This window comes from Phocoena sinus, chromosome 9 (assembly GCF_008692025.1).
Source record: "Phocoena sinus isolate mPhoSin1 chromosome 9, mPhoSin1.pri, whole genome shotgun sequence".
NCBI lineage: Eukaryota > Metazoa > Chordata > Mammalia > Artiodactyla > Phocoenidae > Phocoena > Phocoena sinus.
This window is the reverse complement of record NC_045771.1, coordinates 76,350,198-76,849,219: the sequence shown is the minus strand read 5'-3', so window position 1 is coordinate 76,849,219 and position 499,022 is coordinate 76,350,198. Positions and strand designations below refer to the sequence as shown.

Genomic DNA, 499,022 nt, shown 5'->3' with positions numbered 1-499,022 from the left:
ACCAGCTGCTGCTGATAAGCCCGCGACCAGCCCGGTGCCGCCGGGTGTTCCGAAAGCCTCGCCCGGCTGGCCACCCGAGCCCTCCAAAGTGACTGTCACACTCCCTCGGCGCTCAGTGTTCTTTTTAAACCCATGCCGGGGACAGTTTCTAGACGCTCACTAATCATGGGACAGTCGAGGACCAAGAAAGACCCCTAGGCTCGCCTCCCGCTTCTGCATCCCCAGGTCTGGTCCCCGGGGCACCAAACCCAACCATCTCCAGGGAGGACGAGAGCTGGGCAGGGCCACCCGGAATCATCACATTACGCTTCTCTCCGTCGGTGCCCTCTTAATTCTTAGAGGCACAGGACTTCAGAGATCGTCTAATTCAAAACCCGCTTTTTTTTTTTTTTAAAAACAATAAGAAACTGATGCCCAGAGAGGTTAAGTCCTGCCTGAGGCTGCATCCTCCAGACCAGGGTCCAGTCTCCAGTGTCCTCCTGTGTCATACTGCTCTGATCTTGGACAGGAAGAATCTGAAACAGGGAGCAATATGCTATCATGGCTTTGAAGCTTCACATCTTATTAGCTATGTGACCTTGGACACTTTCTCACTTGTCTAAACCTCAGTTTCCTCATATGTAACATAAAGATAAAACATCTCCTTTACCAGGTCACTGTGAGGAATAAATGAACTAAGAAGGTACAAGGAGCTAGTACTGAGCCTAAAACAGAACACACTCCATAAATATGGCTTTCCTTCCTCCCAACCAGGTAGCAGGATTACCTGCTGGTCCTTGCTGCTTCTCTGTCTTATTAACACAAAAGTCATCCCATGGCTTTCTTGGGTTCCCAGAGAACCTTAAAGCAGAGCATCCTGTAAGAGGTGGTGTTGTCAGCAGACCCTGGAATGAATCCCATCTCTACCACTTACTAGCTGTCTGGACTTCGGCAGTTTATTTAATTCTTGATCCAGTCTCCGAAACCGTAAAACAGGGGTGTTGTTAGGATTAGACATAATGTGTGCAAAGTGCCTGGCATATATAGGAGGTACCTTATAAATGATAACTAGCATTAAGAGTTAAAAGATCAGAAGAGGCTTATGAGGAGAGACTGGGATAGGAGCCAGCAGCTCTAGCACTCACTCTTAAATACGCCACTCATCTCCATCCTGCTCTGCCTGTTACCTTGAGCTAGGCAGAAGTTGACTTGAAGAGATGCTGGGAGTTGATTGAAACTATGGCATTGGACTTCCAATGGTGCAGTGGTTAAGAATCCGCCTGCCAGTGCAGGGGACACGGGTTCGAGCCCTGGTCTGGGAAGATCCCACATGCTGCGGAGCAACTAAGCCCGTGCGCCACAACTACTGAGCCTGTGCTCTAGAGCCCGCGAGACACAACTACTGAGCCTGTGAGCCACAACTACTGAAGCCCGCATGCCTAGAGCCCGTGCTGTGCAACAAGAGAAGCCACCGCGATGAGAAGCCCACGCACCGCAACGAAGAGTAGCCCCCGCTCGCCGCAACTAGAGAAAGCCCACGCGCAGCAACAAAGACCCAATGCAACCAAAAAGAAGTAATACATTAATAAATTAATAAAAAAACAAACAACAACAAAAAAACTATGGCATGCTCCGGAATTATTAGAAATGAATTTATTTACGGATTTTCCTCAAAATGTTTTTTCTTCTTATCCTGTCTACCACAATCATGAGGATTCTCTTCTTTGATCAATCAGAATTCCTCTTCCTCACAAGTCTAACAGGTGGTCAGATCACTAGGTTAAAATACTCTGAGATTAAGGCAATTGGAATTGTTTAGCTTGAAAGAAAGCTTGGTGGTGACTGAAGGACATTATAAAACTTCATAGCCTATAAGGAGATGCTAGCCTGTTCAGTTTCTATAAAAGACAACTTGAGAGAAAAGGTGGATACCTGAGAAAGTAGGAAGTTTCTGAACTAAAGACGAAAACAAAAAAACAAACAAAAGGACCCAGGAATAAGATGTGTGTGCCTGTCTGTCTGTCTCTCAGAGTCTATTCACAAAGTTGTCCCCATAAGAAGTGCTCATCATGTGTATTCTGCATCTGAGGCATGTTTGTGGGGAGAGAGGAGCCATGTCCACATGACTCTGTTTACGTTTTTGCCTGTGTTACAGCCCATTCCAAGGGCCACTTTTATATTTATTTGATAACAATAAAACAACATTACCCGGTGCATCCATCTGGTTGTTCATTCAAAAACAATATTTAAGCCACTATGATACACTGGAGATTTCTCAGTGATACTCAGGCTGTAAGAAGTCTTAACTTTCTTTTGTTCTAGGATATTGAGATACTTCTGCTTTGCTCTCTTTGAGGTCAGGTTAATGTCCTTCCCCCTCTCTGTCTTACTTTTTCTACATGTTCCACTAGTCCTTTCTTTTCTAATCTTAATTTTTGCTCTCTCTTGGAGCAATTAAATATTTTTATCCTGTTTCTTTTCCCTTGACTTATTAAGTATATATTCTTCTATTTTTCCATTTAACAGTTAACTCCTTCCTAGAGATTATGACGTATCTTTGACTAATCAGTGGTACTTTTTCCTCTTCCAGGACAATGCAAGAACTTCAGAATTCTCAATCCTCATTTATCCATTTCTTTTTTTTTTTTTTTTTTTTTTTTTTTTCGGTACGCGGGCCTCTCACTGCTGTGGCCTCTCCCGTTGAGGAGCACAGGCTCCAGACGCACAGGCCCAGCGGCCATGGCTCACGGGCCCAGCCACTCCGCGGCATATGGGATCCCCCCAGACCGGGACACGAACCCGCGTCCCCCGCATCGGCAGGCAGACTCTCAACCACTGCGCCACCAGGGAAGCCCTCATTTATCCATTTCTGACTTACACACTACTATTGTCATGTACTTTAATTTTTTCTTTTATGACCCTTATGAGAATATTACTTTATAGTCAATATTATTTAGATTTATCTATATATTTATTATCATTTTCTTTCTCTTTATTTCTTCCTACATCTCAGAGCCAGTATCTTGGATCATTTTCCTTTTACCTAAAGAACATTTTTGTGTTTCCTTTAAGTCGGTGATAAATTTTCAGGGAGAAAAAAAAAAGCTGAGAAAATGTATCTCACCTTCAATCTGAAAAATTATTTAAAGATTTGCCTTACTGGATATCAAGACTTTTATTATGAAACTATAGTAATTAAGGCAATGTGTTTTAGACAGGGATAAACAAAATTAAAATGAAACAGAATAGAGATTTTATAATTGACAGAGCTAGAATTCTAATCCTGGCACTCTTCTTAGCCACCACATTAAACTAGGGCAGGGAAGTGGGGATAGAGGAGATGGATCAAATGTATCGGATGGTTAAACATCTTCTTCCTCCAATCCATTGATCTTACCAGCTTTTAACTCTTCCTCACTCTTTTGGTGTACTGTGTTCCACCAATCTTGCAAACATCTGCCACTCCCTTGCCTTCTCTCTTTACCAGGCTTGCTTGGTAAAACTACAACCCTGCTTATTTAAATTATCCGACTACTACAAGCTTCCACCATGCAACAGAACATGGCTAAAGAAAAACACAAAACCATCTGGATGGTCCCACCACGAAACTAAATGGCCCTTTACTATATACTTAATGTATTTATTATGCATATTATTTATTGTCCACTCTGCGGGATGCAAGATTCCTACGAACAAAGGTTTTTTTTTCTGTCTCATACACTAGTATACCCCAACCTTTGCTGCCCAACAGCAAATGTTTCCTTAGTGCATTTACTCTTCCACTTTCCTGGATCATCATTTCATAGTTCCTCTTTCCTCCAACGTCTATCATCCATTCCATATCTTCACCTTCTGCTTCACATTCCATATCGTCACATGCTTCTTATTTCATTGACGGAAATCGCGGTGCTCAGGAGGGAATTGCCATTGTCTCCCGCCAGGACATGTGCCCGCTTACCAGCGGCTGCACCCAACAGTCTGCCTTTCCCCCTGCTTCTCTAAATGAACTATCCATGTGTCTATATGCAGGCAGTCCTTGTGTTTGTACTTTGCAGCGACGGATCTCACCTCCTCAAAAATGACTTCATTGGGAGCCATTACTCCCCGTCTCTTCTGCATCATCAACTTTTCTGTCCCAGCCCTGCTGGTACACATGCTGTTATTTCTTCCACCTTAAAAACAAAAAATCTTCTTGACCTCACTTTTCTTACCAACTACTATCACATTTCCCTCCTTCTCTTTTTAATTTTTTTTTTTTTTTTTGCGGTACGCGGGCCTCTCACTATTGCGGCCTCTCCCATTGCGGAGCACAGGCTCCGGCCACGCTGGCTCAGCGGTCATGGCTCACGGGCCCGGCCGCTCCGCGGCATGTGGGACATTCCCGGACCGGGGCACGAACCCGTGTCCGCTGCATCGGCAGGCGGACTCCCAACCACTGCGCCACCAAGGAAGCCCTACTTGGATGTTTCGTGTTCCCAACCTTGACTCCTGACCTTTCCCCCAAGCTGGCCCCTCCAGCGGGTTTTTCTCCTTCTCAGTTGGCACCTCCAGCCGTCCAGCTGATCAGCAAAAATATTAGAGTCATGCTGCATTCTTCTCTTTCTTCTATAGCCCATAACTCTGTCAGGAAATCTTATTGGTTCTACCTTCAAAATGGATCCAGAATCAGGGACTTCCCCAGCGGACCAGTGGTTAGGACTTTGTCTTCCAACGCAAGGGGTGCAGGTTCGATCCCTGGTTGGGGGCACTAAGATCCCACATGCCTTGCGGCCAAAACACCAAAACACAAAACAGAAGCAATATCATAACAAATTCAATAAAGACTTTAAAAAAGATGGTCCACATTAAAAAAAAAGTTTAAAAAAAAAATATATCCAGAATCTGACCACTTGTTTCTCTCCAGTTCTACCAGCATGGTGCAAGCCGTTCTCATCTCTCACCTGACTACAAGAGCTTCGTAACGGTCTCTCTGCTCCTGTCTTTACCTCCTCTCCTGCCTCTGTCCATTCTCAAAGCAGCAGCCAGAGTGATTCTTTTGAAAAGTGAGTCAGATCACGTGACGCCTCTGCTCCAAATTCCCCAGTGGCCCCCAGTTCATTTGGAGCCATGGCCTGCAGTGGCTCACCCTCTCCGTAACTTCTCTAACCTCGTTTTCTACTTCTCTCTCTGCCTCTCTCCCTGCCAGCCACACTAGTTTCTTGAGGCGGGGTTCCACCTCAGGGTGTTGGTGCTGGTTGTTTCCCAAAGTCTCTTCCTCCAAATATTCACACGGCTGAAACCTCACATCCTACAAGTCTCTTCTTGATTACCATCCTGTCAATGAGACCAATCCTGACCTCTTTAAAAACCTTATCCCCAGCACTCCCAATTCCCCTTACTCTACTCCAATTTTTCTTCCCATACCATTTTACACCTTCTAGTATACTATACAATTTATGAAATGATTATGCTTGCTGTTTATTGTCACCTCAGTAGTAATGTAAGACCCACAAGAATAAAGATATTTTCCTCTGTTTTGTTCAATGAGATAGCCAACATTTGCTGCCCACACTTACTATGTACCAGACCCTGTGCAAGGGTTTGAGGATATAAAGAAAAACGGGGCTTAGCTCCTGCCTCAAAATGAACTGAGAATAAGCCAGTACAAAAATCAGATCTGTATAGTGTTTTATAAAGTTATAGAGCCCGTCACACATATATATCACCTTATTCAAATCTCAAAAGAAGAAGTATGTTTAAGGAAAACAAGTGAGGCGGTATCATTCTCGGTTTAAAGGTGTGGAAACTGGAATTCCTAAAAAGTAAGTGAATGGAATTAGGACACCCTGGGGAGGACTGCTGCCAGGCCGAGGCCATGCCTATCTCTGGATCTAGTACCCACAGCACTAGAGGCTCATCAAATGTGCATTGAATAGATCAATAGTTTTAAGCTAGAGCATAAAAGATTTATATGTAAAAAAGAGTGTACTGTAAGTAAGGGCCAAAGGGAAGAACAAACTCTACCTACCAAAGTATTTTAAAATACTGAATATTTTCTATAGTGTAATAATATTACAGTAATTGAATATGCTATATTATATATTTTATATTATATTTAAATATAAATTACTTTGCAACAGTTTTCTCTGAAGAGAGAATGATGGACTCAGTTCTCTGTCCAGTTGATCTTTAGCTTGACGGTAATATGCTCTCTGGTCTTTCTCCCACTATATTTTATTTGTGGCTAACAATTCCCTGACCTTTCATCTCTGAAGAGAGACAGCTAGATGCTACCTTTGACTATTATATTTGCATGTTGCCACACTTTACTACATTCTGTTTCCAAATTTTCTGCCACCAATACCTCTGCTTAAATCTTCCATCTTCCTTTCAGAGTTGATAGATCTTGATTTCTCCTGTCTTCACTGCCTTCAAACCATGTTACATCTTGTAATTTTCTCCCCAAATTCTTTTCAAAACCCTTCTTAACCTGCGTGAAAAACAAAACAAAAATCCCTCTCCACCTCTGACCTCTTATCTCCTAAAAAATCATTTCCTTTTGGTCTCACTTTTCTTTTCCTCATTATAAAACTCATCTAATTTGGCCCCAGCACACTGGAAGGCATTCATAAGAGGCTGAAGATGAGGGTAATGCTAATTTCCAATGAAACTGGTTTTCACTGATAGTTCCAACGAACTTTTCCAATGAACTCTTCCTTATACCCTCTTAAACCAGGGTAGGCTTGCAAAGGTACCACGACAAAATTTAAAGCAGCCGGGAAGAGTTTGTTATCAATCAGTGTCATTTCTACCAGGATAAAGTAATGGCACATTGAGAGTTCCAAGGTCACATTGCCTAATGGAATTCTTGTGCTCTGTGAAAGTTATGGTAACTGTTGGGTGGACAGGAAGGCCTGCAGGGTGCCAAGGTCAGAGATTAAATGAATGAGCACCAGCTAGGGTCACTGTGCTTTAGGTCATTAATGTTGACTCTCAGGGTTATTCTAAAACCGTACCTTTTCAAACTAGTGTACGTACTTTGCTACAGATTAAAATATTTGTTCATATCGTACTAAAATATCTATAGATAATATAACAAAAAAGAACAGGAATGTTATGTTGGCATTTGATGTTAGTTCTCAGTTACTCACAGAACTATACCCTAGCCCTAAAATTGTGGCATCTTAAGGGCTCTTCAATCACTTTAAAGAGTGTTGTGAAATGTTCAGAAATCTACTGAAGCAAAATTAACTTGGGTTTGCAATCACCTGTGCATTATTTATGGAACCCTACTAATATTAGGTAGAATCTATAACTCTCTTTATCCTGCTCCCTTGCTGTCTTCTTTTTAATTAAATTTTTGAGATGTTTATAGATTCACATACAGTTGTAAGAATAATACAGGGAGATCAGATGTACACTCTTCTTAGTTTCCCCAATAGTAATATATTGTATTTTTGTGTCCGAATTGATAAGGGATTTTGGTCTGTTGAGTAATGCTACCTTGAAACCTGGACATTTAAGGTATTATGTTGTGAGATTCTAGATCTTAGTTAAACCTTTTATTTTCCTTGATTTGGGAACACTGCTCCACCAGGGAAAGGGGTGTCATTACTGTAAGTGAGGGTAGAAGTCCAGATTCCTCACTTGGTCTCCACTGACCCCTGAGGTGGGAGGGGCTCCCTGATACTGCCGAGCAGAGGCGGGGGTTCTGACTCCCTAATAGACTCCATTGATACCTTCCTAGCTGGGCAGAGTGCGAGTGCATTGTTACAGCTCTCCACATGGTCTCACTGACACCACAGGGGTGCGGAGGTGGCCTTGTTACTGCTGAATAGGGAAAGTCCTGAGCCTCTACTATGCCCCCTCTAATACCATCCCAGAGGAGAGGGGAGGTGGTACCTCATTCCTGTAGTGGGGATGAATAGTCAGCTCCCTGCTTGGCTTTCTCTGACACCACCGTGGTGGGGCTCAGATGGTGAGGTTAGGGTGCCTTGTTACAGCCTCGCAAGGGTAGAAGTCAAGGCCTGCCACTCAGCCTTTTCAGGCGTGGGCCTGGATGGTGCTATAGTTATTTTCCTATGATGTTTGGCTAGAGTAGAGAGGCTAGAAAATGTCTAAACATTTTCTATCTTGCTGGGCTGCCCCTTTCCTGGTCCTTTGGTTAGAGACAGCAGGCTTTTGTTGGGGCTCCTTTTTGTCTGTGCACATTGGCATTTCTGCGTTTTCACCTTCTTCAGCTCCAAGTATGGGATATACAAGGCAAGAATAAAGCAAACCAAGACAAAACATCAGACAAGAAAAAGAAATAAAAGGTATCGAAATTGGAAGGAAGAGGTAAAACTGTCATTATATGCAGATGATACGATACTCTGTACAGAAAACCCTAAAGACTCCACACAAAAACTATTTGAACTGATAAATGAACTCAGCAAGGTAGCAGAATACAAGATTAATATATAGAAATCGGTTGCATTTCTTTACACTAATAATGAAATATCAGAAATCAAAAAACAAAAAACAATCCCGTTTAAAAATCACATTAAAAAATACCTAGGAATAAACCTAACCAAAGAGGTGAAAGACTTATACACTGAGAACTACAGAACACTGATAAAGGAAGTTGAGTATGATTCAAGGAAATGGAAAGATATCCCATGTTCTTGGATTGGAAGAATTAACATAGTTAAAATGGTCATACTACCCAAAGCAGTCTACAGATTTAATGTGATCCCTATCAAATTACCCATAATATTTTTCACAGAACTAGAACAATTTAATAATTCTAAAATTTATATGGAATCACAGAAGACCCAGAATTGCCAAAGCAATCCTGAGGAAAAATAACAAAGCTGGAGGCATAACCCTCCCAGACTTCAGACAATACTACAAAGCTACAGTTATCAAAACAGCATGGTACTGGCACAAAAATAGACATATAGATCAATGGAACAGAATAGAGAGCCCAGAAGTAAACCCACACACCTTCAACAAAGGAGGCAAAAATATACAATGGAGAAAAGACAGTCTCTTCAGCAGGTGGTGATGGGAAAGCTGGACCGCCATAATTAATTCAATGAAGTTAGAACACACCCTCATACCATACACAAAAATAAACTCAAAATGGCTTAAAGACTTTATATTTAAGACATGACACCATAAAACTCCTAGAAGAGAACATAGGCAAAACATTCTCTGACATAAATCGTAGCAATGCTTTCTTAGGTCAGTCTCCCAAGGCTAATACAAGCAAAAATACAAGCAAAAATAAACAAATGAGACCTGATCAAGCTTATAAGCTTTTGTACAGCAAAGGAAACCATAAACAAAACAAAAAGACAACCTACAGACTGGGAGAAAATCTTTGCAAACCATGCAACCAGCAAGGGCTCAATTTCCAAAACATACAAACAGCTCATACAAATCAATAACAAAAAAACAAACAATCCAATCAGAAAATGGGCAGAAGACCTAAATAGACATTTCTCCAAAGAGAACATACAGATGACCAATAGGCACTTGAAAAGATGCTCAATATCACTAATTATTAGAGAAATGCAATCAAAACTACAATGAGATATCACCTCACACTGGTCAGAATGGCCATCATCAAAAAGTCCGCAAATAACACAACACTGTAAATCAACTATACTCCAATAAAAATTTTTTTTAGAAAGTCCACCAACAATAAATGCTGGAGAGCATAATGAGAAAAGGGAAGCCTCCTACACTGTTGGTGGGAATGTAAATTGGTGCAGCCACTATGGAAAAGAGTATGGAGGTTCCTTAATAAAACTAAAAATAGAGTTACCATATGATCCAGAAATCCCACTCCTGGACATATATATGAAGAAAACCATGGTTCAAAAGTATACATGCAGGGACTTGCCCGGTGGCACAGTGGTTAGGAATCTGCCTGCCAATGCAGGGGACACGGGTTCCAGCCCTGGTCCAGGAAGATCCCACATGCTGCAGAGCAACTAAGCCCGTGCACCACAACTATTGAGCCTGCACTCTAGAGCCCTGCGAGCCACAACTACTGAGCCTGCATGCCACAACTACTGAAGCCTGTGCGCCTAGAGCCCGTGCTCCGCAACAAGAGAAGCCACTGCAACAAGAAGTGGCCCCCGCTTGCCACAGCTGGAGAAAGCCCGCGTGCAGCAACGAAGACCCAATGCAGCCAAAAATAAATAAATAAATTAATTAATTAATTTTAAGAAAAGTATACATGCACCCCAATGTTCATTGCAGCACTATTTACAATAGCTAAGACAGAGAAGCAACCCAAATGTTCACTGACAGATGAATGTATAAAGAATAAGTGGTATACATATACAGTGCAGTATTACTTAACCATAAAAAAGAAGGAAATAACATCATTTGCAGCAACATGGATGGATCTAGAAATTATCATACTAAGTGAAGTAAGTTAGACAGAGAAAGACAAATACTATATGATATCACTTATAGGTGGAATCTAAAAAACAGTACAAGTGAACTTATTTATAAAACAGAAACCAACTCACAGACATAGAAAACAAACCTATGGTTACCAAAGGGGAAAGGGCAGAGGGATAAATTTGAAATATGGGATTAACAGATGCACACTACTTTATATAAAATAGATAAAAAACAAGGATTCACTGTATAGCACAGGGAACTATACTCAATATCTTGTAATAAACTATAATAGAAAAAAGAATATATATACATATATATGTATGACCAAATCACTTTGCTGTATACATCTGAAACTAACACAATATTATAAATCAACTATACTTCAATTAAAGGAAAAAAACCCACAAAAAACCACAGGCCAAAAACAAAAATGAAGAACTCACCACCATGTCATTCTTTGGATTCCAAGGTCCTTAGCCACTTTGTCTTCTCTTCACTTTTCAGAGTACTCTTATGATTGTTTTATAAATAACATTCTGTATTTCTGGTTGTACTTAGCAGGAGGAATAGGGAAAAATATGTCTACTCCATCTTCTTGGAAGTTGCTACCAGATTTTAAAAATCCATTTTCTCTAATAGGGTGCCAAGGCAAAGGAAGAAGATTCTAAAATCAAATTAGCCAATCTTTGTATTTGTTCATCAATAGAAAAAGGGATATGAAGTATTAGATAAAAAGATTTCTCTAACTTATCTACTCATTCCCCTCCTCCACACTCTCTCACCACCTTAGTAACCTCCAGTAGATCATGTCTACTTATAAAAATTTGTGTTGGGCTTCCCTGGTGGCGCAGTGGTTGAGAATCTGCCTGCCAATGCAGGGGACACGGGTTCGAGCCCTGGTCTGGGAAGATCCCACATGCCGCGAAGCAACTAGGGCCGTGAGCCACAACTACTGAGCCTGCGCGTCTGGAGCCTGTGCTCCTCAACAAGAGAGGCCACGATAGTGAGAGGCCCGTGCACCGCGATGAAGAGTGGCCCCTGCTTGCCACAACTAGAGAAAGGCCTCGCACAGAAACAAAGACCCAACACAGCCAAAAATAAATAAATAAATAAAAATTTAAAAAAGTAACATGTTCAAGTACAATTGGTGTCTTAAAAAAAAAAATCTATGTTTTTCTATGTAAGACATGCAAGTAGGTGGACACTGTCTCAGTCTGACCTTAAACTTACTCGGCAACAAAGCATAAAGTCTGTAACAAAGCATAAACGCTGTAACTACAGACCTTGCCACAGAATAACAAAGTACCACTAAAGAAACCAGGGTGTAAGTTCTTTATTCATTATAGCCTTATGTTATATTATATATTACACTGCATTAATTATTCTTACATCTTTTTCTTCCTACTAGACTGTGAGCTCCTTTAAGAAAGGAGATGAACTAAATTTAGTACCTGGCACATTGCAAGCACCTGATAAACACTCTGCTCTACCTTCTTTCCCACCTCTTTTGCACCCCCAGCTAGTTCAGGAATCAAGGCAGAAAGCCCAAAGGAGAAACTGCATCCACAATTAATCTAGGCTTGGAGAAGACCTCTAATTGAATATCCAAGTACCATCAATCAGTACCTCAAACTAGATCTTGCAGGAAGTGCTAGCTACCTCCCACCCCACCATGCACATCTTTGAAGATTCTGACACAACAGTCACCGAAGGATTAAAAAGAAAGGGTTGTGGAACCTGTCTTCCACACCCCGTCTCTTAGAGTTCTGACCAGTTTTGTCAATATTTGTTCAAGAAATATTTATGGAGGAATAGAAGGACGGATTTTAAAGAGCAAGCTTTTCCAAAGTGTGACCCGAGGAATACCAGCAGGTTCTTAGATAACAAGGGTTCCTATAACAAGGGTTCCATGGTCAAATAAGTTTCAGGAATGCTGGTGACCATGCTGCTCTCTCAAAGGTCCTGAGGCATATCAAACTCTTTGAGAGCTCTATAGTAACAAGGCCATTTAACTTTTTTTTTTTTAACATCTTTATTGGAGTATAACTGCTTTACAATGACGTGTTAGTTTGTGCTTTATAACAAAGTGAATCAGTTATACATATACATATGTTCCCATATCTCTTCCCTCTTGCGTCTCCCTCCCTCCCACCCTCCCTATCCCACCCCTCTAGGCGGTCACAAAGCACCGAGCTGATCTCCCTGTGCTATGAGGCTGCTTCCCACTAGCTATCTACCTTACTTTTGGTAGTGTATATATGTCCATGCCACTCTCACTTTGGCCCAGCTTACCCTTCCCCCCATTTAACTTTTTTTAGGTGTGTTTCTTCCCTCCACTCCCAACCCACAGTACCCATTGAAAATAGAAAATTCATATTCTCTAATCTCACATATGAAGTTACAGCTAAGAGAAATAATTCTAAAAGTCCAAAAGCAGGGAAATAATACAAAAAATAGATAAAAGTGACGAGTGATCTTCATTTGAGGCAAAAGGCAGATAAGGACGTGGTGGGATATGTGAGAGGCTTCATACATTAAGTAGGAATCTAGACTCACAGACATAATTGAGAAGGTTTTTAGAAAGCAATCATTACCTTGTCAAGAATGGTGGTTTCTTTGTGAAATAAGTGGAATTGTCTTTTATCAGTTGAAGTCCCAGGAGGAGAGGAAAGGAGCATCAAAATTAGGATATTAAAGGAGGATTTAACGAAGTGACTATTTATAAAGGTATGGGCAGAACATAGGGTATAGTGGATACACCATAATGGATAGTGTAGTATGTTGGAGCCACAAAAATGGGGGGCGGGCATTGCCTTTCCTAGGCCAGCATGGGTGCAGGGAGGGAGAAGTTACCAGAACTTCTCCCTCCCCGCACCCTTATGAGTGTCATGTAGAGAAAACTGCTTTGAAAAGGACAGTGATCCCCTCCAACTGTCCCCCAGGTTTCCCTTTAGCTGAACCCACAGAAGTCAATCTCCCAGGGCAGAAAGCAGTGTGGAGAGAAGGGAGGAGAGTAAATATGGAAGGGCAAAGAGAAGATATTTGACACGTCTCAAGGCAGAAGAATCTGGAAACTGGCAACTCTACCATTTCCTGCCTAGCTGTGTCTATTCATGATTCTTGCAACACTTTTGAAGAGGGCACATGCTATGTCAAGATACTGCCCTGAGCACAGAGAAGATGTATAGACTACAAGATAAAGACTTCGCCCTCACGTACATAAAATACCTATAAACAGAGAGAAAAAATAAGCAAATATTTGAAATATAGTGTGAAACGTAAACTTGAAGAGGTGTAGAAAGTATATGGGAGTTTGGTGCAGAGAATCGCATAGCTAACCTATGACCTTGGCCTTGATATGCAAGGCTAAAATTGTTGGCCAAAGTAGACTTTCCAGTGTAAATGCAAATTCTGAAAATTGAAAATGTACTTGAGGGCGCCCTGGTGGAGCAGTGGTTAAGAATCCGCCTGCCAACGCAGGGGACAAGGGTTCGAGCCCTGGTCCGGGAAGATCCTACATGCTGCAGAGCAACTAAGCCCATGTGCCACAACTACTGACCCTGTGCTCTAGAGCCCACGAGCCACAACTACTGAAGCCCACGTGCCTAGAGCCCATGCTCAGCAACGAGAGGCCACAGCAATGAGAAGCCCGCACACCGCAATGAAGAGTAGCCCCTGCTCGCCGCAACTAGAGAAAGCCCGTGTGCAGCAATGAAGACCCAACACAGCCAAAAATAAATAAATTAAATAAATTTTTTTAAAAATTTAAAAAGAAAATGTACTTGAAGTTTAATTTCATCTATTAATAGCCAATAAAAAATTTAGCTTCTCCAAAAAGTCGCTTTCAGAATTGAAATATATGCAAAAGACTTATTCATAAATGCAAACTTTTATGAAACATCCAGTATTTTGTATTTGTTCTCACAGAGGGAATCCACAAAATTGTTTTTTTCACTTTAACCCAACCACTTCCCTTTAGCATATTGCGCTCCAGGTTTTATCTATATGTACATGTTCCAGACCTGGGCTCCCTGATCCCAAAGAATTTTATACCATTTTTTTTTTTAGTCTAAGGAGGCAGATTACTATGGCCATAGTGTTTTCCAAATAATTCAGGTAGTCTCAGCCATAGCTTGGCTGGAACTGCCACTTTTCCAAGCAACATAGACAATCCATGGAAAAATGACTCATTGCCTGAGTCATCTATTTAAACTCTAAAGAGTGGGAGTAGTGGGGTCATTGCCCACACTGACAGACATGTTTTGCATAAGAGGGAATTGAACAGGGACAATGAACTCTTTGGGAAATGCAAAAACTGTCATACTCAAATTCTGATAGAACAGGAAAGCCTCAAATGCCCACTGCTTAATGACAGAAATAAATATTAGAAGTATGACCTGATAACATCGTTTAGCTTTCTCTATCTCTTCACTAAAAAAACAAACAAACAAAACCCTCTTTCCCTCACCTTGTCTTTTCCCCTCCTTCCCATAAAGAACAGTGTGATTTCTGGCCTGAGATGCTAGGATGTTGGGGCCCCTGATGCTTGTGGTTGAAATACTCCAGTTGCAGAAACTCTCTTGCAGGTTTCCCACATGTGAAAGGGTTACACGGTAGGTTTCTAAAGTGGGTTCTTTTCTTCCTTTACTTAAGGAGTTTGTAAAAGGGTGGTATGTCCATCTGCATAACAGAAATCAAAGAGGTTAAATGTGATTTATTTTATAATATCTTACTGCACAGGTACCTTTGTAGGAATGTGGACACTCAGAAGTAGGGCAGGGCTTCCCTGGTGGCGCAGTGGTTGAGAGTCCGCCTGCCAATGCAGGGCACACGGGTTCGTGCCCCGGTCCGGGAAGATCCCACATGCCGCAGAGCGGCTGGGCCCGTGAGCCATGGCCGCTGAGCCTGCGCGTCCGCAGCCTGTGCTCCGCAATGGGAGAGGCCACAACAGTGAGAGGCCCGCGTACCGCAAAAAAAAAAAAAAAAATAGGGCATATCTCAATTCTCTCACCATTTCAAATAAACCACAGCAAGAATAAAAATACACTTATTCTGGCATACCAGACCCCTCAGGCTTGGTTCCTACCCGACTTCCCAGACTCATCCCTGTGGTGGGCACCACCCACTCCTCCCAACACCTGAAACTGAGCACCGTGAGTCACTTCTGATGCAGCCTTCCAGGCTGTTTATACTGCTCTCCACATGCATAGATTTTCTCTACTGTCCATTTGACAAGTAGATTCTCAGTTCTCTAGGAAGTTTTTTTTAAACCCTCTAAGCACTCCCAGGAGAAGTGATGGCTCTCTTCTTAGTTTCCCAAGAAGTCCTGTGTTATGACACCTACACACGTTACTAAACTTATTTCCTCTCTCCTTAAACCGTGGCTCCTTGTCTTATCAGTGTGCTCCTAATAGGTGAATAAATATAAAACAGAACTTCCTTTTCATGAGAATTGGTGGCCTTGAAGAGCAAGAAACACACGGAGTGAAGGCAAATTTTCCTTTTGCTATATTCTGTTGAGTATTGTCCTAAATACTTTATTATAATATTTAGTGCTCAAGTAATCCAATGAGGTAGCTATTGAAATTCCTTAAGTCCCAAGAAGGAAATAAAGGTTTAGAGAAAATAAGTAACTGGCCCAAAGAATCACATGCGTAACAAACAGGCAGCCAGAAGAGAAACCCAGGTTTTCTCGCTGGAGCGCCTTGGTGCTTCTCCACATAACAAGCAACAATCAATAAGAAGGGAAAACATTTAAATTTTGCTGCCTAGTGCCGAAAGCAAAAATGCTTTTTCCAATTCAAAGGTCACTTTTCCTTATGACCAAAATTGGCTCTTTTGAAAGAGTCCTGGTAAAAATATTTCATCATGTATCTTTGCCTCTTGCACGTATCTGTAAGCACTGCTGCTCTTCTCTTTGCTATTCTGATTTCTCCTGACGCCAAGGGCAGAGGTCTTTCATCTTAGTGTTAGAAGTTCCAAGTGGGACAAAGGACTACAGTTACAGACGGTGCTCCAGAAAATCTTTTGTCTAATCTTTTTTTAAGACTGACAAATCTTTTTTCGTTTTCATTTAACAAAGATTTTTATTGAGGACTTTCTACATTGATGGAGGTGTTGGATTACAATGATGAACCAGATGCCCACCAAGATATTACAGCCTACAGCATACTTTTGAAGATCAAGAGAGTTAAGGCAAGCGAAAATCCTTTATAGGCTCTGCAACTAGAAGGGTTATTACTCATTCTAGTTATCAATTGGTTCAAAATAATGTTTTTTTTTTTTTTATCTCTTATGGTTCTTCAGATTGACTGGGATCAGCTGGGTGGTTCTCATCTCATGAGCATACAGTCAGATACTGGCTGGGGCTGCAGTCATCTGAAGGCTTGACTGGGCTGGATGTCTGAGATACCCACTCACGTGCCTGGGACTTGATACTGGCTGTGGGCTGGGGGCTCTGCTGAGTCAAGTCACATGGCCTTCCCATGTAACTCAGGCTGCTTCTTATGGCACAGTGGCTGGGTTCTGAGAGGGAGGGGTAAAACACTCCCAAACTCCACTTTGTCAGGCAGGGCTCCCGGAGGTAGCAGGCCAGAGTGTCTCATGCCACTCTCCGCCTTGATCAGCCAGCTCCAACCACAACATCCTTCCTTCTGTACTTCAAATCCTTTAGGAACAGGCTGTTTCCTCCACCTGAAATGCTGTCCCTTCATCCCTATGTCCTGTCTTCCACACTCACACCATTTCCTGGGTAACTCTTTCTCATTTTTCAGATTTTAGCCCAAATTACTATCACTTCAAGAGCAGCAAATTTTTTTTTCTTGGCCACACCATGTGGCTTGCAGGATCTTAGTTCCCTGATCTGGGATCAAACCCGTACCCCCTGCAGTGGAAGCGCAGAGTCCTAACCACTGGACTGCCAGATAATTCCAAGAGCAGCAAGTCTCTAAGTAAAGTTTCACCATATGATTCTCCTATTTCTCTTTTAACTTTTTCTTGTTAAATAATCATAGACTCATAGGAAGTTGCAAAAATTGTAGAGTCCTGTGTACCCTTCATCCAGCTTCCCTGAATGACAGCAGGTAGTAACTATAATACAAAATCAAACGCAGGACGTTGGCACTGGTATAATACTGTTATCAGCCTACTCTAATTTCTTAAAAACATTTTTTTCTTTTACAAAATTATGGACACAATTCCCATACAGTTTTCCCTTTTATTTGGTAGAGTAGGTAAAGGTGGGTCACAGGTCTTATGGTAAAGATGAACTCCCTTCCCTGTTTTTTATGCAGAACTGTATGGCCTTAGATAAGAATACTGTTAATATATCTTATATTAACAAATGACTTTTCAGATGTTAATTTTTGATAAAGCAAAATTGACCCAGAGGAAAGTACATACTAGATAAAAAAAAAAAAAAAAAAATTGGCAAAAGAACAGACACTGAACCTCGAGTATATACTAAGGATGTTGCCAGACAAAAGAGCAAAGTGATGCAAAGACATAATCCTTTCCTCAAAAGGTTCACAAATTAGAAGCAGGCATCTGAAATGAAGATGTGAGTAAGAAAAATTAATCAAAAAGACTTCTTATTATTGAGACCTGGTAACAAGTGGCTGCTCTTTATGTCATGAAACAGAAACACACTTTAGCCTGAATTCAGAAGTTCGTTCTGGTGAACAAAATCACCATCATTGTTTAGAGTTGGACAGAGCTGAAGAATCGCAGGATGGAACTAAGAAAATAAAAGTTGAATTCAAGCAAACAGCACACAGGGGACCCATCTGTGTTTAGTTAGTACCCAAGGGCCACACTTTTCAAAAGCTTCTACTATGATGTCACCTTCAAGCCATATGAACGCATCATCTTCCTCCTAAGAGTTCCTCACCTCCATCAATGTTACAGCATTTTCCTAGCCAATTTTTTTTCCTCCCTCTACCTCTCACATCTAGACTATGGATATTTCTCACAGCCACCCGTCCTTCCCTCTTTTCGTTAGCCCAACTCAGAGCCTCATTAGACCCCTTTTTTAAAAAATAAAATAAAAGCATTATATTTAGCTTCCCTGATTTGAAGCCTGTATCAGTTTCCCAAGGCTACTGTAACCAATTACCACAAATTTGACGGCTTAACATGGAAAACAGTATGGAAGTTATACCAAAAAAATTAAAAACAGAACTACCACATGATCCAGCAATTCCACTTCTAGGTATATATCTGAAGGAAATGAAATCAGCACTGCACGCTCACTGCCACATTATTCACAGTAGCCAAAATTTGGAAACAATCTAAGTATCCATCAAAGTATGACTGGATAAAGAAAATGTGGTATATACATACAATGGAATACTGTTCAGCCATAAAAAGAAGGAAATCCTGCATTTGTGGCAACACGAATGAACCTGGAGGGCATTATGCTACGTGAAATAAGCCAGGCAGAGAAAGACACATTTTTTGGTAGAAACTTTAGGACATTCTGTATGTGTATATGATCTTATCATCTGCAAAGACAATTTTACTTCTTCCTTTCTGATTTGAATGCCATTTTTTCTTTCTTGCCTGATTACTCTGGCTAGAATGCCCTATACTATGTTGACTAGGAGTCAGGAGTGGGGACTCTTATTTCATTCCTGATCTTAGAGGAAAAGCTTTCAACCTTTCACCAATGAGTATGCTGTTAGCTGTAGGCTTACAATATATGGCCTTTATTGTGTTAAGGTATATTCCCTATATAATCAATTTGTTGAAAGTTTTTACCATGAAAGGATGTTGTACTTTGTCAAATTCTTTTCTGCAACTATTGAGATGATCTCATTTTTATTATTCATTTTATTAATTTAATAAAATTAATTTATTAATAAATTATTGATTTGCATGTGTTGAACCATCCTTGCATCCCAGGGATAAAGCCCCCTTGATCATGCTGTATGATCCTTCTAACATGCAGTTAAATCCAGTTTGCTAGCATTTTATCAAGAATTTTTGCATCAGTATTCATCACAGGTATTTGTCTGTTGTTTCCATGTAATGTTCTTACTTGGCTTTTTGATCAGGACAATGCTGGCCTTGTAAAATGACTTTGGAAGTGGTCCCTCCTATTCAATTTTTTGGAAGAGTTTGAGAAACACTGGTGTTATTCTTCTTTAAATGTTTGGTAGAATTCACCAGTGAAACCATCTGGCCCTGGGTTTTTCTTTGTTGGGAGGTTTGGTTTACTGACTTAATCTCCTTACTCATTATTGGTCTATTCAGATTTTTGACTTCTTCATGATTCAGTCTTGGTATGGTATGTTTCTAAGAATTTATCAGTTTGTTTTTATCCAATTTTTTGGTGTATAACTTTATAGTAGTCTCTTATGAACCTTTCTATTTCTGTGCCATCAGTTGTAATTTCTCCTCTTTCATTTCCAATTTTATTTGATTTCTGTTTCTCTTTCTAGCTACTTTTGTCAATATTGCTTATCTTTCCAAAAAAAGTTATTATTTTCATTGTTCTTTTCTTTTGTTTTTCTAGTCTTTATTTATTTCTGTTCTGATCTTATTTCCTTTCTGCTGATAACTTTGGTCTTAGTTTATTTTTCTTTTCCTAGTTTCTTGAACTGAAACGTAGCTTTTCTGAGATCTTTCTTGTTTCTTAATGTAGGCATTTATCTCCATAAACTTCCCTCTTAAGACATCTATTGCTGCATTTCATAGGTTTTGGTATGTTGTATTTCCATCTTCATTTGCTTCAAGATATTTTTAAAAATTTCCCCTTTGTTTTCTTCCTTAACCCATTGGTTGTTCAGGAGTGTTTAATTTCCATATTATTGTTAGTTTTCCAACTTTCCTCCTGTCATTGATTTTAGGTGTCTATCACTGTGGTTGAAAAATATACTTGGTATCATTTTAATCTTCTTAAATTTACTAACACTTGCTTTGTGACTTATCATATGACCTCTCCTGGAGAATTTTACATGTGTACTTGAGAAGCATGTGTATTCTGCTGCTGTTGGATGGAATGTTCCCTACATGTCTGCTAATCCATTTGGTCTAAAGTGTAGTCCAGATCCAACATTTCTTTGTTGATGTTCCCTTTATTGTTGAAAGTAGGATACCGAAGTCCCCTACTATTATAGTATTGTTGTCTACTTCTCACTACTTCAGATCTCTTAGTATTTGCTGAATATATTTAGGTGCTCCAATGTTGGGCACATATATATTCACAACTGTGATATCTTCTTGATGAATTGACTCCTTTATCATTATATAATGACCTTCTTTGTCTCTTGTTATTGTTTTTGGCTTTAAGTCTATTTTCTCTGATATAAGTATAGCTAGCTCTGTTCTCTTTTGGTTTCTACTTGCATGGAGTATCTTTTTCATGCCTTCACTTTGAGCCTATGTGTGCCCTTAAAGTTAAAGCAAGTCTCTTGTAGTCGGCATATAACTGCGTCTTATCCAGCCACTCTATGCCTATTTTGGAGAATTTAATCAACATACGTTTACAGTAATTATTGATAGGTAATGACTTCTTAGTGCTATCTTGTTAATTGCTTTCTGGCTATTTTGTAGTTCCCTTGTTCCTTTCTTCCTCTCTTGCTGCCTTCCTTTGTGAATTGATGATTTTCCATAGTGGTATGCTCTGATTCTCTTCTCTTTTGTGAATCTGCTACAGGGTTTTGCTTTGTGGTTACCATGAAGCTTACATAAAACATCTTACAGATATAATAGTTTATTTTACACTGATAACAACTTTGCATACAATAACTCTAACCTTTTACTCCCCCTTTTTATGTTTTTGATGTCACAATTTACCTCTTTTTTAAAAAAATTATTTATTTATTTTTGGCTGCGTTGGGTCTTTGTTGCTGCACGTGGGCTTTCTCTAGTTGCGGCGAGCGGGGGCTACTCTTCTTTGTGGGGCGCGGGCTTCTCATTGTGGTGTCTTCTCTTGTTGCGGAGCACGGGCTCTAGGCATGCAGGCTTCAGTAGCTGTGGCGCGCAGGCTCCAGTAGTTGTGGTGCACGGGCTCACTAGTTGTGGCACACGAGCTTAGTTGCTCCACGGCATGTGGGATCTTCCCAGACCCAGGCTTGAACCCATGTCCCCTCCATTGGCAGGCAGGCAGATTCTTAACCACTGCGCCACCAGGGAAGTCCACAATTTACCTCTTTATATTGAGTATTTATTAATAAGTTGTAGCTATAGCTATTATTAATACCCTTGTCCTTTAACCTTTATACTGTCCTATAACTTTTAATACAGCACCATATGACAGTATCAGAGTATTCTGAAGTTGGCTACGTGTTACTAATTAGCATCCTTTCACTACAGCTTGAAGAACTCCTGTCAGCATTTCTTGTAAGGCAGGTCTTGTGGTGGTGAATTCTGTCAGCTTCTGTTTGTCTGAGAAAGTCTCTCTCCTTCGTTTATGAAGGACCACTTTGCTGGACAGAGAATTCTTGACTGGCAGGGCTTTTTTTTTTTTTTCCTTTCAGCACTTTGAATGTATCATCCCACTCTCTCCTGGCCTGTCAGGTTTCTGCTGAGAAATCCACTGATAGCCTCATGCAGGTTCTTTTGAAAGTTATAAGCTTTTTTCCTCTCTTCATGCTTTTAAGATTCCTTGTTTTAGATTTTTAACAGTTTTATTATAATGTGTATTGGAGAGGATCTCTCTAGGTTGATTTTGTTGGGTGGCCTACCAGCTTCGTGAATTTGGAGATCTAAATCTCTGCCCAGGTCTGGAAAAAATTCTTAGCCACTATTTCTTTAAATAAGCTTTCTGTCCTCTCTTCTCCTTCCAGAACACCAATAATTCACAAACTGGTTCTTTGGATAGTACTGTATATATCATGTAGGCTTTCTCACTCTCTTCCATTCTTTTTGATTTGTTCTCTCCTCTGACTAGGTAACTTCAAAGTTCTTCTCTTCTGTCTTCTGACTGACCTATTCTGCTACTTTTTACATGTGTACTTGAGAAGCACGTGTATTCTGCTGCTGTTGGATGGAATGTTCCCTACATGTCTGCTAATCCATTTGGTCTAAAGTGTAGTCCAGATCCAACATTTCTTTGTTGATGATCCCTTTATTGTTGAAAGTAGGATATTGAAGTCCCCTACTATTATAGTATTGTTGTCTATTTCTCACTTCAGATCTCTTAGTATTTGCTGAATATATTTAGGTGCTACTGATGCTCTTTATTATATTTTTCATTTCATTCACTGTATTCCTCAGCTTCAGAATTTGTTTGGTTCCTTTTAATATTTTCTATCTCTTTGTCAAATTTCTCATTTTGTTTGTGTACTGTTTTTCTAATTTTGTTGACTTGTCTTTGTGTTTTCTTTGAACTCACAGAGTTTCCTTAGAACACCATATTTGAATTCACTACGAGAAAAATCACAGATCTCCATGTCTTGGGTTGGTTACTGGAAGATTATTGTGACACTTTGGTGGTGTCATGTTCCCTTGATTTTTCATATTCCTTGAAGTTCTGCATTGCTGTCTTCCCATTTGAAGTTAAAGTCACCTCCTCCTGTCTTTATTAACTGGCTTCAGGAGAGAAGTATCTTCCATCAGCCCTGCTAGTGATTCTGAGGCTTTCTCAGGCCTTCTCTGGTTACACCTGATCCACACTTCTTGCCCCCTCTTGTGGCAGAATCCTTAAGCTTATATGCCTCCCCTTGATCTGCAATGCACCAAACCATGTATTGCCTGCCTCCCTTTTTTCAAAGGTGGCCCTAAAGCTCATTTGTGGCTTCTCCCTGGCCTGCAGATTCAAGTCTGCATTCTTTGTGTGCTTGAATTTCACTCACCATCTGCCAGACCCTGCTCTCACCACTGCTGCTGGGAGCACACACAGGGAGCCAGCCACAGGGTCAGGGGGTTTGTGTGGGTGAGGCATACTGAGCACTGGGGACACCCGTGCACCCGTTGGAGGATCTGCAGGTGAGGCATTCCCAGCGGCTTCAGGGCAGGCTTCTTGAATGTGGTTAGCAGGCTCTGTGCCCCTTTAACACCCTCTGAGGGAGCTACGTGCCATTCTCCGTCTCTTCCTGCCTCTCAGTCATGCAGTTCATGTTTCAGTACTCTGGATGTGGGGAGAGAGAAAGGAGTTCCTTTGGCAGCCTCCTGTGAGCCACGTGTCACTCACAAGCTCTCACTTTCCCTGAGAGAAATCACAGGCTGAGATCTCTCTTGGCCCTAAGCTGTGTCCCCTTGGGGGGAGGGATGGTGCAAGTCAGGACAAGCTGTTCCTCTCATCCTCTCAATGCTTCCAAACTTCGAGGTTTTTTTGCTCCAAAGGTGTGCTGGAACTTCTCATCTGGAAACCCGGACTTGTACAAAGGCTCTATGGTCTGTGGGTGATTGTCTTAGACAGTGTTTTCCAGGGGCTCCTGGACCAAGGCCAAGGGGCACTGGAGCCAGTTCACAGGCTACTGCACGGTCCACAGCCAGGACCCAGGTCTTTATCCCTATTAGCTGACTCACGGGGAAGCAAGGATCCTCTTAGGTCCCTTGGCATATGATGCTGGATCCCACAACTCCCAAAAAGGTACTTTTGTCTGTGCTTGGATGCCAAATTATGTCCTTGAGGGAGAAACAAAGGATGTCTTATTCCGCCATGGGGCTCATGTTACCCCTCAAGGGTTTGTTGATCTAATCTACATTTCTTTGAGAGTGTGCACTTTCTTTCTCCTCAATTTCTTCTTCGGGATTTACTGGACCATGTCCTCTGCCAATTCTTCCTTGGAGATGATGGCATTTTCTTCCTTTTAAAATTCTTTATATAGTAACAATACCAATTATTTATAATAAATATGGCAAATACTGCTCCCAGCTTGTGACTCTCAATCATGTTTATAGTGCTTTTTGGCTTCTCTTTTTATAGTCAGGGTATCATTTTCTGGTGATATTTTCCTTTTTCGTCATGTTTTCATGATGATGTATTTAAACTTATGGCACATTTTAATCACCTGCCACCAGAAGGATCAACTTTGGAAGAGACCAATTACTGGGGAAAGTGATGCATTATCAAAACAGAAAAAGAACTGTATTTTTAAAAATGCAAAAGTATTAAAATCCTGTGAGAGCCCTTTATAAGAGCAAGGCAAGATATTCAATGTACATCAGAGTATACACTTCACAACTGTCCATCCTCTGCCCCATCTCAGCCCCTGAAATCCTGTATTGATCTATGTGGTTGGTTTGACAGCCAGCATAAAGTTGGAAGTTCAAGAATCAGCAGGATCAAGTCCAAGAAGAATGAAGCCAGATGGCTTTGTAGAACCCAACGTGAAAAGACATGTACAATAGGAATTGTTACACTGTTTAACCATCCTTACAAAAATTAATGAGAGTTTTTAAAGAAGTCCTTTTTTTAAAGTGCAGAAATGATCTTCAGTAGTCCAACTGGGAGACGATAGATTTACAGGCACTTTAGACAAGATGACTCCAGTCATATAAAAGTTTAGTTTTATTATAGGCACTTTATGCAAACGTTCAGTACTTTTTGCTACTTCTATAATCTTTTAGCAAGGTAGTCAGTTACAGTCTGAATAAGAAAATAGAAACACAAATTATACACTTTATTAACAAAATCTACTTTGAATGATTCTATAAATTTTATAATGCAATTAAAACCATTACTGTTCTCCAATTGATGCTGTTTCTTTCTGTTCCTTCAATTATAGTCTCTGAAGACTCTGAACTGGGTGGAATGATCTTCCACTGAAGCAGGAAATGTTAAATAAGTAACTCTACATAGTTTTCCCAGGAAGTGGTCACTTTTTCAATTTTGATTAAATGCCATATTTTAACACAAATATTAGGCAATATTTAATAGCTCATATGGTCACAGTTCGCTAGCGCTTTGCTCCAGCCTGGACACTGACCATGGAGAAGTAGATGCCTCTCTGCGCCAGCAGCTGCTGGTGTGTGCCGTGCTCCTTGACTTTGCCGTTCTGAAACACCACTATCAAGTCTGCATTCTGAATGGTGGACAGGCGGTGAGCGATGACGATACAGGTGCGCCCTTCTTGGGCTTTGTCCAGGGCTTCTTGGACAACCTGTTCAATAATCACACAAATTAACTCTGATCATAATAATCCACTCCCTTGAATTTCTCCTCCATAACAAGCCTCACAATTAATTTCTCCAACGATACGTGCTTCTTTAACAGTGGTGTCAATGGAATATAACAGATTTTACAAAGCAAGGGATCTGTCGTATCAGAAGAATACTGAATCCTAATTTGGTTTATCTCAGAGTTATGACTGTAAATACAGCCTATGCAATCATTTAGAAGCACTTAGTAGTGTCCCCAGCCTCGTGACATCCTTCTGGTCTAGCACTACAGTAAATACAGGAAGCCTGAGCACAGGCCAAACACAGCCTCCTTGAATTTTGTTATTTTTAAGATTAAAAAAAACTCAGAATGAGTTTATCTTTCAGACACCTGAACACTCCACTTCTTCTCAAACTGAGAACAATTGCTAGTATTTACCTTCAAGTACAGTCAGCTTTTAACACTGTTCTGTGCTTCCACTTTTTTTATATAGTTGTTGAGGAGATGCTGCCAGTAGTAATGGGACTATGGCTCCTGAATGCAGCTTCTTAGACCAATACAAAGTGATCCGGGGCTGACTTTTGGAGCACAAGCGTTATAAGACTAATCTGCCTTGTTTCATCTTAGTTCTCTTGAATGACAGCTACCGAAAGTGTTTAAATTCCACTGAAAGTAACAAAACTCAGTATCTGGCTGAATTGTGTTCTCTACTGTAGAAGACAGAAGCATAAATTTAAAACCTTTTAAGGGACAACTGCTTCAAGTGTGAATGAGTCCACGTTAAATTCTTACCTTTTCACTTTCTGTATCCAGAGCTGATGTAGCTTCATCCAGAAGCAATATACGAGGCTGTCTAACGAGGGCACGAGCTATCGCAATGCGCTGCTTCTGGCCACCAGAGAGCTGAGTTCCTTTGTCTCCTACTCTGGTGTTATATTTCTGTAAATAGGGTTTTGTTATGATGAAAAGTAGAACTGATAAAGTTCTGAAATAGTGTGTGCTTGCAGAAAATAGGATAACCACTTCCACATACACAAAAAAGTTTAGGTTCAGAAGCTAAGAATGGGTTGAAGGAGAGTTAAACAACAAAAAAATAGCTCTGAATGGCAGGATTAACCTCTCTTCTTGAAGACAGACGTTTGGGTCTTAAAAGTTATGCTTTAGTGCAGACAAGTCAACATATTTATGAGTAAGATGACTGTTGCAATGTGAGGCTCTTCCAGCCTTCTGGTTTCATTGCATTTGGGACAAAGATTGGTAGGAGGAAGGAAATTTGATTTCAACAGGCTATGCATAATAAAATAATTGAAACTCATTTTATTTATAACCAGCAGGTGATGCTCTCTGCATTATTTTAAAGTGAGGAAGGACGCAAGAGGGAGGGGATATGGGATGTACGTATATGTATAGCTGATTCACTTTGTTATAGAGCAGAAACTAACACACCATTGTAAAGCAATTATATGCCAATAAAGATGTTAAAAAAAATAAAATGTCGATTATGATAATATCGTTTTAAAAAAAATAAAGTGAGGAAGGGAAGAAATTCTTGGGATGCTAGCCTTTTGCTGTCTGTTTTAATAAGACTATCTCTAAAGCTTCAACAATTTTAATGGATGCTAAGAAACTCTATTCGATATCTAACTGGAAAAGCTGAAATCTCCTGATTGACTTTTGTTTTCAGAGTTCTCCTGAAATTTTTCACATATTGTTTCCCAGAGCAGATAACGCTCACTAAGTATCCAATGTGACAATAGGACAGGAATTAATAGGGTATGTAGGGAAGAGTAGAAATGTAATGTGTAACCTAAAAAAACCATATTATCTTTTTATTTTCAGGTCCTTGCCAGGCTGAAATGTTAGTCAAACTGTGGGCTCTGATTCTGACATCCAGAGTTTGACTTTAAAATTCACGTTCCACTTCCTACACTGTTGGTGGGAATGTTAAGCTGGTGCAGCCACTATGCAAAACAGTGTGACGGTTCTTCAGAAAACTAAAAATAGAATTACCGTATGATCCAGCAATCCCACTCCTGGGCAAATATCCAGACAAAACTATAACTCAAAAAGACACATGCACCCCTATGTTTACAGCAGCACTATTCACAATAGCAAGACATGGAAGCAACCTAGATGTCCATTGACAGATGAATAAAGAAGATGTGGTACATATATACGATGGAATATTACTCAGCCATAAAAAAGAACAAAATAATGGATTTGCAGCAACATGGATGCAACTAGAGATTATCATACTAAGTGAAGTCAGTCAGAAAGAGAAAGACAAATACCATTATGATATCACTTATACATTTCCAGAATCTAAAATATGACACAAATGAACCTGTCTACGAAACAGAAACAGACTCATAGCCATAGAGAATAGACTTGTGGTTGCCAAGGGGGAAGTGGGGAGGGGAGGGACGGAGTGGGAGGCTGGGGTTAGCAGATGTAAGCTATTATATATGGAATGGATACACAACAAGGTCCTACTGTATGGCACAGAGAACTATATTCAGTATCCTATGATAAAGCATAATGAAAAAGAATATTAAAAAAAGAATGTGTGTATATATATGGCCGAATCACTTTGCTGTACAGCACAAATTAACACAACATTGTGAATCAACTATCCTTCAATTTAAAAAAAATTCATTCTATGTAGGATTGCCTGTTTTTACTTGCTATTTCTGGCAACCTTAGTTCTATGGCACTCAACACAGAGCTCTCCACCTGCAGGTGGAGTAAGCAAGCCCAGGGGAGGTTCCGGCAGATGCTTGGGACTGGCCCAGCCCAGAGCTGCAGCCACCAGGGAGGCTAGAGCACTGGAGTGAGTCCCATGAGGGTGCAGAGGTTGCCAGGCTGCACTGCCACAGTATCGACCCTGTTGAGGCAGATAAAGGCAGGGCTGTACCCCTGAGAGGAGGAAACTAGACCAGCCCACTGCAGGGTGAGGTAAATCCTAGTGCGAACCACTCAGGTGAAGAAGTAGGTCCTTGGACAGAAAATAGGACTTAAGTGGTTTTGCCTTCTCTTTCCAGGTCTAGACATTGAGGAAAAGACTTATGATGTCTACAAGTGTGCTCCGTAAACAGAGCCCAGAGCCCAGAAAGGTAGGTCCCGGTGGCAGACAAAAGTGAGAGGGGCAAGGTATATTTCATAAGCTAGATAATAATTACTCTCCGTATTTGCTTTTGTTAACCCCTAGCCCAGTGGTTCTCACACTTTACCTGCATCAGCATCACCTGGGATATTAAAACACAGATTGCTAGACCCTACCTCCAAGTTTCTGATTCAGTAGGTCTGGGGTCAGGCCTGAAAATCTGCATTTCTTACAAGATCCCAGGTGACGCTGATGTTCTGGCCCACGCCCAGACTTTGAGAACACTGACCTCACCATGAGTAAAGGGAATTAAAGTTACATGCTTTAAATGTTCTAGCCTTGGGAAGGGCCAATTATCCACAGATGGGCTAGAAGGTTAAAGGAGGGGAGTGGACAACGCCTCTTCCCTGGAGCCTATGATGTGTGGTGACAGCAGGTATCCAAAGAAGAGCCTCCAGAAAAGGAAATCTTGGGAGAGGGTTGGGGCCATAAGGCATTGCCATCTTTCCCCACGAGGAGAGGACCTTCTCCGCCAGTTTCAGGCTACTGAGCTTTACTTTTTAGGGGGGCACTTCCTTAAAATAAAGAACATAACTTATGATAATGGGGGGCGGGTGGGTTAGAGAAGATAGGTCTAGATTGCAATGCAAAATACAGGACCTAAGAGGCTTAAGAGAGGGCAAGAGGTTCCATTTACCTAACTTCGTAGGAGGAATTCAGAAGGCATCTGTGGGACAACAGCCCAGGGAAGGTTTCAATAATCAGGAAGCAGAGGTTGGGGCGCATGGAATGTGCAATGGTGAGAGATGACACTCCAATGGCTCAGCCTTACTCAGAGCCTTCTTTCTGGCACGGGGCCAGTTCCCTGGCCTGGCCCAACTCCACAGAGGGAGGTTTGAGGCTTGGGGGAGAGTGGCAAGGAGGCAGAAGGAAGGTTGGGAGAGAAATGGTGGGGGAGGGTCACTCTTGCTTCTGTGGGCCCTGCATCCAGACTTGGAAGGAAAGGCCTCCCAGGCATATGTATTTTTCGGTCAGGCTGCTCACAGGGAGTGAGTCGGGTGATCAGGTAAACATCGCATCCACTGGGGATGGGAAGTGCAGGCAGATGCTTGTATACAGGTGGACGTGTGTTTTAGCTGCTCATTTCACCTTTGGGATCCAGCCCTTTCGAAGTCACAAGCATAGGCCAGGGGGGCTGCCACAGGCTCCCAGGCACCTTATTTGGAGAGAGACTTACATCAGGCAGCGTCTCGACGAAGGGGTGTATGTTGGCCTCCTTGGCTGCCTGCACGATCTCCTCCTGTGACACGACCCGGCTGTTGTCCCCGTAGGCGATGTTCTCGCCGATGCTGCAGTCAAACAGGATGGGCTCCTGGGACACGATGCCCATGTGTGCTCGGAGCCACTGGACATTCAGGTGCTTTATTTCCTTGCCGTCAATTAGCTGAAAACAAGAGATCACAGATCATCTTCAGAACCAGCACATTTTTTGAATTTAGCAAAATTAATATCGTTATTTCATACATTAAGACTGCCAAGTTATTATGAGACTTTTGTTGTTGTTTTCAGTTTGGATTGTCAAGGTTAACTGAATAAGGTCATAATTGTATGCTTTGAGGAACCATCATATTTCTTCTGTTTCAACCCTATGCGTGTGGTAGGCAGAATAATGCACCTCTCCTCCATCCAAGACATCCATGTTCTCGTTCATGAAACCTGCGAATGTTACTCACAAGTGTAGACGGAATTATGATGTAAGGTTGCTCGTCAGCTGATCTCAAAATGTCGAGGTTACCTTAGATTATCCAGGTGGACCCAACATAATCATAAGGGTCCTTAACTGTGCAAGATGGGGGGCAGGAGAGCGTGTATCACAGTGGAGCAATATGAGAAAGACTCAACCGGTCACTGCCGGCTTTGAAGATGCAGGAAGGGGCCACGGGCTAGAAAAGGTAAGAAAGCAGATTCTCCCCTAGAGCCTTCAGAAGGCACAGAGCCCTGCTGACACCGTGACTTTAGCCCAGTGAGATCCACTTTGGACTTATGACCTCCAGAATTTGTAAGATAAATTTGTGTCGTTTCATCCCACTAAATTTGCTGTCATTTGTTATAGCTGCCACAGGAAACTAATAAAATGCATTCTAATTCTGGGATGTATTCTGGCATCCTTATTCTTATGTACTGATTTTTCACAGGAAAAGTAGCCACCATTAGATTGGAAATAACTAACTGCTATACCGTAGAATAGGTTTGTAGGTCACGTTTCTGATCTGACCTGTTAGTTAGGATCAAGTTTTTGAGGACTTAAAATGAAACAGAAGTGAGTGTCGGAAGGTGGCTGTTATATCTCTAAATCGTTGTTGATCTTAGGAATGTGAATTAATGTCTCTTAGTTTCTTTGTGTGTAAACTGGGAATGATAATTCCTAAAGTCAAAGAATTGAGGATTAAATGAAGTCATGTATGAACCCTACTGAGCACAGTGCTGGGCACAGGGTATGTGAAGGACTGTCTGCGATCTGGATCTGACCCAAAGGAGCTGGAGGGAGAGGCTGCCCTTTCTCTAGTGACCTGTCTCCCCTTGGATTATCCTGCAGAAGCCTGGGGCATACCCATACAGCCTGGCCGATAATAATCCTTGCTCTCTGGTGCAGATGTGTCTGCCCCAGAGACCTACTTTGCAAGAGAACGCTGGCATTCAAGTGAGAGCTGTTCATCCTCCCTGAAGAAGACAGCAGTGACTCAGCTTTGAGCTTTTATAATAGTGGTGATGAGTATGTCCTGAGCTATATATACACTTTGAATCCCGTGTACCTGGCTGGGTGCCTCTGGGAGACAGCTGGCCAGGGGTAGGGTACAGTCTTTGCTGCAGGAAGACAACTTCTGTTTGTGAAGCTGGCAGGTGCAAGGATGGATGGAAAACACACCCATGACCTTATTAGTACCAAGCCCGGTTGCCATGGAGACTGTTCCAAGCATCTATGCTCCAGGCTTCCTCACAGTGTTAAGTGAAGGTGGAAAGTAGAGAGTGAAGAGAGGCAGGAAAAACCATACAAGTATGTGGCGAAACAGCAGATCTTGTTAGCTGGAACAGTGTGAAAAACGGAAATCTGAGGAAAGAAAGAGTAGTTTTTTAAAAAACTTTTTTCCAAGCTTATACCCCTGGGAGAAAAAATAGACACCATCAAACGAATACAGTCAGACAAATATAACCGATCCCAGGAAGTTTTCATGAGTTTCTCCATCACACTGCATACAAGAAGACGCTTGGGCCTCCTCAGCCCCATGCTACACACAGCAACTACAAACTATTTAAAACCTGTGTTTGCTAAAGAATCCTTTCCTTAGGGGAAACACGTTTAGAAGACCAAATATAAAAAGATCAACGTAGAGCTTCTTTGGCTGAGGCATGGATGGCCGTCTGAGGGAAGACCAAGGAAGTCCAGGGCGTCAGTGAACACTGCTCAGAAGATACTGGTCCTGGGACTTCCCTGGCGGTCCAGTGGTTAAGACTCTGCACTTCCAATGCAGGGGCTGTAGGTTTGATCCCTGGTTGGGGAACTAAGATCCCACATGCTGTGTGGCATGGCGGGATAAAAAAAAAAAAAAGAAAAGAAAAGATACTGGCCTAAATAAAAACTTAAAGTAACACACTGACAATAACAATGGAAGGCCAAAAAACAAACAAATAAACAAAAACAATGAAAGCCTAAATTAAAATGACGAGCTATCTCTATTCCAAACTTAAATCTACTACCTGATTTCAGTAGCACAATCAAATGTTAAATATGTATTATCCTGCTGTATGTATTTACTCTGAAATGGTAATCATAGATAAAATATTGAGCATTGACTATATTATAGGTCCTGTTGTAAGCACACCTCAGGCCCTCTCTCGTTTAATATTCATGACAACGCTCGCGAGGTAAATGTGAGTTTAATCCCCATTTTACCGATGAGGACATGAGCAGAGCTAAGTCACTTGTGCAAGGTCACATTCTTAGTGATTGAGGGAGCTCAGATCGGACCTACACACTACAGGTTGGATTTTAGCAACACAGTGTCTCGGAATTGAAAAATACTGTCTTCCCTCAAAAGAGCAATGTCTCCATCTTAGCCCCGGCACCCACTGGGTAATACCCAGACAACAGGCTGCTAACTGTGTCCTAAGGGGGAGAGAGGACTCTGGTGGCAGCGCATAGCATGGGCTGGCAAGGGAAGAAAGGAAAGGTCAGGGGAAGACTCAAACCAGAGTGAGTCTCAGTGAAGCTAATGAACTTAAGATTCAAGGACGCCCATTTGCGGGCAAATGCTGGGAGTTGAATGGTGTTCTGGATGGGAGAGAGCCCAGGTCTTCTGGGTAAGCATTTAGGATAACCTGCCTAAAAAGGAGAGGGACCAGAGTCTTGAAGGTTTCAATATTTTGTTGTGAATTTTTCTCATTTGAAGGAAATATTCACTTTCATATCTAATTGTGTGTTCATAACTTTGTATTCTTTCAAGTAGAGTCCCTGAAATTGTACAACTTTCAGGTCCCACCAAACTTGGAAACTCCACTCTCTGAACAATTCCATAGCTTGGTTTTGCAAGACTCGCCACAATTTGACCTAAACCTTTTAAAGTTATCAGTTCAGAGGTTCTCCACCTCTGGTTGGCATCAGAATCACCTGGGAAAAATCATAAAAATGAAAAGGCTAGGCCCTGACCTTCGTAAATGAGCCGGGGTGGCTGTGTTCTCTATTAGCTCTCTAGGCCATTATGATCCACGCCAGCTTGAGAACCTCCGCTCAGGTCAATGTTTCTCAGAGTGTGATTCGAGGCTCGTTGACGGTCATGAGGATTTCCTGACCTCCTCAGGGTCAAGTCCTTGCTTCAAATGATCATTATGATCAAATGATGCTCAAATGCATAGACTCATTTTTTATGGCAACAAGAACTAATCATAGGACTTCCCTGGCGGTCCAGCAGTTAAGACTCCATGTGCTTCGGGACTTCCCTGGTGGCACAGTAGATAAGACCTCCAAGCTCCCAATGCAGGGGGCCTGGGTTCGATCCCTGGTCAGGGAACTAAATCCCACATGCATGCCACAACTAAGGAGCCTGCATGCCACAACTAAGAAGCCGGCCTGCCACAACTCAGGAGCCCACATGCCACAACTAAGAAGACTGCATGCTGCAACTAAGGCGCTGGCAAGCTGCAGTTAAGGAGCCCACCTGCCACAACTAAGACCCGGTGCAACTAACCAAATAAATAAATAAATAAATATTTTAAAAAAGACTCCAAGCTTCCACTGCAAGGGGTGTGGGTTCAATCCCTGGTGGGGGAACTAAGATCCTGCATGCCACGAGGTGTGGTGAAAAAAAAAAAAGAAAAGAAAGAAAGAACCAATCACTAATAACCTATTAACTGAGTTATTCAGGGTCACTAATTGACATTCATAAACAAAACTTGGCACATTTACTAATGTTTATCGAGGGCACTTCCACTAAGAAGTCTGGCTGCTGTGGAGCACTTGGCAGTATTTCAAAGCTCTAGTGTAAATGCGCAGGAGAAGATCATCGTATTCCCTGCAATGGAAGAGGACACTATGTTTTCAGGGCATGATCAGTGTTGTCTTGAGATGGTTACTGTCCTATACACTCAGCATTCATTTCCATATTCTTCTGTGTCTGTCCTTCCACATATCAAGGGAGTAGAGGACTAAAAACTGTTTCCCAGGCTCGCTCCTGGTTCTAGAAGTAACTGAGGTTCTACCAGTGAGATGCAGTGTGCAAAATCTGGGAGACAGAGGCCGTGGTAAAGAAACACCTGTGTTTTGGCAGACGGAAGTTTCTACAACACCCAGACTCTGGTCTTGTGTCTTCAGGTTTGGAGCAGCTGTGACACTGGCATAATTTCCTACAACCTCCTGGCCACAGGACCCCAGCTGAGATGCTGTAATTTGAATGTTGGGAGTGCTGACTTTTACTTTTACTTCCACTCTTCCAGCCCTTCCAGTGATTCTGTAAGCACCGAATTCCCCTTACTGAATATGTATCTGCTTGAAATACCCAGAGCAGTTTCTGTTTCCTACACTGAACCATAACTGATACGGTCCATGTTTTCAATTTCGCTCCCCTTGTGCTTATGAACATGGAGAATAATCATTAATTTCTTTACTTTCTTCCTGTCTAATTACTGCACGTATGTTTACCATTGTTGTTTTCAACTCCAACACTATTAACACCAAGTGTTTTTTCCCATTACAGTGACTGTGAGTGTAGTGAGGTGTGGGGGGGCGGAATTCTTTTGGTCTTTCCTAAGTGGGTTATAATCAAAAAAGTTTGAGAACCATTACTCTAATTAAATCTGCTATTTCAGCCAAACTGGCCTATCTGCTGCATTGGGAACAATCATCAGCCACAGCTCACGTTATCTCTTTCATCGAACGATGTCTTGACTGCTCACCCTTACATCTTTATGCAACCAGCTCTAATTATCCCTTGAGAACCAGCTCTAGGCCTGTCTTCTTCTTTAATAGAACTCATGGAAGGATATGTCCCATCTCTTCAGTTGAAATCTTTGAGGACAGACACCATCCCCTATAACTCTATTAGAGCTCAACATTTAACACACTGCTTAAGAAATGTCTCTTAAGGACCACGATCAGTGTCTGAGAGCTGAAATTTCCTCCTCTGATCGCTTCACGTGTCAGCAAGGTTTTCATTGAGAGTTCTCTGTCCAAACTTTAACCACAAAATTGAAGCATGAAGTCAGAATTCACAGAAGATATAAAACAAGGTAGTACAAATAAGGAACAAAGCTTAAGGACGAACAAAGTTTCCACAACTGTCAAAGAATGGACTGAGTAAAGGCGTAGCTGTCTGTGAATACAGTAAGAAATATTTATGATAACTGTGACTACCGTGGGGAAGTGAAAAGGGCCCTGGCCTACAGGATGAAAATTCTATTTTCACATCAATCATTAACGCAAGTAGGGTCCATACAGAGCTGGCAGGCATTGGTCTGACTATACAAAGTAGGTGTCCATCCTGGATGGGCAGCGCCCAGGCCCATTCCAGTTGTTAAATATTTTGAATATCACCTCTGAGTCTGACCAGTAACTCAGTGCCTACATAATGAAAATGTTTTCCTCTGAATTCCATTCCTACCTAGTTTGATTCTTTTCCTAGTCCCCATTATAGTCATTTAAAAATCCACTACTTGGGCTTCCCTGGTGGCGCAGTGGTTGGGAGTCCACCTGCCGATGCAGGGGACATGGGTTTGTGCCCCGGTCGGGGAAGATCCCACATGCTGCAGAGCGGCTAAGCCCGTGAGCCATGGCCGCTGAGCCTGCGCGTCCGGAGCCTGTGCTCCGCAACGAGAGAGGCCATAACAGTGAGAGGCCCGTGTACCGCAAAAAAAAAAAAAAAAAAAAATCCATTACTCCCAGGAGTTCCCTGGCGGTCCAGTGGTTAGGACTTCGCACTTTCACTGCCATGGCCCAGGTTCAATCCCTGGTTGGGGAACTAAGATCCCACAAGCTGTGCAGCACGGCCAAAAAATAATAATAGTACTAAAATGTCACTACTCCCTTCAAGACTCCTATCTCATTCCCAGTACCTAAGACAGTCCCTGACAGGAACTCACTGACAGTTTATTGAATGTTGCATGAATAAATCTGACCCTTCACTTACTCTTTTGTTCAGGAAACAAAAGAGAATCCCTCTATGTTCTTTATCTGTCTCCCAAATTTGTTGATCTCGCTTTTTTTCTTTTTCCTTAGAAGGTGTTTGAATTCCGTCTCTCCATCAATGGTTTTATCTCATCCTCAGCCATAAAAATGTTCAAGATTCCCCATGCTAAGCATCTTCCCTGGGCTCTGCCTCCCCATTTTTATTTTCCTTTCCTTCTCCTTTGATCTTCTAGCTAGTCTACACTTCGCTCAGTCTCCATTTCCCCTCCTGACCACACCTCAGCCATGCTCAACTGTTTCCTACCACCATCACTTCACTGAGAAGACTGTGAAATGTCAGAAGCAGCCCATTCATTGCGAAATCCTCCCATGTCTTTTCAGTCTCCGTCTTACCCCATCTCTCCATGGCATTTGTCGGTGCCGACTACCTTCTCCTTGTTGAAACCCTTCCCATCGCTGGCGTCCATGTTACTAGTCTCTCTCAGCACCCCTCCTCTGTCTTTCTGGCTTTTTTTCCTGCATCTGCTCATGTAAACTGAGACCTAACCAAGGGAAGGGGGATGGCTGGTAAAAAGGCTGCTTGCAGAGGAAGGCAGAGTAGCAGGGTTGAGGGAAAGGCTGGAGAAGTTGGCTGGGGCAGTGGACACAGCTTGGAGACTATATCTAGGATGTCAGACTTTAAGTGGGACCACTGTTTAAAAGTGTGTGAAGCCACGGCTTATAGTTGAGAATTAAATACATCTAGGCAGGGATTTCCCTGGCAGTCCAGTGGTTGACACCTTGCCTTCCAGTGTGGGTTCGATCCCTGGTCGGGGAGCTGGGATCCCACATGCCACATGGCCAAAAGGCCAAAGCATGGAACAGAGGTAATATTGTAACAAATTCAATAAAGACTTTGAAAATAGTCCACATCAAAAAAAAAAAAATCTGAAAAAAAATACATCTAGGCATTTAGAAGATGAAACAACTGAAATGCGCTGAATAAGAAAGTGTGCTCAGACCTAGAGATTATGACACTATCATATATCATATAATATCACTTATATGTGCAATCTCAAAAAATAATAAAAATGAACTTATTTACAAAACAGAAATAGACTCACAGACATAGAAAGCAAACTTAGGGTTACCAAAGGGGAAACATGGCAGGGAGGAATAAATTATGAGCCTGGGATTAACATACACACACTACTATATATAAAATAGATAACCAACAAGGACCTACTGTATATGTTCCCTATAGTATAGGGAACTCTACTCGGTATTCTGTAATAACCTATACAGATAAAGAATCTGAAAATAAATGAATATATGTATATATATATAACTCAATCACTTTGCTGAGTGATTTACAATACTGTAAATCAACTCTACTCCAATAAATTTTTTTTAAAAAGAAGAAAAAAAAGTGTGCTCACCACTGTTCCAGCCAAGGGGTCGTAGAACCGCTCCAGGAGCTGGACCACCGTGCTTTTCCCACAGCCGCTGCTGCCCACCAGGGCCAGCGTCTGGCCCTTCTTCACCTCGAGGCTCAGCCCCTGAAGCACTGGGATGTCTGGTCGAGTGGGATAGTTGAACACGACTTCATTAAATGTCACATTTCCTTCCACTGTATTCTAAAGTCAGAACAATAACATTAAATTTGCTGCAATCCTGAAAATTCACAACAGCCAACCCTCTCTACCGCTAGGTATCAGAAGGTAGTGAACTTGTACTACAGTCAGGCTTCAATTGTAACTGCTAAAATGTAATACATAAGATCTAAAAGGGTCAGTGTTTTCATAGCATGTCTCATTAACACAATACAAATGTGAAAACTCAAATCTGTTCCCCAAGAATAGGGTAACCTACATATAATAAAACCTGATTAGCAGGATTTGTGTATAAAATGGGCAGTATTTCTACATCCGTGTGGCTTTGTTCTACAAAAGTACTAGACGCTAATGTGTATTACCAGCATTTACTAAAATGAACTAAAATGACAGAGAAACTTTCATTTTATTACCACCAAATAAAAAAAGGACAGATTTTATTAAACTTCCACTTAGAATACTAAAATTCATCAGTCAGGAGCAGATCATATAATCAAAACATCAAACTGACCGGCTTTAGGCCTTCCGTGCTGTAGCTGTCAATCACAGGGGTTTTTTCAATGACCATGATGACGTGGGCTGCTGACACTTTGGCCTTGGCATAGTCAGGAGCAAATGAACTGACCTGACCCACAGCCATTGCGCCAAAGACAATGGCTGAGAAAACTCTGCCAATGACAAAGACAAAATGTGCAAAGAGTTAGGACTGCAATGCTAGAAAGGTGACACTCCTACACCCAGAGAGCACTGTCTCAAACAGTCGCAACACGTTAGTCAAAAAGTTTCAAAAAAAAAAACCAAACACTTTTCCTTGTAAGTTCATATCGGTATAACTGACTGATTGTAAACTGACCCCATGTTTCATCTCTCTCTGTGTCCTCACCTTCTTGTAAGTGACTTTGCAGCTCCTCCATTGAAGAAGGAGAATTTGTTTTCCTACCCTTTGAATCTGGGTTGGCCTTGGAATTTGCTTTAGCCAACAGGATGTGGAGGAAGTGACTGTTGCCAGGTCCAAGCCTATGACTCAGGGGGCCGTGCATGTTTCTCTCTCTCCCCGCCACTACCACAAGCCCACCTAGCTGCTGGAGGACAAGGCACAGACAGAAGAGTGCCGTGGGCCCCAGCCAACCAGCCTGTTACCCATTGCACACAAGAGCAAGCCCAGCTGAGATCCACTATTCCCAGATCAGCAGAACTGCCCAGCTAACCCCCAAACTTAAGGGCAAAAATAAATGTTTATTATCGTGTGTCACTGGGGCATAGTGGGTGGTTGTCATGCAGCGTTATTTGTGGCAATCAATAACGGATATAGGCATTCTGCTGGATTACATCAGATTCTTAGAAAAGCTGTGAACTGTACCACAGACAGTTCCTTAAAGAGCCAGATATCATGCTGCTTGCAAGATGCATCGACATTCTTTTTTTTTTTTTTTGCCCATGCCACACGGCTTGCAGGATCTTAGTTCCCCCACCAGGGATCGAACCCAGGCCACCACACTGAAAGCGCCGGCTCCTAACCACTGGGCCACCAGGGAATTCCCTGCATTGGCGTTCTTAATCTATGACATGGGAGTCATAGCAGCTGAAAGTTGGCAAGGACTTCACAGAATGTCAAGTCCAGCTCTCAATGCTTGTGCCAGGGCACATCCCCTAAGCTAGCTTCCATCCTTGGTTTTAGGACGGAGGAAGTTTGATTGAGGAACTCTATTGTTAAAAAGTTCCTTTTCAAACCAAGAAAAATGTACATCCTTTTGCATAATACATCCCTTCAAAGTACTGGAATATTATTTTCAAAACCCTTTGCATCTTTGGTAAGTCCCTTCACTTTCAACATTTCAGCTGCCCTTCTCTGGACACGTTTATCAAAATGCCTTTTCAGGGCTTCCCTGGTGGTGCAGTGGCTGAGAGTCCGTCTGCCAATGCAGGGGATGCGGGTTCGTGCCCCGGTCCAGGAAGATCCCACATGCCGCAGATCGGCTGGGCCCGTGAGCCATGGCTGCTGACCCTGCGCGTCTGGAGCCTGTGCTCCGCAACGGGAGAGGCCACAGCAGTGAGAGGCCCGCGTACCGAAAAAAAAAAAAAAGGCTTTTTAAACAGCGAGTATAATATTAGGAATCTCCCAGAATAATGCCATGAGTCCATCAGGTCCATTCCTTTGGACTCTATTCCTGAGTTAATGTAGCACACAGTGTTTTTTTCTTTTTAATAGCTCTAAATAAATCACACAGATGGTTCATCTTGGTCTTGTTATCATTTAGACCTGTGGAATCTGTTCAAAATGGACTGCTCTTCAGCCAGGTCTCCCCTATCCCTTACTTGGAAGATGGATTTTCCGAATCTGAAAGTCCAAGAGTCAGCAATTTCCATCAATTGAATACCTTAACCTTGGAGTAAAGCGATATACCAGATAATTATCTAATCAAAGCACCAATGCCAAGGGTGCCTGGTTTTGATCTTTTGGTTATAGTTATAAATAGCACCTGCATATCAATTATGCAGGTGCTATTGAGTGGAAATTTTAAATCTTCTGTTGGAGTCATCCTGAGAAAACTGTAATGCACGCACAAGTCAATGTCTAAATAGGATGGAAATATCACACTAACACATATTCCCAGGCTTCGATGATGGTGCTTTAAATGTAAAACTGTATCACCACTAATTATGGTATGGTATCAAAGGGCAGCTCAGCCATCACCAAACCTAGACACTCGGAAAAATTACACGTGTTTTTCACTACCAAACTACATATTTTAGTATTTTAGAAATATTAGTTAAGTCCAGGTCTCTCTTCTCCTGACTGAGGTACAATTGTCTGCATTCACAGTGATGGAGCAGATACTCCAATCGAGCTTCCTTTGTCATTTCTGCATTTCTCCAGCTCTTACCTTCTAACTGCTTTTCTCTTATGAAAGAAAGCAAATTTATCCTGGAATCTTCCGGGGCTCTCAGAACTCAGTGCTCCACACTCATTCTTTGGCCGCCCTGTTTAGAAGGCTTTAAAAGGAACCAGGTCCTTGGCCCTGGGTTAGGCTTCTTCCCAAAACACCCAGGCCTTCTGGAAACTCCTCATTGAATCACCACCCCAGGTAGCCATGGATTCAAGAAGGTCAAATGTGTGAGTCAGCGTCGGGGAGAAGGGTAGACACAGATTCCCCAAATGAAATGAGATGCTTCCAGGATAATACACGGACCCTCAGAGGCAAAATGCCATCTTCTGAATCACCAAAATCTCTTCATGAAGCTTCACAGTAAGCTTTTCTATCCAGGCATGAGATGTGCGCCTTGGTTTGATTTCTAGAGTTAACTGTAAAGACGACCCCCATACTTACAAGAGAACATCCTCAAAGTCCATGATGCCATGTGCCACCAAGTAGGCGCCAAAACGGAAACAGCCAGCGTAAGAAAAGTACATCATTGCCTGGGTGATGGAAAACGTGATTCCAAAGATGTGTGCTTTCCTCAGAGAGTTTCTGAAAAGACGACATTCTGAAACTTACTTGACTTTCAATTCTCAGTCCTTAAAACGTACCCTTTCATAGGTTAGCAGTGGGGTATGAAGGTGTAGCAGACCAAAATGGGTTTCGTCTCCAAACACTAAGTTCGGTCCCCACATCACCACTTGTGAGAATTTAGGAAAATACCTTGTCTCTGAACCTCAGTGTCTTCATCTTTAATGGAGAAGTAACCACACCTCAAAGCATTAAGGTCAAGTTAAAATAAGCCAAAGACAACAAGAAGAGCTTGTTAGGGATTAATAACTTCCTTCCCTTTCCCCCACCCATGGACATATAATACGTACGTACTCTATAGTAAACATTCGTTCAACACACGTTGACCCAAAACCACAAGCTCGAGGGACCAGGAAGGGCCAACACAAAGGAACCAGGCATGTTCTTGCCCTTGGGGACCAAGGAGTCAAGTTGGATTGTTATTTATGCAATGGAAGTACCTTATGAATCATGTGTTAAAGGACGAAAGGAGAAGCACTAAGCCTCTAGGGGAGTTAGAGAAGGCTCTGCAAAGGAGTTAACACGTGGATTTTCTGATCCACATGGAACTGGGTGATGTGGAGGTGCGAGAGGCTGGTGAGTGGGTTGCCTACTCCTGCTTTAATCAGATCAACTTCTGCTTTTATCTGTTTCATATACTGGGATTTCAAGTGAATTTTTTTTCATAAAAAAAGACTCTACTCTCATTTTAAAAACTTTGAAAACCCACTGATAAAGGAAGAAAGGAGACTCAGAGAGGATGGGCTTGCTTATGTTCACATCACTTTTTAGAGCCCTCACTGTGAGTTCATTAAAGGAAGAACAGAAGGTCTGCACGAGAGAAGGGTAAAGAGAAGAAGGAAGGGTATACCCAGGAAGACCACCCCCTCAGGCTCCACAGATACCTCAAATTTCATGTTCCACAAAAAACTCATTCCCAGTGGGAACATATAAGAGCGTCATCATGCAAACGTAGCATCAGAGTCATTCTCAACATCCTCTCTCCCTCCCCTCCCCTCAGTTATCTGCTCCTACAGGCTCTGCCTCAGAGATGTCCCTGCCTTAGGTCAGGTCTTGTGATTCCTCTCTTGGATTAATTATAATTGCTTCCCAATTGGTTCCCTTCTAGAAGTCTCTCCACTTGTTCCCTACCTTCTGGCCAAAGCAATCTTCCTGAAAACAAATCTGGTGATTGAAAAACTTCCCATACTCCCCTCCTACTCTTCAGTGGTTATTACCTGTATGGTACCTGCAAACTCAGGGCATACATATATTCAAACTTCTCCTCCCGAGTCAAAGAAACAACAGTTCGGAAGTTTTCTATTGCTTCCGTGGCAATCTGTAACAGAGAATGTCCCGTTACTAAAGGCACCAAGGCCAACAGTGGCAATTAGTTTGAATTCCATATAAGAGATTCGTAAAATTAATTTTATTAATAAGTATTATTTACATATTAAATAATATTTATTATGACTCCTGAGCGTCTTTGCTATAGAAAAGGATACCAAGTGACTTATCAAATCGAGATTTAGGTCTGGAAGGAAGATGGGCTAATTCAAACTCCTCTCTACAGAAAGAGAAACTGAAGCTTCAACAGATGAAGGCCCTTACCTAAAGCCACATGGCTTTACAGTAGCAAAATTTACAGTAGCAAAATTAACCTAAGAACTCCGTATTTTATCTCCATTGCAGTGCCCTTTCTTCTATGATGGTCACATTTAAAGTTTATAATTATTATATATATAAAAGTTATTATAATGTCATTAAATTATAATATTATTAAAATACCTATAAAATGTAATGTTTATATCTTTCTCTGTATAATTGGCATTTGAGACAACTAAAGAATATTTGGAAAATACTGAAAAGACAGAGAAGGTAATGAAAAGTTACATACTGGTGTATTTTGCATAATAGCTTACATGTTGTTATTTTCTAAACTATACCTGTTTAACAAAATTGGGCTCAAGTTCTATGTTTGGCTCCATAGCCTTCTTTTTTACCTTAACAAATAAAGAGACGTTTCAAAGGTCATTAAATATACATTAACAACGGGATGTTTAAAGAGCCACTTACTACCCCAGCCAGCTAAGCAGTCCTTTACTGCTGAACAGAGCTTTCAATTCTTATGAAAAATAATGCTGTGATAAACATCTTCATACATAAACGTTTGTCCATATTGAATACTTTTCTTTTTTTTTTTGAATTATTTTCTTAGGAGAAGTTCTTAAAAGTTAAATTACTAGGTCAAAGGGAATAAACTACTTTTTAAGGAACACAGCACATATTATCAATTGGTTTTCCAGAAAGTTTCTATCTATATTTTAATTGAATTTAACTTCCAACAAGGCTATTTGACTAGGACAAATACATCCTTTACCACCTTTTGGAGTCTGGGTAAAAGAGCTATGGAAAATACAAAAAACATCAGTGTACAAAAGGAGATTGCGGCCTGCACCAGCATGAGACCCTGAAGTGCCCTTCTATCTTGTTCTCCTCATCTGTAAAATGAGTAGGATGGACAAGAGGGTCTCTGAAGTCCCTCTTAACCCTAATTCCAAGAGAAATAATTTTTAGAATTGTAAGTCTAAATTATAAATCAGTAAGAGAAATTATCCTTATTGTTTAACACGTTCTTCCTTTCTCTGGCCTCTACACTGGTCGGAACTGATTCTAATACAGACACATTCAATTACATGAGAGTGATTTACAGCACACAAAAAAAAATCACAAACCCAAAATCTTACTTATTCTTTACTGAATCCTACACAAATACCTAACTTCAAAGATAATAGTGGATATTTGATATGACATTGTTGGTTTTAAAGACTAATGCAAAAAATATTAGAAGAAAAAAATTAATACCATAATCTTCAAAACAAAAAGATATTTAAAAAATAAAGTCAAAAATATTATACTCTGAGCCAGCAGGGCAAGAAGATTGCACTATGTTTACCATAAGCTACTAACAATACAGGAAAATGTCCAGATTCAATTTATGTCAAAATATTTTATAAAATTCTTCACATATTATAAAAATAGTATATACTCTTTTTAGAAAATGCTAAAAGTGTAGAAAGCAAAAAGTTAGAGGAAAAAATTGACCTCCAGTCAAACCCCCAAAGACAATCCTTGTTCAGACCCATGGTAGAAATATTTTCAATTATAAGGCTTCAAACAAAGTGGTTTTTTGCATCAGTAAGAAAATTCAACAAACTATAACAATGTCTGCTGAAAAACAGACTTTACTGTAAATTTCAGTGTAATGATTTTAAGAAATATTTTCTGCACACATTCTTCTAAGGCAGGTCTGTTTTGTTTGTGACTGGTTTGTAAATGTCATTGCTTTTTAGAGTGAACAGCCCAATAAAAGAGAGTTTATGAGTTACAGACCTTGAAAAGTGAGTAAAACAATATAATCACTAAACAACTGCCTTTATCTTGCCACACGATGAAGCAATTAGGAAAAGGATTAATTAGTACTCTGCATTCTTGCAGCTTCATTTGCTCCAAGACTTTTATTTTTTTTGGGGGGGGGGGTGCTCCAAGACTTTTAAATAGACATTCAGTAACCACTATCAAGAGAGGGCACTTGTAATTCAAGAACAGGAAATAGCACTGAGTTTTCCTCAGAAATCATCATGTACTAAACAATTTTTTAAGAAAGGAAAAAATACATATATATTTCTAGAAAAAACTCACACTTCTCTTCCTACCCTCAAATAAACTGATTACAGCTTTTATTTCTAAAAAGAAAAAGCATCTATTCTATAAAAATGTTCATTCGTCAATAATAATGTGACAAAATCGATGGAACACAGACCACAGGCAAGGTAGAGGCTATCAGCTGGCTCTGACATCACACAATCCTGCTCTGGAATCCCAGGCCTGCTCTGTCCCTCTAAGGGCAAACCAACAGATACGGTCCTGGTCCCCATTTTAGTAGGGAAGACAGACCATTAATCAATAAAGAAATCGGAAAAAAATAAAGTGCTGAGAAGTATCAGGAATTAATTCAAGTGCCAGGAAAGACGTCTCTGAAGAGTAATAATTCTGAGATATGAAGATCAGAGGGAACGAGCTTGGAGTGTTCTAGGAACTGAAAGAAGGCCCATGAGGCCAGAGCTGGGTGGGTGAGGGAAACATTAGTGCAAGACAGGGTCAGAGAAGTCATGGGGCTGAGTCATGCAGAGTTTTTATAGCCCAGGATTAAAGGGCTGATTTTATTGCAAGTGTGATCAGAAGCCACTGGAGGATAAGACTGATGACTAATAAGAACCTGCAGAATAAACAAACAAACAAACAAAAGAACTAATGCTAAACTTTCTTTGGGTTATTTGTACGGAAATATGTTAATATAAATGTTCCAGACATTACATGAAATTTCTAAAAATCTTATATGTTCTGGTATAATGTTATAAGGCATAATTCTAGTTATTACTTGAAAATGTGTATCTCAGAAATAACTAAATATCCTTCTCAATTGCATTATTATGAACTTTCATCAAATCTTTAACCGTGGTCATTTTTAAGTCTTTTGTCATTTACAGACAGTTCTGGGTGTACTCTGATGCTTTTGCAAAAATGTTCCTATAAAAGGGTTTCATCGTCAAGAAATTCAAGGAAAAGACTCTGACAAGCACAGGTTTCTGGTAACTGACTATACTGGTGAACTGAATAAGCATTTTCCGAACTCCAATGGAAAACTGATGAACTCATAAACGTGCTAACAAAAGATCAAGATGAAAAAAGATTAATTACATGGGACTGAGTGAACTGATGAGGATGATGATAATTTTTGTGACTTTCTATTTGAACAAAAAAAAAAAAATCCCACAAGGACTCAGAGGCAAAAAATATACAAATCAATTCTCACTGCAAAGTAAAGGAGCTGTTACAGTGGAGGATTACTGGCCTGAATGTCAATATTATGACATAGTATGAGAGTGTTTCGTGTTTCGTAATTGCAATCATTGTTGCTTTTGTTGTGTTCATCCATTTACAATGCTTGGTGTCAGTTTATTTATCTCTTGTAAAAATAAAATACAGTGTGTGTGTGTGTGTGTGTGTGTGTGTGAAAAAAAGCCACTGCAGGAGTTAAAGGTTAGCATGATTTTGTTTGTGTTTGTAAGAGAGGAGTGTGCCTTCTGTAAGAGGAATATAGAAAGCAGACAGATCAGTTAGGCTGCTGTGTGTGACTTCTCTGAACCTTGGGTTTTATTACCTAACAGGGATAATTCAAAAGGGTTATTGAGAGTGTCAAATGAGGTAATGCATGTAGAGCTCTTAGCAGAATGTCTGGTATACAATAAACAGGCAATAAACGGTAACCTGAGAATGGTGATCAGGTGGGAGTTGATTTTTACTATTTCATGGACCGGCTGGTACAGCAGCCACCACGTTCCCTACCTGCAGTTTCCTCTCTCATGAACCACCAATGGAGCAGAACATTCACCTCACCCCCAACCTTTACCCAGAAAACCTGCCATACTCACATGTATCTATTTCCATCTGCACCCCTTCCCCTGTCCCCTCTGACAGAACTCCCAGAGTCTTAAACCTGATGCACCACTTTGAAGGTGCCAACCTGTGGTTTGCAGTGCATTAACTTCCGATCGGTCATCTTCTTCCTACGAACAACCTAAGACTCTTCTGGGACATTCTGAACATCTCAGTAAACAATGACACTATAAAAGAGTAATGCACTTTCTTTTTATACACATTTTTTCCATCTTCTCATCAGAGGAAAAGTCAACACCATAGGGGAGAAACCAACAAAGTACAGGATTAAATGAAGTGACTAGTCACAGGATGGACTCCAGACACCTGGGGGCCCGCACCATCCTGCTGAACCTAAGGACCGGGCCTCTGATGGCCTGAAGGGAAACTTCACGTGAGGTCTTTCCCTCACTGGCAATCACTGAGAGGCACTAAAGCTGGTCCAGAGGAGTTTCCTGAAGGAATCCCACAGGGTAAAAATTCTGAGGAGATGGCAGGGAGGTGGAGGACAAAGTGTGAGTGGTATTAACCAACCTCCAGGACCCCCTCCTTCCTCCTATTCGTGAGCTGCCTGGTCCAGAGGCAAAGTACCTCAGACACCTGGGCCACTGGATCTGCCTGGGTCCCTGCCCTGACTCTTGGGAACCTTGAAGGGTCCACTGATAGATGTATCCCTATCCTAGATGGTAGCCCCAGTTTTGGGGGTGCTCTGACCACTCATTTCTACAATGATACAGATCACATGGTATCAGATTCTTTTCCGCCATCTGCAGACCTCTTCGTTTCTTAACAGAGGCACAACTTGGGAGTACGACTGTCTGGGTTTGAATCCTGGCTCTGAAACTTAAACTCACGAGCTCTAAGGCATTGGTGGCATTACCTGCCTGTGACAGCCTCACCTGAAAAAGGAGCTATAACAGAACCTATCTCACAGGATCACCCTGAGAAGTAAAGCCATTGCCATATAAGCATTTGTTCAGGACTACAACTCTGCTCAATACTCTGTAATAACCTAAATGGGAAAAGAACCTGAGAAAGAAAAGATACACGTATATGTATAATTGAATCGCTTTGCGGTACACCTGAAACTGACACAACGTTGTTAATCAACGATACGCCACTGTAAAGTAAAAATTCTTTAAAAAATAAAGGGAGACGCAAAATGCAAATCAGCAACAACAGACAGACAAGTATACAACACCGCCCCTCAAAAAAAAAAAGTATTAGGGTAAGGGTAAACAGAAATAACATGAAGGGAGGAGGTGTATGAAAGGGAAAGAATGATAATATTTTAAGCCAGACAGAATAAATACCTTTAAGACTTTCCCATTTTTTTAAATCTCCCCCCCTCATATGTAATTAAATGGGCCTCCTTTCCTCAATAAAGCAATGGATTTCTGCTTGCTCCAGAGAAAGAGGGAGGGAGGAGTGTGAAGATAATCGCCTGAAACTAGAAAAGCCTGACAAAATTAGTTGTCAGTCTGTGGGTCTAAGAATTTGTTTTGTTACTTTTCTTCAGTTTTCAACCGCTGAACAAGCGTCAAATAAGACCGCTCTGAGGAATGGTTATAAAAACATTCCTGGAGCTCAGGAAGTACTTGTAACTGAACGACACTGATTAGAATATTTTACTCTACTTAGGTCAGCGATTATACTCCATCTGACTCACCTTCCCGGCATCTTCTAGTTCTTTCTTATCTTTCAGTACTTGTCCAGACAGCATTTTCATTTCAATAACTCCTGCTACTGCAATGATGGGTACAATTGCTAACAGTAAAAGTGTTAACTGCCAGCCATAGATTAAGGATATAACAATGCCTGTCCCAAGATTTGCTATATTCTGGGTAAGTACAGCAAGCCTGGAACCTATAGCCTGCAAAACAAACAAACAAAACACTGTCAGAGAGACACTTTCATATTATCTTTAAAATCCATGCTTATATATTTTTTTAAGGATTATGATAATCCAGCTTCGTGAAAATCTCATCTCCTCGGTTATGAAATAAAAAGTAAAGGTTTACTTGTAAGTCTATTTGGTTTCTAAAATGCGGATCTCCACAACTCCAGAATAAATACTAAAAGTAGCTCAATCATTCAGAGTTCAATTACGTATTTCTCTCTCATCTGATTTTTTAATACCAAGAAAATTTTCATTAAACAATGACACCATGATCCCTAATGCAAGCTCTGCAAATTAGCAGGATAAAACAGTCTGACAGTTATATTCAACTGGGACTGTTGGAAATTTGCAGTGTTAGATAGATACATAACTACCCATAACTTAAGCCTAGTATTTGTCATTGAGGGTATACAAACACTGGGTTGGCTAAAAAGTTCGTTCAGCTTTAAGTAAAAATAAAAAACATTTTTCATTTTCACGAAGAACTTTATTGAACAATGTATTCACTAACTGAACGAACTTTTTGGCCAACCCAACATCTCTTGGCCTATTTCAGATGCTTATACTGTTTAGAAAAAATACACAGAGCTGGGCTTCCCTGGTGGCGCAGTGGTTGAGAGTCCGCCTGCGGATGCAGGGGACGCGGGTTCGTGCCCCGGTCTGGGAAGATCCCACATGCCACGGAGAGGCTGGGCCCGTGAGCCACGACCGCTGAGCCTGCGCGTCTGGAGCCTGTGCTCCGCAACGGGAGAGGCCACGGCGGTGAGAGGCCCGCGTACCGCAAAAAAAAAAAAAACCCACAGAGCTGAAAGTTATGGAATTTAAATTTAGAATATTAAGCAGGCATCAGAGCCTTCAGCTTATATGCCAGAGGGAGCCTGAAGCATGATTTTCAGGAGCATGCAGTTATTTCCAACTCAAAAGCCAGAAGTCGAAACATAAAGTCAATTCACTCCACTACTCTACACTCCTCTCCTTTACCCTGGAAACACCCCATGCCCTCAAGCCTTTCCGAATTCCCGCCCTGGTCCCTGGATCTGCTTTTCTGGAAATGGCCCATGTTTTTTCCACTCCCCAAATGTCCTCTGCCTGAAGGGGGCCAGTCTCAGGGAAAGATCATGATGGAGTACAGTCTAGAACGGTCACTGCCACCTCTATGACTGTGGACAAATTCTCTCCAAGCCCAAAATGAGCAGGTACATCGATTAATAACTGAAGCTTCTGTCAGCTCTGAATTTTTAGGACAGAATTCTTTACAAGCCCCGTGTCTCAGTATCGACCCTGTGAAATCATTCAACACCTATGTTGATATAAACACCAAACCAGTACTTACGGGAAAATGCTGTTAGTAAACTACCAGTAACTCTACACATTAAATTCTATACCAGGGAACTGCACCAGGGCTGAAAGAAACAGCATAAATAACAGAGCATTTATTTTTATTTGATGCAGTCACTGAGCTTATGATAAAGGGATGCTTAGCCAAACTTGGTGTAAGTCAAAGAGTAGAGCGGCCTTCAAAGCCAGCTCTCTGTATTTGCACATTTTCAATCTCAGAGTCAAAGATTCCAACCTGGAGTAAATCTGTGGCACAGGGATCGTCGAGACTGTTCCTGTGCTCCGTATGTACAATTCCTACTCAGAATTCATTTCCCACAGCACCTGAGAGAAGCATTCAGAACATTCCCCAAGTTCACGGCAGACGAATTACTCCAATACCTAAAGTTTCACAGATATAAATGTTCACCTGTGGATGGTAGCCAAGGCCACAGAAATAAGTAAAATGTATTACAGATGACAAATTCTTCTTTAGTGTACATGAAAGATGATCTAAAAGACCTAGAACCTTAAGCTGGAAGGAAAGTAAGCCCCTTGGCTTAATGTGATTTAATGCTTCCAGGGACATTGCACTGGTTACCAATCTTTAAAGACTGACACTCACTGTCCCATCATCTATTCCTCACACAGAGAAGATGTCTCTAGGACGCTCCACGGGAGAGCATGGATTATTAGTAGTAGCCAAGTCATTTTCATTTTGAAAGTAAGAATGAGAGTAGGTAATACTCCAAAACCAGAGTCCAAGAGTGAAGCAAGGTAAGACAAAACGCTTTAATACCTGAAACCCACTAAGAGTCTCCTCACAGTGTCTTTATCCCACTGTGCTATCACATACTTGTAACACTTGCTCTCCCACTCATTTTTCTCCCCATCTTTCCCTGTTTTCCCCTCTCTGGCTATTTATTTCCTCCTCAAAGCACCATCGTATGGCTTAAAGTCCAATTTTAATATATGTGTGCTTACTGGAGGAAAAAGAAGCCTACTTCCTGAAACTCCTTTTAAAATTAAGAACGTTTAACTTCATCGTTCCCTCAAATACCTTCTCCCAGGGGGGGGAAAAATTTTTTTTTTTAATACATAGCTGCTTTTGACTTCTATATGGCTCTCATTTGCTTTTTTGTCAGAATTCTAATCCTTACAGGAAAATTAAATTTAAAAGCCCACAATTTCATAAGCGAAGTATTTAAATATAGTTTCTTCTGATTTACGGTTAGCAGAATTAAACTACTTGCTCAAAAATACAACAGAGAAAATGTTTCATTGATGGTGAAATATGAAAAAAATTTAACTTAGATAAGCATCATCACTAACTATATACACAAAGACTTGAGTTCACCCTGTTTTACGTGGCAATCATCTTTGACAGGACTGCTTGGCTTAGATATTTATATACATAAAAATTACACTACGAAACAGATACACACACACGTGAATATGTATATATGTGTGTGGATATATATGTATAAATGTATATACATACACACATGTATCCACTATCATAAACAGGTCAGCTGGTGCCATAAAGGGGATTCACCTGTCCTCTCTCAGCCAATTTGTGATAACAGCTATACTGGGCTTTCCTGGTTCCAATGATGCTCCCCAATCTGATTGCCTCCTTTTCCCTGGTCTCTTTTTTAGCCACTTTTACATTCTGGAGAACAGTTCTGACTCAGAGTGGCTGGCTCATACAAGGTGTGCAGGTGTCATCCGTGCTACTGGGGCCATGAAAGTGGGAGTTGGAGGAAACAAGCGAGAAGCAGACACCTGACCCAGATAGGCAATTAAGCAGAATGGAGTCCCTGGATGTGGCCGAGGGCCTCACAAACAACACTGCAGAGGGGAAGGACTGAGCACTAATTCTACAAACACAGGAAAGACATGACTTAGAGGAATTATGAAGGCCTGACCGCCAGTGCACAGTGTCCAGACAGCATCCGCTCAGGGTTTGGCTGCAAGGGGCTGAATTAGTGTGTTTCCTCCAGGACGTGTCCCCCTGTGCTAAATGGGATGTGGGACGTGTGTGTCGGTGAAACCACATGAGCGTACACGACAAGGTCTATGTGAAAGGGATACTAAAGTTATGGCAGCAAAGTTTAGCTAGGGAATTCATGACTGAGGAAATTTCAGGACACAATTTGTCCCCGGTGATCACCATCCCCAGGAAAGGCTCTCCCAGGGAGCTAGCCGAATGGATTAATCCCAAGCTTGTTGATTCTTATGCTAATTTAAATGAAAAATAAAAGAGTAATACTTTACATCCTCCTCCACCTACCAACCCATTTCTCTGCCCCATTTACCAGAAAATCCTGTAATGATTTGTCCAACTGTGCCCTAACCTTCTTTCCATCTTTCACATAATCCCATTCCCATCAGGCTTTTGCTCCCATCGCACCCCTGAAACAGTTCTTGTTCGAACCATAAGCACCTCTGGGTGGATACAGTGTTGTACAATGTTTGCTCGTCTTACAAGCTTATCAGCAGTATTTGAGATCCTAGACTGCTCCCTCCTTAAAATGCTCTCTTCATGTTGTTCTTGGACACTGCCCTTCTCCCTCACTGGCCACTTATGCTTGCTCTTCTTTGCTGGGTCATCTCATAGCCCTGAGCTCAGGGCCCAGACCTTGCCATCTTCTCTATCCTCCCACGCTTCCTTGGCTATCTCGTCCTCCCTCATGGCTTTAAACGCTATTCATGTGCTGAAAAATCTCCAGATGTGTTTTTCCAGGCCAGACTTCTCTGCTAACCTCCAGACTTGCAAATCCATCTGCTGTCTGGACATCTCCGCTTGGATGTCTACTGTGGGCATCTCAAACTCAACACGTCCCAGACACAACTCTCTCAACAGGCTTCCCAGTTTCATTAAAAAGCAACTCCATTTCTTCAGTTGTGCAGGTCCAAAATTGTGGAGTCATATTTAAATCCCTTTTCTCTAATATCTCATACCACATTCAGCTGGCCAACAAATTCCGTTGGCTGTACCTTCAAACTATATCCAGAATCTGATTTCTTGTTATCACTTTCACTATGACTCTCCTAGTCTAAAACACTATCTTCCCTCCCCCTGGATGATTGCAATAGACTCCCTGCCTCTCCCTGACCCCTTCAGCCTATTCACACAGCAGCCTTTAAAAATTTCAGATCATGGGGCTTCCCTGGTGGCGCAGTGGTTGAGAGTCCACCTGCCGATGCAGGGGACACGGGTTCGTGCCCCGGTCCGGGAAGATCCCACATGCCGCGGAGCGGCTGGGCCCGTGAGCCATGGCCGCTGAGCATGTGCGTCCAGAGCCTGTGCTCCGCAACAGGAGAGGCCACAACAGTGAGAGGCCCGCGTACCGCAAAAAAAAAAACACAAACTTTCAGATCATGTCCCTCCTATATTCAAAACCCTACAATGGTTTCTCATATACTTTCAGATATGATGCTGATCTCAAGTCTTAAATGACTTTCCCTTTCACTCATTTTATTCCAGCCACACTATCCTCCTTGCTGTTTGGGGAACAGTTGTAGAAATAAACGCTCCAACCTCAGGGCCTTTGCACTTGCTGATCCTTCAGAATGTGCCACCCTAGACATCTATAGGGCCGGCATCTTTCCCTCCTTCATGCCTCTTGAATATGTTGCCGCATCATCGAGATTGTGGCCTTCCTTCCCTGACAACCAGCAAGCCCCTACCACCATATCCTGCTGCCATTTTCTTCCACAGCTCTTATGACAATCTGACATCCCATAAGGGCTCAGGAAGGCCATGGCTGTTGTCTCTTTTAGGAAGTTCCAAGTTATTTCAGGCAGTGTACGTTCTGTTCTGTTAGATTCTGCACAGCTTGAGCTAAACCTCAATTTCTGTTGATTTGTTTGCTTTAAGTATTAAAGCAACAATGCTCACGGTTTATATTGAGATTTTATAACTGTATCTGCTTCCACATTCATAACCTAATTTATTTTTACAGAAGCCCCATATATTAGTTATAAGAAATGTAATCATAGTACTCTTACAGAAAGATTAAAAGCTAAAGATTGCTAAGGTTCAAGGGAGGGAAAGACATGGCAGAGATCACATGCTTTTTTCCCCCCAAATTCCACATCATCCTGTAGATTTTTGTCATAAACAGTTGTAGTTAAAGGATAAGTTGTCACTTTATCCACAAATCAAAATCTGCTGGTTCAACAGTTTCTGGTTATATCCCTTAAAGAGATTCACATAGTAGCAGACTTTAAGTTTTATAGTCTGAGCAAGTTGTTCCTTCTACCTTTTTTTCAATTTTTTCATGCTCTTTGCATCTCTTTCAATCTTTTTTTTTTTCACATCTTTATTGGAGTATAAATGCTTTGCAATGTTGTGTTAGTTCCTGCTGTACAACAAACTGAATCAGCTATACATATACATATATCCCCATATCCCCTCCCTCTTGCGTCTTCCTCCCACCCTCCCTATCCCACCCCTCTAGGTGGTCACAAAGCACCGAGCTGATCTCCCTGTGCTATGCGGCTGCTTCCCACTAGCTATCTATTTTACATTTGGTAGTGTATATATGTCCATGCCACTCTCTTACTTCGTCCCAGCTTACCGTTCCCCCTCCCCAACCCCCAGGCCCTCAAGTCCGTTCTCTACGTCTGCGTCTTTATGCCTGCCCTGCCACTAGGTTCATCAGTACCGCTTTTTTAAATTTCATATATATGCGTTAGCATATGGAATTTGATTTTCTCTTTCTGACTTATTTCAAATCTGTATGGCAGACTCTAGGTCCATCCACCTCACTACAAATAACTCAATTTTGTTCCTTTTAATGGTTGAGTAATATTCCATTGTATATATGTGCCACATCTGCTTTATCCATTCATCTGTTCTTTCAACGTTTTTAAGATTTTCTTTGCTCCCCTCTGAACTTTAGTGCCCCTTAACTTTCTTACAGCAACTACACACATTCTTTTTTTCAGTAGCTATTATAATTTTCTGGGGATTAGCAAAGCATTAACGCAGACTGAACCTTCATGATATGATGATAAACACTTCCTTTTCTAAATAATTATCCTTCCACATGTATTTTGTTAATAGCACAAATAAGATGGCAAATAACAAAACAAAGCTTACAAGCTATCTATACACTATACAGTACATGATATTTAAAGAGTTAACATTTTTTGCCATAAGGCACTTGATATATTGCATAGGTTAAAGTTTGAACATTTTCTTAATGATGAGAATTAACTGTAGGGAGAAAATTAATTTCACGCTGAAATTCAAAGTGGCCCATTAGGATAATCACAGCAGAAAGGAGGCAGTCAGTACCCCTTGAACTTGAGCAGCATCACTGGCAAGCCTGGTCGTCAAGGCTCCTGTGGTGTTTTTAGGGTCGTCAAACCAGCTCACATCCTGTGATACAGAAAATGATGGGCAGTGACAGGGTCAGGTTTATTTATCACTTATCCTCCTACATTAAGCAGTCAGGATTTGATACTGAATAGACAAGAAAGGGACTTAAGAGACAAAGTCATAAATAGACCATTTCATTTGTCAAATCAACTTTTTGAGTGTCTACTTTGTTCCAAACATAATTTTTAAGTGTTGGATCTATTCAACAGTGAACAAGAAAGACAAAGTCGCTGATTTCATGAAGCCCAGATTCTAGTGATGGAAACCACAGATAAAAATATACCATGCCAGGTGATAATAAATGATAGGAAGAAAAATAGACTGGGGTAGGAAGGAAAAAAAAGTGAGGAAAGGCACTATTTTATAGATTGGGAAGGGGAGAGAGAAGTCCTCTCTCAGGTGACGTTTGAGCAGAGACTTGAATGAAGAGAAGGATGAGAATATCTGAGACAAGGAAGAGAGAGCATGTGCAAAGGCCCCGAGGAAAAGGCATATTTGATCTGTTCACATACAAGCAAGAAAGCTGTAAGGGCTGCCACCAGTCTTTTTTTGTTTGTTTGTTTTTTGCGGTACGCGGGCCTCTCACTGCTGCGGCCTCTCCCGTTGCGGAGCACAGGCTCCGGATGCGCAGGCTCAGCGGCCATGGCTCACGGGCCCAGCCGCTCCACGGCATGTGAGATCTTCCCGGACCGGGGCACAAACCCGTGTCCCCTGCATCGGCAGGCGGACTCTCAACCACTGCGCCACCAGGGAAGCCCTGCCACCAGTCTTAAAAGCACCTCTGTGGGAATGTGTAAAGCCAGCTCTTCCTCCGGACAGACTTCTGTTCTCACTGGGCTCTCCCACTCCTCTCATACCCGCATGCAATGAACCAATGGGTATAGAGTAGACTGTGTATGGGAGAGGGGGCGAAACTATAGGAGATGAGGTCTGAGAGGTAGTGGGGACCACATCGTGTGTGACCTTATAGGTAACTGTGAAGATTCCAGATTTGGGGACTTCCCTAGCAGTCCAGTGGTTAGGACTCCACACTTTCACTGCGAAGGGCCCGGATTCAATCCCTGGTCAGGGAACTAAGATCCCATAAGCTACACGGCACGGACAGTAAAAAAGAAAATAAAGAGTCCAGGGACTTCCCTGGTGGTCCAGTGGTTAAGAATCGGTCTTGCAATGCAGGGGATGCCAGTTCGATCCCTGGTCAGGGAACTGAGATCCCACATGCTGCAGGACAACTAAGCCTGTGCTGCAACTAATGGGCCTGGGTACTCTAGCGCCCGTGCACCGCAACTAATACCTGATACAGCAAATAAATAAATGAACATTAAAAAAAAAAAAAGAGTCCAGATTTTACCCTCACCAATATGGGTAGCTTTCAGCAGGTGTCGGGCAGAGGGATGTGATTTGACTTTTTATCTTAGAAGAATGATTCTGGCTCTCGGGCGATGAACCCACTGGACTGGGATAAGGATGGAGGCAGCAGGACCAATTAGGAGGCTGTTGTAATATTAAACAAACTAGAGTCGAGGACGACTCCAAGGTCATTAGCCTGCACAACGGGTAGAACGGAGGTGCCATTTACTGATATGGGGGAGGACCAGGAAAGGAGCAAGCCTTGTGGGGAGGGGAGAGTCAGAAGTTCAATTTTGGAAATATTAGGTATGGAATGCTTAATAGACATTCACACAGAGAAGTCAAATAAACAGATAACTGTGGTTCAGGGCAGAATAAACCAATTGGGTTTAAAAAAAAAAATCGACAAAAGAAATCTAGATTAAAATTTAGCATTCAGGGCTTCCCTGGTGGCGCAGTGGTTGAGAGTCCGCCTGCCGATGCAGGGCACGCCGGTTCGTGCCCCGGTCCGGGAGGATCCCACATGCCGCAGAGCGGCTGGGCCCGTGAGCCATGGCCGCTGAGCCTGCGCGTCCGGAGCCTGTGCTCCGCAACAGGAGAGGCCACAACAGTGAGAGGCCCGCGTACCGCAAAAAAAAAAAAAAAAAAAAAAATTTAGCATTCAATATAAAATAGGATTTTCTTTGGAAAACCACTTACACTTTTCAATACAAAAATACTCGAAAGACTGTGAGTTTGAAGTACCAGTTTATGTCTGTTACAAGAATAACTATGGTCCTAAGAAGTTACCTCAATGGGTGATTTGCAATTAAAGCAGTATCTATCATTTTCCCCAAAAATAATGAAGGAAATAACCACAGCATTATAATTTCTTATAGTATGTATCCGTTTGCTTTTAAAAATTGTTCAGTGCTTAAGTGCCTCCCCCACTGAAATGTAACTTCCGTGTACTAGGTACCATTCTGATGTGAAGGCCTTACAATACCTAGTATTATGCCTTGTCAGCAGAAGGCCCTTAATGCATGATGGCTGGACTTAATAATGTATGGAGAGGGCATTACACAAATCATCAGCTCAGCTTCCAAAGAATAATGGACCTAGGAGTTGACCTGGGGGCTGTAGGGGCAATGGGGCATTTAGCCCTGGACCAAAGTCTTGAGTCTAAATCAAATGTCACTTACAAATATGGTTTGACCGAAAATTCTAACACAGGGCCCTCGACCAAACAGTGCTCTTTCACTCGATGGATTCAGTCCTGGCTCTGTCAGTCACAAGCTAGCAATCCCCATAAATATGTCTTCTTTTTAAGTGGCAGGGGTAGGAGTAGGAAAGGACTGAAGAACGAAAGACAGCTGCGAAAATGTGAATGTCATCGAGAAATCAATACAGCCAAGTGGTGTTCCTCAGCCAGGGTTCAAGTACGCCCAGCATATCCGGGGCATCCAGATGGAGCATCATAGTATTAGTGAGTTTAAAATGGAAAGTTACAAAGTCACAGACAAAATTTGCATGATTGTTAAAGAAACTTTCCCCTTTGAACTGGGCTGCTCTGGGTTGCATGTCCAGAATCCCCTTCCCCCTTTCCCCAGAAAAACATTCACATCTGTCTGTCGTTAGGGTTCTGAAGGTGTTAAATGTGAGAGACATTCCATTAAATCATTATCAGCTAGCAACACTGCAGCTGGAATTAATCTACCAGTCTAGCTAGCCCCAGTGAAGAAACTGAGCAGCAGGGAATGGGCCATGGGGATGACTTCTGATCTGTGGAAAGAAACGGTACAGGAGGCATTTCCTGGTGGGAAGAAACACAAGTATCCTGGGTTTCCCAGGGGAAAGACGGAAAGAAAGAGAGGAAAGGGATGAGAAGCATGGAAGATCGCTTCCACCTACTCTGCCTACAGCTGCTGAGACAGAGGCTGGAGGTGAATCTGCCCTGGAGACTCCCATTTGTCTCGCGGGGACCCCCCGTCCTTGCGCCCACCCAGAGGAGACCTCCCAGGGCAGGGCTCTGAGCCTGACCTGGTGGGCGGTTCAGCAGCATCTCTGATATGCGACTGAGGGAAGATCAATACAGGAGCTCTGTATGACCAGACGGCGCCCCACTGCTTCCCCGCAACATGGCACAGCGGGGCGTTTTGCATATCCCAGGCACAGCCCTCAACAGACATACCTGTCTCAGCATGGATCTGAAAACCATGTATCGGAGTCGCTTGGTGAGGATCTCTCCGGCCTTGCCAAACGTGTAGCCCTGTGAAGAGTAACATGCCCCAAGGGAAAAGACTTGTCAGAGACCCAGCCGCTGATGACACAACAGGAGGGGGACTTGGTGTCACCGCTAAAGCAGGACACCAGACAAAGTCAGAAAGCCCGATTTCAAGGCGTGGCTCTCTTTCGGTGGCAGTGTACTATGGCGGGTAGCCGCACTGCTGGCAGAGCCGGGACAGCTGAAATCAACACTGCCGCTCCCCAGGTGGGCCCGTTGGGGATTTATTAGGACGTGGTTTCTCTGTCCCCCGTTCCCCCTCCCGCTTATTTCTCCCCGTGAAACAGGGTCTGTCACTCAGGAAGCTGGGGAGTTGTTCCCAAGGCAGAAGGCACTCTAAACCAGGGGTTTATATTACGTATCATCCAAACCAGAACATTTTTGAGCGTGAGAAGGGGGGATATATCATAAGTACACCAGGACCCGAGGTGCAACCTGGGAAGACAAGAATATACAGCCACCCCGGCCATAAAAGATACAGACAACAAAGATATCAAATTCTTAGTTTCCAAGTTAAAAAAAAAGAAAAAGCCAAAGTCTAGCAGCAAAATAGTTGGAAAGGAAGACTTACTGAGAGAGAATTTTCTGCACTGCCCTTCCCGTTTCCCCAAGGATAAAATCTGTGTCTGGGAGGAAAGAAGAGAGTTTGGGGAAAGAAGAAAGTAAGATGTGATTGTATGGCCATGCTGGGCCCTGTCTGGGGAGGAACGAGGACAGACCCTCATCCCAGTGAGTTTGGGGATACAGGACCAGAAGGAAGCATTGCTCCCATTTCTACCTGGAGCGCTGGGGAGTGGCGGTTTACGGATGAGGCTTGCCACACAATGGTCTGCAGAAAGCAGAGCGGAAATGGCTGGATGGTGTATCAGAAGAGGAGAAGCCCTAATAACAGCCTAGTGTGTTGGACATTACGGAGAGCGAGGGAAGAAACACGTGCAAAGAACACTCTTCCACGTGCTCCTGACCAAGGAAGACAGGTTGGACCATGTAACGGAAGGCCACCAGCCCCTCGGGTCACCAACATGAGGCAGGGGGGCAGGGGAGGTGCACAGACCACCACCCTCTGCCCAGTGCTGTGATGCTGCCTAATCCTTCTGCGAAAATAGACACCAATCCAGGGAGAAGGGGGAGAGGGAGAAACCCTGGATTAACTGAGTTGACGCCCGAAGTTATCAAAATGATTAGCTTTACTTGGAAATGACCAGACGAAGGTTTCTGCTATTAGACCGAATGAAATCTGAACTATCTTGCCCACTACAGGAATGTTACTGTTGCTATCTTGTTGAGAACTTTCATTAAGTACTTCACAAACATTGTAAGTCCTCAGGACAAACCTATAATCACCACTTTACAGAAGAAATGGAGGTTTAGAGAGGCTGGTAAATTGCCGGAGGCTACAGTTCTAAGGCGGCAGAGTTGGAATCTGAATCTTCATCTAAAAGAATCTTAACCAGAATGAGAACCCAGAGCCTGGGATTTAACCCCACAGTCAGCTCCTTCCTTGCATTTCTAAATGAGGAGTTGGCATTCTAACATCACCATTAGGCACTGTGCCACCTCTGCACGTCTGAGGTCCTGGGATTCAGAGTCTTTTGTTTTCACCTCGGTTTGCCAAGCAAACCAGGCTCCAGTTTCTCTGAGCATCATTATGTTACAAAGGTACCACTTGAACTGCCTTTGCTTCACCAATTCAAATCTCCAGTTCAAAGCCTACCTCCCTCCAAATTTCTTAACCAACTACACCCTCAGCAATCTCCACCTTCTCCCAAGTCCTATGGCATTAATAGTTGGTAAGGCAATCTCACATACAATTAGAGTATCACATTTATTCCAGTATGATCAAATTCCCCAAAGAGACTTCAAGTACTCAGTAACAAGAGTCCAGAGCTTTGGACCTCCTATCATGTCCAGAAAAGTGTTCTGTCTGTTCAAAATAGGAATACATGCTTACACCATGTAAAATAAAGAGACCTATTGAGAGATCTATCTTAAAAAATTACATGTGACTAATCATTCATTCATTTAATAAGTGATTGTGTTTGCAACTGCCTCACACAGACCTAGGAACTTAGTCTTATCATCTCTTTTAATCATCAAGCATCAGCTACCATTATCCCCATTTTACAGATGAGGAAACTGAGGCTTACACAGTTTAAGTTACTTACTTGCCCAAGGACACAAAATTAGCAACTGGAGTAACTCATACTTGACCCTAGCCTAACACCAAAGCCCACACTGTCTTACCATGCTGAGCTTTTTAGAGCACTTGATTCCTTGCAATTTCACCTCAGCCAAATGATTTGCAACTTGTAAAACCTGACTCTTTACAAATGTTTCCTACAGTTTTTGTTTGAAGACTGACATTTTTCCATCATTAAAAGTGTTCCTTCTCCTTTAGCAAAAGATAAATGATAAACTCTTCAAACATTTTTTGAATCAGTGTAACTGGCTTATGTGGTTCTGGGTTTTGTTGTTGCTTTTAGAACACTGGAAGACATTTAAGTATTTAAACTGACAAGCAGTACTTATATCCAAACATATGTCCAAAGCTCCCCTAAATCCCATTTTTTAGAGCCTAGTGTCAGCAACAAATTGGCACTTGCCATCTACCTCTACAAGGATTAAATCATGAGCTGCTGCAGCTGCTGACCTTCAACACCCCCTGAAAGGAGCTCAGGGTGGAGAGCAGTAAGGAGGCACTCTGTGCTCTGGGAAAAACTGGCAGAACTGTTCTTCAGATAGATATTTTCAGGATCCAATTTTATGAGCCCATTTCGTGTATCTCCTCATACCTAGAAAAGCACTAAAATCCTTCATGGTGACAACTGCTCCTCGTGACTAGCAGAAACCTGCAAAAAAATATGTGCTTGATTGCAATGTACTCCCCCTTCACCAAAATCAAATATATATAGACCTTCCCCTCTCCCTCCTAGGAGCAGTTTCTCCAAGCTATCTGAGATGCTGTCTCCCTGGCTGCAGTCCTCAACTTGCCCCAAATAAAACTTAACACATGGGACTTCCATGGTGGTGCAGTGGTTAAGAATCTGCCTGCCAATGCAGGGGACACGGGTTCGAGCCCTGGTCCGGGAAGATGCCACATGCCACGGAGCAACTAAGCCTGTGCGCCCCGACTACTGAGCCTGCACTCTAGAGCCCGTGAGCCACAACTACTGAGCGTGCGTGCCACAACTACTGAAGCCCGAGCACCTAGAGTCCGTGCTCCACAGCAAGAGAAGCCACCACAATGAGAAGCCCGCGCACCGCAACGAAGAGTAGCCCCCGCTCGACGCAACTAGAGAAAGCCCGCGTGCAGCAACAATGACCCAACGCAGCCAAAAAAAACTTAACTCGCAACTCTCACACTGTGCATCTTTTTAAGGCAACACCAGCTTTCATTTCCAATCACCAGATTAGATCAAATACTCTCTGCTCCCTCTGACTTCATTAACATTTCCAGTTGGGGGAGGAGAAGGTGGGAAGGAAGGAAGCAAGGGAGCCAGAGGAAGCAAAACATCTTTGTTTTAAAAATGTCAGAGCAAGTGGCTGCTAACAGCCCAGCAACTAGAGGAGCAATTCCACTAAAAAGCCAGTTATTACACAGATGTTTAATAAATTCCCCCCGTCGAACAATGGTACATTTCTCAAAGTGAAAATATAGACACTTACCTGAAGGAAAAACGTAATAAAAGAAATAATTCCAAGGATTAGAAACAAGAGTGAAAACAAGTTACTATTCTGTCGTTTGGTTTCAGGATCGTCATCTCTGGTAAAAACCTGTCAAGAAAATATTTAAAGCGTTTTCAGTACCACTGAAGAAATCATTCAAAGTCTGACCCATTTTGCATCTAGCAGAGTATTCGGGGTCAAGGGAGCCTTAGTATGTGGAGGTCAGGCTGGCTTCCCTAAAGGGGGACATATTCTGCCTTCCCTGGGGACCAAGAGTGGGCCCGTCATTCATCAGTCTATCCAGCTCTTTTTCTGCTCATACTACTTCTTGGAGTAAGAGTGCCACAAGGGGGCGCCACACCCACCACAGCAGAATTGGGAACAAATACTCTCTGCTTCCTTTGACAGGAAACTACACTGTGTGTCGATCTGTTGTTTTACAAGTTGGACATTTCGAACTGTCCCAAGGTGTCTGGAGACACATCTGCTGATGTGGTTTCAGTGAACCCAGGAAAGGTGCTCATTCATTCAGCCCAGGCCTCTCCAAAGAAAGGAGGTTCCTTGAGCCAGCCTCTGTAGGATGGCCAGTTAAGATAGCCAGTGGGCAACTGCAGCCAGCTCACCTAGAACCACATGTGGAGACCTGGGTTAGAAGAGCTTACAGGATGCCCTGGGCTTCAAGAACAGAGAATAACCATGCCACAGGGAAAGAAAATCACCTCCCTTCACAGTGGGCCAAAATCAGTCTTGCGAGAGCCATATTCCTAAGCCAACCCAGACAACTTTATCCCTTATAAAGGAAAAAAAAAAAAAAAAGCTTTTTGGAAGAAGTTAATTTTTCTTGATTAGTCATTCCAACAAAAATAAGACCTGGGCTCCCCTGGTGGCGCAGTGGTTGAGAGTCCGCCTGCCGATGCAGGGGACGCGGGTTCGAGCCCCGGTCCAGGAAGATCCCACCTGCCGCGGAGCAGCTGGGCCCGTGAGCCATGGACGCTGAGCCTGCGCGTCCGGAGCCTGTGCTCCGCAACGGGAGAGGCCACAACAGTGAGAGGCCCGCGTACAGAAAAAAAAAAAAAAAAGACCTAACAATCAGTGAGCTCTTACTCTGTGCCAGGTGTTATTCTAAACTCATATATACTATCCTTTACCCTCACAACCACCTCCTGAGGTTTCTTATCATCACCATTTTACATAAAGGGAAACTGAAGCACAGAGAAGTTAATTAACTTGTTCAAGGTAACACAGCCACCAAGTGATGACCCAAGGCTATACCCCCAAGCAATCTAACTCAGAGCCCACAATCCTAAATTCTGTGTTACAAACCTTCAATGAGGCAGAGAGCTTTTTCCCTACCCAATATCTAGGAGCTAAGATGTCTGCCTTGGACCACCTGTTTCCAGGTCTGTTGTTACACAAGGAATGAGGAAAACATAAAATTTGTAAGTTTTTGTTATACACAGCCAAACCTATTCCTAACTAATCCAATTCCTTTTTTTTCCCTGATGATGCCACTGTCTACCTCTGTGCCTGCAAGACAAATGCTAGAACAGGGACTGGCCCCAGCCAGTCTATGGTGGCTATGAAACAAAACCATGTTCCTTTGCTTCTGAATGGTTACTTGTGCACTACAATGGCAAGGTTGAGCATTTGCAAAGCAGACCATCTGGCCTGCACAGCCTAAAGTATCTACTCTCTTAGCGTTTATAGACAAAGTTTGCTAACCCCTGGCCTAGAACATATGCTCCATGGAATCAGACACTTCCTCTCTTTCCTGGTACTTTTTCAGCACGTAGAACAGCACGTGGCACAAAGCAGACAATGAAGATATTCCTTGAAGGACTACATCAAACATGTGAACGCCAACCGTGGACCGGCATATTTATGTATCTTTTAATATAATCAAAAGTTAGCGTTTGGTCTATATTTTGTGTAGTGATCCATCTCTTTCTCTACAATGTTTCTAGCAGTTATGGCAAAGGTGTCCTCAGCTTGTCTGAACATCTGCCATTAACAGAGGGCACTCCTGCCTGGATTGTAACTTCTTTGTTGAAAATGCCAAAATGAAAAGCAGGTGCAACCGGCATCTGTCAGCCTCCATCTTTTGGAAGCCGTCCCATTTGTTTCACCTTAACACATGGGATGGACATCTCACAGAGGCCCAGCGCTCAGTCTGCTTACGTCCTGACAAGCACATGAGTCAGAGAGCAGCTCTGTCTTGAGCCAGTGTGATGAACATACAAGGAAGTCTCTTCCCACCCTGGTGATAGGACAGTTCCATTGGACTCAGAGTCCAATGACGGCAGGTAGGGGACAGTCACCTAGTCAGTTTCATGGACTATTTTTCAGGGATCTCGTTCCCAGGGCCCTAGGATAGAAAGCAAATGCCACGACCAAGGAAGCTTTGAAAAATTAGTTTTCCTATCACAAACAAGACTTCTATTCCTACATCTACAAGCTGCTTAGTGTCATATGAAGGTGAGCTGCATGCTTTTGTGGTTTCTATATAAAGTTACAAACACAAACAGTTCATTCTTTAGTCAGGACTCACAAGTAAATCTCCAAAATGGACATAAACACTTACCCCTACAATCTTTGAAAATATTACTGAAAATGCTGGTTGCAGACCTCCATTTATAATGGCACAAAATATACCAACCACAAAATAAGGCCATTCAGTTATGTTCAGCTTCAGAATCCTCCAAAAAGAAACTGGAGGTACATTTTCATCCTGGAGAACACAAAATAATACAACAAACTCGTCAGGAAAAGAAGTGATGCTTAACTGATTTAATTGATGTACAGTTCTTTTGTATGCACAAAAATTTTTAAATGAATATATCTTTTTCTTACTTCCTTATCAACTGATGGCTATTTACCTTTAAAAAAAAAAAGTGCTGACAGATTCTGTTATATCGTTCCTTTATTTCTTAAAAATAAATGATTCCATAAACATTTAAGTCTGACCTGACAGTTGGAACATGACAAGTATAAGTAAGGATGAAAGAACAAAAATGTTTGTATTTGAAGACCCACTGTAATCTCTCTCTTTACATTATAAATTCTAATTCTAAAATTCTTGTCCTATAAATTCCAACTTGAGTCTAAAATGTTGAGATGTGGATTTGTGGAACAGGCTAGGGGATAGGACAGGAGGATTCTGGATAACCATTTCTTGTTCCCACTCGTATCCCAGCCTTAGCCCACTGGTGAAGACATAAGTCCGCAGCCTCCTCCGTACCAAAGTCTCTTCTGTACTAAGCTTTCTGTTTTGGCTTTGTGGTCCATGGATACTCTTGCGAGTTGATTTTCTTCTTATTAGACTGGATCCTAAATCTTTGGGGGACATGTCCAAGACATCAATTTCACTTTCGGATCCACCAGCTGCATTTTCTAATTCAATTTCATTTCCTTTTGTCTAAAATAAATAAGAAATATGAATAAGCTGGTTAGGCTCAGTTAACCAACAAAAACTAATCGCTTAACAGCAAATATCAAGGAAACGGCAATTTAAGTCTGTATAGGAAAAGGATAAAGTTACACTGCTATTTTCTGGTGTGATTATATTTGAAAATTAAAAACTAAATGAGTATTCCCATAAAATATGCTGAAACAACATGGCATCCATTCCATGTATCTAGTCATATACTTTTTGTGGGTGTTTTTGGCTCAGTCATATTTGCTTTGGACCGGTGTTATCAACAGAAATATGGTGCAAACCATATTGTGAGCCACAATTTTTTTCAGTAGCCATGCTAAAAAAAGTAAGAGAGGTAAAATCATTTTTTTTTTTTTTTGCGGTACGTGGGCCTCTCACTGCTGTGGCCTCTCCTGTTGCAGAGCACAGGCTCTGGATGCGCAGGCTCAGCAGCCATGGCTCACAGGCCCAGCCGCTCCGCGGCATGTGGGATCTTCCCGGACCAGGACACGAACCCGTGTCCCCTGCATCGGCAGGCAGACTCTCAACCACTGTGCCACCAGGGAAACCCTAAAATCAATTTTAATTGTATATTTTATCTAACCTAATGTATCCAAGGTATTAGATCAACATGTAATCAGTGTAAAGACTTTTTGAGATATCCTGCTTTTTTTCTGGTAGACTAAGTCTAAGTCTTTGGACTCTGGTATGCATTTTCAGCTTACAAACACTTCAATTCAGATTAACCACCGCTGAAGTGCTCAATAACCACATGAGGCTAGTGGCTACTTGAGTGGATAGCTCACTTTTAAGCCTTTTTTAACTTTACTTTTTTCTAATTATCCTTCTTTATTTTCCCTCCTTTCAAGAGAAAGAAAAAACCTCTAAAAAAACACTGGTCGGATCCTGAATCCCACCCAAGTATTTTTTCCCTCTTCTCAAGATAATCAACGGTAACATTTATTTATAGCACTGAACACAGCAAAATCAGCTTATGCCTAACATATTGTGCTTTAGGAAAATGCTAGAGTTAGACTATACCTGCATTGTGACAAGTTTGAAGTAAATGCCTTTCTCCTTCATGAGTTCATCATGACTGCCTTTCTCCACAGTGACTCCATCATCAAGACCAGCAATGACATCAGCATTACGAACTGTGGACAAACGATGTGCGATCACAATGGTGGTCCGGCCTTCTCTGGCCTAAAGAGAGAAAAATTTGGTTTTGGAATACATGAACAACTATCTGGAAAAATTCATTAATTCAAGTTATATTTGCTGACCACCAATGCCTTGGACATTGCAAAACTGTGTAAGCTATATAAGATAGTCTCTGCCTTCAGTAAATGTACAGTTAGTGGTTTAAAATGATGTTCTAAAAAAAAATTTTAAAATAATAAAAATAAAATAATGTTCTATTATAACTATAAACACAAATATGATAGTCTGATGTTAATATTATGTAAGCCTCTAAGTATTTTACTCAACCTCTCGTAGCCTGTTTATAGTAATAATCAGGGGCTTATATAAAGTAAAACACCCTACAGCCCAAGAATTGGTCAATCAGAGCAGGTACAGGCCAGTTGCTATACTGGTGCATACGAGCTAGCATCAGTCCTGGGAATCATCATGTCCTATCTCACAGGACATTTGGATGATCAAGACAAATAATAAATGTGAAGCAACAAAGTACAGACTTCAGTGTTACATTGATCTGAACTCAAATCTTAGTTCTGCCATTTATGAATTCCAGGATTTTATACAAATCTTTTAACCTGTGTGAGGCTCAACTTATTCAGATATAAAATGGGGATATTAATATAGTGCTAATTTTTAGAGTAGTTGTGATAACTAAATACAACAATGCACAGGAAGCACTGTGATGTACACAGTAAATGCTTAATAAATGATTCTTATTCCTAGGGAGAAGCATTATGGAAAAACTGAAGAGCTATGTAAATGTTTAAACGCCCAATCTCATTTTTATTTTCATATGGAACAGAGCCAGAGAACTAGAAGTCGCCTGAGATTTCTTTAACCTTTGTAACTCCCAGTGCTTATAATGTTTGTTACTCTATATTTCTCTCCAGGAACTAGCAATAAAATTCTCAAAACAAGCTAACAAAAAAAAAGGTATCAGGATCAGTATGAAAAAGAGAAGTGAAAAACTGAGAAGAAAAAAAAAATACATGTCAGAAAAATACTCTGTAGGTGGTAGCAACTAGACAGTAGAGAAGACAACGGATCAGCTCCATGGATGTTTTCAAAAGTCGGGGATGTGGTATTCCCCCCCAAAATGTGCAGGCTAAAGAAAAGGTATTTTTAAATGCAACCTTTCTAAATTCATTTTATTTATAATTTAATACACAGTGCCATGGTAGAATTATAAGAAAATACAGATGTGACATTATAGATAAGCAAAGTGAAGGGGGAAAACGCAGCCACAATCCCATCTCTTTCTATTTTGGTTCACAGAAGTTTTAGTGACCTGCTTTTTCTTCTCTCAACAATCTATTACACACTCTGACAGGATGTTTAGAGAAACAGCGTTGTTCTGTTATTATACAGAATAGGAACTGGAGCAAATATGAGTTCATCTTTTTTTTTTTTTTTTTTTTTGCGGTACACGGGCCTCTCACTGTTGTGGCCTCTCCCGTTGCGGAGCACAGGCTCCGGATGCGCAGGCTCAGCAGCCATGGCTCATGGGCCCAGCCGCTCCGCGGCATGTGGGATCTTCCCAAACCGGGGCACGAACCCGTGTTCTCTCCATCGGCAGGCAGATTCTCAACCACTGCGCCACCAGGGAAGCCTGTGAGTTCATCTTTGAATTCTACTGGGACACTTCAACTCGGAGCATTTATGGGTTAAAAGGTTTCCCCGTTTCTTGTCCTCACAGAGCTGGCCTGGTTACCATCATACACCAGAGACCAAGCACAGTGCCTGGCACAGCACGAGCACTCAAGTCCAAACTGGTGAATGAGTCACACAGACTCGAGAACTGCTGGAAGGTCAAACTCTGTTGATGGTCAAGGACATTTCATGGCTCAGGTTTTCCAACATCGGCAGCTCTCCGGCACTTTCCTGAAGATAAGAGGTTTCTCATTTCCTACAGAGTCTTCAAGAGGCATCTAACATCTTGGAAACTGTAAACCTTCCTCTTGTTGACAAAAACTCACAGAACCTAAATAACAGGGTCATCACTAAGGCTAATAAGTTTTCAAGATCACAATAAGAATCCACCTGCCAACACAGGGGACAAGGGTTCGAGCCCTGGTCCGGGAAGATCCCACATGCCACAGAGTAACTAAGCCTGTGTGCCACAACTACTGAGCCCGCATGCCACAACTACTGAAACCCACACACCTAGAGCCCGTGCTCTGCATCAGGAGAAGCCACCGCAATGAGAAGCCCACGCACCACAACAAAGAGTAGCCCCCACTCGCTGCAACTAGAGAAAGCCCATGCACAGCAATAAAGACCCAATGTAGCCAAAAATAAAGGAAAAAAAAAAAATTTGCAAGTATCTTTCAGTGAAAGCTTATTCATCGCTACCTAAAAAATACCAGAGAAATAGAAGTTAAACAAACAGACGCAAAGAGGCTTGATGGTTTTAATAGCTTTAAGAATCACTTTAGAAGAGATTTTTTTTTTAAACATTAAGAATTAACAATGGAATGTTCTTGTGCTTATAAATCAGCTAGGTTTGAAATGAGGTTCACCCACCTTATCCAGGGCCACCTGAACCACCGCTTCACTCTCAGTGTCCAGCGCTGAGGTGGCCTCATCCAGCAGCAGGATCTTGGGGTTGCGAACCAGAGCCCGAGCGATGGCGATTCTCTGCTTCTGTCCACCACTCAGCTGGGCCCCTCTCTCGCCAACCAGGGTGTCAAATTTCTACAACACAGAAACCACAGGACAATTAAGCAACAGAATAAGCTATCTCAGCTCAGATTATAAGGTGGCAAGCAGGGACTTCCCTGGTGGCGCAATGGTTAAGAATCCACCTGCCAATGCAGGAAACCCGGGGTCGAGCCCTGGTCCGGGAAGATCCCTCATGCCAAGGAGCAACTAAGCCTGTGTGCCACAACTACTGAGCCGGCGCTCTAGAGCCCGCAAGCCACAACTACTGAGCCCGCGTGCCACAACTACTGCAGCCCACGTGCCAAGAGCCTGTGCTCCACAACAAAGAGAAACCACCATGATGAGAAGCCCGCACACTGCAACAAAGAGTAGCCCCCGCTCGCCACAGCTAGAGAAAGCCTGCGCACAGCAACGAAGACCCAACGCAGCCAAAAAATAAATAAATTTATTAAAAAAAAAAAAAAAGATGGGAAGCAATCCCATAAACAACCCAAGCCTCACAGGCAGTATGGTCCAGTTCCTTAAACTTAGTAATAACCAACCCTAATTAAAAAAAATATGTATATCTACCACTAGTTGATGCTGCTAGAGCTTTAAAATCTGAAGTCATCTTGATTTCCCTTCTTAGGAGGCTCCTCCAGTTTATAGTCATTTCCTAACTTCCTATGCATCAGGCCAGCATTTTATAACCCTCTAGCATAACAAACATCGAGAAGGACTTACATTAGGCAGTTTCATGATGAAGTCATAGGCGCTGGCTTCCTTCACAGCTTTCTCAATCTCATCCATGGTTACATTTTCACGGCCGTAGCGAATGTTCTCGGCTATGGTGGTAGCAAACAACACAGGTTCCTGACTCACCACACCGATAATTTCCCGCAGATACCTTACATTGATGGTCCTGATGTCCTGTCCGTCAATACTGATCTGAAATAAAAAGTAGGTGTGATATTCACACACTGCAGACTTGCGACGTATAATCTGCAAAGGTAACTCAGTGCCGCAGCACCTAGTTCAGCAAGTCATCTCACCACGCCCTCCGTGGGGTCATAGAGCCTCTGTATCAGCTGGACTGTCGTGCTTTTCCCACAGCCACTGTTTCCAACCAGTGCCACCGTCTGCCCGCTCTCTACCTTCAAGTTGAGGCCCTTCAAGATCTATCACGATGAATGAGAAATAAACTTAAAGGCAATACACAGATTTTGAGACTATGAACTCAATTCAAAACTAGGTTTAAGGGCTTCCCTGGTGGCGCAGTGGTTGAGAGTCCGCCTGCCGATGCAGCGGACACGGGCTCGTGCCCCGGTCCGCGAAGATCCCACAGGCCGCGGAGCGGCTGGGCCCATGAGCCATGGCTGCTGGGCCTGCGTGTCCGGAGCCTTGCTCCGCAACGGGAGAGGCCACAACAGTGAGAGGCCCATGTACCGCAAAAAAAAAAAAACAAAAAAACTACGTTTAAACATACATTTTTTTAAAACAATCTCTAAAGGGAAGTATCAGACACACTTCATCCAATACATTGTTGAATCACTGATTAATCATTTATCACTGTACCTTAACTTCGTTTCGAGATGGGTAATTGAAGTGAACATTTCTGAATTCCAGATTTCCCTTAATATTATCGGGTTTGCGCCCGTTCTTCGAATAGCTGTCGATGCTTGGTTTCTAAACAGAATAAAATTTCAGAAGATGACTAGGTTACAATAACTACTTTTAGTGACATCTGCGGAGAGTTGAATAAAGTGATAAAGAAAATCGACTTTTTTCGACAGATAGATAAATGGCCAGCCCAGACTTACGTTATCAATGATCTTAAAGATTTCATAAGCTGCTCCTCTTGCATTTGCAAATGCCTCAATGCTTGGAGATGCCTGTCCAACACTAAAAGCCCCAATTAATACGGAAAAGAAGACCTGAGGAATGTGAAGGAAAAACATCAAGTTACTTAGTATTTAGTACATTTTTTCATACTTCTTCTAACATCGCTAATTAAATTTTTAAATGGCAAAGGCAACCTATCAATACTGGCTGTTAAAAATATTTTTAAAGTTGAAGTACTTTACAGTTTAGAAGGCTGAATTAGTCTTACCGGCTCAGTGAAACAATAAATTCTGTATGACTAGAATATTTTTATATGTCTTCTATGGCCAAGAATTTTGGTTCAGGTCATCAGTAGGGTACAGTGGAAACAAACCCTATTATGAGAGTCAGAAGCCCAAAGTCTGAATCCTGGATTGAGCACTGACTGGCTCTATGTCTTCAGGTGATTCTCCTAGATCTCTGGGCTTCAATTTCTTTATTTGCAAAAACAGGCAAGATTCTATCTATTTTCCCTACCGGGCAACCTTAGTGTTCTTGTATCAAGTGAAATGGTACATATGAAAGTATTTTGTGAAGTATAAAGCACACATTCTTTAACAGATGGAGTCTCTCTGCCCTCCACCAGATTGTATACTCTTTGAGGTCTGATGAACCGTTTATTTTTGTTTGTTTTTTTTCATTTTGCCCAAATCCGTTTCTTATTGGTAGACTTGATACCGTTTTCCTTCAGGGGTTAAAGGGAACTAATGTCACTATTCGTTTCTTTCTAGATCACACAGTAGTTATATTACCCAACAACTTACACAGAAGGAATTTTGCTCAGTGATTCTCTACTCACGTTCTCGGTTAGTCCTTCACAACAACACTAAAACATATGGCACCTTATTCCTGTCATTTCCATGTTGCAGAAGAGGTAAGAGAGTCTTGAAAAGTCTACGTGGCTGAAGCGAATCATACAGCTACTAAGTGGCAGAGCCGGAATTTGAACCAAGATGGCCTGATATCAAATCCCAGTCTCTTGCTCGCTATTCTTTGCATTATTTAATAATTCTTCGAAAATATATTCTCCAACAGTCAAACCAACACTACGAAATTTCACTGGCATTTTAATAGTGAGTCATCTCTTAATATAACATCACTTACAGTGAGTACTTGTCCAACAGAATATTCTTCTGACAGGACTAAGGAGGTCCCATACCAGAATGCCAGAGCATATGATGCATAGATCAACAGGAAAGCAGCACCTATAGAAATGTTGGCTGTAATAGCTTTCTTTATTCCAATTCTTTTAGCTTCTTCCAAATTTTTGTTGTACCTGGGAGAAGTAACAAAAATTAGCACACATACCTATAAATCTTATGAAACGGGTCAATACAGCATGATGGTTATTGCGTACACAGGATGTGCCACGGCCTGGGGGAGGTGTTTCACATGTATTTTCTCCTTTTGTCCACACACTGATCCTCTGATGTTAGTATTATGTTAATCCCTTCTTGTAGAAGACGAAACTGAGGCCTTATGGAAATTAAGTAATTTGTCGAGGGATGTTCTAAAAAGCACCTTCTCTGACTTTAGCAATAGTGAAATAAATGAAGTAATACTTAGCGAACTTCCAGAACTTGCATCGTTTCATACATAAGACAAAACAGAAGCTATGAAAACACCTGCGTTTTCCCTTGAAAATCTGCATGTGTTTTAAATGTACTAATAAAATGAAGATAAAATGCTAGAAAGTGCTCAATATAGGTGAGTCCTTTAAACCTCTGAATATCAAGTCTACTCCCTGCCCTGCTTCCCCCTGGGTCTGCCGGAAGAACCAAATGAGAAAATACATGTGTGAGAGCATTTTAAGAGCTCTGAATTGCCATCTAAGACTTTTTACATGTAAATAAACTGTCTAGTTTATCTACTTCCACAGATGTTTATTTTAAAAATCACTGACCTGAAAAAATTATTTGGCTTAAAGTATATAATAATCCATCACTATGTATCAGTGTCCTCTTCCTCAGCCTTTCTATACGTTGCCTACTACCCATCCTCTCTGTCAATGCTTCCGACGTTGGTCCTGTCATGGCTACTCACTACTGGAGGGAGGGGCTCTCCCTGGTGGCTTGGGCCACCCAAGGCCTTCTGGCTGCCTCAAGGATGGAGCAAATCAAGATCTCAGTACTATAACCCTGTAATCTGTTCACAGCACAAAAATCTGCACTACATTAGCCAAACTTGGAGAACACCTGTTAATAATTCTTACAGCATATACAGGGAAATACACAAAAGAGGGCAAAAGCAAGGAAGCAAACAAAAACCAAAGCAATGTTAGAGTCCACTGACAGATATTTCTCTCTCTTTCTAAGCACTTAACACTTACTCCCAAACGGCAATTCAAGTACTTTTTACACCCTGGGAAACCGGTTAATCTGTAACTTTACCTTCATTTGAAAGGAACATGGCAGACTGCTTTCCTTAAGAAGAGAGATGTGGAGATAAGCAAATGGGGCCCTAATTTAAAGAAAAAGAAGGATCTTTGCAAATACAGAATCACGGTAAAATTATTAGAGAAATAGGACAGATTATAATTGAGCCTTAAATCTGTCCTTAGCCTCTCAATCACAACTCCTTGCAGGAACAGGAGCTCACAATTGTTGACATGAAAGGATTTATTTCCATACAGAGTGTACATTTTGAGGTCTCTGATCCATAAACACATGACTATGTAAATATTATGCAGTATTATATTTATGTTTTGGAGCATCTGTCCCATTCGTTAGAATGTAGAAGCAAAGGTCAAGCCTTGCTCAGATATGAGCATGCCTTCTTTCTTGCCTTCATGCCTTTTAAAAACTACTTCACCAATAACCAGTTACCAAAGCATGGCCAAATGAAAATTACATGACTACTGCTTAAAGAGCAAATTTAAACAGAACTTCATGGTGATAAAATGGTAATATATTATTAGAGTTTCTCCCGCCAAAAATGTAAGTCCCAAACTTGCCAGTTATAATCTTTGACCAAAAAATTATTTTTGAGAAATGCATTTCAATGGTTGATATATATCCCTCCCACTTTATGAAGTGATTTGATGTGAAAGTATTACTAGGCATAAATAATACATGATGACATTTAAGTAACTTTAATGCTATGAGTCACACCCTGTTATTTCCTTTAATTCAGTTCTTGCTTACCAAGACTAATGCAGAAATCATTTCACTGATATGCTGTGTCCCAAGCAGCCAGAGGAAACTTGCACAGGCAGAAGAAACAAGGAAGAAAATCATTTAGATGCCAGAAAAGATAAAGGAAGAAAATAAGAGGGTAAGGAAGAAGGAAAAACAAACAATACTACTTTTACATAGGCTTTGATACACATATAACACCAGATATTAAAATCATTAATTCATTATAAGCTTTAGTATGAAAATGATAATGTAGGATTTCCTAAAAGGGGCAAAGTTACATAATAAAACAATGACATTTAGAAAAAAAATTCTTAAATAATATGAAAATATATATCAGTGACGCAAATAGCCCCTTACGAGAGCAAGGAACAATTTTTGCTAAGCAAAGAGAAATCAATACTAACAGGTCAACATATGCAAGACACACACTAGAGAAATATATATTTAAATGAAGGAGAATAAAACTATTGTATACTACTGAATTAAATTCACTCTAAATTCTGAAAGACTTTGAGAGATCCTACTATACCTGCTAATTTCAAGAGAAAATCAGACTAAGACCTTAATTACTTGTCTACGTGGAAGCAGAGAAGGGAAGAGCAAGAACTAGAGAGAAAACTGAAGAATTATATTTGGTCTAAGGATAATTTTAACAATTCTACTTCCAAATTAAATCCTCAATCTAGGAATTTATCACCCTTCTCCTGGACTACTTCAACAGTCTTCCGAGCAAATCTTTGACGGCTCTCATACATTCACCAGACCAATTACAGTCAGAGAAATGGTTTTAAAACGTAATGTAGACGGTCACTCCCTTGTTTAAAACCCTCAACCGCTTCCCTGTGCCCTTAGAGTTAGATCCTAACTCCGCACCAGGGTCTGCAAGTCCCCTTGTTCCGGCCCCCACCCACCCTCAACAGCCTTTCTTCATCTCAATCTCCTCTCACTCAACTGTACTCCAGGCACACAAGCCTTAGAATATTTTCTAGAATATACCAAAGTCTTTGCCACCTCAGGAAATCTGGAAGACTCCTCTATCCCTACCCCTACTAGGGCAGGATTTTCCTCATCCCTCAAGTCCCAGCCTCCATGAAACCACCTCAAACATCCATCATACCTTCCTTGACCACCATCGTTCAAGTAAATTTGCCCTCCTTACTCTCATGGGCACACTCTTTGATTGTTTCATAGCACATTTTAAAAATTCATGATTTAATTCATGTCTTTGATGATTTCTTTCTTATCTTCCTTACTACTTTCCTGCCTCTCTTCCTTCCCTTTTCTTCACCTTACTGTTTTGACTGGGGATAGCACGAAGGCAAATATCCCCAGAGCCTAGCATAGTCCGTGGGGTGTGTTAGATGCTGGATAAATTTGCTGAATGAACTGAACTTTCAAGAAATGGCCAAGATGGAAAGAACCTTAGGCCATCAGGTGGCAGTCCTGAGCCTACTCTCGATCTTCAGGCAAAACTAACTTCCAGGGCTTCCCTGGTGGCGCAGCGGTTGAGAGGCCGCCTGCCGATGCAGGGGACACGGGTTTGTGCCCCGGTCTGGGACGATCCCACATGCCGTGGAGCGGCTGGGCCCGTGAGCCATGGCCGCTGAGCCTGCGCGTCCGGAGCCTGTGCTCCGCAACGGGAGAGGCCACAACAATGAGAGGCCCGCGTACTGCAAAAAAAAAAAAACAACTAACTAACTTCCAGTTCCCTAGAGGAGAATGATCTTTCAAAAATACATTCCAGTAACTAATATCTTCTGAAGAAATGATTCTACACCTAAAATGAATCTTTGAATATACCTGTGTAAGCCCATTTGCTTATTCTTATAATAAAAAGTTAATCAAAATCTTCTCTAAAACAACAAAAAAATTTGTACCTAATTACTTAAAGCACTCCATTTAAAAAACCTCAATTCTTTTAAAATTTCAGTGAACTAAAATGATCAGATTTATCTAAGTTCTGAATATTGGACTTGACTCCTATTATGTCCTTTCCCTCCTTACCCAGGTGACATCACATACATCATTATTGTTTTTCATCGCTAATAATAATATCTTCTCAACTTATGTTCTTCAAATTTTGGATGCCATTAATTTAAAAAGTATTATAGGGACTTCCCTGCTGGCACAGTAGTTAAGAATCCACCTGCCAATGCAGGGGACGTGGGTTTGATCCCTGGTCCAGGAAGATCCCATATGCTGCGGAGTAACTAAGCCGAAGAGACACAACTACTAAATCCTGGGAGCCACAACTACTGAAGCCTGCATGCCCTAGAGCCCACATGCTACAACTATTGAGTCCACATTCTGCAACTACTGAAGCCTGCGTGGCTAGAGCCCATGCTCCCCAATGAGAAGCTATCATAATGAGAAGCCTGCGCACTGCAACAAAGAGTAACCCCCGCTCGCCACAACTAGAGAAAGCCAGTGCAAAGCAATGAAGACCCAATGCAGCCAAAAAAATAAAAATAAAAAATAAAAAGTATTATAATTTTGTTGTTTTATGTAGCATTAAAAAGGAGTATAGGAGGTGGAGTCAAGATAGCGTACTAAAAGGACGCAGAATTCGCGTCTCCTCACAAAAAGGGCACCTACCAGGCACCCCTGGGGGACCATGGACACCTAAGGGGATGGGAGGAACCCCCTGCGACCGGGTAGGATGTGGGGAGTGGGGGGAGGGGGGAGGAGAAGTGGAGGCAGGACAGGACCAGCACCCCTGAGGGGCAGCTGGGGGAGGGGAACGGATCCAACGCCCGAAGGGGGAAATTGGGGGACCACTGGGAGGGCAGAGGATCAAAACGGAGCGTGGCCAGGTTTCCCCTGCCACTTGGACCCCCAGGAACCTGCTGAGATCCGAGGCCTGATCCTCTGCCCACTGAGGCCCCCTCCAGCTGCGCAGGTCCTGAGGGAGTGGGAAGGAGAAAAGGGGGAGCAAAAATAAAGGCCAGACCTCTGGGACCAGCACCCCTGAGGGGCGGCTAGGGGAAGGGAGGAATTCCTACACCCAGCAGGACCCACCCACCATTAGGGGTCCAGCAGCAATGGGGGAGATCCGGGGCGAGACAGTGGGGGAGGGCCACGAAGTAACGTAAACGGGGCCAGCTCTTTCCCTCACCACTTAGGAACGGGGAAGCCTGTTGAGCTCCTGGGCCTAATACTCTGCCCTCCTCCTACCACGCAGAGCCCAAGCCCCGCCCCTACACGCCCACCCAGGGCCCTACCTCTACACTCAGAGACGCCCTCCCACAAGCTCGGCCTAAACCCCACCCACACACCCTCACCAGGGACTTACCTCCAAACTCCGGAACGCCACACTCCAGAAGCCCTCCTTGGGTGATGCCTCTCCCATTCCACCAGGTCCTAAGCAGACGCCCCGCCCCAAGCTTGAACACAGCCCCACCTAGGCCCTATCAAATGCTCAAACGTCATCCCCCAACCCGTCTAGGTCCCGCCCCACCCTAAACCCCACCCCTGCCTAAGTTCTACCCCGCCTAAACTCCGCCCCCATAGCCAAGGCTTTTTTTTTTTTTCCTTACTGTGCCGCGAGCTTGCAGAATCTTGGTTCCCGGGCAAGAGATCGGCCCGATCTCCTGCGATGGGAGCTCCGACTCTAAAGCGCTGGACTACAGGGAACCTCAGAACCCAAGGAATATCAATTAGAGTAAGGCCTCCCATAGGTCCTCATCTCAGCACCAAGACCCAGCTCTATCCAACTGCCTGCAAACTCCAGTGCTGGATGACACAGGCCAAACACTCAGTAAGACAGAATTACAGCACCACCCATCCAAAAAAAAAAAAAATTAAACGACAGACGAAGGAGCAAGGTAAAAACCTACAAGACCAAATAAATGAAGACAAAATAGGCAACCTACCTGAAAAAGAATTCAGAGTAATGATAGTAACGATGATCCAAAATCTTGAAAACAGAATGGAGAAAATACAAGAAACATTTAACAAGGATCTAGAAGAACTAAAGAGCAAACAAACAGTGATAAACAACACAATTACTGAAATTAAAAATACTCTACAAGTAATCAATAACAGAATAACTGAGGCAGAAGAATATATAAGTGAGCTGGAAGATAAAATGGTGGAAATAACTGGCAGGGAGCAGAATAAAGAAAAAAAGAATTAAAAGATAAGGACAGTCTCAGAGACCTCTGGGACAACATTAAATGTACCAACATTTGAGTTATCAGGGTCCCAGAAGAAGAAGAGAAACAGAAAAGGTCTGAGAAACTATTTGAAGAAATTATAGTCAAAAACTTCCCTAACATGGGAAAGGAAATAGTCAAGTTCAGGAAGCGCAGAGTCCCATACAGGATAAACCCAAATTGAAACATGCCGAGACCCGTATTAACCAAACTATCAAAACTTAACTACAAAGAAAAAATATTAAAAGCAGCAAGAGAAAAGCAACAAATAACATACAAGGGAATCCCCATAAGGTTAACAGCTGATCTTTCAGCAGAAACTCTGCAAGCCAGAAGGGACTGGCAGGACATATTTAAAGTGATGAAAGGGAAAAGCCTACAATGAAGATTACTAAACCAGCAAGGATATCATTCAGATTCGATGAAGGAATTAAAACCTTTACAGACAAGCAAAAGCTAAGAGAATTCAGCACCACCAAACCAGCCTTACAGCAAATGCTATAGGAACTTCTCTAGGCGGGAAACACAAGAGAAGGAAAAGACCTACAATAACAAACCCAAAACAATTAAGAAAATGGTAATAGAAAGATACATATTGACAACTACCTTAAATGTAAATGGATTAATGCTCCAACCAAAAAACACATAGACTGGCTGAATGGATACAAAAACAAGACCCATATATAAGCTGTCTACAAGAGACCCACTTCAAACCTAGGAACACATACAGACTAAAAGTGAGGGGATGGAAAAAGATATTCCATGCGAATGGAAATCAAAAGAAAACTGTAGTAGCAATTCTCATATCAGACAAAGTAGACTTTAAAATAAAGACTACCACAAGAGACAAAGAAGGACACTACATAATAATCAAGGGATCAATCCAAGAAGATATAACAATTGTAAATATTTATGCACCCAACATAGGAGCACCTCAATACATAGGCAAATGCTAACAGCCATAATAGGGGAAATCGACAGTAACACAATCATAGTAGGGGACTTTAACACCCCACTTTCACCAATGGACAGATCAAGCAAAATGAAAATATATAAGGAAACACAAACTTTAACTGATACATTAAACAAGATGGACTTAATTGATATTTACAGGACATTCCATCCAAAAACAACAGAATACACTTTCTTTCAGTGCTCATGGAACATTCTCCAGGATAGACCATATTTTAGATCACAAATCAAGCCTAGGTAAATTAAGAAAACTGAAATCGTATCAAGTATCTTTTCCGACCACAACGCTATGAGACTAGATATCAATTACTGGAAAAAAAACTGTAAAAAACAAACAAACACATGAGGCTAAACAATACACTACTAAATAACCAAGAGATCACTGAAGAAATGAAAGGGGAAATTAAAAAATATCTAGAAACAAATGACAATGAAAACACAACGACCCAAAATCTATGAGATGCAGCAAAAGCAGTTATAAGAGGTAAGTTTATAGTAACACAATCCTACCTCAAGGAACAAGAAAAATCTCAAATAAACAACCTAACCTTACACCTAAATCAATTAGAGAAAGAAGAAAAAAAACACCCAAAGTTAGCAGAAGGAAAGAAATCATAAAGATCAGAGCAGAAATAAATGTAATAGAAATGAATGAAACAATAGCAAAGATCAATAAAACTAAAAACTGGTTCTTTGAGAAGATAAACAAAATTGATAAACCATTAGCCAGACTCATCAAGAAAAAAGGGAGAAGACTCGAGTCTATAGAATTAGAAATGAAAAAGGAGAACAACTGACACTGCAGAAATCAAAGGATCCTGAGAGATTACTACAAGCAATTATATGCCAATAAAATGGACAACCTGGAAGAAATGGACAAATTCTTAGCAAAGCACAACCTTCCAAGACTGAACCAGGAATAGAAAATATAAACAGACCAATCACAAGCACTGAAATTGAAACAGTGATTAAAAATCTTCCAACAAAAGCCCAAGACCAAATGGCTTCACAGGTGAACTCTATCAAACATTTAGAGAAGCGCTAACACCTATCTTTCTCAAACTCTTCCAAAATATAGCAGATGGAGAAACACTCCCAAACTCATTCTACGAGACCACCATCACCCTGATACCAAAACCAGACAAAGATGTCACAAAAAAAGAAAACTACAGGCCAATATCACTGCTGAACACAGATGCAAAAATCCTCAACAAAATACTAGCAAACAGAATCCAACAGCACACTAAAAGGATCATACACCATGATCAAGTGGGGTTTATCCCAGGAATGCAAGGATTCTTCAATATACACAAATCAATCAATGTGATACACCATGTTAACAAATTGAAGGATAAAAACCATATGATCATCTCAGTAGATGCAGAGAAAGCTTTTGACAAAATTCAACACCCATTTATGATAAAAACCCTCCAGAAAGTAGGCATAGAGGGAACTTACCTCAACATAATAAAGGCCATATACAAAAAATGCACAGCCAACATCATTCTCAATGGTGAAAAACTGAAACCATTTCCTCTAAGATCAGGAACAAGACAACGTTGCCCAGTCTCACCACTATTACTCAACATTGTTTTGGAAGTCCTAGCCACAGCAATCAGAGAAGAAAAAGAAATAAAAGGAATACAAATTGGAAAAGAAGTAAAAGTGTCACTGTTTGCAGATGACATGATACTATACATAGAGAATCCTAAAGATGTTACCAGAAAACTACTAGAGCTATTCAATGAATTTGGTAAAGTAGCAGGATACAAAATTAATGCACAGAAATGTCTTGTATTCCTATACACTAATGATGAAAAATCTGAAAGAGAAATTAAGGAAACACTCCCATTTGCCACTGCATCAAAAAGAAAAAAATACCTAGGAATAAACCTACCTCAGGAGACAAAAGACCTGTATGCAGAAAACTGTAAGACACTGATGAAAGAAATTAAAGATGATACAGATAGATGGAAAGATATACTATGTTCTTGGATTGGAAGAATCAACATTGTGAAAATGACTATACTACCCAAAGCAATCTACAGATTCAATGCAATCCCTATCAAAATACCAATGGCATTTTTCACAGAACTAGAACAAAAAATTGCACAACGTGTATGGAAACACAAAAGACCAAATAGCCAAAACAATTTGAGAAAGAAAAACAGAGGTGGAGGAATCAGGCTCCCTGATTTTAGACTATACTACAAAGCTACAGTAATCAAGACAGTATGGTACTGGCACAAAAACAGAAATATAGATCAATGGAACAGGATAGAAATCCCAGACATAAACCCATGCACATATGGTCAACTTATCTTTGATAAAGGAGGCAAGAATATACAATGGAGAAAAGACAGCTTCTTCAATGAGTGGTGCTGGGAAAACTGGACAGCTACATGTAAAAGAATGAAATTAGAACACTCTCTAACACCATACACAAAAATAAACTCAAAATGGATTAAAGACCTAAATGTAAGGTCAGACACTATCAAACTCTTAGAGGAAAACATAGGCAGGACCCTCTATGACATAAATCACAGCAAGACCCTTTTTGACCCACCTCCTAGAGAAATGGAAATAAAAACAAAAATAAACAAATGGGACCTAATGAAACTTTAAAGCTGTTGTACAGTAAAGGAAACTATAAACAAGACGAAAAGACAACCCTCAGAATGGGAAAAAATATTTGCAAACGAAGCAACAGACAAAGGATTAATCTCCAAAATATACAAGCAGCTCATGCAGCTCAATATCAAAAAAACAAACCCAATCCAAAAATGGGCAGAAGAACTAAATAGACATCTCTCCACAGAAGATATACAGATAGCAAACAAACACATGAAAGGATGCTCAACATCACTAATCATTAGAGAAATGTAAATGAAAACTACAATGAGGTATCACCTCACACCAGTCAGAATGGCCATCGTCAAAAAAATCTACAAACAATAAATGCTGGAGAGGGTGTGGAGAAAAGGGAACCCTCTTGCACTGTTGGTGGGCATGTAAATTGATACAGTCACTATGGAGAACAGTATGGAGGTTCCTTAAAAAACTAAAAAGAAAACTACCATAGGACCCAGCGATCCCACTACTGGGCATATACCATGAGAAAACCATAATTCAAAAAGAGTCATGTACCACAATGTTCATTGCAGCACTATTTACAATAGCCAGGACATGGAAGCAGCCTAAGTGTCTATTGACAGATGAATGGATAAAGAAGATGTGGCATATATATACAATGGAATATTACTCAGCCATAAAAAGAATCGAAATTGAGTCATTTGTAGTGAGGTGGATGGACCTAGAGTGTCATACAGAGTGAAGTAAGTCAGAAAGAGAAAAACAAATACTGCAGGTTAACACATATATATGGAATCTAAAGAAAAAGAATTGGTTCTGATGAACCTAGGGGCAGGACCGGAATAAAGTGGGGCAGGACCGGAATAAAGATGCAGACACAGAGAATGGACTTGAGGACATGGGGAGGGGGAAGGGTAAGCTAGGACAAGGTAAAGAGTAGCACTGACAGATATGTACCACCAAATGTAAAATAGCTAGCTAGTGGGAAGCAGCTACACAACACAGGGAGATCAGCTCAGTGCTTTGCAACCACCTGGAGGGGTGGGATAAGGAGGGTGGGAGGGAGATGCAAGAGAGAGGTGATATGGGGATATACATATGGATATAGCAGATTCACTTTGTTATACAGCAGAAACTAACACAACATTGTAAAGCAATTATACTCCTATAAAGATGTTTAAAAAGAAAAAAAGAAATCTCACACATTGAGAAGTAAATGGAAAAAAAAAAAAGGAGTTTAATAGGGCACTCCATATACAGCTGGGACCCAAAAGTGGTTTCAGGTTAATAGTGCCCCCAGTGAACGGCAGAAGCAAACACAAATCCTTCCCGTAGAACTTGAGTTCTCAATCCAGTCCCATAGCAACTGTTAGATGGCTCTGACTGTAGGATTTATCTGAATTTCAGAGATGATGAATTGTGAGAGAAAAATGTGCATCTCAGAATTGATGAAATACTACATATTCTCTATTTGTTCACAGGAATGCCATTTTTTTTTTCTGAATTGTCATCAGGTACCCGGAGACCTTACCATACATTGTTGGTCTGCAGACCTTACTATACTGTTACTGGAATTCCTATGTAGACAATCAGATCATCTGTACATAATGACAGTTTTGCTTTTTGTTTTCCAGCCCTTAGAGCTTTTCACTTTATTTTTATTTATTATTCTTACTCTTATTTTTTCCTTCATTTTATTATGTAATACCAGTACAACATTGAATAGAAATGATTCTAGCGGACATACTTGTTTCATTCATTATTTTAAAGAAATGCTTTTGACATTTTACCATTTAATACAAAGTTTCCTGTGGGTATCTGGTTTATCAGATTAAGAAAATTTTTGTCAAGAATCATATGCAATTAATGCTTTTTCCTCATCCATCAAAACAAAATGTTTCTTTCAATCTGCTAGTGTGGTTAATTATATTAATAGATTTCCTAAGGTTAAATCATCTTTGCATTTTTAGGATCAAGCCACCAGGTTCAGGATTTTTTTTAAATCTGATATTTTTCACATTGATTCATTTAGCTAATAATTTATCTAGATTTTCTGCATCTATGTTTTAGGTGAAACTATATTACAATTTTCCTTTCTCATATACCTGCTGTCTGGTATGGTGTCAAAGTTATACTAGCCTCCTAAAATGAACTAACAACTTTCTATATATATTTTTCATTCTCACAAACAATCTGTGTAAGATGGGGTTATCTCTTGCTTGAAGTTTTGTTAAAATCTTGCCCGTAAAATTATCTGGACCTGGTGGTTTCTACTTGGTGTGTACGTATATGTAAAGGCAAGGGATGGAGATTTTAAACTGGATTCGATTCCTTTAATGATTATAGTTCTACTGAAGTTTTCTTCTTAAGAGAATTTTAACCTATATTTTTCTGGGATATTGTCTATTTCATCAGGATTTTACAATTTATTGGTATAAAACTAATTTTTTAAATAGATTTTTAAAAATCTGTAGCAATTCTTTCCTTATTCATTCTTATTTTGTTCCTCATTAAACTTGCAAAGGGCTTCCCTGGTGGCACAGTGGTTAAGAATCCGCCTGCCAATGCAGGGGACACAGGTTCAGGCCCTGGTCCGGGAAGATCCGACATGCTGCAGAGCAACTAAGCCCGTGTGCCACAACTACTGAGCCTGCATTCTAAAGCTCACGAGCCACAACTACTGAGCCTGCGTGCCACAACTACTGAAGCCCGCGTGCTTAGAGCCTGTGTTCCACACGAAAAGCCATTGCAATGAGAAGCTCTCGCACCGCAATGAAGAGTAGCCTCCACTCACTGCAAGTAGAGAAAGCCCGCACGCAGCAACGAAGACCCAACACAGCCAAAAATAAATAAATAAAATTAATTAATTAATTTTTAAAAACTTACAAAATACTACTTCATTGTTTAACTGTGTTTTCAAAGAATTAGTTTATGGATTTTTGTCAACTCTGCTTTTTTATCTTTTTTTCTATTAAATTATTTTTATGCTCTTATCTATATTATTTCCTTCTTGTACTTCCTTTTCTCTATTGTTCTTTTTCTAAGTCCTTAATTTGGCTGTTTGATTCATTAATTTTCAGCAATTTAAAATTTTCTTCTACCAAACACCCTAGTGGTAGCACTGGACTTGGATTCATTTTTAATGCGAAATCCTCAGTTTTAGGAAGAGATAGCTCCCTAGTCCACAGAGTATTATAAATTCAGACTCTAGCAGCGCCTGAAGGTGAGGCCTGAGACTTTGATTTCTATGGAGAGATTCTCTCCCCCAGCTCAAAAACTAGGCAGAAGCAGATAGGCCTTGTTTGTCTCCCTGTGCTGGTGGATGCATTCTTTTTCTGGTCCAGCTTTCCACTGAGGAAAACTGGAAACAAATCGCAAGTTTAAAACCTCATTTTGGGGCTTCCCTGGTGGTGCAGTGGTTAAGAATCCACCTGCCAATGCAGGGCACATGGGTTTGAGACCTGGTCCAGGAAGATCCCACATGCCGGGGAACAACTAAGCCCGTGCAACACAGCTACTGAGTCTGCGCTCTAGAGCCTGCGAGCCACAACTACTGAAGCCCATGAGCCTACAGCCCATGCTCCACAACAAGAGAAGCCACCGCAGTGAAAAGCCTGTGCACTGCAAGGAAGAGTAGCCCCTGCTCGTTGCAACTAGAGAAAGCCTGCGCGAAGCAACAAACACCCAAAGCAGCCAAAACTAAATAAAAATCAAATAAATAAATTTATTTAAAAAAAAAAAACTTCATTCCGTGTCTATTCAAACATTCACTATTCAGAAAGGACTTTGCTGAATAATCTCTCTAAATAGTAAAGACTCCCCTATGACTCTCATTGAGTATTTTATTTCCCCAAATAGTTATCTACCCTAACTGGTATGTTCGATATTTTGTTCATTTGTGGTTATTTGGACCTGTCGCCTCCACCACCAAGAGAAGAGAGGCTTCATTTAATTGGATGTTTGCCAGGTAATTAAGCAAGACTTCACATTTTATTAGTCAGACATATTTTAAGGCAAAAGCAAAAACCTTAGCAAAAACTGAGGTGGAGCACAGATATTACTTCCCTTTGAACTATGGTAGGTACATAGCCATCACAAACCATTCTCAGAGGATATCTTTGTGGGTATGAAATATATCATATAAACAAAGTGTACTCCAAACACATATGTACAGTTTAAAGAATATACAGTGAACACCCACGTAAGCACAATTGAGGTCACTGTGCACAACTGAGCAAACCATCAGACCCACAGATGCCCCCGGCCCTGTGTCCCTCTCTTATCACCAACTCATCTCCCCCAGAGGTAACCATTATTCTGACTTAATGACCCCATAGATCTAACACAAAATACTCATTCATTCTTAGAGAATCAAGAATTACTATGTTTCAGCCTTAAGGTATTATTTTATGTCACTAATGACCTAGAAGACTCTAGAAAATGCTTTGAATAAGCAGATATAAGAAGAGTACAATTAGAATTACAACTTTTCCAGAGTATTAACTATGCTGTAACATATCCATGAAGCTACTTAAGGAAACATATATATCAGAGTACTCTTATAGTCATCACCGTCAACCGGAAGAGCATATAAAATGACAGAATTTAACATCTCTACCAACTTAAAAAAAGAGACTCACACCTTTCAAGTTCTTTCTTTTGTCCTCCAAATGCAATCACAGTTCTAATCGCTGCTAAGACCTCTTCAGCTACTGCTCCAGCTTTTGCATATGCCAAGAGTTCTTTATCAGTAAATGAAGATAGTATCTGTTTAAAAACACAATTGCAGATAATTTAAAATTTAACAATTGTATCTTTTGTAAAGAAAAAATAAATATATACACAAATGCTCCTTGTATGTTACTGTATATAAATCTTTTACTCATCTTTGGTCATCATGTCCTACTTTTTAGTGTACATATTATAAGCCACTTCAAATTCTTTTTGGACTGAGATGGTATAAAACAAATTAAATTAAAATTTTTATTTTCTCACTATACCCCATGGATCCTCATATAAATAAATAAATCTGGGACTTTAAATCTCAGAAGGTGTATACTATTAACATAAACCAATATAGCAAAAGGGGCAGTACATCAAGGAAATAGGGTGTGTACTCAACACAGCAATTGCTAATTGTACTCTAGCTCAGAAATATCAAGGTAGGAGGCCAGAAGAACGCAGGGGATCAAGTACTGAGTAGTGACAGGACTTTAAGAAGGTTTCACATGCCGGGGAAGCAGAGTTCTCTCTGCTGATGTTTCTGAGCAATACGTTAATCCACCAGGGAGGTCTCTGTTTTGTGGATGCGCTTTGATCCTTCTGTTTGGTCCCTGAGCATGTTCTGTGGAAGGAACAGTACTGGGTCCTTTGTATACACAGGATCTCATTGATTCTTCTCATTTGCGCAGTGAAGTAGGTATTATTTTCCCCACTCTATACATGAGGAAATGGAGGGATGAAGAGGTCAAGTAATTTCCTAATATGTGAAATAGCCAGGATTCAAGGCTTCAAAGCACGAATTAACAGCCACTGGAGTGAATCTTTCTAATACCAGCCACTGACACGTGGACCCCTCTGGGAACCCAGATGGCCCTGTGATAAAAACTGGATCAACTGGCATGGGCAAAGGACTAAGGTTAATATTTTAACCTGGAATACCTGACTAGTCAACCACCTAACTAAATATTACGCACAAGCAATTCAAATAAAATTCTGAGTAAACAGTATTACACTCTTTCAATAAATAATTTACAGCATTTGTGGACTCGTACGTGTACGTAGTAACAGTCTATTTCTTCATGTCATAAAAAGCTCAAAATTATTTTGATTTTAATAGTGTATCTCTTCCTTTGCTGTGTGTGAAAGTAAAAGGAGCTATGATAGATGCAGGAATGGGTGGGTGAAGGCAAATGAACATTTATTAACTAGATTCTATGTGCAGATGTTGTGCTGTATGTACTTTCTTCTTTGGTACCCAAAACAACAACCCACTGATGCACTAGACCTTCCTGACCTCTCAAAGTGACCTACCTAGGGCTGTCCCAGCACACTTGCCAGAATCACTCACAGCGCTGGGGCTGAGTCAGGGAGGTCATTGTCATTCTTGAACAAACAGGTCTGCATAATGCAAGAGGTGCATACAATATGCTTTGGCTATTTTTCTCTGCTCCTTTTGAAATCTCACCCCACAACTATCAACCACACCAGAAGCAGCTGACAACAGGAAGATTACTAGAAATATTTTTGAATTAGGAGCTGCAAAACATGCTATTTTAATTTATTGTTAAAGTATCAAGTACCATTCCAATTGATTCAATATACCTGGCTTCTCTACAACCTTCCATAACTATAAGCATATGATTAGGCAAGACTATGGTAGAATCTTCATTAAGTGTTTTGTTTCGTTCTTTGTTTTTTAAGATATCATGCTTACTGAAAGAAAATAACCTCCAAAATATTCTGAGGGATAGGGAAAGCCAACTTGCTGTTCCTCTAATATAAAATAACAGAATGGTGATACTTCACAATGACCCACATAAACTATATAAAATATCACTAACTCATCCCTTATTCCAAAGGCTGTTAAGTTCTTAACAAGGCCTAATTGAATTAGTGCAAGACACATGAAATTGTTATTCCTGTAAGTTAAAATCTAGTATCGGCCACTTTATATTGTTCAAACTAATATAGTCAGAAGCAATAGTTTTGACCACCACAGATGTTTGGACCTTCATCTTTGTCCCTTTTTTCCAATTCTCAATGTAGGTTTTTGTTTTATTTTGTTTGAGATAATTTATACATGCTTTATTTTTTTTTAACTTGATATTTTGAGATAGTTGTAGACATAAAAGCAGTCATAAGAAACAATACAGTCAGAGCCCATATCCCCTTCATCTAGTGTTCCCCAAATAACACCTTCAAAACTTCAGAACAATATCACAGCCAGAAATTTAACATTTAACATTAATCCATCAACGTTATTCAGATTTACTAGTTTTACATGCACTCGTGTGTGTGTATGTGTGTGTTTAGCTCCAAGCAATGTTATCACCTATGTAGATTCGTATGACTACAGTCATGATACAGAACAATTCCATCACAAGGATCCCTCAGTGCTACTTTTCGTAGTCACAGCCACTTTCTTCCCTACTCCTCACTTCTCCCCTCCCTACCATCCCTAAGCCCTGAAAACCGCTAATTTGCTCTATCTACAATTTCATCATTTCAAGAATATTATATAAATGGAGTCATAAAGTATTTGACCTTTGGGGATTGGCGTTTTTCACCAAGTACAAATCTCTGGAGACGCATCCAGGTTGGTGTGTGTATATCAATACTTCTTTCCTTTTTATCACTGGACAGTACCCATAGTATGGATGCACCACAGTTGTTTAACCATTAACCTATTGAAGAATATCTGGGGTTGTTTCAGTTTGGGGCTATTACTAATAAAGCTGCTATGAACATTTGACTATAGATTTTTACATGAACATGATTTTCTTTTCTCTTAGATAAATGCCCAGTACAATTTGCTGGATTGTATGGTAATTGCATGTTTAGTTTTATAAGAAACTGCAAACTATTTTTCAGGTTGCTGTACCATTTTTCATTCCCACCAACAATCTATGAGTGATCCTGTTTCGCTGCATCTCAGCAGCATTTGGTGTTTCACTATTTTTTAGTTTAGCCATTTTGGTAGATGTATGATATCTCACTGCAGTTTAATTTGCTTTTCACTGATGGCTAATGATGCTAAACAATCTTTCATGTGCTTAACTGCCACGTGTATATCCTCTCTGATGAAATGTCTGTTCATGTCCTTTGCCCATTCTCTAATTGGTTTATTTGGGGTTTTTTTTTTAACTATCGAATTTTGAGCATTCTTTATATTTACATTATAGTCGATACTAGCCCTTTGTCAGATATATGATTTTCATATTATTTTTTTCCAAGTGTGTAGCTTGTCTTTTCATCCCCTTTACATGGCTTTCAGAGAGCAAAAGTTATGAATTTTGACAAAGTCTAATTTATAATTTCTTTTTCTTTTTTTTTTGCAGTACACGGGCCTCTCACCGTTGCGGCCCCTCCCATTGAGAAGCACAGGCTCCAGACGCGCAGGCTCAGCGGCCATGGCTCATGGGCCCAGCCGCTCCACGGCACGTAGGATCTTCCCAGACTGGGGCACGAACCCGCGTCCCCTGCATCGGCAGGCGGACTCTCAACCACTGCGCCACCAGGGAAGCCCTTTAATTTCTTTTTAAGGATCAAGCTTTTAGTAATCAAATCTAAGAACTCTTTGCCTAGGCCTAGATCCCAAAGATTTTCTCCTATTTTCTTTCTAAAAGTTTTATAGCTTTACATTTTACATATAAATCCACAATCCATTTTTAGTTAATTTTTGGGTAGAGTGTGAAGTTTTGGATGAAGTTTTGGCCTTTTTTCTTTAACCTCTGGATGTCCAATTGTTTCAGCACTATTTGCTGAAAAGACCATTCTTCTGCCACTGAATTGCTCTCGCACCTTCATCAAACATCAGCTGGGCGTATCTGTGTAAGTATATTTCTGGGTTCTCTATTGTTTCATTGATCTATGTGTCTATCCCTCCACCAATATACTATAGCTATATAGTAAGCTTTAGTATCAGGTAGACATATTCCTCTCACTTTATTCTTCTTTGTCAAAATTGTTTTAGCTATTCTAGAGCCTGTATCTTTCCATATAAATTTAAAAATAAACTTGCTTACCTATGTCCACAAAAAAACCTTTCTGGAATTTTTTATAGGAAATGCCTTAAACCTACAGATCAGTTTGAAAAAAGAAATCACCATTTTACTGTGTTCAGTCTTCTAATCCATGAACACACTATGTCTCTCCATTTATTTAGCCTTGATTTCTTTCATCACATTTAATAATTTTCAGCATACAGATCCTATATATGTTTTGTGAAATGTACACTTAAGCATTTCATTTTACTTGGAGTGACTCTAAATGGTATTAATTTTAATTTAACATTTAAATATTGGTTTATGCATGTTCATTGTTAGTATGCAGAAATGCAATTGATCTGGTATCCTTTGACCTTTCCAAACTCAGTTGTTAGTCCTAGGAAATTGTAGATTCCTTGAGATTTTCAACTTAGAAGATTACATTATCTATAGTTTTATTTCTTCCTTTCTCATCTATATGCCTTTTATTTCTTTTTCTTGTCTTGTTGCAGTGGCTAGAAGTTCTAGTACTTTGTTGAAACAGTGGTGAGCATGGTCTTCCTTATCTTCTTTATTTCCAGTCTTAAGGGGAAAACATTCAGTCTTTCACTATTAAGCATAATATTAACTGTGGAGTTTTCACAGATGATCTTCATCAAGCTGAGGTAATATCTTTCTTTTCTTCACTTCCTGAGAGGTTTTTCTTTCATCATCAATGTGTGTTAGATACTGTCAAATGTTTTTTCTCTGTCAACTGATATGATCACACAGGTTTTCTTCTTTAGCTTACTGATATGGTAGATAACATGGATTGATTTTCAAATGTTGAAGCAGCCTTGCATAGCTGAAACAAATTCCACCTGCTCATAGTAAATTATTCTTTCTATACATTGCCAAATCTAGTTTGCTAATATGTTATTGAAGAATTTTTATTCTTAGTCCATGAAAGATACTGATCTACCATTTTCTTTCTTTCTTTTTTTTTTTGTATTGACTTTGTCTGGTTTTGGTATCAGCTTAATACTGGTTTCATAAATGAGCTGGGAAGCATTCCTGCTTTGGGGGAAAGAAGTAAAAGTCTTCTTTCTTCTGGGGGAGACTGTATAAAATTGGTGTTAGTTCTTCTTTAAATGTCTGGTAAACTTTTCCAGTAAAATCATCCGTGCCTGGAGAATTCTTTCTCAGGAGCTCTGAAGTTACAAAATAAACTTCTTTGATGATTATAGGGCTATGAAGATTGTCTATTTCATCTTAGTTGAATTTTGGTAGTTTGCAGTTATCAAGGAGTTGATCTCTAAGTTTTCAAATTTGTGAGGATAAAGTTTTTCGTAATATTTCCTTTATCTTTTTAATGTCTGTGGGATTTGTAGTAATATTCCATATTTCAATCTGGATATTGTGATTTGTGTCTTCCTTTTGTCAGTCTTGCTAATTTTATTGATTTTGTTTTGAAGAATGAACTTTCTGTTTCCTTGATTTTCTCTATTACTTTCCTATTTTCAAGTTCACTGATTTCTGCTCTTACCTTTATTGTTTCCTTATTCTGCTTGCTTTGGTTTTATTTTGCTCTTCTTTTTTCTAGTTTCTTGAGGTAGGAACTTACATTATTGATTTTAGATCCTTGCTCATTTCTAATGTAGATATTTAATGCTATAAATTTCTCTCAACACTTCTTTAGCTGCACCCAAATATTTTGGTATTTTATGGGTTTGTTTTCATTCAGTTATATTTTTTTTTCTCTGAAACTTCTTTTACAACCCATGGATTATTTTAACATGTATTGTTTAATTACCAAGTATTTAGAGACTTTCTCAGTGTTGTTATTTGTTTCTAGTGGGATACCACTGTAGTCATAGAAAACACTTTGATGGTTTCAATTCTTTTAAATTTGTTGAGGTTTGTTTTATGGCCCAGGATATGATCTATATTGGTGAATGTTTAATGTGTATCCTACTGTTGTTGGGTACAATGTTTTATGAACACCAATTAGATCCTATTGGTTGACTGTGTTGGTCAGATCTTCTACAGTCTGATTTTTTGTCTAGTAATTCTATCAATGCTGAGCAAGGATAATAAAATAATTGTGGTTTTTCTATTTCTCCCTTCAATGTTCTCAGTTTTTACTTCATTTAATTTGAGGCTTTGTTATTTGGTGCATACATATTTTGGATCATTATGTCTTCCTGGTGGAATGATCCCTATTATCATTATGTAATGCTCCTCTTTTTTGTAGTAATTTTCTTTGTTCTGAAGTTTATATTATCAGATATCAATATAGCCATTCCCTAAAAAAAGTAATGTTTTCATGTATATCTTTTTCCATCCTGTTACTTCCCTCTACCTACGTTGTTGAATTTGAAGTTTCTTGTAAGCAGCAGATACTCGGTAGGTCATGTTTTTTAAATCAACTCTGCCAATTTCTTTTTTGATTTGTATATTTTAACTATTTACAGTTAAGGTAATTAATATGTGAGCAGTTACGTCTACCATTTTACTATCTGTTTTCTATATATTTCCTCTGTTTCTCATTCCTCTGCTTCTCTTGCCTTCCTGAGAGTTACTTGATCAAGTTTTAGGATTCCATCTTGATTTATTTATAGTGGTTTTGAATATATCTTTTTGCTTAGGTTTTGTAATAGCTGTTCTGGATGTTATAATGTTCATATGTGACTTATAAACATCAACATTTTACCACTTATAATTTTTGGTTCAATCATCAAATATGATTTAGAAATCTCCTGGAGAAAGAAAAGCCCAAATTTCTGCTCTTTCCATTGTTCCTTTTCCCTTCCTGATGCTCCAGTATTTCTTATATCACTTCCCTTCTGTTTGAAGAGCTTCACTTAGCCAGTCTTTAATAGTAGGTATGCTAATGGAAGGTTCTTCTATAGTTTTCCATGATCTGAGAATGTTTTTTATTTCCCCACCATTCCTGAAAAATACTTTTACCAAGTATTCAGTTGACAGTTCTTTTCTTTAAGAACTTGAGAAATATTCTGCCACTTCCTTCTGGTCTTTTGTAGTTTCAGATGAGAAATATAATGTCATTCAAATTTGTGTTCCGTAGTAGGTAACGTGTTGTTGCTCTTTAGCTGTTTTTAATTTTTTTCTTTGTCTTTAGTTTTCAGTAATTTAATTACAATTTGTTTAATCATGGATTTCTTTGAGTTCATCCTGTTTGAGGTTAGCTTAGCTTCTTGGATCTCAAGGGTTTTTTGGTTTTTTTTTTTTTTTTTGGCTGCACTGGGTCTTCATTGCTGCGTGCGGGCTTTCTCTAGTTGTGCCGAGCAGGGGCTACTCTTCGTTTCGGTGCACAGGCTACTCATTGCAGTGGCTTCTCTTGCTGTGGAGCACAGGCTCTAGGTGCAGGGGCTTCAGTAGTGTTGGCTCGCGGGCTCTAGAGCACAGGCTCAGTAGTTGTGGCACATGAGCTTAGTTGCTCCGCAGCACATGGGATCTTCCCTGACCAGGAATCGAACCCGTGTCCCTTGCACTGGCAGGCAGATTCTTAATCACTGCACTACCAGGGAAGTCCCGGACCTGAAGGTTTGTCTTTCACAAATATTGGAAATTTTCAGCAATTATTTCTTCCAATACTCCATCAGCCTTACTTTTCTTTCTTTTGGGACTCTGACGGCAACAAATATTCTATCTTTTGTTATTGTCCAACAGGTGCCTGAGGCTCTTTTCATTTTCCCTGTTTGGGGGTGGGGGGGTGTGTAAATTCTATTGTTCTACCTCTCTCTTGTCATCTCCACTTAACAAGATTAAGCCCATCCATCATGACTTTTATTTCTGCTGCTATATCTTTCCGTTCTCTAATTTCATTCTGTCCTTTTTTCATAACTTCTTTTTCACTGCCGGTATTTTCTATTTTCTTTGGTTTCAGGAGAATTTGTAATTGATTAGTGAAGCATTTTTATGATCACTGCTCCAAAATCCATGCCGAACAATTTTAACACATGAATTATCTCGAGTGGTCAATTAACTGTCTTTTTCTCTTTCAAGCTGTGATTTTCTTTTTTGGTATGACAAAAGTGATTTTTTATTATATCCTGGACATTTTGTCTATTATGTTAGGAGACTCTGAGTCCTGTATAAATCTTTTATTTTAGCAAGCAGTTACCCTCTTTGGGTTTAGCATGCAATTCTTGACCTACTTTTGTGAGCTATGGTTCCAGTAGCAGTTTTACATTCAGAGTCTTTCTGGTATTATTTTTTGCCAGCATGGTTTATCTAGAGCTGCTGGGGCCCCTGCTTCTGCTACCTGAGGGAGTGGAAGTGATTTCTTAAGATCAGACCACCAAGTATCTCTTGTAGGGGCAGGATATGGTAGCTTCCCCTCCCTGTGCCCTCTAGCTGACCCAGTGTCTCTGGGTGGGGTTAGAAAGTTACATGTAGAGATCAAAGGAGGCCTCCTGGACTAGGAAGCTTGCTGGGACTAAGTCCCTTCCTGTTCTACATTCTTGCACTGGTGCCTCTGGGTTAGGGAAGACAGCCTCAGGCTCACAGGAGCTTCCTAAACTGGGCCACATTTCTTTTTTAATATGGTTGACAACCAGGTAACTTAAGAACTTTATTTGAAACCATACCAAAAGCTTATGGCAGAGTGAACTTAGGTCTCCAGCAATAAGTCTAGGGCTCCATTTATTAAAGAAATAGTATCTGAAGCAATGCACAATTACTTATTAAGAGATTAACTTACTGCTTTTTCCCGTAACTTAACTAGAACAAACGTGAATATATTTTAAAACAGTTTTTCAACAAATACTGATATGAAGCATCTGCCATCTGACTTGCTTAATATCCTAGTAAACAAGAAAATCAATTAACACAAAAGCTTCTGCCAAATATTTCAACAGACTAATGCAGAGATACAATTTAGCCACCAAGAACACCACTTAAACACTGTGTTAGTCTCAGCAACAAATAACAGAGTTCTCAGAACTTCAATTTCTTCCTCCATTAAATGAGATAATACCTATACTTCAGAAAAATATGTATTTCATGCCTTTGAGGAAGAAGAAAAGATAATATGATAGAGTGAGGGGAAAATATTCTGTAATATTCTACAACCTCCTTCTTCATATATAGAAAATATTACAGTTAAATACTGCAAAAGGCATAACATCTGCTAATTCTGGGGGAGATTAAAATATGTTGTTATTTTATTCTCTGAAATTCCCTGGGATTTTTTAACCTAAAAAATGGGATATGGGCTTCCCTGGTGGCGCAGTGCTTGAGAGTCCGCCTGCCGATTCAGGGGACACGGGTTTGTGCCCCGGTCCAGGAAGATCCCACATGCCATGGAGCAGCTGGGCCCGTGAGCCATGGCCGCTGAGCCTGTGCGTCCGGAGCCTGTGCTCCACAAGGGGAGAGGCCAGAGCAGTGAGAGGCCCACGTACCGTTAAAAAAAAAAGTGGCATCTGGATAACAAGGTCCTATTGTATGACACAGGAAACTATATTCAATATCCTGTGATAAACCATAATGAAAAAGAATGTATATAGATGTATAACTGAATCACTTTGCTGTACAGCAGAAATTATCACATTGTAAATTAACTGTACCTCAATAAAATAAGTTTAAAAAAGAAAAATATGTATTTGCCTGACACAGTAGATACTAAAAACATGGCAGTTATTGTTTACAATAACAAAACAATATCCACCCTACAGGGTTAAGTTTTTTAAATTTCTTAATACTTACAGCCTGATTTATTTTGTGTTAGGCTTGGCTTTGGTTGGCCCTCTGTTATTTTATGACCTTTTGCCACATAAATGTGTAATGCTTTCTCTAATTTTTCTTCTTCTCTAAGAAATTATGTACTGGGCCAATCTCTCCACTGCCACCCACTCTTACATGAAATCAGTTTAATATGAACACCACACGCAGTCTTGAAAGAGAAAGGCCTGTGTATGGAGGTGGGGAGGGTCGTTTGTACTGCTCTGCCTTTGTGACTGGGAGAAAGAACTGTAGACTTTGGATTGACATGCATATGGGACTAGAAGATACCTCTTTTTAAAAAACTGTTTTCACACCAAGGGATTTAAGTAGGTATAAACAGTCATTTATAACGCTGACAAAACTGTTCAATCAATTACCAAATTAAATTAAATCTACAAAAACATTCAAATCAATAATGGTTATTGAATGGGACCTATGTGTTGTTCATTGAACTTGAAGCTCTTCCTGAATCCCTACTTATGAATATGGAACTGGCCACCAGGGAACACAGCTCGCCAAAAGCTGAGCACGCCTTTTACATGAAGGCAGAGGATGAGATGGGACAGCGACTTCTTTCTTTCTCATCCCTTCCCCAAATAACTGCAGGGCAAGGACAGCACAGAGTCCTTGGTAGGTATAAGACTCACTGAGATTGCACCTGCTTATTCCCACTGATCGTGAAGAGAAGGTTCGAAACCAAGTATCAAATATAGAGTCAGGGTCATCAAGTGAGAAAAACAGCCTTCCGCTGCATGGAGTTATGGGCTGTTTCGGGAGTGGAGACAGTTTAAAATCTGGATTCACAGGCTTCACCTACCTTTGCCCAGATAGCAGCTGACAGACCAAGAACAGGACTGACGGCTAAAATCACAAGGGTTAACTTCCAACCTTGTGTAAATCCTACTGTAAAACCGGTGAAGAATGTTGCCATTGACTGAAAGAATATTCCAATTTTGTCACCAATTCCTTCATTAATTTTGGAGACGTCACTAAACGAGGAGACAGTGTTAGAAATAAACATCAGAATTGTGAACACAGAACTTTCCTCCTGAACCTAGCTGGTTTTCTTGTTTGTTTCCGTGTGGGGTAAATTAGCTTACATCTAGGATCTTGCACAGTCATGTCCCCAGCAAGCATCACGTTGCTGCTCTAATGCACACTCCCAGAGGATTTTCTCGAGTCTGGCAAGCCCAACACCTCATTCATTGCTAGTCATGCAAGTCCCCTCATACCCTGCCAGGGTTCTGGGAATGAAAAGATGCGTGAGACACGACTGCGGCTCAGAAGGAATTTCGTTTCATAATTACTTCTGAGTGATGCACTAATGTCTCCTAACAGATCTGATGACTTCTCTTTCATTTTGTGAGAGTCAGAAGCACGTCGGAGTTCGACATAAACCCAGGTACTTACTCTGCGAGCCGGGTGTTAAGCTCCCCAGTGTCATGCATGTCAAACCAGCCTATCTCCTGCCGCATGATAGCATGAAAAAACTGTTTTCTAATTTTGTATACTTGTCTTCCTGCTGCCAGGCACCAGAATGAAACCTGGATGTAAGCGGCGACAAGCACGCCAGCCCCGATTCCACTGTAATAATAGGCGTACCTGAAAAACGACAAGAAAACTGCACGTGCTCTGCTTTCTCATCAATGCACCTTCCCACAACAGACCACTCATCCTGCCTTTTCTGGTTGTCTGGCTATCTTGACCGCCTTCACAAGCAGAGTTGATGGTCGGCATCCAACTATGGCTGCCCTGTTACAGTGTCATGCTTAAGAGTGTGGTTTCTAGGGCTTCCCTGGTGGCGCAGTGGTTGGGAGTCCGCCTGCCGATGCAGGGGACACGGGTTCGTGCCCCGGTCTGGGAGGATCCCACATGCCGCGGAGCGGCTGGGCCCGTGAGCCATGGCCGCTGAGCCTGCGCGTCCGGAGCCTGTGCTCCGCAACAGGAGAGGCCACAACAGTGAGAGGCCCGCGTACCGCAAAAAAAAAAAAAAAAGACTGCGGTTTCTGTTTTGGCTCAAAGCCCCGCTCTTCACTTAACTGCTGTGTAGCCTTGCTTAACCTTTCTAAGCCTCAGTTTTCTGACTGGTAAAATGGAGAGAAGAACTATAACACAGTGGGACTTCCCTGGCAGTCCAGCAGTTAAGACGCCACGCTTCCACTGCAGGGGGCGTGGGTTCGATCCCTGTCTGGGGAACTAAGATCCCGCACGCCGCGAGGCACGGCCATTAAAAAAAAAAAAAAACTGTTACACAGTAACGTATGAATACACTTGGGCCCATGCCCAGCACAGAGTTAGCACCCAGAGAATGCCGGTTATTGTGAAAGACTTGTGTGGTGCCTTGAAGCATCACAGCATCAGGTAATCTACCGCTGTCATCCTGCGTAGTTGGATTACCTCCGTATCAGCTGATGAGCACTTGGGGTGGTTTCTGCACATTGGAGAGTGGAAACAAGTGACAGAATTTGCCAGAAAGTGGAACCAAGAGATGGAAATGGTCCCCTGATCTTTTGGGTTATTCATCTGGCAGAGCTTAGATGCCACGGGACAATTGAAAATGAAAAGTATTGTTATATCATCTGCCCAACTGGCCATCATAAGTTATCCTGAAATGCTTAATGAATCAAGTAGCAGTCCTTCCAGTTTAAATTCTAAAAATAAAGAACATGAGCATCTTCTAAATCCAGACCCTTGACCATCTAGAAATGCTAAATCTGTGTTTCCTCATCTGAGTCTTCATGCTGAAAAAAGCAAGCAACTCATGTGCTTCACTAAGCACTTACATTTTAGGTAAAGACAAACATGCTAAAATGAAATACAGGATTTAAAAGTTTTTAAAAGTTCACTACTTGCCACCCTCAAAGAAAAATGCTTCTATAAACCATGCAGAAGCTATAAGAATGGCATTGTGAAAAAGAAACGAAATTGAGTTATTCGTAGTGAGGTGGATGGACCTAGAGTCTGTCATACAGAGGGAAGTAAGTCAGGAGAAACACAAATACCGTATGCTAACACATATATATGGAATCTAAGAAAAAAAAAAAGAAAAAAAGGTCATGAAGAACCTAGGGGCAAGACGGGAATAAAGACACAGACCTACTAGAGAATGGACTTGAGGACATGGGGAAGGGGAAAGGGAAGGGTAAGCTGGGACGAAGTAAGAGAGTGGCATGGACATATATACACTACCAACCGTAAAACAGATAGCTAGTGGGAAGCAGCCGCACAGCACAGGGAGATCAGCTCGGTGCTGTGTGACCACCTAGAGGCGTGGGATAGGAAGGGTGGGAGGGAGGGAGACGCAAGAGGGAAGAGATATGGGAACATATATATACGTATAACTGATTCACTTTGCTATAAAGCAGAAACCAACACACCATTGTAAAGCAATTATACTCCAATAAAGATGTTAAAAAATAAATAAATAAAATTAAATTTAAAAAAATGGCAGTGTGATAACCATATAGTTGCTGATGTCAATGTTTGCAACCTGGTGTAAACATATCTTCCCCAAGCTATACCTGGTAATTTACAAAGTATTTATCAGGGAAGATGTAATTAGAATACTAAATTTTACTTAATAGATAACAATATTGAATTATTATCCAAGTGTTAATGATATAGCGAGACAGTTAAAAAGAAACCTCATTTAAGAAGTAGAATGCATGCTTTGACAATGAATTAATGTATTGTAGGCCGTCAGTCTATGTTTACTCAAAACACACCTGTGTTTAAACATTTATAAAATGATTACAAGACATTCTGTTTTTCATCAATATTTTAAAAATGCCTCTCTATAGGAGTATTTGGAGGTAATTCTCATCTTTCAAAATATGGTCAAATATCTCCATTTTCCTCAAATCTACAGAACCATTTATAGGATAATGTGGAATCATTATCTTCTGAATCACCAAGTAATACCTTTGGACATGTTTTATAAGCTGTTCTAAGAGCAAACTTCAAGATAAGTAAATCATTAATGAAAGCCTCCCCAAGGTAACTTAAGGTTAAAAGGACTATATTTATTCTGGGACGCCTTGTTTCATATATTAGAATTAGATGCTGTGTTACAAAAAAAAAAATCCTGTTGACTGATCTCATGATATCATGACTAAAAATATCCAGGAATCAAACTAATAATTACAAAGCCATTGCAAATAATGTGATTCCTAATTTAACTGCATTTTAAATAAGGCCACTTTGAACTCCTCTAATTTCCCTATAGATGATATTCTATATTTACCAATGCATACCTCAGTCCAATCCAGGCTTAACCTTAACTTTAGCACATCTTATGCAGCAAATTATTTTCTTTAAAAAAAATATCCTACGTTGTATCCTCCTAGAAACAATGATGTTGCTCTCCTCAAAACTTTGAATCTTTATTATAATAACGCAAAATTTTAAACATTGCTACAACTGGACTGAGACTGAAATGCTTGGCAATAGTAAGGAAAACATCTACTTACGTGGTCATTTCCTCCTCCAGCTTTTTGCCGAAATATGTACTGTCCATAAAACCTAGATTATCACAAAGCATATACCGTTATGTCTCTTTGTTTTCCATTAAAAATGAATCAAACTTGTGTCACTTAACAATTTACACAAAAATAGGTCAAACTGATTTAATTTCAATTATGTGTAAGCATCACGGCATGCATTCAAATCTTTTACTACCAGCTGTGTGCAACCACACACACACTAAATTCATTGAAGCTTATTTGCAAGAAGAAAGCCACACTGAGTAAGGAGTCTGTCAGCAGAAATACTAGTGTCCCTGGATTAAAATATTTTATGCAATAGCACTGCAAGATGACATAGAGAAAAATCTTTTCTAGCCGCTTTGTCCTGATAAATATCAGTGCAGACTTGACACTAAAGCACTTAGTATTTCAAATAGAACACTGCATTTCTCCAGTTTTTATTTTTATTTTAAAAATATAAAATACAGGGACTTCCCTGGTGGTGCAGCAGTTAAGATTCTGAGCTCCCAACGCAGGGGGCCCGGGTTCAATCCCTGGTCAGGGAACTAGATCCCACATGCATGCCACAACTAACAGTTCACATGCCACAGCTAAGGAGCCTGTGAGCCACAACTAAGAAGCCAGCGAGCCTCAACTAAGGAGCTCACCTGCCAAAACTATGGAGCTGGTGAGCCACAACTAAGGAGCCCACCTGCCGCAACTAAGGAGCCAGGGAGCCGCAACTAAATAAATAAATATAAAAGAATTGCTAAAATATATATAGAGAGAGAAAATACAAAGAAAAATGTCATAAATACCAGTCAGCTCATCATGCATTATTAGCAAATGTTAACGCTTTGGGACAAGGTACATTAAAACTTTAACACCCCCGCCTAAATACACACACACACACACACACGCACGCACTAGCCACTGTTCATTATTCTGGGGTGAACTTTTTTCAGATTTTCTTTTCTGTATGCAAGTATACACATACACATATACACATACATGCTTATTTTAAAAGGCAGAATCACAGTCCACACTCTGGCCGATTTTCCATGTCAGTATGTGTGTATATATGTATATCTTTATTTTTTCTAAGTTGCATCTATTTCAGTTGCTTCCAATATCTTACTTTTACAAGCAATGCTGCATTAAACCTGTACATATATATTAAATACGGTGAATATTTTTGCAGGGTAAGTTTTCATAATCAAGATGGCTGGATCAATAGGGAGGCACACTATAAATCCTGTAGTTATTTCAAAAGTTACAGTGTAACGTGAGACAGCCTGTGTCAGATGAGTGTGATTTTGACAGGTGCAGGAAAGAGGAAGAAAAGTTTTTCTGGCAAAGGGAACAACATAGACAAAAGTTCAGCACATGTCTGAAGAATGAATAAGCCGCTTTGGCAGGGGTGTGGGTGTGTTGTGTGGATGGAAGGAGGTGGATATATGGTTGAAAGATAATCTAGGCCCCACAGGTATGGTGTACAAAAACTAGTAAGTATTCCCTGGTTTTGAGCAGAAAAGGACAAGAGTAGAGGTTTGGTCTAGGATGACTTAGCTACCAGAAATGTGTAAGTTTAACTGGAACAGGGGAGACTGACAGATGGAGCTACTGCAATTAAGTAAGGAAAGAGGGTGGAAATGAGAATAGGAAAGAAGGAAAGTACCCATAAGATTTAGAGAGTGAGAAGTTACAGGCTCTAGCAACCGATGGAACAGAAGTAGCAAGAGTAACAATTAAAAAAGAAGACCAAGACCTTGAGTTTAAGCATCAGGACAAGGGTGATGCCATGGTGGGACATAAGAAGTCAGCAAAAACATGAGATCTGGGCAGATGTGAGCAGATTATTAGTTCAGTTCTGAAAATCTTTATTCTGTGGTACCTGGGACATTCTACTGAAGATGTCCAGTAAGTATTCAAACTGTGGCCCTCCAGTTCTAGACAGAGTTAGGTCTTAAGATGTAGCAGTCTCACATCTTAGAGGTCATAGCTAAATTCAAGAAAGAAAAAAGCCATCTCTTCTAACCTGTGAGGACAGGATGGCAGGTAGGGAGGAAATGACAACCAAGCACAGCACCCCACGGACGGCTACATTTAGGAGTAAGAGAGAAAGTAGGGAGTCATACAGAGATGCAGAGATGTAGCAAAACATGCAGCAGAGAAACTCGACAGCTTCCACTTTATGTCAACTGGAATAAGTGTACAGATAAATTTCTAATCAGTTACGATATTGCTTCTGCTCCATATTTTCAAAGATAAAACAGAATATTAAATATTGATAGCTGGGTGAAGATTTTTCTCCACATCAGTCTCAGAAGATGTCTCATTGCAGATGATCTAGGCAGGAAATGTCAAGAGTGTGTATCACAACCAAATCAAGACAAATTTTCAAGTCTAACTAAATACCTGTTTTCTACTCATTGCTACTACCAGTTTTCTCAATTCTAGAGATAAGGGACCAAGAGAATTTGAACAAACATTCTTTGGCAACGGTGGCTTCTAGGTCTACCATCACATTTATTCAGCTCAGAAAGTAAAAATTATGTTCAAGGTCAAAACTGAGTCCTTTATGTTTATGTGTACAATATTCTCTCTCTCTCAGTGTGTGTGTGTGCATATATATATATATATATAATTTCAGTCATCAGAAACCAACTCTTGCACCAAGTACCTTTTATTTGTGCTTCGGTGGTGCCAAAGTGCACCAGTAAATTAAAAAATGGAGCATTCAAGTCCTCTGACAGAGATGATCTCTACTCACCAAAGAATGAAATAAAGATATGTTCTTTAGACTCCCTCCAATCAACTTTTCTTTTCCTCCAATCAACTTTTATTAATTAAGAGCTCTCTGGCCCAGAGATTTTTCTTGCCTCTATGAGCTTCTCATAAAATTCTTATCCTGAGGCATTTTTTTTTCCAGAAAACCAAAACTTTCAGGCTAAAATGACTTTAGAGATCATATAACCCAATAACTTTTTACCTGTATGGATCTCAAAGGGCTACTGCCCAGACCAACCATTATAAAGAAGAATACTGGAAAAGTATCCCAAAATTATTATTATTTTTCAGTGAGAAAATCCAGAAACTCTCTGGGCTGTATAACAATATCAGCCAAATAATCAGTAGAGAAAAGCCAAATTTTTTTTATCCTAAAACCAAATCTTTTTTTTAATTATAGTTGATTTACAATGTTGTATTAGTTTCAGGTATACAGCACAGTGATTCATATATATATATATATATATATATATATATGTACTTTTTTTAGATTCTTTTCCCCGTATTGGTTATTACAGAATATTGAGAAGAGTTCCCTGTGCTATACAGTAGGTCCTTGTTGGTTATCTATTTTATATATAGTAGTGCGTGTATGTTAATCCCAACCTCCTAATTTATCCCCACTCCCCCAACAAGAAAAGGCAAACATTTCAGTGTAGCTTTTATTTTAATAAAATACTTGGTTGGGGCTTCCCTGGTGGCGCAGTGGTTGAGAGTCCGCCTGCCGATGCAGGGGACGCGGGTTCGTGCCCCAGTCCGGGAGGATCCCACATGCCGCGGAGCAGCTGAGACTGCGTGTCCGGAGCCTGTGCTCCGCAACGGGAGAGGCCACAGCAATGAGAGGCCCACATACCAGAACCTCATTCTCCTGGTTCTCCCGCCACTCTGATCCCTCTCTCGGTCTCATTCACCGGTTCCTCATGCTCTCCCTCCTCTCTCCATGCTGGTGTTTCCCAGAATTTTATGCTCACTCCCAGGATGACCTCGACCACTTCTGCAGCTTCAGTGACTCCTGCATCTGTCCTAAAGCCACTAAAATGCTCTGCGTCCTCACGGCTAGTGCTCTGGTTCAGGTCTCCGTCATCTCTTACCTCTGCTCTAACAAGAGCCTCCTAACTGGTCTTTCTACTCCAATCAGATCTTTATATTGCCACCAGATTTTATCTTTGGGAACAAGAATATAATTATGTTGCTTCTGTTAATAACCTTCAATGACAGTCCACTGCATGAAGGATAAAGTCCAGGATCCATCACATGTCCTATTGGTCCCTTTGTAATCTTACCACAATAAGTCACACAATGACTTTCCAGATGACTTTTAACCCCACACCTTTCACCTCATCACAGTAGCCAGGGCACTGCACAGTCACCATCTCGGGGTCGGGGTCGGGGAAGCTGCAGCATAAAAGAAAACAGTGCCCAAGTCTCTGCTTGACTGTTGTGTTCCTGAAGTCTTTGCCCTTGGGGACTAGAGAGGAAAATGGGCACGACAAAATATTTTGCTTAAATTTCATGAGACTAAGCTCCGCCCTTTTAGACTAAAAACTACTTTTCACATACTAAGATGAGAGGCAGTAGAGAAGTGATGACAGCTTTCCTCCTCCAAGCCTTATTCGTTCCCCTCTCTCTACCCTTTCACCACGATGTCACTCCTGGAAAAGACCTCTCCTCCATGAATGAGCTCAATATGACCTCCTTCCAAGTGGCTTACCCCCAAAGAGGGTGACTGACAGGATTCCAGAGTAACTGACACGATTCAATTTACTAAATCAACACTAGAATAGACATACCATGGTTTATAGCCATCTCCTCCTTCCATTCCCATTGGTGTGACCTCCTAGAGAACAGGAGGGTACATTATCTTTGTACTCTCGGTGCACACCCTGCTCTACCTGCTGTACGCAAGCTTGTCCCAAAGATGTACAAAGGTTTCACAGAGCTACCACACATGCAGACCATTTACGAAAATATTCCAACCAACCATTCTCTTATTTTGTATATGCGTCTCACATATTGTAGAATTAAACAGAGAGACAACAGACCACTACCCTACTACCTGGGGTAAGGAAAGCCTTTTCTAAAACCAAGTAAGGGACTTCCCTGGTGGTCCAGTGGGTAAGACTCCACGCTCCCAATGCAAGGGGCCCAGGTTCGATCCCTGGTGGGGGAACTAGATCCCTCACGCATGCTGCAACTAAGAGTTCACATGCCGCAACTAAGAAGTCTCCATGCTGCAACTAAAAGATCCCGCATGCCGCAACCTTGCTATTTTACCTGGCAAGCATCCATGACAGATGTAATTTACACCCAGGGACTCCCTGATTAAAGACGTTAGTAAACCACTGCTTTCAATGGTCTTCAAGGTCCATTCTAGCTCAAGAATGCTAGGATTCCAGTTTTCCCAGTCTTGTGCAGGAAACTCCATCAAACACAAGCAAGAGGATTAGGACTGACATATATACACTATCATATGTAAAATAGATAGCTAGCAGGAACATGCTATAAAGCACAGGAAACTCAGCTCCGTGCTCTGTGACGACCTAGGTGGGTGGGATGGGAGGGAGATGCAAGAGGGAGGGGCTGTATGTATACATAGAGCTGATTCACGGCACTGTACAGCAGAAACGAACACAACATAGTAAAGCAATTATACCCCAATTAAAAAAAAAAAAAACACAAGCAAGAGGAATTTGGACCTTCTGCCTAGATCAATCCCTCTGACACTTGCCTGACAGTGTGGCTGAGCTGACTGCACGTGACAGAGGTGACTCTGAGAGCCACAGTCACCTCACGTGTGCTGCTTTCACACTGGCCTGAAGAGCTGTGCCTTGGGGCTGACCTGCCTGATATATCAGTACGTAAGTCTACAGGATGGCACCTTAGGGAGAGAAAAGACCAAGTGAAAAGTACTAGCGTTTGCTTCAATTTTAGGCAGAGTTTGAAACCACAAGTAGAGTGGGAAAAATACCAGAATAAAAGGCAGGATTCCTGACCCAGGAACTCAGCTCTGTCCACTAAGAAGCAATTCCATTCTGGTCACTTTGTCTCAACTTCCTGAGCATTGGTTTCCACATCTATCAAATTATGGGTTTGGGCCAGATAATTTTCTAGGCTCTTTTTCACCTACAAAATTCTGTGATTCTGTCTTTCATTTATTCATCCCACTTCTTAAGCACCTATAATGGGTCACATGTTGTCTATCTTCATTTTTTTCTGGCTGACTTTTATAATATATTGTAGAGATTACATTCTAACTAATCTACTTTTTGGCTCGAAGAAACATTTCCCCAATACTAACCAAAAAAAACAAAAAAATCTGACCATACTACACTACTACTACTATTCCAGAAAAACTAGTCATATTTTAAGTTTTAACTCAAACTTAAAAATAAACTACCACACTGGGACTTCCCTGATGGTTAAGACTCCACGCTCCCAATGCAGGGGGCCCAGGTTCAATCCCTGGCCAGGGAACTAAATTCCACATGCATGCCGCAACTAAGAGCCTGCATGTCACAACTAAAAGATCCTGCACACCACAACTAAAGATCCCACGTGCGGCAACTAAAGATCCTGCACGTAGCAACAAAGATCCCACGTGCCACAACTAAGACCTGGTGCAGCCAAAGAAATAAATAAATAATTTTTAAAATAATGAAATAAATAAGCTGCCACACAAAACAATATACTTCTAAATATTCTGTCATTATTTGGTATTCAATTTTCCAGAAATTTATCTCTCAGAATTTTTCCCATGAAATGGTTAGCAGCAGAGAAAAGCCTTGAGCAAATGAAAAGAAAACATCCATCACAGAAATTTTTATGAAGTACTTAGAACTGAAGTATTAACTAACATTCTAGTCTGGAGAATACTCATAATGCTAGCCTTGAGGACAGAGATGGCAATGTTTTCTGTTTACAACACCAAAGTCTTGAAACACACATTCAAGATCTGCATATGATTTACATGCTCATAGTTTAAGCAGCAAAATACACATATTATTTTTGAGAACTGGCATTTTACAAAATTTCCATGTTCCTCATATGAGTTTCAGAGAAGTGAGAGTAGAAATGGTAAATGATAAATATAAGTTATAAATATATTTCCACATTTCCCCTTTTTCTCTGAATTATTAACTTGTACTAGAATTTGAGTATCTCATTTGTTCCATTCCTCAGCCCACAATCTGGTAGGAGATTAAACAAAACCAACCATGATATAGTTATGGAGAAAGAGAGAAGCCATTCATGTGGATGTACCATCGACTGAACCATTAGAGACAATAAATAATGAAGAGTTTATGTGAAGAGTACTTCTGGGTGTTACCCACAATGAGACACGGCAGATCTCCCTCACGTACTTTCATTTCTCGATTAACACATAATCCTCACTGTCTTCCTTTCTGGGTGTCCCTCTGTCTCCTTCAGTGCATGGACTTGGTACTGGTCTGCATGGGTTCAAATACTAACTAATTACTAACTCTATGACCTCAGGCAACTTAAATATACTCAACCCTCTGGGCCCTGGTTTCCTCATCTGTAACGTATAGATAATAATAGTATCAACCTCACGTCCATGAAAGAAATAAAGGAGTTAATATATGTAAAGCACTAAGAACAGTGCCCAGCACGTATTAAGTGCTCAATAAAAATTGGCTTTAGTTACTGCTAAAAATTGAGTCTTCCTCAAGGCTTAGAACTCCCCATTCCTTTTACTTTTCCCCATATCCTATCCCAGGAGATTTATCATTCCTTCAACTCAAATGTTGTCAAATCTCTAGTCCAATTCTTTATGCCAAGATTCAGTCTCATTTCTTAAACTGCCTGGATATCATTTACACTTGTACGCAACTTGTCACCTTTAACACAACGTGTCTAAAATCACAAGCACCTTTATCCAGGCTCATGTGCAGGCAGTGAATAGTCTCATGAGGAAGATGAGAATTCACAGAATACTACAGAATTTCAGCAGTGGTTAAGTTCTGTTCACACAGATGACTTTGCAAGGCCCAAGTCGTCAGAGATTTTAAGGCAAAGGCAAAACCTAACAAGATAGATATAAGGGAGAAGGATGTCAGGAAATCAGATCCACAACAAAAAGAACAGAATGAAGGCCACTGTCTGATAAACAGAGAAAGGCATTGGGAGAAGAGAAAGCCTTTGAGGGGTCTATTACAGCAGCATAAAAGGATCTGCCTGGGGCTTCCCTGGTGGCGCAGTGGTTGAGAGTCCGCCTGCCGATGCAGGGGACACGGGTTCGTGCCCTGGTCCCGGAAGATCCCACATGCCGCAGAGCGGCTGGGCCCGTGAGCCATGGCCGCTGAGCCTGCGCGTCCGGAGCCTGTGCTCCGCAACAGGAGAGGCCACACAGTGAGAGGCCCGCGTACTGCAAAAAAAAAAAAAAGGATCTGCTTGCTCAAAAAGTTTTTCAAACTGTCTAGTTAAATCCTATGTTTAGTGTAAAACTCTGAGGCTTTCAGGAGCCTTAGCAAATCTAAGTCTCCTGAAGCAAGGAATACTTCCTGTCCAACAAGGAGGCTCTGGTACCTAGCCTACCCCCACAGAGAGGTCATGAGGTTCTACCCAGGGAACGGCAAGAAGAAAGGTCTGAGAGTGTCTGAGGCCCCAGTAGGCTGGCCCTCCCACCAGAAGCATCAGAGAGCTCATTTGCCCTCGGCTCCAGGACCAGCATCAAAACCTTTGCTATCCACTCCCCTCACCTAGGCAGCTTTCAGGACATTTGGAAGTCTGAATCTACAAACACATTTATGACAAGATACTGAGTGTTCTAGGGTAAAAGTTACAACAGAGATAGCATGGAGCCTTGAAAAGACACAGAAGGATATACAGGGGAGTGGCAATCAGGAATGGTGGTGAGAGAAGGGTATTAACTGTATTTTTTAATTTAATATTTGTTTTTAAATGGTTTTACTTGTCACATAGAACATGTCTATTTTGTGCATGAGAGAGGTACCATCTGACCAAACTTGGTTATCACCTCCTCTTGGAAGCCTGCCATGATTCCTAGACGGAGCCAGACACCCATCCTCTCCTTCCCAAGTAGTTTGTGTATCTCTGTATCATAGCACTAATCATATCCAACTGCATTTGTTGGCTCCCTTGTCCATTCTGCCCATTATGCTAAATTTCTTGGGGGATGGGAATGAATACTTAGGACACATACTATGGCTGGCTCACAGAATGCTTTAATACATATTCACTGGTGGACTGATCGAAGATAATAACCCCCTACTCAATACCCTGCCTCAGAGATTGGCAATCCTTTCCTGTAAAGGATCAGATAATACTTGAGGCTTTGTGGACCATATGGTCTCTGTCACAACAACTCTACTGCACCACTGTGTTGTGAAAGTAGCCACAGATAATACTCAAATGAATGGCATGGCTGTGTTCCATTAAAACTTTATGTAAAAAAAAAAAAAAAAAAAAAAAACTTTATGTATAGATACTGAAATTTCAACTTCATATCATTTTTATGTGACACAAAAATATTCTTCTTTTAATTTTTCCCAGTGATTTAAAAACGTAAAAATCATTCTGAGCTCACAAGTGGCATAAAAAGAGGCAAGAGGCCAGATATTGCCCACGGGCCAAAGTTTGAGGACCTTTGCCTTCCGTGATAGGCCTGCCTAGCTGTCCACAGTTACTAAGGAAATGCCGCTGAAAGGGGTAATTCACATCTATAACACGTACTGAGTGATTTGCAGTATGCCTTTCAACAAATATGAAAACTGAGGTAGTATCACAGAGCTCTATAAAGATGAAATGAGATAAGGAACCATATCATCACTGCAGGTTACGAAGGTTCATTTGTGAGGAACATGGAAGTATGAGTTTCCTGTTGATAATAATAACAATAATTAACATTGAGTACGTTTTTATGACTAAATTCTCTTCCATGAGCCTTAAATAAGGAATCCACTGAATTTTCACCACCATTCTATGAAGTAGGTTCTATTGTTATCCAACCTTTTTTTGAAGTTGAGAGATTAAAGTATGAAAACATTCCCCAAACCTAACTAAAAAGTGGGGCAAAGGTGGGGTTTCAGTCACAGGCAGCCCAACTCCAGAGCCTGCACTTTAACCACTGAATACAGTGCCCCTCAAGAAGGTGACACAGACAGAGACAAAACTTCCAAATAGTTCTCTAAATTTTCCCAAGATTGGAAGAGGGAGCTGAATGGGAAGGATTGGCAAGAAATGCAACGTCAACTACTACCCCCGTTGGAAACCCTATGATCCGGACATCTATGAAGATGCAGTCCAAACCACCAGCTTACGAGCTAATGCAGAGGCCTAGGAGGAGCTAGTCCCCACAGCTGGACCGTTCTGAGAACTTATGTATGCTGTTGGGTAACTAAGACAGGTGACTGCCCATCTCACATGTCTAAAGGTGGACCAGGTAACAAACACCAAGACATAGTAATCGTCAGTACTTCTACTTAAAGAGATCAATTATTTCCTTATGAGAGTAAAGGCCAATTAACATCTGGGTGATGGAGATATAATGTATGTATATGTTAACGCACTTGGTTGTTTTTTTTTTTTAAAAAGACTAGTCAAACATGCACCCCAACGTTCACAGCAGCATTATTTGCAACTGCCAAGATATGGAAGCAACCTAAGTGCCCACTGACAGATAAATAAAGAAGATGTGGTACATATATATAATAGAATACTACTCAGCCACAGAAAAGAACAAACTTTTGGCACTGGCAGCAACATGCATGGACTTGGAGGGCATTACGATAAGTGAAATGTCAGACAAAGAAAGACAAATATTGTATGATATTATCACTTATATGTGGAACCTAAAAAACACAACAGGGCTTCCCTGATGGCACAGTGGTTAAGAATCCACCTGCCGATGCAGGAGACACGGGTTCGAGCCCTAGTCTGGGAAGATCCCACATGCCACAGAGCGACTAAGCCTGTGCGCCATGACTACTGAGCCTGCGCTCTAGAGCCCGCGAGCCACAACTACTGAACCCGCATGCTGCAACTAGTGAAGCCTGAGCACCTAGTGCCCATGTTCCACAACAAGAGAAGCCACCACAACGAGAAGCCCGCGTACTGCAATGAAGAGTAGCCCCCCGCTAGCCACAACTAGAGAAAGCCCGCGCACAGCAACGAAGACCCAACGCAGCCAAAAATAAATCGAATAAATAAATAAATAAAAACACAACAAACTAGTAAATATAAGAAAAGAGAAGCAGACTCACAGATACAGAGTACTAACTAGTGGTTACCAGTGTGTGTGGGAGCAATATAGGGGTGGAGGAGTGGGAGATACAAACTACTGGGTGTAAGACAGGGTCAGGGATGTATTGTACAACACGGGGAATATAGCCAGTATTTTGTAATAACTGGAAATAGAAAGCAACCATGAAACATTGTATAAAAAAAAATTTAGGGGTTTCCCTGGTGGTGCAGTGGTTGAGAGTCCGCCTGCCGATGCAGGGGACACGGGTTCATGCCCCGGTCCGGGAAGATCCCACATGCCGCGAAGCGGCTGGGCCTGTGAGCCTGCGCGTCCAGAGCCTGTGCTCCGCAACAGGAGAGACCACAACAGTGAGAGGCCCGCATACCGCAAAAAAAAATTTAAATTAAAAAATAGAAAATAAATTTTGAAGAAGACCAATCCACATAGCACAAGTGAGTCTACTGTGGCCCATCCAAGTTCAGCTCTGCTAGCTTCAGGCAGCCATGTAATAGTCTACTCTTCCCAGACTGGGCCAATTTTCAACAGTTGTGTTAATAGCCCAATATTTCCTGATAAACACAGCTGAGTTCAGCAGCTGGCCCTCCATGGAATGTATGCAGGTACACAGCATAATAAGTAGAACACCTCCCACAGTTAGATCAATGTGTGTGTCTGGATTTCATAAAAAGTGGGTAGGATAAGAATGGGCACAGATGTACATATAAAGTCAGCTGAGCTGCCACAGAGCCCTGAAAAGTAGTGAGAGAACCAACTCCAAAGAGTATTGCTAAATTATAGCATGCCTGGGAACCAACGAACTCAGAGAGCACCAAGTGCTTCCCTTTGGTGAACGGTATGAAAGAAAGGTGCCAGTCCAAACGTAGAACAACATCTCTTGCCAGGTCCCTTTGAATGCCATGAAGGGGCATAATAAATGCGTAAGAATTTTACTGAGCTCAAACATACTATAAAATTTTCTGGCCCAATTCATTACCTGTCTTCACAGACCTGAAGCAGTCCCGCCTCAGGGTAAACAATGTGCTCTTCAGAATCACAAAAAAGAGCTCCCCGGATCCACAGACAGGTATCAGAGGATCCATAAATACCCCCAATTGGCATGCATATATTCTGGGGGAAAGGATTCATAGCATTCATCAGAGACTTATGCAAAAGCTACATCACTTTATTCTCCCGTGTGTTCTCAAACAGGCCTTATCAAGGTTTCTACCCCTTGACTGCACAACAGGCTGTAAGTCTTTGGGTATGCTTGACCAAAGGTGACTTGGGAGCTCACAGCTATCAACCAGTCCCTCCTCAATCAAGTTCGAGAGTGTGAAAGTGTGTGTGTGTGACACCCTAGTCCATTCACTTTCTCACTCTCCTAAGAAACTTGTTTTTTCTTTTGGCCATGCCACAAGGCTTATGGAATTTTAGTTCCCCAGCCAGGAATCAAACCCAGGCCCTCAGCAGTGAGAGCGCAGAGTCCCAACCACTGGACTGCCAGGGAATTCCCATAAACTTGTTTTTGATCTCCTTTCTTTTTCAGCCAAATGTCTTACTTTTTATTTGACTGAAAAAGTTGAAGTTATCAGAAGAAAAGTTCCACAAATTCTCACGTCCTCGTCTACCCACCTTTGGGCATTGACACTCAAATACTCTCTCTTCCCACCCGTTATTGTGGGTGAACTATTTGTGCTCCTACCTCAAGCAAGTATTCCATCTTGAGCATAAGATTCCATCCTTTCTCAAGGATATCACTCAAACAAATTTCTTTCCTTTCTCGCAGAGCATCACTTTCTCCTCTCTTTTGGATCATTTCCATTAGCATACAAACAAGCTGTTATTTCTCTCATCCTAAAACACACACACACACACACACAACTTCTCTTGTCCCCATTTCTCCATTTTCATGTTTCCAAGGAGTCTAACCTGGGACTTCCCCAGTGGCGCAGTGGGTAACACTCCAAGCTCCCAAGGCAGGGGGCCTGGGTTCGATCCCTGGTAAGGGAACTAGATCCCACATGCATGCCGCAACTAAGAGTTCACATGCCACAACTAAGGAGCTTGTAAGCCACAACTAAGGAGTCCACAAGCTACAACTAAGACCTGGTGCAACCAAATAAACAAATGGCTTTGAAAAAAACAAAGAGCCTAACCTGTGGCAATGTCCAAAATTAAATTTCTGGTGTTTACTGCCAAAATACTCTCCCCTCCACCTTCCTCATCTCAACTGATGGTAACTGCGTCCAGTTTATCCAGTTTATCCAGCTAAAAACTATTGAATCATCTTAAACTCCTGTCTCTTATACCCACGTCTAATATGTCAGAGAATCTCGCAAGTGATTCCTAGTTATCATTCAAAGTCCAGATTAGGCTCCTATACCTCTTCCTGAAACTGCCTGGGATATTTCTGACTTCACAGAGCTCTCTCTTTTTCTACGTATCTCTACCAGCACTTCCACTGTATACTCTAAGGCTTGTGAATATTATCTTCTGGGATTCATTACAAATATGAACTATAGCTCAGACCCCTCCACAGCACTAAACACTCTAGTGCATATTTAGTAAGGGCTCCACAGGCTTCATTCTGAGTGAATGATTTTTCTGCAAAGATTCCAACAAAATCAGCACAGCAAACAATACTTACTTCCATTAGTTAATCCTGAAATCGTTAGGTTTCCTAAACTTCCTGCATTTGCAAAGCTATCCGTCATGTCTCCAAACACCAGCATCATGAGGGGGAGTCCGGTTCCATGGATGATGGCGGCCACAGTCCCCAACACCATATACAGCTTATCAAGCCAACTCGAATAGCGGAACTGAAGAATGAGAAAACACAGAGAAGAGGAACAATCAGCACAATTTCACGGACGGTTAGCTCTACTTTCCAAATATATCTGAAATCTAAACAGTTCTCAGACTACTACTGCGACCACCTTGGTCTGATAACCTAATTAGAAATAGGCATTTGGGACTTCCCTGGTGGCACAGTGGTTAAGAATCCGCCTGCCAATGCAGGGGACACGGGTTCAAGCCCTGGTCCGGGACGATCCCACATGCCACGGAGCGACGAAGCCCGTGCGCCACAACTACTGAGCCTGCGTGCCACGACTACTGAAGCCCACACGCCTAGAGCCCATGCTCTGCAACAAGAGAAGCCACCGCAATGAGAAGCCTATGCACTGCAACAAAGAGGAGCCCCCGCTCACCGCAACTAGAGAAAAGCCCACGCACAGCAATGAAGACCCAATGCAGCCAAAGTAAAAAATAAATAGATAAATAAAAATAAATGTATTGAGGTAATTTAAAAAAAGAAAAGAAAAGAAATAGGCATTTGTTTCTTTTTTTGAGTTCTGACCTTCTTCTTTATATTGGACTCAGTCTGTCTTCTTTTTTTAAATTGAAGTTTAGTTGATTTACAATATATTAGTTTCAGGTGTGCAACAGTGATTCAACAACTTTATGGATTATACTCTATTTAAACTTATTATAAAATATTGGCTATATTCCCTGTGTTGTACCTTGTAGCTTACTTATTTTATACACAGTAGTACCTCTTTAATCCCCTACCCCTATCTCGTCCCTCCTACCTTCCCTCTCCCCACTGATAACACCAGTTTGATTTCTGTATCTGTGAATCGATTTCTGGTTTGTTATATTTATTTGTTGTATTTTTTAGAGTCCACATGTAAGTGTTAACATCCAGTATCTGTCTTTCTCAGGTCTGACTTATTTCACTAAGCATAATACACTCTAGATCCATCCATGTTGTTGAAATGGCAGAACTTCATTCTTTTTTATGACTGAGTAGTATTCCACTGTGTGTGTGTGTGTGCCACATCTTTATCCATCCATCTGTTGACGGACACTTAGTTTGCTTCCATATCTTGGCAATTGTAAATAATGTTATTAAGAATACTGGGATGCATATATCTTTTCAAATTAGTGTTTTTCTTTTCTTTGGATCTATACCTAATAGTGGAATTACTGAATCATATAGTGGTTCTATTTGTAGTTTTTCAAAGAACCTCCATACTGTTTTCCATAGGGGCTGCACCAATTTACAGCCATACCACCTTGAACATGCCAGATTTCATCTGCCTTCTTCTCTTACGTATGCGGGTTTCATGAGAAGCATAGGACATTCTGGGAAATTACAAAAATCTACAATGACACCGTAACAGAAAGACAGCATTTGTGACTCTGATTTCCAAGAATGGAAGCGACTTTTCAGCTCAAGATTTTTCAACCCAGAAAAATCACCATTGAGGAAACATGTGTTGTGGCTTTAAAAAAGTGGCTTGGGTCAAAGATCTGCTACCTAACAGCATTAGCACAAATGTGAAATGATGTTAATGTAATTAGGTCTCCATAGTAAGAAGGAAAAGGAGAGGAATGAGTTAGATGCATGCTTCCCAGAGACCAGTACAGACGTGCATAATCTCTTTAACTGCAGGCAAATTGAAAGAAAGAAGAGAGGGAAGGAAGGGAGGAGTGGTGGGGGGGGGGCACGGGAGGAAGGAAGGAAGGAAAGAAAGAAGGATTTGTAATCAAATGAGCTTAAATTAATGACGTATCTTCCATAATCTAAAAACATCCTATTTACAAATTAAAACCTTTAAGGGAGAACACGTTTTGCCTTTTTTTCGTATTTCATTGAAACACAGGCTAAATTTTGCCACTATTTACTTTGTCTTAACTAAGCATTCATCCACCTAAGGAAAAAAAAAAAAAGGAGTTAGAGATGAGCAGAAACCATTTAGTATCTAGTATCTTCTATCAGAGACTATAAAATGGACAAAGTATCAAATTCCTCAGTAGAGGAAGAGAAGATGGTTGATACACAAGGATTTCCCCTCATCACCAACCCCAAGGACATTTTACCTCGAAAACTAACGCTGGCTATTATAATAAAAGCAAGCAGGCCATGAATATAAATATTTACTAAATGCCTACTCAATGACTGAAAAAAGCCAGAAATAAATATCAAAGTTACAACTCCTGCTTCCAGAGTGTTTAAAGGATGGAGGCAAAGCAAAAAAAGTATATTCAATATACATTCTGCATGCCTTGACAGCATGGTATAGAGTGTAGAGCAGATACAAAACTGAGCGAATGGGTCATTGCCTCCTTTGTGGAAAAGCTTCATAGAGGTGATGCTTCCTCCCAGCTTTAACAGTTTAGCAAGGGCTTAAAAGCAAGGAGGAAGGCATTCCAACCAGAAAGGACGCTAAGTTGAGGCAAGAACGATCACAGTGTGCCCAGAGAAGACTGGGGTCTCCCAGGCTTGGGGTGTGAGGTGTAGAAGCAGCAGGAAGAAGCTAACTGACCAAGAAGTACCCTTCACTGAGACAAGGCAAACCAGAATAGGCAAAGATATGGGGGGAAGGGGACAGAGAAGGGGCAGAGAAATCTCATTTGGTCCTGTTTCATGCCCATCCAGGGAATACGAGGAGAAAATTCAGTTTGAGGAGTACTTTTGTGACACTAGCGTATGTAGCAGAAGTCATGGGCGTGGACAAGATCATCTAGCAAGAAATAATGAGTGGGATTAAGAACAATTTGGAGGGGCTTCCCTGGTGGCGCAGTGGTTGAGAGTCCGCCTGCCGATTCAGGGGATGCGGGTTCGTGCCCCGGTCCGGAAAGATCCCACATGCCGCGGAGCAACTAAGCCCGAGCGCCATAGCCGCTGAGCCTGCGCGTCCGGAGCCTGTGCTCCGCAAGGAGAGAGGCCACAACAGTGAGAGGCCCGCGTACCGCAAAAAAAAAAAAGTAATACAAGGCATGGAATAACAAGTTAAATGACACCATAAGGAAGAAATAAAAATCGTCCAGAAAGTGAAGCATTCTATAGGACTATCGGTACTATTGTTTCACAGGTCAATGTCATTTAAAAAGAGGATAAAACTTTGGAATTCCCTGGAAGTCCAGTGGTTAGGACTCCATGCTCTCAATGCCAAGGGCCCAGATTAGATTCCTGGTCGGGGAACTAGAATTCCACAAGCAGTGCAGTGCAGCCCAAAAAAAGGAGAAAAGTGTTCTACCTAGATTCAGGAGAGACACAGTATTCAAATACCATCACTGACTGGATCCTGTTTTGAACAAATCAACTATAAGAGACATTTGGGGGAGCTAACTGGAAAAACGTGAATATAACTGACTATTAGATAGTATTACGGAATTACTGCTCATTTTGTTAAATATGATCATTGTATTATGTTTTAGAGCAAAATGTTTGGTAGTAAAATCTTTAAGAGATATAAACAGAGGTAGTTACTTACAAAACATCATGAAATCTCTAATTCCAGCTAAAATGTGTGGCAAAATGTTAACCATTATTAGTTATAGATAATGGTTATATGAGTATGAATTTTACTACTGCACCTTTCTACATGTTTGAAAAATCAAAATAAAACTTTGTAAAAGCAGGTTGGTTCTCCAACAGGCAAAGGCATGTCTCCTGATCTCAGGCTAGAAGGAATGAGCTAAAAGTGAGCACAGATACAAACAAGTGTCTGAGAATGAGGGTAAAGTTGAGACAGTTCAAACCTGATATTTATTTGTGAGGTGAGGCAGGATTGATTTCTGGAGGGAAAGTGGCAAGAAGCTTTGAGGAAAGGGGTAACATAAAGCTTCAGTGCAATGTCCCGCCTCTGTTATATACTAGAAAGGAGACTTTGGGGGGGAAAAAGTCTCTTAATAACCTTGAGCTTCAGTTTCTACATTTATAAAATGAGGAAAATACTCATATACACAGAAAGCGTCACATAGCTGTAATGAGGCTAAAAATGATAGTTAATAAAAGAAACCTTATTAGGCATTGGATATAATAACATACAACACAAGCAGGTACTGTGATCGGTTTTAGAAACCTAACAGTTAATAAAACTTCTCAGGAGCTTACAGTGAGGGAGCAGGTAGACAAAAAAATGTTGTAACACATCAGGTGAAGTGTAGAACAGGAGTTTCACTATAATCACAGCCCTTTAAGTACAAGGAAATGGAAAATGTTTGGTCAGATGTTGACAGGGAAGTGAGGGGGCAAACCAGAACCACACAGGTAGTATGCAAATAGTACAAGAGGGAAGAGTCGCATTCAACATTCATTCAATATCTAAGTACCTATTAAAGTTCCAGGCATGGTTCTAGGCACTTGGAGCACAGCAAGGAAGGAATCACACAAAACCACCTGCCCTCATGGAGCTTAGATTCAGAAAGAAGACAAACATAAACAAGAAATCAGACAGTGGTTAAGTACTCAGAAGACATATCACACAGGGTGACGTGCCACAGTGACAGGAAGCACCAGCGGGCTCAGATTGGCTGGGCGGGGAAAGTCTCTGTGAAAAGGCAACATCTGAGCTCAGTCCTCAGTGACAGGAAGGAAAAAGTCACGTGATAATCTGGGGACAGAGGTTCCAGGCAGAAAGAACACATGCAAAGGTCCTGGGGTGAATACAAGCTCAGAGTGTTTCAAGGACCAAACATAATTACCACTGTGGCAAGAAGAGGGTGAAGGAGATCTGCCTGCCGTGATATCAGAGATGAGACAGAGGTCAGATTATGGAGGGTATTTTATAGCCAGAGGAGGAAGTTTGGTTTTACTGTTAACTTCCCATCTAAGCGTAAAGGAAAGGCATTCGAGGGTTTGAAGGATGGAACGGAGGTGATCTGATGTGGCTACTGTGGGTAGAATAAGTTTTAGAAGCGCAAACATGGAGGAGAGCAACTAGGAGGTAAGACAGTGGTTGAGACAGTGAAGTCTTGACCAGGTGCAGGAGGGCAGAAAAATGCTCCGGCTTCCAAGCAGGTGCACATTCTAACCCCAGGGACCTGTGAATATGTGTCCTCACGTGGCAAAAATGACTCTGCAGACATGAAGGATATTGAGATGAGCAAACTATCCTGGATTACCCAAGCGGGCCCAATGTCACCATAAGGGTCCTTATCAGAGGGAGCCAGGGGGATCAGAGTCAGTAGTAGGAGAAATGCTAAGCAAGAGGGCAGAGTGAAGTAAGGAAGGGGCCACGAGTCCAAGAAGGCAGGAAGCCTGTAGAAGCTGAACAAGGAAGGAAACAGATTCTCTCTTAGAGCCTCCAGAAGAATCCAGCCCTGCTGGCACCTTGACTAGCCCAGTGAGACTTTGGGCCCCAGAACTATAAGACAATACATTTGTGTTGTTTTAAGCCACTAAGTTAGCGGTATTTTATTCCGACAGCAATAGAACATGAATACGCAATGTCAAAAAATGGATAATAAGGAACAATGGCCAAGCAAGAAGGATCATAAGCGGGGATGGAAGACATCCATTTGAGTTTACAGCGTTAGAGGTGGGAGTACACCCGGATGATAAACCAAAGGTCTTTGTCCACAGTGTAATTTACTAAAGGAAGGAAGGGATGAAGGTTGTTGGAACTGAAGAGGTCAAAGAATGTGGAGCTTAGGAGGCATTAATAAGGTTACCAAAAGAGAAGAATGAGAGCATAGGCGAACGAAGTAAAAGCAATCCAACGACAAGGTCCTCAATGGAGGAGCAAAAGTAACTAGAAATCAGTAGAGGGTATCACTGAAAATGGATAGAAGATATTATAATTGTCCAGAACCAAACTCAAACAGGGATGGAGTTTTGCATGAAAACAATTTGGAAGTGGTCACGTGAAACTAGAGAGCTGCCAACACTATCACTGGCCCCTGGGATTAGGGGTGGAGAACTCTAAATTCACAGGCAAAGATGACACAAGAAAAGAACCGCAGAACTAGGAGGAAAATGAGCAGACTGTGGCATCACAGATGCAAACAAGAGGAATGAATACGGTACACAGCGTCAGGTGCTACTTAAAGGTCAGGAAAGACTGTCCACTGAATTTGGTGAGTGCTGGAGATAGAAGTCAAATCATAATATGTTAAGAAGTGATTTGGAGGTGAAACAGACAGCAAAGGCAGCTCCTATGTGTGAAGCAAGCTAGAGGAGATGGCTTTAAGGAGGGCATTAGTGACATTAAAGACAGGTGACATGTAAATACCAATTGGAAAGACCCAGTTGAGAGGGAGAGATTGAGGATACAGAAGAGAAAGGATAGTAATAATAATAACGTAAGGTCCTTGAGAAGGCAGAGGATATAGAAGCCAAAATACAGTGTTCAAGTGGGTGATTAGATTTAAGAACCAAATGCTTCCTGTTACAATAGGAGGGAAGGAAGAAGCAACTGATCCAGGTACAGGTATGTTTGTTAGACTGGGAGAGAAGAGCTGAGGAACTTCTGTCAGGTGGCTTCCATTCAGTCTGTGAAATAAAAAAAGAGGTCATCCACCAAGAGTTGGGGTTAGGTGGGGAAAAGTGGGAAATCTGAGTAGAGTTTTAACATACTCAGCGAGAAGAGGAGGAATAGGGTTTCTGTGTGGGACACAGCCTATCGTGAGACTTTTCTCCAGCACCAATCAGATGTCGGGGTTCAGGCACCAAGAAAGCAGATGGCTGATTTTGCCTGGGCTGGGCATGACAAGTGACAGGTAAAAGGAAGTTTATAGTTCGGGCAAGAGTATCACTAAAGTGATGACCATTGCTCTAAACTGATAAGAAAGGGAATGGGGGCTTCCCTGGTGGCGCAGTGGTTGAGAGTCCACCTGCCGATGCAGGGGACACGGGTTCGTGCCCCGGTCCGGGAAGATCCCACATGCCGCGGAGCAGCTGGGCCTGTGAGCCATGGCCGCTGAGCCTGCGCGTCCGGAGCCTGTGCTCCGCAGCAGGAGAGGCCACAACAGTGAGGGGCCCACGTACAAAAAAAAAAGAAAGGGAATGGAAACAGGAAGGGGCTGATTGGGAAACTGATGGGTCAGGGGACTCAAGGTCCAAGGAAAACAGTGAGCAGATTGAAGAGAGAGGAGATGGCTGGCTAATTCAGTCTGGCTGCTTCAAAATGGTACTTTGGAGGTAGAACAGTTTCAAGCAACAGCAAAATGCAGGATGTGAGAGGGTGGCTGGAATAAAGGGGAGGGAAAAATTACTGCCGCTGTGAAGGTCAAAGAGTGGTTATTCTTATAACACCATAGAAGTCACCTAAGATAGTAGGAGTATCAGGGGTGGAGAGGGAGACACTGAACAAGGTGGTAAAGTCTCCAGTGAAGAATGACCAAGTGGCTGGAAAACAACAGCATCAACAAAGAACCCTTCAATTCCAGGGAAATAAAATTTTAACCAACCATATACTATCATAAAGGATTAACGTTGTTAAAAGCTCTGGACGTAGCGTAAGCAGATCTTGGCAAAATTCTGGGCCTTTCCCCTTACTAGCTATGTGACTGTGTGACTAAATACATTGCTTAAACCTCTCTCGAGTCTGTTTCATCTTCTGGACCATCAGGATAACACAAGTTCCTACATTACAGGGTCACTGTGAGGATGAAGTTAAATAATACACATGGGTGCTTAACAGATGCCTGGCACAGAGGAAGCACTGAACATTGCCACCTATTCTCTATTTAGAAAAAAAATTAATGTTTCAATAAGATACATAAAGTAGAAAGATCAGAGCTGAATCTGCAGCAAGGGTGTTTAACCTTTAAGGAGCGCTTTGTGTAAGAAGTGTAGCCCAACTTGTATCGCTCCCGCCCCAATTTCCAGTTGTCCAGTTTCCTCACTTGTTTTAGATTTTATTTTGTATTTCTGTAAATGTTGAAACAAAGCCTAACAGAAATAAAATAAAGGCCAGTAGAAAAATCTGAATCTATTCCTTACCTCTTTTTCATCATTTTCTCAAGACTGCCAAAAAGTCTTCTACTAGAAAAAAGTTAACAGGGATGGTGTACAGAAAACAGTGAACGCTGCAAGCCTGAGACTGCATTCAAGGTTAGCCCTTGGCTGGCATCTAGAATTTGGATTTTGGGGAGAGTAACCATCACCCTAACTGACAAAAGTGGCCAAACTATTTGTACAAACAATGTGCTTTATGCTGAAGGTCTGCCTTCCTTCTGTGAGTCTGGAATTTTGGTACACGCTGCGCCTACGTGATCAGCCCCCAGTCAAAAACCGTTGGGCACTGAGTCTCTAATGAGCTTCCCTGACAGACAGCATTTCACACATGTTGTCACAGCTCATTGCTGGGGGAATAAAGTTGACTCCACTGGGACAAGACATTGGGGGCTTCTCTTGGACCTCTCCCTCTTTCCTTTGCCCATTGCTGATTTGGCCGTAAATCTTAGCCACGAGTATGGCAATATGCCAAGTCCTGTGAGTCCTCCAAGTGAATCATCAAACCTGGGGTTCTTGGAAACGCCCAACACATATCAGTTTTTGTCTTAGCTGGAAATTTTTATGCATCAGCAATGCCAACAGCATCAGCATTTTACTGTTAAATGTTCTTAATATGTCCCTGTCTATATGCGTTTTATACACAAGTTCACAGTTAACTCTGTCAGCTCTTCAAGAAAAAGGCATGAGAAAGCGCCACTTAAATAGTCCAGCTTTTCCTCAAAAGACTTAGAACATATTCCTTCTATGCCATCCTGAGCGCTGTGATTTACAACATGAATTTCCTAGGTCTGAATCTTGGCCCTGCTGAGGATTCCTGGGCAAGTTAATAAGTCTCACCTCACTTTCTCTATCTGTAAAATTAGAATAATAATAGTATCTCTCTTCAAGGGAGTTGTAAAGATTAAATGCGTTGATATAGGAAGTGCTTAGTGCAACACGTGGCATAAAGAGCTGTATTTATGTTATAATTGTTAGCCTTCAAACTCCAGATGTTTATTCTTTTGTGGGCTCAATTGTATTGATAGTATTACTTCTATATATTAGGTCTGTTAAATTTTCTAAAACAGAAGACTGATTTTTTCAATCTAAGTTACTTATAAAACAAAATTACAAAAGACAGAAATATTTTGGTCTCCAAATGATAGAACGGAAATTAAGTCTTGGCAGTAAACCCTATTTTAACATCAAAGCTTCTTTTAGTACAAGAATATAAGAATGAACTCTAAAACAAATAAAAACTGTCACTTGATTATTCAAGTAGTCCTTCTGAGAATGACCCAAGTGCATAGCCTCATTGCCCCAAAATTCCAAAGAGAGTGGAAACAGACTCAAAGGTGGAACTTCAGCAGAACTTCCTGCAGTGCAGGAAGATGAAGTTCTTATAAGACAACCAGAGTGCTCGGTGTAAAAGGCAACACGTTTTTCCTGCCTATAAGCATTTTCTTGTTCAATTTACTAATATTCATTTTACAAGATGGATTACCGCCCCCATACACACATTTTAGAATTGTCTGGTGTGTTACGCCTGAATTATATAGTGTGCACTACAAGACTTAATTGGTTCAGCAGTCTTCCAGGTTCTACTTGCACAGTTCACCTAAATCTGCATTCTCAGGGGAAAAAAAAAAAAAAGGATCCAGCTAGAGAGAGACCATCAACCAGCCTGTCTCAATCCAAATCTGATTAAAAGAAAAGCTTCTAAGCAGCTACTGTGAAACCAGAAAATAAGATAAAGAATTAATTATACTCCATGAAACCAGAAAATAAGATAAAGAATTAATTATATTAAGGTTTTCAAATTCCAGATTCCAGTTATTCAGCACAGAAGAATAATGCCATGTACTAAGTCATAGTAATAAATAATACATTGCTAACTTCTATTATATGAGTGTCTGGGACTTTGACCACAAACCTGCCAGGATTACGGCCCTTGTCGACAGGGCACCCCGTTTTTTCTTTGATCCACACTTCACGTGGCTGGTTTCCTCTATCTAGATGGCTGAGACCATCACTGGGAGAAGTGCTTGCATAGGTAACATATCACTGGCGACATAACTAACTAGGAGAATACTGAAATCCAGGCTAGGAAGGGTGAGTCTGGAGGCTCATTGTACACAGCAAGTTATGACTGGCATTCCCCTGAAAACAAACTAAATTAAACGAATTCATTTTACCTCTCCATTAACAAATACAAACAAATTTTTCTCCAAGAAAGTATTATACCAGATGAAATACCTCATTTCTAGATCGGGAGAAGTCAAATTTCCAAAGCACTTTGAATAGTGAATACATTCAAACTCACCACTGCAAAAGTACTGACAGTTGGTTTCTTTTCTTTCTTCTCATCTTTTTTACTGAAAAACCTAGCAATAGAATTACATAAAACTTTAAAAACTATATAAATCTTTAATTACCCAATTAACATAGAGCTTATATTTAATAACAAATAGGACAAAGAAACATGTCTACAATGTTATTAAAAAAACAGGTTATAATACGATCCCATTTATGAAGTTTAAGTATGTTTACATATACCTTAGAAATCTATACATGTGGTTATCACTGGGTGTTGAGATTTCTACCAAAATATTTTCTTCCTTGTGCCTTTGGTATTTCCTAATTTTCTATGGTGAATACACAGAGACACAAGACTTTTGCAATTAGAAAAAATAATACTAAAAAAAGAGAGTTTCCTGTTTTTCTTCTAATTAGAAAATCATTCATGCTCTCCAGACTTAATCCCCTTAATTATCACCTGAGTAATTCTAGCAGCAGAGAGCTAGTCTATCTACCTGGATATTATCCTTAATCATTCCCTTTACCTAGTGGAGAGGAGCGGCAAACAGATGCAGGGCATAAATTACCCTGAGAAAGGTAATTAAATCACTTTCCTTGAGTAAATCTAATTCTGAAAAGATGTCTGGAGCCCTAAATGGACCATTAAGGCAATAAACGCAACCTAGAAAAACTGCCATCAAAAAAGATGGTTTGTAAACTGCAAAAAAGCGGTCCTCAGGCAGAGACAGGAAGGTCAAGTATTTTGAGCGCAGATTCAAAACTCTGTAACTAGTTTTCTATTCTATGTAACTGCCACCTATCATATGAAAGCAAACCAACCAAAACTAGCCTCCGCAACTACATTTTCATATTTATAAAAGAAAGACTATTTCAGGGAAGAATTACATTATTTTTACACAGCTTTTCCAGTTCAAAAAGTAAATTCATCTTTGTTCTTTACGCTAAGCAAAGTCAAAGAGTTGAAGCAACTTCTAAAGAAAAAAAATCCAGCGTCTACCCCATATTTGGCTTTGGAGTGATGTTCAACGGACATAAAAACACACAAAATACACAAACATAACTCTTCAGATTTGATTCCACCCTATTCCCAGTAAAGGCGTGGTTTCAGTATCCCTGAAATCAGGATGAGAGGAAAAAAAATAGTCATACATAATTGAGTTTTAGCTCTAAGCTTTTTATTTATTTTTTCATTCTCTAAAACTGCAGCTACTCTGAAGAATTTATAATGTTCCAGACACTGGCTAAGTAAACACTTCCCATACAGGAGCTCATTTAATCTTAATCTCTGTGAGGCAGGCACATTTTTGTCCTTCCTTTAAAGACAAGAGAACTGCAGGTGAGAAGAGTTAACTAATTTGTCCAAGGTCACACAGCTAGAACAAGGCCAAGATTGAAACTGCAAAGTCTAACTCCCAAACACCAGGCTATCTGGTGCAACCTCAGAATTCTGAGACGCTGCATTGCAAGGAAATGCACATATAAACTGACTCTCACCCCTCCTAGAAGACTCATTTATCCCCATCCGCTCAAACACAGTGCTGACAAATGGCAAAAGTCGCTTATCAAGCCTCATTTTAATAAAGAATCTTAACAAATACAAATATGCCAAATGGTACTACTACCCAAGCATTATACCTATTAGCAAAGCCACGTGCTTCTTTATAATTTCAAATATAGTTTAAAAAAAAACTCACAGAAAAAGAAATAAGATTTATGGTTATTAGAGGGGGGAGAGGGGATGAGAGGCAGCTGGTCCAAAGGTACAAACTTCCAGTTATAAAATAAAGAAGTACTGGAGATGTAATGTACAAGAAGATGACTACAGTTAACACTGCTGTATGATATATACACACACATATATATAAACGTTAAGAGAGTAGATCCTAAACGTTCTCATCACAATAAGAAAAAATTTTTCTTTTATCTATAAGAGATGATGGACGTTACCAAAACTTGTTGTGGTAATATTTCACAATATTTATAAGCCAAACCATATGCTGTACACTTTAAACTTACGTGGTGTTGTAGGTCAATTATATCTCAATAAAACTGCTCAAAACTCAATAGACTATATATATATAAATATATAGTTTTATTAAGAACAGATTAAAATCAGTAATGGTGAGCACAATTTAATAAGAGCTACTTAACCAAAAAAAAAACAATTTCTAGGGCTTCCCTGGTGGCGCAGTGGTTGAGAGTCCGCCTGCCGATGCAGGGGACACGGGTTCGTGCCCTGCTCCGGGAGGATCCCACATGCCGTGGAGCGGCTGGGCCCGTGAGCCATGGCCGCTGAGCCTGCGCGTCCGGAGCCTGTGCTCCACAGCGGGAGAGGCCACAACGGTGAGAGGCCCGCGTCGGGCAAAAAAAAAAAAAAAAAAAAAATTTCTAGTTTGAAAAAAAAAGTCTATAGGCCGTGATAAGAATCAACAATAAAATGAAGGTATGTGCAGGCTCAAACGAATCTTTTTTCTGTTTTTCAAAATATGGCCTCTATTTTATTTTTTGAAGAATATAAGTAAATGTCCCACAAATATTTATTGAACATCTTTTTCAAAAATGGAGGTATAACTGACATACAACATTGTATTCGTTTCAGGTGTACAAATTGTCTGGTGTGTTATGCCTGAATTATAAAGTGTGCACTGCAAGACTTAGCTGGTTCAGCAGTCTTCCAGGTTCTACTTGCACAGTTCACCTAAATCTGTATGATCTGTATCAAATCTGAATGATTTGATATTTGCATATATTGTGAAATGATCACCACAGTTAAGTCTAGTTAACATCTGTCATCATACAGAGTCATAGAATTTTTTCCTTGTGATGAGAACTTTTAAGATTTTCTCTCTTAGCGACTTTCAAATATGCAATATAGTATTATTAACTATAGTTGCCACGCTGTACATTACATCCCCATGACTTATATTATAACTGGAAACTTGTACCTTTTGACTCCCTTCACCCATTTTGCCCCCCTTTCCCCCACCTCTGGAAACCACCAACCTGTCAAATGTCTTTATCATTTCCTTCCACATACCCTTAATACTTCCTACTCCAATATCCCTAAGTGTTTGTGTCAAAAATACATAGTTGTTTAAGGTACCAAGTTTAAAAGTCAAAAACAAAACGGGAAATATCTACCTTCCACTCTTTGTAATCTATTTTCTTTTTGTTTATTTGGGAGTTTTTTTATTATGCAAGTTTTCAAATAAACAAAAAAATCTAAAGAACAGTAATAAGACTACCCATAAAAAATTCACCTAGATTCAACAACTGAACATTTTGACCATATTTTCTTTATCTGCATAACAAAATATATAACTGTTAAAATTTTGCTGAACTATTTGAAAGTAAGCTGCAAACATCATGGCACTTCACACGTTTTCCTACCATTAACACATATAATAAAATTAACAGCAATTTGATATCATCTAATATCCAATCCACATTGAAAATTTCCAAGAATGTTTTCTATAGGTTTTTCCTTTTTTGGAACTGATGTAATAAAGGCTCACACATCACATTTGGTGGTTTTGTCTCTTTAGTCTCTCTTTTAAATCTAGAAGTCCTCCTCCCCACCTACCCCCGCCAAACATTGACTTTTTATAAGAACAAAAACAGATGTCTTATAAAATGTCCCACATCTTGGATATGGCTGTTTCAAACTTAGTCTAAACTGAGACGTGCAATAAGTACGAAACACCCAGATTTGAGGACTTAGTATGAAAAAGAGAATGTAAACCCTCTTGTTAATAATTCTGTTTACATGTTTAAATGATAATATTTTGTATATACTTGGATCCCTAAAATATATTTTCAAAGTTAATTTCACCTGTTTCTTTTTACTTTTTAAATGTTGCTATTAGAAACTTAATAATTACAAATGTGGTTCACATTATATTTCTATTGGACAGCATTAGTCTGGAAGCTTGATTGGATTCACTGAATGATTTGCAAACCTACTTCGTGGTGGTGCCGTGTCAGTAAAGTCTATTCCACCATAAGCCAGGCCAGGTCTGATCATTTGGTCAAGATTCCTAACTGCAAAATCTCTCCACTGGAAAACCACACTTTCCTTTTTCCAATTAAGAATTGTGGCTAATTCTTAGATTCAGCCTTTCTCTGAGTGCTTTGGGATCCATTAACAATCCTTGCCCGAATCAATTATAACAATGCAGGTTTCAATATGATTGCTGGCATTTTTCTGTAAAGAAGTTTCTCTCTCTCTCTCTCTCTCTCTCTCTCTCTCTCTTACTTGTCTCACCCTTAGTTTTCCTCCTCCTCTCCTAATTTTATTAAGAATTCATTTATTCAGTATTTCACAGTCGAGTACAGTCATTATTCTTTTTGACGCTCAAACTGTCTCAGATTCGGCCAGTGGAAGCCCCTTCAAGCCAGCTCCTGTGTCCTTTTTGACAACTGCCCTGAACTTCACTGTTTTCAGGTACCACAAAGCTACTCCAGGCTCAGGCTCAATTGGTATTAGCCCTTTCTCTATGGGGCGCAGATTCTTTTTGTAATGAACGATATTGAGAAACCAAGATCTGACACTAAGTGTGCAATTTGCCACTATCCCTTTCAGTGGACAGAAACTGAACTATTTAAAAAAATCATGAAATCACACTGAAGTTTCTAATTCAAATTTAACATTGTTTTTAAAAAGCTTATTTAATGACCACATTTGTATTCCTTTTCTCTTACACTGAAAAGCTTGGTTTCTAATAATATTAATATATTTACTAAATTGTTTTATTTTACAATTTATTACTAACAAAAAGCTTATTGAGCAAAATTTTAAATTTCATGTACAGACACTGCACTGTGATCAAAATTCACTTAAGATAGTTATCTTCCCTATGTGGTTACAGTACCAACTCTATATATAATCAGGATAATTTCACACCATTCTAGTAACTTCTTTGGTAGTACACTCCTCTCACAATTTCTTTTACAAGGGTGAGCTATTCATTGCCTTAAAATTAAAAAAAATGCTTAAATGCAGTTGTGGCCTTCTGTCCCATCTGCCATGCCACAAACATGCAATGTTTATGTGACTGTTTTACCAGAAGGAACAAAGGACCACAAAGCAGAACACAAGCAGCACATGGTTCAGGCTCGTCGGCGACCAACACCACTTGTAAAGCAGGTTATAAAACACCGAAAAGAAAATGAGCACTGGCCTGTATGGGACCAGAAAGCTGAGGTAGAAGCTCACCATGCAAACGCTGTGCTCAACTCAGCCAGCGAACTTCTGCAGCTGCTTGCATTTAAGATAAACATCATCATCATCATCAGCTGATCATTTATTTCAGAGCTGAAGGCTAGAAACAAATTTCCCAAAAATCTCAAGCCGTGTAAAGTTTGAAAATGAAACAGACTACCTTTTCTTGTCCCTTTTCAAGAAGTTCTCCCCCCCTGCTCTTCCACTGCGGCCTTCTTCAAGATCCATCGCGACCTGAGGAGAAACCACAGCGGATTAGCCAAACGCAAGATCCGCGGAAGGCAAAGGTGAGGCTGAACTTGAGTCCCGCGCGAGGAACGGAAGGGCGGGGCGCTCGCCCTGATGCTCCAGCCGCTCGCAGGCGCGATGGTCCCCGCACAAACTTGCCTCCGCGCCCAGCATCCAGCCTCCGCAGGCGAGCAGAGTTGCAGGGGTGCGGCGCGGCCCGGACTTCGCCCGCCTCCACTGCGGCTCTGCCTCTCGGTGGTTCGCCTCGCCGTCCACCAGCCCGCGGGCTCGGAGCCAGGCTTCCGACACCGCGCTGTCTCTGCGGGCTCTGGGCAGCAAACTGAAGGACGCATGGCTAGCACCGAAAACTAGGGGCTGGGGTGCTCCAGGAGCTCCCCGACTGAGAATAAGTCTCACCTCACTTGGTCCCCTTGGACTTGCCAAGTGGAATCTCCCCCTCCCTCTCCTCAGAAGCCCTCTTCGCACAGGGACCAAGCTCAAGAAATTGGAGAGCGCGCCCTTCCCGCGAACCGTCTCCCTCTAGTCCCCAGCCTCGCGCTTCCCTACCTCGGGCTTTCTTTTGGAACGTCCACTAAGACGTGAATCTTGAAAGAAGAGATTCAGACTCCAGCGGAAAGTCGCGGCGGATGCGAGCAGCGGCCGCCGCCGCCGAGCCTAGAGGAGCGCTGCCCGAATGCGCACGGGCTTCCCGTGCCGAAGGGAGCGAGGAGGGAGCGCGCAGACCACGCCCTGGTGCTCCGCTCCCCAGCCAATCAGCCGGACCGCTCGGGACCGCTGGATTGAACGCAGATTGCTCGACAAGTTACGAAACTGGTTGGAATTGCTAGAGGAATGTCCTCGCTTCTGTTGCCCCTCAGCAAAAGGACGAGTAGAGGAACGCTTATCAGCTGACTCATCAAGGACTTGCACATTCATAGGGGCCTGTCTGTACAATTCCAAACAAGTCTCCATATCCACCAAAGTATGTGTAGATAGATAGATATAAATGTGAATATACAATTCGCTCCTTGTGGCTCGAGTAGATACTACTGCCCATTCTGTAGTTAAAACGAGTTAAAATTCCCTTCCAAGCAGCACCTTTAAAAAGGCCAGGTGAAATTTTTCTGCAGGTCTTTCTTCAGTATGTTAGACCGTTTCTAAGGTGTATCTGTTCATGTTTTATTTGAAGAGAAATAGAAGTAGGAAGATTTTTTTTAAAAATCGTGTAAGTCGAAACGGACATTTCAGGGTGGAAATGTAATTAAAAGAATGTAATCTTTTCCGATTGTAGCCATCAGGGGAATGCCCATGTTTTTCTCAAGGCGTTTTAAAACTCTTATATTTTAATTCGGATTCTTAAAGTATCGTGTATTTTAGCATATTACGTTGGTGGTAATTTAATTCCATATTTACTGTTACCATTTACAGTTTTTTTCTGGTCCTCTCTTTTCCTCAAGTTGTTGAAAAGTGCAATCTTCACAATTCAAATTCATAAAGCAGTGTTAACTCACATCGGAGCTTTACGTACTTATCAACCCAGGGGAAACGGATGTTGTAACTTTTTGTCTGCGGTCTCCAAGTTACAGGAGTTACTCTCAGCTCGCTGCAAAAGTGTAAAAGAAGAAAATCCTTTTATTTTTTACTGCATAGTGTATTTTCCGCACTTTAAGTAACTCATACTTCAAAGCCATAATTTTCTTTCCATCCTTTATTCCAGATTTTCCTTGCCTTGATTTTTTTTCTTAGCCACACGATAAGGTTTCTTTCTTTACAAACTGTTAATTAGACCCTCTAACAAGCCACTCATTTTCTCTGTGTTCTAATTGTATATGTGTGTGTACAGCATTGGCCCAACTATTTAAAGGTGTAACACTAACCCTGTGTTCCACCTGGGGCAAATGTATGAAGAGTTCCTCTTTCTCCCATGTGTTTTTAATCTGGTTCATGCCTCTGCTCTTTGTTTCCAGTTCTGTTTTACCTTGTCCCACCTTTAGTTTATGTGATCTTGTTATATATTTTGTACCCTTGAAAATAAATCCCCCCTAAATCCTCCCTAAAACAATGCAGGATTTTTTTTTAATTCAAGTATAGTTGATTTACAATGTTGTATTAGTTTCAGGTGTACAGTAAAGTGATTCCATTAGTTACATATATATATTCTTTTTCAGGTTCTTTTCCATTATAGTTTATTACAAGATGTAGAATATACCTCCCTGTGCTATACAGTAGGTCTTCATTGTTTATTTTATATATAACAGTGTGTATGTTAATCCCAAACTCCTAGTTTATCTCTCCCCCCTTCCCCCTTGGTAACCATAAGTTTGTTTTCTATGTGAGTCTATTTCTGTTTTTTGTTCATTTGTATCATTTTTTTAGACTCCACATAAAAGTAATGTGACATTTGTCTTTGTCTGACTTACTTCACTTAGTATGATAATCTCTAGGTCCATCCATGTTGCTGCAAATGGCATTATTTCATTGTTTTTTATGGCTAACAGGATTTTTTTAAGTATTACATATATTATGCTGATTGCACTATTTCTACAGGCTTGAGGTTCAAGTGAAAATCTCTATCAAGGACATACATAGTTTAAGGAGCATAATAGCCCAGAGAATTTTTAGTAAAGCTCTGTCTTTCTACTATATATATATGTTATATATATATTTTAGTTGCTTTGCTCCACCGACATGAAGATATGGACATAAAATACAATGGACCTAAAACAGTGGACAGTTCCAGCTACTCCCAAGCCATAGGCCTGGACTTTAAAGACTTTGACTCCTGTCTCACATTACTGCCAGCCACTCCTGGTAATATCAAACAGCTGGACTAGGCACTTCCTCTATGAGCCTCATTAATTTCAGGTGAAACCCCTTAGAAAGCAGCCCCTTTGCAAGTCTTGACTCACACACCTTCACACAAGCAGCTATTTTTCCTTTTTGAAGTGTGCCTCCCCATAATTCTGTACCTTCCTGCCCTCCACTGGCAAGTAGTCCTTTCACCAACTTGTCTGTACTCTCCCAACACTCAAGATTTGCATCCCTGCTGCGGTCTATTCTGTACGTACCTGTGGGAATAATAATAACAAACCTTGAGTAAGCACTGGCCGTGTACTAGGAATTTTCCCAAGCACTTGAAAGAGATTAACTCATTTAATCCCCACAATTATCCTCTGATGTATGTACTATTATTGTTACTAACATTTTACAGTGAAAGAAACTGAGGTTGACATTGTGTGCCCAAAGTCACACAATTGGTAAGCAGCTGACCCAGGACTTGAAAGCAGTCCAGCTCCCAGCCCTCATAAATACACTCTTAACCACTCCTACACCATGGTACACTACTATAGTACACTCTCATACACTGCCTTTTCGAGCCTCCCACCCCACGCTGTGAAACATTTGTATCTTATGACTCCATCTTAGAAATCCTGCAGTGCCTCCTTAATCTGAACTATTTCATATCTGAGAGTTTCCCCTTGGCTTTTGTTTGTTTTTGCGGTACGTGCGCCTCTCACTGTTGTGGCCTCTCCCGTTACGGAACACAGGCTCCGGACGCGCAGGCTCAGCGGCCATGGCTCACGGGCCCAGCCGCTCCGCGGCATGTGGGATCCTCCCGGACCGGGGCACGAACCCGTGGCCCCTGCATCGGCAGGCAGACTCTCAACCACTGCGCCACCAGGGAAGCCCTCCCCTTGGCTTTTAAGGACTGTAGCACACTCTCTCTATCTTCATTCATCTCACTTCCATACACTCTCTCCCTTGCCCCCAACACATCCATGGGTGTTCACTCCATTTCAGCCCAACTCACCTCTCAGATGATTTGCTCTTTCTTTCACTCTGTGCTTTTCCACATGTAAATCTTTAAATTAATTTACAGCAATTTTCTTTTTTGGTACCTGACTCCACAAACAACCTGGACTTACATTCGAGTACTACTTCTACTGTTTTTGCTGTGTAAGTTTGAACAGGTTGCTTAACTTTCCAGTCCCTGAGTTGCCTCTTTGGTAAAAAGAAAATAGTAGTGGTACCTCATGGAGTTATTGCAAAATTAAGTGATTTGTGTATTTAAAAGGCTTGTACAGTGCCTCAAACATGTTAAACACCCAACAATTGCTATATATCAGTAATAAAATCCCCTTCTCAGTCTATTTTTGCCCTTCCTTGGCACTCATGTATGTAGCTACATTTATTTATTCCCTGTATTCCCTTCCTTTCAAAGGAGCAAAAGAGGGGAAAAATCAGTACCAAAATAATAAAGAAAATGAGTGAATACAGTTTCACTTCACACCTTTACTGCCACTTTCCCTAGCATCTGTCACCACAAATATTGCAATAACTTCAAAAATGGTCTCTATTTCTACCTTTACCCCCATTTTTTTTCATCTCCCGTTTGCTGTTTATTCAGAAGAAACAGGAAAATGTGCTCCATGAAAACAAAGATGTAAATCGAGGAAAAGAAACTCAAGAAATCCAAAAAATGCACAATTCAATACCTTTACCCTCTTTAACAGTCCCTCTCCACCTTCCCCTCCCCAGGGTCTATTGTTAAGAGTAGGTGAAGTCAATGGTTTCCTCTCTCACTGAGAGTAAAATCCAAAGTACTTCCTATGGCCTATAAGTCCCTCCAAGACCCGGCCCCCTCTCACCTCTGACCTCATCTCCTTTTACTCTTTCCTGGGTTATTCACTTCCAGTCTCATCAGCCTTCTCTGCTTTGATAACCCAAGCATGCTTCTTCCTCCGGGCATTTATAGTAGTTCTAGCTACACCCAAGCCACAGTCTTTGACTTTAAAGACATTGACTCCTATCTCACATTACTGCCAGCCACTCCTGATAATAAAGAGCTGGAGTAGACACTTTCTCTTTGAGCCTCATTAATTTCTGGTGAAACCCCTTAGAAAGCAGCCCCTTTGCATGTCTTGACTCCCTTAAATTAGCTGTACCATATGACCCATTTCTTCATTTTTTCAGGTCTTTACTCAGATGTCAGAAGCTATTTTGTTTGAAGAACCTAGAAACAGTGTCTGGCACATAATAAATGTTCAGTAAACATGTTTTAAGGGAATAGAAAAAAATGAATGTGCAGGTTGACTCAGAAAAATGTGGACTAAGTATAAAATTATATAAAGGCTTTTGGGTCTTATTTTTATGCTGCTTAAATTTTTAAAAATTATGCTTATACTTACTGGGATATTTCTTCATAATTCTGGGCCTCAGTTCAGTCAATATTTGTTCCACAAACATTTACTGCGTGCCTGCCATAAGCCAAAAACTGTGCTAAATTGTAGTGACAGATAATGTAAACATTATATTCTGCCTTCAGGGAGATTGTAGATTATTTTATTTATACAAGTTCTTCTGGCCCAGATAGACTGGGATTGTGTGTTTTATTGTTTTTTTGTTTGTACTGCAGTTCATGTAGTGCTTTTCCTGTGGCAGAGATATCATAAATACCATTGTCAGGCTAGTTGCCTTATTTTCTTTGAAACTGTCTGCCATCCAAAGTAACGTAGCCCTCGCTCTTCTCCTCCTTAAAAACAGCAGACGGCAGATGAAGCCAGTGCTGGGGAAGGGCCCGGAGGTTGGGGGGAGGGGGCCTGGAATAGGAGACCGCGGTGTCTTCCGAGGAGGCCACAGATCTCATGGAGGCAAGGCAGAAGACAAGGAGTGGCTCCCTGTCACCAAGCTGGACCACCTGGTCAAGGACACGAAGATCAAGTCCCTGGACGAGATCTATCTCCTCTCTCTGCCCATCAAAGAGTCTGAGATCATTGACTTTTTCCTGGAGGGCATGCCTCAAGGATGAGGTTTGAAGATTATCCCTGGCAAAAGCAGACCGGTGCTGGCCGGAAGGCCAGGTTCAAGGCATTTGACGCCACTGGGGATTACAACGGACATGTCGGTTTGGATGTCAAGTGCTCTAAGGAGGTAGCCACTGCCCTCCATGGGGTCATCATTTTGGCCAAGCTCCGCATCGTCCCCACGCGGCCAGGCTACTGGGGGAACAAGATTGGCAAGCCCCATACCATCCCTGGCAAGGTGACTGGCCACTGTTGCTCTGTGCTGGTGCGCTTCATCCCTGCCCCCAGGGGCACTGACATCATCTCAGCCCCTGTGCCCAAGAAGCTACTGATGATGGCCGGAATTGACGACCACTACACCTCTGCCAAGGGCTGCACCACCACCCTGGGCAACTTTCTGATGCCATTTCCAAGACCTACAGTTATCTCACTCCTGTTCTGTGGAGAGAGATGGTGTTTACCAAATCTCCGTATCAGGAATTCACTGACCATCTTGTAAAGACCCACACCAGAATTTCTGCGCAGAGGACCCAGGCTCCAGCTATAGCCACCACATAGTTTTCTTTCTTTTTTTTTTTTTTTGCTGTACGCGGGCCTCTCACTGTTGTGGCCTCTCCCGTTGCGGAGCACAGGCTCCGGATGCGCAGGCTCAGCGGCCATGGCTCACGGGCCCAGCCGCTCCGCGGCATGTGGGATCTTCCCGGACCGGGGCACGAACCCGTGTCCCCTGCATCGGCAGGCGGATTCACAACCACTGCGCCACCAGGGAAGCCCCACCACATAGTTTTATATGAGAAGAATAAAGTGAATGAAGCCAGAAAAAAAAAAATTAACCTCTTCTGAAACATACCTTTTTACCCTACATCAAGCAAAACTAATATTCAAAGATCTACCAAGCAACTCAATCTTTTTTTATTGAGATATAATTGATACACATCATGTATTAATTTCAGGTGTACGACATAATGATTCAATATTTGTATATATTGTGAAATGATCACCACAATTAGTTAACATCTGTCACTATGTATAGTTACAGAGGTTTTTTTTCTTGTGATAAGAACTTTTAGGCTTTACTCTCTTAGTAACTTTCAAATATGCAATACAGTATTATTAACGATAGTCAGCATGCTGTACATTACATCTTCATGACTTATTTATTTTATAACTGAAAATTTGTATCTTTTGACTCCCTTCACCCATTTTTCCCACTCCCACCCCCAGCCTCTGGTTACCACCAATCTACTCTCTATCTATGAGCTTGTTTTTTTTTTTTGTTTTTAAGATTCCACATATAAGTGAGATCAGCCAGTATTTGTCTTTCTCTGTCTGACTTAGTTCACTTAGCATACTGCCCTCAAGGTCATCCATGTTGTCAAAAATGGCAAGATTTCATTCTTTTTTATGGCTGAATAATATTGTGTTGTATATATATATATATATATATATATATATACCACATTTTCTTTATCTCTTCATCCATCAATGGACACCTAGGTTGTTTCCATATCTTGGGTATTGTAAATAATGCTGCAAGGAACATGGGCGTGTATATATCTTTTTGAGCCAGTGTTTTCGGTTTCTTCAGGTAAATACCGAGAAATGGAATTGCTGGGACCATACGGTAGTTCTATTTTTAATTTTTTAAGGAACCGCTATACTGTTTTCCATAATGATGGCACCAATTTACATTCCAACCTTTAGTACACAATGGTTCCCTTTTATCCACATCCTCACCAACACTTCCAGACAATTCGATTTTAAATGTAAAGTGTATTTGCCATATAAGTCCCATAAATGGTGAGTTTCTCTCAGTGCATTGAAATATTAGATATTACATGTGAAACCACCAGTATTTTAGCTACTTTCATTAGTTCTCTTTATCTTACAGCCTATTAAACTACTCACAAATGAATCTTAATTCCGATTCCTTGCTTTTTAATTTCTGTAAATGTGTTAATAAATATTTTTATTTCTTTAATGTAGAATTTTCAGAAGCTTTAAATTCTGCCATTAATAGAAAATCCGTTATACGTGTTTCTGTCAGTCAACAAGCATTGACTAAAAATGTATTCTGAAGAATGTAAAGGCTCTCTGGTTGTATATTTAGATGAACATTTATATCCTAGCTCCCTTAACCCTTCATTATCTTTTCAAGCCGCTCTTACATTTTATCTATTATGCTTTCACCTACTTTTCCTTCTTCTCCTAAGAAGAGAATTTTTAATTCTTCAGGAGGTTCTTCTTCCCATGATTCTTCTGTTGTAAATCCTGTGTTCTTCTTTCCCTGCTCTCTCCAATAATTCATTTCCCCTATCTCTTCTATTTAGCCAATCTGAGTCCGAAATCAAGGTTCATTAGTCTATAAAAAGGAGTGCAAATTCACGTTGATGTACTCCATTGACCTGAGCCAGAGAAAGAATACACCTGAAGTTTCAGTCCAAAGAGCAAGACAAATGACAGCTGTGGCAACAATAATCAAGGATCCACACACTCTCCACCCATTTGTGTGTAAGTCATTTCATGTACAAAGGATGTATGACTATCTTAATGACAGGGGACATTGAATGACTGTACCTGCACTCACACTAGATTATATCAGATTGTTTCTATGCATGCATGCACTTAAAACAGAAGTTCTTAATGTGAGTATATTGCTCTCTAAGGAAGTTATTTTTCCTGACATTGTTTAACCAATGGATGCAACAGCCTTAACTTGGGTGAAATGGTGATCAGAAGATAGCTAATTGACTTAATTTAAAACTAAGTAAAAAAAAAAAAAAAAAAAAAAACTAAGTGACTGGACTTCCCTGGTGGCGCAGTGGTTAAGAACCCTCCTGCCAATGCAGGGGACACGGGTTCAAGCCCTGGTCCCAGAATATCCCACATGCCGCAGAGCAACTAAGCCCCTGGGGCACAACTACTGAGCCTGTGCCTTAGAGCCCGCTCGCCACAACTATAGAAAGCCAGCGTGCAGCAACGAAGACCCGACGCAGACCAATATAAAAATAAAATAAATAAATTTAAAACTAAGTGATTTAGCCATGTATCAAGTCAATGACAAACAGAAGCCTGAATTTTACTCCTCTGAGAACCCTTCTCTGTCTATACTAACCAGAAGTGATTTTTACCCACCCCCATCGTATGGTTAATTATCTATACCTCTCATTTGGCATTCATCACTACTGTTTTATATGATTAGGCATTTCTTTTTATATTTTAATAGCACAGCAACTTACACAAATAAAGATTCAACACATACTTGTTGAGACCAGTAAGTGTTGAGTGTCTGATGTCAGAGACAGCTTTATAGAAATCAGACCAGTGGGTCAACGGCTTAAGTTGGTGCTTTGAAAGTTCTTATAGCCTTTATCAGCCTCTAATAGCATCCTTAAAACTCCATTAGTGAATCATCCCTCTGAGTAAGTCTCTGTCTTCTATTAAAATAAACCTCCCTTAATAGCACAAGAAGATTTTTTAAATGAATTGCAGAATTAATGGGAGAGAGGACACGACAGTAAGATCAAGGGAAAGATGAGAATGAAGTGAAACTCAGGAGGCTTCGAATTCTAACTGCGTCACTTGTCGACTGACTGGCTTTGGACAGGTTACTCAAACCTTGATTTGTGCGTCGTTAAAATGGAGACAAGGGCTTCCCTGGTGGCGCAGTGGTTGAGAGTCCGCCTGCCGATGCAGGGGACACCTGTTCCTGCCCCGGTCCGGGAAGATTCCACATGCTGCGGAGCGGCTGGGCCCATGAGCCATGGCCGCTGAGCCTGCGCGTCCGGAGCCTGTGCTCCGCCGCAACGGGAGAGGCCACAACAGTGAGAGGCCCGCATACCGCAAAAAAAAAAAAAAATGGAGACAATAGCAGAAGCCACCTAAGGTTTTTGTAAGAAGTAAACTGGGTAAGACTTGAAAAGTGTTTGGTATTGAGTAAGTAGTATTATTACCCAGATAGCCTAATAAAGATGATAAATGGAATTAAACAGGAGTAAAAATTAACAACTTGAGACTACAAGTGTAATGTCAGAAAAGGGCTAGTGATGGACATTGAAAGTAAATAATGATATGGAAATAATTATAAATAATTGTTTGAAATAAAGCTAAAAGGAACACAAGAATTATTTTGAATAAATTCAGATTTAAAGGCGACAGTTAACCAAATAGCTCCTCATTGTAAATATCACAATGGATTAATATTCTTAATATTTGAAGAGTTCATATAAGTGTGTAAGAAAATTCAAAAGCCCAAATAGAACTGGGCAAAATACAAAAATAGGCAATTCACGCACAGAAAGGCAATAGTACTTTGGTGAACAAAGTACTTTGGTGAACAATGTAGGACATAGTGAAATGTTCACACTAACTACAAAGAAATTCAAATTAAAACAGCAAAGATATTTTGAAAAATGAGATTATCAAGTGTTCACACAAGTGAAGTAAAATAGGTCGGAAATGAAAATTATTAAAATGAATAAGGAAATAATGTGGCAATATATACTCTAAATGTTTGACTCAATTCAGTTTTAGGAGATCTGTTCTAAAGAAATAATCCAAGGACTTCCTTGGTGGTCCAGTGGTAAAGAATCTGCCTTCCAATGCAGGGGACGCAGGTTTGGTCCCTGGTCAGGGAACTAAGATCCCACATGCAGCGGGGGAACTAAGCCCACACACCGCAACTACTGAGCTTGCACACTTCAATGAGAGAGCCCATGCGCCACAACTACAGAGCCCACATGCCCTGGAGCCCGTGAACCACAACTAGAGAGAGAAAACCCTCACACCACAACTAGAGAGAAGCCCAAGCAGACCGCATGCCATAACAAAAAGATCCCACATGCCTCAACAAATATCCCATGTGCCACAACTAAGACCCTATGCAACCAAAAAAAAATATAAAAAGGAAAATAAATAAAGAAAATAAATAAATATTGAAAGAAAAAGTAAAGTGTAGTGTTGAGTTTAAAAAAAAAAATCCAAAGTACAGGAAAAAAATCAGGCACAAAGATGTCAATTGCTGCTTTATTTGGTAACAGTGATAAATGATAAGTAACCTACTCAGCCACATGTGAATGGCTGAGCAAATTATGATGCATTCACTTAAAGAAAGTATGATATAAAATCTTCAGCTTGCATTATACTCGACAGTAAAAAGCTGAAAGCATTTCCTCTAGGATCAGAAACAAGACAAGTATGCCCGCTCTTGCCACTTGTATTCAACATAGTTTTGGAGAGAAGCAATAGTTTTGGAGGAATCAGAGAAGAAAAAGAAATAAAAGGAATCCAAATTGGAAAGGAAGAAGTAAAAGTGTCACTGTTTACAGATGACATAATACTATACATATGAAATCCTAAAGATGTCACCAGAAAACTGCTAGAGCTCATCAATGGAGTCAGTAAAGTTGTAAGATACAAAATTAATATAGAGAAATCTGCTGGGTTTCTATATACTAACAATGAACTATCAGAAAGAGAAATTAAGGAAACAATCCCATTTACCACCACATCAAAAAGAATAAAAAAACCAAGGAACAAACCTACCTAAGAAGGTAAAAGACTTGTACTCAGAAAACTATAAGATACTGATGAAAGAAATTGAAGATGACACAAAGAGATGGAAAGATATACCATGTTCTTGGATTGGAAGAATCAATATTGTTAAAATCACCATACTACTCAAGGCAATCTACAGATTCAATGCAATCCTATCAAAATACCAATGGCATTTTTCACAGAACTAGAACAAAGAATTTTAAAATTTGTATGAGAACACAAAAGACCCCGAATAGCCAAAACAATCTTGAGAAAGAAGAACGGAGCTGGAGGAATCACGCTCCCTGACTTCAGAGTATGCTACAAAGCTACAGTAATCAAAACAATGTGGTACTGGCACAAAAACAGACACATAGATCAATGGAACAGGATAGAGAGCCCAGAAAGAAACCCATGTACTTATGGTCAATTAATCTATGACAAAAGAGGCAAGAATATACAATGGAGAAAAGACAGTCTCTTCAACAAGTGGTTCTGAGAAAACTGAACAGCTACATGTAAAAGAATGAAATTAGAACATTCTCTAACACCATATACAAAAATAAACTCAAAATGGATTAAAAACCTAAATGTAAGACTGGATACTGTAAAACTCCTAGAGGAAAACAGCAGCAGAACACTCTGACATAAATCTCAGCAATATTTTTAGATTCATCTCCTAAAGTAAAGGAAATAAAAACAAAATAAACAAATGGGACCTAATTAAACTCAAAAGCTTTTGCACAGCAAAGGAAGCCATTGAGAAAACAAAAGACAACCTACTGAATGGGAGAAAATATTTGCAAATGATATGACTGATAAGGGGGTAATATTCAATATTTATAAACATCTTATACAACTCAACATCAAAAAACAAACAACCCAATTTAAAAATGGACAGAAGAACTGAATAGACATTCTTCCAAAGAGGAAATGCAGATGGCCAACAGGCACATGAAAAAGATGCTTAACATTGCTAATCATCAGGAAACGCGAATCAAAACCACAGTGAGATATCACCTCACACATGCCAGAATGGCTATCATGAAAAAGAACATAAATAACAAAAGTTGCTGAGGATGTGGAGAAAAGGGAACCCTTGTACACCATTGGTGGGAACGTAAATTGGTGCAGCCACTGCGGAAAACAATATGGAGGTTTCTCAAAAAACTAAAAACAGAACTATTGATACCATATGACCCAGAAATTCCACTTCTGGATATATAGCAAAAAAACCCAAAAACACTAATTCTAAAAGGTATATGTACCTCAATGTTCATAGCAGCATTATTTACAATTGCCAAGATATGAAACCAACCTAAGTGTCCATCAACAGATAAATGGATAAAGAAAATATGGTATATATATATATATATATATATATATATATATATATATATACAATGGAATACTACTCAGACAAAAATAAAAATGAAAATTTGCCATTTGCAGCAAAATGGATGGATTTGGAGGGCATTATGCTAAGTGAAATAAGTCAGACAGAGAAAGACATGTACTGTACATCACTTATATGTGGAATCTAAAAATACAACAAACTAGTGAATATAACAAAAGCAGAAGCAAACTTACAGATGTAGAGAACAAACTAGTGGTTACCAGTGAGGAGAGGAAAGGTAGGAGGGGCCGTGTGGGGGATTAAGAGGTACAAACTATTAGGTATAGAATAAGCTACAAGAATATATTGTACAACACATGGAATATAGCCAATTTTTATAATTACTGTAAATGGAGTATAATCGTTAAAAATTCTGAATCACTATATTGTACACATTTAACTTATATAATATTGTACAGCAACTATACTTCAATAAAAAATAATTTAAAAAAGAGGGCTTCCCTGGTGGCGCAGTGGTTGAGAGTCCGCCTGCCGATGCAGGGGACATGGGTTCGTGCCCCGGTCCGGGAGGATCCCACGTGCCACGGAGCGGCTGGGCCCGTGAGCCATGGCCGCTGAGCCTGCGCGTCCGGAGCCTGTGCTCCGCAACGGGAGAGGCCACAACAGTGACAGGCCCGCGTACCGCAAAATAATAATAATAATAATTTAAAAAAGAAAACAATGTACCTTCAAAAATTTGCAGTAACATTGGAAAGTACCTATGTTAATATGCAAAGAAAAGGGCAGGGGAAAATTGTGACAGCATGATATTAACTATGTAAAAGAAATTAATTGATGTAATATTAGAAAGAACGGCGAACATCAAAAGGTGAAGAATGGGGCTTCCCTGGTGGCGCAGTGGTTGACAGTCTGCCTGCCGATGCAGGGGACACGGGTTCGTGCCCTGGTCCGGGAAGATCCCACATGCCGCGGAGCGGCTAGGCCCGTGAGCCATGGCCGCTGAGCCTGCGCATCCGGAGCCTGTGCTCCGCAACGGGAGAGGCCACAACAGTGAGAAGCCCGTGTACCGCAAAAAAAAAAAAGGTGAAGAATAGTTGTTTCACAGTGATGAAACTTATGTCAGTTTTTTTCTTTAAACTTTTCAGTATTTTACAAATTTCTATACTAAAAGTGTATTATTTTTACAATGGAAAAAGTGGTATTTTGTGTAAAGCATGGAGATGGGAATAAAGAAGAGGTCCTAGGACCCCAGCTATTGTTATCCATCTTTCAGGGGGCAGTTGCTGTTTAATAAGGAGCAAACGGCCACATTTAGTGAAGGGCAAAATTAATTGGCTAAAACAAGTAACATGGAGAACTCCCAGTATTCTACATTTCTTCAAAAATTTCTATTTCTGAAAATTCTTTTAATGTTTTTAAAGAAAGAGAGAAAGGGGCAAGGGAGAAAGATAGAGGTAAAAATGGAGAGATATTTCTTTAAGTGGTAGGAAAACATATTGTAGACTGAAATAACTGGATTCTAGCTTTGGCTTTGCCATCCACTCTGTGTAACATGGCTACATTTTATCTAATTGCTGCTTCACTATCAACATCAAAGTGTCATGGAGAAGGTCAAAGACCTAGAGGTACTTTTCCCAACTAACCACCATGTACCTTGACCTGAGGAAGGTAATAAGGAGGAAAGACCATTTACGGACTTAATTGTCATTCCCCTGAAGGGGGAGCTTCGTGAGGGTAGGAGTCTTGTGTCTTTTTTTTTTAATTGAAGTATAGTTGATTTATAATGTGTTAATTTCTGCTGTACGGCAAAGTGACTCAGTTATACACATATAGACATTCTTTTTTTATATATTCTTTTCCATTATGGCTTATCACAGGATACTGAATATTTTTTTTATGCCATACAGCTAGTGCCTAGTACAAAGCACAGCACAGATAGTAGGTACTCAATTTCTGTCTGTTGAATGGACTTAGAGAAATCCCCATTAACAGCATTATTTGACTTTGTTTTGTTTTGTTTTGTTTTCGGTTTGATTTTTTTTAAATTTTTGACCGTACTGCACAGCATGCGGGATCCTAATTCCCTGAGCAGGGATCGAACCCGTGCCCCCAGCAATGGAAGCACAGAGTCCCAACCACTGGACTGCCAGGGAAGTCCCTATTTGACATTTTAAAACATATCCAAACAAAGATAGACTTAACTGGAACAACTATTTCTTTCTTGAGTCTTCTTTTCTTTACTTAAAATTTGTATTGAGCATTGTGTGCCCGGGGCTTTGCTAGATGCTGGTGATGGGAAGAGGAAGGAGCACAGAGTCCCTCAAGTTGTGTACGTGTGTTTCCAGGGGTGAAAATTGTTAGTATAATTTTAGTATACACGACGGATGCTTTGTTTTTGTTTTTTACAAAAAAACCTGAACTTTTGCATTTAAAATGACCACTATCCTCTTCAAAGTAGGTACCTAAGGAGACTATGAACCAATTTCAATGATGCCTGCCAAGAAATAACATTGTTTGAACTTTTGGGGGGATTTCTCTTCAGATTCTACTGACATATGCTTTGAATGTCCTCAATAGTATCAAATATTGTCTTATGCTGATAAATTTAAGTTTTAGAAACAGGTCATTTGACACTGGACAATGTATTTATTCTTACTGCAACGGAAATTCCTCATTTTTAAAATTAGACAGTGAATGTAGAGCAGTTAGCTTAGTACCTGGATGTCTAAGTTCTGAACGTTTACCTCTGTTATTCTCATTATTAGTAGGCCAACAGGTGACTTCCTTGAGAGAAGTTTCAGCTAAAAATGAAATACGGCTATAAAGTAATGAGCCCAATTTTCTTGTATGCTTAGCAAATTGGTTCTGAAGATTATTCCTAAAGGTAAATCCCTTCAATGTTCAGTGCTTATCTGGTTGAATCACTGCTAGTATATATCCATTTAATCATTCTCTTATTCCGTAGCCAAAGCTTTTGCCCTCAGACATCAGTGCTGAGGAATTCCTAACACAATAATAATGTTACCTTAAATGGTTTTTGAACTTGCAGAGTTCATAAAAAATGTCACTTCTTTTTCAGTTTTGTAATTACTTTATGATTCATTGACTTTGAACTTGCTTGATCTTAAATGAACTCTCTCCTGGGAACAAGGTCAAATCAGTTCAACAAGCTGATATTCACTCACTCATTTTTTCAAAAAGGTTTTGTATTATTTCAAAAGACAAATCTACTTAAAATATACTTCCACATGGAAAGAACATGGTGCTAACAGACTGATGGTAGTTGGTTAGATCTGATTTTGCAGCTATAACTTAAGTTAGGAAATGTTTCATTTTACATTTGTATTGAGAATTCACTCGTGCATCCGTTCAACAATATTAACTGAGCACCTTCTGTATGTCACGTGGTATTAAATGTGCTTGGCATCCATCCAGGAACAACAACCAAATCCCTTCCCAGGTAAAACTTTGGTGGAGGGGTAGACAGATCAACAAAAGCATAGAAAATGGGTGATTTAGTATGTTAAAAGGTGGAAAATGCTTTGGAGGAAAACAGAGCCGAGGAAGGAGACTGTACCGGTCAGGGAAAGATTAGAATTTTAAATAGGATGACCTCATGTGACCGAGACAGGATGAAGCTGAGGAAGGTTTTCAGTGATGCAGTTAAGATCTTGGGAATCCTTGAATATTAATGCTTTTAAAATTATTTCTATAAAATAGTTTCTACTGTAGGGTAATTTTCACGCTCCAGTGTTTCTTTCTACAGTCATAGATGTTTAGGCTTGTAAGAGAATTTAGAGGTCATCTTATGCAGGTCTTTTATTACACTGAGTCTCTGAAATGCTAAGGAACTGGACTGAAGTCCATATAATCAGAAAGAGGGTCATTAACAACATAGGTTTTCTGACGCTGACTTTGCTGTTCTTTCTATCATACTGAAAGGGAATTCTAACGGTGAGGATTCAGACTGGCTAGTGTGGGATACGTGTTAGTGGGACAGGTGCAATCAGACTCTAGCTGTTTTACTTCAGCTTTGTGTGAAGTTTCTCCCACTTTGATTTTATTTTTGTCCTTGACCAGTTATGTTACCGACCAGGGTTCTTGCCCTCCTTAATCAATAGAAATTGATAAGAGGCCCGTCAGGAAATTCAAGCAGGAACTTCCCTGGTGGTTCAGTGGTAAAGAATCACTAGCCACAACTAGAGAAAGCCCGCGTGCAATTCCAATTTTGCTCGTTACAAAATGTGCCTTTCCCATTGAGATATAAGGGCAGGCCATCTCTGCTTTGTTCTTCTGTTTCCCAGCAAATGAAGCATAGTGAGCACTCAGTAAATATTTACTGAATGAAGGAATGACTAAATTAATATCATTGCTTCATTCAGTAAATGCTTTTTCTCTCATTATATTGGGCACTCCTCTTTTTGAATCATCATTCCACATTTGCAGAACAAGACTGCAAGATCTTAGCTGGAAAGCATCACTACGTTCATTTGACATTCTCAGAAAGATTCCTTTAAAGATAAGGAAACTAAGACTCAATGAAGTTAAAAGATTACCATCTTTCTGAGACTATGAAGGAAATAGCACATTAATATATTTTTAAAAATGCTTAGGGCATGTCTGAAATTCTTTGTTCTATGTAGATTTGATTCTCAGTTTTGTGTACATGTTGCAAATAAAAACAAGGACATTTTTATTTTATTTATTCATAAATAAAATAATTATTCACAAAAGAATAATTTTTGATTTATGACTCTTTGTATATAAAAATGTTACAAAGGGGGAATTTCCTGGCAGTTCAGTGGTTACAACTTGACACTTTCGCTGCCATGGCCTGGGTTCAATCCCTGGTGGGAGAACTAAGATCCTGCAAGCCATGTGGCATGGCCAAAAAAAAAAAAAAAGTAACAAAAGTATAAATTAATCATGTTTAGTTATGCATAGAGCAAATCACCTTTACCGAAGAGAAAGGTTTGGAAGTTTTTGGAGAGTCTTATATGATCAAGATTCTTGACTATATTAGAAGGAATTCCCTGCTCTCTGTCACCACATGCTATGCCCTGGTAATCTGGTGTCACAACAAATACATTATTCACAAATTTTTTAATAGCAGTGCTACAGATGTTTCCCTCAGATTTAAGAATCCCATAACAGGGCTTCCCTGGTGGCGCAGTGGTTGAGAGTCCGCCTGCCGACGCAGGGGACAAGGGTTCGTGCCCTGGTTCGGGAAGATCCCACATGCCGCGGAGTGGCTGCGCCCGTGAGCCATGGCCGCTGAGCCTGCTGCTCCGCAACGGGAGAGGCCACAACAGCGGGAGGCCCGCGTACCGCAAAAAAAAAAAAAGAATCCCATAACAAAAAAACTTAACAAATATTTATTGAGCAGTTGTACTGAACACGCTAGGTATAAAGAGAAATGAGTTAGCCCTTGCCCTCAAAAGAGCTCCTAATGTATTGGAGGAAAGCAGGTAAAAATAATGATTAATATTTATTGAGCTCTAAATCAGATGTTTTTACACTTAATCCTGACACAAGTAGGGCTATAGTTATATTTATTTTAAAGAAAAGGAAAATAAGACTCGGTGAAGTTACAAAGCTATAAAATAACACCCAGTCAGTGACTGGCAAGACATAAATTTGAATCCAGGATCCCATATCGAAATTTGAACTTTGGAATCCACATCTTTAACCACTTTTCTATAATTCCTCAGGTTCAGAATGACATTAAGTGTTTAGAAAGCAGAACTGAGATTTTTCTCAGGCATCTATTGTGCTACTTAAGGACATCCTTTCTGTTTTTCTTTTTTTTGAGAACCTATATATCCACATTTGATTTTTTTCCCTAAATAAATCACATAGGTTCATGCTAAATGAAGCTATATTAGAGTTTGAGAGGATGAATATTTGAGGGGCATGTTTCGCTGTTGGAAAGGTACTTAAAAGAATCTCCATCGATGTGCCAAGGAAAGCAATTCAAGTTCATGAAAACTTCAAACCAACCTGCACCAGCAATTGTTATATATTGTCAACAGTTTCTTAAAAGTAAAATCAGGCCTGTTAAAACTAGGGAGCTGGAGTGTGTTTGAATGATTTGGTAGGCAGGTTTCAGAGCTAGTTTCTGAATGACATGGCTCTCAGCATAGGCTTGGGACATGGGAAGATTGGCAATTAAATCCAGAAAGGTGTTGTCATAGCCTCTATGGGTGGAGTGTGTGTGAGAAGAGTTTTTAATAATTGCTATTAGCTTGGGAGTGATGGCAGGAAACCTTAGTTTATGTGTCTGGATTGTACAATTCCATGTGTTCCCTGATGGTTTTTTTTTTCTCTTCCATTATGGTTTATTACAGGATATTGAATATAGTTCCCTGTGCTATACAGTAGGACCTTGTTTTTTATCTACTTCATGTATACTAGTTTGTATCTGTTAATCCCATACTCCTAACTTCTCCCTCCCGCCCCCACCCCCCATCCCTTTCCCCTTTGGTAACTGTAAGTCTGTTTTCTATGTCTGTGGGTCTATTTCTGTTTTGTAAATAAGTTCATTTGTATCATATTTTAGATACCACATAGAAGTGATATCATATGATATTTGCCTTTCTCACTTGATGTTTTCTTGAAAGTAGACTCCGAGAGCATCTTGTGTACTGATTCTAGGATCGTGAAGAAACACCAGTATCCTACATGATGAAATTCAAGAATTTAGAAAGGATGGATAAGAAACAAAATCCTGGAGACTTAATTCCCAGTGGATGTTGGTTTACTCAGGGTATTCTTCCTAGAGTCCTTCATCCATAATGCTAGGCTCATGGCAGAATTCATAAGCAAATATAAAGGAGCTCGCTCTTACACTATGTGGCAGTGAGAAATTTCTACTCCAAGAATCTCAATATTATAATAAAACTTCATGAAAATTTGCCTGATCTGTTCTGATGAGGCAGTACAAACCAGGATATAAATTAAATTAGACTTTAAAAAAGAAAAACCTCTCCTTTCTAAATAAGTCTTGCACATCAAAAGGATTTCAGGATTTATGTGGTTATTTCCTTTAAAGGAAGCAAAGGAAGTGTCTAGGGAAATGGGGATAATTGGAAGAATGAGGAAAGACATGGAATGGGAAGGCATGGATGCATGTATATTAAGACCTTTTCTTTTTTTTTTTCTTCAACATTTAGATGTTCCCTAAGCCCATAATTTTCACTAATGAGTTGATGGAAGACAATGTTTTTACATAATACAGTGAAGAATATCACTGTCCCAAGCATGATGTATAGTAAAAAGGAAAATTTCAGCCAAAATTATAGACCTTTTCTCAAGGTATATATATATATATATATATATAGATAGATAGATAGATATAGATATAGATATAGATATAGATTCTCCTGGAAATTGGTCTTAGAAAAATAATCCTAAGTACAAAAAGCTTTATGACAAACTTGATTATCATAATGTTATTTGATGTACAAATAATACACTGGCAAATAATTATTCAACAATAGGGGAACAAAAGTAAATTATGATTTGTGACCACTTTCATATATAAGAGGACTGTGGAATAACATAGCAAGAGTTTACCATATAAATAAGGAAAAACACAGGATACAAGGTTGTTTTTACCATGTGATTACAATTGTATAATACTGCTTGCACATAATGAAAGCCCTGAATATTTGGGTAAAGAAAACGTGAGTTATTATTTCCAAAATTTAAAAATATGCATGTTCTATTATTCTATAAGTACAATAGCATGATGTATTTCTATAATAAGTATGACACTTTTTTCACAGACTTTACTGAAAGTAAAACTTGCGCTTTTAGTTTTTGACTTCTATAAAGTTTTATCAGAATACAAGGGATTATCATTTAGAATAAAGAATTTGTATATATATTTTTTTACAGGCTCCGACGCACATTCTCAGCGTCCATGGCTCACAGGCCCAGCCGCTCCGGGGTATGTGGGATCTTCCCAGACCGGTGCACGAACCCGTGTCCCCTGCATCAGCAGGCGGACTCTCAACCACTGCGCCACCAGGGAAGCCCAAGAATTTGTATATTTTTAAAAGTCTCTATAATGTCATGTTTTCCCTTTAAATATTTGACTGTATGCTATGTGCAAGGCATTGTGCTATGCACAATGGAATAAAAGAATAAAAATTTGATCATGGCTTTAAGAAACTCACAAGTAGTGAATAAATAAAATCTTGCCATACAATAACATTTATGTTTTATAGTTAAATTTAGTACAGGGTATACTATGGACAACCCAGATAACAAATTTTTTTTTCTGAGTTATTGAAACATGGACTAAATTTTGCACAGTATAATGGGTGATTTGTCTACCTGTAGATATAGTTCAAGACTTATAGGGATATGTGGAAGTTATTACATTTATGTTTGGTGGAAACTCACATATCCTATATCTATGTGCACAGTGGAGAATTACCTGCCACCAGAGACATAGGGGCACCTTGGCTGAGGACACTCCTCCCATGAATGGGTCTCCACTCCGCACTGCCAAAGCTTACTTACAAAAACAACAGGATTTTATGGCTGATCAATCCAGACTCTTCTAGTTGATCCCATGTTTTCCCTTAGATTTATTACTACTTTTACAAATATTGACTCTGTGTCTTGCTTTCCTAGCCATATGTTTTAAGGTATTTTGATACATTTGTATTTTGATCCATTATATATAGGTTTGGAAATTTAACTGTCAGAGGGTAATCTGATTTCCAGGTTCAGTGGGAAAACTTCATGAGAGCTCTTGAGAACAGACAGCAAATACTTCAAACGCAACTATTCCCAGTGAATTCTCTCTATATTTTTCTTCTCTTTCTTTTCATCTTTTACCATTTATTTCTCAGAGGTAGCTGAATTATATTAAAATGACTTTATTTTTTAAATTCTTCCTTCAGATATTAAAACCTGAATTTCTTTAATCAAAAATTGGATCTAAGAAAAGGAAGATTCTTTTTTGTTTCTTAACCTATAAAAACTTCTGTTAAATTATCCTTTGGGTTCATCATAATATTTAATATCTTCTATTTGCTTGCTCCTCATTTTAATCAAACTATTCTAAATGGTTTAATAACTTTTTTCTTTATGAAGTTAGTTCTCTACTTAAACCAAAAAGAAATTATATTATGATGAAAGGAAAAAAACCTGGCTGATATTTATGTACTATAGCTTACGGCATGGCCCAGTTTATAGCATTTCAAAGTTCATGCATGACCTTGCATTACAAAGCATTAGATCAAATAAAAATACTCTTCAAGGTGAATGTTCATTGTGTAAGAAGAGTGTTGCAATCTAAAATAAAGCAAACTAAAATGTGCTAACATTCACCAAGTTTAAATATAATAATTACTATTGGTTTTGCCTTTTATGTTTATAACTTGTTCGTTTCCTCCTGCTACACTGTAAATTCATTAAGGAAGGAGCTCTGTCTATCCTGTCCGCTTCCATAATCCCCAAAGATCTGTGCCCAGAGCAGGGGCTTAATCTGTATGGGTTGAATTAATGAATAAATAAAGTTGGGCTGTGTCGTCCACTGAGAGTTAATGAGAGGCCTAGGAATGAAGAAGGCAAAAGTGAGGAATTACTCTAAGAAATTCCACCTGCTCTTTGCCTCTGATCTCAATTCCCTCCCACTCAAATTCCAGAGTGATCTTTCTAAAGTTGCCAGAAAAACAGATCTGACTGTGATACTTTCCTGACTAAAACCTTTCAGTGACTCTCAACTGCCTAAATAATATAGTTCAAATTCTTTTGCGCACAAGGGCTTCCAAATTCTGGCTTGTGTTACCTTTTTCAGCCTTCTCTCTGCTCCAGTCTTACTTAACCAACTGCAGTTCTGATACCCACGTCCTTACTCACCACAGATTTTGTTTAGGCTGTACTCTCTGCTTATAATGTTCTTCCCTCCGAAGCCCACTCACTGAACACCTACTCAGCAAGTCCTTTCCTATCTCCAGCACTCAAGTAAAATTACTTGCTCCCCCTTCGATGTTCTAATATGTATTGCACCAGGTTTCATTGTGAGAGTGCCTATCAATGTGTTTTTCTTTAATTAATTTTTATTAGAGTATAGTTGATTTACAATGTTGTGTTAGTTTCTGCTGTACAGCAAAGTGAATCAGTTATACATATATCCACTCTTTTTTAGATTCTTTTCCCGTGTAGGTCATTACAGAGTACTGAGTAGAGTTTCCTGTGCTGTACAGTAGGTTCTTATTAGTTATCTATTTTATTTTATTTTTTAATATATTTATTTATTTATTTTTGGCTGCATTGGGTCTTCGTTGCTGCATGCAGGCTTTCTCTAGTTGTGGCGAGCAGGGGCTGCTCTTTGTTGTGGTGCGTGGGCTTCTCATGCGGTGGCTTCTCTTGTTGCAGAGCATGGGCTCTAGGCACGCAGGCTTCTGTAGTTGTGGCTTGCGAGCTCTAGTGCACAGGCTCAGTAGTTGTGGTGCACGGGCTTAGTTGTTCCACGGCATGTGGCATCTTCCCGGACCACGGCTTGAACTGATGTCCCCTGCATTGGCAGGTGAACTCTTAACCACTGTACCACCAGGGAAGCCCCGACAGGGAATTCGTTGTGAGAAAGAAGAAATGCCTGATAAGGAAGTATAGATATTTTGCGATTTCCCTGTTGGCAACGTGGTTAAGAATCCGCCTGCCAATGCAGGGGACATGGGTTCGAGACCTGGTCCGGGAAGATCCCACATGTCGCGGAGCCTGTGTGCCACAAATACTGAGCCTGCGTGTCTAGAGCCCGTGCTCTGCAGCAAGAGAAGCCACGGCAATGAGAAGCCCACGCACCACAACGAAGAGTAGCCCCCCTGCTCACCACAACTAGAGAAAGCCTCTGCAGAGCAACGAAGACCCAATGCAGCCAAAAAAAAATAATAATAATAAAAATTAAAAAACAAAAAAAAGAATCACTTTGTTGTACACCTGAAACTAAGATAATATTGTAAATCAACTATACTTCAATTGAAAAAAAAAAAACCTGTACATATTGTTAATGAGGAATGGGTAGTGTGATGGTTAATTTTCTGTCAACTTGACTGTCTATATGGTCCCCAGGTTAAACATTATTTCTGGATGTGCCTGTAAAGTATTTTGGATGAGATTAGCATTTGAAGTGGTAGACTCAATAAAGTAGATTGCCCTCCTCAGGGTGGGTGGACATCATCCAATCCACTGAGGGCTTGAATAGAACAAAAGTTGGACAAATGAGGAAGTCACCTCTTTTTTTTCCCTGTGTCACTGATGAGCTGGGACTTCTCATCTCATCTTCTCCTGTTCTTGGACTGAGATTTACACCATTGCCTCCTCTAGTTCTCAGGCCTTTGGACTGGGAATGAATTACTCCACGGGCTTTCCTGGGTCTCCAGCTTGCAGACAGCAGATTGTGGGACTTAGCCTCCATGTTTGTGAGTCAATTCCTCATAGTTAATGTCTGCACACACACACACACACACACACACACACACACACACACACTATCATTTCTGTTCCTCTCAAGAGTCCTGACTAATACAGGTAGGGAATGTATATGTGTGGCAAGGTGGAGCAGAGGACAAGCCCACAGGAACAGGATATGGGCGGGTTTGGGTTATATGTTCTATTTAATCCATCCCATCAATTAGAGGTCTGCCTGACCCTGCAAACTGGGAATCAAAAAATTAGTAAAATTAGATTATCTAGAGCTGAAACAGGAGGGAAGGGGGCAGGGCACAACATTTGAAATAATGACATAGCCCGAGGACATGACATAAACTGATTAGAACCAAATGGGTCCAAGATGGCAGACAAGTCAACTTCCACTAGACCTTGAGCCTCAGTATACGCTCACTGTAACACATCAGCAAGCTAAATGACACACCCACAGGCACCATGACAGTTCCAAGACTGACCATAAGGATCAAAAAGTGGACGGTGGCCCAATTCCTGGAAATCCCCACCCCTTCCTGAAATAGCTGGAATACTCCTCCCACTCATTAGCCTATGAAATTCCCCCCCCCCAGAAAAACTGGCAACCCCTTACCCTGGTGCCTTTCTCACCTTCTGAGGTGCCCCCCCCCCCACCCCGCCATCTGTGGAGTGTGTTTCTCTCTAAACAAATCCACTTCTTACCTATCACTTTGTCTCTCACTGAATTCTTTCTGCAATGAGACATCAAGAACCTGAGCTTTGGGCTTCCTTGGTGGCACAGTGGTTAAGAATCTGCCTGCCAATGCAAGGGACATGGGTTCAAGTCCTGGTCTGGGAAGATTCCACATGCTGTGGAGCAACTAAGCACATGCGCCACAACTACTGAGCCTGTGCTCTGGAGCCCGAGAGCCACAACTACTGAGCCTGTGTACTACAACTACTGAAGCCCGCGAGCCTAGAGCCTGTGCTCCACAACAGAGAAGCCTGAGCACTGCGACGAAAAGTAGCCCCTGCTCTCCGCAACTAGAGAAAGACTGCATGTAGCAACAAAGACCCAACACAGCCAAAAAATAAATAAATGAAAATATATATATAAATAAATAAATTTATTTAAAAAAAGAAAAAGAACCTGAGCCTCATTAAGTCCTGAAACCAGGTGTGTGATCGCAGTTGGAAGACTGTGGGTTTTGGTCAGGTTCGAGCCCCGATATAAGTTGAGGCTGGGTTCAAGTCCTGGCATGTGGGTTCAAGTCCCAATCTGAGGTGCACGGTTTCTCCACCACCTAGGAGAGTGTGTCTCACATAGTGGGCAACTGTAATGTCTAATTTTAACCTGTCAACTTGACTGGGCTAAAGGATGCCCTGATAGCTGGTAAAACATTATTTTTAGATGTGTCTGTAAAGAGTGTCTACAGAAGAGATTAGCATTTGAATTAGCACGCTGAGCAAAGAAGATTGCCCTCACCCATTGGGCATTATCCAATCTGCTAAGGGCTGGAATAGGACGAAAGAGAAGGAAGGCGAATTCAGTCTCTTTGCTGGAGCTGAGACAGGTGAGCTTCTTCCTATAATAAATCTCCTCTTATATCTATCTTTATATATACATATATATACTATTGGTTCTGTTTCTCTGGAGAACTCTGACTAATATAGCAACTAAAAAAATATTTATTGAATGAACAAGAAAGACAAATGTTGCTTTCCCAAGCTATGGAGACCACCAGTTGATCAAAATTCCTATAAGGATTTCAATGGAAATGGTTTGGAGTGGGGAGGTCAATGCCAAATTAACAGATATTTAGCAAAATAAATCTTTTAAGGATTATATTGTTTCTTTCACCACTGCAGTGGGCAAAATCCTGAGATGGCCCTTATGATATCTGCTCCCTGGTGTCACTCCTGGGATTACATTATTGTATGTGGTATTGATGAAAAATTAATCAGTTGACCTAAGAAAGAAATGGAAAATTTTATTCCAGCCAAATCTGAGAGTTTTACCCTGGGAAGTGTGTCTCAGAAAACTCTGAGAACTGTTCAGCCCTTTAGAAGTCAAGGCACGATTACACACGTTTTCTGAGACAGAGGGCTATACATTAAATGACGTTTTATTGACAGTTTACACAGTCCAGATATGAGCGTCATCATGGCCCTTTACAAGATCACGAAGGAATGTTATCTTTTAAGGAATTCTCTTATTGCTGCTAGGAGAATGTTGCTGTTTATGGTCGAGTAGGTATTTCTGCCGATGGGGAGGTTTGGTCGAAAGCATAATGCAGATACACTGTGCACAGTAGAAGGGACATAGGAGGCCAAAGGGCAGAGAAAATTTTTTATGTTTAAATTTTTTGGTCTCACCATAAAATGTGAATTTTATTTCACAGTGACATAAGGGATTTTGCAGATACAGTTAAGGTTACTAATCAGTTGACCCTGAGTTACGGAGATTATATAGTTGGGCCAGACCTAATTGCATGAGCCCTTTAAAAGCAAAGTTCTCTCCATCTAGTGTCAGAAGAGGACATCAGAGCTTCAAAGCATGAGAGGGCTTCAGTGTCTGTTGCTGACTTGAAGACGGAGGAAGCCATATGAAAAGGACTTGAGGGACTTCCCCGGTGGTCCAGCGGTTAAGACTCCACACTTCCACTGCAGGGGACACGCGTTCCGTACCTGGTCGGGGAACTAAGATTGTGTATGCCACTTGGCGCAGCCAAAAAAAAAAAAAAAGAAAGAAAAAGACTTGAGAGTGACCTCTAAGAGTTGACAGGAATCCCTGGCCAATAGCCAGCAAGAAAACAGGGACCTCACTCCTACAATGGCAAAGGACTGGATTCTGCCAGCAATCTGAAAGAGCTTAGAATTAGATTCTTCCCAGAGCTTCCAGATGAGCACACAGCTTAGCTGACACCTTTATATCAGCCTTGTGAGACCTGAGCAGAGAACTCCGTCATATTGTGCCAAACTTCTAGACTACAGAACAGAGAGTTAATAAATGCATGTTTTTAAGCCAGTAATAGTGTGGTAATTTGTTATATAACAATAGAAAACAAATATAACCACTTAAATTTTGGCTTCCAAACTCTGCCAACCATATCTGAGCAGATATTAACCTCTTTATCAAGATCATTTATATGAAACACAATAAATTAAACATAAACTTGGTAAATACCTGAATGATAATCACAACATTCTTCTTCTCCGTATGTTACTGAGCTCAGGTTCAGCTGCTCACCGCTCAAAAGCCAATAATTGCGGGACAAGTGTCGGTAGAAATGAAAGGTGCTTCATTCAGAAAAGCCGGCGGTCTGGGGTAGAAGGTGAACTCTTCTCCAGAGACCAGCTCCAAAGATTCTGCGCAGCCATGACAATTTTTAAAGGGAAAGAGGGGTAACAATCTCAGTTAACCATTAAGGTAGGAGGTCAGATTCTTCATCATCTTTCCATTGCATGCAGACCTGCTGACTTCTCCTGATCTCCCTTTGGACACTACCTTGCTCCTGTGGTCTGCCTGCAACTGGATTCTCTCTTGCCAGTATAGTCTGCTGGCACCCATGGGGTCTGCCTGCAAACTTACCAAGGGGAAGCAAGGGGTAGACAGCTTAATTCTTCTTAATTAACTACTTAATTCTTCATTCTTACTCCTTCTAATCCAGGAAAGGAATCAACAGGTTAGGCAAGCAATTGTGTACATTCAGTAAAGCAAAAATCAGGAGCTAGGTTAAATGTTACTTAGGTACCTAATCATTTTTATGATTAAGGTTTAAGGGGAACAGAAGTAGACAAACAGGCAAGGGGCAAAAGAGGTGCTTACACATATGGGCAGAGCAAGCTACAATTATTCTAATGCCCACAAAGATAGATTATTATGAGCAGTAGTGTTAATCTCATTCTTTTTTTTTTTTTTTTTTTTTGCGGTACGCGGGCCTCTCACCGTTGTAGCCTCTCCCGTTGTGATGCACAGGCTCCGGACGCGCAGGCTCAGCGGCCATGGCTCACAGGTCCAGCCGCCCCGCGGCATGTGGGATCTTCCTGGACCGGGGCACGACCCCGTGTCCCCTGCATTGGCAGGCGGACTCTCAACCACTGCGCCACCAGAGAAGCCCTAATCTCATTCTTTTATCAGTCACTGAGTCTCTGACTCTGTTGTCCTAATCATTAACTGCTTGGGCCTGTTCCTTTGTGACTCTGAGAGGCCTGGGAGACCAGCTTTTCTACAAAATAGAGGCAGGAGACATAGAGGGGTTTTGTACTTAGGAGTGACCATGCAGTGTACTGCTCGGTTCCACTTAACTTTAGGTTCATTGGTTGGCACAGGGAAATATACTTGGCTAGAGCTGAAGTATGCAGCTGTCCAATTTTTGAACACCAAGCAGCGACCTTAGTGGTCATAAGGTAGTATATATGTATATATATAATAATATATATTATATATATATAAATATATATATATATATATATTTATATATATATATAAAATGAAACCGAGCAGGACCCTGTGAGGTCCTCCTGGGTACAAATCCTTTCCGTGTCCTCCCCACCCCCTTTCTTGTTTGTTGAAAATAGGCTTCATTCAGCTTCCTAGACCTTCCCTGAGTTCCAAAGGGCAGATCCTAACATATGCTAATTGGGGAAGGGAGGGAATGCAGAAACAATGGAGGAGCAGTCAAGAAACAATAGTGCAGCAATAAAGCAGGGTCCTGGTTCCTCCTCAAGGGATATATATAATAATACCTTTGAGTTTTTCTGCAGGAGCTAAGGCCCCACTCAGGTGGAGAACGGTAACTTCAGGCTGAGTACAAGATTCCTGGAACACCGCCCTGTTACTTCACCACCAACCAATCAGAAGAAAGTCTGCACACAGTGGTAGATAATGAAGACTGACCCCCTCCCCAAATGAATCTCCCTTTAAAAACTTTCACGGTCAAGCAGAATCTTCAGAGTTGGTTTTTGGACACAAGTCTACCTTCTCCCCAGGTCGTCAGGGAAAAAAGCAACTTTTCTTTTCTAACCAACATTTGCCTGTTTAGTACTGGCTTTTGAGTGGTGAGCAACCAGACGTGAGTTCAGTAACAGTATAATTAACATGACCCTGAAAATTCAGGGAGGCAATCATTACTGTCATTGTCTTTTTGATATATTTTAAACATGTTTACACAGAATTCAACTGTGGACATAGTAAACTGGTACCAAAATGTATTTTAATTCTCTTAACTTTAAGAATCTCTCAAGGAGAACTTCCCTGGTGGTACAGTGGTTAAGAATACACTTTCCAGAGCAGGAGACATGGGTTCGATCCCTGGTCAGGGAACTAAGGTCCCACAGACTGTGGGGCAACCAAGCCCATGCGCTACAACTAGAGAGAAGCCTGCTCGCAGCAACAAAGAGTCGGCATGTGATCCTATGTGCCTCAACTAAGACACAAGGCAGCCGAAAATAATAAATAAATAAATTTTTTTTTTAAAAGAAGCTGTCAAGGAGAATTTTCCTGAAAATTGTTTTAAACTTAAGAAGTCTCACTTAGTCTACCTGCAGAAAGATTTAAAGCAATATATATATATTTTATATCCTTGACATCGTAGTTTAAAATCCTATTTGGAAGTTTGTAAGTAACCCGTTTCTCACTGATGTTTAGCTTTTGCCAAATATCCCCAAGATGATTATTTTTAAAGATCTTACATTTAAATAAGTTAGATAACTTGCAGAAAACTACTTTATAGAATTGGCATTCATACAGTTTTACCTATGAAAATGAATTCTTGATATTAAAGAGATTTGTGTGTGTACTTCACTAACTTCTCTATTCATCTTTCTGTTTTTGAGCTAGTATCTTGCTATTTTATACTACGTTTTTATATACTTTACAATAGATTTTAATATCTGATAAAGCAAGTCTTCCCTTGTTACTCTTGTTTTACCCAATGATCTCGGCTATATATGCATGTTTATACCACCTTTAGATGTAACTTAGAATGATTTTGCCAAGATCCAAAAATATAAGCCTACTTACTTCATCATGGACAATTTAGTCTTTCTAATAACTTACTAATATAAATAGTAATAATCATAATAATTATATCTAATGGTTATTGCATATGTACCAAGTGCCTGTCAATATTGTTAGTGCTACATGAATTAACTCAGATGATATAACTGTTTACCCGGAAAACTAAGAGAATCTACTGAAAATATATTAATAACAATAAATACACTTAAAAAGATAATTGTGCAAAATTAAATATCTTTCCTATGTAAAAATTATAACTAGTTAGACATATAATGAAAGAAAAAAAACTAGTCATACTATCACTGGAACTTTACAACAAAATCTCCACAAGTGAAATAAAAGAATATGCAAGGAAATGAAGACACATACCTTGGTCTTAGAACATTGTGAATATTGCAAAGATGTTTATATTTTTTAACATAATCTATTAATGCAGTGCACTCTTATCAGAATTTCTATAGCCTTTTTGTGGGGAAGAATGTGTCAAAATGATTCTAATGTTGTGAAGAACAGACATTCTAAAATTGCCTAAGACCCTTCTGAAATATACTAATTAGGAGATAAGCCCTACTAGATATTTAAAGTAATTATAAGGCTTCAGTACTTATGAAATTTTGGTACCAGTAGCTCACAAATGATAAATCAGAGGATCAGAATAGAAAATCCAGCAATAGACTCAAATATATATAAACATTTAGAATCTAACAAAAGTAGCATTTTATATCAGTGGGAAAGAATGCATTATTTAACACCAGTATCAAGCTATCGGTCATTTGGAAAAGTTATGCTTTTTTACCAAATGTCTCTTACACCAAGATAAGTTCTGTAAGTATCAAATATACAAATGCAAAAAATAAAGAAAGAAAGAAAATTAAAAAAGGAAAAACACACTGCAGAAAGATAGGCAAACATTTTTATAATCTAAGCATAAAGAAAAGCTTTTTTTTTTTTTTTGCGATACGCGGGCCTCTCACTGTTGTGGCCTCTCCCGTTGTGGAGCACAGGCTCCGGACGTGCAGGCTCAGCGGCCATGGCTCACGGGCCCAGCCGCTCTGCGGCATGTGGGATCTTCCCAGACCGGGACACGAACCCGCGTCCCCTGCATTGGCAGGCAGACTCTCAACCACTGCGCCACCAGGGAAGCCCAAGAAAAGCTTTTTAAAGCATGAAAACCCAGAAAACATAAAAATAAAAATACATAAATTTGACTATAAAAATACAAAATTTTTGAAAGGAAGAAAACTTTGTAAACAAACACATACAAATAGTCACAGGTGGTGAAAATATATATTGACTGTATGTAGCATGAGCCCATCTGGATAAAATTCAGTACGTATATTTGTATTGTGTGTCTGGAGAGATATCTAGAAAAAAGCTGCTGTGAAACATTTATGAAACATAGGTTCATTGTCTCTGTGGATTTATTATCATGAGCACAAATCTTTATTACAAATGTAAAATTCTTATTAAAATTATTGCATGATAAATTTAATATTTCAAATCAGTAGGGAAAAGATGAATCATTTAATAAGTAGAATTGGACAAATGGCTAATCATTTGGAAAAAATAAACATATATCCTAATTTCACACCTTCATGTATTTCAAATAGATGAGTTATCTTTTTTATTCAAAAAATATTTATTGAATATTAAAAACAATGTGCCAGATGCTAAACATAATGAATGTGATATCTGTCTTCCTGGAGCCACAGTGTATAGAAATTTTTACAGAAATACGGTTTTCTGGTTTTATTTTTTAAATTTTATTTTATTTATTTTTTTATACAGCATGTTCTTATTAGTTATCCATTTTATACATACTGGTGTATAGACGTCAATCCCAATCTCCCAATTCATCCCACCACCACCACCACCCCCCGCCACTTTCACCCCAGAAATACGGTTTTAAATGAGAACAATAGATGAACTATTTTTGATGTAAAAAAGAAACCATAAAATACCTTTATAATCTTGGGGGTGGCAAAGGCTTTTCTAAAATAACCAAAGGAAAGACCAATAAAGGAAAAGAACGATGAATTTAATGTATATAAAATATTTTCAACATCTCTCTATACAATAACTCTATAGGCACCATAAACGAGGCAACAGCAAGCTAGAAAAAGTATTTGCTATACATACAATAGACCAATATGATAATCACTATAAAAAGACTCACACTCTTTTAGAAAAAATGGGCAAAGGACATGAATAGGCAAAGACAAAATATAAGTGACAAATCAGCACATGAAATAAATGTACAATTTCACTACTAATAAAAAAAGTTAAGGGACTTCCCTGGTGGTCCAGTGGTTAAGACTTCGCCTTCCAATGCAGGGGGGTGCAAGTTCAATCCCTGGCCAGGGGGCTAAGATCCCACATGCCTTGTGGCCAAAAAACCAAAATATAAATCATAAGCAGTATTGTAACAAACTCAATAAAGACTTTAGAAGCGGTCCACATCAAAAAAAAAAAAAAGAAAAAATTTTTTAAAAAGTTAAAATTTAAACAAGGGACTTCCCTGGTGGTCCAGTGGTAAAGAATCTGCTTTCCAATGCAGGGGACGAGGATTCGATCCCTGGTCGGAAACTAAAATCTCACATGCCTTGGGACAACTAAGCCGTGCCAAAACTTGATTCCAACTACTATATTATTTTAGACAACATCAGCATTGCAACATCTGTATATCCACAATTTCTGCTTTAAGAGAAATTGTTGCATAGTTAGTTGCGCGCCTCAATGAGAGAGCCCGGCTGCTGCAAACTACAGAGCCCACACACTGTGGAGCCTGTGCGCCACAACTACAGAGAGAAAACCCGCACGCCACCACTAGAGAGAAGCCCACGCACCACAACGAAGACTCGATGCAGCCAAAAAAATAAATATTTTAAAAATTTAAATAGGATATTGCCCTTTGCTTATTATATGGAAAAACAGCCAAAAGAATGATAGTTCCCAGAATAGGGGAGGGTTTAGGAAAGCTCTTTTATGTACTGTTAGTAGAAATGTAAATTGGTAAGACAGCTCTAGAGAAAAATTTAATTTCTAACCATTAAAATTTTCATAGCCTTTGACTCAGCACATAGTTGAGTGTGTGCAACAATTTCTCTTAAAGCAGAAATCGTGGATATACAGATATTGCAATGCTGACGTTGTCTATAATAATATAGTTGGAATCAAGCTAAAAGTTTAATAATGTGGGGTTGATGGAGTAAATTATGATACAACCACACCACGGAATAGTGTTTTGTTATTATGATGGTGTAGAAGAATTTTTATTGTCATTAAGATGACATAGAAAAATGTTGATGATGTGTGATAGAAACACAGAAGAGGAGGGGACTGGGTAGAAAACAAAGTTAATGTACTGGAAAATGCTGCCAACAGTTCCCTTTGGCACAATTTCCTTTGGCGTAAAGTAATTCAGTTTGGTGCAACATGAGGCTAAGTTTCTAGTTCAAAAAGAACGGTAAGAGGGAGGAGAGAAATGAAAGAACTGCTGCCCTCCCTAAGCTGGTCAGGTGACTTTCTTGCTGATTCCAATGGTGAAACGCATTCTATATTTCTTATAAAGCATTATCGAAGCCTGAGCTCTGGTGCTCTCAACTCCCTGGAGACTGTATTCCACAAGGCATGCAGTTGGTCATTGCCTACCATCGTTCTTGATTCTTAAGTACTCTGTGTGCAAAGCAGGGGTTTTATGTTAAGCCTTACCTGGAGCTACTTTCTCAAAAAGATAGTAAACATGTTAGGAAAAATAATGGACCTTTGCATCTAATAGATCAAGATTTCAATCTCAGCTCTGCCACTTATTTTGTGACTGTGTTACTTAGACTTTCTGCTTCCTTGCTTGTAACTGGGAGAATATAACTACCTATATCAGAGAATGGCTCTGAATATTCATTGATATAACCCATGCAGTGTCTGGAGTCTGTAATTTTTGGTTTATTAACACCCCTCTCCAAGACAAAAAAAAAAAAAAAAAAACAGAAGAAGAAAGAACCCATATTGCCCTCCTCAAAGAAACTGTAAGACCAAATCCAACTTGTTTTTATCAACCTTTATTCAAAGAGTAAGCCTTTTCACACAGAACAATTTGTGAGAGCTGTCAAGGTACTCTTCAGCATAGCCTGTAATGCCAGCCTCACCATCCATACCAACATGTTTTGCACTTCCTTGCCCTGGACCTTGTCGGCCACCCTCTTCCATCACGCCCTCTGAAACTTTTGCTGTATGACTAAGACTACCTTGTATCCTCCATGGGTACAATGGAAACATGGATCTCCCATAAAGACTCTGCTTCCCTTGTCAAGCTCTCAAACGGATGTTTCTGTTTTGTTTTGTTTTGAATAATTTCATCCCTTTTATACCTCTGGCCCAGAGGAGTCGTGTTTTTCCTGGTTTCTACTGCCACTTCTAGACCATTATTTCTCCACCTTCTTGTAAAAAGCAAGCAAGCCAACAAAATTTGCTCTCAATGCTTAAGGCTTAGGTAAGTTGACAGTATTGTTATCTACTAATCTCCCACTTATTCCCACTGAATTATTGACGATAACAATGGCTATTGTGTATTCTAAATCCTGTCGTAATTCTGGATGACTTCATAACAACATAAATTGCCATTCAAAACTCTGACTTACAAATTTTTTTTTTTTAACCTCTTTTCATCACCAGCTCTACTCCTCAACCCCTCCACTGGTACATATTACCATGGTTACAAACCTTGGATTTTGTCATCACCCATAACTGCTTTAATTCCAAAACTGCTATTCAAGCACATCACTCTCTGACCACAATCTCCAATCTCCTCTCCTACCTTGCTTATCCAGCTATATCCATTATGATTATTCTTCGGACTTAACAGATCATCCAGGCCTTTGATCCCTCTTCTCTACCCCAACCCATCATTTCTCTCTTTTCGTCTTTCCCTCTGTGTCCAACCTAACGTGCTTTAGAATCACACTGTTCATATCCCAAACTTCCTTGTATTTTTGTCTTTTCCTTTTACCCTTTCATAAAAATCTCATTCCTGCATGAAATCAACATTTTCCTTATTACCTGCATGCCAGCAGTCTAATCGTTCTGGGATGAATGTTGTGTTCACCCCAAATTCATACATTGAGGCACTACCCCCCGCCCCATCCAGTGTGATGGTATTTGGAGATGAAGCCTTTGGGAGGTGATTAGGGTTAGATGAGGTCAGGAGGATGGGTCCTAATAACGGATTAGTGCCCTTCTAAGAAGAAACACCAGAGAGCTTGCTCTCTCTCTCTCTCTCTCTCTCCCCTGCTACCCCACCTTCTGCACACAAAGAGGTCTTGTGAGCACACAGGGAGATGGTGCCACCTACAAGCCAGAAAGAGAATTTTCACCAGGAACCAAATTGGCACCTTGATCTTGGACTTGCCAGCCTCCAGAACTTTGAGAAAATAGATCTATATTATTTAAGCCACCACACTATGGTGTTTGTTATGGCAGCCTGAGATGACTAATACACTAATAATATCAAGGAAAGTCACACAATAGAATGGATATGCCCATTGTAAATTCATCATCGCCAGTCTTAAATAGGTCCTCAAACACTGACCAGGAGTCCTAAATTTCATTAGTCAACTCATTCTACTATTCACTGTAAGATGGACTGTTTGAATCTTTCAGCGGGTGACTTTGTCTTTTAATTTGCAGATAAAGCAGAAGTTACCAGATGGGAACTTCCTCAACTTCTTTTTTTTTTTTTTGCGGTACGCGGGCCTCTCACTGTTGTGGCCCCTCCTGCTGCGGAGCACAGGCTTCGGACACGCAGGCTCAGCGGCCATGGCTCACGGGCCCAGCCGCTCCGCGGCATGTGGGATCTTCCCGGACCGGGGCACGAGCCCACGTCCCCTGCATCGGCGGGCGGATTCTCAACCACTGCACCACCAGGGAAGCCCTTCCTCAACTTCTAATAATAAATACTCAAAACTACTTATGTTTGCACCTGTGCTCCCACCCTTCTCTATGGTTACAAGTGAGAATTAGTACCTTTAACCGAAGCTCAATCCATGCACCTGTGCCTTGGATCCCAGTGCTCTTCCACATTCTCACTTCTGATCATTTTTTCTCTCTCTTGCATTTCTAACGTATCCCTCCCAGTGGATTCATTCCATCAGCTTTAAAATGTGCTGAAGTCATTTCCATGAAAAGTAACAACACAACGATAGGGATAAAATACCAATATCCCAAGTGAGCTGTGTGATTCCCACTTCCCACTCTTTTAGTCTCTCCTATTTGGCTTCCACCTTCATCAGTCTACTGAAACTGTGCTTAAGGATCTGCAGGAACATTGTGTATAAAAGGAAACTAGCTATTTGCCCATGATGAGAATGTCAAATATGTTTTCTCGGTCTGTCATTTTTCCTTTGTGTTTATGGTGAAACTTGCTTCATAGATTAAAAAGAAATGTCTCTTCAATTTTATCAATCTTTTCTGCTGGGTTTGGGCATACACAGGAAGTCCACTTCTTTGAGGGACTTCCCTGGTGGTCCAGTGAGTAAGATTTCACACTCCTAGTTCAGGGGGCCCAGGTTCAATCCCTGGTCAGGGAACTAGAGCCCTCATGCATGCCACAACTAAGAAGCTCGCATGCTGCAACTATGAGCCTGCATGCCACAATTAAAGATCCCGTGTGCTGCAATGAAGATGCTGTGTGCCGCAACTAAGATGCTATGCAACCAAAATAAATACATAAATTTATTTTTTCAAGAAAAGAAAGTCCACTTCTTTGAGATTATAAATGATGCTTTGGTAATCTCTCTGGCTTGTAGTATTTTAGATTTGAGGACATTTTATATGTCACAGTTGTAATTTTGTCTTTTTTAAAAAATTTTTTTGTCTTTTTTGATGGGGAGAACAAGGTGATGGGGAAAATGGTGAATGAGTATGATCTGCCCATTCAGTTCTACAGAATTCTTGTAGGTTAAATTCGGCATCTACTGTTTTCATTATTACTGTTGTGTATTTTTACCTCTGAATAACCTTTGTGCAAATTCTTGCATAAATAAAGAATTGCAATAGATGTCAAAAAAAGTTCAAAAAGTAATGTGAAAGCTCATGTGGCTGTATAGTAGTATTTTACTCTGCACTGCATATAATTGTTTAGTTATCACCAGATTAGTAATCTGGAGAAAGAATGAGACCCAGGACCTATAGCTCAAGGTAATTAAGAAAAAAGCTTAATCACATAAGGCCCCCATGTGGCAGTTTAATGGCACACTGTACATAGAAAAGATGGTTTAAGGCAAAATCTTGTTCAGCAAGTGCCAATGTCAACTGAATCCCCCTAAAAGTAGCATTTGAAAAAATAACATTATCACCTAATCATCTAAGATGGAGTTTTACCAAGTCTTCAGTCATAAATATAAATTCATAGTACAAAAAACATGAAAATGTACTTGAAAGGCTAGAAAGCCAATTTTGAGAATAATGACACCTCACTTTTCTCTATTTAACATGACCACTCATTTTTGTCTTCCTGATAAGTGTTTCAGACTTATGTGTTCTCTCACTCCTGCAGGACAAACCAGCATGGAATTTTCTTGATAACTGATGGCTTTTCACTCTCTTTTCTATGCAGTTTTCTTTCTTTTTTTTTTTAACATCTTTATTGGGGTATAGTTGCTTTACAGTGGTGTGTTAGTTTCTGCTTTATAACAAAGGGAATCAGTTATACATATACATATGTTCCCATATCTCTTCCCTCTTGCGTCTCCCTCCCTCCCACCCTCCCTATCCCACCCCTCCAGGCGGTCACAAAGCACCGAGCTGATCTCCCTGTGCTATGCGGCTGCTTCCCACTAGCTATCTATTTTACGTTTGGTAGTGTATATACGTCCATGCCACTTTCTTGCTTTGTCACAGCTTACCCTTCCCCCTCCCCATATCTTCAAATCCGTTCTCTAGTAGGTCTGTGTCTTTATTCCTGTCTTACGCCTAGGTTCTTCATGACATTTTTTTCCTTAAATTCCATATATATGTGTTAGCATATGGTATTTGTCTTTCTCTTTCTGACTTACTTCACTCTGTATGACAGACTCTAGGTCTATCCACCTCATTACAAATAGCTCAATTTCGTTTCTTTTTATGGCTGAGTAATATTCCATTGTATATATGTGCCACATCTTCTTTATCCATTCATCCGATGATGGACACTTAGGTTGTTTCCATCTCCGGGCTATTGTAAATAGAGCTGCAGTGAACATTTTGGTACATGACTCTTTTTGAATTATGGTTTTCTCAGGGTATGTGCCCAGTAGTGGGATTGCTGGGTCATATGGTAGTTCTATTTGTAGTTTTTTAAGGAACCTCCATACTGTTCTCCATAGTGGCTGTACCAATTCACATTCCCACCAGCAGTGCAAGAGTGTTCCCTTTTCTCCACACCCTCTCCAGCATTTATTGTTTGTAGATTTTTTTGATGATGGCTATTCTGACTGGTGTGAGATGATATCTCATTGTAGTTTTGATTTGCATTTCTCTAATGATTAATGATGTTGAGCGTTCTTTCATGTGTTTGTTGGCAGTCTGTATATCTTTTTTGGAGAAATGTCTATTTAGGTCTTCTGCCCATTTTTGGATTGGGTTGTTTGTTTTTTTGTTATTGAGCTGCATGAGCTGCTTGTATATTTTGGAAATTAATCCTTTGTCATCTATGCAGTTTTCATCTGTGTTTAAACAACAGTTTCAATTTGAGTAGGGCAAACCTCCTTACAAGCCTCTATGTCACCACAGAGCCAACAAGAAATGTTTGGCAACAAGTGCACTGACCTGGAAAAACCTCCTACTTTTATTTATGTGAAAGATAATGTTTAAAGTCTGTCTGAATTGTTTCTTATAATTTTAATATCTGAATATTTATCGTAGTAAATTAGTTAAGAGAGTTTTTTTTTCTACATGTATTTTCATTCTACTATGATTAGGATGAGTGGATGAAAGGGCTCAGTCTTTGCCCTAATGATTTAAAATTTTTTACAACCTCGGAAATTAGTAACCTACAGCTTTAATATACATAACTCTGTTTTAAAAGCATTCCACATAGAGTAACAGTAACCTCCTGTAGTACTTTGTATAATATATAAGAAGTACAGAGGTATCTACACTATATCTATATATCTATTCTATAATATTCTTTGACAGGAATGTCAAAACCAGAGCTGGAAGTTTAATGGATTTTAGAACCACCCAAACTGTAAAATTAGAGTAAAATAATTCCAAATGTGACTTCCAGTTAAATTTAATGAACATTTGCGAACCTGTTCTATGCACAGCACTGTGCTAGGCTCCACAGGGATAGCTGTCAATAAGGATTTCACTCTAAAATCTGCACATATTCATTTGCAGCAACATGGATGGATCTAGAGATTGTCATACTGAGTAAAGTAAGTCAGACAGAGAAAGAGAAATATATGATATCCCTTATATGCAGAGCCTAAAAAGAAATGATACAAATGAAGTCATTCACAAGACAGAAACAGACTCACAGACTTAGAGATCAAACTTACGGTTACCAGAGGGGAAGTGGGGGAAGGGATAGTTAGGGAGTTTGGGTTAGACATGTACACACTGCTAAATTTAAGATGGATAACCAACAAGGACCTACTGTAGAGCACAGGGAACTCTGCTCAGTGTTATGTGGCAGCCTGGATGGGAGGGGAGTTTCGGGGAGAATGGATACATGTATATGTATGGCTGAGTGGCTTTGCTGTGCACAGGAAACTATCACAACTCTATAATGGGCTATATATACCCCAATATAAAATACAAAGTTAAAAAAAAATCTGGGCATATTGATGCAAAGAGAGGTGAACAGCCGACCTAGATGAGCACCAGAGAACTCGGCCAAAGCCAGGACCTCCCTGCTGGTAAGGCCGGAGGGGTGGAGAGGCTCTGGAAAGTGGGCGCTAGGTTCCAAACACTGCCCGGAGGCTCACCGCCCCCCCCACTAATTCCGGGGGCACTGCCCAGGACGGGAGAAGGGTGAAAGGAGCAGAGTGTACACTCGCACCGCTCTCGTTCTTCTGTGGGTGGTCAGTCCGGGCTGCAGGCCTTGCTGGGGGCTAAGGTAGGAGCGAAGTGGCGGCAAAAATCCCACCACCAGACGCCGCAAGAGGGATGTTCTGCGGGCAGTTTCCCTCTTTGGGCTATCTGTAGCTGTCTACTAGGCCAGGGGAGGGCGGTAGGACAAAAGAAAATCCGCTCCCTTCCTGGGAGTCAGCCCTGGGTCAGGTGCGGGAGCCGGCGCTGCTGCTGGCTCGGCGTTGTAGCTACGGGTGCCAATAGGCTGGGGAGTCGGATTCTGGGAACGGGATCAGCCGTTAGAGCTAGCGATCCCAGCCGTTAGCTGGGCTCCTGGCAAGGGTCGTCAACACGCCCGGAGCAATCCCGAGTCCCGCATCCCACAATCCCCAGGCCAGCTGCGGCGCTGCTCCCCTGAGCGCGGACTGCCTGCGGCTCACCGGCTGAGAGCGCGGGCCGGGCGTCTTGACAGCTGCCCACGCGCCTGGGCGGGGCTCTAGCAGATTGCTTTAAAGGTCTGCGCGGCCAGCCCCGCCCCTCGCGCGCTGCGATTGGCTCCAGCTGGGGCGGCGTTGGCCCGATAGAGGCAGGGAGGGCGGGGCTGCGCGCGTGAGGCCCGTGGCTCTTTGCGGTGCCCGCAGCTGGGGAGCCAGTGGCGGCCGAGCGCGGGTGGTTGGGCCTGCGGGGCCGGCGGGCACGCGCCTGCGCGGCCGCCGAGGTCCCTGGGGGAAGTAGGGGAGCTGCTGACGCCGGCCTGCACGCGCCTCCCGGCGGCTGGCGGCGCGCGCAAGGGCGGGGGTGGTGCGTGCGTGTGTGTGGTGTGCGTGCGTGTGTGTGGTGTGTGTGTGTGTGGAGCCCTGGCGCGGAGCGCCAGCCACTAGTCCCCGGGTGCGAATCCCCCACCGTCCTCCACACCCTCCCTCCGTCCCCCCCTCCTTCCCTTCCACCCTCCCGCGGCCCCACGGCCGCAAGCAGAGCGAGAGCCCGGGGAAGCAGGTGTGGGCAGCGGGCGGGGTCGCACGAGACAAAAGGGGCGCGGGGGTCAGCCCGCCATGGCCTCCCGGAGCCTGGGGGGCCTGGGCGGGAACCGCGGCGGGGGCGGCGGCGGCGGCAGGAAGAGCCTGAGCGCCCGCAACGCCGCGGTGGAGAGGAGGAACCTGATCACGGTGTGCAGGTACGGAGCGGCCCGCCGCTTGGGAGAGAAGAGGGGGGCCGCCGGCGCTGCGGACTCAGGGTTGGGGCGAGCGCGAGTCCCTGGGGGTCCCGGAGATAACGGGCTGTAGCCCCGGCAGCTACCGCGCCGGGTGTGTCCGCAGCGCAGAGCGTCCAGAGGGGGGCCGGTCTGGGTACCGCCAAGGCCCCGGACTTTCCATCAATTTCAGTGCTGGGAGAAGCTGAGGGTAGGGCTTGGGGCGGGGCTGGGGGAGGATTTGTTTCGAATGTGCAATCTAGTGACTGAGTAAAAGAGGAGGGCAGGGAAAAAGAGCTCTTTCATTTAGTGCGCGTTAAGCTGTTGGGCAGCTTTTAGTAAAGTAATCTTTACTGTGATTGTTTACTGTATTGCCTCAGAATCGGAGTGCGTTTTGTTTGTTTTGGCTTGTTTACATATATATTGTCCTTTCGTGCCACAAATATTAAGTGCCTACTACATGCTAGCTAAGTGTCTGTGTGTGTGTGTGTGTGTGTGTGTGTGTGTGTATCTCCGTCCGTGTCCTCTCCACTCTAAATTGCAGTGTTAGTGCTGTTTCTGCCGTTGAAAGCAAGAGTGGGACTGTCGAGGATACCTAGTCAGTGATTTATTTCAAGATCTGCCTTTCTTTAGTTGTTTTCTAACTGTAATTGTAGTATTCCCTTACTTTAGAAAATGTAGAAATATAAGAGACGTAATGACTTTCAGCCAGCCCAGTATTCAGAAATAACTAACTTTTAACATGCTGACATTTTCTTTAAGTCTTGTTTCTGGGTATTAAAAAAAATTGAAGTCCTAAGCATTCATTCCTTAGGAACTTCTTTAAACCATTAAGTTGCTGTAAAATTACATTGTTCCATCAAATCCCTCTTCATCAGCTGTCGAAAATCCTGTAAGAATGAGAGAATGATGAGACCTTTTCCTCCTTTGCAATTTATATCTGTATTTTTTTCTTTTCCTCTGTAAATAATGTCTAGCATCTTAAGCAGAATATAGGTATTTATACGAGGACTATATTCAATAACTTTCAAATATATATTCAAACTTTCAAAATAACGAGTGATTTTTTTGTTTTTTTTACCTTAGACTATTACAGCTGTTTGCCCATCTAGCAGGAAGACCTGCCTTACTGACTTATATGGCACTTGGAGTTATAAACAGTAAAATATTAATATGGAATCTGTTGAATTCACCATTTGTGCTGTCTAGCATGCAACCTTTGGAGGAAGATAGGTTGTATGAAAATTTTTTTACATCTAAGCAAATTTCTAAAAATTAGGTAAATAGAACAGTAAGCAAGGCTGATTTTCTTACCTTTACATGTATTAAAAAGAATTATTTTTTAAAAAGAGGACGTTTTCAAGCAGACCCCAACATATACACTGATTCTTGGGGTGATGTATTTCATAAAGGCCCCATAAGTGTTAAGCTTCACGGGGCAACGACCATGTCTGCTTTTTGCTCAGTTTTCTTTTTTCTTTCATTCTTCCTACCATAGCATCTGACACTCAGTAAATATTTATTGTATGAGTAAATCCAGTGGAGGGTAACAGTTTTTGTTTTGGGGAGTTTTGTTTTGTAGTAGTGGCAGCTGAAGTGATTTTGAGTGTTTGCAGCATGGTGTTAATTAACCAAATGTTTCAACCTAAAACTTTAAACACCTGGGCTGACATATATTGCTCTGAATCAGTGTGGCCATCTTTGGAATGGTGGATGTTGAAGATTTGGGGTAAAACAGTACATGGGAAGAGGTTTTATGCTCCACTTATTTTTTAAGGCAGAATAAAAACAGATGAGAAAAAATAATCAGTGGAGGGTTCTATTCCCTTTGCATCTCCATTTTTGTCACGGCATCGGAGGCAGTTCAGGAGAAGAAAGGGACTTGTACCTCAACCTTATTTAAGATACATGTTATGTTTTAAGAAATTTCAGTCACATCACACTGATTTGTGTGGACTGTTGTCTGGGCTAGCTGTATTTTCATTATGTTTATTTGCCTAATTCTTGTTCTCTACTCTGAAGTGAGTATAAGTGCTGAGTTTAGTTACAGTTTACATGTAAATTTAGTATTGTAGCTAAAATAAATTTCAATTTCTGGCTTAGATTTCAACTTGTGTATTTATTTATGTGGATAATACTACAAACACTGTCCTTCACGTCCAGATAGTTGATGGTGCATATAAATTATTATCCTTCTGTAGTAATGGGATGTATTTGATAGGCTTTGTCTAAAAGCCTTCTATTTTTTGGAAAAAAGTCACTGTAGGCCATTTGGATGTTTTAAGTATCCCCACCTAAATTCAGCAAAATGAGCAAATCAGTATTTATGCATTTCTGTCGGTTTTCACTTTCAGAGTTAACCAAACCCTGGGTATCTCACCCATGTCCCTTAATGAATTTATTTAAAAATTTTTATGTAGCAGATCAGACGTTATTTGGTATTTAAGTTGGGAAGAAGCTGGTTTAGTGGACATATAATTGAGTTCTAAGTTTACTTTGTCATTAATTGTGTGTCCTTTAATAAGCCCATTTTCTAGTTTTCTCATCTGTAAAATAAACTTGGACTAGATCATTGGTAATCTTCAATGATAGCCCTGAAACTAATAATAGTCTTCAAGCAGAATGAGTTTATATTTGGTTTTGAATTTCTCCAAACATGATCAGGGTAATGGTAGACATATATTTAATGGTAGCTGGATGAGGCATGTGCATTTTTTTCTGTAAACAAAAACATTTTGAATTGTGCCTTAAGTATTGTGACTCTCTGCTGATATTCTGGAAAAATGGAACAGTATAGAAAGCCAAACCAAACCAAAACAAACTCTCCCCACCCGCTGACTATCATTCTATCATATGTATTAATACTTATACAGTAATGATTTTCATTATCCCTTAAACAATTTAGGCATACTGTACTCTCAGTTTAGGTTTACAACCTTATTATGTAACTACACAATTTTTTCGGTTTAAAAACGCCTTATATAAGAACAATATTATTACAGTTTAAACTTTGGAAGTGAGTTATTTTGTTAGGTGGGATAGTCAGGAATTGAATTTTGGTTCATTGTGATTGTGTATGTAATTATTTCATCAGTTGTATTTTTTCATGAACATTTATATATTATAGACTAAAAACACATAGTACTTCTGTCAGCAAATAAGTACTCCTTTATCATATTTTTCACAGATTGTGGTGGAGAGAAAGTAGGTCATTTGAGATCTCTAAATGTTCCACACTCAACTCCAAAATATTCATAGACTGACTTTAGTTCTGTGTACCAACTAGTATTTTCCCTGCATATTCTCTACCATTTAGAAAAGTTAAATTGTTAAAGTCCTTCAGGAGTTTTTTTAACCTTCATTTTTCATCCATAGAAAATCAGGTACTACTCATTTTTTTCTATCATTTTTAAGCTTCATAGGTTATTGAAAAACGTACATATTCCTTTGATTTTAGTTCTGGTGACAAGGATAATTAAAATATAAATTCTCTTTCTGTGGGTTAACATCAGTTTATGAAAAATAAATTATTAAGATAAACATTTAAATATACATGGATAAATATTTTAAAATAACATTTGTTAAATGTTCAAACCAGTTCTTTAAGAGAAACTCCCCACACAAAGTCATAAGTTTCCCGTCTTGTGCATGGAAAGGATTAATGAGAGATTGAAAGAGGTAGTATGATGAGCTAAGCACAGTGGAGACCAGTGATGATTTTCAAAATTAAAGTACTTTTAATAACACGTACATAGTTCTTAGTTTTCTATAGGTCAAGATATTATTTCATAACATGAATGTTAATTTAAATAACAGTAGCACCTCATTTTCTCAGTGTTTTTGGGAAATGAGATGCTCATATTTTTCATGTAACTGATGTTTGAGTTAAAATTCTCCTATCAACTGCAGTGCTTTACTCAGCATTTATTGTGGGGTGCAATCTTCCGTATAACTGAAGCTTATAAATTAAGTGTTCCGATTTAAACTACAATAAAGAATATTTTAAACATTTTGGATGAACTCCTTTTAAAAAAGGATTATGCAGGGACTTCCCTGGTGGCACAGTGGATGAGGCTCCGCGCTCCCAGTGCAGGGGTCCTGGGTTTGATCCCTGGTCAGGGAACTAGATCCCACATGCATGTCACAACTGAGAGTTCGCATGCCACAACTAAGGAGCCAGCGAACTGGACCGAAGGAGCCAGCTTACCGCAACTAAGACCTGGAGCAACCAAATAAATAAATAAAACATTAAAAAAGAAAAGGATTATACATTTCCCTACCTTATTTAAAAAAACTCTACGTAGTATAATATAATCCTTATCAGTGACTTTACTCTGGATCTGTTTCCGTGAATATACCCTGTGTAGTGGTTGCCCTTGGAGACTCTTGAGGGACATAAAGCTGTTTGCTACATGGCCTCAGAAGATTGTGTGTTTGGAGTTCTTGGTCTGTTTTTGCATTTACTGTCTCCTCCTACCAAGTTAGCTGTTATTGCTTGCAACTCTGCCTGTTTCTACCAGCTTTTTTCTTTGTGCTTCTCATCCTGACTTGCTCATTATAATTGGTTGTGAACTAGGAAAACAGAGAAGTAAATTTATTTATTTTTTTGTTAAAAAAAAAAAGTCATTGAGAGGCCTGAGTTCAGTGAGTGAGCTTTAGCACTCTGAACTTCTTAACATTCTGGTTGCTGAATAATCAGGGAAAAAATGATCTATTCCTGTGTTTAAGCAGGGTGGAGGCATTGCAGATATGTGAAATATTATTGAGTATTATTGGTGGTATAAACCTCTAAATAACTTTAAATTCAGTGACTTACTTTCCTTGTTACTATTGATATTTGCTTGAGAATGCCCTTTTAAGACTGTTCATACCTTGCCTCTCGTGATTATATTTTTGGCTAAAGCTCTTTTAGTCATGCTTTACATAGTAGAACTTTGGGTTGGGACTTTGAGCAACATTACCTGTACTGTATTGCTTTGGAGCAGATTCAGTATCATTTCTAAAGATTCTTAGAGCCCTAGTAGTAGGTTTTCACAGTGGAGGTAGGATGATCATCTTACCAGTCGGAGGTAGGCTTCTCAGCATTCACAGAAGGTCATTATCTCTTCCCCTAGCTTAACTGGGTTCATATTCAACTGACAACAGAGAATAGCTCTCCCCTACATGTTTATTAGAGGGTATTATCTTCACTGCTGACTGATAAATGTCAGAAGTCAGGTGAGAGATATGATATTGAGGGGGGAGATATGTGAAGCTTATCCACTGTTATATTCAGTCTTACAGGTTTATAAAATGTATCTCTGGATCAGTCCAGATCATCAGAGAGCAGTTGAGTATGTAGACTGCATTGCTTTGCTCTCTCCTATCCCAGTTGCTTTTGCCCCTCTCGTGCATTGATAAGATTCCATCAGCCTACATTGAGGGTCAGCAGAAGAAGCAATTACAGAGGATCTTCTTGAAATTGTTGTCAAGAACATTGTTTATTATGTCAAAAAGTATCTTCTTTTGTGAAGATTTTTATGAGAAATATCTGTCTTTTTTTAGTGCCAAGAATTGTAGCTTTAGGTAGTTGATTTATTTATATCTACTGGGCATGAATGTGTAACTGACAACTTCTCTTTTTCTCATACAGCTATTAGAAGTCTTAGTGTTAAATCTGTGGCCAACCTCTAAAACACGTGTAGAGCATCATAGTGATGTATCAGTATTTAGTCTCATTTCTAGCTACAATTTTTCTATATGCATATAAGTCAATTTTTATTGACTTATATGCATACAGAAAAGTACACACAGCATAGGTGTATAATGAATTGTTTTTGCAAAGAGAACACAACATTGTAACCAGCACCCAGGTCAAGGAAAAGAGCATTACCCAGAGGAAATGAAATCACTATGTCAGAAAGGTATCTGCACCCGCATGTTCATTGCAGCATTATTTCCAGTAGTCAAGACATGGAAGCAACCTAAGTGTCCATCAATAGATGAATGCATAAAGAAGATGTGGTACATAGATACACAATGGAATATTACTCAGCCATAAAAAAGACAGAAATCTTGCCATTTGCCACAGCATGGATAGACCTTGAGGGCGGTATGCTAAGTGAAGTAAGTCACAGAAGGACAAATACTGTATGATCTCACTTATATGTGGAATCCTAAAAAAATCATACTCACAGATACAGAGAACAGATTGGTGGTTGCAAGAGGCAGGGGGTGGAAGGTTAACAGAAGGGTGAAGGTGGTCAAAAGGCACAAACTTCCAGTTTTAAGATAAATAAGTTATGGGAATGTAATAATAATAATAAAAGAGAGTGTTACCCAAATCCCCAGAAACCTCTTCCTTGCCTTCTTTCATACTACTCCTATGAAGGGTAACCATTCTCCTAGCTCTCAACACAGTTGTTGAGTTTTGCCTTTTTCTGAATTTGAATGTGTTGGGTCTTTGTCGCTGCACACGGGTTTTCTCTAGTTGTGTTGAGCGGGGGCTACCCTTTGTTGCCTTGCACAGGCTTCTCATTGCGGTGGCTTCTCTTGTCGCGGAGCATGGGCTCTAGGTGCTCGGGCTTCAGTAGTTGTGGCTCGCGGGCTCTAGAGAGCAGGCTTAGTAGTTGTGGAGCACGGGCTTAGTTGCTCCGCGGCATGTGGGATCTCCCCCACCAGGGATCGAACTCCTGTCCCCTGCATTGGCAGGCGGATTCTTAAACACTGTGCCACCAGCGAAGTCCATGTACCTTTTTCTATTTAGCTTATGTTGCTCAACATTATGTTTGTGAGAGTCACTCTTTTTGTTGCACGTAACTGTAGTTTGTTAATTTTCATTGCTGTATCTTTTTCCATTGTATGAATATCCCGCAGTTTATCCATTCAGCCTAATGGACATTCGAGTTGTTTTCACTTTTTGACTATTACTAATTGAATATTCATGAATATGTATTTTGGTGAATATATGTACATATTTCTGTCAGATATATACTTATGAGTGGAGTTCCTGGGTTATATGGCATGCATATGTTCAGCTTCAGTGGATATAACAGTTTTCCAAAGGCCTGGTACCAGTCTGCATAGTAGTGAGCAGTGTACAGTTGATCCTTGAACAATGCAAGGGTTAGGGGTGCTGACCCTCAGCGCAGTCAAAAATCTGCATATAACTTTACAGTGGGCCCTTTGTATCGGTAGTTCTGCATTCTCAGATTCTACCAACCGGTGATTGTGTAGTGCTGTATTTATTGAAAAAAAATCTGCGTAAAAGTGGACCTGTGCAGTTCAAATCCATGTTGCTCAGTGGTCAACTGGATAAGAATTCCAGTTGCTCTACATGCTCACCAACCCTTGAAATTTTGTATTTCCCTGATGTCTATTGAAGTTAAGCACCTTTCCATAAGTCTGTTGTCCATTTGGAGAGTCTCTTTTGTGAAGTGCCAGTTCAAGTCGTTTATCATCTGGAATATCTGACTTTTTGTTTGTCTGATGTATAACTCTTTGTATGTTCTATGTGGGTCTTTTGCTGGATATATTTAAGGCAAGCATCTTTTCCCATTTGGTGGCTTGATTTTTCATTCTCTTTGTAGTGTGTTTTTATGAATAGAAGTTCCTAATTGTAAAGTAGTCCATAACTTTCCTTCATGGGTTGCTTATTGTGACCTGAAATTGGCAGTAATGCAAATATTATTCTATTTTCTTCTAAAAGATTTATTGTTTTGCTTTTTCACATTTATATCAACAATCTACCCGTACTTGATTTAAGTATTTACCTTAGGAAAATCAGTTTGACCTGTTACCATTTATTAAAAAGACCATGCTTTCCCCACTACACTCAAGTGTCACATTTATCGGAAGTCAGGTGACTGTTCTGGACTCCCTCTTGTGTTCCATTAGTCTATTTGTCTGTCCTTGAGCTAATATCATACTGGCTTAATAACTATAACTTTATAATGTATCTTGATGTTTGGTAATGTAAGTTCTTCAGCTTTGTTATTCAATATTGTCTGTTCTTGGGCTTTGCAAACTAGATTTTAGAATCAGCTTGTCAATTTCCATTAAAAAATCTGGATTTTTATTAAGATTGCACTTAATCTATAAATCAGTTTTTGGAATTGTCATTTTTATGAGACTTAAATGCAATCCATGAATATACTATATCCATCCCTTCATATATTTAACTATTCTGAAATTTTTCTCAAAGATGTTTTGTAGTTTTCAACATATACATATTATATCTCTTTTTAGATTTGTCCTTCCATATTTGATATGTCTGTATTATTATAATAGATCGTTTAAAAACTTTTTCGGGCTTCCCTGGTGGCACCGTGCAGGGCACATGGGTTTGATCCCTGGTCCGGGAAGATCCCACATGCCATGGAGCAACTAAGCCCATGTGCCACAACTACTGAGTCCGCACTCTAGAGCCTGCGTGCCTAGAGCCCTTGCTCTGCAACCAGAGAAGCCACCGCAATGAGAAGCCTGTGCACCGCAACAAAGAGTAGCCTCCGCTTGCCGCAACTAGAGAAAAGCCCCTGCGCAGCAACGAAGACCCAACGCAGCCAAAAATACATAAATAAATTTATTTTAAAAAAAAAACAACCTTTTCATTTTCTTTTTTTGCTGATACATAGACCTGGAATTTACCTTTTAAAATACTGGTCTTGTAATCTAGCAATTTTACCAGATTTACTTATTAAATCTAATAGATTTTCTGCAGTTTTTTGTTTATTTGTTTTAGCATTCTGAGTACATTGTCATGTCTTGTGCCTGTTTTATTTCTTCCCTTTTTAAACTTTATGTCTTTTCTTTTTTGTCTTACTGCACTGGCTAGGACCACAGTATTACAGAAAGCATTAATAGTTTTATCTTTAAGTAGGATGTTTGCAGTAGGTTTTTTTTAGTTCCCTTCTACTTGTAGATTGCTGAGGATTTTTATCATAAGTGGATTCTGAATACTCTGTTAACAAATATTTTTTCTATCAAGATGAACGTATGATTTCTCTCCTTTTTTCTTTTTATGTAGTGAATTACATTGATTGACTTTTTAATGCTAAACTACCCTGGAATAAAAAAAACTGGGTTGTGCTGTATTATCTTTTTTACATATATTTACATTCAACGAGTTGATATTTTATTTGGGATTTTTGCATATTTGTTCATGAAAGTGTTTGGTCTGTGATTGTTCTTTCTTATAGTGTCCTTGTCTCGGTTTGTCGTTAAAATTATCTGACCTTACAAAACAAGTTGGGAAATGTTCTTTTGTGTTCTGTAGAAGAATTTGTGTAAGATTAAAATTATTTCTTTCTTAAACTTTTGGAAGAATTCACCAGGGAAGAAATCTGAACCTCAAATTGTCTTTGTGGGAAGTTGTTTAGTAACAGATTCAATTTATTTAATAGATACTGAACAATTGAGATTTCCTGTTACTTCTTTTATCAGTTTCAGCGGGTTCTTCAAGGAATACACCGATTTCATGTATGTTATCAAATTTAAACTTAAAACTTTTCTTAATATCCTCTTAATATCTTTCTATTGTTTAAAAATCTGTAGTCATTTTCCATTTTTCTCTCCTGATATTGGTAATCTCTGTTTTTCCCATGTTTTTTTTTCTTACCCGGAGTATATAAGTTTTATTAATATCTTCAGAGAACCAGCCTTTGGCTTTGTTAATTTCCTCTGTTGTATATTTCTTAATTTATTGATTCCTCTTCCTGTCTTTATTTCCTTCCTTCCACTTTTTTTAAAGTTCATTTTCTTTTTCTAATTTGAGATGGGAGTTTAAATCATTGTTTTTCAGCCTTTTTCATCTTTCCATTCTATGCATTCTAAGACTGCACATTCCCTTGTTTGACATTGCTTTGAGATAGCAAACAAGATTTAAAATTTGTATCTTCACTATTAATTAGTTTAAAATGTTTTCTACTTTCTGTTGGGATTTCTTTTTTGACTCATGGGTTATTTTAAAAGATATTGTTTAATTTTCAGACAGCTGAGGATTTTCTATTTTTAGTTATTGAATTCTAACTTAATTCCACTGTGCAGAGAATATTCTAAAAGATTTTCAAGTTTTGAATTTTTATTTATGCTTTTATGATGCAACATATGGTTAATTTTGATAAATATTTTATATGCATTTGAAAAGAATATAAACATCCCTCTGTATCCACTCGTTCCACATCCGCCTATATGGAGGTCCAACTTTAAGGGACTTGAGCATCTGTGGATTTTGGTATCCTCAGGGGTCCTGGAACCAATTCCCCACAGTTATCAAGGGACGACTGTATGCTGTCATTGTTGATTGCATGTATGCCAATTAGGTCTAGTATGCTAATTGTGTTTATATCTTCTGTATCCTTACTAGTTGTTTGTGTGCTTAGCCTGATATTAAGAGAGATGTGTTAAAGTCTATCTCTGTGAGTGTAGATTTGTCTTTTTCTCCTCTTAGTTCTGTCATATTTTTTAAAATTTATTTTCTTGGGCTTCCCTGGTGGCACAGTGATTGAGAGTCCGCCTGCCGATGCAGGGGACACGGGTTCGTGCCCCGGTCTGGAAAGATCCCACATGCCGCGGAGCGGCTGGGCCCGTAAGCCATGGCCGCTGAGCCTGTGCGTGTGCTCCGCAAAGGGAGAGGCCACAACAGTGAGAGGCCTGCGTACCACAAAACAAAACAAAACAAAAAAACAAAAAAAAAAAAATTTATTTTCTTTATTATTGTTATTATTTTTCTTTGGCTGTGTTGGGTCTTCGTTGTGGCATGTGGGTCTCTCTCTAGTTGCGGCATACGGTTTTTCACTCTTTAGTTGTGGCGCATGGGCTCCAGGGCGCATGGGCTCTGTAATTTGCGGCATGTGGGCTCTCTTGTTGAGGTACACGAGCTTAGGAGTTGTGGTATGTGGGCTTAGTTGCCCCGCGGCATGTGGGATCTTAGTTCCCCGCCAGGGATGGAACCTGGGTCCCCTGCCTTGGAAGGTGGATTCTTTGCCAGTGGACCACCAGGGAACTCCCTGTCATTTTTTTGTTGTTGTTGTAAGTATTTTGTTGCTCGATTACTAGGTGGGTGCAGATTTAGAATTGTGATCTCTTCCTAGTGATTTCATTCCTTTGTTACCATGAAATGTCCTTCTTTATCTCTAATACTGTTCCTACCTTAAAGTCTATGTTTTCCCTGCTATTAACGTAGTTAAAATAGCTTTCTTGTTGTTAGCATTTGTATGATGTACTTTTTCCATTCTTTTTTTCCCCTATTTATTTATATAGGCTGCGCCAGGTCTGCGTTGCAGCATGTTTAGTTGCAGTATGCGGGATCTTTTAGTTGTGGCATGTGGACTTCTTAGGTTGCAGCATGCATTCAGGATCTAGTTCCCAACCAGGGATTCAACCTGGGCCCCCTGCATTGGGAGTGTGGAGTCTTATCCACCGGACCACCAGGGAAGTCTCTACTTTTTCCATTCCTAAATTTCAGTATTTCTGGGTCCTTAAATGTAAAGTGTCTCTTGTAGGCAGGACAGAATTGGATTTTGAATTTTATCTAGTGTTTTATTTAGAGTATTTAGCCCATCTCTATTTAATGTTATTACATTTGGGTTTATGGCTACCATTTTACTATTTATGTCCACTTTTTCTCTCTTCTTGTTTTCTTATATATCAGTATTTTTTATTATTTCATTTATTCCACATAGAGTTTTTCTCTCTATGAACTTGTTGGTCATATATTCTTTTCTGTTTTCTATACAGTTGACCCTTGAACAATGTGGGGGTTGCGATGCTGATCCTCCACAAGTCAAAAATCCACGTGTAACTTTGCAGTCAGACCTCCATACTCGTGATTCTGCATCCACAGGTTCACCCAACCGTGGATCATATACTACTGTAGTATGTATTTATGGGAAATAAATGGTCCATGTATAAGTGGACCTCTGCAGTTCAAACCTGTGTTGTTCAAGGGTCAACTATTCATATATTTGGTTTCTATCCTTTGGGCAGTTACCCTTGATTTATTACATCTAATGCAAATTTAAATTTTATTGCCTCTCCAGTAGTGTTAGAGCCATTTATCCCTGCTCATCCTAAAACATACTTTTAAATAAATATGGCTCTCATTATGCTGTAATCTAATTATCTTTTTGTCTCCTATTAGATTGTGCATTTCTCAAGTCCAGGAATCATAGTTTATACAGCATCTGTTTTATTCCCAGCATCTAGTATGTAGTGTAGTGGGCATGTTTATCAAGTGAGGTAATTCTCCCTAACTAGTGAAGAATAATAGCAGTGGACATTTCCAAAATAAGGTTGAAGGTGAATTAAAGAACCATCCTCACTTATTTTTAAACAGTCACCCTAATGACTAATCTCTAATGATAGTAGAGTTTTAAACATCTAATAGCTTTAGACTCACAGATATAGAGAACAAACCAGTGGTTACCAGTGGGGAGAGAGAAGGGAGGAGGAGGGGCAATATAAGGGCAGGGGATTAAGAGGTATAAAATATTAGGCATAAAATAATCTATAAGGATATATTGTACAACATGGGGGAGATAGCAAATATTTTATAATTACTATAAATAGAATATAACCTTTAAAAACTGAAAACAAATAAAAAGCTTTCAAATTTAAAAAAATCTAATAACTTCAGTAGTAGAATGTCTATCTAGTTACTAGATAGCTTACCTATGTTAAAATATATTACTTGAATATTTTCACTTGTCATTGAGTAAAGAAGAATTGGGTTCCAAAGGGATTTGTGATCCAAGTGTACAGTGAAAGTATTCTTTATTAAAGTGATTTTAATTGGGAGTTATTTCATATAAGAAGTCAAATGAGTTATTTTAAGCTGAGAAATTTTCTTGGTTTGAATACTTTGTAATTTTAAATAAATTTTAAAAAATTGTCCTTTTTTTGAAGATAGTGCTTCAACATTATTTTTCATGTAGTTCAATCTTGCTCTCATCAGTCTGCTTATATAGTAGGATAAGATGTTAATAATATACTATCTCAGCCTTAAGGTACCTAGATTAACAATTCTATTTTGAAAGACATTTTGACAGTAGAGGTGGGGAAAATATTTTAAAATATACTTCTCTCCCTTTTTTTGATTTTTACATTGAGCAAAAGTTTAAAAAATGGTAAACACTGCCAAAATAGACTTTTGAGTTTCGCGGTATATATTCCAGATGGTTGGAACTTTTTTATTCTGTGTTTCAATAAAACTTTTTTTACAGAAACAGGCAACTGGTTGGTTTTGGCCTGTGGACAATAGTCTACAGACTGCTGCTAAATGGATCTATGAAAAGTATTTTTTTCTCCTTACCAAGGAATTTAAATTATAGAAAAAAATAAAGGGGAAAATACACATGATGGTTGGGAGTTCTTAACTTGCATAAAACTTGAAAAAAGAAGGCAAATTGCTGATTCAAAAAGATTTGGGGGGGGTTCTTTTTTTTTTAATTTAATTTAATTTTATACAGCAGGTTCTTATTAGTTATCCATTTTATACATATCAGTGTATACATGTCAATCCCAATCTCCCAGTTCATCCCACCACCACCACCACCGCCAGTTTCCCCCCTTGGTGTCCGTATATTTGTTCTCTACGTCTGTGTCTAAATTTCTGCCCTGCAAACCGGTTCATCTGTACCATTTTTCTAGGTTCCACATATATGCGTTAATACACGATATTTGTTTTTCTCTTTCTGACTTACTTCACTCTGTATGACAGTCTCTAGATCCATCCACAACTCTACAAATGACCCAATTTCGTTCCTTTTTATAGCTGAGTAATATTCCATTGTATATGTGTACCACATCTTCTTTATCCGTTTGCCTATCAGTGGGCATTTAGGTTGCTTCTATGACCTGGCTATTGTAAATAGTGCTGCAATGAACATTGGGGTGCATGTGTCTTTTTGAATTATGGTTTTCTCTGGGTATATGCCCGGTAGTGGGATTGCAGGGTCATACGGTAATTCTATTTTTAGTTTTTTAAGGAACCTCCATACTGTTCTCCATAGTGGCTGTATCAATTTACATTCCCACCAATAGTGCAAGAGGGTTCTCTTTTCTCAACACCCTCTCCAGCATTTGTTGTTTGTAGATTTTCTGATGATGACCATTCTGACTGGTGTGAGGTGATACCTCATTGTAGTTTTGATTTGCATTTCTCTAATAATTAGTGATGGTGAGCAGCTTTTCATGTGCTTCCTGGCCATCTGTATGTCTTCTTTGGAGAAATGTCTATTTAGGTCTTCTGCCCATTTTTTTGATTGGGTTGTTCGGTTTTTTTAATATTGAGCTGCATGAGCTGTTTATATATTTTGGAGATTAATCCTTTGTCCATTGATTTGTTTGCACATATTTTCTCCCATTCTGAGGGTTGTCTTTTCACCTTGTTTGTAGTTTGCTTTGCAAAAGCTTTGAAGTTTCATTAGTTTCCATTTATTTATTTTTGTTTTTATTTCCAGTACTCTAGAAGGTGAATCAAAAAAGATCTTGCTGTGATTTATATCATAGAGTGTTCTGCCATGTTTTCCTCTAAGCGTTTTATAGTGTCTGGTCTTACATTTAGGTCTCTAATCTATTTTGAGTTTATTTTTGTGTATGGTATTAGGGAGTGTTCTAATTTCATTCTTTTACATGTAGCTGTCCAGTTTTCCCAGCACCACTTATTGAAGAGGCTGTCTTTTCTCCATTGTATATCCTTGCCTCCTTTGTCATAGATTAGTTGACCCTAGGTGCGTGGGCTTTCTATCCTGTCCCATTGATCTATATTTCTCTTTTTGTGTCAGTACCATATTGTCTTGATTACTGTAGCTTTGTAGTATAGTCTGAAGTCAGGGATTCTGATTCCTCCAGCTCTGTTTTTTTCCCTCAAGACTGCTTTGGCTATTGGGGTCTTTTGTATCTCCATACAAATTTTAAGATTTTTTTGTTCTAGTTCTGTAAAAAATGCCATTGGTAATATGATAGGGATAACATTGAATCTGTAGATTGCTTTGGGTAGTATAGTCATTTTCACAATATTGATTCTTCCAATCCAAGAATATGGTATATCTCTCCATCTGTTTGTATCATCTTTAATTTCTTTCATCAGTGTCTTATAGTTTTCTGCCTACAGGTCTTTTGTCTCTCTAGGTAGGTTTATTCCTAGGTATTTTACTCTATTTGTTGCAATGGTAAATGGGAGTGTTTCCTTAAGTTCTCTTTCAGATTTTTCATCATTAATGTATAGGAATGCAAGAGATTTCTGTGCATTAATTTTGTATCCTGAAACTTTACCAAATTTATTGATTAGCTCTAGTAGTTTTCTGGTGGCATCTTTAGGATTCTCTATGTATAGTATCGTGTCATCTGCAAACAGTGACAGTTTTACTTCTTCTTTTCCGATTTGGATTCCTTTTATTTCTTTTTCTTTTGATTGCCGTGGCTAGGACTTCCAAAACTGTGTTGAATAATAGTGGCGAGAGTGGACATCCTTGTCTTGTTCCTGATCTTAGAGGAAATGCTTTCAGTTTTTCACCATTGAGAATGATGTTTGCTGTGGTTTGTCTTATATGTCCTTCATTATGTTGAGGTAAGTTCCCTCTATGCCCACTTTCTGGAGAGTTTTTATCATAAATGGGTGATGAATTTTGTCAAAAGCTTTTTCTGCATCTATTGAGATGATCATATGGTTTTTCTTCTTCAATTTGTTAATATGGTGTATCACATTGATTGATTTGCGTATATTGAAGAATCCTTGCATCCCTGGGATAAATCCCAGTTGATCATGGTGTATCATCCTTTTAATGTGTTGTTGGATTCTGTTTGCTAGTATTTTGTTGAGGAATTTTACATCTATATTCATCAGTGATATTGGTCTGTAATTTTCTTTTTTTGTAGTATCTTTGCCTGGTTTTGGTATCAGAGTTGATGGTGGGCTCATAGAATGAGTTTGGGAGTTTTCCTTCGTCTGCAATTTTTTGGCAGAGTTTGAAAAGGTTGGGTGTTAGCTCTTCTCTAAATGTTTGATAGAATTCACCTGTGAAGCAATCTGGTCCTGGACTTTTGTTTGTTGGAAGATTTTTAACCACAGTTTCAATTTCATTACTTGTGATTGGTCATATTTTCTGTTTCTTCCTGGTTCAGTCTTGGTAGGTTATACCTTTCTAAGAATCTGTCCATTTCTTCCAGGTTGACCATTTTATTGGCATAGAGTCGCTTGTAGTAGTCTCTTAGGATGCTTTGTATTTGTCTGGTGTCTGTTGTAACTTCTCCTTTTTCATTTCTAATTTTATTGATTTGAGTCCTCTCCCTCTTTTTCTTGATGAGTCTGGCTAATGGTTTATAAAGTTTGTTTATCTTATCAAAGAACCAGCTTTTAGTTTTATTGATCTTTGCTGTTGTTTTCTTTGTTTCTATTTCATTTATTTCTGCTCTGATCGGTTTCGTTTGTTCTTCTTTCTCTAGTTCCTTTGGGTGTAAGGTTAGATTGTTTATTTGAGACTTTTCTTTTTTCTTGAGGTAGGCTTGTATTGCTCTAAACTTCCCTCTTAGAACTGCTTTTGCTGCATCCTGTAGGTTTTGGATCATTGTGTTTTCATTGTAATTTGTCTCTAGGTATGTTTTTTTTAAATTAATTAATTTATATTTATTTTTGGATGTGTTGGGTCTTTGTTTCTGTGCAAGGGCTTTCTCCAGTTTCAGCGAGCGGGGGCCACTCTTCATCGCGGTGCGTGGGCCTCTCACTGTCACGGCCTCTCCCATTGCGGAGCACAGGGTCCAGATGCGCTGGCTCAGTAGTTGTGGCTCATGGGCTTAGTTGCTCCACGGCATGTGGGATCTTCCCAGACCAGGGCTCGAACCCGTGTCCCCTGCATTGGCAGGCAGATCCTCAACCACTGTGCCAACAGGGAAGCCCTCTAGGTATATTTTGATTTCTTCAGTGATCTCGGTGATTTAGTAACGTACTGTTTAGCCTCCATGTGTTTGTGTTTTTTTTATGTTTTTTTCCCTGTAATTGATTTCCAATCTCATAGCATGGTGGTCAGAAAAGATGCTTGATATGATTTCAGTTTTCTTAAATTTACTGAGGCTTGATTTGTGACCCAAGACGTGATCTATACTGCAGAATGTTCTGTGTGCTCTTGAGAAGAAAGTGTAATCTGCTCTTTTTGGATGGAATGTCCTATAAATATCAATTAAATCTATCTGGTCTATTGTGTCATTTAAAGCTTGTGTTTCCTTATTAATTTTCTGTTTGGATGATCTCTCCATTGGTGTAAGTGAGGTGTTAGAGTCCCCCACTATTATTATGTTACTGTCGGTTTCCTCTTTTATAGTTGTTAGCAGTTGCCTTATGTATTGAGATGCTCCTATGTTGGGTGCATATATAGTTATAATTGTTACATCTTCTTCTTGGATTGATCCCTTTATCATTATGTAGTGTCTTTCCTTGTCTCTTGTAACATTCTTTATTTTAAGGTCTTTTATGTGATATGAGTATTGCTTCTCCAGCTTTTTTTGATTTCCATTTTCATGGAATATCTTTTTCCATCCCCTCACTTTCAGTCTGTAGTGTCCTGAGGTCTGAAGTGGGTCCCTTGTAGACAGCATATATGTGTGTCTTGTTTTTGTATCCATTCAGCGAACCTGTGTCTTTTGGTGGAGCATTTAATCCATTCACATTTAAGGTAGTTATCAGTATGTATGTTCCTATTACCATTTTCTTAATTGTTACGGGTTTGTTTTTGTAGGTCCTTTTCTTCTCTTGTGTTTCCCACTTAGAGAAGTTCCTTTAGCATTTGTTGTAGAGCTGGTGTGGTGGTGCTGAGTTCTCTTAGCTTTTGCTTGTCTATAAAGCTTTTGATTTCTCTGTTGAATGTGAATGAGATCCTTTCCAGGTAGAGTAATCCTGGTTGTAGGTTCTTCTCTTTCATTACTTTAAATATATCATACCAGTCCCTTCTGGCGTGTAGAGTTTCTGTTGAGAAATCAGCTGTTAACTCCTATGGGAGTTCCCTTGTATGTTATTTGTCATTTTTCCCTTGTTGCTTTCAATAATTTTTCTTTGTCTTTAATTTTTGCCAATATGGTCACTATGTGTCTCAGCATGTTTTTCCTTGGGTTTATCCTGCCTGGGACTCTCTGCGCTTCCCGGACTTGGGTGGCTCTTTCCTTTCCCATGTTAGGGAAGTTATCGACTATAATCTCTTCAAATATTTTCTCTGGTCCTTTCTCTCTCTCTTCTCTTTCTGGGACCCCTGTAATGCGAATGTTGTTGCGTTTAATGTTGTCCCAGAGGTCTCTTAGGCTGTCTTCATTTCTTTTCATTCTTTTTCTTTATTCTATTCCATGGCAGTGAATTCCACCATTCTGTCTTCCAGGTCACTTATCCGTTCTTTTGCCTCAGTTATTCTGCTATTGATTCCTTCTAGTGTATATTTCATTTCAGTTATTGTATTGTTCATCTCTGTTTGTTTGTTCTTTAATTCTTCTAGGTGTTTGTTCTTTAATTCTTCTAGGTCTTTGTTAAACATTTCTTGCATCTGCTCGATTTTTCCCTCCATTCTTTTTCCAAGGTCCTTGATCATCTTCACTATCATTATTCTGAATTCTTTTTCTGGAAGGTTGCCTATCTCTGCTTCATTTAGTTGTTTTTCTGGGGTTTTATGTTATTCCTTCCTGTGGTACAGAGTCCTCTGACTTTTCATCTTGTCTATCTTTCTGTGAATGTGGTTTTCCTTCCACAGGCTGCAGAATTGTAGTTCTTCTTGCTTCTGCTGTCTGCCCTCTCGATTTGGGGGGTTTCTGATGTGAAATATAAGAAAAGAAATAAACCTTCTTTCTAATGAACATATACCTGAATACTGTGCTCATTATCATCCATAGTCACTCTTTTACATTACATTTGGGGTGGATTGTATCATATCTCCTTGTTGATTATTAACGGTAGGTATTATATTAATGGCAGAGGATCATTACCCCCACACCTTGGTAAAGACTGATAGTGATAATAATATATTATAAGGAATCCTGTAAATTTGGTATGAAGTAGTGGAAAGAATTCTCTCTTACAATTTGGATACTTATGTTCTTTTAAAAAATATCACTCTTATGAATGACTATATACTTTTCTGAACCCCTTTTAGTTTAGGTTTTTTTTTTTTTTTGGCTGTTTTGGGTCTTTGTTGCTGCACACAGGCTTTCTCTGTGGCAAGCGGGGGCTCTTCTTTGTTGCGGTGTGTGGGCTTCTCATTGTGGTGGCTTCTCGTTACAGAGCACGGGCTCTAGGCACGTGGGCTTCAGTAGTTGTGTCACGCAGGGTCAGTAGTTGTGGCTTGCAGGCTCTAGAACTCAGGCTTAGTAGTTGTGGCTCACTGGCTTAGTTGTTCCACGGCGTATGGGATCTTCCCAAACCAGGGCTCGAACCTGTGTCCCCTGCATTGGCAGGTAGATTCTTAACCACTGTGCCACCAGGGGAGTGCCCCCCACTTTAGTTTTGAAATGTGATGATTCTGTATGCTTTTATGTACTTTACTTATCTTAAGGTATAATTCCATGTAAAGGGATATAACAATATAGATAAGAAAATCTGGTTTTTTGTGAAATGAATTTTTTTCTGAAGCATGTTTGATAAATGGTTAAGGTTACATAAGCTTGTTGTAAAGAGATGGGAATACATTTCTTTCCTACTCGATTGCTCTGTGTATATGGGACTATATCTGTGTATATTACTAATGCAGGGCCTAAGTATTAAAGGTGAATTTTCATTCTTTAAATAGTTTCTTTCCAGTGAAGAGTGTACATATTTAATACAGTAAGTTATTTGGGCCTGCAAGAAAATTCTTTTTTTATTATTGAAGCGTAGTTGATTTACAATATTGTGTTAGTTTCAGGTGTGCAGCACAGTGATTCAGATATATGTATATTTAGAGATATATATGTGTATATGTATCTATATATGGATATATACGTATTACTTTTCAGATTGTTTTCCCTTATAGGTATTACAAAATATTGAGTATAGTTCCCTGTACTATACAGTAGGTCCTTGTTGGTTATCTATTTTATATATAGTAGTGTGTGTATGTTAATCCCAAACTCCTGATTTATCCCTCTGCCCACCCCCTGTTCCTCTTTGGTAACCGTAAGTTTGTTTTCTATGTCTGTGAGTCTTTTTCTGTTTTGTAAGTAAGTTCATTTGTATGATTTTTTAAAAATTTCATATATAAACAATATCATATGATATTTACCTTTCTGTGTCTGGCTTACTTCACTTAGTATGAAAATCTCTAGGTCCATCTGTGTTGCTACAAATGGCATTATTTCATTCTTTTTTATGGCTGAGTATATTCCATTGTATATACATACTACAACTTCTTTATCCATCCATCGATGGACATTTTGGTTTGCTTCCATGTCTTGACTGTTGTAAATAGTCAAGTAAATAGTGCTGCTATGAACATTGGAGTGCATGTATCTTTTTGAATTATGGTTTTCTGAGGATATATGCACAGGAATGGGATTGCAGGATCATATGGTAGCTCTATTTTTAGCTTTTTAAGGGAAAGTAATTTTATTTTTGACTTTATTGTCACATTTTTTGCTTTTAACTGTTTGTTACAATTATATTACAAACTTATGAGCTGTGGAAGGAATTAATATGGGTGTAATGAAGATTGTTTTAAACGTAGTTTGGGTAACCATCTCACCTTTCTTGGTATGTTTCCAAAGGGAAAAAGGTAGTTCCTGCTTTAAGTTTGATGGTTTTAGTCACATTTTTTCTTATTTCTAAGCTAACAAAAATTTCCTTTGGACACTGAAGGTGGGAAAGAAAATCTTTTAAGAGAGAGACATTTCAAAAACCACACTTAATTAAAAGACCCTTTCATGTAAATTTTTGGCTTTTTAATTCTTATGTAAAAGCTGTTACTTAGACTTGATTTGGTATTTTTAGACATTCATCAAATTGTCATTTCATTATTTTAAAATCAGTCCTTTTTGGGAAATAGATGACTAATATTGTCATCATTATCAGGAAATAGCTCAGCATCTGTGTGATGTTTTTTGGATGTATTGAAATTCTTTTTACAGGTTTGGTTTTTATAGCATGTCTTAGTTACTGTGTTATGGAGGAAAAGCTTCTCACTCTTCTGGCATAATGGAACTAGCCACATGACTCTAGAGAAGTAGATGTTGAGTGGGAAGACCTGGCTAGCTAGAAGTAAAACATGGACTCCAAGGAACTAATTTGCCTTCTGAAGTTTTGATTTGTGTTGACAGGAGGAGAGTAGGCTATAAATGATAAAGCAATGATGGGAAACATTATTTTTCTTCATTATTAACCTTGTTATAATAGAAATTATTTAAAAAGCTTTCTCACCCTTAAAATATCTGCATGCTTAGAAATAACAGAAATTGTGTCTAATGATATGCTTTGGGATATTTGTACCTTTGTTTTAGTTTTCAGCCAGATACTGAGTTACAAGTAATACGGTGCTCTGAGGTTCACCATTTTAGGTTTTCATCATGCAGATAGTGTCTTCTAGAGGAGACAATGCACTAATAACATGATAGAAAGGCATGTTTTATTGACTACTGATTGATCTGTGCGTGGCTCTTGATGCTACAGAGATATATGTGTTACTCTCCATGGCTTTTCCTTCCTATTACATTTACAAAGAAGAAAATTTCTTAGGTAATTTTGTAATATTCCTGGAGGACAGTAGTGGCTAAAATCTTACCAGGCTGTTACAGGTGGAAATTGTGTTCTATCCTAGCTCGTTTTGATGAAATAAGCACTCTATTATTTTTTATCTTTAAATGTAGTTTTCAGTTCATTTCACCTATGTGCTTACTATCTTAGATGCCATGCTTTTTTGAAGTGGTAGATTACTCCTACCTCGGGTGTGATTGCAGAGTTACATTTCCCATTCCGTTCTATCTGTTAAAGATTAGAGAGAAACATTCAGAAGTTTCCTTCTTTTTAGGTCAAAGGTGGAGGTGGAGACTGCATGGTTTTTGTTTATTCATTTTAGGAACACTTAGCGTTTCATTCTTTTACTGAATAAGAACGTTATACTTATTTATTCTTATTAGAAGTTTGCTGAAGATTGGCAGCACTTTTCTAGTGTATTGTCAATGAAAAGGGCATAGGACAGAAAAATGAATTCTCAGTATTGCTAATGTTCTAAATTACAGTGTAGTAAATAAATACGTTTGACTGTTTTTTTCCATTTCCCTATACATAATAACTGGCAGTGAGAGAGTTTTTAATGTTTTGACAAAAATTTGTAAAGGGCACAGAATAATTGTAATTCTTTCCATTGATTATTGGGATCACTTTGCATGGTTTCAGCTTGCACAGTCATTTTTATGTGCAAAGGGAGGACTGCCTGTATTTTAGACATTACTCAGTTCTAATATAGTAGATGTTGATAGATATAACTCATATAAACAAATCTCTTTATATTTGCCTTTACACTTGTCTCCTGTATTTTTTTGTCCTGATTAAATAAGCATTGCCAATAAGCCTAAACCCTAAGGAACAATTTACACTCCTTTATCTCTCTCATAGTTTACATTTCTAATGATTTAACAACTCTCATCGTTATCCCCTTCTCTTCATACCCTATTGATTGTCTTTACTTAGGCACTCATATATCACCCTTCATAGGCTATGACTGTAAAGGGATGGTATGGTTATAAAGGGATAGCATGAGGGAAATGCTAGGGGCAACAGAACTGTTCAGGATCCGGATTTTGGTGGTAGTTACAGGAAGGGTATACATGTTAAAAATCATAAACTTTCTTTTTGTCTTGCTGTGACATTGGCCTTTAAATGTTTCTTTGCCACGCCTTCAAAATAGATCTTACAAATAAATCAACAAGTACTTACAGAGTACATCGTTCAAGGCATTGTCCTATGTGCTGAGGAAGATATAAACACACAGAAGCTATGTTTCTGCCCTGAAGGAACTTATATTCTAATAAAATAGAGTTAGACCACACAAGTAACAGCAGTAAGATAAATTGTACTCATCTCTTAAAGGAAATATCAACAAAATGCTAGTTTGTGCTAGGAATCTGTAGGAGGATAATTCTTCATTGAAGAGATGGCATTTAAGCTGAGTCTTGGAAAATGCACTGGTACTTGGCAGTCAAAAATAGAGACAAAGGACGTTCTGAAGAGAAGGAAAAATATAGTGCACTTTACAGAGTTGTAAGTTTTCCTATTATAGCTCATAAAAACTTGGGATCTACACCTCATGAACACTCACAACCTGTTTTATTCCATTTTGTGCTCGAAACTCTTAGAAACATTTTGGGCTGATGCTGCAGTCTCTTACAAGTAGTATTATGGCTTTCAACTTAATAATTTCATTCATCTTTTTTATTCTGATTTTACTGGTTCTGTGGACAGTGAACTATTTCTAACGCTTAATGTAGTCAACAGATAGTAAATATATAAGTGAAAAGTCTGATATTTCTGTAAAATTTTCTATTGACAGAGTGAATTTGAGTAAATGGAGTTTTCAGAATATATAATCTTATAAAGTATTTCTGTAATACTTCTCTAAATTGCTTTCCTCTAGTTTTTCCTATTTAGGTGAATGAATCAAGTCTACTTAAAAGCGATCGTAATCTCTTTTTTTCCATAGGTTTTCTGTGAAGACCCTGATTGATCGGTCCTGCTTTGAGACAATTGATGATTCTTCTCCTGAATTTAACAATTTTGCCGCTATTTTGGAACAGATTCTAAGTCACCGGCTGAAAGGTAATAGCGCTAATGTATTATTTATTCTGCCAACAGCTCTCATATTAACAAGGTTGAAATTTTAGAAACCATACAGTCTGGTGTGTGTAGCAGCCAAGCAGCATCTTGAGAAACATAAAACTGATTTTAGAAGGTCTAATCTTTTGGCTGTGTCCCTGTAAAGAATCTCTGTTCTTGGATTTATACCCATTTCCAGGATGCATTAAAAATATTGAATATATTAATTGCCACATACAAGAAGCAGGATCATTTTCTATATGTAATTAAAATAAAAGTTTAAATTAAAAGGTAGCCCATCTTCAAAGATTACTAGTTGGTATTTTAATTAGTTTACAGAGAAGCATCCAGGCATTAAGTTTGTTTGCTTAATCTTTTCTTCATTAAACTCAGAATCTTTGAAAATTTTTTAGCTGTAAGTAGGTTAAAAAAGAGCTATGTAAAAGAGATGCTGGACTTTTAAAAAAATAGATCACTAAATGTATTAATGTCAGAAATGTAAATCTCTTAAAATTTAAAAGGGAAGATGGGAGTTGTGTTCTCTCAGAATTATAAAATATTTTTAAGTTAAAAATATACATCTGTAAAATATAGCTGATAACATCAAGAAATATTATATAGTATAAATTTTAGTAATAATAAATAATAACTTTATCACAATTCCATTATCTAGTTTTCCTAAAGGAGACTTGATCTTAGATGTTTTCACTTAAGTTTTTATTATCTTTACAATCTTAATAGTATAGTAGTTTCAAATAAGTAATCTGTGTGGTAATACAGTTTATGAGAATCTCAAATTTAATCTGAAGGTTAATCTGTTTTGTGCTTTTTGATGCTGAAAGCATCAGTTGAGCAGTCCTGTGGGCTTATAACAAATGGTTGGATTTAATAAATGGGGAAACAAAACGTGAATTCATTCAGCCCTTTGCAATTTAAAATGAGATCCATGAAAATCACTGGTGCTTTTCTGTTAAAAGTTTGTTGTTCTGTATTTTTAAAGGGTTATTTATTTTTCTTATTTTGCTGTTCTGTATTTTCTAAAATTTCTGTCATTAGTGTGTTACCTTTTATGAGAAAATAAGTTTTTATGAACGCAGAGCGTCTGAAAGTGTTTTGAAATATTGTCATGGTTACTATATTGTGTGGTGATTGTATTTTAAAATTTTATACATAATTTTATAAATAATACTTTAAAACACATCAAGTACAGCAGAGCTTGATGTATCCTAATGTTCCAATGGTTTTATCATAAGACCTCAATTCCCTTGATTTGGTGTACCATTTAGCATTTAATTCGCTCACAAAATACGTAAACAACTGTAACAGAAAACAATTAGACCATGTTGATATAGCCGTACTGAGTTACGGGGTTGACTAACTACCGCATAAGTGGACCCCTCCTGCACGCCTGTGTGCCATCTTCTGAGTCATGCCTCAGCAAAATACAGATCATAGGCCTTTAGACTTACTTCATCACCATGAATGTTATTTCTGAGAAGCCAGTGAACTACTGTGTTGAGAATAGAATCTCTAGTTGATTTATGGATAAGAATTCCACGAGTATGACAGTAAGACAGTAAGAAAGATGATCCAATGAGGTTTGTGTGAATTTTTTAAGCTATGTAAGATTAATAATTCAAAACATGCTTTTTAAAAAAAGTACCTGTTGGGACTTCCTTGGTGGTGCAGTGGTTAATACTCCACACTTCCACTGCAGGGGGCACGGGTTCGATCCTTGGTGGGGGAACTAAGATCCCACATTTTAGAAATAAATTAAAAAATTTAAAATAAAAAAAAAGTTCCTATAGGCCAACTATGGTGGTCACTGTTATTACTATAGATATGAATTATGAAATGCTCTGTAACTCTCAAGATGAGGTAGTTTATTAAAGATTCAAGTGTCTAGAAACTTCATATAATATTTCCCATTTTTTGGTATTCTAATATGTAATAAATTGCTTTTACTTTGGAGAAGTTATATAATTATTTGGGAGGACTTTTTGTTTGGGTTTTTTGGTTTTTTAAATATTTATTTTGGCTGCACCGGGTCTTAGTTGCGGCAGGCAGGATCTTCTTTGCGGCATGTTTAGTTGTGGCATGCAGACTCTTAGTTGCGGCATGCGAACTCTTATTTGTGGCATGCATGTGGGATCTAGTTCCCCGAGCAGGAATTGAACCCAGGCCCCCTACATTGGGAGCATGGAGTCTTACCCACTGTACCACCAGGGAAGTCCTGAGAAGTTATATAATTATTTCAATAGTACAGTGTGTTCACTTAAAATTTAGTTATTTTTTATGTTTATTTTTTTGCGGTACGCGGGCCTCTCACTGTTACAGTGGCCTCTCCCGTTGTGGAGCACAGGCTCCAGATGCGCAGGCTCAGCGGCCATGGCTCATGGGCCCAGCCGCTCCGCGGCACATGGGACCTTCCCGGACCGGGCACGAACCCGTGTCCACTGCATCGGCAGGCGGAGTCTCAACCACTGCGCTACCAGGGAAGCCCAAAATTTAGTTATTATAACAACTCATTTTTTCAATGTTTTTCTTGATAGAAGTACAAATTTAAAATGTGTAACTTCATGGGTTTATAAGATTTACTTTTCTCTAGCTACTTTTTATTTTTGAAATAAAAGGGTGTTTAATTTATCAATTTTTTTCAGAGAAAACCAAAATTCATCCCCAGACACAATATAGGCTGTGCTGACACAGGTAATGGGGAGAGCTTCATTCATTCTAACAGCCCCATTATTGAAAAAAAAGGAGGCTTTTAAAATCACATATATTAATCTTGTTTGCAGTAATTCCTTAATAAGATGATGATCTTACTTTTCTGGACTATATTTGAGAACTAAGAATTAATACACCACCAAATGTAAAATAGATAGCTAGTGGGAAGCTGCTGCATAGCACAGGGAGATCAGCTCGGTGCTTTGTGACCACCTAGTTGGGTGGGATAGGGAGGGTGGGAGGGAGATGCAAGAGGGAAGAGATATAGGGATATATGTTTATGTATAGCTGATTCACTTTGTTTTACAGCAGAAACTAACACACCATTGTAAAGCAGTTATACTCCAATAAAGATGTTAAAAATAATAACTATTTCCTTTAAAAAAGGAAAAGAAAGAATTAATCACAGAATATAAAATTCAAAGAGGCCTTAGTTCATGTCTTCAGTTCAGTCATTTTTGGACTTTTACTTTAAAGCATAATCCTTCTCTCCAGCCCACTCCCACCTCCCCTAATAAAAGACACTGCTGATGCTAGACATGTAAGTGGAAGGTCTGGTTGAAGCTGAGTAGGGAAGTCGGGCATTTTGTCAGCTCGGCAGCAGTCACACCCCAGCTCCACAGCACCACTTCACGCAGCGCTGTGAATCATAGCTTAAAAATCACTACTCCAGTTTCCTTACTACTGAAGCCATCCACTCAATGATATTTCCAACCTGTGGACATACAGTCTTTGTTTTAATACTTCTGATATTGGGGAACTTAGGACAGTAAAGTAGGACCATCAATTTTGGGGCAGTTTAGATTGTTAGAAAATTCTTATGTATAAGAAGCCAACTTATCTGACTGTGCTTTTCTGCCTCTTTTTAAAATTGTGAGCCTCATAAATATTAAAAGATTGCTATTCTATAATCCTTTCTCCTTAGTTACCCTTTTTCTTTCTTCCAGGTAAAGTATCTCTAGTTATTTCGATCTCCTGGAACCACTATAGTCTTAGTTATTCTTCTGGTTTATCACTGGTTTACTGAGATCTTAAAATGTGGTACTCAAAGCTGAGTAAAGTGCTTCAAATAGGCTAACTTCTGTAATTTGAGATTACAGTGACTTTTTGATTCCCGCATCACACTTTCATTCACATTGAAATTAAGACCAAGTAAAATCCCAAGGCTTTTAAAAAATTGCTTGTTTTTTGGTTTAGATTCTCTAAATTAGTTGCCTGAGATCAAGTTGGAAAGGAATAAATGAAGTATTATTTTCTTCATCATTCACTTTAGAGATAGATGAGGTGGCTATAAAATTGAAATTCTACTTCTGGGAAGATAAAGTGAACATACTTTCCCCTATTTCTCCCACTTACTATAACCCAAAACCCTGGACCTATAAAACACAAGACTCTGAAAGGTAGGGAGAAGAAGTCTAGGGACTTCAGGACCTTAAGAATGGCATGGTGGTGGGTTTCTTGGATTTTCTGGTTGCTTTATATCTGACACTGAGTACTGGATAAGCCAGTAGCTTGCAGACATCAACAAGCGCATGTACACACACACAAACACGCAGTCTGACAAGGACCTGCTCTTTCTAGCGAAAGGACCAGGAATAGAACAGCCTGGCAAGACAGAACACTTTTAGACAGTATCTGTTCTAGTTTAGTCAAATACCACAGAAAAAGTGTGGCACTACCCCTAGCCAGGCCTGAAGAGGCTGAATGGAGAACCTAGAAGTCCACCCTCATGAGATTGTAACAGGGTACCTCAACACCACCACAGTGTGGTATCAAGAAAGACCAAGCAGAGAGCTGGCACTTCTTCCCTTTTCGGTGGTTGTGAGCCTTCTCTTCCCACCTACCCCCACAGTGTGTCAGTGGAGAGCCTGGACTTTCCTCCCCACCCAGCAGTAATGAGGTTGTGTCAGAAGAGGTGTATTGGAGAGTTATATCTTTGACCATCACCCAGCAGGTGACAAGGCTGCCCTCAGTGCATTGTCAGTCAGCCTGTACTCCCACCTCCACCCAGCGGTAATGAGGACCCCTCCTTCAAGTGTCAGTGAAGGCCAACCGGGAAACTTGGACTTCTCCCTCCACTCGCCAGTAATGAAATGTGGTGCCCTCCACCCTCCGACCTTCCCCTGATGGAGCAGTGTCATAGAAAGCCAGTTAAAACAGAAGGTTTAGGGACTTCCCTGATGATGCAGTCGTTAAGAATCTGCCTGCCAATGCAGGGCACATGGGTTCAATCCCTGCTCCGGGAGGATCCCACACGCTGCGGAAGCTCGTGTGCCACAAGTACTGAGCCTGTGCTCTAGGGCCTGTGAGCCACAACTCCTGAGCCTGCTTGCCCCAACTACTGAAGCCCACGCACATAGAGCCCATGCTCTGCAACAAGAGAAGCCACTGCAATGAGAAGCCTGCGCACCACAACAAAGAGTGGCCCCCGCTCTCCACAACTAGAGAAAGCCTGCATGAAGCAATGAAGACCCAACGCAGCCAAAAATAAATAAATTAATTATTTAAAACAAACAAATAAATAGAAGGTTTAAATAAGGTCATAGTCTCATAACATAGTATGAACATATCCAGCTTTCATTTGAAGATCACTTTTCATACCAAGAACCAGGAAGATCACAAGTTGCGTAACAAAAGACAATAGATGTCAACACTGAAATGATAAAAGGTGGTAGAATTACTGACAAAGATCACAAATCAGTCATGATAAAAATGCTTCACTGAGCAATTCCAAAGACACTTGAAACAAGTGAAAATGTAGAAAACCTCAGCAAAGAAATAGAAGGTAAAAAGAAGAAGCAAATGGAACTTTTGATATGGAAAAGTACAAAACTAAATTAAAAAGCTCAGTGGATAGGTTCAACAGGAAAATGGAGGGGAAAGAAGAAAGAATCAGTGAACTGGAAGACAAAACAATAGAAATTTCCTAATCAAATAACAGAGACTCAAAATAATCTAAAATTAGAAATAAGAGACTGAAAAAAAAAAAAAAAGAAAGAAAGCCTCAGGGATCTGTGGGACCATAACAAAAGATCTAAAATTGCTGTCGTCAGAGTCCTCAAAGGAGAGGTGAAAGAGGAAAAGACTGAAAATGTACTCAAAGAAATAATGGCTGAAATTTTCTCAAATTTGGCAAGAGAGGTAAACATACAGATTCAAGAACCTAAGTGGATCACCGAGTAAATCCAAAGAAATACATGCCACAGCACATTATAATTAAACTTTTTAGAAATAAAGACAGAGAAAATGTTGAAAAGTAGCCAGAGGGAAATGATACCTTGTCTATAAGGGAAAAACGATTTGAATGATAGCAGATTTCCTATTAGAAACCATGGAAGCATTTCTGTCAACTGCTGAAAGTAAAATGTCCACACAGAATCCTATATCCAGCAGAATTAACCTTCGGTAATAAAGGGAATATCTAGACATTCTCAGATGATGGAAAACTAAGCCAGCAGACTTACTCTAAAACTGTGGCTAAAGAACCCTCTTTAAGCAGGAGTGAGTCATAAAAGAAGGAACTTTTAAAAGGAAGGAAGAACATGGTAAACAAGAATGTGGGTAAATACAACAGGCTTTCCATTTTATTTTGTAGTTTTCTGTTTCCTCTGGTTTTGGTTTCTCTGTTTCCTTTTTCCTATTTTCCTGTGAGTTACTTGAAAATTTTTTAGAATTCCATTTTTATTCATCTCTAGTCTTTTTGAGTGTATTTCTTTGTGTATACTTTTTAGTGGTTGCTCTAGGTATTACATTATATATACATAACTTGTCACAGTCTGTTAGTGTCATCATTTTCCAGACTGAAATTTAAAAACCTTACCTTTCTTCATAGACATTACTCTCCCCCATTTATAATTGTTTTAGATATTTCCCCTACATACATTTAGAATTAGTGTTATAATTTTTGTTTCCACCATCAAATTTAATTTAGAAAACTCAAGAGGAAAAGGCATGTCTGTTGTTTCAGGTTGCTGCTTTGTCCAGCACACAGTCTGGGATAGACAAGGCAAAGGGACTTAACTGCTGTGTCATTTCTTGAGTTCCAGGGTCTCTAGACAATCTTCCTTTTATTCTCCACCTTCAGAATCTTCTTACGTTTTCTTTTGCATATAATATCCAGGGTTTTTGGTTGTATTTAACCGGAGGAGAGTACATCTACTTTATCTTTTCCAGAACCAGCAGTCTCCTTTAATTTTGTAATGTGAAGAATTGCATCAATAGTTTTTCTAATGTTAATTCATGCATATATACTTGGGAAAAATCTAACTTGAACCTCGTGTATTGTTTTAGTATACTTTATTTAGGATTTAGTTTTGATTCTGAGTTTATGAGCAAAATTTATCATTTTTCTGTTTGGTACTTGTTTTGGTTTTTGTTATCAAGATTATATCACCTCATTAAACAAATGAAGGTGCTTTATCTTTTATTATTCTTCGGAAGGATTTTGCATGAGCTTGGAATCGTCTGTTAGGGAGAATTTGCCAATAAAAACTGGGTCAAGCAGGGCGGGGTGGTGTGCATGCACAAGTGCACTTTAACAGCTAATTTACCTTCTTTAATGCTTATAGGTCTGTTTAGGTTGTTGATTTCTCTATTCTATGTTCTGTTCTACAGTTGTCAATTTCTTCTATATCCTCTTAATTATTTACTCTCTAGTGAGTTGCCATTTTTCATTTCAGTGTGACACACTTAAAGTAGATGAATTCAACTGTGAATGGTTCAAAAAAGTCAAAGCTCACTGAAGAGATCTAAAGATAAGTCACATATTCATCCTTATGGCATTGTTAAAAGCTAAGATTCTGCTTGTTAGAAAAAACCCACTCCCTACCCTCATTGTTTGCCAGCTGTCCCCCTCCTCTGAAGGATATGGTATACAGTTGTTCTATCAATATCCATGGAGGATTGGTTCCTGGACCCCCTGGATACCAAAATCCGCAGATGCGCAAGTCCCTTATATAAAGTGGTGTAGCATTTGCATATAACCTACGCACATCCTCCCATAGAGTTTGAATCATCTCTAGATTACTTGTAATACTTAATACAATGTAAATGCTATGTAGATAATTGCCAGCACCTGGCAAATTCAAGTTTTGCTTTTTGGAACTGTCTGGAATTAAAAAAATTTTTTCTTCCATTCATGGTTGGTTGAATCCGTGGATGCAGAGGGCCATCTGCATTTAATTCAGTCTGCTGTTAAAGAACGAAACAAAAGCTCCATTACTGAATACTTGGTATTATTTTCTACACAGATGTCCCCTTTTGCGTCCCTAATATTGATTATTAGTTATTTTCTCTTTTTTCATGAGCACTATTGCCAGAGATTTGTTCATTTTATTAGTCTTTCAAATAATTAATGTTTGGCTTTGTTGATTTCCTTCTCTCCAAATACTGCTTTGGTTACATATACAAGTTTGGATATGTATTATGTTTACTAATATTCATTTTTAAGTAATTTCTACTTTTCATGATTATTTCTTCTTTGGCTTAGTGTTATTTGGAAGTTTAGTTTTAATGTTTTTGAAAATAGGAGCTTTTAGCTTTTCATTTTTACTTCTATGTTAATTGAATTATGGTCAGAGAATTTGTTCTGTATGGCAGATTTTTTTGGACTTTGTAAGATTTGCTTAATGGCCTCGTTTATGATTAGTTTTAATAAATGTTCCATATTGAGAAGAATGTGTATTCTCTAACTGTTGATTACGTTTTTCAAATGCTAGTCACATTTTTGTCAGTTTGATCTGTTAATAACCTAGAAATTTTGAACTATTTTATTATTCTGATGGATTTATCAGGTTATTCTGGTAGATATGTCTCTTTTTGCTGTCTGTATTTTGAGTCTATTTGATGCATTCAGTTTTAGGGTTTTTGTAAATTCCCTTATTTTCTGTTTATTTTTCATTTTTGGCCTCTTAAGTATTTCTGTGGGGTTTTTCGTATGCTTGCTATGTTTAAAAGTGTATCTATTATATTTTATCCAGCATTTCTAATTTCCTTTTGTTTTGTGTTGGGAGGAAAGATTTTCCTATAATTAAATGTTTCCCACTTTAAAGACAAATTCTTGCTACTGCTAAAGAGAGTTCTAAAACTTTCTCTTCTTTTCTTTGAAAATTATCATTGCCCTTTGTTGTTGATTTGAGTGAACAGTTAAACTTAATGGTCAAAGTGTATAATGTTGAGGTAAAACAAGTCTGGCACCAATAGTAAGTATTCATTATTTCCTTTTAGATAGTTTCTATTGTCATGTAATTAAAAAATTTTTTTAATTAAAAAATACTCAGGTGTATATATCTGTATATTATATATCACAATGCTGTAGTAATATATAATCACTACATTATATTCATATTTAGGTAATACAGTATATAATGTATTATATATATTTTTAAGTTTAGATCCTTTTTCCTATTTCCCTTTTTATACATAAATTCACCCATTTCCATCCTCTAGCCCTGGCTTTTAAATACTTTTTTGTTCCTGTAGATATAAGGTTTTTTTCTACTTGACATTGAGGTCTATTTCTGGTTATTACCCACTGAAACTATTACTTGAGTAACCATTTTAATTTCCACTTCAGTGGCGCTCTTCTGTTTCCTCTTTATTCCCTTCTAGCCAGTTCCTAATAAGCTTTTCCTATAGGTGGATTTTCTCCTTCCTCTTCTATGTATTACTGCGTTCTAAACTCTCCATTTCAATTTTCTTAGCTCTGGAAATTTTCCTAAGAAAACTTGCCTGATTTTTCTACTGTATCCTTTTTCAGACAGCATGGGTTCTGTTTATCTTATGTCTTTTAGTATGCCGTACACTTTACCATACTATAGCCTTCAAAAAGTTAACTCAACTTATGATGCTAGAGAAGGTGGAGTAATTCCACTACTACTCTAACTCTCTGTCTTAGCATGCTTGGGCTGACAGGACAAAATGCCACAGACTGGGTGGCTTAAACAACATAAATTTATTTCTCACGGTTCTGGAACTTGGCAAGTCCAAGACCAAGGTGCTGGCTGATTGAGATTCTGGTGAGAGCTCTTTTCCTGGCTTGTAGATGGTTGCCTTCTTGCTGTGTCCTCAGACGGCAGAGAGAAAGAGAATGAGAGTGCTTTGTGGTGTCCCTTCTTATAAGGACACTAATCCTACAGGATCAGGACCCTACCCTTATGACCTCATTTAACATTAATTGCCTCCTTACAGGCCCTATCTCCACATATAGTCACATTGGGTGTTAGGGTTTCAACATAAGACTTTGGGGGGAATCAGTTCAGCCCACAGCAGTCTTCTACCGATTGCAGTTAAAAACTCTGGACAGAATGCAAAAAGCAACTACTTATATACTTTGGAAAGTAAACAATAGCAGCCAGGTTGGGGAGAGAGATCAAAATTGGAAGAAGAACCATCATAGGAATGAGTGTCCTTTGTATTTTTTTCCCTCCTATATCCTCAGCCTTAACCTGAGGGGCCCTTTGTCTTTAATTGTGCTATGGATGCAGACAGCAAAGACTCCAACAGTAACCTTCTCTTTCTGGCCAGAGTATCTGGAAAAGGTCCCTCTGTGAGCCAGAGAGTATTGAGGCTTCCCATTTTTTCTCTTTTTTCTTGCTGCTTTCCCCCAAGAGCAGCTTGAGTTGCCCAGGATTGTGCTGTAGTGTGAGAGGTTAAAACTCTAAAACTTTTTATTTACATTAATGTTGCAGGAAAAGGAAGGATCTGGGGGCTGGAGTCTATCAGGGAAGAGAGCCCTGGAAAGGGGAATGCCCTAATTCTGTATGTAATGACCAGCATAAGTTCTGGCCTCACACGCAAGAATGTGAGGACTGAGCTAGGATACAAACCACCACCCAAATCCCAGAGCGGCATATATATCGGTAAGGCCCAAAGAAGCATAGCTCAGGCTTTACAAACTGAACTTAAATTGTAACCACTGCCCACATAAAGCAAGAAAGAACTTGGCTCTCTGAATCTAACTGGGTCGATTGCCTACCAGATAACCCAAAACAAAACAAAAATCAGCATACTTTAGGGATTTTAATAGGATTTAGAGTCTCAAGATAATATTTAAAACATCCAGTATAAAACTTAAAGTTACTTCGTATATAAAGAACCAGGAAAATATGACCAGTTGTCAGAGGAAAAGACAATCAAAGATGCCAATCCCGAGATAAGTTATCAGGCAAAGATGTTAAATCAACCATTAAAACCATGCTCCATGATGTAAGGTAAATATTCTTGAAATGAATAGAAAGATAGAAGTTCTGAATTGAGAAATAAAAACCTCATAAAGGACCACGTGGAAATTTCAGAACATAAAAGCAAAATATCTGAAATAAAACATTTACTAGGTGGGGTTCTATAGCAGAGTGGAGATAATAGAGCTGTGTATGAATTTGAAAATAGATCAATAGAAATTATCCAAACTGAAGAACCAGAGCCTCAGGGACCTGTTGGACAATAGCAGAAGATATAATGTTTGCATCATTGGAATCCCAGAAGGAGAGGGGCAAGAGATTGGTGCAGAAAATACGTTAAAAAAAAATAAAGCTATAAGTTCCTGGATCTGGGAAAGGAATAAACTTATTGGTCCAAGAAGCTTAGCAAACTTCTGAAAAGGTAAACTCAAAGTTAAGCACTCCGAGATACATCATAACTAAACTTCTGAAAATAAAAGATAGAAAATCTCGAAAGCAGACAGAGAAATATAGTACATTATGTACAGGGAGGAACAATTCAAATGACTATAGGTTTTTCATCAGGAACCGCAGAAGAGAGTGGAAGAACATCTTAAAATTCTGAAAGCAAAGAACTGCCAACTCAGAATTCTGTATGCAGTGAAAACATACCTCAGAGATGAAGGCAAAATAAAGAAATACTCAGATGAAGGAAAAGTAAGAATTGTTACTAGTAGACCTGGTCTAAAAGAAGTGCTAACTAAAGTTCTTCAGACTAAAAGGAGATGATACCAAGGAAACTTAGAACTTTGTGAATGAGGAAAGAGCAACAGAAATGGTAAATATCTGAGAAAATATAGCAGATTTTTTTCCTTCAAGATTTTTAAAATATAACTGTTGAAAGCAAAAATTACAGCATTTCTTGAGAGGTTTCAGTGTTTGCATATATAATGTAAATGACATTTAAAACAAAGAGGGGAAAGTAAAGGGACCTATGTGGTCATATATTTTACTTGAAATGGTAAAATATTAACTCTAAGTAGACTGTTAAAGGTTAGCTTTTTTTTAATTGGAGTATAGTTGATTTACAATGTTGTGTTAGTTTCAGGTGTACAGCAAAGTGAATGTTATATGTATACATATATCCGTTCTTTTCCCATATAGGTTATTACAGAATATTGAGTCGAGTTCCCTGTGCTATACAGTAGGTCCTTATTATCTGTTTTATATATAGTAGTGTGTTTATGTTAATCCCGATCTCCTAATTTATCACTTCCCCCGACACTTCCCCTTTTGTACCATAAGTTTGATTTCAAGATCTGTGAGTCTGTTTCTGTTTTGTGAATAAGCTCACTTGTATTTTTTATTAGATTCCACATATAAGTGATATCATATGATATTTGTCTTTTTCTGTCTGATTTACTTCACGTAGTATGATAATCTCTAGGTCCATCCATGTTGCTGCAAATAGCGTTATTTTGTTCTTTTTTATGCCTGAGTAATATTCCATTGTATATATGTACTACATCTTCTTTATCCGTTTCTCTGTCAGTGGACATTTAGGTTACTTCCATGTCTTGACTATTGTAAATAGGGCTGCAGTGAACACTGGGGTGCATGTTATCTTTTCGAATTACGGTTTTCTCTGGGTAGATGCCCAGGAGTGGGATTGCTGGATCATATGGTAGTTCTATTTTTAGTTTTTTAAGGAACCCCCATACTGTTCTCCATAGTGATTGTACCAACTTACATTCCCACCAACAGTGTAGAGAGTTCTCTTTTCTCCACACCCTCTCCAGCATTTATTGTTTGTAGATTTTTTGATGATGGTCATTCTGACTGGTGTGAGGTGATACCTCATTGTAGTTTTTTTTTTTTAAGGTATTTAAAATTATTTATTTATTTATTATTTTTGGCTACATTAGGTCTTTGTTGCTGTGCGCGGGCTTTCTCTAGTTGCGGTGAGCAGGGGCTACTCTTTGTTGCGGTGCATGGGCTTCTCATTGTGGTGGCTTCTCTTGTTGTAGAGTATGGGCTCTAGGCGCCCGGGCTTCAGGAGTTGTGGCTCCTGGGCTCTAGAGCACAGGCTCAGTAGTTGTGGCGCATGGGCTTAGTTTCTCCATGGCACGTGGGATCTTCCCGGACCAGGGCTCGAACCTGTGTCCCCTGCGTTGGCAGGCGGATTCTTAATCACTGCGCCACCAGGGAAGCCCCTTATTGTAGTTTTGATTTGCATTTCTCTGATAATTAGTGATGTTGAGCATCTTTTCACGTGCTTTTTGGCCATCTGTATGTCTTCTTTGGAGAAACGTCTATTTAGATCTTCCACTTATTTTTTGATTGAGTTGTTTGTTTTTATATTGAGCTGCATGAATGTATTTTGTATATTTTGGAGATTAATCCCTTGTAGGTCGCTTTATTTGCAAATATTTTCTCCCATTTTGTGGGTTGTCTTTTCATTTTGTTTATGGTTTCCTTTGCTGTGCAAAAGTTCTTAAGTTTAATTAGGTCACATTTGTTTTTTAGTTTTTTTTTATTATAAAAGTCAGTTTATTTTCCCTTTCTGTGTTTTGTATTTTCCCTTTTTGTCAGTAATGAGCAATTAACTGATTGGGAATCTGCTTGATTAAATAAATTAGCAAGTTCATAAACACACCACATTTAAGAATATAGAGCAAGAGGTTGAAAAATATTCCGTAACCCAATGCAAATTAGGCAGTCCTCAAAATTGAACGTTTTTTGCCTGTTAATTTCCATAATTTAAAATATATATACAGTATGACCTTAAAATATTGATAATTAGTAAAAAATCCACAGCTTTGAAGACATATATTCTACAAACTTCTAAAGAATAGATACCTAGATATGCCTCAGGCCTTAGTAATCCATTAATGTGATTCAGTGTCACATACTTAACGCTTACAGGGCCAAAAGGTCTTTCTTCTTTCTCTAATTCTAGTCTTCAGCTGAGGTAACGCAAGGAACCCGGTTGTGACACAGATCAATCCTCTGAAAATAGGGCTAAGCCAATTACCTTCCTAGTGGATCCTAAAGTTCCCAGAGAACAAATCTGGGGTTGAGTACTTTGGTTGTAAGTTACACACTGGAATGTTCACAGTTGAGGTACATTATGGTCCTTGAAAGGAAGACTAAAGACTTCCAGGAGTCAAAGGGAATTCTGAATGAAGACGGAGGAGAGCAAGTTGGCAATCATTTGAAGGTATTTCTGCTTCTGGAGCTGAATGACTTTACAGCAGATACAGAGTGAGAGCCAATCAGCATGCAGTGTGATTTTTTCCCCCACTGTGGTTAACAAAGGGATTCTCTGTCCAAGGCATGCTTACACTGGACCTGGCTGGAGTGCTTTATCCGGATTTGACGCGTCAGAGATGAGCCACTCTCTGCAAACTCGTGACCAAGCAAAATGCAACGATCCTTTCTATTCGTGGAGCATGTCGTTGGTACAAACCATGCATGAATGCCTCGTGGTCACTTGGCTTTCCAGGCTGGAGAGCTAGGGTCTGAGTCCAATACAGCATTTACGGTTAAAAGGATAAACCTTCACAGGCCACCAAAGACACTGGCAGATTCATAGGCCATTCAGTACATTCAGGAAACAACAGCAATAAAAATCATTAATTATTCCTGTAGTGTAGAAAAACAGCCCAGCCTTCACTTTGGCCAGCATCTGCGGTGGCTGACACTGTTGAAAGAGGCCTGACAGTCTGAGGTTATGTTGGAGCTCTTAAGACAACCCCAAAATAAGGTGAATGAAAAGGAATAGTCCTGATGTGTCTCCTATTTTTCTTGTTCTTTTGTGGGCACTGGTCACTCACTCAATATGCGAGCTTGTCGTCCTTGCATAAGATAGCATATTTCCCTCACTATTAATGGTGAAATAAATAGAACTGTGCAAATTGTCATAAGAATGAAAAAGTAGAAAACCCACGTCCATCCTGGGTTATCCTGGATCAAAGACACTAAATACTGGCTCACTGCAGCTCCAGTGCTCCCAGTTCCATCAGCTATTCTGTGATGATTGCCAAAGCCTCACTGCTCCCTTGGATCAGCTCTTGATGACCCAGGTCCTCAGAAATAGCAGAGCTGATCATATTAGAAGGTCCACCAATAAAAAATCCTGTGACAGCCGTCAGAAGTGCATTGATAGACTTATTGTTTGGAGAATGACTACATCCAACGAGGGACCCGACTGCCAGAAGCAGACTGAGAGCTAACACCGGGGCTCTCTTCTGTAGCACATAAGAGATGAAGCCTTGCAGAGTTCCACCTGTAATTCCTCCAACATTGTATCAAATGGACAGCTTGTCGGCTTCAGCCTCCTTCCATCCGAAGTTATTACTCGGATAAAAGGGCAACCAGAAGAAGAAGGAGTAATTCACTAACTTCAAGCAGGCACAGGCCAGTGAATATGCTATAACTCCGGGAAGGCAACAAGCTTGGTAAAACCTTATCGCCTTGACTTGGGTAACAGACTTGCCTTCTTGGATTGGATAATTAGGATCAGCTTCATCTTCATTTTCAGCACCATTAATTAATGGCCTGTGCAAATCTTCTTCAAAATCTTCTGCCTCAATACCTGGGAGACCAGTTTCTTTGGGTGACACCAGGAGTCTAAAGAAGATGATGATCCCACCAGCAAACTGCACAGCTGCTGTCACCACAAAGCCATACTCATAACCATACTGCAGAACAGAAGAAGCTAGACACCGTCCCAAAATATTGCCCACTGAGGCACAGGCACTCCAGAGACCAAAAACAACTCCTTGTCCAGCTTTCCCAAACCATTTGCGCATAACAGTAACCACACAGGGCCAACCAGTGGACTGCAGCAGGCCATTCACGATCCACAGGCTGCAGTACAGCCCCTTGTTGTAGAAATGCAGCCATTCTGTGAGAGTACCAGAGACAAACACCACTAATGCAGAGGAGCACATGCCAAAAGACAGAACCCATCACAAATTAAGCTGATCCCCGACGATACTGCTGATGGAAAGGCCCACAGCGTAGGAGAGGAAAACGGTGTCGAGTGTTCCGAGGAAAAGAATGGCTTCCTCTGCACTGGGAAACAAAAGATTGCTGCTCCAGATCTCTACAGGCAGTTCAGTTGACTTGTTAAAAGCACTTGGGGTCCACTGCTTAGAGATACTGACTTTGACATTGCTAAGTGTTTTTCTTGATGCATGGAGCAATGAGTAACTGAAGAAGGTGAGCAGGAACATGAGCACATGATGATGGCTGAACCGGGAGAGCAAAGTTCCTCTTTGAAAAATATTTGGCCAGGCCATGTTCCTCCTGACCTTCCTTCTCACCTTGACCTTAAAGTCTGGATAATGAATGGTTTACATCGTTTCTTCTTTCCGAGTCCTGCAGTAGTCGTCGTGCTCCAGCCGGCTGCTCTGCTCACTCCACTGCGCCTGCAACCCCGCCACTCACATGTTTGTTTTTGTTTTCATTTTCATTACTCTAGGAGGTAGATCCAAAAAGATATTGCTGTGATCTATGTCAAAGAGTGTTCCAACTGATTTCCTCTAAGACTTTTATAGTATCTGGCCTCACATTTAGGTCTTTGATCCATTTTGAGTTTATTTTTGTGTATGGTGTTAGGGAGTGTTCTAATTTCATTCTTTTACATGTAGCTCTCTAGTTTTCCCAGCACCACTTATTGAAGAGACTCTCTTTTCTCCATTATAAAGTCTTGCCTCCTTTATCAAAGATAAGGTGACCATAGGTGTGTGGATTTATCTTTGGACTTCCAGCATTGTACATTGATCTATATTTCTGTTTTTTGTGCCAGTACCTTACTGTGTTGATTACTGTAGGTTTGTAGTATAGTCTGAAGTTAGCTGATTCCACCAGCTACGTTTTTCTTTCTCAAGATTGCTTTGGCTATTCAGGGTCTTTTGTGTTTCCATACAAACTGTAAAATTTTTAGTTCTAGTTCTGTGAACAATACCATTGGTAATCTGATACAGATTGCATTGCATCTGTAGATTGCTTAGGGTAGTATAGTCATTTTCACAATATTCTTCGAATCCAAGAACATGGTATATCTCTCCATCTGTTTGTGTCATCTTTGATTTCTTTCATCAGCATCTTACAGTTTTCTGAATACAAGTCTTTTGCCTCCTTAGGTAGGTTTATTACTAGGTTTTTTTATTCTTCTTGATGCAGTGGTATACGATATTTGTTTTTCTCTTTCTGACTTCAGATGCATTGGTAAATGGGATTGTTTCCTTAATTTCTCTTTCTGATCATTCATTGTTAGTATATAGGAATGCAGGAGATTTATGTGTATTAATTTTGTATCCTGCAACTTTACCAAATTCATTGAGGAGCTCTAGTAGTGTTCTGGTAGCATCTTTAGGATTTTCTATTTATAGTATCATGTCATCTGCAGACACTGACAGTTTTATTTCTTCTTTCCCAGTGTGGATTCCTTTTATTTCTTTTTCTTCTCTGATTGCTGTGGCTAGGACTTCCAAAATTATGATGAATAAAAATGACAAGAGTGGACATCCTTGTCTTGTTGCTGATCTTAGAGGAAATGGTTTCAGTTTTTCACCATTGAGAATGATGTTAGCTGTGAGTTTGTTGTATATGGCCTTTATTATGTTGAGGTAGGTTCCCTCTATGCCCACTTTCTGGAGAGCTTTTATCATAAATGGATGTTGAATTTTGTCAGAAGCTTTTTCTGCATCTATTGATATGATCATATGGTTTTTATTCTTCAGTTTGTCAATGTGGTGTATCACATTGTTTGATTTGTGTATATTGAAAAATCCTTCCATCCCTGGGATAAATCCCACTTGACCATGGTGTATGATCCTTTTACTGTATTGTTGGATTTGGTTTGCTAGTATTTTGTTGAGGATTTTTGCATCTATGTTCATCAGTGATAGTGGCCTGTAATTTTCTTTTTTTGTGGTATCTTTGTCTGATTTTGGTATCAGGGTGATGGTGGCCTCATAGAGTGAGCTTGGGAGTGTTCCTTCCTCTGCAATTTTTTGGAAGAGTTTGAGAAGGATGGGTGTTAGCTCTTCTCTGAATGTTTGATAGAATTCACTTGTGAAGCCATCTGGTCCTGGACTTTTGTTTGTTGGAAGATTTTTAATCACAGTTTCAATTTCATTACTTGTGATTGATATGTTCATATTTTCTATTTCTTTCTGGCTCAGTCTTGGAAGGTTGTATGTTCCTAAGAATTTGTCCATGTCTTCTAGGCTGTCTGTTTTATTGGTATATAGTTGCTTGTAGTAGTCTCTAACGATCCTTTGCATTTCTGTGGTGTCATTGGTAACTTCTCCTTTTTCGTTTCTAATTTTGTTGATTTGAGCCCCCTCCTTTGTTTTCCTTGATGAGTCTGGCTAAAGGTTTATCAATTTTGTTTATCTTTTCAAAGAATGAGCTTTTAGTTTCATTGATCTTTTCTATTGTTTTCTGTGTCTCTATTTCATTTATTTCTGCTCTGTTCTATTTTATTTCTTTTACTAACTTTGGGTTTTGTTTGTTCTTACTTCTCTAGTTGTTTTAGGTGTGAGTTTAGGTTGTTTATTTGAGATTTTTCCTGTTTCCTGAGGTAAGACTTTATTGCTATAAACTTCCCTCTTAGAACTGCTTTTGCCAGGAGCCATAAGTTTTGGATCATCGTGTGTTCATTGTCATTTGTCTGTAGGTATTTTAAAAATTTTATTTATTGTATTTATTTTATTTTTGTCTATGTTAGGTCTTTGTTGTTGTATGCGGGCTTTCTCTAGTTGTGGCAAGTGGGGGCTGCTCTCTGTTGCGGTGCACGGGCTTCTCATTGCGGTGGCTTCTCTTGTTGCGGAGCATGGGCTGTAGGCACATGGGCTTCAGTAGTTGTGGCATGTGAGCTCAGTAATTGTGGCTTGCGGGCTCTAGAGCGCAGGCTCAGTAGTTGTGGCGCATAGGCTTAGTTGCTCTGCAGCATGTGGTATCTTGCTGGACCAGGGCTCAAACCCGTGTCCTCTTCATTGGTAGGTGGATTCTTAACCACTATGCCACCAGAGGAGCCCTCTCTAGGTATTTCTTAATATCCTCTTTGATTTCTTCAGTGATCCATTGGTTGTTTAGTAACATACTGTTTAGCCTCCATGTGTTTGTGCTTTTTACAGTTTTTTTCTTGTAATTGATTTCTAATTTCACAGCATTGTGGTCAGAAAAGATGCTTGGTATGATTTCAACTTTCTTAAATTTACCAAGCCTTGATTTGTGACCCAAGATGTGATCTATCCTGGAGAATGTTCCATGTGCATCTGAGAAGAAAGTGTATTCTGCTTTTGGATGGAATGTTCTATAAATATCAGTTAAGTCCATTGATGTAATGTGTCATTTAAGGCCTATGTTTCCGTATTGATTTTCTGTATGGATGATCTGTCCATTGGTGTAAATGGGTTGTTAAAATCCCCCACTATTGCTGTGTTACTGTTGATTTCCCCTTTTATGGCTGTTAGCTGGTAAAATCCCCCACTATTGTTGTGTTACTGTTGATTTCCCCTTTTATGGCGTTAGCATTTGCCTTATATATTGAGGTGCTCCTATATTGGTTGCATATATATTTACAATTGTTATAACTTCTTCTTGGACTGATCCTGTAACCATTATATAGTGTCCTTCCTTGTCTCTGTAACACCTTTATTTTAATATTTTAAAGTCTCTTTTGTCTGATACAAGTATTGCTACTCTTTCTTGTGATTTCCATTAACATGGAATACCTTTTTCCATCCCCTCACTTTCAGTCTCTGTGTGTCTCTAGATGTGAAGTGGGTGGCTTGAGAGCATATATACGGGTCTTGTTTTTGTATCCATTCAGCTAGTCTGTGTATTTTGGTTGAAGCATTTAATCCATTTACATTTAAGGTAATTATTGATAGGTATGTTGCTATTGCCATTTTCTTAATTGTTTTGGATTTGTTTCTGTAGGTCTTTTTTCTTCTGTTCCTCTTTTTGTTCTCTTGTGATCTGATGATGGTCTTTAGTGTTGTGTTTGGGTGGGTTTTTTTTGTGTGTATGTATCTATTGTAGTTTTTTGGTTTGCAGTTCCCGTGAGGTTTTGATATAGCGGTCTATATATATACAAGGTTGTTTTAAGTTGCTGGTCTCTTAATTTCAAAGGCATGTCCCATTTCCTGCATTTGTACTCTCCTCTTATCATGGCTGTTGGTTTTGATATCATATTTGTGTGTGGATGATTTCCTACTTTTACTGTATGGCTGCCTCTACTGGTGAGCTTTCACATTTGTGATTTTCTTGTTTCTAGTTATGGCCTCTTTTTTTTTTTTTCCTGCCTACAGAAGTTCCTTTAGCATTTGTTCTAAAGCTGGTTTGATAGTGCTGAATTCTCTTAGCTTTTGCTTGTCTATAAAGCTTTTGATTTCTCTATCGAATCTGAATGAGAGCCTTGCTGGGTAGAGTTTTCTTGGTTGTCGGTTTTTCCCTTTTAGCACTTTAAATATATCATGCCACTCCCTTCTGGCCTGGAGAGTTCCTGCTGAAAAATAAGCTGTTAACTTTATAGGGATTCCCTTGTATGTTATTTGTTGCTTTTCTCATGTTGCTTTTAATATTTTTCTTTGTGTTTAATTTTTGTCACTTTAATTAACATGTGTCCTGGTGTGTTCCTCCTTGGGTTTATCCTGTATGGGACTCTCTGCACTTCCTGGACCTGAGTGTTTCCTTTCTCACTTTAGGCAAGTTTTTGGCTATAATCTCTTCAAATATTTTCTCAGGCCCACTCTCTTTCTCTTCTCCTTTTGGGACCCCTGTAATGCAAATGTTGGTGCTTTTAATGTTGTCCCAAAAGTCTCAAAGGTTAGGTTTTACATTGTAATCCCTAAAGCAATGACTGTAGAACAGCTAAGAGATCCAGTAAAAATCCAATAGATAAATTAAAATGGAATGCAGAAAATATTAAAATTACCCAAAGAAGGCAGGGGGAATAAAGGATAAATGGAAAACAATGAAATGGTAGACCTAAATCCAATTGTATTATTAATTACATTGAATATAAATCATCTAGACACACCAATTAAAAGAGATTGTTTGGATTAAAAAATGTTAATTTTAAAAAAAAACGTTTAATATAGTGATACAGATAGTTTAAAAGTAAAAGATATAAAAAGATATTTTTATAAAACAGAGCTTTAGGGCTTCCCTGGTAGCGCAGTGGTTGAGAGTCCACCTGCCGATGCAGGGGACACGGTACGTGCCCCGGTCCAGGAAGATCCCACATGCCGCGGAGCGGCTGGGCCCGTGAGCCATGGCCACTGAGCCTGCGCGTCCGGAGCCTGTGCTCTGCAGTGGGAGCAGGCCACAACAGTGAGAGGCCCACGTACCACAAAAAAACAAAAAAAACCCCCAGAGTTTCAAAAAGCAAAAGCTGGTAGAACTGACTGGAGATTAAAGACAGAAAAATCCACAGTTGTACTTATCAACTACAGCACTCTTCTCATGATAATCAGTAGGTCAAGTAGACAGAATATCAATAATACAAGAGATCTGAACAGCATTGTTAACCAACTGACTTAATTGACATTAATAAAACACTCCACCCAGTAACAGCAGGTTGTATGTTCTTTTCAAGGGCAAATGGGACATTGAAAAATACCTTATTCTGAGCCATAACACCAACCTTAACACATTTGAAAGAATTCAAAATATGTTCTCTGACTGTAACAGACCTAAACTAGAAATTGAGAACAGAAAGATCTGAAAAATCACCAAATATTTGGGAATTAAAGAAAAATTGTAAGTAACTCATGGGTCAAAGAGGAAGTCTCAAGGAAAATTAGCAAGTATTTTGAACTAAATGAAAAATGAAATGCATCATATCCAAGTTTATGGGATGCAGTTAAAGCAGTGCTTAGAGGCATATTTAAGTCATTAAAAGCTTATGTTAGAAAAGAAGAAAGGTTTAAAGTTAATAAGCTAAGATTCCACCTTAAGAAACTAGAAAAATGAGAAAACTAAACCCAAAGCAAGTGGAAAGAACAAAACAATAAAGATAAAAGCAGAAATTGGTAAAATTAAAAACAGTAGATAAAACCAATCGTGTGAAAGGCTGTTTTTTTTTAAACATCAATAAAATTCATAAACCTCTAGTTAGAGTGACCAAGAAAAAGAGAAGACGCAAGTTACCAGTATCAGGAATGAAAGTAGACATATCATTATAGACCCTATATTCAAAGGATAAGTAAATTCTATGAACAGCTCTTAACATAAATTTGACTTGGATGAAATGGACCAATTTCTTCAAAGACAAATCCTAACAAGAGTTACAAAGAAATAGATAAGTTGACTAGGCCTATATCTATTAAAGAGATTGAACAGGTAGTTGAAAACCTTCCAACAAATGAAACTCCAGGCCTTCATGGTTTTACTGTTGATTGTGACCAATGACTTAAGAAAGAAATAATAATAATCCCACTCAATCTTTACCAGAAAATAGGAGGGAAGAGAATATTTCCCACTTCATCTTATGAGGTCAGCATTAGCCTGATGCAAAACTAGACAAAATATTACAAGGAAAGGAAACTGTATACCACTACCCCTCATGGAAATAGATACTGGAATCCTCAATTAAATATTAACAAATCAAGCCCTGGAATGCAAGGACATTTCAGTATTTGAAAATCAGTTCATGTATTTCATTTTATTAACAGACTAAAAGCATTAATTCATGATAAAACTACTCCGTAAACTAGGTATGAGAAGAGAACTTCCTTAAATGGTCTTAGTGCATTTGGATTACTTTAACAGAATACCATAGACTGGATGGCTTATAAACAACAGAAATTTGCTGTGTCTTCACATGGTGGAAGGAGTGAGGGCTCTTTCTCGGTCTCTTTTATAAGGCCCTAATCCCATTCATGAGGGCTTATGATGTGATAACCTCCTCAGCGCCCCACTTCCAAATACCATCATCTTGGGGATTAGGTTTCAATACTGGGGAGACACAAACATTCAGTAGCAGGCATCTACAGATGTCTACAGCAGGGTTTCTCAACCTTAGTACTATTGACATTTTAGACGAGATAATTCCTCTAAAACTCAACATTGTTAAGATGTCTGTATTGATCGATAGATTCAATGCACTTTCATGATCTTAGCAGGTTTTTTTGTAGATATCAAGCAGATTCTATAAATGGCTAAACAAAGTAAGTAGAAAAGGCAAAACAATTTCACAAGGGAAGAACAAAGTTGGACACTCAAGCTCTCTGATTTCAAGATGGTCAGGATACAATGATTAAAAGAGTGTGTTATTGGTGAAAGCTTTTACATATAGATCAGTGGAATGGAACAGAGTCCAGAAATAGAGGCACACAAATATGCTTGATTGGTTTTGGCTAAGATGAAAAGGCAATTCACTGGTGAATTGATAATCTTTTTCAGCAAATGGTGCTGGAACAATGGGATTACTGTATGCAAAAAATGAACTATGAGTCTTACCTCACACCACATACAAGAATTAATTCAAAATGGATCATAGACTAAATGTAAAAGTATAAAAACCTTAAGAATATAAAACATCTTTGTTACATTCAATTAGGCAAACAGATTTTAGATAAAACAATAGAAGCATAATCCATAAAAGCAAAAAATAATGAAGTGTTGACCTCATCAAAATTAATAACTTTTGTCTTCCAGAAGACATTGTTAAGAGAGTAAGACAAGCCATAGGCTGGGAGAAAATAGTTGCAAATCACATATTTGACAAAGGGCTTGTGTCCAGGATATCTCAAGAACTATAAACATGTAATATTATGAAAAGAACTAACCCAATTTAAAAATGGGCAAAAGGTTCGAACAGATACTTCACCAGTGAAAATACACAAACGGCAAGGAAACACATGAAAATGTGCTCAATATCATTAGGTACTTGGGAAGTGCAATTAAAACCACAATCAGGCCCTACTGCATACCTATACCAAGTTCTAGTGGGGATGTGGAGAAATTGGAACTCTCATGTGTTACTGGTGGGAATGCAGAATAGTTTCCCAGAAATCTCACTCCTTTACTCAAGAGAAATGGAAACTTATCTTTACACAAAGACCTGTTCATAGCAGCCTTATTCATAATCACTAAAAACTGGAAACAGCCCAAATGTCCTTTATGTGATGACTAGATAAACCAACTGTTATATATCCATACAATGGACAAAGTGAGCAATAAAAGGAAAAACTTCTTTCTACACACAACAACCTGCGTGAATCTTAAATGTATTATGCTAAGTGAGAGAAGTGAAACTCTTAAGGTTAGATACTGTATGCTTCCATTTATATGACATTCTAGAGAAAGCTGAACTATTGTATCAGACTTCTCTGGTTATCAGGGGTTAGAGTTTGGGGGTGTTGATTATATAGTGTCAGCATGAAGGAGGTTTTTTGGATGGTTGGAACTGTTATGTGTCTTATGGACATGGTCACATGACTGCTTGCATTTAAAAAAAATCATAGAACTGTATACCAACGGTAAATTTACTGTAGGTTAAAATATATATTTATAACTCCCTCAAATTTTATCACTTTCCATTAAAACATATTAAAATGGCGAGGATCCCGCTCTTTCATTGTAATACTTAAAATTACCCCTTATTGATCCCGACTTACTTTAGGAAGTTGAGTAGTTTTTCATAAAGCACAGTAGAAGGAAACCCCAAGGAAAATTCCTTTACTATCAGCCCTTCACATGTTTCTTGGCTAAATGTAACTCACTTTTCCTCTGCTTTGGAAATGAGTCATAGTGTGAGTTCCCTATACTTTTTCTGGAGCAGATGCTTTAAATTTGACATTGTACGAATGCCCTCCTCTTCTTTCCGTTTTCCCCTAATCTTTTCCACACATACACACCCTATTCTCTTTATCCCATTCATTCTCTTATTTAGCAGTCCATGTAGGCCCTGTGCTAGGGGATGGGATACGAAGATTAATCAGGCATGCTTTCACATGAAACTCAGTTTTGGAGGGCAAAGGGAGGATACATTAAGAAATAAGGATGTATAATAGTGTCGTTGAGTCATAGTAGAACTATTAATGAGGGTGATGTAGTGCAAAAGGATGAATAATCCTTTCTGCTTGGATGGGTCAGGGAAGGCTCCACACAAGAAAGGGGTATAAAAGTACCTCAAATAAAAATTAAAATTTCATTTTTTATGGGAGATTGAAAAAAATAAAAATAAATTGTAAAAAAAGAACGACATAATGGCATTTGCAGCAACATGGATGCAGCAAGAAATTATCATACTAAATTAAGTCAGAAAGAGAAAGACAAATACCATATGATATCACTTATGTGTGGAATTTAAAATATGATACAAATGAACTTATCTATGAATCAGAAACAGACTCACAGACATAGAGGACAGTCTTGTGGTTGCCAAGGGGGAGAGCATTGGGGAGGGGATGGAGTGGGAGTTTGGGGTTAGCAGATGTAAGCTATTATATAGAGAATGGATAAACAACAAGGTCCTGCTGTACAGCACAGGGAACTGTATTCAATATCCTATGATAAACCATAATAGAAAAGAATATTAAAAAAAGAATGTATGTATGTATAACTGAATCACTTTGCTGTACAGCAGAAATTAACACAATATTGTAAATCAACTATATTTCAATTTAAAAAAAGAAGCTCGTTAATCATTCTTTTAAAAAATTTGTTAAACTTATTTTCAAGGAAAATGTTATATTTATGTCTATTCACCATCTCTGGACACTAGGAAAATGTTATGTCTATTCACCATCTCTGGATGCTACTTTGGTAAATGCTGTGAAATAAAGTCTGCTTCCTGTAAAAAAAAAAAAAATCTTGCCCACACATACTGAATTCTTTGTTGATTAAATTACTCTAATCTCCCTTAAAAATGTTAAGCATAAGATATATGTAAATATCAAGAAGGATATCACTTTTCTGGAAGAAAGAACATTTGAAATATTCCAGTCCACCAAAAAACTAATCAAGATAGTGGTATAAAATATCTCAACAATCATTTACACATAGAGTTAACAGTCATTAAAATGCTTATAAAATACAGCAAATGTCTAAAATAAAATTTCATTTTTTAAAATGTCATCTGTGACTTTGATTATAGTAGTGTATTGTAGACCAGACAGTTTAAGAAAAATATGAAATTTAGCAGTAAAGTGATCAGAAACAATCTTGAAGAAAAAAGGAAACAATCTTGTAAACTTCAGCTAGGTGGTATGGGGATGGGATACAGTAGCGAATTTTGTAAAGGTTACATGGAAAATAACTGATTAAAATGAAAAATCTTCTGAGTATCGTAGAGGACTAAAGCCTATCAATTAGCAATACACTACTAATTGAAGAAAAAATGACCAAATATAATGACATACTATTGAATATATCAAATTTCCTATGAATTAATCTGCTAATTATACTTACTAACATTGGGCTTGCTGACTCACATTCAGTTTAGATTTTCGTCTTGATTCCAAACATTGTTTCCCCATTATACTTATGTACAGAGAATCCTTTTTTTGTTTTTAAATTGGTGTGCTCTAGCCTCATGGGTCTTTTCCTTTTTCTTGACTATACCAGACAAATTGCTGTCATAGAGCACCATTGCACTTCTCCTAGATAATCCAAATGGTTAACTCCACATCTGTTTCAAAACTGCTCATTGAAGCCTAAACCCTTCCAGTATATTTTATTTTATTTTATTTTTTTAATATCTTTACTGGAGTATAATTGCTTTAGCAGTATATTTTAAATTATAACTCACCTTTGCTCCTTTCACCCCAAGCACTTCTGACCTCTTTTCCCTGTCCTACTTTTTTTTTTTTAATTAATTAATTTATTTGTTTTTATTTTTGGCTGTGTTGGGTCTTTGCTGCTGCGTGTGGGCTTTCTCTAGTTGCGGTGAGCAGGGGCTACTCTTCATTGCGGTCTGCGGGCTTCTCTTTGTCGTGGTTTCTCTAGTGGCAGAGCACGGGCTCTGGAGCGCAGGCTCAGCAGCTGTGGTGCACGGGCCCAGCTGCTCTGCAGCATGTGGGATCCTCCCAGGCCAGGGCTAGAACTCATGTCCCCTGCATTGGCAGGCAGATTCTTAACCGCTACGTCACCAGGGAAGCCCCTGTCCTACTTTTTTTTTTAAGTCTTAGCTTCTAACATATTGCGAGATTTACTCATTATGATTATTGTTTATTATATTCCTTTACCTCTGCTAAAATGTAAGCTTCGTTAGGGTAAAGATCTTTGTCTGTTTTGTTCATTGATGTATCCCACATTTCTATAACAGTGCCTGGGATATGGTAGGCACATAGTGAATATTTGCTGGAAAACAGAACTCTGAGAAATTCCTACTTCTTGAGCCCCAGAGTACTAAACTCTGGGTTGGTTTTTTTGGGCTTTTTTGTTTTTGTTTTTTTTCTCTGATAGTATCTGGATTCAGACTCTTAAAATAAGGTAGAACGCCTGTGACTTGACATTTTAGAATTTCTCCAATCCAGTTGAACTGTTATGATACCTAAGCATTGTTCAGGAACACTGGCTTGAACCTCAAAGCTCTTCCTGACTGAAATGATAAACAGTTACCGCCCCATGAGGCCACCTTTTGAAGTGTAGTAATAACACTTTTAGAAACAATGGGTAAAGATAAACCTATCCATTTGGCTTTTGAATTTTCTTTGTTCATTTTTGAAGGTTTTCCAACTTTTGATTCTTGGTTTGCACACAAAATGAGACTTGAATTGTTTCTGTTGTAACATAAGAACACAACTCACCCAATAAAACCCGCCTACTCCGGCCAAAAAAATATGATACAATAGATAAGAAAGTGGCTCTGACGGTTACCAAAGTTTGGCTTTTAGACAGTGGACAAGGCCACTTTGAACTTGGAATGTACTTCCATTATATACTTGGACATGTAGGAAACCTTCAGCAGATTTTGTATCTCAGGAAATCATAATATTCAAAAAATTCTTGAAACATCCAGGGTTATATGTAGCATGGTAAATTTGGTTCAGTGTCTTAAATTGTATAGGAAATAAAATTAACCTATATATAATATAGTAAATTTAAGGTTTGGTAGTAACTAAACAACTATGTAGATTCTAAAAACAGAGAGCTTTAGTCTCTAAAGCAAGTGTGGTTAAAACAAAAAAGGTAACTGGAAAAATTTAAGCGTCACTCAGATTTCCATATTCCTCATGTAGCTTTTTTGATTAAAATCATATTCCTAAACTTTTATTTACTTCTAAGCTTATAGCCTTTATCATTTCTTGTTTTTCTGATGCCTTTTGAAAAACCTCTTTCTTCATTTTAAGATTTTAGCCCATACTGGCCATGTAGACTACTTAACTTTGTTTGTATTCTTGTTAATGTTCTACTATGTTTTAAAAAAAGGAAAGATAGAAAGAAAATTATAAACCTCTAGCACGATTCCTTAATTTAACCCCTTTCTGTATATATATACTTTTTGTGTTCTTGGACTGCCAGTCTTTTTTGGCCTTCCCTCTTACCCTACTCCATGTAAAAATAACAAGAGGTTCAAATATAAAGCCATAGGAAGTATTAATAAAAACTTCCAGAAATACCAGATATAATTGCAGCTGGCAACTTTTTGTATATCTGTCATGTAAATTATCTGTGTATATACATATGAATGTATATACATAGACAATATGTGTATTTTCTTCTTTATGACCTGTATTTTGCCCTTAGTATTGGCCATATTATATTTTTCCATTTCATTTTGTTTTATTAGTATTTTAAGACTTGAAATTAAATTCAAATAACATAAAGTTCACCATTTTAAAGTGTACAATTCCTTGGATTTTAGTATTCACAGTGTTGTGAAGCTATCACTACTGTCAGTTCCAGATCATTTTCATTACATTAAAAAGGAACTCTAGGGGGCTCCCCTGGTGGCGCAGTGGTTGAGAGTCCGCCTGCCGATGCAGGGCACACGGGTTCATGCCCCGGTCCCACATGCCGTGGAGCAGCTGGGCCCGTGAGCCATAGCTGCTGAGCCTGCGCGTCCGGAGCCTGTGCTCCACAACGGGAGAGGCCACAACGGTGAGAGGCACGCGTACCACAAAAAAAAAAAAAAAAAAAAAAGAAACTCTAGGGACTTCCCTGGTGGTCCAGAGGTTAAGAAACTGCCTTACCATTCAGGGGACGTGGGTTCGATCCCTAGTCGGGGAACTAAGATCTCACATGCTGCTGGGCGACTAAGCCTGCGCTCAGCAACTCCTGAATCCTCGCGCTCTGGAGCCCGTGCGCCGCAACCAGAGAAGCCCCCACACAGCAATGAAGAACCTGCACGCTGCAAGGTAGACCCAGCGCACCACAACGAAGACCCACCACAGCCAAAGTAAAAAAAAAAAAAAAAGTACAAAGAAAAGAAAATAAAGCCCAGTTCTGATTAAATCCCTGTATTTCAAATTGTTAGAATAAAATTAAATTTCTTTACAAAAAAAAATGTATACCCACTAAGCACTCACTTCCTCTGCTCTCCTCCCCACCATTTCCTGGAAACCACTAATACACTTTTGGTCCTTATGGATTTACTTTTCTAGACATTTCATGTAAATCAAATCATAAAATGTGTGGCTTTAATGTTTGGCTTCTTTCATTTAGCATGTTTTCAAGGTTGTACAGGGACCAGTACTGCATTCCTTTTTATGGCTAATATTTCATTATATAGACACACCACATTTTGTGTAACCATTAATCATTTAAATTAATTTATTATTAATATTATTTAATTATTTATTTTTGGCTGCATTGGGTCTTCGTTGCTGCGCGCAGGCTTTCCCTAGTTGTGGCGAGCGGGGGCTATTCTTCCTTGCGGTGCGCGGGCTTCTCATTGCAGTGGCTTCTCTTGTTGTGGAGCACGGGCTCAAGGCACGCGGGCTGAGCGTGGGCTTAGTTGCTCCACGGCTTGTGGGATCTTCCCGGACCAGGGATCAAACCTGTGTCCCCTGCATTGGCAGGCGGATTCTTAACCACTGAGCCACCAGGGATGTCCCTCCATTAATCATTTAATGGACATTTAGATTGTTTCCATTTTTTCTCTTATAACTAGTACTGTTGTAACATTGATGTACAAGATTTTGAGCATCTGTTTTCTATTTCTGTGTGTATATTTCCATTTCATTTTTAAACAAATATATAATATTTGGAATATATAATATTCCATTGTATGAATGAACCATAATTAATATCCTTTTTGCTTACCAAAGTTTTTTACCAAATTTCCGTTTCATAAACATACTGTCATATATCACTGAAAAATTTTTTACATAGTTTTCTAATTTCTTTAAATTAGAAATTTCTTTAAAATTATTTTATATTAATGATAATAGCTAATGAATTCTTAGAATTGTAATTACTGAAATTAAAGGGTATGCACATTATGATATATATGCTATGTTATGTTTAATATATGTTGCTATATTGTCTATCAGAAAGGTTGTACCAACAATAATATATGTGGTTATTTTTCTCATATCCTCATTATATTATTATATTAATATTTTTAAGTTTTAATTTGGTAAGGGGAAAATATCTGTTTTTGGTCTTCAATTAATATGAAATATATAAAACATTTTGTTATTTTAATTTGTTTTTATTTACAAATGAGACTGAATGTAAGTTCATGTTTTTTTCATCTTTTTTCCTAATATTTTTATTATGACCTTTGCCTGCTTTTTTTTTTTGCGGTATGCGGGCCTCTCACTGTTGTGGCCTCTCCCGTTGCGGAGCACAGGCTCCGGACGCACAGCCTCAGTGGCCGTGGCTCACGGGCCCAGCCGCTCCGTGGCACGTGGGATCCTCCCGGACCGGGGCAAAAAACCCGTGTTCCCTGCATCGTCAGGCGGACCCTCAACCACTGCACCACCAGGGAAACCCTGCCTGCTTCTTTTGTGGAGTGAGTTTTTTTAATTAGTCTGGAATAGAAAAGAACTAATTATTTACATCATGTGGAACTAGTTTTTGTATAACCCATTTTGATCAGTGACCTTTTTCTCCCTTGATATTAGTCTTCTTACATGATTAATATTGGTAGTTTATTATTTTACTCTTATTTTTCATTTGAGAGTTTATTTCTGTTTTGAAACGTCTGAAATATTTTTCTTATCTTAGTTTTGTAATACTTTATATGGTTTTGAATGTCTAAAATTCTGAAACAGACTATTCCCACATACTTGGTTATTTGCTTCTCTTTGGAGCTATGTGATTGTCATAGTACTCTTAATAACTATATTTGTTGTAGGCATTTTGGGGTGAAGAGCAAGATAAGTATCTCAAATATTTGTACTTATTTAGGAGATACAGACTAAACAGTTTTTATATTTTGTAACCAAACCGTAATTTTCAAGGAGTCATTTTAACCTCCAAATTTAAATATTTTTCTTATTTATAGAAGGAGAGATTTATTAATAGTTTTAAACTTTGTTATTCCTGGAGAATCTTTCAAGTTTATTTTACATGAACTTCACTTTAAAAACCCCTTCAAGAATTCCAATTTAGATTTGGCTTCTGAGAGGGAGTACTACATAGAAAGTATTATGAAAAGATTAATTAAATAATAGCTACTATTGATAAAATTGCCTAGGATATTTTTAGTGTTTTTTTTAAATATATGAGAGAGTTAAAAAAATTTATGATTCTACCAGGTAATTCCGAATTCTTGGATTTAGCAGGAATTGATGGTCTCTGATGGTAGTTCATGTTTGTTTATCTGTGTTTGTAGCCCTTTGAGTTTCTGCCAGAAGAATAATGGGACATTTCCAGTTTGACCTTATGATTTTTGCAAATTAGCATAGAGCAACTTACAGTACTTGTAATAATCAAATCATAGTTTATTTTCAGTAATGGAAAGTTGTTTTCTTGAGAAAATTTTTTGTTACATAATTTCAGCAACAGTTTTGATCACTTTTAATGCTTAAATATTGCTCATTTAAAGGAAGTAAATATTTCTCATTTTATAGAACATGGAAAAGATTGCACAATTTAATGGACTTTAATTCATCTTTGGAAAGCATCATAATTTCAGTTCCTACACCTTTCTAATTTTCTAATCTCAATGAGTTGTTGGTGCATATAATCTAATATTTTTATTCTTCGTACGTTCCTTTTCTTTCAAGTCACTATGACTTTTCAAACGTAAAATATTTGCGTGATTTTGGTGCTCAGTTTTTAAAAATTGTTGAATCAAATAGCCAAATACTTTTTCTAATGTACCTAGCATCTACCTGTAAATGGCATTTTAAAGTAAACTTTTAAAAAGTTTAAGATGTCATATATAATATTAAATTTTAATTTCAGAAGCTATTAAAAAATCGAAAATGGCTACATAGAAAAGAAGATAATATTGTTTCATTGTTAGCTTAATTACAGTACATAATGCAGTTGTAAATATTTCTTCACTGAATGATTTTTCTCTTACATATAAATACATGGTTGAAGATTCAAGATGTCAAACAATAAGAACTTGCACATTATTATTATCAATGACAGAAGAGAGTATATGCTATCTGGTATTGCTAGTTTAAAAAGAAAACTTGTGAAAATTCTGACTTACTATCTGATCATTTATAATCAGTTTTGTTATTTGCCTTATAAATAGCAGTCAGTTTACAAATCAGTCCATCTAGGGATCTTTTCAGGAATCCATCTTGGATCACGTAAAAATAAAGTCATCTACCTGTAGCCTTATTAGCAGAGTATATACACAGAGAGAAAGAAAATTAGACTAAATACAACAAAGGCAAAAGGCTCACCTTCTACGTAGTTGTCAAATTCTATCAATCATGATAATGTAGCTCAGTCGTCAAAGAAATCAAAATAATTAGAAAGCTGAAGTTATAACAAGGGCTAACATGAAAAAATGGAATAAATATCATATTTATGGAATAGAATTATATTCAGTCTTATCACCAAGGCTGATTCATGTGTTTAAAGCCATGGTCAGGGGGCTTCCCTGGTGGCGCAGTGGTTGAGAGTCCGCCTGCCGATTCAGGGGACGCGGGTTTGTGCCCCGGTCTGGGAAGATCCCACATGCCGCGGAGCGGCTGGGCCCATGAGCCATGGCCGCTGAGCCTGCGCGTCCGGAGCCTGTGCTCCGCAATGGGAGAGGCCACACAGCAGTGAGAGGCCCGTGTACCGCAAAAAAAAGAATAAAACCATGGTCAGTAATCTTTTCTGTATGATGGCCATTTTCCACCTTAATATAAAGATTATAAAGTTGATTTACTTTCATTTATTTGTTTTTGAAAAATATATACTTTTTGAGTCAGAAGACACGGTATCTTCAGTATGATTAAGCATTCTTTCATTGCATATCTATTTCTTTTTTAAAAAATATTTATTTATTTATTTATTTTGGCTGTGCTGGGTCTTAGTTGCGGTATGTGGGATCTTTGCATGCAGGATCTTTAGTTGTGGCATGTGGACTTCTTAGTTGTGGCCTGCGGACTTCTTAGTTGTGGCATGCATGTGGGATCTAGTTCCCCAACCAGGGATTGAACCCAGGCCCCTTGGATTAGGAGCGTGGAGTCTTACCCAGTGGACCACCAGGGAAGTCCCCGCATATCTATTTCTGAGTAGGTTCTTCTTTTGGCTGAAATTTCAGAAACTAACACTTAATATCACAGTATATTATATAATTATAACGGTACATTTGAATGAATTTTGTTCTTGAACAAAACATTTTCAGTTTATTTGGTCTTGTCTCAACTGTCTTAACATCATATATTTTAAATATGTAAAGAAATTTTATGTATTTTATATATTAATATCCTATATTTTATATGTGATATGTATTTTATGTTATAAATATATTTAAATAAATATTTAATATTGTATACTTTAAAACAAAAGTTTTAATTTCAACTGCAAATGAAAACGTTTTCTAACAAGCACTCCTTGAGCCACTTTGAAATAATGTAAGCTTTGTCGTTCATTTATATATATATTTTGGGGAGCAACTAAGCTAAGACTTTAAATTTTATATGAAAAATATTTACCTCATTCTCAGTGCATGTTTACTGCCCCATTATTTTTCCTATTTCTGAGGCTGTAGTGAGAACTCATATCCAACCAGAAAAGCCAGCTGACTGATTCTCTCCATGTGTCAGATCTTGTCTGTAGCCAAAGGAGTAGATCAGTATGAGGCTACAGGGAACAGGGGTGTGCTGGGTCTAGGCAGGCTCTCTCTGGGCCTCTCCTTTCCCATCTCCAAAATGAGAGTGGTGTTGAAATTTGACTACAGATAATTTGGAATCTTGTGGATTGTCATTTGGTCTGGATGCTTCTTGTTGCTTATAACTGACCTAGAGTGAGATATTAAATTATGATTAAAGCAATTAATGCCTACAAATAAGTGAAAATGTTTTAATTGTTAAAATTTTCACATGGTGTTCCATAGCCAGGATCAAAATAACATGCATAACCAGGGCATAAAGGCTAACATATTAAAAGCTTAAAAAAAAACCCCTAAACTATAAATTGAGCTTCATAATAGATTCAGTAGTTGTTTCCCATTTTGTACCAAGGATTGATTAAGCCATGACATAAATCTGGACATGATACATTTTACTTGATACATGTTTTGAAGTAAAATTACTTTAAGTACGGTTTTCCCAGAAATTGTTTTTACTTTGATAACTTTTGATTACGTAAATGACTACAAGTAAGATACATAACTTTCAAGGCAGAGCTAGTAAATATGGTTTAAACATTAAGAATTGGTATTCTTAATATTTTCAATGAAAAGCATTCTGTTCTGATTTACATTTAATGCGGAGAGATTTTCATTTTGTTTGTTGTAGTTATAGAAAGAGCATTATGTTTTAACATGGACTTAACTAGGGTACCTTTTGGTTATAGATCCTTTTGGATATGTGTTTCCAAATTTAATATTCATTTACAGTGATACAAATAGGAGGATAGAGGTGAATAGTAGAGACATAGAAGTGACCAATAGCACAGCTATATATATATCTCCTTCCTTTCATTTTTTTATACACTACTGACTGTGTTTGGTTGGTTGGTTTTTGTTTAGTTTCATAAAGTATTTGGAAAGGTGTGGAACCATGTCCTATGGGAGATTTCAGTGTTTGCTTATGAAACAAAAAGATATCATCTGTTGGGAATATGACTTCAGAAATTTGGCTTTGGAGTTTTCCTGTATAGGAATTGCCAAACAACATAGGCAAGAATTTATAGTACTTTTCCAGATGGTGATTGTTAAACAATAATTGGAAGCTGCAGGAAAAACAGTATTTTGAATGAAGTAGGCATTTAGTCAACATTGGTTAAACTGAAGAACATTTTACTAGATATTTAAGTGCTGTTCTCATAATTCTGAAAAAAAAAGACATACAAACTTTAACTCTGCTTAGACCAAAAAAAGAAACAACTGCTCTTCAAAATGAATTTTATAACTTTTAGAAAAGTTAACAGTAAAAAAAGCATATTTATTTTTAAAGTTGAAACCTTTCTAAGCCATATAGTTCAATAAGTGAGTAATTTTTCTAACCAATCGTATAAATTTTGAGGTGCAAAGCTAGCAAATTCAGTCAGGCTTCTTTATGTTTGGCTAAGAATAATGGAGGTGAAAGTAGACAGGGAAAAATAGCTTCTCATTTATTTCTGTGACTTAAAGACATCCTATCATCTCCAACAGAATAGGCTACAGGGACCAGCTTGATTTCCGTGCTGAGTAGAGCATGAGCTCAATTCATCTTCATTGAGTTCATTTTATTTATTAGGTAAAAGTGATGTTTACTGCATCAAGATTATGTGTAGCCATCTTATTGGGGCCGTTCAGTTTGCTATTGTAAACTTGATGACAGGTTTCTTAAATATCTGTGTGTTGTTGTTGTTTATTTTTTTTAAAGAGATTTCCCAAAGTTGCCGATGGCTGGCTCATCTCCAAATACCTCTTCAAGGTACTCTATGCTGGTGATGCCTCCTGCCACTGAGCTGCACGGCAGCATGGAATTGACTTACTGGGGAGGGCTGTATCAGTTAAGTGATCTTTCTTAGTACATTGCATGGGTTTTGCAAAGCTTTCTATTTTTGTTTTTGTTAATCCAGAGGGCAGAACTATGCTTTATGCTAATTTTTAAATGAAAAGCTTTTTGTGAATCCACACAATATAATAATCCATTTGCTCTCCTTCTCCTACATGACCCCTCTATATTTCTATTAAGTTTCATGGTTTTAAGCACAATTTTATTAATCATGCATCTCTGTGTTATTTATATTTTATTATAATATAAGACTTATTGGTTATTTTCTCAGTTTTGTAAGTGCTGTGTAGTAATATTTGTATTACATGCAAACTGGGTCTCAGGGAAGCTGTGTGAATTTCCAGAGTTACTCAGTAAAACATACATGGGTGCTGTCAACAGTAACTGTTTCACTGTTCTTGAACCACTAGTGGAAATATATTCCTTAGTTTCCTTTCTTCCAGGTAGAATATATGCCTTTATTCACTTACTCAAAACTTTTTTATTGAGTTCCTATTGTATGCAAAGCACTGCTAAGCCTCTGTGCTAATGACCTAGCCTTTTATTATATTTTTCACTTAGGAAAGAAATACATAGTTATTATTTTTAAAGATTACTTATAATAAGAAAGGTAGAAAGTAGAAAACAAATGTCTTCTCATTTCCTCAATCCTGATCCCCACAATCACTTTAAACAATTTAATGTCCCCTATGTATAACCTTAATCACTACTGACATTATGCTTGATTTCTTCAGGGCTACACATTTATGCGTGGCTCTCTGTGTGGACGTCAGCCCTCGGTACTCTAATTCAGTCTACTGGTATTCTAAGCTTTATGTTAAAAAATGCTGGTGGAAGAAAAAAACAAAACCTTTGAACTCTGCTTGGAAAGATGGTAAAATTACCTGGATAAAAAAGCCTATTAAGTAAAATTCAGATTTTTGGTGAACCTGGCTATCTTAATATTTTTTTGTTTTGGAAGATTAAGAATTGACTAATTTTTATAGTGTAGATGCATACTTTAGATGTTTGTTTGTGATAAATTCCTTACCAGTGAACAAGACATTAATTGTCAGTACCAAAGGGTAGTAATTACATTTTATAGATTAGTGACTGTGATTCATAGTTGCTAAATGATTTACTTGAGGCATCTTGTAAGTAACATAGTGAGCTAGCAGTATAAGTACAGTTGAGTATCTAGACTCAGATTTCTTCAGATCAGCTGAAAGTGTAATTAAAGGTTTTTTTTTAAGTGTTTAAATTTGTTCTTTTTAAAAAAACATTAACATGAGACTTTATCTAGAAAATTAATCAAGGTCGTAATTTTACTTTCAAACCTGGCTTGTCTAATAAATATAAGCTTCAACTAATAGTAGTACTTTTTAAAAGGAAAAGATTCTGACCTTTTGTTGAAATGGGAATTTTCTCTATTCAGTAAAAAGATAGTAGAAAATATTAAACTAATTTTCATAAGTTAGCAGTAAGAAATTTAGGATTGCTGCTATAAAATTTACAGTGAAAAGTTAAATACTGAAATATTAATATATTTGCAACAATAAATCCATAAGTAACCAGTTTCCTTTAAGTATCTGAAACTTTTGCAATATCAGAGTAGCTTATTAAAATTAAAATGGGACTGTATTTTATTGCTTGTCTAGATGAATAGCAGCTCCAAGGTAATAGTCTTTGTTGTTATCATCTAGGTGATATATCGTAGCACTAACAAAACTTCAGCTTGTGAGACCAGTCTTACATTGGCTCTTTACATAGCGAAGTACTAATACAAAGGGTGGAGAAAGGAAGTCACTTAACAGATTCATTTATATTTTATATTATCAAAAGATGATGTGTCATTAGCCACTACTAGAGAACCACTTTGGAAAGTTTAGTTCTTGTTTTTAGAAGGTCTCATCTTGCCATAAAATAAGATAAAAGCAAAACACGAGTATATTGCATGATGTGACTATATTATTTAAGTTAGATACCTTCAAAAATATTAAGGTAGGTATCTAAAGTAATATTAAGTTAGGTGTCTAAGTTAAATAATATAGAAGAGTAATTTTAGAATAACATTGGATCTTAGAGATCACAGGCCATTTTAAGTTGCTGAAAATGAGGCAGTTTAGTGGGAAAGACATCACGTAGCTGGTTAGTAGCAGATCTTTTAGTCTAGCAAACTTTCATCATTCATTTCTGTGCCTAAAATGAATTAGAGTTGGATTGATGGGTTGGGAATAAGTTTTGAAAAGCTTGTTTAACTTTGTCTTTGGTAAAAAGTCAACTACTAAAAACATATAAAATTGAAAGCACTTTATACACTTACACTTGTCAGCAACGTTAAAAAGAGAATTGTTAGTGACAGCATAATTCTTCTCCTGAATAAAATTTCTTCAAAATGTAGGCTAGTCAGTTTCTTGCCATGTGATTTGCTTTTCTGGTTCTTTTTAAAGGAAATGAGAATATCTTTGGAGTGATTATTTATTACCTCAATAATTATTTTTAAAGGCATGATCACCCTGTCGCTTTGTTTTTTAATTTTCCTGTTGAATACTGGTTACAGACTAAGAGCCCAAGTACATCTTTTGCTAGCAGTTAATCTGTGTTTAAGTAAAAGTGATGTTCAAGTAATAATATCTCAAATAACCAATTGAACACTTCCACTATTTTTAATTAACTTCAACCTTTTTCATAGTTGCAGAAATTATTTAATTATTTAAATAAAACCCTAGGATACATGGACAATTTACATGAGAGTTCATTTGGAGGTTCTAACAAGGGATTCAACCCACATCCTTCTGAATGTGAAAAATTCAGGGTCTTGATTTAAAAACTTCCATTTTGGAAATGATGCACATGAAAGAGAAAGGAAGGCAGAATCAAGCCAAGTCATCCTCTCATTTAGTTTGTTGAGTAGGTAGCAGTGTTGGGAAGATACTACTGGTATACTTAAGGCCCTGCAAGTCATGGCAACATGTCATTTTGTTAATTGTTTAGTTTCTCAGTTCGTTAGCTAGGAAATCTTGTCATTTTCTCTTGGGTGAAGGTCTTGTAGACAGCATATCCTACACATAGCAGGAATCCTAAGGATTTAGCGCCCATTCCTTTTCTGTTTAACCTAAGCCTAGACTTTTAGTTTCTCTATATCTTTGTTTCCTCTCCTCCAAAAGGGGGCTTTGTTATATTCTTTTGGTTTTCAACAGCTCTACTTTGAAACTTCTCATAAATTAATTTCCTCAGTCATGCCAAACTCATGAGAAGATTTAAAATAAAGTCACCAGAGAAATCTTGTGATTCTCCTTTTGAGGTCCCTGGCAGTGTATGGTACTCCATTTCTTGAGGGAAGTGTGGTAGCTATTCCTCATTTTTAAATTGCGGGACAATCCCAATTAATAGAAGCCAAGGAAAATTAGTCAAGACTAGATTTTAGGGAGGTAAATTTAGAATGGTTGATATGGTAAAAGGTTGGATTAGGGAGTAAATTTTAAAGATTTTTCTAGATTCTAAGCAAGTAATGGGAAAAACTTCACTGTGCATCTCATTCCCACTTTGCAATGCAAGGGGACCTTGGGTCTCTTGACTATTTGTATGATAATAGTAATAACAGTAGTAATCATTGTTAATATTTGTATTAGGCTGTATACTAATTGCTGCACATACATTATTTAATCCTCACAGCAGTGTTATCATGTAGATACCACCATTATTGTCAATTTATAGAAGAAACTCAGATTGGTAGAGTGAAGTTAAGTCATTTGCTTAAGATTGCATGTCTAGAAAGTGATATAATTCTGGCCCACCAGGCTCAAAAGCTCATATTCTTACCATTAGGCATCCTGTTTCCTCTCCAAATGGCTAACAAATTGATAACATGAAAATTGCCCCAAAGACAGACTATACTGAGATCCTGTTCTAGGAACTTTTTTTAACTAAAGAAGAGAGGAGGCAAAGAAAAGTGTTGGGGAGAGATTGAGAAAAAGAAGGAAGATTATAAACATTCCTATAGATTTGTATTTTTTGGTAGTAAGATTTAATTTTTAAGGAGACATTTGAGTTATATAGATGTTTGAATAAAGCTTTCTAGATGCTTTTGTATTTTTAGTTATTTGTAGACAAAGCTAAATGTATTTGTCCAGAATATTTGATATCTGTAATCTAGCATGCAGACATCTTGATACCAGGTTGTCACTGAGCTGTTTCTGTAAAAAGATACTAATTAGATTTTTTAAATTCAAATTTCTATGTGCATTGCAATTAAGATCTTGTTTTGTGCTGATTAACCAGTCGATTTGTTTAGTAAATATTTATTAAATGCCCGCTATGAGCCAAGCACTGTGTTAAGTGCTGGAGATAGAATTGAGGACAAATAAGATACAGTCCTTGCCTTAGTGATCTTACCACCTAATATGTGAGACAATCAAGTAAGCAGATAATTATAAGGGTAAGTAAGCTCAGGGTGATACGCCAGCACGTAGGGAGGAGTAACTTACTGCAGAGATCACACGTGGCTTACCAGAAGAGGAGCCCTTGGAAATGTCCTCCATGATGAATAGGGGTTACCTATCATGATATGTGAGCTTTCTGTTGGTTGAGTAACCATACTATTAGAAATACCAGGGGGATCTTTTAAAAAATACCAGTGTGTAGGCCCACCCCCAAAGACTCTGATTATTTAGTTTGGGTGGAGCCCAGACATGAGAACTTTTTAAAAGAAGCCCAGTCATTCTTATGGGCTGCCCTGGTTGGACACCACTCACATATTTCAGACGTTGTTCCTAAAATGCTGCTTGTGGACAAGAACACTTTAACTCTTTTTGATGTTGCTTAGAGAGAACGTGTTACTGGGGAAAAGAAGATTGAGATAAATATTAACTGAAAACAAAGAAGCAGAGATTTTAAAATATAAAAGCTAATCTTTCTTCATTAAGATTGAACAACTTCCCTAGGTAAGAATAATTATTCCAGACACCTGAAGAAATATTAAGATGTCTCTCATGTCCCATTTAAAAATATTTAGAGTAAAAAATTGTTCCCCTGGACCTACTGCTCAAAGTCCTGCATAGAAATATTAATAATATAAGATACACACAAAAGAACATTTGTTCTTGAACAATACATAATTACCCAAATCTGGAAGATTAGAGTAGTAAATGCCTGAAGGACTTGTCACAGGTTGGTGACTAGAAGAGAGCAAAAGAATGACAGTTAGATGAAGGTTTGGTAGAATGGTAGTGAATGGGTGGGAATGATTAGTGAATGTAGGAGTCTCACTGATTATAGGTACTTACAGACCACACGTTGTTTCATTTCTTTGAAGTATCCCTCTGAAGAGGAGAAAAAGTGTTGCCTTTTAAGTTTTTTCTGTTTTTCCAAGAAGAGGAAGCTTCAGGATGCAACTGGTGAAGTTTAAATTAACGCTTAATTAGAACCACAAAGAGGCATACCTGTGTGCTCTCTGAAAGACTGTGTTAGAATAACAGGATATTAACCTATAAGAGATTTTTTAGTGTCTAGACCCTTTTTACTTCATTTAATTTAATTTTATTGTTGAGAAAACTATGATCCAGATACATTAAATAAATTGCCCAAAGTAACACAACTAGGTAGAGGTAGAACGGGACCAGACTTAAGGCTTTTTGACCCCAGGTGCCCTTTCCACAATCGCACACTCTACTGACATTTATTTCTCAGAGTTTTATTCTTGAGTTTTGAATTTCTAGTCTAGTTTTATTTTGTATTACAATTTGTCTCCTGAAGGTCAAGTAACCTGGTTTGGTTATGAAAGTCCTCGTAGCTTCTGGGACTATATCAGAGTGGCTTGCCGGAAAGTTTCACAGAACTGTATCTGCAGCATTGAAAATATGGAAAATGTCAGTTCCTCTAGAGCTAAGGTAAGGCATAAATAATAATGTGCAGTACGTGTAATCTAATCCTAAACAATTTTGACCCAAATAGAAAATTTTGAGCTCTTTGCTATATAAAATCTTTCTTTTCTTTGTTGGAATTAAGCACTTGACCAAATTTAACATCTTTCAGAGGCTCGTTTCATTTTTTATTTTTAGTAGCATGTAATTATTTTAGAATGCTCTTGAATCTTCACTGTTGCCTTATAAATAGCAGGAAGGTATGAAGCTAGTAACTATGAATTTCTTTTTTGAGAAGCACAGTAAAATATTTCCTAGTCCATGAAGTTTCTACATTTCTTGAATTACCTAAATCAGTGCCTCTTAGTGTCCTGCGCTGGCAGTCCATAATGTCAAAACTATTTTCACATAGTACCAAAATGTTACTTGCCTTTTGCACCGGGTCGATACTTGCACTGCTTATGCAGAAGCAATGGTGGGTAAAATTAACTGGTGCCTTAGCATAAATTAAAGCAGTAGCATCAAACTATACTAGTAGTCATTGAGTTCTTCCTCACCATACATTCAGTCTTAAAGACAAAAACAAAAACCAGTTTCACTTAATGTCCATGATGGTGAAGTAAACATTATTAATTTAATTAAATATCAAGGCTTTGAGAAGCTGTCTTTTTAATATCTTGAGTGACAAAATGGGAAGTGTGTATACAGCATATTGACATGTGACGGTTGTCTCAAGGAAACGTACTCATGCAGTAGTTTGAATTGTTAACTGAACTAGACACTTTTGTCATGTAATACTATTTTTACTTGAAAGAAAAACATTCAAACTATAGCCTTTTTAGACGTAGGCATTTTGTAGACATTTCATAAATAAAGATGAATGAAGTAAACCTGTTCCTTCAAGAAAAACGGCTTGACAGTATTTGTTGCCAATGGTAAAATTAAAGCTTTCCAGTAAAAATTAGAATTTTGGAAAACTTGTAGTGTATTCACCATCTTAACTTGATAACTTCCTAGTACTTAAATGCTTTTCTAATAACACTGATGTTGATATTAACAAAAATATATATTATTTAATGGAATGTGTCAATATTTTGTAGACCTGCATAACTTATATTTTTTATTTTTATTTTTTAACATCTTTATTGGAGTATAACTGCTTCACAATGTTGTGTTAGTTTCTGCTTTATAACAAAGTGAATCAGTTATACATATACATATGTTCCCATATCTCTTCCCTCTTGCGTCTGATGTGTGGAATAATAAAATCATGCATGGGTAAAAGCTCCATTCAAAGTGTAAGAATGTAATACAGTATGCAACATTCATTGATATGGTTATAGAGTCCATGTTGCAATTAACCTTTAAGAAATTATCACTTAGTGAGTTTTGATTAGAACCAAAGGAGAATATCATCCACAATTATCTGAAAAGGCTATTAAATGATTCCTTTTTCCAATTATATATCTGTGTGAGGGTAGATTTTCTTTACATGCTTCAACCAGAACGACCCATTGCAACAGATAGAATGCTGAAGCAGATATCTAGTTCTCTTTTATTAAGCCATACATTAAAGAGATTTGTAAAAATGTAAAACAGAGGTCTTTTCTCTCTAATATTTTTTTTAGGGAAAGATAGTTATTTTTTCATAAAAATATGGTTTTCAGCGTTAATGTATAATGAGTTCATTATTTTTTTAATTACTATATATTTTAAAAGTTTCCAGTTTTGACTTGTAGTGCAGTGAATATGGATAGATATAACGTATGTAAAAACCCTTTGGAGTCCTCAAAATTTTTAAGATTGTAAAGGTCTGAGCTGGTGACATAAGGTATATTAGCTTTAGTATAGTAGTTTATTTTTATTGGTTTGTCATAATAACTTTCCTTACCATTTTTGACACTTAAGAGTTACAGAATGAAATAAAAATGAAGTAGAAAATAAAGGTTGGAAATATTAGATAGTTTTAAGATCGACATAATTTAATTCAATTCATTATTTGACAATCATAACCTAATAAATTACATGTCTGTATACTACACAAATGTATAACAATCATCTTTCAACAGTGTAGTTTCTAAGTTTATTGTTCCTGTATCCATTTTTATTTAGAAAGATTTTTTTTCTTATGGAAAATTTTTGGTTAGCAAAATTGACACATATATTGAAATTAAATATTTTGTAAAACATGGACCAAGCACCTAAATTTTAAAAAATTTATTTTTACTTTTTTTAATATAATTTTTAAAGGTTACTTTCCATTTACAGTTATTACAAAATATTGGCTTTATTCCCTATGCTGTATAGTGCATCCTTGTAGCCTGTCTTACACCCAGTAGTTTGTACCTTCCACTCTCCTACCCCTATACTGCCCCCCCATCCTTGTTAGGATAAGCAACCTTATCCCTTGTTCCTTCTATGATATAAATTTAACATATTAGACCAATTTCTGAATATACTACTCACATCAACCATTCATACATCCATGCATCCTTCCACCTGATAAATTTTTATTGAGCACCTATACCATAACAGAATTGTGAGTGTAGTCTTTAATACATTCTTATGACTTATGTCCCTAATCCTTCCTAGTTATTCCTGGTCTCATCTTCTTGTTTACTTTTTCCTTGTTCAGAAGCTGGCCTTGTCAGTGCTTTGTCCCAGAAGCTGGTTAGCCAAATTTTCTACTGAAAGAGGCAGAGGCAGAGAGAGGGTGTTAATCACAGATACACCAGAATTACCAAATACTAGAACTTTGCAATAAGATATAGTATTGCAAAGAGGCCATTTTTATGTTCATTTTCTATTACTGATTCACAAATCTGCCTCCTCTTTTAACTACCACTCGACTTTTCCTATCCCTAGTTCTTTAGTGTGATGGCCCCAAACCTGGAAGTCATACAAATTGGAGGGGCCCTGTAAACACTCCAAGCTTTTATTTGTGACCCCAGAAAGGCTGTACCTTGGGAGTAAGGGGAATTCAGATGAAGACCAGCCTTCAAAAGACCTAAAAGCGGTGTCCTTAAGTGGTACAAGGTGATTTTCAAGTACACTGTCTGTCTACCAGAAGAAAAGCAAATCTACTCTAGAGAAAGGTAGCACTAGAGTTGCTACAAATTTTCCTCCACAGTGTCCATTATTTAATCAGAAATCACCAGGTATATCAGGAAACAAGATTAAATGAATAAAACTAAGAAATATAAAAAAGACAATTGAAACAGACCTATGGGAGATGCAGATAATGAACTTTTAAGTAATTATGATATAAATAAAGAAAATATAAAGATTAAGAATACCAGAGAACTGGAGTATATAAGAAAATCAAAATAGGAAGCTACAGGATATTCATTCTTATAGAACTTGTACAAAGATCGGTCGTTTGCTAAGTTGTAATTCACCTCAATGAATTTCAGAGGATTGAAATATAAGTATGTTCTCTAACCACAGTAGAATCAATAATAAAAAGATAACTAGAAAATGCTTATATAAGTTGAATTTGAGAAGAATTTCTAAATAACTCATGGATGAAAGAAGAAATTACACATGAAATTGAAAAATATTTGGTAAGTAATGATAATGAAAATATATAAAAAATTGTGCTTAGAGGAGAATAGATAGGCTTAAATAGGCTTTTATGTATTTTTTTTAAAGAAGGGCTGAAAAGTCAGTGATCAAGCTTTCATCTCAAGCAGCTTAAAAAAAAGTAATAAACCCAAAGTAGAAGGAAAGAAATAATGAAGAGCAAAAATTCAATTAAATTGAAACAAATGTACACTAGAAGCATATCAACAAAACCAAAAGTTGGTGTTTTTTGGTTTTTTTAACTAATTAATTAATTTATTTATTTTTGGCTGCGTTGGGTCTATGTTGCTGTGTGCTGGCTTTCTCTAGTTTCAGCCAGCAGGGGCTTTTCTTCGTTGTGGTGTGCAGGCTTCTCGTGGCGTTGGCTTCTCTTGTTGCAGAGCATGGGCTCTAGGTGCATGAGCTTCAGTACTTGTGGCAGGCGGGCTCAGTAGTTGTGGCTCACAGGCTCTAAAGCGCAGGCTCAGTAGTTGTGGCACACGGGCTTAGCTGTTACGTGGCATGTGGAATCTTCCTGGACCAGGGATCAAACCCGTACCCCCTGCATTGGCAGGTGGATTCTTAACCACTGTGCCACCAGGGAAGTCCCAGTTGGTGTTTTTAAAAAGATTAATATAACTGTTAAGTTTCTAGCAAGGCTACTCAAGAAAGAAGAGAAAAAGAGAGATTATAAATTACCAGTATCAGTAATGAAGAAGAGGTAAAACCCATCGACCCTACAGACATTAAAAATCCTAAAAGAAAGTATTATGAATAACTTCACACCTATAAATTAAAAAATTTAAATGAAATGGGTAGATTATTTGAAAACTGTCACTTACAAAGCTAACACAGAAAGGAAGAAAGCATCTGAATATTTTGATGTCTACTGAAGAAATTGACGCTATAGTTTAAAATCTTCCCCTTGCAGCTCATTTTTAAATTGAGTTATCTTTTTCTTATGGATTTGTAAGAATTCTTGGCATTCTACAAATGAGATTCGTTTGTCAGGTACATATAATGCAGGTATTTTTGTCCACTCTGTGATTTGTCTTTTTACTATCTTAAATGCTTACAGTTCATCCCCTGAAATAGGAGGGAAGGTAGAGTGTATGGGTATTAGTTCAATTAGTTGGTTGGTTTGGTGGCATGAGTTTCCTGTCTTCCAGTTGTGTCTATTTTTTGTTTCTTCATATAGTAAAGTAGGGATAGTATTGTAACCTGACTCACACACAGTTCTTGTGAGGATTAAATATCTTAATGTGTAAAACACTCTTAAACCAGAGGTAAGCATGTATTAATTACATTCTTAAGAAGTGCTGACTACGTTTATTTTTTGGAAAAACCTTCAGTGGGAAACAAACAAATATTTGTGTCTCCCAAACAATAACAGCAACCTTCAGTGGTTCACCATTATCTGATAAAGTCTAAAATCTTAAACCTAATTTTCAGCTTTTCCTCCTTTATGGTCCCAACAAGCTTTATATCTTCTGTTTCTTTTGTTGAAAGAAGAGAAACTGTTAAAATCAGCACCATTTATTATGACAATATAACAAAGAATTCCACAAACATCTAAGGACAGGAAACTAGGTGCAGCCCAGTTTTGTGTGGATTGAAATTAATAAATCAGGAAGCAGGACTTTCCCCCATATTTCTTATCTTAACAATAGCACAGTGTCCTGTGTCTAACTTTCTCTGGAGGGCAGCTTTTCCCGCTTCTGTTTTAGAATGTAGCTTTTTGATTCAAGCCACTACTACTAGTCTCTGTGTCTTTTAGATGAAATTTTAAGAAACTTGAGACTAGGAGCTCGTGCTTGCCTCTTCCTTCCTCTGTTCCAATCCGCTACGACTAACTGTAGGTTTCCCTGGGCTGACTCAGCAGAAACAATGGACTGAGCACAGGGCAAGCTAAGGGATTTTTAGGTTAAAAAAAGGTGGGCAGATTGGTGGGCAAACTGACTGGCATGCTAATCACACCCATATGATTCCTTTATTTCCCAACAATACTGCTGCTTGTAGCCTGCTAGGTTGTTATTTTTTTTTTAATTTATTGTAATTTATTTTTGGTTGCATTGGGTCTTTGTTGCTGTGCGTGGGCTTTCTCTAGTTGTGGCGAGCGGGGGCTACTCTTTGTTGCGGTGCGTGAGCTTCTCGTTGCGGTGGCTTCTCATTGTGGAGCACAGGCTCTAGGCGCACGGGCTCAGTAGTTGTGTCTCGCGGGCTCTAGAGCACAGGCTCAGTAGTTGTGGCGCACGGGCTTAGTTGCTCTGCGGCATGTGGGATCTTCTCGGACCAGGGCTCAAACCTGTGTCCCCTGCATTGGCAGGCGGATTCTTAACCACTGCACCACCAGGGAAGTCCTAGCCTGCTAGGTTTTTCCACGTCTGGATTAACTCCGTTTTCATCCTTCTGTCCGACAGTTTTGGTGAATTCACTAGAGTTGTAGACATTTCTACAACTGTAGACATTTCAGTGCTTGTTTTTCTATACTGGTAGTCGACCATCATATATATTGGTAGTGACACCTTTATTCTTAGCTGCCATTGCAGTGTTTTGAATTTCTATATAGTTGATCTTCATAGATTTTCTGGAGATGTGTGAAAGGGTTGAGTGAAAAGGAAAGTAACTGAATTATAAAATTCTCACTAAAAAATATAATCTTTATAGTCTTTCATTCTAAACAAAGAATCCAGAAGAAATGCTTTGGATTATAACAAAACTTAACTGGCTAGTCCCAACTATTGAATGATGTTACCTCTTTTCAAAAGTAAAATTAAATTTTTCATATTTTGTTAGAATTGTGTGTTTTCTCTGATTTTGTTCTAGAGTATGCTTCTGGGTGCTTTTGTTATGTGTTTGTTTTTTTTTTGGTTTAAATTTTTGGTAATAGTCTTTAGAATATGCTCTGGAGGCACCAAATTCAGTAACTCATGATTTGGATGCATGATAAATAATGAAATTTGGTTGTCTGAAACCTTCCTCTGGAAAGACTAAACAAGTGGTGTGAGGGTGATTATTAATGAGAACGGACTCTTTTCTTCATGTTTTATAAGGGGGCTCATTTTAATTGGCATGTTGATTTGGGCATTGAAGTAAAGAGATATGTCTTGTGATTTCCTTCTATAATTCACAAGAAGTCTGTAACCCAAGTTAAGTCAATATTAATGGTTATGTCCCTTCAGATGCTAGAAAGTTAATCTGACATGATCTACCCTGCACCTTCAGAGAACAAAGTATATACTATATATAATTAAAATTTACCTCATCTTATCTACTTATTTTTTAGTCTTTATCAAATGCATATTTTGAATGAGTTATTCTTTGCATATTAAAATGTTTATATTTTTATGACATAGCAGGCAAAATATATTTTAACTTCTAAGTTTTTTTTCATGTTTGGTTCTTTCTTCTTCCTTTTAGGGTAGAGCCTGGATCAGAGTAGCACTCATGGAAAAACATTTATCTGAATACATCTCTACAGCTCTGAGAGACTTCAAAACAACCAGGTTTAAAAGTCCTTTTAATTTTCAATATATATTTAAAAGATTTCAGAAGACTTAGCAGTAAGAATAGATGAAGACACATTTGTTTTTAAAGTCCTTGCCTATTTTATTTCCTCCTTTTTGTACTTCTCAGATAAATCCACTGTCTTCTCAGGAAAATGAAGTTTCTCAACTAAACATACATCTTACCTTGGTTTATCTTTTCAGGCCTCACATTCTGCCTGGAATATCTTTTTTCTGAACAATTTCTGATTCTTACTTTTTCAACACGTGAAGTTTCATTTTCTCCACAGACTTTTTTCTAACCAATTTGGAGAAAAATCTGTGAAATTCCTATAGCATTCTTTCTCTTTCCACACCACAATATTTATTTCTTTAATTCTTATATAATATAATTAATGGTTGCTCAGTTGTCTTTTTAGGGCAGTCTATACCAATGTTCTTCTTGGGTTGTAAGATGGTACATTGTGTAAAACAGGACTTTATTAATTTTTTATGATGGTCGAGAAAAGGTTCATATTAGGACAACAGTCATTCCTACTCAGCTGTGGTCTGCTAATCTATATTTATAGCTTTTGTTAAAGAAAGCATTTTTTTTCCATTTCAGTAGTATTTGTAAATGAAAATATTCAATATTTTCAATATCCTAGATATGTACTATTCAATACAGTCACCACTAACCACATGCCACTGTGTAAATTAAAACTGAAATTAAGTAAAATTACTGGGCTTCCCTGGTGACGCAGTGGTTAAGAATCCACCTGCCGACGCAGGGGACACAGTTTTGAGCCCTGATCCAGGAAGATCCCACATGCCGCGGAGCAGTGAAGCCTGTGGGCCACAACTACTGAGCCTGCACTGTAGAGCCTACGTGCCACAACTACTGAAGCCCGTGCACCTAGAGCCCATGCTCCGCAACAAGAGAAGCCACCTCAGTGAGAAGCCCGCGCACCGCAATGAACAGTAGCCCCCACTCGCCGCAACTAGAGAAAGCCCACGCGCAGTAACAAAGACCCAGCACAACCAAAAATAAATAAATAAAATAACTAAATTTATTTTTTAAAAAAGTAAAATTACTGACTCAGTTCTTCAGTTGCTTTATCACATTTTAGGTGTTCACTGGCCTTCTGTGGTTAATGGCAACCAAATTGGACAGCACAAATATAGAACAGTGCTTCATAGCAGAAAGTTCTATCAGACAGCACTGCCTTAGACACTTCTAAATTACCATACTTATTTCTACCTCATCAATCGTATTTCTTAAAGAAGAGAGTGTCTGTAAACCAGTTTTGACAGAAAATTAGGAATATATATACAGAAATCATGTATCTGGAATCTTAAGTTCATGTCCTGATGCCATATTTGACATTTTGGATTGTGAGAAAATCTGGGCCTTTATTATGACACATTCTTTTAGCTAACTAGCTAATACAGATTACAATATCCTTACTTAGGTGTCTTTACGTTTTTAGGTAATAAAACAATAAATTTTTTATTTGGAAGATACAAAGAAAAAATTATCATTATAAATCTGACCAGGATATAAAGACTTTTAACTCCAAGAAGCATTTGCATAAAGTAAATCTGATATATGCTTATTGAATTCTTTTAAAGCAGTATGATACTCTTGAGATATTTCTAAAGATAGTGAGATGATGATAAACTCTTAGACATTTGAAATAAATCTTACGCAATGAAACATTTGTTTTATTTATCATCACTAATAAATACGTTTAATTATGGAAGATAATAAATATTGAATATAATAAGGCTTCAAAAATAAAAGTAGTATCAGAATCTCATAGATCAAACCTAAAAATCCTAAATTAATGAAATCAAAACCAAGTTTATACCATAATTATCTCCTGTACAATAACAAGATAGTCTTTTCTAAATAGAAATTAAAGCATTAATAATCTCTCTAGGGTTTCCCTGGTGGTGCAGTGGTTAAGAATCCACCTGCCAATGCAGGGGACATGGGTTTGAGCCCTGGTCCAGGAAGATCCCACGTGCCGCGGAGCAACTAAGCCTGTGTGCCACCACTACTGAGCCTGCTCTCTGGAGCACGTGAGCCACAACTACTGAGCCCATGTGCCACAACTACTGAAGCCCACGTGCCTAGAGCCCGTGCTCCGCAACAAGAGAAGCCACTGCAATGAGAAGGCCACGTACCGCAACGAAGAGTAGCCCCCACTCGCCGCAACTAGAGGAAGCCCGCGTGCATCAACGAAGACCCAATGTAGCCAAAAATAAATAAATAAATTTAAGAAAAAAAATCTCTCTATGTTGTTAGTCTTGTTTCTTAGTTTACACAATTGGGTGGGGTAGAAATAGTACTTGAATAGACTATTTTTAGAGTGAGTAGCTTAAATTTTTTAAGGGAAATCCTTTTTGCCTTGTTTTCAGGTATTAGCTGGGTTTTTTTTAAAAAAAGGAAGTGATTCAGCTGTAAAAAGTTCATGAAGTAAAAATATTCTTGTAACAATATATAAACATACATTATTCACATAGAAACATGGCTTAGTATATGTTTATACACGCACAGAAATACATCATATTTATATACACAGATACACACACAGTATTTAAATGTGACTATGATGGCTCTGTAATTATCAAGAAATGAAGTAAGTAGTTACTTAAGAACTCTCATCCTAAAAGTTAACTAAAAAAAGGCAGTTGCCAAAAGACGAAGTCTTTTTTTTAACTATTTACACTACTTACTTTTTATTAACTGAAATCAAACCAGATAAACTTAATTATAAACAAATTTGATTGTGAACCCGTAGCGAAAACATATGTATTTGGAAGATTAGGTTTGTAAAATAACAAGCGTACTTTTAGAAAGAAGAGTTATTCCTTACCTTTTGTCTGGATGCTCCCTGACATAAGCGCTTGTAGAACAATGAGAAATGATCTCTAATTCTTTAGGAGTCTTGAGAGTATCTGAATCAAGTGATTTCTTCTTGTTCTACTCTTCACAGATAGAGAGTAATGAGGTCTTTTAAAATGGTGATACAAGTGTTTACCCCAGTACAGAAGGAGGAGCTACATGAGCTAAGACAGGCAGCTTGAAAGTACTGATCAGTGAAAATCCAAGGATAAGATTGGGTAGAGGAACTGTGGGGAGCACAACTACGATAAATCTTCTGAAGTACGTGACGATCGCTCCAAAGTATTAGAGAAATTCATGTGATCTTTTTGCTATGGTGGAGGATATCTTGGTGAGCAATTGAAAAAATCCTTGAAGAGTTTCACGGTTTACGGATTGGGGTGTTATTGGGAAAGAGCCAGAGGTGGGAAGTTGGCAGACTCAAGAAGAGAATCCAAGCTAAAAGAAAAAAGGACTTATTTTGGTAGGTTACTGGGAAAACCTAGAGATAGAGAAGTAAGGTAGAAACTGAATAATTTGCTCAAAGTTTTACTTTCTCCTCACCCGTAGCCTGAAAAATAATTAGAAAAGTTAAGCTAAAGAATACAAATGTGACATTTGAAACAAGATCGAAAATATTCTGGTAAGATTTTGAAGTAACAACTGTGGAAAATATAAAGTAGAGAAAAAATTACTGCGTGGAATCCTGTTTATTACCACAGTACTTCATTTATGATGACAAAAGTAGTGTTCAAAAAACGTTAATCTTCTCGATATGATAGTAGGAGTAAGAGAAGAGGAACGTATAAAGTAAAACTTCAAAATTACTCAGCTGTCACAAAGGGGGAAGAAAAAGGAATGGATAAACACTTTTCTAAAGGATAGGAGAGTAGGTGGGGTAGTGATAAATTACCACACCTTTCAAGAACTAAGAAGGTCTTTAGGAATTTGAAAGTTTTACATTATTAAGATGAAAAAAATACACATGATTAAAATGTGCTTGTGGACTGCTGCCACACAGCACATATAAAGTTAACTCAAAATGGCTCAGACCTAAAAGTAAAGCTCTTAGAAGAGAACATAGATGTAAATCTGCATGACCTGGGATTAGATAGTAGTTTCTTAGACATGTTACTAAACACCCAAGCAGCAAAAGGAAAATAGATAAATTGGACAGAATCAAAAGGTAAAGCTTATCGCTTTGAAGAATATCTTCAAGAAAGTGAAAAAACAATCCACAGAACTGGAGAAAATATTTGCAAAGCCTGTATCTGATAAGAGACTTGATTGTGAAATATATATGAAGAACTCTTAAAACTCAGTAATAAAATATTTTTAAATTTTAAAATGGGCAAAGAATCTGAATAGACATTTTTCCAAAGAAGGTACACAAATGACCAAGAAACACAAGGAAGATGTGTAACATCAGTAGGCATCAGGGAAATGCAAATCTAAACTGCAAGATACCACTGCACACCTGCTAGGATGGCTACGATCAAAAGAACATATATGGGCTTCCCTGGTGGCACAGTGGTTGAGAGTCCGCCTGCCGATGCAGGGGACACGGGTTCGTGCCCCGGTCCGGGAGGATCCCACATGCTGTAGAGCGGCTGGGCCTGTGAGCCATGGCTGCTGGGCCTGTGCGTCCGGAGCCTGTGCTCCGCAACGAGAGAGGCCACAACAGTGAGAGGCCTGTGTACCACACACACACAAAAAAAAGAATATATAATAACAAGTGTTGGCAAGGATGTGGAAACATTGCAACAATTTTATACATTGATTGTGGGAAAGTAAAATGATGCAACCACTTTGAAAAACAGCCTGGCAATTCCTCATAAAGTTAAACGTAGAGTTACTGTATGTCCCAGCACATGAATCCTAGATAAATAGATACAGATATCCAAGAGAATTAAAACCATGTGTTCACAAAAAAAAACATGTACACAGATGTTCACAGCAGCATAATCCATAAGAGCCAGAAAGGCGAGAGAACCCGAATATCCATCAACTGATGAAGGGGTAAGCAAAATGTCCATTCCATGCGGTGGAATATTATTCAGCCATAAAAAGGAATGAAAAGCTGCTGCTGCTGCTCCTGGTGCTTGCTTATGTGCTTGTTCTGTGGGACCCAGTACCTCATTTGTGAAGTGGTAGCTGAGGAGGATCTGGACCTCGCCACAGCCGATGAAAAGCCCAAGGAGTCAAGACTGAAGACAACAATCATATTAACAATCAAGACAATCTTTTTTTTTTTTGCAGTACGCGGGCCTCTCACTGCCGTGGCCTCTCCCGTTGCGGAGCACAGGCTCCGGACGCGCAGGCCCAGCCGCTCCGCGGCATGTGGGATCTTCCCGGACCGGGGCACGAACCCGTGTCCCCTGCATCGGCAGGTGGACTCTCAACCACTGCGCCACCAGGGAAGCCCAAGACAATCATTTTTGTTGTGATGGAATGTGTCTCCTGTCAGAGGCTGCTTTCTTCTAGATCCTATCCCCATTCACTTCTTCCTTTAGTTATCACCTCTCTCTTTCCTCATCCTCAATCTCTTTCCCATTGCTGGATCATTCCCACCCACGTAGAAGCATATACTGGTATCTCCTACCTTAACAGCAAAAACTTCTCCCTTGAACCTGCATTTCTTTCTCATACTGCTCATTTCCATGTTCTGCTTCATCACCAGACTTCTCAAAAATCTTTATACACACTTTCATCTCCTTACCTGAGAGTCACTCTTTATTCTCGTCCAGCTTCTGCCTCTCACCACTCCACCAAGGATAATTTTAAAAGAATACCAATAATCCACAAGCTACCCAGACGTAATGGACATTTGTCTGTCCACATTGTACTTCATTGTACAGCTAAAATAGTTGAAAACTTCCTGTTTCTTGAAAAACCTCTCTGCTTTTAACTTATATAGCATTCCCTGGCTTTTCTTTCTCCCTCTGTAATTGCTCTTTCTCAGGCTTCTTTTACTCTTCACAGCTTTGTAGTGTCAGTATTCTCTGGGCTCAGTCCTCTGTTGTCTGCTCTTCTTTCTCTTCTCAGAATTTCATCCATCTCCCTGGAACTTTAAATACCAGCTATATGGTGGTGGCACCACATTTAAACCTCTAGCTAGATAGTTCAGATTTCTTGATTCCGTGCCCCACCCCATCCTGCAACCCTGTTGACCCACTTCTTGGCAAATGGTTTCGCTGCCCTACTTACATGGCTGACGAAGTCAGAATCTGAAATTCATATTTGATTCCTCTTTCTCCTTCATTTTTTTAAATACAAATTGATTTCTGGCTTCATGGGGTCTTCGTTGCTGCACGAGGGCTTTCTCTAGTTGCGGCGAGCGGGGGCTACTCTTCGTTGCAGTGCGCGGGTTTCTTATCGCGGTGGTTTCTCTTGTTGCGGAACACGGGCTCTAGGCACACAGGCTCAGTAGCTGTGGCTCGTAGGCTCTAGAGCGCAGGCTCAGCCGTTGTGGCGCACGGGCTTAGTTGCTCCACGGCATGTGGGATCTTCCCGGACCGGGTCTCGAACCCGTGTCCCCTGCATTGGCAGATGGATTGTTAACCACTGCGCCACCAGGGAAGCCCCTCTCCTTCATTCTTTCCAGTCGTTCCAGTAGCAACTCTTTTCGATCCTATCTCGAATCTACCCGTTTACCTTTATCGCCATGGCTGCAAGAGTAATGCATACCTCTCTCATCTCTTGCTTATACTCCCCTACTCTCCCAGCTGAGATTCCAGTTTGCCCCCTCCCAGTAGCCACCCAGCTTCCAGCCAGTCTTCTTAAAAGTAAAAGGGATCCTGTCAATTCCCACTTTAAACATTGAAATGGTTTCTCATTACTTTAGCCTGCAGGCTCTGCAAATACATTCCCTGGAGTCAGACGCTGGATTTGCCACTTTCTGGCTGTGGAATCTTGGGTAAATTGCTTTCTCCCTCCATGGCATAGTATTTGGTGGTAAAGTTAAGCAAGATGATTCATGTAAAGCACTTACAACTGTGCCTGGCACTCAGTAAATGTTTACAATTATTGTTAATGTTATGTGGCCTACAGAGCCCTGTGTGATCAAACTTCTCTGGGCCTAAGGTCTCAGACTAAACACTTGAGAATGTCTTTCCTAATGACTTTCTTCAAAGTTGGGTTCTCCTTTAATTTTTCTCTACCTCAACAACTTATTTATTTACTTTATACTACTTACCATCTCTGATTATCTTTTTTCAGCCTGTCCTCTCCCCTAGACTATAAGCTCCATAAAGAGGGGTCATGTTTACCTTGTTCACCATTTTATCTATAGGATACAACACAGTTCTTGCTATATTATGTACTTATTGATAAAAATAATTAAAGAATCTCACATTCTTAGCAAGACCTTTTGGAGACTTTTTGGCCAGTTTTTCATTCTGATTCCATTTGACTTAGAACATTTCTTTATCATGCTGTAATTTGTTTTGTGTGTCATGAGGGAGAATCTTCTTTATCTCCTCCCTTCAAGTTTCTTCTGTAAGGGCTAAACTGGGGAAGAGAACAAGATGTTGATAAAGAAATTTCTTTGGTCTATAAGATAAGCTTCCTCATATTTTAATATTGCACTTTTAGTGTCTGGAATAACTTATGACTCAAAAAAGGAAATTTTGAAGCCTGATATTGTGCAATATCACCATCATCTATTCTGGTTGTTCACTTTGGATCCCACCCAGAGGATATTTGTTATTGAAGTACCTGAAAGGTCTTAAAATAGTCTTTCAGCATGAACACTAAGGATGGCATTATAGACACATATTTCAACTAAAATTAAATTATATGTGTTAATAAAAAGAGTATTATTCTTATTAGGGTATTATTTTAAATACCTTTCTAGTTTCTAATATATTTCTAGTCAATATACAAATAATTGCAAAGAGTATACCTAATAGAAAGTGGGAGCTTTTCTTCCAGACCACAGTAATATCAAATAGTTGCTCACAGTTTTCCTTTGCTTCTAAAATACAAAACTTCTTTAAAGATACAGTCTACTATATAAATCTTTAAACAGAAGTATTTAATATATTTTTCACCTTGGTACTTTCAATATTTATAATACATTTTTGCAAGTCAGTATGCTCTTTTTGTTAGATCCTGCTCATAAAAATATTTTCTTTAGAACAAAAAATATTTTCAACAAAAAAAAGGGAATTTTTTTAGTATATACCTTACTATTATTGGATTAGTCATCTTAGGCTTTGCTCTTGGCTCATGGGTTACATAATCTTGGTTATATAAGCAAACTTTTTTAGTGTTCCAATTTTTCTATGAGATAAAATGAAGAAATTGAAAGCTTAGTCTTTAGAAGTCTTTGAAAATATTGATAATAGGAATCACATTTTCAGTCAAAATTATTGATATGTTGGTTTGATTAAGGGAATATAAAATTAATTTTTCCTAATAGCTTCTGCCTCTCTAATATACGTGAATGAGTGTGTTGTCTTTGATTAATTCTTTGATTAAATGATAGAAATATAATCTTTTTCAGATCACTTAGTATTCATTTAAATATTATTTTAAAAATTTGTTATCTCAAAGTTAGAAGTACAGTTACTGAAAATTTTTTGTTTTTTTAACCAGGACTAATAATGAAAAGTTCAGCATACAATGGACAATTCTCTTAACTAGCCTTTCCTCTTCCATTTTTCCTCCCTTCCCCTCTGTTGCAGTGAAGACTGTTAAATTAAATCAGGTCTTTGCAGCATTATGCTTCCTGCTTGGTTTTATTTGAGTGGAATTATTGATTACACGTATAGCAAGCACTTCACTTATATAGGTTAGCTTAAAAAAATCAGTAGTAAAACAAAAGCCAAAAAACCTCAGTAAAACAATATGATATACACACACATAAATGACCTTTAGGCTTAAAATTTTTTCTAAAAACCAGTTAGTTTTTGTTTCAGGTATTTTTCATTAGTTCATAATATAATATTAACATTAGGGAACAAGCAAGAATAGTTTTGATCTGACTCCTAGAATGTACTTTAAAACATGGTGGGCTCAAGGTAGCAAATAAAAGTAGACCTTTTCTTATATAGGGAAGTACTAGGAATAATGGGTGATTGCCAGTGTCAAAAGCCAGAATAAACACCTGTGTTCCATAGAATGTGGTGGTCTAGAACCACTCGAATCATAGTTCTTCCAGGAGTTGATAAAATATTCAATCAACAGCCGATTTAGCCATTGGGGCAGGGACAAGATCTCAGATATATAGATTTGTCTAAATATCTTTTAGACAAATCTATATATCTTAGATTACCTTTTTGTGGAGCACCTCAGTTGAATATGTAGAAATTACTTCCATTTATTTTACTAATCTTTGTTAGGCTGGAACTTTTAGTTTTTCTCCTTTTATGTAAATGAATGAAAACAATTCCCATATTTCCAAGGAAACAGAAAACATCTAATCCAAGCTAGTCTTCCCACCGTATTTGTTGGCAGTCTTACATCTGTCAGAGGGTAAATAGTCTCTTATTTTTCTTTGTACTTTTTATTCATGTAAAATTCCTTAAGGTCCATTACAGAGGTTAAATTCTCTTTAAATATTTTTGTTTTAAAAGAAGTATTATGGTTTAATAGAAAATATGTAGAACTTAAAGTAAGAAGGATTGGTTTTCCTCCTTGATAAGTTTATCCACATAAGCTTGGGCAAATTGTTTTAACCTGACTCACTTCTTGGTGGTGAATTTGAAATGAATGACAATTCCTTCAGCATTTACTTCATGGGCTTTGCAATTATTAAATAGTATGATTGTAAAAGTATTTGGTAAACTGTGGACTGTTTCAGTGTTGATGCTAGTATTATAAACTTTACATGCAGCCTTTATAAACTCATGAATATGGAAAAGAGCAAGACAAATTTCCTTTAATAAGAAACTTTTAGTTAGTGTTACAGAGTGTTACAGGGGTGTTACAGAGTGGTGTTGACTATGTGTAATATAAATAGTTATAACAATTTAATTATCCCTGTTACTGGACATAAACTAGTTTTTGCATACTGTTATTCTTAAAAAGAAGTAAATTCAATGATCTTACATTCTTTTGTGGAAAAATACCTTAAGCCCATATTAAATAGTATTTTTTTCAAAATATTTATTTTAAATATTTTAAAATAGAACTTTGGTATTTTAAAAATTAACATTGACCAAAACAGAAAGCTTTCAAGGAATTAGCAAAATAGATTCATATTCACTTTTTGTCAAAGATATGATGAATACTTTTTTTTCATAGGCAGCCACCTTGCTAGCCCATCTGCCCTATTAGTATTGTAGTATTAAAGGTTAGCATAAATTACTATTAATCAAAAAAAAATTACTATTAATCATACCTTCCTAGTTCTTTTTTTTTTTAACATCTTTATTGGGGTATACTAGTTCTTAATTAGTTAATAACCTTTGGAATTACAGAAGAACAGAATGTGTGTCTGTGTTTGTTCTACGTATAGAATAATAATCTACCTAGTATTGAAAATAGACCAGTATAAATGACTGTGAATTTACCACCTTTCAGTTGACATTTATATTGCTTCACTCTTAGAGAAAAATGCTAGACACTGTAGACCCCTTGAATGAGTCACTTTGGGGATTCTTTTTAAGAGAGGTATAAGCACTTAGAATGATTTTCTTTGTTACAGTGGCAGCTTTTTTTTCTAAGTATCTGCAAGACTTGAGTGATCCAAGTTTGTTCTTGTTGTGACAAATTAAATAAAATTTAGTTCTTTCTACTTGAGCTTGGGCTCTAAGTGATTTCTGTAGATGAAACTTCAGTCAGTTTTTAATATTTATGTGTTCACCCATTTCATTTTTTAGGAGATTTTATGAAGATGGAGCAATTGTCTTGGGTGAGGAAGCAAATATGCTTGCTGGCATGCTGCTTGGACTCAATGCTATTGATTTCAGGTATTTCATCTAACTATATGCATTATGACTTAAAATTATTCTACCTCATAATAGTTTCTACTTATGATTCTTTTCTTTCAGTTTTCTAAGTAAAGCACACAGTTGGGTATTGATTTGATTTATGTTGTTCCCTTTCGAATGAGATCAGTCTTCTAAATAGGTTTGCTCTCAAAACAGAGGCTATCTCAAACTTAGGGAGTGAACTGACAACCTTACTCTCTAGTTTGGGTAAAAAGAAAGCTTGGACCACATCCTGCCAAGCAGAGAAGTCATGCGCTCTGGTAGCACTGAAGGAAGGTTTTGGATCTCATCTCTTAGTATTTTTCAACTACTGCTTTAAAATGAAAAAGAAATACACTAAAAGAAGATTCAAATCCAGAAAGATTTTCATTGTCTCATGTGGTGAGATAAAGAGGATATTGACAGGCTATCTTAGGTATGTTATGTTTCCTATTTTGTATCTAAAATATTAAAAATTTTGTTAATATTTGCTTTTATTATCAACAAGATGAATTGATTTCAGAATAAGATTACAAGTACTAAAAATGGACATTGTAAGTTCTTTTTAGGTTGATGGCAGCATCCTTTTGCATTTCTTTAATTGATCTAAGATTTTACATTGTACTAAAAGTAAAAGGTTTGTCTAGAATAAGAACTGAAACATGAGAAAGAAGGAAGTATTATATATATGCATATATATATATATATGTGTGTGTGTGTGTGTATATATATATGCGGGCCTCTCACTGCTGTGGCCTCTCCCGTTGCGGAGTACAGGCTCTGGACGCGCAGGCTCAGCAGCCATGGCCCACAGGCCCAGCTGCTCCGTGGCATGTGGGATCCTGCCAGACCGGGGCACAAACCCATGTCCCCCGCGTCGGCAGGTGGACTCTCAATCACTGCGCCACCAGGGAAGCCCTATATTTTTATTGAAATATATCACTTAAATATATCATTAAATATATCACTTAAATATATCACTTAAAATATATCACAAGAATGTTAACAAATAAGTATAAAACTTAAATGAAAATCTAGTTTTCATTTTTAGTTCATTTTTTGAACTAAAAAATAATGCTACCCAGTTTCACTGAGGTTAACTTTTTCTAGTAACTCACTTCTTTTTCAAAATACTTTTCACTTTGTAAGTGTAACTTTCCTCTATTTAAAATTTGATAAGTGGGATTGGGTTAATTAGCTTAATTCTTTATGATGAATGTGATAGATGCAGTTTTAAAGTTGTCTTTATGATCCCTCTAAGGGTGTTAACTTTTTACATGGCATGTTGCTGGCTCTGTCCAAATACTATACAACTTCATTTATTTTTTGGTTGGAAAAAAAAAAACTGGGTTAAGAATCTAAACTCTTGGCTTATTGTAACCCATTGATAATGTATAGAGAGAAAGTGTCTTAAAGATGCATTAGTAATGTTTCTATAAATGAAGGAAAGCCCATGTAAAATGTTGCCACTTTGATTCTTTCCTTAGTCAATTCTGGAAAAATACATACTGCACCCTTGATATTAACATATTAGAACAAGTATTTCAACAGGCACATTTCCCAAAGAAACCAGAAGGTAGTGGTTCATATATGAATTTTTTTCTTTTTTCTTTTTTTTTTAAATTAATTAATTGTATTTATTTATTTTTGGCTGCACTGGGTCTTCGTTGCCGCTTGTGGGCTTTCTTAAGTTGCGGCTAGCAGGGGCTATTCTTCCTTGCAATGCACAGGCTTCTCATTGAGGTGGCTTCTCTTGTTGCGGAGCACGGGCTCTAGGCGCGCGGGCTTCAGTAGTTGTAGCAGGCGGACTTGGTAGTTGTGGCTTGCGGGCTCCAGAGCACAGGCTAAGCAGCTGTGGCGCACGGGCCCAGCTGCTCCGTGGCATGTGGAATCTTCCCGGACCAGGGCTCAAACCCACGTACCCTGAATTGGCAGGCGGGCTCTCAACCACTGTGCCACCAGGGAAGCCTGATGAATTTTTTTCTAATTAGGAGATTTTCTTTTTAGGAGATATTAAGTGTCACCTGAGAATTTGTAAATGTGAATAAGGCTTCATCTGAAAATTCTCTAGCGATGTCTTAAGAATTTAATAAAGACGAGGATAGTATGAAATAAATAATGTTTGAACAGATTTCTCAGTAAATTTTACTTTTGCATGATATATTTACGTAACAGTTTTATTAACCCATACAAGCCTTTGTTATTGATATGGAAGGTAGAATATCTTTATGAGGTGTTTATAACAAGTCACATTTAAATTACAAATAAGAAATTCACCTGCAATTTGATGAAACAAATGTCTCTAACAAGAGATTGTTTATAACACTTTGATTTAAATTTTAATGTATTAATATATTTACTGTCTATTGTCTTAGCTTCTGCCTGAAGGGAGAAGGATTAGATGGCAACTTTCCTGCTGTAATAGACTATACACCATATTTGAAGTTTACCCAAAGGTATTTGACATTTTGAAATATGTTATTGAAATCTTAATTTATAATTGAATGTCTTGTGCAATATATTCATCTGATTAAAACTACTTTTTATAAAACATTTATTTCAGTATCAGAGATCATTCAAAAATATAAACTCCAGTTGTGTTTTTAGTATATATGTAAATATATAGTTTTTACATAATTGTAATCCCAGTGTAAATATAGTTTTTAAAAAATAGCATGTATTTCTACTGCTGTAGTCAATATAATAACTTTAATAGCTCTATAATAGTCCATTGAGATTACAAAACTATAATTCATTATTTAAATTGTTTTTCATTTATCTCCATTATAATGAAAAGAATAATGAACATTTTTGTGCAAATAAATTTTCCTTTTGTTTCTGTTGTGCATTTATAGAGTTATTCAGGTAAGTACAGTGAAAAATTTTGTGGCTCTTAAAGTCTGTTCTTAGAGTTGTATCAGTTTATCCTACTACCAGTATTTTGTGAGAGTTATGGATTTTCCATAATCTCATCAGCATTGAAAATTAATCAGATGAAATCTAAAGATATTCTGAAGATCTTCTTGCATAATTGACTTCCCAAATAGAATAATGATCTTTATATACTTCTTTCTTTTTCACATCTTTATTGGAGTATAAATGCTTTACAGTGTTGTGTTAGTTTCTGCTGTACAACAAAGTGAATCAGCTATATGTATACATATATCCCCATATCCCCTCCCTCTTGCGCCTCCCTCCCACCCTCCCTATGCCACCCCTCTAGGTGGTCACAAAGCACTGAGCTGATCTCCCTGTGCTGTGCAGCAGCTTCCCACTAGCTATCTACTTTACATTTGGTAGTGTATATATGTCAGTGCTACTCTCTCACTTTGTCACAGCTAACCCTTCCCCCCTTGTGCCCTCAAGGGCATTCTCTACGTCTGTGTCTTTATGCCTGCCCTGCCACTAGGTTCATGAGTACCACTTTTTGAAATGCCATACATATGCATTAGCATATGGTATTTGTTTTTTTTTTTTTTTTCCCCCAGACTTCCCACCCACCTGGTATTTGTTTTTCTCTTTCTGACTTACTTCACTCTGTATGACAGATTCTAGGTCCATCCACCTCACTACAAATAACTCAATTTTGTTCCTTTTTATGGCTGAGTAATATTCCATTATATATATGTGCCACATCTTCTTTATCCATTTATCTGTCAGTGGACGTTTAGGTTGCATCCATGTCCTGGCTATTGTAAATAGTGCTGCAATGAACATTGTGGTACATGACTCTTTTTGAATTATGGTTTTCTCAGAGTATATGCCCAGTAGTGGGATTGCTGGGTCATATGGTAGTTCTATTTTTAGTGTTTTTAAGGAAACTCCATACTGTTCTCCATAGTAGCTGTGTCAGTTTACATTCCCACCAACAGTGTAGGAGGGTTCCCTTTTCTCCACACCCTCTCCAGCACTTATTTTTTCTAGATTTTTTGATGATGGTCTTTCTGACCCGTGTGAGCTGATACCTCATTGTGGTTTTGATTTGCATTTCTCTAATGATTAGTGATGCTGAGCATCTTTTCATGTATTTGTTGGCCATCTGTATATTTCCTTTGGAGAAATGTCTATTTAGGTCTTCCACCCATTTTTGAATTGGGTTGTTTGGTTTTGTGATATTTAGCTGCGTGAGCTGCTTATATATTTTGGAGATTAATCTTTTGTCCATTGTTTCATTTGCAAATATTTTCTCCCATTCTGAGGGTTGTCTTTTGGTCTTGTTTATGGTTTCCTTTGCTGTGCAAAAGCTTTGAAGTTTCATTAGGTCCGATTTGTTTGTTTTTATTTCCCTTACTCTAGGAGGTGGGTCAAAAAGGATCTTGCTGTGATTTATGTCATAGAGTGTTCTCCTATGTTTTCCTCTAAGAGTGTGATAGTTTCTGGCCTTACATTTAGGTCTTTAATCCATTTTGAGCTTATTTTTGTGTATGGTGTTAGGGAGTGATCTAATCTCATACTTTTACATGTACCTGTCCAGTTTTCCCAGCACCAGTTATTTAAGAGGCTGTCATTTCTCCATTGTATATTCTTGCCTTCTTTATCAAAGATAAGGTGACCATATGTGCGTGGGTTTCTCTCTCAGCTTTCTATCCTGTTCCATTGATCTATATTTCTGTTTTTGTGCCAGTACTATACTGTCCTGATTACTGTAGCTTTGTAGTATATATAGTCTGAAGTCAGGGAGCCTGATTCCTGCAGCTCTGTGTTTTCTTTCTCAAGATTGCCTTGGCTATTCAGGGTGTTTTGTGTTTCCATACACATTGTAAAATTTTTTGTTGTAGTTCTGTAAAAAATGCCATTGGTAATTTGATAGGGATTGCATTGAACCTGTAGATTGCTTTGGGTGTAGTACAGCCATTTTCACAATATTGATTCTTCCAATCCAGGAGCATGGTATATCTCTCCATCTGTTTATGTTATCTTTGATTTCTTTCATCAGTGTTTTATAGTTTCCTGATTACAGGTCTCTTGCCTCCTTAGGTAGGTTTATTCCTAGGTATTTTATTCTTTTTGTTGCAATGGTAAATGGGATTGTTTCCTTAATTTCTCTTTCTGATCTTTCATTGTTACTGTATAGGAATGCAAGAGATTTCTGTGCATTAATTTTGTATCCTACAACCCTACCAAATTCATTGATTAGTTCTAGTAGTTTTCTGGTGGCATCTTTAGGATTTTCTATGTATAGTATCATGTCATCGGCAAACAGTGACAGTTTTACATCTTCTTTTCTAATTTGTATTCCTTTTATTTCTTTTTCTTCTCTGATTGCTGTGGCTAGGGCTTCCAACACTATGTTGAATAATAGTGGCGAGAGTGGACATCCTTATCTTGTTCCTGACCTTAGAGGAAATGGTTTCAGTTTTTCACCATTGAGAATGATGTTCGCTGTGGGTTTGTGATATATGGCTTTTATTAGGTTGAGGAAGGTTCCCTCTATGCCCGCTTTCTGGAGAGTTTTTATCATAAATGGGTGTTGAATTTTTTTTTTAATTGTATTTATTTATTATTTATTTCTGGCTGCATTGGGTCTTTGTTGCTGTGCGCAGGCTTTCTCTAGTTGCGGCGAGCAGGGGCTACTCTTTGTTGTGGTGCCTGGGCCTCTCATTGTGGTGGCTTCTCTTGTTGCAAAGCATGGGCTCTAGGCACACGGGCTTTAGGTTGTGGCACGCAGGCTTCAGTAGTTGTGGCTTGCGGGCTCTAGAGTGCAGGCTCAGTAGTTGTGGTGCACAGGCTTAGTTGCTCCGTGCCATGTGGCATCTTCCCAGACCAGGGCTTGAACCAGTGTCCCCTGCATTGGCAGGAGGATTCTTAACCACTGTGCCACCAGTGAAGTCTCTATGATTTCTTTCCTTCTACTAACTTTGGGTTTTCTTTGTTCTTCTTTCTCTAATTGCTGTAGGTGTAACGTTAAATTATTTATTTGAGATTTTTCTTGTGTGTTGAGGTGAGTTTGAATTGCTCTAAACTTCCTTCTTAGAACTGCTTTTTCTGCATCCCATAGGTTTTTAGATCATTGTGTTTTCGTTGTCATTTGTTTCTAGGTATTTTTTAATTTCTTCTTTGATTTCTTCAATGATCTCTTGGCTGTTTAGCAGCGTGCTGTTTAGCCTCCATGTATTTGTGTTTTTTACAGTTTTTTTCCTGTAATTGATATCTAAACTCATAGCGTTGTGGTCAGAAAAGATGCTTGATATGATTTCAATTTTCTTAAATTTTCCAAGCCTTGATTTTTGGCCCAAGATGTGGTCTATTCTGGAGAACGTTCGGGTGCACTTGAGAAGAAGTGTATTTTTCCGCTTTCAAGTGTAATGTCCTAAAAATATCAATTAAGTCTGTCTGGTCTATTGTGTCATTTAAAGCTTGTGTTTCCTTATTGATTTTCTGGCTGGATGATCTATTGGTGTAAGTGGGGTGTTAAAGTCCCCCAGTATTATTGTGTTACTGTCAATTTCTCCTTTTATGGCTGTTAGCATTTGCCTTATGTATTTTGAGGTGCTCCTTTGTTGGGTGCATAAATATTTATAATTGTTACATTTTCTTCTTGGATTGATCCCTTGATCATTATGTAGTGTCCTTCCTCATCTCTTGTAACAGTCTTTAATTTAAAGTCTATTTTATCTGATATGAGTATTGCTACTCCAGCTTTCTTGTGATTTCCGTTTGCATGGAATATCTTTTTCCATCCCCTCACTTTCAGTCTGTATGTGTCCCTAGGTCTGAAGTGGGTTTCTTGTAGACAGCATATATAAGGATTTTGGTTTTGTATCCGTTCAACCAGTCTCTGTCTTTTGGTTGGAGCATTTAATCCATTTACATTCAAGGTGATTTTCAATATGTATGTTCCTATTACCATTTTCATGACTGATTTGGGGTTGTTTTTGTGGGTCTTTTTCTTCTCTTGTGTTTCCCTCTTAGAGAAGTTCCTTTAGCATTTGTTGTAAAGCTGGTTTGGTGGTGCTGAATTCTCATAGCTTTCGTTTGTCTGTAAAGCTTTTGATTTCTCTGTCAATCTGAATGAGATCCTTGCTGGGCAGAGTAATCTTGGTTGTAGTTTCTTCCCTTTCATCACTTTAAATATGTCCTGCCACTCCCTTCTGGCTTGCAGAGTTTCTGCTGAAAGATCAGCTGTTAACCTTATGGGGATTCCCTTGTATGTTATTTGTTGCTTTTCCCTTGCTGCTTTTAATATTTTTTGTTTGTATTTAATTTTTGATAGTTTGATTAATATGTGTCTTGGCGTGTTTCTCTTTAGGTTTATCCTGTATGGGACTCTCTGTGCTTCCTGGACTTGATTGACTATCTCCTTTTCCATGTTAGGGAAGTTTTTGACTGTAATCTCTTCAAATATTTTCTCAGTCCCTTTCTTTTTCTCTTCTTCTTCTGGGACCCCTATAATTCAAATGTTGGTGCGTTTAATGTTCTCCCAGAGGTCTCTGAGAGTATCCTCAATTCTTTTCATTCTTTTTTCTTTATTCTACTCCCCACCAGTTATTTCCACCATTTTATCTTCCAGCTCACTTATCTGTTCTTTTGCCTCAGTTACTCTGCTATTGATTCCTTCTGGAGTATTTTACATTTCAGTTATTGTGTTGTTCATCACTGTTTGTTAGCTCTTTAGTTCTTCTAGATCTTTGTTAAGCGTTTCTTTTATTTTCTCCATTCTGTTTCTGAGATTTTGGATCATCTTTACTATCATTACTCTGAATTCTTTTTCAGGTAGCTTGCCTATTTTGTCTTCATTTATTTGATCTTGTACGTTTTTACCTTGCTCCTCCATCTGTAACATATTATTTTGTCATTTCAGTTGTTTTTTTTGATGGTTGGGTTGGGGCTGTATTCCTGTCTTACTGGTTGTTTGGCCTGAGGCGTCCAGCACTGGAGTTTGCAGGCAGTTGGGTAGAGCCAGGTCTTGGTGCTGAGATGAGGACCTCTGGGAGGCCTCACTCCAATTAATATTCCCTGGGGTCTGAGGTTCTCCGTTAGTCCAGCAGTTTGGGCTTGGCACTCCCACCACAGGAGCTCGGGCCAACCCTCGGCCTGGGAACCAAGATTCCGCAAGCTGCATGGTGTGGCAAAAAAAAAAAGCAAGCAGTACAATAACAAAGAATAAAAAATAAAATAAAATTAGAAAGATAAAAAATATATTAGAAAAAATAAAAATATAATTGAAAAAACTTCAACAAAGTAAAACAAAACCACAACAGAAAAAAGAAAATAAACAAATAAATAAATAAATTTAAGAAAAGGGGGTGAACAAGCCAAAAGGAGCAGAGCAGTAACAAAGTGTAAAGAATACAATAAAATTAGAAAAATAAAAGATTTATTAGAAAAAATAAAAGTATAAATGAATCAACAACAGGGTAAAATAGAACCCCAACCTAAAAGAAGAAAAAAGAAAGCCTTGACTAAGTGGGGCAGAGTTCAGGCATGGTTTGGAACATAGGCAGGGGTGGGGTTTAGGGTGGGGTGGAGCCTAGGTGGGGGGTGACATTTCAGCGTGGGGCCTGACGTTTCAGTGTGGGGCAGGGTCTAGGCTCAAGACCCACGCCAGCTGGAAAAGGCTTTGTGGGCGGGGCCTAGGCTGGCGACGTTCAAGTGTAGGGCAGGGCCTCTGCTTAGGCCCCGCCCAGAAGGGGAGAAATAGCACGTCCAACGAAGGGCCTCTGGCATGTGGGGTTCCAGAGTTTGGAGGTAAGGTCCTGGGTGAGGGCGTGTGGGTGGGGTTTAGGCCCAGCACATTGGAGGGGGTCTCTGAGGTGTCTCCAAGTGTAGAGGTAAGGCCCTGGGTGGGGGTGTAGGGGCAGGGCTTGGGTTCTGCGGGCAGGAGGGAGGCTCCGAGGGCAGAGAAATAGGCCCGGGAGCCCAAGAGGCTCCCCGGTGCCTAAGTGGACAGGGAAAGCCTAGCCCCGTTCCCTTCCATTCCTTCACGCCCCTCCCCCACTGTCTCCCCCAGGGTCTCTCCCATCTCATGGGTGGGTCCCACTGGGTGTAGGAACTCCTTCCCTCCCCCAGCCACCCATCAGGGCCGCCAGTCCAGGGCCGCCAGTCCTTTCCCACCTCCACTTCTCCTCCTCCGTCCCTTCCACCCAGGCCCCATGTCCTACCCGGTCGCTAGGGGTTCCTCCCATCCCCTTAGGTGTCTGTGGTCCCCCACCAGTGCCAGGTAGGTGCCCTAGTTGTGCAGGAGATGCGAATTCCGCGTCCTCCTAGCCTGACATCTTGACTCTGCTCCCCTCTCGTTATATACTTCTGAAATGTTATGATTAGGCCAAAGCTGTAAGGGAGATAGAGTGAGTAATATATGTATATATGTAATATATGTATATGTACACACAAACATACACACACACCCAAGATACATTTATTGAGTGCCTAAAGAAACTTTCCTAGGGATACATACATGTCAAGACTATAGGAACTCTGTGAACTTCTAAAAAGGAATGCATTCCCTGTATCCAAGATAATCACCATCTAGTAAGAGAAGTCACTGTGATTTCAGAGCTAGGAGTGTGAAGATATTTTAGGTGATGAAGGAGAAGGAGGAATAGAGTATTATGGTACAAAAATTTCTAACTTAAGTAAGTAGATACCTTGGGAAAAGGGATAAGTCTGTTACATTAGATCTAGAAAAGAAATACACCAAGAAGATGTTTTTAACAGGCATAAAATTGTACTGTTTTGGGATATGTTTGGATTATAGGACATTTTGTGAAGATGCCGGATAGTTCAAAACAATACTAGTAAAAATGTCAATACCATTCATTGCATGTTTATTATATAGCAAGCATTGTTTTAAGTCATTTACTTCTATTAACTCATTAATCTCCTCAGAAGCCAGTGAGGTAAGCACCACTGTCCTTATTTTTAAATGAGAAAACTGAAACACAGAGAGGTTAAATACCTTGGCCATAGCCACACAGCTAGTTTGTGCAGAGTGGGCCTCAAGTCTGAAATTAAAGAGCAAGATGACAGTTGGAGAGAGGAGTTTGGTCATCAGAATGCAGTTAGGAAGGCTATTTTTAGCGATTTAGGAAATAATTTAAATTAAAATATGAAGAAAAATGTAAATACAGATTTTTCTCTTTTCGTACCTAAGAGACTGTAGTAATTATTACAGTGCTTTTAAAAAGATATGATAATGAAGCCTTCTCATCTGGTGCCCTCAGAATGAGTTTAATGACCTATATTCTGTGTCCCCAGCTGCTTGGCCACTTTTGTCTGATTTTTTTGTGCAATTTCCTCTTTCTTTGATGCACTAATCCAAACATATATGTATAGCTTCCTCTTCTTTGTATACTAAAGGATTCCTACCATCTTGTTATATAAACAAGAAAAGAAATACCAATTCAACCTAGTCATAACCCAGTTAGCATTACAGACCATGGAGTTTTTCTTTTTAGAAAGATTTAAACTATCCTAATAGTCATAAAGAGCCAATATTTTAAAAATTGAATTACTTCCACCCAAATGTACCTGTAATTAGACACAATTTTTAAAAATTCTGTTTGATGCCTCATTTAAGAAACCATAAGAGTCTGTCCCTCCCCAGATTACTGCTTTTAACTTATTTGGAAAGTAAGTATTTATTGTAGAATAGTTGGAAAGTACAGAAAAGTAGAAAGTAGAAGAAAGCTTAAGTCACTCATCTTACATTTAAGGAGCAACTGCTAGAAGCATTAACATTTTGATGGATAGCTTTCAGCCTTTTCTGTACATAGGAATATTTTTTAATTAAAATGGAAGCATAATATACATGTAACTCTTTTCCTTAATACTGTATAATGAACAGTGTTGCACGTCTTTAACTGTCCTTCTATAGCATCATTTCCTAAAATAAATAGAGTTCATTGTTAGTATAGTATGTTAACCCAATTATTGTTGTACTTTTGGAGTGCATTTAGTTTCGTCGTATATAGTATTGCAGTTAATATCCTTGTCACTACATCTTTTTATGCAGAACCATCATTATTTCTTTAAGTTAAAATTCTGGAAGTAGGGGCTTCCCTGGTGGCACAGTGGTTAAGAATCTGCCTGCCAATGCAGGGGACATGGGTTTGGGCCCTGGTCCGGGAAGATCCCACATGCCGCAGAATAAGTAAGCCCGTGCACCACAGCTACTGAGCCTGTGCTCTAGAGCCTGCGAGCCACAGCAGCTGAGCCCGCATGCCACAACTACTGAAGCCCGCGCACCTAGAGCCCATGCTCCGCAACAATAGAAGCCACCACAATGAGAAGCCCTCACACCTCAACGAAGAGTAGCCCCCGCTTGCTGCAACTAGAGAAAGCCCACGTGTAGCAACGAAGACCCAGCACAGCCAAAAATAAATTAAAAAAAAAAATCCTGGAAGTAGAATTTCTAGTATATATGTCATTGAAACTTTTGAAACATGCTGTCAAGAGAGCATGTCCAGAGAGCCCATACTAATGTAGATCCTATCAGCAATATGTGACAGTGCCTGCCTCCACAGTTTCCAACTTAAAGGTGTGGCTAACTCTGTAAGTAAAAAATGATATCCTGTTGTTGTTTCGGTTTGCATTTATTTGATTGCTGGTGAAGTTGAACTTTAAAAAATATTTATTAGCTATTAGTCTTTTGAAATAGAGTTTTATCCTTCTGAAGCTCAATATATGAAATATGTTAATAGAAAACATCCTAAAATATATTTCATATGTAAAATTGGTTTAATTAAGTTTTAGGTCATGTACCAGTGAGAAAAGTTTTTTCTGAGTTACTGCTTGGCGTAACTTTAAACATTTTATCCTTGAATGGATTTTAGGCCAAAAAAGTCTAGTAGTAGCCAATGATTATTGGTCTTCTATGATGCCTTCAATTTTTCACTTTAAAGTATAACATTCTAATAGCTAAGTCTTTATACTTAGAATGATTATTTCCTAAAGAGGTAAATTTCTGCAAACAAAATTGCTGAGTTAGAGAGACTGTAAACGATCCAGCATGCTGTTCAATTGCCCTTCCTAAGCGTAGCATTCCACGTACTGTTGGCTGTCCATATCTGCAGGTTTCACCTCCATGAATCAGCCAGCTGTGGATCAGATGTATACGGGACTTGAGCACCCATGGACTTTGATATCTGGGGTGGCTCCTGGAACCAGTCCTTCATGAGTACTGAGGGACCACTGTACTCTACCTTTTCCCCCTCTTAGTAGGGAGAAGCTAATCATTTGCTACCAAAGGCCAGTCTTTTCGCCTGTGTACTGCATCCCATCCTGTCTTTTCTGTTTAAGGTCTTAGCTCCAGAGGTTGTCTCCTTCCATTAATTTTTCCTTTTCTAGATCTTCCCACACACCACAGCATATAAGCATGTTGTTATTTTCCCCATCTTAAAAAATGAAACAGAGAAACTTTCCTAACCCCACGTTCACTTCTAGCTATTTCTTAGTAACCCTTCCTTTATTACAAAACCATGCCTCCCTGCGGCGAGCCGCTTCTGACCAGCAGAATGACGAATCACCACACGCTAGATTCTTCTCGCATCACACTTTATTGGAGTACAGCTTGGTTTCGGGCGGATGGAAGGAAGACCCCGTACGCTCGAGCCTGTCTGCTTATATAAGAGCTTAAGGACTCGTGTAAGTCCCTGATTCGTCCGTATGGTTATCGCATTTCGCAAGCCGGACTTTGGATAGGCCACTGCTTCAAAACCTGATTAGCATATTAGGTGCATACGCCCTAGCGGCATACTTAGTGCATGCGTAATGGCTATCCGGCCGCGCCCTACATCTCCCCCTTTTTTCTTTTCGACCATTGCAGCGGACATTGACCTGTACCAGTGCTCATACCAGGGTATGTACACGGTGTACCGGTAGTTTCCGCTTGCATTCGCAGACACCCTCCTGCGTGCAATGCTCGCAATCGAACTGCAGGGTGCAAGGGCTGTCTTCACGTGGCATGGGCTCCTCATGGAGGTGCAATGGTAACGAGACCTCTCCGTGCAGAGGCAGCCCCTAGGGCCGATCCCCTATAGAGGTGCAATGGCGGCAAGGCCCCTCTGTGCAAGGGCGATCATATGTTTTTTAGGGTGGAGAGCCAGGCTGCGGGGGACTCGCCTTCACTGATGGCCACAAGCGCCTGAGTGAGCATTATCCTATCTCGCCGGGTTCGAATGCGAATACAACAGACCAACCAGAGACACAACACTATCCCAAACAAACAGCAGGCTGCGAACAGTCCCACACCCACCCATTCCTTAAAAAAGGAAAATGCTCTAGCTAGCCATGCGGTAAATTCTCCAAGAGTCACTGGATCCACTCTGGTTGCATTCAGCTGCAGGATATTCAACTTCTGCTTAAATATCCCCTGGCAGCCTCTGCAAGATCCTTAAGTATTTTATAATCCACCATCTCATAATATCTTTGACGCGTGGCTGGATCTTCAAACACCGGAAAAGCTGTGGGTACCTGAGACCAGACTTCTCTGGGTATGAATGTACACTTTGGCGGTTCCCGAACCGCAGCGCCAGGGGGGGCGCTAGCAATAAAAGCGGAAGTCTGAGTACATGTTAAAGCTTTTGATTTAGCAGAAGCACAAAATGGCGGACGAGCACCCGCAGAGGCACAAAATGGCGGACGAGCACATGGGGAACTGCCATATCGTCCTCTTTCATATTCGGCAGCTGCTTCTTCCAGATCCGCCTCCTCCTTGGGATTCAACTCATCTTGAGACAAATAAAGCGCTTTAAATTCATCTAAAAGTGGATACAATCCTGGCGTTGCATCCGATTTTTCTATTTGTTTTTCTCTCTTTTTCCTAGGATTCTTAGGCCTATCTACCGTAGTCCCTATATTTTCACTTTCTGACGCACTATCTTGATGTATGCTAAGAGCTTTACGGCCCATCTGTACAATATCTTCGCATTTCCCTTCTCTTAAGCACGAATGTATCATTCTCCATAACGGAAACGTGCCTCGAGAGAGCTCCCCCATTTTGTGACGATCAGCCAAGTCCTTCCCCAGTTTTTCCCAAGATGGAACAGTCAGGCTTCCAGACACCGCAAACCATGGGGCGGCACCATCAATATCCTGCAACAGTTTACTAATAGTTTTATGTGAAATCTTAAGTCCTCGATCGTCCAGAAGGGCTTGGATGGGCTCATGGAATCCAACGGTTGGTTCCGCGGATGAACTATTCCCCATAGTTCACTCTCATATATGAACAACTTGCTAAAGCGGGAAGATCTCTGACCTATCTAATGGCCAGGGGAGACACACTCGGTCGGGCTGATGGCACCGTAGCCACACGCAGACAAAAAGTGCGACAGCTACGAAGAGAACGAAAGCGAAAATAAAAATCTCGGGCTCTATTGCAGCAAAAACATACCTAAACTGGACTACTTAACGGCAGTTCACTCCGTGTGTCGAGTTCTGAATCGGTCCTCCATGCGGGGCGCGCAGGTTCCCGGGTTTCGGCACCACTTGCGGCGAGCCGCTTCTGACCAGCAGAATGACGAATCACCACACGCTAGATTCTTCTCGCATCACACTTTATTGGAGTACAGCTTGGTTTCGGGCGGATGGAAGGAAGACCCCGTACGCTCGAGCCTGTCTGCTTATATAAGGGCTTAAGGACTCGTGTAAGTCCCTGATTCGTCCGTATGGTTATCGCATTTCGCAAGCCGGACTTTGGATAGGCCACTGCTTCAAAACCTGATTAGCATATTAGGTGCATACGCCCTAGCGGCATACTTAGTGCATGCGTAATGGCTATCCGGCCGCGCCCTACACCTCCCTTATTTTTTTTGCCTCCATTCTCTCTTGAACTATTCAAATGAGCTTTAATACCTACCACTGAAACTGCTCTTTTCAGAGTCACCAGTAATTGTCTTGTTGCGAAATCCAGGGGTTAGTTTTCTCACCTTACTTGACCTTGGAGCAGTGTTTGATACACATGACTGCTCTTGTCAGCACTCTTCTGCTTTTCCTCCTTTTTACTCCCCTTCACTGCTTTCTCCTCATTTCCCCAACCTCCATATGTTGGACTGTTTCAGAGATCAGTCCTGAATCATCTTCTCTGTACTAAGTAGTTTCGTCTAGTTTCATGGCTTTAAATGCTATCTATATGCTGCTCTTTCCCAAATATATACTTCCACCTGGAACACTACTCTAAACTCTGAACTCATACATCCAGCTGCCAAGTTGACACCTCCACTTGGATGTGTAATAAGCACCTCAGATATAACACGTACAATAATGAACTCCTAATCCCACCACCCCACACCCCCTCACACAAAACAACTTTCCTTCCTTTAGTCTTTGCCATTCCAAGAATGGTAGTTCTAGCATTCCGGTCGTTTATGCTCAAAAACTTTGGAGTCATCGTTGAATTCTCTCTTCCATAACCCACATACGATCCATCAGCAAATATTTTTGCACCACCGTCACCTCCTAAATTTAAACCTGGAGATTTGCAAGAGTCTTCGTGCTCCACCTCTTGACTCCTGTAGTTTATTTCTCCAGAAAGCAGCCAGAGTGATCCTTTTGAACTATAAGTCAAATCACTTCATTCCTCTGCTCACAACTTTCCAGTAGTTTCTTTCCTGCTGACCCGAAGTGAAAAACAAATTCCTTAGTTGATCTGGCCTCCAGTACCTCTCTGACCCCATGTCTTACTCCCTGCCCTGTTACTCACTGTGCTTCAGTAACACTGGCCATCTTGTTATCCCTTGAGCACACCGGGCACACCTGTGCATCTTTCTGTCCTCTCTACCAGCAGCACAGTCTCTCTCAGATATTTGCATGGCTAGTTCGCTCACCTTCTCTAAAACTCAGCTTAATACCACCTTAGTAATGAAGCCTCCACTGAATGTTCTGCCTAAAATAGTGACACCAGTTCCCCTTACTGGTGTGACCTCAAGCATCTGCTTATCATCTCGTATTCTCATTTTCTTCATTTGCTGAATGAACCTGTTAAATAGTACAGCAATACCTCGTGGGGATATCATGAGGATTAATGAGGTGATGTATGTGAAGTGTTTATATAGTTCCTTGGACCACCGTAGTTAGTATTTATTTTCTTCCTTGTCCTTATAAGGCACTTCCTTGTTATCAGTTCTCCCTTTCTACTCTTGGATTTTTTAATTTGTTTTTAAATTTTTCTGTGTATTCATTGCTTTTTTCTTTGTTTCCATAAATATATTTATTTATTTTTACTTTCGGCTGTGTTGGGCCTTTGTTCCTGCACGCAGGCGTTCTCTAGTTGCGGCGAGCGGGGGCTACTCTTTGTTGCAGTGCGCAGCCTTCTCATTGCGGTGGTTTCTCTTGTTGCGGAGCACGGGCTCTAGGTGCGTGGGCTTCAGTCGTTGTGGCACACGGGCTCAGTGATTGTGGCTCGTGGGCTCTAGAGCACAGGCTCAGTAGTTGTGGTGCCTGGGCTTAGTTGCTCTGCAGCGTGTGGGATCTTCCCAGAACAGGGATGGAATCCATGTCCCCTGCGCTGGCAGGCAGATTTCTAACCACTGTGCCACCAGGGAAGTCCCTCTTGGATGTTTTTAAAACTTACTGATTTATTTATGATCTTTCCAGTTTCTGTTATTGGTTCAGTTTTGGTAAATTATATTTTGTTAAAATTTTCAGAATTTTATATTGTGATGTTCAGAGAATTTCTTTTAATATCTTTTAAATCTTTTTTCATCTCTAGTTATATTATCTTTTGCTTTTTGTTATCGTAACTTTTATTTTTTTGCCTTTTAAATTATCCTTGCCAAAGCTTTATCAATTTTGTTAGTCATTAAGTGTTTGTTTTTCTTTGTTGATCCTCTGTTTTACCTTTGCCATCTAGCTCATTAATTTCTGTTTTTATCTATATTATTTTGTTTCTTCCACCTTCTTTGGGTTTTCTTACTCTTTTGTAAAATCAGCTTTATTGAGGTATCATTAACAAGTAAAATTCAAAGATATTTAAAGTGTACCTTGTGGTGATTTGATACCGTATTTTGATAATGTATACCTTGTGGAAGGATTTCCCCCGTGTTGTTAATTAACATATCCATCACCTCACATATTTATCTTTTTGTGTGTGTGTGTGAACATTTAAGTTATACTCTCTTAACAAATTTCAGTTATATAATACAGTGTTATCAACTATAATCACCATGTTTTACAGTCGATACTCAGACTTTATTAATCTTACCGCTGAAAGTTTGTACCCTTTTACCAACCTCTCCCTATTCCTCCTCCTCGCCCCTGGGAACCATGTTCTAGTCTCTATTTCTATGAGTTTGACTTTTTTTGTTTTTTTTTAAGATTCCACATATAAGTGATACCTCCAGTATTTGTCTTTCTGTGTCTAGCTTATCTCACTTAGCATAATGCTCTCAGGATCCATCCATGTTGTTGCAAATGGCAAGATTTCTTAACTTCTCATGGCTGAACGGTATTCCACTGTGTATATGTATACACCACATCTGCTTTATCCATTCATTTATTGATGGACACTTAGCTCGTGTCCATATCTTGATTACTTGTGCTGCAGTAAACATGGGAGTACAGGTATCTCTTCAAGATTCTGTTTTCATTTCCTTTTGATACATTCCTGGAAGTGGAATTGCTGGATCATACGGTAGTTCTATTTTCAATATTTTGAGGAAACTCCATTCTGTTTTCCATAATGACTGTATCAGTTGACACTCCCACAGCAGTGCACAGGGGTTCCCTTTTCTCCACATCCTCATCAACACTTATCTTTTTTGTTTGTTTTTTTGCGGTATGCGGGCCTCTCACTGCTGTGGCCTCTCCCGTTGCAGAGCACAAGCTCTGGACGCGCAGGCTCAGCGGCCATGGCTCACGGGCCCAGCCGCTCTGCGGCATGTGGGATCTTCCCGGACCGGGGCATGAACCCGTGTCCCCTGCATCGGCAGGCGGACTCCCAACCACTGCGCCACCAGGGAAGCCCAACACTTATCTTTTTGATGATAGTCATTTTTTTTTTTTAAGATGATAGCCATTATGACAGATGTGAGGTGAAATCTTGTGAATTTGATTTGCGTTTCCCTGATGGTGAGTGATGTTGAGCACCTTTTTATGTACCTGTTGGCCATTCGTATGTCTGTTTTTGAAAAATGTCTATTCTATTCCTCTGATTATTTTTCAATCACGTTTGTTTTTTGGCTGTTGAGTTGTTTGAGTTCTCTATATATCTTGGATATTAACTCCTTATCAGATATATGATTTGCAGATATTTCCTCCCATTCAGTATGTTGCCTTTTCATTTTGTTGCTGGTTTCCTTTGCTGTGCAGAAGGCTTTTAGTTTGATGTAGCCCCACTTCTTTATCTTGCTTTTGCTTTTTTTTTTTTACTTTTTTTTTTTTTGGTGTCAAATCCAAAAATCATTGTCAAGATTGATGTCAAGGGCTTACCCCCTATGTTTTCTCCTAGGATTTTTACAGTTTCAGGTCTTATATTCAAGTCTTTAATCTATTTAGAATGATTTTTGTATATGGTATAAGATAGGGTTCCAGTTTCATTCTTTTGATCTACATGGGACAGTAAAAAGAGCACAGCTAGACAGGTCTTCTCAGCACATGTGGAGTTTCTGGTTCTCTTCTTTAGAAGTATTTTCTCTCTCCTCAGGACATTCTCACAGTTTCTGTGTTAGTGCCCTTAGTTCTGTAAACCTCACTTGAACTTCTGTAGCATCTCTAGGCTTGATGATAATATCATTATTATTGTATAGTCAGTGATGAATATTTTGGAGCTTGCTCACCAGTAGCTTGCAAATACAGAAGTGTTTCTAAAAAATCAAAGTGGAACATATTATGAGTTTTGTTTCTTTAAAAATTTTTAATCTTCTCAGTTCTGACAGCATCAGCAGTGATGAGGAAGAGCTGAGGACTTTGGGAAGCAGTGGTAGTGAAAGCAGCACTCCAGAGAACATCGGGCCTCCTTTCATCATGGATGAGAATAGTTGGTTCAACAAGTGTAAGAGAGTTAAACAAAAGTATCAACTAACGCTGGAACAGAAGGTATTTATCAGTTGTCAAAAGTAATTTAATTTGGTTCTAGTACTACCTTTAGACTGTCACTACCAAAAGATCTTTTAGCTGTATAGAAGTATTTACCTATTGCTACTTCCTTTCTGTTCTTGGATTGCCCTCCTTTTAATTAAAAATCAGGGCCTGGGCTTCCCTGGTGGCACAGTGTTTGAGACTCCGCCTACCGATGCAGGGGACACGGGTTCGTGCCCCGGTCCGGGAAGATCCCACATGCTGCAGAGCGGCTGGGCCCGTGAGCCATGGCCGCTGAGCCTGCGCATCCAGAGCCTGTGCTCCGTAACAGGAGAGGCCACAACGGTGAGAGGCCTGCGTACCGCAAAAAACAAACAAACAAACAAATCAGGGCCAGTTTTAGGAGAGGCTTTTGTTTCTTAAATAATTTTATGTCTTAATATATATAATAAGCCATTTATTCTTCTGTATGCAGTTTCATTTGTCTGAGGTATTAGTTTCTATGATTAATTTTATAAAGGATTATTTGGTTTATGAAAATGCAGTGATTGCCTAAGAAATTCCATATATGTGTCTCACTCTTTTTTTAAAAATCAGGTATTTTAGCAGCTCTTGTGTGTTAAGCGCTGTAGTAGGCAAAGTGGGGTACATAACAGAATGGAATATAAACTCTATCATCTTGAGTTGTAACCTCTTCTTTTTCACTGTATGATTTATTTTCCTTCCTACCCTTCCTTTCAAATTATCATTATTCATAGATGAGCTGTGTAGGGAGAGCCCAATGGAATTATCCATAGAATTATCAGAACAATAAAAAATACACTGAGGAAAATGGTTACAAAGGAAATTTACAAATATGAAGAGATTTCCTGTAGACAAACAGCTGCTAGTTAGAAATATAAAGAAAACTTTAATGCCTTGTTAAAGGAGAATTCTGGTACCAGCTACCAGCCGGAAGTCACGCTATGATAACTGAAAGCCTTTACATTGCAAAAATCTGAAAATGCCAAGTAGGATAAAATTTGAAAGAGTTTCATACAGAGCTGCTCTCTCAAAGAATAAGAGCTCACTAAGGACTGTAAACAAAGAAGGGCCTAAAAAATAGGAGCTCGCTAAGGACTGTAAACAAAGAAGGGCCTCACTAAGGACTGTAAGCAAAGAAGGGCCTGGAATAAGTCATGAGTTAAAGTCACTGCAGGCTTCTGGGGTGGGGGTGAGGGGCCATTCCCTTAACCTAGGTACCTGTGTTTTAATACCAGCCGGGGAGCAGCAAACCTAGGCTCGCTATCATTCGAGTTGGAAACTGAACCTACGAGGCAGGATGCGCTGCAAAATGGCAGAGTAAGCACAGAAATTGGCAAATAAACCTTGACTACATGAAACAGCAACAGCAATATTAGTGACCATTATGGGGTGGCAGTGTTGTTCTGGGGTATGATTAACAACTTGCTTTGCAGAAGAATTAGATAAGCCCTGATTTGTAGCATTTGCTGATTTCTCTGGGATGAATACTCCCATCATGGCCAACCTAAAACTACCAATTTGATGTCACTGAATGTAGAATCAGGAAGAGAGGCACGGTAGCACACCGTTATATAGTTTTTCTACCAGGCAGACACGGTAAATATAAATGACTTGAAGAGCACAGATTGTAATAGTAAAATATAGTAAAACACTTGGGAAACGATAGATTTTGTAGTTATTCTGTTTTTTGATATAATTTACTTAATGGTAAGTTTATAAAATTTAATTTTTTATAATAGCAGTGTTTTAACAGCTGAATTACAAAATATCTGAAGCTTAACAATTAGTTCAGGCTTCAGCCTACCCTGGGAAGTAAAATGGAAGTAAAACATTATCTAATAGTGTCAGAAAGAGAGAGAGAGGGTGATTGAAGCTAAAGCCTTTTGAGGTCTTTGTATTACAGCAAAGGAGTGTAGACACATTTTTTAATGTGTATTCCTGTTTCCAAAGTTGCAGTTAAAAGAAATAGAATATTTAGCTTTTAAACTAATAATAAGAAAGAAAAGAAATAAGGAAAATTGATTAACAGAATAGCAAAGAGCAAATGAGAAAAAATAAGGATGGTATAAAGAAAACACAAAATAAAGTGGTAGAAATAAATCTCAATATAACCAAAAGAGTCAACATCACCATAAAAGTAAATGGTGTAAACTTGCCAATTAAGACAAACTCTTGGGAATTCCCTGGCAGTCCAGTGGTTAGGACTCTGTGCTCTCACTGCTGAGGGCCCGGGTTCAACCCCTGGTTAGGGAGCTAAGATCCACAAGCCTCATGGTGAGGCCAAAAAATAATAATAATAATTTTAAAATTAAGAGAAAAAAAGACAAACTCTTAAATTATGTTTTAAATCATTAATTTTAGTTATATGCCATCTGTAAGAGGCATACATAAAAGAGGGACACAAAAAAGTTGAAACTAGGAGTATAAAAATAGAGTAGGCAAATACTAACCAAAATAATTCTATACCAGTATCATTCAAGATAGACATTAAGGCAAAAAGCATCATCAAGACTAAAGAAAGAATTGCCTTTTTAAAAAAGAACAATTCACCAGGAATGTTGTTTAACAGTGCTGAACTTACATGCATTTAACAATGTAGCCATGAAAAATATGAGATAGAAATTATTAGAATATCCATGAGAAATGGATAAATCCATAATTATAGTAGAAAATTTTAACATCCTAATAATTACAGATTAAACAGACAAAAAATTGGTAAGGATGTAATGAACAACACAGCTAGTAAGCTCAATCTAAAATATGTTAAATGCTAACAATTAGAACACACATTCTTTTCAAGCACACATGGGACAACTATTCAATTTTTATGGACTATGCTAGATCACAAAACAAATGCCCTTAAATGCCAAAGAAATGATGTAATAGTGATCACAGTGCAATAAAGTTAGATTCAATAGAAAAATTTTACCAATCCCTGGTTGGGGAACTAAGATCCCACATGCCGCAGGGCATCTTTACACCCTGAAGTACACCAATGGGGATTTAAAAAAAATAAAGTCTTCTAAATTTTGGGTCAAAAAAGAAATGTGGAAATACTTAGAAATGAACGGGAGTGAAAACAATGCATACTCTTAGTACTAAGTTGCAACTTGTTCAGTGCTTGGAGAATTACTTATCTTAGAAAAGAAAGAATGAAAATTAAAGAGCTAAGCATCCAAGAAGTAAAAAAAACAAACCAGTTCAAAATAAGAAAAATAAGAGCAGATGTTAATGAAATAGAGATACAGAATTAGTAAAACCAAAAGCTGATTATCTGTAAAAACTAATGAAATATACAAATCTCAACCATAATTAAATTTAAAAGAGTTAAGGCACAGATAGACAATTTTAAGAATTAAAAGAGAATAGACAGGGACTTCCCTGGTGGTCCAGTGGTTGAGAATCCGCCTTCCAATGCAGGGGACACAGGTTCAATCCCTGGTTGGGGAACTAAGATCCCACATGCCGCAGGGCATCTGAACCCGTGCGCCACAACTAGAGTGCCTGTGTGCTGCAACTACAGAGCCCACGTGCACTGGAGCCCGCATGCCACAACTACAGAGCCCACACACTCCGGAGCCCACGTGCCACAACTACAGAGCCTGTGCACCCTGGAGTCCGCACACCACACAAAGAGCCTGCGAGCCGCAACGAAAGATCCCGTGTGCCGCAGCTAAGACCCAATGCAGCCAAAATTAAATAAATAAATATTAAAAAAAAAAAAAAAAGAATAGGCAGCATAACTATAAATGCAGTGGAGACCCCCAATAATTATTAACGAATAATTTTAGCAATTTTATGTCAACACCTTAGAAAACTTAGATGAAGAATTTTTATAAATATTACTTCTCAAAACTAATAGACCTATAATCATTGAAAAAATTAAGCAAGTAGTTTAAAATCTATTCCCTCCTCTCCCCAGAATCACCACACTTGTTTGGTTTTTGAGGTAAATGATACCAAATGTTCAAAAGGCAGTAATTCCTATTTTATACTGACTGTTCTTGAGAATAGGAAAAGAAGGGATATTTTCCAATGAGTTTAGGAAGTCAGTATAACTTTGATACTCATGTAAAGTCACGTGAATTAATACAGGATGTGATTAATATAAAAACCATAGTACGAACCATTTGGTGTTATCTAGTAAATGTGGAGATACGTGTGGCCTGTGGCCCAGCGACTCTGCTCCTAGTCATGTCTCCTAGAAACTCTCAGATGTGTGTCCCAGGTGTCTCATAACTGACTGTTCACAGGAATATTGTTTATATTAAGAAAAATCTAAAAGGATCCATATGGCCATTGATAGGAGAGTGAATAAATAAGCTGCAGTATTCATGCAACAGAATACTATCCACTATTGAGTGATGAATGAACTATAGTTAGACTCACCACTGTAGATGAAAAAGCAAGTTTCAAAAGAGTATAGATAAAACCCATCCAAACTAAATATATTGCTTAAGATGACATACATTTGTGGTAATGCTAGAAGGAAAAGCGAAGGGATGATAAACACAAATCTCAGGGTATTGTTATCTTTGCAAAGGAGGCAGGGGATGTGATCAGGGAAAGACATTATAGGGGCTCTGAAAGTATTGGTAGTTGATCTAGGTGCTGGGTATTTAAGTATTGTTTAATTACTGATGTTTATAAATAATCATATTTATATAGTTTCTTTTAAGCTGTGTATACCTACAAAATTTCATTTGTAAAAATTAACTTTAGGGACTTCCCTGGTGGCGCAGTGGTTGAGAGTCCGCCTGCTGATGCAGGGGACACGGGTTCGTGCCCCGGTCTGGGAGGATCCCACATGCCGCGGAGCGGCTGGGCCCGTGAGCCATGGCTGCTGGGCGTGCGCGTCCGGAGCCTGTGCTCCGCAGCGGGAGAGGCCACAACAGTGAGAGGCCCGTGTACAGCAAAAAAAAAAAAAAAAAAAAAAAAATTAACTTTAGTTTTTGAGATTTTTATTATGGAAAAAACAAATATTTGAGAATTGTCAGGAAAAAAAATCTGAAAAAGAAGTTTGGTAACAGGAACAGTGTTAGTTACTATTAACATGTATCATGAAGCCAAAATAGCTAAAGCAGTTTGTTAATGGCACATGAAAAGGATAAGAAATGGAATAGAAGAATACTCTAAGAAAAAAAGATTCTAATTGATATCCTGAGAGGAATTTTAAAGCACACTGATCTAAAAAGAATAGGATGCCGTGAGAAGGGAACAGTCAGAAAACACACAAAAAAAACTGGAAATGAAAAATAAGATTCCCTGAGTTCAAAAATTTAGTATAAGGATTTGGAGGATAAATTCAATGAAGACTCCCAGAAAGCAGAGCAAAAGGACAAAGAAACAATAAACGGGTGAAAAGAGGATCTTTTCAAAGATCCTCTTTGAAGAGAGGATCTGTTCAAAAAGTCTCATATCTATTAGGTGTCTGCTGATAATAATAGCTAGGAATTCTACATTGCATACAGGGTACCAGCTAGTATTCTAAGCACTGTATTAGTTCATTTGATCTTCCCAGCTAGGTACCCTTATTGTTCCCACTTTTTTAGATGATGAAAATAAGGCACAGAGAGATTAAGTAATTTACCCCAGGACACTTAGTTTATAAGTAGTAGAACTGAATATGACACGGTATAATCCCTAAGCCTGCAGGCCTAACCTAGACATTATACTGCTTCCCACTAATTTGTTAATGCTAAAATGTTAATAACTGTTTTTGAACAATAATCACAGAGAGGCAGCTTTATAATTGATCATTCTGTAATTAGGTCTGTATTTTGAAGCTAGGAGGCATTGAGAGTGTTTATCACTGTTGTGGAGCTTAGAAATTATAATGTTTTAACTAAGTTTTACCTTAAATTACAAACATATTTTATTGAACTTTAGAGAAGAGCTTCAAATAATGGAAAACATATATTAAATTTTTAATTCAATTAAAGCTTTTTTTTTCTATTTCTTCAGTGATACTTTGAAATTGTTTCATTACAATATAGATAAGAATAACATTTAAGCTACTCAGCATTTGTCTTCAAGATACATATTAGAATTTTGCGCTTGCTATATCTTGGTGATCTGTATTTCCAGGGTTATCTTGAAGAACTCTTACGACTTCGAGAGAACCAGCTGTCTGAATCTGTCACTCAGAATAAAATACTACTACAGAGGATTGAAGATTCTGATCTGGCTCATAAATTGGAGAAGGAGCAATTAGAATATATAATTGTGGAGCTTCAAGATCAGCTGTGAGTCCTTTTGGAAACATTTTGGCAGTAAAGTTAAGAAAAATGGCATGTGTGGCGTAGGATTCAAGTTCCAAGAAGTCTGATTGCCTTCTGTTCTTTTTCACTTACTCTTTTTAAAAAGTTTACTTTTTCCTTATAAAAGTAATCATGGTCACTGTAGAAACTTTACAAAATATGGGAAGAAAATAAAAATCACCTTCAGTTGTGCTATCCAGAGTTAACGCGATAACTTGGTGTGTATTATTCCAAATGCACGTGCATAGTTTTTAAGTATTTATTTAGTGATTGATTGATTGATTGCAAAAAGATGGTATATAAGGTCATCTGTTCGAAGTACACTGTACTATTTAAGTACAGTGCCATTATAGAAACTGTTTGTTACCAGGTTGTGCCAGGATGTCACTAAGCACAGTTTAGTAGAGCTGACTTTTTTTCATAGCAAGACTTTTTTTGATGAAGAAAACTGTGTACTGATCTACATTCTGGTACAGCTCCTTAACTTATCACTGTTCAAATCACTTGCACTAACCATACCATTTTGTCAAACTTAATTTTATCAATTAGTTGTTTATGGTGAAAAATCTTCTCATATTAATATTTACTTAATCTTAAGGATGACTTTTAAATTTTTTACTTTGAAATAATTTCAAACTTTCAGAAAAGTTGCAAGGATAGTACAAAATAATTCCCACATGCCCCTTCTTGGATTCACCAATTTTCAGCATTTTCCACATGTCATAATTCTCTCCCTCTGCTTGTATATACAAACATTATTTTCTGAACTACCTGAGAGGTTGCATACATCATTATCTCTTTACCCCTTAGTACTTCAGTGTGTTTTTCCTAAGAACAATGGCATTATTTTAAATACCCACACTTCGGCTCTCATTTTAAGAAATTTAAATCAGTAAAATACTTCTTTTACCTGTAACTCATATTTCACTTTCATCAATTGTCCAAGTAATGTTTCTTACTGCTTTTGGTTTTTTGGTACAGGATCCAATCCAGGATCACATTTTGCATTTGGCTGTCATTCTCTTTAGTCACTTTTAACTTAGAATAGTTTTTCAGTGATTGTCTCACATGAGATTGTTATTTCTGAGAATGCAGGCTAGTAATTTTATAGACTATCCGTCCATTTGAGTTTGTTTGCTTTTCCTTGTGATTAGAATGAGCTTATCCATTTGTGGCTGGAATACAGCGTAAGCAGTGTGTCCTCAGGATATCACATGCAGAGGTCAATGAAGTCTGTTGACCTTTTATTAGTGATGTTAATTTTAGTCATTTGGTTAAGGTGTTTTTCTCTTCTGTATAGTTACTGTTGTTCCTTTTGTAATTAACAAGTAATTTGCAAGGAGATACTTTGAGACTAAAAGCATAAAAAATGATTTTTTTAAAGTAAAGTTTTATTAAGGAGCATAAAAATTAAATGTTTTCTGGGAATTTGTATCTTGATAAAAAGAATTATGTTCGCATATTGTTTTTTACTTTTTTTCTAATTTTTTAAACGTATTTTAAATTTTATTTTTTGGCTGCATTGGGTCTTTGTGGCTGCATGTGGGCTTTCTCTATTTATGGCGAGCAGGGGCTACTCTTCGTTGCGGTGCATGGGCTTCTCATCGCAGTGGCTTCTCTTGTTGCAGAGCACGGGCTCTAGGCACGCAGGCTCAGTAGTTGTGGACCCAGGCTCTAGAGCACAGTCTCAGCAGTTGTGGCGCACGGGCTTAGTTGCTCTGCGGCATGTGGGATCTTCCTGGACCAGGGATCGAACACGTGCTCCCTGCATTGGCAGGCAGATTCTTAACCACTGCGCCACCAGGGAAGTCCCATTTTTTTCTAATATCTTAAAGAGAGTGTGTCGTATGGGGTATCAGTCACTGAGGGGCAGATTAATACCTCCCGTAGCCCCTCACTACTATAAGCAGAGAGAAGAATTTTATGAAGCCAACAGTAGAGATTCCTGGTTATTTCTTTACAATTAAGAGATTAAGAAAATAATTTTTCTTTTGCAAATAATACTGGTAGTTTGTCTAAATGCTTTTAACTTATAAATAAGTATGTAGTTGGTTTTTATTTCATCACAGAGAGATTTTCATTTGAAGAATTAAATTTGACTGTATCACATTTATTTTGCTTCTGATAATTTAAAGGAAACAGTCTCAAACTTTTTAGCTTGAAAAAGAATATACAAGTTACGGTTTTATCTTACTTTTGTGGTAGAAGTGTCGTTGATCTTCCTGATTTTGCAAAGAAACCTTAGAGTTATTTTTAATCTATTTAAGTTACTAGAGCAAAAAATAAAAAATTAAGGCCACTGGTGAGAATTAGACTTGAGTTTAGAGGTTAAAGATTTATTTTCACATACCATGGCTACAGTCTCTGGCTAGGTTGTAAATTGGTGTCTTACAAGGTTCCTTTGTACAAAAACCATCACAAGAATACTTAATGGAAGAGTAAGATACATGCCTTCCAGAATGTTTACGATTTACTTCGTTATCAGAATCATATTTAAGGTGCAGATAATCTCTGGGCACCTTGAAACTATAGGGAGAGAGTGGACATTTTTTCCTTCCTGATATTTTTTTTACCAACAGTTAGGAAGGCCTGCAGTCAGAGTTGGGCACTGAAGTTCCCTTTGTTAATCCAGAGGAGATAAAAGTGGCCTTGAGAAGATTAAAATGTATAATGTATAAAGAAAAAGGTCAGAAAAGGAGCATTAAATAGAATATGAAGCATGAAGTATTTGCTTCTACATTATGTTGATTAGCCTTTCCTGGGTGATTTAAATAATTTGTCACTTAGCTTTTTGTATATTTCTCAATGGTTATCTGTATTGTTGAATTACTGTTAAAGTATGCTTTAATAATGTCTTTGAATACTCATAAAATCTGAACATCTTGTAGTTTTGGCAGTAGAGTGCACAGTGTGATATGGTAGAGGAGTATCCCAAAGCTTTCTTGCAAATCAGGACTGTGTTCAGATACTGGCTCTGTCCTTGCCTAATATGAGCTCAATCTTGATTAATATCTTGGAGCCTCTGTTTCCTTATTTGTAAAACTGAGATAATATTCACCTTGTGGATTATTATGAGTATTAAGTGGTATCATGTTTAACACAGGTAGGACAAAGAAGGTAGTCAAGATTATTAGCCTGTTTTGGCTTACAGAAACCTTAAGATCTCCTTGATAAATTCACTCGGATAAATAGTGAGTTTAAAATGCTTTACCTTATCATGCCCAGACAATGAATTTGGACTTGATTGTATTATTCCTGAGTATCGCTTTTGAGATCTAGTTTCTAAATGGTAGTTGGATTAATATTTATAATAATATTATGGATCCGTGATAGACCTTCAGATAGATGTTCTACTGTACAAAAGATTCTTTGTAAAACACTGATTGCAGACCTCAAGAATAGACAGCTTCAGAACAGTATGCAAAAGCTAAATTCTTTGTCATGATTAATACCAATAAAATGTGTAATAGGGAGTCTTTTATATTTAGTTGATGAAATTTTTCTATTCATGATTTGAAGAACAGGAATAGTAAAATGTCTTACAGGGCTCCCTAGAGAAGGGACTGAAGAGTCTAAATTGTAGAGTGAAGAATCATGCATTGCTAAAACTAAGCCATTGTTATAAGTTCAACAGCCAATTTGGTGTAGTTCGTGGTGAGTTAGTGATGGTTTGATCTGTTGGCCTGCAAACCAGAAGCCAAGGATGCTATGGCATCCTGGTTTACAAATTTTAGGATGAGTGGTATGGATTCTAACAGGAGAATGCAGTGATGCCATCATAGCCCAGTTAGTAATGGACAGATCATGACAGTTGCTGGTCATATATATTTTTGGCAGGTAACAGTTATTAAAATATTAAATTACAATCATGCTAATATATATTACATACTCTATTATCCATATAAGAACAGAAAAGTCAAGAAAATGCATCCAGAAGAGAAAAAGGCCAGGTATCAGATAGGTAGAACCATTTCTATTGTATTTTCTTGGTATTAGGAAGAAATTATATATTACAACAGGAAAGGTGTACTTATTTGATATGAATGGCATTTCATTGCCTTTACAGTCCTTTTGTTAGATTAAAACTGCTGGCAGAGTCTCTTATATCTGAGCAGATGTCCTTGTATCTGGGCCAGGGGCCTACAACAGTTGGAACTGCCCTACAAATTTCATGGAGAAGTGACTCATTTTATTTGGCAAATGTTTTACATTGAGTACATGAAAAAGGGAAGCATCCCTAAATTACAATTTATAAATCAGACAATATCACTATTAACATATAAATATTGTTTTGTTTAGTTATTTCTGTTCTTTAGCATTTAACACTTATAAAATTATAATTAGCATTTAAATTCTGAAGCTATTATTATATTTTTAATTTTTTATTAAGAAATTTTCAAGGGACTTCCCTGGTGGCTCAGTGGTTAAGAATCCACCTGCCAATGCAGGGGACATGGGTTTGAGCCCTGGTCCGGGAAGATCCCACATGCGGCGGAGCAGCTAAGCCCCTGCACCACAACTACTGAGCCTGTGCTCTAGAGCCCGCAGGCCACAACTACAGAGCCCACGTGCCAAGAGCCCATGCTCTGCAACACAAGAAGCTACCACAATGAGAAGCACATGCACCACAACCAAGAGCAGCCCCCTCTCACTGAAGACCCAGTGCAGCCAAAAATAAATCAAAAATAACTAAATTTATAAAATAAAAAAAATGAAATTGTCAAGTATCCACAAAAGAAAGAATTGTAGAATAAACCCCTGATTGCCCGTCACCCAGATTGAACAGAATTTGTCACATTTGCTTTACTTGTCTTTTTTCTTTTTCACTTTTTGCTGAACGATTTTGAAGCAATCATGCCCTTTGATTCCTATGTACTTCATTGTACATCTGTAAAAACTATGGATACTTTCTCACATAATTTCATAATCACACCTGATAAAATTAGGGACAATTGTTTTTATCATGGAATGTGCTTTCATACCAAATTTCCGTAATTGTTTTAAAAGAAACTTTTTTGTAGTTGATCTTTTTCAAATCAGGATTCACTCATACTTTACGTATAGTTATGTCTCATAAGCCTCTTAATTTAGAACAGTTTTCCCCACTTTTACTTTTCCTGTCATTGTCTATTTGCAGACTTTTCCTGCACAACGTCCAGCATTCTGGATTAGTTCTTTGTGGTTTATTTACCTTGTTCTTATATGCCTATGCCTCCCAGTATGTAGCCATTAGCCACATGTCACTGTTGAGCACTTGAAATGTGGCTGGTCTGAGCTAAGATATGCTGTAAGTATAAAATCCACACCGGATAGTGTGAAATAAAGAATGTAAAATGTCTCATTAGTAACTTTCTATATTGACTACCTATTGAAATGATAATGTTTGGGATGTATTGGGTTAAATAAGTGCATCATTAAAATTAATTTCACCTGCTTTTTAAGGCGGCTACTAGAAAAATTTTAATTCCATATGTGACTTTTCTTAATTGGTGTTGGACACCTGTATTCTCTGTACTATATCCTCTCTTCTCAAAGTGGACTGGCTACATTTGCATCATCTGGGAGCAGATTCTCAGGCCCCTCCCCAGACCTGTTGAATCAGAATCTGTATTTAATAAGATCCTCAGGGGATTAATTGACACATTAAAGTTTGAGAAATCACTGCTTTGTACTGTTTATTCTGTAAAGTATATCCTCTTAACTCTGGATTAGTAGTTCTCAATCTTGGTTGCACATTTAGAATCCTTCAGGGAGCCTTTTAAAAGTATATTTTGAAAAACGAGGATGCCTGCCTGAGCCTTACCTCAAGAGATGTTGATTTAATTTGTCAAAGGTGGGACCCAGGCAAGTGTACAAGTGTTTAAAAAGCTTCCCAGGTGTTTCTGATGTCCAGTCAGCATTGAAAACCACTGCTCTGAGGTGCTGGGCTAAATTTGAGTTTAATTTTATGACAAGAATATTTTATAGGTAGTGCTCAGTACTTCATATTGGGAAGCAGACAAGTTGTCCCACTTTTATTGATCTTAAAATAGGACAGTGGATTTAGGTGGTTACAGCCTTATTTCTCCTTTGTGTAAGTTCTCATCAGCCTTTCATCTAATGGCTTGACCATGGATGAGCATTACTTGGAGCAGTTGATTCATCAGGATTTGTAAAATGGTGATTTCCTAATTGTTATTCCCTCCATGCTTAAAAGCTAGAATCATCTATAAAGAACTTTTCCTTATCAGGGCTATTTGGTGGTTACCATGACAGTTCTTACAGGGTATTATTAATTTTCAAAGTAAGATGCTGATGTCCTACTTAGCTCCTAATGAAGTGAAGATTTTGCTTTGCTTTCTCTCTTTTGAGGTTATGAACTTGTTACATATAATCTCTTCTATAATGTGAATTAGCGCATACAAGGTTCATAAGTAAGGGGATGATGTTAGTATAGCAAAGAAATCGCCTTGATTCATAATTGATTTTTTCCTAGAGGTTAACATTTCTCAAAAAAGTAACACCAGCAGGGACTTACCTGGTGGGTAAGACTCCAAGCTCCCAACACAGCAGGCCCGGGTTCGATCCCTGGTCTGGGAGCTAGATCCTACATGCACGCTGCAACTAAGAGTCCACATGCCACAATTAAGAAGCCCGCAGTGTGCAACTAAAGATCCCGCACGCCACACCTAAGACCTGGCGCAGCCTAAATAAATAAATAAATAAATAAAACACCAGCAGAATGCAGAATACACTACTACAGGCAAATACTGCAGGCCACCAACAGATGGCACTCTCTCACTGTACATAATACTCTCTCACCGTGCTTTCCTCTAGCTCAGTTGAGCTAGAACTTGGAGGTGCTTGTTCTGTAGTTGTCCTTGCCCCCATGGCAAACCTCAGCCTCAGCAGCCTTGACCCTTCCTTGCACCCTCTTCCATCAAATGGCTTTTCCTTTTTTGTTGTTGTTAAAGCTGTTGTCGTTGTAAAGTTATTGTAATATTTCTTTAATTAATAGGAATTTAACAAATATTTTAAATTGGGTTTGAAGTTTTATTAGGTTTGTCACAGTTTTTCTTAGTGTTGTAGTTGGAAAGTTGAATAGACTTTGAGTTGTCAGCCCCTAACCCTGTTCTCCCCATAAGGCCAGCTATTTTCAGTGTGTAATTGCAGAACGCTGTTTTGTTTTGTTTCTGCACTATAGCAGAAATGCCTATATTCAGGGTATTTCTGTCCCATAAATTTTTCTTTTTGATCCTCAAATTGTCCTATCTTTGACTAATGGAAATGCCTTTATATTCATTCCTGTGTCCTTCTGACATGACACATTTGTCTTTGCTAATTTTCTTGCTTTCTGGTACAAGATATCCCAGGCTCATCTTCTATATTTCCTGTCCTGGAATCATCCATTCCTCTAAGGATCCAGGGTTTATCTTATATTTTAAAATGAGAGGGAAAAGGAAGCATTTGAGGGGATTCCGTGGTGATCCAGTGGTTAGGAGTCTGCGTTGGGGGCCTGGGTTCAGTCTCTGGCCAGGGAACTAAGATGCCACGAGCCACACAGCACAGCCAAAAAAAGAAAGAAAGAAAAGGAGGCATCTGAGTGTTTTTCGAGGTTCTAAATTACTCATTAGGGCTTCCCTGGTAGCGCAGTGGTTAAGAATCCGCCTGCCAATGCAGGGGACATGCGATCGAGCCCTGGTCCGGGAAGATCCCACATGCCACGGAGCAACTAAGCCCGTGCGCCACAACTACTGAGCCTGCGCTCTAGAGCCCACGAGCCACAACCACTGAGCCCACGCACCACAACTACTGAAGCCTGTGCACCTAGAGCCCACGCTCCGCAACAAGAGAGGCCACCACAATGAGAAGCCTGCGCGCCGCAACAAAGAGTAGACCCAGCTCGCCACAACTAGAGAAAGCCCACGCGCAGCAACGAAGACCCAGCACGGTCAAAAATAAATAAAATAATTTTTTAAAAAAATAAATTACTCATTAATGTTTCTTTCTTTTCAAAAGATACTGTCCAGTTAAGGTCTAAAGTGCAACCAGGATAAAATAAATAAGATACAAGGATGTAATTTATAGCACAGGGAATATAGCCAACATTTTATAATAATTTTAAGTGGAGTATAATTCATAAAATATCGAATAACTACGCTATATACTTGAAATTAGTATACTATTGTAAATCAGCTATACTTCAATTTTTTTTTAAGTGTAAACAAGGTTGAAAAGCATTTAAGAGACTTTGATTTGGGGTTAACTTTTTGGGCAAGAATACTTCATAGGTAAATAATTTAAAATTTGGGGGGATGTGGCTCCTTTTTAGGCTGCTTCTTTCAAAATGTTTTATTTGAAGGGAAATAATTGTAAAGTGATACAAAGTGAGTCTTTATCCCATGGCTGTGTCTAAAATTAACAGAAAACAAAACACAAAGATTTATTTTTTAAAAATATTTATTTGGCTGCGTTGGGTCTTCATTGCGGCGTGCAGGCTTCTCTAGTTGCAGCGCTTGGGCTTCTCTAGTTGAGGCATGTAGGATCTTAGTTCCCAGCCAGGGATTGAACCCTCATCCCCTGCATTGGAAGGTGGATTCTTAACCACTGGACCACCAGGGAAGTCCCAAAGAAACTTTTATATTAAAATTATGAAGAAATTAGGATATTCACAAGCTATATGAGCATTTTCCAATTCTGGTAAACTTTAAATGAAGAAGAGTAGGGACCTCCCTGGTGGTCCAGTGGTTAAGACTCCATGCTTCCACTGTAGGGGGCACAATTTTGATCCCTGGTCAGGGAACTAAGATCCCACATGCTGTGCGGCACAGCCAAAAAAAAAAAGTAACTCTCATTGGTGCTAAATTTCTTTTGGTGCTAAATTGCTTTTGTAACTTCTCTGGCCTTTATTCATTCATTTGACAAATAAATATTGAGAATGCCATGAAGAGCCAGGCCCTGTTCTAGGTGCCGGTGATTCAGGAGTGAATAAAACAAAGTCCCTGCCCTCATAGAGTTTACACTGAGTGGACGGCAGCCACCAACACCGACAGTAAACAAATAGTGCCTGAGTGGTGGTCCTCTTCCTTTTCCAGGGTCGTCAAGAGAGGCTTGGAGGCCGTAACTCTCTTACCCTGTGTTCCTAGGAGAGTGAGGGGTGGAGTGTATCAACACCTGGTGTTCGGTGGCTTTCCCTTTCTGGAACTTCAGTGCTCTCTACCTCATTCTCATTATTCTCGTTATGCTTCTCAGTATTATGCTCATGAGCATAAAATTTTGCACTCCTGTAGTCCTGCTAGATTAGGTTCTTTGTTTTCATGAAGATTGTAGCCTAAGATTTTCTCAGTGTGCCCTGTCACAAATAGTACTGGACTATATCCTGAGAATTACAGTACATCAGGAAATAAATAGTAAGTGGAAAGTAACAAAGGTGTGCAGCAGGGGTGTTGGGCATTTGCTAGACTCACTCTCAGAACTTGTCTTGTAGCCATCAGCGTCCAATGTATTGACTTATCAAAATTGAAAATTGCCTCATGCCACGGACCTTTGGGATTCCTTAGGAGTACGTGGAGTCACAGATATTAAATGCGAAGTGCCAAGGGCTATATGCCTTATGTATATCTAGAGGCTGAAAGTAAAGCTTCATCATGGGCATCAGCACAGCATCTGAGGTAGGTGGGAAAGGAGCAAAGTGAGGGAGAGAGGATAACCCTCAAGTTTGGAGACACAGGATAAAGAATCAAGTAAGTGAACAGAATAATATGGACAGCTTTGAATTGACTAAGCACTGCTCTCAAAATATAGAGAATGGGATTCTGCATCTTTTTTTTTTTAACATCTTTATTGGGGTATAATTGCTTTACAATGGTGTGTTAGTTTCTGCATTATAACAAAGTGAATCAGTTATACATATGGGATTCTACATCTTTTAAAAGAGCTTGTAAAGTAGCAGTAGACTTGAGCCTAATCTCTGAAAGGAAGGAAAGAGACCAAACTGTGGAAATTTCATCTTTTTGTCTTTCATTAAAATAATGAATGTAATATTGAGGGCTCAAAAGAATGTAAGATCTAGTTTTTGAAGCTAGGGTGCTCTGGCTGAAACCCTCACCTTAAATACCATCTTCAGCTAAAGACAAAAGAGGGTAGGATGTTGGAAGTAGTGGTTTGGGACTTCAGAGTGGAGGGATGAAATTTACATGGAGATGAGAAAGTAAGTGTTTGGTAAACAAATGTTTGCTTGACCATGCAAAGATAGTGAGACGCAGAGTAGACTCTGATCTCTCCCTTACCACACCTAGCCCATATTCTTTGAAGGTGTCTTTGGTGATAGCTCTATTCCTGGAACCAGACCCATTATCTAAATTCTTTAGGTAGCTAAGGGGATGGTAAAAATAAAGACTTCTGAGTCTTCTTTTTCTTAAAAACAATCATTCTAAATTAATTCTTATGCCAAAGACATGTATTTTGGGGTGGCAAACATTGCTCCCTTCCAGAGTTAATATCCAAAATATTTAAGGAACTCGTACAACTCAATAGGAACAAACAAACCAATTAAAAAATGAGCAAAAGACTTGAATAGACATTTCTCCAAAGAAGACATACAGATGACCAACAGGTACATGGAAAGATGCTCAACTTCGCTAATCATCAGGGAAATGCAAATTACAATTACAATGAGATATTACCTCACACCTGTGAGAATTTCTATTAGCAGAAAGATGATAGATGATGAGTGTTCGCAAGGATGTAGAAAAAAGGGAATCCTTGGACAATGTTGTGAGAATGTAAATTGGTGCAGCCTCTTTGGAAAACAGTATGGAGCTTCCTCAGAAAATTAATAGAACTATTGTATGATCCATCAATCCCACTTCTGAGTATTTATCCAGAGGAAGGGAAGTTAGGATTGTTGTCAAACCCAAGTTCGTGTGCCCCACGCACAGTGAGGCCAAACAAACTGAAAAGTTGGAGTTTGGAGCAGAGAAAGGTTTATTGATCGAAAAGGGTGCTGAAAAGATGGGGAGACAAAGGTTTGTCTCAGATCCATCTTACCAGCTGGCCAGGGCATAACGTTTTTAAAGGCAACATTTGGGATGAGGGTTGCAGGGGACTTGACTTTTTTCTGATTGGTTAGTGGTGAGGTAACCGGGTGGTGTTTCAGGAATCTTAATCATCAGCCTTCTTGTTCCAACCAGTCTGGGGTCCCCGTGCTTGTGTCCAGCCTGTAGTCACCATCCTCCACCTGGGTGGGGGGGCAGGGTCTTAGTTCCTACAGAACAGCTCAAAGATATGTGTCAGATTGTTTTGTATATGCCTCGAGGAGGAATTCAGACTCTGTTTTATCACTGAGCTCTTGTTTCTCAACTGCTTTTCCTTTGTTTCTGCATTCCCTCACTTCCCTAATTAACAACTGCTTGAATCTCTTCTTTGGAACTCAGGGAAGGCCTAGGAGACAAAGCCTTTTTCTACAAACAAGAAACTGGGGACAAGGAAAGCCTTTTGTACCCAGGAGGACCCCTCAGGGTCCTACTCTATTTCAGAATCTTGAAGAGATATCTGCATTGTTATGTTAGTTTCAGCATTATTAACAGTAGCCAAGAGGTAGAGGTAACTTAAGCATCCATGTGTCCATGGATGAATGGATGAAGAATATGTGATATATATATAAAGACCCTGTGTCTGTATACACACATAGAGGCACAATGGATGATAATTCAGCCTTAAAAATGAAGGAAATCCTGTCATTCATGACAACATGGATGACATTATGCTAAGTGAAATAGACTAGATGCAGAAAGACCAATACTGCACCATCCCACTTATATGTGGACTCTGAAATAGTCAAATTCAGAGAAACAGAATAGAATGATTGTTACCAGGGCCTGGAGAGAGGGGAAGTTGGGGAGATATGGTTCAGAAGTACAAAGTTTCAGTTATGCAAGATGAATAAATTCTGGAGATCTAATGTATAACAATGTGACTATAGTTAACAATATTGTATACTTGAAATTTTCTGAGAGGGTAGATAAGTGTTCTCATCACACAAAAAAAGAGGTTAACTATGTGAGGTGTTGGATGTGTCAGTTAGCTTGAGTGTGGTTATTATTTCACATTGTATATCAAATCGTCAAGTTGTACACTTTAAATGTATACATTTTAAATTGTCAGTTATACCTCAGTAAAGCTGGGGAGGAAAAGATTGAATTATTTGTGTGTGTGTGTGTGTGTGTGTGTGTGCGTGGCCAAATTCCTACATAATTCCTACTGAGAATCTAAAGAGAAAATAGCTGACTGTCTCCCAGTTTAGAGGTAGATACTACAGGAAAGTTCTTAAAATTAGCTGGAATACGTATATGATTTCTACTTTCTTAGTAAATTAAACAATTTCCCCTTAGTGTATTTTTCTGTAGAATTATTACCTTAATGAGAGAATGTTAAATTGACTTATAGACATAAGCGACAAGTAGTATCTATCTCATATGGAACGATTTAGTTTTTAGATTAGCTCAGTAATATTAGCATTGGTTACAGTTTTAATTAGTTAAATGCTAATTATCACATAGTTTCACCTTTAATTGCCCCTGATTTTGCACTATGAAATAACAGTAATTGTTGAGTAATTTAAGATGAACCTATTTTTAAGCTTGGCCAAATGAGAAATTTCCTCATTCTTCGTATATTAACATCAGTTGGATTACCGTTGAGTAGGTCTTGAAGTTAACTTGGTACGTTTTGCTTGTTCTAAGGTAAGTAATGGGATTCTTTGATTGCAAGCAGTCGCAACCAACTCTTAAAGCACAAATGGAATTCATTAGATTGATATCAATAACTCATGGAATGGATAAGATACTGGGAAAGTAGGCCTGGAGAGAGGTAGGCTGAGCTACTTCAGAGGGTTGGGAAGTAGGAACATCAGGAATCTCTCTTTGCTGGTACATTTTGGTCAGGACCTCACTGCTAGAACAAATAAACTGCTTCGTCTGTTTATCACTCTAAATGGACTCAGGTCAAGATTCAAAATTCAGGGATGGGGTTTTCAACCTAACTTAATTCACTTGCCTGCCCCCTAGTGTACTGGAGTGGTGAGAGAAAAGGCCTGCCTTACACAGCATCCTCCAGGAGGCTTTACTTTTCATAATAGCAAGGCAAGTGCCAGGATTTACTGTGTCCACATTCCTCACAAACAGTGGAACACAGATGTGGCATGGATGGAAACTAGGCCTATTCAATACGCTGAGATGTCTTATCTCCTGTTTCAGAGGACCAGGCAGCTTCCCATAGAAAAAGGCAGTACCTTAATTCGTCATAGGGCAAAAATTCTCCACAGGCAAATAGTGTGTAAGAACTCTTGTGAAACTTCAGTTCCTTTTTCCATTTTATATGCTGTAAAACTTTTCGCTTTCCAGAAAGAATATATTCTGAAGTGGAAAATCGTTCATTTACTTATCATTGAGTTCTACCAATGGCGTTTCCTCAGATGCACATTTGCCTTTCTTCCGTTCTGCTCTGAATATTTCCTGTAGGCCAGTTATGACATTGGAATTGAGTTCTCCAGTGACATTCACTGGGAACCCTAAAGAGGGAATATGTGAAAGAGAGAAATCTAGTAAGAGAACCCAAAATAATGGTAGTTTATTACAATAGATTCTCTGGCCAGTAATCCCCATTTCTGCTTTATACTATTTTTCTGTCAATCTTAGAAGATTTCCAATCACTCTTTACTGTTTTCATAAAAACCGATGTTAAATTACCTTAAAAGCCTTTTAAATTTATTTCATTCCTTTTCTAGTGAAATGAAATCGTTGGACCTAGCCTGAAGGAATACCTTGACGGGAGACATTCTCACTGATTTCTGCCTATTTCACTTCTAGTATTCCATTGTAAGAGAGAATCTAGTGTTGACATCAGATAATGTTTCTTTATGGACATAGTGGAGCAAATATTTATAAATGCACACAGATATTCTATAAAATAAGAAATATTTGTATGGAGCTTGCTAGAGACATTAAAAAAATGGGATTATTCCATTAGAATCATGGTTAATAGCCAGAGGTGTTGTGCGGCTGATTTTCTCCAGTGTAGGAGTGTCTTGCTAGCGCACCACTGATCCTCTGCCACCCACAACAAGACTATGGTCTCTGAAAGTTAGTGGCAGGCACGTTTTACTTCCTGCTTCTGAGCTGGTGGGTCAGGACCTTGGAACGCTAAAGTCATGGACTCCTGTTTGAGAATGCAGGTTGCCTAGGTGGTATTTTAAGGCATTTTAGAGGTAGAATAAGAGCTTTCCAACAAGAATTATGCTTTTAAACGAACTACCAGTTCAAATGTTGAATTAGTCTTGTGACAGTTGGTTTGTGAAATTGAAATCTTGTGAGAAAGCTAGTTCTTTTGCAACTTGTTACTGACAAGTAACAGCTCTACAAAAATGGAAGTACACCATGAGTTGTTATAATGGCTTCGTTCTGTGGTTGAAATATTTCCAGTAGATTATATTGTTCAATGTAATTGTCACTGATATAATTATGTTCATGAAGATTTATTAGTAGTCACTTTTATCAAAAACAATTACAGGAACCTCATGGATTTTTTATTTTATATTTTTCTGTATTAGTTTTATTTTTATTCATTTTAATTGTTTTTGTTTGTTTACTGAGTTAAATTACTTCAACAGATTGTGAATTTTGAAGCTAGAGAATCATACACGTGGACTCTTTACTCTCTTTTATATTTTAACTGGCGTCTGATCACCTGTAACTCTAAGATATCACCATTGTTTTTTAGTTAAGATGTAAAATGCATCTTGAGTCCCTTAGTCCTTTAGTAATATCTCTGGGGAAAAGATAGGAAGTCTGAATTTCACAGTTAGTGATTTATTGTAGCAGTAGAGAAAGAATGAAAAACACATATTGCAGGAGACAAAACAGTCATAGCCCTAACTAGCCTTCCTGTAGTTCTGGTCACGTTCTGTTAACATACCATTTTAAAAAGGTGAATTTGGGGGCCTAAGTTGATACCATTAGGTTCCTATGCCAATGCAGAACAGTGAAGACAAAAGCACTCACCATCTTAATATTCACAGGACTGTGCTAAAGAATAATGATTTAAGATCAAGACAAGAGTTAACTGCCCACCTCACCAACCAGTGGCCTTCCCCAGGAGCTCTGGATGTCAATGCTGTTGCCTTGGATACGTTGCTTTACCGAAAACACAATAAACAGTGGTATGAGTAAGTGTGATACTTTTTTTTTTCCAACTAATTACGAACTTAGTTGTACCAAACACATGGCTCTCCACTTTGGTTTCTCATTCTTCTCTCTGAATTCGTTATTAGCTTAGAGCAAAAGTAGGATTTAAGACTATTGTGGATTAGTAAGGTTAGATTAAGGCAGTGAATGTGGTAATGTTATGAAGCCAAGGCACCCTGGAGAAGTAAAAAAAAATTGAGAAATCCACCAGCTACCTACTTCTCCTCTAGTTAATCTTCAGGCAGTCCTTCAGTGAAATCTGTGAGCCTGTATTTTATGAGCCATCTATTTTTTTTTTTTTTTTTTTTTGCGTCACGCGGGCCTCTCACTCTTGTGGCCTCTCCCGTTGTGGAGCACAGGCTCTGGACGCGCAGGCTCAGCGGCCATGGCTCATGGGCCCAGCCGCTACGCAGCATGTGGGATCTTCCCGGACCGGGGCACGAACCCGTGTCCCCTGCATTGGCAGGCGGACTGTCAACCACTGCGCCACCAAGGAAGCCCGAGCCATCTATTTTTTAATTGTAGCTTTGGTGTTTGTGTTAGGACTAATTTTCATGCTTGTTATAAAACATAAAATTCCATCTCATGAAAGGGTAGAAAGAAATTTACTTGTTCTTGATGGGTCTGGAAGACTTTTGTTCATTTTCAGTAAATCTAATATTGGGGGGATATTGAAGATATAATCACTCCACCTATAGGCCACAAGATCCTTCTCCTGTTTCTTTGTCCCAATGTTCAGGACTATTTCGTTTCTTCATTGTTTCCCAGTGTTGAGAGAGCAGCAAAATTTTAGGATCTCTTTCTTTAGGTAGTCTCATTTTGGAATGTGTAAATTGTATTACCTTCTTTTGGCTTTTAGCCATTTCCCGTCATGGTAATTTTTTTTTCAATATCTTTATTTTCCTATATGTCTTCAGTTAATTTTCTGATTATTTTCCCTGCTCTCCCTGCAACTCCTTCTGTTCTTTCCCTTCCCTTCCTCCCTTTCTTCTTTTGTCCCTCCTTCCTCTCCTTCCCTCTCTTCTCTTCTCCCTCTTTTTCTCTCTCTGTTTTTCTCTCCGCTTTTCTTTTAGAGCCCTTGCTTTAAATTTCACTGGTAGAGCAACACACTTCTTTCCCTGCTTCATAGGGTGCCTTTCACTAGGTAATTAGTAGCCAGACTGTTTCTACAAGGAATGTTTTAGCATACACATAATTTCTGCCTGCTTTGCTCTGTGATTTTTTTCATTTGTCAGAGGTAGAACTCAAATTTTACCTTTCGTTGTTTAAAAAAAATTGCTAGAGGCTTTAATGTTTGTTTCACTGATTGTTAGAGATACCTAGGGAAACATGAGCCAGTTATTTACAGAAGGAATCAGTGGAACTCTCTGCAGCATCTCCTGCACCGCACTTAGTATGATTCAAGGTGTTGACTGGACCTTTCATGGATTGGAACTGGATTCCCCTTACATCCTTAAGAAAGTCATAAATAACTGGAATATATCTTATTATCCTAGTATATAGTTTTATCTTTCTGTGACATTTTGAATGAATGGAAGAATGAATATTAGTTATTTGTATTTCTGATTTATAATTGAAAAACTGAACTTATAGCAATACTTGGTAGACCTATCTATGTATAACATAAGATACTCCAGCTTTTTTAACTGCAAAAATAATATTATATCCTGACAAGTTAAAAGACTAATAACTATGTCTTTTTATTGCAATACCTACCTGGTCACTTTAGACAGTGGGAGGTAAAATATTTTAGCCAAAAAACATGTATGTACCACTGCCTGCCCCCATAGAGCTACCTATTGAGGAACCAATAAGGACATCTAAGTGGAAGATTTATTTCCAGATTACCTTTGCATGCAGTAATAGTGACTTTTTTACAGAATATTGTAGCAGCAACAAAAGTTATTGCAGTCTCAGAAAAGAATGCAGTGAAACTGCCTGTTTGTTTAGAATGGATCTACATTTTATACCTCTTGACTCAGTTACTCCATTAGTTTAAGAAGGGGCACCCTTTCCTTCCCAGCATCATCCTTTAATCTAACCTGCCCTCGGATGTTGGTATTGCTTTTCTGTGGCCCTATCGCCAAATTGATATCCCTGAACAAAAAGTATGCACGAGGGGCTAGTTCTGAGATCCCTGGACCTACAGTTTAAAGTCAGGACTTAAAAGTATCTCTGCTGCTTCCTTGCTGTGTAACACTAAGCATCACTTCCTCTCTCTCTCTTTTTTTAAAATATATTTATTTATTTGTGACTGCGTTGGGTCTTCATTGCTGCACCCAGGCTTTCTATGGTTGCGGCAAGCGGGGGCTACTCTTCGTTGCGGTGTGCAGGCTTCTCATTGCGGTGGCTTCTCTTGTTGCGGGGCACAGGCTCTAGGTGCGCGGACTTCAGTAGTTGTGGCACGTGGGCTCCATAGTTGTGGCTTGCAGGCTCTAGAGCGCAGGCTCAGTAGTTGTGGCTTGCGGGCTTAGCTGCTCACAGCGTGTGGGATCTTCCTGGACTCGAACCTGGACTCCAGGGCTCAAACCCGTATCCTCTGCATTGGCAGGCAATTCTTAACCACTGTGCCACCAGGGAAGTCTCACTTCCTCGTCTTCCCTTCTGTTTCTGCACATGTAATATTGGAGGGTAATGCCTATTTAAACAGAATTGTAAGAGTCATATGAGGTAATAAATTGCCTGAAACCTAATCATTTCCTGGTAAATCTTTATTTATTTATAGCCTATATAATCTTTTTTGGTTTATACTCTCACATAACCTTGTATCTTTCATGTTTCATAACCTTGTATCTTTCTTTCATCTTTCACTCACCCAACATCCCAAGCTCTACTTTCTTAGAGAGCTTGTAAAACCCTATATAAAATTAAAATGACCAGCAAATCCCCAATTTTTCAAAATATGTAATACCAACTTTTTCATGTAAAAATGGAGACTTCGGATTTTCAGAACAGAGTAGTGCTGTATAAATCATGTTTGAAACAAATCATAGCTTTTCATCAGGATCCAGTTTTTGCTCTCTTCAAATTTATAATATAAGCCAGAGCTCTCGAACTGACTTGGTAACTAATTCCTCTTCATTTGACCAACATCTTAAATAAGTCCAACACATGTTTCTGAGAGACTGCACATTATGGAGGAGGTAGCCAAAGCCTCTTTAGTAAGGAATACTAGCTCTCTTGATAATATGGAGAAAGAAACTGGCCCTATAATGAGTCATTATAATTTTCTGCTAAGAGTATGGGATGTCTATAGTTATTTCTCTGGGGGCTCTGGAAATTTATTCGCCCAGTTGGCTTTGAGAAGAAAGGGAGTGCACTGTTTGACTTAATGAATTTCATGAATTTGTTGACATTTCTTTTTTTTTGTTGTTGTTGACATTTCTTAAAATGAGCCAGATAACTTGGCTATGGTCACCTGGTCATGGAAGGATCCCTTTCACAATAGATCTTAAATTTATTTCCATTTAATATACTGTTTCTAAAACTTTAAAAATATCATTTCCAGTTTATTTCTTTATGATTTAGACCTGGCAAGATTAGTTATGATGGATTTTACTATATCTTTTCCTTTATTTCAAACATAGGAATATCATGTTTGATATGATAGCGTTATAGGCTCACTGTAAAAGCTCAACAATAAATAAATATGTAAAGCACACTCCCAAACACACATAGAGCAATTGATTCTTTTTTGTCTCCAATAAGTTCTGTTTTAATATGTATCTTTTTATGTAAAGTCTAGGTCACATGAGCTTGTTAGATATTTGTTATATAATCTTGTTAGATTATCCGTTACATAGCCTTGTTAGATTATTGCCTAACCCATCATTCCCATCCCAAAAGATGAGATTCATTGTCACTTTTTTGCGGTACGCGGGCCTCTCACTGTTGTGGCCTCTCCCGTTGCGGAGCACAGGCTCCGGACGCGCAGGCTCAGCGGCCATGGCTCACGGGCCCAGCCGCTCCGTGGCATGTGGGATCTTCCCGGACCGGGGCACGAATCCGTGTCCCCTGCATCGGCAGGCGGACTCTCAACCACTGCGCCACCAGCGAAGCCCTACTTAAGCTTATTTTAGTCTTCTAAATTTATCATTGTCTTCCAGTTTGGCTGTTATTCACAAAATTATTAAGAATTGTGAGCCTTTATGTGCCTTTTATGATCTATCGTTTAGGCCTACTTAATGACTCCGATGCATCAGATATAATAACTTCAGGTGTATTAGAGGTTCTCCTTCCCTTGTGTGTCTTTCCAGTCTTTTTAGAGTAGGACTCCCTAAAGCACTGAGGCTGTAGAAATCTCTTTAAATAAGTTTTGCATTGACCTGTCTCACATGTATCCTTTCAAGCTCCCTTGCATCCTTCCATTTTGTAGCAAATTGAGACTATAGATGTTCTGCTCCAACAAATGCTTAGTTTGTTCCTTTAACATACTTCTATGAAAATCAAACCAAGAATAAAAAGAATGGTATATTTCTGTTTCCACACACAGTCATGTGCCTCTGTGTGTACAGTGCACATTATTTGTTTCTATTTTGTACATGTGGATAGTTTCTTCTTCTATCTCTCTGTTGCCCAATGACTACCAGATAATGTGAATTATCATTGACATCAGTATGTCTACTGGCCGAGTAAGTAATGTAGATTATCCATATCATTGCATCTGCATTGATATGAAGTATAAAACTGTAGAAAATTTTACTTATAATTGAATTCAGCCCTGTTGCTCAGTTTCCTTTTAATTTACCTTTGGTACCCAGTTCTATGTATATAAGTCTAAACTTGAATGATTTTATTTTTTTGGCTACAACGCGCAGCTTGTGGGACCTTAGTTCCCTGACCAGGGATCAAACCCATGCCCCCTGCAGTGGAAGCGCAGTCTTAACTGCTGGACGAAGGCCTGAATTTGAGTGGTTTTAAAATGCTTATATAGTAAGATATTGAATGCGGTGGATTTTATTATATCCCAAGTGCTCATGACAATTCCTACAAGTTTAATTTAAATTATATTTAACAATGTAATGGCATAGATTAAACTGCAAACTTTTATATAGTCATAATGCATGACTCTTACTATCTTGGGTACTTATTTTGATTAAACTCTTGCCGTTTAAAAAATTATACTCTGTGACAAACAGAGACATAGATGTAGAGAACAAACGTATGGACACCAAGGCGGGTAAGGGGGCTGGTGGTGGTGGTGGGATGAACAGGGAGATTGGGATTGACATGTATACACTAATATGTATAAAATAGATAACTAATAAGAACCTGCTGTATAAAAAAATAAATTAAATAAAATTTTTAAAAAATGTATAACCCCCACCAACACATTAAAAAAAAAAGAAATTATACCCTGAGAAATAGGAACAGACCGTTAACTGGTTTCACGTATCTGGTGGGTTACACTTAAATCTTTCAGTGTGTTTTTAGTGAGTCTAGAATTCTAAGATAGGACTTAGTGATGACCTTTTAAAGACAGAACTCCCATAGACAGATAGTTTGCTCCATGACAACAAAACGTTTATCAGATGGAGCTGCCGGTCGCATTGGAAATATGGTAAAAAATGAGGAAACCAAAGCCATTCTTTGTCATTACTGAAAGCAGCTGAACTAGGTTCCTACCAGGTGGTGGGAAATAGTTTCATGCAAGGAAGATATTGTATGGTACTATTCTTAATATCTTATGAATAATGTGCTTAGTTTTGGCTTGGAATTTTTATTTTTGCTTCAGAACATCATTGTCTACCAAATTTTATTTTTATATTCATTGACATTTGGTTAAGTAAATAAAGCCAATAAACTCAGAGTTTATTCACTGAAGGGTAGAAAGGTCCCTAAATCACTTTGGGCTTAGAAGTGTGGTATTCTAAAAGGTACTTCAGTAGGTCACACAGAAAGCTCATTTTGTGTTGGCATTATCATAGGATGCTTTCACATGCTTTCCTCCCTTGAGAGTCTGTAAATGTGTGCTGTCAAGTTCTCAGTCCTTACTCGCCAGAGTCTTTTTTGCTTCTGGGTATTTTGTTGTTTGTAAATACTTCTATGCATAATTTTTTAAATTTAATAATATTAACAAGTTTCCTGTAGTGAAATATCAGTGTCAGAAACTCATCTTAAGCCCTTCATTTTTATTTTTATTTATTTTATTTTATTTTATTTTATTTATTTTTTTAAAACATCTTTATTGGGGTATAATAGTTTTACAATGGTGTGTTAGTTTCTGCTTTATAACAAAGTGTTATACATATACATATGTTCCCATATGTCTTCCCTCTTGTGTCTCCCTCCCTCCCACTCTCCCTATCCCACCCCTCCAGGTTATCACAAAGCACCGAGCTAATATCCCTGTGCCATGCGGCTGCTTCCCACTAGCTATCTACCTTACTACGTTTGTTAGTGTGTATATGACCATGACTCTCTCTGGCCCTGTCAAAGCTCACCCTTCCCCCTCCCCATATCCTCAAGTCCGTTCTCCAGTAGGTCTGCGTCTTTATTCCTGTCTTACCTCTAGGTTCTTCATGACATTTTTTTTTTCCTCAAATTCCATATACATGTGTTAGCATATGGTATTTGTCTTTTTCTTTCTGACTTACTTCACTCTGTATGACAGACTCTAGGTCTATCCATCTCATTACAAATAGCTCAATTTCGTTTCTTTTTAAGGCTGAGTAATATTCCATTGTATATATGTGCCACATCTTCTTTATCCATTCATCCGATGATGGGCACTTAGGTTGTTTCCATCTCTGGGCTATTGTAAATAGAGCTGCAATGAACATTTTGGTACATGACTCTTTTTGAATTTTGGTTTTCTCAGGGTATGTGCCCGGTAGTGGGATTGCTGGGTCATATGGTAGTTCTATTTGTAGTTTTTTAAGGAACCTCCATACTGTTCTCCATAGTGGCTGAACCAATTCACATTCCCACCAGCAGTGCAAGAGTGTTCCCTTTTCTCCACACCCTCTCCAGCATTTATTGTTTCTAGATTTTTTGATGATGGCCATTCTGACTGGTGTGAGATGATATCTCATTGTAGTTTTGATTTGCATTTCTCTAATGATTAACGATGTTGAGCATTCTTTCATGTGTTTGTTGGCATTCTGTATATCATCTTTGGAGAAATGTCTATTTAGGTCTTCTGCCCATTTTTGGATTGGGTTGTTTGTTTTTTTGTTATTGAGCTGCATGAGCTGCTTGTAAATTTTGGAGATTAATCCTTTGTCAGTTGCTTCATTTGCAAATATTTTCTCCCATTCTGAGTGTTGTCTTTTGGTCTTGTTTATGGTTTCCTTTGCTGTGCAAAAGCTTTGAAGTTTCATTAGGTCCCATTTGTTTATTTTTTTTTATTTCCCTTACTCTAGGAGGTGGGTCAGAAAGGATCTTGCTGTGATTTATGTCATAGAGTGTTCTGCCTATGTTTTCCTCTAAGAGTTTGATAGTTTCTGGGCTTACATTTAGGTCTTTAATCCATTTTGAGCTTATTTTTGTGTATGGTGTTAGGGAGTGATCTAATCTCTTACTTTTACATGTACCTGTCCAGTTTTCCCAGCACCATTTATTGAAGAGGCTGTCCTTTCTCCACTGTACTTTCCTGCCACCTTTATCAAAGATAAGGTGTCCATATGTGCGTGGGTTTATCTCTGGGCTTTCTATCCTGTTCCATTGATCTATCTCTCTGTTTTTGTGCCAGTACCATACTGTCTTGATTACTGTAGCTTTGTAGTATAGTCTGAAGTCAGGGAGCCTGATTCCTCCAGCTCCTTTTTTGGTTCTCAAGAGCGCTTTGGCTATTCGGGGTCTTTTGTGTTTCCATACAAATTGTGAAATTTTTTGTTCTAGTTCTGTGAAAAATGCCAGTGGTAGTTTGATAGGGATTGCATTGAATCTGTAGATTGCTTTGGGTAGTAGAGTCATTTTCACAATGTTGATCCTTCCCATCCAAGAACATGGTATATCTCTCCATCTATTTGTATCATCTTTAATTTCTTTCATCAGTGTCTTATAATTTTCTGCATACAGGTCTTTTGTCTCCTTAGGTAGGTTTATTCCTAGATATTTTATTCTTTTTGTTGCGATGGTAAATGAGAGTGTTTTCTTGATTTCACTTTCAGATTTTTCATCATTAGTATATAGGAATGCCAGAGATTTCTGTGCATTAATTTTGTATCCTGCTACTTTACCAAATTCATTGATTAGCTCTAGTAGTTTTCTGGTAGCAACTTTAGGATTCTCTATGTATAGTATCATGTCATCTGCAAACAGTGACAGCTTTACTTCTTCTTTTCCGATTTCGATTCCTTTTATTTCCTTTTCTTCTCTGATTGCTGTGGCTAAAACTTCCAAAAGTATGTTGAATAAGAGTGGTGAGAGTGGGCAACCTTGTCTTGTTCCTGATCTTAGTGGAAATGCTTTCAGTTTTTCACCATTGAGGATGATGTTTGCTGTGGGCTTGTCATATATGGCCTTTATTATGTTGAGGAAAGTTCCCTCTATGCCTACTTTCTGGAGGGTTTTTATCATAAATGGGTGTTGAATTTTGTCAAAAGCTTTCTCTGCATCTATTGAGATGATCATATGGTTTTTCTCCTTCAATTTGTTAATATGGTTTATCACATTGATAGATTTGTGTATATTGAAGAATCCTTGCATTCCTGGAATGAACCCCACTTGATCATGGTGTATGATCCTTTTAATGTGTTGTTGGATTCTGTTTGCTAGTATTTTGTTGAGGATTTTTGCATCTATGTTCATCAGTGATATTGGCCTGTAGTTTTCTTTCTTTGTGACATCCTTGTCTGGTTTTGGTATCAAGGTGATGGTGGCCTCGTAGAAGGAATTTGGGAGTGTTCCTGCCTCTGCTATATTTTGGAAGAGTTCGAGAAGAATAGGTGTTAGCTCTTCTCTAAACGTTTGATAGAATTCACCTGTGAAGCCATCTGGTCTTGGGCTTTTGTTTGTTGGAAGATTTTTAATCACAGTTTCAATTTCAGTGCTTGTGATTGGTCTGTTCATATTTTCTATTTCTTCCTGATTCAGTCTTGGCAGGTTGTGCATTTCTAAGAATTTGTCTATTTCTTCCAGATTGTCCATTTTATTGGCATAGAGTTGCTTGTAGTAATCTCTCATGATTTTTTTTATTTCTGCAGTGTCAGTCGTTACTTCTCCTTTTTCATTTCTAATTCTATTGATTTGAGTCTTCTCCGTTTTTTTCTTGATGAGTCTGGCTAGTGGTTTATCTATTTTGTTTATCTTCTCAAAGAACCAGCTTTTAGTTTTATTGATCTTTGCTATCGTTTCCTTCATTTCTTTTTCATTTATTTCTGATCTGATTTTTATGATTTCTTTCCTTCTGCTAGCTTTGGGGTTTTTTTGTTCTTCTTTCTCTAATTGCTTGAGGTGCAAGGTTAGGTTGTTTATTCGAGATGTTTCCTGCTTCTTAAGGTGGGCTTGTATTGCTATAAACTTCCCCCTTCGAACTGCTTTTGCTGCATCCCATAGGTTTTTGGTCTCCATTGTCATTTGTTTCTAGGTATTTTTTTATTTCCTCTTTGATTTCTTCAGTGATCACTTCATTATTAAGTAGTGTATTGTTTAGCCTCCATGTGTTTGTATTTTTTACAGATCTTTTCCTGTAATTGATATCTAGTCTCATGGCGTTGTGGTCAGAAAAGATACTTGATACAATTTCAATTTTCTTAAATTTACCAAGGCTTGATTTGTGACCCAAGATATGATCTATCCTGGAGAATGTTCCATGAGCACTTGAGAAAAATGTTCTGTTGTTTTTGGATGGAGTGTCCTATAAATATCAATTAAGTCCATCTTGTTTAATGTATCATTTAAAGCTTGTGTTTCCTTATTTATTTTCATTTTGGATGATCTGTCCATGGGTGAAAGTGGGGTGTTAAAGTCCCCTACTATGAATGTGTTACTGTCGATCTCCCCTTTTATGGCTGTTAGTATTTGCCTTATGTATTGAGGTGCTCCTATGTTGGGTGCATAAATACTTACAATTGTTATATCTTCTTCTTGGATTGATCACTTGATCATTATGTAATGTCCTTCTTTGTCTCTTTTAATAGTCCTTATTTTAAAGTCTATTTTGTCTGATATGAGAATTGCTACTCCAGCTTTCTTTTGGTTTCCATTTACATGGAATATCTTTTTCCATCCCCTTACTTTCAGTCTGTATGTGTCTCTAGGTCTGAAGTGGGTCTCTTGTAGGCAGCATATATAAGGGTCTTGTTTTTGTATCCATTCAGCCAATCTGTGTCTTTTGGTGGGAGCATTTAGGCCATTTACATTTAAGGTAATTATCGATATGTATGTTCCTATTTCCATTTTCTATATTGTTTTGGGTTCGTTATTATAGGTCTTTTCCTTCTCTTGTGTTTCTTGTCTAGAGAAGTTCCTTTAGCATTTGTTGTAAAGCTGGTTTGGTGGTGCTGAACTCTCTCAGCTTTTGCTTATCTGTAAAGGTTTTAATTTCTCCATCAAATCTGAATGAGATCCTTGCTGGGTAGAGTAGTCTTGGTTGCAGGTTTTTCTCCTTCATCACTTTCAGTATGTCCTGCCACTCCCTTCTGGCTTGTAGGGTTTCTGCTGAGAGATCAGCTGTTAACCTTATGGGGATTCCCTTGTGTGTTATTTTTCCCTTGCTGCTTTTAATATGCTTTCTTTGTATTTAATTTTTGACAGTTTGATTAATATGTGTCTTGGCGTATTTCTCCTTGTATTTATCCTGTATGGGACTCTCTGTGCTTCCTGGACTTGATTAACTATTTCCTTTCCCATATTAGGGAAGTTTTCAACTATAATCTCTTCAAATATTTTCTCAGTCCCTTTCTTTTTCTCTTCTTCTTCTGGAACCCCTATAATTCGAATGTTGGTGCGTTTAATGTTGTCCCAGAGGTCTCTGAGACTGTCCTCAGTTCTTTTCATTCTTTTTTCTTTATTCTGCTCTGCAGTAGTTATTTCCACTATTTTATCTTACAGGTCACTTATCCGTTCTTCTGCCTCAGTTATTCTGCTATTAATCCCATCTAGAGTACTTTTAATTTCATTTATTGCGTTGTTCATCGTTGCTTGTTTCATCTTTATTTCTTCTAGGTCCTTGTTAACTGATTCTTGCATTTTGTCCATTCTGTTTCCAAGATTTCGGATCATCCTTACTATCATTATTCTGAATTCTTTTTCAGGTAGACTGCCTATTTCCTCTTCATTTGTTAGGTCTGGTGCATTTTTATCTTGCTCCTTCTGCTGTGTGTTTTTCTGTCTTCTCATTTTGCTTATCTTACTGTGTTTGGAGTCTCCTTTTTGCTGGCTGCAGGTTCGTAGTTCCCGTTGTTTTTGATGTCTGTCTCCAGCGGCTAAGGTTGTTTCACTGGGTGGTGTAGGCTTCCTGGTGGAGGGGACTAGTGCCTGTGTTGTGGTGGATGGCTGGATCTTGTCTCTCTAGTGGGCAGGTTCACGTCTGGTGGTGTGTTTTGGGGTGTCTGTGGCCTTATTATGATTTTAGGCAGCCTCTCTGCTAATGGGTGGGGTTGTGTTCCTGTTTTGCTAGTTGTTTGGCATAGGTTATCCAGCCCTGTGGCTTGCTGGTCGTTGAGGGAAGCTGGGTGCTGGTGTTAAGATGGAGGTCTCTGGGAGATTTCCGCCGTTTAATATTATGTGGAGCTGGGAGGTCTCTTGTTGACCAGTGTCCTGAAGTTGGCTCTCCTACCTCAGAGGCAGAGCCCCGACTCCTGGCTGGAGCACCAAGAGCCTTTCATCCACACGGCTCAGAATAAAAGAAGCCCTTCATTTTAAAAAGCAAGTCCTCTACCTATTAGGCACAGAAAAATAATTTGGAAAAGAAACTTATTTATAACTTCCTTTATTAAATTCCTCTGTTCCTGATTTCTGCTATAGCTAAAGAAATAAGATTTTACTAGCAGTCAAGTGAAATTTTCAGTGATATGATTAAATACAGTATAATTTACATGGTCTATCTCAGCAAACAAGGCTATTCTTTAAGAAGGGTTTCTAATAAAATAGGAAGACATCTTTTCTTCTTACACTAGAGAGGAGATAGCATAGTAGTTAAGGGGATAGAATTAGAACTAGGCTACCAAGTTCAAATCTCATCTCTTGTGCCCCAGTTTCTTCTGCTGTAAAGTGGGGCTAATAATAATTCCAACCTCTTCTGGTAGTCGTGAGGATTAAATAAGTTAATGTATATAATATATGTAGAACAGTGTCTAGCATTTGGTAAGCGCTATATAAATATCGGGTATCATTTTTTTGTTACATGTTGTATAGCTTATATATGTGTCATCTATTATAATTATCAGAAGTTTCCTACAGTAGACTTTCCTGCTACTTAAAATTATAATTAAGAACTCTTATACTCTCAACATTTAAAAAATCATGTTATAAAGTGAGAATGCTGCTCGCATTGTAGGCTGGGAAGGCTATTCCATCACCTCATCCTTCACCTCATTTCTTAGAGGAGAAAACAGATGCCTGCTGTATATATCCCCCTTAATACACATACACCTGATAAATTTGTAAGTCTACTCTTATGTGTATGAACAGACCATAGCTATGTAATAGATATATGTTTCCTATAACATTATCATAGACTATATAACATTTCTAGGAAATTAGATAGGGTTTGGTTACCTTGGGAAATAAATATTGAACCTGAAAAACATATTCCCTTTCCTGGATCATTTATATTTAGAAATAAAAATGAATTTTGTTCACGTACTTGAAACGTCAGTAACACCAAAGCTGCATATATCTCTTGAGTTGGTTTTATGTTGACAAAACAAATATGAGGAAGGTTTAAACATTTGCACATAAACATTCATTAACATTTTTTTTTTTCATTAACATTTAAACATAAATATTTATTAACTTTCCATTTATAGCTGAATTTTTTCATCTATTATAATTTATTTCTAGTGAATTTGTTTACTAGAAAATGAGCTCACAGTTATAAATAGATGATGGAAGGAGGTTAATTATCTTGATGGTGTATTAACACAAGCAGGTATTTTACTACCCAACATTTTTTAAACTTCTGAGTTACAGGAATTGAGAACAGTAATTTGTTATTATTTTTATGTAATAACCATCTGTAACGGTATCAAGGCACTGTGCTTAGGAGATACACAATCATCACTAAGTTATGTCAGTTTTGTTTCTGTATTAGGAGAGATGTAAGATTTTCTGCACCTTTGACAATAATGACCAGAGGTCCCTATTTCTTAGCTAACTTGATCATCAAAAATTGGTGCAAGGAATTAAATTTGTTTGACAAGTTGGTTGTCTTTTCCTTTTTTAGTGGATTAAATAGACCTCCAGAGAGGGTGGAGGGAAAAGGATAACGGAGATTCTATTGCCGCCATGATAAAGACAGTTTAGGGGGGAAATTGGGGAGAAATTAACCAGAAACTCAATAAGTTGGAGAAAACCATTAAAGAATATCTCTAGAAATTCTTTATTGTGAGAAGAAGGTAAAGTAGTATTTCACCCTTGTTTTACAGAAAAAGTTGTCAAAGTCTTGACCAGTTATCAACTGAAGTTAGCCTTTCTCAGACTTCACTGGATCCAGGTCAGTCACAAGGAGATGGAAAACAAGACACATTAAATTTAATCAGTGGAGGTAAGAAACAAAAATCTATCTGAAAATTGCTTTTTCCTGAACGATGCATATTTTGGTTGCAGAGGATTGCTAAAGAATAATAGTGACATTTCTGTGAAGCATGCTAGGAATTAAGCTGCCATTATGATTAAAAATAGTCTGCTCTTGTTTTTTTCTCATGTGTTTGTAGCTAACCTTCTCAATAGATATTCTGTAATTGTGACCTTTATTTCCTCATTTCCTGTATTCTTTTTTACCCACTCCAGTTTGGCTTTTGTGTCTCTACCACTTATTAAAATGACTTTTATCAAGGCGATTAACCACTGCAGTAGTGCTGACATCGGTCCTCTGTCTTCATTCTTTTAAACTTCTCAGCAGCTTTTGATCCAACTGATGATTTCCTCATTCTTGAGTCACTTTTGGTACTTCATTTTCTGAGTATTCTGAAAAACTTGGGGAATAAACATAAAAGAGGTTTTTTTTCCTGTTACTGCTTTCAGCTGTGTTCTAACCACCCCTCTCTCCAGTGGGTTGCATCTTCGTGAACAACATATTGATCCAATTTCATAAGTTTTCAGGCCACTTTCAATTATATGATCACATTTCAGTTTCTAAGACACAGTCTATTCTTTTTTTTTTTTTTTTTTTTTTTTTTGGTACACAGGCCTCTCACTGTTGTGGCCTCTCCCATTGTGGAGCACAGGCTCCGGACATGCAGGCTCGGCAGCCATGGCTCACGGGCCCAGCCACTCCGTGGCATGTGGGATCTTCCCGGACCAGAGCACGAGCCCATGTCCCCTGCATCAGCAGGCGGACTGTCAACCACTGCACCACCAGGGAAGCCCCAGTCTATTAATTTTTAAACTTCAATAAAATAGCTGGTTCAAAACCTTTTCTTCCCGTCCACCCCTCTCCCCCAGTATAGGCTAGATCTGTTACTCTAGCACTTTGGATTGGACACCTGGTGCTGATATGACCTCATGCTCACATATTTTACCTCTCTTTCTTCCCAGTTTCACACCTGCTGGTGTGTGTGAGGGCTAGGGAAAGACAGACAGTTCCTTACCTCAGAGGAACCTGTATTCCTCTATCCCTCCTTTCTTCTCTGTCTTCTCCATTGCAATAAATGACCACCGTAGACATTATCTTAGACACTGCTCTTTCCCCTTATAACTGCAAGTCAGTTCATTAGCAAGTCCTGTCAGCTTCCCATACAACACATGCTGTATACATTGATTTATCATCTCCATTACTACAACTCTAGTCTGGGCCACGTGGGTCAAGCCTCTTGGATGGACTGCTTTCGTCTCTCCTTCCTGCCTCCTCACAAGTCATTCTCCATGTAGTGAACAGTGATCTTTGAAAACATAAATCAGAATCTACTATACGACTCCCTTAAAATTCTCCAGTCGTGCTCAGTGACAATCAGAATAAAATCCAAACTGCTTATCTTGGATGGCTTCCTTCATAATCTTGTCCTTACCAGCTTCTGCCTCATATCATACCATTCTTTTGTTTGTTCTCTACACGACAGCAAACTGACCTCTAAACTGTTCTTCCAAGCTGGTTTCTGCCTCAGCTATCTTTACACTTGCTTTTCCCACTGCCCTGAAACTACTTTCTTAAGGTCTTTGCATGGTAACTTCTTTATCAGGTCTCTGTACAAATATCAGTTCTTTAAAGTAGTTGGGTTTTTTTTTGTTTTTGTTTTTGTGGTACACAGGCCTCTCACTGTTGTGGCCTCTCCCGTTGCAGAGCACAGGCTCCGGACGCGCAGGCACAGCGGCCATGGCTCACGGGCCCAGCCGCTCTGTGGCATGTGGGATCTTCCCAGACCGGGGCACGAACCCGTGTCCCCTGCATCGGCAGGCGGACTCTCAACCACTGCACCACCAGGGAAGCCCTAAAGTAGTTTTCATTGGCCGCCACACCTTAATTAACCACCCATGTCAATGCCCACCCCATCCCGGGCACCTTACCATATTGCCATACATTATATTATGAGTCTTGTCTATAACTCCCCACTCAAATAGAAGCTTCATGAGGGTAGGGTATCTTATCCATATTTTCGCCAGCATATTATTAGAGTCTGACACATAACAGACAACCGTTAAATATTTGTTGATGGAATAAGTATATAATGAATAACTGTCATAGAATATGAGGAGCAAGTTACAGGTAGTATAAAGTAAAAATACAGTTAACCAGAAGTCTCAGGCAATGGGAAAATTGTGATAAGATGAATTCTGCTTCCTTTAAGATGGTTGTTGAAATGTTCTCAAAAGACCTTAATCTGTTTTACGAGCTTAGTAAATAGTGTATATTGACTACAGATAAATCTTTTTTTTGATGATGTGGATAATAAAAATAGCATATTAGAGTGTCTTAGTGGCACTAATGTAAATGGGAAAGAGTAAACTGATTGTCATTATTTAGAATATGTATATTTTAAAAAACTAATCCATACTATGAGTGGATTTCTTTGTGATGACTTTTCATATAAAAATACATTTATTTAGGATTTTAATCTAATTTCTAATTATATGCATTTTAATATCAATAAGACAAGATTAATAATGAATATTTTTATACTATAAAAACAAATGTGGGACTTCCCTGGCAGTCCATTGGTTTAGACTCCGCACTTCCACTGCAGGGGACACAGGTTCAATCCTTGGTCGGGGAGCTAAGATCCTGCATGCCGCCTGTCATGGCCAAAAATAATAAAATTTGTTTAGAATAAACAAATGTATGGAGGAGGAGGGAGGGATGAATGGGTGGAACATACAGAATTTTTAGGCCATGAAATGGCTCTGTATGATACTAAAATGGGGGATACATGTCATTATACATTTGTACAGCTCACAGAATATACAACATTAAGAGTGAACCCTAATAGGGACTCTGGGTGATAATTTTGTGTTCATGTAGGTTCATCCATTGTAACAAATGTACACTCTAGTGGGGATGTTAATAACAGGGGAGACTATGCATGTGTGGGAGTAAGAGGTATATGAATACTCTCTGTACCTTCATGCTCAGCTTCTTTGTGAACCTAACTACCCTAAAAAATAAAGTATATATACATACATATATATATATATATATATAAATAAAGTACTGGCTTTAAGAATTCAAGCTGGTTCTTCAAAAAGGTAAACAAAACTGATAAACCTTCAGCCAGACTCATCAAGAAAAAAAGGAAGAGGCCCAAATCAGTAAAAATCAGAACTGAAAAAGAAGTTACAACTGACATCACAGAAACACAAAGGCTCATGATAGATTACTGTGAACAACTGTGTGCCAGTAAAATGGGCAAATTCCTAAATGTACAGTCTGCCAAGACTGAACCAGGAAGAAATAAAAATAGATGAATTACCAGTAATGAAATTGAATCAGCAATTTAAAAACTCCCAACAAACAAAAGTCCAGGACCAGATGGATTCACAAGTGAGTTGTACCAAACATTCAGAGAAGAGTTAACACCTATCCTTCTGAAACCATTCCAGAAAACTGCAGAGGAAGGAACACTTTTGAACTTACTCTTTGAGGCCAGCATCATCCTGCTACCAAAACCAGACAAAGATATCACAAAAAAAGAAAATTACAGGTCCATATCCCTGATGAACATAGTTGCAAAAATCCTCAACAAAATACTAGCAAACCAAATCCAACAATCCATTAAAAGGATCATACACCATGATCAAGTTGGATTTATCCCAGGGATGCAAGGATTTTTCAGTATCCACAAATCAATCAGTATGATACACCATGTTAACAAAATGAAGAATAAAAACCATATGATAATAGATACAGAAGAATTTTTTTTATAAAATTCGGTATCTGTTTCTAACAAAAACTCCCCAGAAAGCAGGCATAGTGGTAACATACCTCAACATAATAAAGGCCATATATGACAAACCTGCAGCTAACATCATACTCAGGGTGAAAAGCTGAAAGCATTTCCTCTAAGATCAGGAACAAGGGAAGGATGCCCACTCTCACCACTTTTTTTTTTTGGCTGCGTTGGGTCTTCGTTGCTGTTGTGGGCTTTCTCTAGTTGCATTGAGCGGGGGCTACTCTTGCGGTGCTTGGGCTTCTCATTACAGTGGCTTCTCTTGCTGTGGAGCGTGGGCTCTGGGCACACGGGCTTCAGTAGTTGTGGTGTGCGGGCTCAGTAGTTAGGGCGCATGGGCTTAGTTGCTCTGAGGCATGTGAGATCTTCCCCGACCAGGGATCGAACCTGTGTCCCCTGCATTGGCAGGCGGATTCTTAACCACTGCACCACCAGGGAAGTCCTCTAGAAATTTACCTTGAAGATATATACTTAAGTAGTACAACTGTGTATGCACAAGGTTATTCTGCCCACTTAGTATTCGTTCACATTCTGTACTTTCCCCCGATTATCACTTTAAGGAATTTTTCTAGCTACCTCCTTTTTAAAATTTAACTTTTTATTTTGAGATAATTATAGATTCACATGCAGTTTTAATAAATAATACAGGGAGATCCATGTACCCTTCACCCAGTTTGCCTCAGGGGCAACATCTTACAAAACTGTAGAACAGTATCACATCCATGGAACTGACAGTACAATCCACTGATTTCACACAGATTTACATGTACTCAGTAGTGTGTATGTTTTTAGTTCTGTGTAGTTTTACCACATGTGTAGGTCCATGTATACCCCACCATAGTCAAGACATGGACAGTTCCATCACTACAAGGATCCCTTGGGCTGCCTTTTTATAACCATACCCACCTCCTTCCCAGCCTTGCCCTGTCTCTGCCCCTGCCCTAACCCATGGCAAGCACTAATCTGTTTCCTATTACTGTCATTCTGTCATGAAATTATGAAGAATATTATGTAATGAAATCACGAAGAGTGCTGAATAAGTCAGATAGTATGTGGACTGTTTGGATTGGAGTTTTTTACTCAGCATAATTCCCCTGAGATCTTTCCAAGTCGTTATGTGTATATTCATTCCTTTTTTATTGCTAAGAATATTCCATGGTATGGATGTACTATATCATTTTTGTTTTGTTTCTGAACCAGTCACTGAGGAACATTTGGGTTGGTTTACATTTGAGGGCTGTAAAGCTGCAACTATTGGCTGAATGTTTGTGTCCCCCTAGATTCATATGTTGAAATCAAATCTCTACTGTGATAGTATTAGAATGTGGGCTTTGGGTGGTGATTAGGTATGAGGGTGGGGGCATTATGAATGGGATTAGTGCCCTTAAAAAGAGGCCCCAGAGAGCTCCTTTACCCCTTCAGTCATGTTAGGACACAGTGAGAAGACTGCTCTCTGTGAACCAGGAAATGGACCATCACCAGACAGTGAATCTGCAGGCACCTTGACCTTGGATTTCCCAGTCTCCAGAACCGTGAGAAATAAATTTCTATTGTTTATAAGCCACCCAATTTATGATATTTCTGTTATAGCAGCCCAAAGGGACTAAGCTGCTATGAACATTTGTTTATAGGTTTTTGTGTGAACTTAAGTCTTCATTTCTCTGGGATAAATACCTTAGGAGTACTGTTGCTAGGCTGTGTGGTAGTTGCATGTTTAGGTTTTTAAGAACCTGCCAAAATATTTTTCAGAGTGACTGTACCATTTTGCATGCCCACCAGCAATATATGAATGATCCAGTTTCTCCACATCCTTGCCATCTTTAGGTGTTGTCACTATTTATTTATTTATTTTGCGGTACGCAGGCCTCTCACTGCTGTGGCCTCTCCCATTGCGGAGCACAGGCTCCGGACGCGCAGGCTTAGCGGCCATGGCTTACAGGCCCAGCCACTCTGCGGCATGTGGGACCTTCCCAGACCGGGGCACGAACCCGCGTTCCCTGCATCGGCAGGCGGACTCTCAACCACTGCGCCACCAGGGAAGCCCACAATTTTTTATTTTAACCATTGTGATAGGTATGCAGTAATATCTCACCATGGTTTTAATTTGCATTTCCCTGATGTCAAATTATGTTCTTCATCTTTTCACGTGCTTATTTGCCATCTGTATCGTCTGGTGAAATATCTCTTCGTGTCATTAAACTGTTCTCTAATTGAATTACTCTTTTTTTAACTGTTGAGTTTTCAGAGTTCAATAGGTAATTCTAAAATTGATACACTCAAACTTGATGGGTAAAACTATACATTTTTTCATGCTCTCGCAACATAGGTTACTCTTTCAAAAAATATTAACTCTTGAGGAAAAAAATTTTATTGGAAGTTCAGCATTTCTTTTCCTGGCCTTTTCTTATATTGCATTCCAGTAAAAATAAAATGAAACTTTTAAATGAAAAGACATTCATGGCGTCATCCCAATTTTATAATATTATGTATACCTACTTTTCTGTTTGTAAGCTGGATGGTAAGTTCCTTAAAATTTCTTTTGTGCTTTGCTGCACTGATTAAATTTTTATAATGAACATGTCATTTTTACAAACATAATAGATGTGTTTTCCCTTCTAAAAACAAACACGAAGTCAAATACATCAAATGTATTCGAAGTGGTTAATTTAATGCTAGAACTGTAAATGATTGTTACTTTTACATATTTTATGCATTTTTAGTTAAAAGTGTTATTAATGTCTTCGTTTGAAGAGTCTTAAGAAATAGAGATTTGATACTTACTACTTGAAAAAAAGAAATTTATCCTTGTACTCTAAAACTTGGTTCAAGTAGAAAAACCTTTTATGCCTTTATATAGTACCTTACATTCTTCAAGCCTATATTTTAATGAATGGTATAGTAAAAAAGGTATAAAACAAAAAGCAATTCTATATTCCTACTGATTATTAAAAGAATTTCAAAAAATTTCATAAGTTAAAATGCACCATAATCGTTGATAGGAAGGGTGAGAAGTTGTCATTTTTCTCAAGAAGCATGTATTAAGCCCTTCTTATGTGACAAGTATTACGCTAGAAACTACTAGCAGATACCATATTTCATCAAATCTAATCAGATGCCTTAGGTTTTAAGATACACTCATTTTATGTACCACCAAAAAAAAAAAAAAAAAGAAGAAGGGGGTGGTGGGGAGGAAGGAATATGCCAACAATTAAACTATAACACATTGTCTCCTTATCCTGTAGCACTTTGGTTTATCTTAAAAAATCTTTTAGACTTTTAAAGAACTGTTTTATTATAATTCTCATAACATAAAATTCACCACTTTATAAAATAAAATTCACCAGTTTAAAGTGTACAGTTCAGTGGTGTTTAACATATTCACGGTGTTGTGTATCCCTCACCACTGTCTAATTCCAGAACATTGCCAGTAAACCCTGTTGTACCTATTAGCGTTCAGTCCCAATTCCTCCCTCCCTCTCCCTTTGGGTAACTACTAATCTACTTTCTGTCTCTTTGGATTTGTCTTTTCTGGACATTTCATAAAATGAAATCATACAATGTGTAGTGCTTTTTTTGGTCTGGCTTCTTTGGCTTAGCATAGTATTTTCACAGTTCTTCCATGTTGCAGCATTTATCAGTGCTTCATTCCCTTTTATGGCCAGATAACATTCCATTACATGGACATACCACAGTTTGTCCATTCATCAGCTGGACATTTGGATTGTTTCCACTTTTTGGCTTTTATGAATACTGCTGCTATGAACATTCATGTACAAGTTTTTGTGTGAACTGTAGTTTTATTTCTCTTGGGTATATAACTAGGAACCAAATTGGCTGGATCATATGTTTAACCTTTTGAGGAACTGCCAAACTATTTTTTGAAGTGATGATATGTACCATTTTATAATCCCACCAGCAATTAGGGTTTGTTTCTCTATACCCACAGCAACAGTTATTATTGTCTGTCTTTTAATATAGCCATCCTAGTAGGTGTGAAGTGGAATTCCATGGTTTTGATTTGCATTGCCCTAATGAATAATAATATTGAACATCTTTTCATGGGCTTATTGGCCATTTGTATATCACTTTCAGAGAAATGTCTACTCAGATCCTTTGACCATTTGAAGATTGCATTGTCTGTCTTTTTATTGTTGAGTTGTGATAGTTCTTTGTGTATATTCTGGATGGTAGACCTTTATCAGATACACGAATTGCAAATATTTTCTCCCATTCTGAGGCATGTGTTTTCACTTTCTTGCTAGTGTTCTTTGACTCACAGAGTTGTAAGTTTTGACGAAGCCCTATTTATCTAGTTTTTCTTTTGGTTGCTTGTGCTTTTGGTGTCACATCTAAGAAACTGTTGCCCAATCCAAGGTCGTACAGGTTTATACCTGTTTCCTTTTAAGAGTTTTATGGTTTTAGACCTTGCATTTAGGCCTGTGATCCATTTTGAGTAAATTTTTTGTATATGGTGTGAACTGAGGTTCCAATTTCATTCTTTTGCATGTGGATATTGAGTTGTCCCTGGACCATTTGTTGAAAAGACTATTCTTTCCCTCACTGAATGGTCCTAGAACTCTTGTTGAAATCCATTACCCTTACATGTGTGGGTTTATTTCTGGATTCTCATTTCTGTTCTCTTGGTCTATGTGTCTGTGACAGTGCCACATTAATCTTGCTCCATACCACACTGTTTTAATTACTGTAGCTTTGTAGTAAGTTTTGAAATTAGGACATGTGAGTCCTACAACATTGTTCTTTTCCAAGGTTGTTTCAGGTATTTGGGGTCCTTTGCCTTTCCATATGATTTGAGAATCAACTTGTCATTTCTGAAAAAAAGGCAGAATTTTGACGGGGATTACATTAAATTTGTAGATCAATTTGGGAAACATTGCCATCTTAACAATATTGTCTTCCAATCCATAGAAATAAGGGATGTTTTTCCATTTATTTTGACCTTGAGTTTTTTTCAACACTATTTTGTAGCTATCAGTGTACAACTCTTGCATACTTCTGGTTAAATTTATTCCTAAGTATTTTATTTTATTCTTTTAGGTGCTATTGTAAATGGAAATGTTTCTTGATTTTATTTTCTGATTGTTCATTGCCTCTTTTAGACTTTAAGCATAGGTTTGTTTGTCTGGTTTTTTTTGCGGTACGTGGGCCTCTCACTGTTGTGGCCTCTCCCGTTGCGGAGCACAGGCTCCGGACGTGCAGGCTCAGAGGCCATGGCTCACGGACCCAGCCGCTCCGTGGCATGTGGGATCCTCCCGGACCGGGGCACGAACCCGTGTGCCCTGCATCGGCAGGCAGACTCTCAACCACTGCGCCACCATGGAAGCCCTAAGCATAGGTTTTAAAAATTAATTTCACTCCTCTGTATCTGTAGAAGGGAAAATAAAAGTGAATTGAGTTGTCAAGAACTTCATGTCCAGAGCCCATCTATTCTGAACCATTTCTTAATCAAAATTGTCAGTAGCTATGTCTTTCCTCACAGTATCATCCTCTGTTCCAACAGTGAACTGTTTCCTAAAATAGTATTCCACTGCTGTAGGGATTTTCCTTCAAATTATCAACAAGTATCCTGCACATTTTTAATGCAGACACTTTCCTGTTTGCCTTAGTTTCATTTTCTTCCTCAGTTAGATCAGATGCTTCTGAAAGTTAAACAGTGTCTCTTCAAAGACCATAGGAATTCCATGATAAACTGATGTTTGACATTTTAACAGAAATATCCTGCATGATTCATGAATCAGTCACATCAATTGCCTATGCTTCAAAATTTTTTATCTATTCTGAGGGGTTTCTTCTGCCTTCAGTTACATGCCTGGCACGTGAATGAGCAGTTCTTTTGCATATGTCACGAAGCTTCATCAACTTCCCTGGTTTTTCTCTTTATTACAGATTTCTTTTTTTCACAAGCACTTTTATGCTGTTTTACAAGAAATTATGAATTGCTCTGATTCCTGTAATGAGTAATTTGTTTTACTGATATGAAACTTATATCCTGCTGTCTGTTTGTTTTCATGCTTTTCTATGAACAAACTCTTAATTTTTTTTTTTTTTTTTTTTTTTTTTTTTGCGGTACGCGGGCCTCTCACTGTCGTGGCCTCTCCCGTTGCGGAGCACAGGCTCCGGACACGCAGGCTCAGCGGCCATGGCTCACAGGCCCAGCCGCTCCGCGGCATGTGGGATTTTCCCAGACCGGGGCACGAACCCATGTCCCCTGCATCGGCAGGCGGACTCTCAACCACTGCGCCACCAGGGAAGCCCCAAACTCTTAATTTTAAGGGCAAATTATACTACAATGATTTTGAAGGTATTTTAAGCGACATATAAACACAAGTAACTCAAAGTGATATCAGTACGAATACCTGTGACCAAGTTCATGTACGTTCATGCAAAAACAACTGTCACAGCTCCCTCTTGGCTAGCTACAACCACAACACACATTGGTTCTAATATTCTGAAATTCTATTGCATAAAATGATGACCACCCATTTTCTTGACTGTTGCTCTCAAAAAAGGTAACGTCGTCCTTGCACAACAGTTTAATGTAACATTTTCTCTATATTTATGGGTATGTGTTAGTGGCTGAGTAATCTCTTTAGGCATTGCTTAAAATTAGGATATGTATTTACTTCCTCTTCATTTCTTCATTGACCCCTTACCTCCCTACTCCAGACTTCTCTTCCTTATTATAATGTTGATGATCTCACCATTCACTTGTCACTTCTCATAATCTACTGAATCATTCATGGCTCCTCCCACCTACATTTTGCCTTCACCAACTCCTACCAGTTTAACTTTCTGAAGATCTCTACACGTGTTCCATTCTTTGTGTCCCTTCTACATGGTTCAGGTAGCTGCCATAGCCTTCTTACTGGTTTCACTATATCCATTTTATTTCCCTCAAAGTCATGTTTCACAGGGTCCTCACGTATTTAAAATACAAACTAAGCATGTAATTCCCTTATGTAAAAGTCTTCAGTGGCTGACTTCCGTCTAAGAGTACGATTAAGAATGTAGTCTCTGAATTTGAAGACTTGATTTCAAGTCACAACACAGATGTATTGTTATGATTACAACAGGATCCTTTCCAGGCTCCTTAATATCAGCTCTCAAGTCTTCTGTGGCCTTTGTCTGTTCTTCTAGTCTCATTTCTTGCTTGTAGCTCCCTGTACCTTGGGTGCTGATTCTTCCCTCTCTGCCTTTGTTCATGCTGTTCCTCGGCAGAGCCTCGTCTGATTTTTGCCTCCTTGGGCATGAACGTCCACCAGGGTTCAGTTTAATGGTCACTTTTTCCTGAAACTTCCCTAATTACCCCCCAACCCATACCTTCTGATTTGGTTTGGACATTTGTCCTTTGAGCTTCCATAATACCCTTTACTTATTATTCTTATACTTACTGCATTTGATTATAATTTTCTGTTTGTGTTTATTTCTATCATATACTAAGTTCCCTATGGGCAGGAAGTGGGTTTGATCACTTCAGGATAGAGGACACATAGAGAATACCCAGTAAATTGGGCTGAATGAATGACTTCTCATTTAATAATGTTTGTATTATTACCATCTGAAGACTTGTATAGTCCGGACTCCATATCAAGACATTTAAAACAAAACTGATCTTTCTTGGTATAAAACAAAAGTCCATTTTCTGCTTCTGATGACTAACTTATTTCTGCTAGGAACTACCACTCTACCAGCCGTCTGGGCTAGAAAGTTTCATTGACCCTGACAAGTTCTTTCCTCCCCATATCAGTAAATTGCTTTTAAAATATCACTATTAACTCACATTTTAACATGCTTGTTACTTTTAATCGACTGTAGTAATTTTACATGCATTTAGGTCTATGCGTATATATATACATACATTAGCTGCTGTTGACATTGCAACAATATTGAAGAACATTTTGGAATAATCACCTGTCATCCTCTACCTTAATACAGTTTTGCTTATTTCCTTTTATAAGCGTAGTTGCATAGCTGCAGTCACAATGAACATAACCGTTTTGGATCCTTATGCATCTTTTTAAATTTTTTTATTTTTAAATGAAGCTTCTTTTTGGGTTCCTTGAGGGTGCCACACTACCCTGAAGGCTCCATAGCATCAGTCTTTTCAGAGGTCAGTGGTAGGTCTTTGAAGGCTGGCATCTGTAGATCCCCCCATGCTTTCGTTGCTATGCCACTCAGCTCTGCTGTATGGTTTGTTTCCTTAAGGCATAGCTGAGGACTTCATGTACCTTGCCTTCTTTCCCCACTCCAACTTTTTGTTTTGGGTAATTTCAAACCTAGAGAAGAAGTGAAAGAAAAGGAGAATGACACCTATATATGCTTTACCTAGACTTGCCAGTCGTTAACATGTCACCACACTGCTTTATCTTGCCCATGTGGGTACATGCTCCCTCCGTTTACTCGTGTATCTGTGTTTTCTGTTTTGCTCAACTATCTGAAAGTAAATTGAAGACACCATGACACTTTAAATACATCAGCATGTATCACCTAGGGATAAGGATGTTTTCTTACAAAGCCACACCATTATGACCTCAGGACATTTAACCTTAGTACAATATTACCTGATAAATATTGAATGTTATGATTTCTCCACTTTTCCAGTAATATCCTAGCTTTTTTTTTTTAGGTCCAGTCCAATCAAGGATCCCACAATGCATTTAGTTTTCAATCTCTTTGGTGTCCTTTCATCTAGCAGAGCACCCCCCAACTTTTCTTTTTCTCTCACTTAACATTTATATATTTTAGGCACCCAAGCCAGTTGTTTTGTTAAATGCCTGACAATTTAGATTTCTCTGATTGTTCATTGCTATCATATTCAGGTTAAACATATTTGGCGAGAATACAACATGAATAATGGATCTTTTTCAGTATGTCTCATCAGGAGGTCACTGTCCTTTTTGGACACTGAGAGACCCTTATGAAAAAGATGGCCCCTATGTCCTTTTGACATCCTGGTAGTCTGTCACAGCTTCCTTGCTCTGCGTAAAACAAGATGATCTGAGTTACTTTGGTATATTTCATGCCCATACCCAGGATCAGCTATTTCTCCAAGAAGTCCTGTTTCCTTACACTAGAAAATGATGTTAGAGAACATAATCTGGGCCATAGGGGTGCCTGTTGTGACTGAATTGGTCATTGTTTCTAACCCTCTTCACTAGACAGGAATTTTTTTTAAAGAAAAATGTACCTTAAATTTATCTTATTTTGTAATTCACACATAAGAGTCCAGGTTTCCATGTACTTGATTTTATATTTTTATATCTTATGATGAAAATATTGGCTCCTAATTTATAGGAACATAATGACTTATTTGCTTTTTTCTATTATATGTTTTAATTTCAAGCTAATAGTATCTATATTACTAAAATAGGGTAAGTTAAAATAGCTTAAGATTTGTTTTTAATTATTTTATCTTGAGAATATATCCCAAAGTACTATGCTTAAACTTCACTTCAACTCTGTTCACTTCTACTTTTGTAAGTAACCATTTTTATTTTTAAATTATCTTTCTGTTGATCTTTAAAACATATGCAAATTCAAATAACTTCATATTCCTTTTTAAGATAAAAGGTAACATACTATGCACTATTTTGCACTTTTCTTTTTCCACTAAATAGTACTTTCTGGAAATCATGACACAGCAGTACATAGAGATCTTTCTCGTTCTCTTCTACAGCTGCATATTACTCCACTGTGTAACTATGTTAGACATTTAGATTTAGTCTTTTGCAATTACTGTGTTATAATCTTTATATTTTAGAAATATGTGTAGCCTAAGTATATACTCTCAAAGAACTGAAAACAGGATTCAAACATACTTGTGTGCCAGTGTTTACATCAGCATTATTTCCAGTAGTCAAAAGGTGGAAACAACCCAAATGTCCATACAGGTGAATGGAGAAACAAAATGTAGTATATACATACAATGGAATATTACTCAGCCATAGAAAAGGGATGAAGTTCTGATAACTACAACACGGATGAACCTTAAAAAACATTACGCTAAGTGAAATAAGCCAGACACAAAAGGGCAAATGCTGTATGATTCCACTTATAAGAATAAATCTAGGATGGGCAAATTCACAGACAGAAAGTAGATTAGAGGTTTCCAGAGACTGAGGGAAAGGGGAGAATGCAGTTACTTTTTAAAGAGGGTAGGGATTTTTTGTTTGGGCTGATGAAAATTTTTGGAAATAGCTGTTGGTGATGGTTGCACAATACCATGAATGTAATTAATGCCATTGAATTGTACACTTAAAATGACGGAAATGGTAAATTGTACGTGACATATATATTTACAATAAAGAAAATAGTTATATATATACATACATATGTATATGTAATTAGTAGTAAATCTCTTTAAAACATTACAGGTCAGTAATGAATTAGAAATTTGGAAGAGACTATCCAAAGCAGTTGAGTTCCTGGAGCATTTAGCAGGAACTCTAGAGCTCATTTTGGCCTGAAATAGGTCTCTAAACTTAGACATTAAAAGGGTTCTTGAAACATCTATATCTTTTGATCCTGACATAAGATGATAAAACATTAGAAACCTGAATGTGACAATTACTCTTCCATATCTTTTCCTAACCCGTTGTATTTTCCTGTATTTTTTAGTCAGCAAAACTATGAAGTTAACGTTGTCATCTTTTGGTACCTGTTCTCATTTTACAAAGGAAAGAATAGGCTCAGAGAAGATGCCTTTCCCCAGGGCACATAGCTGTAAAGAACACAGGAGTTCTTGCGTGTCCCAGTGCAGTTCTTACTGAATTATCATTAATTACATAATTATTTAACGAGTGTCTACTGTGTGCTAGCACTGGGAATATAATAATGAACACAACAAATTCCATGTCCTTTCTCAGAGTCTATAGTTTAAAAAAGGAGGGAGCCCCACAGTTACCGTACAGTATGACAAAGTGAGTTAAAGTATTAATACGACAACTATGAGAACAGTGCAGAGGGACTGTTTGAAACAATGTGTAATATTCAGAAACATCTGATATCTGGTTCAGTTTATAGTTCTATAACCACGTGAGAAGAACCTAAGCTTTCCATCTTCTTTGGAAAACCGCTAATTTTCCAAGACCTTATTAGCCTTTCACAGCCTCAGACCAGCCACTTATCGCTGGTACTTGCACACTGTGGGTTGAAACTTAGCTCTGGAAAGAACTTGTTTTCCCCGGCTGCGGAAACAGATCTGCCATTCCTCCTTCATGGGCCTACTGAAGTCCAGCACTGTGTAACAATACTCCTGATGCAGAGTAGGTGCTGAATAAACGTTTATTCAGTAAGTGAATAAAAACTTCCCAGATCAAGCCCTCCAACTGAATTGAAGCAATTCTGCTTCTGCTGTATTACGTTACCTACATATGGATTTCCTGGTATTCCTGTGGCCTGGGCACTGGTATTGTTACTTTAATTTTTTGTTATTCTTTACTAATTGAATATGATCATATTCTCCAAAACAAGGTAAACTTTCTTGTTCCAAAACATCTCAAACTTCCATATCTAGAACTTTTACAAGAAGCACAAATATTCCCTCTGTAATGTTTTATAAGGGTACCATTGAAACTACTGAAAGATCAAACATGTTAACATATAGGTGTTTGATTTTATAGTTAGATGTTTGTACTGTTTTGTAGAGTATGTAAGGTTTTAATGGTTTTAGGATCTTTTTGGTATTATGCTTCAAGGGAAATTAAATATTTGTTATTTTATCCTAATTTTCAGGTAAAGAAGATACTCCCTCATTACTTGGTCTCTGCGGGTCTCTAACATCAGTGGCAAGTTACAAATCTCTAACAAGCCTAAAATCTAATGACTACCTTGCAAGTCCTACAACAGAGATGACAAGTCCAGGTCTAACTCCATCCTGAAAAATCTTACGTAAAAGCCAAAAGTTTTTATGTTGCAAATGTTCTATTTATGTAAGTTTGCTGGGAAAACATCTGGAATTTTATATTGCTCTGGCACGTGTCTGGAATTCTGTCGCTTCTATTAGAGAATTCAGTCCACTCCATGTAAACTTCTGAGTGAAAACAGAATGACTCTGCCACTTTTCATTTTAAAATTCCTATATTTGTCACTGAGGAAGTTTAAAAATGAATAGGCTTAAAAAAAAAAACTTTCAGAGATCCTCTAAGTTAATAATCCATGGCAAATTGTACGTATTTATTATTGAGCTGATTTTCATATATTTAAACGTGTCATAATTGCCAGAGACAGAGTTCAAGGTTTTATTCTAGAGACTTAAGCTAAGTATTTTCTTTTGCTCTTTTATTCAGTGATTAAATTTTCTAAGAATGAGTTAACTTCATTTTTCATGAATTTCTTCCCAAGTTCTGATATTTAAATGCCTTGTCTTTAAAGTGAAGAGAAAGCTTCTTAGCTGCAGTTTCACAATGGCTTATTCAGTTTTTATCATTTGGCATCAACCTAACATTCCACTTAACATTTTATAAATTTTGTAGGGTGTGTCGTTAGGCAGTTACTAGAGTTGTTAGGGTCACAGGGAAAGTGTTTTACAGTATGTTAGACCATTAAGGTAAAGTGAATACATTTCTTGTTTTTGTTTTTCCAAGATTTTCTTAAAAGTTTATTTCAAAATTGATCAAATTTATGTCTCATAAACTGGAAACATTTAAAAATGTAGAACAGATTTTGAAAAAGTATTTTATCAGGAAAGAGTTCAAGTTCATTTAAGGATCTGAGAAGCTTTTAAAGTAAGGATCAGTAGGCTAATCACCATACTTGACAGTATGTCTGGCATCCAGTGCTGTTTTTCTGCCTCGTATGCGAGAATGAATTGTGTCATACATGCTTTACAGCTTCTGTCACTAATCATACCACAATCTCATTTTAAAATTGATGTTAATGTTAAAAGTTACTCCACTTCTACAGGTAAAAAAATTAGTTTTTTTTTTAAAAAGCCATGAGCCGTCTTTTAAATTTTTGCAAATTTTGGAACTGTACATTTGTCCCTAAAAATTCCACCATGTTGAAAGAGAAAATGTATGAAGTATATTTTCTGTAGTAAGTAATATGAGGAAAACATGATCAGCTGTGCCAAAGAAGTTTTTATACATTGTTTACATGAAGAGGCTACTACAGTACTTATTGGGGACTTCATATGCCATTTTTATTTGTTAACAAAACACTACATTCAAACTTAGTAACTTTGACATACAGAATGTTCCTCCTAAAATATTTGATTGAGAGGAGACAAGAAGCACTTGTTACAGTCATTCTTTGTGTTAGAAATATGGGAGTGTGGTGGTTCTCTGAAATATTTAGAGCTTTACGCTCATCATTTGGAATTTAAGATAATAAATAGTAACAAGGCTAGTCTTATATGTAAGACCATTCAAACAGTGCCATTTCAGGGACAGAGAAGGCCTGAAATCCCTTAAAATAAATTATCTTAGATGTACCAGAACATATTCAGAGCTTTATTCCTTTAGCTTGAGGCTTTAGTACTTGCAGTAATGCAAATATTGAGAAATGGTACCTTTATTCTTAATTCTGTACACATTATTGTGAGAGGTATCTAAAGCAGTCTGTAATCAGCCTGGGGGAACAGAAGGAAGGTTTAAATGAGGACAGTGGAAACCTTGGGAGGAGGGAATGAGAATGGTTAAGGAGGGGAACTTCAAAAATTTTAGGCTAGCCTTAAGCACTATTGCTGCTTTCCTAACAGCTATCAGAATGTTTAAATGCTTTCATTCATGGTCCACTCTCAAATGTCATTTATTATCCTTCAGTAATTAAAAAAAATCATTGTTAAATTTTTTCCATACATTTTTATAATATAGAAACACAAGGTTCCATAATTGATCAAGTTTTTCAGATTTGCCTAATGTGTATAACAACTTGTGCGTCTTAACATGCTGCTAAATGCAGATTTAAACATGACATCTGAGGATAATGACTTTTTCTCCTTTCTTGGAGCTCTTGGTATAAAATTCATCTGCTAATGTGACTTCAGGTTTCTACACAGTTCATTTCACACTAGTTATAGAGGTAGTTTGTTAATGTTTGCATGAGGTATGTCTCAATCTTTAATTTTAGGTGGTAGTGTTTCTTGTTCACACACCCTCCCCTAAATAGAATGCTGAACTATATGCTACTATTTCCATGTGTATTTTGTTGCCTTGATGTACGACACTTGTTGCATGTATATTAAACATTTTGTACCATGCAGTAGCAGTCTTATTTTTTTCCTTGACAAAAAGTTACTTTATTCAAGATGTACAGTGAACTTTCGTTTCAACAAATGTGTTAAGTGTGTATCAACACCTAAAATACTAATATGAAAATGGTTTCGGAGAAATCCTCATTTCGTATCAAATTAAATACGTTTTCTTTTTTTTTTTAATGACATGATATGCTTTAAAGCTGACAACATCTGCTGAAGTGGTACAGTACAGTAGTGGTTTTAGCAGTGTTCTGATTTTATTATGTAACAACCATGTTTGTTTTCTCACCTGTAAAATGGAAACATCACCATCTTCTCAGCACTGCCTGATGGCATCAGGATGTCAACGTTAAATAAATCATGTGTATAAGTTGTTAAGCGGTAAGTACCAAATACAGACTACTGTTAATTATGATTGACAGAAACCTTAAAAATGCAAGTAGACTCAGCTGGTTTTTATTTAAGTCATCTTTATTAGATTTACATACAAGTTTTCAAGTGGTTAAAAATGTTTCTCAAATTTACAACTTATGTAAATTCTTTGTTAAATTTCCTGTTGTTGGTTACAGTTTCTAGTTTTGATAAACTAATACATTGGATTACCTTGGAAATGTCACATGACTGCTTTGAACATCAGGGCTCCTTATTTTTTTTAAAACTAGTCCACTTTGCTCTTCTGTAAGCAAAGCACCTTGTATTTTGCTTTAGCATTTGTTTTTTCTTCACTGATTGATAGAAGATAAAATTATACCAATGTCACAGTGGTACCTTTTAAAAATATATTTTAATCCAAACCAAAACTTCTGTTTTTAAATAGATCACCTTATTATAAGTCCTATTTTTCATACTGCCAGTTATTTTTCTAAAACCCAACTAAAACCAAAGTTTCACTACACAGCACTTGGCCTTAACACATGACACATTCTAGTGTTTTCTGTTCTATAGCTGTGCTAAACTGTGCTACCCTATTTTCTTTCAGTTAAAAGAAAATACTGGTCTTGGGGGAAAAACAAAACAGAACACAACTGTAACTTCTAAAGCTGTGCCAAAAATACTTACTTGGCTCCCTGTTGCTTCTTGTTCCTCCTTTGGCAGACAAGGCCCCTTGGACTCCATTTCCAATCTTATCTCCTACCTCATGGCCATATATACTCTCTGCTCAAGCCACTGGCGCTAAATACCACTGCCTGATTGAAGACTCCCAACCTCCAGGTATGTTTAATTGGATCGCATGTCCTAATCTTAGAAGCATTTCCTGACCAGTCCCTCCACCACAGGCTGAGGGGAGAATTCTTTTCCATCACTCCTTTTGTATACTTGTAGCAATCACAGCTGAAACCTGAAGGCCAGTGAGAGTATCTGAAATGTCATCTTATCTCCAGTGCTTTTTATACTGCCTACCACATAAAAGGTCTCAGTAAGTGCTGAATGATAGATTAAAATATAACAGCAGTAATTTATTTTTAAAAGTTCATTTTGGAAAAAAACTTTAAAGTGATACACTAAACTTTCCCACATCCCTGTAATTTGTGCCCCAGAAAAAAAGAGGTTAAGATTTAAAGTAGTCAAATGTGGCTAAATAAGCATAGTGAATAGTCTTCCTAGAAATAAAAGAAAATTTTACTTTAATTCTATATTACTTTTTTAAAAAGTCAAACGTGTATTATATGAAAGGTAGCAAACATGTAATACTTGCATAAGACATTTTTCTTAAAAAATTTAAACGTGCAGGTTAGAAATTAACATTAACAGAATGAAACTGTTTCCTTTCAGAAACATTACCAAGGACACAATTTGTAACCAAATGCTTTTCGGTTGCTACTGTTAATGCTTCTGGACCACTTAAGTACAGAGAAAGCTTCAGTTCAGCCTTCTTTTCATTCAGATACATTGCATGTAATGTATGTTAGAAAAACTGTAGGGAATTAGATTTATTTAAGTTATTCTAGTCATAAAGTAAGAATTTTTCACAAATGCAGTCAGTAGTGGGGTGGGGGGAGGATGAAAATTTCCCTTCCGTTGTTTATAAGTGACATTAAGTTGAAATACGTGACCGCTTTTTGAGAGCATTTCAAAACCTAAAATTTTCTGCCTTTTTCTACCAGTTATCAAAAAGAAGCATAGCAGAACCAAGGTAAATTTAATACTGTTAAACATCAGTGTTCAAGATAAACTTTCATGTTTGTGTGTTTTTTATATATATGTGTGTAGTATAGCATTAACATAATGATTTTATATGAAAATATTTAGCTAGAAGCACAGTGATATTTTAAGAAAGCACAAAATATTTTAATGAAAATATAAGTCAAAGTTATAAATATATTTTTATGGATATATATGTTGCAAACTTAAGGTAACACAGGATAAAATAAACACAAAAGGTTAAATACAAACCCTACAGAGTTTATTTCTGGTGAAACATAAACAGTTTTCTGCTATATTAGAAAATACATTAATTCCTCTACCAACACTAGAGATTTGTCACTTAAATATATTACTCTATTTTAGGGGAAAAAATGCTTCACATTTTCATAAAATTCACATAGACTGCAATAAAGTGCTTTTTCTCCCAGGATACAGATCCTGAGAAAAACAAAAATATTAAAAAAGAATATTGTTTCTTGTCTTGAAATCATATCCTTTTTATTTCGTTCTTACATTCATTAAATTATTTAGGCATTAGCGTCCAGTGACCAAAAGCTCTTTCTTCAAGGAAGCTGCTGCCTGTTTAGTTCTTGGCCTAGCATACTGATGTGAGATGTGTAAAATCAAGGGACATTTTGGAAATACTCTGTGACTGATACTGTAGTAATAGTCTCAATTTTGCTAGAACAAGCCAACAGAAATGACCTAGAGAACTCCACAAATGGTAATACTTACATTACAGGACAGCTGAAACCAGAGGCCCTTCCTGTGCTGACAGAGCATCTTTACTGGTCTGAATATAATGTGGTTTTCCACTGTACACCCAAGTTTGACTGAAGTGAACATCTGATACAGGCAGTAAAAGCTCCCTCTCTCTTGCAGAGACAGTAGATAATACAGGGTCTTTAGTCATCAAAAACAGCAGCATCAATATCATACAAATTAGTATATTTTTGGTTCATGAAGATAAAATAACCATACACCTCTGATCAGAGAAATCCTAATATTCATGAGGCCTTAGAACAGTAACAAGGTAAAAAAACAAAATACCAAATGCATGTGAATTAAAAAAAATTAATAGGTAATATGTGGTATATGTGAATAATGTATTCTGAAGACTGCCTTCCATTATCTACTTTGCTGAAATACTTAAATATCTACGTCCGTGATTTAAATGTGTATAAAAGATTTGCGAATTTTTCTTTTAGACTCTGTACATCATTCAGCACACAATTCAAAATGTTCTGTTGTCTCTGACACACCAATAGGATTAACTTAAACCAAGATTTGTATCAAACTCTGAGATTATTGCTTTCAGTGTAGAATAATTCTTCGTTTCTTTACAAGAATGCTCAATGGTTATAATTTCTGGACTTTTTCAAAAATCTCAAAAATTAGGATAAAAAATTTATTTAAAAATTAGGATTATGGGGCTTCCCTAGTGGCGCAGTGGTTGAGAGTCCGCCTGCCGATGCAGGGGACACGGGTTCGTGCCCCCGTCCGGGAAGATCCCACATGCCGCGGAGCGGCTGGGCCCGTGCGCCATAGCCGCTGAGCCTGCGCGTCCGGAGCCTGTGCTCCACAACGGGAGAGGCCACAACAGTGAGAGGCCCGCATACCGCAAAAAAAAAAAAAATTAGGATTATGATTTAAATGCAAAGTAGAAATTTTATTCATTTAAATTATAGATAAGAAAGATATAAAACCACCACTGTAAGATAATGGTGAAAAAAAGCTCTTGTCTAAGATCCTCCATTTTGTTATTTGGCCATGGTTGTTATTTCAGGTTGAAATAGCATCTCTAGTATTGCTGTCTTCGAGCATTTTGTTTCTGGAAAAAAGACTTTCCAAATTCATATGTACTGATCATAACAGCACAAGCAGGAGCAATTTTAATTAAACGAGGAGTTAGGCCTGAAAGAGAACAGAAAAAATTCGCAACAAATTTTACCTTATTTTTTGGTTTCGTTCTGATAGTTATCAAAGTAAGTGAAGTGATAATGAAATACTGTCCCATAAACTGTTGTCAGAGAAGCCAAACTGCTCATTCCTCAACTCCTCTAGAAATAGCAATAGTAAATCTACTGTTATTTAACATTTTTAAACTTTTATAGCAAAGATATTTAGGAGGAAATAGTAAATGTGGAATATTTTCAGTTATTTCCTACTGAAAGGTAATTTAGGAAGGTGATAGATTTAAAGGTAAAAGTAATCTTTTTTTTTTTTTTTTTTTAAAAGTAATCATTTTAGTCAATGGTTTGATAAAGGAAATATTTTTACCTGTAAATAATCCGGAAAATCCATTCTTAGCAACAATGTTCTTCATTATAGCCCACGTTGACATTTGCAAAGGCATAGAAACTAAGTGTTAAAATAAAGAAATGATGCTATTATAAATTACCACTTAATTTCTAATACAGATAAGACACATAAAAGAGTGTTTATGGCCTTTGTGGTATATCGTTTCACTATAGTAAGAACAGATCTGTTTACCTAAAGAGCTATTTTAAATCTTATTTTTAATAGCTGGATTCATTAAGAAAAAATCATAAAGGCAATAAGTTTTAAGGTACATAGGACCAGATGCAGTCAAGGAGGAGGAATATACAGAAGACTTCTTCTGAATTGATGATGTTTGTTTCTTAAGCTTGGTGGTATGTATATCCTTTGTACTTTTTTCCACATCTTAACAATCTTTCATAATGAAAACTTTTAAAGATGTACAGAAATCTTCATGGGGTTCCCAAAGCCAAAGTAAAGCCCTGATAACCATTTTTCATGAATTTTTATTGCATACATTAAAAAAAAAATTTTTTTCCCCAAAAAGAGGTTTTGAGGAAAATAGTTCATTCCTCTCTAGTGAGGTCCTTTCTGAATACTAGATGTACCAGTCTTGAAATAAATTAAAGCAGCACTGTCTCCTCCAAAGGGAAGATTTTTCCTGTAACTAACAGTAACATCTCACTTATTTGCAATTACTCAACTATCTGGAACACAGTAAAAACTAATTTATATATCTTTTGAAAACAACAAAAACAGATGTTACTGAAGTTCAAACATAAACCTCATGAACAGGCTGTTCATACATAACGTTTGCTTACCTTCATTTTACACAACGATTACAAACATCTGGCCTAGCCCACAGACTACTAGATGCAACAGGTGAAAAAAGTCGGCCGAGAAGTAGGCATACTACCATGTGAAAACTGTGAAGCTGAAGATTTCAAAGTCGTGGTCTCAGACCACTGAATGTTGGGCAAACACTCCTCAGTGATCCTCACTAGCTTCTGAGAGCTGCATTATGAAACTCTACAGTAATCAATGTGTACAATGATGACAACTGTTATGAAGAAAGACTAAAGTGTGTATTACTAAGCATGCCTAGGAAAAGGAAAAATTAGAGAAAGACAGCTTTTTAGAATTTGCCACTTAATGAAGAGGGGCTCATTATCTCAAAATTTCTTTTATATAAAATATCAGATTCTCTGCCTATGAAGATAAATGAGGTCTTGTTGATTTACTTAAGAAGCTAAACTATCAATATAAGTAGTGTAAGTATAAATATAGTAATTACATACACATTTTAAAACCAAGAACAAAATATTTATGACTGGAATTTGACTTTCTAAAAAAAGTCAATGACAAAAACTTTACAAGTTGGTAACTTATACTTCATGTTTAAATTATTTCATTTAAATTCTGGAAACAACTGGTAGAAGAAAGGAGGCCAAGTAGCTGGGTATTTCTAATCTTATAGCACTCAAGTCCCAGACTGGTCTCTATTTTAATAGCAGGGTGAAATTAATGTAAAAGAGAAAGAACAGAAAGAGTTATCAACTGGAGGTAAGCCACTGCAGACCTCTAACAGAACCTGGAAAGTATCTCCTGCCTGAAGATCCAACATCAAAGAGCTAATCCTACAGGTGATAAGCAACTTCTTACAGTGTAAGGAAACACCGTGATTATTAAATATTTCAAGCATAGACAACAATAAAATAAACACTCATCTACTGACCATTCAAATTTATCAAATCCTAACAATTGTATGTTTCAGAAACAATCGAAGCCCCATTTCCAGTGGGCTTGCTATACTTTCTATAATAACGACAGACTGGATCTAGTAGAAGCAACTAACAGTACGCTCTTGTTCTGGAAGAAATTATAGGTTATAAAGAAGTAGATGGGATAATAGGCAGAGAAAACACATCAAAAGAAGGGAAGCTAAAAAATCAACAACAACAACGAAATGTGTATGCATACTAATGAAACAAGATGCACTAAGAAAAAAGGTTTCCCAGTAATTGCCTATCCTTCATCCTGGTTTGCCTACATTTATTTGAAAGACTACTTACATAATTTAATCTTCTATATAGCAGGTATGAGACTTAACTCATGGCAGGCAACATACATAGTCTTTAAGATTTCTTAAATTTTTTGTTTAGGTTTAGAGTATTTTTTTCTGGGTATTCCATTCTGACCGTGTATTAGTTTGAGTTAGATAAATAAAGAGTAAGGTAACAAAGGAAAAAAAAGTCTTGTTTTCTCTATTTTAGATATTCCTAACTTAGTATCCGGAAAGAAAAATTTTTCATGGCATCTTAAAAATGTTGTAAATTCATTACACTTACTTTTCCGACTGTCATATATCCAAAGTTGTGTCTGCTTTTGTGTTTTTACCACATCAAATGGCAAAGTTACAACAGCTGCAAACTAACAAAAAGTAAAACTGATTTAAATCTATTTTTCCTAAAGTATTTTAATATTCTAATTAGCACATTACTTAATAAGGATAGTAATAAAAATCACAGCTAAACTGAAACATAAAATGAAACCAGAGGTATTTTAAAAGAAGCTCTATTAAAGAAAACAGATATATGTCTTACATATTCCTCCCAAAATTCAGGAGTAAGTAAACAGTCTCAGAAAAGTTCCCCTATTTTCCTGAGGTCACACAACTATCAGTGGCAGAGTCAGAATTCCAACCAGACCTCTTTGACTCTGAAACCAGTATTCACATTTTCTGATGCTCCTGTGTGTTCCATTATTGCTTTACTACATATGAAGGTACAATATTTTAAAGTGGAAATTCTCAAGTATCTAGTAAGCATTTAAAATTGTCCAACAAATGTTTTTAAAATAAATATAATTAAAAATTAAATTTAAATAAAGAAAATGTACTTTTAGTTCTATATACCTTTTCTTTATAGGTTTCAACATATTTATCAAATGTAGCTCACAAGTCACATTTTTAAAAACTTACCTCAAAATGAATCAATTTAACAATTATTTTCATAATGCCCTAATTAAGCAATGAAGGTTTTTTGAAATAATAAATTCCCTGTAGAATGTCTCATAATATTTGATACAACAATCATACAAAGTAAAACCTGGTCTCTATTTTTTGCTTCCCAACTCACATTTGGCCAATATGCTCATAAAATACCCTTTAAAATCATTATATTTATTTCACCTGTCAATGTTAAAAGATTTAAGTTCTTGAAATCAGTTTCAAAGATCTCAGGTAAGACAAAATCAATTATTGTGTCTCCATCTCCACAATCTAACACATACAGTTGTCCCTTAGTATCCGGGGGGTATTGGTTACAGATACCCAAATCTGCAGATGCTCAAATCCCTTATATAAAATGGTGCAGTAGAGTCGGCCCTCCATATCTGCGGTTCTGCATCCGTGGATTCAACAATCAGGAATCGAACTGGTTGACTCTGCAGATGCAGAACCTCTGGATAGGGAGGGCCAACGGGAGTATCAAAGGTAGCAGCAATGTGGTATGAGCCTGACACTTTGTAGAATGATATGGTTTAGGCTATTTTGTTTTCTGACAGAAAGCCTGGACATTGTCCCACCGATGTGCTTTTTCTGCTGTTATTTGGTAACAGTCAAAAGGCAGCAGTATTTTCTAAATCATTAAAATTTTTTAAAATAAATTTTCTATGTTAGGCAGAAGTAGAAGAATAGAGAACGTTCCTTCATATTACTGGAAAGCTGGGACAACAGCCTATAGCCATTATTCAATGGCTATAGGATATATAGCCATTTTTTTTTAAGATGTAAAGCATTAAGTACAGAATTGGTTCTACAATTCCAACTGTTATGAATCTCTAAATATAAATAGTACTTGTTTTTTCTTCATTCATGCTGGATTAATATATAAATAAAATAAAATCAGGTTACTTTTAATCACCTCACAAATAAGAAAGATAAAAGATTTTGCTGGTATTCTAACTACTTAAATTGCTACAAAGAATTGCTCTTTTACCTCAATAGTTTTATACCCCACTAGGCTTAATTTGATAAGATCTCACACCCGGGAATATTCACGTCTAAATTTTGAACACAATCTCAGGGGCTTCCTTGGCCTAGGTTTTCTGACACAGTTACTCCAGTATTTTTCTGCAAGTCTCCATGACCTCACTATGCTCCTTCACTCTTGTTTTCATTTGGTTCCAGTATGTCAGCACATCACTCTGTGTCATCACAAATTCATTTTCTAAGTATGTGGGTATAAGAAAGCTCTTTGTGGCCAAGATCATGGAGATGAGAATGTGCATAAAGGAAGTCCACTACACAACTTTTCATTATGTGGAGGGGTGGCAAAAGGTGAACTCTCTACTACCCAAAAATGGTCATTTGAGATTTCTCCCTTCTGACTATAACTTTTATTAAAATTCTTTTAAGAGGTACTCAGCCAAAATGTTCCCAAAGAAACAGGAATTAGCAGCAAAGGATGAAATTCCTTCTACTCAATCCGATTATACATATGAGATGACACTCCATAAAATATTAACTAACCAGATCTACTGGCATTTAATGACCAAATTGCCAAATACCTTGTAAAGAATAAAGTACTATTTAAACTCTTACCATTATCACAACTGTAATCTAACAAATCCAAAAGATTCAGAAAAATATAATGTATTTGTAATATAATAAAAACAGATATAAAATGCATTTTAAAATACTTAATGGCTAGTAATTTATCTTCAAAATAGGGTAGTAAATACTTATAAAAATTTTAAAGCACTGCAGCCCCAAAGTACTATCTCAATAGACATGAAATGCTACATAATATTTTGTTCTATTTTAGTAAGACAATTATCGCTATTGTGGAATATTAACAACAAAAGAATAAACTTACAGAACCAGATAATGCCCCTGAAGTAAAGGTGATCATAAACGTCGGTTCATATAAACCAGATTTTGCACACAACCACTTCTTTAAAACTTCATAGTTATACCAGTACATTGCTGTAAAACAGAGAAGGAGATGAACACATATTTAGAAATTAAATGTGGACTTTAAATAGTTAAGGAATACTGTATGTTAAAGGAAAGAGAATTCTAGTCTTGACACACCTTGCTTTCTGCTTAGACACATACTAGGCGAGATTTAAAAAAAAAAAATTCTCAATAATATTCTAGTCGTCTTCTTATAAACAAAAAAACTATGCATCAGTAAAAAGTAGGACTTTAATTTCAAAACCTGACAAGGACAGGAGAGGAAAGGAAAAGTATAGTTCCATCTCATTCATAAACATTGATGTAAAAATCCTAAAAAATAAAAAATAATAATCAGCAACTGAAGCCAGACTATCTCATAAACGATCACATGCTATGACTAAACTGAGTTATCTGATGAATGCAAAGGCAGTAAACATAATAAGCGCTTTAGATGCCATATACCACATTAACAGAACTGTATGATCATCTAAAAATGATGGAAAAGCATTTTATAAAATTCAGTACACTTTCATTTAAACCAAACAAATTTCTTAGAAACCTAGGAATAAAAGGGAAATTCTCCAACTTGATAAAGGATATGCATCAAGAACTTGTAGCAAAAATTATTAATGGTGAAACAACAGAACTATTCCCTTTAGAATGAGGAGAATGATAGGGATGCAACACTATCGCTGCTATTCAAAATTGTACTAGGCAGCACAGGAAGCACAGTATTTATAGAACAAAAGCTGTAACTATTAAAAAATGAAGAAATAAAGTAGTTACAATTTACATATTATTGTCTACATAGAAAACGTAAAAGATAGGCAAATTAGAATCTATAAGAGTTTACAAGTAGCTGAATATAAGCTAACAGACAAGAATTGACAGTAACACTGCAGCAGGCACAAAGATTCAGACAGCTTTTGTTTAAATAGGTCTTTTAAAACAGGCACTGAAAGTTGTGCGTGAGTGGTACCTATAAATGAATGTTAGAAAAAGGTTGTATATGTAACCTTTATAAAGAAAATTTTAAATCTCTACTAAAAGACTTTAAGAGTTATAAAGAAAAAGGACATTCCTACGGCAAAAACAAAAAAAGGTATCATGAAGATGATTTTATTACGCACTTTAATTTAGAAGTACTGTACTGTTAGCACAGGGTTAAACAAATTGGCCAGTGAAACACATCCACGCATATGTGAAACTTTGATACGACAGGTGACACAACAAATCCCGGCAGCAGGTATGGTTATTCAATAAATGACGCCTGGATAACTACCCATACGAGGAGGAAATGAATACTTATTTCAGCCGTAATCCCTAATCAATTATGGATAAATAAATGGCCAATGAAACAGTGTCCAACCTCATTAATAATCAGGGAAACATAAGTTAAAGTGAGATACCATTTTATATTACTAAGTAAACAAAAATTAAGAACTTTTGGCAATAAAAGTGCTGGTGAGGGTTTGAAATGAAGCAGCAGGAAGATGGTGGTTGTGATCTGCACAATCACTTTAGAAAAGGGTTCGATATTACCACATGAAATTTAAAATGTGTATCTTTACATGAACCAGCAAATCTAAAACTGAAGAGATTCTTACACCCATACACGTTTAAAAAAAAATGTTCACAGCACTGTTTACTTGTTTTCTCAGACATAAACACGAGCGAAAACAAAACAGTTACACATGAAAACCAAGAATGAATCTTACATTTTTGAGTAAAATAAGTTATAAACCTCAAAAATAGGCAAAAGTCAGTAACATTATTTAGCAGTAATACATACATGGTAAAACTACTTTTTAGAAATCCAACGATAAAAATTCAGTGTAAGTGGTTACCACTGAGGATGTAGTAACAGTGGAGGTGGACATATGTGGTTTCATGATTTTAAAAATTCAATATTCTAATTCATATATTGAAGTGGTGACTTCACAGGTGTCCATTTTATTAGTGCACTGCATAATTTATATCTTCATTACTTTTTATGTATCAAATATAATTAAAAAAATGAAAAAGTATTGGTCTAGGAATCTATGTTTCTAAAAAGCATAACTGAACACAAAACGTTGAAGAAAAATACTAATGGAAAGGGAAAGATGCAGAGATGTGAATGACAGCCCAAGAAAAGGAGTAACTCAAAGGGAAAAAGAAAGGAATGTTAATACAAGCGTTCTCAGTAATTATTTCTTCCAGGTTTTATATTTTATTAAGATATTTATTGGAGTATAATTGCTTTACAATGGTGTGTTAGTTTCTGCTGTATAACAAAGTGAATCAGCTATACATAAACATATATCCCCATATCTCTTCCCTCTTGCGTCTCCCTCCCACCCTCCCTATCCCACCTCTCTAGGTGGTCACAAAGCACCGAGCTGATCTCCCTGTGCTATGCAGCTGCTTCCCACTAGCTATCTATTTTACATTTGGTAGTGTGTATGTGTCCATGCCACTCTCTCACTTCTTCCCAGCTCACCCTTCCCTCTATGTGTCCTCAAGTCCACTCTCTACTTCTGCATCTTTATTCCTGTCCTGCTCCTAGGTTCTTCAGAACCATTTTTGTTTTAGATTCCATATATATGTGTTAGCACACAATATTTGTTTTTCTCTTTCTGACTTACTTTACTCTGTATGACAGACTCTAGGTCCACCCACCTCACTACAAATAACTCAACTTCACTCCTTTTTATGCCGGAATAATATTCCATTGTATTCTATGTATGTGCCACATCTTCTTTATCCACTCATATGTCGATGGACACATAGGTTGCTTCCATGTCCTGGCTATTGTAAATATTGCTGCAATCTTCCAGGTTTTAAATGGAAACCTCTGAGATTCACGAGAGAAATACTGGGTTGGCCACGGGATTTTCCCATGTTACCAAAGACCCAAAAGAACTTTTTGGCCAACCCAACACTACTGAAGTATGCACATTCTACAAGTTATTTGTTATTTTTGCACTTCTTACCATGATTTTTCTCCCTTTGTATAATTCAATGATTAGAACAATCTCAAATCTGATTTATAACAGTTCCTACAGGACACTCAGTGGGGGAGATTTTTATCTTTAATAACTGAAAAAAGTAGGAGTCAATATAATTCACAGGTGGTCTTAAATATATGTATGTATGTATGTATTTATTTATTGCCACATTGGGTCTTCGTTGCTGCACACATGCTTTTCTCTGGTTTTGGCGAGCGGGGGCTACTCTTTGTTGTAGTGTGCAGGCTTCTCATTGCAGTGGCTTCTCTTGTTGCGGCACGCAGGCTTCAGTAGTTGTGGCACATGGGCTCAGTAGTTGTCTTGCAGGCTCTAGAGCGCAGGCTCGGTAGTTGTGGCACACGGGCTCAGTCGCTCCGCGGCATGTGGGATCTTCCCGGACCAGGGATCGAACCCGTTTCCCCTAAATTGACAGGCGGATTCGTAACCACTGCACCACCAGGGAAGTCCCTTAAATGTATTTTTTTTTTTTTTTTTTTTTTTTGCTGTACGCGGGCCTCTCACTGTTGTGGCCTCTCCCGTTGCGGAGCACAGCCTCCGGATGCGCAGGCTCAGCGACCATGGCTCACGGGCCCAGCCGCTCCGCGGCATGTGGGATCTTCCCGGACCGGGGCACGAACCCGTGTCCCCTGCATCGGCAGGCGGACTCTCAACCACTGCGCCACCAGGGAAGCCCCCTTAAATGTATTTTATAACGTCTTGATTTGTAGTACTTTACTTATCTTACTAATTATGACTTAATTTTAAAGGTACTTTGCATTATCTAACTACGAATACACACCAATTAATGTTTAAAAAGAAATTAAACATAAACACAAAGAGAAAAGAAAGCCAGGCTTGAATTAGAAACTGTTCATTCAATAAATACTTACCAAGATCTGAGAGCCCAACACTGAACTAGGAGTGTGTGGTCACTAAAGAAGATATCTTTAGCCTTAAAGGGTTTAAAATTTAGTTGATTTAAAAGTGATATGTAAGGCAAACCTGCAGATAAACCCTACCTGAGAATGGTACATCTCTAAGAACAGTAGGAGCCCAGCCCCTCCAGAGGGAAATCCAACCATCTTCAGACACTTTCTTGCTGACAAATTGATGCAGTTCCTCGTAAGAAAACTTCTTAGATTGCATCTTGGTTCTAATCAATTCCAGTGGACTTATTACAGTTACTGCACCAACTAGTACAAACAAACAAATACAACAAAAATAAAGCCATGCATTATGAAAACACACATGCAAAAATTAATATTTCATGCATTTTTTTATTTTAAGCTTTTATTCTGAAATGAAGCAAACCTTAAAATCAAATATCTTATGATACCAACCATACTGGCTCAGATTTTTTTCCTTGATAAAGCTATTTCACATACCTTACTCTTTCTGGTTTCAACTCTTTCAAGAGCAGTTCCACAACCCTTATACATCAACCAGGACTACTACAAACCTCACTTCCACTGCACAGAGAAAAATGTCCTTCTGTGCAGAGGCAAATTTCCTTATGATTAAACTATGAACCTCAAAGTCTATAAGGAAAATGATTAAAGACGTTGGCATTAATTTGACAGCTATCTGTTATCATCCTAAAATCTAGAATCTGAAGTCTAAAATCTCAAATCTCTGTCCAAGGTTTGACAGGGATAGGTTGATCCCATCTCATTCTGATAGCAATCACCATACAATATGACTTCCAGAGTATAGATATCAACAAATCAGTACAAACTACAATGCAAAATATATCTTTACCAATACTCTGTACTTTAAACAAATTCTCTATGAATATCAAAATTTTAAAACAAGCGTTAAGCAGAAATCAGAATGAAAATACAGTAATTTATTACTTACGTCTAGCCACAATTCCAGCAACAATTGGTATGTGGCTTTCACTTTCTCCTAATTTAGATCTCAGAAGAGCAGTTAATTGATCATAGCAGGTAAAATAAATAACTGTGGCAGGAACTGCCATCACTCTGTTAGAAACACAAAAAGATTTGTACAACATTGTCAAAGGCTTAAGCATATTCTTATTATTAAATATAAGATAAAATTCTTCTATTTTATATAAGCTGAAAACCACAACAAATCAGCCATGAGATCAATTTTTTTTTAATTTAAAAACTTATTAGTGTTTAAGTTAGGCAACAAAAAGGTGTAAAGTAGGTATGTGCTCTCCAAAGGTTTATATTGTAGTTGAGAAGTTAAGTGTTACAGAGCACCCAGTTAGGTCATAAATAGGAAAAGACAAATGAGGACACTTCTCTATCTCCTTGACTTACTCTGTTTCTGGTCTTCCTTCCCAACTACATTACGATAACATGAAAATCACTAAAGTCAAAAGTACCAGCACAATTGTAAAATTCTTTTGAGCTGTGGACCATATACCATACCTACTTATAACTGAAAATAAATTGCAGTTAACGTCGCTGGAATTATATATACTAGAGTTTTGAGGAAATTCCAATGACTTATTCTTTTAAATGAAAATATTAAGAGGGAGTCATTAATTAAACACAAAGTTGCAGGTACTGTCATGTCATAAATATTAATGCAACAAAAAACCAGTCTGTTTATGGCCTAACCAAGGACATTAACAGACCACACATGGAAATGCCTAATGTTCTACAGTGAAGTGTAGAATGTAGGAGTAAGACCGACTGCTGCTCTTGGATCTACCGCTAACTTTATAACCTCAGGCACTGTTTGGAATATATGCCTCAAAACTGACTAATTTGCTCTATAAAAAGATAAATTAGAAAGAAAGGAGGCAGAGGAAGTCAAGATGTTATGGGATTTTTACACCCAGCCTTACTAGCTTGTCATGTTAATTCATGTAATAGCTAGTTAGTAGAGAATTATAATTATCTGGAAAAGGAAAGTATACATAGCACCATACCTCTCATTATTTTAGTAAAATAAACAGTCAAATGAACACTAAATTCTTAATTTCTGAACATGAAAGAAAAGTTATGCTTGTGCACCAAAGTGAACACAGCAGGCCCAGCTGCTCTAATCTGTATCTTCAGGAGGACCTATCTGCCTGCTTGACCTCTGGTCACCCCCAAGGAATTTAGCCCTTGGAATGTTCCCTATAACAAGGTTTTTCTGTATGTCTGGAGCACTAAACCAGCTTGTCTAGGTTGGTTTGTGCAAATGATGTGACTTTTGGTAAACATCTGCTTGCTTTTGGGGGCGCTGGAGTTTTGGTAATAACAGAATGTGCCTATGTCATCAGCCCGCAATACAAGCCCTAGACTCAGACTCCAGGGCTGCATGAGACAGAAACACTGCGTGTGCCGCGGGGGCTCAGTGCTGGGAGAAGCAGCACACGCTCTGCAGTGTCACACGGGAGGGCTCAGGGTGCCTTTGCCTGGTCGACTCCTGTTGTGTCCTTTCCCCTTACTGATTCTGCTTCGTTTCTTTTGCTGTAATAAACCACAGACATTATCACCTTCTTTAGGTCCTGTGAATCCTTCCAGCAAATCATCAAATATGTGGACAGCTGTGAGATTCACAAAAAAATACTCTAGAAAATGAAAAAGCACTAACATTAAAAATGCATGATGTTGTCCAATGAGGCTGATTATAAGGCGAAGTAACAACCATCATTTAGTAAGAAAAATATTAAATTTCAACTTACAAGGTAGGAGGAAGGCCACTCCACAGGGATTTAATGCCCTCATTTCGAATGATTTTCAAGAAGGCATCCTAAAATTATAATAGAAAGAAGGGGTCAAAATATATACCTGAACCTTATATACAAAAAAGTTTGTAGTGATAATTGATTGGTAATTTGCTTCTTTCAAGCGCTTATTTCTAAAATAAAAGCTTCTCAGATTTATGTATGCCCATTCTTTAAAAAAAATAAAAAGAATTTTTCTCAACTTTCAAACACAAGTAAAGCATTTCTGGATGATAATTCCTGCTTACAGAATAAAATCTATATTACTCAGCTTGCGATCGTTCTACTTTAGGGCTTAGAAGCAATGTTTTCAAAGATTATTATAAAAAGGAAGTGGACGAATAGCAGAGATTAACTCTCCTGTCCAATTATGAAATCTGAGAAAATATTATTTAAACCCAATATCCAAAATCTCTGGAGAAGAACCAAAAGCAAGTAGAAACTATAGGGAAGCTTACTGTTGAAAAAGTGCAGTGAGTGAGATTTGCAAATTTATAGCTTTTTGCCTGTGGGAGTTGCAAGGAAAAGCACATTTACTTGCTTGAGATGGCAAATATCAGAGTTCAGTCTGGTAGACTCATCAGAAAGTTACAAGGGGAATCGTAGGAAAAAAGGCTGCAGAGGACATAAGCCCCCAAATTTAGAGACAAAATCAGCCACAAAACGTGGCTCACCACTAAATTACGCAACCCCAGGAGAAGACAACAGAGTTCTGGCAGAAACAAACCAAAAAAACCCCAGCAACTAAAGGCTGGGCGGAAATTTCAGCTGCAGCCCACCACAGTGGTGCCTGAGTGTGAAAGGCTGAATCCAGCCAAAGTTAACCGCCTTCTAGAACAGAAGCGACTCTTCAGAAGAATATAAAAAAATCCACAAAAAAAAAAAAAAAAAAAAAATCCACAGTCTTTACAATGCATTCTTCATAATGTTCACTATCCAATCAAAATTCATTAGACATAAAAAGAAACAAGAAAATGTGCCCATACTCAAAGAAAAATTAGTCAACAGAAACCAACACTGAGATGATTAAGATGATGCAATCAGCAGACAAGCACTCCAAAGCACCTATTATAAACACGTTCAAGAATTTAAAAGATGATGTATGCATAATGAATGGACAAATTTGTAATTTCAGCAAGGAAATAGTTACTATAAAAAAACTGCCAGGGCTTCCCTGGTGGCGCAGTGGTTGAGAGTCTGCCTGTCAATGCAGGGGATGCGGAGTCGCGCCCCGGTCCGGGAAGATCCCACATGCCGTGAAGTGGCTGGGCCCGTGAGCCATGGCCGCTGAGCCTGCGCGTCCGGAGCCTGTGCTCCACGACGGGAGAGGCCACAGCAGTGAGAGGCCTGCGTACCGCAAAAAAAAAAAAGCTAAATGAAAATTCTAAACCTGAAACGAAAAATTCACTAAGTGGGCTTAACAGCAGAAAGGAGACATCAAGGAGTCATTGGAGTTGAAGACAGAACTTATTAAATCTGAAGAAGGAAGAGAAAAAGAATGAAGAAAAATGGGAATTTATTGGCAGTCCAGTGGTTAGGACTCTGCATTTTCACTGCCAAGGGCCCAGTTCATCCCTGATCAGGGAACTATGATCCAGCAACCTGTGCAGCGTGGCCAAAAAAACAGAATGAAGAAAAATTATCAGAGCCTCAGAGACCTGAGGGGAAATATCAAATGGTATAACACAGGTTAATGTGGAGTCATAGAGGAAAGGAAACATAATAGAACAGGAAATTACCTGATGAAATGATGACCAAAATCTTCCCCCAATTAGTGAAAGATATCAGAGCCCCAAATCTCAAAAAAATCCCAACTGAATAAAAACAAACAGGGACTTCCCTGCTGGCGCAGTGGTTAAGAATCTGCCTGCCAATGCTGAGGACATGGGTTCGATCCCTGGTCCAGGAAGATCCCACATGCCACGGAGCAACTAAGCCCGTGTGCCCCAACTACTGAGCCCGCGTGCCGTAACTACTGAAGCCCATGCACCTAGAGCACGTGCTCCGCAACGAGAAGCCACCACAATGAGAAGCCCACGCACCGCAACAAAGAGTAGCCCCCATTCGCCGCAACTAGAGAAAGCCCGCACACAGCAACAAAGACCTAACACACCCAAAAATAAATAAAATTTAAAATAAATAAAATTAAAAATAAATTTTTAAAAAATGCTGTGAATTCAGAGCACGATAAGAAAAAATTATTTAAAAAACCAAACCAAAACATACAAACAAAAAACAAAAGAAAAATGACAAAATACAGGGAAAGGATGATAAATGAAGACTAACTTCTCATCAGACACATGAAATTTTGGCCAAAAGACAATGTAATGACATATTTAAGGTGCTGAAAAAGAAACTAAGCCAGAATTCTATATGCTGCCAAACACACTTCAAAAATGCTTTATAAAGACATTTCTGTAAGAACAAGAACTTAGAGACTGCACTGCCAAAATACCTTCACTAAAGAAATGCTGTAAAAAGTTCTTCAGGATAAAGGGTCATGATGGCACATTGTAACTACAATCTTCAGAAAGGCAGGAAGTACAAAAATGGTAAATAAGTGGTTACATGTAAAATATGTATTTCTCTCTTTTCTCTTTTTAACTATTTAAAAACATAAGACTATTTAAATCAAAAATTCTAATTGTGAATTGTGGAATCTGCAAGGTAACAAGATGGACTATCAATGAAGCAATAGCACAAAGGAAGAGGAGGGAGTAAAGGATGTCAAGACTGTAAGCGGTCTGAGATTTCACCCTACTTCCTAGTTAGCTAGTCAGCCTGCCGCGGTATCATGAGAGATGGTAAAGACAAAACTCTCTGGGGTGAGACAAAGTTTATTACTTGCGGTAGCAGCAGCAGAGTATCAGCATTTTGATGCCTGTTTCCTGAGCCCCAATTTCCACACGGCAATGTGAAGAAGGATAGATGACACCCAGACACACAGTGGGACTGCATTACAGGAAAGGAAATCTGACCTTAGGGAATCTAAATCCTTTAGAATAGGAAGTAAGGATGCCATCCCCTGGCTCTAGAGGGAAGCACTGAATCTTCCAAGGTTATTCACTCTACAAACATCCTTGAAAAGATGGTCAGGAACAAAGGGCAGCCAATGCCATGCTCTGTTTCTTCACAAGATATGAAGAAATGTGAAACACTTTTGAAGAACTGTCTCCCTAGAAATGGGAATAGAGAAATCAATGTAATATTATTAAAATTCAAATAATCCAAAAAAAGGCAAGAAATGAGGGGAAAAGGGAGCAGTGAAGGAAAAAAAAACATACAGATATAGTACACTAACACCCAACCACATGAAAAATTATATTAAAGGACTAAATTTCCCAATTAAAAGCCACTATATCAACAGGGCTCCTGTAAAACAACAGACCATCACAGCTAAAAGAACTGCATAAGTCTCAGATCCTATCTGAAGAGTCTCTAGGGTAAAAAAACAAGGCACAACTATATCACTGTCTTGGAGTAAAAGAATGGAAAAAGAGGCCATATAAACACTAATATGAGAAAGCTGAAAGGGGGCTATATTACATACAGATAAAAGACTTCAATGAACACTACTAATAATGAACACTACTGGTGATAAAGAGATTTCATTATAATAAAAATGTATCAAAAAACATATCAAGTGAATGTTCCTAATGAGAGGTTCAAAACCCATGAAGCAAACCTGACAGAACTAAAAAAGAAAACAGACAAATCCTCAATCATAACTAAAGTTTATTATATCCTCTATCAGAGAATGACAGAATAATTTTAAAAATCTGTAAGAATTCAGAAGATCTAAATGAAGCATCAGCCACCCTGACCTAATGGTTTATAGAACACTATACCCAACAACTACAGAATACAGGTTTGAAAGTGCACTAAAAATAGTCACCAATGGGCTTCCCTGGTGGCGCAGTGGTTGAGAGTCCGCCTGCCGATGCAGGGGACACGGGTTCATGCCCCGGTCCGGGAAGATCCCACATGCCACGGAGCGGCTGGGCCCATGAGCCATGGCCGCTGAGCCTGCGTGTCCGAAGCCCGTGCTCCGCAACGAGAGAGGCCACAGCGGTGAGAGGCCCACGTACCGCCAAAAAAAAAAAAAAAAAAAAAAAGTTACCAAGACAGATCATACGTAGGTCCATTACACAAGACTCAATAAATTTCAAAAATCTGAAAACTTACAGAGTATGTTCCTTTGACCACATTGGAATTAAATTAGAAATCAGGAACAATAAGATATCTAGAAAAAAATCCAATATTGGGAAATTGAATATTGGACTTCTAAATAATCCATGGCCAAAAAAATTACAAAGGAAATTAGAAAATATTTCAACTGATTGATAATGGAAACACAACATCAAAATTTGTGGAACACGTCTAATTTAGTGCTTTGAAGGAAATTTACGGCATTAAATGCTGAGCTGAGAAAAGGCAGGCTTAAAATCAATAATCCATGTTTCCACCCAAGAAAGCAGAAGACAATGACCAAAATAAATCCAAAGAAGAATTCTGATTTTTGGTCCTATATGTAAAGAGCTTGGAAGTCGTCATTTCCGTCCTCACAAGAAAAAACCTGAACAAAATGAAAAATCAACAACTCCTCTTAGACTGATCAGAGGATTGAGGTCACAGGTCAAACTGCTGCCTTGAACACTGGAGAGACGGACAGACATACAGAGACTCACTCACAGCTTAATAGAGTAGAAGCCCAAAGTAAGAACCAGGACCAACAGGAAAACTTTATAACTGACAGATTGCTCAGTGTATACTAACTCGAGAATCAAAAACTCTGAGGGGGCTACTGTAGGAGGGTCCTTATGCTTTCATGAGTTTCAGTTCCATGAGCCCTACCATATTCTCACTGTTAGGATCAGAGATTTTAAAAATCCCCTCCTGTTTCCAGCAGGGTAAGGAGAAAAGTAACCATTTTTGAAATATGCCCCAAATCTTTATTCTCCTTAAAAAAAAAAATCACACTCAAGGGAAACTATTTTACTATCTGAGGAGTCTCCAGGAAAACCCAAAGACAACAGGCAAGACAAAAACTAGGACAGGAGAGGAAATTTTAGTCTCTGACAACACAGCTATAACAAGAAGTAAACACAGCCTAATGTCTAGCCAGATAAAGCTCACATTAAAGGTCTATCTACCTCAGTCTTTTAACCAAATACATCATGTCCAGCTTCCAACGAAAAGAATTACAAAGCATGCTAAAAGGCAAAATATATCGTCTGAAGAAACAAACGAAGCATCAGAACCAGATTCAGATATGGCAGAGATTTTGGAAGGATCAGACTGGGGATTTTTAAATAACAATGGTGAATATGCTAAGGGTTCTTACAGTGGTATCAGAGAAGGAGTAGTGGAGAATCAGGACTTTTACCATCACTTGACAGTAATGAGACTACCCCCCAACCAGTGGCAGGAAATCACAAGGGGAGTCAGAAATTCCACGCCCACTGTCTTAGTCTGTTAAGGCTGCTAAACAAAACACCACAGACTGGATAGCTTATGAACAACATAAATTTATTTCTCACAGTTCTCAAGGCTGGAAGTCCAAGATCAGGGTGCTGGCAAGGTCAAATGAGGGTCCTCTTCTGGATCTCAGACTTGTCACTGTGTCCTCACAAGGCAGAAGGGGCAAGGGAGCTCTCTGAGGTCTCTTTACTAAGGGCATTAATCTCATGAGGTCTCTGCCCTCATGGCCTAATCAACTCCCAAAGGCTCCACCTCCTAAAACAACTGCATCAGGCATAAGGATTTCAGCATATGAATTTGTGGGGGGGGGGGGGGGACCCAAACATTCAGACCATACTGTCCAACAGCAAAGAGCCCTCTCCCACACCCTATGTATCGGTGGAGGCTGAGTGAGGAACCTGGACTTCAGTTCTGCCCAGACATAACAGGGTGGCAGTCCTCTTCCTCTGAGTTAACAGTGTCAAAAAGGCCAGTTAAAATAGAATGTTTAAATGAGATTCAGAGTTGCATAACATAATACTCAAAATTTCCTGGTTTCAGTAAAAAAGAAAAAATCATTTGTCATTTTAAGAAGCAGGAAGAGGGAATTCCCTGGCGATCCAGTGGTTAGGACTTGGCGCTCTCAGTGCCAGGGGCCCGGGTTCGATCCCTGGTCAGGGAACTAAGATCCCGCAAGCCGCACAGCGTGGCAAATAAATAAATAAATAAGCAGGAAGATGTCAGACTGAATGAAAAGAGACAATAAATAGATACCAACACTGAGACTGACAGAAATTAGAATTATCTGACAAAGATTTTAAAACAGTCAACATATGAATCATTGAATGATCACTTACAAACATGTCTGAAACTAATGAAAAATTAGAAAGCCTCAGCAAAGGAATATATACACAAAAACCTATAAGTCAAAATGGCATCTTACAACTGGCACCACAGAAATACAAAGGATCATAATAGATTACTATGAACAACTATATGCCAGTAAAATGGATGACAAGAAAAAAAATGGAAAAATTCCTAAATGTACACTCCCCAAACACTGAACCAGGAAGAAATAGAAAATACAAACAGATGAAATGCCAGTAATGAAACTGAATCAGTAATTTAAAAACTCCCAACAGGGCTTCCCTGGTGGCGCAGTGGTTGAGAGTCCGCCTGCCGTTGCAGGGGACAAGGGTTCGTGCCCTGATACGGGAGGATCCCACGTGCCGCGGAGCGGCTGGGCCCGTGAGCCATGGCCACTGAGCCTGCGCGTCCGGAGCCTGTGCTTCGCAACAGGAGAGGCCACGGCAGTGAGAGGCCCACGTACCGCAAAAAAAAAAAAAAAAAAAAAAAAAAAACTCCCAACAAACAAAAGTCCAGGACCAGATGGCTTCACAAGTAAATTCTACCAAACACTTAGAGAAGAGTTAACACCTATCCTTCCAAAACTATTCCAAAAAATTGCAGAGGAAGGAACACTTTTGAACTCATTCTATGAGGCCAGCATTGCCCTGATACCAAAATCAGACAAAGATCACACCAAAAAAGAAAATGACAGGCCAATATCACTGATGACATAGATGCAAAAATCCTCAATGAAGTATGAGCAAACCGAATTCAACAATATGATAAACAATGATCAAAAGGGATCATACACCAGGTTCAAGTAGGACTTATCCCAGGGATGCGAGGATGGTTCAATATCCATAAATCAATGATACACCACATTAACAAACTGAAGAATAAAATCCATATGATCATCTCTACAGATGCAGAAAAAGGTTCTGAAAAAATTCAACATTCATTCATGATAAAAACTCTCAACAAAGTGGGTATACGGTTACAGAGGGAGCATACCTCAACATAATAAAAGCCATATACAACAAGCCCACAGCTAGCATCATATTCAACAGTTAAAAGCTGAAACCACTTTCTCTAATATCAGGAACAAGGATGCCCACTCTTACCACTTTTATTCACTACAGTTTATTCAACATAGTTTTGGAAGTCCTAGCCACAGCAGTCAGAGAAGAAGAAGAAAATAAAAGGAATCCAAATTGGAAAGGAAGAAGTAAAACTGTCACTGTTCGCAGATGACATGATACTATACATAGTAAATCCTAAAGATGCCAGCAGAAAAATACTAGAGCTCCTCAATGAATTTGGTAAAATTGCAAGATACTAAGTTAATATACAGAAATCTGTTGCATTTCTATACACTAACAACAAGCTATCAGAAAGGGAAATTAAGGAAATAATCCCATTCACAATCACATCAAAAAGGATAAAATACCTAGGAATAAATCTAAGGAGGTAAAATACTGAACTCAGAAAATTATACGAAATTGAAGATGACACTAACAGATGTTCTTGGATTGGAAGAATTAATACTGTTGGGACTTCCCTGGTGGCGCAGTGGTTAAGAATCCACCTGCCAATGCAGGGGACACGGGTTTGATCCCTGGACCAGGAAGATCCCACATGCCGTGGAGCAACTAAGCCCGTGTGCCACAACTACTGAGCCTGCACTCCAGAGCCCACGAGCCACAATTACTGAGCCTGAGTGCCACAACTACTGAAGCCCGCACACCTAAAGCCCATGCTCCACAACAAAGAGAAGCCACCGCAATGAGAAGCCTGCACACTGCAATGAAGAATAGCCCCTGCTCACCGCAACCAGAGAAAAAGCCCGTGCACAGCAACGAAGACCTAATGCAGCCCAAAATAATAAATAAATTTTAAAAAAAAGAATTAATATTGTTAAAATGATCATACTACCGAAGGTAATCTACAGATTCAATGCAATACCTATCACAATACCAATGGCATTTCTCACAGAACTAGAACAAATAATTCTAAAATTTGTATGGAAACACAAAAGACCCTGAATTGTCAAAACAATCTTGAGAAAGAACAACAAAGCTGTAGGTATCATTGTCCCTGATTCCAAACATATTATAAAGCTACAGTAACCAAAACAATATGGTACTGGCACAAAAACAGACACATAGATCAATGGAACAGAAGAGAGAGCCCAGGAATGAAACCACACACTTATATGGGCAATTAATCTATAATAAAGGAGGCAAGAATATACAATGAGGAAAAGACAGCCTCTTCAATAAACAGTGTTGGGAAAACTGGACAGCTATATGCAAAAGAATCAAACTGGACTACTCTCTCACACCATGCACAAAAATAAATTCACGGACTTCCCTGGTGATACAGTGGTTAAGAATCTGCCTGCCGGGCTTCCCTGGTGGCACAGTGGTTGAGAGTCCACCTGCCGATGCAGGGTACATGCCCCGGTCCGGGAAGATCCCACATGCCATGGAGCGGCCGGGCCCGTCAGCCATGGCCGCTGAGCCTGCGCTTTCGGAGCCTGTCCTCCGCAACGGGAGAGGCCACAGCAGTGAGAAGTCCGCATACCGCAACAACAAAAAAAAACCGGCTTCCAATGCATGGGACACAGGTTCAATCCCTGTTCCAGGAAGATCCCACATGCCACAGAGCAACAAAGCCTGTGCACAACTACTGAGCCTGTGCTCTAGAACCTGCGAGCCACAACTACTAAGCCCGCTTGCCACAACTACTGAAACCCGTACGCCTACAGCCCGTGCTCCACAATAAGACAAGCCACCTCAGTGAGAAATGAGAAGCCCATGAAAGCCCGCATGCAGCAACGAAGACTCAACACAGCTAAAAATTAATTAATTAATTTTTAAAAATTTAAAATGGATTAAAGACTTAAACTTAAGACCTGAAGGCAAAAATCTTAATAGAAAAAAACATAGGCAGGGGACTTCCCTGGTGGTGCAGTGGGTAAGACTCTGTGCTCCCAATGCATGGGGCCTGGGTTCAATCCCTGGTCAGGGAACTAGATCCCACATGCATGCCGCAACTAAGAGTTCCCATGCCACAACTAAGAAGTCTGCATGCCATAACTAAGAAGCCCACATGCCACAACTAAGAGTCCACATGATGGACTTCCCTGGTGGCGCAGTGGTGGAGAGTCTGCCTGCCGATGCAGGGGACCACGGGTTCGTGCCCCGGTCCGGGAAGATCCCACATGCCACGGAGCGCCTGGGCCCGTGAGCCATGGCCGCTGAGCCTACGCGTCCGGAGCCTGTGCTCCGCAACGGGAGAGGCCACAGCAGTGAGAGGCCCGCGTACCGCAACAACAACAACCAAAAAAAGAGTCCACGTGCCACAACTAAAGACCCCACATGCCACAATGAAGATCCCGCGTACTGCAACTAAGACCTGGTGCAGCCAAATTAAATAAAATAAATAATTTTTTAAAAAGAAGAAGAAAACATAGTAGGCAGTATGCTCTTTGACACTGGTCTTTGCAATATTTTTTTGGATATGTCTCCTCAGGCAAGGGAAACAAAAGGAAAAATAAACAAATGGGACTACATCAAACTAAAAAGATTTTGCACAGCGAAGAAAACTATCAACAAAACGAAAAGGCTACCCACTGAACAGGAGAAAATATTTGCAAATGATACATCCAACAGGTGGTTAATACCCAAAATATACAAAGAACTTATAGAACTGAGTATCAAAAAAACCAAACAAAACCTGATTAAAAAATTGGCAGAGAATCTAAACAGACATTTTTCCAAAGAAGACATACAGATGGCCAACAGGCACATGAAAAGATGCTCACCATCACTAATCATCAGGGAAATGCCAATCAAAACCACGATGAGATATCACCTCACACCTGTAAAAATGGCTATTATCCAAAAGACAACAAATAACAAGTGTTGGCAAGGAGGTGGAGAAAAGGGAACTCTTATGCACTGTTGGTGGGAATGTAAATTGGTGCAGCCACAATGGAAAACAGTATGAAGCTTCATCAAAAAACTTTAGGGCTTCCCTGGTGGTGCAGTGGTTGACAGTCTGCCTGCCGACGCAGGGGACGCGGGTTTGTGCCCCAGTCTGGGAAGATCCCACATGCCGCGGAGCGGCTGGACCCGTGAGCCATGGCCGCTGAGGCTGCGCGTCCAGAGCCTATGCTCCACAATGGCAGAGGCCACAACAGTGAGAGGCCCGCATACTGCAAAAAAAAAACCTTTAAATATAAGTACCACATGACCCAGCAATTCCACTCGTGGGTATGTATACAAAGAAAACAAAAATACTAATTCAAAAAGGTATATGCACCCTATGTTCACTGAAGCATTATTTACAATAACCAAGATATGAAAGCAACGTAAATAGATGAATGGGTAAAGAAAATGTGAGATACAGATACCTACCTATCTACTGATAGGTCGATAGATGATAGATAATGGACTATTACTCAGCCATTGAAAAGAATGAAATATTGCCATGTGTGGCAACATGGATGGACCAAGAGGGTATTATGCTAATTGAAATAAGTTAGAGAAAGACAAACACTGTATCATTTCCCTTATATGTGGAATCTAAAAAAACAAATGAACAAACATAACAAAACAGAAACAGAGTTACAGATACAGAGAACAAACAGGTGGTTGCCAGAGGGGAGGGGGAGGAGAGAGAGGAAAGAAATAGGTGAGGGAGATTAAGAGGTATAAACTTCCAGTTACAAAGTAAAGGATTCAAGGGGATGAAATGTATCTTGTGAGGAATACAGTCAATAACTATGTAATATTTTTACACGGCGACGTATAGTAACTAGAATTATCATGGTAATCATTTTGATATGCATAGAAATATATCAAATCATTATGTTGTGTAACAGGAATATAGTATTGTAGGTTAATTATACTTCAAAAACAAACTCATAAAAAAGATGATTTTTCCTAGCAGACATTAAAATCTTTTGTTTGTTTGTTTAAAAACAAGCTCTGGCCAGTTTTATTAAAGAAAATTTGTGCATGATTTACCTTTCAAAAAAAAAAAAAGATGAGATTTGTGGTTACCAGAGTTGGGGGGTGAGGGGAAGGGAGAATTGGATGAAGGTCAAAAGGTACAAACTTCCAGTTATAAGATAAATAAGTACTAATAAATGATGTACAACATGATAAAGACAATGAACACGGCTGTATGTTATACATCGAATTTGTTAAGAGAGTAAATCCTAAGAGTTCTCATCACAAAAAATGTTTTTTCTGTTTCTTTAATTTTGTATCTGTGAGATGGTGGATGGTAATTATTCTGGAAATCATTTCATAATGTATGTAAGTCAAATCATTATGCTCTACACCTTAGACTTATACAGTGCTGTATGTCAATTATATCTAGAAGAAAAAACAGACTGGAGCACTCAGCACAGTAAATATGTCATTTCTCTCCAAATAAGACATACAGGTTTAACACAGTTCCTATAAAAATCTCATCAAGATTTTTTTGTAGGTATATACAAGATTATTCTAAAATTTATATGGAAAGATAAAGAAACTTTGGAAATAGATAAAACAACTTTCAAAAAGAAAAATAAGAATAAAGTGGGGCTTCCCTGGTGGCGCAGTGGTTGGGAGTCTGCCTGCCGATGCAGGGGACGCGGGTTCGTGCCCCGGTCCAGGGGGATCCCACATGCCGCGGAGCGGCTGGGCCCGTGGGCCATGGCCGCTGGGCCTGCGCGTCCGGAGCCTGTGCTCCACGACGGGGGAGGCCACAGCGGTGAGAGGCCCGCGTACCGCAAAAAAAAAAAAAAAAAAAAAAAAAAAAAAGAATAAAGTGGGAGGAATCAGTTTACCTGATTTCAGGACTCATTCTATAGCTACACTAAGACTGTGTGGTATTGATGTAGGTAACAGACAAATGTTACAGAATAAACAACCTAGAAACAGATCCACACGATATGCCCAAGTGATTTCTGACAATGTGCAAAAGCATCTTAATGGAGGAAAGATAGCCTTTTCAACAAACGCAACTGGACAACCACATGCTAAAAAAACAAAAAGGATCAAACTTCAACCTCAAACCCATACATTATATAAGAATGACTCAAAATGGATCAAGGACTTTAAAAACAGGAGAAGAATCTTCAGATCTTAGGGTAAATAAAGAGTTCTTAGATTTGACACCAAAAGCATGATCTATAAAGAAAAAATTGACAAATTGGACTTCATCAAAATTAATAACTTTTACTCCATGGAAGACCCTGTTTAAGGGTATAAGAAGGGAAGTTAGAGTGGGAAAGAATGTTTAGTAATCACACATTCAACAAAGGACTCGTATCTAGATAGTATAAGGAGCATTTAAAACTTAACAGTAAAAATACAAAGAGTTAAATTAGAAAATGGGCAAAAGACATGAAGAGCCATTTCACTGAAGAGGATATACTGATGGCTAAAAAACATATGAATAGGTTTTCAACATCACTAACCACCAGGGAAATGTAAGTTAAAACCACAATGAGATACTGCTACACACCTATCATAATTGCTAAAATAAAAATAGTGACAACACCAAATGCTCGTGAGGTTGTGGAGAAATTAGATCAGTCATACACTGCCACTGGGAATGTAAAATGGTCCTACCAGTCTCGTAAACAGGTTGGCAGTTTCTTAAACCTTAAACATGCAACTACCATATGACCCAACAACTGCACTCATGGACATTTACCCCAGAGAAATGAAGACTAACAGTGATATTATGATTAATAATAAGAAATATACATTTTGGCCTTAATCCATGGTTCCTGGCACACAGCTCCAAAACTCTTATAATTTCCTAATTAATACAGAGCAAAGGAAGCATCTTTTGTTGATAATTTTTGGTCTTTTGTTCTCAGTCCTGAAATAGCTCCAGAGGATAAGAGGTGAAAGTAGTGTCTTTTGTTATTCACAACAAGCCTCTTTCAACTACACCTAAGTTTATGTTAATGAGGTGATTTTTGGAAAGGCCCTAGAGAACCAAAGGATGGGGGCTGGTTGCCAGGAGGAACCAACCACTTGATTAGAAGGCTGGAACTTTTAGTCCCACCCTCCCCACCCTACCCCAGTCCCCAACCTCAGGGGTTCTGGGAAGGGAGGCAGAACTGGAGGTTCAGTCAGTCACCAAGGGCCAGTGATTTGATCAATCGTGTCTATGTAATGAAGCCTCCATAAAAATCTCTAAAGAATGGCATTTGGAAGCTTCCAGGCTGGTGAACACAGGGAGGTGCTGGGAGAGTGACACACCTGGAGTGGACATGGAAGCTCCACGCCCCTTCCCCCAAGTCTTGCCCTGTGCATCTCTTCTGTCTGGCTGTTCCTGAGTTGTATTCTTTCATAATAAACTAGTAATCTAGTAAGTAAACTGTTTTCCTGAGTTCTGTGAGCTGTTCTAGCAAATTACTGAACCCAAGAGGAGACCTTGGGAACCTCTGATTTACAGCCAGTCATTCAGAAACATAGGTGACAACCTGGACTTGCGAGTGGCATCTGAAGTGGGAGCAGTCCTGTGGGACCTGACACTAACTCCAGGTAGATGGTGTCAGAATTGAGTTAAATTGTAGAATACCCAGTTTGTGAACCCTGGAGAGTTGCTCGGTATGGGGGAAAAACCCCACATATCGGTTCAGAAGTGTTCTAAGTAGAGTGTTCAGAGAAAAACCGTGAGCAGTTTTTTCTTTTTTTTTTTTTTTTTTTTTTTTTTTTTTTTTTTTTTTTTGCGGTACGTAGGCCTCTCACTGTTGTGGCCTCTCCCGCTGCGGAGCACAGGCTCCGGACGCGCAGGCTCAGCGGCCATGGCTCACGGGCCCAGCCGCTCCGCGGCATGTGGGATCTTCCCGGACCGGGGCACGAACCCGTGTCCCCTGCATCGGCAGGCGGACTCTCAACCACTGCGCCACCAGGGAAGCCCAGCAGTTTTTTCTTACACTTACTTTCACACAGAAACCTGTGAATGAATGTATGTATCAGTTTTATTCAGAGCCAAAAACGGGAAACCACTCAGAAAACAAACTGTGGTACATCCATACCGTGTAATACTAGTGAGTAATAAAAAGGAACAAACTATTGATACATTAAACAATTTGAATGAATCTTCAGATAATTAAGGGAAAAGTGCCAAACCCAAAATGTTCTATGTTATTTCATTTATGTAACATTCTTAAAGTGAAAAAATTATATAAATAGAAAACAGATTAGTGATTGCCAGGAGTTAACAAGTGGATGTAGCTATAAAAGGGAAATGGGAAGGATCCTTGCTGTGATGGAATTGTCTGTGTCTTCACTGTATCAATGTCAATATCCTGTGGTCTACTGTACTCATCCTGTCACCTGTCACCACCGGGGGGAACGGGAAAAAGGGTACATAGGGTCTGTCTGTATATTTTTCTTAAAATTGTATATGATCTACAAGTATCTCAAAATAAAAAAGTTTAAAAAAACCCACTCCCTAAGCATAAACAGATGAAAATAAAGTTAGCAAAGAATTAAAAGCAAAAAAAGTACTTTCCCTTTCCTGCTCTAATGTCTACTTTTTAACTGTGGATAAGTGTGCTAACTACCTGATGGACATTTTACTCTCCTGTAATCGTTAAATATTTCATATATGAGTAAATATTAGAATAGAAAACATACTGTGATTATAAATAATATAATCTCTTTACCAATGTTCCCTGGAAACGTCCTGGCTTCTTATACCATGCTTTGTTGCCTTCCTCTTCACAGACACATAGATGATCCATAAGTCCATTACTATATAAGAAACATTTTCCTAACAAAGAAGATTCTAACAGTCAGTGATTATTTCACAAAACTGTATTATTTTTACATATGAACAAAATGAAAGTACGATGAGCAGGCTACACAAAGACATAACTTTGTCTTCACCTTTTAGGATGAAACATAAATAATTTGACTTGTTTAATGACATAGCACTGGGCTCTAAACTCACAGTGGTGAAAAGCAATTGAGAAAATTAGTGGATTATGTTTTCAGAACTGCAGTCAGCAAATGCACATGGAAATAAATTCTTTTCGGTTATCTGAGGGAGCGGAGAGGGAAGACAGAGGAGAAAACCTGTTTTGAAAAGACAGCATGAGTATACGTCTTCTCTATTTGACCAGAAGAAAACCCTGTGGTATGTAAGGGCAATTCAGTCAAAAATATATTATGAAATCTAATGTATATCTGAAAGTTGCTAAGAGAGAGAGTAGATCTTAAAAGATCTCATTACATGGAAAAAAATTTATTAACTATGTGAGGTCATGAAAGTTGACTAAATTTATTGTGGTAATCATTTTTCAATATATACATATATGAAATCATTACAGTGTACACCTAAAACTAATACAATGTTATACATCAATTGAAAAAAGACTATGAAAAAATGTTTTTCTCAACCAATGTAAATAATGCTGTGCTTTGTCCCTTTCTCTGTATTTATACTGCTCAATCTAGACATTTGTCAGCTCCCTCTTAACTGACTACAACTCTAATAACAATCCTTCCCATTATTGGATTCATTCTTGCTGCCAAAACTGTCTTCTCTATTCTACCATATATAATTCTGTCAATTTCGTAATACATTAGTCTAACTTTAATGTACAGGAAACCACTTTACTTTTCAGTCTCTTCCTACAATCTATCGATCCTCTCATCCACCTGAAACAAAGCTAGCTTTCTCACAGTCTGTTTTCTGCTATTTAAACATGTTTGAAACAGCATTATCTTTATAAAACCACAAAATATTGATCAAGGAATCGCTATTTTTGCCCATCTAATAAAAACATATAACTACTCTTTCTTCTCAAAGTCCACATAAGCTATAATGTCCGGCAATTAACCAAGCTGCCTGGTAAAATAATGACTTTTCTATCACTATTCAAGCAACAATTAGATGACTATTGGATGAATACTGTAGGATGAGCACAGCTCTTGGACTAAAGTAGGAAGCTAGATTCTAAGATGCCTTACAGGTTTAATTCTGTTCTTACTTGTGAGGCATATACTCAAATATAAAATTGTCCTCTGCTTTAATTAGTAGGTTCACGAAAGTGTTATATGTTTTATATACACATATACACAGGCAGTTGACCCTTGAACAACACAGGTTTGAACTGTGACGGTCTACTTATGCAGATTTTTTTCAATAGTAAATACTGCAGTACTAGACAGTCTGTAGTTGGTTGAATCCAAGGATAAGGAACTGCAAAAACAGAGGAACTGTGGACACTGAGGGCCAACTATAAATTACAGGCAGACAACTACGTGGACAGTGGGCAGTGTTAACCCCCTCACTGTTCAAGGGTCAACTGTATTTGTTTTCTGCCTAGACCTCATCATGTACAACTAAGAAATGAGAAAATGTTTCTGCATGAGGATAAAGGCATCAACTTTTAAAAACTAACAAAAAGAATATTATTCAAACAAAAAAGAATCCAGCGACATTTAAAAATCTAACATAATGTTTTCAGGATAAGCAGAGCACATACCTTTGGGCAATGGGTTGTTTTGGGCTTGGAGTCGAATTTTAACAACATCAAAGGGTGTCACTATGAAGATACATAAATCTCAATTAACAAGTGATACCTATAAATTGTACAGACATTTGTCCAAAGAACACAAAATACACCGAATGATACCGTTCCTCGTGACTACATAATGGGTAAGATTATTTATCTTAAAGTGGTTTTGAGTGTTAACATTCTAATTTCTTGCCCTTGAATTTTATTTAAAGAGTACCAGTGAGAAAATGTAATTACTCCTCTCACAAGTACTCAACTCTCATTTATAATATTTCTACGACTATAATTCCATTAGCATTAAAACTAAAATACTAGTATTTATAAGAAAATATGTTATCTAAGGTAAAGAATGAAAGTTTCAAAAGTCCATTTAAATATCTGAGAATAACTCTGTATTACAAGTAATCAATAATCAAACAATATAAGTCTTCCTATTCTGTTAAATTCACCTATATCAAACAAAAACTATAGATAATGCAAATTTGAGTAAGCTAGTCATAAATCATCCTTACTACCACACTGTGTAACTCCATTTGGGAACAGTGAAGCAAAGGAGAATGGTTTTAATTTGCAGGCTGTATTTCCTCGTCTGAGAATGAAGAAGTCACATTAGAAGATCTCTAAAGCCTTTACAACCCTAGCATTCTGACCTAAAGACACTACGTTCTAAAGCAATTAGTTTACATTTTTTCTAATCATCTGCTATCTTATTTAAATAAACTAGCCAAGTTAAAGTCATTAAAATGCTGAACTGTCACCTAACTCTGTCATTTGGCTGTGTCTACAAGAAATTCATTTAAAAAGACAGAAAAACGTGGTCCAGAGGAATTTAAGCAATTCACTGTTACTAAAGCAAAGTAAAATATAATTTGAATTTGTTGCCACTATAAGTTGTCCAATTTCTGTATTTTTCATTATGCTAATATTTTATTCCATCTTCTTACTATTAAAAAAAGGATAATAGAGTCATAAAGGTTTAATATTGATAGGGACCTCAAAGAACTCCTGATCTAAGCCCCTAATTTTAGAGATGGAAAATTAATTTCAAAGAGAGTAAGGACTATCCCAACGTGCATTCACCCTGAGGATGGCAAAGCAAGGACTAAACTTCTAGTCTCTTGGTTCTCTGTCCAGGGTTCTTTTCATGTTATCATGATGAAGCATGAATGATAATATTATCATTATTTCACAGATGGTAAAACTCAAATGGAATCAATGATTCATTCAGTTACATGATCTACATATTATTTTACCCATCAGTGATGTCAGTATAGCTCCAGTACAAGAGGCAAGCATTTGTTGAAGAGGAGTCACTTTGATAATTGGTGGTCCCTCTGCTTCAGGATCCATATTTTTAACTAATAGAAGAAAAATCTGTTAAAGAAAAGCAAGATGTAAAATAAAAGTGTAATAGAAAATGCCCTTAAAATCAACAGCTAAAAGTTAAATAAACTATAAAAACAATAACCAGTATTACTATCAAAGCACATGTTGTTGGACTTCCCTGGTGGCGCAGTGGTTAAGGATCCACCTGCCAATGCAGGGGACATGGGTTCGAACCCTGGTCCAAGAAGATCCCACATGCCGCGGAGCAACTAAGCCTGTGTGTCACAACTAATGACCCCATGTGCCACAACTACTGAAGCCTGCACGCCTAGAGCCCGTGCTCTGCAACAAGAGAAGCCACCGCAATGAGAAGCCCACGCACCACAACGAAGAGTAGCTCCCGCTAGCCACAACTAGAGAAAGCCCATGCACAGCAACGAAGATCCAATGCAGCCAAAAATAAATAAGTAAATTTACTTAAAAAAAAAAAAGCATATGTTGTTGACCACTATCAGAAGTAAACATGTAAGTTCTATACCCCAAGGCACTAAACAATCATCATTAATAGAACATGCTCTCTATTTTCCAAAAATGGTAATGTACTTCAGCTAAGCTATGTGAGCAGCATCACATTTGAAAGACAATTAATAGATCATTAAGAAAATGGACTCTGGCCATGTAAAAGAATGAAAGCAGCTGACCAACAAGGCTCAAAATCTGAATTTAGCCTCAAAAGAACTACTCAGGTACTCGAACCTAGTACAGAATTATCAGCAAATATAGTACTATTTTTACTGCATATCAAACACTGTTGCAAAGGTACAAAATAAAATCAAAAACATAACCTTCGTAAGAAGCGTTATCTTAGAAAACTTTAATGAGAAAAGCAACATATATGCTCTGTTGAAAAACTCAGTTAACACAAAAGAATACAAAAATCACTTAGAAACTTATTTTTAAAAAATAACCACCCGGGGCTTCCCTAGTGGCACAGTGGTTAAGAATCCGCCTGCCAATGGGGGGGACACCAATTCGATCCCTGGTCCGGGAAGATCCCACATGCCATGGAGCAACTAAGCCCATGCACCACAACTACTGAGCCTGCGCTCTAGAGCCTGCGTGCCACAACTACTGAAGCCTGCATGCCTAGAGCCCGTGCTCCACAATAAGAGAAGCCACTGCAATGAGAAGCCCACGCACTGCAATGAAGAGTAGCCCCCGCTCACCACAACTAGTGAAAGCCCACGAGCAGCAACGAAGACCCAACGCAGCCAAAAATAAATAAATTAATTTAAAAAATAAAAATAAAAACCACTCAGAGCCAAAAAAATAAAACAAATTTTTTTTAAAAAAAGGGAATTCCCTGGCAGGCCAGTGGTTCAGACTCCATGCTTCCACTGCTAAGGGCCCAGGTTCGATCCCTGGTCCAGGAACTAAGATCCCGCAAGCCGCACGGTGCAGCCGAAAAAATAAAATAAAACAAATGAAAAAGTAACCACTGGCAACATACAGTATCACCTTTCCAAATGTCTATGTGCATAAAAATACATATATGTATACACACACGAAGATTACACCTAACTGATCAATTACAAACATTCGCATTATCTGTGTATAATTCCTGTATCTGTGTACATGCACCTTTTCTGAAAGACAAAATAGATGACTACTACTCATATTGTTTAGTAGCCAGCTTTAACACTTAAAAATGTATTACAAACATGCCAATAAATAGATTTACATTATCATTTTTAATGCTTACATGGTTTTTAATTATATTTATTTAGTCATCCTCATATTCTTATTTAGGCTACTGCCAATTTATCATTAATTCATTAATTTCATAAACTCTCATATAAATATCCTTATACATACATCTTACTGTAGTGTTCCTACAATTACTATAGAAAAAAAAGTAAGATTGCTAGGCTAAGCTAAAAACTTGAGACAAATTGCCAAAATGCTTTCCAGAAAGATTGGACCAACTTATACTTCCATATTGGCAATAAATGAGTTCCTATTAGCCCATAAACTCACCAAACGCCCTCTCATATTACATATCATTTATTTTTTCTAAACCATTTGGAAATAGATTGCCATACATCACACCCCTTTCATCCTAAATACCTCAGAATATTCCTATATAATCAAGGTACAATTATCAAATTGAGGAAACAACGTTGACAGTACTCTACAGTGCATTTTCCAATTTTGTCAATTATCCCAATAATGACCTTTATAAAAATGAATGGTAGTTGTATTGTTTATTTTTTTAAATTTCTTTCTTTTATTTTATTTTTGGCTGCGTTGGGCCTTCGTTGCTGTGCACGGGCTTTCTACTTAAGCTACTCTTAGCTGCAGTGCACAGGATTCTCACTGCAGTGGCTTCTCTTTGTTACGGAGCACGGACCCTAGGCATGTGGGCTTCAGTAGTTGTGGCACATGGGCTCAGTAGTTGTGGCTCACGGGCTCTAGAGTGAAGGCTCAGTAGTTGTGGCACATGGGCTTAGTTGCTCTGTGGCACGTGGGATCTTCCCGGACCAGGGCTCAAACCCGTGTCCCCTGCACTGGCAGGCGGACTCTTAACCACTGCGCCACCAGGGAAGCCCTGTATTGTTTCTTTAGACATTTATTATTTACCTACCTGGTTTAAGTCTTTTTCTCAACTCTATGCTCCAATATTTTGCTTGTAACATCAGTAGCTGAAAATCTGTAGTGAAAAAAGAAAGTAACTGTCTTATCTTTTCAGACAGGAATGGGATAACAAGCCTAAAGGAAAGGAGTATATAAAAACCTTAAAACACAAATCAGCAAATATTAACTATTACTTTAAAAATATTTCTATTAAGTGCTTTGAGGAATATGAAGAGCACTCCACAAATGTTTTCATTAGAGTTATGAAAGTATTTTCACAAAAATATCTTCATATTTTCCCAGTAAATATACTCTGCTTTAAAAACAATTCTAAACCTGAACATACGGACCCATCTTAGTTTCAAGAGAAGTTGAACAACCAGATTTTGTGACACTTACAGGAAATTCAGAGACTAAAGTAACATGGTAAAGCTTGCCACAAAATATAGGAGAAGGTATAATACTCTGGTCTACAGGACTACTGTCTTAGTTTCTTCAACAGGTGAAAGTAGGGTGGGAAAAAAGGTGGCAGGGGAGGTATAACCATTCTAGAATAAAGGAATCCAACCAAATGCATCCTGGTTTGAAAAAACGAACTTTAAAAAGCCACTCTGAAAGTAACTAAAGAAATCAGAACATGGGCTGGATATCAGATAATATATTTAAATTTTGATTTTGTTAGTGAAATGTTATTACGGTTACGTAGAATGTGTCCTTTTTTTAAAAAAAGGTTGATGATGACGTATTAAGGGCTGAAAAGTTATGACAGCTGTAGTTTATAATAGTTCAGAAAAAATATAATGTTAATGATCTGTTAAATCTAGGTGTTAAGTATTTCACTCTTCTGAATTTTTCTGTATATGGGAAAATTCGCACAATAAATTTTTTTTTAATTCCTGAAATGTATGCAGAACATTCAAATCTAAGCACCTACTTCTAACATTTGAACACAGGTCTTTTAAGTGGAAAAATAACACACATATGCTACAATACAGGTATATGCCTCCTCCAGAAAGGTAAGAAGACCTACAGTGCTTTATTTTGGCACCATCCTAGCAAAGTTGGCAACCTGAATATTCTCACCTTAAATTAAGGCCAGAAAAATTGACATATTTCTAGCAATTATTTAGGATGTAAGGGGAAAAATCCAAAAATTAGATGTAACTTTTTAGAACCAAAAATTAAGGTTATTGAACTTTTATTTCTTAACATATATATATTTCAGAAAAATGTCATATCAACAATCTCTGAAGATCATAACATGAATCTACTTATGAGATCTGAAAAATTAGTCTCCTTTTCAAAATATTGTGGGTCAAATGGATAACATACCCAAAGATTCAGTAAATATGAAGAAAAAGTGGCAAGTTATATATATATAATCTTAGTGGAATGTCTAGAACTCAAAATGTATTCTCCAGTGCTTTAAATTCCCTCCAGTCCAGGGGGACTTCCCTGGTGGTCCAGTGGTTAAGAATCCATCTTGCAATGCAGAGGACGCCGGTTTGATCCCTGTCTGGGTATTAAGATCCCACAGCTACTGAGCCCGCGCACTGCAACTACAGAGCCCACGCACCACAACTTGAGAGAAGCCCGCGCGCCACAATGAAAGATCCCGCGTGCCGCAACTAGGACCCAATGCAGCCAAAAAATAAATAAATAAATAAATATTAAATAAATAAATTCCCTCCAGTCCAATCAACCTACTTATCTTTTTTCTTTGTATCCACTCTTCTATGTGGCAGGTACCATCCCTTTTTTAGGGAGCACACGGACTAGTGAGAAAGATGACTTTAACATTAATATCTCCTTTAACTTTGTGAGTCATAAACAAATCTTCTAGAAGAATAGCTTCCTTGCTCAACTATACAAAATTCCTATACAACTATACAAAATTCCTCTTTTCTATACTTTTTCTGCATTCTGTACTCTACTTACGTTAATATTAATGATTTGCTATACCTGGCCAAGGTGGACTTCAAATATAAATGGCAAACATTCTTAACATGAATGATCAATGAGCCCCTGTTGGGGGAAGAAAGCTACCTGATGACAAAATCTACTCAATCAAGCAATGAATGGAGATGCTTTAGTAAAAGGATTAGAGCAATATCCAAGTCAGAAAATAGTAAATCAATATATACTTAGTATCATCAGAACTTTAAATTTTTTCCATCAAATGTGTGTTAAATGCTATCTTATTATAGCTTTATGTTCCCTGATCATTAACGATGCTGAACATCTCTTCATATTATTACCAGTATGTATTGCCTCTTCTGTACTATGTCCATTCATATCTTTTGTCCATTTTTCTCCTGGGGCATTTACTTCTTTTTATTGGTTTGAGGAACTTTTTATTCTTAGTACAAATTATTTGCAGGCTGTGTGAACTGTCTCTTCTCAGAGTCTATGATTTACCTTTCCTCTTTCTTTAAAGTATCTTTTGATAAAGTTCGTAATTATTTTTTGTGGTTAAAAAAAAAACACAACATGAAGTCTACCTTCTTAACAAAATTTTAAGTGTACAGTACAGCACTGTTAACTATATGCACATTGTTTTACAGAAGATCTCTAAAACTTTTTCATTTTGCATAACTGAGACTCGATACCCATTAAATAGCAACTCCTATTTCCCCCTTCTTTTCAGCCCCTGGCAACCACCATTCTATGTTCTTCTGCTAAGAGTTTGACTACTTTAGATACCTCTTATGATTAGAACCATGTAGCACTGCTCCTTCTGTGACTGGCTTATTTTGTCCAGCATAATGCCCTCAATGTTCATCCATGTTGTAGCATATGACAGGATTTCCTTCTTTTATAAGAAGTATATAATACTCTATTGTATGTATGTACCACCTTTTCATTATCCATTCATCCACTGATGGACATTTACATTGTTTTTCTTGAATTATGCATACTGCTACAATGAACGTGGGAATACAAATATCTCTTTGAGATCCTGATTTCAATTCTTTTGGATAAATATCCGAAAGAGGGATTGCTAGATCATATAGTTGTTCTATTTTAAGCTTTTTGAGGAATCTCCACACTGTTTTCCATAGTACACCATTTTACATTCTTACCAACAATGCACAACGTTCTGATTTCTCCACATCCTCACTAGCACGTTATTTTGTTTTGTTTTTAAATAATGGTCATCATAACAAGTGAAGTGATAACCCTTTGATTTTGATTTCATTTGCTTGATGATTAGTGATGCTCAGCGTCTTTTCATATTCCTGTTGGCCATCTGTACATCTTCTTTGGGGAAATGTCTATTAAGGTCTTTTATCCATTTTTAAATCAGATTATTTGTTTCTTTGTTGTTGTGTTGTAGGTGCTCCTTATATATTTAGGATACTAATCCCTTATTTGATATATTGTTTGTATATATTTTTCTCCCATCCCATAGACTGTCTTTTCACTCTATTATTTACTTCCTTTGGTGTATAGAAGCTTTTCAGTTTGATACAGTCCCACCTGTCTTTTGTTTTTATCGCTGTGCTTTTGGTGTCACATCCAAGAAATCACTGCCAAGATAAATGCTATAAGGCTATTCCCCTGTTTTCTTCTAGGATTTTTTAAAACTGTGGGTCTTATATTTAACTCTTTAATCCATTTTGAGTTGATTTTGTATATGGTATAAGGGTCAAAATTCTTAATGTAGCCAAATTTATTGGCCTTTTCCTTTATTTTTTTAAAATAAATTTCTTTGTTTGTTTATTTATTGGCTGTGTTGTGTCTTCGTTGCTGTGCACAGGCTTTCTCTAGTTGTGGTGAGCAGGGGCTACTCTTCATTGCGCTGCGCGGGCTTCTCATTGCAGTGGCTTCTCATTGTGGAGCAAGGGATCTAAGCGCACGGGCTTCAGTAGTTGTGGCACGCAAGCTCTGAAGTGCAGGCTCAGTAGTTGTGGTGCACGGGCTTAGCTGCTCCGTGGCATGTGGGATCTTCCCGGACCACAGCTTGAACCCGTGTCCCCTGCACTGGCAGGCAGATTCTTAAGCACTGCACCACCAGGGAAGTCCCGGCCTTTTCCTTTATGGATAACACTTCTTTTGTGTTTTCTTTAAACAATCTTGCCCTACTCAAAAGTCCAAAAGATATTCACCTATATTTTCTCCCTGTAAGTTTTAAACTTTTGCTATTGACAAATTTTAAGTCCTTAATCCATGCAGAAAAGTATTTTAATAGCAAGTGAAGTAGTGACCTAATTTCATCTTTTTCCATGTTAAAATAGATAACTACTTTATCCAGCTCCAAGTATTAAATAATCCCTCCTTTCTCCTTTCAGCTGACATACTACTTGGTCATAACTAAGTTCCATTCCTGTGTGGAACTGTTTCTAGTCTCTCTATTCTATTGGTCAACTTATCCATCCCTAAACTGTACCACACTGTATTATTATTGTGTCCTAATAAGTCCTCATATTTGGTAGGGCAAGTCTTTCCTCCCTGTTCTTCTTCAGAAGTGTCATGATTATTCTTGGCCCTATGGTCCTTCATGTAAGTTTAAAAATCAGCTTACCATTCTCCTTGAAAAACCTCTTTGGGATTTTGGGTTGAATTGAATTGAATCTACAGATAAAACTGGAAAGAATTATATCCACAAATAGTCTACTCCTTCATTTATTCAGGTCTTCCTTAATGTTGTTCTGAAAAAATTAATTTGTCCTATAGAGATACTGCATATTTGTGGCAAATCTAACTCTAGATACTTGATAATCTCTAATACTAACAGGGTCTTCCTTTTAATTACACGTTCTCCTTGTTGTTAGCACATGCAACTAATTTTGTATATTTGACATGTATCCAGCCAACCTTGCTAAAAAAAATCCTCTATTATTTCTAATTATTGACTTATAGACTCTTGAGTTTTTCATGTTGTCTGCAAAAGCATATATTGTAAGTTTATACTGTTTGCAAACAATGACATTGATATCTGCCATTCCCAATCATTACGCTACCATTTTAAATTTTCTTACTGCACAGACTAGGATCTCCAACACAGTATTTGAGAACGAGTGGTGGAAATGAGTATCACTGTCCCACACCTGAATTTAAAAAGAATTCTTCTAGGATTCCCCATTAGGATGATGTTTGCTCCAGACTTTTTATTTATCTATTCATTTTTAAACAAACGCTCTTCATCACATTAATGAATTTTCTTTCCAATCCTAATTTATTATACTTTCCTTCCTTGATACTTAGTTCCTTTCTACTACTAAGTAGTATGCCACTGTATGGATATACTACAATTTCTTTATCCATTCACCATTCAATCTGGGTTGTTTCAACTTGGGGGCTAGTACAAATAAAGAGGCTATGAATATCCACATCTAAATCTTGAGCAAATAAGTAGAAATAAACTGGCTGGATCAAATGGCAAATGCATGTTTAAATTCTTAAGAAATTGCCAAAGTATTTTCCAAAGCAGTTGTATCATTTTATATTCTCACCAGTAAGTTCTGGTTACTCCACATCCTTAACAACACATGGTATGGTGATTTTTAAAAATTGTACCCATTTGAATAGCTGAGTAGTGATATCTCAATGTGGTAGTACTTTGCATTTTCCCAAGGGAAAATGATGTTTTACATCTTTTCACAGGGTTATTTGCGATATCTTCTTTACCCAGTTTTTTCCTTTTGTTCCTTGTGCCACTTCTAAAGAACAGAATAGGACAGAGAGATAAAATGTCACTTTTAAGATTATGTTATAAATGACTGTGACATTCATCCTACTTGACTCTTTGCTCCCTCTCACTTGCTCTGATAGAAGCTGTTATGGTGTGAACTGCCTGACGGAGAGGCCCACTTGGGCACCAAGGGCCAGCATGGAACTAGGGCCCCTCCAGTCCAACAAGTCATAGGAAACTGAATCTTGCTAACAACCACATTTGTGAGACTGGAAGCAAATCCCTCCCCAGTTAAGCCTTTAGATGAACGTAACCTCAGCTAGCATCTTCACTGCACCCTTGTGAAAGACCAGGTTTTACCCACTTGAGCCATATCCAGATTCCTGACACAGAAACTGTGAGATAGTAAATAACTGTTGCTTTAAAGCACTATATTTTGGAGTAATTTGTTACACAGCAACAGATAGGTAATATAGCATCTATTGGGATGATTGGCTTTTCCTTTTAAGTTGATTATATGGCAATTTACATTGCTTGACTTTTTAATGTTTAAACTTCTTTGCATTCCTAGGATAAACACCACTTGATTATGTTTTATCCTTTTTGTATAGCGTTAGTTTTGACTTCTTAAATTTTTGCTAAGAATTTTAGTATCATGTTCATGAGGGATACTGGTGCACAATTTTTTTTATTAATTAATTTTTATTTTTAGCTGTTTTGGGTCTTTGTTGCTGCGTGCAGGCCTCCTCTAGTTGCAGCGAGCAGGGGCTACTCTTCGTTGTGGTGCAGGGGCTTCTCATTGTGGTTGCTTCTCTTGTTGCGGAGCATGGGTTGTAGATACACGGGCTTCAGTAGTTGTGGCTCGCAGGCTACAGAGCGCAGGCTCAGCAGTTGTGGCACACGCGCTTAGTTGCTCTGCAGCATGTGGGATCCTCCTGGACCAGGGCTTGAACCCGTGTCCCCTGCATTGGCAGGCGGATTCTTAACCACTGCACCACCAGGGAAGTCCACTGGTGCATCATTTTCTTTTCTTGTATTGTTTTTGTCTTATTTTGATTAATATTGGACAGAATTGAGCCTGGGGTTTTCTTTAGGAGATATAAGGATATTTGGGTTATTTCTTTCTTCTTGTGTAAGTGTTGGCAGTTTGTGTATTTCAAGGAATTTGTCCATTTAAGTTGTTAAACATATGAGCATAAGGTTGCTTTATTGTCCATTTAATGGCTATAGGCTCTGTAGTTATGTTGCCTCTCTTTCTTTATATTAGTTAATTTGCATCTCCTCTTTCTTTCCTGATCTATCTGGCAAGACAGTTATAAATTTTATTGACCTTCGCAGAAAACCAAATTTTGATCTCATTTCCTCCATTGTTTTTGTTTTCTATACCACTGCTTTCTCACATCATCTTTATTTCTTTACTTTTTACCTTGGGTTTGTGGACATTATTGATTTAATATCTTTCTTCTTTTTAAAATAGGCTTTGTAGGGCTAAAAATTCCCTTTCAAACACTGTTTATATTGCATCTCACAAATGTGGATATACTGTGTTGTCATTTTCATTCTGTTCAAAATATTTTCTAACTTTCTGGTATTTCTTATATCATACTTATTGGGTTTTGGTATCAAGGCTATGCTAATCTCAAAATTAGGTGGAGAATATTTTCCTTCAGAAGAGTCTGTAAGGTTGGGATTATTTGATCCTTAAATATTTGATAGACTATAACTATGAATTATAACTGTATCTGTGAATTTCATTTTGTGTTTTCAAAATATGCATAATTTTATTATTTGTTAAACAGATACTCAGAAAAATCCATGTATTTTTTTGGTGATGAAAAGGCTATTATTTTGTACATAAACAATCACCAACCTTACCACAAAAATATAATAATATATACTAAACCAAAGAAGAAGAGAAATCTTCATTGAGTTTTATAATTTTTGGTCATTTGAGTCACTACAATGTAAACTAACCACTGTAACATAAGAGATACAATATTATTCACTACATACATGAGTTTCTCATAGCCACAAGTATTCGATTCCACAAATCACTGAAAAGTTTAAATGCATAAATAACACTCTATTTGGTAGTAGCTACTTCCATAGGGAATTTTGGACAGGCTATCTAACATTCATTCTTTAAAACACCCTCAAGTACGAAACTACTCTTGCTACTGGGAAAATCAGACACACACAAAACCAATTTACCACGATAGGCTTCTATCTGGGCCATGAGAAAAGTCTCAATGAATTTAACAGGTTTTAAGTCATATAAAGTATGTTCTGTGACCACAATGGAATTAAACTAGAAAACAAAACCAGAAAGGTATCCGGAAATCCCTAAATACTGGGAAACTGAATAGCACACCTCTAAATATCTCATGGGTCAAAGTAGAAATCAAAATGCATTCTTACACATAATAATGAAGTGTTGAGGGGACTTCCCTGGTGGTCCAGTGGTTAAGAATCCACCTTCCAATGCAGGGGACGTGGGTTTGATCCCTGGTCAGGAAAGTAAGATCCCACATACCGCAGGGCAACTAAGCCCGTGTGCTCTGGAGCCTGCACACCACAACTAGAGAGCCTGCACTCCACAACTACTGAGTCCACGCCCTCTGGAGCCCACACACCACAACTAGGGAGAAGCCCACACACTGCAACGAAGACCCCATGCATCGCAATGAAAGATCCCACGTGCTGCAATGAAGATCCCGCATGCCACAACTAAGACTCAATGCAGCCAAATAAATAAATAAATGAATATTAAAAAAAATAATTAAGTGTTGAAGGTTTCCTTTTGACATCAAGCACATGATAAAAATATATATTACCGCTATACATATTTAATATTTTATTAAAGTTTTTCTAGCCATCTAGGTAAAGCAAAAAGTATATATAAAGTTTAGAAAGAGAAAAAAATCAATATTTGCAGATGACATAATTGTGAACACAGAAAATTTAAGCCCATCATTGAATTATTAAAACTAATAAGTTAGCAGTGTTGCTAGCTATAAAAATCAATATGCTAAGTTAAATACATTTCTATATACCTGTAACACATAGCAAATTAAATTTAAAATAAACAGCATGTACAGGAGCATGGAAGAATTTCATGTACTCTGGCAATAAGTCTCACAACATATTCTCAAGACATCTGTAAAAAATATATATAAAATTTAACCAATTTAAAAGTATTTATAATTCAAAAAGATACATGCACCCCTATGTTCATAGCAGCACTATTCACAATAGCCAAAACATGCAAACAACCTAAATGTCCACCAACAGATGAATGGATAAAGAAGATGTGGTACATATATACAATGCAATGCTACTCAGCCATAAAAAAGAACGAAATAACGCCGTTTGCAGCAACATGGATGCAACTAGAGATGATCGTATTAAGTGAAGTAAGTCAGAAAGAGAAAGACTAATATCATGTATCACTTACATGTGTAATCTAAAATATGGCACAGGGACTTCCCTGGTGGTCCAGTGGTTAAGACTTCACCTTCCAATGCAGGGGCTGCGGGTTCGATCCCTGGTCAGGGATCTAAGATCCCACATGCCTTGCGGCCAAAAACACCAAAACATAAAAACAGAAACAATACTATAACAAATTCAATAAAGACTTTAAAAAATGGTCCACCTCAAAAAAAAAAAAAAAATCTTTAAAAAAAATAAAATAAGGGCTTCTCTGGTGGCGCAGTGGTTGAGAGTCCGCCTGCCGATGCAGGGGACACGGGTTCGTGCCCCGGTCTGGGAAGATCCCACATGCCACGGAGCAGCTGGGCCCGTGAGCCATGGCTGCCGAGCCTGCGCGTCCGGAGCCTGTGCTCTGCAATGGGAGAGGCCACAACAGTGAGAGGCCCGCGTACCGCAAAAATAAAATAAAATAAAATAAAAAACAAAATAAAATATGGCACAAATGAACCTATCTACAAAACAGAAACACACTCACGTACATAGACAACAGACTTGTGGTTGCCAAGGGGGAGGTGGGTGGTGGAGGGAAGGACTGGGAGTTTGGGATAAACAGAGGTAAACTATTATATATGGGATGGATAAACAAGGTCCTACTGTATAGCACAGGGAACTATAGTCAATATCCTGTGATAAACCATAATGGAAAAGAATATAAAAAAAAGAATGGGGCTTCCCTGGTGGCGCAGTGGTTGACAGTGCACCTGCCAATGCAGGGGACATGGGTTCATGCCCCGGTCCGGGAAGATCCCACATGCCGTGGAGTGGCTGGGCCTGTGAGCCATGGCTGCTGAGCCTGCGCTTCGCAACGGGAGAGGCCACAATAGTGAGAGGCCCGCGTACCGCTAAAAAAAAAAAAAAGAACGTCTGTGTGTATAACTGAGTCACTTTGCTATACAGCAGAGTGTATAGCAGAGTGTACAACACTGTAAATCAACTCTACTTCAATTAAAAAAGTAAAATTTTGTTAAAAAGTCTTAATATAAAAAAAAATACGATTTCGGACTTCCATGGTAGCTCAGTGGTTAAGAATCCGCCTGCCAATGCAGGGGACACAGGTTCAAGCCCCAGTCCGGGAAGATCTCACATGCCACGGAGCAACTAAGCCCATGCACCACAACTACTGAGCCTGTGCTCTAGAGCCCGCAAGCCACAACTACTGAGCCCACGTGCCACAGCTACTAAAGCCCGCGCACCTAGAGCCCATGCTCTACAAGAGAAGCCACCGTGATGAGAAGACTGCGCACCTCAACAAAGAGCAGCCCCCACTCACCACAACTAGAGAAAGCCCGCGTGCAGCAACAAAGATCCAACACAGCCAAAAATAAATTAATTAAAAAAATACCACTTCATGAACTGAAATAATGAATGCTATGAATATATCAATTCTTCCAGATTATAAATTCACAGGAATCATAACTAAAATCCCCAATTTTTTTTCATTTGTGGATTTGATAAAATACTTCCCCAAACCTATATGGAAGTAGAAAATGACAAGAATTGCCAAAAATTGTGAAATGCGCTAAAGCAGAGCTTACAAGGAAATTTATAGCATTATATGCTTATATTAGAAAAAATCTAAAAACCAATGATCTAAGCACCTCCCCTAAGAAACCAGAAAAAGAGAAAATTAAAACCAAAAAAAGCAGAAAGAAACAAACTAAAAACTGAAACGAACAATTCACTAGAGAGATTCAATAGCATATATGAGGGGGCAGAAGAAAGAATCAGCAAACCTGAAGAAAGATCAATTGAGATCACTCAATCTGAGAAAGAAAAAGAATGAAGAAAAATGAACAGTCTCAGAGACCTGTGTGACATTATCAAGCATACCAACCTACACATAATGAGAGTCCCAGGAGAGGATAGAAAGGGAAAGAATACAAGCCAAAAACTTCCCAACTTTGATTAATGGGGGGGGGGGGGGGGGGGGGGGCTGGGGGGGAGAAGAAAAAGAAACTATACATCCAAGAGGCTCACCAAATTCCTGGTAGGATAAACTGAAAGAAAGCCACACTGAGAACCTTATAATCAAACTGCCAAAAGCCAAATACAATGAGAATTCTGAAAGCAGGGAGAGGAGCAATTCATTATATTAAAAGGATCTTCAATGATTAAAGGCTGATTTCATATCTAAAACCATGGAGACCAGAAGGCAGTGGAATAACATTTTCAAGCAGTGAACAAAAGACTTAACGAAGAATTCTATATCTAGAAAAATTATCCTCCAAAATTGAGAAAAAAATTAAGATATTCCCAGATAAACAAAATCAGATAGAACTTGTTACTACTGATCTTGTCCTACAAGAAATACTAGGAGGAATCCAGTCAGGATAAAATGAAACACACCACTAGGTAGTAACTGGAATTCATATGATGAAACAAAGAGCACTGGCAAAGGTAACAACATAGATGAATATAAAAGAAAACTGGACAAACCAATAAAATAAATCTTTGTTGATAGGCATTCAATATATAAAGATGCAAATTGTATGACAACAATAGCACAAAGGAAGGGGGAAGGGAATGGAGCCATATACTGTTGAAGTTAAAATGATACTAATCTGAGCCAGTTTGTTATAAATTAAAATACTAATTATAATTCCCTAGGCAAACACTAAGAAAATAACTCAAAAAAATATAAGACAAGAGACAAGAAAACTAAAATGGTATATGAGAAAATATCTGTTTAAAACAAGTGAAGGCAGTAATAAAGGAAGAATGTGACTATAAAAATGTACAGAAACAAATAGAAAAATGGCAGACATAAATCCTTTTAAATGTAAAATGGATTAAACAATCCAATAAAGGGCAAAAATTGGCAGAATTAAAAAAAAATCAAAGTATACCCTATAAGAGACCTATTTTATATTCAAACACAAAAATAGATTGAAAGTAAAAGAATAGTACATAAGTAAAGGCAACTACATACATAAACATAAAAGTCTGCATTAATGGATTTTTGGTTAGTAATTCCTCTTTTTCCCTTCTACTGACTTAAAATACAATTATATAAAACAATAATTAAGGGCTTCCCTGGTGGCACAGTGGTTAAGAATCTGCTTGCCAACACAGGGGACATGGGTTCAAGCCCTGGTCCGGGAAGATCCCACATGCTGTGGAGCAACTAAGCCCATGCGCCACAACTACTGAGCCTGCGTGCCACAACTACTGAGCCAACGCACCTAGAGCCCGTGCTCTGCAACAAGACAAGCCACGGCAATGAGAAGCCCGCGCACCACAACCAAGAGTAGCCCCCGCTCACTGCAACTAGAGAAAGCCCGTGCGCAGCAACAAACAAACACCCAATGTGGCCAAAAATAAATTAATTTTTAAAAAAAATTTAAAATCTATGTTAATCACTGCCATTTATAACATTGTTATTTGTAACATACAATGTCATTAATATTGCATATTTATTTATATATGTTATATGTTTACTATATATATCAACATAACATATACAAATATAATACTTATATTTGTTACATATTTATAATATACACATTTAAATGCACATTATATATGTGCTTATACATAGTGCATACATTATATATGTTATACATACAACAGTAACAATATGTCATTTATAACAATAACAACGTAAGGGGGTTGGGGAATGGAGTTATACAGGAGTGAAGTTTTTGTATACTATTAAAAACAAGTTGTTATTAATCTGAAATCATTGTTATAAATGTGAATTGTAATCCTCAAGACAACCACTAAAAACATAACTAAAATATATACAGAAAAAATGAGAATGCAATCAAAACAGTACACTAGAACGTCTAACACAAAAGAAGGCAGTGAAGGAACTGAGTAACAAAAACATACGACATACAGAAAACAGAGCAAAACGGCAATGCAAGCCTTCTATTTGAATAATTTCATTCAAGATAAATGGATTAAACTCTCTAAGAGACAGAGACTGGAAGGTTAAATATAAAAAGTGATCTAACTATATGCTGTCTACAAGAAACTCATTTTAGTACCAAATACACAAATAGGTTGAAAATAAAAGTGTAAAAGATATGCTATGAAAGTAGTAACCAAAAGAGAGCTAGAGTGACAATACTAATATCAGACAAAATAAATTTTAAGACAAAAATTGTTAAAACAGACAAAGAAGAATGTTATATGATGATATGAGTCAATCAAGATAAAAAAATTATAAACATATATACACCTAACAACAGAGCCCCAAATTATATGAAGCAAAAACTGACAGAAGATGGCCCAACAACAGTTGGAAGCTTCAATATATTTCACTTTCAATAATGAACAGAACTAGACAAAAGATAAACAAGGAACTAGAAAACTTAATACTGTAAGGTCGGATCTTAACAAACGGCACTGCGAAACAGAGGAAAGCTTCAAGTGAGCTTTATTAGGGAGAGCTCCGCTTCAAGTGAGCTTTATTAGGGAGAGCTCCGCTTCAAGTGAGCTTTATTAGGGAGAGCTCCGCTTCAAGTGAGCTTTATTAGGGAGAGCTCCCGGGCGAGGTTCACTGGTCCGAGAGAAAGGGGCCAGAGAAGTCGCACCTGGGCGAGGGTTGGGCAAGATTTTATAGGGGAAGAAGGGAAAGGGGTGTGGTGAATCTGGGAGGGCGCAGGGTATTCCTTATTTGGTGGTCTTTTCGGGTATCCTGGGGGACCGTTAGTCCCGCCCCTCGAAAGGCGGGGAAGGCTGGGCTGGGTTCAAAGTCCCCAGGTCAGTTCCTGGAACTGGGTGGTCCGGAATGCCTCTAGGGCAGTTTCTGGAACTGGGTGGTCCGGAGAATTTCGGTCTGATGCAACCTGTGAATCTGATTGTGTTCCCCTGCCTCGGGCCAGTTGGCCTTACAAATACTATAAACCAACTAGACCTAACAACACAGAGAATACTCCAACAAACAAGAGGAAGATACACATTCTTCTCAGGTGAACATGGAATATTCTCCATGATAGATTGTACGTCAGGGCACAAAAAAAGTTAAAAAAGACTAAAATAATACAAAGCATCTTCTCTGACCACAGTAGAATAAGAAATCAGTTATCAAAAAGAAATTTGGAAAATTAAAAAATGTTGAATGAAACAATACACTCTTAAATAACCAATAGGTCAAAGAATCCATTACAAGGTAAATTAGAAAACACCTTGAAATGAATGAAAATACAACGTATCAAAACTTAAGGAATGCAACGAATGCAGTGCTAAGAGGAAAATTTATAGTTGTAAAAGCCTACATTAAAAAAAAAGAAAGATCTCTCAAATCAATGGCCTAAAATCTCCCTTATGGAACCCCTAAAAAGAAGAGTTACCTAAACCCAAAGCAAGAAGAGGAAAGAAATATTACAGATTAGAATGTGAATAAACAAAATAGAAGAAAAACCATAGAGAATCAATGAAACCAAAAGTTGCTTCTTTAAAAGGATCACCAAAGTTAACATTTAGCTAAAATGACCAAGAAAAATGAGAAGACTCAAATTAGTAAAATCTGTCAACAAATCATTTAACCTAGATGAAATAAACAAATTCCTAGAAACATACAAAGTACTAAAAGTGATTCAAGAAGAAAGGGAATACTTTCTAACTCATTCTATAAAACAAATATTACTCTGATACCAAAGCCATAAAAAGACATCACTTGAAAACTACAGACTAATAATGTATCTTATATGTACATATGAAACAGGAGGGAAGAGGGCAGGGCACAACTCTTAAAGAATGACAAAGGGCTTCCCTGGTGGCACAGTAGTTGAGAGTCCGCCTGCCGATGCAGGGCACACGGGTTCGTGCCCTGGTCTGGGAAGATCCCACATGCCGCGGAGTGGCTAGGCCCTTGAGCCATGGCCACTGAGCCTGTGCGTCCGGAGCCTGTGCTCCGCAACGGGAGAGGCCCCAACAGTGAGAGGCCCGCGTACCGCAAAAAAAAAAAAAAGAATTACAGAGCCGTTGAGGATACGACATAAACTGGTTAAAACCAACTAGGTCCAAGATGGTGGAAGATTCCACTTCCAATAGACCTTGAGCCTCATCATACGGTCATTGTAATACATTAGCATGCTAAATGACACACCCACGGGTGTCATGACAGTTCCGAGGTTGACCATAAAAGCACAAAAAGTGGGTGGCAGCCCAATTCCTAGAAATCCCCGCCCCTTCCCCGAAATAGTTGGAATAATCCTATGAAATTACCCGGCCCGTAAAAACTAACCTCCCCATATTCTGGGCCACTCTCACCTTTTGAGACAGACCTCATTCTGTCTATGGAATGTGTGTCTCTCTAAATAAATCCACTTCTTATCTATAACTTTGTCTCTCACTGAAATCTTTCTGCTATGAGACATAAAGAACCTGAGCTTCATTAAGTCCTGAGACCAGGTGTGCGATCTCAATCAGAAGACAGTGGGTTCCAGTCCCAGTCTGACTGAGTTTTGGCTGAGCAAAAGTCTCAGCCTGTGGATTCAAGTGCCAATCTGAGTTTTGGCTGGGTTCGAGTCCCATCTGAGTTGTGCAGTTTCATATAGATGCAAAAGTTCTCCACAAAATACTAGTAAACTAAATCCAGCCTTATATTAAAACAATTTACACCATGACCAAGTTGGATTTAACCCCAAACATGCAAAGGTGGTTCAACTTACGAAAATCAATCAATGGAATTCACCATACTAATGAGATAAACAGAACCACATGATGAACTGTTAATATAGTAAAAATTGAAAAAAAAATCCAACATCTTTTCATGATATAAACGCTCAAAAATGTAGGAAAAGAAGGGAATTTCATCAACATGATAAAGGGCACCTAAGAAAAACCCACATATAACATCATACTTAATGGAGAAAGACTGAAAGCTTTCCCCCTAACATCAGGAAAAAGACAAAGACGTCTGCTTTCTTGCTAATCATGGAAATTAAGCTACGGCAATTAAGCAATAAAAAGAAAGACATCCAGATTTGAAAGAAAGAAGTAAAACTATCTCTATTCACAGATCACAAGATTTTATATCTTGAAAACTCCTAAGAATCCACCAAAAAAACCTATCAGAGCTAATAAATAAATTCAGCAAACAAAATCAGCATATAATAATCAATTGTAATTCTATATAGCAATTAACAATCTGGAAATGAAACTAAGAAAACAATTCCAGTTAGAAAAGCACCTGAGCATAACTTTATAGTTATGCCCTCTGGCCTCCTGTATCTGAGCTTCCTTGGATTCAAACAACTGCAGACCATGTAGTACTGTAGTACATATTTAATGAAAAAAAAAATCCACATATAAGTGGACCTGCACAGCTCAAACGTGTGTACAATGAAAATTACGGAACATTGCTGAAACAAACTAAAGCGGACCTAAGTAAGGGGGAAAACATCCTGTGTTCATGGATAGGAACCTATAATACTGTTAAGATGGCAATACTATACAAATTCAATGCAATCACTCTCAAAATTCCAACTGCTCTTTTGTAGAAATGAATAAGCTGACTATAAAATTCATATGAGGGCTTCCCTGGTGGCGCAGTGGTTGGGAGTCCGCCTGCCGATGCAGGGGACGCGGGTTCGTGCCCCGGTCCGGGAAGATCCCACGTGCCGCGGAGTGGCTGGGCCCGTGAGCCATGGCCGCTGAGCCTGCGCGTCCGGAGCCTGTGCTCCACAACGGGAGAGGCCACAACAGTGAGAGGCCCGCGTATTGCAAAAAAAAAAAAAAAAAAAAAAAAAAAAAATTCATATGAAATTTCAAGACCCTTTCAATAACCAAAACAATCCTGAAAAAGGAGAACAAATTTAAAGGACTCAGACTTCCCAATTTCAAAACTTACTAAAAGGCTACCAGTAATCAAAGCAGTGTGGAAGTAGCTTAAACATATAGATCATGGAATAGAACTGATAGTCCCAAACAACCTCATACATCTATGGTCAACTGATTTTCAACAGTCTTTTCAAGAAATGGTGCTGGGACAAATGGATATCCACATGCAAAAGAATGAAGCTGGACCCTTAGCTCACACAATATACACAAATTAATTTAAAATGGGTCAAAGAACTAAGCTAAAACTACAAAACTCTTAGAAGATGAAGTAAAGCCAAATGACCTTGGATTTGGCAATAGGTTCCTAAATATGATACTAAAAGTACAAGAAACAGAAGAAAAACATAAAATTTAATTTTATCAAAATTAAAACTTTTGTGTATCACAGGACACTGCCAATAAAGTGAAAAGACAAGCCACAGGATTGGAGAAAATTTTTGCATATCTATCTGATAAGAGTCTAGTATACAATGGCTACGTTCCCTGCATCGGCAGGTGGACTCTCAACCACTGCGCCACCAGGGAAGCCCTACAAAATCTTTAAGAACGCTTACAACTCAACAACAAAAAGACAAGAGCCCAACTAAAAAATGGGCAAAGGACCTGAAAAGACACTTATTCAAAGAAGATATACTAATGGCCAAGTAACACATGAAAAGATGCTCAACATCACTGATCATTAGAGAAATGCAAATTAAAACCACGATGAGATACCACTTCACAGCCATTAGGAAAGCTATAATTAAAAAAAAAAAAGGAAATATAACAAGTGTAGGTGAGGATGTGGAGAAATAGGCAACCTTTTACACTGCTGATGGTAATGTACAATGATGCAGCCACTGTGGAAAAGCTTGGCAGTTCCTGAAAATGAAAGAAGCCAGGCATAAAAAAACACTTATTTTATTATGCCATTTATATCAATATGAAATGTCCATAATTGGCAAATCCATAGAAACAGAAAGCAGATTAGTAGTTGCCACAGGTTGGGGGGTGGGGGGGATAAGGAATGACTGCCTAATGAGTACTGGGTTTCTTTTGAGGTACTGAAAATGTCTGGAATTATATGGTGGTGATTGTTGCACAACACTGTGAATACACTGAAAGTCACTGAATTATACACTTCAAGATAGTTTACATGAATTTTATGTTAGGGAATTTCATCTTAATTTTTTAAAAAACTACATGAGATAACCAGTTCACACCCAGTGAGTGACAAGGATGTTTAACAACTGGGACTCTCATACATTGCTGCAAGTAACAGTTACTAAAAACTTCTGTAGTTTCTCACCATGTTAAACATTCAGTAAACATATGATCTATCAATTCCAAGAAAAATAAAAGCCTATGTCCACAAAAAGACCTATATACAAATGTTCATAGCAGCATTATTCATAATAGCCCCAAATTAGAAATAACCCAAATATCCATCAAGAGGGGATGGATAAACTGTGGTATATTCACAGAATGGAATACTACTCAACAATAAAAAGGAATGGACCACTGATACATGTAGCAACATGGATGAATCATGAAAATATGTTATGCAAAATAATGGAGATGCAAAGCATATCAATTACATGATTCCATTTATATGAAGTTGAAATACAGGAAAAATTATTTATGATATTAGAAATCAGAAGAGTGGTTACCACTGGTGAAGGGAGATTGGAACAAGGAGTGAAATAACTTTCTGTGGTGACAGAAATGTTCTTTATTTTGATGAGGGGTGGTAATTACATGGATATACATATTTTTTAGAACTCATCAATCCGTACGCTTACAATGGGTGCACTTTATTGTATGTGGATTATAAAACATACTAGAAATTTTTAAAACTTACATGATGAGACTTCAATGGGAGCCTTAAAGTAAACAAGTCTCACTGGGCCTAGCCCATTGCAGGTGCTCAATCAATATAAAAGGAAAGAAAAAAGTGGGCTAGGAAGGTAGATTGTTTTATAACCGTGGCTGGGAGTTCCCTCGTGGTGCAGTGGTTAAGAATCCGCCTGCCAATGCAGGGGAAACGGATTTGATCCCTGGCCCGGGAAGATCCCACATGCCGTGGAGCAACTAAACCCATGTACCACAACTACTGAGCCTGCGCTCTAGAGCCCGTGCTCTGCAACAAGAAGCCACCGCAATGAGAAGCCCGCGCACTGAAGAGTAGCCCCCGCTTGCCACAACTAAAGAAAGCCCACACACAGCAATGAAGACCCAAAAAAGTCAGAAAAAAATCATTGCCAAATATGTATTGTGTAATATCCTAAAGGAATTTACAATCTAGTTCAGAATGTAATACAACCTATGAACCAACTCAGTATCCTTAACAGCTCCGGCAGGTACCACAGCAGCCTCTGAATTATACTGTCTCAACGTGATTCACTCTCAAATTTTGAATTTTCCTGTCTTGCTTATTCTCCATTTTTGACCCTTCTCTTAGGTTATGTTCAGGGACTTGATACGCTGAATTTTCCTTGGTTTCCCAGCCCAGCCTCACCTGAGACACGGACTCCAGTGCCACAGCCACTAACCAACTCTATCCCTTCATATGGTTAGTTTGCAAAACTAAGAACTTAATCTCAGAAAAACCTGAGGCCCTCCAACTCACCAGGGTAATGAGACTCTAAAATATGAAAATTAATTAATAACAATAGCAACAGAACACATTCCAGGAAATAATATATCAATAGCTGGCAAATAAATCAAACTGGACTATTACTGAAGTCCCCAAATGAGCAGGAGATAAAGGCTAAGTCAGGCTTGTTATGAAAAGGAAAGAGGAACAACTGTGAGCCAGGTGGAGAGGCTTAAGGAAAAGAAATAAGGAAAGTGGTATTGCAGAAAAATGAATAAATCCATTTGTCTAGACTCTAGAATAAAAATTATACTTGTATATTCATGAGGCAGTCTGAAAAAGCAAATTAAGGCCTCATTGGATAATTACAGAAAGTTGTGGAGTAGACAGAGCACATTATTTTCATTTACAGATGAGGAAATTGTAGTATGGCAAGGTTAGTATTTGCTCAAGGTCATAAAACTACCTAGGAATAGAGCCAGTACTGAATGAAATTCATTTTCTCTTGATTCACAGTCAAACATTCATTTACTTAGACCGTGATTCTACTCAATGTTTTCCAACTTTGTTTAACAGAATTCTTTAACCAACTTTTCACAAGTAACGCTGCCCCCATTTATTTCTTCTTACATGTATACCTTTCACCTGAAGCACATCTCAAGACATACTTTAAATAAATCTTATTCTTTGACCAATAGCCCTGATTATTTGCATGATAGTAAGGAGGTTTCTATGTTTACAGGCCATAGATATGAGCACATCCTTCTTCTGGTGGCTACTACAAGATTTGAGTTCCAATAATAATTTTTTTTAAACTGTCCTTGGGTTACAGATCAGAAAATTTCTAACACTGTCCAGCAAAACAAACCTTCTGCTTATTCACAGCTTGACATTATCTCCTGCAGTGCAGTCAAGGGTGTGTCTAAAAGCCTAGGGTGCCACTATGTTACTGTCCTTCCTCATTGTAGTAAATAAGAAAGGTACCTCATCTTTCAGTGGAACATAAAATGGGCTTCCTGTTTTTATTTTCTTCAACAGAAACCTATCTTTCTCTTTCCCATATCCCCTAAACCTTCCAAAGACCCTATCTTCCCTTCCTATCATGATAATTTCCTACACTGACAAATTTTTTGCAAGAGTATAGTCAACCCATCTCCACTTCAAGCCTATCATTTTTATCTAGTACTTACCTTAGCCATCTCCTGAAATTCTCACTAAGGAACCAATGACATCTTAAACACCAGAATCGAAGGCCTATTTTTCAAGTCTTAGCCTTTTGGAACGCTTGAAGATGGAGAGAGGCTGATATATAGAGTTCACCAGAATGACAGCACTAACTCAGCTCTCACTCTGTGCCAGCCACTGTACTAATTAAGCTTCCAAAAATGTTCCAATTAATTCTCACAACGTCTGAGAAGTGTTTATTACCTCCATTTTCAGATATTAAAATTTAGGATCAAAATTACCCAAAACCATATAGTTAGTGAAGCCTGCACGATCCCAAAGTTTGTAATTCTATGACATTTGAAGATTAGTTCCCAGTTCTCTTCCTAACTCTGTGGCCTTTTCTCCGTCTCCTTCACTAGCTCATCATCCTCCGCTCACCACTACCTCTCTTATTTCACATGCTCTCCTGGGCAATTTCCATTTCCTCCCGTGGCTTTAACTACCTTCTACACTAGTGTTTCTCAATCTTTTAAGACTTTTTATAGACATAAAAATCATGTGCTCTTTTGGTAGCTTACATTTTGAAAAGACTGTTTTTCCCAAACAGAAATTCTAGTGTTGTTCAAACTACACCTCCTGCCTTTTAAGATCTGATAACCTCCCATGACTGAGAATCAGCAACTGGTCTGTATGACGTCTCTCAAATCAGTCTTCCCTCTCCTGACCATCCCCACTCTCTCCCAGACATCTCTCCTGAATTACAAATATTACCCGGTGTCTAATAAAAATAGATCCATTATCGTCTCCCCAAACTAAGACCATCCACAGCAAAACTCATTTCCCTTAGCAAACCTGAACCACCTCTTTGTGTTCTCCATTTTGGCTAAAGGTATTACAATCTACCCTTTTCTATACTTTTAAGGTACCTATCTGTGAAACGGCAACACTGGCACTAACTTCCCTTAGCTACTAAGTTAAAAATCAACCATCAAACAACGAGACACTATCGTGTCCAGGAGGTAAGGAATGTAAAGCATAGTACAAGATTCAACGCTTTTACTCCTTACGAACTTTACAAGAAAAAAACACACCAAAATCCATTTTTTGTGTGTGAAGCGTTTCCCACTTACCAAACAAAAGTAATTTACTTTCCAAAACATTTAAATGTAATCCTTACTACAAATCCCATTTTAGAGATGAAAAAACCTGATATTCAAAGGGATTAGGTAATTTAACCCAAGTTTTACAAGCTGGTCGGTGCAAGATCCAGACCCTAAACCCTAGACTTGAGATTTCAAATTCCCTTTTCTGTTATTGTTGAAATAAACTTCTACACAATAAAACGAAATCTCGGGTGTGCACGACAGAGGTCAACGGAGCAGCGCACGCAAGTACCAGAAAGCACAAGGCATCCTGGACGCGCTCTAGGCCGGGGTCCTCCTTGCCCAACCCTCGCTCCGACGCCCCCCGGCCACTCTCTCCCCGCCAAGACCCTCTGCGGCCTGCCTCCAGCCAGCCCGGTGACCGCGGGAAAACGGCGCTCTGAGACTCGGGGCGCGCTGGGTAGAGGCTGCCGCCGCCGCCAATCGCCCCACCCCAATCTGCGTCCGGGCTCGGCCGTAGCCGCCGCGCCTCCAGCCGCCGGGACAGCCGACCCGGGGGGAGCAAGCGTACCTGGTGGAGGAAACGGCTGGAGGGCAGGCGGTCCCGGCAACCTTAGAAGGTGGGAATGACCTCGGAGGCGAGTTGATCTGGCTGGCGGCGCTAACTGCATTCACTCCCTTTGGCCACCCCGGGGCCACAAAGACTCTTCAAGCCAGTACAGGGTACAGCACACCGGCGACGAGAACCCGGGGCGGACCTGAGGGCGAGAATGCGTACCAGTGGGTAAGGCGCAGGGGCGGAGACGCGGCCCGTGGGGGCGGGGCGCAGGCGCGAGGAGGCGGGGTGTGAGGGGCCGGATGCGCAGCGCGAGGAGGCGGGCACCAAGGGGCTGGGCGCCCGACGCGAGCACGTGGGGGAGAGCGCGAGGCGGGGCGCGCGGCGTGAGAGGGGGCGGGGCGCGCGTATCGGCGCCGCGGCCGCGTGACGCGTTTTCAAATCTTCAACCGCCGCAGCCCACTCGTTTGTGCTTTGCCACTTCCTCCTTGGCGCCCTGAGGCCGCATTCCGCCCCCGGAAACTCGGCGGGCAGACGCGGCATCTCTGCTGCGTGGGTGTGGTGGCCCGCGGAAGCGGAGAAGCTACCGGCCGGTCAACGGGCCTTGAGGAGCCGTGTTTCCGCGGCCGCCCGGCGCGACACTTTCTCCGGACCCAGCATGTAGGTGCCGGGCGGCTGCCATGAACTCCAGAGCCATGAGGACCCACAGCAGAGGACATTTCCAGGGTACGAAGCCCCTCCTCCGGCTGCAGTCCCTTTAATCCTTTCCTTCCCTCATGGTTCCATAATTGATTGTTCAGAGTTCTCGCGCTGGGTCTCTGCTTTTCTCTTCTGACACGTGCATCCTGCTCTGGCCTGAAGGAAGGCTTGCTTCGGGGTTTTGCCGCAGGAAGGGAACGGATCCCGGCCCGGCCCCTGGCGCTCTCCACTCTCCAGCCTCGGCCGCAAATTCCCCGTAGCGCTGTCGGTTATAAAACTAGAAGACAATGCGGGACCCGGGAACCCGCCGGGGCGCCCACCGATGCTGCGACCCTTTGAGGCTGCCGCTTGAGCCTCGATTTAAATACAGATGTGCTCGGGGCTTTTCGCTTCCTGATTAAACTGGGTGATTATGGGTGGATTTTTGGTCTTATGAAGTTGAGGGAAAGTGTTTGTATTTCAAACACACCGTTGCTGTTTTCAACATTACAGACAGAAACAAGAGCAAACTTTCATTTTCAATCACTTCTATTTGGTAAAGCATTGCAGCCTGTAAGTTTTTCTTTTGAACATGTATAGTGTGTGTGGGTATATATTGATATGTATAGTGTGTATATGTGGTCTACTTATGAACAGATTGAGTTCTTAAAGTTAATTTTTAAGCAGCTGTTTGGATCTGATATGTTTTCAAAGGAAAGAATGAAATGAATGGTGATTTGGTTCTTCAAATGGACCGCTGAGTTCTTAATATACACACTGACTCTATGTGAAACTCAACCTTGAGCAGTCAGGAACCTTTGAGGTCTAGGTCATTCTGAGTAACAGGTTTCTTGCATTATTAAATGTTCAACATTTTAAGTACCAGTTGTGAGTGTTCAACAGAATGGCAGACGCTCCATGAGTATTTGTTGAGTAAATACTCCATGCAGTTTACATACTAGGAAAATTCTTTCAAATTGGTTTTACATAGTTCACTGCCTTAATGCATAAAACACGGATAAACACATGAATATTTCTTGCAGAGTCAACTGTTGACTGTGAACAAGTCGTTTTGCGACATATAATATCTGTTAAAATAGAGTATTTTGCCTTTATCCTAAGTGATACCACAAAGAAATATATTAAAATGTTAATGACTGCTAAATTAGTAGGATTAGATTTTTCTCTCTGTGATATTATCACATAAACAAATATTTTTAAAACAGTAGAAAATTTCTGTCTGCGTAAAACATGATCTAATTCTAAATTTTTTAAACAATAGGTGGAATCCAAGTCAAAAATGAAAAAAATCGACCGTCTTTGAAATCTCTGAAAACTGATAACAAACAAGAAAAATCCAAATATAAGCCACTCTGGGGTAAAGTATTTTACATTGACTTACCTTCTGTCACCATATCTGAAAAACTGCAAAAGGACATTAAGGATCTGGGAGGGGTAAGTCAAAACCATACACTGTAACAAAAAAGGAAAACTAATCATTTAACATTTTCCTTTGGGAAAAAAACTTTTATAAGCACCAAGCTTAAAATTTTTAACAGCTGTTTATCATTAATGAACAGTCATTTGTTTTAACCTTCTGTAGGCTGACAAAACTTTCAGGTTTCTGTGATTATTAGTCTGGTGTGAAGTTCACAAGTGTGAGAAATGAGACTCCCTTGTCCTGAAGGAACTGCTGATTGCCTTCTCATGGTAATGTTGGGATGTCCTCCAGGTGGCAGAAACTCCTTGATTATGATTATTGGGAAGCTACATGAAAGTAAGATGTTATTTACAGAACAAGGAAAACCTGTTCAAACCACAGAGTTAAAATTTCTCTTGACTGATACAGTCTCAACAGAATCAATGTCATTAAGGGAACGATTTTGGATTATAAATATGGAAAACGTGCTTCTTTCCTACCTTATACATTGAGTAAATGATTAGGAAATTAGAAAATTTGGGTAAAACTCTAAGATTTTCTTAGGATTAAGGGTGGTACTGGGTAAATTTTAGCAAGGTTAAGATTTTATTCATTTATTTCCTGATTATTCCTGTTTCAAAGATTTCTGCTGCACTTTGTCATGGTTAACATTTTTTGAATAATATGAACAAATCCTGCCATTACTGGAATAGAAATTTGCAGAACATGTAACAAGTTTTTTGGAATCATTTTTTGATATATTTTACTTAACTGTCTTTGAAAAGCTATTCTACTTTTTTGCTATTCATTTTCTTAAAATAAAACATTGTCACACATTTGTCATAGTAGTAGCATGTACCATAATGACCATATGACTGCATTACTAAAGTTCATGTTTTATAGCCTGCCATCATTGAGTAAAGATCCCTTATTTTAAAAATTAAGTACTTAAGTGTCCAGAGAAGTAAGTGACTGACCCAGGGTAGAATCAGCCTAATACCTGGACTCATGCTACTGCACCATTCTGTTCCTCTAGCAATCAGTGGCTACAAAGTCGCTATCTGATATGGTTTGAGAGCTTTCTTAAATATAATGGAAAAACTTATTAACCCTTCTAATCTAAATCAGTAATTTTAGATTTGTGCTTTTAGCAGTGGAACCCTTCAAACAAAATCATGTTCAGAAGTCCAATGTGTAAAGCCAATAAAAAGGGAATTGCTGTAGCTGAAACAGCAGTATAGAAGCTAGTGCAGGGACTGCCTGCCCTACCCCCTTTTTCTCTCTCCTCTCATCCCCATAGCAGTTCCTGAGGCACCTGCAAGAAACAAATTTTGAATTCACTTATGTGTTAGATAATAGCTGAGAAAGAGCTGAAAGTTGGTTTTATACACTTCAAATTTTTATCCTAAAATGGTTTGAAGTAGGTCAATGAAATGAGGAGCATATTAATGTCATAAGTTTCCAAATTTTTCCCCAAAGCTGTGGATTTTCAACTGAATTTGATTTATTGACTTTATTCCTTTAATTTCTCCTAAGATTTTTTTTTATCAAATTCTGATCTCCCCCACACTATCTTTCCAATAATTCATGATGTCATGATTTCTGTCTCTAGCACAGTACTATTTCTATCACTGAAAAAGACTTACGAAGATCTCGTATGGGAGCTATAAAGGAACTTTGATTTCTATACACTAATTTAAGTTTTAAGATTCAACTTTAAGAAACGTGTAGTTAAATATTGATAGATCTTCCTCAAAAGGACTGTGCTTATTACTTAATTTTTAGGATTACTTAGATCCTTTAACCATTTGTAATTTATTTTGCCTCAGGTTATTAACAGTGTCATCTTTTTTTTTTTTTTTTTGCGGTACGCGGGCCTCTCACTGCTGTGGCCTCTCCCGTTGTGGAGCACAGGCTCCAGACGTGCAGGCTCAGCGGCCATGACTCACGGTCCCAGCCACTCCAGGGCACGTGGGATCCTCCCGGACCGGGGCACGAACCCATGTCCCCTGCATCGGCAGGCGGACTCCCAACCACTGCGCCACCAGGGAAGCCCGTGTCATCTTTTTTGAACTGTCCGTTTTATGCATTTGCTTTCTCTAGTCTGAATGAAAACATCTAAATACACCTTTTATTTGGAGAGTACACTTCTGAAGATTCAGCCACTGAGAGCACATCAGTGAAGTGCTGACATAATGGGGGACTATCTCTAATAGTGGCAAGAAAGGTTGCTGTTGTAAAACCAACCATGCTTAAGCCCATATCTAAACAGTTTGGGCTAAAATAAGACAGCTGGAGAAGAAAAGAGATGTAGGGTCAGATACCATGGCATAGTTCTGTCCTCATGAACTTGAGGACAGAATTACTTGTTGTGGATGTTCAGTGTGACCTTGAGTCATGAGAAAATAAGTTTTGAGTTTACTCTTTTAAAGACCTAGATTCCACAGTAGCTAATAAATTAAAGGCCATGATAAAACTAACTCAACGGTACAGGACACAGTATTAAGTATTTTGGTAGATTCAAAAATGAATCTGATGTCCATCCCACCCTCAATTTCTAATCTAAGCAGAGATGGCATTGGTACAATTAATTGTAATATAGAATGTTATAAGAGGGAAAGATTGCTTCCAACTAAGGAATCTTGGAGGCCATTGTACAGACACAAGTTGAACTCAGCTTTGAAGAATGGTTATGATTTGGGCATACGGAAATTCATTCAGAAATTATTCCACCAGTGTCTCCCATATGCTAGCACTATTTTAGATGCTGGGGAATGCAAAAATAAGATGTAGTCTAATCCTCTAGGAATTCTCAGTCTATCGGACACCTAAATCAATAAATTACAGTATAGCATTGTCAGTGCTTTAACAGAAGTTATGTAGAAATTGCCATTAGAATATAGAAATGGAAATATTAACTCTGCCTTTTGGATTTATAGCAGGAATAAAATTTGAGCTGAGTCTTGAAAGCCTAGTAGGAATATACCAGGTAAAATGAACAAACTAAATAGAGGAAAGAACATATTTAAAATATAGGTCTGTGTGGTTTGTTTGAGCAACTGCTAATATTAAGAGTATGACTTGAGCTTGGGATTTAGATGGGGGATATGGCAAGAAACAGTGTTACATTGGGACCAGATTGTAAAAGATATTTTTCATTATTAAAGACTTATAACTCGAGGTACAGGAAATGGAAAACCAAGGGAAATGTGTCATATTAGCATAAGGACAAATATATAGACCAATGCAATAGAATAGAGAACCCAGAAATCCTCTCATATAGTTGATTTTCAGCAGGAGCACCAAGACCATTCAGTGGGGAAAGGATAATCTTTTTAACAACTGATGCTAGGAAAACTGAATATCAACATGCAAAAGAATTAAGTTGTACCCTTACTGTATATTATGTGCTACAATTAATTAAAAATGGATCAAGATCTAAAATGTAAGAGCTAAAACCCATAGAGGAAAGTATTGGGGAGAATCTTCATGATGTTAGATTTGGCATTGAGTCCTTGACTGACACCAAAAGCACAGACTGCAAATGAAAAAACAGATAAATTGGACTTAATAAAAATGTGAAGATTTTGTGTATCAAAGGACACTATCGAGAGGGTGAAAAGACAACCCACATAATGAGAAAAAAAATATTTGCAAATCATACATCTGATAAGGGATTAATATCTAGAATATAAAGAACTACTACAACTCAACAAAAAACAACCCAATTAAAAAATGAGCAAAGGACTTGAATAGACATTTCTCCAAAGAAGATACATACATACAGATGGCCAATAAGCACATGAAAAGATGTGCAGCATCACTAATCACTGGGAAATACAAATCAAAAACATAGAGACAGACATAGAAAACCAACTTATGGTCACCAAAGGGGAGAGTGGGGGGAGGATGTAAATTAGGAGTTAAAGATGAGCAGATAGAAACCACTATATACAAAATAGGTAAACAAGGTCCTACTGTATAGCATAGGGCACTATATTCCATATCTTGTAATAAACTATAATGGAAAAGAATATGAAAAAGAATATGTATATATATGTATAACTGAGTCACTTTGCTGTACACCAGACACACAACATTGTAAATTAACTATATTTCAATTAAAAAAAACCACACACTGAGGTACCATCTGATATCTGTTAGAATGGCCACTATCAACATAGGTGTTGGTGAGGATGTAGAGAAACTGGTACCCTCGTGAACTGTTGGTGAGATTGTAAAATGGTGCAACTGCTATGGAAAACATTAGTTTCCTCAAAAAATTAAAAATGGAATTACCATATGATCAAGCAATTCCACTTCTGGGTATATACCCAAAAGAACTGAAAGCAGAGTCTGGAAGAGATACTTATATACCCATGGTCACAGCAGCATTATTCACAATAACCAAAAGGTGGAAACAACCCAGATGTTAATCAGCAGGTGAATGGATAAACAAAACGTGGTTTATACATACAGTGGAATATTACTCAACCTTGAAAAGGAATGGAATTCTGATCCATGCTACATCATGAGTGAACCTTGAAAACACTGTACTAAATGAAATAAACCAGACACAAAAGGACAAATACAGGATTCCACTTATATGAAGTACCTAGAATTATCAAATCCATAGAAACAGAAAGTAAGCATTAAAAGGGGCTGGCAAGGGACTCCCCTGGTAGTGCAGTGGTTAAGAATCCATCTGCCAATGCAAGGGACACAGGTTCAAGCCCTGGTCTGGGAAGATCTCATGTGCCACAGAGCAACTAAGCCCATGTGCCACAACTACTCAGCCTGCACTCTAGAGCCTGCGAGCCACAACTACTGAGCCTGTGTGCCACAACTACTGAAGCCCGTGCACCTAGAGCCCATGCTCTGCAACAAGAAAAGCCACTGCAATGAGAAGCCCGCGTACCGCAACCAAGAGTAGTCCCCGCTTGCCACAACTAGAGAAAGCCCGCACACAGCAACAAAGACCCAGTGCAGCCAAAACTAAACAAATAAATAAATATACTTTAAAAAAAAAAAAAAAAAGGGGGGCTGGCAAGAGGGGAAAATGGGGAGTTATTGTTTAATGGGTACAGTTTCAGCTTAGAATGATGAAAAACTTCTGGAAATGGATAGTGGAGAAGGTTATACAACATTGTGAATATACTTAATGCCACTGAATTGTACACTCAAAAATGGTTTAAATGGTAAATTTTATGTTACATATTTTATCACAATTTTTTTTTTTTAATGGTTGGGAGATTGGGCTTCTCGAAAAACTGGAAGCTCTGTCAGTGCTGGGGCCACATATTTATGAAGATGAAAAGAGTATTTGACATGTAATCGTTCATTCGTATTCTTGCTGGCCCTGTAGGCATTTGAGTCTGTCATCCTTAGAATACATAAATGTACTTTATTTACTGGTGGATGAAAATGTTACTCAGAAAAAAAGGAACTAGTGATTTGCATTTAACCAAGGCAGCTGCTGGTCTTAGCAACAAATTGTGCTTAATGCTTAGATGAAATTAACTAATTACATACTTTGCTTCATTGTTTATTATCTTCATTTATGTTGTGAGACCCTACAGAAATTAGATACAGCTGCTTAAAATACTTTGAGTCTCTCATTTATGCAAATAGTTAATGATTAATAGTATTTTTTCTACTTAGTTTAATTTTCCTGCCTTTGGATGGCAGTGATTTTCAACACTGACTTATTGACTTTGGTACATGTGTTTATAAATTCAGACATTTAAGCAGTGGTTTTCAAACTAGGGAAATTCTCTTCAAAACAGTCATACACTTTTTTTGGGGCGGGGGTGCTATGTTGGGTCTTCATTGCTGCATGCAGGCTTCAGTAGTTGCAGCACGCTCAGTAGTTGCAGTACGGGGGCCTGAGAGCCCTCAGGCTTCAGTAGTTGTGGCGCACGGGCTCTAGGGCCCCCAGCGTTGGTAGTTGTGGCACTCAGGCTCAGCTGCTCTGCAGCATGTGGGATCTTCCCGGACAGGGATCGAACCCGTGTCCCCTGCATTGGCAGGCAGATTCTTAACCACTGCGCCACCAGGGAAGTCTCAGTCATACACTCTTAAAAGTAAGGGTTTCCTACCTTTTAATAGTTTAAGTCTTAAGGAAAGATGTTATAACTTTATAAGTTTGAATTGTGCTATCCAGTATTATAGCCATTCGCTACATGTGCCTATTGAAATTTAAGTTAATTAAAATTAACAGTTTGTAATTGTTGCTCAGTCACATTAATTACACTTCACGTACTCAGTAGTCACATGTGGCAGTTGTTACCATATTGGACAATGCTGATAAAGAACATTTCCATCATTACAGTGAGTTCTATTGGACAGTAGTGCTTTAGAGCATGGATATGAAACAATACCTATGTTCACACAACGTTGTAAATCAGCTGTACTTCAATTAAGAAAAAATTAAGGTTAAAAAAAAAAAGAGTACCTGTGTTCAAATTCTCTTACTACTGGTGTAACCCTCAAGGCAAGTCACTTAACTTCTGTTTTCTTCTCCACAAAATAAGGATAATATTAGTATTATGGGTTGTCATGTGGATTAAACTAATTACAATATATAAACTACATGCTGTTGTTTTATTAGAATTCTCATTGTACTTTCTCAACTCTAGGTTCAGAATAATACAGTATAGAAATTTAGAATATTAAAATGCATCAAATTGGCATTCTCTACTGTGCCTAGCATATGAAACAGTTTATGGTTTATATGACTTACTTAAAAATACTTTGTTTTCCTTTAGCGAGTTGAAGAATTTCTCAGCAAAGATATCAGTTATCTTATTTCAAATAAAAAGGAAGCTAAATTTGCACAAACCTTGGGACAAATTTCTCCTGTACCAAGTCCAGAATCTGCATATACTGCAGAAACCACATCACCTCATCCCAGCCATGATGGAAGTTCATTTAAGTCTCCAGATACAGTAAGTCTCTGAAATATGGTTTGAGACTCTGGGAAAGGCTATAGGATTTTATAATTTTCAAGAGTGGGCTGATAACAGAGTTCACTTAGGTAGAATAATATCTACACTAAGTGTGGCTTTCCAGTCGTTAATAAGGTTGCTGTTGTATATAGAAAGGTGATTTTTCTCCTAATAGTGCTTGTGTAGTCACACTGATTCCTAAAATATGCCCTTGCATTTAGTGATGGCTTTTATTTTGAGAGTAATTTACAACTAAAGAGTGACAGCAGATCATTTTTTAAAGAAGGAATAGAAACCTTTTGTTTGTTTCAGAGCAGAGGTAAGCAAACTATGGCCCATGGGCCAAATCCAGCCTGCCGCCTGTTTTTTTTTTTTTTTTTTGCGGCACGCGGGCCTCTCACTGTTGTGGCCTCTCCTGCTGCGGAGCACAGGCCCAGCGGCCATGGCTTACGGGCCCAGCCGCTCCGTGGCATGTGGGATCCTCCCGGACCAGGGCACGAACCCACGTCCCCTGCATCAGCAGGCAGACTCAACCACTGTGCCACCAGGGAAGCCCCAAGCCTGACACCTGTTTTTTACAGCCTGCGAGCTACGCATGGATTTTACATTTTCAAGTGGTTCGGGAAGAATTCAAAAGAATATTTTGTGACAAGTGGCAATTATGTGAAATTCAAATTTCATTGTCCATGAGTAAAGTTTTATTGGAACAGAGACATACCATTCATTTACATATTGACTGGTTGCTTTACTGCTGTAAAGGCAGAATGGGATAGTTGCAACAGAGACTATATGGCCTGCAGAGCCATATAAACATGTACTATCTGGCCCTTTAAAGAAAAAGTTTGCCAACCCCTGTACTAGAATTACTAACATCATATCCCTACCACTCAGTTGCCAGTAAGTTGTAAGATACAGTGAAGGATAAATTAAATTGATTTAATTGGGTATGAAAAGGGCAAGAGGTTGAAAATAGTGTTTATCTCATTTTTAGATTGAAATTAATTATTTAAAATTATCCTCCCCGGGGCTTCCCTGGTGGTACAGTGGTTAAGAATCCGCCTGCCATTGCAGGGGACACGGGTTCGATCCCTGGTCCAGGATCCCACATGCCACGGAGCAACTAAGCCCGTGCGCCACAACTGCTGAGCCTGCACTCTAGAGCCCGCGAGCCACACTACTGAGCCCGCGCGCCTAGAGCCTGTGCTCTGCAAAAAGAGAAGCCACCATAGTGAGAAGCCCGTGCAACACAACAAAGGACCAAAAATAAATAATAAATAAATTTTTAAAATAAATTAAAAAAATATCCTCCCCAACTTATCTACTGCAGCCATTTGGAAAGCAGGGAAAAATGGGAGCGGGGGAGAACAGGTAAAAGAAATGATTGTTACATAAAAGATACCTCTTGAAAAGAAAGAGACAAATACAAAGAAGCAAAAACGTCAAAGAAGAAGAGACCAAGGAAGCCTCATACATTCTTTCAGTTAATGCTTTTTTGGAGGAACATGGTTGTACACCAGTGACTAGTTCCAAATTAAATGCTGCTATTAGCATTTCAACTGCTTTTCCTACTGTTTTGTTTAAAAAGTGAAATGCTATGTAAAAACAGTATATATGGTTTACTCATATCCTTAGATCTTTGGTTAAATAGGAAATTAAAATGTAAACTTACTATTTAATTATAGATTGAATTTCACATCAACCTATTTTATTTTTCATGTTGAATAACATTTACTACAGAACTGACCTTTTTTTTTTAAGCTGAGTTTAGGCTCTACCAAAAAAAGAAACAAACTTTTTAATAGATCTTATTACAAACAAAGACCCTAAGGAAATAACTTTTTACTGTACATTTATTATGTTGATGATCATTAAGACTTGTACAAATAAACTATGTATTTTAAATTTCATATTTATATTAAAATTCATCTTTAAATTTTATCTACTTGCTTTAGCTGTTTTATCTTTTTAAAATTTTTTCCAATGAGGCACTATGTTATAACTATTGTTCTCTGGTCTTTTTATAGGTGTGTTTGAGCAGAGGAAAATTATTAGTTGAAAAAGCTATCAAGGACCATGTAAGTAGGAATTTTAAAAATTCGCAGTGTATATTCTATTCCTAAAAACTGAAATGTAAAATAGAGATGTTCTTGAAATCTTTTCCTCATTTTTAATAGGAAAAGCCTAAATATCAGCATGTATCTCATAAAGAACAGAATCTGCTTTTCATGAAGAAACGCCTCCATCTTGTGGCCTTTTAAAGTATTACTGGCCACTTCTGAAGCCTGTGGCATTTTTGTGTCTTTAAAAGAAAAAATTTCTTGAAACTATTAACTGTAAGGCTACAGGGTACATTAATCGTCAAGAATATGGGAGTAGGGCTTCCCTGGTGGCGCAGTGGTTGGGAGTCCACCTGCCAATGCAGAGGACACGGGTTTGTGCCCTGGTCCGGGAAGATCTCACATGCCGTGGAGCGGCTAGGCCCGTAAGCCATCGCCGCTGAGCCTGTGCGTCCGGAGCCTGTGCTCTGCAACGGGAGAGGCCACAAGAGTGAGAGGCCCGCGTACTGCAAAAAAAAAAAAAAAAAAAAGAATATGGAGGTATATTAAACAGAAATGGTTTTAGAAATTTCAGAAGAAAAAAACTGATATTCTCAATGCTATATTTTAACTGTATAGGGTCTTTTCTGAATAACCATCTCAGTGACATTAAGCTTCAGATAATATTTTTAATTTAGCTCATTTAAAAGAGTAATTTCCTAGAAAAAACTATCAAACTTTTTTTTTAACAGGATTTTATTCCTTCAAACAGTATATTATCAAACGCCTTATCATGGGGAGTAAAAATTCTTCATATTGATGGTAAGGATTTTATTATTGCTTTTGACAGTATTTGTTATAAGTGTCTGTCTCTTCATTCCTAATTTTAGATAGAATTCTGATAGCAAGAGATACCTCTAAGGGTAATTCTTTCATCTAAATTTACTACAATTATAAGAAAATAGCAGCATTTAACTCCAAAGGTAAAAATGCTAATCTTAAACCCTTCTTTCTTTTAATAAAGACATTAGATACTACATTGAACAAAAGAAAAAAGAATTGTATTTACTCAAGAAATCAAGTACTTCTGTAAGAGATGGGGTATGTTATTTTCCTTAATTTTTAAACTAATTAAAGAAAATGGTAAGCTTGGTTTTTATTTATGTATCTATAAATTTTTTTGCCAAGTGGAAAATATTACTGCCAGAATATCCTAGGGGTAATCCTGTGTACTATATGCATGTTTCTGTCATTTGAATAAATTGTTGCATATCATTTTACTTTAGGATTTACTCATGAGGTAAAAGTTGTTCCACCTTTGATGAGTTTATCACAAAGGTTTTGCTGAATGAGGGCATAAAAATAACTTACATGACTATTTTTAGATTATTTTACTAACCATGCCTTTTCTTTATTGGTTGATTTCTTTCTGTGAAGACATTATAGCTAAAATACAAAATATTTGTTGGGGGTATTGTAAAAGTGAGCTTATATTATTAAGTTCCATACCACTGGATAAAATCTTTAATTCCTGAATGATCTTTGTTTCCTTTCATTTCTTTGGTTGAGTTGATTTTGAAAAGCAGCTTTTTCTCTTTTTTCCCCATGAAACTGCAATAATCACCCTTCCTTTATTTAGTTGTTTTCCTATATGATTTTTTAATCTTGAGGATATTGAGCAATTGCAATAGCTGTTTTCACTGTACTTTCAAGCCCAGTGTTTTTACCATATATATGTTTATATATATATATATATATATATATATTTTTTTTTTTTTTAGGGGAAAAGAGTAAGTATTGGCACACAGAAAGCAAGAAGTAAGTATTTTGATTTCCTTAAGTGTGTTTGTTTTGCTTTTAGAAAATAGAATAAAACATATAAAAATCTTCTAACATATCATGTAACCAACCCTTTAAATGACTTTTTCAGTAGTTCTTAGCCTTTTTTTTTTTCTTTAGAACGTTGACCCCTATGGCAGTCTGGTAAAGTCTATGGACCTTTGTTAGAATAATGTTTTTTAAAACATTTTTGCTTATCATTATATCACTAAGAAAATCAATTACATTGAAATTCAGTTATCAGAATATTTTTCAGTATAAAATAGTTATATACTTGTTTTTATTACACATTAAAAAGTTCTAGCAGTGATTATAATTGCTAGTGTAATTTTGTTTTGAAGTGATGAGTATAAATGATGCTTTGAGATATTTGTAGTAACTAATATGATATGAAAATATGTTTCAACTGATATCAAAATTACAAGCATTGGGCCTCCCTGGTGCACAGTGGTTTAGAATCCACCTGCCAATGCAGGGGACACGGGTTCGAGCCCTGGTCTAGGAAGATCCCACATGCCGCGGAGCAACTAAGCCTGTGCGCCACAACTACTAAGCCTGTGCGCCACAACTACTAAGCCTGTGCTCTAGAGCCCGTTAGCCACAACTACTGAGCCCGCGTGCTGCAACTACTGAAGCCCGCACGCCAAGAGCCCATGCTCCGCAGCAAGAGAAGCCACTGCAATGAGAAGCCCATGCACAGCAACAAAGAGTAGCCCCTGCTCGCTGCAGCTAGAGAAAGCCTGTGCACAGCAAGGGAGACCCAACACAGCCAAAGTAAATAAGTAAAATAAATAAATAAATAAAAATTACAAGCACTGCTAATACTACTGTGATTCTTTTGCTTATATGCAAAATTGAAGGACGTGTTACATTTCAGTTAGAGATTAGTGAACATAAAAGTTAAATTTTTTTACCTGTTCTAGCTGAAAATCCTCCGGAATTCTGCTTATAGATCCTTTAGGAGATCCATTCCATTTAAGAATCACAGAATATAGACAGAGCTTCTGTCATTTTAGAAATGGATTTATAATTGCAGGATACCTTATCTGAGGCTAAAAACTTCAAATTGAAATGAAATGGATAATGGATACATCGTTGGATTATTTTAGCCAGAGTAGTTTTATTTAAGAAAAAAAATTCTGGATTTGTAAGCATCTAATACCATGTTTTGTATATTCCCAAGCAGGTAGACTCAAAAAGCCTTTTGTAAAGGTGGAAGATATAAGCCAGTAAGTATCTTAAATTCAATCTGTATGATTTAAATACAATATTAAAGGAGAAAATCTAACTAATTAAACTGTTCCCGCTAATACTTTTAGGTCCCTTTACGTTAGATTTATATGATATTAATATGCATGTGGCACAGTTTCAAAAAGTAGCATTACTTTGTGCTCAAGGACTGAATTAAGTTTCAGTAGGTTTTAGATAATAATTCCTTGAAAATCTAGTTTAGAGCAATCACGAGACCAGCTCATTTTTCAGTATTTCAAATAACCATTCTCTGGCTAAAGGCAATACCATATGATTTAGAACTACTACTTAAAGACTGCATCTACATTTGTAAAAAAGAAATTATTAGTTACTACTTGGAAATACAAAATCTGAGTATAACATCTAATTTGGTAGTTTTCGCAAACTCATTCTGAAGCTCTATAGAATAATCTTAATGAAGACTACAGATATAAGTAGACTAATTTGGCATGGGAGAATTAGATTTCTTTCCCTACACATTCTAGTTACTCATTTAGACATGTGTGATTAATTCTCTTGGGTGCTCAATGAGGTGACAAAGATGTGTTGAACACTTCTTTTTTTAAAATGTGCTACTGTGAGAAAAAAAAAAGTACAATTTAAAATTAGGCCTGGAGGGACTTCCCTAGTGGCCCAGTGGTAAAGAACCCTCCTTCCCATGCAGGGGACACAGGTTCAGTCCCTGGTTGGAGAACTAAGATCCCACATGCTGTGGACAGCTAAGCCCTCGCATCTCAACTATAGAGCCCATGTGCTGCAAACTAAAGAGCCTACATGCCCTGGAGCCCACGCACCACAACTAGAGAAGAGAAAGCCCGCATGCCGTAACAAAGAGCCCACGTGCCACGACTAAGACCCGACACAGCCATAAAAATAAATATTTTTAAAAATTAAAATATTTTAAAAATTTTAAAAAAGGCCTAGAGAAGCATCAATAAGTGGAAAGACAGTCCATATTCATGGATTGGAAGACTTCATATTTTAAGATGTGAGTACTACCCAAAGTGATCTACAGATTTAAAGCAATCCCTATAAAATCCCAATGACTTCTGTTGCAAAAAGAGAAAAATCTGTCCTAAAATTCATATGGAATCTCAAGGGACGCTGAACACCCAAAGTAATTTTGAAAATGAAGAACAAAGTTGGAGGTCTACACTTAACCTATGTCAAAACTTACTACAAAGCTGTAGTAATCAAAACAGTTTGGTACTGACATAAAGACATATATAAACCAATGGAATAGAATAAAGAGCCCAGAAGTAAATCTTTATATATATGATCAAATGATTGCTGACAAGGATGCCAAGAACATTCAGTAGGGAAAGGACAGTCTTTTTAATAAACAGTATTGGGGGCTTCCCTGGTGGCGCAGTGGTTGAGAGTCTGCCTGCCGATGCAGGGGACATGGGTTCGTGCCCCGGTCCAGGAAGATCCCACATGCTGTGGAGCGGCTAGGCCCGTGAGCCATGGCCACTGAGCCTGCATGTCTGGAGCCTGTGCTCCGCAATGGGAGAGGCCACAACAGTGAGAGGCCCGCGTACCGCAAAAAAAAAACATAATAATAATAATAAACAGTATTGGGAAAACTAGATAGCCACATGCAAAAGAATGAAGTTGGACCCTTACTTTATACAATATATAAAATTAACTCAAAATGAGTCAGAGACCTAAAACTATACAACTCTTGGGAAAAAAAACATAGGGGGAAGCTATATGACATTGGAATTGGCAGTCATTTCTTGGATATGACACTAAAAGCAGAAGCAAAAAGATAAAAGAACTAAATTGGACTACGTCAAAATTATAAATTTCTGTGCGCAAAAGACATAACACAGTGAGAAGGCAACCACAGAATGGGAGAAGATAGTTGCAAGTTATGTATCTAATACGATGGTATTATGAAGAACTCAACAACAGAAAATCAAATGACCCAATTAAAAAATGTGCAAAGGACCTGACACTGCTCCAAACATACCCAAATTGCCAACAAGCATATGAAAAGATGTTCAACCTTACTCATCATCAGAGAAATGCAAATCAAAACCACAATGAGAAATCTATTACCTCACAACCGTTAGGATGGGTACTATTTTAAAAAGAAAAAAGTGTTGGTGAGGGTGTGGAGATATTGGAACTCTTATGCACAATTTGTGGGATTAGAAAATGGTGTAACCACTATGGAAAACCATATGGAGAGTCCTCAAAAATTCTGAACTGCTTGCTGTATGATCCAGCAACTCCACTTCTGAGTATATATCCAAAAGAACTGAAAACAGGGTTTAGAAGAAGCACTTGTACATGCATGTTCATAGCAGCACTATTCACAATAGCCAAGAGGCAGAAGCAACCCAGATGTTCATCAACAGATGAATGGATAATATGGTATATACATACAATGGGATATTATTCAACTTTAAAAAGGAATGAAATTTTGAAACCACAACATGGATCAACCTTGAGGACATTATGCTTAATGAAATAAGAGGAAAATACTACATGATTCCACCTAATGAGGTACCCAGAGTAGTCAAATTCATGGAAACAAGGTAGAATGGTGGTTGTCAGGGGCTGGTGGGGAAGAGAGAATGGGGAGTTACTTATTTTATATGTGGGTACAAAGTTTCATTTTGAAAGATGAAAAGAGCTCTAGATATGGACAGGTGTTAATAGTTGTAAAACATTGAATATACTTAATACAACTGAACTGTGCACTTAAGAATAGTAAATAGTAAATTTTAATTGATTCCTATTGTTTATTTCAGATTCCAGGTGAATTACATGATTTTGAAATATAAGACTTGAAACATGTTTTCTTTCATCATAAAGATTCTCATGTATTTGTCTTTTTATTCTTTTAGGCTTTATAGGCCATTTTATCTTCAGCTGACCAATATGCCTTTTATAAACTATTCTGTTCAGAAGCCCTCCAGTCCATTTGAAGTAGATAAGCCATCTACCACCCAAAAGGAAACTCAGGTTAAACTAAGGTTGGTTAAACCGTCAAGTAATTTTTTATCTTTTTAAACAAATATTTAAAATAATTCATTTAACACCATGGTGTGTGTGTGTTGGTATGTGTGTGTGTGTTGGTGTGTGTGTGTGTCTGTCTGTCTAATCACTGTTGTGCTTTCTCCCCTGGATATTTTTAATGCCCCTTTGCTAGATTTAAAGTCTGAATCTCTTTTTCAAGTATGTCACATTTAGCCACTTTAGATGGGGGCTCTGGGGGGGAGCTTAAAAATATTTGCAAATAATTCAAATGTGTTGTGTCTTTTCAGTGATCTGAGATATTCTCCAGAATAATCGTTACATTCTCAGTTTGCTTCTCAATTTCTTAAAAAGAAAAATGGCTAAAAGTATTTGTTTATATAAATCTCTGCAAATTATGGCAGGTGCTGTTTGATAGTTGAGGACTAAATTTTTTAAAATTATTCCTTACGTTCAGCAGTTAATCTTTTACCATATATTTCTATCAGGATCCAAAGAGATGGTGATAAATGTGGTGGAATCCCAGTTCAACTCCAGTTAAAAGAGAAGAAAAAAAAGGGATATTGTGAATGTTGCTTGCAGAAATACGAAGATCTCGATACTGTAAATGTGATTTTGTATTTAGAGGGTTGATATTTCTAAAACTATGAATAATATTTGCTGTTTAAATTTTAGTTTATTCTTTTTTTTTTTTTAGTTTATTCTTTTGATTGTGGTTTACAATTTGGTAATTATTAAGTAGTAGATACTTCTTTTTGATAGAATTATCTTGAATTTTAAGAACCCAAAGCAGGGAAATGTGTATTGAAAAATCATTTTTATCCATTCAGCAAATATTTATTGAGCACCTGCTGTGTACCAATTACTGCTCTGGGTGAACAGCATTGAACAAAAGCGACCAATTCACAACCCTTGTGAAGATTACATTCTGTGGAAGGCGAGGAGAGAGAGCTAACCACAGGATAAGAGAATAGTGAAGTATATAGAGAGAACATTAGATTAGTGCTATGAGAAAATAAAGCAGGAATGAAGGTGTTGCTATTTATTTAGACTAGACAAGGAATACCTAACTGATGTGGTATTTGAGTAGAGACCTGAGAGAAGTTGAGAGAACAAGACTTGTGAATGTTGAAATAAGCAATGCAAAAGTGCTAAATGAAACTGATTGGTAGGATCAAAGAACAGATGATGGTGGACTGAGCAATGGTGGTAGAAGTCAGCTTGCGGATATGATTGTAAAGGTGGGGCCAAGAGGATGTGCAGTGGATTGGATGTTGGGAGGGAGAGAGGGTGGGTCATGGGTCACTGCATGCTTCAGGCCTTAACAATTAAAAAATGGGTAAGTGATTTACTAATGGGAGGATGAGAAGAAAGTGGAGACAGTTCTTTGAAATAGCAGAAAAAGAAATTGTTGAAAATATATATGGGATGAAGAGAAAATTTAAAAAATGGGAACAATTACAATTTGTAAACTGATAAAAAGAGCAAGAGCTTTGGATCCAGGCTAGCCCAAGGTTGAATCCTGGCTTCCTGTCTGTCTATGAGACTTTGAACAGTACCTGGCACTGTGCTTATTAAATATTAGCTGTTATTGTTTGAATTGTTAATTTTTAAAATACTGGGACAGTCTGTTTTGGTGCTTGGTTTTGGTAGAAGATGGTAGGAAAGTTGAGAAAAAATATTTGAAAATATCTGATCCATAAACTACCTCTGTCTTCAGTTTCTAAATTGGAAGTTTGTTTTATAACTGAAAGTTTGTGTTTTTTGTGTTTAGTTTATATAATAAAGTAGAAAAATAGTTAATTTTAAAGTTAGTTTAAAATTATTTTTAATCATAAGCTGAACTTTCTCAGAAATATTTGCCCTTCCCAAAAATCATTTTGAAAATTTAAATTGTAGATTGGTCCTGAAATTTTACTTCGCTGTTGCAATAAATTAATCTAAAATGGATGTTTTCCTTAATATCAGTTTGTGGATCCTAATTTGATGCTCAGAGGATGTTGGGGCTAAAAATCAACCACAAGAAAGGAAAATCAAAGTAGAGACTGTGATGGATATTTTTTAATTTTTAATTTTTTTTTACAGTTTTTCATGTATATGATCCCTAGTCACTAAGAATATAGGAAATATTTTCTTTTTTGAAACTTTGATTTCGTAGTGATTCAGTTCCACCTGTGTCGAGCATTCATTTAACAAATTTGATCACAGGAAATTAAGCAGCAAACAAGGCAGATATATTCCCTACCCTTTTACCATCTTACAGTCTGACAGAGGAAATAGATATGAAACATGTATTTGCAAGTAGGATGAAAAGTGAAGTATGAAGTGCAGTGGTAATAAATAGAGTACTGAATGTAGAATGAGGAACAAGGAAGGCTCAACTGAGAAAGTGACATTTAAATCAAGACTTAAAGGATGAATAAAAAGAGTTAGGTGGAGGTAGAGAGGAGCTACACAAAAGTTGGAAGTTGTTTTTCTTAGTTCAGTTAGTAATTTTTCCTTCCAAGAACATGAATAAACAGAATCTGAACTTACAAAGTTAATGTTTCGTTTCTCATTAGTTTTAACATTACTGAGCATACATAATTTGTATATGGTAAATTTTGCAAGCAAGGAAGGAATACGTTTATATTCCAGAATACTGTATTTTTTGTGACCAGTGAAGAATTTCGTTTTTGGAATTAAAATCAAATCATCGCAAGTTAAAATTAGTGCTCGCTTCGGCAGCACATATACTAAAATTGGAACGATACAGAGAAGATTAGCATGGCCCCTGCGCAAGGATGACATGCAAATTCGTGAAGCGTTCCGATGTTTTTAATAACGATGTTAAAAAAAAAATAAAATAAAATGGATGACCAAAAATAAAAGTTAAAATGATATGAAACTAGGGAAACAAATGAGGTTCTTCCATAATCACCTTGATACAGGCTTCTAGTTACAATTCCCTGATCAGCTGATAGACAAATGATACAGAATTAGCTTGGAGATTCCACCTATTCCGAAGGAACTTTGTTTCCTCTGAGTTTTATCCCAGTACACTGAACTTGTTGACTTTTGTTCTTAACCACCCTTAAGATTGAGAAAAACCTTCTCGGTACTCAGTCATAAGCACTGGGTAATTGAGATCATTTATTCCCTCATTCTCAAAATTTTTTTTTATTCTTCCCAGCATTAGTTGTACTTCATCTTTTTTTACTTAATCTCTCTTCTAGATTCTTGTTTTAGATTCTTGTATGTTACATAACATTTCATGTATTTAATATTTTATAAGCCCTACCTTACTTATTACTTAGTGGTAATTGCATAAGAATAAAGTAGTAAAGAGAAGTGTTTTCAAAAATATTAGCACACTAAATGCTATGTTACTGTTGTTTTTCTTCAGCTTTATCTTCATTTTCTGATGTAGCTCATTGGTTTTCAGTTCCCTTAAACTACTAATTAATTAGTACTTGACTTTTTCTGATTGAAAAATGGAAGACTAAAAACCAAAGTACTTTTAGTGGTTTCTCAGCAGTTACTTTTATTCTACTTATTTTAAGTTCTGATAAAGGATATTTCTTCGGAGTAGTTATTAGATACTTAATTTTAGGGGCATGAGAATATTAGAAAAAAGTATCTATTACTTTTAAAATATAATTATGATCTATGTACTTTTTTGTTTTATTTTAGCATCTTCTAAGTGAGCAACACAGAAACTTTGCACAGAGTAATCACTATCAACTTGTTGATGACATTGTATCTAAGTTAGTTTTTGACTTTGTGGAATATGAAAGGGACATGCCTAAAAATAAAAGGTAATTATCAACCCAAGTTTTAAATTTTACAAGAATATTAAACCATTAAACTAAAAATAAATCCAATGTTTTCTGTTCTTAGAAGGATTATATTTTCAGCATAGAAATATGGTTAAGAACTGATTGCTTCTTTTCTCTCCCTCCTCCACCGCCACCAAAAATGCTTACCTTATTATTACTTTCATAGTCTAAAAGGGGAGTTGGCAAACTTTTTCTATAAAGAACCACATAGTTAATATTTTAGGCTTTGTGAACCACAAAAAATAAATAGATGGCAGACTAGATTTGGCCCGAGCTGCATAAAGTGTGAATACAGTGACGTTCAGTATACAGTAGCTGTACATTGACAAAATGAGCCTCATTAAGATTATTCCCACAAATCTAAAATAAAAAGAAATGCTTTCATATGAATATACCCTAGAACTGGTAATAACTCAATAGGTTGTTTAGTCCTTATATCTGTTTTTAGACCAATCTTAAGGCATAAAGAAGACTATAAAATGATACCAAGCTGCAACTCCTGAAAATTAACTAGAAAGTTTTTTGGCTATATCTGGGTAGAACAGTTCCTAAACCTCTTATTTCTGTAACATTCAGAATGATTGTTCATGACTGATGTAATATTTGGAGAGGAAGCATATTTCCAACTATTAAAACTTATATGGGCTACTGTAAGAATTTAGAATTCCCTAAAAACTCATTCTGCAGCAAAATTCTGAACTAGTACTTAAATATAAACTGGTTTATTCCTTAATTATCTTATTATCTGCACAATTTTTATCTCTATAGACAAGTCACTTAAACATCTCTGGACTTTAAAGAAGAGTGATGTTGGACTAGTGTTTTTACATTTTATATCCTCCATTTGTTCAAGAGGAGTCTTAAGTGAAAGTATCAACAAAATAAATAGAAAAGTAACCATTCTAGTTTTGAAGGGGCAGGTGGAATTCTATATTTCTCTTCATTATCTGTGACATGTATAACATAAAACATAATTAGTGAGCCATTAAGTTTTTTTCTCTTTGTAAGTAATTTAGGATTGTCTAATACAAACTAGCATCCCAAGGGTATTAAGAGACTCCATGAAGAAGAGAGTTTCAAGTCAAATATGTGTGTGAAACTTAAGGATTACTGACTTGTCATCTTTAGAAGTATAATGATATAAGGTTTCTGGCTTACTATAATATTGGATTGTTTATTTTTAAATATAAATAAATATCCATTTCTGCCTTAGGTTTCCCAATACTCATTCACCACATGCGAAGTCAACATTAATGTAAATCAAAGCACAGAAATTAAGAAATTTTTCAGGATAGTGAAAAAATTAGGAACAGACCCAAATCCCTTTACTATCATCTTTCTTTGATTTATATGACCAAAGTAGTTTTAAATACCAAAGTCAAGAAACTGCTTACCTCTGGGAGGAAGTGGAAGAAAGTGGATGAGGAATGGTACACTAGAGTTTTTAGCTATATCTGTAAAGTTTTATTATTTTAAAAACATCTAAAGTGGACTTCCCTGGCAGTCCATTGGTTAGGACTCCCCACTTCCACCGCAGGGGGCATGGGTTTGACCCCTGGTCGGGGAACTAAGATCCTGCACGCCACGCGGCGTGGCCAAAAAAATAAAAGCATCTAAAGTAAATGTGGCTAAATAGTAAAAGTTCTGTATTTTTGTAGTGTTTTCTAAGTTAAATAAGTTTTATATACAGTTTTTAAAGATTTTTACTAATTTAGTTTTTAAATACTCAGGAATTTTTGATAGCAATTTTAATTTTTTTTCTTTTCTTTTTCCTCTAAAGAATAAAATACAGTGTTGGTTCCCTTTCTCCTATTACTGCAAATGTTTTGAAAAAGTTTGAACGTAAAGAAAAGATGGAATTACAACATACTTCTCAGAAAAACTCCAGGGAAAATGTACAGGTGATGGAGCACGGTTTCCTGGATAAAGAAACCCAGCAACCTGAACAAAAGTTTATGTCTACTTCAGAACACATCCCACACCCTTCAAGTGAATTAAGAGGACATGATGATAAAACATCTAATAAATGTTCCATGTTAAATCCAGCTGAAAATGACATAAAAGAAAATTTTATATCTCTATCTCCACATAAAAATAAACAGGAATGCATTCTTAATGTTCCTAAACATAAATTAATTATAAATGAAAATGACTTAGAAGTAAGGGTGGATCACTGTCCACATAGGCAACAGGCATCTGTACAAGTTTCTCATTTCAGTACGGATAATAGTGCATCTCAACCAAAACAGAAGTCAGATACTGTACTTTTTCCAGCAAAGGATATGAAGGAAAAGGACCTTCGTTCAGTATTTCATCATGATTCTGATCTGTTAGCAATAAACAGTTCACAGAAGCACCTAACAATTCAGGCAAAGGCTCCATCCCAAAGCCCTACTGAGGAACCCAACCCATGTGACATCAAGAATATGGATAGTTTACCTTCTGGTAAAATCCATCGGAAAGTGAAAATACTATTAAGAAGAAATAAAAAAGAAAACCTGGAACCAAATGTGGAGTTAGATAAGAGAAGAACTGAATCTCTTACTACACAAGAAGAAAACAGAATTTGTAGCTCATCAGTACAGTCTCTACTGGACTTATTTCAAACCAGTGAAGAAAAGTCAGAATTTTTGGGTTTCACAAGCTACACTGAAAACAGTGGTATATGTGATGTTTTAGATATTTGGGAAGAGGAAAACTCACATTTGTTATCAGTGTTTTTCTCGTCCCCTTCAACTTCTACATTTTCTGGTTTTGAGATTTAAAAAAATAAATACCTTTCAGAAGCAATGAAGAATGATATTCTTGAAATTTTTAAGAATATGTATAAAAATTCTTAGTTTTGGGGGTGAGGTTTTGCCAATTTTGTTTACAGAATGAAATGTAAATATTAACAATAAAGGTGATTGCATTTTTCTACAGAATTGAATATGCTAGAAAAATTGTAGAATAAACTTGTGACTCATCTTATTTTGCATACTATGTTCATAATTGTTTTCTAAGAACTATTATGAATAATAAGTTTGCTTTATGTCAGTGAAAACTAATTTCAAGGGAAATTTTGAGAATATCAAAATTTAGCATTATAAATTTAGATATTCTAGTTATATCTATTGTCTATTAAAACAGATTTCCATGGTAACATGATAATATTGCTTTTAAAAACCTAATTTTCATACAGAAAGGAAAAATTGTATTTCAGTGTCTGAGTTCTGGAAATCATTATTACCAGGAGCATTGACACATGAGGGTGAACTAGTTGGACCATGCTAGGGTGTTGGCACTGAGGAGTTCGGTTATTTGTGGAGATAAATAGAAGCCATGAGGGAAAAACTTAACCAGGCTAGCATATGGAGTGAAATAATTTTTCCACTGTTCTTATTTACCTTTGGAAATAATTTCTTCCAAAAATGACTCTTTAATCCCTAATTTGGTATCAAGAAAGGAAAGGGAAAGGATGGCAATGAACTAGATATGTTTTGAAACATGCAGATTGCCTTTGATCAGTCACTTGGCGATTCAATAATTGAGAGAAGAGAAAATTCAAATATCAGGAAAATTTCAACTGTCACCGGTAGATGGTTCACAATAAAAATTAGTGCCAATGAATATTATATGAATACACTGTCAACTGAAATTAACAATTTTATTGTTCATGCCAGTACTTAAAGGAGGATCACTGAAATATCCTTTATAGTGCATACGTGCATATATGTTTTAAACAAAAAACCCCTTGGAAGATTTTTACGCAGGACAAAAAATTCCATTTATAAGTATGAGGGGTCTTATAATGACATCATTTTCAGTAGTAAACTCATGTAACAACAGACAAATAGCCATTTTCAAAATGCTCTCATATCGTGACCATTTCAAAAGCAGCTCCTTCTCTTATTGTTAACAAACATCTTTAACTCTGAAGGGACAAATTAAGTGGTTGGTTTTTTGTTTTTCAAAAACTCTTTGAGGTCCCAAAGACTACATTAGTTACCCCTAATAGTAATCCCATAAAATCTTTTCCTTTACCTTGTCTTAGCACTTTCAAACAGTATAAAAACTGAGTTGTAACAGCAACTCATCACAGGTTGGGTTCCCACAGGAAGTAAACTCTGTGATGGAGTTTAGCATGTAGGATGTTTTCTAACGACTGCCTTTGGACATAGCTGGCCCCACAAGAATCTCGCAGTTGCTAGGTGAAGCTGACTGGTAAATCACTGAATGGTTCAATGACCACTCAGATGGGGCATGACCAGGCAATGAGGCTCTGCAGATGAGAATTCCTTCAGGAGCTGACAGCTGTAAGCTGTCTACTGCCTGTACCCCCAGCAGCTGGGGCAGCACGTTCTCTATTAAAGATGGATCAGAAGCAATTACTCCTACCAGGATGGTGACTCCTTGTCTGCTGGTCTCTTGGAACAAGGAACCCAAAGGGGCTAGGTGGTAATTGCAGCTTATAATTCAACAGGAATTGCTAAAATGGGAAGCACAAATTACAACAGGGACACAGGAATAATAATGGCAAGTAGGGACACTCCTGCTTCCACCTGTTGGTTCCCAGACCCATGTATTCTTTTATCAGAGACATAGCACCATATAAATGTTTTGAACTCAGAGTGTATCCTGCATCCTAGGTGATACCCCATCCTCAAAAATATCACCTCCACACCTCCAAGCTAATGCTACAGCTGTGCCTTTAACAGGCCATTCCAATACTCTATCATTTAGGAAGCTTCTGGGTGATTCTATATGAGTTAAGACCGTGGACCACCTGACCGTGGGCACACTCCAACACCTTCGCCATAAAGTCAATCCCCTGGTGTAACATGAAATTATGTATGATGCCATGCCAATAAATCCTCAAAAGGTGATGGCGTGAGCAAGAAAGACAATCTCCTACCTGGAATATGTCTGTTACTGTGCCTAGCGTGATCAACTTGTCATCACATGCCAGGTTGGTCTCCTGGAGGGATTGTGACATATCAGGAGCTCAGTGTTGGTCGCTGTTTCTGGCAAGTTGAACTTCAGGCAAAAGCAGAAACACTAGATCAACTTAAGTGAATAGGAGCCCATACCATTGAGCCCATACATGGCTTTCATCCCTGCCACCGTAGCCCTTTTTCTTATGTACCCATCGTGTCAGCATTAGGGTGGTATTAACGTATGATATGAAGATGCTCACACTCCATGCCCACTCCCATATGCCACGTGCCTCTACCCCTTACATGTAATCTTCCAATCTGTCTCTCCACAAATCACTTAACAGTCAGTCATTTCTCACTGCCCCAGAAGAGTTCACATATATTCTGAACTCAGGCCACTTCTCTCTCCACACAAAGGGGGTGACTTCAAGCTTCACCTCTTGAAGCTCTGCCCATTGGGAAGATTTTCCCTTGTGGCTGGCTTTCAGTACCACCCGAGTGGAGCTGTACGGAGGATGCTATCTATTTTCAGCTTGCAACCACAGAAGCAACTAGTCCATGAACCAAGTTTGGGTTTTTCCTCCTTTTTACATCTGGTCTTAAAAGATGGCCCATACACCTGTAGGTGTGACATGGGGGTCTGGGCTGCCTGCTCGTGCGATTCCCATGAACCCTCGGGTCCTGCTTTTGCTCAGCCCTGTATGTACCAGTTCCATCTGACCATGGATTACTGCTGCACCTGCTGCAAGTTATGACTGGATGGTTCTGATAGAACCCCAGCTCAAGACTGCCAGTTTTAACCACAAGATGATTTTGCCCCATGGTCAGGTAACTCGTCTCTCATACATCATCATCGCATACAACAAACTATCTTCATTTTTCATAAAGTATATAATTCTCCACTGAAGATGGCATGGCCTTATCCTAACACCCCTAGGGCCTCGGTTGTGATTCCCTATTGGCGGTGGCCATAAACTGCAGCTTTCCTACCACTGATGTCTAGAACCTTTGAACCTGCCTGGTTACATGACTGCAGAGCCCTTTTCTGCTCATAGCTGGCAGCCTTTCATGCCACTGGGTGGAAGCAGTATTCCCAGTTGGAATATACTGCCTCCAAGATCTGAAGAGGCCTACTAGGCATTATCCTTCCTTTTTCATGTTTAGGAAGTTCAGGGTGCAATAATTTGTCCTTTACTTTGGATGGCATGTCCTGGAATGCCCCTGACCAATGGAACTCTAAAAATATTACTGATGTGACAAGGTCCCTGAATCTTCTTACGGTATCTCTCTCACCCTCTAGGGAGGGTGTCTTGTCAAAGTTCCCAATATGTTAGCGACCTCTTGCTCATATCGTCCAATAAATATGTTACCGTTGATATAATGTATTAATGTGATGTTCTCTGTGGCATCCTCTTCAACTTACTGGATGACAAAGGACAAGAAAGTTTAAATAGCCCTGAGGTAAAACTACCGTCATCTTTTCCCTGTGAATACACACTGTTTCTGATCTTTTATTTTCCTAACAGGGATGGAAATTATGCATCTACCCAATCAATGTCTGCCTACCAGGTACTTGGGAGTATATTCACGTGCAATGGAAAGGACACCACACCTGGCACTTCGACTGCAGCTGAGCCTATGACTTAGCGCAGTTTGTGGCAGTCTGCTGTCATTCTTTACAACCCAGGTGATGGGAACCAACCATCTTTTAGATACTTACCAGGCTCGCTAATTTCCTCCACCACCACCCCAGGTTAAGATAGTGTTTTTGATTTATTATTTGGCTGAGGGATAGAGGCAGTTTCAGAGATTACCACTTACTTGGTGTTCTCCTTTTCTTCTCTTCTCTCTTCCTTCTTTCTTTCTTTCTTTTTTTGTCTCTCCCACTATACTGATTCTTGTCCTGTAGGTCAGGAACACAACGCGAGGGATTTTATGAAGTACTAAGTATTCGCTCTAATAAAATATTCAGAGGCTAAACAAATGACACTGTTGACCCACTGTGAGCCAAACCTTGGCCAGGACTCCATTTATTACCTGGCTGCCATATGCATCCATTATACGAGGTGCTTTGGATCCCAGATATCACTGTGAATTCAGACGCTGCATCCAACAAATATTGGGTTATTCTTACCCTTTTCCCCAGTGCAATTACTCAAATACCTGGAGGTAAGTCCCTTTGGGGAAGGACTAGGGGAATCATTACCACATTTGACATGTGTTGCAGTGTCCTTCTCCTGGGGACATAACTTTTCCTCAGTCAATGGTTTCTGGGTTGAGAAACTGACTCAAGTTTGGAAACAGAACAAGAGAGCGTGACTTTATTAGAGCAACTCCTCTCAGCCTCCTGAGGTGGATTTATTTTAATGATACATATTGAGTAAATTCCTTTGTTATTGTCCATCCATTTCACTCCTAAAGGAACTGTGTTCTATTAACCAACTCCACAACTCTCTGAGGATCAGGCCTCCTCTGGCTTAACCTTGCCAATTATTATTATGGTTATGTGCACATGGCATCTGTATATGTGATGGGTTTCATTCAAATATATATAATTATATATAGATATATAGAACAGGCAAGATGTAGCCAGAAGCACACACCCGCAACAACAGTCAAAGGAGATTAATAGGGCTTCCGTGGTGGCGCAGTGGTTGAGAGTCCGCCTGCCAATGCAGGGGACGCGGGTTCGTGCCCCGGTCTGGGAAGATCCCACATGCCGCAGAGCGGCTGTGCTCGTGAGCCGTGGCCACTGAGCCTGCACATCCAGAGCCTGTTGCTCTGCAACGGGAGAGGCCACAACAGTGAGAGGCCCGCGTACAGCAAAAAAAAAAAAAAAAAGATTAATATGATACATCACATAACAAAACGAAGGTTAAAAATTGTATGATCATCTCAACAGATGCAGAAAAAGCACTTGACAAAATCTGAAATCCATTCATGGTAAAAACTGTCAACAAACTAGGCACAGAGAGAATGTTTCTCAACATAAGAAAGGTCATATATGATAAGCCCACAGCTAACATCATACTCAGTGGTAAGAAAGTTTTTCCTCTAAGAGCAGGAGCAAAACACACATGCCCACTCTTGCCACTTGTATTAAACATAGTACTAGAAGTACTCGCCAGAGCAATTAGGCAATAAAAAGACATAATAAGGATCCAAATCACAAAGGAAGAAGTGAAACTGTCTCTGTTTGCAGATGACATGGTATTATATATAGAAAACCCTAAAAACTCACCCCCAAAACTGTTAGAACTAATAAATGAACTCAGCAAAGTTGAAACATGTCTTTGAGAGCTCCAAGCAAAGTCCTGAGCTAGTCTACTCAGCTGAGGGTTCTAAAGAATGCATCAAGAGCTCTGTAAAAAAGCCTGCCCTGTCTCTAGTCTATCAGGGACATTGTAATAATCAAGGAACTACAGGAATTGCTCCAAGTCCTTCCAAGTCAGGGAAACCCCAGCCATTTTCCACCACAGGGGCTGTAGAGTAGACAGCAGTGCCTCAGATAGGTCACCCTGCGTGTCTTATCAAAAAGATCCTGGCTTAACAATTAGCACTTCTGGGGTTCTTTCCAAGTTTTATCTCCATTCGACTCTGAACCCACTAGCTATATCTGGCCTGGCAGATAGTAACAAAGGAGTAAGATAATGATTCTGGGAGATGTAACCCAACGAACAGAGAATGTTTCTGTTATGGTGGAGAGATATCTCACTGGCCTTTACCAGGACCTAGGACAAATACTCTATGCCGATTCCCAGCAAACAACTTTCTGATTCAAAATTTAGCATCTCAGGCATCTTAATACCAAAGAAGTAGAACCTAGGAGACTCTTAGCACCATGAGAAAGGAACAAAGTTCACTCTAAATGAACAAAGTAGCATTTTTGTTTAAGTACTAGTCTCAAGTAATACTAGTTCTTAGTACTTATACAGAGCTTCCTATGCACCAGGCACTATTCTCAGAGCTTTGTATCTATTAACTTCTTTTATCCTCGTAACAATCCTGTGATGAAGTAGGTTCTGTCATTATTGTTCTCATTTTCCAAATGAAGATACTGAGGCCTAAAAATGTCTGGTAACATACCCAAGGTCACATCCGCTGGTTAGAAGTGGCAAAGCTGCGATTTAAACCTAGTCTGGCACAAGAATTTGTTTTCTTAGCCATTCTGCTATTCAGTGTGGAATCCACCCCCAGGAGACCTGCCAAGTTAAGGCCCAAGCCTAGGACGTGAAGTTCTAACCCATATGCTAATCCGAACAAGCCCTGCCGGCACTCCAGCCCTTGATAGTAACTCAATCAGATGATTCCTCATTGCCTAAGCCAGATCTTTGTTTGAATATGGAAATACAGAATGTGTGGTAGATGATGAATAAATCAAAGGCTTACTGAAAAGTTCTCACTAATGCTCAAATCATTTCAGAGTTCAATGTCTTTGCATATGCTGGCAATATTCTCCACTCTTCACCGTGCAAACTCCTCCCTACCTTTCAAATTGAGAACAAGTATCCTGTTCTCTGGAAGGCCTTCCGCATTCCCAACTCCAAAGGCAACCCTTCCTCTGCACCCTTTCTTTATTGTAGCATTTAGCACTTTATATTCTATCTACTGCTATTCTCATCGTTCTAGATGGCAAACTTTTTGAAAACAGAACTCTTTGGAAAGCCTCTATTCCCTCATTGGAATACTGAGAGTAATAAAATTACCTCTTTTGCGAGGATTAACTAAAATAATCTCTGTAAACTTACTTGACATTTAATTAGCACTCAGTGAAGGACAGCCACTCTGAAAGTATAGTTTTGTAACCTTGGGTAGTTGGTACAGTGTTGACATACAATATACAGTTAGGAAATGTTTGTTAAACAAGTACAAAATAATATTCCAAAATATCACTGAGGAAAAAACAAAAACAAAAAAATCACTGAGGATGAACTTCAAATGTCCTAGTTAAACGTCTTTAATATAAGGCTAGCCCTGATTCATCAGTTTTGCCTATTGAAATTTCACAACTCAAGTTGTCACGTACCTCGTTGGTGTCATTTCATTTTTCCTGTTACAGTTGAAGGGATGCTGTGACCAAGACTGTTTAAAATTAAAATAGAATTTGCAAGTATATTCAGATAAGGAAAAGGTACCCTTGCTTTTAAATTATTTCATTGGTACATTTAGTCATCTTATATTTTAAAATGAAGACAATAAATTAAAAATATTCCTTTCTCATTTCTCCTTTTTTTGGTTCCTTTCCCTCCTTCATAGTTTTAATTTTAAATAAAAAACAATGGCTGCCTTCAAAAGTTATTTTATAAACAGAGCAAGTTATAATTACTAACACAAGAAAAATTTCAGTGTGTCCAAAAAAATTTCTAAGCTCCTTGACATAGCCCACTTTACTGGGTTACCATGAATACAATAAAAATGCCAGACTAATAAGAGAATTTGGAAAACTCCTTGGAGAAACTGGATATTATCTACTGGATAAAAAACATTTCTGACCCTTAAGTAAGTCTTGGTCTGTATTTTGTTTACTTTCTTGAATATCTCCTAAGTATCTCTAAACTCTCCATCTTACTAATTATACAAATACATAAAAATTATTTAGTATAAGGTTATTTTACCTTAATCCCTTTGAAGAGAATAAAATAGCTATCTTATATCATTTTATAAAGCATCTGTTTCCTCATGCAGGGAATTTCATGTAGTTATAATTAAAGTTTATTTTACTCTAATAATTTTTACCCTTTATATATTTAGGAAACCTGAACCTTATTGCAGAAGAAATCAGTATTGAACTTAACATAATTACTTGCACAATCTATAGACATCCATTCCACAAATTGTTACCAAAAGCCCTACGCTGTGTAAGCATTATGCTAGGTGCTCAGGATACAGGAATACAAATTAACAAAACACAAGTCAGTAGTGATAAGTATTACAAAGAAAAAGAAAGCAGATTAAGGGGAATAGAGAGTGAAGGGGATGAGGTGTTATACAGATCAGGTAAGTATCTCTGACGGAAACAAGAGAGTGAGTCACAGGACACTGAGAAAGGGACCTCCAGGCAGACAGGTTAGCAAGTGCAAAGGTCCCGAGACAGAAATGTATTCTGCTTGTCCTAAGCAGAGAGATCGGTGTGGTTGGAGTGGTGTGAGCTAAGGAGAGGAAAAGGCACCTCCCTGGAGGTCTAGTGGTTAGGACTCTGCGCTTCCACTGCCGAGGGCCCAGGTTCAATCCCTGGTTGGGGAACTAAAATCCCACAACACGCGTGGCCAAAAAAAATAAGGAGAGAGAAAAACGTAGGAGATGAGTTCAGAGAGAAAGCATGGCCACAGATCCAATGGAAAGATGATGTGAGCCACATACAAAGATCTTCTAGCAGCCATATTTTTAAAAATACAAAGAAACAATTTTTTTTTTGCCACGCCACTCAGCTTGTGGGATCTTCCTCGACCAGGGATTGAACCCGGGGCCACAGCAGTGAAAGCACCAAGTCCAAACCACTAGACCACCAGGGAAGTCCAAAATGAAATTAATTTTAATACTGTATTTTATTGGAAGCACCATATCCAAAATATGATTTCGATACATAATCAATATAACAAAATATTAATGAGGTATTTTACGTTTTTTCCTTCTTAAGAAGTCTTTAAATCCCAGTGTGTATTTTATACTCACAGCACATCTACATTCAGTCTAGCACATTTCAACTGCTCAGTAACCACAGGTGGCTAGTGGCTACCATACTGGTGCAGTTATAGACAACTGTAAAGCCTCTGAAGAGTTTGGATTTTGTTTTATGTATCAAATATATACGAAAATAAAAGAACAATATAATGAATTTAAAGTTGCCATCACTCAGTTTCAACGATTAGCAATACATGGCCATCTATACCTCTATCCACCTTCCCCAAACCTAGATTATTTTGAAGAACTGTACTGGAGAGTTTTGAACAAAGGAATGACTTTTAACAGCCTACTCTGACTGCCAAGTAGAGAATACCTTGTAAAGCAGCATGGATGGAAACAAGAAGACCTGTTATAAGGCCATTACAATAATCCAGGTGAATTTACAGCAGCTTAGTTGGGAGTGATGGCAGTGGACTTGGTGAGAAATGGAGGATTGATTGGATTCTTAACATATTTCAAAGGTAGAAGCTGACAGGATATATTGGTGAATTGGGTACAGGATATGAGAGAAAAGAATCAGAGATGACTTCAAGGTATTAGGCCTGAGCAAGGTGATGGAGTTGCCATTTACTGAAACAGAGGAGACTGCCAGAGGAACAGCTGGATGGAAATTGAGGGTTCATCTTTGGATATGCTAAGTCTAGACGTCCTACTAGACATTCAAGTGCCAATAGTGAATAAAAAGTTGTATATCTAGGGCTTCCCTGGTGGCGCAGTGGTTGAGAGTCTGCCTGCCGATGCAGGGGACGCGGGTTCATGCCCCAGTCCGGGAAGATCCCACATGCCGCAGAGCGGCTGGGCCCGTGAGCCATGGCCGCTGAGCCTGCGTGTCCGGAGCCTGTGCTCCGCAATGGGAGAGGCCACAATGGTGAGAGGCCCGCGTACCGCAAAAAAAAAAAAAAAAGTTGTATATCTAGATTTGCAATTCAAGGAAGAAGCCCAGGCTGAGATATAAATCTGTGAGCGATCAGAAAATAAGTGGTATTTAAAACCATGGGACAAGATGCATTCACTAGGAAATGAATATAAACAGAGGAGAGGTCCTGGTACACTCCAAAGTTAAGAGCAGGAAGAGGAGGAAGAACCAGGAAAGGAGACTTAATCGAAGCCCCAAGTGAGACAGAAAAAAAATAAAAATAAAATGCAAGAAAAAGTAGTGTCCCAGAAGAAAAGTAAACGAAGTATTTCAGTATAGCAATATACATTATTATATACAAATATAGTAATATTCAATATAGCACAAGGAACGATACTCAATATCCCGTAATAACCTATAATGGAAAAGAATCTTAAAAAGAATATATATATGTACATATATGTATAACTGAATCACTTTGCTGTACACCTGAAACTAACACAACATTGTAAATCCAACTATACGTCAATAAAAAAATTTTTTAAAGAACTGCTTCAAGAAGGAGGTAGTACACAAAACACAAAACTAAATTTAAGAAAATAAAAACCAATGCCTAGAAGTTGAAAACTAACTGAAACAAATGAACCTAATGGTGTATCAGTTTGGTAACAAAAATCACGCAGAGAAAAGAATTATTCCAATTGATCTTAGAACAAAATATTTTGACTATACAGTTTTTAGTGCAATACATTCCTAGGACAAAAATATTAAAAGGGCAAACAAATCTTAAAATACCTAATGTCACTTAGTATTCTTATTGTTAATAGTAACAATTGTATTATTATTAACATGAATATATTTTAACATAATACAACTAAGAAACTAGGTTAAAGCTCCTAAGGACTAATGTTCAGCACCAAAATGTCAGTTAAAAACCTTGTAATTTTAAATTGTGGTTGTAAATATCAGTATAAACTTGTAACTTTATTTTTAAAAAGGTACTTATTTTCTAACTGTCCACTGAAAGGCCAAGAAACAATGATAAAACAATAATAGCAACAAGAATTCCATACTCTGGTCTCAAAACACCTTCACACACTAAAAGGACTCAGGGTTTTTTTTCAACAGTCAATTCCAGGAAATGTACCAATTGAGCTTGGGATACCACATTATGATAGAAAGCAAGGAAGCTATCAAAAGCTAATATTGCCATATTAAATAAATACAGAAAACATCAAAATGTTCCCCCTTGTGGCCAAAATAGAATAATGTGAGTATCAAACAACTGCAACGGATAGAAATACATTGAATGTGTAAAGCCATGAGTTCGTAGTGACATGCAAAAAAGGAAAAAGACAGAGAGAGAGATTCTTTGGACAGCATGGAGGTTGCTAGGTAACCAACACATTACTCGGAAATTGGATAATTTAAAGGAAATAATTAAAGATCTTTCCTGTCTTTTCGGTTTGAACAGTATTTCAGGGTAACCAAATAAGCCTAAAGGATGCAGAAGTTTTTCTATACAGAAGACTTCTAGCTAATAAATGTAGAAGTAATGATCAAATTAGAAAATCACCATCTTGCAACCCCTATTTCAAAATGAATCAGACAATAGTCATCAATAGATATTAAAATCATTAGTTAAAAGACTGTTGGGAAACTTCACAATGAAGGAACTACGCTGTCACCACCTGAATTAAGCATTACTACAAACGTGAGACAACCTGACACTATGTAGTTCTCCAGGTGATGAAACAATATAAAGTCTGTAACATCACCTACAGCTAGTCTCGTCAAAACTTGAAACAGAATTTAATCGAGTCTTTAGATCTCACTTCTAGACAGCAGGACTACTGACCCACTTTCTTCGAGAAGTAAATGGAGGGGCTTCCCTGGTGGTGCAGTGGTTGAGAGTCTGCCTGCCGATGATGCAGGGGACACGGGTTCGTGCCCCGGTCCGGGAAGATCCCACATGCCGCGGAGTGGCTGGGCCCGTAAGCCCTGGCCGCTGAGCCTGCGCGTCCAGAGCCTGTGCTCCGCAGCAGGAGAGGCCACAACAGTGAGAAGCCCACGTACTACAAAAAAAAAAAAAAAAAAAAAAAAAGGAGTAAATGGAATAAGGGAGGGGAAAAGAAGCAGTCCTCCAGATGAAAAGAGATCCTAGAGACCCTAAGAACCAAATTCAAGATGTGGACCTTGTTTGGACTCTGATCTGAAAAAAATAATTGTAAAAAGGCATTTCTTGAGACAATTGGAGAAATGTTAATAGTTTATATTAAAACCTCAGAAATGTTTTATTTCCTTTGTTAGATGTAAAAATGGATTTGCGGTTACCTAAGGAAAAAAATTTTGTCTTTCAAAGCATAATGAAGTGGCTGGGTAAAATAGCATGCCATCTAAGATTTGCTTTTTTATATACTTCAGCAAAACCAAAAACAAAACACACACACACAAATAGAAACAGCTCCAGTTATCAAGATACTCACTTACCCCAGCATAAGAGCTGCGAGTTCTTCAACAGCCATAGAATATTGTCCTTGCTTCAGATACTCACCACGACTCAAGAGTTGTCGAGTAGAAGCACGGAGGTCAGAACTGAACTGGGCAAACTCAGCAACCTCACCATAGGAGCCAATATCGACTTCATGGTGCCTGCCCCTGCTTCACAGACCTAGTGTGGGCAGCAGATCTGATGTAGGACACACAAAAAACAATGTAAATGGTAGGGCAGGTACCTTTGTAGAACAATTCTGTTTCCAAGAAGATCTGTCCATCACTGATAGGAACGATATTCGTTGGAATGTAAGCAGACACATCACCAGCTTGCATTTCTGGTAAAGAAGTCAAGGAGCCACCACCAAAAGAATCGTTCATTATGTCTGCTCTCTCCTGTAGATGGGAGTGTAAGTAAAACACGTCATCAGGCTGGACCTCATGAGTAGCTGAGTGGTCTGCAGATCAGCAGAGGCACCAGCCTCTTTGGATAATTCATCACAGATGATCAAAGCATGTTTGCCATTATCCCTAAAATACTCTCCCACAGCACAGCAAGAATAAGGAGTCAGGTACTGATGGAGGGCAGTGTCAGCAGCAGTGGCTGAAACCACACTGGTGTTCTTCATGGCATCCACATTTGTGTTTTCACCAACTGGACAACAGTGGATCTCTTCTGACCAATAGCAGTGTAGATACAGTATAGCTTCTTCTTTCCATCAGATCCATCACTGAAATGTTTCTGGTTAATAATTATGTCAATCATTGATGTTTTGCCAGTCTGTCAGTCACCAATCGTCAGCCTGTACTGACCACAACCAATCAGCACCAAGCTATCCACAGCATTAATGCCAGTCTGCACTGGTTTCTGCACAGAGATTGGAGAAATGATGCCAGGGGCTTTCAGGCCAACTCACCATTGGGTCTTGGAACCAACTGGATCCTTGCCATCAGTGACATTACCAACGGCATCTACTATACAACCCAGTAGCTTCTCACCAACTAGAACATTCACAATGGCTCCTGTCCTCTTCACAATACCTCCTTCCTTAATTAGTTTATCATGTCCAAACACAACAAAACCAACATTGTCAGTTCCCAAGTTGAAACATACCCTTTAAGGCTGAAGAAAAACAGTAGCATTTCGTCTGCTTGAACATTCCTCAGCCCGTGTATTCAACCAATACTATCACCAATACTTGAGACACATCCTGTTTCTTCACAGTCAACAGAGGTTTTGGCTCCAAGATTACGCTCTTGAAAAACAGAGGATATCTCAGCAGTGCCAGTCTTCTGAAGACAAGTGTTAAGAGGCATGGAGGTTCCCTGTGGCAATGAAGGATGATCCCAAAGCATTCTGAAGACCAGTCTGGCCTGCCAAGGGAGGGTGCAAGCCACAGCCCAAGGCCACATGTCCAGACAGCATCTTTGCAGCTCTCCTTGGGTGGTTCCTCTGCAGCTGCAACCTCTGGACCGACTTCCAAGCAAATATTAACCAAAAGAAATTACACCAGTATCTTGAGATACCATGTAAGAGGATTATGAGATAATTATATTAGTATCAGACAAAATGTTTCTAAGAAATAATCCTTACTGTGGATAAAGTCACATGTAAAGATAAAATAATGCAAGAATAACTCACTAGATACATAATATATATGCCTGTATAATTTTTTAATTTTTTTACTTTTTATTATGAAATTTACAAACATATACAAAAGTAGAAAAAAATAGTACAATGAATGCCTATAAATCCACTAAGATTCAGCCACTGTAGACATTCTGACATATTAGCTTTATTGATTTATCAATCTATTTCATTTTTTATTATTGTGGTTGAGCTCTTTCAAAGTAAATGTCACACATTGACATTTTATGCCAAAATACTTTACACTTCTAAAAGAAAAAAAAATTCTCCTATCTAAATACAATGGTATTGCCTCCCCAACATGAAAATAGCTCTCTAGTTTCATCTCACATCCATTCTATATTTAAATTTACCCACGTCCTCAGTGTTATTTATAGCTCACTTTTTCACAGCAGGATCCAATCAAGGATCATCTACTGTATTTGGTTGTTAAAGCTCTTAAATTTAATCTATAGTTATTGCCCCTCCCCCATTTTTAGGAAATCCCATTTCTAGAAATCTATCCCAAAGATAACACTAGCAAAAAATTTTTTAATTAATTTTTTATTGAGGTATAACTGACATACAACTTTATATGTTAGGTACTTTACATACAACTTAGGTACATAACATAATGATTCGATATTTGTATACACTGTGAAATGATCACCACAGTAAGTCTAGTTAACATACATCACCATACATAGTTACGGAATTATTTTCGTGACATGAGCTTTGATGATTTACTACTCCCTTAGGGATTTTCAAACATGCAATACAGTATTATTAACTATACTTGCCATGCTGTACACTACATCACCACGACTTATTTATTTTATAAATGGAAATTTGTACCTTTCGACTCCCTTTACCCATCTGCCCACCCTCCAACTCCGGCCTCTAGCAACCACCAATCTGTTCTATGAACTTGGTTTTTGTTTTTGTTTGAGATTCCACATATAAATGAGATCATAACCAGCAAGTTTGTTTTAATACATACATACAAAGGTATTCCCTTCAGCACTATTTGTTACAGTAAAAAGACTGAAAACAAACCAAACATTCATTAAAAGGGGACTGGAGGCATGAACAGCCACACAATGAAGTCCTGTGCAACGCTGAAAAATGAGAAAGACTCTTGAATACTGCTATGAAGTGATCTCCAGAATATATATATATATATATATATATATATATATAAAATTTTTTTTTTTTTTTTTTTTTTTTGTGGTACGCGGACCTCGCACTGTTGTGGCCTCTCCCGTTGCGGAGCACAGGCTCCAGACGCACAAGCTCAGCAGCCATGGCTCACAGGCCCAGCCGCTCTGCGGCATGTGGGATCTTCCCGGACCGGGGCACGAACCCGTGTCCCCTGCATCGGCAGGCAGACTCTCAACCACTGCGCCACCAGGGAAGCCCGAGAATATATTTTTAAATGTATAAATCATGTCACAGACAGTGGGCATAAAATGCTACCTTTTATCTAAGAAATAATTGAAGAGCAAAGCAAAAACTAATATAAATGAAAGGCAACATCATTACAAACCATGCAGTAGATATAAAAAGGACAATAAGATATTACCAACAATTTTATGCCAATAAACTTGAAAATTTAAATGGACAAGAAAAATAGAGAAAAACCAACTTACTAAAACTAACACAAAAATTAAAAGTAAATCTAAATAACCCTATACCTATGAAAGAAAATGAACCCATAATTAAAGACCTTCCCCAAAAGAAATCTCCAGGCCATATCACTTCACTAGTGACTTCTAAATTAACAAAGAAATAATACCAATCTTACACATGCTCTTATAGAGAATACTTTTCAAGTTGTCTTATGATATCAGAATAAACTCAATACCAAAACTGAAGGACTTACAAGGACAGAAAATTACAGACTAATTTTTTTCATAAATCTCATAAATCTATTGATTTAAAAACCCCTAAAACAAAATAGTAGCAAATTGAATCCAATAACATAAAAAAATAAATAACACATTATAACATTTAATGCAATGTTGGCTCAATATTTGAAAATCAATCAATGCAATTCACCATATTAACAGAATAAAGAAAAACATGCAAACTGACAGGAATATGGGATAGAAATTAAAAACCCATTCTACAGGTACCTGAGAGTTGTGCAGTAAATCTACAGTACAAGAAAACACACACACACACACACACACACACACACACACACAATTATTCCCAGGGAAATAGGTAGCAACTTGGTTTAGAATATTGCCAAAGAGTTACTCTCTCCTCTGGGCTAGGCCTCACTTTCTTTAAATTAGCAATGAGATAAGTTTGGGGACACCAACAGACAGAGACTGGTCCAAGGGTCCTTCTATTAGTCCCTTTATTCTCTGTCTTGAAGACAATGCTTTTTCATCCTTCTGCTGGTAGAACTTTCTTTTTTCCGGTGTGTGCATGAACAGTTCGGGACCTCCACTCACACGACGTTACGCGTTTGCTCACCATCTACAACTATGTCCTGTGGGCACCATGGAGCAACTGTTTCAAAGGAGTGAGGTGTTATGGCCCTGCTATTACCTCCCTGAGCGTGGGCAAACGTGGAGACATCTAATCAAAACTCTACTGTCAGTGAGAGTGCCACATGCACAACCACTTTGGAAGACACAGTACATTTCTTAACACACTTACCATACGACCCAGTAATGTCACTCCTAGGTATCTATCCAAAAGCAATGAAAATTTATGTTCACAAAAAAGACTTCTATAAGAATGTTCATGGGAATTCCTGGTGGTGCAGTGGCTAAGAATCCGTCTTCCAATGCAGGGGACATGGGTTCGATCCCTGGTCAGAGAACTAAGATCCCACACGCTGCGGGGCAGCTAAGCCCACGTGCCACAACTACCGAGCCCGTGCACTCTAGAGCCCGTGTGCTGCAACTACTGAGCTGGCGCGCTGCAACTACTGAGCTGGCGCACTGCAACAATGAATCCCACGTGCAGCAACTAAGACCCGACGCAGCCAAATAAATAAATAAATATTTTAAAGAAAGAACATTCACGGCAGTTTTATCATAATAGCCCTAAACTAGAAAGAGCCCAAATGTTTATCAATAGGAGAAGAAATATACAAACTGTGTTACGTTCATATAATGAAATACTACTCAGCATTAAACAAATTACACACGCAACAACATAAATGAAAATCAGAAACATTATGATGAGTGAAAGCAGCCAGAAACAAGAGCACACACTGTATGGTTCCATTTATATGAAATTCTAGAATAGGCAAAATTAATCTATGGTGGAAAAAACTGCCTTGAGGTGGGGTAGGATTTGACTAGGGACGGTATAAGGGGCCTTTTTGGTGGGATGGTAGTATTCGACATATTAACAGAAGTTTGGGTAGCAGGCTAATGAATTTGTCAAAACTCAGCTAATGTATGCTAAAAATGTGTGCATTTCATTGTATATAAACTTTACATCTAGAGAAGAAACTTTAATACTTGAGTTAATGACGTGCATGTTAAAGTACTTAGGGAAAAGGGGCTGAAAACTGTAATTTGTTTCAAAGAGCATAAAAAAATAAAACGGTTTAATAGATAGATGTGGCAGAGTATAACAAAAGAATTAATGGTAGAATCTCGATGGTGGGCATATCCTTTCAACCTTGCTGTATGGATGAACTTTTCATAGTAAAATAAATGTAAAGCTCTGTCGCCTCATTTGAAATCGGTTCAGTGAGGAAGCTTTCCTCAGGTAGATATATTAAGTAGCAAGTAAGCATAATTTGAAGAAAGAGAGGGACTTGTTACAGGAATGTGGACAATATAAATTTTCATTCCTTTTAAGCAATATGTAAAATTTGTCTTCATGATAGCTTGTGCACAGTTCTTGGTGTGACTTAAAAACAGTTGATAGTCATAACTTGACAGTGCCATTTGTTTCCTATAAGAAATGAGAAAATCATTAATTGCACAGTATGAGGGGAGGGAAGCTTATAAAGAAAAATTTGACCGGGGAATTCCCTGGCGGTTCAGTGGTTAGGGCTCCATGCTTCCACGGCAGGGGGCACAGGTTCGATCCCCAGTCAGGGAACTAAGATCCCGCATGCTGTGCGGCATGGCCAAAGGAAAAAAAAAAAAAAATTGACCAAGGACCTCCCAGGACATGACTTGATTAGCAAAGCAGATGTATTTTAGCTTCTTCTAATTACCTCCCCAACCGGGGTTGCAGTGGGGGGAGTCCTATACAGCTTTTCTGGCATAGAATTCTGTTATCTCCTTGCTGCTTAGCAGCAAACTACAATTCTGTTCCAATTATCTGTCTTCTTAAATCAAGCAAAATGAGAACAGCTCTGTGTAAATTATAATCTGTATAATTATATCAGTGGCCTTCAAAACTTTTTTTAACCTCAACCTACCAAAGAAATATATTTTACATCATGACCCAGGAAACACACACACACAGATATGTGAATCAAAAGTTTCAGGAAATACTGTTATTACTTATGATGCCATCTGATATTTATTTCCATTTTATTCCATTACTTCAAAATGCTAGTCATGACCCATTAAATTGATATCCTATTGAAATACTGTACCATGTAACAGAGTTTTTTAGAAAACTCTTAAGTCCTGGATGTGGACTGCATTGTGACACAATCTAAGAAATGTAGAAATGTAAAATATCTTTCTATTGCTTTATAAGTGCTATTCCACAGACTCCTTTTCTCGTGATAAATAAATATGTATTGAACCAACTCTGTGCAAGGCCTTGTGCTAGGAACTTGAGATGAACAATTTCATTATACTTCTTTTATATATTTCCTTCCTAAGAACTCAAAGGGTTTTAGATATACTCTGTTTATTGTAACCAAACCCCATGGGGTCACATTGATAGGCATCATCAATGCTTTGGAGTTGAAGGCACTGAGTCAGAAATCACATATTTGCCAAAAGTAATACTATTAAAGTAATGGAAGTTAAGAAACAAATTTTCTCAACTTCAACTTTAAAATGCTAGAGTATTTTTAAAAATCAACTTCAAAATCATATTTATTTTCTATATTAAAATACACAATGATGTTTTTGCATAGAAATAACTGGATTAAAAGTTTGATCATGTCTTATTTAAATTATATCCATCTATCATAATACAGTCAGATGTGCATTAAACACTGTTTAAAGATAAAAAAACATTTTTCTCAAGGTCCCCAGAGAAAAACTAGGAGAAGACCACAGAGAATATGAGAACATGCAGAGTCATTCCTGTTTACTCGTACTACTACCCTTGAAACATACCCTGGCATCCCACAGATTTCATCTACTAGCATGAATTACTTTGCAGAAAATTTCTTAGTTCCTTACACAAGCAGACATCCGTCGCATCTCTTCTGTTTATGTCCCAATTCTAGGAGTTATCAAAGTTTTTGTTCTTTTTATTTTTCTACATGCAAGTAATAAAAACGAAATGTAAATAGATACTATTTATAAATTACATCTAGTAATAAATATGGGGCAGGACAAAAAGTTCCTTCGGTTTTTAAACAAAAATAAAAGACACACTTTTCATTTTCACCAGGAACTAATTATTGAACACATTCACCGTTTTGTTCCACTACCTTCTGCCATTTTTCAGGCAACTTCATAATTCCATCTTCCCAAAACGTTTAATCTCTGAGCAAAGAACTGTTCCAGGTGCCTTTTACAGCCTTCCAGGGAATTGAAATTTTTTTCCATTATGAGAATTTTGTAAAGACTGAAATAAATGGAAATCCAAAGGTGCAATGTCTGGTGAATACAGCGAATGAATCAGAACTTCCCAGCCAAGCTGTAACAATTTTTGCTTGGTCATCAAAGAAACACATGTGGTCTTACGTTATCCAGATGGAAGATTATGCACTTTCTATTGACTAATTCTGGAACTTTTCATTGAGTGCTACTTTCAGTTGGTCTAATTGGGAGCAGCACTTGTTGGAATTAATTGTTTGGCTTTCTGGAAGGAGCTCATAGTAGTGGACACCTTTCCAATCCCATCGTATATACATCACCTTCTTTGGATGAAGGCCGGCCTTTGGTGTCGTTGGTGGTCGTTCATTTCACTTGCCCCACAATCTCTTCCATTCCACGTTATTGTACGGTATCCACTTTTCATCACACATCACAATTTGTTTTAAAAACGGAACGTTTCCTTACGTTTAAGTAGAGAATCGCATGCGGAAGTACCGTCAAGAACGTTTTTTTCGCTTACCTTATATGGAACCCAAACGTTAAAGCAATGACCATAACCAAGCTGGTGCAAATGATTTTCAACGCTTGCTTTGGGTATTTTGAGTATGTCGGCTATCTCCCACATGGTATAATGTTGATTGTTCTCAATTAATGTCTCAATTTGATTGCTATCAACTTCAACTGGTCTACCCGACCGTGGAGAATCGTCCAGCGAGAAATCTCCAGCACAAAACTTCACAAACCACTTTTGAGATGTTCGATCAGTCACAGCACCTTCTCCACACATTGCACAAATCTTTTTTTTGCGTTTCAGTTGTGCTTTCCCCTTTCTTGAAATAATAAAGCATAATATGCCAAAAATGTTGTTTTTCCTTCCATCTTCAATATTAAAATGGCCACACAAAAATTCACCAATTTTGATAAGTTTTTTTTTTTCAATGCACGCTGATATAACAGCCGTCACAATACAATCTAAAAAAATTGTTTTGAATGAAGTTAAAGACAACTAAGCACTACTAGAACCATCTTAGGGAAAAACCCGAACGAACCTTTTGGCCAACCCAATACAACAAAACACATATAAAGCCTCTGCAAGGAAACTTACAAAAGTTTACTGAGAAACTTTAAAGAAGACCTTAATAAATTTTAAGAGTTACGGTATTTGCGGAATGAAAGACTCGGTATTTTAAAGATTTCAATTCTTTCCAATTCACAGTTTGAATTTCCTCCCAACGTTTTTGTTCTTAAGCTGAAAATCATTACACATTAAATTGAAATAACAAATTCATTTGTTAATTCATTCAACAAACATTTACTATGTGCTAGTTACTGTGCTGGGTACTAGGAACCTGACGGTCTCTGAATATACAGAAAGGCCTCCTAGTTTAGAATGGTAGTGAGAGAAGGTCTCTCTGTAGAAGTGGCATTCAGTTCAGACTTGAAGAATTTCTCAAGAAAAAGCCACTCGTGCAAAGACCTGGGAGAAGCGTAATCGGACAGAGGGAACAGTGTGAATGAAGGACTAAATGCGTGAAGCAGGGACAAGTCAAAACGGGATTCCAGAGAAAAGGGCGATCTCTTAAGGCTGGGAACAGAAAACTTAGTAATACTAAGTAGGTAAAACTTGAGAAACACATTGGAAAAACTAATCGTACTCAAACCAAAGAGAGTAAGAGAAAGGCATTCCACAATGGAAAAGAACAAATCTGAACTACATGATATAAAATAGGGCAGCCAAAGCCTGACAATAGGATTGTTTCATAGTTGTGACTACTTCTGGGCTCGGTTTCATCTGCTTGGAATTTCAACAGGACATTGTAAGATGGCAAAGGGTCCCAGCTGTGCCTAGAGTTGGGACACTACTTCTATGCAGCCAGCCCTCATGCCTTATCATCAGCAAGAAATACTAGCTATCTTGGTTTTGCAGAGGCAAAGAATACTTTCCATCTAGCCTTCTGCATTGTGAAGAAACCAATTCTCCGCACCTTAGCATCAGTGTATGTGAAGTGAAGACTCTCTGAAGAAAGGTGTAGAAGGTGTAACTTAAAGTCTTTCCCAAGCTCATTACTTCCCTGATAAAGTTAACTGAGCACTAATCGACAATAAGAAAAACTTCCCCCTTTCAGAGCTGTGGCCTTGGCTTCCTTTTTAGCCTTAGGAAAAATTTATTTCTAGAAACAGAAGGCAGAGTGACCACTTATGCAGTCTCCAAGCCCCTCAGCTGAGGCTCTGTTAGAAGTCACTTGTTTTAATCAAAGAAAGAGCTACCTGTCTTCTGCTGTTAACCATGGTTATTTAGCACTGTATTTAAACTCAATATTGTTTATAACACATGATATTTAGGAAAAAAGGTAAGAAGAATTAAGTCATGCAAAGAGACAGAAAGTGATTTTTAATTAAAACTATCAATATTCATACCACCTTCCCTGGGAAAGTTTATTTCCAAGCACCACTTAGGTACTTTCCAAGGCAGAAGATGACAGCAGCCAGCAGAGAAAAAGAAAACAAACTATATTAATATGTCAACCCCCAACTTCTGCCTGCCTTTCTCCTCCAACTGTGTCTTCGCCTGGAAGCTAAAAGGAGAAGGCCATTTTTAGCTAAAACGTACTCTTACAGTTCACAACAAGCATTCTTTACATTCATTCTATTTTTAAATACATCAGCTTCAGGGGAAGACCAGAGAAAGAGTTGCCCTTTTATTATACAGGACAAGTAATAAAGAAGATGCTAAAAAGAGGATTTCCATGAAAGTTTTTCCTCGGTTCTCCATGGAGAGATCAATTCCAGTCTGATTATCAGTGCATGGACCATGTGCAGTAGGCAGCAGTCTTCCAGATAAAGAAAAAAGATGGACCCAGAGCTTCTGCAATTTAAAACGCTCTCAAATCAACACGGAAGCTTTGGAGAAATGGCTAGAGGTTTTTAAGGCTCAGATAGTATTCTAGAAAACACAGAGATATTCTGTGAAATGCTTAGGTCAGACATATCAAGTCAATATCAAGACAATATGAGGCTCCTTTAAAAGTCATCAAATGATACATGTGTGAAACCCAAAGAGATTACAAAGGGCAAAATAACAGACCAAGAATGTGGTCCTGAATCCCACTCTGTTCTCCAATAAGTGGAAATATTTTGGCCCCAGAAAGTCCCTAACCTAAGTCTTGCAAATAATATCTTAGTACTAGACTTGACATTGATGGAGAACTGCCATAGGTGAGTTGATAGTGCCCTGAATCCCATGCTGGATACAAAAAAATGGCCTTAATGAGGAGACTGAGAAGATTCTCTTCACCCTGGAGAATATGCACTAGGCCGATTCCTTGTTTCCCTTTATTCCAAGAAAGGATGTAACAGCCGCTATCATGGCAGGCGTGTTCATAAGCTCCCAAATACCATGGCATGTGTTCATCTCCCGTCACCCCCAAACCCAGCCATCCTGGGCCATCAGCCTGGGTGGGGTTACCACCAATGCCTGGGGGCCCAATACATACCGTGTGACGCCTTTGCAGACTCTGTGCGCTCTGCTGACCCAGGCCGTTGAGGACACAGTGAGGAGATCTCTCTTGGATCAGAGCAGAGAAGTTTGTAAGTCTTGGGGACAAGATTAGGAGAGGGAAGGGGAATGCTTGAGCTTATTTAAGCCCAGATTGGCAGCACCGCTGGTAAGGCAGGGTGGTCAAGAGCACAGACTCCTTCTGGGTCTGAATCTGTGCTGTGCAGCTTAAAAGATCTGTGAAAATGGGGGTACCAGAACCTACCTCACAAAGCTGTTCTGCATATTAAAACAAGACACTGTACATGATGAGCACAATGCAGGGCACAGCCCTGAGCAAATGCTCCATAACTGTTACTGTAATGATCTCATTACATGCGGGATATTATTAAAAATAAATTCTCCAAATCCTTCCTGCTCTAAATCCTTCCTCCCAGAACATTGTGTGGTTTTGAACAGTTTTAATAGACAAGGTATAGAGTCTCTTTCAGGAAGCAGGGGCCCGTGGCCCCTCTCACCTGGCAGAGGGGCCCTTTCTGGCACCTCCTGATTCAATCATCCACTCAAGGTTTGGGGCCTGAAACTCCTAGTTCAGATTTGAAGAAAAAAATAACAGAGGATTTTTTCCTCCTTTTCAAACTCATGAAGATGAAAAACAAACAAGCAAACAAAAAACACATTTACCTCAAAATTGAACATAATCTGTTATGGGTAAATTCCCAAACACCAGTGGTTCAAAATGTTTCCTCTCCTCAAGCTTTCTTATTATATATCACCATCCCACTTAAAAACAATCTTCAGAACCATAGTTTACTTCTTTGCCTGAAAAAAATCAGTGTTAACTATTAATGTCTAATTGGTATGAGATAGTAAAGAAAGAGTGGGTGGGTGGAAGAATTAAGCACCTGAGAAAGCTAAATGAAAAATAATGATTTATTTAAACAAACGATGATGCTAATCAACACTTAGAAGCAACGCGAAGTTACACTTGACCTAATAAGGACTCACTGGAGGTCCTAAACTCATTCAGGAAAGATGTCTGAAAGATACTAACACGGATAAAATCTAAAAAAACCCACAATAATTAAAAAAAATCTTTATGGCTTAACTTCCTTACCTAAATACACACTAATATTACTGATTCGTTTTAAGCCAAAAGCTATAAAATGACAAACCTGATCTGATTAAGCACAAGTTTGACTACTAACCAATCCCCTCCCAGTGCTCTAACCCAATTATGGATTAGCCACTGTACATTTTATTCTCAGTCTTTTCCCTACTTCGCAAAATGGTTCTAGCCTGCTGCTCATGATATAAAACAAAGCCTGAGGATGATCACCAGTTTTGGATTTTCTCTGTTCTTCCAGTAGAGATATTTCAACACTTTATTTTGTCTCCCCCAAATGGATATTAACCACACTTTATTAGGTTACCCTCTAGCATCTAGACAACAAGGAATAATGGAAAGAGGGCAGGCTTTAGATTTGTCCCACACCAAGGTCTAAATCTTTTATATGCAACCAAAATGCCCAATAATTGAGTGAAAGATATATCAACTGTGATATTCATTTCACACAATGCAATAACCATGAAAGTTATATACTTACTAACTTGGAAATAAGTTCATGATATGTTGTACAAAAAGAATGTCTTTTTTTAATATAAAGGTACAGATGCACAAAGCAAAAAGTGTAAAATGGCTGAGGAACTTGCATTAACAAATATTTATCAGGCACCTATTATGTGCCACACACATAATGTATATGTGTACACAATTGTATATGCCCAGGTTACATCAGTGAATTAGACTCTAATTCACTCAAAAACCTATGGGACAAAAAAAAAAAAAAAAACCTATGGGACACGGCAAAAGCAGTTCTAAGAGGGAAGTTTATAGCAATACAATCTTACCTCAGGAAACGAGAAAAATCTCAAATAAACAACCTAACCTTACACCTACAGCAACTAGAGACAGAAGAACAAACAAAACCCAAAGTTAGTAGAAGGAAAGAAATCATAAAGATAAGAGCAGAAATAAATGAAATAGAAATGAAGAAAACAATAGAAAAGATCAATGAAACTAACAGCCGGTTCTTTGAAAAGATAAACAAAATTGATAAATCTTTAGCCAGACTCATCAAGAAAAGGAGAGAGGGCTCAAATCAATAAAATTAGAAATGAAAAAGGAGGAATTCCCTGGTGGCACAGTGGTTAAGAATTCGCATGTCAATGCAGGGGACACGGGTTCAAGCCCTGGTCCGGGAAGATCCCACGTGCCACGGAGCAACTAAGCCCGTGCGCCGCAACTACTGAAGCATGCACACCTAGAGCCGTTTAAAACTTACTGTAGCCTTAATGTACAGAACAAAATGACTTACAAGCAAATTTTGTTAGCAGTAGCTAGAGAATGGGTAACTGACCATTCTGGTGAATGTAGTGTTAGTCCCGCACCCGGTCCTTCTTGTGGCATTTCTAAAAGAGCTCCCAACAAAGATCCACCTTGTCGACTATCAGGTAAAATAAAAGAACATATTCTAGAGGAAATAATACCCACAGGACTCACAAAAAATGCCGCCGGAAAGTATAGAGTCTGTTCTTCCAGGGGAAAGTGCAGGGAAACACAGTATATTTGTAATAGATGTTCTGTTCCCCTGAACAGAGGTGCCTGCTATACTGCCTATCACACTCTAATGAAATATTAGAATGCTTTAGTATGACATGTATGAAGTTTCAAATAAATACATTAAGTGCAAAAGAAGTTGTTGATATTTACTCAAACGCGGGTGTTTCAATATTCACTTACATTACAAATCGCCAGCTACAGGTGTTAGTTTCTGCAAAAATCCCCCAGTCAATAATGTGTTAATACACAGAAACTGGTTGAATTTCTACACACTAACAACGAAAGATCAGAAAGAGAAATTAAAGAAACAACCCATTTACCATCATATCAAAAAGAATAAAACACCTAGGAATAAACTTACCTGAGGAAGCAAACAACCTGTACTCCGAAAACTGTAAGATGCTGATAAAAGAAATCAAAGATGATACGAACAGATGGAAAGATATACCATGTTCTTTGATTGCAGGAATCAACATTGTCAAAATGACTATACTACCCAAGGCAATCAACAGATTCAATAAAATCCCTATCAAATTACCAATGGCACTTTTCACAGAACTAGAACAAAAAATCTTAAAATCTGTATGGAGACCCAAAAGACCCCAAATGGCCAAAGCAATCTTGAGAAAGAAAAACGGAGCTGGAGGAATCAGGCTCCCTGACTTCAGACTATACTACAAAGCTATAGTCATCAAAACAGTATGGTACTGGCACAAAAAACAGAAATATAGATCAATGGAACAGGATAGAAAGCCCAGAAATAAACCCACGAACCTATGGTCAATTAATCTATAACAAAGGAGGCAAGACTATACAATGGAGAAAAGATAGTCTCTTCAATAAATGGTACTGGGAAACTGGATAGCTACATGCAAAAAGATGAAATTAGAACATTCTTTAACACCATACACAAAAATAAACTCCAAATGGATTAAAGACCTAAATGTAAGAGTGCATACTATAAAACTCTTAGAGGAATATATAGGCAGAACACTCTCTGACATAAATCACAGCATATCTTTCTTTGATCTGTCTCCTAGAGTAATGAAAATAAAAACAAAATTAAACAAATGGGACCTAATTAAACTCAAACGCTTTTGCACAGCAAAAGGAAACCATAAGCAAAACAAAAAGACAATCCACAGAATGGGAGAAAATATTTGCAAACAATGCAACTGACAAGGGATTTAATATCTGCAAAATTTACAAACAGCCCATGCAGCTCAATATGAAAAAAACAAACAACCCAATCAAAAAATGGGTAGAAGACCTAAACAGACATTTCTCCAAAGAAGACATGCAGATGGCCAAGAGGCACATGAAAAGATGTTCAACACCGCTAATTATTAGAGAAATGCAAATCAAAACTATGATATCACCTCACACCAGTCAGAATGGCCATCATCATAAAGTCTACAAACAATAAATCCTGGAGAGACTGTGGAGAAAAAGGAACCCTCCTACACTGTTAGTGGAAATGTAAACTGGTGCAGCCACAGTATGGAGGTTCCTTAAAAAACTAAAAATAGAGCTACCATAAGATCCAGCAATCCCACTCCTGGGCATATATCTGGAGGAAAACATGGTTTGAAAGGATACATGTGGGACTTCCCTGGTGGCACAGTGGTTAAGAATCTGCCTGCCAATGCAGGGGACACGGGTTCAAGCCCTGGTCCGGGAAGATCCCACATGCCACAGAGCAACTAAGCCCGTGCGCCACAACTACTGAGCCTGTGCTCTAGAGCCCACGAGCCAGAACTATGAAGCCTGCACTCCAAGCGCCTCCACAACAAGAGAAGCCACCACAGTGAGAAGCCCGTGCACCACAACGAAAAGTAGGCCCTGCTCGCTGCAACTAGAGAAAGCCCACATGCAGCAACAAAGACACAATGCAGCCAAAAATCAACTAATTAATTAATTTTTTTTTAAAGGAAAGGATATATGCACCCCAATGTTCACTGCAGCAATGTTTACAATAGCCAAGACATGGAAGCAACCTAAATGTCCATCAACAGAGGAATGGATAAAGAAGGTGTGTTAGATATATACAATGGAATAATATTCAGCCATTAAAATGAATGAAATAATGCCATTTTCAGCAACACAGATGGACCTGGAGATTATCATACTAAGTGAAGCAAGTCAGACAGAGAAAGATAAATATATGATATCAGCTTATAAGCAAAACCTAAAAAAAAAAAGATACAAATGAACTTATTTACATAACAGAAACAGACTCACAGACTAAGAGAATAAACTTATGGTTAACAGGAAGGAAGGGTGGGGGGTAGGGACAGATTGGGAGTTTGGGATTGACGTGTATACACTGCTATTAAAATAGATAACCAACAAGGACCTACTGTATAGCACAGGGAACTCTGCTCAATACTCTGTAATAACCTAAATGGGAAAAGAATTTGAAAAAGAATAGATACATGTTTATGTATAACTGAATTACTTTGCTGTACACCTGAAACTAACACAACATTATTAATCAACTATACCCCAATATAAAATAAAAATTTAAAAATTTAAATTAAAAAAAACTCACCAGTAAACTTCGACTTGACAGTACAAGCCTAGGAACCACCTCCAATCACAATCCCCAGATTTGTTCCCATCAGTCCCCAAACTCAGACTCGCCTAACCTGAACAAGGCAATCTTCCATTTTTCTCTTTTGAAACAGCTATCTGGAATTCATGGAACAAAACCCAAATTATCTAAGATTCCTTTTAATTATTTACCATTTATTAAATGCACAATCACCATTAAAGAAAAAACTTATGATAACACTTTAAAGTACAAATAATACATTTTATTTCATCCCTGAAAACAAAAATGTCAACATCTAATGAGAGACTGAACAATTATTCCAAACTTTACCTGAAAATGGTATATAAATAATTTCTTCACATAAAGGTAGGGTACAGGGAAGAGTCTGGAAAGATACCTTTCATGAAATATTTTCTCATACTTAACTTTAATAAAACATTATAATTATTGCTACTATGTCTGGTAGCACATTGTAATGATGAACAATACAATATCCAAAACCAAAATAAATTCAATACAGTCTAAATCTAGAAGCTAGCTGCACTTAAGCAGTTGTTATAGAGAATAAATACTATGAAACATAGGGCACCATATGGCAATTAAATTTGCTACAAGGTAAATTTAAATAAAGGTGTACTTTGCTCTATAGTAGAATTACCCAAGATTAAGATTTCTTGTGCTATATAGAATAGCTGTTTTCCTGAAAAGATAGTCCATCTTCATAATTTAAATTACATTTTAAACATTCTTAATTATTTTAAGTGCTCATTATATAAAATGAATATCTAACGTATCTATTATACAAATCCAAAATTTCATAAAGCAGGATACTACGTACTATAATGTTACCATTTTCCAAGCAGTTTAATGCAACACAAATACTTTTATTATATACATCTGGCTAAAGTCCTTAAGAGTCCCAGTCTCACAAATATCTCAGTTTCTCTCGCCCTTGCCAATATAAGCAAAAATTACCGGAATATTGAAATAATGTGCTTTCTTGACAACATAATCAAAGGGTTACACTTTAAACATTCATGTATATGAAAATCATGAATTAATACTTATTTTTAATCTCATCATAAATATCTTTTATTCTTCAGAACATAAGTATATAAGAAAATGTTACATATGAGATTAGAAATTACTATTTTAATGTTATTTAATTGTCCCAATGTTTAGAATAGGTTATGAACAGTGGCTACTACCCATTTCAAGATTATACTCTTATAAATGTAATTTTTAAAAATATACAATAATTGACCTCCAGTTATTCTGAAGGGATAGTGCAAATGAAGACATTCTTTGGGTCATGATTTCAAAACATTATTTTCAACATTGTACTTCCTTTCTCTCTGCTCATAATCTGAATAACAAAATATAGTAAGTACTGGAAGTAAGCACATTTTCTAATAGTATTAGTCAAACAGTCACATCTACTGATAACAAATGACAGAATGATTCAGTAACAATATTCTTCACTTGTCTGAGAAACATGTCATATATTTAAATAAATATTTTATAGAAATGAATCCATGTCTTTCAGTGTTTTTGTTTCAACTTGATCTCAAACACAAAGATTTATACAAAGATCACCTACCTGCTTACTACATCAACCAGGTTACCAAGTTCCCTTTAAGGATATAATACAGCGTTGAAGAGTTGTGCCTGAAAGCAAATAACTTTTAAAATTTATATACAGAATTAGAATTCCATGAATCCAGCATACTCCTTGAAAATGCACAGAGGTTTTATTGTAAAGTATTACTCTATGCTAGCCAGCGATATAAAAGCTTTTCTGCCATAGGATATAATCCACGGTGAACGTAGCAGCACAAGCTGATCTTCAACTGCTATCTAATGCTGCCTGATACATTTATCCTTTTATTTGTCGTCACAGGCACCAGATTCCCACTAGTACCATTGGTAGTGTTGGTTGCTGAGCCGTTTACAACAATATAGTCGACTTTGTTCTCCAGCTTTACCAAACGTTGTAAAATGTCATCCAAAAGGACGGCAATTGTTCTTTTTAAATCAGCTAGGGGGAAGAAAATGAGAATGAACCATATTAAAGACTGATAGAGCACTTAATATTTGTGTTTTCATAGTTTGAGGGGAAAAGTGAACAATTATCAACTCATCCGAAAGGAAATATACTAGAGGGAAAGCACTCATACCACACGTAGAAAAAGCCTACCTATTTTAATGAATAGCATCACATACAGAGCTTCCTAACGGAATTTCAGAGTTATAACTGTGGGGAAACTTACTTTTCTAGTGCAATAAAACAGATGTAAAGGCTGGTTTGAAATGTTAGTCTCTCTGTAAGGAACCCATTTACTTTGAGTTTCTTAGTCTGAAAAGACAACTGTGGACTAGGCAGGTAAGGTAAAAAGCTAGCTGAGCTAACTAAGAAATTCAAGGAACTGTAGAAACAAGAAACCTGGAACCTCCACAGGCTGAAGTTTAGGAGCAGCCTAGGATCCAGAGCAGATGCCAGGAACCCAATCAGTGCAGTACAGATACTAGTTCTGCCTAGAAAATGATGGGGAAGACTATATCTTCTAATCTCTCTGGGAGGTTAAGGGTTTTAGTAGAATTTACCTGGAAAGAATGACATTTTGACCCTTTGCTTCCCTAGAATCCTCTTTTCTCAGGTTTCCCAATGGCACCTAACACATATTATGTATTCAGTCAGTGGCAACTAATACTGTTATTTTTCGTTGGTCCTGGACCAAAAAAGGCAGCTCAAACCCTAATCTGTGATCAGGGGAAAAATAATTTAACAACAACTCATAAAGTTGCTGATGGTTCTGTTACTAAGCTATCACGAAAAGCAGAAGAAACAACAGATAAATTGGACTTCATCAAAATTTAAAACTTTTGGACATCAAAAGATATTATCTAGAAAGTGAAAAGACAATCTAGAGAATGGAAGAAAATATTTGCAAATCATATATCTGACAAGGGCTTAGTATCAAGAACATATAAAGAACTCCTAAACCCAACAATAAAAAGATAAACCACTCAATTTTTAAAATCATCAAAGGACTTGAATAAACATTTCTCCAAAAAAGATACGCAAATGAACAGTAAGCACATGAAAAGATACCCAACATCACAATGAAATACCACTTTACGTCTACTAGGATGGCTATAATCAAAGAAAGGGAAAATAAGCATTGGCAAAAATGTGAAGACACTGGGACGCTCATACACTGCTGGCAGGAGTATAGAATGGCACAGCCACCACAGAAAACAGTTCGGCAGTTTCTCAAAAAGCTAAACATAAAATGACCATGTGACCCAGTAATTCCACTCCTAGGTATCTAACCCAAAAAGTGAAAGCAGAGACTCAAAGAGATACTTGTACACCAATGTTTATTTCAGAATTATTCACAATAGCCAAAAAGTGGAAACAACCTAAGTGTCCATCAGTAGATCAAAAAATCAACAAAATGTGGTATTAACATACAGGGAATATTATTTAGCCATAAAAAGGAATGACGTTCTGATACGTAATACAAAATGGATGAACCTTGAAGACATTATGCAAAGTGAAATAAGCCAGACAAAAAAAGGACAAATACTGTATGATTCCACTTATTTGGACTACCTACAATAGAAAAATACGTAGAGACAGAAGGTAGATTAGAGGTTACCAAAGACCAGGGGAAGGGGGGAATGGCAAGTTACTGCTTAATGGTAAAGTTACAGAGTTTCTTGTGAGGGGTGATGCAAGTTTTAGGTAGTAGTGATGGCTGTACAACATTGAATATAATTAATGCCACTGGACTGTACACCTAAAAATGGTTAAGATGGCAGGGCTTCCCTGGTGGTGCAGTGGTTAAGAATCCAACTGACAATGCAGGGGACACAGGTTCGAGCCCTGGTCTGGGAAGATCCCACATGCCGTGGAGCAACTAAGCCTGTGCGCCACAGCTACTGAGCCTGCACTATATAGCCCGCGAGCCACAACTACTGAAGCCAGCAACCTAGAGCCTGTGCTCTGCAACAAGAGAAGCCACCGCAATGAGAAGCCCATGCACCACAACAAAGAGTAGCCCCTGCTCACTGCAAGGAGAGAAAGTCTGCGTGCAGCAACGAAGACCCAACGCAGCCAAAAATAAACAAATAAAATATTTTTTTTAAATGGTTAAGATGGCAAATTTTATGTTACATACATTTTACCATAATTTTCTTAAAGTGAAAAAAGGAAAACAGATTTCAGAAAGGAGTAGTGAGAGTAGTGGTAGCAGTGATTGTAAAAAGTGATTAGAAATAAATCAACAAAAAAATCAATGTAATATAAAGTGAGGGGAAAAACTATTTGGAGAAAGTCTAGTGATGGAGGAAATCAAGCAGTGTATCTTTTGGCCTCATTCATCATGAACACTTAAATATTCTAGTTTAGTGGGTATGCACAAGAAAAAAAGTATAAGAAAAATTCTTTGATAAGAAGTATTTAGGGATAAAATGTCATGATATGTACAATTTGTTTCAAATGGTACCCCCTAAAAGCATATATATTTGCATAGAGAAGGAAAGATAAAAATATAGAAAAATTTTTAGTAAATGATGAATCTAGAGGAAAGATATATGATGTTTACCACATAATTTTCCCTAACTTTCTGTAGACTGAGAATTTTCAAAATAAAAGATTAGGGAGGGCTTCCCTGGTGGCGCAGTGGTTGAGAGTCCGCCTGCCGATGCACGGGACACAGGTTCGTGCCCCGGTCCGGGAAGATCCCACATGCCGCGGAGCGGCCTGGCCCATGAGCCATGGCCGCTGAGCCTGCGCGTCCAGAGCCTGTGCTCCGCAATGGAAGAGACCACAACAGTGAGAGGCCGGTGTACCGCAAAAAAAAAAAAAAAAAAAAAGATTAGGGAGAGGGGGCATTTCTTTATTAAGACCTTTCAACCAAGAGTTATAATAGTATTTGGTAAGTTAAAATATATATATTTTAAAGAATCTTCCAGCAACAAGATTAAAAGATAACTGCTGAGTCTGTTTTTCCCTGGCAGCCACCTCATATACAATATTTGAAGAAGTAGGCAACCTAGGCCAGAGAAGGCTACATAGAACAGACTGGGGTGGGAAGCTTACCATCATGTTAACATAAAATGAAGCTAAAGCCCTCAGAGGTTTGACACCAAGCTGAAGTGTGACATGAATTATAAAGGTACAGCCTACTCACTGATTAGTTATAGTTAGGAATAGCAATTAAAGGAAAAGTTGGGGTTCTTTAAAATCAAATACAAATTTATTGTAATGTATACGTATTTTATATATATATGTGTGTCTGTATACGTATACATATATATGTATATGTGCACATCAGGGGTTTTTTTCCCCATATATTATTTAATATTTTCATTAGTAATAAGGATTAAATGATACGTAAGGCTTAGCTCAATGTGTCGTGCACAAGGTCTCAACAAACCTTACTTGTTATTAGTTATTGTAATATTCAGTATACATGTCTATTTTTTTTCCCGTATAAAATAGACTGAAAAAGTAAACATTTTAGGGGCTTCCCTGGTGGCGCAGTGGTTAAGAATCCGCCTGCCAATGCAAGGGAAACGGGTATGAGCTCTGGGCTAGGAAGATCCCACATGCCGCAGAGCAACTAAGCCTGTGCGCCACAATTACTGAGCCTGCGTGCCACAATTACTAAAGCCCACGTGCCTAGAGTCCGTGCTCCGCAACGAGAAGCCACTGCAATGAGAAGCCTGTGCACTGCAACAAAGAGTAGCCCCCACTCGCTGCCCTAGAGAAAGCCCATGTGCAGCAATGAAGACCCCACTCAGCCAAAAATAAAATAAATAAAATAAAATTTATTTTTAAAAAAGTAAACATTATTAGCAGGTAGGAAAACTAGAATTCAGACCCCAGTCTTTTGCTTCCAAGGCCCCAAATTCAGGGTTTTCCACTACAGTGCAGATGCAAAAAGAATATATATATGTATGTATGTATATATATATACATATATATATATTTACCTCTATGGTGTCTAAATGATGAGTAGATATACTGTATCTCATGTTGTTTTTAACATTTTCAATTTCTTTAATTTTGGAAAATTTCAAACATACACAAGCAGAGAAAGAATAGTATAATGAGTACTCATGGACCTAATTCTCATCACTTGCCTTTCACAATGAACAATATTTTGCTATTCTTGGTTCATCTCTCCTCTTCCACCTTTTTTCTCCAAAAGTATTTTAGGTCAAATCCCAGACATCATGTCATTTCACTGTAAATTCTTCAGAATGCACCTTTAACTTTTAAAGAACTTAACCATTGTGCTATTATCATGCTTAACAAAATTTATAGTAATTCCTTAATTTAAGTAGTTTAACACCTGTTCCATATCCAGATTTTCCTGATTATCTGAAAATTGTCTTCTTACAGTTGATTTGCTTGAATCAGAATTCAAATGAAATCTACACATTGCATTTGACTATTGCTTCTTTAGAGGAAATGTATATATATCTTCAGCCTACCCCAACAATTTTTTCCTTTTATGTTATTACTTTCTACATGCATACACTTTTTTTTTCCACACACACAGTCAGGTTTTTTTATTACAAATAATTTGGGTTATAACAGTGACAAAGGCCACTACGTTTCCAATCTAAATTCCATGTAGCATATATCTGAGCTTCCTGCTTATATTTTATTACGACGCTGCAGAATAGTGGTGTCCACAGCCTTTGATAAATGCTTACACCAATTCTCTTTGGAAAAATTCATTTTATTTTAAACATAATTTGTAAGTTAAGTAATCAGTTTTCCATCAAAAAAGTACTCAAAGGAAAAGTTGGGTTTAATCAGAAAAAACTATATATTACTTTAACAGTGTTCTAAATTATCACATATCCTCCTTTCAAATTTTCTAAAATCAGTTGTTTTGTTCTTTTCTTTTGCAGTACGCGGGCCTCTCACTGTTGTGGCCTATCCCGTTATGGAGCACAGGCTCCGGACGCGCAGGCTCAGCGACCATGGCTCATGGGCCCAGCCGCTCCGCGGCATGTGAGATCTTCCCGGACCGGGGCATGAACCCGTGTCCCCTGCATCGGCAGGCGGACTCTCAACCACTGCGCCACCAGGGAAGCCCTAAAATCAATAGTTTTAATAAAGTATTTTAAAAGACTAAGAAATCTAAATTACCTTATTCGATGATATAAAATCAGTTAGTTGAAAAACCACAATGATCCCTTTGAACATAGCAAAATTCACCCTTTCTCTAGATTCACATTACAATTTTCTGTTTACATTTCATGTGACTATATAGTTATGGGAATTATACATTTACACTCTATGGGAGTCCACAGTACTTCCCCACAAAGCCCTATCACTGAAAGTGCTAGCAATAAGAATCCTACCACGGGACCCGGTTCAGAACCCCTAAAAACAACCTGGAATTGGAGACCATACCATAACCTTTTACTCAGCTCATCCAGCTTGATGCTTTATCACATAGTAGACAGTCAACAAATGCTGGAAATGAACATTTGCTGAATGTCTGATTCATGCTTGGTAGGTGGTATCATGGTTGAGATTAACATGAAGAACCAGACTTAGGAAATAAAACCCTTTAAGGTTGTTCTGCTCCTGCTTTAAGTTTCCCTACTCTGGGAGAAGAAATCAAATTGTTTAAGGGAAAAATAACAAAAAACAGGCTAATACAAAGGCACATAAGAACACACATACTATCAAAATAGCACCTAGCCCAATTATTCCACAGTATACAAAAATCAAAAGGACGATATAATGGAATCTAAAAAATAAAACAAACGAATGAATATAACAAAACAAAACAAAAAAGGTTACAATGCTATTAAATATACTAAAGATATTGGATATAAAAAGATTCTTGCTACAATAAACATAATCAAGAGATTGTGAGGCACAGCAGGAAGCCACTATCATCCCAAGCCTAAGGAACAGAGGGAAAAATCAGTAATGTTACAACAGCCCAAGTCCAAGGGCACCTAGTGGAATAACAGAGCCAAGGAGGCTGTCTGGCAGAAGGTGGCGCTACAAAGGAGACATCACCTGAGGCAGAAAGGGAGAAAAATACCCTAGTCTCTCTTTTCCTCCTACATTCCGAACTCCTGCCAGTACTTCTCATTGGCTGAACCCAGGCAGTAGCTAGTTGATTCAGGAACTTAGAAAGTGCCACCTACTAGAATCACCCTCCCTTGAGATACAAAACAGAGAAAAGTAAAGGAACAAATCTGAAGGCAACCAGGAAAAGGACCAGCACAAACACCAAGTACACATGCCTTTGTGGACCCCATACTTATAGGTCTCTGTTGATTTATCTCTTATTTGTATCTCAATAGGTTTTATTATTTGTATTCTTAATGTGAAGAGAGGCAGATACAAATAAAAATAGCCATGTGAAAAAAAAAAAACCATGTGTACACAAAAAAGAAATTCAATTCTTAGTAAATGTAGTAGTAGTAAAATAGTAGTAAAACGCAAAAATGACTAATGAAAATAAAATACATAAGTGTGGGACTTCTCTGGTGGCACAGTGGTTAAGAATCCACCTGCCAATGCAGGGGACACAAGTTTGATCCCTGGTCCGGGAAGATCCCACATGCCACAGAGCAACTAAGCCCATGAGCCACAACTACTGAGCCCGCATGCCACAACTACTGAAACCCACGTGCCTAGAGCCTGTGCTCCACAACAAGAGAAGTCACCGCAGTGAGAAGCCAGCACACCTCAACGAAGGGTAGCCCCCGCTCACCACAACTAGAGAAAGCCCACACACAGCAACAAAGACCCAAAGCAGCCATAAAAGTGTTTAAAGTATCTAAGTCAAAACCTTTTCCTTATTAATATTTTTCAAATTCATATTAATATTTTACCACCACTAACATATGCTTAATTGTACAAGGGAGAAAACTTAGAAGTCACTTCTTGATTATCAAAGTGAATTACTCACTGTAAAGTTTTATTATGAAGCTAGCAATAAAACAAGAATGCTTCCTAAACAATATGAACGAATTCAAATATCAGAGCAAATTGCTAGGTAAAAGTGGTTTCAAAAGCCTCATAAACTCTGTAATTAAATGTACATTAACTGTTTAGTCTTTTACACTTTTAATACAGCTACCTTCTCCTACTGAGTGCTGAATAAATTATATCATTCAACAAATATTTTATTACTTCCCTACTTAAGGCTGCAAGGCACACTGTTTAGGTCTCATGAGTAGATCGACATGTTCTCATCAAACTTTATAAACAAATTAAATGTCTAGGACCATAAAATAAGCCTAATTTTTCTTAAGTGAGAAAACAAAAGCTAGATAATGGATTTGACTAAATAATACAAATCATAAATAATCTACATTTTAAATAGCCACATTAAAACCACTTCTAGTAGGAATTCTGAGATTGACTTCCCTCTAACATGTTTAGAATATAAGGACTATGCATTTTACAGGTTTGTTAGGTTTTTTTTTCTTAATTGGTAAATAACTTATTTTGAGATAACTGTACATTTACATCCAGTTGCAAAAAATAACAAATACAGAAATTCCTGTACCCTTTACCCAGTTTCGCCCAACAGTGACATCTTGTAAAACTACATACATCACAGCTACAGTACTGACACTGGTACAGTCAAGACGCAGAATATTTCCTTCAACACAACTACCCCTGTGTTGCCCTTTTACAGTAACCCCATCCTCCCTCTCATTAGCCTGTTAATATGATGGAATACACTGATCGATTTTTTTTTTTTTACGCCTGCCATGTGGCATGTGGGAATCTTAGTTCCCTGACCAGGTCTCAAACCTGTGTCCCCTGAATTGGGAGCATGGAGTCTTAACCACTGGACTGCCAGGAAAGTCCCTACCTGATTGATTTTTGAAAAGTAAACCAGCCTTGCACCCCTGGAATAAATGCCACTTGGTCACGGTATTTCTTTTTTTTTTTTTTTTTTAGGGTCATACATATAACCTTTTAATCACTTATGTGAAACTAATATAAAATAACTTGCCATATACTTACTTTTATTCTTAAACAACAGAAATTTATTTTCCCACATTCTGGAGACAGGAACTCCAAGATTAAAGCTATGGCAGGTTTAGTTTCTCCAGAGGCGTCTCTCCTTGGCTTGCAGATGGGTATCTTCTCACTGTATGTTCATGTGGCCGTTTTTCTGTGCATGCATCTCGTGTCTATTTCTCTTCTATAAGGACACCAGTCCTATTGATTAGGGTCCCAAAATTCTATGTGTGTCATTATACCCACAGTGAATCTCTTATAGACAGCATAAAATTAAATCCTGTTTTTTTTTTAAAATCCATTCTGCCAATCTATGTATTTTGATTGGGGAGTTTAATCCATTTACTATTTTTTTCATTTTCTGATTTTTTGATTTTATTCTTTTTAATTTCATTTTACTTATTTTTTTATACAGCACATTCTTATTAGTCATGAATTTTATACACGTAAGTGTATACACGTCAATCCCACTCGCCCAATTCACCACACTACCACCCCCATGCCCACTTCCCCCCTTGGTGTCCATACGTTTGTTCTCTACATCTGTGTCTCAATTTGTGCCCTGCAAAACAGTTCCTCTGTACCATTTTTCTAGGTTACACATACATGAATTAATATACGATATTTGATTTCTCTTTCTGACTTACTTCACTCTCTATGACAGTCTCTAGGTCCATCTACGTCTCTACAAATGATCCAATTTCGTTCCTTTTTATGGCTGAGTAATATTCCATTGTATATATGTACCACACCTTCTTTATCCATTTGTCTGTCAATGGGCATTTAGGTTGCTTCCATGTCCTGGCTAATGTAAATAGTGCTACAATGAACACTGGGGGTACATGACTCTTCTTGAATTATGGTTTTCTCAGGGTATATGCCCCAGTAGTGGGATTGCTGGATCATATGGTAATTCTATTTCTAGTTTTTTAAGGAACTTCCATACTGTTCTCCATAGTGGCTGTATCAATTTACATTCCCACCAACAGTGCAATAGGGTTCCCTTTTCTCCACAACTTCTCCAGCATTTGTTGTTTGTAGATTTTCTGATGATGCCCATTCTAACAGGTGTGAGTTGATACTTCATTGTACTTTTGATTTGCATTTCTCTAATAGTGAGGCTGAACAGCTTTTCATGTGCTTCTTGGCCATCTGTAGGTCTCCTTTGGAGAAATGTCTATTTAGATCTTCTGCCCATTTTTGGATTGGGTTGTTTGTATTTTTAATATTGAGCTGCATGAGCTCTTTATATATTTTGGAGATTAATCCTTTGTCCGTTGATTCATTTGCAAACATTTACTCCCATTCTGAGGGCTCTATTTTCATCTTGTTTATGCTTTCCTTTGCTGTGCAAAAGCTTTGAAGTTTCATTAGGTCCCATTTGTTTTTGTTTTTATTTCCATTTCTCTAGGAGATGGGTCAAAAAGGATCTTGCTGTGATTTATGTCAAAGAGTGTTCTTCCTATGTTTTCCTATAAGAGTTTTATAGTGTCTGGTTTTACATTTAGGTCTCTAATCCATTTTAAGTTTATTTTTGTGTATGGTGTTAGGGAGTGTTCTAATTTTATTCTTTTACATGTAGCTGTCCAGTTTTCCCAGCACCACTTATTGAAGAGACTGTCTTTTCTCCATTGTATATCCTTGCTTCCTTTGTCATAGATTAGTTGACCATAGATGTGTGGGTTTATCTCTGGGCTTTCTATCTTGTTCCATGGATCTGTGTTTCTATTTCGGTGCCAGTACCATGCTGTCTTGATTATTGTAGCTCTGTAATATAGTCTAAAGTCAGGGAGTCTGATTCCTCCAGCTCCGTTTCTTTCCTTCAAGACTGCTTTGACTATTCGGGGTCTTTTGTGTCTCCATACAAATTTTAAGATTTTTTGTTCTAGTTCCATGAAAAATTCCACTGGTAATCTGATAGGGATCGCATTGAATCTGTAGATTGATTTGGGTAGTACAGTCATTTTCACAATACTGATTCTTCCAATCCAAGAACATGGTATGTCTCTCCATCTGTTGGTATCATCTTTAATTTCTTTCATCGGTGTCTTATAGTTTTCTGCATACAGGTCTTTTGCCTCCCTAGGTAGGTTTATTCCCAGGTATTTTATTCTTTTTGTTGCAATGGTAAATGGGAGTGTTTCCTTAATTCCTCTTTCAGATTTTTCATCATTAGTGTATAGGAATGCAAGAGATTTCTGTGCATTAATTTTGTATCCTGCAACTTTACCAAATTCATTGATTAGCTCTACTTGCTTTCTGGTGGCATATTTAGGATTCTCTACGTATAGTATCATGTCATCTGTCAAGAGTGACAGTTTTGCTTCTTCTTTTCCGATTTGTATCCCTTTTATTTCTTTTTCTTCTCTGACTGCTGTGGCTAGGACTTCCAAAACTATGTTGAATAATAGTGGTGAGAGTGGACATCCTTGTCTTGTTCCTAATCTTAGAGGAAATGCTTTCAGTTTTTCACCATTGAAAATGATGTTTGCTGTGGGTTTGTCGTATATGGCCTTTATTACATTGAGGCAGGTTCCCTCTATGCCCACTTTCTGGAGAGTTTGTATCATAAATGGGTGTTGAATTTTGTCAAAAGCTTTTTCTGCATCTACTGAGATGATCATATGGTTTTTACTCTTCAGTTTGTTAAAGTGGTATATCATATTGATTGATATGCATGTATGGAGGAATCCTTGCATCCCTGGGATAAATTCCACTTGATCATGGTGTATGATCCTTTTACTGTGTTGTTGGATTCTGTTTGCTAGTATTTTGTTGAGGATTTTGGCATCTATATTCATCAGAATTCATTCATGATATTGGCCTGTAATTTTCTTTTTTTGTCGTATCTTTGTCTGATTTCATTATCAGGGTGATGGTGGCCTCATAGAATGAGTTTGGGAGTGTTCCTTCCTCTGCAATTTTTTGGAAGAGTTTGAGAAGGATGGGTGTTAGGTCTTCTCTGAATGTTTGATAGAATTCACCTATGAAGCCATCTGGTCCTGGACTTTTGTTTGCTGAAAGATTTTTAATCACAGTTTCGATTTCATTACTTGTGATTCGTCTGTTCATATTTTCTATTTCTTCGTGGTTCAGTCTTGGTAGGTTATACCTTTCTAAGAATTTATCCATTTCTTCCAGGTTGTCCATTTTATTGGCATAGAGTTGCTTGTAGTAGTCTCTTAGGATGGTTTGTATTTCTGCCATGTCTGTTGTAACTTCTTTTTCAATTCTAATTTTATTGATTTGAGTGCTCTCCCTCTTTTTCTTGATGGATCTGGCTAATGGTTTTTCAATTTTGTTTATATTCTCAAAGAACCAGCTTTTAGTGTTACTGATCTTTGCTATTGTTTTCTTTGTTGCTATTTATTTCTGCTCTGTTCTTTATGATTTCATTCCTTCTGCTAACTTTGGGCTTTGTTTGTTCTTCTTTCCCTAGTTCCTTTAGGTGTAAGGTTAGATTGTTTGAGATTTTTCTTGTTTCTTGAGGTAGGCATGTATGGCTATAAACTTCCCTCTTAGAACTGCTTTTGCTGCATCCCTTAGGTTTTGGATCGTTTTGTTTTCATTGTCATTTGTCTCTAGGTACTTTTTGATTTCCTCTTTGATTTCTTCAGTGATCTCTTGGTTATTTAGTAACGTATTGTTTAGCCTCCACGTGTTTATGTTTTTTACGTTTTTTTCCCTGTAATTCATTTCTCATCTCAGAGCTTTGTGGTCAGAAAAGATGCTTGATGTGACTTCAATTTTCTTAAATTTACTGAGGCTTGATTTGTGACCCAAGATGTGATCCACCTGGAGAATGTTCCATGCGCACTGGAGAAGAAAGTGTAACCTGTTTTTAGATGAAATGTCCTATAAATATCAATTAAATCTATCTGGTCTATTGTGTCATTTAAAGCTTCTGTTTCCTTATTTATTTTCATTTTTGGATGATCTGTCCATTGGTGTGAGGTGTTAAAGTCCCCCCCACTATTATTCTGTTACTGTCAATATCCCCTTTTATAGCTGATAGCAGTTGCCTTAAGTATTGAGGTGCTCCTATGCTGGGTGCATATATAATTGTTATATCTTCCTCTTGGATTGATCCCTTTATCATTATGTAGTGTCCTTCCTTGTTGCTTATAACATTCTTTATTTTAAAGTCTATTTTATCTGATATGAGTATTGCTATTCCAGCTTTCTTTTGATTTCCAATATCTTTTTCCATCCCCTCACTTTCAGTCTGTATGTGTCCCTAGGTCTGAAGTGGGTCTCTTGTAGACAGCATATAGACGGGTCTTGTTTTTGTATCCATTCAGCAAGCCTGTGTCCTTTGGTTGGAACATTTAATCCATTCACATTTAACGTAATTATCAATATGTATGTTCCTATGACTATTTTCTTAATTGTTTTGGGTTTGTTTTTGTAGGTCCTTTTCTTCTGTTGTGTTTCCCACTTAGAGAAGTTCCTTTAGCATTTGTTGTAGAGCTGGTTTGGTGGTGCTGAATTCTGTTAGCTTTTGCTTGTCTGTAAAGCTTTTGATTTCTCCGTTGAATCTGATTGAGATCCTTGCCGGGTAGAGTAATCTTGGTTGTAGGTTCTTCCCTTTCATCACTTTAAGTATATCATGCCACTCCATTCTGGCTTGTAGAGTTTTTGCTGAGAACTCAGCTGTTAACCTTATGGGAGTTCCCTTGTTTGTTATTTGTCATTTTTCCCTTGCTGCTTTCAATAATTTTTCTTTGTCTTTAACTTTTACCAATTTGATTACTATGTGTCTTGGCATGTTTCTCCTTGGGTTTATCCTGTATGGGACTCTCTGCGCTTCCTGGACTTGGGTGGCTATTTCCCACGTTAGGGAAGTTTTCTACTATAATCTCTTCAAATATTTTCTCTGGACCTTTCTGTCTCTCTTCTCCTTCTGGGACCCCTATAATGCGAATATTGCTGCATTTAATGTTGGCCCAGAGGTCTCTTAGGCTGTCTTCATTCCTCTTCATTCTTTTTTCTTTATTCTGTTCCGCAGCAGTGAATTCCATCGTTCTGTCTTCCAGGTCACTTATCTGTTCTTCTGCCTCAGTTATTCTGCTATTGATTCCTTCTAGTGTAGCTTTCATTTCAGTTATTGTATTATTCATCTGTTTCTTCGTTCTTTAATTCTTCTAGGTCTTTATTAAACATTTCTTGCATCTTCTCCATCTTTGCCTCCATTCTTTTTCTGAGGTCCTGGATCATCTTCACCATCATTATTCTGAGTTCTTTTTCTGGAAGGTTGCCTATCTCCACTTCATTTAGTTGTTTTTCTTCGGTTTTATCTTGTTCCTTCATCTGGTACACAGCCCTCTGCCTTTTCATTTCGTCTATCTTTCTGTGAATGTGGTTTTTGTTCCATAGGCTGCAGGATTGTAGTTCTTCTTGCTTCTGCTGTCTGCCCTCTGGTGGATGAGGCTATCTAAGAGGCTTGTGCAAGTTTCCTGATGGGAGGGACTGGTGGTGGGTAGAACTGGCTGTTGCTCTCCTGGGCAGAGCTCAGTAAAACTTAAACCTGCCTGACTGATGCATGGGGCTGCGTTCCCTCCCTGTTGGTTGTTTGGCTTGAGGCAACCCAACACTGGAGCCTACCTGGGCTCTTTGGTGGGGCTAATGGCGGACTCTGGGAGTGCTCACCCCAAGGAGTACTTCCCAGGACTTCTGCTGCCAGTGTCCTTCTCCCCATGGTGAGCCACAGCCCCACCACCACCACCTCTGCAGGAGATCCTCCAACACTAGCAGGTAGGTCTGGTTCAGTCTCCCCAGGGGTCACTGCTCCTTCCCCTGGGTCCCGATGTGCACACTACTTTGTGTGTGCCCTCCAAGAGTGGAGTCTCTGTTTCCCCCAGTCCTGTTGAAGTCCTGCAATCAAATCCCACTAGCCTTCAAAGTCTGATTCTCTAGGAATTCCTCCTCCTGTTGCCAGATCCCCCAGTTGGGAAGCCTGACGTGGGTCTCAGAACCTTCACTCCAGTGGGTGGACTTCTGTCATATAAGTGTTCTCCAGTTTGTGAGTCACCCAACCAGAAGTTATGGGATTTGATTTTACTGTGATTGCGCCCCTCCTACCATCTCATTGTGGCTTCTCCTTTGTCTTTGGATGTGGGGTATCTTTTTTGGTGAGTTCCAGTATCTTCCTGTCGATGATTGTCTAGCAGCTAGTTGTGATTCTGGTGTTCTCACAAGAGGGAGTGAGAGGACCTCCTTCTACTCTGTCACCTTGGTTCAGGGCTCATCTTAATTCTTTTTATGTGTTGTTGAATTCCATTTGCTAAGTTTTTCCTGAGGATCTACACATATATATTCATGAGGGGTATTGGTCTGTAGTTTTTAATTACCTATATCATCTTTGGTTTTGGTGTAAAGATAATACTAGCTTCATAGTTGAACTGGGAAGTGTTCCCTCCCCTTCTATTTTCTGAAAATGACTGTGTAGTATTTATACTAATTCCTATTAAAAATTTTTTTAATGAAATTTTTTTTTTAATTTATTTTTGGCTGCATTGGGTCTTCATTGCTGCATGCAGGCTTTCTCTAATTATGGTGAGTGGGGGCTACTCTTCGTTGCGGTGTGCAGGCTTCTCATTGCAGTGGTTTCTCTTGTTGCAGAACATGGGCTGTAGGTGCGCAAGCTTCAGTAGTTGTGGCACATTGGCCCTAGAGCGCATGGCCTTCAGTAGTTGTGGCCCATGGTCTCAGTAGTTGTGGCCCACAGGCCCTAGAGCACAGGCTCAATAGTTGTGGTGCATGGGCTTAGTTGCTCTGTGGCATGTGGGATCTTCCCAGACCAGGGATCAAACCCGTGTCCCCTGCATTGGCAAGTGGATTCTTAACCACTGTGCCACCAGGGATGTCCCCTATTAAAATTTCTGATAGAATTCTCCAGTGAAACCATCTGGGCCTGAAGATTTCTTTTTTGTAAGTTCTTGAACTATAAGTCAATTTCCCTAACAGTTACAGACATATCTCGCTTTATTTCACTTTGCAAATATTGCATTTTTTACAAACTGACAGTTTGTGGTAACCCTGTGCCAAGTGAGTCTATCAGTGTCATTTTTCCAACAGCATCTGCTCTCTTCACAGCTCTTTGTCACATTTTGGTAATTCTTGCAATATTTAAACTTTTTCATTATTACTGTATTTGTTATGGTGATCTGCGATCAGATGTGCAGATGTAGTAGAAACAGCAAGAGAACTAGAATTAGAAGTAGAGACTGAAGATGTAACTGAAATCATGCAATCTCATGATAAAAAAAAAAAACTTTAATGAATGAGGAGTTGCTTCTTACGGTTGAGCAAAAAAAGTGGTTTCCTGACATGGAGTCTAATCCGGGTGAAGATGCTGTGAAGATAGTTGAAATCACACAAAAAGGATTTAGAATATTACATAATCTTAGTTGATGAAGCAGCAGCAGGCTTTGAGGAGTTACTCTAATACTGAAAGAAGTTCTGTGGTGGGCAAAACACTATCCAAGAGCATTGCATCAAACAGCATTGCATGCTACAGAGAAATCATCTGTCAAAGAGTCAAGTGATGTGGCAAACTTCATTGCTGTCTTATGTTAAGAAACTGCCACAGCCTCCCCACCCTTCAGCAGCCATGGATATCAAAGCAAAACCCTCCACCAGTAAAAAAAAAAAAAAAAAATTATGACTTGTAGAAGGCTCAGATGATGGTTAGCATTTTTTTGCAATAAAGAACTTTTTAATTAAAGTGGATACATTTGGCTTTTTAGACATAGTACTATTTCACATTTAATAAACTATAGTGTAAACGTAATTTTTACATGTGCTGGGAAACCGAAAACTTCACGTGACTTGCTCTATTGCAGCGGTATGGAACGGAGTATCTCTGAGGTATGCCTGTATACGGCTATTCAAATTATCTATTCCGGGCTTCCCTGGTGGCGCAGTGGTTGAGAGTCCGCCTGCCGATGCAGGGGACGCGGGTTCGTGCCCCGGACCGGGAAGATCCCACATGCCGCGGAGCGGCTGGGCCCGTGAGCCATGGCCGCTGGGCCTGCGCGTCCGGAGCCTATGCCCCGCAACGGGAGAGGCCACAACAGTGAGAGGCCCGCATACCGCAAAAAAAAAAAAAAACAAAAAAAAAAAAACAAAAAAAAAACAAAAACAAATTATCTATTCCATACTGGGTGAGTGTGCTAGTTTGTGTTTTTTGAGAAACTGACCCCTTTCATATAAGTTATAGTGTTTATGTGTAGAGCTGTTCATAATAGTCTCTTATTATGATTTTGATGTCTGCAGGTTCTGCAGTGACACTCACTTTTTCATTCCTGATATTGGCAAATTATTTTTGGTCAGTGTTGCTAGAAGTTTGTCAGTTTTTTCCCCCACCTTTCAAAAGAAAAGCTGTTACGCTGTTTTCTCTGTTTTTCTATCAATTTCATTTATTTCTGTTCTTTATCGTTTCCTTCCTTCTGCTTTGATCTGGGTTTGTTTTCCTCAAGAACCTAGGTTCTTGAGGTGGGAGCTTAGATTATGGATTTAAGACTTTTCCTCTTTTCTAAAGTATGCACTCTTTTCTAAGGTATGTACTTTTCTAAAGTAAACTTCCCTCTCAGCATACTTTAGCTGTGTCCCACAATTTTTATGTTGTATTTTCATTTAGATCAGTGCATTTTTTAAAATTTCCCTTGAGACTTCCTCTTTAACTTACAGATTATTTAGAAGTGTGTTATTTAATTTCTATTTGGAGATTTTCCTATTATCACTCTGTTATTAATTTCTAGTTTCAGTTCACTGCAGTCACAGAATACACTCTTTATGATTTCAATTCTTTTAAATTTGTTGAGATTTGTTTTATGGCCAAGGGTATCTTTTTGGGTGAATGTTCCATGGACTGTTAAAAAACATGTATATCCTCCTGTTGCTGATGGAGCTTCTGTGTATGTAACTAAGATTCCACTGATTAGATTGCATTCTTCAGATCTTCTGTATCTTTGCAGATTTTCTGTCTAGTTCTATCAGTTCCTGAGCAAGGAGTGTTTTAAATTCTCAACTATAATTGCGGATTTATCTATTTTTACTTTCAGTTCTATCATTTTTGTAGATACATTTAGGATTGTTATTTCTTCTGGGTGGGCTGACCGTTTTATGATTATATAATTTAATTCTCTGACTCTGGTAGTTTTCTTTGCTCTGATGTCTATTTTACCTGTTATTAATGCAGCCACTCCTGCTTTCCTTTGATCAATGTTTGCATCTCTTTTCCCATCGTTTTACTTTCAGCCAGCCAGTATCATTAAATTTGAAGTGACTTTCTTGTAGACAGCACATACTTGGGTCATGTTTTTTAATTCAGTCTGCCAATGTCCTCTAACTAGCATATTTAGAACATTTATAATTAATGTAATTTTGATATATTAGGACTTAAGTCTGACATTTCATCTTTTGTGTTGTTGGTTCTGTTTTTCACTTCCTTGTTTTCTTTTTCCTGCCTTCCTATGGGTTATTTGAATATTTTTTAGAATTCTTATTTTTCTGTAGGGTTTTTAAATGTCTCTCTTTGTATAGTTTTAGTTATTGTTCTAGATATTACATCATGTACATAATGTGCCACAGTCATTTTACCAATTTGAGTGAGCTTTACCTCTCTTTACCATCTGTGATGGTTCATTTTGGGTCAGCTTGGCTAGGCTATGGTACCTAGACAAATCTACCAGTCTAGATGTTGCTGTGAAGGTAGTTTTTAGATGTGATTAGCACTTAAACCAGTACACTTTCAGTAAAGCAGATTATTTACCATAATGTGGGTGGACTTCATCTAATAAGCTGAAGAGCTTAAAAAAAAAAGACTAAGGTTCCTGGAACAGGAAAGAATTCTGCCCCCAGGCTGACTGCCTTCAGACTCAGGACTGGAACACTGGCTCTTGCCAGAATTTTCAGCCTGCCCTGCAGATCTTGGACTTCCCAGGCCCATAACAGCATGAGCCAGTTTCTTCAAGTCCATCTCTCCCTCTCCCTGCTCTGTTTCTATCAAAAACCCTAATACACCATCTTTTTACCCTACTTCATTTATAAGATACTGCCTTAAATATTTCTTCTTCATACATTTAGAAGGCAATGTTACAATTTTTGCTTCAACTATCATAATTTAGAAAACTCAAGAAGGAAAGGAACCTATTGACCTACCCTTATTTTTATTTACTGTGTTCTTTCCTTCCTGATTGTTCCAAGGTTCCTCCTTTTTATCATTTCTTTTCTGTTGAGAGAACTTCCTTTAGCCTTCTTCTCTTAGGGTAGGTCTGCTGGTGGCAATTTTTTTTTTTTTTTTTTTTTTGCGGTTCGCGGGCCTCTCACTGTTGTGGCCTCTCCCGTTGCGGAGCACAGGCTCCAGACGCGCAGGCTCAGCGGCCATGGCTCACGGGTCCAGCCGCTCCGCGGCATGTGGGATCTTCCCAGACCGGGGCACGAACCCGTGTCCCCTGCATTGGCAGGCGGACTCTCAACCCCTGCGCCACCAGGGAAGCCCTGGTGGCAATTTTTTTCCTTCATCTAAGAAATATCTTTGATTTCCCTTAATTCCTAAAGGATATTTTCACCGGGTATAGAATTCTAGAATGATAGCTCTTTTCTTTAAGCACTTAAAACAAAATATGCCACCTATTTCTGGCCTTGATGGCTTCTGATGAGAAATCTACTGTCATTTGAATTGTTTTGTCACTATAAGTGTCATTTTTCTCTAGGTGCCTTTTTTAAAAAATAAGTTTATTTATTTTTATTTTTGGCTGCATTGGGTCTTTGTTGCCGTGCACAGGCTTCTCATTGCAGTGGCTTCTCTTGTTGCAGAGCACGGGCTCTAGGCACGAGGGCTTCAGTATTTGTGGCTTGCGGGCTCTAGAGTACAGGCTCAGTAGTTGTGGCGCACAGGCTTAGTTGCTCCACGGCATGTGGGATCTTCCCAGACCAGAACTGGAACCCATGTCCCCTGCATTGGCAGGTGGATTCCTAACCACTGGACCACCAGGGAAGTCCCTCTAGGTGCTTTAAAAATTTTTTCTTTTCCAGATGCCTTTTTAAGTTCTCAGAAGCTTAATTACAATGTATATTGGCGTGGACTTTTTTCAACTTATCCTACGTGGGGTTCACTCAGCTTCCTGAATCTGAGGGTCTATGTCTCTTGCAAAATTTGGGAAGTTGGTAGTCATTATTTTTTTGAGTACTTTTACAGCTCTGCCCTCATTCTCTTCTCCTTCCAAAACTCTGACAACACAAATGTAAAATCTTTTGTTATAATCCCACAGGTCCCTAAAGCACTGGGACTTTTTTTTTTTAAGTCTATTTTCCCTCTGCTGTTCAGATTGTGTAATTACATTATTCTACATTCCAGTTCACTGATTCTTTCCTCTGTCCTCTCCTTCCTGCTTTTGAGTCAATCTACTGACTCACACATTTTATTTCAATCATTGTATTTTTCAGTTCAGAATTTTCCATTTGGTTTTCCTTTATGTGCTCTATTTATCTGCTGAGACTTTCTACTTCTTTGTTGATGCTTTCTGTTCTTTCACTTGCTTTGTGTTCATTAATTCCTCATTGAAGCACTTTTAATGCCGACTGCTTAAAAACCTTTTTCAGATAACATCTGTCATTGGTTGTCTTTTTTCATTCAGTTTGAGATTTTCCTGGTTCTTGGTATGACAAGTGATTTATACTTAAAACCTGGACATTTACATATTTTGTTATGAAAGTCCAGATCTCATTTAAGCTTCCTATTTTAGGTAGTCTTCTCTGATACCACTGTGGCAGGGCAGAGGGCTGTCACCTTGTTACTACCAGGTGGAGGCAAAAGTCTAGGTTGCCACTTGGCCTCCACTGTTACCTGTGAGCTCCTCATCACTGCTGGATGGAAGTGGGAGTTCCAGGTGCCCACATACTCTTCACTGACATTGTGACGGGGATTGCTCTTTACCACTGGGCCATGGTAGAAGTCCTGACTCTCCACTAGGATTCCTCTGACATCACCCCCAGAGGGAGGGAGATGAGCACCTCATTACTGCCATGCGAGGGTGGAAGTCCTGGCTCCCCATGTGGTCTCCACTGGTACCATGTGGTGTGGGGGGAGTTTGGATGCCTCATTATAGCCTCACAAGGGGTAAGTCTATGCTCCTCACTTAGCCTTTGATCATGTGGTTGGTGGTGCAGTCACCAACTTTTTTCTGAGGTGTCTGGCTGCAGGAGAATGGTTTCCTGTCTAAAAGTTTTTTGTCGGGCTTCCCTGGTGGCGCAGTGGTTGAGAGTCCGCCTGCCGATGCAGGGGACACGGGTTCGTGCCCCGGTCCAGGAAGATCCCACATGCCGCAGAGTGACTGGGCCCGTCAGCCATGGCCGCTGAGCCTGCGCGTCTGGAGCCTGTGCTCCGCAACGGGAGAGGCCACAACAGTGAGAGGCCCAAGTACCACAAAAAAAAAAAAAGTAAAAGTTTTTTGTCTTGCTAGGCTGCCCCTTCTTTGGCTACAGAGAAAAGCCTTCTGTAGGGGTATTTATTTTATCTTGTTTTGTTTTTATCTGTGTCTGGTAGCATTTCTTAATATTCAGAAAGCATTTAAATATTAATACTGAACTGCGCTCCAATTCTCTGAAAATATTTTTGGAGTCCACTTTTTTTAAAAGTGTTCAGCAACCACAGTAGATAGTAAAACCAAAACTCTTAAAAGAAAGCAGGGTCAGACTTCAGATGGGAAAGCCTGAGGGGTTAAAAGACTGGTGTTGCTGTACATTCAGGTGTAGGAAACCACGTGTCAACTGCAACGTGTTCTATAACAGTCACTGGGCATCAGAACAAGAACCCCCAATTCACTGTTCTAGGCAAACCCCAGAATCCAAAAGATGTTACATGGGAAGAAACAAAAATCTTCTTTTCTTAGGGAAAACTAAGAATGCTGAGAATAAGACGTAAGACAGTTAGAAATGTTATCTTAAAGAGAAAGCACAAGTTACTGCTCAAGATTTACAGACAGTAATCTTTAGAGTTCAATTGATTTGTTCATGGCTTTTGCAATAGTAACAATTCATTGTAGACTAGCATTTTAAAAAATATATTAGCTTATGTTTATTTTACCAACAAGGAAAATCAGGTTAAAAAGCTCAAGGGAAGACCATTCAATAAATATTTTTGATGGACTAGCCTTTTTCTATAGTAGCAACGAAAGAAATGGGTTTTATAGATGGCTGAAAGTTCAAGTTCTCCAGAACTCATGAAATTCCCATCTTATCGTCATTCCAAATTAATGGAGGAAAGGACAGAACTTAAGTAATGAAACTAAAATAACTGGCTACCTAGTTTGGAAAAAAGACCCTGCATCTCTTACTGCTTCCATCAGAAATCTCAACTATATTACAGACATAAATGTTAAAAAAAAAAAAAAGTAATATATTAGAATGTAAGTTTTGGAAGAAACATTTTAAGCATATAACTAAACCATAAAAAATGATGTACATGTTTAACCACACAGATTTTTAAAAACAATATACCAAGTTGTTAGACAACTGAAAAATCAGAGGAAAAACATTTGCTACGTATACTGACAGCATGAATATCTTTATAAAAGATCAGTCAATTAAGAAATTTCCCAGCAGAAAAACTGACAAAGGATACAAACAATTCATTCTCACATACAAGAAATACAGAAAGCTAACAAGCAAGGAAGTCTTTCAACCTCTCCTGTAAACAAAGAAATGCAAAAGCAAACAATTAGAAGCCATTTAAAATTAAATAGAATGGGTACAGTGGGGAGAAACTGGCACTTTCGGACTTCCCTGGTGGTGCAGTGGTTAAGAATCCACCTGCCAATGCAGGGGACACGGGTTTGAGCCCTGGTCCAGGAAGATCCCACATGCTGCGGAGCAACTAAGCCCGTGCGCCACAACTACTGAGCATGCGTTCAAGAGCCCGCGAGCCACAACTACTGAAGCCCGCGCAGCTGGAGCCCGAGCTCCCCAACAAGAGAAGCCACTGCAATGAGAAGCCTGCGCATCGCAACAAAGAGCAGCCCCCGTTCGCCACAACTAGAGAAAGCCCAAGCGCAGCAATGAAGACCCAATGCAGCCATAAATAAATTAAATAAATAAATAAATCTATTAAAAAATAAGAAAAAGAAACCGGCACTTTCACTCTGCTGGGAGAATGGTAGTAGGGCTGGTAGAGCCACCCTGGAGGGCAATCTGACAAGTGTCTATTAAATTTAACATGCATACCTTCAGCCACCTTGAGGAAAGCTATCCTTCTGAAACATTCACACAAACATAAAATGCCCACACATTTATCACTCACACATATACTTCATATACACAGATACACATATATCACAGCACTAAATCCAGCACACAAGGTTACCAATAAATTATCCATTACTACAGAATAAGCAGGAAAAAAGGAATATTTATAAAATGAAACAATGTTAAGTCACTAAAAAGATGAGACAGACCTATCTGTAATAACATGGAAAGATATCTACAACAATTAAGTGAAAACAAATAAGCTGCAAACCAGTATATATAGTACAATCCTATTTTCAAAATAAAACAATGTGCTTGACGAACAATGTGTCTGCAAACTACGGCTGGTTGGCTGCCTGTCTTTGTAAAAAAGTTTTACTGGAACATAGCCATGTTCATTTATTGAAAAGGAGACCACATGACCCACAAAGCTGAAAATATTTACTATTTAGCCCTATAAGAAAAAGTGTGCTATCCCCGATATATGCCAAATTAACTGACATTCTCTCTGTGCTCTACTTTTACTTATATATGTTGTACATTTCTATAATATTTGAATGCTTTAATAATTTTTTTATAATCAGAAATAAGCAAAAAACATTTCAGGGAATTGGTTAAATACCGTGTGGCCATTAAATGATGCAGGCATATATTCATTGATATTGAAATATCTCCACCATACATTAAATTTTAAAACACCGTTTATAGGATACCATGTGTATATGAGTCTCATTTTGCTTTCAAAACTGAGCTGTTAGACACAGCTGGGCAGCATAGAACAGCTACCTTTTAAAATATCACAGTTATTTTGTTCAAGCGGAAAGAATTTTTTTCCAAGTATTTCTCTTGTTCCAAAAGAACTGCTTCTTCATTGTTTCTATCAGTGTCCTTGAACTAAGCAGAATGCAAAACAATACAACATCTACTACATGTGTATCTGCCACAAGTACCTCCATCTCCGTTTACACCAACTCCTTCATCTCTAGTCATCGATATTTGATCCTCAAGAGCCAATGCAGACTAACCCTCATCACTTCAAAGACACCATCATAAGTGGGAAAAGAAAAAACAGAAAGTGTCTTGGGCATTCCCCGATAAAGATGGTAAACTCAACCAAGGCACTTAACCTCTGCTGACTGTGGCTACCCTACCAAAATAGTAAAGGTGTTTTTTTCTCTTTTTTTAAAAAAGCATAAATCTATGGGGCCAAAACAAAGATAGCAAGAGAGGAGACAACAGCAACAGAACTCCAGAAGCTGGAAAGCATATGGATGAGTGTTAACTGATTTAGCAGACCTGAAAAACTTGGATATTAAAAGAGAAACTAAAAAGAAATTGAAAAAATAAGAAAAATCAAACAGCAATTCATTTTTCTCCACAGAAGCCCACCCCGAAAAGGCCCAGAAACAGCTGCACCAGGTACCAATGAAAATAGGGTGAAAAGGCGACCAAAAACAGAAGGAATGGGTGAAAATTTATCTATAAAGCAATTTGATTTCTAAACTTTTTTTTACCACTCCAAACTAGACAACAGCCGCTCCATCACTGCAGAAAATGTGAGATGTGTTTTTGGAAGCCAGTAAAACATTTAAGGGCCTGGGCACCAAACTGAAAACTGGGGAAGTAAGTGAAATTCAGATAGTGAGTGCTGAGGCTACCCCTCCTCCCCCACCCTTTTCCTCCCATTCAGATCCCACACACCTGGAGGCATATACATCCTGCAAGAGACTGGAAGTCCTTCTCTAGAGAATCTGACCAGCCCAAGAGAAAAGACCTAAATATACTAATATATACCAAAAAAATAGACACTGATATTATGTAGTAAAGAATTTGGCTGGCCTTTGTCCCAGGTTCCTGGGAGGTAGCCTCCAAAAGCCTGGAAGTTCCTGACTCATTGTCTTTGTTATTCATGGTGGGCCCCTAGATAGTTTGTGCTGAGATAACTCAGAATGGGCGTTCGCCATGTCAGAAAGACCAACCCTGCGATTAGAGGGTTAGGGCTTTTCAGTTGGGGGAGGCAGGGGAGACCAGGAAATTGAGTTCAACCAAGTGGCTAATGATTCAATCATATCTACACAATAAAACATCAATAAAAATACTAATTACGTAGAAAAAAGTCATTATTTTAGAGATACACATGGAAATATCTAGCAGTGAAATGTCACAATTTTTAATTTAAATATTCTCCAAAAATTGGAGAAAACAAATATTGCAAGATGTTTAAATTGTTAAAATCTAAGTGATGGATATATGGGTATTTATCATGTTTCTATTTTTCAGTACATTTGAAATTTTTCATAATAAAAAGTCAAGATAAAGCTACTTTGGGAACACCTGTGCATGAAGTAGTGAGTTGGATTTCCATGACTATCTTTAAATGGGGACAGGATGAAGAGGAGAAAACTAGGAATATTCTACCATTATCTTACCATATCCTGCCATAGAAGCGCCATTCTCGACATCCACTGTGTTCTTATTTTCCTCTGCTAGAGCTTTAACGTATCTTTTGCTTAAATCTAGTATTTGTTCACGTAACTTGACACTGCTTTGATGTCTTGGTTGTTGAAAAGTATAGTGCAGTAACATCAATCCCCAAATGAGTCCAAATATAAGCAACAGTAAACTCAATTTCTGGGACATATTTTTTCTTGAGATTGTAAAAATCATTTCTGATGAAGCAAACAGACTCAATTGAAAAACGGTAACTAGAGGCAAGCCACCAAACAATCAAGACTTTTCAAAGAAGAAAGAAAAAAATCTCCTCCTCTAATGTATACTCTTCATCTTCAGCAAGGTTGCCTCCAACTCTCAATTAACTCTGTAAAATTGAGAAGAAAAAAGGTGATTAGTCTTAACCTGCATCAGTAACAGAATAGACAATGACAGATAAGAAGAGATTCTATAAACAGTTTTTATTTGGAACTGGATCATCTTCTTTGATAACTTTCTCTACCACTAAATAAGCTTCTGGGTCTTTTATCAGCCCCATTTACACAGCTCTTCGACAATTTAAACTAGAAATAAATGTCAATTCATTAAAACTACCTGAAAGAAATGCCACCATGGTCACAAAATTCTTTGAATGACTTCTTATCATTTGTAACTAAAACTATGGATATATAAGATTTATAGCAGATCTCAGCTCATTCAAATACAGGTCACCAACCTAAATGTGTAAAAGCAATTCCTCCTCCTCCTCCTTTAAAAAGAAAAAAGAGGTTGATGCCAAAATGAAAGTAAGAAATAAGGAAAGGTGAAAAAAAAAAAAAAGAAATAAGGAAAGGTGAAACAGACTGGAAGATGAAAAAGGCGGTCTGACTTAAAAAAAAAACAAAAACAAAAAAAAACCCACAATATAAATAAGAATGCCAGTATCTGAAAATGTCACTAGAAAATACTACTAATGGCGATGAGATAATCTTAAAAAGCATCCAATCTTAAGTTGGAAAATAAGCTGTAATTTCTAAGTTCACACTTTTAAGTTTATACCAGACATGACATGTGCTAAAACAGGTAGAAATTTTTTTTTACCTTTCCAAATTTACAATTCTAAATTTTAAATAATGCAGGTATTTTTATAATTTATAATTTAAGGAAAAATTGAAAGGTTATACTTCAGTTTTTTAAAAAAGAGAAAGGTAATGACCATCATGGAATCTTCAAACACCTGGACAGTAACAATGTGCGTGAATCACCAAAGTGTCCAGTGAAGAAAACTCTTCAATTACGTCTAATGGAGTAAAATTCGTTAGGAAGAAATATACCTGGAGTCAAAAAGTGCATTTAACAGCTTAATGAAAATAATCTTAAGAACTTTTTAACTTCCTAGAGTAGTATGGTCAAATAAAACATACTAATTCTAACCCACTTAATAGGGTATAATCAGTGACCTAAAAAAATCTAGTTTGAGGATAATAAGACTAGAAATGAATACAGTATCAATAAAGGTGAAGCACCCAATCATTTTCAACACATATTTATGAGTCAGCATATATGCTAGGCAGTAGGAAAACCATGTTTTGCCCTAGAAATTTGCTTTCCAGCATAGGTGCTTTCAAACCTTTTTTTAAATAAAATAAGAAAGTATTTACTTAATAATCTTATGCAAAATATCAAAACAAAATACATACAATCAAAGCTTCTCTAGCAGATGCATGTGTGCTGAGGTATGTGTAAGAGGGGGACCTCCTGCCCTGCCAATTCTTGTTCAGAAAATGACCACTCTTACTTTCCCCCACCCGGCTACCTAGTCCCCGACACGTGTCTAATAAATCCTGGAGCTCCAAGGTCTGAAGAACACCAATCTACTCTTGATGAAGTGTACTCATCCTGCCAAACCTCACTACAAGCGTGACTACACCACCAACTGGGTATATTAATTACTATGGTAAACTAATAACAGTATTAAAAATTAGGAATTAACTCATTTTCTAATTTTCTTCCACTTCTGCTTTTTTCTTTAGTTACCATGCACACAATAAACCCCCTCAGATCTCACTGAAACAAAACCATTAATATCAATACTGGATTTTACTAAACTTTGCTTAGCAAAGTAAGGTAAACGTTACCTAATATCTTTTTCTACAAATATTTTTACATTTGAGTTCAGAAAGTAGAAATTCTGGATTCTCAAGCAAAATTTTAAAACATTCTTGGATACACGTATGTTAAATGTATTCTTTTATAAATCTTTACAGGCTCCTATGTCTTTTCAAGTTTGACCTGAGTGCTAGATTATCTGACCCAGCACTCAGTGTAAAAGTCAACTGGGAATCTGTCCTGAAGCAGTCGGAACAGGGTTCTAAAGGTGGCATGACAACAAAGCCAGAAAAGTGACATCACCAGAGAATTGAGAACATAGACTTGAAGGTATTTTGGCAAATGAAGGTTAAAATGACAGCTGAGAAAGCTCTAGGTTACTATACCTATCCAAGACCAAAAAGGGAGAGACTGAAAACCAGAAGGACAGAGCATACTTCAATTAAATAACATCAACAATCATTACTACAATCACTTACTTTACCAGACTCTGCTCTAAGCTCCTTACATGAATTAACTTATTTAATCTTCACAACATCCCACACTAATATTCTCACTTAAACAGGTGAAAACACTGAAGCGAAGAGACATTAAATAACTTGCCCAAGGTCCGACAACTAGATACCGTTGAGAAAGAGGATTCAAAGCTCAGGCTCTTAACCACCGCCCCTCTTTTACAGCAATGCAAATAGAACAGGAGCAGCAGAAACTGCAGCGGTGAACGAGTGCTGAGTCCTTATCATGGGCCTAGCTCTGAAATAAACACTTCACAAAGGTTACTTCATTTGATATTTGCATAACCTCAGAAGAAAAATGTTCTTGTTATTCCCACTTTAGAGATGATTAAATTAAGGCTTTGTTTGAGTGGTTAGCCTGCCTAAGATTTTTAGCCAGGTCCACTGACTTCACTTGCCCAAACTTTGGCAAGGGCTACAAGTCCACAAATTCGGAATCTCCATCTCCATTCAGGGTCTCTCCTTTCCTTTAAAAGGGTCCTTAAACCCAGTCCTATTAGAACTCCTAGGTTTTACAAAACTCTACAATAAAGTGACAACCCTCCAAACTGTAAATGGCATCAGGCAGAGAACAGGAGATTCGTGGGTAAGGAAGCAGGGGTGGCTAGTGGAGGAAAATAGTCAAACAGGGAGCCTGACGGTAAGAGGTAAAATCCTTCCAAGTAGGTATAAGATTAAGAATGACAGGCTGCTCACCATTATGAACACAAACTTTGCTTAACGTGTGAGTGGCAGTACCAAAACCAGACACAGAGAGAAAACACTGGTAGTGGACAAGGCAGAAGCACAGCTGAGGAGGATATGCCCCCAAAGTAATAAATCCCAGGGAACAAGGAGGCCTAGTTTAAACCTAGCGTTTCTCAGTGTGAGGGACCCAAAGATCTAAGCTGCAAACATTAAATAAAGAGCCCCTTATTGCTCTATATTGACTGTATATTACCCAACTGTACCATCAGATTCAGAAAAGAGGCTTTCATAAAGGTCTTCATAGGCTTGACTCTATATGGAATGTGTCTGCTCACCACTGCCCTCAACTAAATTAAAACAGGCCATCACAGGAGGAAGTCAGGAACTTTTACAGGGACTCTACAGTAAGAAATTTATATGCTTTGTATCAATAACTTGCTTGTGTTCCTTATATGTTTTTCTGTGGAGATGAGTAAAATATTTACTATGAAAGGGTTTGTCTTTGGGAATAGCAAAGAGGTGACAAGTTGGGAGCAATTAACCCCATGCAACATTACAGAACTACAAAAGGACACGAAGGAATAAAGTGAATGTGGGAGCTACCAGGAAGAAAGGATAGCCTGGAGCCTTCTCTAAGTTGAAAAGATGGCCCAGAGCCAGCTTATGCCTGACAAAGAGCTGAGCAGTTCAATGGCCCATGAGGATTCTCTGCTGTGACACAGGACAACCTGAAAACTGTTCTACCTAAGGGTTCACTTCCACAAGCAATTCCAAGCAAGCCCAGCAGAGGTGACTAAAATTCCAACAAGGATAAATTCTGCCTTTGGTCTCTTCTCAGGGAATGTTTCACATTAAAACCGCGTGGAGAGTTTTGCTGTGTTTTTTTTTTTTTAATCCCGATGCTGGGTCACACCCCATCTCAATTAAATTAGAATGCCTGGAGCTCAGAGCCAGGCATCAGTATTTTTTGAAGAGTCCTATTTTATTCAATGTGCAGCAAAGTTTGTCCAAATCGCAAATTGCTTCATTAAACAGCAACAACAGCTACAGGAAGGGCCACTAATTTCCATGTTACAAGTCAGTTCATCAGGTATGACACAGGATTCCTACCTGTGCCTACCTATAATGACTTTGAAGGGGAAGGGGTTAGAGAGAGAGAAAACAAGGGATCTCTGCTGGAACACAAGTCATTCCTGCCAGGGTGGGCTAGGCCCTGCACTTACTAGGCAGGGGTGGGGGTGGACTGAATAGAAAGCAATTTCCACTGGGACCACTTCAGTCCCTAGGATTAATATGAATATACTGTTCTGTTCTCTAAGAAATATTTCTGTGGTTTCGTATAGAAAAAAAGCAGACAAGAAGTTTTTGAATTCTTTAGCAACTAAAGGTTATGTACTTTAGTGCTTTTAAAGAGAAATAATTCTTAGACTCAATCTTTAGGAAGGAGAAAGAAAAGGGAAAGTTCATTCTCTCTCCTTTCTGTGCAATGTTCAAAGTTGCAAATGGCATAGAACATGCACTTTGAACCTCCCCAGTTTTTCTTTGTGTTTCAAGTACTGGTCCAGCTCCTGAAAGGCCACCTAGATTAGGATGGAGACAATAACTAGAAGCCTAAAAGGCCTACACTGTCATTGAGAACTTACGGCTACCATCCAGCAGATTATTTATTAGACTTCTTCCTCCACCAAAATAGTCTAAAATCCAAAAACTTTTAAATCCTAACTTCTAGGCCGCTATATTAACTTCCTACTAATCACTTAAAAAAATAAAACTTCAAATATGTCCCAAGTAACAACTGGAGTTTTTAAAGGCAAAAATAAAATCATTATTGAAATGGAGCAAGACCCTGTGTCGGCCTCCTGGGTACAAATCCTTTCTGTGTCCCGTTTCTTGTTTTTAGGAAACAGGCTTCATTCACCCTCCTAGACCTTCCCTGAGTTCCAAAGAACATATTCAAACAGTCGCTAATCAGGGAAGTGAGAGAATGCAGAAACAAAGCAGTCAAGAAACCATAGTGCAGTAACAGGGCAAGGTTCTGGTTCCTCCCCAAGGAATGAATGTAACACACCTCTGAGTTCTTCTTCAGGAACTAAAGTCCCTACCCAGTTGGAAGACAGTAACTTCAGTCTGAGCACAAAATTTGTGGAAGACCACCCTGTTACCTCACCACCAACCAATCAGAAGGAAGTCACACACCACACGGCTCTCTCCCTAAATTTTGCCTATAAAAACTTCTCCCTGGGCTTCCCTGATGGCACAATGGTTAAGAATCCCCTGTCAACGGAGGGGACATGGGTTCCAGCCCTGGTCCGGGAAGACCCCACATGCCGCAGAGCAACTAAGCCCGTGCACCACAGCTACTGAGCCCGCGCTCTAGGGCCCGCGAGCCACAACTACTGAGCCCACATGCCTAGAGTCCATGCTCTGCAACAAGAGAAGCCACAGCAATGAGAAGCCCACGCACTGCAACGGTGACCCAACACAGCCAAAAATTAATTAATTAATTTTTAAAAATTCCTCCATGTCTTTAAAAAAAAAAAAAAAACTTCTCCCTGAAAACAGGCTTTTTGTCTATTAGCTGTCCCAGACTCCTTCTATGGCACCTTACAATAAACACTGTGCTTCCCCTTCCGACAACCCAGTGTCAGCAGACTGGCTTGGCTTTACTGCACACAGGCGGACCCAAGTTTTGGTTCAGTGAATTTATCACCTTCATGATCATTATTATTTTGACCTAAGAGAGACTTCTGAATATTTTTAGGATTCCCAGGGGAAATTTCTCATCCTGTGGTGGGAGACAGATGGGCCCCAGGCTGAACAGTTTCTCCCCTGTGGACAGAAACTCCATAAAAGCAGGATGATGGAGGAGGCTGGGCCCTGCCCAGATAAGGGATGAAAGACCATATATTCCTCATTCTCAAAGTCAAGGAGACCTCCCTGACTACACATGAGCAGAAAGACTCCCTGGAGGTCAAAAAGGGAGGGGGCACCACCCCACAGTGATATCAACTACCCATAGGCCTCTTAGCTAGAATCCACCTTGGCTAAGAGATGTGCATCACACATGGGAGGACCCTGAGATATACCTAATACGGACTCAGAACCAGGCAAAGCAAGATGACTGGCCAAAGGAAACCCAGAAGAAATGCCCCATAAAAGTGATTCAAACTGCCACGAGGGCATGACTCTCTCTCTGAGCCCGCCCATGGGTCTATCCACACGTACTGTACTCTTTTTCCTCCTAATAAACACTTTACTTGCTTCACTACTTTCCATCTCTATGTGGAAATTCATTTCTACACAGCTGACAGGCCAGGGCCTTGTCACTGGCCACTGGTCCCTGGTGGTACAGTGGCTAGGATTCAGCACTCTCACTGCCGCTGCCTGACCTCAATCTCTGGCCAGGAACCGAAATCCTGCTTCAAGCCACTGTAGGCCAAGGCCATCCAAGATCAATCCAACTGCAGAAATTACAAAAGAAAATTACACACCGAAATAGAGACACAGATGTAGAGAACACACGTATGGACACCAAGAGGGAAAAGCGAGGTAGGGGGGATGAACTGGGAGACTGGGGTTGACATATATACACTAAAATGTATAAAACAGATAACTAATAAGAACATGCCATATAGCACAGGAAACTCCACTTTGCTGTACAGTAGAAACTAACACAACATTGTAAAACAACTATACCCCAATAAACAAAAAATAATAAATTAATTAAATTAAATTAAAACAAGTAGGTAACATACCTACTAAATATTTAAGGGGAAAAAAAAAAAAAGAAATTACACACCATGTGGCCCAAAGGTAGAAGAATTAAGGAGAGGAGACACACTTAAAATGAAGTATCTGTAGAGCACTAGATGTGAAGAAGGGCAAGAGAGTGTGGTCCAAGTACCATCATCTCCAATTGAATTCCTGCAGCTACTTCTCAAGTGGTTTCCCAGATTCCTCTCCAACCCCACTTCAAGCCACTGTCCTCAGAGCAAAACAAGTCATGATCTGAATAGTCACAATTTAAATTTCTCCAAAGGAGATATGCAAATTGTCAATAAGCACATGAAAAGATGCTCAAATCACTAATCCTTAGGGAAATGCAAATTAAAACCACAATGAAATACCACTTCACACCCATCAGGATGGCTATGAAGGGCATCAGAACATGCCAACCCAAAATATGCCACTTTAGTATAAGGATTATTTTGAGCTGAAGGTAACTGAGAAATAACAGATGCAGGAAGGCCTCCCTGTACTCCCCTTTTCTACCTAAAAGCAAGACATGAATTACCTATGAGAAAGGTGAGAACACTCTTATCACAGAAGACAAGGCACAGATGCTGAGATAAATCTGAACAAATACACCTTACTAAAAGAAACCTTATCTTCCATTAGTTTCCCCCATTTATTCACCTTCCCACAATTTACTACCTCCAGAAGCTCAAACTCCTTTTCCTTTGTCTTGTCACATTTCCACAATTTACAGCTCTTTGTTTAAATGGTATATAAGCTCTCAGCACTAACTGGTTCTCTGGAGCTTTCATTTCTGTGATGCCCACCATTTGCACATGAAAAAAACCTTTTTCTCCAGTTGATCGATCTTTTGTCAGTTTAGTTTGCAGAGCCCTGGGCACTGAACCTAAGAAGGTAGATGAAAAGGTTTTTTCCTTCCCTTACAGCAATTATTAAAAAAACAAAATCAGAGAAATTGCCGAGGCTTCTGGGAAGATGGCGGAGGAGCAGGACGCGGAGATCGCCTTCCTCCCCACAGATACACCAGAAATACATCTACATGTGGAGCAACTCCTGCAGAACACCTACTGAACGCTGGCAGAAGACCTCACACCTCCCTAAAGGCAAGAAACCCCCCACGTACCTGGGTAGGGCAAAAGAAAAAAGAATAAACAGAGACAAAGGGACAGGGACAGAACCTGCACCAGTGGGAGGGAGCTGTGAAGGAGGAAAGGTTTCTGCACACTAGGAAGCCCCTTCGTGGGCAGAGACTGCGGGTGACAGAGGGGTAAAGCTTCGGAGCCGCGGAGGAGAGCGCAGCCACAGGGGTTGCGGAGGGCAAAGCGGAGAGATTCCCACACAGAGGATCAGGGCCGACCGACACTCACCAGACCTAGAGGCTTGTCTGCTCACCCGCCGGGGCGGGCGGGGCTGGGAGCTGAGGCTCGGGCTTTGGTCGGATCCCAGGGAGAGGACTGGGGTTGGCTGCATGAACACAGCCTGCAGGGGGTTAGTGCGCTGCGGCTGGCCAGGAGGGAGTCCAGGAAAAGTCTGGACTAGCCGAAGACGCAAGAGACTTTTTCTTCCCTGTTTCCTGGTGTGCGAGGAGAGGGGATTAAGAACGCTGCTTAAAGGCGCTCCAAGAAACGGGCGCGAGGCACGGCTAACAGCGCGGACCCCAGAGACGGGCATGAGACGCTAAGGCTGCTGCTGCCGCCACCAAGAAGCCTATGTGCGAGCACAGATCACTATCCACACGCCCCTTCCGGGGAGCCTGTGCAGCCTGCCACTCCCAGGGTCCCGTGATCCAGGGACAACTTCCCCGGGAGAACGCACGGCGCGCCTCAGGCTGGTGCAACGTCATGCCGGCCTCTGCCGCCGCAGGCCCGCCCCACACTCTGTACCCCTCCCTTCCCCCGGCCTGAGTGAGCCAGAGCCCCTGAATCAGCGGCTCCTTTAACCCCGTCCTGTCTGAGCAAAAAACAGACGCCCTCCGGCGACCTACACACAGAGGCGGGGCCAAATCCAAAGCTGAGCCCCTGGAGCTGTGAGAACAAGAAGAGAAAGGGAAATCTCTCCCAGCAGCCTCAGAAGCAGCGGATTAAAGCTCCACAATCAACTTGATGTACCTGCATCTGTGGAATACCTGAATAGACAACGAATCATCCCAAATTGAGGAGGTAGACTTTGAGAGCAAGATTTATGATTTTTTCCCCTTTTCCTCTTTTTGTGAGTGTGTATGTATATGCTTCTGTGTGAGATTTTGTCTGTATAGCTTTGCTTCCACCATTTGTCCAAGGGTTCTATCCATCCGTTTTTTCTTAATTTTTTTCTTAATAATTACTTTTTATTTTAATAACTTTATTTTATTTTACTTCATCTTCATTCTTTCTTTCCTTCCTTCCCTCCTTCAGACAACGAATCATCGCAAATTGAGGTGAACTTTGAGAGCAAGATTTATGATTTTTTCCCCTTCTCCTCTTTTTGTGACTGTGTATGTGTATGCTTTTGTGTGAGATTTTGTCTGTATAGCTTTGCTTCCACCATTGGTCCTAGGGTTCTATCCGTCCACTTTTTTTTCTCTTAATAATTATTTTTTTATTTTAATAACTTTATTATATTTTATCTTGTTTTATTTTACCTTATCTTCTTTTTTCTTTCCTTCCCTCCTTCCTTCCTTCCTCCCTCCTTCTGTCCCTTCTTTCTTTCTTTCTACTTCTACTAATTCTTTCTTTCTACTTTTTCTCCCTTTTATTCTGAGCCGTGTGGATGAAAGGCTCTTGGTGCTGCTGCCAGGAGTCAGTGCTGTGCCTCTGAGGTGGGACACCCAACTTCAGGACACTGGTCCACAACAGACCTCCCAGATCCACATAATATCAAATGGCAAAAATCTCCCAGAGATCTCCATCTCAACACCAGCACCCAGCTTCACTCAACGACCAGCAAGCTACAGTGCTGGACATCCTATGCCAAACAACTAGCAAGACAGGAATACAACCCCACCCATTAGCAGAGAGGCTGCCTAAAATCATAATAAGTCCACAGACACCCCAAAACACACCACCAGACGTGGACCTGCCCACCAGAAAGAAAAGACCCAGCCTCATCCACCTGAACACAGGCACTAGTCCCCTCCACCAGGAAGCCTACAGAACCCACTGAAACAACCTTAGCCACTGGGGACAGACACCAAAAACAACGGGAACTATGAACCTGCAGCCTGCAAAAAGGAGACCCCAAACACAGTAAGATAAACAGAATGAGAAGACAGAAAAACACACAGCAGATGAAGGAGCAAGATAAAAACCCACCACACTTAACAAATGAAGAGGAAATAGGCAGTCTACCTGAAAAAGAATTCAGAATGATAGTAAAGATGATCCAAAATCTTGGAAATAGAACAGACAAAATGCAAGAAACATTTAACAAGGACCTAGAAGAACTAAAGATGAAACAAACAATGATGAACAACACAATAAATGAAATGAAAAATACTCTAGAGGGGATCAATAGCAAAATAACAGAGGCAGAAGAACGGATAAGTGACCTGGAAGATAAAATAGTGGAAATAACTAACGAAGAGCAGAATAAAGAAAAAAGAATGAAAAGAACTGAGGATAGTCTCTGGGACATTAAACGCACCAACATTCGAATTATAGGGGTTCCAGAAGAAGAAGAGAAAAAGAAAGGGACTGAGAAAATAGTTGAAGAGATAATAGTTGAAAACTTCCCTAATATGGGAAAGGAAATAATCAAGTCCAGGAAGCACAGAGAATCCCATACAGGATAAATCCAAGGAGAAATATTCCAAGACACATATTAATCAAACTGTCAAAAATTAAATACAAAGAAAACATATTAAAAGCAGCAAGGGAAAAACAACAAATAACACACAAGGGAATCCCCATAAGGTTAACAGCTGATCTCTCAGCAGAAACCCTACAAGCCAGAAGGGAGTGGCAGGACGTATTTAAAGTGCTGAAGGAGAAAAACCTGCAACCAAGATTACTCTACCCAGCAAGGATCTCATTCTGATTTGATGGAGAAATTAAAACCTTTACAGACAAGCAAAAGCTGAGAGAATTCAGCACCACCAAACCAGCTCTACAACAACTGCTAAAGGAACTTCTGTAGGCAAGAAACACAAGAAAAGGAAAAGACCTACAATAACGAACCCAAAACAATTAAGAAAATGGGAATAGGAACATACATATCGATAATTACCTTTAATGTAAATGGACTAAATGCTCCCACCAAAAGACACAGGTTGGCTGAATGGATACAAAAACAAGACCCATATATTTGCTGTCTACAAGAGACCCACTTCAGACCTAGAGACACATACAGACTGAAAGTAAGGGGATGGAAAAAGATATTTCATGCAAATGGAAACCAAAAGAAAGCTGGAGTAGCAATTCTCATATCAGACAAAATACACTTTAAAATAAAGACTATTAGAAGAGACAAAGAAGGACACTACATAATGATCAAGGGATTGATCCAAGAAGACGACCTAACAATTGTAAATATTTATGCACCCAACATAGGAGCACCTCAATACATAAGGCAAATAGTAACAGCCATAAAAGGGGAAATCGACAGTAACACATTCATAGTAGAGGACTTTAACACCCCACTTTCACCAATGGACAGATCATCCAAAATGAAAATAAATAAGGAAACACAAGCTTTAAATGATACATTAAACAAGATGGACTTAACTGATATTTATAGGACATTCCATCCAAAAACAACAGAATACACATTTTTCTCAAGTGCTCATGGAACATTCTTCAGGATAGATCACATCTTGGGTCACAAATCAAGCCATGGTAAATTTAAGAAAATTGAAATTGTATCAAGTATCTTTTCCAACCACAACGCTACGAGACTAGATATCAATTACAGGAAATGATCTGTAAAAAACACAAACACATGGAGACTAAACAATACACTACTTAATAACAAAGTGATCACTGAAGAAATCAAAGTGGAAATTAAAAAATACCTAGAAAAAAATGACAATGGAGATACGACGACCCAAAACCTATGGGATGCAGCAAAAGCAGTTCTAAGAGGGAAGTTTATAGCAATACAATCCTACCTTAAGAAACAGGAAACATCTCGAATAAACAACCTAACCTTGCACCTAAAGCAATTAGAGAAAGAAGAACAAAAAAACCCCGAAGTTAACAGAAGGAAAGAAATCATAAAAATCAGATCAGAAATAAATGAAAAAGAAATGAAGGAAATGATAGCAAAGATCAATAAAACTAAAAGCTGGTTCTTTGAGAAGATAAACAAAACTGATAAACCATTAGCCAGACCCATCAAGAAAAAAAGGGAGAAGACTCAAATCAATAGAATTAGAAATGAAAAAGGAGAAGTAACAACTGACACTGCAGAAATACAAAAGATCATGAGAGATTACTACAAGCAACTCTATGCCAATAAAATGGACAACCTGGAAGAAATGGACAAATTCTTAGAAATGCACAACCTGCCAAGACTAAATCAGGAAGAAATAGAAAGTATGAACACACCAATCACAAGCACTGAAATTGATACTGTGATTAAAAATCTTCCAACAAACAAAAGCCCAGGACCAGATGGCTTCACAGGGAGAAGAGCTAACACCTATCCTCAAACTCTTCCAAAATATAGCAGAGGGAGGAACACTCCCAAACTCATTCTACGAGGCCACCATCACCCGGATACCAAAACCAGACAAGGATGTCACAAAGAAAGAAAACTACAGGCCAATATCACTGATGAACACAGATGCAAAAATCCTCAACAAAATACTAGCAAACTGAATCCAACAGCACATTAAAAGGAGCATACACCATGATCAAGTGGGGTTTATTCCAGGAATGCAAGGATTCTTCAATATACACAAACTGAACAACGTGATACACCATATTAACAAACTGAAGGAGAAAAACCATATGATCATCTCAACAGATGCAGAGAAAGCTTTCGACAAAATTCATTTATGATATAAACCCTGCAGAAAGTAGGCATAGAGGGAAGTTTCCTCAACATAATAAAGGCCATATATGACAAACCCACAGCCAACATCGTCCTCAATGGTGAAAAACTGAAAGCATTTCCACTAAGATCAGGAACAAGACAAGGTTGCCCACTCTCACCACTCTTATTCAACATAGTTTTGGAAGTTTTAGCTACAGCAATCAGAGAAGAAAAGGAAATAAAAGGAATTGAAATTGGAAAAGAAGAAGTAAAGCTGTCACTGTTTGCAGATGACATGATACTATACATAGAGAATCCTAAAGATGCTACCAGAAAACTACTAGAGCTAATCAATGAATTTGGTAAAGTAGCAGGATACAAAATTAATGCACAGAAATCTCTGGCATTCCTATACACTAGTGATGAAAAATCTGAAAGTGAAATCAAGAAAACACTCCCATTTACCATTGCAACAAAAAGAATAAAATATCTAGGCATCAACCTACCTAAGGAGACAAAAGACCTGTATGCAGAAAATTATAAGACACTGATGAAAGAAATTAAAGATGATACAAATAGATGGAGAGATATACCATGTTCTTGGATTGGAAGAATCAACATTGTGAAAATGACTCTACTACCCAAAGCAATCTATAGATTCAATGCAATCCCTATCAAACTACCACTGGCATTTTTCACAGAACTAGAACAAAAAATTTCACAATTTGTATGGAAGCACGAAAGACCCCAAATAGCCAAAGAAATCTTGAGAATGAAAAATGGACCTGAAGGAATCAGGCTCCCTGACTTCAGACTATACTGCAAAGCTACAGTAATCAAGACAGTATGGTACTGGCACAAAAACAGAAAGATAGATCAATGGAACAGGATAGAAAGCCCATAGATAAACCCACGCACATATGGACACCTTATCTTTGATAAAGGAGGCAGGAATGTACAGTGGAGAAAGGACAGCCTCTTCAATAAGTGGTGCTGGGAAAACTGGACAGGTACATGTAAAAGTATGAGATTAGATCACTCCCTAACATCACACACAAAAATAAGCTCAAAATGGATTAAAGACCTAAATGTAAGGCCAGAAACTATCAAACTCTTAGAGGAAAACATAGGCAGGACACTCTATGACATAAATCACAGCAAGATCCTTTTTGACCCACCTCCTAGAGAAATCGAAATAAAAACAAAAATAAACAAATGGGACCTAATGAAACTTCAAAGCTTTTGCACAGCAAAGGAAACCATAAAAAAGACAAAAAGACAACCCTCAGAATGGGAGAAAATATTTGCAAATGAAGCAACTGACAAAGGATTAATCTCCAAAATTTATAAGCAGCTCATGCAGCTCAATAACAAAAAAACAAACAACCCAATCCAAAAATGGGCAGAAGACCTAAATAGACATTTCTCCAAAGAAGATATACAGATAGCCAACAAACACATGAAAGAATGCTCAACATCACTAATCATTAGAGAAATGCAAATCAAAACTACAACGAGGTATCATCTCACACCGGTCAGAATGGCCATCATCAAAAAATCTAGAAACAATAAATTCTGGAGAGGGTGTGGAGAAAAGGGAACCCTTTTGCACTGTTGGTGGGAATGTAAATTGATACACCCACTGTGGAGAACAGTATGGAGGTTCCTTAAAAAACTACAAATAGAACTACCATATGACCCAGCAATCCCACTACGCATATACCCTGAGAAAACCGTAATTCAAAAAGAGTCATGTACCAAAATGTTCATTGCAGCTCTATTTACAATAGCCCGGAGATGGAAACAACCTAAGTGTCCATCATCGGATGAATGGATAAAGAAGATGTGGCACATATATACAATGGACTATTACTCAGCCATAAAAAAAAAACGAAATTGAGCTATTTGTAATGAGGTGGATAGACCTAAAGTCTGTCATACAGAGTGAAGTAAGTCAGAAAGAGAGAGACAAATACCGTATGCTAACACATATATATGGACTTTAAGAAAAAAAAACTGTCATGAAGAACCTAGGGGTAAGACAGGAATAAAGACTGTGTCCCACTAGACCTACTAGAGAATGGACTTGAGGATATGGGGAGGAGGAAGGGTAAGGTGTGACAAAGTGAGAGAGAGGCATGGACATATATACACCACCAAACGTAAGGTAGATAGCTAGTGGGAAGCAGCCGCATAGCACAGGGAGATCAGCTCGGTGCTTTGTGACTGCCTGGAGGGGTGGGATAGGGAGGGTGGGAGGGAGGGAGACACAAGAGGGAAGAGGTATGGGAACATATGTATATGTATAACTGATTCACTTTGTTATAAAGCAGAAACTAACACACCACTGTAAAGCAATTATACTCCAATAAAGATGTTAAAAAAATAATAAAATTAAATTAAATTTAAAAAAATCATAAACAACTGTTAGTACAGTTGTGGAGAAATTGAAACTCTTACGCATTGCTTTTGGGAATACAAAATGGTGCAGATGCTGTGGAGAACAGTATAGCAGTTCTTAAAAAAATTAAACACAGAATTACCATTTGACCCAGCTATTCCACTTCTGGGTATAACTACAAAAGAACTCAAAGTGTTATGGAACCCAAGTTCATGTATCCAATGCACAGCAAGGACAAACAAACCAAAATGTGGGAGTTTGGAGCAGAGAAACGTTTATCATAGGGCCAAGCAAGGAGAATGGGTGGCTAGTGCTCAAAAACCCTGAACTCCCCGATGATTTTCAGGAAGAAGTTTTTATAGACAAAATTTGGGGTGAGGGCTGCAGAGTGTGTGACTTTCTTCTGATCGGTTGGTGATGAGGTAAACAGGGTGGTGTTCCAGGAATCTTGCGCTCAACCTGAAGTTAACCATCCGCCACCTGGGTGGGGACCTTAGTTCCTGCAGAAAAATTCAAAGATGTTATGTATATTCCTTAATGAGGAACCAGGATACTGCTTTAATCGCTACAGTACCGTTTCTTGATTGTTTCTCCTTTGTCTCTGCATACCCTTACTTCCCTGATCACCAACTGTTTGAATCTGCCTTTCAAAATTCAAGGAAGTCTAAGAGGCTGAAGTCTTTACCCTGCAAGTAAGAAAAGGGGGACATGGAAGGGCTTTTGTACCCAGGTGGGCCCCAGAGGGTCCTGCTCCGTTTCAAAAGCAGGGACCCAAAGAGGAACTTGTACACCCATGTTCACTGCAACGTGGAAACAACAGATTAACAGATAAACAAAATGAAATACTATTCAGCTTTAAAAGATAATAAAATTCTGATACAAGCTACAACATGCATGAAACTTAAAGATATTATATTGAGGGCTTCCCTGGTGGCGCAGTGGTTGAGAGTCCACCTGCTGATGCAGGGGACACGGGTTCGTGCCCCAGGCCGGGAGGACCCCACATGCCACGGAGTGGCTGGGCCCATGAGCAATGGCCGCTGAGCCTGTGCGTCCGGAGCCTGTGTGTCCGGAGCCTGTGCTCCGCAATGGGAGAGGCCACAACAGTGACAGGCCCGCATACCGCAAAAAAATATATATATATATTATATTGATACTAAGTTAAAGAAGCTAGACACAAAAAAATATTATATGATGCCACTTACATAGGTACCCTGAAGAGTTAGATACAGTGTTAGAAAGTAGAAAGGTAGATACCAGTGGCTAGGGGGATGAGAGAATGGAGAGTTATGGTTTAAAGTTTAGAGTACAGGGACTTCCCTGGCAGTCCAGTGGTTATGACTCCGTACTCCCACTGCAGGGGGCCAGGCTGGATCCCTGGTCAGGGAACTAAGATCCCACATGACGTGTGGCACAGCACAAAAAAAAACCAAGAAAACTGGGCTTCCCTGGTGGTGCAGTGGTTGAGAATCTGCCTGCCAATGCAGGGGACACGGGTTCGAGCCCTGGTCTGGGAAGATGCCACATGCCACGGAGCAACTAGGCCCATGAGGCACAACTACTGAGCCTGTGCATCTGGAGCCTTTGCTCCGCAACAAGAGGCCGCAATAGTGAGAGGCCCGCGAACTGCAATGAAGAGTGGCCCCTGCTTGCCGCAACTAGAGAAAGCCCTCACACAGAAATGAAGACCCAACACAGCCAAAAATAAATAAATTAATTTAAAAAAACACAAGAAAACAAGAAAACAAAAATAAAGTTTAGAGTACAGAGCTTTACTCTGGGATGAAGAAAAAGTTCTGGAGATGTACAGCAGTGATGGTGAGATAGGAGGTAGATGGGCTCCTGGGCTGAGCAGCTGGAGTTTGTCAAGTGGAGTAAATTGTAGTTTGTTTTCCCTGACACTTCAAGGTAAAATTAATGGCAGAAGCTGAGCTCTGCTGGGGTAAAGAGATAAGATGACCACATCTATCACTACTGAGGTCAAGGAGACCTCCCCTGCTGCACGTGCACAGGAAGGATCCTCAGGGGTCAAAAGGGAGGGGGCGCTACCCCCATAATATGTGCTGTCAAATTTTCCCAGAGGCCTCCACACTGGAACCCATCTTGGCTAAAAGATGCACACACATATTGGATAGGGCAGGGGAAAATGTGACCTGGGACAGGTCAGATGTGGGAAAATAGCCAAGATAATTGGCCAGAGGACAACAAAAACCCTGAAGAACTGCCCCATGTAAGGAATTTAAATCATCTTTCTGGTGCACTCCTCATTAGGGAGGATAGTCACACTCTTCTCTGGGTGTGTATTTCTACTTTGCTCTAGAAAAGCTGCTTCTTTGTTCTCTTTGCACATACAGTGCCTCCAATAAACTCTGTGCCTGCTTTACAATGTCTCTCTGTGGAATTCTTTCTTCAAAGAGGACAAGGACCAAGGTCCTCTCATCTGCCGACATCAATGGCTGCACAAGAACGTGAAAGTACTTAATGCTACTGAACTGCACACTTAAAAATGGTTAAAATGGTTCATTTTATATTATATATTTTACCATACACAACCCTTCAATGCACTATGGAGAACAGTATGGAGGTTCCTTAAAAAACTAAAAATAGAACTACCATATGATCCAGCAATCCCACTCTTCGGCATATATCCAGAGAAAACCATAATTCAAAAAGATACATGCACCTCAATGTTCATTGCAGCACTATTTACAATAGCCAGGACATGGAAGCAACCTAAATGTCCATCAAGATGTAGTACATATATACAGTGGAATATTAGTCAGCCACAAAAAAAGAATGAAATAATGCCATCTGCAGCGACACAGATGGACCTAGAGATTGTCATACTGAGTGAAGTAAGTCAGACCGAGAAAGACAAATATTGTGTGGTATCGCTTATATGTGGAAACTAAAAAAATGGTACAAGTGAATTTATTTACAAAACAGAAATAGAGTCACAGATGTAGGAAACAAACTTACCGTTACCAAGCGGGAAAGGAGGGGAGGGATAAATTGGGAGACTGGGATTGACATATACACACTACTATGTATAAAATAGGTAACTAATAAGAACCTACTATATAGCACAGGGAACTCTGCTCAATACTCTGTAATGATCTACATGGGAAAAGAATCTAAAAAAGAGTGGATATATGTATAACTGATTCACTTTGCTGTACAGCAGAAACTAACACAACATTGTAAATCAACCACTCCAATAAAAATTAATTAAAATAAACAACTCTTCAAGAGTTTCCCACTGTACTTAGAATAAAATTAAAACTATTTACTGAAACCAAGCAGGACCCTGTGGGGTCCTCCTGGGTACAAATGTCTTTCCATGTCCCCCCCCCCCATTTCTTATTTGTAGGGAAAAGGCTGCAGCCTCCTAGGCCTCCCCTGCATTCCAAAGGAGAGATTCAAACAGATACTCACAAAAGGCAGGGAATGCAGAAACAAAGGAGCAGCAGTCAAAACATATGTATATGTATAGCTGATTCACTTTGTTATAAAGCAGAAACTAACACACCATTGTAAAGCAATTATACCCCAATAAAGATGTTTAAAAAAAAAAAAAATACAATAGTGACGGGCTTCCCTGCTGGTACAGTAGTTAAGAATCCCCCTGCCAATGCAGGGGGCACAGGTTCGAGCCCCGGTCTGGGAAAATCCCACGTACCACAAAGCAGCTAAGCCCACGCGCCACAACTATTGAGCCTTCTTCACTCTAGAGCCCGCAAGTCACAACTACAGATCCCACATGCCACAACTACTGAATCCCATGTGTATAGAGCCAGTGCTCTGCAATAAGAAGCCACCGCAATGAGAAGCCCATGCACTGCGACAAAGAGTAGCCCCTGCTTGCCGCAACTAGAGAAAGCCACACACAGCAACGAAGAACCAAAGCAGACAAAAATAAATAAATTTTTTAAAAAAAGATACAACAGTGATAAGCACAAGATTCCAGAGTTCAGGGTTTTTGAGCAGGAGCTGCCCATTCTCCTTGCACGGTCCTTGCAATAAACCTTTCCTAGCTCTGAATTCACATTGGTTAGTTTGGCCTCACTGTTCATCCGGCATACAAACTTGTGTTCAGCAATATGACCACAATCCCGAAGGTTCTGCATAGCTGACTTCTACCCTTATCTCTGTCTGTCCTAATCTCACACCACTTCCCCCCTTGCTCACTGTGCTACAGTCCAGCTAGGTGAAACACACCAAATTCTTTCTGAACTCAGGGTCTACACAACTGCTATTGCCCTGCTTGAAATGCTCTCCCCATGGCTTATTCCTTTTCATCCTTTAGTATTTAGCTAAAATGTCACCTCTTCAAAAAGTAGCACTCCCACTGCTACCCCACCTCCAGCCTCAAAGAACTCTCTATCAATCTCCATATAAAATTATGTACAGTACAATCCTCCCTCAGTATCTGCAGGGGACTGGTTCCAAGACCCCCAATAGATACCAAAATCCACAGATGCTCAAGTCCCTCATATAAAGTGGCATAGTATTTGCATATAACATATGCACATCCTCCTATATACTTTAAATCATTTCTAGATTACTAATAACACCTAATACAATGTAAATGTTATATAAATAGTAGCAAATTCAAGTTTTGCTTTTTGGAACTTTCTCGCATTTTTTTTTCAATATTTTCAATCCACGGTTGAATCCACAGATGCAGAACCCGCAGATACAAAGGGGTGACTATATTCTATCTTTAAAACCTTAACCAAGTTATTTTATCTCCCTATACCCTAATGTCCTCACTTATATCATGGAGACAACAGTACCTATGTAATACTGGTGAGGATAAATGACATCTCATACTACTGTCAATAAATGTTAACATTTATTATTAGTATCAGGTACTTACAAAGCAATTCCAGTAATTCTTAAGAATCTTAGTAACCTGAGTTAATACAGGGGATGTTTTACTAGACCCAAATAAAACTCCTGATTAGCTCTCATGTCCCTCCCAGAAATCAGTCCCCAAAGACAAAATTTATTTCCCACTATTCACAGAAATATCTCCCCCAATCAAGCCAGTCTCTGTCTCATTCAATAACAATAATGTTACTCGAAAACTGGGTTCGCCTTTTGATGGGTGTTGAGCCAAAAGACACAACCAGGCCGAAGAGTAGAAGGAAGGATTTATTATTATTTGCAGCAAGTAAGGAGGGATCTTTCCCAAAGCAGGGTCTCTCGGAACAGTAAAATTGGGGAAGTTTATTTATTTATTTATTTATTTATATTTATTTTTCAGTATGCGGGCCTCTCACTGTTATGGCCTCTCCCGTTGCAGAGCACAGACTCCGGACGTGCAGGCTCAGCAGCCCTGGCTCACGGGCCCAGCCGCTCCGCGGCATGTGGAATCTTCCCAGACCGGGGCACGAACCCGTGCCCCCTGCATCGGCAGGCGGACTCTCAACCACTGCGCCACCAGGGAAGCCCGGGAAGTTTTAAGCTAAGGCTATATGCATATTCAGGAAGGGGCTTGGGCAGCCATTTTATTTGATTGAAGTTAGAAGGATCAGAGAAGGTCAAAGTCATCACTTAGGTTCCAGCTGATCTGGTAGTTGAGCACTTCAGGCTAATCTTCACCACTGAAACAGAACTTGGAGCCTTTACAACTGATATCATTATCTTTGCTTGAATGTTTCTGCATTCTTCTGTACCCTTAAGATCATTAATTACTGAGACCTGTTCAAGGGCAAGCATTATGGCTAGGTTTAGATCACAAAATGTCTTAGGCCAAAAATGGCTTCTCTCATGTCAAGAAAGCCATGCCTGGTTCTCTTCCTCCAGGGACCCCCTACCCTATCTACTTACAATAATACCTACAGTTATATAACATTTTTATTTACCAGACATGTTTCCTTACAGCCTCTCATTCAGTCAGTAGCAGTCAGGCTGCAGTCTTGAAAAAAATTTCTTCGCAGAATTTTTGTACAACATGAAACACTGCATTGGTAGTAGTCACTGAAGAATTACTCAGTCCTAAAAGATGACATAATAGCACGCTGTTGATGAGAACAGCTCCTCTTCCATATAGCCTAAAATGAGACTAGAGTATCTGCTTAAATGCTACCTGCGCCAGAAGGATTTCAAAACCTCATAACCTTACTCTAGCCCACTTTGGCCTTCTCTCACATCTCACAGCACATTACTTTATACCAACTGATTTTACACATCATATCACTCTCTCATGTGTGTAAGCCTTGTCTCTTTAAGTCCTAGGTCCTTTAAGGGCAAGAGTAACATGCCCTACGCTGCAGCCACAACTCCCATACAGCCTGGAGAAGAATCAACAGAGAAAAAAAAAAAAAAAAAAAAAAAAAGAATCAACAGAGATGCCTTATATTTAAGCACACCCCTGAGCCTAACCCCACCATCTCCCAAGCACCAATATGACCTCCCTGCAATGTTTCTGGGGGGTAGAGGGGCAGAGGAGATGGGAATTTCAAGATAAAATTACAGTCGGTGGGTTGCATATCATCCACAGACCGAACCAACGGCAGATAGAAAATATTTAAGAAAAAGCAATTCCAGAAAGTTCAAAAAGCAAAACTTGAATGTGCCATGCACCGGCAACTATTTACATAGCATTTACATTGTATTAGGTGTTATAAGTAATCTAGAGATGGTTTAAAGTACACAGGAGGACGTCTGTAAGTTATACGCAAATAATATGCCATTTTATATAAGGTACTTGAGCATCCCATAGATTTTGGTATCCATGGCTGTGGGGTGGTAAAGGTGGAGGTGGACCTGGAACCAATGCCCTGCGGATACCGAGGGACAACTGTATCTTCCATTATCCATTTCTAGGCTGGAAGGACCTGACAAGAAATCTAATTCAGTATTCTCACGTTTCAGATGAAAGAAGTAAAGCCCAGAGATGTTAACTGTCCTGCCTAAAATGAGGCAATGAGTTAGTGGCAGAAAGTGCACTGGTCCTGAACACAGGTCCTGACTCAGTATTTAGGTTTTTCTCTATTCTATACTACCGCCTGTACCTCCACATTAGAAGGATTGCGTTTGTCAGTACTGAATGAATTGTAATATTAAATGAACCTTGTTCTTTTTTGCTTTAAAGGAACATAACAATAAAACAGTAATGGCAGTTTAGGACAATGATCTTAAAATTCTGAAGATGTGTAATTTGTTCTTTAAATTATCAAGTTCATATATTAAAGTTCAAATATGTTGATTCACATCAATCAAAGTATTACAAAGTTGCTACAAGAAGAATTTAAGAAACCTTCGATCTCTTTTTTTTTAAACATAGGCAAAAAACTACAATAGAAAAAATATGAAGTAAAACAAAGATAAATACAAGGTCTTCTGGATGTAGATATCTTCACCATGATCAATAAATACAATGACAAGAAAGAACACATTTCCAGAAAAAAAAAAGGAACGGAGTGGGGGGTATGCAGAAAGACCCATATTCAAACACAACCTTTACTAGGTGCAGTTTCATTTAAAGCATGAAAGAACTTGATTTATTCATTCATTTGCTCACTTATTCATTCACAATATTTATTAAAGCACCTACTATGTGCCAGAAACAGGAAATGTAAAAGATGAAACGAGACAGGATTCCTGCTATTCTGGAGACCACGCTTTAGTAGGAGCGGGATGGTTAACAAGCAAACACAGAAACAAGCCAATTGCAGCTTGTGATAAATTGCTATGGAAAAAATAAACAGGGTGATGTGAGAATGTGTGAGGAGTCTATATGAGGTATGAGGTCAAGGAAGGCCCTCTAAGGAGGTCTGATCTGAGAAAGAAGAGGAAGTACAAAGTCTGGTTCCAATTTCCTTCTAACTAAAACCTTTAGAATTCCAACCAGAATCTTGGGAGGAGGAGTAAATTCCTCATTCCTAGTCTCCTCAGTACAAACACAGGAGAATGAGAGGGATCCCAATCCCCACATGGAATGACCTGGTTTGGAGAAATCGTCCAAAGTGAACAAAAGGTAACTCACAAGCAAAGAAAGCTCTGTATTCCCCTTTCTTACGAAAATGACGGTTCCACTGTTTGGTAACATGTGAACAGCAATGACCTGACATGGTGGACTTTACACAGAAAACATACTCTTTTGGGCGTTTTCTACTATGAAAAGGGCGGTGGTAAGATGAGGCAGGAATAAAGTCTATATAGCAATCCACTGGCATGTTACTTTACAATTGTTATTAAGCATTTTAAATACAATTTTTTAAACTCTAAAATATACTTTGTTAAAAAACACAAAAGTAGAAAAACAAAGAACATAGGGAAATTTTTTTCTTAATTTGTATATTTACTGTGTTACGGGTCTTAATGTATTCACTCCCATTTACAAGATTTACACATAAGCAAAGATCTGTTGAAAGCTCTAGTATGCCACGTGCCAAACAGCAAACATGCAAGCAACTAGATGTCCGAGCAATTTTTCAGTGGTCTCTCCCTAGCCAAAGACCTAAAGACAAATATGTCAGTACAACATTATTACTAGGGAAAAGTAAAGATGGAGAATCAGTGAATATTTAAACTAGAACACCCTCATTTTAAAGACAAGGAAAGGGAAGCACAAGGAGGATAATGACTACCCAATGTCAAAAAACTGGGGTAAATTAGGCATCCAAACTCTCAGCCCAGGACTCCAGTGTTTTTTCAAAAGCAAGGAACAAGAATCTACTTTTCAACTGGCACTTTTTAAACAACAAGATGAAACAGAAACCATCAGAGTAGGTTGTACACAATACAGATTTTGTTTTGCGAACCTTTTTTCATTTTCTTATATATATTTTTTTCATACATAGATATGCACACACAGTTACATATCTATGGAGTCTTGAGGTAAGAAGATCTCTTGCTACGGGTTGCAGTCAAAAATATTAAAAACACTACATTTCACATGGCCTATCTTGAAATACTTCCTTGTATTGATATTTTTATGCAAACGTTGCAATAGCAAGGCTGAAAAAATTAATGGATGGCCAATCCTACCTTGGAAATCTTTCCTTCAAATCCCATTTTTGCATTCATTCAGTGCTCTACTTTTTGTGCCGTTGACTATAGCTAAAGTAACTATCGACAGCGAGAGCAGCAACTAGCAAGCACAGAAGCTCTCATTCAGCCAAAGGTGCTAGAAGAATCACTGCCTATTGGTCTCCTAAGGAATTTATAGCTGGAAAAGCAGATATTTATTACAAAAAGACACAGTATGTTCACTAGAGCGCAGAGGTTCAGAGTTCTCACCAAAAAAAGAAATAAGTACGCCACAGACTTGCCTTTGAATGTAATTTCAGAGGAAAGGCTCATTCCTAAAATATTTTCTATTTTCTCTCCATAATATTGCCTGAGGCTAATATCTAGGGGAAAAAATTTAACATAGGACACATCATCCACTCCTAAATAGGTCTAAGATTTAAAATGTGAACTGCCTTGGGAGAACGTACACTAAAATTCCACCTAAGGGGCTTCCCTGGTGGCGCAGTGGTTGAGAGTCCGCCTGCCGATGCAGGGGACGCGGGTTTGTGCCCCGGTCCGGGAAGATCCCACATGCCATGGAGCGGCTGGGCCCGTGAGCCATGGCCGCTGAGCCTGCGCGTCTGGAGCCTATGCTCCGCAACGGGAGAGGCCACAACAGTGAGAGGCCTGCGTACCGCAAAAAAAAAAAAAAAAAAAAATTCCAGCTAAGATACAGAAATATCACATCTCAACATATAAGATCAGTTTTCGATGGCATATTGGGGAAAGGCAAGAGAAGACAACAACATTGAAGAGTATAAAGACAGATAAAAGAAAATGGGTAAAATAAGTCAGGGTTAAGAAGAGAATGTTAGAGCAAAAGGTAAACTACCCAATCACTACCTCACAGTAAAAGTTTACTCCAAAATACATTACGCACTACTAGATATTTCCGTCTCGGAACCTTACCTCCCCACTGCCTCAGCCTATCATGTTTTGTGCCACATGACCCCATGTCCCCTTCCACAGCTAACTAGACTAGCACTGGGCACCTCTGCCTGAGGCCTCCAACAAAAACTGGCCCCTAAAAAAACCAATATGTTGGGGGTAGGAGCAAAAAGTAAAAGAAATCACAGAAACAAACAATGAAGTTGAATTAGGGACTGACAAACTCAAGTTATATAAAAGCAGGCATAATAAAGAGGCTATGAGTAAAAAAAAAAGAGATACGTAGTAGGGAGGAAGACAACTAAGCATGTTAAAAATGCAGAGAAAACATGTGCAGCTCATGAAAGAGGGATGAAGTGGTCAGGAGAGATTCCTGTTTATGGCAGCTTTCTAGTTCTGTCGTGTATATCCCCTTCTTCAAGGTGAGTGGAAAATAAAAAAACCTAAGACACAAATAAATGACTAAAAGGGTTTACATCATTTTTTTTTCCACATTAAAAAGACTTATCATTGCAAAGTCTGAGTTAGAAGAGTCCTTGGAATCAGATCAATTCACTATTTGAGAGAGAAGGAAATTGAGGACCGCAAAGGAAACTAAGGTTGTATAAATAGTGACAGAGGTAGGACAAGAACCAAGGCCTCCTATTTCTACAGCCATTACTCTCTGTCCTAAACAGCACTAAATATCACCAACAGAAAAATTTTTACTCAAAACGAGTATTTCTGCCACACATTTTTAAATGAATCAGAAATCTTTATGCGCATTATGCCATCTCCCACAGTTTAAATTTTTCACTTATTTACTCTCTGGTTCTCTGGTATTCTTATGAAATACATTCATTAGATTTCTCCTTTTCTTTGTAAAGGTATTTTTTTAATGCATGCGTCACTCAAGACATTACACAAAATTCATCATGCTCCACTGGCTTTTCCTCACCGTACCTTTACATAGCATTACTCAGAACATGTTATTTCACAGACTGCACAACAGTGCTTGAACTCAGAGTAGTACACAACAGACATTTTAACTGAAAACAATTTCAACTAAGGACTATAATGGTTTCCCTGAAGAAAAACTCAACACCTATGTCACTAGAGTTCAGAGAAAACACTGCAAGAACAATCGAAACCGAAGAACTAATGTGAAATGTTTCAAGTCATTCCTTATAAAATGTATTGCAATCATTCAATTTATCCTGCAAAAACTACAACTTGGGAACACAAATCCCAAAGATGGGAAATTACTAAACAGTAGGAAAGTGTAGAGAGAGGAAGAAAAAAAGTTGACATAGGGTAAAGATGGTGAAGCCCCACGTCAGGACTGCAGCACACCTAAATGCTTATTCTGCCAGAATAAACACTTAAGCTCCTCTAAGGATCCCCTACAGGACACAGCTCGGGGTGGGGTAAGTCCTTGAACCTAAAGCTGATCCACAGAAAAGCAAAGTCATCAATTTCCTAAGAACATTCTCAGCCATCTTAAAACAGCGGAAATTGAGAAGACAGCATATTTTAAAGAATTCTTTGCTTAGGTTTAAGGTGAACAAGGTATATATAAAGTGAAGAACACACAACCTAGAGTGCTAACGATTAAACAAGGAAAAACACAAAACTCACCAATCTAGGGGCCACTTCAGTATAGCTAATGTATCATACTCAAAAGAATTTTTTCGTCAAGCGAAGAATTCATGGCGTTGTAAGCATATTACTTCTTATTCTAGCATCTTAAAGGTGTGTACTGTTACCACCATTTAGTGAGAAAATTCAGGCTTAGAGCCTTTAATTAACCAAGGTCATTAAAGCCAGGCAGTGCGTCGAGCGGGATTGGAACCCCGGCTGTCTTAAGGCTTGCGAGAGTATAAGCCGCAGTCGACACAGCTGTTTAAGTTCATCCTTACCAGTCACCCAGGAGCTGAGTTTTGAAGAGGAAATCTAAAAAGGGCATTTGACTTTCTCTCTCTCAAAGCAGAAGAGAACTGAGCTGTCAGAAACAGAAAGAGAAGTGAGTGCGGCTGGCTCGCGGGCTCTCCATACCCCCAGCTCAGGTCAGTCACTACCCAGCGCCAGCGGCCACGGGACCGAGCCCGCCCTGCTCGGATCACGCAGCCCGAGCCACGCTCGGTTCTCCGCCCGGGGCCAAGGGGGCGCGGCTGTCAGACCCGGAGGGACAGGGACAAAGAGCCCCCCCGGCCGTGGCCGGGGGCTGCGGGCCAGGGGCCGAGCCGGGGCTCCGTGGACGCCCGGCAGCAGCGGCCCCGATGGGGCGGCGTGCGGACCGGTGCAGAGAGCGGCAGAGGAGGGGCGGCCACCGGCCCAAGGGTATCAGCCAGAGACGCGGACAGGGCGAGCGGAGACGCCTTCCTTCTCGTCCTCTCCCCATTACCTTGTTTGTGGGCTTCTCGTCACCGCCGCCGACGCCAACGGGCTTCCAAGCCGGGGCGGCGCAGCGAAAGCCGATTAGCGGGCGTCAACAGCCTCCTGCGCCTGCGAAACAGCCTCCAGGTCGGGATGGAGAAAGGCCGGGGCTGGGAATCAGGGATAAGGTTGGTTCTCAGCTGGTAAAGATTATACTCCTCTCGTCCCTCGCACTCCGCTTCCGCTCCGCCTCCTGGCCCCGCCCTTCCCCCCTACTTCGGACTCCAGCCGCCCGCGACGTGCGGCATTGTGGGGGATGTAGTCCCGGAAGACGGAAGAGGCGGCACGTGTTTCTAACCCGTCGGCACCTACTCCGGGTCAGGACAACGCCGTTGCACAGCAACCAGAGGCGCCTGCAGGCTCCTTTTTCGGACGAGCTTAGCTTGAGGGAGGAGTTCTCTCTGCCTTAATTCGCTGCGGATGCTGAAAGGAGAGCGTAGGCGTCTCACTCATACCCTCCAGCTGGGAACTAACAGTTAACACGCTGTTGGCTTGAGGCAGAAGGGCTTAGTATGATTAAAAGTGTACTACCGACAAGAATGCCCGTTTTTGCCCCGAACGTCCGTAGCCAACGGAGTAAGGCAAAAATAACCGACTAAAGATTGAACAGGAAGAAACAAAATTGTTATTTTTCATAGATAATATCAATATTATGTTTGTGGCAAATCCAAAAGAATTTGCAAATAAATTGTTACAATTAATAAGAGTTTAACAAGGTTAATAGACACAAAAATAGTATTCTTAAAAAATACTTATTTCTATATTCCAGGAAAAAAAGAAAATTGAATTTTCTTTAAGTTAGAGAATTTGAAGCTTACAATACCTTCAAACCAATATCAGATATCTAGGAATAAATCAAAGAAGTGCAAGACCTATATGAAGGAAACATTTTAAAAACACTGAACAAGACCTAAACAAATAAGAGATAATAACACGTTCACAGATTGAAAGATTCCATACTGAAAGATGTCAAGCCTCCCCAAATTAATCTGTAGACCCAGTGCAATTCCAGATAAATTTCAGTAGATTTCTGTGTGTGTGTGTGTGTGTGTGTGTGTGTGTGTGTGTGTGAAAGAGAGAGAAACTTAACGAGCTAATTTAAGTTTACGGAAGAGCAAAGACAAGTATACATGAGGAAGAGGAGGAAATAAAACAAGTATATATGAGGAAGAGGAGGAAGACTTGTGAAACCAGATATCAAGCTTTATTATAAAGCCATAGTCATTAAGACAGTGTGGTATTGGATCAAGGATGCACCAATATACCAATAAAACAGAATGAAGAGCCCAGAGATGCACCAAGGCTTCAGTAGCAACAGCCACTCCCAACAATAGGTCTGAGCCTCGCCGGCCCCTCCCCCAGGAGACCGATGCAGTTGGCCAACCTCTGATATATTTTAAAAAAAAAAAAGAATAAAGAGCCCAGAAAGTCTCATCTGTACATGAAAGTTTGATTTACGTTGTCATGATGGGGATGCAGAGCAATGCCTAAAGGATGGTTTTCAATAATTGGTGCTGGGACAAATAGATTTCCATTTGGAAGAAAAAAATGAAATTGGGCTCTTTACATTACACACCAAAATTCCAGGTGGAGCCATGGCTCTCAGAGTCACTTTCTATTGGAGAGACAGTTAAGTAATCAGGTGCAGTAAACAGAAAAATGCCCCCCACTGAAGATGTCCATGTCTCAATCCCCAGAACCTATGACTGTGTATGTTACATGGCGAGAGGGAAATGAGGTTGCAGATGGAGTTAGGATTGCTAATAAGCTGACCTTAAAGAGATTATCTTCGATGATGCAAATGGGCCCAATGCAATCACAAATGTCCTTTAAAGTGGAAGACAGAGGCAGAAGAGGAGGTGAGAGCCAGAGAGAGATTGGAAGATGCGGCAATACTGGGTTTGAAGAAGGGGCCATGAGCTGATGAATGAAAGCAGCATCTAGAAACTGAAAAAGTCAAGGAAATGGTTTTCCTGAGAGCCTCCAAAGAATGCAGCCCTGATTTTAGTTTTAGTTGTGTGAGACCTATCTTGGGCTTCTGTCCTCTAGAACTTTAAGATAATGAATGTGTTATTTTAAGCCACTCTGTAAAAATTTGTTATAACAGCCATGGGAAACTAATATATGAGATATCCAGCTTAATGCCTAACAGAATTTAGCTCAGTTATTTTTCTAAAATAAAAAGAGAGAGTGGAAAAAAAAAACAAAAACAAAAACAAAATTCCAGGTGGATATTAGACATAAATTTGAAAGGCAAAACAATAAAGCTTTTAAAAGATGAAATAGGAGCAAATATCCATGACCTCAAGTCAAGAGTAGGGGACAGACTTTTTTAATTAATCCAAAAGCATTAATTATAATAGAAAAACTGATAAATTGACTACATTAATATTTAAGACCTGGTTTCATCAAATGACACCATTAAAAGAGCTAAAAAGCAAGCCTCAGAATCAAATAAGAAATGACAGCATTATGCTGTACACCTTAAATTTGTACAGAGCTGTATGTCAGTTATCGCTCAATAAACCTTAAAAAAATTTACAGTATATAGAACCAAGAGAAGTCTTGTATCCAGGATATGTAAAGAACTACAGTCATAAGAAAAAGAAATGAACAGGCAAATTACCGAGGAAGAAATCCAAATAACCAGTAAACCTGTGAAAAAGTGTCAATCTTATAAGAGAACAGGGAAATTTGAACTGCAGCAAGATAACACTACACCACAGACCAGAATGGCTAAAATGAAAGAGACTGACAATTACAAGTGTTCTCACTAAGAGTAGAGCAACAGGAATTTTTCACTTTACTATAGGGAGAGTAAATTAATAGAGCAGTTTGGAAACATTGTTTGGCCTTATCTACTAAAGTACAGAGGCCTGTGCATGACTAAGAACACAGGCCTGTACATGACCAAGCATGTCACTTCCTGGTATATACCCTAAGAAAGGTTCATGTGCACCAAGATGCATGTGCAAGAATGTTAACAGCAGTACTGTTGTTATAGCTAAAAACTGTAAACAACCCAATGTCCTCTATCAACAACAAAATGGATAAATTGTCATATAATAATAGAGAATATAACAGAAAAATGAACAAACTACATGCAATAATATAGATGAATCTTAAAATATAATGTTAAGAAAAAGAAACCACTCTCGAAAGAATATATAATGTATTATTCCATTTTTATAAAGTTCAAAAACATGAATAAAGAATGCATACTTAGGTGCTGAAACAGTAAAGAAGAGGAAGGAAATAGTTACCATAAAAAGGAGGTTAACGGCTACCTCTTAAGACAGGAGGAACCCTATGGGGAGAGGATTGAGACTGGGAAGTCTCTTATGGTAGGGGGAGGGGGGGAGAACACAAATATACAAAAAGCCATAGTAGAGTGTGGTATCTATTATATGTAGAGAAAAAACATTTCTATCTGAGTGGGAAAAGTCCACATGGTAGGCAGGCACAAAGGAAAAGAGGCAATACAGGTCATGTATACAAAACATGGGATAACCTGGATACAGATTACCTGAGCTGTCCAGTACAGTAGCCACTAGCCATATGTGGCATTTTTTTTTTTTTTTTGAGGTACGCGGGGCTCTCACTGTTGTGCCCTCTCCCGCTGCGGAGCACAGGCTCCGGACGCGCAGGCTCAGCGGCCATGGCTCACGGGCCCAGCCGCTCCGCGACATGTGGGATCTTCCCGGACCGGGGCACGAACCCGTGTCCCCTGCATCGGTAGGCAGACTCTCAACCACTGCGCCAACAGGGAAGCCCCATATCTGGCTTTTGAGAGCTTGCAGTGTGGCTAGTCTGAATTGAGATGTGCCGTAAGTGTAATATACACACCAAATTTTGAAAATTTACTACAAAAAACATAAAATATCTCTGTAGTTTTTTTTTGTTGTTGTTGTTGTTGGTTTTTTTTAACATCTTTATTGGGGTATAATTGCTCCACAATGGTGTGTTAGCTTCCGCTTTACAACAAAGTGAATCAGCTATACATATACATATGCTCCCATGTGTCTTCCCTCTTGCATCTCCCTCCCTCCCACTCTCCCCATCCCCCCCCTCCAGGCTGTCCCAAAGCCCCGAGCTAATATCCCTGTGCCTTGCGGCTGCTTCCCCCTAGCTATCTACCTTACTACGTTTGTTAGTGTGTATATGTCCATCTCTGTAGTTTTAAAATACTGATTATATGTTAACACGATAATATTTTGGACATATTGGTTAAACAAAATACATTATTAAAATTAATCCACTTGTTTCTTTTTACTTTTCAAATATGACTACAAAGAAACATAAAACTGCATATGTGGCTTGCATTATATTCCTATTGGACAATGCTTCTATAGAGATACATCAAACAAACAAACAGACAAACAGAAAGTTAGGACAGAGCAAAAACTTAGAAGGCTTAAATGCCAAACTAAGAAACTTTTACTTAATTTGAGGAGCCATGCAAAGTTTTAAGATGGGGAGATAGTTATGTATTTGTCTGTGAGATTCTATTTTGTTATCTAATATTTATGTATGTTAAAGCAACCTCCTCTATTAGATTATAAACACATTACTATCCACTGTTTCCAGACACTGGTAAAAGGCACTCGGTAAATATACGATGAATAAATAAATCTTCCTACTGGCCTCATACACAAATCTCTGGATACCATATATATTTAATAACTGCTGTTTGATAGACATTTCCCTGGCCAAAAGATTCATCTATTGTTATTTTCAAGATTTTTCATCACCTCCCTTCTATCTCACATCTGGGTAGACAAAGAGTAAATTAATTTGGAATGTTGAAGGTAATAATTATTATTATATTTTATAGCACTTTACAACTTAGAAATCTTTTTCTTAGATGCAGTGGGATGTATTGCCAAACTCCGCCCACTCATCTGTCAAAGGGAGACCTAGAGTCAAAAGAATGTAATCAGCTAAACTCTGGGCTAAACCTGTGGGGAAATGGTGGCTCTTTCCTGAGAGTTTGAAATATGGAGAACAGGAGGAGGGAGAGACACAGGTCAGAAATGAAGGGAGCCTCCCTGAAGGACGCTATGGTTGGGAAAACCTAAAACTGGAAGCACCTTCCACTGGGCTTTGAGGGGTACATTCAAGTTAAGAGAATCTTTGCTCCTCCTACATTGTGATTTGTTTCTGTGATATACCAGACCATTCGTGGACAGTTCTATTTTTCCACATAGTGGTCCAAGGGTTTGGTCTGGGGGAGTCTGACAGGCTAGAAAAGGGAGGCCCTAACCTGCCCTTCTTTGGGGTTGGGGAATGTGAGAGGAGCCTGCTAACCACAGGAAAAGCTCCTAATCAAAAGTGTAATAGAGAGTTTGGGCCAAGACAGGTTTTTTGGGGTTTGTTTTGTATTTTTATTTAAATATGTGTCTTTGTATATGTATATACACATATATATCATTTAACAGTATGTAGAAAAACCTATATCAAAATGAAAACAATGTTTAGTTTTTTTTATTGTATA

At 38.7% G+C, this 499,022-nt stretch overlaps 5 protein-coding genes, 1 non-coding gene and 3 pseudogenes across 17 annotated transcripts; 4 read left to right on the top strand and 5 right to left on the bottom strand.

Annotated features, from left to right (window-relative positions):
• Positions 1-24,802: 24,802 nt before the first annotated feature.
• Positions 24,803-131,755, bottom strand: ABCB1 (ATP binding cassette subfamily B member 1). Of its 4 annotated transcripts, XM_032643319.1 has the most exons (28): positions 131,621-131,745; positions 130,986-131,059; positions 125,609-125,669; positions 115,204-115,375; positions 101,549-101,600; positions 98,490-98,681; positions 97,897-98,068; positions 87,287-87,411; positions 72,894-73,065; positions 71,729-71,842; positions 71,484-71,594; positions 70,961-71,086; positions 70,653-70,856; positions 69,792-69,962; positions 67,110-67,271; positions 65,892-66,068; positions 65,235-65,381; positions 62,654-62,761; positions 58,895-58,972; positions 55,291-55,374; positions 48,435-48,638; positions 42,505-42,605; positions 41,108-41,248; positions 38,290-38,446; positions 37,605-37,802; positions 29,749-29,955; positions 26,201-26,347; positions 24,803-25,409 (listed from the first exon to the last, which is right to left on the bottom strand). In XM_032643319.1, the coding sequence occupies exons 2-28, from the start codon at positions 131,051-131,053 to the stop codon at positions 25,206-25,208; spliced, it is 3,855 nt and encodes a 1,284-aa protein (XP_032499210.1). In that variant the 5' UTR covers positions 131,054-131,059; positions 131,621-131,745; the 3' UTR covers positions 24,803-25,205. The 4 variants fall into 4 exon arrangements, with proteins under 4 accessions (XP_032499210.1, XP_032499211.1, XP_032499212.1 ...); XM_032643320.1 differs by lacking the exon at positions 41,108-41,248 and having other exon boundaries at positions 131,621-131,755; XM_032643321.1 differs by lacking the exon at positions 98,490-98,681 and having other exon boundaries at positions 131,621-131,755.
• On the top strand, positions 131,748-137,421 carry LOC116759160 (annotated as a pseudogene).
• Positions 137,422-172,288: 34,867 nt separating this feature from the next.
• Positions 172,289-327,903, top strand: RUNDC3B (RUN domain containing 3B). 3 transcript variants are annotated; one of them, XM_032642150.1, is made up of 12 exons: positions 172,289-172,410; positions 196,041-196,156; positions 231,948-231,998; positions 237,816-237,949; positions 244,904-244,989; positions 255,685-255,774; positions 258,150-258,230; positions 274,578-274,746; positions 280,840-280,997; positions 296,068-296,214; positions 309,769-309,887; positions 325,474-327,903. In XM_032642150.1, the coding sequence occupies exons 1-12, from the start codon at positions 172,289-172,291 to the stop codon at positions 325,617-325,619; spliced, it is 1,419 nt and encodes a 472-aa protein (XP_032498041.1). In that variant the 3' UTR covers positions 325,620-327,903. The 3 variants fall into 3 exon arrangements, with proteins under 3 accessions (XP_032498041.1, XP_032498042.1, XP_032498043.1); XM_032642151.1 differs by lacking the exon at positions 231,948-231,998; XM_032642152.1 differs by lacking the exons at positions 231,948-231,998; positions 296,068-296,214.
• On the bottom strand, positions 210,868-212,345 carry LOC116758986 (annotated as a pseudogene).
• Positions 327,904-328,400: 497 nt separating the features above from the next.
• SLC25A40 (solute carrier family 25 member 40) lies at positions 328,401-387,356 on the bottom strand. 2 transcript variants are annotated; one of them, XM_032643697.1, is made up of 12 exons: positions 387,153-387,356; positions 364,832-364,897; positions 362,115-362,235; positions 360,829-360,888; positions 359,002-359,108; positions 343,962-344,029; positions 342,170-342,294; positions 341,332-341,505; positions 337,240-337,349; positions 334,711-334,792; positions 332,363-332,443; positions 328,401-331,996 (listed from the first exon to the last, which is right to left on the bottom strand). In XM_032643697.1, exons 3-12 carry the CDS (start codon positions 362,209-362,211, stop codon positions 331,884-331,886), a joined length of 1,017 nt encoding a protein of 338 aa, XP_032499588.1. In that variant the 5' UTR covers positions 362,212-362,235; positions 364,832-364,897; positions 387,153-387,356; the 3' UTR covers positions 328,401-331,883. The 2 variants fall into 2 exon arrangements, with proteins under 2 accessions (XP_032499588.1, XP_032499589.1); XM_032643698.1 differs by lacking the exon at positions 364,832-364,897 and having other exon boundaries at positions 331,638-331,996.
• Positions 387,357-387,608: 252 nt separating this feature from the next.
• On the top strand, positions 387,609-411,083 carry DBF4 (DBF4 zinc finger). Of its 5 annotated transcripts, none has more exons than XM_032643784.1 (12): positions 387,609-387,863; positions 389,098-389,270; positions 396,003-396,182; positions 398,207-398,257; positions 398,971-399,040; positions 399,243-399,319; positions 400,000-400,036; positions 401,241-401,286; positions 404,167-404,295; positions 404,785-404,899; positions 407,969-408,093; positions 409,895-411,083. In XM_032643784.1, exons 1-12 carry the CDS (start codon positions 387,818-387,820, stop codon positions 410,877-410,879), a joined length of 2,034 nt encoding a protein of 677 aa, XP_032499675.1. In that variant the 5' UTR covers positions 387,609-387,817; the 3' UTR covers positions 410,880-411,083. The 5 variants fall into 5 exon arrangements, with proteins under 5 accessions (XP_032499675.1, XP_032499676.1, XP_032499677.1 ...); XM_032643785.1 differs by having other exon boundaries at positions 401,244-401,286; positions 409,895-411,070; XM_032643786.1 differs by lacking the exon at positions 401,241-401,286 and having other exon boundaries at positions 400,000-400,008; positions 404,228-404,295; positions 409,895-411,070.
• Positions 407,008-407,114, top strand: LOC116759929. Its single transcript, XR_004351591.1, has one exon. It is a non-coding gene; the product is annotated as a U6 spliceosomal RNA (small nuclear RNA).
• Positions 411,084-412,251: 1,168 nt separating the features above from the next.
• On the bottom strand, positions 412,252-424,402 carry LOC116759159 (annotated as a pseudogene).
• Positions 424,403-439,314: 14,912 nt separating this feature from the next.
• CCDC126 (coiled-coil domain containing 126) lies at positions 439,315-493,706 on the bottom strand. Of its 2 annotated transcripts, XM_032643840.1 has the most exons (4): positions 493,497-493,706; positions 493,012-493,094; positions 465,781-466,169; positions 439,315-441,112 (listed from the first exon to the last, which is right to left on the bottom strand). In XM_032643840.1, exons 3-4 carry the CDS (start codon positions 466,016-466,018, stop codon positions 440,928-440,930), a joined length of 423 nt encoding a protein of 140 aa, XP_032499731.1. In that variant the 5' UTR covers positions 466,019-466,169; positions 493,012-493,094; positions 493,497-493,706; the 3' UTR covers positions 439,315-440,927. The 2 variants fall into 2 exon arrangements, with proteins under 2 accessions (XP_032499731.1, XP_032499730.1); XM_032643839.1 differs by lacking the exon at positions 493,012-493,094.
• Between the last annotated feature and the right edge of the window lie 5,316 nt (positions 493,707-499,022).

What these genes read in the sequence shown, in the direction of transcription:
- ABCB1 (XM_032643319.1), bottom strand. Translation starts at nt 131,053, where the DNA reads ATGGATCTTGAAGAAGGCCGCAGTGGAAGAGCAGGGGGGGAGAACTTC. An exon ending in CAGCTGCTATCTGGGCAAAG is followed by an intron (nt 87,412 to 97,896) that starts GTAGGTGAAGCC and finishes GTTTTTAAACAG; the next exon opens with ATACTATCTTCATTTACTGA. An exon ending in TTATTACGTTTTTCCTTCAG is followed by an intron (nt 58,973 to 62,653) that starts GTAAGTGTCTAT and finishes TACTCTTCACAG; the next exon opens with GGCTACACGTTTGGCAAGGC.
- RUNDC3B (XM_032642150.1), top strand. Translation starts at nt 172,289, where the DNA reads ATGGCCTCCCGGAGCCTGGGGGGCCTGGGCGGGAACCGCGGCGGGGGC. An exon ending in AGAGACTTCAAAACAACCAG is followed by an intron (nt 244,990 to 255,684) that starts GTTTAAAAGTCC and finishes TTCATTTTTTAG; the next exon opens with GAGATTTTATGAAGATGGAG. An exon ending in AACTAACGCTGGAACAGAAG is followed by an intron (nt 274,747 to 280,839) that starts GTATTTATCAGT and finishes CTGTATTTCCAG; the next exon opens with GGTTATCTTGAAGAACTCTT.
- SLC25A40 (XM_032643697.1), bottom strand. Translation starts at nt 362,211, where the DNA reads ATGGATCCTGAAGCAGAGGGACCACCAATTATCAAAGTGACTCCTCTT. An exon ending in TATACTGACATCACTGATGG is followed by an intron (nt 360,889 to 362,114) that starts GTAAAATAATAT and finishes GTATCTTCATAG; the next exon opens with TGACACCCTTTGATGTTGTT. An exon ending in AAACAACCCATTGCCCAAAG is followed by an intron (nt 359,109 to 360,828) that starts GTATGTGCTCTG and finishes CTTCTTTGTTAG; the next exon opens with GAAAATGTTTCTTATATAGT.
- DBF4 (XM_032643784.1), top strand. Translation starts at nt 387,818, where the DNA reads ATGAACTCCAGAGCCATGAGGACCCACAGCAGAGGACATTTCCAGG. An exon ending in AAAAATTCTTCATATTGATG is followed by an intron (nt 399,041 to 399,242) that starts GTAAGGATTTTA and finishes CTTTTAATAAAG; the next exon opens with ACATTAGATACTACATTGAA. An exon ending in AATACGAAGATCTCGATACT is followed by an intron (nt 404,900 to 407,968) that starts GTAAATGTGATT and finishes GTTTTATTTTAG; the next exon opens with CATCTTCTAAGTGAGCAACA.
- CCDC126 (XM_032643840.1), bottom strand. Translation starts at nt 466,018, where the DNA reads ATGATTTTTACAATCTCAAGAAAAAATATGTCCCAGAAATTGAGTTTA. An exon ending in CGCTTCTATGGCAGGATATG is followed by an intron (nt 441,113 to 465,780) that starts GTAAGATAATGG and finishes TCTTCCCCCTAG; the next exon opens with CTGATTTAAAAAGAACAATT.